The sequence below is a fragment of the Anabrus simplex genome, chromosome 2 (assembly GCF_040414725.1).
Source record: "Anabrus simplex isolate iqAnaSimp1 chromosome 2, ASM4041472v1, whole genome shotgun sequence".
NCBI lineage: Eukaryota > Metazoa > Arthropoda > Insecta > Orthoptera > Tettigoniidae > Anabrus > Anabrus simplex.
The window spans coordinates 182,569,569-183,146,284 of NC_090266.1; the positions used below are offsets into that span (position 1 = coordinate 182,569,569).

Here is a 576,716-nt window from a genome sequence, read left to right on the forward strand (position 1 = left end):
AATGGACATTTGAATGGAGAAATTAATTTAAGAATACAGCAATATTCAAGTTTCTACCAGTGTGTGAGGGACTTTGTTTGGAACAAGGATGTGCCAGTGAAGTGCAAGGTTTGATACTTATCCTATTTAGACCTATATTTGTTTGAGCTGCCTGGACCCTGGAAACAAAGTAAGATCTAGGCAGGTGAAATGAGGTTCTTGAGGAGCATACAGTGAATGACAAGATGAGGTACAATATGATACGAGGAAATAAGGAAAGAGTGGAAGTTTGTAAACTTCAAGAAGAGATTGACCTAGCAAAACTGAAATGGTTTGGACACATGATGAGAATACCCGGGAAGAGAATATTCATGGATACTGTGACTGGAGAGAGGTCTAGGGAACGGCCAAGAATGAGATGGAGGAGCTCTGTAATGGACTTTATTGAAACTAGAGGAGTTGATAGCGATACAGTGGGGGAAAGATTGAGCAGGGTGGAGGACTTTGGTATACTACCTTACCCAGAGAGAATGGATGAAGGAAAGAAGACAGCTTATGCCCTCCCCCACCCCCACCCCCCACCTTACACAGGTGTAAATGAAAGTGACTCATGAATTTGGACAGTTGACTTCAGGACCTATGAAGTGAACCATCAGCATACACAACTACTGAGTTCAGGTAGTGCTAGTCAAGTACTGAGTTTCGATGATAACAGGTGATGACAGACATTTTTGAATTACTAGTAGTACTTCTTTGATTCAGTATGTGACATTTATAAATGTTAATTTTTAACACCTTAAGTGCCACATATGCAGTAAAAAAAATTCCATCCAGGCCATTCTTTCTTTTCTTACTATAGAGTATAAAATGGTGCACCTTATTACAGAAATGTACCTTTTAGTCACCTTGGGCCAAAATTGTAGTCATAACATTGTGTTGAAATTGTGGTGACACATTGGTCTCATGCGGCCACTGATACTACCTTCCAGCAGTATAGGCCGCGTGAGACCAATGTGTCACCACGTATCCTAGCACAGTTCTCACCTTCCTGACACACTGGTATACGTCTGTCTCATTAGCTCATGAACTACTAAAGAATAAAACTCATATCTTTGGAACATTGAAATCTAATCAGGAGTATAATCCAACCAATGTTACTAAAAGGAAGTTAGCAAGAGGAAAGACAAGAGCCTGTGAAAGTAACACTGATGTGGTTGTTCAGAAATGGCATGATAAAAGAGACGTCTTAATTTTGACAACTAAACACACTGGTGAGATGGTCACTATTCAGAGGAGGGATGGTGAAGAGCAAAAACCACGGAGTCTTATAGAGTATAACAAATATAAACCGTACATTGATTTATCAGATGATAAAAAGAGCTATAGTACTTCCCTGATATGGAGTAAAATGGTACAAAAATATAGCTATAGAGATATTGATCGGCACAAGTACAGTAAGTGCCATCTATATTTCCAATCAACTTGGGAATGAGAGTATATCTGTTACCCAGTTCAAAGAAGACATTGTTGAACAATTAACAGGTACCGGTATCAAAATTTTTTCACATTTCCTCACAAGTACCAAAGAAACAGGTATTACCCCACTGACTGGAGGATGTAGGCCGGCAGGGAAGACGGAGATGCAGTAATTGTTATGAAGAGATCCATCGGGAATCAAGAAGGCAATATGCCATGAGGAAGACTCTACAGTCTAAGTTCAAATGAACAACCTGTGAAAATTTCTTCTGTTTGGACTGTCTCTTCAAAGTGCACAGATTTGTAGTGTGATTGTGATTGTAAAACACAGTTTGAATCATATTTCTTCAGAAAGTCTCATTTGTTATACTTTAAATTCATATGCAAAAAGTGTACCAATTTTGAGGTGTGATTGCGATTGAGACAAAGTTACAAACTTTTTTTTTAAAGTTCATGTAATTTTTTTTGGTCCTATATTTTCAATTTGTCTATAGACCCTGATATGAGACAATTATTGTAAAATATTTATGTAGTACTGGTGTAGTAGAGGTATCGGTAGAAACTCTTACTAAAATATTGTTGAAATTAGGATAGGCTTAATTGCAGTTTGGAATTGTGTAGTTCTTGTGTATTACTTTCGATATTCAGTAATTAACAGCAGCTTTTATCCTGTTAGGGGTTGTAGGATAAAAAAAATAGAGCACGACTAAGTAGTATTGTAGTGTAGTCGTACCAGTATATTAATTACTTTATTGTTGTGTACTATCCCAGACAATATATCCCTCCGTTCATTTATTTTTTTGCAAATAAGTTATTTTATTTTTTTAATTTAAAAATTTTCCCCCGTAAAGAATGGCTAAGGAGCGCGAGTGTACTTATTGTGGGTGTGGTGAGGCATTGAGGGGTATGAGGGAGGAGTTGGAAAGTTTGAGGGAGATAATTAGGATTCTCACAGAAGACAGGAAGGAAGATAGGACTCCCTCAAACAACGTACAGGTTACAGTAGGTGTACAAGAGGGAGGGGAAGGAAAGGGAGGAGTTGTAGAAGACAGGTGGTCTAATGTTCTAAGGGGAAGGAGATTGCAGGCCAAGGGCTCTATTCAGGATCAGAATTCAGGACAGGTGTCTGTGCGAAATCGGTACGAGTCACTCCAGGTAGAACAACAGAGGGAAGATGAGGGACAGGAAACTGTTGCTGAGATGCGTGGAAGTAGGAGGAAGGGAAAAGGTAGGAAAGGGAAATGTAGAGTAGAGGATAGGAAAAGACAGGTGAAACAGGGTCATGGGAAGGAGAAAAGGTAGGGTTGAGGCTCTGGTCATGGGGGATTCCATCGTTAGACACGTGGGGAAAGTGTGTGGAGGAAAGGGAACCAGGGTAGAATGTTATCCAGGAATTAGGTTGAGGCAGATGTTGAGGAAAGTAGAAGAGAGGGAGGAGGGGAAGGAGAAGGTGGTAGTGTTTCACGTTGGTACCAACAACGTAAGGCAAGCTGATATAAGTACCAACATAGTTGGAGATGTGTGGGATCTGGTAAATGCAGCACGGGTGAAGTTTAAGAAAGTGGAGATTGTTATTAGCGGAATACTGTGTAGGAGGGATACTGACTGGAGGGTGATTGGGGATTTAAATGAGACTATGGAGTGGGTATGTGGGAAACTGGGAGTGAAATTTCTAGATCCTAATGGGTGGGTAGGAGATAGGGATCTGCGCTCGGATGGCCTTCATTTAAACCGCAGTGGTACGTATAAGTTAGGAAATTTGTTTGGAAGGGTAATAGGGAGGTACATTCAGGGAAACGGGATGGCCTAGGGAGCGGTGATAAGGGAACAGGGAACTGGAAATCAAGTAGGGATGATATAAAATTGTTAGTGTTGAACTGTAGAAGTATTGTAAAGAAAGGAATAGAATTAAGTAATTTAATAGATATATATTTACCAGATATTGTAATAGGTGTTGAATCATGGCTGAGAAATGATATAATGGATGCAGAAATTTTCTCACGGCACTGGAGTGTGTATTGTAGAGATAGGATAGGAAAGGTGGGAGGGGGAGTTTTCATTCTGGTGAAAGAAGAATTTGTAAGCTACGAAAAAGTTAAAGATGAGACACATGAAATTCTAGGTGTAAGGCTCATTTCTAAAGATAATAGGCAACTTGATATATTTGGAGTGTACAGATCGGGAAAGGGTAGCACTGATGCGGATTCGGAATTATTTGATAGGATAGTCAGCTATGTGGGAAACGACATGGAAAGAAATGTGATTGTAGCGGGAGATCTGAATTTGCCAGATGTCAATTGGGAAGGAAATGCGAACGACAGGAAGCATGACCAACAAATGGCAAATAAGTTAATATGGGAAGGACAGCTGATTCAGAAAGTGATGGAACCAACCAGAGGGAAAAATATTTTGGATGTGGTGCTGATAAAACCAGATGAGCTCTATAGGGAAACTGAAGTAATAGATGGTATTAGTGATCATGAAGCTGTTTTTGTGGTAGTTAAAAAGAAATGTGATAGAAAGGTAGGTCTTAAAAGTAGGACTGTTAGGCAGTACCATATGGCTGATAAAGCAGGTATGAGGCAGTTTCTAAAAAGAAACTATGATCGGTGGAAAACGGTAAATAAAAATGTAAACAGACTCTGGGATGGGTTTAAAGAAATTGTTGAGGAATGCGAAAACAGGTTTGTACCTTTAAGGGTGGTAAGGAATGGTAAAGACCCACCTTATTATAACAGAGAAATAAAGAGACTAAGAAGGAGGTGCAGACTGGAAAGAAATAGAGTTAGAAATGGCTGTGGAAGTAAGGAGAAATTGAAGGAACTTACTAGAAAATTGAATCTAGCAAAGAAGGCAGCTAAGGATAACATGATGGCAAGCATAATTGGCAGTCATACAAATTTTAGTGAAAAATGGAAGGGTATGTATAGGTATTTTAAGGCACAAACAGGTTCCAAGAAGGACATTCCAGGAATAATTAATGAACAAGGGGAGTGTGTATGTGAGGATCTTCAAAAGGCAGAAGTATTCAGTCAGCAGTATGTAAAGATTGTTGGTTACAAGGATAATGTCGAGATAGAGGAAGAGACTAAGGCCAAAGAAGTAATAAAATTTACATATGATAACAATGCCATTTACAATAAGATACAAAAGTTGAAAACTAGAAAAGCGGCTGGAATTGATCAGCTTTCTGGGGATATACTAAAGACAATGGGTTGGGATATAGTACCATATCTGAAGTACTTATTTGATTATTGTTTGGCCGAAGGAGCTATACCAGATGAATGGAGAGTTGCTATAGTAGCGCCTGTGTATAAAGGAAAGGGTGATAGACATAAAGCTGAAAATTAGAGGCCAGTAAGTTTGACATGCATTGTATGTAAGCTTTGGGAAGGCATTCTTTCTGATTATATTAGACATGTTTGTGAAATTAATAACTGGTTCGATAGAAGGCAATTCGGTTTTAGGAAAGGTTATTCCACTGAAGCTCAACTTGTAGGATTCCAGCAAGATATAGCAGATATCTTGGATTCTGGAGGTCAAATGGACTGTATCGTGATTGACATGTCTAAAGCATTTGATAGGGTGGATCATGGGAGACTACTGGCAAAAATGAGTGCAATTGGACTAGACAAAAGAGTGACTGAATGGGTTGCTATATTTCTAGAAAATGGATCTCAGAGAGTCAGGGTAGGTGAAGCTTTGTCTGACCCTGTAATAGTTGAGAGGGGAGTTCCTCAGGGCAGTGTTATCGGACCTTTATGTTTTCTTATATATATAAATGATATGAGTAAAGGAGTGGAATCGGAGGTAAGGCTTTTTGCGGATGATGTTATTCTCTATAGAGTGATAAAGAAGTTACAAGATTGTGAGCAACTGCAACGTGACCTCGAAAATATTGTGAGATGGACAGCAGGCAATGGTATGTTGATAAACGGGGCTAAAAGTCAGGTTGAGAGTTTCACAAACAGGAAAAGTCCTCTCAGTTTTAATTACTGCGTTGATGGGGTGAAAGTTCCTTTTGGGGATCATTGTAAGTATCTAGGTGTTAATATAAGGAAAGATCTTCACTGGGGTAATCACATAAATGGGATTGTAAATAAAGGGTACCGATCTCTGCACATGGTTATGAGGGTGTTTAGGGGTTGTAGTAAGGATGTAAAGGAGAGTGCATATAAGTCTCTGGTAAGACCCCAACTAGAGTATGGTTCCAGTGTATGGGACCCTCACCAGGATTACCTGATTCAAGAACTGGAAAAAATCCAAAGAAAAGCAGCTCGATTTGTTCTGGGTGATTTCCGACAAAAGAGTAGCGTTACTAAAATGTTGCAATGTTTGGGTTGGGAAGAATTGAGAGAAAGAAGAAGAGCTGCTCGACTAAGTGGTATGTTCCGAGCTGTCAGCGGAGAGATGGCGTGGATTGACATTAGTAGACGAATAGGTTTGAATGGCGTCTATAAAAGTAGGAAAGATCACAATATGAAGATAAAGTTGGAATTCAAGAGGACAAACTGGGGCAAATATTCATTTATAGGAAGGGGAGTTAGGGATTGGAATAACTTACCATGGGAGATGTTCAATAAATTTCCAATTTCTTTGAAATCATTTCGGAAAAGGCTAGGAAAGCAACAGATAGGGAATCTGCCACCTGGGCGACTGCCCTAAATGCAGATCACTATTGATTGATTGATTGTATTGATTGATTGATTGAATGAGTACACTATACAGTACAATATTTTGTTATTTGTACGCATGACACGATCAGAAAACAATAAATAATGTCATAATTTATTTATTGTGGTTGATATATTACAGTGACGTACAGGCTATTTGGTGCCACATTGGACTCGCAAATGGACAGGCCAAGAATAGATTTGTGACGTACTGGCCACCTACTTTCATTTAACATACGTTTACATGTCAAGTGTGGTGACAGTATGGCACCACGAGGCCTGAGACTTTGAGATTGCGCGTGAGTCCACAGCGGACTCACGCGGCCCGAATGGCATTAAGCTCTGTGAGTCAACGTTGGTCTCACGTGGCACTCTTCTTCTTTTTGTTACACATGTTTAATGTAAACTGGTGTTTAACAGCAAATGGCAGTTTACTTATGGGTGTAAATACAATAGGAACCAAGGTTTCCAAGCTTCTTTTAATATATTTGTTATTAACTTGTAAGAAAACTAAAAATCAAAATTTCCCAATATAAATGACACACAAGCTATGTTTCTATTATAGTTTTCTGCTTTAACACGTTCACTGCCACTGATGCTTTAAAGCATCAAAGTGATATATGCAGCAATGCCGCTGCCGCTTTAAAGCGTCCAGAGCCCTATGTTTATAAAGCTACATAGAAACACACTGGCTTGATGATTGATGCTTGTGAGTATGCTGGCACCACAGGAAGGTTACCTTTAGAACAATTTGCCACGCACAGTTCCATTGTTGAGCAATTAGGTGACAATCAGTATTGCTTCAAAATGGAGAAAAACAGGTCAGAGCCCAGTCTGTCTTATCCTAAGAAGAAGTATGAGAGACATTTTATAATAATGAAGTTTTAATTAAAATATTAGAGGATTCTGACAGCAAATCTGACATATTGGAGTGGAGGAATTCTGAGAGTGAAAGTGACAACAGTGTGCTGAATGAAGACGACAGTGTTCGTGAAAATGTGCGATCAACATCCGCAAATGAAGAGGAAATTAATTGGGTAGGTGGTCCGATAGGAATGACTTGTTTCCTGTTTACTAAGAAGGAAAGCCTTCTTATTTACCCAGATGATAACCAGCCTATTGACTACTTCCATCTTTTATTGGAAGATTTATTTCTCCAAGAAGTTACAGACGAAACTAATTCCAATGCCATAAAGATATTTCTGGGTACAGAAACTTAAAAATTTTGCGAATCTGTCAGTGGAAAGACATAACTTTAGAAGAGCTTCTGGTATTTTTGGGTGTGTTTCTCCACACGGGTAATGTGAAAATGAATAGGTTACAGGATTATTCAAAGAATGACCTTTTATTCCATAATAAAGGCATTTCAGAGAGTATGAGTTGCAATAGGTTTCTTCTGATATTGCGGGCTCTTTATTTTTCAAGAAATCCTGGTGAAGGTGAACCGAAACCAAGTGACCGCTTGTACAAAATAAGAGCAGTGATCCCATATTTCAACAACAGAATGTTAGAAGTGTACTATCCAGGTCGTGAACTATCACTACATGAAAGCATGGTTCTTTGGTGAGGTCGTTTGTCATTTCGTCAATACATCCAGAACAAGCGGTATAAATATGGAATAAAATTTTACATGCTGACAACACCAAAAGGATTCACCCAGAAAGTTGCAATATATACTGGTTCGTTAGATGATTGTGGTGGTGAAGGTCATGCACAGAAGGCAGTTTTCCATTTATTACCAGATAAATTAAATGTTGGTCACCACGTTTTTATGGACAACTATTACAACAGTTTTGATTTGGCTAAGAAATTTTTGGATGAAGGAACACACTGTATGAATGCTAAGGTTGGATAGAAGAAATTCACCTAAGGAAATGAAAGTTGCAAAACTGAAAAAAGGGGAGACAATTGCTAGATATGCTAATAGAGTTATGATAGGCAAGTGGAAAGACAAATGAGATGTAAATGACATCTCAATGGAGTATGAGAATACACTTGTGGAAGTGGAAAACAGATGGAAAGAAACAGTAACAAAGCCTTTGCCACTTGTTAGTTACAACAAATTCATGCCAGGAGTGGGTAAACAAGATCAGATGCTATCCTATTTTCTATCCCGAAGGAAATCAGTCTGTTGGCCTAAGAATCTTTTTATACACTTTTTTGGTTTTCTTCCTGGTAGCTCCTGCCCAACTAATCTGGCTGTTCCAAGGGCACCCATAGGATAGCTTTTAGGGGGGTGCCTAGAATTAGGGGTATATAGTATTTTTAATATTTTGGAAGATGAATGGCGACTTGTATTCCACGGTAGAATACCACCCAAGGTATCTGCTACAACATCTACGTATTACCGGCTTTTAAATCATTTTCTTGAAAGAAAAAACCTCACTATATTATATTTTTTCCTTTCCCTGAGATCTAGGGGGGGGGGGGTGTTCGCGTCCCCCCCTTGCCCCTGAGTATGGGCGCCCTTGGGCTCTTCTTCTCCATCGTGCAACATCTGCTCTTAACACCGGTTCTCAGCTGGATGTGTGCTACATTGATATTGCAAGGGTTGTTGATGCCGTAAATCATGCACTTCTTTCTCATAAACTCTCAGAACGTTTTAATATCCATGATCGCTTCCTAACTCTCCTGCAGAGCTTTCTCAATACCAGAACTCAGTGTGTTGTTCTTGATGGGTTCAGTTTGACTCTTGTTATGGTACCTTCTGGTGTCCCACAGGGCAGTGTCCTAGGTCCCTTTCCTTTTGTCCTCTTTATTGACGAACTCATTAATACTGCATCCTCCGTTTCTTGTGAAATTCTACTATTTGTAGATGACTGTAAAATATTCAAACAAATTGATTCTTTATCAGACTAAACTCCTTACAGAGTGGCCTTAACTCACTCTCTGAATGGTGCTCCACATGGCACCTTAAGCCTAATCCTACAAAGTGTTCTTCTATTTCGATCATGCTTTTTAAATCCCCTATTCTTAGTAAATACTCCCTCCTCGGTAACCCGTTTCCAACTCTAACAGAACAAAATGACTTAGCAGTGTTATTTGATAGTAAATCATTATTTGTCCCCCATATACAAAGGATAACCTCACGAGCAATATCACTTCTTGATTTGTTGTATAGATTTTCTGACATCACCGATATCCACGCCCACAGAGGCTACTATGTATCTTGTATCCTACTGATTATTGAATTCGCGTCTCCCATTTGGCCTACCTCTTCACCCACTAATCTGAATCACATTGACCACACGCAGTCATTCTCTTGTGCCATTGATAGAGCCAGAGTATCTGATTGTTGAAACTTGAGCAGTAATCAGATACTGGATAAGTTAAACCTTCGCTCATTATCTAGTTGCAGGAAAGTAGCCAACCTTAGATTCCTATATAACGCTGCTAACGGTATATTTCGTTCTCCTGAACCTGCATCCTTCTTTTCCCTACGTGTTCCAATTCGCAAAACCAGGATTAATCCGCCCATTCATATTCCATATTCCTGCCTCTCTCTCGTTCAAAGAACTTTATTTATCCACATACCAACCCTCCTTAACTCTTCATCTTCTGACAGGAACTTGGACGTTTTTTTCTTTGTATGCCTCCTTTAATCAATTCTTCCTTAATTTAACCTAGTTCATTTTCTTTTTCTTTTTACTGTACTATACTGTTACTTATGTGTTTTATCTGTATTTATCTTACTGTGCCTAGTTATAAGTCCTTCTCTTCATTTTACGTTCAGTCTTTAATTTTCCTCATTGTTTCTTTTGCCTTTATGTTTTGTTGTTAATTGTTGTATCTCTACAGTTATTTTGTTAGTTTTTCCACTTATTTTATTATGTTTCCATTGTCCTAATAAAATAAATAAATAAATAAATAAATAAATAAATAAATAAATAAATAAATAAATAAATAAATAAATAAATAAATAAATAAATAAATAAATAAATAAATAAATAAATAAATAAACTAATTCATTAATTAATTAATTAATTAATTATTATTCTGAATTCACATTACTTGTTCAATAAGTACTGTGGTGGCACTATGCCACTTTATAGTTTCAGACTGAACGTCATCAAGCAGCTGTTATCTTCAATGAGTGAAAAGAACCGTCCATCATGTGATGTGCTACAGCAGCACATTCTCCTAAAGTGTGACTAACACCAGGGAAGAAACAGGATATGAGGAAGGGATGTACAATCTGTGTTCAAGAAGGATGAACAGACACAATTTACGAATGCCCGACATGTCCGGGTCAACCAGGATACTGTCTACAATGCAGTGTAATCTGTCACAAATAGATGTTCAATCAATGCTCTCAGTACTTGTGCCATTTGTAAACATTATGTGGACATAGTTAGCATGCTTGTGTTTCTATTATTTTGTATTATTTGTTTAACAATAAAACTGGATTTCATCACAATTTGGGACAAATGGATGTTTATTTACAATAATGTGCTCTCTGATCTATCATGTTGTGCATTGTTATACAAATAATTAAAAGAGCTAGCTAATGGCTTTACGTCGCACTAACACAGATAGGTCTTATTGCGAGAGTACAAAAGAAAGGTATTGCTCGACGCTTTAAAGAGTCAGTAAATAAATATTGTTTTAAATGTGTAATATTTACTTTTTTGACTCGATGGACACGTTTCTTGATAAAATTTAGTGTCATTTATTAGGATTGACTGATACGGTCAAAACAGTTCCTGAGAAAGATATTTTAGAAAATGGTGGCAGCGAACATGTTAAGCACCGAGATCTCTCCTGGCTGTAACCGCCGTTGAGATAAATTTGTCTATACGGTACCCTTTATCGAATATCACTCTCATCTTTGATGTCATTATCACGTCATATCTTGAACAAGATGAGTTAATGCATGCCGTCTTCTTTTGTGTGATACATATTAAATGTACAGTAAGTCCACTTGTAATTTTAAAATTGATCAGTATGTTACACAAAAGACAAATTCTTAGGTTCTGCAAAAGCTTACAAAGTATCACTATGCTAAGTTATTATTTCAAGACATCAGTCCCTCATTCTTTAATCCTGTGAATAAAATTATTACATTCATTGCATACGATAGTTTTAGATACTGGTAAGAATTGATGGTTGAATATGCCATTGTATTATGAACTCAAATAATCAGTGTTATTGTGTGTTGTAAATTAAAATCTGTATCGGAGTGTAGTGAAATGAACAGTATGAACTGAACAGGAAGATTGTACATTACATTTTTTTAAATGTTTAAAAGAAGAGATATACAATGAAAAATACAGATTATTCATGAAAAGTTTTGTGCAAAATTAAATTAATGAATATTAATTTATCAAAATACTATCTACATTACTTACTAATGGATGGATTTTAATAGATAAATGCACTGTTAAACCATGCAGATGTTTCTAAATCTCTGCTTATAACAAAAGTGCACAGGGAAATGCCACTGCAACTGTTGTAATAATGAATTCTTAACAGATACAGTGGATACATTACAGAAAGAAAGGAAGGAATGCAGAAAGAGATCTAGGCCTATAAGGATTTGTCTTTGAACACTAGCAGCTTATATACCATTACATGGCCAACCAATCAATCAATCAATCAATCAATCAATCAATCAATCAATCAATCAATCAATCTCATTTAGGACTGTTGCCCAGGTGGTAGATTCCATATTGATTGTTTACCTCCAGCTACAAAGCTACCTAGCTGCTCTTCAAGAAGTATTCCATGAGCTTTTCCTGGTCCTGTCCAATCATTTTGATGTACAATTTGACTATTCTACTCATGAACAGACATAGTAGATAGAGCTAATCTTCATTCAGAATGAAAAGGAAAGTTTTCTCCTCACTTGAATGAACATAATCATTTATTTAATACAGTGATTACCGTATGCAGATGAGACATTCTGGTACTCATCAAAATAGTACTTTCATAACGTTCATTTTATAGTTGTTTCACTCAGTTAAACTACAGTGTAGAAGAGGACATTAAGAGCAAAAGTTTTGGCATTTTGGTTTACTCCTTTTACGGGATCAGCCTCTTGAATTAGTAATGAATTTTATCTTATGCACTATAACTATCTACTATGGAGTTGTAATGTTGAGAACAATGGCTTTAAGTAAATTGTTTCTGCATTTATTTATCTATATATTTATTCATTTATTGGTTTATTTTAAAATCTTTGCATAAAAAGGATGGGTGGTAGTCCTCTAAACAGTGGCAGTGATATTCAACAGGAAAAGATGCTTTAAATTATCATTGTTTTTCCTGCTAGCCTGTAATTTTAAGAAGAATTGTAAAGTTGAAATGTGATATTATTGATACCAGTAGTATGAAAGTCTTTCCTTGTTGTATTTCTACCTCTCATTAAGTAAAAATAAAAGAGCCTCCGTGGCTCAGGCGGCAGTGCGCCGGCCTCTCACTGCTGGATACCGTGGTTCAAATCCCGGTCACTCCATGTGAGATTTGTGCTTGACAAAGCAGATGCGGGACAGGTTTTTCTCTGGGTACTCCGGTTTTCCCTGTCTTCTTTCATTCCAGCAACACTCTCCACTGTCATTTCATTTCATCTGTCAGTCATTAATCATTGCCCCAGAGGAGTGCGACAGGACTCGGCAGCCGGCATAATTCCTATCCTAGCCGCAAGTTGGGGGCTTCATTCATCCCATCCCTGACCTGGTCATTGACTGGAAAACAGGTTGTAGGTTTTCATTTTCATTAAGTGAAAATAGAAGGTCTATGTGAGGTGTGTTGGCATAAAATTCTAGATAACAGGGTACAAGTTCTCGTGTCCACTTGGAGGCAAAGGTTCAGTTAATCTTTTCACTTAAATAATTGTTAAATTTTCTTTAAAAGTTGCATTGATCTTATAGTGACGATGGGATAGGAAAGGGCTAGGAGTTGAAATGAAGCAACTATGGCCATAATTAAGGTATAGCCCCCAGCATTTGCGTGGTGTGAAAATGGGAAACAACGGAAAACCATCTTCAGTGCCGCCGACAGTGGGATTAAAACCCACTATCTCCCGAATGTAAGCTCACAGCTGCGTGCCGCTAACAACATGGCCAACTCACTTGGTATTATTATTATTATTATTATTATTATTATTATTATTATTATTATTATTATTATTATTATTATTATTATTATTATTATTATTATTCAAAAGTAGTATAAGTAATTCTGTGTGTTTAATGAACTATTAGTCTTTAACAGATGCTGTAGTGCTGAAAATTTGTCCTGGAAGTAAGTTCCTAAATGTGCCAGTAAATCTACAGACACAAATCTCCTGCTCTTAAGATCTCCAATTGCTCTGAGATTCAAACCACAACCTTCAGCATAGAATGTGATGTCTGAGAATTTTTTTTTTCTCTCCTTCCTCATCTTTTATATGTAATGGTGTTCATCCATGAAGATATCTGCTATATCTGTCCATGAGTAGAATAGTCAACCAAACATTTTTATTCTTGTGAAGATTAAAGGATTTCCATAACTTGACTATGGATCCAGTAATAAGAGGAGTCTTCTCACTGGCTTAAGGGCTTGTTCTTATTAGTCCTGATTTTACCTGTGAATGTTGGCAAGTACTGGAGATTTGTGTTACGTTGAACAAATTGTTACTATGTTACAGGGAATATTATTTTGCAATATCAGCTTACTACCTTACGCATGTCAGCTAGCTGTGTGCTTCTGCTTGCTACCAGTATCCAAGTTTTGAGGTAAAATCAGGCATTGTGGATAAAATGGATTAAAGTAAGTGTCCTGTTTTACTACATTTGCAGGAAAATTAGAAATATAATATGTGCATGTATGAATACATTACTAACTATGTTTGAATATCCCTATTAGCCATCCCTAAAATGATTTTCTCTGGTTTCTTATTTCAGCACTACCCAAATGCTGGAATGCTATCTTCCTCAAGACCATGGTGTCTTCCTTCTTAGTTCTGTTTAAATACGTATATATTACTTTTTACATTAGTCCCAATGTTATTTGTGTATCCATTGTGTGTCATTTCTTTCTTTGACTTATCTTTGACGTGAGCAACACTTACGAGAGTAATTAATTAATATTTCAATACATCAACTGACTTGTAACAACTCATTAAAGTACACTTTCAATGTGTCAAGCCGTATCAATATGCACCTCTGAAATAATGTAGGGAAAGTCTCTTAATAGCATTTTATGGTACAATGCTTTCACGAAGTAATTTGTACATGAGATTGGATATATTATTGTGCTATTGCTGATACCTCTCTTTTGTGGGTGGATACATTCCTGTGAAAATGTTTTTGGTGAGATTAAGATGTAAATCTTGCCGACCACATGGTGAATGTTATTTAAGCCAGCACCATACACCAGTCATTCTCATTTACTTTGTTATCAGTGGCTAATTATAATTGTATTTTGAGATCATCAATTAATAAGGGAAGTTCTCTTGCCAAATTGTGTGAAGTGGCACACATGATGTTTTCTTATACTTTTATAAGTTTCCACAAGACTGACTCTGCTCAGTGAAAAGCCTACAATGCTAATCAAGACAAAGATTGTATCACCTGAACAGCAAGATGCCAGACATACAAGTGTGTATCACCTTAGAAGAGTATGACAACGTGAACACTAAAATGACGAGCACCTCGAGAGGACTTCGGTATATCACCACATCGTGAAGATGACATGTAGCTACAACGATGATCCATCATCACCCCATGAGTGTTTCGTTAATTATTTTGTGGAAAACTTTTCTGCTATATATATTTTTTAAAGAGCACCTATTTTCTTAATTTTAATGTATAGACCTCACTGAAATTGATCCTCCGTGTAGTATCCAGTCTAACTGCTGAGTACCGGATGAGTTGGCCGTGTACTTCCTCTTAAAACAATAATCACCACCCCTACCATCACTCTTGGATGTAGCTTCATTTTTCAGTTGTTATTTTGATTAGTTTGAGACCATGTGGGTCACTGTGAGTAGGTTGAGTCATTTACTATTTTCATTGAATTGTGATTTGTGATAATCTAATTATATAAATCTAAAAATCAGATTCACACCATTAAAATAAGTACTAAAACATATTTCATGTTTGAGAGGACTTTAAATATTATATTTTTATGAAGGCTGATGTTAGAGACTACTGATGAAAATGAGTGCTAGTGGACTAGACAAAAGCGTGGGTGAATGGGTGGCTAAATTTATAGAAAATAGAACTCGGAGAATTAGAGTAGGTGAATCATTATCTGATCCTGTAATGATTAAGAGGGAGGTCCCACAGCCCAATATTATAGGACCTTTACATTTTCATATATATAAATGATATGAGTAAAAAGCTGGGATCATAGATAAGGCTATTTGCAGATGGTGTTATACTGTATAAATTAGTAAATAAGTTAGAGGATTGTTAGCAACTACAAAAAAAGACTGTGACAAAGTTGTGAGGTGGACAGCAGATGATGGTATATGATGGCAAATGAGATGAAAAGTCAGGCTGTAAGTTTCACCAACAGAAAAAGTCCTTTCAGTTATAATTACCTGTATTGATGGTGTGATAGTACCTTATGAGGCTGACTGTAAATACCTAGGTGTTAATATAAAGAATTATCTTCATTGGGATGATCACATTAACAAGGTTGTATATAAACAATACAAATCTCTTCACAGGTTTATGGGAGTATTTAAGGATGTAAAGGGATGAGGATATAAGTCTCTGGTAAGATACAATTAGAGTATGGTTCCAGTGTATGGGACCCACACTAGAATTACTTGTTACAAGAACTGGAAAAGATAAAGAAAAAAAAAAGCAGCATGATTTTTTCTTGGCGATTTCCAACAGAAGAGTAGTGTGATAAAGATGTTGATTCCCATAGTGAACCTGAAATATTTGTTCTGAATGAGTAAATTTATAATACCAATATAGTTGGTCCATTATTGGACATTATAAATTTTCCAGCTAACACATTCCTGGTTGCCAACGCTTCACCCCAGTGTGCTAAGTCGGGCTCATCAGTTGGTAAATAGCACACCCACCAAGACGCATGGCTATTGCATATCGTGGAGGCCGGTGGCTCCAAGTAGCCTACGCAGTGGCCTCATAATATGAAGATAAAGTTGGAATTCAAGAGGATAAATTGGGGCAAATATTCCTTTATAGGAAGGGGAGTTAGGGATTGGAATAACTTACCAAGCGAGATGTTCAATAAATTTCCAATTACTTTGAAATCATTCAAGGAAAGGCTAGGAAAACAACAGATAGGGAATCTGCCACCTTGGCAACTGCCCTAAATGCAGATTAGTAGTGACTGAGAATATTTTTTTTTTTTTTTTGTGGCTAGATATTGTTTTTGTGTTGATTTTGTAATATAACTCAGGTTGAGAGTTATTTTATTCATTAAGCGAGGTTTGTGCATCAATTTAATTAATTTATTCAAGGCATTTTATATTCTTAAAGTTAAAGTAAATTAGCTTGTAATGTTTTTGAATTGCCTTAGCATTTATATTTTTATATATTTTTGATGTTTTTGAAGGAGTCTTTGAGACAGAACTTTCAGATGATTCTTCCCTGTCATAATATTTAAAATTCACTGTTCATCATTTAAGAATACATTTCATCAAATATTTGTTAGCTAAATTTAGGGTCCTTGAATATGTTCACACCTTTTGCTTGAAAATATTGCTTTGTTAAATTTATCAGATGATTTCTGGAATATTGTATAGTAAAATTAGGAAGTAATATAACAATCATCCTCCATAATCATTAGTTAGTTTTTTATTGAGAGTAAATTATCAACTTACTGTATATCAGTTTATTGGATATATAGTGTTATGTGATTGTATGACTGTCAGCCCTGTTGTAGCCCCTTTGGATTTTCTGGAAGGGATGAGTGAGTAAGGCTGGGGAGCTCCCAGCCAGCTTGAGGGCATGTGACAGTCTCTGCTTCTATTGTGCTTTTTGTCTGGTGTCTCGATGGATTTCCTGGAAGGCAAAACTAGAACGTTCCTATTCTGAGTGCAGACCAATGATACTAGAACTTCATAACCAGGTATATAAAAGCAGGCTTGCCGCAAACAAGAGGTAATGTAGAGTTGTGTTGTGTCTGATCATATGTATTGAGTAGTTCAGTGTGTGGAGTAGTTGCTTGAGTTGATTGTGCAACATATTGGTCTTAGCTGGAGTCAAGCCAAGTTTACTCTCATCTTGCTTTGTGATAGCCAAATTTTGTGTTTGAACCTGACTGAATGGGACTGCTGTGTGAAGTGACGGTGGTGTGTGTAAAGTCAAAATGAAAGTTGAAGCTGTCAGTCAAAATTACAGAAGGATTGCCTTTTCCAGGTAAAGACTACCACCTACGGACTCGCTATGAGGGCAAGAGACATTTGTAAATAGCCACTGATTAGTGAAGTGTTGGCATTCATTGAAAAGTGTACTTGTGTGTGTATTAATTCGATCAACCTTGATTAAGTTAGTTCAATAAAACAGTCAGTGTCTTATTCATAACAAGAGTTATGTCATTACAGTGGTAAGGGACAAGAAAAATACACGTACGTAAATTCTTTTATGGTTTTCTGATTTAATTCGTTGAGCATGATTGATGGTATCACCAGCTTCTCACCGAAGTAGTTGTTACATGCAACTTAAAGTATGTAAGATCATCTAAATCAGCAGAAAACACTCAACTCAAAGAACTTAAAGCAAGGAAGTTAAGAGAAATCCTAAGGAAAAAAGGAGTGTAGCAAATGGTTTGCATTAAGAACGCATGGTAATTGATCCATCCTCTATCAGGAATACACACTGGCTAACCAATGGATTGACACCCTAAGTGGACTCTCAGGATCAGAGTGGAAAGACACACTGAAAATGCAATACAATGTGGTTCCCGTACGGGTCCTCACTGGACATAGCCAGGATGGAGTCCACTGCAGACACTGCAGTGAGCCTGAAAACCTAGCTCATGTTCTTGGTTCATGTCCATGAGGTAATTGCTTAGGAATGTTAGGCACAACAGAATAAGATCTAGAATTGCAGCAACATTCTCCCAGAAAAGTTACGAGGTACGTGAAGTGGTGGCATGTGTTGCTGAAGGTGTAAGGAACCGGAGAATAGATATAATCACAATTGACCAAGAAAAGGACTTTGCATATATTCTGGACCCCGCCATTAGATGTGAGGTCAACTTTAGTCAGCCAGCAGAGGCAAGTGTGGAGAAGCGAGCCATCTATGAACCAACTACTACCAGCTACTCCAAAGAATCAGACAACATCTGTATAAGTGTTGTAGGACTTTTCATTGGAGCAAGGGGAACCATATAAAAGAATTTAGTTGAGGTTTTCAAAAGTGTAGGCATTCCCAAGAATCTATACTGTGATTTAGCTGTCATGGCCATTAAAGGCTGCATCCAAATTGTTAGAAATCACCTCTATAGTACTGCATACAAGAAGGATTAACTCCAGGAAACTTTTCATGTTTAAACATACATTCAGTATTTAAGTGTTATGGTATACTTTGTCAGATTTAGGCAGCTTATCATTGTAGGAATTACAAATAAAGAAAATTAAAAATTTGGTTTGTATCCCTGATACAGTTTAGGTCCCACATTGCTCACAAGTGTAATAATCCCATGAAACTCCTTCATCTCTGGTATAATCCAGAGGCAGAATTATTTCAACTGCTCACTTACTGCATATCAAATGCAGTGAAACTAGGTTAAGAAGTTCCTGCATAAGAAGTTTTCCCACCTAAGAAGTGTGATATACTAGGTCACTTGATCGGTTGCATTAACATATATATATATATATTTCTTTTTTCCCCCCGTGTAACGTGTTTTGTTGTAAATATAATTCCCGGTTAAACAATTCAGATTTTAGAGCCCCTTAAGATATGGTGTGGGTTACTGTAGTCACATCCTAGTTCGTGAAGCATGGGCAATGGCTGAGTGGCCTTGTAAGTGGTCCTGAGAGTCGGGATACCAGTTGCTATGGAATGAGAGTGGGCACCTCGGACATATTCTGAGTCATGGCCCTCCTTGTGCTCAGGTGGCTAGGACTATACAATTCAATGGTGGTCCATAACCCATTAGAGGAGAGATCCTCACTTGGATAATGTGCAAGTAGGGTAGCATCCTGCTTCATGAATTTACCGAGCTCAGAACATTTTAAGCAAGCCTCGGACCTATGGGAGTAACAGAGTCCCACTCCCATTTGACAGGCGAGGGACTCCTTGGAAACAACTTGGCAAACGAAATGGATTTCGATTGGGAGCTATCAATATTAATGGGGCTTATGCAAGAAAGAAAGTAGAACTGGCTGAGTCAACAAAGAGGATGCATCTGGATGTGCTAGAAGTAAGTGATATTCGGGTAAGGGGAGTTAACGAGGAAGAGATAGGAGATTATAAAGTGTACTTGACGGGTGTTAGAAAGGGAAGGGCAGAGTCTGGGGTAAGGCTGTTTATCAGGAATACCATTCCACGCAACATAATTTCCGTTAGGCACGTAAATGAGCGAATGATGTGGGTAGATTTGTCAGTTGGAGGAATTAGGACTAGATTTGTCTCTGTGTATTCACCATGTGAGGGTGCAGATGAGGATGAAGTTGACAAATTTTCTGAAGCATTGATTGATATCGTGGTCAGGGTCAACAGCAAGGATAGAATAGTGCTAATGGGTGATTTCAATGCGAGAGTTGGGAATAGAACTGAAGGATACGAAAGGGTGATTGGTAAATGTGGGTAAGATATGGAAGTTAATGGGAATGGGAAGCGTTTGCTGGACTTCTGTGCTAGTATGGGTTTAGCAGTTACGAATACATTATTCAAGCATAAGACTATTCATCGCTACACATGGGAGACCAGGCGTACCAGATCCATAATAGACTATATCTTAACAGACTTTGAATTCAGGAAATCTGTTAGGAATGTACGAGTTATTCGCAGATTTTTCGATGATACAGACCACTATCTGATCTGTAGTGAACTAAGTATCTCTAGGTCTAGGATAGAGAAAGTGAAATCTGTCTGCAAACGAATAAGGTTAGAAAATCTCCAGGACGAGGAAATTAGACAGAAGTACATGGATATGATTAGTGAGAAGTTTCAAACAGTAGACAGTAAGCAGGTTCAGGATATAGAAAGTGAATGGCTGGCATACAGGGATGCTGTAGTAGAAACAGCAAGGGAATGCCTAAGAACAACTGTGTGTAAAGATGGGAAAAGGCTAACTTCTTGGTGGAATGATGAAGTGAGAGCAGCTTGTAAACGTAAAAAGAAGGCTTATCAGAAATGGCTCCAAACAAGGGCCAAGGAAGACAGGGATTTGTACGTAGATGTAAGAAACAGAGCAAAACAAATAGTTGTTGAATCCAAAAAGAAGTTGTGGGAAAGGCTAGGCCAAGCAGCAGGGAAACCTTTCTGGACAGTAATAAAGAATCTTAGGAAGGGACGGAAAAAGGAAATGAACAGTGTTTTGAGTAATTCAGGTGAACTCATAATAGATCCCAGGGAATCACTGGAGAGGTGGAGGGATAATTTTGAACATCTTCTCAATGTAAAAGGAAATAATCCTGGTGGTGTTGTGAACAGCCAAGCTCATGGGGAGGAGGAAAATGATGTTGGTGGAATTACGCTTGAGGAAGTGGAAAGGATGGTAAATAAACTCCATTGTCATAAAGCAGCAGGAATAGATGAAATTAGACGTGAAATGGTGAAGTATAGTGGGAAGGCAGGGATGAAATGACTTCATAGAGTAGTAAGATTAGCATGGAGTGTTGGTAATGTACCTTCAGATTGGACAAAAGCTGTAATTGCACCTATCTATAAGCAAGGGAACAGGAAGTATTGCAACAACTCTCGAGGTATCTCATTGATTAGTATACCAGGCAAAGTATTCACTGGCATCTTGGAAGGGAGTGTGCGATCAGTCGTTGAGAGGAAGTTGGATGAAAACCAGTGTGGTTTCAGACCACAGAGAGGCTGTCAGGATCAGATTTTCAGTATGCGCCAGGTAATTGAAAAATGCTACGAGAGGAATAGGAAGTTGTGTTTATGTTTCATAGATCTAGAGAAAGCACATGACAGAGTACCGAGGGAAAAGATGTTCACCATACTGGGGGAGTATGGAATTAAAGGTAGATTATTAAAATCAATCAAAGGCATTTATGTTGACAATTGGGCTTTAGTGAGAATTGATGGTAGAATGAGTTCTTGGTTCAGGGTACTTACAGGAGTTAGACAAGGCTGTAATCTTTCACCTTTGCTGTTCGTAGTTTACATGGATCATCTGCTGAAAGGTATAAAATGGCAGGGAGGGATTCAGTTAGGTGGAAATGTAGTAAGCAGTTTGGCCTATGCTGACGACTTGGTCTTAATGGCAGACTGTGCCGAAAGCCTGCAATCTAATATCTTGGAACTTGAAAATAGGTGCAATGAGTATGGTATGAAAATTAGCCTCTCGAAGACTAAATTGATGTCAGTAGGTATGTAGTATGTTTCATAGATCTAGAGAAAGCGTATGACAGTGTACCGAAGAAAAAGATGTTCGCTATACTGGGGGACTATGGAATTAAAGGTAGATTATTAATATCAATCAAAGGCATTTATGTTGACATTTGGGCTTCAGTGAGAATTGGTGGTAGAATGAGTTCTTGATATAATAAAAATCTTCTGGGCTGTTATGCCATGGTCCACTCCTCTCGCTTCTCCCAGACGTTTTGACTACTGCTGCGGTAGTCATCTTCTGTGGCGTCGTGTAGATATGCTCTCCTGTATCCCGCTGGCGACTGCGAAAGTTGTTTGGGAAGCAGCTGTATTTATATGTAAGTGTATGGCCTCCAATTGGTTTGCGCTGTGCAATCCGACATCTGATTGACTATCTAAAAGCACGACCTCCAATTGGGTCACGCCGAGCAGCCTGACGTTTGGTTGGCTATCTGAGCACATGACCTCTGATGGGTTCGCGCCGGGCATGGATTCTGACTGGGTCGCTCCTTGAAGTCTGTCGTCTGATTGGATCTCGGAGTGCACGACCTCCGATTGGGTCGTGCCGAGCAATGGATCCTCTGGTTGGTTGACTGTAATGTCCCTGATCTTAGTAATCTTCGGCCGCACGTTATATAAAGGGGTGTACCAGGCCTTGCTGAGTTTCAGTCCTTCCTCCTTTCTATTAAAGTTATCTGGATGTTTATGTATTTCGATTGCTTCCCTGTAGAGGCGGGCGTGGAAGTGGGATGTTGTGACCAGTATGTCAGTATCCTCGTAACGGATCTCATGCTTTCCATCAAGCAGTGCATGCTCCGCTACTGCTGAATTGTCGTATTGCCCCCAGCGACAATTCCTTTTGTGCTCCATCAGGCGAGTATTGACACTTCTGCCAGTCATGCCAATATAAACAGCTCCACAGCTGCACGGTATCCTATAGACCCCAGTAGATGTTAGAGGGTCACGTGGATCTTTGGCAGAACGTAACATGTTTTGTAGCTGTTGGGTCGGCTGAAAAATGGTTTTAACTTCGTGACATTCAAGGAGCCTTCCAATACGATACGGACGTCCCGTATATACGGCAAATAAGCGATACCTTTCTTCCTGGGTTCTTCTCGCTTACTATTTGCTGGCTGTCTTCTGGTGTGGAGTGCTCTCCTGACCTCTTGTACCGTGTAGCCATTGGTTTGTAAAGCTAGGAACTACGGCACCTTTGCTGTTTGCTGTTTGTAGTTTACATGGATCATCTGCTGAAAGGTATAAAATGGCAGGGAGGGATTCAGTTAGGTGGAAATGTAGTAAGCAGTCTGGCCTATGCTGACAACTTGGACCTAATGGCAGATTGTGCCGAAAGCCTGCAGTCTAATAACTTGGAACTTGAAAATAGGTGCAATGAGTATGGTATGAAAATTAGCCTCTCGAAGACTAAATTGATGTCAGTAGGTAAGAAATTCAACAGAATTGAATGTCAGATTGGTGATACAAAGCTAGAACAGGTTGATAATTTCAAGTATTTAGGTTGTGTGTTCTCCCAGGATGGTAATTTAGTAAGTGAGATTGAATCAAGGTGTCATAAAGCTAATGCAGTGAGCTCACAGTTGCAATCAAGAGTATTCTGTAAGAAGGAAGTCAGCTCCCAGACGATACTATCTTTACTTCGGTCTGTTTTCAGACCAACTTTGCTTTACGGGAGCAAAAGCTGGGTGGACTCAGGATATCTTATTCATAAGTTAGAAGTAACAGACATGAAAGTAGCAAGAATGACTGCTGGTACAAACAGGTGGGAACAATGGCAGGAGGGTACTCGGAATGAGGAGATAAAGGCTAATTTAGGAATGAACTTGATAGACCAAGACGACGATGGTTAGACTCAATTTCTAACGATTTAAAGATAAGAGGTATAGAACTAAATGAGGCCACAACACTAGTTGCAAATTGAGGATTGTGGCGATGTTTAGTAAATCCACAGAGGCTTGCAGACTGAATGCTGAAAGGCATAACAGTCTATAATGATAATGTATGTATGTATTAAGATATAAAATGTCCACTCAATGCAGTTCATGGTTAGAACCCTCCAGTCTCTGCGCAAGTTGCACCCTGTGTTAGACCGTTTGCGCACTTGCGGTGGGTCTCTGATGTCATGGAGCCTGTCCGGACTTGCCAAGACCATGCAACATCACGCTATGACAGCATGAACACCAGATGCTCACTCTCACCTTGTGGAATAGAATTGAACCCATCAGTGAAAATTTCTACTCGACCTTTCACATCTAGTGGAATAGAATTAAATGGGATTATATGTGGGGAACATACAGTAAAGCATGCAATGGATGGTTTGATAAAACTTTAATGCAGTAAGTTGCATGCCACGACAGGGTGAAGTCATTAATCGAGGTGGAATTTTAATTTAAAACCGTAAAATGTATTTGTCCACAACAGAGCACCGTCTTATGAATTACTGATTGTTAGGAACTCATGTATGACAAATGTAGTTAATGGCACATACAAAATTGTTCACAGTAAATACTGTGTAATAAACACTTAAAGATATGTAGGCTACATTCCAAGTGATGTCAATCATCGTACTGACACACCATACTGTATATGGACTCCAACATGATCATATGATTCTGAAATAAGGCCAGCAATAATTGCAAAATAAATTAAGTATAGGCCTAATCTACCATGAAATTGAATATTCTAACCTGTTCAATTTTTCATTCCCTTGCTTATTTCCTTCCAGGCATTGTCTCTTACGTTGTTGTTGCAATAATACTTATGGGTCTTGTCGTAGAGAAAATTACATTTTTGAACTACACTGATAAGATATCTCGTGTCCATTATAGTGAGGTGAATAAACTATTACGAAACAAAACTTCCTGACTCTATGCAGGAAACAGCCGACTTGCCAGCTGATACACATTATGCCGCCAAACAGCCGGCCGAAAGATTCTAATCGTCTACGAAGTTGAATGAATGTTGATAACCAACTGGGTGTTGGTGGGAGGGGGCCTGACACACACACAGAGGCGTTCCGATACCATGTGGTAACATAAAATTGAAAGTAATTTTTACCTTATATGAGGTAGACGTATTCTCGTGCCACCCGTGATTATTACATTGCATTATTAGAATGTAGCACAAGGATGAGGAGATATGAAATAAAATTCTCGTGGGGAAAGAAATTGTTTACGTTTAGATGTGCTAGTGTTGCTACTGTGCCTTTATCACTCGCACGTAATCCCCCAGATACTTTCTCATGCACTCATTTCTGCAACTTCGAACCTGTGTTTCTTTTCTTCATTACCTATAGTATGAAGAGGATTAAAATAAACTAAATACCGGCTTGGCCGTGCGATACTTGTGAAACAGCTAGAGACTATGCCTGTTGCCATGAAAATCAGTAGTAATGCAGGGGCGATATAGGACCTAGGTTCTAAGAATCATTAGGAATAAATTCCCGGATTTCTCATTTGCTGCCGTTAACCTTGAAGCAGGTGTCGGGCGTGTGAGGAAGATAAAAAGCACATGCTAACGAACTGTAGTACATGTCTTGTTTTTGCATCTTGTAAGCCTAAGCTATGGATTGCCAAGCATAGTGTAGTGTCATAATTAGTGTGAATAGGAGTCAATTAAGTTAGTCATACTTGTAATATCAACGTACAAACATTTTAAGTGGAAATGAGCGGAACTCAGAGGAAAGAGACAAAGTGAAAGGCAGTAACAATTGAAGACGAAGTGGAGATTATAGAGAAAGAGGAGTCATCTGCACTTTCCCGTGTTGCTTTGGCGAAGGAGCTGGGGATGCCACCGTCTACCTTGAACGGCAAATTGCAAGAAAGTTAAATCTGGAAAGTACGATGAAGTAGAACAAGCTCTGCTAATATGGTTTACACAGCACCAAAGTTTCAACATTAAACACGCCTTCGAGTGGGACTATTGTGAAGGAGAAAGCCGAAGAAATTGCATGCAAATTAAAGGTACCTTTTACCACGTTGAACGGGTGGCTGGATTGCTTTAAAAATTGAGCCGGTATCATTTACAAAACAATTTGTGGCAAAGCGGAGAGTATAAGTGCGGAGGAAACTGGAGCTTAGAAGGAAACAGTTCTGCCTGCTAAAATAAGCAGTTACAAACCTTGCAACGTTTCTAATCTCAATTAATTCACACTTTTTTACCAGCTTATCCTGGATAAGTCTCTAGTTTTGAAGGGAGAATCTTGCCACAGGGGAAAATTAAGTAAATTGCGAGTTACGGTATTGGTTGGTGCTAATATGGAAGGAACTGAAAAGCTACCTCTACTGATGATAGGGAAGTCTAGAAACTCATGTTGTTTCAAAAATATCAGGACTTTACCTTGCAAGTACAGCAGCAACAAGTCAGCTTAAATGACAAGTTCCCTGTTTGAAGAGTATATGCAAGCATTAAAAGCCAAAATGGAGAGCTGGAACAGAAAGATTGTGGTGTTTACGGACCACTGTCCTGCTCATCCCAAGGGTGGCCCTATTTAAAGAACATGAAGGTAGAATTTTTTCCACCAAATACTACATTGGTAGTACAGCCCATGGACCAAGGAATCATTAAGGTATTGAAGGAGAGGTACCGAAAATCAATTGTGCACCATATGCTGCTATGCTTGGACGCAAGCAAACCCATCTATAAGCCATCTCTTTTGGACACAATGCATTTTATTGCCTCATTATGGGATTCAGTGGAGCCTGTAATAATAGCAGATTGCTTCAAGAAAGCAGGCGTCAGTGATGGTACCAATAGCATTGTTGTGGGAGTTGGTGATGAAGAGCCAGGTTGCTGGAAAATTATACAGGAGAAGATGGAGATTACCAGTCGTTTCAACGACTTAAGTGTCATTGATGATATGGTAATCACTTGCGAGGAGCAGACCATTGATGAGATCTGCAAGAAAATTCAGGCAGGAGATGAGGAGATTGAAGAAGAAGAAGAAGAAGAAGAGGAGGAGGTGGAGGAAGAGAATTTTCCAAGACCATCTTGCTGTGAGGCAAACGTCTGCCTTGAAAATCTGATGTGGTTCATGGAAGGTTCAGCCAGTGTGCCTCAGAACACATGGAAGGCATTGTGGGAAATGGAGAGGTTTATACTTCAAGAAAGCAGTAAAAACCTGAAACAGTCAACCCTGGACAATTTCTTTTCCAAGTAGGAGCCTAGACTTTTGTGTTTGGAAATGTATTTGATGTCTAATGCAGTACGGAATTTATATAATGTACAGTTAACATCGACCGTTTTAATGTTCTTAGTATTTCTCCTTATCTCTTGTGCAAGATTTTATATAATATGTTCCCTTCTCTTAGCAAGTATTTTTATAACACAGTATGTTCAATTATTTTACTTTGTCTCTAAAAATACATGTCATGATAATCAAATTTTTATGTTATGGCTTTATTTTAGCAGCCCTTATGAAAGGTCTTTTTTTGGCTGGCTCTGTGTGTCAGGGAAACATGCACAGAAGGCGATAACGTGGCCGGGTGACTCATTTTCCGAGAGATATATTGCTTCATGGCCGGCTATGATGATCTAATACAGTACGGTGGTGATAACCATTGCTTCACAGCAATAGTTTAGTTCAACATCTGTGGTATTGGTAGCATGTTCAATGTGTTCGCTTTAAAATAGAGTAGTTTCTGTAGGAATACTAATTCTGTGTTTAACGAGTGATGTATACAGTAGAACAGCGTGTATTCATTGTGTTGTGCTATGCAAAGCATTCTTCTTAAAACAGAATGCTGCTTTCGATTCATTTGCAAATTTCCTGGCATCCTCCCTCTCCATCGGAGTACTGTATATAAATAAGTAAAGAAGTTTCACACCAGCGGGTCCATTCTTAACAAGAAATCACGCAGGAGACAAACCGTTTTAACAGAGGAAAAGCTTAACGAAATAGGAGCTCTCTTGGAAAGAACTCCAACAAAATCCCTGTCGCATCTCGCCGTACAAGCTAATTTGTCATTATCTTCTGCCCAGAAAGCAACAAAACTGTTAAAAGCAAAACTGTATAAACCCACCCCTGCCCAGTATTTAAGAGGACCTGACAGTTTCACTAGGGTTCGATATTGTAACTGGTTGCTTTAGTCAGTTCACGATGGGTATGTTGACCCAGAACTTTCATTTCATAGTGATGATGCATGGCTACACTTACGCGGCTATGTAAATAGTCAAAACAATCGTTACTGGTGTGCAGAAAATCCCCACAAGCTGCATGTCCGTCCACTTCATGATGTAAAGATAGGAGTTTGGTGCACAATAAATGCTCGCAGAATTATAGGGCCTATATTTTTCCGTGAAATAATAAATGCTGATCAATATATAGACCTCATTCTCAGACCATTCTTTCAAGAGCTGATGGAAGAAGAAAGGAGTAATGGTTACTTTGTGCAATATAATGCCACGGCACACACTGCTAATCGGTCTATGGAGGTAATACGGGAAGTTTTCGAAGATCGTGTGGTTAATTATCCCCCTAGATCTCATGATTTAAATCCCTGTGATTATTACCTGTGGGGGATGCTGAAGGGAAAAGTGTATGTGAAGAACCCACACACAAGAGAAGAACTACAAGAGAACATTACACAAGTTATTTCGAACATCACACGGGCTGAGATTTGCCGAGTGTCTGCAAACCTATTTACGAGGTGTCAGGCGTGTTTGACAGCTGAGGGACAACATTTTGAACATCAGATGTAATGCCAGGTTGGTTTTAAACTAATAGTTTCACTAGAAATGGATTTCTATAAGTGTGAATTGCCTGAGTAGTGGGGAGGAAAATTGTGCATTATACCGGCTAGTGGTGGAGTGTCATTGCGCCAGCCGTGCCGTGTTCTGTGTGGTACTGCGGAGCAAGCCAAAAAAAAAAGACCCTGTATATCAGTCTATTTCGTTATTGTACACAAACAAGGAAATCTGTTGGCTGTGTGTTTCACATGTATTTCAAAGTACAGAATAAGTTTTCGGGCATTACCCCTTTTAAGAAGTTTCCTACTTAAGAAGATTTGTTTTGTGTGTGGTCCCTTGAAAAACTGTATGATGGTGAATATTACTTATCAGGCCAAGAAAGAATAGAAATATTATAAGGTTTAAAATTTGAAAACATTCAGAACTTTTATTATCTGTGAATGGCTGTATGTTCTGTTTATTCTACACTGAGAATGGGTTGAAGCAGTGATGCAGTCTATCTTTACTTTGTAATATATAAAGTTTATTGTAAAGGCAAACAAAAAATTAAGAAAGAAATCGAAGTTCAAGGTGAGGAACTTAAAACCCTAAGATTTTCCAATAATATTGTTTTATGAATTAACAAGATTTGAAAGAGTTGCTGAGTTGTATGGACAATGTATTGAATAAAGAGAACAAGACACAAACAAAAATAAAACAAAGTTAATAGAATGTAGTCAATGAATGCTGGTGAGGAAGGTTATATCAGCAAAGGAAATCATAAAGAGCATTAATACTGACTAATCCAAATGAGGAAACTTTTTAGGTAAAGAGAAATTTTTGTAGCTTAAATAGAGGAATATATAGTATATTTGAATATCATTTCTGTAGTTTGTATGATATGTAGAAATGAAGCATTGTTGATAACTGGAGCAGGAAGAAAAATAATGCCAATGACTATGTGGGCATATTAGTTCACTCACTCCATAGGCTTCTGAGGGACGTGAAGTTCCCGTGGCGATCTCACAATCTTCTTCCATCCTTTTCGATCTTGAGCACGCTCTTCCCAGTTATCAGTTTGGAGGGTCAGGCATTTCTTGTCGATCTCCTTCTTCCGAGTGCTTCGGGGTCTTCTTGAAGGTCTTTTCTAATTAAGAGATCCCTTGTATAGATCTACTGGTGCTCTGTTATCCTGCATCCTCGGTACATGTCCAGTCCAGAGCAGTCTGTTGGATTCTATCACACCCGTTATAGTGAGAAAGGGTGTAAATCTCATAATTAGATCTTTTCTGCCAGCTTTGAGAGATAGGATCGTATCATGGGCCAAATATTTTTCTATAAATTTTATTCTCGAAGACTTGCAACTACTGCTGCTGCTCTTTCTTGGTTATACTCCATGTCTCTGAACCATGCAGAAGTACTGGTCGAATTATTGTATTGTTGATAATATTTTTTGCATTCTATGTTAAAAACGTAGAGCGTTTGATTTCTTAATTCTACCTTGGTGTTCCTGTTGTCTTCGGTTTTGCTCATCGATTAATACACCAAGGAATTTCAACTCCTCTACTCTTTTAAGTACATATTTCCCAATCTTCAAAGGCAATCTGTCAACCTCCTCATGATTCGGTCTCTGTACAACCATGTAATGTATCTTTTTATCATATACCCATAAGCCGATTTTTGCTGCCATTTCCTCTGGTTCAACAAATAACTGCCTAATTAGATCACAAACAAAGAAATATGAACTTGAATAAGTGAGAAAAGAACAGTTTGGCAAAATTTTACTACAAAAAAGAGAGAAGTAGATAGGACTTATCTTGTGATATTCAAGACTTGTCTTGTAGTTTAGGTGGGAAGTGTGTAGACTAGGAAAGGTAAAGGGAGGCCAGGACACATGACAAACAATTTACAGTGTAGAATGTGAATGAGGCTTGGAGTAGTTCTGAAGGAATGAAGGGATGTGTCGCTTGCAAAACTGTCTGAAATCAGTCTGTGGACTAGTGTACCAAACACAATTCAATACATATGGGTAAAATGGAAATAAATGGCATAACTGAATAATAGTTATACATTACAAGATCTGAAAGTAGGTTTTACATAGGACTCGAGATATTTATGGCCGAGCCAGGAGACTGCCACAGAATTGAAACAAGTTCACCCTTGTGGCATACAATATTTTATTTTATACTATGTTGAATTTCTTTATTTTTAATTAAATACCATAATATATAGATGAACATATTTAGATCGATGCTTTCACGGCCCGTAATTATAGACGTACGCTTTTGGGTCTTTGCCATGTCAGAAAACAAGGTGAAATTCTTTATGTTTCACAGAGAACTCTGCTCAACAATTTCAGAAGAAAATCTCATCTGTTCATGAGCAAGACTTCTCTAATAATGAAGGTCTGAATTTAAGATTCTTTACCATTGGTCTATAGTGAGTGGTACTATCGTTTGTCACTAGATGGCTCATTGTGCGCTAGCTTTCCGAGTGGGAGGTGATGACACCATATTACCTCCAATTAAGAGATTTCTTGTTCCATCATATGTGCGTTGCAGAGTAAACAGCAAGGTCATCAGACAAATCAGGGACGAATGTGGTAGAAGAAATAAATAAAATAAATGTAATGAAAAAAATAAAATAAATTGCAATTAAAGACTGAGATGATAGAAGACTAGAATTGAGCTGAAGATGGAAAGAAAAGTGTGTAGCAGGAAAAAAGAGAAGAAATGAGCGTGAGTTGAAGAAATGGGAGTGAAAAGAAGTAAGAATAATACAGTAAAAGATGTATACAGGTTATGAAAGTATGACCCATAACATATAGCCTAGAGTGAACCATCTGTTGATGAGCAGAGTACGAATTTGGAAAACATCGAAATGAAATAACAGTAGTGAAAGAACAGGAAAGAAAACTACCTATGTAGATCCTTAATGGCTGGCAACCATATATTACTTAACTGGTAGCCAGTGTCCCTGTTGAAATTGTTAGGATTTTTGCGTATTTCTACAGCTTCCCATATAATCATTGATCTGTAGTATTTAATGTTGGTTAGAGCTCGAACGTCTTGGAACATGACATCATGGCCCGTTGATAAGGCGTGCTCAGCTATTGCTGACTTGTCTGGCTGGTCGAGACTGATATTTAGTTCGTGTTCCTTGATATGAATATCAATGGGCTGGCATGTTTAGCCAATGTATACCTTGCCATGCACAAATTCAGGGAGTTTTGTACACCCCAGGATGTAATAGTGGGGACTGATTTTCCTTGCCCTTTTACCTAAACTGTGAGCAATTTTAGTGATGGTTCCAAACGCAGTTTTTATATTGTGCTTGCAGAAGACCTTGGCAATTCAATCTGTGATATTGTGGATGAAATGAAATTAGGCAGATCCCTTCACTTCTACATTCTATGAGTTTTGCTTAGTCGTCCCTCTGGGATGCAGATCTCTATGAATCTCTACATTGCTGTAACCAGTACCCTTGAATGTGACTTTGAGTGTGTCCATCTCCTCCTGGATATTTGATGGCTCACAAATTTGTTTAGCCCTCGTGGTGAGTGTCGTGAGAATGCCCTGTTTTTGTGCTGGTTGGGGGTGAGAATCTGCGTGGAGATAGTGATTTGTGTGGGTAGGCTTACAATAGATGTTGTGCCCTAAGGAGCCATCCAGTTTCTTGCTAGAACATCCAGGAAAGGAAGGCATCCATCCGACTCCATGTCCATAGTGTATTTAATTGAAGGATGCTGCTGATGTAGGTGGTTTAGAAATAGGTGAAGTTTTTCTCCTAGGTGAAGTTTGTGTTCAGACCACAAATGTATTGTCAACATACCTCCACCAAAACATTGGTTTGATAGGCGCCAACGCAATAGCCTCCTCCTCAAAATGCTCCACAGAGAACTTAGCCACTATCGGTGAAAGTGAACTTTCCATAGCTGCACAATCTGCCTGTTCATAAAACTGCCCATCCCACAAGAAATAGCTGGAAGTCATGCAGTGGTGAAATAGGTTAGCAATATCATCAGGGAACAGATGCTCAATGAGAGACATGACCAAGTCAATCGACACTTTAGTGTACAAGGACTCCACATCAAAACTCACCAGAAGCGTATTTGGTTGAAAGGTTATGGCTGGCAAATTATTAGCAAAATATAGAAAGTCCCTAACGTATGATTCAGTATGTCCTATGTGTGGCTGAAGCAATTTGCTTAGATATTTAGCCAAAGCACATGTAAGAGAATCTATCACACTAACTATTGGTCTGATGGGAATGTATTCTATATGGATTTTTGGCAGTCCATGTAATTTTGGCAGCAGTGCACCTCTCGAAGTCAGATGTTTAGTCTCCTCTTTTGAAACTGATGACTGCCTTAAGTGCTCCACAGTGGCGTTGGACACATGAGTGGTAGGGTCACATGAGCTCAGTCTGTAAACAGGCTTTGATAACATAGCCGAGATCTTGTTCTCATACTCGTCAGTGTCCATTACCACGGTTGCATTACCCTTATCAGCTGAGAGAATGGTCTGTTCAGAATCATCTTTCAGTTCCTTCAGAACTTTCCTCTCGCCTCTTGTTAAAATTGGTATAGGTATTGCAGCAGACCTTATCAGTTTCACACATTTCTGTTGTACCTCCTCAGGCTCACCCATAGGTACTTTGTGGATGGCTGCCTCAACAGAAGTAATTAACTTCTCAATTTTAATTTTAGAGGGAGTAACATCAGAAGGCTAGCGCACATTGAGCCATCTAGCGATGCACGAGAGTACCGCTTACTGTAGACTAACAGTAAAGCATTCTTAAATTCACGCCTTCATTACTAGAGAAATCTTGCTTGTGAACAGATGAGATTTTCTTCTGAAGATGTGGAGCAAAGTTTTCAATTTCACCTTTTTTTTTTTTTTTTTTTTTTGACATGGCAAAAGCCCAAAAGTCTATTATTGTGTCTGAAGATGAACATGTTTAGTTCAGGGTCTACCATTTAAATGGTCAATGCCATCCATGAGAGATTTAACATCATTGAAGAATTAGTTGATAATTGTTTTGATTTGCGAACATGACACAGTGTAGCCACCTGGTAAGTATTTAATTGTCTGTTTTACATGCACTGCAAAAGGTTTCTGATCACATATTTTTATGTTGGTAGTAGTTGAGTTTCATAAAGTTCCGCTATTTTGAAGAATATATACATACGAAATTCAACATTTTATTAAATAAAACATATTACACTACAGTATGTAGTTTTCCAGTCTGTGACTCCTTGACTTCATGTTGCTCACTCAGCCGATTTTGTTTCATTTACCAGTAAGATAAAACTACCATATTATCAATTCAGTGGGTGAATAACTTAATTTCCTTCTTGTGGTACACAGCACCTTTACTTTGAGGATCATTTTTATGGTTTTGAGGCTAATCCTTCAACAAAACTGGGGTACAGAAAGTATTGAATGCTAGAAGTACTTCTCGAATGGTAACACACTCATGCAACACTAAGACCTCTGCTTTAAAAGGAATATCTAGCATCAAATATGACAAAAATACAACCAATTGTTGAACATATGTGCAGATCCTATGGAATAAACTCTTTTCAAACTGAGGAAGTAAAGAAATCAGTAAATTGTTTGTGAAAAGGATTTCTCTTTCTTTCTTCACTAAAATGACTCTCAAATACAAGTCTATTTCTCCACATAAATTTCATGTATATGAGAGAATGTGCAAGATCACATGAATCCTCATTTGTAATTTTACTACAGTACTTGAAAAATAGAAACCATGCATTATGGAGATATAAAACCAATGTGAGATGATCGAAACAATTTTACGTATTACTTATTCCTTTGTACGAATTTAACCATAATATAGCAATACAAAATGCATATTAAAGGAAGTGATGGAAAAAAGCTCAATATTTTGTAGGCTTAGAGACACAATGCACACCACCAAATTTAGAACACTGATAATTGATTAACTCATTGTTCTGTGCTGAAGTAAGAGTTCTGCATTAAGTACAGTTTGTCTATGGGATTTACTTGAACTATGCCAGGTAAAATTCCCTCAGAAGGTGGAGGATGTGAAGGCATATCCAAATTCTGAAGAGACAGAGTATCTGATCCACCTTCATCCAGTTGTTCAAAGTTAGTACTGTCATCTAGTGATATGTCTGAGCTGCAAAAGCTCTCACCTGAGTGAGTTGGATAGGTATCTGGAAAAGATAAAAATGTTATTAGGTTCAAAGATCAAACATTTCTACACAAGTGACACTTCAGGTCTCCCATTCCAAAACTTGCTAACCCCACTGGAGGAAAAATTTCAGGAAACAAGAAAAACTGTTTTCAGGCAACTATGACATTGACCAGCAGTAAAAGTGGCCCAGACATGATAAGATGGCATTCCTGGTGAGTTTGTAGTAATTTTACATAAATTTGTCTAAGTAATTGTGTTAAAAATAAAAATAGAAATGGAGTTAGCGAGTTTTAGAATGACAGAATGGAGAAAGAAGGTTATGGAATGATAGAATGTGGAGAAAGGCAGTTTAGAAATGACCCAAAAAACCAAACCCCATGGCACTACAGCCCTTGAAGGGCCTTGGCCTACCAAGCGACCGCTGCTCAGCCTGAAGGCCTGCAGATTACGAGGTGTCATGTGGTCAGCACAACGGATCCTCTCGGCCGTTATTCTTGGCTTTCTAGACCGGGGACGATATCTCACCGTCAGAAAGCTCCTCAATTAAAATCACGTAGGCTGAGTGGACCTCGAACCAGCCCTCAGGTGTGGGTAAAAATCCCTGACCTGGCCGGGAATCGAACCCGTGGCCTCCTGGTAAGAGGCAAGCACGTTACCCCTACACCATGGGGCCGGCTTAGAAATGACCACTCAAGTAAAGAGATTTGTGATTGCCCCCAATTGTAAAGTAAATTGTATAACATAAATGCTAAAAGAATTATTAGTATTAAAGGGAAATAAGGAAGACAAAATGTATTTAATGCTCAGTACAGCACATTATTCTACACAAAATGTCATATCATAGTGCAGCATCAAATTGGTACTTCAAATTCTGAAAAGAGGTAAATGCTCATTGAATGCTGGAAAATAAGCACCTTAGATTCTTAAGTCCTCATCTTGAGCAGCTTTGGTGTGTTCACAGTACAAATTATAGATGACCAGGCAAGTTGGCTGTGCAGTTAGGTGCACGTGGCTGTGAGCTTGCATCCAGGAGATAGTGGCAGCCCTGAAGATGGTTTTTTTGTGGTTTTCCATTTTCACACCAGGCAAATGCTGGGGCTGTACCTTAATGAAGGCCACGGCTGCATCCTTCCAACTCCTAGCCCTTTCCTATCCCATCATCGCCATAAGACCTATCTGTGTCGGTGCGACGTAAAGCCACTAGCAAACAAAAATGTTATAGAGGATGGTTTCCCAATTGTACTTCTTAAAATAATGATCACCACCACCTCACAGTGCAAACTTTCTTCACTGTCACAAGCATCACTTCATGTTGTACATTCAATGTCAATGAACAGATTTTTGAAAAACTGATAACGTTCATCATCAGCCCACTTCTCATCAAAATGACTGGCCAGTATGGTCTTGATGTCTGTCACTTTCAATGGATTCAGTACCACACCTCTTGGCACAACTTCAGGGGTGCAGCCACCAAACCGTTTCCCCCTCTTCATCACAGAATTGTCCTCTTCTATATTTGTATTATAGTGGGTTTTCTCCAGTGACAATTATCCTGCCTGATGATGTCTTTTCAATACTATTTCATTTTCATAATTGTTTTCTTCCATTTACTTGGATCACGTATTCTTTTTCACCCTTGCCCTACTGGGGATGGTGTTACAGTTCTGTCACAATTCATTTTTCATTAAATGTTGTTTTAATCATCTCAGTAACAGCAATAACAATACAAAGTAACTCACTTTCCAAGAGAGACCATAGAAGATCACATCATGTGACTGCAATGCTGGGATATAGCAGATTTTGGAAAAATATCGGCGATGGAGTTGCAAGTTCTAGAATGATTACTGAATTTCAAAAGACTATTATAATAGGTTTTGAAAGGTTTTAGAACAGTATTATTACTCTCTTAGTTAGCCCTGTTGAATACTTAAACAATGCAGTAGGTAACTAAATTTTTTATTAGGAATGGAGTTAGCAACTTTTGGAATGGGAGGCCTCACTTAAAATATATATCTGGATTTTCACTGATACTGAAAGACAGTATCAGAATGGCAATGTTCGGCAATCAAATTTAAAATACTATTATTTTTGTGTAAAATGGATACTATTTTTATATTAAAGTTAATTCAGCGCACAGCTGTGAACTCGCATCTGGGAGATAGTGGGTTCGAACCCCACTGTCAGCAGGCCTGGAGATGGTTTTCCGTGGTTTCCCATTTTTCACACCAGGCAAATGCTGGGGCTGTACCTTAATTAAGGCCACAGCCACTTCCTTCCCATTCCTAGGCCTTCACTGTCCCATCGTCACCATAAGACCTATCTGTGTCGGTGCGACGTGAAGCAACTAGCAAAAAAAAAAAAATTTATATATACAGTATGTTCTCAGAACCAAACCAGTCAACAGATGACACAGATGGAAGTTAAAAGATATAGTAAAATGTTGCCATTGTACAATGAAAGGAACAAGTCCAAATAAAAATATATACGAAAATGCTGAGGAAGTGAGGACACCAGCAATGGATGCGGATGGAGGACAGAAGTGAAAGGGAGAGCCGATGGCAATAAGAGGACTGGAACCCATAATGGGTGTTCATAATTTCATACAAAGCTATGAATACATACAAGCACACCATGTGATGTTCACCCCCCCTCTGTCTACGGTCGTGCATATGAGGCACCATTGGATATTTATAGTATTATTAATATGAATGTTTGTCAATACAGATCATGATGAAGTTTCTATCGTATGGATATTTATGGCTAAATAAATTATGAAGGTAGGCTTTTCTTTCAAATATTTAAGATTCATTAGGAACAGTAATACTTTACACTGAGTGGCCAAAAGTCATGGGAAGACACTGAATGTGATGTTAATAATGAGTTGTTCCTCTGCAAGCCCTTAAAATGGCAGCAGTATGGTGAGGCATTGACTCTACAAGGTGTTGGAATAGTTCTGGAGGGATCTGGACCCACGCATCTTGCACTGCTATCCACAATTGGTCTTGTGTAGTTGGTGCGGAGTTCATCGAGCATACACCAGCACAGACAGCATCCTGTAAATGCTCGATTGGATAAAGATCGGGGGATCTGGAGGGCCAATCCATGGTCATAACTTCACTGGAGTTCTCCAACCACCTGCATGCAACTACAGAGCGGCAACATGGCGCATTGTCTTATTGAAACATGGCATCTCCATAAGGGTACTCTAGGGCCAGAAAGGGATTCCGATGATCTGAAAGACATAACACGCACCTGTCAATGCTCCTTGTAGCCGGACAATGGGGCTTAATTGTGACCATGAGAACGCCACCCATACCAGAACTGAGCCACCTCCTGCCTGGACATAACCTTGTTGACACGCAGGATCCGTAGCTTCGTGGGGCATATGCCACACTCTCACGTGCCCATCAGCTCAATACAACTGGAACCAGGATTCATCGGACCATACAACATGCCGCCACTGTTCCATGGTCCGTTGCCGATGTTCGTGGACCCATGCACGTCGTTGAGCTCTGTGTCAAGGCGTCAGCAAAGGGACACGAGTTGGTCGTCAGCTGGTGAAGTCTATGCAGTGCAGTTGCCTCTTTACAGTCCTGGTAGAAATGGGTTCCTGACTCCCAACATTCAACTGGGCGGTGATTGACTTACAGTAGCCCGTCGACTGCCCAGTATGGTTCTGCGGAGGCGACATCATGTCCGTTCGTTAAACACCTGTGGTCCTCCTGTGTGGCTGTTTACACGGATGGTAACATTCTCTCTGCGATATTGAAGACCCACCATCAACACTGTTGACCTCGGAAACCCAAATTCACATGTAATCTCCACAATGCTATGCCCCATGCGCTGTGCGCCAATGATCATTCCATGTTCAAAGTCGGTTAACTCGCAGCGTGCCATCTTCACAATGCTGGTGTCTGACAGACTGCTCAGCTATGTTGCAGCTAGCCGCAACGCTCAGGGGCAAATCCCTTCTCATGACTTTTGGCCACTCAGTATATTTTCTTTGCTTTTACAGTGTATGAAGGATTTGCTTGCAAATAGGCTCTTGTCCATTGCTCCGGTCACATGTGACTCGATTGATGGGCATGTGGGGAATGTGTATGGAGGAAAGGGAATCAGGGTAGAGTGTTATCCATGAATTGGTTTAAGGCGGACGTTGATGAAAGTAGAGGGTAAGGAGGAGGTGGTAATTTTCCACGTTGGTACCAGTAATCTATGACAAGTAGGAATAGGTCCTAACATAGTTGGGGACAGGGATAATACTATGGTCCTAATATTGAAAGATGCATTCTGACATTAGAGGGAGGACCCTTACTGCCTACCAGGGTGGGAAGAAGGGAGTAGGGGATATGGTTGCCATGGAAACGTAGGCGTGCCTACTGTGGTTGCCATGGAGATAAGCCTGCTGGCCGGGTCGAGTTGCATGGAGTTGCCAAACCTCTTACTTCTGAGCGGTATGAATGAACGGACAAGTGAGCCGGAAATGAGGGGAAGGAGAACGGAATGCAGGAATGTGGCAACACCGTGCAATAACACGTGCAATGCTCCTCCCTCCAGCCCTAACTTGTGTTAAAACGCTTCTTTAAATATTACGGGTGTAGTGGAGGAGGCCTTAAACTGGACAAGTATTTAGTTCACTACAGATATGTATGATAAAAAAGAAAAAATATTAGTAGACTGCATAAACCAAAAACTATAAAAGGATCTATATGCAGAAAGTTTGAAGTGTTGGATGAGCATGAGATTGATGTTAGTACAAAAGGGGAGGATGGATAAGGCAATAAACTGTGCATGAATATATTTTAGAGTGACTAATGCTATAGTATAGCAAGTCCATTTGTAGCCACGGAAAATGTTCAAATTGATACAAAGGTTACAAGGCATTGAAAACATGAATAGTTTGTTTCATTTCCTCGATTCGGTTCCATTTGAAACAGTGAATGGAGAGGAATTGAAGAACTAGGCACTTAAATTAGCTACCATATACAAGGAAGACTTAAGACTGGTGATAGAAATGGGGAGTTTTAAGTCTCATGCCTTGGATATAAGCCCTAATATGAATTATAGCAGGTCTTCTGACATTAATACACAACAATGAACTTGAAAAGTTCAACATAATGACAGTGTTGAGAATTTTCCTTACAATACCAGTCTCAAGTCACCTCAAATGAAAAGAAGAACTGTTGTGGCGTTCGCCTTAGTGCAGGAGAATGGAAAACCACAAGTTAGTTTCAAAGCTATCTTTTGAGTGCATGATTAAAAAAAAAAAATGTTTGTAGCAAAAGAAAAAACCCATAAAGTTACATTCTACTTCAAGCTTTCTGTGTTTTAATTTTTCTAACATTTTGTCAATAGATTAAGAAATTGTATAAAATGTCTAAATATAATACTCAAGTTAATAACTTGAGTAAAATCTGTTATTCGTAATATTAATACTATTTATCATAATTAAAAATCCAGTATTAAAGCAAATGTTTTTCCATTTTCACATCAAGCAAATGCTGGGGCTGTACCTTAAATAAGGCCATGTCTGATACATTCCCAGTCCTAGCCCTTTCCCATCACTCTGTCGCTGAAAACCTTCGACGTTTTGGTACGGCATTAAAGAAGTAGCAAAAACAAAAAAGAAACCTGTCAGATTATTTGTCTTAGAATTAATTTGGTAATTTATCTTGTATTCAAAGTTAAAGTACTGCAAATTTAAAATCAACATTTATCATCTAAGTTGAAGAAAAATTGGAAATGGTAAATTACTGTGTGATGATACCAACTTTTGTTGGAGAGGGCTTTGGTTTGGTTAGTCAGTGGTGGTGGTTGCGTGGGGGAGTGGGGGTGTGACAGCTGAGGCGAGTTCTTTCCCCGGGTTGAAACTAGCCTAGTTACGCCCCTGGTTAGGGATGTGTGGGATCTGGTTATGATAGCACGTGAGAAGTTTAAAGGAGCAGAGATTGTTATCAGTGGGATATCACTGGAGGGTGAACGAAGAGTTAAACGAAACTATGAAGTGTGTATGTGGGGAAAATAGCTGTGAGATTTGTACATCCTAACATGTGGATAGAAGATAGGGATCTACGCTCAGCTGGCCTTCACATGAACTGCGATGGTGTGTGTAAGTTTTTTTTTGTGACATTTGTGTTATGTCGCACCAACACGGATAGGTCTTATGGCGATAATGGGGCAGGAAAGGCCTAGGAATGGGAAGGAAGCGGCTGTGGCCTTAATTAAGGTACAGCCCCAGCATTTACCTGGTGTAAAAATGGGAAACCATGGAAAAACATCTCCGGGGCTGCCGACAGTGGAGTTCGAACCCACTATCTCCCAGATGCAAGCTCACAGCTACGTGCCCTTAACCGCACGGCCAACTCGATGTGTAAGTTTGGGGGTTTGTTTAGAAGAGTAATACATTCATGGAAACAGGGTGAACTAGGGAGTGGTGATGAGAATATATGGAGATGGAAGCCCAGTAATGATGACGAAGTTGTTAATGTTAAATTAGAATAAGTGTAAAGAAAGGAAAGGAATTAAGTATTTTAATAGATTATATATTAACCAGATATTGAGAACGGTAGGAGGGGGAATATTCATACCGGTGAAATAGGAATGTGTTAAGATATGGAGAAATTGAGGATGAGGAACATGAAATCCTTGGAGTAAGGCTTATCTCTAAAGATAACAGGCAAGCTGATGATATTGGGGTGTACAAGCCTAGAAAGGCTGACACTGATGTGGAATTATTTGATAAGATAATCAGCTGTATGTGGAACAACACAAACGGGATGTTATTATAGCAGGTGATCTATGTTTACCAAATATTAGCTGGGAAGGTAATGAAAATCATAGAAAGCATGACCAACAAATGGTAAATAAGTTAATTTGGGAAGGACAGCTGAATCAGAAAGTGGCAGAACCAACTAGAGGGAAAAATATTCTAGACTTGGTGGTGATAAAACCAGATGAGCTCTACGTAGACACTGAAGTGGTACAGGGTATAAATTATCACAAAGTTGATTTTCTTGTAGTTACAAATAAATGCAGTGTAAAGGAAGGTAGTAAAATTAGGACTGTTAGACAATATGGTTGATAACAGAGGTATGGGTGAGATTTTAAAAATAAATTATGGTCGGTGGAGTAAGACAGAGTGAGTTGGCTGTGTGGTTAGGGGCACACAGGTGTGAACTTGCATTCAGGAAATAGTGGGTTTGAACCCCACTGTCGACAGCCCTGAAGATGGTATTCCATGGTTTCCCATTTTCACACCAGGGTCCGGCTCCATGGCTAAACTACCTTTGGTCACAGGGGTCCCGGGTTTGAGCTGAGTGGACCTCGAACCAGCCCTCAGATGCAGGGAAAAATCCCTGACCTGGCCGGGAATCGAACCCGGGACCTCCGGGTAAGAGGCAGGCATGCTACCCTACACCATGGGGCCGAAACTGCAGTTAAGCCTATCCTAATTGCAACAATAGAGTTCTAGAAAGAACTGAATGTCTACAGAGATATTTCCCCTACCATACTTCGCAAATATTTTGCAGTAATAAAATATGCATGCTTGTTCTTGTATGAGAAGCAAAACGTCCGATCACTGAAACATAAACATGTTACCTATCTTGATCAATACAAATTGGAGGGAATAATGCCATGTAATAAACATGTATTCGTTCATCAGATTAATCTCTAGAAAGCAAAAAAATAACAGAATAAATTGATAAAATGTACACCGGGGTAAATGTAATAGACATAAATTTAACTTTACTTACATTTTTATGGAGGCTTAACATGTATATAGTGCGAGGTTGATAATAAGTTTGAATGTTGAAGCGTATTCCTACTTGCGGAATTTGGAAGTGGTGGTACAGAGAGGAAATACATATACTTATCACTAGGGACACTCAAATTTCGCGACTCGCTAAACTTGCGAAATTTTCAAAAGTGTTAAATATGATGAGAGAAAGGCACATAGGACATGTGTTACAAATTTAAATGTAATCTGACACACTATCTATTCGCAAAATTTTGACATTTCTGCACCATAAAAGAATTTTTATGTTTACTCCTGAAATTTATCATAACTGGAGAAATAATCACGCATTAAACCATTTTATTAAAATCTTTTAAAGGCATGGGCACATAACATCATCGGTGAAGATACAAAGATATACGGGAATACCCAAATGTGCAGGTGTTTGTGTTTATTCTGTGATTCGCATATGAAGTTTGTATCCTAACGACCAAGGCATGGGCGCGTAACACATCGTCCTTGGTTTGTTAATTCTGTGATTCTCACTTGAAGCATTGCATCATGTGGTGGCTTTTTTTCAAGTGCTCAGCAACCGTTTGCACGTTCTCATTCAGTCCAATTCCTTTTGAGCAGCAGCAACGATAAGTATGCATGCACGCAAGTTTATTGGGATAGTTCACTGTGTCACCAAAAGTGAGCTTAGATGAAGGAATAAAACAGTTCTTGCAGGAGGGAGCAAAGTGGTCTGCAGAAGTAATGCTCTGTAGCTTCTGCAATAAAAGAATACCATGGGAAACTTCTGCATGGCGTAGAAAGGCACATTTCTAGCCACCACCATGTGGAAGCAGCAAAAACACGCAAGCGTCAGACAACAATGTTCGAGGCAGCTGAATGTTCAAAAGGAGCAAAGGTATGTAACATTCAATTGTTATATTCTTGTGAATACTGTTATTTCATAGCGGGTAACATAACAACATAAGACACATGGTCTGTTACCCACCAACTTTGGTGGCAGCATGGGTTAGGGATTGTAGGTGGGTATCTGTTCGCAAAATAGCTTAAGTAGAGATTGCACGCAATTTCCCGTGTTTAAGCAGTTACCAGGTAGAAAGTGATGGCCTATTTATGCACTGGGAAGCCCGATACATAGTATCGGGTGTATAATGAGTGCAATTTTGGTATCTTATTGCATGTCCGTTTTGTTGCATTCTGACCAAGTATCATATAACAGAGATCCATCACTTCCGTGTTAGAACTTCACTCGAAAGATGCACGTGCAGTGCATAACACAATTACTTTAAAGTGACAACATATGGAGCAAATTCACCTTCGGTGTTTTTTGTACAAAGCTATTCTTAAACTGCGCATTCTATCAGAAATTAATGAAAAATTGGTTAAGGAAAATCAGCATGACTCTATTAACTCGCAGAAGTATCACAGTTAATGCTATTTGTCTCGAAATGACTTGATATAGCTCGGCAATTTTGGCAATGATTTTGTAATATTAACCTTTCACTTAAGCTGAAAGCAGTAGTTATTAATCCTTAATACAGTGAAACCTTGATTCTCCGTTTTTGGAGGGTCCATGGAAAAAATGTACAACACGGAAAAACAGAAAATCCGGGAACGAATGAACCATCAACAATTTGGCTAATCATCATAAAAATAAAATATGTATACTTATAATCTTACAAACACCCCTAAAGCAAACCAAACTACAGCCCCAATGGGCCTTCCACCTACCAAGCGACCGCTGCTCGGTCCGAAGGCCTACAGGTTACGAGGTGACGCATGGTCAGTGTGACGAATCCTCTCGGCCATTATTCCTGGCTCTCTAGACCGGGGTCAACATCTCACCATTAAATAGCTCCTCAATTAAAAGTACCAGTAATCATAGAATGAGTGAACTTGGAACCAGCCCTCATATCCAGGTAAAAATACCTGACCTGGCCGGGAATTGAACCCTGGCCCTCCGGGTGAGAGGCAGGCAAGTTAGACTGCGGGGCCGGCTTCAAAAATTAATTACCGGGAAAACTTTGTCAGTTTCCTCTGAAAACTTCTTTCAGTTCAGCAACTTTGATCAGCCAAACTCTTTGAAAAATCTAATACGGCACCCGTAATGCCAAGCAAAAACAACAATCGACTACAAGTAGTTTTTAATTCTCTGTCTAATAAAATAAAGCACATTAGATACCAAAGCGCCCAACATGATGGCGAAATTACTTTTTTTGTCTTTCTTTGTAATTTGGTCACCAGTACCATACTGTTTATGGAAATCTTGTACCGCGTAAATTAGGCCTACATCGACTTTTAAAGGTTATGTTGAACTCGAGAATATGGTTTTGAATGTAAGTATCGATCCTCAAGTTCTCGAATGCATTATATTCAATTCTGCCTGTCACTAATCACAATCAAATTGGAAAGAGAAAAAATAGCATTAACACGTCCGAAATTACGGTTATTCGCGACCTTGAGCTCAGCTGGGTGGCACGCTTGCTGTACAAGTTGGTACGACTGCGAAATGACACATAGTTTTTAAATGTAACGTGCACAAATAAAACGACTGCACTTTTTATAACATTTTAACACAAAAACGTGAATTTCCCAGGCTTATGAAAATCCACAGCCTGTTTCCAGTCATTCGACCGGGTCAGGAATGGAATCCCAGTCTTATATTAGGACAAAAATAGTAATAGGCAATCCCAAAACCTGCCATGGCTTTATGTATTTAAAGGTACAACATCTGTTCTGGTCTAGATAACATAATCGTATATGATAGTATTAAAATACTAAATTTGTGTTACTTAAAAAGGAGCAGTTTCGATTCCTGCCTGAAAGCCCGGTGACTATACATCGTCCTGAGGGAAGTGCCGAAAACCTGTTTGGCGATACACTAGGGGAAAAGAAAAATGTAACCCTGGACGTAACGTAGATATTTTGCAAGTATTGTGAACATTTGAAGAAACTTGTTCCGTCTTCATGTAGAGCTGTCGAAATGCGCTCTGTCTCCGTCCAATTGCTGTGGACACTCTCTGCTTTATGATTTCCGAGGATTCTCTAAACATTACCACCCGAATGCGATGCTAAGATGGTCCCTTATGCAAGTTCACCGCCAATCGCTTTTCCAGTATAGTACAGTACTTCCTCTAGTTACCGCATTGGCGGGGCGTTACAGTAACACCAAGATCCGTAAGTATGCCATAGCCGTCCTTTTGTGAGATTTTTTTTTTTTGAAAAACGCATGATCGAGGATTTAGCGTTGATGGGACTGAAATTTCTGGACGGTTGATCCGGGAAATAGTTTCTTCGAGAAACAGATAATGCAGGATTTTTACAACGTGATTTAATTAGGATGCTCGTGGTACCACATAATTTGAACGAATAATATGAGAAAATGTAGTTTCCGGGAATGTATAATCGAGGTTCTACTGTATTCAATATTCTTCTTCTTTTCTTTCCGCTTTTCCCACACCTTTGGGGTCGCGGATGCGAACTGTGTTGCACAAGTGGATTTGGCCCCTGTTTTACAGGCGGATGCCCTTCCTGCTGCCAGCCCCCTCTGTGGAGGTATGTATTCACTACTGCGTTTGTCTGTGTTGGTTGGTTGTGATGTATAATTTGTAGATAATTGAATTACTCAAATTAATTATTTGATTTTTTTTGACTTTATTAGGCTATCAAACTGGATTTTGTCTCTTCGACCGTAGAGATGATGATATCAGTTAACATTCCCTTGGAAAATGCAGATCACCCAGCCTTCAGGGAATGGGTGAAGAAGAATGTTGTAGGTGGTGGAGACCTTCCAGGAAGTAATGTGCTTCACAGGGAATTTTTGCCTCCTTTGGCAAAATCGAGGAAGGAAGAAGTTGTTATAGCCATACAGAACAAACAAGTTGCTTTAGGCTTTTTCAGTTGTGAAATTACCAGCGTTTCACCCCATTGTAGCCTTAAGGCTTTCAGTGGTGTCTCAACGGCGCACTAGCCGCCAGCGCCATGGAAAGGTGTAGCAATCCAACTGATGAGCCCACTGCTACACTGCAGCAAAACGCTGGTAATTTCACAATTGAAAAAGACTAAAGCACTTAATGTTTTTAACATTTGCAATCCATGAAATTAATTTATGGTTTCCTTCTAGGAAGCTTATTTTTGAAACAAGTTGCTGTCATGTGTGATGAAACAACTGACAAGATGGGCAGGGCAATTTTTGTTGTTCTGCTATCTACAGTGGAGCCTTCCACATCACAGGACCAGTATGTGGCAGCAGTCACTTCATTGGAGGCAGTGAATGGATGGACGTGTGCTCGAACAATTACAGAGGCGCTGTGAGACACAAAAGTGAACTTTGACCAAGTTGTGGCCTTAGTAACTGACTCGGCCAAAGTTGTACTTTGCTGGGTTATAACTCCTCTTGCCAGACGACTCTCTTCACATTCAATGCTGGGCACATAAGGTCATTCTGGTTGGTGTTGTGGTAAAAGAATATCTGTCGTCCCTGAACAAATTAGTTGTTTCCGTTAAGCAAACATTTCTACATGCCAGAAAGAAACGGCATGCCTTCTGACAGTTCCTGCAGGAGAAGGAATCGGGGGCTGAGATCTTTCCAGTTCCATTTGCCACAAGGTGGAATTCCTTTCTGGAAGCAGTTGAGTGGCTGGCAGATAACTGCGCTATTCTTTTAAAGTTTTCCCAATCCAGTGATGGAAAAGAAAGATTCACCACTGCATCTTCACATCTGCGGAATATAATGGAATTGGAGTTACAAGTGCGTTATGTGCAAGCTCTTTTTGTTAGATCTGTAGCATCGATGATGAAACATCTATTGCTCAGACTGGAGACAAATTCCAAACCAATTACTGCAGAAGTGTATCCCAAACTTCAGAATTTGAAGAAGCGTTTACAAGTGGTTGCTGCAGGAATTTTCAGTAACAGGGTCCAGGAAGAGCTGAATGCCCTGAAAGGTAATCTTAAGGGCAGAGTGATGGAGGAAATAAAGAACATATTTGGCCATATGCGTACAAAGTTGGACGACCTGATTTGGGGGGACCCAGCCCGTACATTTTTGGAGCCTGTGTCTGAGCTCTTCTACAGGCAAAATGTGCTGTCACAGTCTGCAGAAGGAGGCAAATTGAAGGCCCTATTCATCAAAATACCATCATTGAAGGGTATTCCCATTGATGAAGGAGTGTTCGCATATAGGAATCTTCAGGATGTTCTGAAGAAGAATGCAGAAATGTTGGTGGAAGATGCTCTTCAGGCAATGCGTGAGGATCATCAAACTTTTGTTGATGGTGCATTAAGGGCACTGTGGGTTCCAGTGTCAAACGTAAATTGTGAAAGGTTCCTTTCAAACTTTTCTTGTGTGTTGACCAATTTCAGAACTAATCTCACAATGACATATATGGAATTGCTGTCATCCTACAATTGTGGACGTAAAGCATGAAGGTAGCAGGGAGATAAAATTCGTAAATATCTTTTTCGTCTTTATTGTTTACAATTTCTGTCTTTTGCAGTGATAATTTTGCATTTTCAATATAAATAATTGAAAATGCTGTCTGCGTATTTCCCTAAGATCCATATTATCGAAGAATTTGTCTCTTCTACTCAAACATTTTTGTTTCCTACTCAAGGATTTTAACACATTGCGGACCGGGTGCCCTTCACCCCATGCACAGCCCTGTTCCCGGCCACTTTCTAACTACCTCCAAACTGGAGTGCATGCATTCAAATAAACTGCCAGAACTTCACTAGCCTTTGAAGGACTACTGTGTTTTATTCTGGAGGCATTCCTGATTAGTAGTTGAAATGCAGTTAGGTAAGTATTTGCTGAAATCTATTTCAGCTCATAGTTTTCCGAAATGTATGGTTTTCTATTAGGGGATCGGTTGGCCAGTAATCTTTCAGATACGGTTTCTTAACCTGCCCTATCAATATACACAAAACAATTTTTTAATTTCCCTCCTAGGGACATTAGTCCACTTTAGGTTTTATGGGATACGTTATGAGAATGTGAATTCTGCTCATAGTATAAGTTTGTCTGCTCAGCTACATAATGAAAAAGTCCTCACAAACATAAGTACTGATACTTCTCCTACATTTCCAGGTTCATTAGGCCATACCTTTATATCAGGAGCACGTTCAAAATCCTCTAGTCTAGGTTTACTGTTGTCCATAACCTAGTTGTCAGAAAACACTATATTATTTACAATATTTAGAATATTTACACCCGTAACACAATTATGAGACTTGTCCTGCGCCACGTGAGTTCCACACCTTGAAGATAAAGATATCTACTCGTCATCACTTGAAACATTTCTGTTAGAATGTATTTCATCATCGAACTCTAAATATTCAGCATCACTTCGACATTCTGAGCCTGTATCAGCACATAATACGCGAATAATTTCATCCCTGTCTAAACACGTGCGATTCGTGTGCGATGCCATCTTGCATGGCTCTTCAAACTTTGTAAGCATGTTGTCAGGAAATGCAAAGAAAAGCTATGATATGAAGAATAATCGAAAAGAAATGCGACTATCGATTGTATAGAACCATGCATAAGAGTTCTAGCACCCTTGACCTCCAAATAGTTCCGGTATATATCAAAAGATAGCACTAAACTTCAGTCTGCTGCTAACATGAGATAACTCGGGACTGGTCCGAAACGTTCGGCCAGGCATGCACAAGTTTTCTCGGGACTGGTCCACAATGTGTTAATTACCTATCCAAGAATGTTCCCTCGCTACTCAAGGAATTTTTCTCTTTTTACTTATTTACACCATTTCATTCAAGAAATTCGAGTGTCCCTACTTATCTCATGTAACCCTGCTATTTGGTGAAATTTTGGAGACCAAGGGTTATATGGTCCACTACCTGACTTTCTACTCTCCCTTCTCTTTGCTAGAAACATTAGGGGAAAATAATAAATTCAAACCATCCACTGTGACCAGCCTACAGAAATGGATTTCTTTTCAAGGAAGTGGGTCTTTTAAACAGAATGTTTTCTTTATTTCTTTCAAAGGTTCTGTCAAGTATATGTATTTCTTTCAAGCACATGTGAAGCAGTTCATACGTTTGTGAGGCATTGAACACATATTATCTGTGGCATTTTAGCAGAGGGGTCGCATGATGAAATATATAATGGTAGGTGTCCTCTGCAGATGCTTAGATTTGAAGCCCATGTACAGTAGAGTCTCGCTCAACCGACCTTCGCTTATCCGACATTCCGTGTTATCCGACATTGATAGGCTGAATTTTAACTTTAGGTGGAGGCATTTCTGGGACACCCGATGTGGAGGATGCGACCGTGGGACAAGCACTGGCAGTCATGCGGTAGGACCAGGTTTTTCTCAAGGACAGGTGCAGCGAGTCTTCAGTCATTGTTCAGTGTAGTATTGGTTGGGTGCGGATGTTATAGTTTTCATCTCCTCTGTGATTATGGGGAGTAAAGGGAAGAAAGTGATTGTTTCTGTGAAAGACAAGTTGAGTGGGTTAAAGAGACTGGACAAAGCGGAAACCCTCCAAAAATGGCTTCAGATTATGGTGTTGGACGTGTTATAGTGGGAGACTGGAAACATAAGAGGGAAGATATTGAAAGGTGGTGCTCTACCAGAGCAACAAGTGATGCACTGAAAATTAGAAAAACAATTTAAAATGTGAGTACGAAAAATTAAGTGAAACACTATTTCTTTGGTTCACTCAAAACCGGGAAAAAGGCCTGTCAATATCTGGACCCATTCTGCAATAAATGGCTTTGTATTTCCAGAAGGAGTTTAATGCAGGGGACCCTAATTTTACTGCCAGTGCTGGGTGGCTCGATCGATGGGAAAAACGGTCCGGCATTAGGCAGCTTAATATCTGTGTAGAAAAATTGTCAGCTAAATCCGATGAGGTTGTGAAATTTAAAAGGGAATTTCAAGAAATAAATCTTGCTGTAAGATGAACCGGTGATCACATTTTTAATTGCGATGAGACTGGGCTGAATTTCAAGATGCTGCCATCAAAACTCCCGCAGCCCAAGCCAAGATGTCTACACATGGCTACAAGCATAGTAAGGAAAGAGTTACTGTTCTTGCCTGTAGTAATATTACTGAGAACTTAAAAACAAAATTGCTTATGATCGGCAAAGCAAAGAAGCCTAGGACATTTAAAAACATTTCTGTTAATGTTCCTGTTCCTCCCTCCTAACGTGACGTCATTATGCCGCCAATGGACCAAGGTGTGCTGGAAACACTGAAGAGGAAATATCGGCGGAAACTCCTTTCATTCCTGATAGAGAAAATGCACAATGGTAACGACATGATAGAAAAGTTAAAACGAAACATAAAAGACGTGGCACACTGGATAGCGCAGTCATAGGAAGAAGTTGGAACAATGCCATTAGAAAGTCTTGGAACATATTGTTGAGTGAGGATGAACGTCGAGAGGAAGTGGTACAAGACATGGAAAACATTGTTCCCTTACTGAATTGCATTCCTGGCTGTGAGCTTGCTACGACTCAACATGTGAGTAAGTGGTGTGCACAAGATCAGCTGTTTGAACTAACTGACCCTGATTTTATTGGTTTTGTGAATGCTAAAGAAAATGAGGATGATGAAGAAGAAGAAAAAGGCATTGCAGAACAAAAGGAGAAAACGATGACTCACAGTGAAGGATTATCGTCGATGGCGGTATCTCACACCAAGAAAACGTTATTCAGCAGGCAAGCAGACATTGTTGACAAGTTTCTTTTCGTAAGACATTTGGAATGTTTTCGTTCAGTACTGCATCTACTGTACAATTGAACTGGTAAGTCAATAAATAGAGTACCGTAAAACACAGTAATACAGTATAGCCTTCGTGTTCGTTTTAATTCATTTTCAAAGTTATTCTGTATTATCCGACATTTTCGGTGATCCGACGTACTCCAGGTCCCGTTTAGGTCAGATAATCGAGACTCTACTGTATTATGAAATTAATAGATGTATATTACGTTAATTTTAGAATTCAGTCAGTATAAGAACTAACTGAGAAAGACTGCATGGGCGAGAAGGGGGTGTGGTGGGGGAGGGGAGAGGGGGTATTTGAGTAAATATTATTTGTCAGCTGGGAAGGGGATTGAACCAACCCACCATTTCTTTTATCCCACTTCAAGCACTGCTATTAATAATATATAAAAAAATATTTTGGGCCTTGACAGTAAAAACTTACCATCGGGGGAATAAGGAATGTTTGGGTTGAGAGGCTGACTGCTTGACGGTGTGTATGTTGAGTCTCCTGGTTCTCTCATGCTAAGTCCGTTGAGTCCAAGATAGTGATCTGCAAATAAGTTACATATTGGGATATAAGTATTTACCTTTAAATACAGGAGTAGTAACAAAATTATAAACAAAGTTACAGAAGCCAATGTCCTAAAAATTAGGCCCCATAAAAAAATAATATTCATCATCATAAACAATGTTATATTCTTTAGAGTGATTTCATCTACTGTAAAGTGTTAGAACAATTGTTGTGAGAACTTGCTTTATGTGTGAGGTCTTTATGTAGTCCAGTCCAAAACATGGTTTCCGGCACACAGCTGAAAGTGGGGCAGAAATGCAGATATGTGACAGCAGGGTTGTAGCCAGGAATTTTTTGAAAGGGGCTCTTCTAATAGCTGTTGAAAAATTTAACATGCTGTCATGACCACCCTATACATATTTTAAATAAATAAAAGAAGACAGAAAACACTAGAAAGACAGTATTCATATCAATGAACTTCAAAATCTTCCACTTATGTTATTACTCTGTGATGTTTTGAATGAATGGAAGCCTTAAAACTTGCGCCACATATTACATTCCGAAGAATGTGAATTATCATATTAACACTTCCACCATTTATGATCAACAAATATTTCCCAAAAATCTAGCTTTCATATAATGTAAATAATTACTGACTTAAGCTACTAGACACAACCTTTCTGGCTATGCAATATGTAGGAGCATAGGAGACAGTCGACAGCATATTCATCTTCTGGCTCATGGTACATTTTTGGTCAAATGGGATTGTTCAGAAAGTTTTGAGAATTTTCTTAAGTGAAAATGGAGTATATTTTTTCAATTAGGGGAAAAGATATCATCATAATAGTATCCACCAGTTTTTCCATGAATAAAGTTTTTCATTTTCATACATATAGAACTGGGCTGGTTTGGGAGAGTAGAATATTCATCTTTTACATTTGAAATATCCAAATTACTTCCTTCTCTAAGAATTCTAGGGGGACCAAAATGAATGGAAGAGATAGTGCAATTTCTATGAATATGGTGGTATGGTAAGATATCCCAGTCAATCTTATGTAAGTTTTAGACAGTGAACAAAGGAAATATGTGAGGCCTTGCATATCTTGTAGAACAGAATACTGTTTCTGTTCAACAATTTCATTAAATGTTTGGAACTGATTTCTCCAACTTCATAACAGATCAAATTATTTTCTGAGAGTAGTGCACAGTAACGAATACCTTCAAAATCCCAGCAGACATAGAAACTAACCCTTTGCCTGAATATTATGCTTTGATGGTTTGGTAGCCCGACTCCAAGATTGGATAATCATTGTCATAGGAACGTCATTTCATCCCCAGTCGTCATTCTCCCCAGATTTAGTGATTAGGACCATACTGCAGATAGAATACCAGTCCATGAAGATTTCCTCTGACGTGTGGATCCAAAACATCATAAGGAGAAGTGTTGTCAATATTTTTTAAGTGTATGTATCCCTTTCTAATATCATCTACAGATTTTAGGAGATTTGCATCTTCTAAGATGAAATATCCAACTTTGAATTATGCAAAACCGGGCGAGTTAGCCATGCGGTCAGGAGCGTGCAGCTGTGGGCTTGTATCCGGGAGATAGTGGGTTCAAATCCCACTGTCGGCAGCCCTGAAGATGGTTTTCCGTGGTTTCCCATTTTCACACCAGGCAAATGCTGGGGCTGTACCTTAATTAAGGCCACAGCCGCTTCCTTCCCATTCCTAGGCCTTTCCTGTCCCATTATCGCCATATGACCTATCTGTGTCGGTGCGACGTTAAGCAAAAAAAAATAAATAAATCTGCAAACAATTACTGAATCTTTGATCCACCAACAGCAATCTGTCCATATGAAACCAACCAACCCTATGGTGCAATAGCCCAGAAGGGTCATGACCTAATGACCGACCACTGCTCTGCTCAGCCCTAAGGCCTAAAGACTATGAGGTGTTGTGTGGTCAGTACAACAAATTCTCTTGGTTGTTTTTCTTGGCTTTCAAGACATGATCCACATAGCAATGCGCTTGAGTATCTACTACATCGGATGATAAACTTCTTGTTCTTATCAAATGGAGTAAATACTACTTGGGCTGAGAATATACTCCTACTCATTGCTCATGCTCATGAGTTTATACTTTGAGTAAGAACTCAGGTTCTATTCATCCCACCAATTGTGCTGTATTGTATTGTACCACTTGTTATTTGAAAGGAGAGTATGTACACTAAATGGGGCTTTGTAGCTATATGTATATATAATCCTGAAATCAACAATCAGGCACACCAGATTTACCCTTGTCTCTATCGTGATCTCTAAATTTGTGATTTCAATGGGATGATTGGTCCTTGTACTGGGGTAACATGCATTGTGGTTATGGCCATTGGAAAAGGTCCGCCAGCACTATTTGTTCTTTGTAATTTCCGATAAAAGCGTAGCGTTATGAAAATGTTGCTATGTTTGGCCATGCGTCACATCGGAGTAAGGAAATGACTTGCTTGACTGGGCAGTATACCAAGTGGAGAGTCAGTGGAGAGACGGCGTGGAAGGAATAAGCCTCAGTGGAATTTACAAATGTAGGAAATGTCATAACATGAAGAAAAAGTTGTAATTCAAGAGGACAAATTGGAGCAAATATTCATTTATAGGCACAGGAATTAGGGAATAGAATAATTTATTGAATTTATAAATACACTTATTGATAAATTTCCAAGTTCCTTGAAATCATTTAAGAAAAGACAGGGTAAACAATTAATAGGGAATCTGTCACCTAGGAAACAGTCCTATATGCAGACCTCTGATGATTGAAAATGATAAACTGGGGTAACTTTGGCCATACAGGGTAACTTTGGCAACTGACGAATAGCAAAACATATTTTCTCCTGCCTCCTATACTGAAAAAGATGAAGCACTTGCAACAACTAGAATGGACATACAATAGAATGTTCTCTCAACACTCAGTAATCCAAAGAACATTGGTGGGCCCCTTGTTGAGTCAGTCGATTTTTTTGCAGTCCCTACTATTGTCTTGTCTGGTAACAGCAGAAAACAAACTGTTCTCTAGCCCCAGCACTTGATTCTCCATTCCAGTGGTTTATGGGGTTGAAATGTAAGTACATCTGGTAACTGATCAAAATTTGATGCATTTTAGTCAAATAAGTTTTTTCAGGGAATAGTTTTGTGATAAATGTTGTCCTCTTCCGGCGTAACTTTGGCCATGCCAAGAACATACAGGAAAACATTATATGGCTGTGGGTATTGTAATTACAATCCTGTTTACTTCAAGAATGCTTTAGAAGAGATTAATAAAGGCACAATAACAATAAACGGGGAAGTTTATCCCGACAGAGAGGAAAAAGGCGGTTTCCATTATCAATGATAAATAGACAGATGTCAGTTGATATGGACAATACACATTTAAGAAATTGATTGACGGTCCAGATATTTTTTAATTTAGAAGATAGTGTGTTATGACAGTCTACAAGATTGCTTCTTTTCCGACCTGCTTTTCTCTCCATACAATTGGGATTTATGAATTTCCTACCTTTTATTTATTATCTTTTGTACCATTACAAATATTTATGCAATGCAACATGCAATTTGTAATATCATACAATGCTTGTATGCTTAGGCTAAATAAAATAGTTTTATCTTTGGGGAAAATATGAATGTGATCATTATACATCTGTTTCACCACAAATTGTTTTAACCCTCAAATGGTCAATGTAAACGACTGTTACGGTCACACGATTTTCAGGATTTTTGTATACTTTCACTAAAAATTCTTAAAAATAGGTTTTAAAAGAAAATCATGCAGTGTAATACATTTTATTAAATCTTAATATCATAGGCTATTGAAATAAGTATATTTTTGTTTTATACCTTTCATTATATCTTTACAGCCATCCTGAGTTTCCAAAAATGTGTTCCAAAATGATATTATCAAAATGTTTGCACCCATACCAGACACTAAAATATTCGACATACCTGAGAAAGTCAAATCACAATATTGTGCACAATTTTATGCACTTCAAAAAAATATAAACACTCTTGATGTTATATACACAAATAAAGATATATATACTTATATACACAAGCACTAGAATGCCCCCGCAAAGTCACCCAGAGGAGCTACCAGAACTGGACTGCTCTCTCCTTTTTCTTCCTCTCCTTTCAGGCCTCCAGAAGTGCTGCAAATTGTGGTAAAACTCCCTGTGAACTGCACAGTTACAACCAGGACACAAATACTGGGTCCTTCCCCTTTTTTATTGGTCCACAGATTACGCATAAACGTTCAAGCTTTCCAGGAAGTCTGTCAATGTCACTGTCATTATCACTCATATCACTCGCGTCACTCATTGTTTCATCCAACATCTTCCGAATGGGACTTTATCCAAAATTTCTTGGGACTTGAAACTAAATTACTTTCCATTTCCACAAAACACTGATAAAAACAGCGTGTACAACGGAACGACACCGTGACCGGCAAGACGCCATATTGTACTGCGCAGTTAAGGTAACGTGTATAAGGACTGAATTTTAAGACTGTGCAGTACATTTAAATGGCAGTCTACAACCTAGCAACTAGAGTAAAAAGAGAGACTGTAATCTGCTGTTTAAATGAAATGGCGTATGGCTTTTAGTGCCGGGAGTGTCCGAGGACATGTTCGGCTCGCCAGGTGCAGGTCTTTCGATTTGACACCTGTAGGTGACTTGCGCGTCGTGATGAGGATGAAATGATGATGAAGACGACACATACACCCAGCCCCAGTGCCAGTGAAATTAACCAATGATGGTTAAAATTCCCGACCCTGCCGGGAATCGAACCCGGGACCCCTGTGACCAAAGGCCAGCACGCTAATCATTTAGCCATGGAGCCGGACATCTGCTGTTTAAAATGATACTACATAGAGCACATTTGTGTGTTACTACGCATAACGAGAGCGTGTCTAATGAATGGCTGCAAAACAGTCGATGTATCGTCGTTGACCGCAACAACGTGTACAAAAAAGGGTGATGCATCGTCGTTTAACCATTTGAGGGTTAATTTGTTTGTGATCGTTGATAATGGGCATTCTGCAGGTTTTTAAAAAAACATCCACGGTGGCCGAAGTAACACTACATCGAAGAAAACTTCCTTTCTTGAGTTATTTTTATGGCAGCTGAAGTTACCCCAAAACATGGGGTAACTCCAGCCACTCTTTTGATAATCATAATTTGTTACTGAATAACAATTAAAATTATGTTCATATTTAAAAATGAAGAACAAACATGGCAGAACTTATATTATATTTTTCAGAAAATTAGAGGGAATATTTCACATTTTTTTTTAAATATACGAGAAAGTGGCTGAAGTTACCCTGTTTTACGTTAATGAATGCACTGTATTATGGTATATAAATTAGGTTCTATTTTAGAGTAAAATACTAATTTTGGGTGATTAGTGAAAGATTCTTTCTCCTGAGGTTTAGAAGAAATATCTTAATATTGGTTTACAGGATTAATGTTTTAATAATTCATCTGCTAAAACAAAAGTAATATGTATAAGTTGAATTATGTTGATTTTGGTGCCTTTTATGGGAGTGTGGGTGTTCTTTCAAATGGTAAGTATTTATCATCAGTATTTCTAAGTTTAGAATCTGTGTTCAGGTTATTTTTACTATTATTTATACTGTGTTCCTCTTTTGTTCCCTTTTTCTTTTTCTTCCTCTATTGCTGGTGGCATGGCAGATGCGATGTGTGTTGCACATGTTGACTTGGTTCAGTTTTACAGCCAGATACTGTTCCTGATATCAAACCTTTGTGGCGGTTTTATTCTTCTATTATATGTTTCTACGGTGGTTGACAATGCAGTGTGTTACGTGTACATGATGTATGTATTGAGTCATCATCCCTAACCTAGAGGAATTAATCCACCAAATCTAAATTCCCTGAATAGGAATCGAACGCAGGTCTCTGAACTGAAGGCTATCATAGTACATATTTTCCAACTACTGTACATTCTCCTCCTGTCCTTGATTTACTACTGCATTCCAGTCTCTCATCACAATTAGATTTCATATGTATAGCACTAAATGGATCACACATACACTCAGAATTAACCAAATTTCAGTAGGTATTTCACTAATGATCTTCATATTATCATTATCCCTTCATTCCTCACGTCTGTCCACCAGGAAATAATATTTTAACATGTAGGTGAGGATTTCTTTTAACTTTTCCTGCAAATACCTATGTTACCTTTCAATAATTTTGTAAGGGATATACCTTTCTTGAAATTTTAGTTTAAATATGTTCACTAATAAGTACTTTTTTAAATGGGAAAGAATTATACTTCTGCTCTTGTAAAGAATGATAAAAAAGGGCTAAAATTTCATACACATATCAAAAAAGATTTGCATCACCTCAGATCAAAGAGTTCCTGACTCTAGGAAAAAATAAGAGAGGGACTTACAGAGGTACCATATCAGCATTATTTATTGACCTTGACATAACAACTGAAAGCATTACAACTGTACAGTTTTGCTTTTTCAATTTGAGTTACTGAATACAACACATGCCAGTACATTTTACACAGGGTAACAAGTCCCCTTGTATTGATGCATGCTTGAATTCATCTTGGCACATGGCTCATTAGTTCATCTCTGTATTGATGGTTCAAATTATCCCACTCTTCAATGGCGATTTGGTGTGGATCTTGAACAGTGGTTGATGGGTCGTGACGTCTATAAACAGCCTTCTTTAATACAGAATGTTTCTACATTCCCATTACAGACTTTGAGGGCTTGCAATGGGGACCAAGACGGTTAAGTTTAGCATGGGAACTTGTGTCTGGAAGTGTACCATCTTACCGTTACCCGTAAAACACCAACACAGCACACGTTCAAATCTCCCGCATTTTCGGCACCCCTGACAAGAGTACGTACGTCATTGAATGATCACGTGATGCCCCATACCCATACAGGTTTGTTAACATTCCATACCATTCAGTTGAGTGTGTGATCCACACGGAGACGTGTTGTACCTGCTGTTGTACTTGTGATTTTCATTCATACGAACAGCAGTAATTCTTTACTACGTACACAGCAGTAAGCTGTACAAACAGTAGTTCATCTGCACCAAAGATTTGGGCAATAGTGGATAGGTCGTATTGGTCCGATTGCATGGCCAGCACGTTCACCGGACTTGACACCGCTAGACTACTACCTGTGGGTTCCTATGTAAACTTGATTTACGAGACCCCTGTGAAATCTGAGGAAGATCTACTGGTGCGGGTTATGGCTGTGGCGGATGTTGGAGGACCAGGTATTGATGATCGTGTGTACAAGAACATGATACGTAGGTACCGTCCGTGTCTGTGTTGGCGTCGGTGGCTGTCACATCGAGCCCCGCCTGTATTTGGACCCAGACGACAAGCAGCAGAAGTCAGACAGAGCGCCAAAAATGCGGGAGCTGTGAAAGTTTGCTGTGGTGTTTTTTGCGGGTAGCGGGAAGACGGTTCGTTTTTGGACACACGTTCCTATGATAAACTTAACTGTCTTGGTCCCCCCCACTGCAAGTCCTCAAAGTCTGTAATGGGAGTTTAGAAACACCCTGTATATCCCTGGCATGTTTAATAGGGTTCATGTCCAGAAACTTGGTGGCCACTGTAATTGAGCAATATCATGATCATGAAGGAAGTCATTAATGAGAACCGCACAATAGATGCAAGCGTTATCGTCCATTAAAACAAATTCTCCTTCAAAAAGCTGGTGATAGGTGAGTCAAAATACGTGAACTGACCTCGTATTTAATAATACCAAATACAAAAAATAAATAAATAATTGTAGAATCAGTAAAATGTACTGTGGCTGCTTTACAAAATTTAGAATATTGTAAAAGTGATAAATAAATGGATTTTTATGGAGTGACTTTTGAATTCTTAACTTTATAAATGTAAGTTGTAAATTAATGAAATTCACATAAAAGCCTAATATGTTCAGGGATGAACTATTAAATAAAAAATATGACACTCAGATGGCCTTTTCTTAATTTAAATAATCAATTTTTAGTTAACATATAGAAGTTTCATCTTACTGAGCTGCTGGAAGATTTTTCAAAAAATGTATCACACCTGTAAACATTTTAAATAATTATAGTGAAAAAATATTTTGCTTATCATGTTTGAACAAATGATGGAACTTTATTTCTCATACTGCACCCACACAGTTCAGTGCTCACTATGCAGCAATAAATTAATTGATCTTTCAACTTAACCCATTGAGTTTTAAAAAGATATTGATTATACTGCTCAGAAAAGTCCGAAAGTTTTTTATTGGATAAAACATATTTTATAACTTAAGATGTAATGTTTTTATTTGTTCCTTTAGTTTTCGTATCTGGGGACTTGCCCACCTCCCACCTACCCATGAAGAAGTATTGGGTAAGACCTTGCATACATTTCATCTGAATACTTACTGTGGTCACCAGATGGTGGTTCCTGTTTTATAACTTTTTCTTCCTTGCTGTCCTTCTCTTTGTCTCCTGAAGATTTCTGATCTGCCTCCTGTTTTGCTTTACGCTGAAGTTTCTTCATCTTAGCTCGCTGATTTTGAAACCATACTTGTACTACCCGTACACTTAATCCTGTTTCCTTTGCTAATGCCTCACGAACCTAGAACGAGATGAAAACAAAAAGACTGGATTTTTAAAAATGGCGACATTGGGATTGTGACAGGAAAGGACTAGGAGTGGTAGGGAAGTGACTGTGGCCTTAATTAAGATACAGCCGCAGCATTTGTCTGGTGTAAGAAAAAGGAACACAATAAATATCTTTTTTTTTTTTTTAACTGCTTGGGAAAAAGAATATAAATCAAAGTACACAATTTTTCAGTACAGGCGATTTACTGTGAGAGTGTGCTAACATTATACTCTAGAACACTAATATTAACATATTAATTAGATGGCTGGATATTTTAAATTAAATAATAGTCATGTTCACATAATTATTTGGAAATAAAGGCAATCTGTAAACTGTTAAAACTGACTTAAATTAAAAGAGGGTGTCTTACATTGAACAGATTATGCTTTTACATGTACCCTTAATACCAAGCTGTAGAGCTCACCTTGGATGATCATAATATTGACTTATTTTATTTTGACTGTTTTATAACTCAAGTTATACTCTTTTCTGCGTGCAATCAAGATTTATGGGAATTATCAGTGTTCATGTGATATAGATGTTGATTCCCATAGGGAATCTGAAATATTTGTCCCGAATGAGTAAATTTATAATGTCCAATATATTATCCAATAACGGACCATATATTGGTATTATAAATTTACTCATTTGGGACAAATATTTCAGATTCCCTATGGGAATCAACATCTATATCATCTGATGGCCAAGCAGGCATCAATTTTTGGTAGTGAGACAAAGTCTCTCATAGTGCATTGGCACTGCCGGTGGCTTCAAGTGGCCTACGCAGTGGCCTCCACGGTATGCACTAGCCATGTGTCTTGGTAGATGTGCTAGGTACCAACTGACGAGCCCAACCTAGCACACGGGGGCGAAACGCTGGCAACCAAGAGTGAGTTAGCTGGAAAATTTATAATGTCCAATAACAGAGCATTTAAGTTGGTATTATAAATTTACTCATTCAGGACAAATATTTCAGATTTCCTATGGGAATCAACATCTCACCATTTCAGGTCCATTTTGACTTAGAATCCAGAAGCAACTCATTCTACAATGTAATTTGTAAGAACTACTTCCAAAGATCATAAGGATCCTTTATGTCATGAAATACAGTAATTCAAGGATTTTACTCAATCTCAATGGTTATTCTACGATGTTTGTATGATTGCACCTGTTAATATGATAAAAGGGAGCACATTCAACGCCCAACTGTCTACCAGTGCGACCAACAATTCTTGTGTAAAACGAAATTGTAGTTCCTGGTGAGTTATCTGCAACATCTTGTATAAGGTAAGCTAATGGATTACATTACATTATTCACACTTACCTAATATGTGATTATGATGCATAACTCATCACCATCATCATTTCCCTTTATCCAGCTGTAGCCAGGTAGGGGCAAATATGGTTCCTCTTCACTTTCATCAGTCTTTCCACCACTCCTCCTCCAACACTGTGTCCCAGTCCAGGTTTCTTTCTATAATTGGATTGTGTCCTTCCATTTCAATCGTGGTCTTCCATGGCCTCTCCTTCCTTGCTTTTGCATTTTCATCACCTATTTTGGCATTCATTCATCACTCATTCGCTTTATGTGCCCAGGCCATCTTAGTCAGCTCATTCATTTTTTCCACTCCAATTTCTTCCTGGATTTTCTCATACCTGATTTTATCTCTTCTATTCTTCTGTATCATACTCCTCAAGAACTTCATTTCGGCTGCCTATATTCAACTCTCATCCTTCTTTGTATGATGCATAACTATTGGTAAATATTGTCATGAATAACGGCCAAACTTTGAGGGAGAAACTGTGCCATGGCATACCGTGAGCAGTTCTGAACTGCTGCTATCCATTGCAAATAGCATTTCCTGGCCATTCATTCTATATAACGGCACAGCGATCTTCAATAATGGGGAACTTCTCTAATATTTCATCTGTAGCAGGCTTATTATTGCCCACATAGAGATATAACAAATCATGGGGCGCCTGTACCTCGGCAACATTGTTTGATTACATGATAGCGCAGTAGTAGATGAATGGAGAAAACTAGATGAACCAAAAGGAGTGGCTGATTTGGTGATCTTTTACAGTCCTGAGGAGGACAAAGCTAAAAATATTTAAATGTATATTTTTATATTAAGAGAATAAATCAGAATATCAAACCAACCACTGAGAAACTAGTTATCTGTTCCCATGATAATGGAGTAGATATGATAGTATTACATTGTCTTGACTGTCATTTATAGAATCTTAAAAATACTGCATGTATATAAATTGTATGGAACACTAATTTACGATAATCTGCTAGTTCTACATACTTTTCCCATCTTAGTAAATGGTCATCTTATGCCAGCTTTTTCAAAACTGAACCATGTTAAAACAATGTGTGTGCATGTATAACAGATGATAATTTTATGTCCACTTTACATATGTTCACCTCCGTAGTGTAAAGGTTAGCGCTATTAGCTGCCATCCTTGGGGTGCCCAAGTTTGATTCCCGGTACTGCCAGAGATTTAAGAATGGTAGGAGGACTGGTATGTTGTTAAAATGGTACATCTAGCTCACCTCCATTGGCGGTGGGGATGAGGTCACAAGAATGAGCTTAATGTCTATGTAGGCCTACGAACAGCATTCTTCCTAATGTACAACAGATAAGGTTTCTATAGTGAATGATGTAAGCTATCTACAACACATAAATGACTATGAGTGTTATAGTGCCACAGATACATTACTCCGATAATGCATTTTTTAAAATGGTAATGGCCTCCGAAGAGGCCTAGTGCAGGAGTTGACACTGTATAGGTGAACTGTGCGTGAGTGAAGATGGGGCCCTACCTATGATGAATTTTAATGCTGAAAACGGCACATGTGCCCAGCCCCCTGAACCATTGGAATTAACCATTGAAGGTTAAAATCCCCAACCTGGCTGGTAATCGAATCTAGGAACCCTTGGACTAAAGACCAGTTTGTTAACCATTTAGTCAAGGAGCCGGACAATGTATTACTAGTAAGTTAATAACATGTGCATAAAGTACGAAATGTGTTCAGAAAGAAACCAAATTTTTGAAATAGCGTGCCAGTCGGCAGAGTAAGCTACTGAACTCACGTAGCGGCAGATTTATACAACTAACTGCCATTTACCGCGTGCATGTGGACAAGCTGTTCATTGGATTAGTGCCAAAGTGACAATAAAAGAGGTTGAAGAACAATGTGTGTGTGTGTGTGGTCAGTGCAAAATTTGTGCCATGTTTGCTGACTGACGATCAGAAATAGACCCATGTGAAATCAGCCATGAAATGCTTGCCACTGCCAATGACAATGACAACTTCCTTATGAACATTGTAACAGGCGATGAGACATGGGTTTATGGCTATGATATTCAAACAAATGCTCAGTCGTCACATAGGGTGGGCAAAAGGCCCCTCGTCTGAAGAAAGCATGGATGAGTCGGTCAAAAATCAAGGTGATGTTGGTTGTGTTTTTGGACTGCAACGGCATTGTCCATCAGGAATCTGTACCACATGGTCAGATGGTAAATAAGGAAGTCTATCAGGGAATTCTAGTGCATTTGAGGGAGATTCAGGACAATGCAACAAGAGACTTGAGTGCCATCCCAGAAAGTGCTTTCCAGGAGTATTTCCAAAAATGGAAGAAATGATGGGAATGGTGTAATGCCAGTAGAGGAGACTACTTTGAGTTGGATAGTGCTTAAATGTTTGTATAATAAGTGATAAAGATATTATAGCAAAAGTTTGGTTTCTTTTTGAACACCCCTTGTATATCTTTTTAAAGCTTACATATTATTCACTTTTGATGTTGATTAATACTGTCATTACTCCTGAATATGCACAAAATTCACCTTCTGAAGTCATTATCACTAATATTAACCTAAAATGTATGGAAAATCATAGAACACCAGAAAACTGCTATAATGGTACAGCATTGTTATTGTGGTAACAATTTGGGAACTAACCTGCATCAAAACCACTCACACAGTGCTGCATGGCAGCCATAGTCATCAGGCTGCAGTTTGTGCGTCGAGTCCCTCCTAAATGTATGCCACCCAAGATCTCATTTAACAATTCGATGAACCTTTACGGGATTCAGATTCAAGGTTATAGCCACTGCTCTAGTGATATTTTGAGAGCCCACCGCTACAGCCTTAACTGCATTAACAGCATCAGGATACCTATACTGCACATCACAGTGATTCATGTAGTACTCCATGTTTATGTGGTTTGGCCGCTACCTCTCAGGATAAGATAGTTGCATGCCTTTGATTTCTTCGGCATTCCCCATAGCCTAACAGCATATTCAGCAGCTCATTGTAACTATATCACTCCTGCTTCATTCAGTAACAAAGAACATGCAACCTGAACATTTACTGGTGCTGTACTATGGGAATAGTCATAATATCAACAAATATCCTTCTTGTGCACAATGCTTTAATCCCCATCTGATGAGTCATAGAAAGACTCATTTTCTTCTAATACAAAACTGTAGAATATCTGCCTTTCTGCTGCACAGGTAAAGCAGAGTGGTTGCCAACATATTGGGAGTTTGGACTGAAAATCAACCTCTGAAGCACATGTTCCTGAACTGTATATATCTGAAGCATGTGCTAAGTGATGTCATTCTCTTTATGTAAACATTTTCAACTACTTCTGAAATAAGAGAGGTGAGTAAATTCTGCCAACTTCACCTGTCCTGGAGTCCACCCATGCCTGGTCTAAACAAATGCGTAGCAATAGAACGACCACTTTATACAAATGACGAACTTGTGGATATGGTGTCTATATTTGGAAAGTGCCATCTTTTCCTTGGCCACCCTTATGGTTGATGGGCCTCAGGGTTCAAATCCAGTGGTATCTTTGCAGCTGAGGTACTACTAGTACACAGTACATGGCACACAATCAAGCGAGTTTACTGCATTTTATCGGTAATTAAAGCCACTCCAAATGCCACCCTGACATCCTGGTTTCTTATGTAGTCTAATTCAGTGAGCCCCAGTCGCCATCAAAACATTTCCATGACATGGAGATGTTGTTCATGACTTTTTTTTTTTTTGCGACAGGCCAACACTCCGGCCCATATAACGCTACTGGATGAACAATCATTCCATACACCTTTGATTTTAAGTACAATGGGATTTTCTGGTGCTTCCAAGATATAATGTCTATAATAAAATGTCCAAAGTGACATAAGATCCTAACTAAAACGTCGACATACTGAATAGTCCAACATTTAATGCCCTACATACAATTGGTCCAATATATGAAATGTCTGATAATTAAGTTGTCCAGCAGATGATGATGCCTAGCATACTAAAATGTCCAACATGCAAAATGCCCAACAAACGAAAATGGTCCAACAATAGTTTATCATTACTATAATATTGGAGTATCATAAAATAATAATTCGTGAAATGGATGCAATGCCCCAGGTGATCTACAGCCAGAAGAATAAATCCATGTTGTACATCAGAATAATTTTTACCACGACCATTCTGGGAGCCGCGGGGAGGATAGAAAATATTGGTGATATTTTGAATGGGAGACCTGTAATGCAAGATGTGCAATGAATGCTGACTTTGAAAATCTTAGAATGATAACAGATGGTACAGGGAACCATTTACATCGTCCAAATGTCAAAGAGGCAAGGGTTAGAGAGACACTGAACAGGATGAGAAAGAAGCCAAGGAAAATCCTAACTCATCTTCCCAGCTCAAGCACCTGCTAGAGTTAGTAATGAAGAAAGTAAGTCTCTCTCAAAGAAATACAGTAATGACAATGATTTCTTACCAGTAAAATCAAAATCGCCCTCTGCTTCTGCAGTCAAGAAGGCAAATTTTGATTGTTGAACCATACAACAAGACATTAAGAGTTGAACATTTTCTGTGTGTTGATTCAGGTGTAAATAACGGATCTTGGGAGCTAATTTTTTCTACAAATAGAAACAGAACTTTTGGTTGCAAGTGATACTATATTCAGTGATGGAATATTTAAAACTGTTTTAAATCCATTCATTAAACGTTTTACAATTCATGGGAATGTTCTTGTGTTTGTATTTCCTTTTGTGATTTGTCTAGCAGCTTGGTAGAATGGAGAAACTTACAGGGTATTAAAAGAGATTAGAAGTTATGCAGTACCCTGTATCTCACATGAAATCCTACTTATGCAATGTACAATTTTGAGCTTGTCTATATGAATGCTTTTCGAGTGACATTCTCTCAGGCAGTAATCGGTGGGTGCCTCTTCCACTTCGATCAAGCCATATGGAGAAAATATATCCAATAAAGGTCTGAAGGTGCATTATTTAGATGTTGCCCAACCTGAAATAAGAAACCAAATAGAGGAAACTATTGTTCATTTCACTAAATAACTTGCAAATGGTTTGGGATTTAAATATTTCTTGATGATGTTTTGCATCTAGCATCTTATTTATTTACACTGCATATATTACTAGCCATCCAGCACAAGGATGATGATGAGCAGTTCCTACTAGATTCCCTCCTTAGACATGGAATGTCCATCATATAGAAATAAATGAAAGGCAGCACACGAGTAATGTGGTTGAAGGATTTTGCTATCAGTTTCAGAGACTTGTGGTCACTTATCACATGAACATTTGGTGATTTATTAACAATATTCAGTTGTAATTGAGCTAGTGAAGCGAGAGATTATATTAAATGTGAGTGCTGAGCAAGGAATATAGGAATTGCTGTTCAACAGTTTCGGGCAACCACAGGTCGATGGCAAGGACATGTGAAGTGGCAAGTGCGAAAAGTAACTGGCAAGAATAAGGCTTGCAGGTATTTCTGATTTATATTTAACTTGTGTGTTTGACAGACTGAAGAGCTTTTCAGTTACATTTAACTGAGTTGACACTGAAAAGTATGGCTTCCTTCTTAACAAAATAAAATACCCATCCAAGCATTAATGGTGAAGTGATCATGGATGTGCAATCCCTTACAGCAATGAGGGTTTCCATAAGCATAGTGAATCTCAGTGTGTCGATTAGTACATCTATCCCTCCTGAATACTCACTTGTCTGTCCAAAAGAATACAGTACTTCTTAAAAAGGCATCATTGCACATGTTATCAAGTGCAACCAGATAAACCAAATCAGGCTGACACATTACATACTGTACCAGGAAAAAGTTGTTGGGCGAGAGCATGGGAAGGATTTCAGGTTGTGTACAGTCTTATTGGAGCAGGTACAGAGAAGGAAGACTTCGCAGGGTGAATAATAGATGGTATTAAAATTTTTGATAAGTTTTATTAACAATTTGAAGAAAATCACCCTGCTTCTCTCATTCATTCAAAAAGTAAATCTTCCATTGACATGCTCAGAATGAAATTAAATTGTAGAATTGTAAACATTGTCAAGATCCACTTGATGTTCGTAAAAATGTCCAGAATGAATAATAGCTTTCAATAATTTCAATTAAACACACTCTAAAGTTCAACTAAGTTTCCACTCATAGATTCAAATTCAAAATAAAAACCTTGTTCATAAACCTTCATTCAAATCACTTTGTCAATTGAGAGTCCAAAAGAAAATTTAAATTCTCCAAATCACTTTTGTACAAGCCTAGAGTCTGTCTAAATCATTATAGACTAAACATAATATCAAATTGCACTTGCTTAAGAAATTCTACAGTCCGATTAAATATTAATGATTTTAAATCACTTGCTTCAGAAATCCTAAAGTTCAGTTAAATAAATTAAACATGATTTTTAACTTGTACACTTGTTGTAGAAAAACCCTGAAGTTCAACTAAGTTGCCAAGGAATGACTTCAGATTACACCTACTTCAAAAATAAATCTTAAAGTTCATTTAATAATGATCTCCAGTCATCCTTGCTTCAGAGAAAATCCTAAAGTTTAAGAATGACCTACAGTTCTGTTAAATGACTTTCTACAATTTCAACAAGTAGTAGGATTGGAATTCACACGATCAAAAAAATTTTTTTTAATAGACCAGGCACTTTCACTTGATAAGTGTAGCACTAGAGTGTTGAGAATGATTTAGTGCCTTGGCATTAAGTCAGTTAATGTTTTAGTGCAATTACTCACTCAAGAAAGATTGTAAAATACACTTATATCACCTGAATTCAGCCATGGGAATGGTTGAAGTGCGGCTCCGCAGCTTGGCGACTGGAACAGCCTGACGTCGGACTCAGCACCAACAGCAGCAAACCACATTCCATCTCTCGATGTTACCACGTCTTATCCCTTGAAGTTACCACGCATCGTCCTTCAAAGTTACCACGTCTCATCCCTCGAAGTTACCACGTCTAATCCCTCGAAGTTACCACGTACTTCCAACGATGTAGTCTGTCCCACGCTGGATACGATGTGAGGTTACGACACTTCGCCAAGATTTCCAGTGTTTATTAGGAAAAAGTATAGACACACGGGAAAGTTCAATTGGCACGATAATGCAAGATGTAGCACTGTCAGTTAGTAGAAATGAGTTGCATTTTACAATTAGACGAGTTTGAAAGCATAGTTCGTACTTGCACTTTATAATGTAGCAGTTAATATGTGACTCAAATTAGCACAGTCCTTTATCACAGTCTGAACTGCACGTCAGGTCTCTGTGGAAATGTTCACGATAAAAATGAGATCACTTTCGAAGTCAAAAGCACAATCTTTAACTACACAGTTCGTATGATATGGAATTAGACACTAGGCACAGTTCAGAATACCTACAAATCATGTTGTAAGTTCAGCATGAGTATGAGTGTCACAGTCTATGAAATTCATGCGTAAATTCGATTAACACAACTTCTACAACAGTCTCTAGAATTCTAGCATTCACTGCTTAAGTGGATTTTATGTGTGAATTCTCCTAACAAGGGTTCATATTTCCTATTATCGACATAAAATATCCTTAATGTTCAGTCCCTTTTCTAACGATACTGTTCAAATATTCTTGAAAATTCGTGAAAATTTACCACATTTAGTCCTATCAATTGCTGAGTATTCAATTAAAATAACCCTTTAAATAGTTCACAAGTTCACAATCATAATTACAGACGAAACACATGTCTCAAAATTCATGAATTTGTCAATAGTCGAAAGTTTAATTTATTGTGTACATTTCTTCTAATCTTCTTAACACCGTACGTGATTGCGACAGAGTTCAAATATACATCGAACTAGCAAAGTCCATAATGCACTGTAAACTGGCAAATTTAACACTTATGTTCTAAGTTCTACCTAACTACACATTCAAGATCACGAGTTCACTACTTGTTAAAGAAATTCGTAAGTCTTGTACCACGAAACTCAGTTTTCTAGTACTTTAAAATATTCCACACGTTCACGACGCGGTTGAAGTTCCAATTATTGCGATCTGGCACAACGAAATTCGAAGTCTTACCATACGACTCACTTTTATTTCGAGCAACGCGACGTAGCAGCATAACCTTCACCCATGGTTGAGTTGCATATTTCAACTGAGTATACCTCTCAAGTTTTTGACCTATATATACCCCACTGGGGCGGGTTCACTGTGTCAAACGACAGACAAGTGGTTACGTATGACAAATTTAGATCATTATACATTCAAAATATGGGATTCACGTTGGTGTAGCTCTCATTTTTGTATTTTAAGCCATTCAAATGTTATGGAAGAGTTTCTAGAGTTTTCCATAAGGGAAGTTAAGAACATGTGGTGCTGACGTCACTCGCCCTGTTCCCCTCTCTCGCTGTCTCTCTCACGCCTGCATGGAGCAGTGGAGACCAGAACACTCTTTCCTGCAGCTGTTTCTGATGCTAAAGCTGAGCCATTCTTCAATGATTAAAGACTTAGAAAAATAATGTGCCAGGGCCTATGCCTTCCTGGTACAGTACGTAAATTGACAACATTTAATTAGCAACATAATTTATGCTGAAGGGTGCACTACTTACTTGTTCAGCGATCCAATCGCAGAAAGCCTTGCAATATTTCTCTGGAAGTACTTTCACAATTGTTCGCTTTCATACACTGCGGTGTTGTTCAAGTGTTGTTCAATATATACAGAGTGTCAGTGCAGATATCATCACCTACTGCCATCAGAAAGTAAATGATATTGACACACAGTTGCAAAGTGACTGGAAAAATGCTTTTCAGCAACACTGGAATGCAGTTTCTAACAAGAGAACACAGAATGAAGGAGGTGGTGGTGATTTTTGTTTTAAAAAGAAGTTCAGTGTGGTAACCATCCTCTCTGAACAAATTAAGTGGAGACAATATTTATTAACACGAACCAAAAGAGAAATGGAAGGGATCCAACACTTCAAACAATGAAGGTATGGGCAAAAGAAAAACAACGGCCACAAAAGGGCATGAAAATGAACGACTCCCTAAGACTCGCAAACCTTATTGGGGCAGAAAAAGAACAAGAATTGGCCTAGCAAGGTCTGATAGGATAAATTAAATTAAGGGGCCTGGTATAAGTAAGCAGAAGTAATGGTAGGCCTCAGCAAAGGGCTGCCTGGTCGCCAAATCACGCTCCCAAATTAAGACTGCCTAGAGCCCCTTTCTGTCACCTCTTATGACAGGCAGGGGATATCGTGGATGTTATTATTCTGCCGACACCTACAGGGAACGGACTGGTAGAGAACCTAAAAGAGCTCAGAATGATATGGATAGTTACTTTTATCGTCGATTATTCTATGAAATTATTGACAATATTGTTTAAAGAATAGGAAATATATGGCTCAGTTTCAAAATTTTGTTTCAGATTTTGCATCATGAAAAATTTGATATCTATAAAGTTAACATTTACACATGGACTACTAGACTCATTAAAATCTGTGTATTGATCATTATTTAACTTCATAAGACAAAAAAATGAACCTACAGTTAATGAATTCAAGTGAAGAATTCCAAAGTTCAACTGTATGGTGTTCAAGTTGCTGAAGTTCATTAAGAACAATTACAGTACTGTAACGGTTCAAATCCCGTTACAAGGTAATATCTGTATTTCATTATTTTATTATTTTATCTGTATTATTATTATTATTATTATTATTATTATTATTATTATTATTATTATTATTATTATTATTATTATTATTATTATTATTATATCTGTGAGATTACTATTATTTTGTTATAATTATTATTCAATTCCATTATGCAATGCTTGTCGCTTGCGTATTTGTAATTGAGTATATGCATATATACGTATATGTAGATTAACATTAAATACCTGTACAGTGAGAGTTTCGATGTATCAGATGTGGATGTGACGTTGTTATATTGTGCTATACTGTTGACATTTCTGTCAAGTCATCGCCACGTCATGGCTACGTCATCGTGAGCTTTTAGCAATGCGCTCAGAGACTCAGCCGCCCCAGGGGATTTCACCATTACATGCAACAGTTTGATGCGTTGTGGGAGTATGTCATTGTTATTTCTGGAGATTACGTAGCTGTGTCAACCAACGTCTATAAAAGGTGGATGCATATTGTAGCGTCATTCATTAGTTAAACGGAAGCTGAACAGTGCAGAAGTCTACGAGATGAAGAGGCCTCAGTCGGTCAGTCAACGAGTGTGAACGAGAGATGGAGAAGACTCAGTGAGCCATTAATCAGTGGCCAATGAGAGAGTGAGGCCAAAGTTAGTTGGTCACTTAGTTGAAGACACGGACGCAAGGGCTTACCATGGAGTCAGAGAGGGATACCACCTGCTATGAGGTAATACCATATTGACTCCGGTCATGAAGAATTCAAATTCATGCCTAGTTTCTTTCAGTTGCAATGTCATAATTTCATATTCTCATCTGTTTTATCGCAACAAGACTACTATTTTTATATATTATTTAAAGAATATATTTTGTTCTATCAAACGAATTCATAGTTTTATTTCAATGACAGTAAAATATCTTAATCTCAAAATTAATGGGGAAACCGAACGCCAATCTCCTTTTCCCAGAACTTATATGGTATGTTGTCAAAAGTAAGCTTATTACCCCACACCCTAGAGATAGTCAAGATTCTCATTCTATTATTGCTGCACTGAGTGGTAGCTGGCGCCCTTCAAATAACGTATGTAAGTAAGCAGGTAAGAAGTAAGTGTGAGTCCAGGGATCGACGATTGTGTATTTTATTTAATGAATGTTCATTTTCATAATTTTCCATTTTAAATGCAGAATTTCATATATTTCAATTTTAATGCAGTTTAATATGTTTGTAAATTCAGTAAGAGAGTTAGGAACTTTTCATTTTGGCCCCTAAGCTTATTACCCCACACCCTGTTAGTTATTAATATTAAAAATCTTACAGTACTTCATTTAAGGATTTAAAGAAATATAGAAGTTGGATGTGCTGATTCTAACCAAAAGAAGTACAACTAGTACTGCTGAGCACTCATTTTCAGCTCCAAGATGAATACACACATATTGAAAGTGCACACAAGGTTAGGATGGACTTAGTAATTTAAGTGTCATAGCAATTGAAAAAGATGCGCTTCAAGAAATAAGGCTCAAAGATGCATTCTATGACATGGTCATAGAAAAGTTTTGTGCAAAGAGAGAAGAAGAATTGAACTAATTTACAAATGACATAACCTTCATGTTTTAACTCCCATGAATGTAGTGTGTAAGTATTAATAACTGCTGTAACATATGAGGTTTTTAATAATGTTCATTTAAGCTTCTTTTCCACCTGTTATATTGAATACTCCTATAAGTTCTGTATGCATATACACTGCGTGAAATTATGATGTGAATTAATTAATAATCGAATCGAATTATAGTAACATGATTGAAAACAACATTTTTAAAGCCCATTAGCTACACACCTCATTATCAAGGTCAGGATATGCCACTGTACTACTTACAATGACATGCCTATTCTCAAAACACGTGCCGTGTAGTAAGGGACAACCCTCCCACAACAATGCGTAAATATCATTGTCCATATGTTATAAGGTAGGACCCAATTTGTTAAGTCACACACCTTGCCAGGACACAGAAGCTAAATGATGAGATTCAAATTCAAGCCATAATGATTTTCAGTAGCCATGCTAGTTTTTCAACATTTGTTCAAAAGAATTAAAATTTAATTTCATATCCCACAGTACCACCATTAATTGAAACCTCAGTTATTACAAATACATAACAGTAACACGGGTTATTGAACTGGATTCATGAAGTAGGCCTAAGTACAACATACGCATGAGGCTGGCAGAAATGTTCCTAGACTCTACATGGTGGTACTATTATTTTGGAGTAAAACTATTTTAAAGTTTTTATATAAGCTAACATTTGTACTCACTTTCCGACATGGTTTGGGACTGATTTCAAATGAGGCTTTGAACTGTCTTCTTTGTGCTGAGGTGAGGATTGTACGTGGTCTCTTAGGGCCCCGTCTGCCGTCTCTGGGCCGGCTGTTTTCATCCATCAAGTCTTCAGCTATGGAAGAAAATTATTATTATTAACAATAACCCAGTATATGATTTATTTGTGAAATGTTTGCATTTTGTACCTCCCCCCAACATACGGACAATCTTCCATCTGCTGAAGTTCAGCTGTTAAAACAAGAATCATTCACTTGAGACGCCAGCATAATAACAAGCAAGATCACAGAAAATATGGCCTCCCAGAATCAAAGTAAACTGTTATCACCATCATTAAACAGAGAATGAAGGTGCGATTAGATTTTGTGTTCCAAAAAGACTAAATTCAGATAGGCCTACAACCATATTACTGGACTTCATTAAGCTGTAAGTCTGGCTCCATGGCTAAATGGTTAGCATGCTGGCCTTTGGTCCAGGGGGGTCATGGGTTCTATTCCGGGCCAGGTCAGAGATTTTAACCTTAATTGGTTATTTCTAATGACTTGGGGGCTAGGTGTGTGTACTGTATTCATCATTAGAATTCAGACGCACAGGTAACCTACTGTATATGGCGTCAACTTGAAGACCTGCACCAGGCTTCTTCGGACGCCACACGCCATTGTTCTCAAACTGTGAAACATATTTCCTTGGACTTTTTGGAAATGCCATGATAGCTCATTTTTTCCCGAATCTCGATAGTGGAATAAGTGAGTGCATAGCAAATGCTTATCAGAACCACTGATGTTGAGAAGCAGCAAGTCTCATAAAATGCTAATTTATGGCAAGGAATTGCTTCCCTGTCCTATGCTGTGATGGGGAAAATGTGTCAAAGTAACATTTATTACCAGATGTATATGTGTGATTGTAGAAGAGCGGTAGGAGCACACAGAACCACGCGATCATTTGGTGACTATAATCCAGAACTTTAGTGACAATATAATAATAATAATAATAATAATAATAATAATAATAATAATAATAATAATAATAATAATAATAATAATAATAATAATAATAATAATAATAATAATAATAATAATACTGGTTTTATGCCTCACTAAATAATTTTTGGGTTTTTGGAGACACAGAGGTGTCAGAATTTTGTCTACATCCCTGTAAATCTAGTGACACGAAGCTGGCGTATTTGAGCATATTCTTGGAATACCACCAGACTGAATCAAAATCCAACTTGCTAACTTGGGTTCAGAAGACCATCACGCTACCATCTGAGCTACTCTGCCTGGCAGAGAATAAAATAACTCATCTACCTGAACTTCCACTCAGAATGTTTGTTCAGGAACCCAGTACATAAAGCCCATAGCCAGAGGCACTAATTTGGTTGCAAAAATATAGAAATGGCACTAGGATAAGGAGAAGAAGAAAATTCAAACAATTTTATAGAATTAAGACTATTTTCTATAAACCCCTCAAATAGAATACTGTCCCTTAAAACAGAGAGAGAGAGAGAGAGAGAGAGAGAGAGAGAGCGCTGAATTAAGCAGCGGAACCTTAAGCAAAGTAGGCCTACGATTTCAACGGTAGCATAACTTGTGAAGAAAAGGGCAAAAAAGAACAAACAGTACAGGCTACTTGAGGTGAGAGAATCTTTTATATTGAGCAAGTGAGCTACGCTGAACAGGTCGTATAGCTATGAGTTTGTATTCGAGAGATGGTGGGTTCAAGCTCCACCATCAGCAACCTTAAATGTGGTTTTCTATTTTCACACTACACAAATGCCAGAAATGTGTGTGTTGATTAAAGCCATGGCTGCTACCTTTGGAGGCCTGGACCCCTTCATTTGTATTTTTGCCAAATCTTTTAAATTTTAGCTAGCCAGGCTGAGTCGCTTGGACGGTTAATGCGCTTGCCTTCCGTCCCCAACTTGGCAAGTTCAATCCTGGCTCTGTCCAGTGGTATTTGAAAGTACTCAAATATGTCAGCCTAGTGTCGGTAGATTTACTGGCACATAAAAGAACTCCTGCGAAACTTAATTCCTGCACCTTGGTGTCTCCGCAAACCATAAAAGTAGTTAGTGGGACGTAAATTAAATAACATCATTATCTATTATTAAATTTTAGTTACACGTAAAGCGATTTAAATACATTGAAGTCCCATATGATGGAAATGAGCTCACTTCAAAATATCGATATGGCCACATGACACAGTATAACCACTTGATATCTAAGTAACTGTTTTAAATACACTGAGAAAGGTTTCTGGTGGTATGGTTTTATGTACGTGGAAGCTGAGTAGTTTTGTAGCTACAGTATCATAAAGTTCCACTTTCTACATTATTTTGAGGAACATAAACGTAAAGAACTTTGACATGGTAGGAAATAATACTATTTTGAGATTATGTTTCATGCAAGAATCCTGAGAGTGTAGACATGTAAAACGTGGGACCCTTTTTGAAGTATGCTTTGCAAGAGTAGAAGATTTGAGGACTGATAACCCCTGTCCTGTTCCCTTTCAATCAGCCACCACTACCATCAGGAGAAGATTTACAAAACATTATATTAGCGGTCAGCATAACGTTATGGTGCCCACTTCACAGATTTTAAATGCCCACCTTATGTTTTCTGTTCTGCATCACTTTGCATAAATGGTAAGTGCAATGAATGTTTTTACTTGAATTGTGGATAGTTCACCTAGAAAGGAAACCCCTCTCTTACTTCCAAAATTTGAAAATTATGGTGCAATGTATGCATAAAGTAAATTTAAACATTTTGTCATCCATTGCTCACCTTGAAACCCTCCAAAAAGAATTCAGTTAAATATTCAAAGACTTCTTTACATTGGGACCAGTAGTGGTTTTATTCTTTTCTTACCTATGATTGATATTAGTGAAGTAACTCCTTGTATTTCAAGAAGCTTACAAAACTGAGGTACAAAAGCTAAAGCTCTTGAAATGGAAATAATAAACCAAGAAAATGACATCATTCTAAATCTCATTGCACTAGAGATTACTTTTGGAATTTGGCAGATAAAAACTCTCATCCAGTGCTGAGAAAGAGTGCTTTGAAACTCCACTCATACTATGCATCAACTTAGCCATATACATAGGCATTGGTGTTCTCAAGCTTGAAGCATTTTAAGTTAAACTACAGATCAAGGTTAACCTGATAACTGCTTATGTACAGCAATCTCCAGTTATATTCCTGATTACGTCAAGTTGACTCACGCTATGCAGTGCCAAGTTTCAGACAAATGATATTGTTACTTCAAAAAGTTCAAAATTTGTGTTTTTATGTTTGTGCTCATTTATGAATTGTTATTGAGTGACTCCATTTGAGTCAGGTCAGGTACATTCTGCTACTGTGTGTGATAGTAGACGTTATAGTGCCTTCTTCACAGATTTTAAACGCCCACCTTATATTTTCTGTTCTGCATCACTTTGCATAAATAGTAAGTGCATTGAATGTTTTAAATGTAAACTTGAATTGTGGAAATTTCACCTTAAAAGGAAACCCCGCTGTCTGGCCGAGGGTTGGGCGGCTGTTACCAAACCTGACAAACTAAGGGAGAATCAATGGCTATGATCAGAGGAGTTCACCCTTAGGGGGCTTGTTGAAGCCATTGTATAAAAATGACACAAAAATTCAACTGGAAGCTGCTGCCTTGCAGATGTGGCAGGGGACTGCTAAAAGCTAAGAGAGATAACCCTGACTCAAAATCTTCTCTAACATTAGGCCTAGCAAGTCAGTTGGAGAGTAACTGCAATCGCTGCACTCGAACAGGAACAGTCAATGTACTGAGTTTGACTGGGAAATGTGAAGAGTTAGTGGACATCATGGAGAGGAGGAAAATATCAGTCCTAGGACTGAGTGAAACTAAATGGAAAGGTAAAGGAACAAAAGAGTTGAGGAAAAACTATACCCTCTACTGGAATGTTAACAACAAAGAGACGAGAAATGGAGTAGGATTGATATTGTCTAATGAGTTAGATGGTATTACAGAGATCCAGTACATCAATGAGAGGATTCTAAAGGCAACAGTTCACCTTGGGAAAGGGAAGCTGACACTGGTGCAAGAGTATGCCCCTCAGATGGGTTGCAGTCAAGATGAAAAAGAACATGTTTCTCAAAGACCTAGAAGAGACTATCAGTGAAGAGAGGGCAATCATCATTGGGAACCTCAACGCACAGCCCAGGACAGACAGGAATGGCTATGAGAAGGTGATGGGAACACATGGCTATGGGAGAAGGAATTCAGAAGGGGAACATCTCCTAGCTTTCTGCATAAGAAACTGTTTGGTAGTAAAAAACAGTTGGCTCAACAAAAGAGTCAGTCACGAGATTACCCGTTACAGCTGAGATGGAAAGAGATTGACGGTCATTGACTATGTCATTACAAAAAAGAAAGAAGTAGACTTGTGACTGATGTCAAGGTGATTCCAAGTGAGAACCTCATTAGTGACCACTGGTTATTAATAGCAGATCTGAAATACATTAATGTACCAAAGATAACAACCAGGAAATTACCTAAGATTAAGGTGTGGGAACTACAACACATTGGAAAAAGGACAGACTATCAGGACCATATAAGAGGAAAACTGCCTACAGAATAAGTGGCGAGTGGTGAAGCAGAGTGGACAAGATTAAAAAACGCCTTGATAAAAGAAGCAATAAAGGTTTGCAGGAAGACAAGTGCGAGAGTAAGGGAAAAAGAGACACCCTGGCGGAATGAAAGAGTAAGATCCTCGATAAAGGAAAGGAACATAGCACAAAAAGAATGAGATAGAGAGAAATCCAAGCCAGAACAGGTAAGGGACGAGGGGAAGATCAGAGACCTTGAGCAAGTTTACTGGGACAAGAAATTGAGAGTTAAAAGAGTAGTAGAAGAAAAGATAAAGTGCTGGGAGAAATTTACTTAAAAACTGAAGGAAGACAGCAGAGGCAATATGAAACTATTGTTCAGAGTGATCAAAAACAAAAGGAATTCAGTTGAAACCATCAAAGCAATTGAAGATCTTAATGGAAACCTGGCCAAGAAAGAAGAGGACATCAGAGAGGTGTCATTATCCCCCCTGTTTAAGAGAGAAAATCGCCAAAAATGCTCAATCAATCAATACTGATCAGCATTTAGGGCAGTCGCCCAGGTGGCGGATTCCCTATCTGTTGTTTTCCTAGCCTTTTCTTAAATGATTTCAATGACAATGGAAATTTATTGAACATCGACCTTGGTAAGTTATTCCAATCCCTAACTCCCCTTCCTGTAAATGAATATTTGCCCCAATTTGTCCCCTTGTATTTCAACTTTATCTTTATATTGTGATCTTTCCTATTTTTAAAGACGCCACTCAAACTTATTCGTCTACTAATGTCATTCCACGCCATTTCTCCGTTGACAGCTCGGAACGTACCACTCAGTCAAGCAGCTTGTTTCCTTTCTCCCAGTTCTTCCCAGCCCAAACTTTGCAACATTTTTGTAATGCTATTCTTTTGTAAGAATAGCTCCAATTACTGGGGAATAACACTCCTTTCTCGTGGGCTTAAGATTATTATTTATTGGTGACAAAAGGTCCCATGAGCCTCTGGCTCGTGATAGGGACAATGCAGTACATACTTTTTTTTAAGGCGACACAATAATTACATTTCATATACAATAGCTTTTTCTGTAAAGTGACAAGTACATTTTGGATAACTAAGACATTGCTTTTTTTTTCTTTTTTATATGTTAGGATCATAGTTTTCCAGAAGTATATTCAGATATTGCATGGCTGTAATATATTAAATATGGACAATATATATATTATTGCATTAAATAAAGCAAGTTATACAGAGATTATATTAAGAGATCTGTAAAAGAGTAATATTACTCAATTTTTTTTAAAAACATATAACCGATTTAGAGTTCTTTATAACAGGAGGCAACACATTGTATTCCCTAAACATTGATGATTCTATGCCTTTCACTCCATACTTTACTGAATTAGAGTGAGAGGGATATATCCTTAATGATCCTCTAGTTTCATATCCATGAATTTCACTAAAATGGGAGAAGTTAACAGTAGAATGGGTTAATTTCCTGTCTAGTTTATACATAAAGACTGCTGATGAAAATGCAATTTGTTTATGGAATGGCAGAATATTTGACTCTGAAAAAACTTTGAGGAAGGGGAATCCATACATGATTTTGATGGCTCTTTTTTGTAGGATTTCCAAATTATTAATGTAATCTTTCCTACATCTTCCCCAAATAAAGCTTGTGTATGTTAGATGTGGGTGGATCATTGCATAATATATACCCTTCAATTTTTGATGAGAAAAATTACTGTATCTTAATCTGTGCATTATTCCTATCAAAGGGGTAATTTTGCTGATTACATAATCAATATGGCTTTTCCAGGAAAGTGTTGAGTCTAATGTTATGCCAAGATACTTAGCTGAGTTGACTCGCTCTATTACTTGGTCCTTTAGGGTAACAGTGTTAGCCGCTGTGATCTTATGGGCTGTTTTATGAAAGATTAAGTATTTTGTTTTAGTCACATTTATGATCATTTTTTGAGATACAGCCCAGTACGATAACTTGTCCAAGTCACAATTTATATCTTCCATAATTTGCGTTTCACATAGTCCTTTGTAAGTTATTAAGATATCATCGGCAAATACTTTACATTTTCCCTTTACTGTTAAAGATTACATACATACATACACATACATTATCATTATAGACTGTTATGCCTTTCAGCGTTCAGTCTGCAAGCCTCTGTGAATTTACTAAACGTCGCCACAATCCTCGATTTGCAACTAGTGTTGTGGCCTCATTTAGTTCTATACCTCTTATCTTTAAATCATTAGAAACCGAGTCTAACCATCGTCGTCTTGGTCTCCCTCTACTTCTTTTACCCTCCATAGCAGAGTCCATTATTCTCCTAGGTAACCTATCCTCCTCCATTCGCCTCACATGACCCCACCACCGAAGCCGGTTTATGCGTACAGCTTCATCCATCGAGTTCATTCCTAAATTAGTCTTTATCTCCTCATTCCGAGTACCCTCCTGCCATTGTTCCCACCTGTTTGTCCCAGCAATCATTCTTGCTACTTTCATGTCTGTTACTTCTAACTTATGAATAAGGTATCCTGAGTCCACCCAGCTTTCACTCCCGTAAAGCAAAGTTGGTCTGAAAACAGACCGATGTAAAGATAGTTTCGTCTGGGAGCTGACTTCCTTCTTACAGAATACTGTTGATCGCAGCTGCGAGCTCACTGCATTAGCTTTACGACACCTTGATTCAATCTCACTTACTATATTACCATCCTGGGAGAACACACAACCTAAATACTTGAAATTATTGACCTGTTCTAGCTTTGTATCACCGATCTGACATTCAGTTCTGTTGAATTTCTTACCTACTGACATCAATTTAGTCTTCGAGAGGCTAATTTTCATACCATGCTCATTGCACCTATTTTCTAGTTCCAAGATATTAGACTGTAGGCTTTCGGCACAATCTGCCATTAAGACCAAATCGTCAGCATAGGCCAGACTGCTTACCACATTTCCACCTAACTGAATCCCTCCCTGCCATTTTATTCCTTTCAGCAGATGATCCATTTAAACTATGAACAGCAAAGGTGAAAGATTACAGCCTTGTCTAACCCCTGTAAGTACTCTGAACCAAGAACTCATTCTACCATCAATTCTCACTGAAGTCCAATTGTCAACATAAATGCCTTTGATTGATTTTAATAATCTGCCTTTAATTCCATAGTCCCCCAGTATGGCGAACATCTTTTCCCTCGGTACCCTGTCATATGCTTTCTCTAGATCTACGAAACATAAACACAACTGCCTATTCCTCTCGTCTGTTAAAGATTGTATGTCATTAATATAAATCAAAAATAGAATAGGACCTAGTACTGAGCCCTGCGGTACTCCCATTTTTGTTTGCTGCTTAGAACTTTTAGTATCGTTAATCATCACGTATTGTGTTCGGTTTGATAAATAATTTTGGAACCATTTGTGTGCTAACCCCCTAATGTCTGCTAATTTTAACTTGTTCAGAAGTATTTTGTGGTCAACCAGGTCAAATGCTTTTTTAAGATCTATGAGTAGCCCTGCTGCTAATTTATTTTCATCTAAGGTCTTTTGAACATCTATTACTGTATCAAATACAGCATTATCAGTTCCTCTATTTGGGAGAAACCCATATTGATTATTGGAAAAGTAATTAGTTTTACACAGAAAATTTACCAATCTAATTTTTACTACCATTTCTATGAGTTTGCCAATTGCAGATAATATACTAATTGGTCTGTAATTGGATGGATATGTGTTATCTCCTGATTTAAAAATAGGTACAATTCTGGCACATTTGAGTGATTGGGATATTTCTCCACTGAGAATTGAATGGTTAATAATTTCCACAATATGTGGCACTAAACTTTCAACACAGGTTTTTAACATGACATTGGTTATTTTATCTTCTGTTAAATTATTTTTATTTTTTAGAGAAGTGATAATTTTGAGCACTTCACATTCATCAGTTGGAGACATGAAAATACTATTAGTTTGACTTTCAGCTGTTGTGCTGCCATGAACTTGCTGATCTTCAGGAAGACCTTTTCTTATATTTTCAGCTACATTAACGTATAGTTCATTTAGATTATTGCATATGTCCTCTGTGTTTGTAATGCTGACATCATTTACCACCAGATGGCTGATTTCATGTTTATGTCCAAGCTTCCTATTTAACACTTCATTGACTACATACCATGTTTCTTTTTGGTTTTTGCAATTCTGTAATCTGTGTTCATAATACCTTTTTTGTAACTCTCTCTTCAATTTGGTTATTTTATTACTGATTCTTTTGTATTCTTCAATTACTTCCACAGAGGTGTTTTTTACTTTAGTTTTTGAAAACAGTGAGACTTGATGTGAATCAGTGTTAGTAATTCTTGGGTAACCCAAGGTTTTAGGGGAATGTCTTTGGGGTTCTTTTTTTTAATTGAAATTGAGCTGGTTTCAATTCCTGTGCTAATATACTCAATACATTTATTATAATAAGTGTTTATATCCATTTCCTCACAGTTAAATTTATTTTGTAGGATATACTGATTTAATTTGTTGTAATATACAAATTGCTTACCACTATCTTTGACTATTGGTACTCCTACTGGAACTGATTTTTCACTATTTATTTAGGGTTTCACATTTAAATTCATCTACTTTAAGGAATTTGTTTTCAGGATCCATGTTTGTTTATGTAAGGACAAAAGTTTGAAATTAAGAAAAGAAAGCTTGGAATTGAAGCGGGTACAACACAAGGAAATGTTACCTCATTGTTTCTAGATCAGCTGAAGTGAGCAAGTTCATGCAGAACTTCAGGGTTTGCCACTAGCCTCGAAGGACCGTCCTGGAACTTACGGATATACACTTTACAGTCCCTGATACATGTGCCAAATATTTTCCCCTATTGCCGTAGCTCGCGGCATTTTTTGGCGAGGGTCTCATTCCTAGGCGTTAAGTGCTCGTTTATATAGATGTTATTAACCGAACTATATCCGATTTCGTTCGTTTTTAGCGTCTTTTTTTGTCGTCTGCTACTGAGGATTTCTTCTTTCTTCCATCGATTAACAAACTTCACGATGATAGGTTGTGGTCCAGGTTTCGTGGATTGAAGTCTGTGTGCAGCGTCAATATCTTCGGGCTTTATATCGACTCCCAGCGCCTTGCCAACTTTAGTTACTTTCTGGAAGACTTTTTCATCCTTTTCAGCAGGAACTCCACACACTAGTAAATTGTTTTTGCGTTGATACTACTTCAAGTCTTCTAGCTCGTTCATGGCTGCCGTTGTCACAATTCCACAGTTTTCTTATCTTTCCTCAAAGTGTCTAGTTCGTTCTTGAGGTCATGATATTTTTCGGAAAGAAAGGTTGCTAATTTCCGTAATTATTTGTTTTCTGAAATAATAACATTAAGTTATTTATTAGACCACCTAATCAATACAAAATCGTCTTGGATGATTTACATAAATTTGTTAGCTAATAGTGGGACATGTTTCGCCTTCTCTGAAGGCATCATCAGCCATAGTCTTAACCTTAAATTAAAAATAAGCGTCTAAATAACATGTAGTGATGAAATGAATTTTAAAATCTTGAAGAGATTTGAAGTAAAATAACATTAAAAATAACAATGATGGTTTGAAAATACAATGTGATGAGATACAATAGTGGAAGTATTAACAAAATTAACCTTAGAAGGCTGCTAAAATGATATTTATTACATGTAATTATTTGTTTTCTTCCATTAGTACTTTGAGGGACTCTTCAAGTTGTTTGGAAACGTTCGCCATAACCTCATTTATGTTAGGTTGTGCAATGCAGTCTTCACGTTTACACGACCATTGGAATTGTTCTTCCTTACGGAAATTTTGGAGAGTTTCTTTGTTCATTTTTACACATGTTACGTGGAACCAACGTTCGCATTTACCATCACAGCCTACAGCCTATTGATTGTTTTTTATTTTCTTGCCACACGGGGAACACACGAACACCATGATGTTGTTTATCTTATTTATTTAGTTGTAGCTGTTTGAGTGCTAATTCGATTTTGTTTTAATGGTTTCCTGAGTTATTAATGTTACTGATCTGCAGTATCTTCCTGAAGAATTGTGGATATTACTCACATAAATTTGTTTTTTTCGTCACTTCACTTAATATATCACACACTCACTGCCGCCATATTCCATACTCCAGATTCTTGAGAAAATCTTAGAGAGCAGATTGCGAGTCATTTTAGAGCTACTGTTTGAAGAGGAACAGTATGGCTTCAGGCCTAACAGGTCCACAAGAGACCTAATCTTCAGTGTCCTTATGTCAATAGAAAAATATTGGGAAAAAGGCAAAGGTCTGTTTATGGTTTTCCTTGACGTTGAGAAGGCATATGACAGCATTGCAAGAGAGAAGATATGGGAATGCCTGAGAAAAAGGAATGTGCCAGAGGGACTGGTGAGGAAAGTTCAGATGATGTATGAGAACTGTACTAGCTGTGTGCGATTGGGTGACGGACATTCATCCTAGTTCAAAACCAAATGTGGAGTCCAACAAGGCAGTGCACTATCCCCATTATTGTTTATCGCCATCATGGATGACATAATGAAGAACATCAAGAAAACCTCTGGTGAACTAAATGTAATGGCCTTTGCTGATGATGTTATGATCTGGAGAGAAACTGAGGAACAAGTACAGTCGAGACTCAATGAATGGAAGGTTAAATTCCAGGAGTCCAATCTCAAGATAAGCAAACTCAAAACAGTAGTGATGGCAATAAACAGAGAGGGATGACCAGCGAACATCATGCTAGGAAACCATCCACTAGAAAGTGTTGAAAGCTTTACATACTGTACTTCGGCAGTGTAATATCTCGAGTTACACTAGCCACAAAGGAGGTGGAAAATAGAGTGTAGAAGAGCTCTCACTTTTACTAGCAAGTATGAACACTCCTCTGTTATCCCAAAGTACCAACAAAATCAAAGCTGGTAATGTTCAATCAGTATTTCATACCAATCTTAACCTATTGCATTGAAATCTCCACCCTCACTAAGAAAGACTCATCAAGGTTGCAGGCATCCGAGATGAAGTTCTTTTTTTTTTTTTTTTTTTTTTTTTTTTTTTTTTTTTTTTTTTTTTTTTTTGCTAGTTGCTTTACGTCGCACCGACACAGAGAGGTCTTATGGCGAAAGAGATGAAGTTCTTTAGGTCCACAATCCACAATTCAAAAAACCCAAACTGGACAAGTTAAGGAATGATGTGGTTAGGAAGGAAGCTGGGATTGTTACATCATTTTTAGATTGGGTCAGCATGTCCAGACTGAGGTGGTTTGGGCATGTAATGAGGATGGAGCCAACAAGGACAGCATATGTTAACTTGGAGAGACATGTGGCAGGGAAGCAGATGGTGGGAAGACCAAGAACCCACTGGAGGGACATTGTAAAGATTGGGGAAGGACACTGGAGGACGTCATTAACAACAGAACGTATCTCAATAAGACAGAATGGAAGAGGCTCGCCAACGGTACCTGGGAAACTGAAACTGTAAAGTGATGATGATGATGATGCTGATTGACTCCATTAATATCTTTATAAATCAGTTTTTAAGAATAGACCCACTGTGTAACATTCCACAAATATTTCAATCTGTAGAATGATAATACAGTAATATTATAGTTTGTGATCGGTTTATTTACATTCAAAATATGTTTGTTATCTATTTGTCACAAATACTTAAAACAATGAGATGAAAATTCAAGTATAAAAATAGGCATTTTGCCTGGTACCCACAGAGTAAAACACATTCTGGAAAATATATCTTCATACTTAAAAGGTTGCCTACCCCTGCGCTATATATAACATGATTCGATAGATGGTTATTGTCTACAGCAGATACATCTCTGACTGAGCGCCAATAAAACATCACCAAAATTGACTACAGTGAATGACTAAATTCCGTCATCCAGGAAAGGTTAACAGTAACACTCATTAAGGGTTAAAGTCACTGGTTACAGGTACTTAAGTTCCCTAACTCTTTGGCCACCATGTACAGTCGCATAAAAATTAAAAATAATAAGTGCATTGTATTGTGTAAATTTCTTACAGGAACACTTTTCTCAGAAACTATTGAATCTATAGATGTAATGTGTGTTGTGCTATCCAAGCCAGCCCCGCAGTGTAGGGCTAGCGTGCCTGCCTCTTACCCGGAGGCTCCGGGTTTGATTCCCGGCCACGTCAGGGATTTTTACCTGCATCTGAGGGCTGGTTCGAGGTTTGCTCAGCCTACATGATTACAATTGCAGAGCTATCTGATGGTGAGATAGAGTCCCCAGTCTAAAAAGCCAAGAATAACGGCTGAGAGAATCCCTCGTGCTGACCACACGACATCTCATAATCTGCAGGCCTTCGGGCTGAGCAGCAGTCGCTTGGTAGCCATGGCTCTTCGGGGCTGTTGCGCCATGGGGTTTGGTTTGTGCTATTCATGGAGTTTGTATTTTCACGGGAGGTGAATGATATTTTGATAATAATTAAAATTAAGTCCGATAAAATATAAAATGCAAGAAACATACAATACAATGCACTCATTTATTCCTGTTTTGAGCAACTGTATGTCATAGCACAGTTCTATTTTTTATTCTGGCCATTTGTATCATATGCTGTGATGTGCAATACCGATGGATCTGTAGATCGTATGTGCTCATGTTACTTTCAAAAACACATGAGTATCAGTTCCTGCTGGCCAGTAGGAAATGTTTTCCATTCTTGGTTTTGGGTTGGCACACCAGCGCAGCCGGCAATTGTCTATGGAACACGTCGTCTCTGCTGGCATGTATAGTGTGATTACTTGTTATGTGATTACTTGTTATGGAGATTATGTTCTTGTGGATATTTATTTACTTCTGATGCACGCAATCGATTTACTTATGAAAAGAAATTGTGAACCAGCACAAGGATCTAGTTCTGCCATTGATGACTTGTTATTTTGGGTCATGCAATGGTTCTGATCCAGAATATCTACTTTCATCTTCTAATGCGAGTGATTCTGCATAAGAAATTAAAACATTCATCCTCCCAAAAGTTATATGCATGTGCATTACAGGTGATGTACATGATCAGATTGAATATGTTTTTTCACATTGTAATATAAATTATCCACATGCATCTCATTCAGTCACACGACTTTTTAACAACTTTGACACAGTTTGTAAAAAAAATGTTGGTAATATTAATTTTCTCATTAATCTATAACAGAGTTGCTCAGCGGGGCACCCGTTGAGGGTAGCCCAGTGTGGCTGGGTAGGCTTGACATAACTGTGGGCAGCTTACGTGTTAAGAGGACGTCACAGGCAAGTGAGAGAGCGAACGCATTTGGTGGAGGAGTGCTGTTCGATTGTGACTACAGAGCTTTCCTCGGACCATTCTCAACAAAATGTTGATTGGAGTATGGAATAAAGAATGACACTCTAATCGCAAAAAAAAAAAAAAAAATTCAAATATTTGCGTGCAATTTATACTGCGTTTCGATATGAACAGACATGGTTTTATTTTCCTATATTTAAAAATTCAAAGAAAACCAACACATTACAATTTTTGTTGCAATGTACAGTCACAGAAAATGAGAATGAGCACATGGTATTGTATATTCCTCACACTTAATATTTTATCAGACTTAGTTTTCATTCTTATCAAATTCACTTTCCATGTGGATAAAAATAACCTATGGATACCCACAACAATCATTACATATCACCTATATCCCGTATTGTTTCTGAAAAAATTTAAAAAATGTATTTTAAAAGGAACTTCTACGACACCATGCAGTTTTTTCTTTTTTTTTTTTTGAGCGACTGTACAAGGATACAGGGTTGAAACGTGCAAGCCATGATATATTATTTCTTGGATGGGAATGACAGATTTTCCACTAAGAAAAGTAAAATCCCTATTATCCTTTCAGTAATACATAATCCAAAAAACTTTATGTTTGATTTTGCGCAGTATTCTAGTGTTTTGTGACTTTCCCTGTTCGTTGAGTTTCAAAAAACAGTATTTTAAACTCTACCTTCAACCATTTTTATTCAAACATACCCTACAATGGTATCATACAAAAGAGCATGTTTCGCTTTGTATCAGCGTTCTACATTATACCTTTTTAATGTAACAGACTGCCCTCATAGCAGGCATTTTGCACGGTCCACTTTAAACAAATAATATATATTAAAAATTAAAAATAATTTGTTCTTCCCACTGGCTCTCTGCAGAGAGATTCAGCAAGGCTTTTTCTTCTTCATTAGTTTCTGCCACCATTTCAAACTCGGGTATTGCCGCATTGATCGTGTCTGACTGGCAGGCCTTTGCCTGGCATTGACCATCACAGTCTGTGACGTAACCACAATTTCACTGTGACTGAATAACATGCTTGGCGCCTTCCTGCCCACTTACAAGGCTATGTATCCACAGAACGAAATGTGCAGTATGAGCACCTCTGATCTATAACGATAAATTCAATGAAAAGGAACATAATCAAAACACAGATTTTACGAAAACTATACTAGTGGCCACAGTGTTACACAGTATTAAGTGATTGGTAATACACCTGATGGGCTGGCCTGCTGCAGCATGTACATCTCCTTTTCAAAGTCTTGCCGACAGAAGAGCTGGCCACCTCGAAGGACAAACTGCTCTCCTTTCTGCAGCGGCTGACAGCAAACCACGCATACGAAGCACTGTAGGTGAAACACGTGTGCTTGTGCGCGCATCACCATTTCATGTGGTAGTAGTCTGTCTCCACAGCGTGAACATTTCACACCGAACTTCCTGGAACATCCGCAAATACAGAAAAAATATTGAAATACTTTTTAGAAGTTCAGTAGAGAGTTAATCCTTATTGCTTATGGTAGCAGTGATTTTGGGACTTAAAAACCAATAACATTATTATTATAGCAGTGATTTTACTTTAGAACATGTCTCAGAGTGACAGTATTTCACATGGAAATCCTTTATGTAGGGCGACAGAAGAACCCTTATCATGGTATCAGTGAATAACCAAAGTATTGGGTATGAGGTCCTGGCCGGCAGTTTGGTTGTCCTTCATTTTACTTTGTATTAGCCTCGACAGAGTCCTTTCATTCCATAGGTGAGGTTTTATTATTATTCTAATGTCAGAAACATCTAGAATAAAAAGGTAAAATTACACTCAGTAACATTACACACATTCAGACCAAAACTTTGCTATGTCAAGTGCATTCTACGTGCCTTGAAAGAGTTTGTAACACTTTAGCTTGTTTTAAGGTCTGGGTGTGATTTTACATACGACACACACACACGCGCGCGCACGCGCACACACGCGCGCACGCTCTCTTTTAACCATTTACTCTATATCCTTTAATGTTTACATTGAAACTTATTGTTCACTCATTACTATGATAAAACACTTTTTGCTACTCATCTATATTTTACCAACTTCAGAAAAATTAAAAACTTTCAATAGTAAAAAAAAAATGAATAGTTTAGTCTCTGTGGCCCTTACACTACTTCCCCACCAGTGACTGAGTTACTAACAAATTATAGTTTATGATGGTGAGGGCAGTCTCTGAACATAAACACAAAAATAAACATGAATAACATAATAGTTAAGAATAAAACCATGTCAAATATTTTGTTATCACTTCTAAAAATATCCTTGATGATACCAGTCACTAATTCTTAAAATGAACAACTTTCTCTAACAAGTGAGCAGGAAATGTTATTGTTCTGTCTGACTTTGATACCCTGGTGTTTGATAGTGGCTTATAGACAGTGTGTTGATGTTGAGTGTCCTTTGAAAAATGTGTAGGACCTCTCAGATGAACCTGCAACAAGTAGGCTGGTTTTAGTCTGTCCACTAATAAATTAGCAAGTTTCCCCTTGATCTTGATGGTGAAGTATTTCTCATACCTTGTTATAACAGGAAAAGGACCCACTTAAATGGGTTCCAAGGGTTTTCTGACTCTGTCACATCTCACAAATACATGGGAACAGGATTGTAGGTCTTTTGGAACAAGCACTGATCTTGATGCAGTATATGTATGTGTGCTGGGTTTCAGTTTTAGCATTTGCTCTTGTAGGTCAGATGCAAATGTATCACGATCAAGCTTTGTTGTTGGTTCCTTGAAAAATTCACCTGCTCGTTTGATAGTTTTCCCAAGTACCATCTGTGAAGCTGAGCGGCTTGACATTTCTCGAAGCGCAGTCCGCAATCCCAGTAAGACAGTAGGTCGGATTTCTGTCCATTTACTAGTATTATGATCATTAATAACTGACTTCAGAGTGCTATGCAGTTTCTCAACTTTGCCATTAGACTGGGGATGATATGGTGTAGTATGCTGGATTTTCATCCCACAAATTTTAGCTAAGTTTTTAAACAATTGGGATCTGAACTGTGCTACTTGATCAGTGATTACACATAATGGGATGCCGATTCTTGCAATCCAGCGATGGTGAAGGCTTTTGACACTTTTTCAGCTGTTATATCTTCAAGAGCTATAACTTCCATCCAGGATGTGAAGCGGTCAATAGAGGTTAATGATAGGTCATGCCATTGGAGGAAGGCAGAGGTCCGATGAGGTCAATGTGTACAACACTGAAGTGATCATCAGGCTCTTTGTATTCTTTGGGGTGTGGTTTAGTATGTCGAATGATCTTGGTTTTCTGGCAGCTGATACAGGATTTAGTCCATTGTCGTGCATCACTTCTTATGCTAGGCCAAATAAATCTACTAGTTAGCATCTTCACTGTAGTCTTTACACCAGGATGGGTGAAGCCATGTAAATGCAAAAATATTTGGCAACTAAATGGCTTGGGAATGTAAGGTCTGATGTTTGCAGTAGAAGTGTCGTACCAAAGCTTTTCTCCTGATGGAAGCTGATATCGCTTGAAATGTAAAGAGTTGTTGTCACTCTGAAGTTGCTGCAATTCTTCATCTTGGCTATTTTATCATAGTCCATTATTGATACTTCGTCAACTCTAGATAATGCGTCGGCAACAATGTCGTCTGGACCACTGACATGATGAACATGAGTTGAAAGTTGCGATATGTACTGCATCTCTCCTCTGCCTAGAAGATACCTTTATGTTGCTTTGCTTGAAAGCAAATGTGAGCAGCTTGTGGTCAGTGAAGATAACAAAGTTTTCTACCCTCCAGTAGATGTTTGAACCAAATGCACTATAGAGAATACGTACCACTTTGTGGGATATCGGGGGATGAACGTTGCTCACGTCCGCAGGATTTACCTCCTCATTGCCCTGCACGTGTCCCCTGGGTGGTGCTAAGCGAGCAACAGAAATAGGCAGCCAGTCTATCCTAGGATCTCCTGGCTTTCAAATTATGTCAAAGACACCATGTGGAAACAGCTCTTCTCAGAGCTCTTTAACAAGAAACATTGGTCCCACTATTCGTATTTTCCAACTCAATATAGAGAGTATCAGCAGAGCAAAGTGTGATTACCTCTCAAAAGTACTCAGAGAGAACAACATAGATGTTGTTGTCCTTCAAGAGACGCATGTTGCTAATGAAGAACAACTCCGTACTAGAGGTCGTATTGCTGGGTACAAGGCACTAGGAGCAACCTACCATGAAGCATATGGAGTGGCCACATATGTCCGTAATGACATCGAAGAAGCTGAGCTACTATCTCAAAGCACAGAAGAAAATGTCCATCAGGTTGTCATCCGACTGAATAATGTCTCGATCATCAACATCTACAAACCACCATGCATTTTATGGCCTCAGTATGTTGTACCAACTGCAGAACATCCTGCGATTTATGTGGGAGATTTCAACAGTCATCATGAACTCTGGAAGTATTCTAAAACAGATGATTGTGGACTTAAATTAATGGACTGGTGCGAAAGTAATAACCTCCATCTAGTATTTGATGCTAAAGATCGAGGAACTTTTCGATCAGCTGCATGGGGTAGAGATTCAAATCCAGATTTATGCTTCGTCAGCTCCAATATAAATGGAATTCCCTCGCACACTACACGCAAAGTGATGGGAGATTTCCCTCATAGCCAGCATAGACCAGTAATACTCGAATTTGGTGTCACAATTCCAATTATACGTTCAACGCCACATCCCCGATGGAATTTCCAGAAAGCTGATTGGTCTGCATTCTCTGTAGAACTAGATAAATGCATTCGTTGGATTCCCCCAAATCACCAAAGTTATCAACGTTTTGTTGGCGCAGTTATATCTACTGCTAAGAAATGTATGCCCAGAGGTTATCGGAAAGAATATGTTCCTGGCTGGAATGCCCAGAATGAGGAATTATTTAAGAATTTCCAACAAAACAGAGATGCGGAAACTGCTAACAAACTTCTGGCTAGCTTGGATGATCGTCGAAGACAAAAGTGGGTTGAAACTGTCGAAAGCTTAGATTTTACTCATTCTAGCAGAAAGGCCTGGGGCCTTCTTAGAAGGCTAGGAGAAGGTGCGCCAGTAGTGAAGGGTCAACCTCAGGTGACACCTGACCAAATAGCTTCCCATATTGTAACAACTTCTCGAGCTCCAGCTGATAAGAAGCATACAAAGTATGTTAGATGCCAGCTTCGTTCTCTGAAATCATCAGTACCTCGCATTTCTAGCTATTCACGTCCCTTTACAGCCCTTGATGTTCAAGAGGCCCTCAAAGAACTAAAACCTGGTAAGGCACCTGGATTCGATGGAATTCATCCAGAATTCCTCATACATATGGGAGACAATGCAAAGAGATGGATGGCACAGTTCTACACAGACATTCTTCAGACTGGACAAATCCCACCTGACTTCAAGAGGGCTAAAATTATTTCCATATTGAAGCCTGGAAAACCTGAAAACAGACCTGAAAGTTACAGACCAATAGCCCTCCTTAGCTATTGCTACAAACTCTTTGAAAGGCTTATCTACAACAGAATTGGATCAACCATTTTAGAACTCATTCCTGTGGATCAGGCAGGCTTCAGACCTAACCGAAACTGCTGTGATCAAGTACTTTCATTAACATCTTACATTGAGGCCGGATACCAGCAAAAGCTTAAAACATCTGCTGTCTTTGTGGACCTCACTGCTGCCTTTGATACCGTTTGGAGGGAAGGATTGATTTATAAATTACTCAGAGCTATACCCTGCAGAACGATTGCACAGCTTATCAACAACATGATCAGCGACAGGAAATTCCAGGTCTGTTTAGGTGAAAAGAAAAGCTCAGTGAGAAAACTGCATAATGGTTTGCCCCAAGGATCAGTTTTATCGCCACTACTGTTTAATCTGTACATCTCTGATCTTCCAGAAACAATATCCAGAAAGTTCTGCTATGCTGATGACTTGACCCTGGCCACACAACACAAGATCTTTGAGAAAACTGAAGACATTTTGACTCAGGACTTATCCACATTGGCAGAATATTTCAGGAAATGGAGACTCAGACCCAGTACAACCAAAACGGAGGTTTCTTGCTTCCATTTGAGCAACCGGCTCGCTAACTTAAAACTAAATATTACCTTCTCCAATCGAGTACTTAATCACAATAGGTATCCAAAATATCTCGGTGTTACCTTGGACCGGACTTTATCATTCAGACAATATCTTTTGAACTTGTCGAAGAAACTGAAAACCCGAAACAATATTATTCAGAAGCTAACTGGTACTACTTGGGGATCTACTGCAAACATCCTACGCTCTTCAGCCTTAGCACTGGTTTTCTCTGCTGCTGACTACTGTGCTCCAGTGTGGATTAATAGCCCGTATACAAAGTATATTGACCCACAATTGAATACCAGCATGCGTCTTATATCTGGCACCATCAGATCAACTCCAGTTCACTGGCTCCCACTGTTGTTAGGAATAATGCCACCTGACTTATGAAGATCCAGAGCTCTTGTTCGAGAGTACAACAAGATCTGCAAGAATCCTCTGCTACCTGTTCTAAATGACATACCAGCTCTTAGTCTCAAAAGACTGAAATCACGACATCCACCCCTTTGTGACGCTGCTCTGAAGACGTCCACCAACTTCAATGCTTTGGAGGAGTGGAAAAGCCGCTGGAATAACTCTCCCGACGTGCTCCTGCATAACATCTTCAGAGGGGAAAATATTGTAAATGGATCCCAACTGCCACGTGCAACTTGGTCCAGACTGAACAGGATCAGGACAGGTCATGGAAGGTGCAGGGATTCTCTCTACAAGTGGAATTTTGTACCATCTCCAGAATGTGACTGTGGAGCCCCTCGCCAGACTATTCCCCACATTGTAAGCGAGTGTCAACTACGGGCATATCCAGGTAGTTTGGAAGACTTCCTATCTCCAACAGTGGAAGCACTACAGTGGATTGATAAGCTGGACATTCAGATATAAGAGATAACACTAATGCCTGAACTGAATCAATGTTTTTTGTTATTGTGTATATATTGTATATTATGTATATAATTTCCTTGCCATACGCTAATAATAATGTGGGATATCGCAAGACATTGATTGTCCAGCGCACTTAGTGGGACGGCCTTGAAACTGAGTGTAGTAGTACACTATGCACTATGAATTATGCCAAAAGTGTCAGGTTCCAAATAATCTTTAATTAAAGAGTGGTAACAGGAGTTCCGTATTTCACATTTGATGATAAAATAATAATAATAATAATAATAATAATAATAATAATAATAATAATAATAATAATAATAATAATGGGACTGATGATCTAGGTGTTAAACCCCTTTAAACAACAAGCATCTTCATCATCATCAATAATAATAATAATAATGGCTTTACGCCCGCTAACTCCTTTTACGGTTTTCAAAAATGCAGAAGAGCTGGAAATGTTGTCCACAGTTCTTTTATGTGCCAGTAAATCTACCAATATGAACCATTGGACTGAGCCTGGAGCAATCTGCCAACTTTGTTATTATCATTATTTGGAATGTTTTATTTACCTTACACGTGCCATATAGAGTGGAGAGATGGCCGGACGTAACTACAGTACGTCACCTATGATTTTTAGGTGCTTAAATGTTATTTTAGCTGCCTAAAATAACTCAAATAGGTTCTAAAATATTTCTAGGCAGCTTCAATTTTACATATTTTAATAGGCATCTGTGATGTTTGCAGCAAAGAAGTGAGTGAAACTTGTTTTATATTTCCCTCTAACGAGTTGTTATCAATTTAGAAAAAATAAACATGGTATTTTAATTGATGCCTATTAAAATTAAAATAATTAAATTTATGCTGAAAGGCACGACAATCAACTCGGCTTCATATGGTCAAGCATTGAACCGGTTGCGTAAGGCAATTAAAGAAAAGTGGCGAGGAAAATTGAGCGCCGGTGTGATTTTGTTGCACGATAACGCAACACCTCACACGAGCCGCCAAACGTCCGAACTCCTGCAGCGATTCAATTGGGAGGTATGGCAACATCCTCCATTCAGTTCAGAAGTAGCGCCATGCGATTATTATGTATTCGGTAAACTGAAAAAAAGGATCTTGGTGGACGACGATTCCGAAACGATGAGGAGGTGAAAGCAGCTGTATCCAGGTGGTTACACAGCGCCGGAGGAGATTTTTACGCATCAGGAATCGGAAAGCTGGTTGACTGTTGCGAGAAATGTTCACAGTCTCTTGGGGACTATGTGGAAAAGTGAACTTACATTGTATGTTGTCATAGCCGTGTTGCCTATGTGTAGGTGGTTTCGTAATTGGCCATAACTTGGGAGTGTAACTTACTTTTTGATTTGCCCTCGTATTTGGATAGAATAACAAAATATAAAACATCGTAAGTTTAATTTTTGATCTTTATTGGTTATCTGTAGGAAAATTTGCAAACTTATTTTTTCTTTTAACTAACTTCCCGGTTTGGGCTTGAATGAGTTCATTTTATCTAGGAATGAATTCCGTCTCCAGGTGGGTTTCGGCTTGGTAATCCCGAAGTTCACATAGACCAAGAGTACCAGTCTACTACATTCTGTTGTGAGTTCCCATTTTCCAAAGTTAAGCATCATTCTCAAATTAGAATTTTACTTTGCAAACGATGTTGATGTGACCTATGAAGCCCTGAATATCGTGGGTTAATGTTGCTTCCTCAAATGAACAAAACTCACTAAAGCTGGGCAAAATGTGTAAGTCAAATGGAACTGTTCAACTTTAATTACATGTTTTGCCATGTGAAATATAGTGTCGATACGACAACGCATCACTGGACATGTTGGGTCAGTTGCCAAGATGTAAAATACTGTAGTCACCAGTGCCCGTTCTAGTCTATGAAGCATAATATTGTAATAACTGAAATAAAGAGAAGCGTATCACATTTTGGATTTATTAAACTAAATTATCCAATCAAGTTCACTCCACATTAGGACTGGAGAACTATATCATACGGAGTCCCAAGTTTAAATCCCTGATGCTGTCAGCTGTTATCTTGAGCATCGTTGTTCTCCATATGAGCTCGGTTTTTCGCAACGTCACTACAAAAAATTATTTTACATTGAAAATATTTTCAAAATATTCTTTCCACCTGTTGAGTGATTCCCTGGGATCTATGAGTTCTCCTAATTTACCCAAAACACTATACATTTCCTTTTCTCCCTCCCTTTCTGAGATTCTTTATTACTGTCCAGAAAGTTTTCCCTGCTGCTTGATGTAGCCTTTCCAGGTTACTACCGAAATCTTCCCATGATTTCTTCTTGGATTCAACAGTTATATGTTTAATTCCGTTTCTTTCATCTATGTACAATTCCCTGTGTGAATCAGTGCTTCCTTGCAGCCATTCCTGATTCGCCTTATTTTTTACTTTTAAAAGCTGCTCTCCTTCATCATTCCACCAAGATGTTTGCTTTTTCCCATCTTTACACACAGTTGTTCCTTGGCATTTCCTTGCTGTTTCTGCTACAGCATCCCTGTATGTCACCCATTCTCTTTTTATATCCTGAACCTACTTACTGTCTATTGTTTGGAACTTTTAACTAATATCCCTGTACTTCCATCTAATTTCTTCATCCTATAGATTTTCTACCATTATTCATCTGCAGACAGATTTCACTTTCTATATCCTAGGCCTAGAGATACGTAGTTCACTACAGATCAGATAGTGGTCTGTATCATCAAAAAATCCCCTGAATCTCCACACATTCATAACACATTTCCTGAATTCAAAGTCGGTAATGATGATATATTCTAGTATGGCTATGGTGTCTACCCTCCCATGTGCAGGCGGTGAATAGCCCTATGCTTGATGAATGTATTCGTAATTTCTAAACATGAACTAGCACAACAATCCTGTAAATGCTTCCCATTCTTATTAGATTTCATATATTCCCCACATTTATCCATCCCCTTCTCATATCTTTCAATCTATTCGCAACTCTTGCATGGAAATCGCCCATTAGCATTATCCTATACCTATTGTTGTCCCTGACTATGATGTCACGTAGTGCTTCATAAAACTTGTCAAAATACATCCTGATCTGCACCCTCATATGGTCAACACACGGAGAGAATTCTTGCCCTAATTCCTCCAGCAGCTAAATCTACCCATATCTTTTGCTCATTTACATGCCTAACAGAAACTACGTTGCATGCAACAGTATTCCTGATGAGCAGTCCAATCCACACCCTGCCTTTCCCTTGTGAGTACCTGTTAAGAATAGTTTATAATATCCTATCTCTTCCTCGTTATCTCCCCTTGCCCAAATATCACTAACTTTGGTGACTCAGCCGGTTCTACTTTCTTTCTTCCATAAGCCCCATTAAAATTGATAGCCCCCCCATCGAATTCCATTCCGTTCGCCAAGTGGTAATTCCTGCGAAGCAAGATGCTGCCTGTACATGCTACTTACTCATAGTCCAGTGAGGATCTCTCCTCTAACGGGTTAGGGACCAGCGGTGAATTGTGTAATTGTAGCCGCCTGAGCACAAGGAAGTACAATCAAACAATCACTACTGATCTGCATTTAGGGCAGTCGCCCAGGTGGCAGATTCCCTATCTGTTGTTTTCGTAGCCTTTTCTTAAATGATTGCAAAAAAATTGGAAATTTATTGAACATCTCCCTTGGTAAATTATTCCAATCCCTAACTCCCCTTCCTATAAATGAATATTTGCCCCAATTTGTCCTCTTGAATTCCAACTTTATCTTCATATTGTGATCTTTCCTACTTTTAAAGACACCACCCAAACTTATTCGTCAACTGATGTCCTCCCACGCCATCTCTCCACTGACAGCTCGGAACACACCACTAATTCCCTCCATGGGAATTTTCCATTCAGAATTGTTAGGCGGGCAATAATTCCATTTATGGAGATTTATCTCGCATCTCAGACTGTGCCTCTTATAAGGGCTTCTGATAAGTTCACCTGCATACACCCCAGCGTCAGTGGGTAGGGTCTGACACATACCACTCTGATGAGTCTAGTGTCAGACCTAAGACGAAACACTGGTTAATAGAGCAAACGCCTGAAAAGCCTCACATCTGATATGTTTTTGACACACCACTTAGTCGAGCAGCTCGTCTCCTTTCTCCCAAATCTTCCTAGCCCAAACTTTGCAACATTCTTGTAACACTACTCTTTTGTCGGAAATCACCCAGAACAAATCGAGCTGCTTTTCTTTGGATTTTTTCCATTTCCTGAATCAAGTAATCCTGTTGAGGGTCTCATACACTGGAAACATACTCTAATTGGGGTCTCACCAGAGACAAATATGTTCTCTCCTTTACATCCTTACTACAACCCCTAAATACCCTCATAACCATGTGCAGAGATCTTTACCCTTTATTTACAATCATATTTATGTGATAACCTCAATGAAGATCTTTCCTTTTATTAATACCTACGTATTTACAATGATCCCCAAAGGGAACCTTCACCCCATCAACGCAGTAATTAAAGCTGAGAGGACTTTTCCTATTTGTGAAACTTACAACCTGACTTTTATCCCCGTTTATCATCATACCATTGCCTACTGTCCATTTCACAACATTATCGAAGTCATTTTGCAGTTGCGCACAATCTTGTAACTTATTTATTACTCTGTACAGAATAACATCATCTGCGACAAGCATTATCTCTGATTCCACTTCTTTACACATATCATTGATATATATATAAGAAAACATAAAGCTTCAATAATATTGCCTTGAGATAATTCCCCTTTTAATTATTACAGGGACAGATAAAGCTTCACCTAATCTAATTCTCTGAGTTCTATTTTCTAGAAACAGAGCCACCCATTCAGTCACTCTTTTGTCAAGTCCAATTGCACTCATTTTTGACAGTAGTCTCCCATGATCTACCCTATCAAATGCCTTAGATAAGTCAATCGCGATACAGTCCAACTGACCTCCTGAATCCAGGATATCTGCTACAGCTTGCTGGAATCCTACAAGTTGGGCTTCAGTGGAATAACCTTTCCTAAACCAAAACTGCCTCCTATCAAGCCAGTTATTAATTTCACTAACATGTCTTATATAATCAGAAAGAATGCTTTCCCAAAGCGTACATACAATGCATGTCAAACTGACTGGCCTGTAATTTTCAGCTTTATGTCTATCACCCTTTCCTTTATATACAGGGGCTACTATAGCAACTCTCCATTCATTTGGTAAAGTTCCTTCATGCAAACAATAATCAAACAAGTACTTCAGATATGGTACTATGTACCAACCCATTGTCTTTAGTATATCCTCCGAAACCTATCAATTCCAGCTGCTTTTCTAGTTTTCAACTTTTGTATCTTACTGTAAATGTCATTGCTGTCATAGGTAAATTTTAATACTTCTTTAGTATTAGTCACCTCCTGTATCTGGACATTATCCTTGTAACCAACAATCTTTCCATACTGCTGACTGAATACTTCTGCCTTTTGAAGATCCTCTCATACACACTCCCCTTGTTCATAAATGATTTCTGGAATGTCCTTCTTGGAACCTGTTTCTGCCTTAAAGAACTTATACATACTCTTCCATTTTTCACTAAAATTTGTATGGCCTCCAATTTTGCTTGCCATCATGTAATCCTTAGCTGACTTCTTTGCTAGATTCAATTTTCTAGTAAGTTCCTTCAATTTCTCCTTACTTCCACAGCTATTTCTTTCCAACCTGCACCTCATTCTTAGTTTCTTTACTTCCCTGTTATAATATAGTGGATCTTTACCATTCCTTACCACATTTAAAGGTACAAACCTATTTTCACATTCCTCAACAATTGCTTTAAACCCATCCCAGAGTCTGTTTACATTTTTATTTACTGTTTTCCACCGATCATAATTACATATTGAAAACTCCCTCATGCCTGTTTTATCAGCCATATGGTACTGCCTAATAGTCCTAATTTTAATCTCTTCCTTTCTTTCACATTTATTTTTAATTACCACAAAAACAGCTTGGTGATCACTAATACCGTCTATTACTTCGGTTTCTCTATAGAGCTCATCTGGTTTTACCAGCACCACATCTAGAATATTCTTCCCTCTAGTTGGTTCCATCACTTTCTGAATCAGGTGCTCTTCCCATATTAACTTATTTGCCATTTATTGTTCATGCTTCCTGTCGTTCACATTACCTTCCCAATTGACATTTGGTAAATTGAGATCAGCCGCTACAATCACGTTCCTTTCCTTATCGTTTCCCACATAGCTGATTATCTTATCAAATAATTCTGAATCAGCATCTGCGCTATCCTTTCCTGGTCTGTAAACTCCAAAAACATCAAGTTGCCTATTATCTTTAGAGATGAACCTTACCACTAGAATTTCTTTTTTGTCATCTTTAATTTTTTCGTAGCTTACAAATTCTTCTTTCACGAGAATGAATACTCCCTCTACTACCATTCCGATCCTATCTCTACGATACACCCTCCAGTTCCATGAGAATGTTTCTGCATCCATTATATCATTTCTCAGCCATGATTCAACTCCTATTACAATATCTGGTAAGTGTATATCTATTAAATTACTTAATCTAATCCTTTCTTTACAATACTTCTACAGTTGAGCACTAACAGTTTTATGTCATCCCTACTTGATTTCCAGTTCCCTGTTCCCTTAACATTGCTCCCTAGGTCACCCTGTTTCCCTGAATGTACCTCCCTGTAACCCTTCTAAACAAATTTCCTAACTTATATGTACCACTGTGGTTTAAGAGAAGGCCATCTGAGTGCAGATCCCTATCTCCTACCCACCCATTAGGATCTAGAAATCTCACTCCCAGTTTCCCACATACCCACTCCATAATCTCATTTAAATCCCCAATCACCTTCCAGTCAGTATCCCTCCCACACAGTATTCCACTGATAACAATCTCCGCTTCCTTAAACTTCACCCTTGCTGCATTTACCAGATCCCACACATCCCCAACTATGTTGGTACTTATACCTGCTTGTCTTACGTTGTTAGTACCAACGTGAAATACTACCACCTTCTTCTTTCCCTCCTACTTCTCTTCTACCTTCCTCAACATCTGCCTTATCCTAATTCCTGGATAACACTCAACCCTGGTACCCTTTCCTCCACACACTTTCCTGATATGTCTAACGATAGAATCCCCAAAGACCAGAGCCTCAAGCCTACCCACCTCATTTGATCCCCTCCTCTCCTGGTCAGTCCTATCTTTCCTGACAGCTGCAGAAGCTACTTCCTCCTCCCTTTTCTCTATCCCATGACCCTGTTCCACCTGTCTTTGCCTATCCACTACTCCATATTTCCCTTTCCTACCTCTTCCCTTTCTCCTACTTCCACACTTCTCGGCAACATTTCCCCGTTCATCTTCCCTCAGTTGTTTCTAGACTCGTGACTCGTACCAATTTCTCACCAACACCTGTCCTGAATTTTGATCCTGAATGGAGCCCTTAGCCTGTAATCTCCTTCCCCTTAAAACATTAGACCACCTATCTTCTACAATTCCTCCCTTTCCTTCCCGTCCCTCTATTACACCTACTGTATCCTGTACATTGTTTGGAGGCCTACTTTCCTTCCTGTCCTCTGAGAGAATCCTAATTATCTCCCTCAGGCTCTCCAACTCTTCCCTCATACTCCTAAATGCCTGGGCACACCCACAGTTCCTACACTTGCACTGCTTAGCCATTCTTTACTAGATAATGAAAAAAAAAAGAGAGAAAAGGAAAAATAAGATAACTTATTCTGTGCAAAATAAAAATGAAAGGAAAGAACTATTGTCTAGGTTAGTTCACAAATATCACATGACAGTAAGTTAATTAATATAGGCTACTACTACACTACATGAATCAGAAAATGTCAGAGATGCCCACTACCATTCCATAACAACTGGTATCCCGATTTTCAGGACCAATTTCTAGGCCATTAAGCCGTTGCCCATGGTAGCAGGACTTTATTTGAAACCTTGTCAACCAAGGATATTGCTGTAATAATAATAATAATAATAATAATAATAATAATAATAATAATAATAATAATAATAATAATAATAATAATAATAATAATAATAATACTGACTAATTTTAGCAGTAATGCAGTATAACCTAAATAACTATATGGGGGCGTAATTAGTGCCGGCCTTGTGGTGTAGGGGTAGCGTGCCTACCTCTTACCCGGAGACCCTGGGTTCGATTCCCGGGTAGGTCAGGGATTTTTGCCTTGATCTGAGGGCTGGTTCGAAGTCCACTCAGCCTACGTGATTACAATTGAGGAGCTATCTGACGGTAATATGGCGGCCCCGGTCTAGAAAGCTAAGAATAACGGCCGTGAGGATTTGTCGTGCTGACCACACGACACCTCGCAACCTGCAGACCTTCGGGCTGAGAAGCGGTCGCTTGGTAGCCCATGGCCCTTCGGCGCTCTTGCGCCATGGGATTTTAGTCGGGCGTAATTAGTGTAGTGGCTTAGCTGTTGGCTTTCTATCCGGACGGTCGAGGTTCATTTCCCGATCGATACCGGCTTGAAATTTTCACGTGAGAAACACGTATTGTCAAGAAAGGGCATCCGACCTTAAACCGCAGGCCGAAACCCAAAGTGCCGGGCTGAACGGCTCAGACGGTTGAGGCGCTGGCCTTTTGACCCCAACTTGGCAGGTTCGATCCTGGCTCAGTCCAGTGGTATTTGAAGGTGCTCAAATACGTCAGCCTCATGTTAGTAGATTTACTAGCACGTAAAAGAACTCCTGCGGGACTAAATTCCGGCACCTCGGCGTCTCCGAAACCGTAGAAGTGGTTAGTTGGAACCGTTGGGACTTTGGATTGTCAAGACGTCAGCAAGATAGTTTTCAGATATTGGGGTGCCATGTGGTCAGGTAATGACATACTCAGCCGTATTGCGTGACGAACTCCGCTGTTTCTCATATCAGACAGCTCCTTAGTTCTTCTCACGAGGCTGCGTGTGCCATATTGCAGCCCTCAGTTCATGCCAGGAATCGAACCGTGTTCACACACGCTACCCCTACACCACGGGGTTGGCTACAGTTCCACTGATATTCTAAAATTATTCTTTGTGGGACGAAATAAAAAACACTTTAAGGAGACCGCTTATCCCGTTCAATTGTGTTCTGCCACGGTCAAAGCACAGCTGGGATGAAATGAAACTAGCCACCCAATGTATTGAGGGGAATCACACGAAAGGATCAAGGGACGTAGAGACTCTCATAAACCATATTTCCTTATGCTCGGATCTTCTGTAGCTTAATCTAAAGTAGGCCTTGTTTTTCAGTGTTTCGAAGGAAATTATGAATGTTCTAAAATTGCATGTTATTCCTGAGTTGTCTTGGCTCACGCCATTGGTACGAGTACCTTTGGTTAAATATTACTATTGTAGAGAATTAAGGGCGTGCCACTTAGCACTGATGTGGAGATTTTTCATGTTTGTGATTATGTCTGTGTGTATCTGTCCCGTGTTTCGTTAGTGGTAGGCAAATGCTGAATTACACTCCAGAAGTACCTGGCGGATGCTTATGGTTGGAAATACACAATCAAAGACAGCTTCCTACTCCAAATAAAGGATAAGAGCCCTGTGGATGGAGTTTTCCACTCACCTGTCGTAGTCTGCCTTGCAGTACAATTTTGCATTACGCCAATAACAGGAGTGATTGAGGAGTACACCACACTCGCAACAAGCAAGACAGTGCTCGTGCCAGCTAGCGTCCGCCACTCTCATCAGGTATCGGTCGTGGATCTTCTGACCGCAGCCTTCACACATCTCGTACGTCTTCTCACATTTTACTGTCCCGGCTTCTGCAACCACACATGGGGAATTGTATAGTGAGTAAGCATCAAAATGGGACACAATAACTTGATGGTGATTGTATAAAGCAAGGCTTATTTGTATAGTCACCGACCAATTGATACAGAAACAATGGTCCATAACTTTTTTTAAATCGCACCGACACAGCCAGGTCTTATGGCGACGGTGCTACAGGAAAGAGCTAGGACTAGGAAGGAAGCGACCGTGGCCGTAATTAAAGTAAAGCTCCAGCATTTGCCTGGGAAATCAAGGAAAACCATCTTCAGGGCTGCCGAAAGTGTGGTTCGAACCCACTATCTCCCGAATATAAGCTTCACAGCTACGTGACTCAAACCACGTAGCCAATTGCTCTGTTCGTTCCATGTCCAATGTTATTCCAGAGTGCTAACCATGTCCAATGTTGGATAACTGTGTGTTAACTCTACTTTATGACTTGTAATGTTAAGCTCAAAAGCCGTAGTGTTGAGCACTGGAAACAATATTAAGCTGCTTGTGAAATTGTAACTTATATGATGATGCTGGATTTAGAATCTTCAAATAGCAGTATTTCTTGTAATGTTTCTTGTAATATTCTCTTTCCATGGACTGTTTTGTTGTACTCTTGTTGTTGTTGGATAATTTTGTTTTAACTTTGATATCGCACTACTGTAAGTGACCATTGCTACCGGGATATTTCCCAAATTGCGATTTATTTGTTAATAATAATAATAATAATAATAATAATAATAATAATAATAATAATAATAATAATAATGTCCGCCTCTGTGGTAGAGTGGTTAGCATGATTAGCTGTCACCCCCGGAGGTCCGGGTTCGATTCCCGGCTCTGCCACGAAATTTGAAATGTGGTACGAGAGAAGGAACAGGGGCCACTCAACCTCGGGAGCCCAACTGAGTGGAGCCATCCTCGAAGTGGTTTTCCGTGGTTTCCCACTTCTCCTCCAGGCAAATGCCGGATGGTACCTAACTTAGGCCACGGCCGTTTCCTTCCCTCTTCCTTCTCTATCCCTTCCAATCTTCCCACCCCCCACAAGGCCCCATTTCAGCCATAGCAGGTGAGGCCACCTGGGCGAGGTGGGCTACTGGTCCTGCTCCCTAGCTAGATCCCCGACCCAAAGTCTCACGCTCCAGGACACTGCCCTTGAGGCGGTAGAGGTGGGGTCCCTCGCTGAGTCCGAGGGAAAATCCAACCCTGGAGAGTAAACAGATTAAGAAAATAATAATAATAATAATAATAATAATAATAATAATAATAATAATAATAATAATAATAATAATAATAATAATAATAGTCTAATGATAATAATAATAATAATAATAATAATAATAATAATAATAATAATAATAATAATGCTGTCCGGCTCCATGGCTAAATGGTTAGCGTGTTGGCCTTTGGTCACAGGGCTCCTGGGTTCGATTCCCGGCAGGGTCGGGCATTTTAACCATCATTGGTTAATTCCGCTGATACCGGGGCTGGGTGTATGTGTCGTCTTCATCATCATTTCATCCTCAACACGACGCGCAGGTCGCCTATAGCCGTCAAATCAAAAGACCTGCACCTGGCGAGCCGAACTTGTCCTCGCACACTCCCGGCACTAAAAGCCATACGCTATTTCATTTCATAGTAATGCTTTATTATTTGCTGATGGCTTTGTGTAGAGAGCAGGCTGATCGTTATTTGGACTGTTCTAAAAGAATTGTTAAATGAGGAAGTGTCCATACATGGCAGAAAGTGGTGGTACACTTTGGTACTCGTGAATATTTTACTGGTAAATATGTAGATCTTTTTTCTCATTTATTGGTTCAGATTTTGTCTCTATAGTCCCGGACACTCCTGTCATTTTGTGATTTTCGCTTAATCACGAATGGCCACAAGTCTTAGACGCATTATATGGAGAGGAGTGTGTCAGGTATTTCTTAAAATTTCTCCGGACAGCCGGCGCGACGGTAGCGCGTTAACATGCGCAGTAGTTCTTCTTCTTCTACTGCTTTTCCCACACCTTTGGGGCTGGGTTTCGGGTGCGAACTCTGTCCAACATGTGCATTTGGCCCTGTTTTACGGCCGGATACCGTTCCTGACGCCATCCCTATGTGGAGGGTATTGCGTTTTTCTGTGGCGGTTCTCTGAATATGAAGACGAGAGTGTTGGGACAAACACAAAAACCCAGTGCCCGAGCCAGAAGAATTAACCAGACACGATTAAAATCCTCCGGAATCGAACCCGGGACCCTCTGAACGGAAGGGCTCAACGCTGGACATTCACCCAAGGAATTGGACGGTAGTTCATATCTACATAATCGTCTGTATGTTTATGAAAATCCACAGTCTGTTTCCAGTCATTCGACCGCGTCAGGAATGGAATGAATGAAGCCCCCATCTAGCGGCGAGGATAGGAATTGTGCCGGCTGTCGAAGCCTGTTGCACTCCTTTGGGGCAATGATTAATGGCTGACAAATGAAATGATAATGAAAAATGTTGCTGGAATGAAAGATGACAGGAACAACCGGAGTACCTGGAGAAAAACCTGTTCCGCCTCCGCTTTGTCTAGCACAAATCTCATACGGAGTGATCGGGATTTGAGCCATGGAACCCAGCGGTGAGAGGCCAGCGCGCTGCCGCCTGAGCCACGGAGACTCTAATCGTCTTATGTCTGTACTTTTTCAATATTAACCTGATGGTTACAGGGGTCCCGGGTTCGATTCCAGGCAGGGTCGGGAATTTTGACCATCATTGGTTAATTCCGCTGACACGGGGGCTGGGTGTATGTGTCGTCTTCATCATCATTTCAACCTCATCACGACGCGCAGGTCGCCTACGGGAGTCAAATCAAAAGACCTGCACCTGGCGAGCCGAACCCTCCCGGCACTAAAAGTCATACGCCGTTTCTTTTTATTAACCTGATACTTGGTTTATGCACCGGATGGGACTAATGATGACCTATGTTGAGTTCGGTTTAATTTTTGTCTGTTTGCCCGTCAGTTTGTTACATGATCGCGGGAGAACGGATGAGGCGATTTTCTTTTAACTTGGTATTTAAAGACGAGTGGGATCTTAGCTATAAATTGTTCTAAAAAATCAGTAGGCCTCAGAGGCGGTCTAAATCATAAAACACGATGTGTCTCTGTTATGGTTGGTTTCACAGGAAAATTGCTTACGACAAAATTGATTTATAAACTTTTTATTCTATTCCATTTTTCCGATTCAGTTAAAAATGCAGGAAATGCCAGTCGTGGTAGCGTGAAAGTTTAAGTCGAGGAGCCGATAACTAGCTCTGTGGAGTCTTGCTATGGACATGATCCCGGCAACGTATCTTTTGAATATTAACGTGATACTTGGTTAGTGCAAGAGTGAAGAATGTTGCCATTGATCATGTCTATAAGAGTGAAGAATATTAGCCTTCACTACGGTCTGGAGATAAAAATGAAAAAGACCAAACTAATGGCAGTTGATTGGCAAGATCAAATCCAACTTACAGGATGTATAAAGGACCTAGAGACAGTATGGGAATTCGTATACCTGGGGTCAGTTATCAATGACACGGGAAGCTGTGAAAAAGAGATCAAAAGACGTCATTCCTAGGTCGTGCTGCAATGGTTAAATTCACTAAGATCTGGCAGAACCGAGCAGTATCAAAAGCTGCGAAGATGCGCTTGGTGGAATCACTAGTGTTGTCAGTCTTTTTGTACGGCTGTGAGACCTGGACCGTGAATGCTTCAGACAAACATCGAATTGATGCCTTTGAGTTGTGGTGTTGGTGGAAAATGTACTCTGTATGGAAAGAAGGACTAATGTTTCCATTATGTACTAAATGGACTTCAAGAAACGTCCATCTTCCTATGTGAGTGAGTGATACCTCCAATTCCTTGGCCACATTTTCAGGAGAGAAAGAGAGAATTTGGAAAGGACTATCTTGCAAAGCGAAGAGGAAGGCAGCAGACAACGGGGAAGAACAGCAAGTAGATGGTTAGATCAGGCGAAGAAGATCACGGGCCTACCTTTTCAGACCATGAGGAAAGCTGAACACCTCTCGGCATTGAGGCACTTCGTGAAGGCTGCAAAAGAGGTGTCTACCGGGCGAGTTGGCCGTGTGGTTAGGGGCGCGCTGCTGTGAGCTTTCATCCGCGAGATAGTGGGTTCAAATCCCACTGTCGGCAGCCCTGAAGATGGTTTTCCGTGGTTTCCCATTTTCACACCAGGCAAATGCTGGGGCTGTACCTTAATAAAGGCCACGGCCGCTTCCTTCCAACTCCTAGGCCTTTCCTATCCCATCGTCAGCTTTAAGACCTGCGACGTAAAGCCACTAGCAAAAAAAAAAAGAAAAAAAAGAGAAGTGATAGAGTTACGAGGTCATGACGCTGACGACGCTTGATTTTTATGCTGGAAGAATGATATCAAATTAAGAGCCGCAATAATGAAAAAGAAAAGGATAGACTAAACCGGAGTATTCAAAGTGTGGTACGCGTACCACTAAGGGTACACGGGGTCATCTCAAGGGGTACGCAGATTTATCGTAGCCTCTAACTGGTTTCAGTGAGATGTTCAGAAAAGAGTTGAGCCTGCTCATTTTCAAGCCCCTGAGGCGCATGACCCAGTAAGGAGGAGTACCCGAGCCGAAAGCTCCACAGACATAACAATCGACTCAATAAAGCCACCATGAATCAAACCACAGAACACAAACACGAGGCAGACACAGCACAGAAACTACCTCAACCACCACAGCCAACAAAATCAACCACCCGCAAGGGCCCCCCCCCCACCCCTTACGTTGTACACCAGTGACACTAGGTCAATTGAAATGGAGCTTTTCAAAAAGCTGACGCATGAACAGATAAACTAGTATTTCTCCAGGCCGCGAACTGATGCACATGACGAGCTATTAGAGCTACGAAATCGCTTTCGACGTGCTGAGAGGGCTTAATATTAAGTTCTCACAAGTATTACCCAACAGCACAATTAAGCGGTTCGTAGTGAGAACGCTCATAAACAACACACATAATGCGAACGATATCCTGATTGCGCTGAAATCGCAGGATATCCCAGCATTCTCAGGGTCGCGGATGCGAACAGGGAATAGGCCAGTCGAAGGCCACCTATTCCTGGTTGCCGTGGCAGACGTCCCAGGAGCGGACAACATGGGGAAAATGTGCCTACTGTCGAATATGCTGGTGACAATCGAGCCATACCGCCCCCAGCCACTGGCCCCCAATGTGGAGTGTGTCAGAGGCACGGCCATTCAGGGGCGGCCTGGCGACTGGATCCCAGATGCCGCAGATGTGTCCGGCTCCATGGCTAAACGGTTAGCGTGCTGGCTTTTGGTCAGAGGGGTCTCGGGTTCGATTCCCGGCAGAGTCGGGTATTTTAACCACCATTGGATAATTTCGCTGGCACGGGGGCTGGGTGTGTGTGTCGTCTTCACCATCATTTCATCCTCATCACGACGCGCAGAACGCCTGTGGGCGTCACATCAAAAGACCTGCACCTCGCGAGCCGAACATGTCCTCGGACACTCTCGGCACTGAAAGCCATACGCCACTTCACTGCCGCAGATGCGCCGCCCCCCAGTTGTCTCGCGATTTCCCCCACGGCAGCGACCCCGCGCACTCTTCAGTGCGCTAACTGCGGGGAGAAACACGCGGCTAACTACAAGGAACGTCTCAGCCGCAGGGACTACGAAGCCGCAAAGGGCAAAAGGGTCACAAGCGTGGCGACCCTAAAGCCCAAGCAGGCCCCTAAGGCACAGGCCCTTCAGGCAAAAAGAACCAAGGCCCCTCAGACAAAAAGAAACCTTCAGGTCCCGCAGGCTCCTCAGGCAAAAAGGGCCAAAAACAAGGCCCATCAGGCAAATCAGGCCCTTCAGGCAAAGGCAAACACAATTTGCAACCCCCACGGACGGAGGGTGAACCCACCCCAGGGCCCTCGGTCCACAACCCCCCCCCCCCCCCATGTCCACCGTCCAAGGAAAGACCTCCAAGAATAACAGAAATATGATGAAGGCCCAGCCCCTACAACAACCAAAAGGCAGGACAAGTCCACGAAAACTGCCCCCGAGCTGCCCCAGGTGCCCCCCTGGCCAGCTCCATCCCCACGGAAAACCTGTCACTAGTATACCGGCACCTGCGACACCGCCCCCAACGCTCGCCCACTGCACCATACCAGCCTCACCCATCTCACCATCTACACCTGAAACACAAAACCAAGTACAGCAGCCCGCAGGGAACATGACAAGAAGGGCGTTCAAGGAAAGGATAGACGAAATTCTGAAAAACGTCTTTGAACTGGAAACTAACCGCAATCATAACCGCTGGGGTTGTGATGGTCAACATGCTGGCCGCGGCACTGTCAATGCTCTGGCTAAGGGACCTGGCTAATGCGATCTCCGACCTCCTGACCCAAGATGCCTGAACAACCAAGCGATGATAATAATAATAATAATAATAATAATAATAATAATAATAATAATAATAATAATAATAATAATAATAATGACAACACGCAGGGGCGTCGAGTATTAATATGGAACTGCCAGGGCGTCAGGTCCAGTAAATACGAACTTGAAACCTTCCTAGCCGCGAACACCATACATGTAGCACTCCTAACAGAAACCTTTCTCCCACCGGGGCCGAAATTCACCATGAGAGGCTACAGGGTACATAGGCGCGACAAGGCTAATCGAGTCGGAGGGATGGCAGTTCTGGTAAGGAAAGACACCAAACATATGGAGTTAAACTCGAACTGGAGGCATGCGGAATTGCCATGCCAGTGCGAGGAACACTCATTAATGTCATATCGGCATACGCCAGACCGAAAGGCCTAAGCACACAAGACATAGAAGCAGTACTAAGTTAAACCGAAACACAATACTAGGAGGAGACCTAAATTCAAAACACGCCAGCTGGGGCTGCCTGAAACCTAACTCAGAAGGCACAAAGCTGTACAACCACATGATATCCCAGGACTACGTGGTAAGAGCCCCCAGCGAGCCCACGTTCCTAGCACCAAAGGGACAGGTCTCTGACATATTAGATATAGCCCTACTGAGACATATTCCTCAAGGGCATAGCATAAAAGTAATAAACGACCTAAGTTCGAGGCATCAACCAGTGTTATTTACACTGAATGCGAACCCAGAGGAATATGAGAAAAAACCCAAACGCCGGCTCAATTATAAAGCAGTCAATTCGAAAGAAAACTGGACTCACCTCTAGAGAGGACTGAGGACATACAAATAGAAAGCCCCAGTCCAGATTGACGCCGCAGTCAGAACACTGGTAGACGCAATCCAGGCAGCCACAACAGCGAGCATCCCCGTACACAAGCGTAAACAGAACACCAACATTGAGATACTGACCCACGTTAAAGACCTAATCCGCAAGCGCAACCAACACAGGCGCAACTGGGCCCGATACCACCGCGATGAAGACAGGGAAATTAAAAACCACCTTAAAGCCGAAATCGAAACCCAACTACTGAAACATAGATCGCGGGTCTGGAACAACAAACTGAGTACGTTTGACACAAACACCAGACCGGTGTGGAACTTAGCGAGATATTTCACGCGAGAACCACACGTGATTCCAACAATCAGGGGACCAAATGGACCAGTATACGAGAACCGAGATAAAGCTGAGGTCATAGCAGACTCACTGGAGGCGGCCTTTACACCCAACGAGGAACCGTCCGATCCCGCTTTCACTAGGCGAACAGAGGCTAAGGTAGCGGAATTCCTCGCAAACGCACATAAGCCTGAGGTTAAGAAGGCTAATATACACGAAATTAAGTGGATAATAGATCACCTTAACCCGAAGAAAGCACCCGGCCCAGACAAGATCCAGAACATAACAATCAAGAAATTAACTCAGAGAGCCCTCACACTATTCACCAAGATACTGTATATAATGCAATATTCCAATCGCAATATTATCCAGAGCAGTGGAAAAAGGCGATCGTACACAAAATATCCTACCGCGAAACACATTCCGTTCAGCCACAGGGTTAAGAGGTCGGAGGTCCCAAAATACCCACCTCCTAAGCTGATATCCACTCACAACACTGCACCACTCAATATCTCGCACACATCCCACACTGCAAACACCTGTATATATGTACATGCCTATTATGTCTAGTATGTTACAGCTCTAAACACCACAGGGAAGTAAGCGAGGAAGGATCGAGAGAAGAAATACAAATGACGAAGGCAACAGAGACATATAACAAGAGACGACTCAATCCACCTCCGCCCCCCACCAGTGACAAGGGAGTGGACAGAAAGCCCACCTTTAGAAACTACATACTAATCATTCTATTATGCAATTATTTCATTAATTCCATTGTTTTTTTCAGTTATAACTTTCCAGTTATTGTTTACACTGTTTTACAGTTATATAGGACATCCAGGACACGAGAGCGGAAGAGCAGTCCGCACTGTGTTGATATTGAGTTCGAGACGTGTATAAATGTATATAGTTACAGATTGCAGCGATAAGTGTGTGCCACCAACACCGCAAGAACGGGACATCATCAGGTGAAAAAGGAGAAGCCCCTTACCTTCAGTAAGGCTTGGCTCTACTTCCCCTTCTCCTTAAAAGAGACTTGATGCCAGGGACCGCCAAAGCCCAGACGCTAGTGGACCCGAGCCGCACCCGGCAGTGACAAGAAGGACTGATCCCCATAATAATTGACAAACGCAAGGAAAATGGTTATGATTGCATGACACATATTCCTAACTGACACAACCTCTGTATTTTTCCAGCCCACATCGTTGCATGTGCTATCAAAAGATGTCGGGATTTACATGTAGGCTCTTCCTCTTTCCGCCTATGTGTTTTTCCCTGACCCTTAATACCACCCCTTTACACCACCTTACCAACACAAACCTCGCCTGGTAACGTGTCTGACGTGCAAGCAGGCAGGTACTCCTGCAGTACCTTTCCCACTCTTCCCTGATATCTCTTTTCATCTTAGAAAATAATAGCATGTCGGAGGCAATGCAGATTGAGTCGATTGCCACGCGGGGGGAGCGAGCTTCGGGGGCTTCCCGAAGAAAAAAAAAACCTTTCATGTCTCAGTGCGTGCAGGGACCCCGAGCAAGCGGAATAAGATTATTATTATTATTATTATTATTATTATTATTATTATTATTATTATTATTATTATTATTATTATTATTATTATATTTAATATTATCTGACATCTATGAACAGTCATTTGTTATTTCAGGTATAATCGCAATATATTCGTACTTCGGGGGTACGAAGTTAAAACAATTGGATTTTGGGGTACGGTAACCAAAAATTTTTAATATCACTGGACTAAAGGGTCAGAGAGCCGGCCCCGTGGTGTAGGGGTAGCGTGCCTGCCTCCTACCCGGAGTCCTCCGGTTCGATTCCCGGCCAGGTCAGGGATTTTTACCTGGACCTGAGGGCTGGTTCGAGGTCCACTCAGCCTACGTGGTTAGAATTGAGGAGCTATCTGACGGTGAGATAGCGGCCCCGGTCTCGAAAGCCAAGCATAACGGCCGAGAGGATTCGTCGTGCTGACCTCACGACACCTCGCAATCTGCAGGCCTTCGGGCTGAGCAGCGGTCGCTTGGTAGGTCACGGCCCTTCAAGGGCTGTAGTGCCATGGGGTTTGGTTTGGTTTTAAAGGGTCAGAGAGAGCCAGAACATGACGCCACGTCAAGCGCTGGCAGGGAGAGGCATGACAACCTACATGCCTCAGAAACTCAGGAACAACATGAGCGATCGATAAAAATATAAGCATGCACATGCCAATTACAGCGGGTACAGCAGCTAGTTTTCCAACGAAAGCCTTGATTATTTAGTGTTTGGTTATAGGCTATTTTCTATAAGAAATGCAGCAGAGAAGTTGACATGGATCCAACTTGAAACAGAACTAATACAGTGGATCTCGGGTTGCGTGTTTAGTACTCTGCAAGGTGGAAGTTGGTTCAGTCATCAGCTACTACTGATCTGCATTTAGGGCAGTCGCCCAGGTGGCAGATTTCCTATCTGTTATTTTCCTGGCCTTTTCTTAAATGATTGCAAAGAAATTGGAAATTTATTGAACATCTCCCTTGGTAAGTTATTCCAATCCCTAACTTCCCTTCCTATAAACGAATATTTGCCCCAATTTGTCCTCTAGAATTACAACTTTATCTTCACATTGTGATCTTTCCTACTTTTAAAGACACCACTCAAACTTATTCGTCTACTGATGTCATTCCAGGTTCCCAGACTATACTTCCACTTGAGTGGCAAGTATCCAGGATCAACTTTGATTTACAGAAGTGAATGTAGGTTGGATTAAAGATATTTGATAGATGTCTGACATAAAAATTGCGATGATTGTTAGAGCAAAGAAATGTGGGGAATTAATATACAGTTTAATAATAATAATGTTATTTGCTTTACGTCCCACTAACTACTTTTTCGGTTTTCGGAGACGCCGAGGTACCGGAATTTAGTCCCGCGGGTGTTCTTTTACGTGCCAGTAAATCTACCGGCATGAGGCTGACGTATTTGAGCACCTTCAAATACCACCGGACTGAGCCAGGATCGAACCTGCCACGTTGGGGTCAGAAGGCCAGCGCCTTAACCGTCTGAGCCACTCAGCCCGGCAATATACAGTTTTGAATGACTTGCGGTTCGGTTACCTGGCTGAAAGACCTTTGGTTCAGTGTGTCCCGGGTTCATTTCCCAACCTGATCTGGTCCATTCCTCTGGCCCTGCGTGTTTGTATTTGTCTCAGACCACACAACCAAGCACCACAGACACATGCAGTAGTGCATACGTCCATCTTCATAGGGTTTGCGTCAGGAAGGGCATCTGCCCGTTAAACAGGGCCAAGTCCGCATAAGCTACACTGTTCGCACCTGCGACTCCACCAGGGTGTGGGAAATGCGTAAGAAGAAGAAGAATGTAATAATAATAATAATAATAATAATAATAATAATAATAATAATAATAAGATAAGAAGAAGACCAAGAAGAATAAGAATAAAAAGAACTGAATGAGATGGCGATTATAATGCTGGCACCACGTGATGCGAATAGATGAAGAGAACTTATTTAGGATTCTAATGAACACTGCAAGGGAACTCGAGGTAGGCCAAGGGGTCATTAAAATAAACTCGATTTTAGGACTGGAAGCTGCTACTTTGACTGCCATTCAACAACAGCAAATCTTACGAGGAACGAGATCGGGAAACCACAATGTCGTTGTTAACGTCTAGGTCACGTTCGCAATGTTAGCTGCTATAGGAAGACCTTGTACACAAAAGAACGACTGAAACTCTACGTTTGGGGCCGATGACCTTCGATGTTAGGCCCCTTAAAACAACAAGCATCATCATCATCATCATCATCATCATCATCAAGACTCTACGTTTGGGCGATGTGAATGCCATATGCCTCTGAATAGAAAGATGACCTATTGGAAAGAGCAGTTACATTTCACAAAGTGTTTATCGTCAGAGTTCAGGAAATGATCAATGCTGCAGACTTTTAAGTTCCGCAATAAACAGCGAATTAAGAATGAATCTCTGCAATTATGATTGCAAAGGTTCAGGACAATACGTCGATTATTCTGAATGGCTTACAGCATCGATGGATGGTTGCCTAGTTGTAATTCTTCTTAAAACAATTATCACCACCACCACCATTCGAAGGTTTTTGCTTTCGATTAGAATGGATTGAAAACAATTGATGTGATTAATTTTCTGTTTTACTTCTGCTTAACTTGTGCTTTTACTATCTTAACCCGCTCAATTCATTTGAAAATTTATTACATTATGACCGACTGAAAATGCCGAGGAAAAGGCCGAGCTATTAATTGTACATAGGAGTTGAAGGTTTTTACACAGTGAGAGGTTTGGTTACCTTATTTAGTGAATTGCGCTCGTATATAGCGTAAACTGTGCGTGTTTAAAGTCATACGTTGTACTGTAGGCCTACTTCACCTTTATTTGGTTGATATATCTACATATATTTCAGGAAGCAATGGGTATCTTGGGCCATTCTTTGTTAGTTTAAGTCAACATCAGATTTTTAAAAAGTTACAATTTGCTTTACGTCGCACCGACACAGATAAATCTTATAGCGACGATGGGATAGGAAAGGGCTGGGAGTGGAAATGAAACGCTGTGGCCTTAATGAAGGCACATTCGCAGCATTTACCTGGTGTGGAAATGGAAAACCACATAGCAATTCAAATTATGTTACTTAGTTTCCTCTTTCGTCAATAATAATATTCCAGTTAGTGAAACATGACAGAATTTTCGCTATGAAATAATGAAACAAAATGGAATATTCATATGAACTGTAGCAGTCAAGTTATGCTGTTATCCTAAATTAATAAATATGGTACATATCAAAAACAGGTCTCTTTGGAACTACACATCGTTAAATCATCTTAGAGTCCAAATTATACCATTTTCACAATCTACTTTTATTCTGTATGGTGTCCTGGATAAAATCGAAAAGATTAGCTTATGAATTCACACTTGGCAACTGTAATATTCCTGTGGAGTACACTGTAGTACATTTGTTACTTGCGGTGTTTTACCAGCACTTTTAACCTATTCTCACCAAGACAGTTACCCGTCCTGGGGTATCCCGGCACTAAAAGCCATACGACATTTCATTTACCAAGACAGTTGAATTCATAAATAATGGGTTGACCGACGGTAATGCTTCAGATACTCAAAACTTGAAGAACAAAGAAAGAAGTTCTCGTTTCAATATCTTGATGGTCATTATAAGCAAGCAAATATTTTTTCAATTGATAGGTCGTGCTGTAGGTTTTGGCAGATAGGCGAGATAAAGGGGAGAGGTATGACAGGAATTCGAGCAATTCCCCGTCCGAAGTTACTGTATGGTGCTGTAACTGCTTGAGAAAGCCTTTCTCTCCACGTTTTTCCCTTTGGCATATTCTTCTTCTTCTTCTTTACGGCCTTTTCACTAACTTCTTGGAGTCGGCATTCCTGTGGATTTGGCCGTTTTATGCCGGGATGCCCTTCCTGACGCCAACTCTGTGTTGTGTGTTTCTGTGGTAACTGGTATTGAGGTGTGAAGAGATGCTTATTAACACAAACATAAACAACCAGTCCCCGTGCTAGAGGAATTACCGCATACAGTTAGAATCTCCGACACGTGCGAGAATCGAACGAATATCCTTTTGAAATGAAGGCTACTACACTGACCATTGGGCCAAGGATTGCTTTTCTAAATAATTCTATTGATGTAGAACACAGTACCTTAGAGAAGTTCTGATATTAGAGTTCTTGTACTGAAATGAGGCTAGAATTGCGAATTCGGTTACAAATTTCTTTCCGTAACTTCTTTGTTTCCTGATGTCGAGATTCTTATTGATATGAATTATAGCTTTTTGCAGTATTTCTTACACTTGGACCGCTATTAATCTACGTTCCGGATCCAGGCGTGGTAAATGCCAACCATTAATGCATTTATTGTCCAATTTACACTGACTGACAGAGCAAATGCAACACCAAGAAGGAGTGGTCAGAACTTTATGCCAATTGCAGGGTAGACTGACGTCACTGAGGTATGCTCATGATGTGAAATGCGCCGCTGTGCTGCGCACGTAGCGAACGATAAATGGGACACGGCGTTGGCGAATGGCCCACTTCGTAGCGTGATTTCTCAGCCGACAGTCATTGTAGAACGTGTTGTCGTGTGCCACAGGACACGTGTATAGCTAAGAATGCCAGGCCGCCGTCAACGGAGGCATTTCCAGCAGACAGACGACTTTACGAGGGGTATGGTGATCGGGCTGAGAAGGGCAGGTTGGTCGCTTCGTCAAATCGCAGCCGATACCCATAGGGATGTGTCCACGGTGCAGCGCCTGTGGCGAAGATGGTTGGCGCAGGGACATGTGGCACGTGCGAGGGGTCCAGGCGCAGCCCGAGTGACGTCAGCACGCGAGGATCGGCGCATCCGCCGCCAAGCGGTGGCAGCCCCGCATGCCACGTCAACCGCCATTCTTCAGCATGTGCAAGACTCCCTGGCTGTTCCAATATCGACCAGAACAATTTCCCGTCGATTGGTTGAAGGAGGCCTGCACTCCCGGCGTCGGCTCAGAAGACTACCATTGACTCCACAGCATAGACGTGCACGCCTGGCATGGTGCCGGGCTAGAGCGACTTGGATGAGGGAATGGCGAAACGTCGTGTTCTCCGATGAGTCACGCTTCTGTTCTGTCAGTGATAGTCACCGCAGACGAGTGTGGCGTCGGCGTGGAGAAAGGTCAAATCCGGCAGTAACTGTGGAGCGCCCTACCGCTAGACAACGCGGCATCATGGTTTGGGGCGCTATTGCGTATGATTCCACGTCACCTCCAGTGCGTATTCAAGGCACGTTAAATGCCCACCGCTACGTGCAGCATGTGCTGCGGCCGGTGGCACTCCCGTACCTTCAGGGGCTGCCCAATGCTCTGTTTCAGCAGGATAATGCCCGCCCACACACTGCTCGCATCTCCCAACAGGCTCTACGAGGTGTACAGATGCTTCCGTGGCCAGCGTACTCTCCGGATCTCTCACCAATCGAACACGTGTGGGATCCCATTGGACGCCGTTTGCAAACTCTGCCCCAGCCTCGTACGGACGACCAACTGTGGCAAATGGTTGACAGAGAATGGAGAACCATCCCTCAGGACACCATCCGCACTCTTATTGACTCTGTACCTCGACGTGTTTCTGCGTGCATCGCCGCTCGCGGTGGTCCTACATCCTACTGAGTCGATGCCGTGCGCATTGTGTAACCTGCATATCGGTTTGAAATAAACATCAATTATTCGTCCGTGCCGTCTCTGTTTTTTCCCCAACGTTCATCCCTTTCGAACCACTCCTCCTTGGTGTTGCATTGTCACTATCAGTCAGTGTATTTCAAAGTGGTTAAGCTGCCGGGGATGGCAGAAAGCAAGCTGAAGTAGCTATAAAGTAAAGAAACAGAAATTAGAGTTGGATAAGTTTAGTTTTTTGAGTATGAAGACGACGCGCGTTCATCGGGATCGAAAGTGAAAAGTGTTCAAGAAATGAGGCACGATAGGAGAAGAGGAAGTAGGAACCGCCTGGCTAGGAACTGTGTTCACTCCTGGCTCTTTTCCACTCGCACTTCTCCAGTCAAAGGACTGTAATGTCCCGGAGAAGTGTGGGACTGCTGCAGTAGTGAGTAGAGCGTTTGGGACGGGAACGAGTCCTGTTATAATTTCTTAATTATTTCAGTCTTATCTGAATAACTTCAGATGTTGCCTCCCTAATTATGTGCTGCCTAACCGAGACGGCAAAGTCGTGCTTGGTTCACCCGGAAAGAAATGTAAGAATGAAGATTTCCATTTCCGGACGTGCACATGGTCCTGAGGTTCACTCAGCCTACACGAAAAATGAGTATCGAGTTCTAGAAGCAAAGGTGGCAGGACGTAGTGTTAACCACTCTACCCCACCAAATGCCGAAGTTACATTTTACCTTCCACCCGTCCATGAGCCTTCATGACCTGCACGGAGTCGACTTTGCTTCTTTTGATTTGTTGCCTTGCTAATTAATTGGGCTACCCTAAGCTAAGGAATCACAGTTATTATGTTTCATTACTTGAGACAAAATAACTAAACAGTTACTTGCATGTTCTAGAAATAGACAATTTAAACACCACTAGCAATCGGAAAATGTAGGTCTTTATTAAGAAACAAATATGCATTCAGTGTGAAGGATGAATAATGAATATTGTGAGAGAAGCTAATATTTTATACAAAGCATTTAACAAACACATCGAAGAGAATTCGCCTACTTTTTTCCCCTTTATCTGAATATACTGTGTATATCCATCAATTCCATCCGAGTAATTTTCTGAATAAGAATTGCATTTCTTATCCTATATTCTTCTCTTCGCTCAACGGTGTAAAAAAGGAGATTTTTAATAATACTGAAAATAGCTTTTTTATAAGTGTAATTTAGGTCAGCAGAATGACGCCTTTATTCTGTCGTCAACCTGGCGTAAATAACGTCTTTGCATCGCTTCAGCTCTCACATTTTGTGAACGTATCTCCATCGACGTGAAGTGCGTGTCTCGTTGAGCTCCCTTCCCCCAGCCTATTGTGCTCCTCACAGCTTCACCCAGGAGGCAGTCTTCGCATTATTACAAAACCTCGAATGAGAAACTTGCTCAGACTCATCTACTTGTCGCCGACTTAGTTATGTAGGTATAAGGCGTGTTAGGCTCTTATCCTGCACAAACTACAAGTTTAACTTGAGTACACGCTGAAGAGTGTATTTTTGAGAACTGGGTAATAACCTCTTCAGGCGAACGTAATTGCAAATTGTGTACTCTAAAATCTACATATTGACATAGGAGTAAAAAATGAAGAAAACTTGCGAAGGAAGAGACATATGAAATAATTTATCTGATCATCATCATCATCATGAAACGTTTTCATTCCCCTCCCTGAGGGGGAGGGGCGGGCCACCTAGAAGGTAACGCCTCAGAATAAAGGCAATCTTCCTTCCTTCCGTCCTTTCTTCCTTCCTTCCTTCCTTCCTTCCTTCCTTCCTTCCTTCCTTCCTTCCCCTTCTTCCTTGTCAACAAGTTTGATGTCGGTGCATCTACAGGTGTATCCATGATGATGTTACAAACCTTCAGGAATGATGAAGGACGGCAAATGGATCCATTTGAGATAAGGAACCGTAGTCCTGAAACGTACGAGTCAACATTTATTAATAAGCCAAGTTGTTTAACGTCCGTCCGTTCTTAACAGCAGCAGTGTATACAGTGGTGTTCAGAGATGTACTACTCACGTTCCTGGAACACCGCCCATTTGCCCTTCGTCCAACATGATGGAGCCCCACCTCATTTTAGACTGAGGGTTCGTGATCACCTGGATCAGACATTCCCTGCAAAGTGGATAGGAAGAGGAGACCCTATTTCGTGGCCCGCTCGTTCACCTGATCTCACCCCACTTGATTTCTTCCTGTGGGGCCATGCGAAAAGCCTTGTGTGTGAGACACCTGTCAAGGCTGAAAAGGATCTCTTGGCAAGAATTCTCGCTGCCTGCGACGCTGTTCGAACGACACCGGGGATATTCGAACGGGTACGACAGAACTTTGTGCGACGATTCCATGCCTGCATTGACGCAGGGGGACACCATTTCGAACATTTGTTGTAAATGGAGGAGCTTGTGAGACTTGTGCAGGAAAACGGACTTGAATGAGTAGAATTTTGCTTAACTTATGATTCGATCGTTTCCGGAATATGGTTCCTTATCTCAAATGGATCCATTTGCCGTCCTTCATCATTCCTGAAGGTTTGTGACATCATCATGGATACACCTGTAGATGCACCGACATCAAACTTGTTGAAAAGGAAGAAGGGGAAGGAAGGAAAGAAGGAAGGAAATAAAAAATAAAATATGACAGCATAAAAACCAAGAACTGTAAAAGGTAGAATTATGATGTTAGTTTTCTTGTAAGGGATAGGAGCAGGAATATAGATTAAGCACATAATACGTTAAACTATATTCACTTGTTTCTTCTGCACTAACTACATCAACACTCCTCAATTTGCTGCGACGAAATCATGGAAAATAATTTCATTGCGCAAAAATATCGAACAGCCCGTAGTGACTGCCGGTGACATGCTGGTGGTAGATAACAGCTACTGGCCGTGATTAAAACTCTGATATCTTGAGAGCTAGGGGAGCGTGTATGATTATAATCATGACCAAGTGCTCGTAGCTGAAAAACAACAGTTTTCACTGTTGTACGTGCATGTAATTCCACTGATGACAGCAACAATATATGCATTATGTTCTCTGTATACAGCGTGTCCCCGAATTGCCGTCCATATCTCGCAGTTATGCGTCAGGTGGGCCGGTAATATTGGTTACATGGTGAAAGAGTTTGAAAAAACCAAACCCCATGCCACAACAGTCCCGAAGAACCATGGCCTACCAAGCAACCGCTGCTCAGCCCGAAGGCCTGCAAATTATGTGGTGTCGTGTGGTCAGCAGGACGAATCCTCTCGGTCGTTATTCTTGGCTTTCTAGACCGGGGCCGCCATCTCACCTTCAGTTAGCTCCTGAATTGTAATCATGTAGGCTGATTGGACCTCGAACCAGCCGTCAGGTCCAGGTAAAAATCCCTGACCTGATCGGGAATCGAACCCGGGGCTTTCGGGTAACAGGCATGCACCCTACCCCTACACCACGGGGCCGGCTTGCGAGACTTTCAAGGGTGTAAAATTATGTTCGGTTACGAGTTCTGGTTCTTTAAACGTAGTGGTTTGTGTTCGTCAAAATGAATTTTGATGATCATGAATACGTCAAATGAAAAATACATTCGAAATTCGTCGAAGTCAATGAGTGTGGTATACAGGGGGGTAGCCAGAGGGTGGGGGCGGGTTACTAGTTGGTTAGAACCCCCCCGTATAAATTTACCAGGTCTAGAAAGCCAAGAATAACGGCCGAGAGGATTCGTCGTGTTGACCACACGACACCTCGTAATCTGCATGCCTTCGGGCTGAGCAGCGGTCGCTTGGTAGGCCATGACCCTTCAGGGCTGTAGTGCCATGGGGTCAGTTTCTTTTAGTTATAGAATTTTTACAAATAAACAGAAAGTGATAATGAACAAGTGAAAGTCGACTCAGTGGATTGGCTCCTTTGAACATTCACAGATACATCATTTGTCAAACCAACACACTTCTTGAATCTATTTTCTAAGAAGCTTCGAAAGTTGGATTTTAGATTGCAATTTGAACATACCATTCGCTGTAAAACTGTTGATCTTGATCATAATTTTCTTCTTCTGTATTTTAATGTAAGATGTTGTTGTGTACTACAATCTGAATATCTACATAATTCACTTGTATCAATGCCCTTAAAATGACACTCAAGGATGTGCGAACCACACACTCACAAGTACCTTCATTACGTTCTATCATGATGTTGTACCTATAACCCTCTCCTCAATCAGTCGATCCTGTGTACGCTACTGTGGTATATACATTATACTACAGGCAGTGCAAATGGTTTGTTAGAATAGGGAAAATTCCATAGAACTAGTAATGTCACACCCCTAACTGTTATTTTAATTCTCAATATCGAAAACATAAAATCGAGGTACTATAGGCAGAGACCTGCGTTTTTCGCGTTTTGCCATAACACCGACTTTAAAAAAAATATTCCCTAAAATGCTTAGGAAACAGTTACCTATACTTAACGTTGTTAACAATTCGAAAATTGGACAGATTTATTTCACGAAATGAAACGAAATGAGACAATAACGCGAATTTTATATGCATAAGTGTTTAGTCCAGTATTCATCATTAACAGAAATGTCGATTCAGCACTAGTGGAAAAAGTGAAGTCAATTCTTTAAAAATGAGAATGATTCACTGATCACAGAAGGGTACTGTGAACTTCAAGAACAAACCAATCAAATTGCGAGATGGAAAAATAAATATTGTGAAAGTTCTGATTAGTTTGCCTGACAGTCATCCTGAGTTTAGTGGCTGAACTCTCCAATCAGTGTGGTAACCATATGCTAATGCTGACTGAACGTTTCTCTTCTTGCTACTCATGAGCTTTGAGCGACTTGCGTTGCAACAGGAAAGTGACAATGTTCTCCTTTGACAGTTATAAAAAATATTATGTACTTTTATTTCATATTATGCCTTCTTCAGTGATAATTGAATGATAAAAATGTGTATGTGTCTTTAAATAAAACTACTTATTGTTCTACAATAATTTATTTGCATGAAAAAGTAACTTTAAAATCCCAAAATAGGACAATAACATGATTAAAACTAACGCGAAATTCTAAAAATTAACGCAAAATTCTTTAAAAAATAACCCGATTTCCACCAAAAAATAAAGCGAAAAATTCAGGTCCCTAACTATAGGTCATTCCGCGTTAAGAAAACAGTATTTCCCTTATGACAACAAGGATGCCATATCGAACGGTTCTGCTCAACAACATCACTGGGAAATGGCGACACACATATATTGGTGAAACTCGGTATTTGATTTCAAGATAAAAGGGGAAGAAACTAAGCTGAAAATTATTTTTAGGAACTCGAGGGGAAGGGGCGTTTAGGGGGATTTTTGTTTTCAAAGCAATATGGGAAAATGGCCGCTTATACTTTTGTGAAACTCAACACTTAAGTTCATGATAAAAGCGGGAAGATACCAAGCTGCAAATGATATTTATTACCTCAAGGGGAGGGGCTTAATGGGGCTAATTTTGATTTTCACATCAATACGGGAAAACGGTAGCAAAAATAAAATGCGCTTAGGAAACAACAGCTAAATAGCAAAACCAAGCACATATAAAAAGTCATAGTGAATTCCTGTATCCGTTCAAGTCATGCCGTGATGTATCACAGCACATCACAGCATCGAATCCTTCAGTAACAACTGCTGTATGTACAAGAATATTAGAACACATACACAGATAAACAGATGAGGCCTCTTCAACGGTGATAAGCTGCCGGCGATTCACGGAGTAACGGATTACGAGTTACATGTACCAGAGCAACTCACAAGGAAAATGAAGGAAGGCAACAAAGCGATGCCTGTTCCTGCCATTGTGCTTCCTCCCCGCGAATGCATTTATGAAGTAGAGAATGTTAAGTAGTTATTTTAATAAATCATGAGTAAAATGGCCTGATCCTGCTTCCTTTTTGATAAGACAATATAATGTACAATATAATATTCGTTAATCACGAGAGCAATACTGTTTTCTTAACATGGAATGATCTATAGAATAGTCTTCTTATTGCTAATGACATCGTACATTTTTCTTGCACTCAAATTTTCTTTCTCGGGTATAGAAACACACTCTTTTTCTGATCTGTTTTCCCTCCTCTGCCTTTCCCGTATATGGTGGACAGGAAGAGGAAGAGGAGGAGAAGGAGGCTGATTTCCAGACCTGGTGTGCTAGTGTGCACCTTTTCCGGTGTTTGCGTGTAGGAATTTGTGGTTTCCTACAGTCTGAGTCTGCGCTATAGGACTTGAGTTGATGTAATACTGTACTTTGGGTTTAGAAGAGAAGTTGTTTCTGCTCCAGAAAGTTCTGATACAGCTCTCATTCTAATTGAAGCTTCTTATCTTTAATACATTTTGAGGTCAAACATTTCCAGTAGCGAACGTCTGGGTTGTAAGGGAGACACTCTACCATGCTCGAGTGAGTTAAAGGGGTGAGTGGGTGACATCCATAAAATGATCACGCCTAATCTTGCTTAACTGTGTGTGTGTTTTATTTGATACAATATCACTGCATCAGTGTCCTGGTTTACAAAAGTCGATGCACAGTTGATGTGGAAGTACATCCAAAACTCCCATGTAGTGAAGTGGTCACCCATCCTCCAAGATTTAAGATTATCTCATAAGAATTAGTAAGTTTTGGTATGTATGTATTGTACCCGTAACTGACACGCACTAAATTACGCGTGTAATGGAGCATGAGAAGTACGCAGGGCGTGTGCGGTCTTAGATCAGGAGAGTTTACAGAGAGTTGTATACACGGGCCACATAAAGTTTATTAATGTTAGCAAATGTAAATGTTTTCCTTGTGGCTTTATTAAATCATTGTCAAACTGAACTAGCATCAAAATTTGATGTTTAAAAAGCAGACAAATTTCATTCTTGATGTTAAATTTCACTAGTGATAAACGTTTAATTTTAGTAAAGTTCATTCTTGAAATTTCAAATGCTCAATTCAAACGAAATAAATAACAAAATAAACCAAGTTTCTTCTCGAAAGAATTAGTCAGTTTGACTGATTATAAAACAAACAAAGTTCTTCTTGAAGTGCCTAATTCGAAATTATCGAAACTAACCAAAGTTCACTCTTGAAACAAGTAATTGGTCGGCGTATTGTGAAATTAAATACAGTTCTAATTCACTGGAAAGTTATTTTATGGAGTGGTTAAGTCTCAATTGTGCTATAAATGCTCTTCAAAGTCCCCACTCATTAACAAGTTCGTTGGTATGACTGGCTTTATAAAATTGTAAGTTATTGGATAAATTGGAAATTACTTACGAGTTCGAAAGTCATATTGGAAGTCTCTATAAGAAAAAGTTGCTTGGAAGATTAAAAGTGACTTGTAGACTGGAAAATTAAATGATACGTCGCAGTTCATACTGTTCTTTAATAACATAGATGTACATCACATTTTTGAAGTGCTGGCTCCGTTTGCCGCTTCTCACAGGTCCGTAGCACCATGTCCACCGGCGATCATAAACACCATTACTGGAACACCATCACCACGCATCCCCTGAAGCTACCGCGCCACCATCGCGGGAAGTTCAGACGATGATACGGGTGGTTGAATTATGCATGTGGCGTCAAAATTGCACACGCCACTTCGAATGATATAGCAGTCTGTTCCTAATTAGCAAGTCTAACGTTCGGTGTGATTTTGAACCAAGGTTCCAATTAATAAGGTGATCGAACCTTCACGATACACTGAATGCACTGTATTCCGACTGTAAATTTTAATGCAGTTCGAAAAGTTTAAGCAGATTCTGTATGCATGCTACTTCATATATGATGATGTTGTGAGATTCAATCTATGTTCCCTTAAGAAAACAATCTACTGTTAATCTAGCACAAAGAAGTGTTAATATTCGATTTCGCAGTCTATGTCCCATTGCGTGAACTATTATGCACGCAACTTCAATAAACAAAGTCCTAACTAGTTGGTTACTTGCAGAAATTCTACACGTGAATTTGTCTCATTAAGTTATAAGTTTTATGGACTGTTCTCTACCACACGACATAAATTAATAACGTCCCACGTATGACACTTGTGTTTATAAGTAAGCCACACAAAATGTTAAAGTGTTCGAATGCTCTACATGAGCCCTTTAGAAAGGACGGAAGACTTTAGAATGTAAAGTTGTACTGCTGTCACAGTTAAAGTTCTAGACCATACCTCACCGTTACTGAGTTCGAAGTTCGGAACTTGGCACTCACGCACGAAGTTAAGTCACACAATTGCCGGCACAATCTCGTGCAGCGGACCAACACCGGTCCCTGCTGTCGGTCATTGTCGTTTGAGACTTCTACTATTACAAACATGTTTTCATTCCTCCCCTGAAGGGAGAAGCGGGGCTCTTAGACGGTGACGCCATCTCTCAGGCCGGGAGATTTGTTACGGTGAAGGAGATGCTCGGAGAAGGTGAGGGGTTTGGCGACCGGCATTCGCCTTAGTGCAGGAGAATGGAAAACTACGGAAAACCATTCTCAGGACAGCCGACGGTTGGGGTAAGCCGTGAGGTCCACCCCTGCCCCATCTCCCGAATGCAGAGGCGTAGAGCCACGGTAGAGGGGGGGCCACCCCCTTCTCTGCTCGGTTGGCCGGTCAGAGTGCAGAGCTGTTGGACCACGGACCAGCCGTGGCTACTTATAAGCCGAGACCCACTCTGCACCTACCGACCCTCGTTTGAGATTTTAGGCTCGCCTTATATACCAGAGCTTGGCCCCGAGCGGAAACGTCATTGATATTACCTGATATTTTAAAATCTCAATATCTCCTCAAACAATACGGCTATCAACTTGAAATTTGAACACGAGCTATGTATTATCGCAGCTGTACGGTCTTGTTATCCATTTGTTGATATTCCATCAGGAAGCGGAGATATAAAACAGCTTCCAGATGATTCTCTCTGACGTGCGGGCCACATGTTCCGTGATGTCGTGGTCGTGCCTTGCGAGCTCTCTAGCATCACAGTCCACAACGCGCACAATTTAAAGTGATGAAGCGCGTCGTGCAGTCTCCAGTTCGATCACAGGCGGGGCAGTAGCGGTGATTGGGAATTAAAAGTGCGGGGGCAAAAGAATATACAGACAACAAACAGTGCCCGAGTTGATGGGATATAGCAGACCGCGTGTGTGTGTTATATACATCAAAACTGAAAAAAGAAAAGGTGCAAAATGATAAGTATCTTATGCTCTGTGAGCGAATTTCGACAGAGAGGTAAACGTTGACAGTTTACCAATTTAAGTGCGGTAATAATACGTTTTGAGATTTTGATTCAGTACTATAAACTAAAACATTCACCAAAGAAACAATATTGCACATTTTTTACAATTAAAAAGATGTACAGTGTGATTATACAACTAAAATCATTTAGTATTTGACTACACACTAAGAGACACTAAAGAGACTGCCAGGTTGACGAATGCGCGCGGTAAGTGGGTGAATGAATTCTCAGTGTCCATGACCTTGGAAAAAAAAAGAAACCCTGTTACCCTTCTCACAGCACATGTGAAGTCTCCACCACTTGCTAGGCAGCTATAGAAATCGGTTAGCCGGGATGAACTGTATTTTGTGCGTATTTCTGCTAATACTTTTGTTCATAATTAAAGGAAATGAAGGAAAGAATTAGTTGATAAGACAACAGGGCTTGTACATATTGCTATGTTTTAATAATTCCTAGTTTCAGCCGGCTAAAATGGAATAAAATGTAATATTTTATCCAGAAAGTGTGTGTATGGGGGGGGGGCGACTGCCCTCCCTCGCCCCCCCCCCTAATTGCCGCTACTGTGGGCGGTTCCTGTTTCAGTATGTATCACTGCTGGAAAAAACATGCAACACCCTCAAGGAAAAGGTCATTTTATTCACAAAGGATGTGACAGGTAGTTCATCATTGCAGGAGTGTATGATTATAAATTTAGACGAAATGAAACGCATGTCACAGTATGGGGTACCCAAACAGTCGCATCAATACATAGTTACCTCTGGCGCCACTGGAGGCATGTATTTGCGCATGCAAACGATCATAAAGGTGCCGAATGGTATCCTGCGATAGATTCTCGCAAGCATCTTGCACCTTTTGATGCACTTCGGAAGCTCAGGAGAACGCATAAGATCCCGCTTCATCATGTTCCATACGTGTTCAATTGGCGAGAGATCCGGTGATCTTACTGGCCAGGGCAGTTGTTGTACACCACGTAGAGCACTTGCGTCGCAGGAGTGAAATCTCCTGCTGAAAAATCACACCACCTTCCTATCGAAGAAACTGCAGTAGCTGGGGACAATAACCTGTGAAATGTAGCAGGCACTAGTTATGTTACCCCTCAGAAACACCAACTGATGCCCCCTCCCCCACCCAACATGAAGCCTGGGTGTCGTGGGCGCATGCACTCTTACCAGGTCTACGCCGTACCCGTGTACGTCCATCACTTGCATACAGACAGAACCTACTCTCATCACTGAAGACAAAAGAGTGGCATTCCCCTCTCCAGTAGTCACTTTCACGACACTAGAGTAGCTGTGCTTGGCGGTGTCGAGGGCGCATGCACTCTTACCAGGTCTACGCCGTACACGTGTACGTCCATCACTTGCATACAGACAGAACCTACTCTCATCATTGAAGACAAAAGAGTGGCATTCCCCTCTCCAGTAGTCACTTTCACGACACCAGAATAGCCGTGCTTGGCGGTGTCATGGTGTCAGTGGTAGCCTGGCCATAGGCACACGTGATCGTAATCCTGATGCAAGCAGACGGTTCCCAATGGCCCTTGGTGACACAGCAGGTGCAACATGTGAACGGAGTTCTTTCCTGGATGATGTTCGGTTGGCCACCGCTGCTCGCACTATACGTCGATCTTGACGTGCGTCAGTACTACGCGGACGTCCGGAGCCTGGTCTACGGGTGTGCGTATGCTCCCATGGACCACTGCTGAAAGCAGTGGTACACCACCGATACATTGTGCCCAACATGTGCAGCAATCCGTCAGGCAATCCCGCAGGCCCACAATGCGACCCATTTCAAATGGCTGCAGTTGTTCAACAAGAGCACGTACGCATCGTTGGGGCATGATTGTAGCCTAGAATTAATGGTGTAAACACTGTTCACCTCTAACCTCAGCACAGTTACTGCCTGCAGAGTCAAAGAGTCACCTGAGCGCTATCTGATCGCCGATGTCAGCGACAAATGAATAATTAACACAACAACCCCTCCTCCCCCAAGCCACAACAGCCCCGAAGGGCCTTGGCCTACCAAGCGACCGCTGTTCAGCCAGAAAGTCTGCAGATTACGAGGTGTCGTGTGGTCATCACGACGAATCCTCTCGGACGTTATTCTTGGCTTTCTAGACTCGGGTCCTCTATCTCACCGTCGGATAGCTTCTCAATTGTAATCACGTGGGCTGAGTGGACCTCGAACCAGCCCTCAGAACCAGGCAAAAATCACTGGCCTGGCCGGGAATCCAACCGGGGGCCTCCGGGTAAGAGGCAGGCATGCTACCCCTACACCCCGGGACCAGCACAACCACCCCACAGTATGCACATATTATATCCTTGTGCCAATGAACACAGTCCTTGAGGATGCTGCATGTCCTTTGTTTCCCCGGCAGTATGTGTATGTGGCAATACCTTGTAATGACCCTGTACGTGAAAATAATACGTTTTATAGTAAACTGAAACTGCATTACTGTTTTGACAAAACTGTACCGGGAGGTACACCTCAACGCCGCGCATTCAAAATTAGCGCCTAAATGAACTCCTCTATTGGTAAAACAGTGAAAATGAAACTACACCAACTTGGAACTTTAATCAGAAGATGTCATCACTAAAATATTGAGTAATTTTGTTATTGTGAAGTTTCCTAAACTGACTGAATTTCTCCTAGTTTTGTTTGCTATACATAAAGAAGTTTGGATATTTCTCCACAGATGACACTACCAAAAAAGCTATGATCATGCACCGTGGTGCAAAGTGAAAGAACTTATAATTTAAAGAAGTTTTGTATTTATAGGTTTTTGTAACTGATTGATGTTAATTTATTTTTGGGTTGGCAATATTTCCTTTTCCTTTTCGCCAGTTTTGAATCTGGCCAATAAAAAGTTTCTGTAATTAATTTTCAACCTATCACAGGCTTCTTGTTCGATTTTGAGCGTTACTTTTGAACTAAACCAATAAAATTGAGAGGGGTGTGGCTAGTTTAGTCTTGAATGATATCGAACCTTCCCCGAGGGTTTATAAACTGCGGCTTTTCACGTTTCTTGGCCAATTGATCGACGTCTATCTGAGTGTGTATGTTAAGCAGCTAGAACATCTACAAGGTAATGGCCACATAAGTTTTGTCTTTCTTGCTACCTCCGCAGTTTAATCCGAGGGAAAGGTCCGACTCGTTAACTATGTAACCTACTTTTCTAAAATGTAAACCATCTTTCGGCTAATGTAAAAACCTTCGTAAACCCTTTAATTGTAAATCGGTGATAGAGAGTGAATTATCCTCTCGAGCTCCCCTTCATCTTGGTTTGAGGTAACTACGTTTTATAACTGTTTTTCATTCTGTAATGTGGCAAAGTAATTTCTACACGAGTCACCTCAGTAGTTTGGAAATAGCCCCTGTTTCATGGGCCTAGAGCTCCTTAGGTTTTTTCAGTGTTCATTATCTTGGAGCGCAGTGTGCCTCTATTCACCTTGTGTTTGGGCCAGTTATCTCACCTATTCTTTTTTCATGAAGGCCCCGTAGGTTGGGTATTAAATACCCCTGTAAAGTAAGTTCAATTGTAAATGGTGGTTTGGGAGGCAAGAGATTGATGTAAGGTTGCCTTGAGTAGGCAGTAAGGAACTGAGAGCCCGTTTGCTCTTTTTCAAAGTTTTTGTAAGACTAAAGAGTGCCTCTGGAAGCCTAAATATTGTAATTTTAGGAGCAAGTGCTCTTTGAATTAGGGGATTTCTGCCCCTCACTAAATAATACCTCTTCCTTTTGTAAAATTGAAAAACTAGGGGCTTGAAGCCCAGAATTTGTAAAAATCACTAAATTTTGGATTTTTCTTGTCGTGTTTTAAGATTGTCATTTTTCCTGATATATTATTGTGTTCACTCAGTGAAAGATTGTTAAGTTTGTAGTTCTAAAAGAAAAATATAACCTTTTACAATTTTAATTCAATTCTTGAAATTGTAGATAGACCCATTCACCCCGGCACCTTCTTTAACCTCTTTCTGCTCCACGGGTAACCCCATAACAAAAACAAAGGGACCGGGCGAGTTGGCTGTGCGGTTAGGGTCTCGCAGCTGTGAGCTTGCATCCGGGAGATAGTGGGTTCGAACCCCACTGTCGGCAGCCATGGGGATGGTTTTCCGTAGTTTTCCATTTTTACACCAGGCACCTTCCCACTCCTAGGCCTTTCCTGTCCCATCGTCGCCATAAGACCTATCTGTGTTGGTGCGACGTAAATCAAATTATTAAAAAAAGTGTTAAACTGAAGACCAGGAACAATAACTCAGAAACTTGCAGGTTGTACATGGGGAGCATCAGCATTGGGACGGATATACTCTACAGCCGAGTGTTGTTCTTCTGTTTGGCTGAATAGCCCTGTGTTGTTGTTCTGTATCAGACGATGCGCATTGTCAGCGGCGCAGTCAGATCCACTCCTCTTTTTTGGTTGCCAGCCTTGAGCCACATAACACCTCCAAGAATACGCAGACAAAACAACCTAATACGTGAGTTCAGGAAGATAACACTGAACCCAAGTCTTCCCATTCATGAAGACATGGTTGTAAGGTATGGACGTCTGAAATCAAGATCTCCGTCCATTCCGACTGCAAGGGAACTCATCAATAGGAAATTTAACGGTTCCGATGAATTGCAATGGGAGTGGACGAATACAGCTCCAGATAAAACCTGGTTTTAATCTCCCCAGAAGAACTTGGGTTCTTCTCAACAGAGTTCGTACCAATCATGTCGATGTGGTTCATTGTTGCATAAGTGGGGTATGCGCTCCTCCCCTGAGTGCGACTGTGGTGAGAAGAAACAGACCATCCGTCATATTGCCATTGAATGTCCAAGGAGGTCATATTCCGGTCAGCTGAAGGAGTTTGTGTGTGCTTCTGACGGGGTTGTACAATGGTTGGACAGTTTAGATTTGAGTTTGTGATCTGTTTTTGAGATTGGTTGATTGTTTGAAGTGTTATATTGTTTGTTATATTTTTTAATGTTTGATGTAGTGTTATGTACTAACCATAAGCTAAATAAATAAAAAATAAGTTACGTTACTGCTGTAAGATGCCCTTGTACGAGAGAACCATTCGCTTTTATACCCTAGGGGTATATTGTTGAAACGTATTATTCTAGACAAGTACGATAAAACTCCCGAAACGTCTAGAAATATCGATGTATTACCAGTTTGAAAATCTGTAGGCGTGAGCGCGATTCGAACGCACCGCTCTAACCACTGGTTCACAATGTACCACGGTGGATATGTATGTAAAAGTCGCTACCTAACAGCTAATCTCTAGATATCTCATTCATAACGGACGAGACGCATACGCCGGCTATCAAAAGTTAGGCTCGTACGGTGGTGACAGTGTTAGCAACAGTTTAAAATAAGAGAAGTGAAACGGAGCGAAACAGTTCTAGTTGACGTAGGCCTAATAGTAAAGGAGTAGAGGTAGGCAGGTAGGTAGGTAGGTTGGTGGGCCTAAAGTTAGGTACCGACTTGTACCAGCTGCTTTGTCAATCCCTTGTGCTGTCATCCGGGTGTGGGTTGTCTATTCGAACAAAGTGGATGGCGATTCGGGGACAACCTGCATTTTAATCGGTACAATGCTCATTTTTATTGTTTCATGCATTATGTGAGCTTGAATTCAATTCCCAACATGTATTCTTCTCGGCTTCTTTTGTGGTAGCGGGATGTGTTCGCTACTGGGTTTTTATTTAGTTATCTATCGTATGGCTTCAGTGTGCCGGGAGAGTCCGAGGACATGTTCGGCTCGCTTGCTGCAGGCACCCATAGGCAACCTGCGCATCTGGATGTGGGATGATGATGATGATGATAGTGAGGTAGGGAGAGGGCGAAACCCAGTGTCGGCAAGTAGCCTACTCCTATCGAATAACACCAAGGGGTCTGCTCAAAGCTTTACGTCTCCATCCGACGGACGAATCACCATCAACAGCGTCGTATGCTCTCACTCCATACGGGCGCTACGGAGAGGTTTAGAATTTAATCAAGCCTTTTGCCACGCAATCTAGTGATTAGAAATTGTAGACCAGCACCACCTCTCCTAGCCCTGCCGGCCAACATTCTGATGGTAACATTTTTCGACCAACGGGATTCGAAACGGCTACCAGACCATATAGACTTGAGCGCCTTAACAACCATGGCCACCAGGCGTGCACTATTGGGTGTTTCTTTGGTGGTTGTGAGTGTGGAGTGTTGTATGTACATGAAGAGAAGTGCATTAAGACGAACACATACACCCATTTCCCCAGCCAGTGGGATTAACCGAACCCTGACCCTCTGATGATGCCGAAAATTAAGCCAAGGAGACGGAATTCAATTTCGAACATATATAGGCCTCTAAATACACGCATAATTTTGTATGTAAGTTACACTTCAAATTATTGCCTCACATTTCCTTTTTTACCGCGAATTAGGTTTACAAAATCGAAAGTCTGTTTAGTTCTACTTTTGTCTGTTATGACATCGCGGGAATATGGCTGAACAGAATTTCTCGAAACACGGTATTTATTTTCAGGGATAGCCAGGCTGTACACACTAGGCTATATATTATATGATTAGAGTGCAGCGACGCAGTAATATTACGGGAGCCCGAATTGTAAATATACAATTAATCCGTTAGTAAGCTTATTAGCTACATCGAAGAAAATGTACATAGACCTAACAAAAGTTGTGCAAAATAATACACAACTTCCGATTGTTTATGTTTCATACTTTTTTACCGCACAAGGAATAATAATGTAGATAATAAAAATTAGGCCTATAATATTTTTCACACACCGAGCTCGGTAGCTGCAGTCGCTTAAGTGCGGCCAGTATCCAGTAATCGGGAGATAGTGGGTTCGAACCCCACTGTCGGCAGCCCTGAAGATGGTTTTCTGTGGTTTCCCATTTTCACACCAGGCAAATGCTGGGGCTGTACCTTAATTAAGGCCACGGCCGCTTCCTTCCCATTCCTAGGCCTTTCCCATCCCATCGTCGCCATAAGACATATCTGTGTCGGTGCGACGTAAAACAAATAGCAAAAAAAAAAATCACAAACGTCCAACTACCTGGCGTGAGTATGAATTAATTAATTGGATAACTCTAGATAACCACATCCAGTCACCTCCGCAAATATCACTACTATATATTTGAAAATACATTTCGGTAGGGAAGTGCTTCGTTTTAATTATGTATGCATTTATTTATTTATTTATTTATTTATTTATTTATTACATCCATTTACTCTCGAGGGTTAGTTCCTTCCCCCGGACTCAGCGGCTCAAGGGCAGTGTCCTGGAGCGTGGGACATTTGGTCGGGGATAAAACAGGGGAGGAGGACCAATACCTCGCCCAGGCGGCATCACTTGCTATGCAGAACGGGGTCCTTGCGGGGGTTGGGGAGATTGGAAGGGATAGACAAGGAAGAGGGAAGGAAGTAGCTGTAACTTTAAGTTAGGTACCATCCCGGTATTTGCCTGGAGGAGAAGTGGGAAACCATGGAAAACCACTCCGATGATGGCTGAGGTGGTAATCGAACACTCCTCTGTTCAGTAGACCTCCCGAGGCTGAGTGGACCACGTGCCACGTTTCAAATTTTGAGGTAGAACCTGGAATTGAATCCGGACCCCCGGGAGTGCCGTTTAAAACCTTCAGGATTGCTCAGGCAACCCGGTGTACTAGACAGCTGTGTCAATTGCATACCGTGCAGGGGCTGTCATAAACGAATGAACTACCGAGCAATTTCTAAGAGACATGCCAGAGACCTATACAAAGCCGGACACTGCTGATACAACTCGGTCTACGCTACGCTGCACTACAACAGAAGACCGAAGAGTTCAGAGTGGAATGCGTCCTCGATCGGAAGTGTGAAATCTCTTCGATACATGACAGGCCAATGATAAGAAGGAGACAACTTGTAAATATTAGAAGACTATTTACCATCACGCTTTGACATCACGACTACTAGGCCATTTTGTCAAACGTAAGCTTTATACTCAGCCTGTTAAACGGGTAGCTTCGAATGATTTATCGGAAGAAAAGAAGATAAAATCAAGTACGTCACATGCAACTGCAGTGTCGTCAACAGCATCAGTTCTATCTGCATCTTCTAGCAATGCAAAACTTATGAAAAATTCGCCGCAACTCTCATCTTCTAGAAATACAGACACACATATGAGAACTGATAGCGAAATAGATGAAGCTGTTCCTTGGGCTATTTATGCTTCAGGCGCACCATTATGCTGAATTGAAAATGCTGTCGGGATGCTTTCCAGAGGTGCTGTGGAGAGGAAGAAGTTTGCTTATATGGTTATTCACGCTGCGGCACATCGTTTGAATTTCTGGTGTAAGCCTAACTGTTGAAGAGGAAACCTAAGCTCTACACTTTATTGCATCAATGAGTAATGTGTTGGGACGTGACAGTGGAATTATGATAGGAAACGTAACGTAATTTCAGGCAGCAGAAAGTTTGTTCACATCGGGTAGTTCCTGGACTATACAGAAAGGCTTATGTATTAAGGAACCTCTTAAGTTCACCTGCTTCTAGAATTTTTGAACTTACCACCTTGCTCAGCGGCAAGTGAACGTAATCGGTCAGCTCACGGCCGAATCCGCACTTCATTGAGAAACAGGCTGTCTCCATCTACAACTGAAAATCTACTTCATATCTAATAGAATATCAGATACATGAATACCACGGAGATTGTCGGAACACGGCAGTCATCGTGCGAAGACGAATTTGATTAATATAATATGAAAAGAATGCCACATGTTACGAATGCGAATACAAACATAATCATGTGTTTTACGTTTGTTCCAGACACTGATACTCTGGAAGTTTTGTTGTTGTTGAGAAAATGGTTATTGTACGTTTTGTTATGAACTAGGCTATATGAGAGGTAATAGGTTTTAAAATATTTCGTTAGAATCAAGGTTTATCGCAGTTTCCTTACGTACGAGTTTCATAAAACTTTGAATTGTGTATTGTATAGGTACAATGTGTTCTTTATGTGCAGTTGTTGATACATATGTATGGAATAAAACAATTTAGCATATGCGTGTACGTTGTTTGACTTTCAGGGCATTGAGATCACCAACCTAACCAATTGTACCAGGTATTAAGTGGGTGTCGTGTTTTACCGAACCTATCGAACTGGTTTGAAACATCAGCGAAACTCTAAGTCACTACTATCTTATAGCTGTGCATAACAAAAGTAGTAGAAAAACAGTTTCCAATACTTAATTTCCCGTAAAGTTTTGCCACATGAGCTATTAAGGAACTTAGATTTTTATTGCGAAGTACATTAACGGCTAGCTTCAATCAATCAATCAATCAATCAATCAATCAATCAATCAATCAATCAATCAATCAATCAATCAATCAATCAATCAATCAATCAATCAATCAATCAATCAATCATCTGCATTTAGGGTTATCGCCCAAGTGGCAAATTCCCTCTCAATTTCTTACCTAGCTTTTTCTTGAACGTTTTCAAAGAACTTGGAAATTTATCGAACATTTCTCTTGATAATTTATTCCAATCCCTTACTCCTCGTCCTATAAAACGAATATCTCAATTTGTCCTCTTGAATTCCAAATTTATCTTCACATCTGTCCTACATTTAAAAGCTAACCTCAAGCGTATTCGTCTACATATGTCATTCCACGCCATTTCTCGACTGACAGCTCGGAACATACCACATAGTCGAGCATCTCATCTCCTTACTCCCAAGTCAGCAAAAACGTAAGTTAATTCCACCCAAACATTTATAAAGGAGAAGTAAATTTTTGGGGTGTTACATCACCCCTGGTAAGGTTTTATGGATGGGAAAAAAGTGAAAAGCATTCTAGGGTTGAAGTAAAACTTACTTGGAATCGATGAAATCTGAATATCAACTTCTTCTAATTCGCCAAATTACAACGGGAGTGAATCAGTTGAACAGTAGAAATGTTCGGAATCTTGTTGATGAAATCAGTCTTAAAGGGTAAATAAGTACCCTATTATTTGAATCCTACCCGGCTCACGGTGCGTAGTCACATTATTATGGGCAAGGACCGAGTCATCTAGTGAGTTGTCACCATTGTAGACAGGCAGCTAGGACTACGTAATCCACCTGTGACTCCCTGAACCGATCGAAATTCATTGGAACTAATGTGAGACCAGCGTATTCATCTACTAATGCCATTCCACGCCATCTCTCCACTGACAGCTCGAAACATGCCACTTAGTCGAGCAGCTATACTCTATACAGTATACGTTCGTGATGTTCTTGTGTTACTACGTACTGCTTCAGTTCGACCAGTCAGGAAGTAACTTGGCAAACTAAATGGAATTCGATTGGGGAGGATTCGATATCAGTTGGGCTTATAAAGGAAGTTTAATTGAGTGAATCAGGAAGCAGAATTAGAGAGGGAAAAGTACTAAGAATTAGCCATATTAAGGGAAAAGGTATTAAGGGAGAAAGTATGAGATTATAAGAGGAGGGTAGAGTGAGGAATGGGCTTGTTCACCAGACAACCATAGCCAGGAATGTGGTTCCATTAGACACATAATTGAGCGAGAAATATTGATACTTGTTGTTTAAAGGGGCCTAACATCGAAGGTCATCGGCTCCACGAGAAATATAAGTAGATATTGTGTTACTGGAATAAGAAATAGGATTGTGTCAAGAGTATTCACTATGTGAACAAGCAGGTGAAGGTTGAGGTAGACAAATCTTATGAGGTGTTGAATGATGCTGTATTGAAGCAGTGCTAATGGGTGATTTGAATGAAAGGGTTGGGTATAACTGGAAGGATATAACAGGGCAACAGGTATGTGTGCGGAAGATACGGAACCTCACAGGAATGAGAAAATCTTACTGCATTTCTGTGCTAGACTGAAATTATTTGTTGCAAATTTATTCTTCAGGTAAAGTGTTAGTGATCTATATCTGGGAAGCTAAGGGTACCAATTCCATGGTATACCTTAACATAACTGTGAATTTGTAAGGATGTGGACTCTTAGTTAATGATTATCATTATTTGCTCACAAAAAAAGGTTTGGCGAATTTCTTCCATTGATGAGAAAAGTATACATCCAAAGGTTCAACAAAGGAAGTTGCACCATGTGGAATGATTGTTACCAGTATCTGTTTATCCGGAATTACGAGCAGATTTTGCTGATGGGGTTAAAATGAACGAGTCAGTACGGGCAGTTAAAACTTGCATTACTGCCATCTAGTGGATCATTTATGATTGCTTACAAAAGATGAGGTAAATACCTGCCTAGCACCTCGCGATTGTTCCCTGTTAGGAAAGGAATACAATAAATAAATAAATAAATAAATAAATAGATAAATAAATAAATAAATAAATACAAGTAATGGAGTGTGATGTAGAGAACTCAGGTGATGAGGAAAATATCAGATGAGGAAATGAAATATTAAAAAAAGAATTGTTTTTTCATTAGTAGAATAATCAATAATGGCGGAAGCAAGGAGGGCATAAAATGAGGACTATCCCAGGCAAGAAAAGCTCTCCGGAGAAGTGAAATCTGCTTACTTTTGCTAGTTTGTTTAACGCCATACTAACACATCGACAGTTTTCGGCGACGGACGGATGGGAAAGGATTAGGAAGGTAGCGGCCGTTGCCTTAATTGAGGTATAGCTCGAGAATTTGCCTTGTGCGAGGTAGGGAAACCACTGAAACCATCTTCAGGGCTACCGACAGTGGACCGAATGCAAGTTCACAGTTACGTGACCCCAACCGTGCGGCAACCTTGCTCGGTTTTGCGTACTTCAAACGTAGATATTCGTAAAACCAAACCCAAACGCCATGGCGCAACAACCTCGAAGGGCCATGGACTAAAATGCGAGCGCTGTTCAGCCCGAGGTGTTGTGTGGTCAGCACGACGAATCCTCTCGGCTCTCTAGCCCTTTCAATCCCTGACCACAAAATTGTGTTGGTAGGTATCTTTATTTTTATTTCTTACTGAATGAAATCCTAGACCACACCATTGTGTGGGTTCTATTCTGAGAGACTGACAGGCATGAGAAATTTTTTACCATTTTTACTCAGCTATTTGATCATAGTAACCTAATAAATTATGTGATCCAATTACTTTGGCTGAAAAGAATTGCTCAGGATTGAAAGGCTAGATCGGAGAGAGATTCATCATCATCATCATCATCATCATCATCATCATCTGTTTACCCTCCAGGTTCGGTTTTTCCCTCGGACTTAGCGAGGGATCCCACCTCTACCGCCTCAAGGGCAGTGTCCTGGAGCTTCAGACTCTTGGTCGGGGGATACAACTGGGGAGTATGACCATTACCTCACCCAGGCGGCCTCACCTGCTATGCTGAACAGGGGCCTTGTGGAGGGATGGGAAGATTGGAAGGGATAGGCAAGGAAGAGGGAAGGAAGCGGCTGTGGCCTTAAGTTAGGTACCATCCCGGCATTCGCCTGGAGGAGAAGTGGGAAACCACGGAAAACCACTTTCAGGATGGCTGAGGTGGGGATCGAACCCACCTCTACTCAGTTGACCTCCCGAGGCTGAGTGGACCCCGTTCCAGCCCTCGTACCACTTTTCAAATTTCGTGGCAGAGCCGGGAATCGAACCCGGGCCTCCGGGGGTGGACGCTAATCACGCTAACCACTACACCACAGAGGCGGACAGAGAGATTCATATTAACATAAATTGAACCGAGATCGGGAGCTGCAGTCGTTTAAGTGCGGCCAGTATCCCGATTTCGGGACATAGTGAGTTCAAACCCCACTGCCGGCAGATCTCAAGATGGTTTTCCGTGGTTTCCCCATTTTCACACCAGGAAAATGCTGGGACTGTACCTTAATTAAGACCACGGCTGCTTCCTTCCCACTCCTAGCCATTTCCTCTCCCCTCGTCGCCAAAATACCTATCTGTATCGGTGCTACATAGAGCAACTTGTAAAAAAAAACATAAAATGATTCTGGAGACTTATGTGTGGAGCATGACACTGTAGGAGGTGGAAATGGACACTAACTGGAGCAGAAAGGAAGAGAATAGAAGCCTTTGAAATGTTGTTGACAGAGGAATGTTGAAGATAAAATTGGTAGATTACATCTCAAATATATACTCTAGATATTGTGCGATCTGATGAGAGAGGAATTCATTCGAAACATTTCTCCAGGAGAAGAGACAGTTTGAAAGGACAAATCTCAGTAACCCAGAAATTTTTCAATCAATTTAGGAGAGAAATTTAGGGAGAAAGAATAGTACGGTGAGATCAGTGTCAGAGTATAACAAAGAGATTACAGAAGATATTGCAATAGTTAGATGAATAGGCAACTCCTCGATAGGACACGATGGAGGATTCCATGAAAATAATCTGTGTACTGTTGACTCAAGTAACATCATCCTTATTTCATAGCGAACATCAGGTATTGTGTTGAAATTGTCTATCATGTTAGCTCCCTCTGCGGATCAGTGGCAGAGTGTCGGCCTCCGGATCCCAAGATAGCGGGTTCAAACCCGACAGAGGTATTCGGATTTTTGAAGGGCGGAAAAAAGTCCATTCGACACTCCAAGTCGTAAGATGTCGGCATGTAAAAGATCTCCGGTAACACATTTGGTGTTTACCCGACAAAATTCATTAAATCTCAGCCATGGACGCCCAAGAGAGTTCCGGTTTACTCGGTCTGCCATCTAGTGGGCCTAAAGTAAAACGGAACGTCGAAATTGACGAGCAGACAGCCAGATGGCGTCAAATTGAAATGTCTGCACACGGTAGCTGAGGCCATACGATTGTTATTATTATTATTATTATTATTATTATTATCTACCATGTTTGCCTGCAAACCATTGCTACAGTAGGGTAAGATAGTCCACCCCATCTAATTTTGAGAACTGTAGGATTTTGGTCCCTGTGCGAGGTTACATGCTGTGTACTTGGCTTGTGAAGTGTGCGGGTTGAGTTACGGAACGCTCTGCTGCGAAACTTCAAAGTTACTAGTTTTTCTTTACCTTATTTCAGTAGTTTTCTCTCTAAGAAATACAATTTATTTATCACCAGTCAGGCAGATTCATAAAAATGTGGAGCTAATTTTACGATAGCATTTCGTAAACACATTGTATTAGGTCTCTCAGGGCGGCTTGGTAGCAGCGCTCACTGTCTGGTTTCTACGATAGGAGGCAATCTATTTAAAAGTGTAGTGCGGGGCAAGGGAGTCCATGGGAGTGGACCTCCTACTCGCCCCGCTGGCGTCCGAACGAACTTATACTTTGAAATGTTATACTGGTATCTGAATTATAACGCTTGGGAAATTTTAATAATTCCTTTCCCTATATCTCCTTTGTAATAATGGTCAGAAATTACACACTGGAGGCAGGCAAGGGAGTGGCATGGTGTGAAGATGATTTGCAAATGCTTGGGAGGATATAAATACAGTCAGTCCATCCATGATAAAAGATGATATTAAACATATTATACTACTCACAACATTACATTCTAGCTGAAGCTTCCTCAGATCAAAAGTGGCAACCCATAGAAAAGTGTTTCTTCTAAAGAAATCGGATAATTACTCAAATTTCTCCGTCCTTAAAGTGGAAATTAGTTTAAACCTTCTCAAATTTAACGTTCTTTCTATAGAAGAGGTTCGCATTCGAGGTCGCTGAAGGAAATGGACGTATTCAGAACAGGAAGATGGAGGGGGGGGGGGTGGAAGACTGGCGACAAGCGTTTGGAAGAACTACTTTGTTAACACCGTGTATTTATGTCGTTATTTGCAATTGTATCTTACAGCAACATCTTACAGCAACTTTATGTCCAGTTTGTCCGATATAGACTTCCCCGCACACTGCAGAAACGGTACAAGAGGCAGTGCAGCCATTGTAAGGCAGACCCTCCGATGAGGGTGGAGGATAATGTTATGTGCGGTGTGTGAGTTGCAGGGATGTTGGGGACAGCACAAACACCCAGACCCCGGGCCATTGGAATTAACCAATACAGGTTAAAATCCCCGACCCGGCCGGGAATCGAACCCGGGACCCTCTGAACCGAAGGCCAGTACGCTGACCATTCAGCCAATGAGTCGGATACAAGAGGCAGTAAGTGAAGCCCACCTCAAAAACACTGTACCATTTTATGTAGAGTGGAGTCCAATACTCCAGTCATTTTTGGGAAATGTTACTGTACGGTACAAACTATAGCCACTCCTTTAGCTGTCGGTATACAATTGCGCACCTGATTGGTTCAAGAAGCCATTTTATTTTGACAGAAAAGGGTGGTCACGGTATCATAGAAAACGTAATAGGTTAGGACGAATTACAGACATGTCAATTCACCGCCATTTTGTATAGTCTCATTAAATTGAAATTGATAGAAACGCATTTATCACAGTAGTTTATAATCTATGGCGCGAAAATGCTGTACAGCAGATGTGACAGCCTACGCCATGTAATTACTATCCTTACAGGGTTCAATAAAGTCATAAAACTGAACCACAAGACTGTAACACATAAGTAACTTTACGAAGCGAGAATTTTCGCTCTCCTCGTGAATACAGAGTTATAAGAGCGAAAGAGCTCGGCGGGAAGTAGCTGCGGGGATTTAGGCATGTTGAATGTACGTGAATAAGCTATAGGGAGCAACGACAGTTCGAAACCTTATTGAGTCATGCCATTTTTTTTTTCATTTCGTACTCTTCAAGGCACCCTTTACGAAGATCTGACTTTTCTGGTCTTGGATATTCTTCTAAGGAAGTTATAATAAACAGACATAATAATTATCGCCACGTAAGTACCGACTACGGACAACTTCTTTGAGAATACCACCTGAAACATAATGCTGGACTCATTTAACCAAGTAATGGGTACATACTCTATTCGTAGGGAACGGTTGCAGCTATCTGGGCTTAAGAGACATGATTCTTTAGCACTCTCTGGTGTTTGCAGCAAGGTGAACCTGTCTGCACATTCGAGTTCAGAACTTGTAACATTCAAGATCAGTTTCGAAGCGATAGCGTACATTATTCCATTAGTACAGAGATACGAGACCTATTCCTCGTCGCCTGGAGTGACTACATGGTACTAATCGCAGCTAGCATGTGATTTTTCGTGGATTCATAGTTCCGAGTCTCGCTACGAGCTTTTCATTTTTATTTTCATACTCTTAAGGCATTCGTTAGTTAGGGTTTAACTTATTAAGGTCTAACTTGTCCGCCTCTGTTGTGTAGTGGTTAGCTGCCATCCCCGGAGGCCCGGGTTCGATTCCCGGCTCTGCCACGAAGGCTGGAACGGCGTCCACTCAGCTTCGGGAGGTCAAATGAGTAGAGGTGGGTTCGATTCCCACCTCAGCCATCCTGGAAGTGGTTTTCTGTGGTTTCCCACTTCTCCTCCAGGCAAATGCCGGGATGGGACCTAACTTAAGGCTTCCTTCCCTCTTTCCTGTCTATCCCTTTCAATCTTCCCATCCCCTGCAAGGCCCCTGTTCAGCATAGCAGGTGAGGCCGCCTGGGCGAGGTACTGGCCATCCTCCCCAGTTTCATCCCCGACCCAGAGTCTCAAACTCCAGGACACTGCCCTTGAGGTGGTAAAGATGGGATCTCTCGCTGAGTCCGAGGGAAATCCCGACCCTGAAGGGTAAACAGATTAAGAAGAAGAAGGTCTAACTTCCTTAAGTCTGAAAAGTCACTTTTCACCTTTAGAAATAAAGCATACATCAGAAAGGAATAATAACATGCGACTTTTATATGACAAACGGCTACAACGAATGCAGCGCACTGCACTTACTGTCATCATTATGACACACCCATTCAACCAAACAACTGCGCGCGTTCAACTCGAAGAACGAAAGGACTTCTTACGTAGGGTACATGAAACAGCACTTAGTAATCTTTACAGCAAAGTGCAGGCAGGTTTCACCACATACGCTGCAGCAAGCAAGAACGACTTACCTCTACCGTGCTCAGATATACATTAACGAAGGAGGTGGTCATTTTGAACATTTCCTTCATGGCCATGCACAAGCCCATTGCACCTCTGTCGGTAATAGCTTATTTTGCTGCAAGTAGCTCTTTTAAGAGCTACTTAGAAATGAACATAACAGAGCACCTGCAACATGAGAACTGATCATGATTTAGATCTGTCTTCAACAACGCGACTCGCACGAACATTTAACAACGAAATAAAAAAATCGCTCTATATAGTACTCGAACCTCCGACTGACGAGCACCGCTTTTCTCCTCTAACTTCAAACACGCTCGGTTATCATGAGCTTTCGATTGTCAGCGATATATCAACACTACTTCTAGTCATTCAGCCATCATATTCCCTGTACATGAAGTTTCTGTGATACAGAATTTTCATGATTCTTGACAATCATTCGGTATTTTATCGTTAATGCTGATTTCGTTGACACGAATAAACGAATTATATAAAGCGTAGTAAGACCAGACATCGCTGTTAGTAGCCAAGGTCAATATTTTTAGGTTTGGCTGTAATCTGCGGGTTGCATAAAACTGAGTGAATAGGGGCAGCTGTGCCACTCGGTATATATTTGTTTTGTGTAAGCCCAAAATTAATTGGAGTATTCTGATCAATAACCGGTAGTAAAACGAGACTTACTCGCCCCACACTGGCGGACGCTATTGTCACTCTAGCGAGTCCTTGTGCTTAATGTTGTTCATCATCAGCATCATCATCATCTGTTTACCCTCCAGGTTCGGTTTTTCCCTCGGACTTAGCGAGGGATCCCACCTCTACCACCTCAAGGGCAGTGTCCTGGAGCTTCAGACTCTTGGTCGGGGGATACAACTCGGGAGTATGACCAGCACCTCGCCCAGGCGGCCTCACCTGCTATGCTGAACAGGGGCCTTGTGGAGGGATGGGAAGATTGGAAGGGATAGGCAAGGAAGAGGGAAGGAAGCGGCCGTGGCCTTAAGTTAGGTACCATCCCGGCATTCGCCTGGAGAAGAAGTGGGAAACCACGGAAAACCACTTCCAGGATGGCTGAGGTGGGAATCGAACCCACCTGTACTCAGTTGACCTCCCGAGGCTGAGTGGAGCCCGTTCCAGCCCTCGTACCACTTTTCAAATTTCGTGGCAGAGCCGGGAATCGAACCCGGGCCTCCGGGGGTGGCAGCTAATCGCGCTAACCACTACACCACAGAGGCGGACGCTTAATATTGTTAATTTCATTATTTCAAGCATGCGTATTTTTTATTTACTTCTTTTGATCGTTGCGTGTGATTAAGAAGTTATTAAGCTACGTTTGCCCTTATTATTCATTTCAAATAATTTTTCTGATCATTATGACATACTTTGCCTTAAGGTGACTGACTCACTTGCCCCTCTTTACCCTAAATGTAGATAGTTGGAATAGTGCAGGAGCTGGATTGAGTCTGGCCACCGGGATGTAATTGTGAAAGCCAAACCTTCATTCAATATTAATTATAACCTCGGCAGATGGGCACGTGTGCAATAACGTTCTGTGATAAGCAATATCCATCATTCAACTGGCACCCTGAAGTGCATCCAGAGTACACAGCCTCAAGTGTGTTTACTTATTAATTTATAAGCGGTTAAAACTGATTAAGGCGCCACGTGTGAATTATTGGCAATTTACAAACGCTGACGTGATCTTCGAGAATATTATTTAAGAAATGATAAGACCACTGACAGAATCAGTATTCGAATCGCTGTGTGGAAGAAGAGCAATTTTAAATCTCAAATGGGACTGTTAAATAAACAGCTCTCTTAGCTGATGGTAGTGTCCGAAATCTTCAAGCTGTGAGGTGTGGTGTGTTTATAAAGTGTGTGTTAACCCAGGATTGAGTACATGATTCAAAAGTTACAATAACCAGACTGCAGCTGCAGGGCGTGTAGCAGCTTAAACCAGATGTTTAAATTACACTACACGCGAGGAGTTACACTTCAGAGTCCTTCTTAACTGCATTATTTTCTAAAAGTTCCCATTCTGTAGGTTATGGTTTGATGCCCTTATATGCCACGATTTTTGTACAGGTTTGGAGCCTTGAACGGAATGTAGTCATAGTTTCTGAAACACGTGGGAAAAGAAACTGATTCTAATCTGTTTGTCTGTCGACATAGAATAATTAATTTTCTGTTGTTTCTTCTACTTCAACACCCGGTTATTTTTTAACTTTTTTCGTTGCTACCGTTCAATAAGGAGAGCGGGGGAGGGGGCGGCATGTTACATCGTTATCACAACTTGCTTTACGTCACACCGTCACAAATAGGTCTTATGGCGACGATGGGTTAGGAAAAGGCTTGGAGTGGAAAGAAATCGACCGTGGCCTTAATTAAGGTACAACCACAGACAACAGCATTTGCCTGGTGTGAAAATGAGAGATCACGGAAAACTATCTTCTGAGTTGCCGGCAGTGGGGTTCGAACCCACTATCTCCCGTATGTAAGCTGATACCAACTCTCCGAATAGCGTTTCTTTCTAACCTAACGTTACACCTGTACAATGAGGAAGTACTTTATTTAATCAGTGTTTTCAACCCATAAATCTATCATCATCATGATCATCTGTTTACCCTCCAGGTTCGGTTTTTCCCTCGGACTTAGCGAGGGATCCCACCTCTACCGCCTCAAGGGCAGTGTCCTGGAGCTTCAGACTCTTGGTCGGGGGATACAACTGGGGAGTATGACCAGTACCTCGCCCAGGCGGCCTCACCTGCTATGCTGAACAGGGGCCTTGTGGAGGGATGGGAAGATTGGAAGGGATAGGCAAGGAAGAGGGAAGGAAGCGGCCGTGGCCTTAAGTTAGGTACCATCCCGGCATTCGCCTGGAGGAGAAGTGGGAAACCACGGAAAACCACTTCCAGGATGGCTGAGGTGGGAATCGAACCCACCTCTACTCAGTTGACCTCCCGAGGCTGAGTGGACCCCGTTCCAGCCCTCGTACCACTTTTCAAATTTCGTGGCAGAGCCGGGAATCGAACCCGGGCCTCCGGGGGTGGCAGCTAATCACGCTAACCACTACACCACAGAGGCGGACTCATCTTCTCCTCGCCGCACTGTATGCTCCGAAGCAGATGTGCTGGGCTGAGGTCCTGTGATTTCATATGAAGCCACATGGTACCATGATCCACAGCAGCAAAGCACATACGGAAATTTTCAAATCTATTTCGAAAGTTATTTTCACTTACATTCCTGTTATCATTGTTTTTGGTAAGTGCGGAAAGAAATGATGTCAAACAATTTCGCATTTATATTGCACTGCCAATTAATACACCGTCGGTATTTAGGATTACTGGAAAGCTCAACCAACTAATCATTTAAAGTTTAATTATTTAACCACTCTTTACGAAATATTTGACTACTTTTTAACCTATTGCCAACGGCCGTAGCCGTGTTGAAACACCGGATCCTGTGAGATCTCCGAAGTTAAGCAACATTGGGCGTGGTCAGCAGTTGGATGGGTTGCCACGCGCTGTTGGTGGGGGTAAGGGAATGGAGGAGCGGAAAGGAACTGGCCACCCTACCGTACGTAAACTCCGGCTCAGGAACACCTCTGCGGAGGTTCGGACCTGCCTTCGGGCAGAATAACCCTTACCTTACCTTTTAACCTATTCTTTCGACATATTGGCGTACCAAAAAGAACCTAATGTCAGAAGAAACACGCTATCAAACACGACACTACCCGGCTCATCAAGAGTACAGTAACGATTGTAACAAATTCTGACTGAGGCTGTGGGCCAGAGCTGGTCTAGAAAACGAGTCGCAGTATGCAGCATAAGTTCAATACAACGGGAATAAGTAGACTATTATTCCGTAGTTAGTTCTAGATTATTTTTTCCTCCTGGTGATGAAAGGTGATATCATTACCGCTGAAAATCGCTAAAATAAGTTTGAAAATCCGTCAAAAAATCCGCTGTCCGCTAAATGGAAAATGTATCCGCTGATATATTTAAAAATCCGCCAAATATGGCGGAAAATCTGCTGAGTTGGCAACACTGTATTTAAATGATGTGGACATGAAAAGGATAATACTTGTGTTGTGATGTTTATTTCTTGCGCCACATGCAGCTTTTTAAGAGACTTGGCCTCCCAAGACGTCTGCTGCCCAGCATAATGATTTCCTCAGCCGTATTGTTTGACCGGCCAATTGCCTCTCTTATCAATACCTTATCAGTTGAACTGAGAAAGCAAAACGGACCCCATTCCAGCCCTTGTTAGTCCGGGACAAATCGAAAATGGAATGCGGCGTCTCCAGTTAAGAAACAGTCGTAGTACTGCTACACCAGCGTGGAAATTGAAATTTTCAAAATATTGCTGGCGAGATATAGTGTTTACAGTGCACTATGTCTTCTGGTGGGCCAGAATAAATTCATTACTTCCGTTGACCTGCCTCAGTTTCATCCCTCGCTTTGACTATTTGATAGTGACTGAGGTATGAGCGATGCTAGTAACACCATTCCTTATGCAGCCAGTCCCTGTTATGAATGGTGTGAAAATATCGCTCATAGTGTCGGCTGGTGCATGCATTTCAGTGGGCTTGACAACTAATATGTGATAGCAACTTTTGGCTCGGCGAGGAAAGCAACGGCAAACTACCTCACTCCTTATTTTCCTAGTATGCCTCTGGTGGTGGTGGTGGTGGTGGTGGTGATTATTTTAAGAGGAAATACAACTAGGCAACCATCCTCTATATAACACTAATCAGAGAAAACAATGGAAGGGACCAAACACTTCGAAAAATGAAGGCACCGGCCACGAAGGGGATGAAAATGAAAGACTCTCTAGGCCTGGAGTGCCCTAAATCTGTCGGGGTCGGAAAAGAACAAGAGTTGACCAAGGGAGGCCTGATAGGGTGGATGAATGTGACTAGCCTGACACAAGTAAGTGGAAACAATGCCAGGACTTAGCCGAGGGCCCCAATTTGAGAGCCCCTGGGGCTAGTATGCCTCTTCATTGACACCTAGGCTATCTATGACAGCTGTTGGCAGAGCTGTGGAGGATCAAGCCAGCCTTCGGGCTGAATACCCACCATAAATACATACTGGGGAGAAACAAATTTGGGCAGTTCTAAATACTTTTTATTGGAAATTTGTCAGTTTTTTTTGCAATAACGTTGATAGATCACCAGATATAAGTCCCTGCCAGTGGAGAGATGGCGCGATATGATATTAGTAGACGTATAAGCTTGAGTGGAATTTTTAAAGGTAGGAAATATTATAATCTTACAAATAAAATTCTAGGGGATCCGTTGCCTGGAATGTCATTTATTTCGCCAAATTTTCGTATATGTATCCGTTTCAGGTCAATTCAAGATCGTATCAGTAGTTCTTAGCTTTCGTGTCTGTCTTCTGTTCCACCATCACGGGTCGTTTATAAAAAGACCAAAAGTTTTCTTTTACACTATTGAATATATCTCGACCAAACTTCGTATTTATAGTCTACTTATCCAGGAGCAGGTTTCAATATGCATAAAATTTAAAAATCACTGAATAGGCTTAGGGTTTATAGGAAGACCAGAATAGCTTTTTTTTTCAACTTTCTCTTGCACTATTGATTATATCTCGACCAAACTTCATATTTAGAGTACTGATGCAAGAGCGAGTTTCGATATGCATATCAATTAAAAATCACTTAATAGAGTGGGATTTATAGAAGACCGAAAGAAGATTTTTTTTAAAAAAAATTTCTTTTACACTATTGATTATATCTCCACCAAACTTCATATTTAGAGTCTACTCATCTAGGTGCAGGTTTCGATATGAATATAATTTAAAAATCATTCAATAGACTGGGGGGTTTATAAGAAGATTAGAAGAGTTTTTTCAATTTCATCTTACATTATTATTGATTATATGTCTCGGGTTCGATTCCCGGCCGGGTCGGGGTTTTTAACCTTAAGTGGTTAATTCATACGGCACGGGAGCTGGGTGTATGTGTTGTCTTGATCATTTCATCCTCATCACGACGCGCAGGTCACCTACGGGTGTCAAATAGAAAGACCTGCACCTGGCGAGCCGAACCCGTCCTGGGATATCCCGGCACTGAAAGCCACACATTTCATTGATTATATGTAAAATCTGTAGACTATATGTGAAACGCCCCTTCATTTTAAACACGTTTTGTTATGTGCGTAATTTCGCTTACTCGTCAAATGACGGAGAACGTTACTATTTTCTACGGACTTCATGCTCTGCAGCTAGTGATGGATTCTCTCGCAGACGTACAGTTATTTGAAGGATCCATATCAGGAGAAAATCAGAGGATGCATCATATTTCTCTCGCCTTTATGTATCTGAACACCCAGGTAACATGAGGTAGAGCTTTTTCCTTTGGTGTCCGTGTGTCTGTCTGTCTGTCTGGTTATCTATCTGTTTGTATATTCCTAAATGTGGAAAACTGCTGGACTCATTTTAACCAAACTACGTATTTGTATTCTACTCACTCAGGATTGTGTTATCAGGTGCATATGATGTCATGGTAATCACATGGAGTTGGTATTTATAGGAAGATAATTCTCAAATATTTTCCTTAACATTAGGTCTATCAAAATGCTGTATACAAGAAACGTTTAAGCATATGTCATTTCCGTTCCGTTATGCCATATGTAGGCTTACGTAGTTGTCGCACGACGGATAATAACGCAGATGATTACGAAAATTTGGATTTTTAGTCCAAGTCCCGTGGGGTATGTCGTGCATGTCACTTCAAAGTGGGCAACGGGAAAAACTGAAGAGCAATTTTACTCTTTTCGATAGGTCAGATATTCATCATCATCATCATCATCTGTTTACCCTCCAGGTTCGGTTTTTCCTTCGGACTTAGCGAGGGATCCCACCTCTACCGCCTCAAGGGCAGTGTCCAGGAGCTTCAGACTCTTGGTCGGGGGATACAACTGGGGAGTATGACCAGTACCTCGCCCAGGCGGCCTCACCTGCTATGCTGAACAGGGGCCTTGTGGAGGGATGGGAAGATTGGAAGGGATAGACAAGGAAGAGGGAAGGAAGCGGCCGTGGCCTTAAGTTAGGTACCATCCCGACATTCGCCTGGAGGAGAAGTGGGAAACCACGGAAAACCACTTCCAGGATGGCTGAGGTGGGAATCGAACCCACCTCTACTCAGTTGACCTCCCCAGCCCTCGTACCACTTTTCAAATTTCGTGGCAGAGCCTGGAATCGAACCCGGGCCTCCGGGGGTGGCAGCTAATCACGCTAACCACTACACCACAGAGGCGGTCAGGTCAGATATTAATGGAGGTATTATCAATGTCAGAGTACCACGCCGGTGGTCAGACATACAATATGCAATCTGCGAGCCATGCAGAATTTCGCGCAACTTCTGACGAGGAACTGTACCGTACAATAAATCGTCATCATTCTCTCTCGACTTTGTTCAGCTTCCACATTTCACATTACTGCCACGCGCTTTTGTACAAACATATCATTTCAGCATGTCACATTGAACGTGTGAATGGAGCCATGTTACTTTGCATTAATTCCTGAAGGTAACATTCCCGTGCGAAGAACGGGTACAAACGCTGGTATGAAGATAAAGTTGGAATTCAAGAGAATAGGGGCAAATATTCATTTATAGGAAGGGGAATTAGGGAATGGAATAATTTATCAAGGGAAATGTTCAATACATGTCTAAGTTCTCCGAAAATATTTCAGAAAAGACTAGGTAAACAGATTATAGGGTATCTGCTACCTGGGTGACAGCCCTAAATGTAGATCAATGTTGATTGATTATTTCATTGATTTTGTATCTCCTCTTTCATTTTCATTCAACTGTCTTCAACGATTCTTGGAAATAATCCAGAAACTTGCTTCTCGCCTCGTAGATCTTGGTTGGTTTCCGGGTTTTGCTACTAATATAGAACTGGTTTGGGAACTGGAAAGCACCGTTCTTTGGTGTTGATTCCCGTTAGTCTCCAGACTACTATTTATTACCGAACACTTCTAGGTCAGTAAATAGTAATAGCAAGAAGGAATACGCAGACCTGATTAATTTCAACAAACCACTGGGATAACTCAGAAATTATTTTTGAAAAATATTAATGATCCAATAGTGTTTTGGAGTATAAATATCATAACCAAGATTTATCTAATTTAGCTCTAAGGCTTCAGAAATTACCGTCTTCTTCTGCAGAAGTGTAATGGGTATTTTCTAATTGATCATACATTGATCAGAAGTCATATGAATTTTAATAGATCATCAAAACTATTACACATCTATTATACTGACGAAATGATAGATAAGAACAGTGGAGATGATTAATGACAACAATATAATGCTAATGATTTAGGTAGCCTAATTATTATGAATTACGAATTGTTGTCATGTATACAGTATAATACTTCTTCGTCTTCTTCATTTGTTTACCCTCCAGGGTCGGTTTTTCCCTCGGACTCAGCGAGGGATTCCACCTCTACCGCCTCAAGGGCAGTGTCCTGGAGCTTCAGACTCTTGGTCGGGGGATACAACTGGGGAGGATGACGAGTGCCTCGCCCAGCCGGCTTCACCTGCTATGCTGAACAAGGGCCTTGTGGGGAGATGGGAAGTTTGGAAGGGATAGACAAGGAAGAGGGGAGGAAGTGGCCGTGGCCTTAAGTTAGGTACCATCCCGGCATTTGCCTGGAGGAGAAGTGGGAAACCACGGAAAACCACTTCCAGGATGGCTGAGGAGGGAGTCGAACCCCCCTCTACTCAGTTGACCTCCCGAGGCTGAGTGGACCCCGTTCCAGAACTCGTACCACTTTTCAAATTTCGTGGCAGAGCCGGGAATCGAACCCGGACGTCTGGGGGTGGCAGCTAATCACACTATCCACTACAACACAGAGGCGGACCAGTGTAATACACAATTATAAAAAAAATATTCTTTCATAATTCTGACTTGTGAAGACTTTTTTGTGAAAATAAAGAAGAAAGGAAATCTGAATTATGTATTTAATTATTTATTTGGTTCTAATCCAAGCAATAATAAATCACGTTTCAAATGTATTCATTGAAGGATTGTCTACATAGTCTACATGAAAAATGTGCCATGTGCTGTAGACCACACGTGGGTTACATGTGGCTTTGCGAGTTGTTTATCAAGTGGTTCGGTGTTTGCCCATTGATAGTTTAAGTTGTCCTGTGAATTAATAGTTTGATTATTCCCTCAGCAAGTTAAGTTAAGGCTAGGAAAACAACAGATAGGGAATCTGCCCCCTGGGCGACTGCCCTAAATGCAGATCAGTAGTGATTGATACTAGGGTGTTTGTCTGAGGATGGCTACTGGGTGGCCCTATCTGAGGGGGTCACATATCCGGAGTATCTGACGTACTTCACGGCATGTCCAAGGAGTACGATTAGGAGTGGAATGGTGAGAAGGAAAAATTGTCATCTGGTTTAGATCTTGGGGCCTTCAGGAGGTCTCCACGGGAAGGACCGGTCGAGTCATCACTGGGAGGGTGGCCTTCTTCTCACCAGGGGTGATGACTTGGCCAGACGGTAGGTTATTATGTGGTGTTCTTTTCTTTTTATTTTCTTTTTTTTTTGGTTTATAAACTGTGGTGTCCTTTTATTTCTTTTATGTATATTAACTATGTCTGTTTGTTTTAAAGTTAGTAGTAGTGTGTGTGGCTTAAGATGAACGATGTTATTTTTCTCATTCAATGGATCGATTGGGTATTTGTTTACTGTGATCTTGAGAAAAAGAATAAAGAATAAAGAATAAAGAATAAAGAATAAAGAATAAAGAATAAAGAATACTAGGGTGTTTGTAACAGGAAACTAACACAATATTGATGGCTCCTTCTATAATGAGGAATAGCTTTCTTGAAAAGATGATGTCTAGTGGAGTGAAACGCTTAAGTATTAGTTCTGACAAATCAACGCGAGCGAAATGAGTTCCAACGCCACACACGACGGTCTTCTTAATAGACTGTATGGAGTGAGGGCCTCTTGGCAGTCAAGTATTGCCAGACTGCTCTCGAACAGCGAGCTGGTGACACAATGTCAAGGGACTGTCGATGTAGGAGGTGAGAATGCTCCCATCGCACTTGAGTGAAATATGTTTCTTGTTTAGACCACTTGTAACAGTCTTATATATTTCCGTGGTATGTACCACGAGACGATTGATAAGACAATAGAGAAATGAGGAGTGAGGCAGTTTCCCGTTGCTTTCCTCACTGAGCCACAAATTGATTTTACATACCAGTCAGCCAAGCCCACTGAAATTCATGTACTAACCGGCCCTATGAGCAACATTTTTACACCATTCATAGCAGGGTCTGGCTGCATAAAGAATGGCATTACTAGCATCGCTCATACCTCAGTCATTTCATACTGTAAAAGCAAGAATTAGACTTTTTTTGCTAGTTGTTTTACGTCGCACCGACACAGACATATCTTATGGCGACGATGGGATAGGGAAGGCCTACAGTAGGAGTGGGAAGGAAGCGGCCGTGGCCTTAATTAAGGTACAGTCCCAGCATTTGCCTGGTGTGAAAATGGGAAACTATGGAAAACCATCTTCAGGGCTGCCGACAGTAGGGTTCGAACCCACTATCTCCCGGATGGAAACTCACAGTTGCTCGCCCCCAACCGCACGGCCAACTCGCCCGGTAAGGGTTAGACCGAGACAGATCAATGAAAGTAACAAAATCGCTCTAGCCCATACCAGAAGATGTAGTGCACTGTAAACACTAGGTCGCGCCACCAAAGGCATATAATAATAATAATAATAATAATAATAATAATAATAATAATAATAATAATAATAATAATAATAATAAATGCCGAGCTGAGTGGCTCAGACGGTTGAGGCGCTGGCCTTCTGACCCCAACTTGGCAGGTTCGATGCTGGCTCAGTCCGGTGGTATTTGAAGGTGCTCAAATACGTCAGCCTCGTGTCGGTAGATTTACTGGCACGTAAAAGAACTCCTGCGGGACTAAATTCCGGCACCTCGGCGTCTCCGAAAACCTTAAAAAGTAGTTAGTGGGACGTAAAGAAAATAACATTATTAATAATAATAAACTCATGTCCTTGTCCTGAGGTGACACACCTCTTTTCAGGCACACCCCCAATGAAGGTGAGCTGCATGTAGCCTACCACTTTAGCCACATACTTCGTACTAGCCTTCCTGCAATTCTTAAATACATGACAGAACCGGGAATCGAACCCGGGCTACCAAGGACGGCAGCTATTATTGCTAACCTTTACGCTACAGAGGTGGAAATAATAATAGTAATAGACATGATATAGACTTTTGGGCTTATGCTGTGTCAAGAAAATAAGGTGAAATTCTTTACGTTTCGCAGAGAACTGTGCCTTATTCACTGAATGTTCTCCTCATGCTCACCTCACTACTTGTACTGTTAATTTCACCACCTCTCATCCATTGACAATTTCGGAACTCGGTTAAAAACTGATACACTCTTATCGATACCAACTTGTCGCACCACAAGACACACACACACTCATTTGTTAGTAGTAAGCTCAACCTATAGTATTGTAAGCCGTGTTTTTTTAACAATTTGTTTTACTTCGCACCGACACAGATAGGTCTTACGGCGACGATGAGATAGGAAGAGCCTAGGAGTGGGAAGGAAGCGGCCATGCCCAAGGTACAGCTCCAGCATTTGCCTGGCGTGAAAATGGGAAACCACGGAAAACCATTTTCAGGGCTGCCGACAGTGGGATTCGAACCTACTATCTCTCGAATACTGGATACTGGCCGCACTTAAGCAACTGCAGCTATCGAGCTCGGTGCTTCCCATTTTCATACTAGGCAAATGTACCTTAGTTAAGGCCACGGTCACTCCCTTCCAACTCCTATCCCTTTTCTATCCCATCGTCGCCATACGAACTATCTGTGTTGTCGGTGCGACGTAAAGCAAATTGTATAGGCTAAATTGTGTAAACTCGCAGAGTTACTCTTTCATCCTATGTATTGCATACTACTTCTTATTTTTTAAATTCCTGGCCTTTATTTTTACCAATTTATTGGGTTCGGTTTTCGAGGTGACTTGGCCCAATTCTACGGTGGGATGCCCTTCCTGGCCGCTCTTTTTTGGAGGGATGTATTCACTAGAGTGCGTTTCAGGGTAGCTGGTAGAGTGAAACGTTTATCCAGATGAAGGGAAGTATATTAAGACGAACACAAACACTCAGTCCCCGAGCCAGAGGAATTAAACATACGCAGTTAAAATCCTCGGCCCGGTTGAGAACTAAGGCCGGGGCCTTCTCAGCTGAAGGCCATCCAAGGAGCCGGGCAGTTATACAACTGTAAAACTCCGATATGGCGGTAGAGGTGTGATCGCTCGCCGAGTCCAGGGGAAAACCAACCATGGAGTGAAAACGGATTAAATAATAATAATAATAATAATAATAATAATAATAATAATAGTAATAATAATCTCAGATATTATTTTATATCCACTCTGTAAATAAAGTAAAAGAACCCCGTATTTCAACCTTGTTAGACAGAATTTCTTCCTAGGTGTATAGCTTGTAAAATTCTCAGCTGAAGTCAAGAGTTTGTTCCTCGCGAGATACATACTGGGCCACCAGACACTGCGTTGAGCAACCTTACATTTTGTGATACGAGTGGGGCCACCCACATAAACAGGCCCCCTGATAAATCAAGTTGGTGGACTCCCTCTTCCTCAAATTCATCACAAAGTAAGTCTACCAAATAAAATTTGTGCTATAATGGGTACTGCCTTGCGGATATAGGTTTTTCTTAAAAACGCAATTTAATACAATATCTAAAACAAGTAAAATATGAAAATGGTCCGCCTCTGTGGTGTAGTGATTAGTGTGATTAGCTGCCACCCCGGAGGACCGAATTCGATTCCCGGCTCTGCCACGAAATTTGAAACGTGATGCGTGGACTGGAACGGGGTCCTCTTAGACTCAGACTCGGGAGGTCAACAGAATAGAGAGGGCTCGATTCCCACCCTGAGCCATCCTCGAAGTGGTTTTCCGCGGTTTCCCATTTTACACCAGGCAAATGTTGGGGCTGTACCTTAATTAATGCTTCCTTCCCACTCCTAGGCCTCTCCTACCCTATAGACCTACAGTATGTGTGTCGGTGCGACGAAAAGCAATTCATAAACAAAATACCGTATTAACAAGCGTGCGAGATATGGTTCTTGAGGACTGGGATTGCATATTTCAAGGCAACATCTCTCCATTGCTAAATGGTTAGCGTGCTGGCCTTTGGTCCAAGGGGTCTCGGTTTCAATTCCCGGCAGGTCCGGGGATTTTACCTTCTCTGGTTAATTCCAATGGCTCTGGGGCTGGGTGTAAGTGCCATGTTTATCATTAGAATTCATTGCAGGTAGGGGGTCCATCCTCACAGACGCACAGGTCACCTGTACAGTGTCAGCTCGAAAAACCTGCACCAGGACTCTTCGGAGGTCACACGCCTTTATTATAACGCCTGGTCGAGCTGTTACTTGTTCGCTACGAGCTACGACGCACACTTCTTCCTCAGAAACAGAGTGAAAAAGCTGAAAGTAATATTCGCTGAACCAAAATAGCTGATTCGTTAAATTTTCAAGGATGAACGCGAACGATCATAGTTATAAAGCGGAGATCAAAAGACATGTTATGAAATATTAGGCTGAAAACATCCGGCATTTGTTATTGGCCTTACAATAATATAGTCAGTCCATTTAACTTTTGTGCCTCTTGAGATCACGTCCCCCTATTGGTGGCCTTGGATATGAGACAAGGGCTGCATACTGCCTTGCTTGTGTTCCCATTCGGACTCTCAGCTTACCAGATGGGGAAGGCATGGTGAAACCAATCAAAATAAGAAAATAGTTTAAGGAGAAGATGCGGAGGAAGAATGATAGTGTGTCTGTCTCGGTGGAAATGATGACCACTTGAAATACCTGTCTGCAGCTAGTTTTAGTGTGAAGATAAGCTGGGAGGACATTAGTGAGTTTCTTCTCAGGGCTGAAGTGGATGATTGTTGGGGCACTTCAACATCGTCGTCTGGGAGTTGAGAGTGAGTTAGCCTGGTTGATCGCGTGTGAGTTCTGGCTCGGCTAGGGAGAGTTGAATTCTGAACAGGGTACACTCAGAATCTTGACGACAACGGAGAAAATAATTACTCTTGAAGCCCACTCTCGGCCAGCGATTGCCGAGATGGTACCTAATATACCGAAGTGGCCGTAAGTGCTCCGCCGGGCTCAGTAGCTCAGACGGTAGAGCTCAAAATGCAAGTTGCTTTACGTCGCATCGACACGGATAGGTCTTATGGCAACGATGGGATAGGAAAGGCCTAGGAGTTGGAAGGAAGCGGCCGTGGCCTTAATTAAGGTACAGCCCCAGCATTTGCCTGGTGTGAAAATGGGAAACCACGGAAAACCATCTTCAGGGCTTCCGACAGTGGGATTCGAACCCACTATCTCCCGGATGCAAGCTCACAGCTGCGCGCCCCTAACCGCACGGCCAACTCGCCCGGTAGTTCAGTCTCGTGTGGTTAGATATACGGGCACGTAAAAGAACTGCTGTGGGACAAAATCCGTAAGAGTTAGTGAGACGTAAAAGCAAAAACATTATTATTTTACAGGTACTTTCTTACCCTAATTAATTATAAATACTCACGGGACTTCACACACAAGGCTACTGACTACATTTTTTAATAATTTGGTTTACGTTGCACCGACACAGTAGTTTAGTTTTGTTTAGTAATGTTTTATTTTACCTGGCAAGATTAAGGCCTTCAGGCCTTCTCTTCCATCTAACCAGGAACTGAAATATGCATATATTGCATTGCATTACTTACAATAACTAGATCTAATACACATTAAATTAATAATAACACAAGGATGGTGAGATTACATTAAGATGACATAAATTAAGATTAAATAAATCAGATATAAAAAAGATAAATTCTTAAAAATAATTTCTTACATGTAAAAAAAAAGTGGCAGTACATAAAATTTGATTTTAAAAACAAATCGGATAAGAATTTTAGGCTCTCTACCAGGACATCCATAACAATAGAATGGTTGTAAGTAGCAGCATCAAGTTTACAGATGACCGGGCGAGTTGGCCGTGCGCGTAGAGGCGCGCGGCTGTGAGCTTGCATCCGGGAGATAGTAGGTTCGAATCCCACTATCGGCAGCCCTGAAGATGGTTTTCCGTGGTTTCCCATTTTCACACCAGGCAAATGCTGGGGCTGTACCTTAATTAAGGCCACGGCCGCTTCCTTCCAACTCCTAGGCCTTTCCTATCCCATCGTCGCCATAAAACTTATCTGTGTCGGTGCGACGTAAAGCCCCTAGCAAGTTTACAGATGATCCTTACTGGTGCATAAAATGTCTCCAAAGTGCTTCCTTGAAAGTGCGAATAGCGTTTAACCTCCTGATACTTTCGGGAAGGAGGTTCCACTCACGGCAGGCAATTACTGTGAATGATTTATCGAAGATGGCAGTTCTATGGGTAGGTAAAGCAAGGATGGAATTATTAGCAGTACTGGTGTTAAGACTGTGATAAGAGGATAGGTACCGGTATTTTAAATATGAAGTAAGGTAAAATGGCTGTGAAGAATGAAGGATTTTGTGGAGATGGCATAGGGTATGCACAGTGCGACGGATTTCTAGTCGGGGCCAAGATAGGGTTACATGAAGGAGTTACGTAGTCATAGTACCGTAGGTTACAGACGTATCTCACACATGCATTTTGACCACGTTGTAATCTGTTCAATAACTTGCCCCGAGCGTCTCTATAAATCGCGTTACAATAGTCGAAATGAGGGAAAACCAGAGCTTCTACAAGTATTTTTTTTAGTTTTTCAGGAAATAAGTATTTATACCCGCGCAGCATGTGCAATGCAGAGAATGTTTTCTGGGTGATGTTCGTAATATGCGTTTTCCGTGACATGTCATCATCGAAAGTAACGCCTAGGACTTTTACTGATGACATGAATGGTATGTTAGTATTACACAACTTTGTAGATGGAATCTCTGGTCGATTGACCTTCGCGAGTAGTTTCGGGTTTTTGCTGGGTTTATCCTAAGACCACATCTCAACGACCAAGAAGAAAACGATGTTAGATCCTGATTGATTTTGTCTATGGCCAAAAATATTAGATTTGGAGATGTATGGAGGTACATTTGTGCATCATCAGCATAAATATGGTATTTGCAGTGCGTTAGGGTTATGGCAACGATGGGATAGAAAAGACCTAGGAGTGGGAAGGAAGAGGCCCTGGCCTTAGTTAAATTACAGCCCCAGAATTTGCCTGGTGTGAGAATGGGAAACCATGGAAAACCATCACTAGGGCTGCCGACAGTGGGGTTCGAACCCACTATCTCCAGGATGCAAGCTCGTAGATTTTACATAACTGTTGATATCGTGATGACAGCCACATTACTTCGATTTCTATATGGAATCAGAACCACAAGAACATGACTTTTCATTTAAAAAATCCACGTGCATTGGCTGTTCCTCGAACCACGGCCACTTTGGTGAGAAGCCAGTGACAGCATCATTCGGCTATCACTCCTCTGCAACAACATCGGCCCTCATTACAAAGAAAGAATGAAGAATGAATCTTATTGAGTTTCAGTCCGTATCTATTGTTGCATACTGCTTTTACCCAACATCGTAGTTCTAAGCTTTGACTACTAATTATTATTTGAAATATTCGAGATCTGAACCCAAACAGACCTTTGCTCTAGCCAATAAACCAGGACGCAAGCTATTCAAGCGTTTCTCAAGATTTCTGTTAATTAAACGAACAAAGAAGGTTGGAAAAATGAAATAGTATGTCCCACTTACACTCGTGGTAAAACAGTGAGTTTTTAATAAGGTTCTTAATAGTAAAGAGAAAGCTTATCTAGCAGAGACATGCTTGGCTCACCGGGAGGGTTATACGTAAGTTGTTCTCCCCGTCAAGAAGTCGTGGAACTTAGAAACGCCAGGGTGAGTGGCTCCGACGGTAGAAGCACTGGATTTCCAAGCACAAGTTGTTGGATTTAATCCCGGCTTAGTACGGTACTTGAAGGTGTTCAAATACGCCAGCCTTGTGACGGTACAATTACTAGCACGCAAAAAATTCCTGCGGGGCGAAATTTCGTTAACTCGGCGTCTGCGCAAGCCGTAAAAATAGTTAGTGGGACGTAAAACCAATAACATTATTATTATTATTATTATTATTATTATTATTATTATTATTATTATATTTATTATTATTATTAATTTAGACACGGGACTTCCACATCTGAAGAAGCTAGGGCTCCACTCATCCTACAACAGAAACGAGTATTAGGTTAATTTCTTGAGGCAAAGATGGTCGGACATAGAGCTATCAATTGTATTTCACTTGGCGGCGAGGTTAGGCACGGCATAATCCTTTCCGTTTCCTCCAATGTTCCTCGTACTTGAATCTCAAACGATGGAATATTCAGACCGGTATGACAGTTCTGGAAGATAAGTGTACAGCTAAGGAATTCCTCGTTATCACCATTTCCTATATACATAACTGTGAGCCCCTGAGGATATAGTTCAGTTATCGCTCCCTATGATGCATATCTTCTGCCAGAAAAAAAAAAAAACCCATTATCTTATGTCACGTCTTGGAGCAGCCAGGGTTCACCTTGGATGTTTTCCTACCCCTCCCTAGACAGCGAAAGAAGGTTCTTAAATTCCCAAGACATGAAAATCTTGCCACCAAGCGCCCTCCGTCACGAAACCTCTTCAAATGTGAAAGATTAATGTTCATCCCCTGGTCACCAACATCTTCTAGCCTAACCATCTATTTCACGTTTCAAGTAAACAATACGAAAAAATGGACGTATCTTAGTGTCTTTTACAAAATGCTGATAAACAAAAGTATTCGCAAATAATAATAATAATAATAATAATAATAATAATAATAATAATAATAATAATAATAATAATAATAATAATAATAATAATAATAATTACTCAGTTCCGAGGTTGTTTGGATCCTCAACAGCTTTACAAACAGCTGTCATAGATGGTTTATGCATCACTCAAGAGGTATACTAGGAAAACGAGGAGTGAGGTAGTTTCCCGTTGCTTTCCTCACAAAGCCAGAAGTTCCTATTATAAACCAGTCTTCCACGCGTACCGAGATGCACGCAACAACCGACCCCTATTTGTGACATTTTAACGTAATTTATTTAAGGGACTTCTTTGCTAGTGACTTTACGTCGCACCGACACAGATAGGTCTTATGGCGACGATGGGATAGGAAAGGGCTAGGAGTTACCGAGGGAAGCGTTCGTGGTCTTAATTAAGGTACAGCCCCAGCATTTGCCTGGTGTGAACATGGAAAACCACGGAAAACCATCTTCAGGACTGCCGGCAGTGGATAATAGGGACTGGCTGCATGAGGAATGTCATTACTATGATCGCTCATACCTCAATCATTTTCTTATTATCAAAGCTAATGATGAGACTGAAACAGGTCAATGGTAGGCCTAGTAAGAAATTTGCTCTTGCCCATACCAGATGACATAGTGCACTTTAAACACCAGCTCATACCAGCAAATTAACAACAATAATAATAATAATAATAATAATAATAATAATAATAATAATAATAAAATTAGCCCTAATATCACAAAGACTTGTTCCTCATCATTACCGGAAGTTTCATGGCTGAATATAAGAGAATATGTCTGCATTTATGGTGGTATCTGAGGAAGAAGTATTGGCTGGTTAAGCTAAAGAAAAGGAAAAACTGTCTTAAATGTCAGTTTGATCAAGGATGCAATAAAGCAGATAGAAGAACAGTTTTAAAGGTAAAACTTGTGAATTGAAACGTTAGTTTGCAGAGTTCATCATTACTAAAATGTTTAAAAATGCAATTTCACGGTTCTCACACTGCGTTTTGACCTCCATATGAAATAGCACGGACATTCCACGCATGAAATATTTCTCCATTTTATGACTGCAGCACATTAACAGCCATTATGCACTGCACGTTTTGAATATCTCATTCACACGTTCACACTCTATGATGCTTGCCTGTAATGTGAACTTCACATCATCAGAGAAGTTAAACATTTTCCAGGATAAGGAGTCAAAACGGCCAGAATACTTAAGATTCACTGCAGGTTTTGGATTTGAAGTGAAGCAACAGTATAAATGTGAGTTATTTCCGTCATTAAATCAGGAAAGTAAACGTAAATCTTGATATCATTATGTCCATCACGGAAACTTACAATCATGAATTCCGCTGCGATATCATAACGTGAAGCAGACATTTTTACGAGGTTCTGGGAGGAAGTCTTCATAATGACGATACTTATTATTATAATGACGATATCTATTATAAATATTCTTTTTATGAGTTATTAATCCGGGATCACTTTATAATCGTTTACTGCAGCTGAGTAACACATTTTTATATGATGACTAAAATATTTACGCAGGTAAATAATAAAATACAGTTTAAAATTCCTTTCTATATAGGCCTACATAAAAGTTATCTATGGTCTTTCCCATGACGTCCCTAATTTGAACGTGTGTACACTTAGAATAAGTCTGTAAACTTAACGTTTAGAGGCAATGGCCCAGAATACAATGAAAACAGATCAAAAACGTAGGTCCATATACACAACAAAAGTCTCTGCACAGGTTCCGTTTTTAGTAGACTAATATAGTCGAAGGCCTTATGCGCTTCATGAGGGTTACACTCACAACAAACCTTAACAGTTTCTTCTGAGTGCTCTTTACGTAGACCTGGAGCAATTGGTACAGTGATTTTGAATGGAACCCTTTTGCTTTTGTGACAGTAAACATGTTTTTCCCTCAGGTTCATTTGTTGATAGCTTGTGTACTCCGGCAACATTCTTTACATTCTCCCTGAGATTAAGAGAAGTGTTTGGAATTGTCATGCTCCTGATCAGATGTGGTCTTACGAGCCTCAATAGCTAAGTTTCGTGAGAAATTTCCTTCGTGGTCACAAGTATTCGGTTATTTTTACAAGTTTCTTTGCGCCGTACCGATACAGATAGGTCTTATGGCGACGATGGGACAGGAAAGGTGTAGGAGTGGGAAGGAGGCTACCGTGGCCTTAATTAAGGTACAGCCTCAGCATTTGCCTGGTGTGAAAATGGGAAACCACGGAAAACCATCTTCAGAGCTGCCGAGAGTGGTGTTCGAACCCACTATCTCCCGAATACTGGATACTGGTCGCACTTAAGCGACTGCAGTCATCGAGCGTGGTAGATTCATATTTGTCTTTTAAACGATCTGTGCATTTATTGGTCTGATGTTCCTTACGTAAGAAACATAAAGGAACGGTATTTTTTTCAGATTTCGAGTCATCCAGAACGTTCACCCTCTTTTTGTGGTTATAAAACGTAAATCCCTCAGGCTTACTTACCACACCTCAGTCAGGATCAATGAAATTATCATCGTCCATTGTGGATAACATAAATACGTTCTTGCCCCTTTTTGTTACCGGTACATTTATCGCTACTAGTTATTTTACAGTCTAATACTGGGTCAGGCTAGCACCAAGGTATGGAAATGTACCGGCTGGGGAGGACTGTCGCACACCTTTAGGACGAAATGATTGAGAAATGAATTATTACGCAGCTACGCTGAAATGAATGTGGCAAGGGAAAACTGGAGTTCACGGAGAAAACCAGCACCCCTTCCACTTTTTCCACCACAAATTTCATATTTCGGATTTGAGCTCTCGGCGGTGATCGACGACATCTTGCGCCTCGGCCACAGAGAGGGCAATTATTATTAATAATATTCAGGTCTAGGGATGATAACTATACGTTGCCGCTTTTGCACACTGGAGCTTTATAGATCTCTGATAAAGGTGTTCTTTTTTTTTTCTTCATGGGGCCTCTAAATATTAGTTCATAATTAGCGTCGACCTCTAAGATCTTTTGCTACATTTACATTTTGTTACATTTCAGTAATATACAACTGGAAGTGTTCAAGTTATTACGAGAAATACACGATTCTTGGACTTTTCTAACAGTGCCAGTGATCTCGGATAACATAAAATCCTATATTGGTGATAACTAAAAGGTATTTGGAACTAATAATTTTAAATTAGAAATAACGAATCTCTCTACCCTAAACATAAAACTATTAGTATTTAATTCTCTTCGAACTTCTTTCCACTGATCCCGTATTGGTAGATACAATAATTGACCCAAAGAATGAGATGTTAAATAATTATACTCTACTGATATAACAATGTGATATTCCTGACATAAAATATATAAGTACCGGGCGAGTTGGCCGTGCGGTTAGGAGCGGGCAGCTGTGAGCTCGCATTCGGGAGATAGTGGGTCCGAACCCCTGTGTCGGCAGCCCTGAAGATGGTTTTCCGTGGTTTCCCATTTTCACACCAGGCAAATGCTGATGCTGTACCTTAATTAAGGCCACGGTAGCCTCTTTCCCACTCCTACACCTTTCCTGTCCCATCGTCGCCATAAGACCTACCTGTGTCGGTGCGACGTAAAGCAACTAGCAAATATATATATAAGCCCAGATCAATCTCCAGTAACATCTGTTTTTTTAGATCATGTTTGTTACTTTCATCGATCTCATCCTTGGCTTTGGCGATATAAAAATGACTGAAGTACGAGTGATACGATTTCTTATGCAGCTAGTCCCTGTGATGAATGAAGTAGAGGTGCAACTCAAAGGGCGGGTTTGTGTTTACGTTTCAATGGGCTTGACAGACTAGTATGCAATAGCACCTTCTGTCTCGTAAGGGAAACTACCTCACTCCTCATTTCTTCAGTAGCCTCATCAGTGACTTCAGACCGAGGACTTAGCAGGCATGAAACACAACTACACTGACTGACAGAGCAAATGCAACACCAAGCAGGAGTGGTTAGAAAGGGATGAAAGTTGGGGAAAAAACAGAGACGGCACGGACGAATAATTGATGTTTATTTCAAACCGATATGCAGGTTACACAATGCGCACGGCATCGACTCAGTAGGATGTAGGACCACCGCGAGCGGCGATGCACGCAGAAACACGTCGAGGTACAGAGTCAATAAGAGTGCGGATGGTGTCCTGAGGGATGGTTCTCCATTCTCTGTCAACCATTTGCCACAGTTGGTCGTCCGTACGAGGCTGGGGCAGAGTTTGCAAACGGCGTCCAATGAGATCCCACACGTGTTCGATTGGTGAGAGATCCGGAGAGTACGCTGGCCACGGAAGCATCTGTACACCTCGTAGAGCCTGTTGGGAGATGCGAGCAGTATGTGGGCGGGCATTATCCTGCTGAAACAGAGCATTGGGCAGCCCCTGAAGGTACGGGAGTGCCACCGGCCGCAGCACATGCTGCACGTAGCGGTGGGCATTTAACGTGCCTTGAATACGCACTAGAGGTGACGTGGAATCATACGCAATAGCGCCCCAAACCATGATGCCGCGTTGTCTAGCGGTAGGGCGCTCCACAGTTACTGCCGGATTTGACCTTTCTCCACGCCGACGCCACACTCGTCTGCGGTGACTATCACTGACAGAACAGAAGCGTGACTCATCGGAGAACACGACGTTCCGCCATTCCCTCATCCAAGTCGCTCTAGCCCGGCACCATGCCAGGCGTGCACGTCTATGCTGTGGAGTCAATGGTAGTCTTCTGAGCGGACGTGCCTGCCGGGAGTGCAGGCCTCCTTCAACCAATCGACGGGAAATTGTTCTGGTCGATATTGGAACAGCCAGGGTGTCTTGCACATGCTGAAGAATGGCGGTTGACGTGGCGTGCGGGGCTGCCACCGCTTGGCGGCGGATGCGCCGATCCTCGCGTGCTGACGTCACTCGGGCTGCGCCTGGACCCCTCGCACGTGCCACATGTCCCTGCGCCAACCATCTTCGCCACAGGCGCTGCACCGTGGACACATCCCTATGGGTATAGGCTGCGATTAGACGAAGCGACCAACCTGCCCTTCTCAGCCCGATCACCATACCACTCGTAAAGTCGTCTGTCTGCTGGAAATGCCTCCGTTGACGGCGGCCTGGCATTCTTAGCTATACACGTGTCCTGTGGCACACGGCAACACGTTCTACAATGACTGTCGGCTGAGAAATCACGGTACGAAGTGGGCCATTCGCCAACGCCGTGTCCCATTTATCGTTCGCTACGTGCGCAGCACAGCGGCGCATTTCACATCATGAGCATACCTCAGTGACGTCAGTCTACCCTGCAATTGGCATAAAGTTCTGACCACTCCTTCTTGGTGTTGCATTTGCTCTGTCAGTCAGTGTATTTTTACCGCTCCGCTACGCATCATCAGTGACTTCAGGCCAATGGCTGAGCAGGCATGAAACACAACTATGTGTACCGCTCCGCTACGCATCATCAGTGACTTCAGGCCAATGGCTCAGCAGGCATGAAACACAATTATGTGCACCGTTCCGCTACGCATCATCAGTGACTTCTGCCAATGGCTCAGCAGGCATGAAACACAACTATGTGTACCGCTCCGCTACGCATCATCAGTGACTTCTGCCAATGGCTCAGCAGGCATGAAACACAACTATGTGTACCGCTCCGCTACGCATCATCAGTGACTTCAGGCCATGAGATGTAACTCGGAGACAAGTCTCGAAGGAGGATTGAGACGGAAGTCACTTGCGAGACAGAACTCGTCATCTATATGAATAAAGTTTGTTTCTTGCTAACGAGACTTGTCTCCTTCCGCTTGAGATGAGTCTCGCACACTGGCTCTGGTATCTGTCAGCTGACGAGTGATTTAACAATCGGAGAGCTACAAAGAGTGGTTCTGTTGGAACAGATGAAAGTGTTAGATTTACAAGCGAAAAATATTGAAAAGCGACAGTGTATTCTTGAAAGCACAGAAGAACTCATTTCAGTGCAAAAACAGGTTTTGCAACTGCAAATGGAAACTCTTTTACATGAAAGGGAGAAAAGAGCAGAACAAACAAGTACAACCGAAATGGAACACCCACCGATATTTTTTTCATTTAGAATAGTTCTTGACAGCCTTTTCTTCTTCTTAAGTTGTGTTTCACTTGGGAGCCTATTCTGCAAACTATACCTTTTGTATTAATCAATATTCAATAATCACTACAGTTATTATTTCAATTCTTTCTAGGCTTATATATACGTAGTGGCTCGTACACTTGGTATACTTGCACCCCAGCTTGGGAACGACTGATTTAAGGTTTCTTTTCTTGTAAGTTTCCTTCAAGATATTGTGTAAGAAGTTACATTGTATTTATCATCACATTTAGGATCCACATTCAAATGCATAATTTACTGCGGTCATTGAAAGCCACTCAAACATTTTTAAACACGCTTCATACTTCATTCTTCACGAATATGAAGAGTTTATTTATCATTCCTGTGCATAGCTAGGGGTGTTTCTGCATATAATGTACTTTTTCTACAATTTGTTTTACGTCGCACCGACACAGGTGGGATAGGTTTAGGAGTGGGATGGAAGCGGCCGTGACCTTAATTAAGGTACAGTGGTGTGAAAATGGGAAACCACGGAAAACGATATTCAGTGTTGCCGACAGTGGGGGTTGAACCCACTACCTCCAGGATGTAAGCTCACAGACGCGCACCCCTAACCGCACGGCCAACTCACCCGGTATATAATATACAACCAATACCTATATACTGTTGCATAAACTGTCTAAATTTCAAACTTTCAAAACTTAGACATAATACAAAATGCTACCCATATTCATAAACGAATATAACTAACAACGGAGTTGTTTGGTTTGGACCGGACAAATTGCAATGAAACTTGGAAACATGATGAGCTAAGACATCCGGAACTCAATGGTGATAACGGTTCTGCTGGGAAATAATATTTTCGTACCGGTATTTATTGACAGTAAGTTTTTGCTCCAGTTTTAAATGGAACGTGGTGTGTAGATGGTAGCGATTTCAATGAAACAAGGTAGGATGATCAATTAAGACATCAGAACATCGCTGCATGATTGACGTTGTTATATAGGTTACCCGCAGCGTGACAAAATGAATAACTCTCAACAAGAATCCGAAAGTTTAAGGCTATTTCCAGCATGCAAGTTTATATACAATTGACGAGGATTTCATATTACATATTTTAGCTTCAATTGTAAACGACAAAGAAGTATTAAAAGCCTAATATTTTGAAATATTCATATACTGTGCATGTTAGTAAAATGGGTTTGACGAGCAAGACATTCTGTTCATGTTGTCAAAATCTAATTTTCACTAAAGCGCACTGTTTAATGCAACTTTAAAATAGAACTATCAGTGCATTTCTACAGCGCATACGCGAGGTCAATTCAGCTGCAAACCATCGAGCTGTTCTGTAGCAATTAATTATAACAATGTCGTTGATTTTATAACAAAGTTATCGACAATAAATTTAAGACAGGTGGATGGACAATTCATCGAAGTTTAATCGAAATCTGTCTGATCCAAACCAAATGCTTCCCTTGTAGTATTCGGCGCAAGTGAGATTTTGGTGCGATGGTTGAGAAAGAGCAGCACTCATAGAGGCAGCAAATAATTGGCCGAATAATGTCTTTATGCGAATTTGTTAAAAGTTGTGAAACCAATTACAGCATATTTTTCTCAAGGGCACGAGTCGCCGGTTGAAACTTTTAAATAAACTTAGAAACAGTGCAATCGAAAAAGGCATGGGCAGGGAATTTTACGGCACTTAAAGTAAACATAAATGGGATAGCTTACACGAGGACCAAAGATACACATTCGTTCAATACCATTTGGCCAACATGTGATAGAGAGCGATAATGTTCAGACTTGAAAAGGTATCCTTCCAGATATCAGAATGTGAATAATAATAATAATAATAATAATAATAATAATAATAATAATAATAATAATAATAATAATAATAATAATAATAATAATAATAATAATAGGTAATAATTTCGTGTGGCTATTTCTAGCCTGGTACAGCCCTTGTAAGGCAGACCCTCCAACGAGGATGGGTGTCAACTGCCGTGTTATTGTAGTGGAGGATAGTGTTGTGTGTGAATTGCAGGAATGTTGAGGATTTAAGGTCAAAATCTCTGACCCGACCGCGAATCGAACCCGGGGGTCCCCTGAACCGAAGAGTACTACGCTGACCATTCATCTAAGGAGCAGGACAAAGTGAATAATGAAAGCCTTGAATAATTGTAAGTCATATCTTAAACATAGCTATGTTTTGTTTCGGCCTTTTTCCGTGATTGTGAATTAAGTTTATTTATAAAATGTTAGTCGTATTTTGTGAATAGAAAAAATGTCAAAGTACAGAAAAAATCACAAATGTGGAATAGATTAAGAATAATTAAATTAATTTAATAATTACTTAGAAAATGTTCAGAATTGTATGTTGCACGGTTTAGCATACTTCTGGTTTTATTTTGAACATTTTAGACTTTATGATGCATGTAAATCCTATCGCTAATGGCTATCATCGTCATCATCTTTATCATTATTGTTATATGAATGTCTCGTGTATTGGCTCCAGAAAATGTTGTGCTAAACATTCCACATTTTCTTTCCGGAAACGGTAGAGATCTGTATAATCATGTTCGAGAGAATCTCTTCGTGCTTTATCAATTTTTCTTCTCCGTTGTAAAACCATCATAAACTCCGCCATCACGTTTTCAGCCTGATTCTATCGCCTTGAGTCACCTTCTGGGCAGTCTCAAGAAATTCTGAGATCAGTCTCCATTCAGCTCCAGTTTATTCATACACATTTGGAGATGAGTCTCCGAGAGAATCCGCTAACGAGCTGTGTCTCAAGGTGCAAAGGTCACTGCTGAGACATCGCTCTTTTATTCATATACATTTGAGACATGTCTTAATATTTATGAGACAAGAGATACGTCTCCGGTTTATTCATATCACCAAATATGGCTCAGCAGGCATGAAACACAACTATTTTTACCGCTCTGCTAAGCAACATCAGTGACTTCAGGCCAATGGTTCAGCAAGCATGAAACACAATTATTTTTACCGCTCTGCTAAGTATCACCAGTGACTTCAGGCCAAGGGCTTAACAGGCATGAAACACGACTATTTTTACTGCTCTGCTAAGCATCATCAGCGACTTCAGGCCAATCGCTTAGCAGGCATGAAACACAACTATGCGTACCAATCCGCTAAGCATCATCAGTGACTTCAGGCCAAGGGCTTAGCAGGCATGAAACACGACTATTTTTACTGCTCTGCTAAGCATCATCAGTGACTTCAGGCCAATGGCTTAGCAGGCATGAAACACAACTATTTTTACTGCTCTGCTAAGCATCATCAGTGACTTCAGGCCTATGGATTAGCTGACATGAAACACAACTAGTGTATGTGTACCACTCTGCTAAGCATCATCAGTGACTTCAGGCCAATGGCTTAGCTGACATGAAACACAACTGGTGTATGTGTACCGCTCGGCTAAGCATCACCAGTGACTTCAGGCCAATGGCTTAGCTGACATGAAACACAACTAGTGTATGTGTACCACTCCGCTAAGCATCATCAGTGACTTCAGGCCAATGGCTTAGCTGACATGAAACACAACTAGTGTATGTGTACCGCTCCGCTAAGCATCATCAGTGACTTCAGGCCAATGGCTTAGCTGACATGAAACACAACTAGTGTATGTGTACCACTCCGCTAAGCATCACCAGTGACTTCAGGTCAAGGGCTTAGCTGACATGAAACACAACTAGTGTATGTGTACCGCTCCGCTAAGCATCACCAGTGACTTCAGGTCAAGGGCTTAGCTGACATGAAGCACAACTAGTGTATGTGTACCACTCCGCTAAGCATCACCAGTGACTTCAGGCCAATGGATTAGCTGACATGAAACACAACTAGTGTATGTGTACCGCTCCGCTAAGCATCACCAGTGACTTCAGGCCTATGGATTAGCTGACATGAAACACAACTAGTGTATGTGTACCACTCCGCTAAGCATCATCAGTGACTTCAGGCCAATGGTTTAGCTGACATGAAACACAACTAGTGTATGTGTACCACTCCGCTAAGCATCATCAGTGACTTCAGGCCAATGGCTTAGCTGACATGAAACACAACTAGTGTATGTGTACCAGTCCGCTAAGCATCATCAGTGACTTCAGGCCAATGGTTTAGCTGACATGAAACACAACTAGTGTATGTGTACCACTCCGCTAAGCATCATCAGTGACTTCAGGCCAATGGTTTAGCTGACATGAAACACAACTAGTGTATGTGTACCACTCCGCTAAGCATCATCAGTGACTTCAGGCCAATGGCTTAGCTGACATGAAACACAACTAGTGTATGTGTACCAGTCCGCTAAGCATCATCAGTGACTTCAGGCCAATGGTTTAGCTGACATGAAACACAACTAGTGTATGTGTACCACTCCGCTAAGCATCATCAGTGACTTCAGGCCAATGGTTTAGCTGACATGAAACACAACTAGTGTATGTGTACCACTCCGCTAAGCATCACCAGTGACTTCAGGCCAATGGCTTAGCTGACATGAAACACAACTAGTGTATGTGTACCAGTCCGCTAAGCATCATCAGTGACTTCAGGCCAATGGTTTAGCTGACATGAAACACAACTAGTGTATGTGTACCACTCCGCTAAGCATCATCAGTGACTTCAGGTCAAGGGCTTAGCTGACATGAAACACAACTAGTGTATGTGTACCACTCCGCTAAGCATCATCAGTGACTTCAGGCCAAGGGCTTAGCTGACATGAAACACAACTAGTGTATGTGTACCACTCCGCTAAGCATCATCAGTGACTTCAGGCCAAGGGCTTAGCTGACATGAAACACAACTAATGTATGTGTACCAGTCCGCTAAGCATCATCAGTGACTTCAGGCCTATGGCTTAGCTGACATGAAACACAACTATGTGTACCGTTCAGCTCAGGGAGGAGAAGGAGTTACCCTTTTTCCGCCTTTCGCCCGTACCTCTGCCTTGCAGAAGGCGTTCCGCAAAGCTACGGAACGTTCGATCAGGAAATGTCAAGAACTTGCCTCTTCCAAAATTGCATTTGTACGTAAAGGAAAATGCAGTTTAAAGAAAATGGTGCATATGTGTCGAGGTAGAGTGGAATGAGTGAATTGCAGACTGGTAGAGTGCAAGAAGTATGTGAGCTCGGAACTGAGTGAATGAATGAGTGACTAGCTAACTGCCGATAGAGAGAATGAATGAGCGGTGAGAAATTATGTATACGTATATATTTTGCACAATACTCTGTAAACCTTGTAAATAATATATAATATTATGCGCAGATCTTGGGAACATTTTATGTGTACATGGGGTTCGTCCTTTTCACTAGAACTTTCATATTTCTGTACAGAACATAATGGTAAATAAAATAATACTAAATTTGAAGAGAAGGGAGAAAACATTTGTACTATAGCCCGTAGAGTTTCTTTCTCCTTAAGGTTACTTCCTACTATGCCTTTAACGAAAGACGTCACAATGAAACGGTAGTTAATACAACTCAATAGACAAATATTCAGCGTAAGGAGTTTTTAAAGAAATTATTTGAAAAAGGGTTGTGTATGATAAATTCCACATGCCGGCCCTAAAAGAGCTAGTTTTTTAACGTCGCACTAAAACAAGCAGGATACTGACGACGCAGGGATGGGGTAGGGTTAGGATTAGGAAGGTAGTGGCAGTGGATTAAATTAAGGTACAACTCTGGCTTTGCGTGGAGAGAAAATGAGAAACCACGGAAAATAAGTCCTGAGTGCAAGTTTATAGCTATACGGCCTTTACCGTGCAGCTCGGTAGCCATAAGCGAGTTTCTTCCTTAATTGAAGTTAATAGCAACTTAAGTTTCAGTATTAATGCTATTGGTTTTTGTATCTCACTAGGCCTAAATACTTTTGATGGTTTTCGGAGATACCGAGGTGCCTTAATTTTGTGCCGCAGGAGTTCATTTACGTGCCAGTAAATCTACCAACACGAGGCTGACCTTCAAATACTACCAGACTGAGCCGGGATCGAACATGCCAAGTTGGTGGCCAGAAGGCCAACGTCTCAACCGCCTGAGCCACTCTGCCCGGCATAAAAGTTCCATATAATGAATAGTACGCATATCAAAAGGAGTTTCATATCCGCCCTGTGGCATATAGGCCTACCTGTGTTGCTATCTTGGCCTGTCCTATGCAGACCGAAGAAACGACTCTTAGGATGTTTGTAAACATACAACTGCACGTACCCAACCCAGAGGTAGAACGCCACGCTCAAATACCAGGCAGTATTTCATTTGAAGTTGTGGCACTGCTGTGTAAGCGTTAGAGGTGTGTGCGTAGTGAGCGTGTAGGATGACACGATGCGTAACGTCGACGTGCGAACGTGTATAGTTCTCGCAGTTTCCTCGATAACGACTGGCGGCTCAAATTTTAAGCAGGACCACGCCAGCTAGACTGTCGCCCACCAAGCAGATGGCTCATGTACTGCTGCCTGTGGTCGGCTCACGTGTCTTGAAAATGAGACTCCACGTGGAGTCCAGTGTGGACCTCAAAAGCGTGCCGGTCGTTAACGCGGAAATTGCAGGAACTGTACGCATAACCACATTATGTCAAAATGGATTGTTAACAAGGGGAGTTGCTCGATGTGTGGGCCGTAATCAAAGTGATGTGGTTCGAACATGAATGTGGTACAAGTAGACAAGATCTGTTGACCTCACACAGGTTGTCCAAGGACTGCGACTGCAGTCGATGACCGTTACCTTCAAATTTAATCTCGAAGGAACCCTGAATGCAATGTCACCATGCTGAATAATGATCTTCGTGCAGCCACAGGCCGCCGCGTTTCAGCTCAAACTGTGAGAAACAGGTCACGCTCAACACTCAGGGCGATGCCGAGCTCTCAAACCTGGACTTCATGGGTCTAACATTATGCGGAATGGTCTCTTCAGAATTAGCATTAAGTTCTTTTCACCGATGAGTGTCGCATAAGCATTTTTTCTGACGATCGTCGGTAACGAGTTTATAGGCAATCCGGTTAGGTTAACGTCTCAGACACACTGCTTATCACGTGCATGAAGGTGGTGTTTCCGTGATGTTTTGGGGTGGCATTAAATGGGGCTACCGTACGCCACTCCTAGTCGTGACGGGCAATGTTATGGCTATGCCACAAAAGGATGACATACTCCGACCCTTAGGGACACCGTATCGCATTCATCGCGCATTCATCGTGCGGTTCTCGTTAATGACTGCTACGTGATCACGACGTCCTTCGACTAGAGTGGCCGCCATGTTCCCGGACATGAACCCTATCGACCATGCCTGAAGTAAATTCATGAAGGCTGTTTATGGACGTCACCAACACTCTGGGAGATCTACACCGAATCACCATTGAGGATTGGGACAATCTGAACCAACATGAGGTTGTGGACACTATACCAAGACGAATCTAGGTTATCATCAATGTAATGGGTGCTAGGTGGACCAGCGAGGAGAGAGAGCCACTTTGAGGAATACTTCATTAATATACAGTCGAACCTCGATCACGTGTAACTACGGCTTGATACTAACATAAGCGTTATTTAATCATATAAAAACAAACTCTAAGTATTTTGTCATTTTAAATACGACACTCATTATAGCAAGTCGTTGAAGACAGAATTTATACAGTAGAGGAACATGCTTTTCACTCTCAAATTTCTTTTCTTTCACATAGTTTTAAACAACAGTTATTGCTGTATAAACATTTACATTTGACTGACTTGTAAGGGTTTATACAGCTCAACGCACCAGGGGTGGACAGATAACATATAGTGTAGTAAGTTAAGGAACAATAACACACAAACCTTAAATGCCGTATTGTACGGTTAACGTTATACAAAATTCGAGTTACAGAATATTTTCAGCGTCTATAGAGGAAACTTTTGCTTCGAGAAATGGAGAAATTCGTGTAATCGAATTTCATGTAAAATAGAGAAATAAATACACGTGAAGAATAGAACAGACGGCAGGGAAATTGAAATTATTTTGAGATACTGGAAATTCGAGTAATGGAGATTCGAGATATCGAGGTTTGACTGTATATTATAACATTCTAATGATTATTGTAAAAGTGGACACATGTTTAAACATAAATGATTTTTACACTTCTCAATAATACTGATCAATTCATAGGTTGAAAAACAAAGAGTGTGATTTGATTGAATCTGATGATGTTCTTTCAAGGACGAAACGTGCTTTTCTATTTTAATTAAGTTGTATCTGTTTCAGGTATAATGTATTACTGTATGTTTTCTATTTCAGGTATTTTCCGAATTTTATTTATTCATGAGTTAGTTCCGACAGACTGAGAAACCTAACAGTTATAAATTAACTGAGCCGAAACTGAAAAGAAATGGCCTCCACTATAACAAAAAAACCGCTAATATGGTACGTCTGTATGTCTCCCTTTTTGTAAAGAGTCAGGAACTCCTTGTCCGATGTGATGCAAAACTCTTTTTAATGTGTGTAATAATAATATTTGTTTTGCGTCCATTCGTTTGCTACAGAATCTTAAAAGATGTCGGGGAGTTAGAATTTTGTTCCACAGTTCTTTATCACGCCGCAAGCTAATGACACGGCGTTGTCGCATTCAAACACACTCAAAATTCATCATCCTCAGACGGAAATGAACTCGCTGTCCTGTGGACAGGAGGGTAACTACCAACCGACTTTGTCGCTAAGATGCCAAATTTCATACTGTATTTGCGGTATATTTTATTAATTCGACATGTTCTGTCCATTCTAAACTTATTACATACCGAATAATAATATAATATAATATAATATAATATAATATAATATAATATAATATAATATAATATAATATAATATAATATAATATAATATAATATAATATCACTGTTTTACTTTTCTTCCACCCTGAAGAAATTCTGGATTTACAGAAAGGTTTAGTTCAGAACCAGGTGGTAACACTAGTAGGTAAATTACTCTGATGCTATATGTCGTTTTTCAGAATGTTCAATGCACAGAAAAGTGAAGATCATAATACCGAAATAAATTACATACTTATTTTCATTAATACCACTCCCCAAAATCTCATGTTTCTTCCTTATGTTCAATTTATACTCTTTCAATTGCAGCAATCCTTTCATTTTTGGCGTGATAAATTTGCAATGAAGGGCATAAGAATAAATATACGGTATTTGAAGTTAACATTCATTCATTCATTCATTCATTCATTCATTCATTCATTCGTTCATGGTTTTCTGACCAACAACTTGCGCATTCAATCCATTATTGAAATACTTCGGGCTAACTATTGTATTCCCTGAAGTCCACTTCTTCGCTGAAAGGTTAGCGCAGTGGCCGGCGGTTCAGAGTTCCTCAGGTTTTATTCGCGGCCGGGCCGGGCATTTAACCGGTTCATTCCAGATTAATCCCTTTAGCTCGGAGGCTGAGTGTTTGTGTTCGTGTAAACATAATCTTTTACTTATGCACAACACATCAAACTGCCAACCACCATAGAAACATGCAGTAGTGAATACATCTCAGGAAAACTGGACTTAATTCAAATGTAGTGCTGACCCCAAGTGGTTGTAAAAGGTCAGGAAGGATAAGAAGAGCTTGCATTTCTTTGTAAAACGCAATGAAATAACAATTTCGAAGAGAATGGAAAGCTAATAGAAATCATAAATCATGAATATTAGCAATAATAGATTGAAAATAAATTTCGGTCAACATTTTATAGTTCAATTTCCTCTATCAGTTCGTCTCTATCATCTATGTAAGCTTTTGTGTAAAGCATTATTGAAAAAATATCTTCTTGTAGCAAAGATATTTCATTTAAAACAAATCATAATGTTTGTCGGCGTAGAGAAACTGCCGGGATTACCTGAGAAGAAAGTGTCTTCCAAAGGATGCTTACGATACTAGGACAAATGCATCTCAGAAGAGACAATATAATATTGTTAGTTTTACGTATGGAACACTTTGAGGTAGATAATCAGTAGAAGTACACGTTATTTTTTAAGTACCACATCAGCTAAGGAGTCGGAATGAATCAGGTACAGGCTACATGACGACTGACTCCGTGACTCGAGGTCAAGGGAAAGCTTAGGCTGTGGATTGGCGAGATAGGAGTAGCCAATGAGAAAGCTTTATTTGAACGGCCACATGACCCAATGACGTACACATCGTCCAATCCTGACGTAGTGACAATCTAATACAGCTGAATCACATGGTTTACAATCGTAAGCTCTGAAATAAACCTGAAAATTGTAACAGAATATACTACAGTTAGTATTATTTGTTTTTCGTCATTCTAGCTTCTTTTACGATTTTCGGAGACGCAGAGTAGCTGATTTTTTTCTCAAGGAGTTATTTTTACATGGCGGGAAACTATATCAAATATGTCACGCAAATTTGTAGGGGTTAAAACCACATGTAGTGCCGATCCCAAGTAATCGGGAAAAAGGGCAAGGAACAATTAAACTTTATATTTTCGTATTTGTGTAGTGATATGTTTCCCTAAAAATTAATTACATAGCAAAACAATTAGGGTTTTCATGAGTTGATTACAAACCAGCACACATTTTTTGCACCAATCGAGTCTATATATTTACAAGTTGCTTTATATCGCACCGAAACAGATAGGTCTTATGGCGATAATAGGATAGAAAGGGCTAGGAGTGGGAAGGAAGCGGCCGTGGCCACAATGAAGGTACAGTCTCAGAATATGCCTGGTGACAAAATGGAAAACCACGGAAACCATCTTCAGAGCTACCGACAGTGGGGTTCAAACCCACTATCTCCCGAATGCAAGCTCACAGCTGCGTGCCCTTAACCACACAACCAACTCGCTCTGTGCATGACAAACTAATGGAAACCATAAATACTAGCAATGCAGTTTTATACTTGAGTTTTCTGTGCTAATTCTTTTCTATCGTCTACTGTATGCAGGATTTGTATGTAAACCATGATGAAATAATTATGTTCTTGCAGCGGAGAAATACTTCAAATTTTTATTGTAATGCTAGTTAGCAGAAGAAATTAACGGGCATTCTTCGGATTGAGGCTTCGACTGGTGCAGGAAAAAGCCGGAGAGTGGAGGTGGAGGTTAATTATCCCATTAAAACCTAAAATTATTTTACTATGTACTGTACTTACATTTTTGGGAAACATATCACTACACATTTCCCGAGCTTCTGGTAAGGGCTATGTGTTCGGTGTACTGAAGGATGTATCAGATCAACAGGTAATGAAACTTTATCAACGGTAAGAATATACCAATATAATCGGTATTAGTAGCGGGCAATGGGATGGATACATTAAAGACTCCAACTTGGCTATTTAATTAGTAACCGACGAAGTTTAATAGTCTGCAGCCTGCGGCTCGCTTTGCTCTGTTACTGGTAATTATGTTCGAATGAAGTGAAAAGATGAGCCACCCGCTCGCTCGTCGATTTCTATCACTGCACGCATCTAAAGGCTTTAGGGGTGACGTCACAGTCGCTAATTAGCTCCCCGACTTAATTGGTCTGGGGACGCGCGACACATCCAGTTAACCTTCTGTTGTTCCCCGCTCGCTAATTAGTTTCGGCTTAATCAACTCTCCCCATTTGTTACTGCTCTGCCTATTCTTAACTTCCTACACCTAGCCTTTTATAATACTTGCTGATATTGGCTCAGTGTGCCTGGAAATTAACATAATTAAAGATTAAACTGCTCACGGGCTAGTGTGGCGATTCACGAAGGATAGTTTAAAACTTTGCAGGAACTCGGTTACTCCTAAACTGTCCTCTCCTCCCCGTGGACACCTCATGCTTTGTGTGCAGAAGAAATTGTAATGATAAGCACAGATGTGCAGGGCAATTACTTTCAAACAATCTGACGGTTCATATTCCTGGCTGTATTAACTTGTAAGGAAGAAATGGGTCACCATTTGTATATTTTATAACCTCTTCACTTTTTGAACGGAGATACTGCATCCTCGCCTTCCAGAGAGCAGATTAATTCATCACGAGAGTACTATGAACTCCTTGGAGTGAATATCTACTCTTTTGTCAGATTAGATTTTCAGCAGATGTATTTCCATCTTTTATGTTTGATCCTCTCAATACAGAGTGGCTCAAGAGCTCCTTGTAATTATTGAATGTATGCAACCCATCTAACACAGCCGCTCCGCTGATATGCTCTTCATGGTACCTACTGTAGGCTGTATGTCAGCAACGTAAAACAAGCCTAACCAGCACAGGAAAAACGACTGTCCGCAATTCTCCTACCAAAAGGAATGGACCATTCTATAAACATACTGTTTATTCCTTGCTGTTATAATTAATGCATAGTAGGCATAGTGCCAATGCTTCTTCTTCTTCTTCTGGTCGTTTTTGCAATTTGCTGAGGTTGGCACGTGATATGCATTTGGCCATTTTTACGGCCGGATTCCCTTCCCGACGCCAATACCATGCGGAAGGATGTGTTAAATATTGCGTGTTTTTGTTGTAGTTGGTAGTGTGGTTTGTTGTATGTAGATGAAGCGAAAGGTATTAAGACGAACACAAATACCCAGTCCCTGAGACAGGGAAATAAATTGGATGCATTTAAAATCCTCGGACCGGCCGTGAATCGATTCTAGGGCCCCCTGAACCGAAGGTCATTACGCTGCCATTAAGCCAAGGAACCACGTACCTGCAATATGATCATGCTAATAGGTTTTATGGTGTACTCTGTTGTGTTAGACTGTCAAACAAATGTTGTAAAAGTCAGATATATCAGAGAGTGTCTTAGCCCGATTCCTCAGTTAGCACCACCAAAACTTACGTGGTTACAACCTGGTCTGCCCAAGCTATATCTATGTGTAGAAAAATATACGGAACGCTACGCTGCCTCAGTAAATTCAAATAGACTTTCCCTTTTAAACTAATGAAAATTCTTGTTGAATCACTCGCATTACCTCATTTTGATTATTGCGATATAGTTTACAACAACCTAGGAGTAGACTGGGGAAGGAAATTACACTGTGCTCAGAATGCTTGTGTAAAATTTATCTATGGACTTCGTTACGCTGACCATGTCACACCGTCTTACACACGACTCGGGTGGCTTCGCCTGCAAGAACGACGCACACTTCATACTCTTTGCTTTTTTGCATAATATTCTTAAAAAAAACTTCTCAACCAGCCTATATCCGAGATCGCATCAAGCTAATCTCCACAGACCATAACAAAAGTACCCGATCCTGCAGCACCATGTCTTTATCCCTTCCTGTACACAGAACAGCACATCTACACGAAATCATTCACCGTTACCGCAGCCCGACAATGGAATCTCTTACCAGTGGATGTCAGAAGCATGTCCAGCAGCTCAGCTTTAAACACGCCTGTGTCGAAATACTAGGTAAACATACACGAATCACCAAGTTTTGACCTGAAATCACCCCCTCCTTCCTCCTTTTCATAATTATTTCCCTCTTCCACGCACAGATCTTCTTCTTCTTCCTCCTCTTCTTCTTCTTCATATTAATCCTTCTCTTCACCTCTCAATTGAAGGCGATATCTCGGTATACTGTAGAAATGTGTATATTTTCTAAACTTTCTCTTAAGTAGTAGTTATAGTACTCATTATACATATATCTTTAATGTAGCCTACGCAGGCCTACGATGTATGTTATATCGATGATATGATTAGTTTTTTACGTGTAAATACTTTTATTAATACTATCACCGTCACTATTGTTAATATTCCTATCATATTATTGTCATCAGTAGCTATTATTAACAGTGTTCTAGTTTAAGACTGGTTAAGTGTAAGAAAGGGAGTACATCCCTAACTTTGCCAGAATATAATAATAAAACATATTATTATTATTATTATTATTATTATTATTATTATTATTATTATTATTAAACAGCAAAAATCGCTGGGGGCGCTATTACGAGGCATTCAAGGGATGATGTGGAGTGTGGTCGTTTGCCGTTACTTTCCTCAGTGGGTCAGAAAGTGATATTGCAACAGTGCTGGCCCTCTGAGAAGCACTTTTCATAACAACCAGATGCACAAGTCGCGACCCGGATGTCATTCATACGTCAACAGGTCCCATAGTGTCATAGACATCAATGAGACTGAGACATCGGTGGAAACTACATTTTGTTTTGGTCTGTGCCATGAGGCAGATTCAAAAAGAATCAGTCGCTAGCGAACTTCAGCCGAAGAAAGTCACACAGCTCTCTTACCTCTCGCTTGTGTTTACAGTGTAGCCTACTGTTGTTGTAGCCACAAAGACGCACACACAATACTGTCAGTTGTGTACAGTTTTATTTACAAATTATTTACACATTGCACACATACAAACTAATAAACTGCCATCATGATCGAAACACTACTACGAAGAATAAGAAGAAGACAGGAGACTGCAATACTTGCATGTCAACCAACTACCAACGTAACAAATTCACATACTCGCACTTGCACTCATAACTCTCACTAAAACAACTACTCAAGACTGTTTCTTTATATACATTGCCTGGCCATTCTTATAGAAGAATATCACACGACATGTTTTCTCGTAATTTCGAGAGTCTCCAATAACTTTTTTACAGTGGATGGAATTTTCTGTAACTCTAGTTCCAAAGATACGTTGTTCTGGGCTATTGCCGTGTGTTGCACAATATTGCAGTGGATTTATATATCATATATACAGGTACTAATCTATATATATAAAATAGCTTGTCCTGACTGACTGACTGACTGACTGACTGACTGATTCATCATCGCCGAGCCAAAACTACTGGACATAATGAAATGAAATTTCGGGGATATATTCATATTAAGATGTAGGTGCTCGCTAAGAGAGGATTTTTGGATATTCCGTCGCTAAGGGGGTGAAAAGGGGGGTGAAATTTTAAAATGAGTGAATCTATATCTCAAAACTTTAAAAGTTTACAAATGTAAAAATTGATATTTAGAATCTTCTTGAAAAATAAGGAAATACGTATTTTTTTGTTTTCAGAAAATCCCAATAGGAGGGGTGAAAAAGGGTGAAAAAGTGGTTGAATGCCTTTAATCAGGATACCAGTACTTATATCTCAAAAAATGAAGGTATTACAGACCTGAAAATTGGTACTTTTGATCTCTTTTAAAAATAAACAAACCCGTATTTTTTTGTTTTTGGAAAATCCAATTAATGGGGTGTGAAAAGGGGGGTGAATTTTTAAAATCAGTGTATCTATATCTCAAAACTTTGAAAGTTTACAGTTGTAAAAATTGATATTTAGAAACTTGATTAAAAATAAAGAAACACGTATTTTTTTGTTTTCGGAAAATCCCCTGTAGGAAAGGTGGAAAGGGGTGAAAAAAGGGTTGAATGCATTTAATGAGGATACTTATATCTCAGAAACTGAATATATTACAGACCTGAAAATTGGTGTTTTGCATCTCCTTTAAAAATAAAGAAACACGTATTTTTTTGTTTTTGGAAAATCCAATTAATGGGGGGTGAGAGGGGGTGAATATTTAAAATGATTGTATCTATATCACAAAACTTTTAAAGTTTATAGATATAAAAAATTAGTTTTTAGAATCTCCTTTAAAAATAAAGAAACACGTATATTTTTGTTTTCGGAAAATCCCAACAGGAAATGCGGAAAAGGGTGAAATATGGGTTGAATGTCATTAATGAGGCTACTTTTATTTCAGAACCTGAAGATATTACAGATCTGAAAATTGGTATTTGGGATCTACTTTAAAAATAAAGAAACAGGTATTTTTTCGTTTTTGGAAAATCGAAATATGGGGGGTGAAAAGAGGGGTGAATTTTTAAAATGAGTGTATCTACATCTTAAAACTTGAAAAGTTTACAGATGTAAAAATTGGTATTTAAAACCTCCTTCAAAAATAAAGAAACATGTATTTTTTGTTTTCGGAAAATCCCAATAGGAGGGGTGTAAAAGGGTGAATAATGGGTTGAATGCCATTATTTTAATTAAGCTTCTGATATCTCAAAAATGAAGATGTTACAGAAGTGAAATTTGATATTTGGATTCTGCTTTAAAGTAAAGAAACACGTATTCTCGAAAAATCCAATGAAGGAGGGGGAGGTAGATAGAATTGAAAAATTAATTGACTTAATTGTATGAGAATACTTACGTCTAATAAAAACTAAAGTTGTTACAGACGTGAAAATTGGTATTTGGATCTCTTTTACAAACAAAGAAAACGCGTTTTTGGCGGGGGGGGGGGAATCATCTTGGTGGGCGGGTTTGGAAAGGAGTTGAATTCCTTTCATGAGGTCACACAAATCAAAATCTGAGGAAGTTAGAGTCGTGATAATTGGTATTTAGAAGATCCTTCACTATTAAAGAAACAAAGTTTTTGCCGGAAAATTCAATTCGGGGGGGGGGGGGGGGAGAGGAGTGTGAAAGGAAGTGAAAAAAGTGAATTATTTTTATGGGGACACTTATATCTCAAAACTGAAGGAAATAGACGTGAACATTGGTGTTTGGAATCTCCTTTAAACATAAAGAAACATGCCTTTCTGTTATTTTTGTGTGTGTGTGTGTGGGGGGGGGGGTAAATAAACTTTACGGCGGTGGGGTGTAAAAGGAGGTGAGAATAGTTGATTTTACTGTTCATAATGTACTTATAAGGAGCCTCCGTTGCTCAGGTGGCAGCGCGCCTGCCTCTCACAGCTGGGTTATGTGGTTCAAATCCCGGTCACTCCATGAGACATTCGTGCTGGGCAAAACGGAGGCGGGACAGGGTTTTCTCCGGATACTCCGGTTTTCCCTGTCATCATTCATTCCAGCAACACTGTCCAATATCATTTCATTTCATTTGTCATTCATTATCCATTGCCCCAGAGGAGTGTGACAGGCTTCGACAGCCGGCACAATTCCTATTGCCGCCGCCAGATGGGGCTTTATTCATTCCATTCCTGACCCTGTCGAATGACTGGAAACAGGCTGTAGATTTCTGATGTACTTATTCTGATCATAAACCGATCATTTTTTATCTTTCCTGGGTTCGTTTTCAAGAGCCATATTTTCCTTCGGAGAACGTTCTTAGATTACAGTAGATTCTCCTGGCATATAAATAAAAATTTAAACACCTTTGAAATAAGCGATAGGAATGAGATTAACCGTCCAATTGACCCAACTGACCGGGTGGAATACCTGGACCTAGCCCGGGAAGTATGAAATCGATTGCTGGAAAGAAAGATTGAAAAATGGTAGGAAACTTGCCTTAATCTATTAGAAAACGTGTCAGATCGTGAATTTTGGTGGATTCTCTCAGATAACCAGTCAAATCGCGAATTTCGGCGGATTATATATAAAACAATAAGCATTCAATTATAAATTTCAGTACAATACCGTAGCGAAGCACGGGTATCTTGCTAGTAAATTATAAACTATTAATTACGTGTTCTTACATTAAATAAACTACAGCAGATGTTTCATGACATAACCTCACAAATAACGTACAAGTAATAAGACCACGATTTATACCAAATAAAGTCCGGACATAACTACATAAACAATACTAATAGATGTAAAGAACTTCATGGCCACACATCACAAGTCATAATAATAATCATGATAATAATATAAATAATCATAATAATACTTTGTAATCGATATCTCCATTATTTACCCATGGGTTAGAGAATTGTTTCCAAGTTATACTAGTCCATTACACTTGCATCAATGTGTGTTCGTTCCTTAGTGTATTTGTGTAATTAAACCATGTACTTTCACTCTACGAACTCACACTTCTCTCAATATGGCTAATGGAATAAATTTCGACACGGGGATTATATTTAAAAAAGTTTATTAACATATTATTCGCCATCAGCGGACGTAGATTCTACGCCACCAATTCAACTTGGTCAACAAGTCAACACATACCAGCCTTTAGTGAATGTTTTTCACATCTACAGCAACACGCAACTCAATAGCAGCAGCAATTACAAAGACGGGAACAACATCATGTAAGTCCAGAACTTATTAATCAATACTCTGTGTCTTTAACCCCATCATGACCTGTTTTACAATCAAGTAAACTTGGAGAACTTAAACGTGCGCATTAAACTCTTGCTTCTCACGATTACCAATTACAACAAGACGATCGTTTTCAGACTCCCAGTAAAAAGTTGACTGTATCAGCTGCAAGATTAAACAATAAGTATATGGTAGATCTTACAGCCATTCATAATAAGTATGCTCCTCTTGAATACATGGATGATAACCCTGCAGGCAACGATGTTGCCCCATTAATACCTAAAGTTAACGTGCCACCAATCTTTCTCCACGAAGTAAATAATTATCAACAAATTATTAGAGACTTGAATACTGTCATCAGCAGTGATTACAATACAGAACAGCGCTGCAAAGTTCTCAAAATAATTACTAACACTATCAGTGATTACCGTTCCGTTATCAAATTTCTAGAAGAATCAGAACTTCAGTTTCAAACCATCCAGGACCCTGCAACCAAAAACTTGAAGTAATAATTCGTAATGTCCCATACTCTGTTACTGACTCGAAACCTTCACTCAGAGTTAAAAGAGATAAAGTTACCTGTACGTAAAGTTACTTGGCTTCTTTTCAAAGTCAAGCCGTTGAATTGGACAACACGGAAGATCCAAAAATAATTTTTGGCTTAACACACATTCAACGTGCTATTATTTCGGTCGAACTTCGTCGCAAACCACAAGGCATCTCACAGTGTACACGATCTAAAAGGTTCGGACACACTAAAATCTTCTGCAGGTTAAGTCCACGCTGCGTCAAATGTCCTAATAATTATCACTATTCAGCATGCAGTAAACCAAGACAAGTACCTCCAACGTGTGTCACTGTAGTCAAGAACATGCTGCAAATTACAAAGACTGCCCATACATCTAAATATGAAGAACAAGATTAGGCGTGAAAGTAATCTTTCAACACCGATGTTCAACAGCACCCAGCTCAACAGTATCGACCCTCCACCACCAGTTAATAATGCTACGAGCTTTCCTCCGCTACCATTTCGACCTTCGCTAGTTCAAACCCCTAAACCATCAACATGGCAACGCCCCATTTCCCAACCTTCTCCGCAAACTCTAGTATATCCAGCTCAGAACCAATCGCATAATTCTTCTCAACATCAATCGTCTTCCGGCCTTGTCCAACAGGTTACAGCATTTCTTACGCCATTCATCCCCCAAATTAAATCATTTATCATCAAAAACTGTCAGAACTGTTTAATAATGGTTGTTTGTTCCAATCCTATATTTTCCCATCTCACATTTCTAAACTGAAATGCTAACGGTTTGAAGGTCAAACGTGCCTCCATTTTGGAGGTCATGTCTCGCCATAATATAGATGTAGCATGCATTTCTGAAACTCGTCTAGTTGAATATGAACGTCTTACATTACCTGATTACAACGTCTACAGAACTGATCGCCTAGCTCCTGTTGCCTCTGGTGGAGTGGCGGTCATCATAAAGAAAAAACTTAAACATTACCCAATATTCCTACCTCAGCTAACCACTACAGAAGCTTGTGCTGTTAAAATCGAATTAAACAATGGAACTCCTTTGGCAGTCATATCAGCCTATAAACCCCCATCAGCTCGACTCCACGTAGAAGATATAAGATTATTGTTAAGATTCTTGTTTGAAGACCAGTTACCAACCATACTAATGGGAGATCTTAACAGCAAGAACGAGATTTGGGACTGTCGTGTAACAACTCCTAATGGTAGACAGCTATTAGCAGCAACTGAACTTAATGCCATCCACTTCGCTGCTCCAAAAGAACTGACTCATTACCCATCTAACTTAAATCAACAGCCGGATATTCTTGACATAGCCCTAAACAAAAACTTCGCATTCCCGCTTTACATGAGACCAATGTCTGAAATAGACTCAAATTACTGCCCAGTAATTACATCATTTTCTGCTGAAACTTTCGTTCAACAACCTCGCACATTTACTCATTGTTATATTAAATGGGTCATTTATCAACAACAGCTTGACTCCTGTCTTCAACCAAATATGCCCTTAAAACTAGAGGGGAAAATGAAAATGCCATTCACCACTTCACCACCATCATATCTACCTCACTTAAAGCAGCTACTGTATCTCAAAGGAGACAACAAAAGGCACCTCTTCACTCAACATTTCCTTTCAGAATTTTACGACTCATCAAGGCCAAACATAAAATGCGACGTCTGTGGCAGGCTCAGCGACTACCTTGGCAACATCATAGATTGAACCAGCTTATCAGATTAGTACGTACAACTTTAGATAATCACCGTTATGCATCATACCGGAATCATCTCTCTGGTCTATCGCCTTTCGATTGTACACTCTGGAATGAAACCAAACGAATACTGCATGAATCTAGCATTATTCGGCCTCTGAAAGCATCTGATACCCATTATTTGAGTGATTCTGAAAAATGCCATATACTTGCAGTTGTTTTTGAAGCTTTCTTCACTCCAAACCCACTAATCAACCATGAGTATAACAGTGAAATAGAAGAAATTCCAACATTGTACCCTACAGTTCCGGAAAGAATCAAATTTACCTCACCTGGAGAAATTCGAAATCTGATCAAGAACCTGCTCGTCAAGAAAGCTGCTGGACATGGTCTCATCCCTAACATAGCTTTGAAGCACTTCACTCGAAAAGCACTATCATTCATTGCATCTATATTCAATGCACTTCTTAGTCTTGGGTACTTTCCCGACACATGGAAACATGCAGAAATAATTTCAATTCACAAACCTGGAAAATCTTCGACACTACCAACGAGTTACCTACCAATAAGTTTATTACCAACGTTATTCAAATTATTTGAGAAAATCATCCACAAACGTCTAAATAATTCCTTAGAGGACACATCTCTCCTTCCACATCAGTAGTTTGGCTTCCGTCAAACGGCATTCGACTACTCATCAGCTACTACGTATTACAGAACACATTGTGCAAGGTTTAGAATTCAAATATTACACTATTGCAGCATTCTTAGATTTTACAAAGGCATTTGGTAATTTTGGCATACTGGCCCATTATTCAAGTTGCACACAATCGGAATCCCACATTATATATACAGAATCATCTACAGCTTCTTGAGCCAGCGTACCTTTAGCATACGTATCAATTCCACGCATTCAACACCTCGGCTCATCAAAGCCGGAGTTCCTCAAGGTTCTATTCTTTGTCCAACACTGTTCAACATTTATACATACGACATTCCATCGCCTCCATTCGTCAACATTGCAATGTATGCTGATGATACTGCTGTCTTCACATCACACCATGCCATTTTAACTGCCACTCACCGCCTGCAAGCTTCCCTGCAAACCATATCAACGTGGTTAGATGACTGGAGAATTTCACTGAATGTACCGAAGTGTGAAACCATGATATTTACTCTTCGACGTCCACCACCCCCACTACCAATAATTATAAATGGAACAACCATACCATGGACGCCTAACGACTAGGCGTGAAGTACCTGGGAGTATTCCTTGACCGTCGCTTATCACAGAAATACCACATAAATCAGAAATTAAATCTAAGTTATGCAAGACTAGCAAGACTATATCCTCTACCAAACAGAAGATGATCCTTCAAATTTGAATGTGGATTACTTCTCTACAAATCACTGCTACGTTGTAACTGTACAAGAGTATGATCCCTAATTTGAGGTTAGGAAATATTTGTATACGACTATCTCCCAATTTTAGGTTAGGACATTTTCGTAAAATAATTTGTAATATAAATTAGTAAATATCATGTGAGTTTTTAAATTAAGATGTAAGAACATAATATTGTAAGAAGACTATGTAGTTAGGGAATATTGCATATGGGCTTCATTATATTTTATATAAATTTCTGTTTGGGTAGGAGTCTGTAACATTGGCCTAGCAGTAAAGATTGTGCAACCTGAAAAACCCCGACTATTTCGGGAAAGACGGTTGAAATTGGTTAAAATTGTTGCATCAAGTTGATTAGACACCCGAGGTACGGCCGGGAAATGTACGTTAAAGATGATAATTCATCAACGTGGATAAAATTGCAAGATCGCTATTTGTGGATCGGCAGCTCCAATTTCGAATGAGGTTGTATTGACCAAGAGACGCTTGAAGATGTGGCAGTGGTATTGATATTCCCAGGATACTTTTGGCAGACACGACAGCCACGTGGAGCAAGCCTATACAGTATATACGTGTGCGCGTGCAACGATAAGCTAATTTTATTATGCAGTGATGGGCAATTGATACATGTGTGCGCGTGCAACGACAGTCTTAGCTTACTTATTATGGAGTACTGAAGGAAGCATCTTGTGTGTGCGTGCTACGAGTTTATTATTATTACTGTTCATGACCAGTGCGGTTGCTGTTCATGTAGATTACCACTACGAAGTTTTGCTGTGTGAGTTCTTTACGGTTGCATTGCTGTACAATTACGCAGTCATGACGAGTGCATTACTCGCTAATTCACACTCCTGGTGATCAGTTGGTGGAAGATGTTACATAGTGTTCTTTTGTAAGTAAGACTCTGGATTAATCCTCTCCGAGGAAATGCAATTGTGAGCAGTATTTTATAGGTAATCTGGAGGTAATATGTTGTTGTGCACAGAACTGATTATGACTTGATGAAACTGTAGGCCAAGTGTTTATTACTTGCTTATTATCTGAATAATACGACAGGGTTGTCGTTATTTATTAATCCCACCGCAGACATTTTATATTGTGGATGTGTATGGCTGATTAACAGTGTATAGTGCGGAGACTGGGTTTGATTCACATACAGTTATAACCCGGGATAAATAGATTCCACGGTAATGATGAGGGACAGTCTTCTTCAGTTATTGATTTATGTGTCCTCATGCAAGGAATTCAACTCCTTTTCACTCCCGCCTCCCAAGATGATTCCCCCCCGCCAAACGCGTTTTTCTTTGTTTTTAAAGGAGATCTAAATCCCAATATTCACGTCTGTAACAACTTTAGTTTTTATTAGATGTAAGTATTCTCATACAATTAAGTCAATTAATTTTTCAATTGTTTCACCTCTCCCACCCCACCTTCATTGGATTTTCCGAGAATACGTGTTTCTTTACTTTTAAAGCAGATTCCAAATATCAAATTTCACGTCGGTAACATCTTCATTTTTGAGATATCAGCAGCCTAATTAATAATAATAATAATAATAATAATAATAATAATAATAATAATAATAATAATAATAATAATAATCATCGTATGGCCTCAGCTACCGTGTGTAGACATTTCAATTTGACGCCATCTGGCTGTCTGCTCGTCAATTTCGACGTTCCGTTTTACTCTAGGCCCAATAGATGGCAGACCATGTAAACCGAAACTCTCTTGGGCGTCTATGGCTGATATTTAATGAATTTTGTCGGGTAAACACCAAATGTGTCACCAGAGATCTTTTACATGCCGACACCGTACGACATGGAGTGTCGAATGGACATTTTTTCCGCCCTTCAAAAATCCGACTACCTCTGCCGGGTTTGAACCCGCTATCAAGGGATCCGGAGGCCGACACTCTACCACTGATCCACAGAGGCAGCTAGCAGGATAATTAAAAGGATTCAACACCATTTTCAGTCCCATTTAAGCCCCCCCCTAGGCTTCCACCCAAGTTGTATTTCCGAAAATTAAAAATACACGTTTCTTGATTTCTAATAGAGATAAAAAATACAATTTTTCACTTCTGTAACATGCTAAGTTTTTTGAGATATACTGTAGAAATTCTCATTTTAAAATTTCACCTCCTTTTTAGTTCCCCTTAAGTGGAGTTTCCAAAAATAATTCGCCCATGTTTCTTTACATTTACAGGAGATTGCAAATACCACTTTTTACGTCTGTAACATTTTACGTTTCTCAGGTATTCTGTAGATATAGTCTTTCAAAAAATTCACCCCAAATTGTCACTCCTGTTTAATCGCCATTAAATGGATTTTCCAAAAGCAAAAAATACGTGTTTCTTTATTTTTAAAGGAGATCCCGTATACAAATTTTAAGTTCTGTAATATCTTCAGTTTCTGAGATATATGTATCCTCATTTGAGGCATTCAACCCATTATTCACCCTTTTACACCCCTCGTATTGGGATTTACAGTAAACCAAAAAGAGGTGTTCCTTTATTTTTAAAGGAGATTCTAAATATCAATTTTTACATGTGCAAACTTTTAAAGTTTTGAGATATAGATACACTCATTTTAAAATTCCACCCCCTTTTCACCCCCACTATTAGGATTTTCCAAGAGCAAAACAAATTTCTTTATTTTTAAAAGAGATCCCAAATACCAACTTTCAGGTCTCTAATATCTTCAGTTTCTGAGATATAAGTATACTCATTAAAGGCATTCAACCCCTTTTTCACCCCTCCTATTTGGATTTTCCGAAAACAAAAAATGCATGTTTCTTTATTTTTAAAGGAGATTTTAAATACCAATTTTTACATATCTGTAAACTTTTCAAGTTTTAAGATGTAGATACACTCATTTAAGTAGATCCTAAATTCCAATTATCAGGTCTCTAATATCTTCAGTTTCTGAGATCTAAGTATCCTCATTAAAGGCATTCAACCCCTTTTTCACCCCTCCTATTTGGATTTTCCGAAAACAAAAAATACATGTTTCTTTATTTTTAAAGGAGATTCTAAATACCAATTTTTACATCTGTAAACTTTTCAAGTTTTATGATGTAGACACACTCATTTTAAAATTTCACCCCCTTTTCACCCCCCCCATTAATTGGATTTTCCAAAAATAAAAAGATACATGTTTTTTTTATTTTTAAAGGAGCTCCCAAACACCTATTTTCAGGTCTGTAATATCTTCAGTTTCTGGGATCTAAGTATCCTCATTAAAGATATTCAACCCCTTTTTCACCCCTCCTATTGGGATTTTCCGAAAGCAAAAAAAACTTGTTCCTTTATTTTTAATGAAGATTCTAAATACCAATTTTTACATCTGCAAACTTTCAAAGTTTTGAGATATAGATACACTCATTTTAAAAGTTCACCCCATTTCACCCTCCCATTAATTGGATTTTCCAAAAACAAAAAAATACGTGTTACTTTATTTTTAAAAAGAGATCAAAATTACCAATTTTCAGGTCTGTAATATGTTCAGTTTCTGAGATATAAGTACCGGTATCCTGATTAAAGGCATTCAACCCCTTTTTTCACCCTTTTCACCCCTCCTATTGGGTTTTTCCGAAAACAAAAAATACGGATTTCCTTATTTTTAAAGAAGATTCTAAATACCAATTTTTACATTTGTTAACTTTTAAAGTTTTGAGATATACATACACTCATTTTAAAATTTCACCTCCCTTTTCACCCCCTTAGCGACGGAGTATCCAAAAATCCTCTCTTAGCGAGCATCTACATCTTAATATGGATGTATCCCCAAAATGTAATTTCTTTATGTCCCGTAGTTTTCGCTCGGCGATGATGAATCAGTCAGTCAGTCAGTCAGTCAGTCAGTCAGGACAAGTTATCTATATATATAAAGTAACTTTCTATATATATAAAGAAACTTGTCCTGACTGACTGACTGACTGACTGACTGACTGACTGACTGACTGACTGACTGACTGACTGACTTATCATCGCCGAGCCAAAACTACTGGACATAATGAGATTAAATTTTGAGGATACATTTATAGTACAACGTAGGTGCTCGCTAAGGGAGGATTTTTGGATATTCCGTCGCTAAGGGGGTGAAAAGGGGGTGAAATTTTAAAATGAGTGTATCTATATATCAAAACTTTAAAAGTTTACAGATGTAAAAGCTGGTATTTAGAATCTTCCTTAAAAATAAGGAAACACGTATTTTTTTTATTTTCGGAAAATCCCAATAGGAGGGGTGAAAAAGGGGTTGAATATCTTTAATGAGGATACTTATATCCCAGAAACTGAAGATATTACAGACCTGAAAATTGGTATTTGGGATCACTTTGAAAAATAAAGAAACACGTATTTTTTTGTTTTTGGAAAATCCAATTAATTGGAGGGTGAAAAGGGGGGTGAATTTTTAAAATGAGTGTATCTATATCGCATAACTTTGAAAGTTTACAGATGTAAAAATTAGTTTTTAGAATCTCCTTTAAAAATAAAGAAACACGTATTTTTATTTTCGGAAAATTCCAATAGGAGGGGTGAAAAAGGGTGAAAAAGAGGTTGAATGCCTTTAATGAAGATACTTATATCTCAGAAACTGAAGATATTACAGACCTGAAAATTGATATTTGGGATCTCCTTTAAAAATAAAGAAACAGGTATTTTTTGTTTTCGGAAAATCCAATTATGAGGGGGGGGGGGTGAAAAGGTGATGAATTTTTAAAATGCGTGTATCTATATATCAAAACTTGATAAGGGGGTGAATTTTTAAAATGAGCGTGTCTATATCTCAAAACTTTAAAAGTTTACAGATGTAAAAATTAATTTTTAGAATCTCCTTTAAAAATAAAGAATGGCGTATTTTTTGTTTTCGGAAAATCCCAATAGGCAAGTGAAAAGGAGTGAAAAATTGGTTGAATGCCTTTAATGAGGATACTTATATCTCAGAAACTGAAGATATTAGAGATCTGAAATTTGGTATTTATGATCTCCTTTAAAAATAAGAGAACGTATTTTTTGTTTTTGGAAGATCCAAATAGTGGGGGCGAAAAGGGGGGTGAATTTTTAAAATGAGTGTATCTATATCTCAAAACATTAAAAGTTTACAGATGTAAAAATTCATATTTAGAATCTTCGTTAAAAAAAAGAAACACGTATTTTTTTGGTTTTCTGAAAATCCCAATAGGAGGGGTGAAAAAGGGTGAATAATGGGTTGAATGCCTTCAATGATGATACTTATATCTCAGAAACTGAAGATATTACAGACCTGAAAATTGGTATATGGGATCTCCTTTATAAATAAAGAAACACGTACTTTTTGTTTTTGAAAAATCCATTTAATGGGGGTTAAACAGGAGCGACAAATTGGGGTTAATTTTTAGAAAGACTTACAGTATATCTCAGAAACGTAAAATGTTACAGACGTAAAAATTGGTGTTTGGAATCTCCTGTAAAAGTAATGAAACATAGGTCATCTGTTTTTAGAAACCCCACTTCAGAGGAACTAAAAAGGCGGGTGAAATTTTAAAATGAGAATTTCGACAGTAGGCCTATATCTAAAAAACTTAACATGTTAAAGAAGTTATAAATGGTATATTTTATCTCTATTACAAATAATAAAACGTGTATTTTTAATTTTCGGAAGAACCACTTGGGTGGGGGAGGGGTAAAAGTGGCTGAAAATGGGTTGAATTGTTTTAATTAGGATACTCATATCTCAAAACTGAAGAGCTTACAGACGTGAAATTTGGTATTTGGAATCTGCTTTAATAGTAAAGAAACACGTATTCTCGGAAAATCCAATGAAGGGGAGGGGGGGATTTGTAAGAATTGAAAAATTAATTGAATTGATTGTATGAGGATACTTACATTTAATAAAAATCAAAAATTGTTACAGACGTGAATATTGGTATTTGGATCTTCTTTAAAAACAAAGGAAAACCCGTTTAGGGGGGGGGGGAATCGTCTTGGGGGCGGGAGTGAAAAGGAGTTGAATTCTCTTCATGAGGACACATATCTCAAAAACTTAAGATGTTAGAGTCGTGCTAATTGGTATTTAGAAGATCCTTTACTATTAAAGGAACAAGTACTTTTTGGCCAGAAAATTCACTGAAAGGGGGGGGATTGAAAGGAAGTAGAAGAAAAGTGAATTCTGTTTATTGGGATACTTATATCTCAAAACTGAAGGTAACAGACGTGAACATTGGTATTGGGAATCTCCTTTAAACATAAAGAAACACGCCTTCTTCTTTTTTTGATGGGGGTGGGGTATACAACTTAGGGGCGGTGAGGTGAAAAAGGAGGTGTGACCAATTGATTTTACTGTTCATAATGTACTTATTAAGGAGCCTCCGTGGCTCAGGCGGCAGCGCACCGGCCTCTCACCGGTGGGTTCCGTGGTTCAAATCCCGGTCACTCCATGTGAGATTTGTGCTGGACGAAGCAGAGGCGGGACAGGTTTTTCTCCGGGTACTCCGGTTTTCCCTGTCATGATTCATTCCAGCAACACTCTCCAATATTATTTCATTTAATTTGTCATTCATTAATCATTGCCCCAGAGGAGTGCGACAGGCTTCGGCAGCCGGCACAATTCCTATCCTCGCCGCTAGATGGGGGCTTTATTCATTCCATTCCTGACCCGGTCGAATGACTGGGAGCAGGCTGTGGATTTTCAGTGTACTTATTCTGATCATAAACCGCTCATTTTTAATCTTTCCCGGGTTCGTTTTCAAGAGCCAATTTTCCTTTGGAGAACGTTCTTAGATTACAAGAGTTTCTCCTGGCATATAAATACAAATTTAAACATATTTGAAATAAAAGATAGGAATGAGATTTACCGTGCAGTTGTTCACCTCTATAATAAGGTCAAGAATGCACGGAAGTATGTCATTCGTATCGCCAGAAACCCCGCGCACTTGCCTACGCGCGACAGTGGTGGTGGTCACATTGTCTGTTTTGGACCGTCATCAAAATGTGCGGACCGCGCTGGAAACGTGTCCTGGACAGGTAATGACTTCGAATGCAGTCCGGCCCCAGGTTCAGTACCGCCAAGGCACCCAAGAAGACACCACGCCGGATCTCCTCAAGGATTTGATCCATATTAAAAATGCTTATAGGAAAAGATGGCAAAGATTTAGGGACCCAACTAACTGGGTGGAGTACCTGGACCTAGCCCGGGAAGTACGAAATCGATTGCTGGAAAGAAAGATTGAAAAATGGGAGGAACTTTGCCGTAATCTCTCAGAAAACGAGTCACATCGTGAATTTTGGTGGATTCTCTCAGAAAACTAGTCAGATCACGAATTTCGGCGGATTATATATAAAACGTTAAGCATTCAGTTATAAATTTCAGTATAATACCGTAGCGAAGCACGGGTATCTTGATAGTTATATATATATAGATAAGAGTCGAAAGAGTGTTTAATTGATTAAATGTGGTTTAGTCCCACCAGACCATACAAAGATAGTCATTGTAAACAATATCAGGCCCTACCAAATACAACGAAATAAAGTGCAGATGCTAATAAAAGTTGAATACAGCGCCTTGTAATGGAATCTTTTAAAATAGTAAGTTTCCAGACACCAAACGATGAAGGACTGGCCCTCTAATGGTTCCACCTGGAAAAGAAAGAAAATGAGTTGATGAAGCTAATGTGTTGTGAGTGAATAATAGCATATCGTCATATTAAACCTAGAGATCCTTTTATTTCTAGACTCCAAATAAAATTAAAATTTTCATTTTACGGTAACAAATTTGCTGCTCAGGATTATATTAACTCATTCCTGGTTAGTATATTCTGAGTATAATTTACGAATAGTTTATACAAGGACTTCATTTGAATTTTAATTATGGTAAGTAGTTCATTAATTAGAACCGACGCATAACTGTCCACATTACGTCAAATGAGCAGACTCTCAGTTAAAACGAACGCCTGTAATTGTATAATACTTGTGAAGAACATGATTGGCCTAAAGACTCCCCTTTCGTAGTAGAAATGTTGTCACTAATTAAGCACGTGATAAAGCAGACGTCCCTCTTCTCGGTGGCTGTGAAGGACCACCATGCTCCGTGCATGGACATCTGAGAGGAGAGCAGGGTATCAGCCACATCCTTGGCTGAATAGTCAGCGTAGTGGCCTTCAGTTCAGAGGACCCCGGGTTCGAATTACGGCCGAGTCGGGGATTTTAACTTTATCTAGTTAATTCTGCTAGCTCCGAAGCATCGGTGTTCCTTTCTTTTTTTACAATATGCTTTAAGTCGCTCCGACATAGATAGGTCTTATGGTGACGATGGGATAGGGAAGGGCTAGGAGTGGGAAAGAAGTGGCCGTGGCCTTAATTAAGGTAGAGCCTGGTGTGAAAATGGGAAACCACGGAAAACCATCTTCAGGGCTGCCGACAGTGGGGTTCGAACCCACTATCTCCCGAATGCAAGCTCATAGCTGCGCGCTCCTAACCACACAGGTAACTCGCTCCGTAAATGCGAAGAAGAAGAAGAAGAAGAAGAAGAAGAATAAGAAGGTGAAATCCCTTAGCTCGGGGACTGAGTGTTTGTTTTCTTCTCAATACATATCTCTTCATCTACATACAGCACATCACATTACCAATCACCACATAAACATGTAATAGTGAATACATCCCTCCACATAGGATCGGCGTCAGGAAGGGCATTCCGGCGTGAAACTGGGCCAAATTGAAATGAAGTACCAAATACATGAAACTGAGTAAGAAAAAGAAGAAGAAGAAAGATCAGCATTAGCAGAAGAAGAAGAAGCAGCTAATTTATTAGTTTCTAGATCCTATACTTTCAACTCACTCTAAATTCATTTGTTCCAAGAAAAGTGGAGGAGTAACATTTGCTTGCAGCTGCCTGCTAAATCGCTTGTAACTGAGGAGTGTCTGTTCAGAAGGTGCTATTTCCACCTCCGATTTTTTAAAGTAAGTTATTTCATCCACATGCACTGCAGTAATTGAATACTATCGAACGCCATCCAGGCCAGAAAGTTGTAATTCCTTTAAAGGTTTTTTCGTTTTACAAGTTGCTTTACGTCGCACCGACACAGATAGGACTTACGGCGACGATGGGATAGGAAAGACCTAGGAGTGGGAAGGAAGCGACCGTGACCTTCAATTAAGGTACAACCCCAACATTTATTTGCCTGGTGTGATAATGGGAAACCACATAGAAGCATGTTCAAGCCTGTTGACGGTGTGGTTCAAGCCCACCATATCCCAAATGCAAGTCATGACTCAAACTGCGCAGCCAATTCGCTCGGTGCAGTGAATAATAAGGGACTCCACTGCAAAACTTACTTAGAATGAAATCACAAATCCTCAGTAGGATGCTAAAGTGATGAGGAAGTTGGGAACAGTTCAGGAGATGGACAAACAATGGTTTCCTTGCGAATGGAAGACAGAGATGGACAAAGTCATGAAAAGTTCGTCGTCTTTGCCTTTCCGGACATCATAAACCAAAGGAATATCCTTGACACAAGAAGGGGGACCCGTTCTTGTCTGTGTGGAAAGTACGTATTATACGAAAGTAAGCATGGCCATCAGAACAAAAACAAACAAACGTCATGGCACTTAAGCCCTGAGTCGTCTTGGCCTACCAAACGATCGCTGCTCAGCACATTCATGTAGATTATGAAGTGACACGTGGTCAGCGTGTCGAAACCTCTCATCTTTATTCTTGGTTTTCTACTTGAGGACTGTTATCTCATCGTCAGATAGCTTCCTAGTTATCGTTCTCACGTAGACTGAGTAACATAGAACCATCCCTCAGACACAGATTAAAATCCCTGTCCTGGCCGGGAATCGAACACGGGCCCTTTGAGTAAGAGGAAGGCTCGCTACCCTTAGCCTGTGGGGCCGGCTGAACATGTCACAACATTTAGAAAAAACGAAAGGTGTATACGGCTTTATCACTTGAGAGAAATCTAATTTGCTTTGCTGATTCAGAAGCAGAATTTCCAGTATAAGAAGCTGTTGTTGGGGAAAGAACCTTCAGAGATTTACGGAGGGAAGATACTGATTTGAAGAATTAACGTGAAGTTGTAGGTAGAACGGCGGCGTCTTCAGGCGACGAACTTTTTGAAGCTGCTTGTGAAGCTCGTGATTAGCATTCCCAGATTTTGTTAGAAGATGATCGATGTGTATAACAATGTCAAAAATATAGGGAATAGTCGGTCTATGAAACGAGTATAATGAAACAATTAAGTATTTATACCTCGGAAGTAGATAGAATGAATTTCATGAAAGTCTGAAATCTACTAACAAGAATTATTGTAGGAAAATTACACATGGGTACGAAAATCCAATTGTGCACTTATCGCATTTTGTTCCGCACCCCCTCGTATTTTGGTCATACTGAAGTGTGCAGAACAAGTCACGTGACAATATTTGACCGTTGAACAATAACGTGTATGGACATCTCCTTAATCTTAATCAAGTGAGAACCTCCATTTTGTTTCTGCGTTTGATAAACACTGTACAGTGTGCTTAACGAAATAGCGTACTCGAATTTGAACAACATAGCTCGAAATTTACGACATACTTTTACAGGAAAGGCTGATGTTTTATGTATATATGGAGATGCAGTGGATGCTGCTAATGATATAAAGAGCGATGTGTCTGATAATTGGAACCGATAGTGAGCAGTCAGTCTTGAAAGTGAGACTGTTGATGGCGACAAAACGTACCATCATAGCAAAGGGACTGCCGGGAAGAGTGGCTCAGACGGTTGAGGCGCTGGCCTTCAGATCCCAACTTGGCAGTTTCGATCCAGGCTCAGTCCGGTGGTATTTGAAGGTGCTCAAATACGCCAGCCTCGTGTCGGTAGATTTACTGGCACGTAAATGAACTCCTGCGGGACTAAATTCCGGCACCTCGGCGTCTCCGAAAACCGTAAAAGTTTTTAGTGGGACGTAAAGAAAATAACATGTATTATTATTATTATTATTATTATTATTATTATTATTATTATTATTATTATTATTATTATTATTATTTAAAGAATTCTTCCATTTAAGTGATCACTTGAGTGTCTTGAGAAACGAAATGTTATTATTACCGGGCATAAAATGGTAAGAAATATTCCGGATTAACTGGTGACGTGGGGATTTTTATAAGAACTAAACTATATACTGTATGTATAAAAAGGTAGGCGAGTTTTTAAAAAGTATAATTTTTAATTAGCTGGTGTACGGCTGCGATAACTAATTAATAATATGTTCTTATGTGGAGGAAATAAAAAATATTCGTTGTCATTATCTAATTTCAATCAGTACTTAGAGATTATTTTTAGATGGGTCATTTCCACCTGATAAACGAGAAAAATTTACCATGCCAGCTGAGGATTAATAGCAATAACAAATGCTGTTGATATTGCGAGTACTGATACTGAATAAACATTTCAGTTCTTACTGTATTGCGATTTGGCCGACTCGTTGGATGAATGGTCAGCGTACTGGTCTTCGGTTCAGAGGGTCCCGGGTTCGATTTCCGGCCGGGTCAGGGATTTTAATCGCTTCTGATTAATTCTTCTGGCTCTGGAACCGGATGTTTGTGTCCATCCCAACACTCTCCTCTTCATATTCAGACATCATACCACACTACCAACCACCACGGAAATAGTGATTTACATCCCTCCACACAGGGTTGGCGTCGAGAAGGGCATCCGGCCGTAAAACAGGTCCAAATCCACATGTGCGACGCAGTTCGCATCCGCGACCCCACAGGTGTGGGAAAAAGCGGTAGGAAAAGGAGACGAAGAGGAAGAAGAAGAAGAAGAAGACTATTGTGATTTCTCGGGCGGAGTGGCCGCGCGTGTTATCGTGCTATGGCTTGGGAGGTAGGCTCTGCATTCGGGAGACGCGTGTGTTCGAGCCCCACCTTCGGCTGCCCTGAAAATGGTTTTCTGTGGTTTCCCGTTTTCACATCCAGGCAAACGCCGGGAAAGTTACTATTCATAGGCCAAAGCCGATTCCTTCCACCTTCTTACCCATTTTCATTCACCATCATTCATTTCATGTTCATTAGCTCCTCAAATAAGGCTAGCGTCAGGAAGGGCATCCGGCCGTAAAATATGTCATATAAATTCATCTCATGCCAGACCCCATATCAAGAAGCGGGACTGAGGTGTGGAACATTGTGTAATCTGTCATGGTTCATGTGTATATTTTTGATACTTGGTCCTGACCATCACAGGCTTATAGGACTTCTGGTTCTCATTTCATTTCAATGCATGCTTTATCAGTCCAGGAATTTCTTGCAAAAAACACAAAGTTACAGCTATTCCCCATCATCCATATTTTTCGGATGTGTAACCGTGCGATTTCTTTCTTTTTCTCGGGGTGAAAACAACGCGCTAAGTGGAAGGCGGCATTTCGACACTGCAGGTATCCAGGAGACGGTCACATATGAGCTGAAATGTACACCAGAAGCAGTTTTATCTAGGCTACTTACAAAACTTTTCGAAACGTTGGCAGCACTGTGTGTTTAATACAAATGTTGATATTTCTGAATATTGGATTACATTTTAAAACATAAATATGATCTCTATGAACCTCGTGACATTAGTACTGACGGAAAATGGATCAGGACCTCTGATAGGAACTCAGGAAATTGCCGTCAAAGTTCCACAAGTAACAACTCATCTACTATTATTGCTATTCACTTAACTTTCTACTTAACTCCACTGGTTGGTCTATAGTGCGCTTCTGCCTTAAGACAGTACACTCGGACAGGTTTGTCCTGAAATTAATTTCAACCGTTTCTACCCCGCGATGTTGCCTATTTCCCGATAATCCTAAGTGATAAATCTAATACGCGTAAAATGATTGCGTTGCCTTATAGAGAATTTTCTGCTCTTTCTGATGATGTCATATGTAAAGCCATAAATATTTAATAAAAGATCTATTCACAATTACGTTATTTGATGTGGATAACTTATCACGCGATAGACAAATAACCACTGATCAAAACAGATAAGTATTCTATTTCCCTGGACAGAAAGAGGTTATAAACATGTAACTTAACTTATAAATAAATAACTTATCACGCGGTAGATAAATAATCAATGATCAAAACAGATAAATAAAACAGATTTCCCTGTACAATACATGAGAAGAAAGCTGTATTTAAACGAAATAAGTACTGCTTGAAAAATCTCGGATGGTTACACAAAACAGTTAAGTAGCGAGTAACCTATTTTGTTATTGATTGTACGTTGGTGGCTAAGCAAGAAGAAATTATTATTATCATCTGAAATGGTTTTCAAGATAAATAAGAGCTTGGTATCAGCATTCAGAAGTTATCGAACTTTTTCTCAGCGCTGCATGTAGGAGTGACTCAAAACCGAGACAGATATGATAAATACGTCATGGACGGGATGGCTAATTCAGTAGGAAAACATGTTTTTCGCTTTTCACCATACCACTGCGAAGTTAATCATATCGAAATGATATCGGAGACGTGAAGTCCTATATAAAAAGGATATGATTCCGAAAAATAAATTAAATGAGGAATTTAATTTCGGCTGCATACCAGCACGTGACAATACAAAATTGCGGAAACTACGTGGATCACACAAAGAAAATCGAAAGTGATCTCTGGAAAGCAGAAGAGATTCGAGATGACAAGGAAAATGTTTTGATCCATTTTTCATCTTCATCGTCATAATCATCTTCTTTTTCTTCTTTTGATGCATACCAACTGATTCCGATTCGGCTGAACCTCGTCCATCCAGGGACACGGAGGAATTTATGGATGGACTAACACCATTACCTGAGAATGGACAGACGTCAGGTAGACGCACCAGTAGCTCACACTTTCATAATTTTTTTGACATAATCCAGCCGGAAAAAGTCACACATTATCTTTATGATGTACCATGAGATAAATCACGTTTTGCCCAACATGATCCATAAAACGAAAATATTCATGTGATCAATAACAATAATTATCCTTTAAAATTAATTTTTAAAATTTGTGTTTTCGTACCTGTAGCTGACAGGTCTGTTTTCCTAATGCTGACACTTTTTATACCTATAGCTATCACAGATTACAATGTGTGATACAACTAAATAAATTACCCTTTAATCAACTAATAATTGTTTATTAAGTTACAGCTTAAACATTATAAGCAGGATACTTCCCAATAGCCTTGTACATACGAGTGGATTTTGATACTCTGTATTTTGAAGCTGCCGTATTTACTGGCATAACTCATTTCACCTCATCCATTTTATATCACCACCTGAAAGATATGTGCGACAATTTTTTTAAAAAATTACACACCATGTATGAGCTTTGTGTTATGGTTTAAATCAACTGCCTACGCCTGACACGTGGGGTCACCTTCAGATTCCCTTATTGGTGAATCACATCTCTGTGGGGTCAGGTATGATGTGAGATGAATCTTCGTAGTGAGTTTTTACGGACGGATGCCCTTCCTTACGTCAATCTCATCGAAGGAGTAAATGAGATGAAATGAATGACGTGATATACGGTAGTAGAACGGGAGAGGGTGAAAACCAGTGCCGACACATAGCCTACTCCTGTCGAATAGCAACAAGGGGTCTGCTCAAGGCTCCACGACCCCATCCAACGGACGAATCACCATCAACAACGTAATAAGCCCTCACTCCATATGAGCACTGTGGAGAGGTTTGGAAATTAATCAAGGCGTTGGCACGCAATCTAGGGATTAGAAATAATTGTATAACACCACCTCCCCTACCCTGCTGCCCACATTCTCATAGTGGTTTTTTTTCGACCAACGGGACTCGAACCGGCTAACCACGGTGTCAGACCGTACAGACTTGATTTTTTAACGACCATGGCCACAATCTATATAAATAAAATTGTAGGGGGTCCGCTGTCTGTAATTTCTTTTGTTTTGCCAATTTTTCAGATATTTATCCGTTTTAGGTCAACTCAAGACCGAATCGGTGGTTTTTACGTTTCGTGTCTGTTTGTTTGTCTGTTTGTCTGTCTGTCTGTCTGTTTGTCTGTCTGTTTGTCTGTTCCACCATCACGTCGAAACGGCTAAATAGATCTCAACCAAACTTCATATTTAGAGTATACTCATCCCGGGGAAGGTTTCTATGTGCATATCATTTTAAAATCTTTGAATACACGGGGGGTTCATAGGAAAACCAGAATGGTTTTTCCACCATCACGCCGAAACGGCTGGATAGATCTCAACGAAACTTCATATTTAGAGTACACTCATCCCGAGGAAGGTTTCGATATGCATATCATTTTAAAATCTTTGAAAACACGGGGGGTTTATAGGAAAACCAGAATGGTTTTTCCACCATCACGTCGAAACGGCTGGATAGATCTCAACCAAACTTCATATTTAGAGTATACTCATCCCGGGGAAGGTTTCAACATGCATATCATTTTAAAATCGTTGAATAGACGGGGGGTTTCTAGGAAAACCAGAATGGTTTTCCTTCATTTTCTCTTGTACTATTGATTTTCTGTAAACTTTGTTTACCGTACGTGAAACGTCTCTTCATTATAAACAACTTTCGTTATGTTCATAATTTACCTTACTCTTCACATGACGGAGAAATTTACAATTTTCCGCTGGCATCATGCTGTGCATTGAGTGACCGACAGACCGACAACGAACCTACAGGTTACCATGGCAACGTCTCTGACTGCATGCCAGCAGGGAAGTAACGTATTGCCATTTTCCTCATCATGCTTTTAAATTCGTGGTTGTTCCTTGGGTAGAAGGCAAGAAAGGCGTCAATCGCCCTATGTGCGGGATATTGGCGGAATATCGTTGGACGTTATAACCGCCCTCGAATAGATTAAGTAATAACACCATTAGTCATCTTCTTATTATTTGTTTACCTAAGAATCCCTGGACCTAAATTTCTCCTCTGTTACCGCTTTATTATATCCATAACTCACACTAGCATAATTTATTGAGGGGCATTTGATTTTCCAATACATTAACTTGGCATTTACATATTTGTCTTTATCCGGCTGTCCTCAGTTATAATCCATTTTCTATTACTTTCAACTTTCTTAACTGTATTATTTTCTTCCTTAATTACGCCGTATGTATGTGCTACAAACTACTGGATGTATTTCCACCAAGACTCATATTTAGAATACACCTGTCCTTGATAGGTTTTAGGGCAAATATTGTTTCTAAATCCCTGAACTGACTGGGGGTTTATACGAAACCGAAACAGCGATTTTGCACTTCCACAAAATATACACAACCAACGTTAATTTAAATCTACATGCCTTGGTAGAAATTAATTTGTAAACCTTTTTTCTCATGTGCATCATTTTGATACGAGGATTAATAAGGTAGATATCATTAACGGACCGTTTTTCTGTACAAGTCCCATCGGACTTAACTCACGAGCGGGTGCATGTAAAGCTTATTCCTTACAACTTGAAAACTACTGAAGACATTCGAACCAAAATTTATATTTAGTATCCACCTGTCCAAAGGTAGGTTTTAAACGTAAATAACATTTCATGTTCCGGAATGGACTGGCGGTTTATAGGGAACCGAAATGGTGATTTTACTCTTCCACAATATATACAGAACAAGACCAACCTGACTGGAAATCGACCAAACGTGATGGAATTCCACCTCTAAACCTTTTTTATCATGTGCATTTTTTCGTCAGGAGGATTAATAAGGGAGATATCATGAATGGTCAGTTTTGCAGGTTAAGTCCAGCGAACATAGCCCAAAAGGTGTTTTACATGGAGCAGATTCCTTATCTATATAAATCAAATCGTAACGACTGTGTGCCTCTACACTGACTATTTTGGCGAAATTTTCGTACAGCTTTCCGTTTAAGGGGTAATAATGACCATCTGCATAATTTTTGGTTTAGTTTCCTGAAAGTCCTAATTTTTACCCGCCTCGCCCAAAATCCAGATTGCGGCATAATCTGCCAGAAGGAAAAGAAGATAATTGAAATTTGACAAAATTATACGTTTTAGCCTGTAACGAACGGAAAACATCCAAGTTCATTAAATTTTTCACTTTTTATCCCCGAAGAATATCGAAATATGCAGGCAATTTTAATGATGGTGCAGACCTTCGGAAATTCCTATCACATAACAGATTGCACAATCTCCGTTCAATTTGGAATGATCTACAACCTTGGTCTTACGACTTTTTGCCGTATCTGTATCCCTTTTACGTTTGATTTTTCTCTATTAATCGATGTTAAGTCAATTTGGAATTTTCATATGCATAATTCATATTTTCGAGTACTTATATGAAATACAGAATCATCAAACTCTTCACGAAAATTGGCCCACCCAGTAGCCATATGTGAGCCAAATGCTATGTATGTAGCTGTCACATAATTATCCGAAAAGTAATGTAATGTGAGATAATCTTACAAAAACGTTACCCTGTTCCACGTTTTTAACTCAATCTGACCCAAGAATAAATGGCATATCATAGGACCAGCCATTTAGGCCACTAAATCCGGCGTGTCTGATGGTATAATCCTTTGTCGATATGACGTACGTTTAGTAGCAGTTAATCTGTAAATGAAGGTCTTCAATATTGTAAACACGCATATACTTTCGTATGTCGATCTATATATATTCACTGATGTCGATTTATAGCGATCGAGAAAGGGTGGGTCTGCTATTGTAATCAGTACTCCCCACACCGACTTTGACTGGCAGTATGAAAGGGTTCCTTCTCCAACTCCTGTATAACTGTCGTTAGTAAGGAAGGCCTACAATTGTAATGAATAGTTCACTTCTCGATTTGACTTGCAGAAGGCAAGTGAGCATGCAGTTTTGTTTAAAACTCCCCTACCCGATTGTATTTGGCAGTAGGCAAGGGTGCCCGCCATTATAAAGAAATGTCCTCATCTAAAATGTGACTGGCATAAGGCATAGTGGCCTGCTATTTTGATGGAAACTCACCAGCTTGGTGTGACTGGCAGTAAGCTGGCTGGAAAATGGGCCTGGCATTATAATGATAACTGCACAACTCAATTTCGAGTGATAGTAGGGTAATTGCCTGCCATTATAATAAAAACTCCTCAACTGTAATCTCTCTGGAAGTAGGAAACGGGGGCTGCCATTTTAACGAAAACTCCCCAAATCGATTCCGTCCGCGTAGTAGGCAATGGGGCCTGCAATTATAATGTAAACTTCCCAACTCGATTGTGAATGGCAGTAGGCAAGTGAGCCTGCCGTTATATCACAAATCCATAACAAACACTTTACATTGGAAACAACGTACGGGGACCTCCCCATGCTCTTTCTCGGATAACGCTAAGAGACATGCAATTTTAAAACAATCTTATTTACTGCATGTACACTATTTACTTCTATATTCGAATACAATGTAGAATACCGTAGCGAAGCACGGGTACATTCGCTAGTATCTAATATAAACTGAATGTTTCTAATTCGAAACAGACCAAAATAAGTCTTTTCCATATGCTGACACAAGTGCCAAGTATAGGTATATGGTGACTGACCCTCCATAATTTATGTGATAACTTTCACTTCAGCCACCATATAGAATTTATACACATTCATTGAGCCTACTATCAAACACCGACTCAACTTTCGGAAGCCAATAAACAAAATATGTCTTACTTATTTGCACTAACCTCATAAAAATAATAAGGTTCACTCCAAACTTTGTTTTTTGATGCTCCCCTCCATGCAAAGGACTTGAAGATCTGGATCATAACTTTCATTACTGCGAACTCATTTTTTCTTCCAAAGAGAAATTGTTAAACGAAAATCTGAAGCAGAAAGAAATTATGAGTGCAGAAATTCTCATTTCTTACATCTTAAGTTGGGCTGATGCAAAAAAGAATTAAGTATGAGTGCAAAAATTCTGTTTTTTTTACATCTTAAGTTAGGCTGTCAGCTATAGGTACAGGGTCAGGCATAGGTACATCTACCTTAAAGGTATTTAATACACTGCCGGAAAAAAATAGTACACCCTTTTAGAGTTTTCCAATTCACTCAAGGTTTATTGTTGAAACAGTGCATATAGAGTACATGAAATGATTTCATTTACAGATCAATAGGTCAAGCGGTACTGAGGTACCAGGTGTCACTCCATTCTGAAACACCCACATTAGTACGTGGTGTATCCTCCACGGGCGGCAATGCAGGCGCTGATTCTGGCATCCATTTGACCACACAGATGGCGAATACTGTCTTGGGATACATTATTCCACGCCTGTTCGACCTGTTCACGTAGTTCTGCAAGAGTTGTGGGTTGACGAGTCACACCTGTTAGGTTTCGTCCTATCATATCCCACACATGCTCAATGGGAGACAAGTCCGGAGATCGTGCTGGCCAGGGAATTTGCTGCACGTCTTGCAGGGCACGCTGAGTTTCACGCGCAGTGTGTGTGTGCGAGCATTATCCTATTGGTACAACACATCACCTTCCTGTTGCAAAAATGGCAAAAGAACGGGTCTTACAGCATTCTGCACGCACCGAGCGCTGGTCAGCGTTCCCTCCACAAATACCAAAGGTTAACAAGAGTTGTAGCTTATCGCACCGCAGACCATAAGACCTGGCGTGGGGCCAGTGTGTCTTGGACGAATGCACTCTACGAGACAGCGCTCGCCAGGTCTACGTCGTACGCGCAAACGACAATCACTTGCGTGCAGGCAGAATCTGCTTTCATCGCTGAAGACCACGGCCCGCTATTCCCTCTTCCAAGTGATCCTCTGACTGCACCAGTCGAGCCGTGCACGTCGATGCTGTGGCGTGAGTTGAGGACGGGCTAGAGGTGTGCGTGCCCGTAGTCCCACTGCTACTAACCGGTTGGCAACAGTTCGTGTTGACACTTCTGGTCTCACAAACCCTCTTATCTGTGCTGGGATAACTGTACAATCTGCCACTGCTGCCCCTACAATACGACGATTTAGGCGGACGTCTGTGCTGCGTGGACGTCTAGAACCTCATCTACGGGTGTGAGAATGTTCACGTGACCATTGCAACCAGCATCCTTGCACAACTGACGCAGCGCGTCCTACTTGTGTGGCAGTTCTCCGGAAGGACCATCCCGTCACTCGAAAGGCCACAATTTGGCCCCCTGTCAAACTCGCTCAGTTGGCTGTACGAAGCACGAGTGCGACTCCGTGGCACACGTTTACATCACACTGAGCCTTATGGCTGTAAACATTCCCTATTAAAGGGTACACGCAGATGGCGCTCTGGCAACTATGTCACTACACGACGTTGAAACCATTATCGGTACATCTACTATCCCCCACCCTGCCGTCATCGGATCAAAATCGACGTCGTCTTTCCAGGTGTACTGATTTCTTCCGGCAGTGTATATATATATATTTTTTGCTAGGGGCTTTACTTCGCACCGACACAGATAGGTCTTATGGCGACGATGGGATAGGAAAGGCCTAGGAGTTGGAAGGAAGCGGCCGTGGCCTTAATTAAGGTACAGCCCCAGCATTTGCCTGGTGTGAAAATGGGAAACCACGGAAAACCATCTTCAGGGCTGCCGATAGTGGGATTCGAACCTACTATCTCCCGGATGCAAGCTCACAGCCGCGCGCCTCTACGCGCACGGCCAACTCGCCCGGTAGTGTATATTTTAACGATTACTTTATTATTATTATTATTATTATTATTATTATTATTATTATTATTATTATTATTATTATTATTATTATTTGCGTATGGACCCTGTTGGATCACGCATTACATTTATGATTCGCCTTTCTAACAGACCATATTGCTTTCATTCTTTCACTGTGTGCCTGTTTTCTTTCTTCTGACCACTTAGTCCCCGATCTTTTAGGGACTTCATTCTCTGGCTTTACTACACAACTATATATCTCGTGACGGTAAATGTTTCTGTCCAGTATTTCTGATGGTTCTATCTGGGCCTTTTCCAGATAATTTTTAACATCTTGTATCCATGGCACGTTCTTCAGTTTTTCAGTATATGTCAAAATCTTGTGGGTTAGCCTTGAAGACGATAGTCTGTGAACGTGTCCATAGAATTTCAGTCTTCGTTTCCTGACGTCTGCGGCAAGGTTGGACAGTCTTTCCGTAGCTTTGCGTGATTTGAGTCGATACCCTTCTTCTTTTTTCTCTGGGCCCGGAATTTTCCTCAAGATCTTCCTTTCCTCTTTCAAGATTTTTTCCAGATTACCTTTATTATTAAGTACCAAGATTTCACTTGCATACTAGTGATGGGACATTCGATTCATTTTACTGAATTGATTCATTTGATTCCGTTCACGTTACTGAATCGATACCGTGATCCGATTCACGGCTCATTGGTCACCGCTCCTACTGCATCTGTGTATTATGTGCTGGTAAGACAGCAGCAACAGCATTCAGTGCTCGTAGCTGCCAGCTGGTCTTCATACTATGAACTCCTTTCTTAGAAAAAATGCTAGTTACTCTAATACATCGAAGGTTTCCGACGACGCAGGGTGGGAAAGGTTAGGATTAGGAAGGTAGCAGCCATGGCCTGAATTAAGGTACAGTCCCAGCATTTCCCGGTGTGAAAATGGGAAACTACGGAAAACTATCTTAACGGCTGCCGACGGTCGGATTCGAACCCACCATCTCCCGAATGCAAGCGCATAGCCACGCGATATTAACCGCACGACAACTCGTCAGTCATTTTTGAAAATATGTATTTTTATCAGCTGAGGATTTTTTAAATCGTCATATATTGTATAGGCTACCCGAGATGTACAGTAGCCCGCTGGTTTTCTGATTCAATATACTGTTACTACGTATTGCGTCTGTCCATATGATTGAAGTCTTGTGCAACGATGTGACATATGAACTGAGAGAATACTGAGCCGTTCTTCCCAATATAAAACAGGTACTTTTGAGTGGTCATGAGCATGACTCATAGTCACAGGGCAGGCTAGAGTCGAGTTTAATTGTCAAATGTCCACTAAGTTATAATACTAAGATTCATTAAACTAATAAATAGTATAACCTAATAGCCTACCTACTTACTAGCTACTTCAGAGTTATGTTGTGACTACCTCTTTAACACTGCAAATAAATCCATCTATTATTTAAACCTCCCTGTAAGAAGAGGACAGTGAATGCAAATGGGTATTATTTTCAAATGAGCTGAGCTCGAGAGTCCATTATAGCATACGATTCTTTCAGTGTAGCATGGCTCACTGTATGTCTCGCTGCAGTGAGCCGATAAGGAGCCGTGTGTATCTTGTGTCTCACTGAGCCGGCTCGTTCACGATTCTTTCGGTGTGCCATGGCTCACTGTATGTCTCGCTGCAGCGGAAGCTCGGCTCTCCGCGTGTCCAGTGAGCCGATAAGGAGCCGTGTGTATCATGTGTCTCACTGAGCCGCGCTCGTTCACGATTCTTCCGATGTGTCATGATTCACTGTCTCGCTGCAGCGGAAGCTCGGCTCCCCGTCAACGTCCAGTGAGTGCGCCACTCAGCACTGTCCACTGGGAGTAAGCTGAATCGTGTGCCGTGAGCTCGCCGTTCCTGTGAATCGATTCACTCGGACACTTGAATGAATCGATACACTGCTTCGAATCATGCATTCAGTAGCCAACACTATTGCATACAGCACTTCAGGTTTAATCACCATATTATAATGTTTGATTTTATTAATATAATGTACTGTATATTAGTGAACATATTATTATTATTATTATTATTATTATTATTATTATTATTATTATTATTATTATTATTATTATTATTATTATATTTCAATTTAAGAGCTACTTAAAAGCATTTAAACCGCGATCTGAACTTTTCCGTATCATACTTAAATAACTGTATGGTCGTTCGATTCGAAGGGGAAAGGCACGAGGCACAATAACGCGCAACAAACAAATATATCGGAAACTTAGAGGGTTTTCATTCCTGGCCTTGCACAATTTTGTATGTGCAGTGAATCTGGCATTGGTGCACCCCATTTAACGCGTACTGTTTTTTAAGGTAGAGACGCACAATAGTTCGGAAATCGATTCCGAGTTGGCTGCTTTAGATGACGAGGAATCATCACTCTCCCGCTCCAGGGAAATGATTACATACTGTAGTCAATAACCCTGGGCACGATTCCATTATTCTCTGAATATTCACACCCTCTTTTTCGGCACGCCTACAACATCCCTCCCAATCCGTTCTAGTAACCGCGGATATCGTGTCAAGTGGTATTTCTCGCAGTTTACTGGGGGATAAATTTCCATTATCGTTGTTTTCCTTTACCAGCCGTTAACTTTAGCCCACGCAAATTCTGAGGTGTTAAGTTCGATCGACTAATAGTCTGGCCCACAGATCGGAAGTAAGCATTCGTTCTGGAACACTAATATTTTGGCAGTTTTAGGTAATTTATATTTGTGCTTTTCTCCTCCAGGGTTCAGCATACAACTCATTCCTTACGCAGACACATTACCATAGACGATTGTACTGCACCTTGTTTACCTGTGTGGGGCGATAAGGGCGTACACTATTATGGTGGAAAGGATGTCAGACGCAAGTAGGTATCCTTTGGACCCACTTCTCAAAATTTACTCCATTCATTTGTTAATGATAATCATTAGACTTCTGCTACCTCCGACTTTACGTAGGGAAATTTACGAAATAGTCCACACTGCAAGCATGCACCATCATTAGCCTGGTAGGCCTACCGGAGTTTAATCTTGTTCGGACTCGCATTTCATCGTCAATTATTAAGTGAAGTCTTGTCCTTTTAAGATCCACCAAGGGTCGGTACATGCAGAGTGGGTCTCGGCTAATAAGAGACCACAGCTGGCCCCAACCGCCGGCTGTCCTGAGAATGCTTTTCCGTGGTTTTCCATTCTCCTCCACTGAGGCGAATTCCGGGACAGTTCCTAGTACAGGCCACGGCCGCCAACACCCTCACCTTCTCCGAGAATCTCCTTCACCGTAATAAATCTCCCATACTGAGAGATGGCGTTACCGTCTAAGGGGACCGCCTCTCCCCTTTAGGGGAGGAATGAAAACATTTTTTAGTAGTAGTAGTAGTAGTAGTAGTAGTAGTAGTAGTAGTAGTAGTAGTAGTCCACCAAGGGTCGGAAGTGTCGGTAGATGCAGAGTGGGTCTCGGCCCGTAAGTAGCCACGGCTGGTCCATGGTCCAACAGCTCTGCATTTTGACCGCCCAATCGAGCAGAAGAGGGGCAGCCACCGCTCTACCGTGGCTCTACACCTCTGCATTCGGGAAACGGGACAGGGCTGGACCCCACGGCTGGCCCCAACCGTCGGCTGTTCTGAGAATGGTTTTCCGTCGTTTTCCATTCTCCTGCACTAAGGCAAATGCCGGGACAGTTCCTAGTATAGACCTTCTCCGAGAATCTCCTTCACCGTAACAAATCTCCCGGCCTTAGAGACGGCGTCACCATCTAAGAGGCCCGCTTCTCCCTTCAGGGGAGGAATGAATGATAAATAATAGTGTTATTGAATTATCGTCCACCGAGCTCGATAGCTGCAGTCGCTATCGGGAGATAGTGGGTTCGAACCCAACTGTCGGCAGCCCTGAAGATGGTTTTCCGTGGTTTCCCATTTTCACACCAGGAAAATGCTGGGGCTGTACGTTAATTAAGGCCACGGCCGCTTCCTTCCCATTCCTAGGCCTTTCCTATCCCATCGTCGCCATAAGACATATCTGTGTCGGTGCGACGTAAAGCAAATAGCAAGAAAAAATAATAATAATAACGTCCCACTAACTACTCTTTTGGTTTTCGGAGACGCCGAGGTGCCGGAATTTATTCTCGCAGGAGTTCATTTACGTGCCAGTAAATCTACCGACACGAGGTGACGTATTTGAGCATCTTCATATACCACTGGACTGAGCCAGGATCGAACCTGCCTTGTTGGGGTCAGAAGGCCAGCGCCTCAACCGTCTGAGCCACTCAGCCCGGCAAGCAAATTGTATAATAATAATAATAATAATAATAATAATAATAATAATAATAATAATAATAATAATAACAACCCTGTGAACCATGTGATCCTGCCGCGGTGTGATCTGTCGAATGACCAGACTAACGAATGATTCATCGAAAGGGAGGTAGCAGCCACCAGAAGATCCAAGCAGTGGCAGTGATTAGAAGGAACTGCCCCCTCCCCGCACACCACCACTTTGTGGAGAAAATATTACATTTTTTCCATTTTAGCAGCCCGAAACGAATAATTATTAAGAAAAAAGCAATTCGTACAAACCCTGTTGTCTTATGAAGCCATTCTTTCCTTTAATTTCTTCAATTACGGTATTAAAAAGAATACTTGGCGGAAATACGCACAAAATGTCATTCGTCGCGGCTAACCGAAACGGCAGCGCCATTGCAAGTAGTCGAGACTCGCACAGCAGCTAGTACCATGTGCCGTGAGGAAGGGTAGCAGGGGTATAATTTTGCCAAGGTCTAGGACAATGACGTATGGTTCACCCTCTTACCGCGCGCATTCGTCAATCAGGCAGTCTCACTCAGTCAATTTATTTGTGCAGTTCTACCTAGTATCTGTTACTTTGTTACCTTGTTGTCAAATAGGCTACTACATGATCTTTAATCGTATAATCACGCCGTGCATCTATTTAATTGTAATACATGTGTAATTATTGTTCCTTTGGTGAACGTTTTATTCTATAAATTTGAATCAGGTCCGCCTCTGCGGTGTAGTGGTTAGTGTGATTAGTTGCCACCCCCGGAGGCCCGGGTTCGATTCCCGGCTCTGCCACGAAATTTGAAAAGTGGTACGAGGGCTGGAACGGGGTCCACTCAGCCTCGGGAGGTCAAATTAATAGAGGGGGTTCGATTCTCACCTCAGCCATCCTCGAAGTGGTTTTCTGTGGTTTCCCACTTCTTCTCCAGGCAAATACCGGGATGGTACCTAACTTAAGGCCACGACCGCCTCCTTCCCTCTTCCTTCCCTCTCCCTTCCAATCTTCCCATCCCCCACCTCGGCCCCTGTTCAGCATAGCAGGTGGGCCACCTGGGCGAGGTACTGGTCATCCTCTCCAGTTGTATCCCCTGACCCAGAGTCTGAAGCTCCAGGACACTGCCCTTGAGGCGGTAGAGGTGGGGTCCCTCGCTGAGTCCGAGGGAAAAACCAACCCTGGATGGTAAGTAGATTAAGAAACAAAGACAGAATATTGAATCAAAGTCTCAAAAAAAACCGATTAGGCCTATTAAGTTACTGCACTTAAGTTGGTAGACTTTGAACCTGTCGAAATTCGCTCTAAGAGCATAAAAAGTTACAATTTTGTACTTATTTTTTCAATTTTGATGTGACCTATTTCCCCCACCCCTCTCCCGCTATATCTCTCTAACTGGGAACTTTTTGTTGTCTACACATTTTTGCCCCCCCCCCCCCCCCACCTCACTTCCAATTCCCAATCGCCGCTACTGGTTGCAAGGGCGCTGGTTTGAATGATTGACTAATTTGGCCTTGTAATTATAATTAACACGGCTTAGCTATGTTGATACTGCTACACTGCTGAAAGCAACGGGAGACTACAACTGTAACTAACTCCCGAGGACATAGAACTCTCTCTGTATGAATGAATGAATAATGTGCTGATGCTGGATTCCGGGTAAAATATTCCGGAGATAAAATAGTCCGACTTTCAGATGTCCGGGTGGGGAGTACACGAAAGGAGGCATTCACCAGGAAGGTAAGGAGCGTGGAATGTTAGAAGTTTGAATCGTGGTAGGTTAGAAAATCTGAAGGGAAATATGGATAGACTAAAGGTAGAAGTAATTGATATAAGTGAAGTACGTTGGCAGGAAGAGCAGGATTTTTCGTCAGGCGACTGCAGAATCATCAAGAAAATAATAATAATAATAATAATAATAATAATAATAATAATAATAATAATAATAATAATAATAATAATAATAATAATAACTCAGAAAACTGATAAAACTACAGTAGTTAGTGGGACGTACAGCCAATAATAATAATAATAATAATAATAATAATAATAATAATAATAATAATAATAATAATAATAATAATAATAATGTTATTGGCTTTACGTCCCACCAACTACTTGGTTTTTGGAGACGCCGAGGTGCCGGAATTTAGTCTCGCAGGAGTTCTTTTACGTGCCAGTAAATCTACCGACATGAGGCTGACGTATTTGAGTACCTTCAAATACCACCCGAGTGAGCCAGGATCGAACCTGCCAAGTCGTGGTCGGAAGGCCAGCCAGCGCCTCAGCCCAGCAAACGAAAAAATCAAACAAGGGTATGCAGTAGTTGGTTCAATAATAATAATAATAATAAAGAATATAGGGCAGCGGATAAGATACTATGGCCATCATAGTGAACGGATTCGTATCTAAGGTGTTAAAAGCAGTCATACCCTGGGTATGTCTAGCAAAATTTCCGCGTCACAGTTTACTACCACCTTGTATCTTATGCAAGCTAGGACTACACATGCTTGAGCTGAAAACAGGGGCCAAGCCCGCAGTCAGTGATCTAACCAATAACAGAGTACTGTTTTAGAAGTGCGACCTAGTGCTGCACTCCTCTGAACAAGTGCCGGAGCTAAGGCGCGGGACATTACCAGTCCCAGCGATGGAATCTTCGCATTCGATGGAACAAGGAAAGCGTTTTCTGAGTTTGCATAATGAGTTGACAGGGATGATTAGCCCAGTCACTTAGCGAACCATTAGCATGCTTCGCCAAGCGTTTTAAACCCTCGAGCAGCGAGCGAGTCCTACACCCCACCCGTCGCTCCCCTGATCCCGAGTCCCGTTAATGCGCCCGTATTTTAATGAACGACTACCTTGAGAAGGGAGCAGCGAGGCCATCCTCTATCAGTTATAAAATAGCTTTCAAGATAAGAATATCGACCTTCATGTTAACTGTATTTACGGACCAGCAGATCTTAGCTGACATTTCAAGCGAAAGGCCGGGGAGGAAGGATGATGATTGTGCAGTGTGATGGCAGCTTCCACCAGTGGAGGGTTCAGTTTTGCTTCAATCCGCAAAACAATTCTGTGTGTTCCCACTTTCACCTCCGCAGAATTAAGACCACGGTCGCTTCCTCCCCAGTCCTAGTCCTAAGACTCGTTTGAGTAGGTATGGCCATAGGACGGTAGTCCGACATCTGTACTTCTTTCACTGTCCACATCCTCGTGCGGTCAAGAATGGAATCTGTGTCGCACATGCGGATTTGACCCAATTTTACGGCCAGACTCCCTTCTTGACGGCCATCGTATGTGAAGTCCGGCTCCATGGCTAAATGGTTAGCGTGCTGGCCTTTAGTCACAGGGGTCCCGGGTTCGATTGCTGGCAGGGTCGGGAATTTTAACCATCATTGGTTACTTTCGCTGGCACGGGGGCTGGGTGTATGAGTTGTCTTTATTCCCATTTCATCCTCATCACGACGCGAGGACGCCTACGGGAGTCAAATTGAAAGACCTGCACCTGGCGAGCAGAACATGTCCTCGGACACTCCCGGCATTAAAAGCCATACGCCATTTCATTTCATCGTATGTGGAGGGATCTATTCACTCTTGCGTGTTTTCTGTGGTAGTGTTGTGTTTTGTGTATGAATGAAGATCTGTGTATTAAGATGAACATAACGACCCAGTCCCCGAGCTAGAGGAATGAACCATACCCGGTTAAAATCCCTGACCCGGCTTGAAATCGAACCCCGGACTCTCTGAACTGAAGGCTTCAGTGGTAACCATTCAGCCGAGGAGCCGGAATGCAACTCACCTGTACATACACATTTATTTGACTCACTTTAATACAAAAGTTTAGCGTGGAGAGTAACGATGAGGGAAGGGGTGGAGCGTTCTAGCAAGGTAGTGAAATCAGGAGTCAGCTCAGAAATTCGTGGTTTGTGTCACGTTGGTAAATTAATATTCCCTGGCCTGTGGTCCAGTAGAATTTGAAACTCCTGACGTTTCAAGAAGAACTGTGTTCGAAGTTTTCAAGTCTCCGCGGTCTACATAGGTCAATCAATCAATCAATCAATCAATCAATCAATCAATCAATCAATCAATCAATCAATCAATCAATACTGATCTGCATTTAGGGCAGACGATCAGGTGGCAGATTCCCTATCTGTTGTTTTCCTAGCCTTTTCTTAAACGATTTCAAAGAAATTGAAATTTTGTTGAACATCTCCCTTGGTTATTCCAATCCCCAACTCCCCTTCCTATAAATGAATATTTGCCCCAATTTGTCCTCTTGAATTCCAACTTTATCTTCATATTGTGATCTTTCCTACTTTTAAAGACGCCACTCAAACTTCTTCGTCTACTAATGTCATTCCACGCCATTCTCCGCTGACAGCTCGGAAAATACTACTTAGTTGAGCAGCTCGTCTTCTTTCTCCCAGTTCTTCCCAGCCCAAACTTTGCAACATTTTTGTGACGCTACTCTTTTGTCAGAAATCACCCAGAACAAATCGAGCTGCTTTTCTTTGGATTTTTTCCAATTCTTGAATCAGGTAATCCTGGTGAGGTCCCATACACTGGAACCATACTCAAGTTGAGGTCTCACCATAGACTTACATGCCCTCTCCTTTACATCCTTACTACAACCCCTAAACAACCTCATAACCATGTGCAGAGATCTGTACCCTTTATTTACAATCCCATTTATGTGATTACCCCAATGAAGATCTTTCCTTAGCGCGCGGCTGTGAGCTTGCACCCGGGAGATAGTAGGTTCGAATGCCACTATCGACAGCCCTGAAGATGGTTTTCCGTGGTTTCCCATTTTTACACCAGGCAAATGCTGGGGCTGTACCTTAATTAAGGCCACGGCCGCTTCCTTCCAACTCCTAGGCCTTTCCTATCCCATCGTCGCTATAAGACCTATCTGTGTCGGTGCGACGTAAAACCCCTAGCATAAAAAGATACTTCCTTATATTAACACCTAGATACTTGCAATGATCCCCAAAAGGAACTTTCATCCCATCAACGCAGTAACTAAAACTGAGAGGACTTTTCCTATTTGTGAAACTCACAACCTGACTTTTAACTCCGTTTATCAACATACCATTGCCTGCTGTCCATCTCACAACATTATCGAGGTCACGTTGCAGTTGCTCACAATCTTGTAACTTATTTATTACTCTATACAGAATAACATCATCTGCAAAAAGCCTTACCTCTGATTCCACTTCTTTACTCATATCATTTATATATATAAGAAAACATAAAGGTTCAATAATACTACCCTGAGGAATTCTCCTCTCATTATTACAGGGTCTACAGGGTCCTACTCTAATTTTCTGAGATCTATTTTCTAGAAATATAGCAACCCATTCAGTCACTCTTTTGTCTAGTCCAATTGCACTCATTTTTACCAGTAGTCTCCCATGATCCACCCTATCAAATGCTTTAGACAGGTCAATTGCAGTACAGTCCATTTGACCTTCTGAATCCAAGATATCTGCTATATCTTGCTGGGATCCTTCAAGTTGAGCTTCAATGGAATAACCTTTCCTAAAAACGAACTGCCTTCTATCGAACCAGTTATTAATTTCACAAACATGTCTAATATAATCAGAAAGAATGCCTTCCCAAAGCTTACATACAATGCATGTCAAACTTACTGGCCTGTAATTTTCAGCTTTATGTCTATCACCCTTTCCTTTATACACAGGGGCTACTATAGCAACTCTCCATTCATTTGGTATAGCTCCTTCAACTGACTACATCGGGAGCTTCAAAAGCCCTTGTGCTGTAAACTGTGGAGTATTTAGAAAATGACTTTTAGTGGTCTTCAAATTTTCAAAACTGGGGTTTAAAGATATTTCACCAGACTCTACACGTTACTTCTACTCGTGAAATACCGTAGGTCATATTAATGTGAAATTGGCTTCCTGAGCCAAAGTTGGCCTGTGGTTGGCTAGCTGTTTCACATCCATTCCACTGCAAGTTAAAAACATCCAGTTGTCCATCCAACTAGATCGTGCTTAATGTAACTAACTTGGAGACACCGCGGGATCTAGTGTTGAGGCTCTTATGGGAAAGAGAAACTGAAGGGGATGTAACAAAAAACATATAAGCCATTTAGGCCTTTAAAATACTAGAAGGCCCGCTATCCGAAACCTCAGCACTACATGGTATAGAGTGGTTTACTGCATGCCGTTTGCGCCCTTTTGGCCTAGGCTGAGTGAACCCCAGGGCACTGTACCACTCCGAAGTGGAAGTCTTCCTGACGGGAAATCGAACCTCCGTCCTTCTAGTCCTTCTTGGTGAACCGAGTACACCTTTACTACTTCGGGTAGGTAAACACGACAACCCCTCCCCTTCTCCCCCACACTTCCAACTGTGTTTATGCCGCTATTGAGTGGTGTAGCATTTGTCCTGGTCTGTAGTAATCTCACTATTCCGCCCGTATTCCACGTGCTTATGTCCCCCTCCGTAGCGTAACAGTTAGTGCTATTAGCTGCCGTCCTCAGGGGCCCGGGTTCAATTCACGGTATTGCCAGATATTACAATGGTACATGCAGCTCACCTCCATTGGAGGTGTGCCTGAAAAGAGTTGCACAACCTCCGGATGAGGACACGAGTTTAATCTATACTATAAATTCATTTTAAAATGTTAAAAACAAATTATGATACTTTACATTTTCAGTTAAATTACATTTCACGTTAATTTTAAATTATATTAAACTTATTTTTAATTTTAAGTAGTTATAATGTTCTGTTTACACAGGTGTACAATTATATGGTTTGGCATAATAGCAGGCTTCATAGCCTGAGCCCCGCCATGTACAGAAAGACATAAATAAATAAATAAATAAATAAATAAATAAATAAATAAATAAATAAATAAATAAATAAATAAATAAATAAATAAATAAATAAGGAACTCCACCATATAATTGAATATTTGTGCACAAACCTGTGGCACTGGAAGGAAATTTAAGAAAGCAGCAAAGAATTCCCATCAACTTAATTATATGAATTTCTTGGATAAGTTATTTTCTTTATTTTCCTCACTCGTAAAATACGCCCCTGAATGTCATTACGTACAGTTGAAGTTGAAATTTGGTGAAATAAGTATTTCCAAATTTTATGCTAGGATATACAAAGAAAATGATGAAGAATATCTCTACGTTTAGAAACTTGAAATATACTAGAAATCTAGGTATCTAAATAGTTTTAGCATGACATTTAGCACAAGTGTTAAATTATTACATGAAAAAAGACCCTTGATAACCAAATTATCGGGCTAGTTGGCCGTGCGGTTAGAGGCGCGCGGCTGTGAGCTTGCATGCGGGAGATAGTGGGTTCGAATTCCACTGTCGGCAGCCCTGAATATGGTTTTCCGTATTTTCCCGTTTTTACACCATGCAAATGCTGAGGCTGTACCTTAATTAAGGCCACGGTCGCTTCCTTCCTACTCCTAGGCCTTTCCTATCCCATCATCGCCATAAGACCTCTGTATGTCGGTGCGACATAAAGCAAATTGCAAAACAAACAAAAACAAAAATTACCGTTAAAATTTGATAGACATGGATTTTAAAAAAATGTAATATGTAACGAAGGTTTAGTAGTCTATAATTTCTATGCTCTTCATTTTGCGTCCGGCCTTCTTCCCAGGGTTCAGATACCATTACATTCGCAGAATTTCGCTGCAGATGACATCACTCGAAACATATTTCATGCATACAGTACACGGAGCCCAAGCTATTCTCAGGTTTGAGTTTTCTACCTCTGAACAAAAGCTCGGAATTCTTTCTTCAGCAACTCCCATCTAACTGCTAGTTGAAGACATGGGTACTATTCGTCTATCTGCCTCATGTTTCTCGCGCACTACATCACTCTTGTCACTGAAGTGTCCCGGCGTGAGTTGAAGTGCTCCCCGCTGTCTTCGTGTCACTATGTCTGTCAATACTTCTTGTGGGTGGCGAGGCTGCGGCGTCTCTTCCACGCGCTATATCTACTTCCCAGCTCCCACGGGAAAACAGGCTCATGCACTTCGCCTATTCTTCTGCTATTATTACTGATACGACGACGAAGGTTTAAAGATGTACTGGATGGACCGTGGGTTCAGGAATGCGAGAAATTTAGAAACAAGATCTCCACTTTTGGAGTGGCACATGGCCGAAGAGTTCACTCAACAGAAATGAATAACCGAGCGAGTTGGCGCGCAGCTCCAAGCTTGCATTCAAGAGATAGTGGGTTTGAATCCCACTGTCGGCAGCCGTGAAGATGGTTTTCCGTAGTTTCACATTTTCACACCAGGCAAATGCTGGGGCAGTACCGTAATTAAGGCCACGGCCGCTTCCTTCTAACTCCTATCCCTTCCCTATCCCATCGCTGCCATAAGACCTATGTGTGCCGGTGCGACGTAAAGCAGATTGTTAAAAAAGAATAAAAAGAAATACATACCAGAGGCTTATTTCATAAAAGTTACAATTTTGCAGGTGACAGGTGGCAGGAAATTGCCAGACAGGTTTACAAATTGACAGTTTTGTGATTAGCTGCCACACCCGGAGGCCCGGGTTCGATTTCCGTCTCTGCCACAAAATTTGAAAGAAAGTGGTACGAGGGCTGGAAAGGGGTTTACTCAGCTTCGGGAGGTCAACTGAGTAGAGGGGTTCTATTCCCACCTCAGAAATCCTCGAAGTGGTCTTCCGTGGTTTCCCCACTTCTTTTCAAGGCAAATGCCGGGATGGTACCTATATTAAGGCCACGGATGCTTCCTTCCTCTTCCTTGTCTATCCCTTCCAGTCTTCCTATCCCCAAACAAGGTCCCTATTCAGCACAGCAGGTGCGGTCGTCTGGACGAAGTACTGGTCCTCCCCTTCAGCTTTATTCCCGCGGCCCAAGTTCTCACGCTCCAGGACATTGCCCTTGAGGCGGTAGAGTTGGGGAGCCCTCGCTGAGTCCAAGGGAAAAAAAACCAACTCTGGACGATAAACGGATGAAGAAAGAAAGATCTTACAAGTTTATGGCCATTTTGTACATTTTTACGACAATTTAGAAATGTCTGTTCCATAAAACGTTTAAACTGACAAGTAAAAAGCAGACAAATTTTTCATATTATAGGGTACATTTAGTGTTATGAAACAGATGTACGTCATTACTTTTTTTTTTTACGTATTTACAGTATGTGGAATTGCCATTGTGGAAGTGACGTCCGGCTCCATGGCTAAATGGTTAGCGTGCTGGCCTTTGGTCACAGGGGTCCCGGGTTCGATTCCCGGAGGGGTCGGTAATTTTAATCATCATTGGTTAATTTCGCTGGCACGGGGGCTGGCTGTATGTGTCATCTTCATCATCATTTCATCCTCATCAAGACGCACAGGTCGCCTAGGGACGTCAAATCCAAAGACCTGCACCTGGCGAGCCGAAAATGTCCTTGGACACTCCCGGCTCTAAAAGCCATACGCCATTTCATTTTTTCTTTTTTTGTGGAGGTGACATGTGTATCTAAATTGGGAGTTTATTTTCTCGAATATTTCGTAATTTAAAATCTCTTGTGGATAATGAACTCCAGTAACAGCAGTAGCTGCTGTAGTAAAGTAGGCTAATGAAGACATTGAAATCAGACTACGCCGGGTTTTTAGACGACGGATTAACTTAAATTTCAATTTAAATGACTTTGTTGTCAAAGATAAATTTCGTATTAGTAAGAGATGAGCTGATAAATTATAAATTCTGTAGGACAGCATTTGTAGTCACCTAGCCTACACAAATAAGTTATTCATTCACACCTCAAGAGCAAATTTTGTTTCCTCTGCTTTGGCTGTTTAATATCGTAATGTTGTCAAAGTTACTTGCCATTCTGCTGTGTAAGTAGGAATACAATGTAGGTCAAATTTCAATCTTGCGTTTTACCGCTTCGTAATAACAGTCGATCGTTCGTGCATCGCATTCAATGATCGATGTTGCTCTTCAGAGCCATCTACAGCGTGGTAGAGTTATTTATTATTATTACTTGCTTTACGTCGCACCGACACATATACTATAGATCTTATGCCGACGATGGCATAGGTAAGGCCTAGGAGTGGGAAGGAAGCGGCCGTAATTAGGGAACAGTCCCAGCATTTGTCTGGTGTGAAAATTAGAAACCACGGAAAGCCATCTTCACGGATACCGACAGTAGGGTTCGAACCCACTATCTCTCGGATGCAAGCTCACAGCTGCGCACCCCTAACCGCACGGCCAACTCGCTCGGTTCCGCATAGTAGAGTAAACTTCAGATCTGATATAAAATTGTCGCGTTTTTGAAACAAGTTCTTTAAGTTTGACAAGTTACAATATTTTACATGTTTCGTAAGAAAAACTTGTAACATTTATGAAAACAGAGAAAATGTCATGACATAGGCCTGTTGAAAAAATGGTCAGATCTAACATAATTGCCAAATTTGTCGCACCTGTCGAGTTTTATTAAGCTTGGCCAAGGTTAATACCTGGAGGCAAATTGTCCAAACATAAAGACTATTGGTTGGCTTTTCATGTGCTGGTTTTGGTGCTGTGATTGATCTCAAGTCCTTATTTCTTGCATGTGTAAAAGCCGGTGCACTCATCCCTCAAACTTGACTGACGGTAGGTACCAAGCAAGGCAAAACTCGTTCAGTTTTTAAGTGGTTACGGATTCCAGTAAGCAAATAAACGGGTGTCTTAATGAAGCGAACTCAGGAAATTCTGTGGAGCAGCGGCAGGTTATGAAATAGATATAAGAGTTTACCTTCCAGTCCTCGGTAGTCCTTCATTGCTTGTACGCAAATGACTTTACTTTCTTACTGCTAGACTGCTATAATTTGCGTCAAATGGGAAGCTGTTTTCCTTCTTCTTTTTCTACTTCTTCTTAATCTGTTTACCCTCCAGGGTTGGTTTTCCCTCGGACTCAGCGAGGGATCCCACCTCTACCGCCTCAAGGGCAGCTTCCTGGAGCGCGAGACATTGGGTCGGGGATACAACTGGGGAGGATGACCAGTACTTCACCCAGGCGGCCTCACCTGCTATGCTGAACAGGGGCCTTGTGGATTGGAAGGTATAGACAAGGAAGAACGAAGGAAGCGGCCGTGGCCTTAAGTTAGCTACCATCCCGGCATTTGCCTAGAGGAGAAGTGGGAGACCACGGAAAACCTCTTCCAGGATGGCTGAGGTGGGAATCGAACCCACCTCTACTCAGTTGACCACCCGAGGTTGAGTAGACCCCGTTCCAGCCCTCGTACCACTTTTCAAATTTCGTGGCAGAGCCGAGAATCGAACCCGGGCCTCCGGGGGTGGCAGCTAATCACACAAACCACTACACCACAGAGGCGGACGAAGCTGTTTTTATGAAGTAAAAATATTTAAGCTTGATGAAAGTGATATTTAACGCAGTGAAATATACCGTGGAGCGCAACGCACGGTGTGGGTAGTAATTCATTTCGTGTGGCTATTTCCAGCCGAGTGCAGCCCTTGTAAGGCAGACTCCGATTGGGATGGGCGGCATCTGCCATGTGTAGGTAACTGCGTGTTATTGCGGTGGAGGATAGTGTTATGTGTGGTGTGTGAGTTGTATGGATGTCGGGGAGAGCACAAACACCCAGCCCCGGGCCATTGGAATTAAAGAGGTTAAAATCCCCGACCCGGCTGGGAATCGATCCCGGGACCCTCCGAACGGAAGGCCAGTACACTGACCATTCAGCTAACGAATCGGACAAGGATCGGGTGAGGTAATGCGACAACATACCAGTCGCTTGGTTGGACAATTCCGAGTAGCTTCTCTTTGCTAAAACGCTTCCCATTTGACACAGATTTAAGTCTACTACTACTTGGGACGATTGTACTTCTGCTGAATTTCTTGTCAAATAATTCTTATCAACCCAATCTTCAGGCAATATTATATCCACCAAGAATCACATGATCGTCCACCTCTGTGGTGTAGTGGTTAGTGTTATTAGCTGCCACCCCCGGAGGCCCGGGTTCGATTCCCGTCTCTGCCACGAAATTTGAAAAGTGGTACGAGGACTGGAACGGGGTCTACTCAGCCTCGGGAGGTCAACTGGGTAGAGGTGGGTTCGATTCCCACCTCAGCCATCCTGGAAGTGGTTTTACGTGGTTTTCCACTTCTCCTCCAGGCAAATACCGGGATGGTACCTAACTTAAGGCCACGACCGCTTCCTTCCCTCTTCCTTGTCTATCCCTTCCAATCTTCCCACCCCTCCACAACGCCCCTATTCAGCATAGCAGGTGAGGCCGCCTGGGCGAGGTACTGGGCATCCTTCCCAGTTGTATCCCCGACCCAGAGTCTGAAGCTCCAGGACACTGCTCTTGAGGCGGTAGAGGTGGGATCCATCGCTGAGTCTGAGGGAAAAACCGAACCTGGAGGTTAAACAGAAAAAGAAGAAGAAAAAGAAGAATAGCAGGATCAGACTAGCTATAGAACTCCAGATCAGACTTTAACAGATGATTTAGGAAACCTTGCATTGTCCATTATGTGGCCTGCCCCGCTTCGTCAGATTTCCAACAACTTACAAACCGACGGATGACGGGCATTTCCAAGAGTACGTGGAAGAGACCGCAATACTGGGGTGCTCCACGCGATGACCTTGGGAAAATTACTTCACACGAACATCCTTTTTGTGTCAGTAATATATCTTCTTTCTTTCTTTCTTAATCTGTTTATTGTCCAGGGTTGGCTTTTCCCTCGGACTTAGCGAGAGATCCCACCTCTACCGCCTCAAGGGCAGTGTCCTGGAGCTTCAGACATCGGATCGGGGGATACAACTGGGGAGAATGATCAGTACCTCGTCCAGGCGGCCTCACCTGCTATACTGAACAGGGGCCTTGGTGGGGGATGGGAAGATTGGAAGGGATAAACAGGGAAGAGGGAAGGAAGCGGCCGTGGCGTTAAGTTAGGTACCATCCCGGCATTTGCCTGGAGGAGAAGTGGGAAACCACTGGAAACCACTTCCAGGATGGCTGAGGTGGGAATCGAACCCACCTCTACTCAGTTGACCTCTCGAGGCTGAGTGGACCCCGTTCCAGCCCTCGTACCACTTTTCAAATTTCGTGGCAGAGCCGGGAATCGAACCCGGGCCTCCGGGGGTGGCACTTAATCACACTAACCACTACACCACAGAGGCGGACAATATATCTTCTACGGGTAGAAATATAGCAACAATAGAAGTGGATAGCGCGAAGCTAGTCTTGATTTTTCCAGACTACAACTACGATACGTATACAGTGAATCCCAAATGTAATTGGGCACTTGTGTTTTGTGCTATTTTTAGACCAATATTAACAGAAAAATATGATATAGGAACAATCTTGCCATAAATTGAAATGGGACACATGTAATAAATAACAACTGCATTTTCATACTTGAAATCTTAACTAAAACAACATAAACAATCATATTTTAAGAAGCACGCCCAATATCGCAGCCACATAAGTTTTCGGGCGACATGTGAATCAAACACATCACGGTACGTTTTAATACTTTGTATGAAGTCCGTTTTTCTTTATTTCTTGCTCCAAGCGTTTAGACGTCCTGTGAGTGCGTTTTCTCGTGTACTCTGGACTTAACAGTCTCCATTTTTCCATTATTATATCCTTCAAAGCTTGCCTTGATGTCACTCTTTAGTTCATCCCGTAGATTTTCAATACAGTTTAAGTTCGGACTCTGAGGAAGTGTATCCAGAACTTTAGGGCAATTGCACAGCGTCCATAGCCTCACAATATCCGATTTATATTTTGGGTCATTGTGTGGATATAATCTGAACTTGCCCGAAAGCCCTAAATTTTCAGAACTTTTTGGTAAGTTCTCCTTTAGAATATTCACGTACTTATGCTTGTGCATTTTACATTCAATGAATACTAATTCGCCCTCCCCAAATAAAAACATGGCGCCGCAAATCATGACACCTTCACCTCCGTGTTTAACTGTGGCTGCACATTGTTCGTCCGAAGCTTTTCATTTGGTTTTCTCCAAACCATAGTTCTTCTGTTTGAAGAGAACATCTGACTTGAGTTTAATCTACTAAAATTACTTCGTCTCACCAACCGACAGTTTTATTTATGTGCTGATTTACGAAGTTCTATTTCTCTCATATACCATGGGTTCCTTCCTGCTCACTCTGCCACTATACACTTCTCTTCAGATAATTCTGCGCACAGTTTCAGGGTGAACTTCCTTCCCATGTTCCTGCAGCACTGCAGCAGAAATTTTCGTTGCCGGCAACTTTGGATTTTTCTTCATTTTTATTATTATTATTATTATTATTATTATTATTATTATGCTAGTTGCTTTACGTCGCACCGACCCAGATAGGTCTTATGGCGACGATGGGACAGAGAAGGGCTGGGAGTGGGAAGGAAGCGGCCGTGGCCTTAATTAAGGTACAGCCCCAGCATTTGCCTGGTGTGAAAATGGGAAACCACGGAAAACCATCTTCAGGGCTGCCGATAGTGGGATTCGAACCTACTATCTCCCGGATGCAAGCTCACAGCCGCGCGCCTCTACGCGCAGGCCAACTCTCCAGTTTCCTCTCAGCTTCCTTGGTCGCCCTGTCAATTCTATCTTCTCTGTTGAATCTTCTTATAATATCACCTACAGTACTCTTACTTATTTGTAACAATGCGGCAATATCTCTTTCAGAACGCCCTTCAGCATGATGGAAAATAACAAGTTGTCTCTTTTCAAATGATGTACATTTTCTTTCCCGCCCCATCGTACTGTAAAACGTTCGTGTTTACAGAACATGAACGAAGAACATAATGAGCTTGTTCTGCCTACTACTACCCCTCACTCCCAGCTGTTCCTGCCTGCGCGACAAGTGCCCGAATATTTACGTGGCTTCATATTGTGGTGTCTTATAACTAAAATTAAAATTGCATATAGTTAATTACATTTTACAGGTACTTGTGTGTGCTATATTGTACGTCAATACTCACATTACTAAATGGACTGGCAATTGCTTCTTTTGGACTTCAAATGTTGGAAGACTACTTCAAATTAAAAAGTCTTTACTTTCTTTTCTTTCTTCTTCTTCTTCTTATTCACAAAGGGCCATTTACCATCGTATTATCTTCATCGTTTTTTTATGTATTGGTTTTAGGTTAGTGTAAGACCAAATGCCCATCTGGATGTTATAACATTCTGGTTTGAACTTTACAATTCATGACAATTCAGTGACACTGTTTGGAATATATATTCCACGAAAATACAATACGGGCCTATGTTTGTGCGACTATATTGTCTTCAATGTGATAGGTAGGCGCTCTCTTATCAGAACTAAGGTTATTTGAACTTGCTTGATTAGTTACTGGCACGTCCTAACCGAGGAATTACTAGATGTTGAAGTACTGGCGTTTGACATATCAACTTTTCTACTTCATTTATACTGCCATTGGGCTGTCCTACCATTTGTCCGCAAAATCGTTTAGCTGGATGCTTAGGCACATCTGTACTATTATCCAGTAAGTCAATTCCGTGTTGGGGAGAATATTTGTTACCTTCAGATGTGAGTCTCTCTTGTAGTGAGGGAGTATTAGTGCCCGTGTTCAGAACTCCGTCATGTTGTTCCTGTTGCTGTTGTTGCTGCTGCTGTTCATGTTGGTGTTGCTGTTGAGAATAGCATGCTAACTGTTGGTGATCATAACTTGCAGGTGCTGGTTGAAGTTGTGATAATCCTTTCGAAAGAGCATGGTTCACTGAATCTAGTTGCGGTAGTGAGTCTTTCATATAACATATCTCTAATGCCAATTTTATGGACTGCCCCGTATCTAGGGGGCCAGCCATTGCATATTATTAGCTAACTGATACTAGTACACAATTCACTCTATTGAACTTTAAACTATGATTATTTCACTAATAAAATGTTTTATGTCCGAAGATGGTTTCAATGCTGCATTGACAAGTCTCACTAGCTATAGCGGAGCCGAGCTATGTTATCCTGCCTGTCCGGCTGCTCACCAGGTTGTATTCTCGGCACACTTTTTCTGTATAGATTTACACCCTAGTGCTGAATCGGTAGATCTCGGCAATCTTCGAGATTCGTACTGGCAACCTTTGAAACACAAACTATGAATCGCTTATGCATAGCTGTGCGACATCTGGCGAACACTTTACGTACTAGTACTGTTGTTGTTTACACAGCAAAGCCAAACTACAGGAACAAGATTCGCATCGAGAAATGTTATATAATGTTATATAATGTGTATGTGACTCAGTTGCTGGCTTAAGATAATAACGGTTTAGAAACTTCATATCGATCGATCATATTATCAATTCAATTCAGATTTCATTTCCATTCAGTTGGCAGCACTACCGGAACCGGGAAAACTCCCTCCTTACTCCTCAACCCCGTACAAAAATCTATCCAGAAAAAGTGTGCCGATAATACTTCATCTGTGGAGTGACCGGACTAACGAATGATTCATCGAAAGGCGGGTAGCAGCCTAAAGTTCGTATTGCAGTCTGCTATCGCCACACACCTGAAAGGGCAGAGCTCCGGCTTGGTGTTTTGGTACATCTAACTTAAAGAACTGAAGGATCGTCCGCAGGGTAAAGTGACTATCATCTGATGGCTATCAAAGAGAAAGTTCAGGAATGACAACATCTTCAAGATATAATTTTCTTTTTCCATGTTATGGGAATACTATTGCCTTTACTGGCAGGACCTAGTGTTTACAGTGCACTATGTCTTCTGGTATAGGCTAGAGTAAGTTTGTTACTTTCAGTGATCTGTCTCTGTCTTATACACTGACTGACAGAGCAAATGCAACACCAAGAAGGAGTGGTCAGAACTTTATGCCAATTGCAGGGTAGACTGACGTCACTGAGGTATGCTCATGATGTGAAATGCGCCGCTGTGCTGCGCACGTAGCGAACGATAAATGGGACACGGCGTTGGCGAATGGCCCACTTCGTACCGTGATTTCTCAGCCGACAGTCATTGTAGAACGTGTTGTCGTGTGCCACACGACACGTGTATAGCTAAGAATACCAGGCCGCCGTCAACGGAGGCATTTCCAGCAGACAGACGACTTTACGAGGGGTATGGTGATCGGGCTGAGAAGGGCAGGTTGGTCGCTTCGTCAAATCGCAGCCGATACCCATAGGGATGTGTCCACGGTGCAGCGCCTGTGGCGAAGATGGTTGGCGCAGGGACATGTGGCACGTGCGAGGGGTCCAGGCGCAGCCCGAATGACGTCAGCACGCGAGGATCGGCGCATCCGCCGCCAAGCGGTGGCAGCCCCGCACGCCACGTCAACCGCCATTCTTCAGCATGTGCAAGACACCCTGGCTGTTCCAATATCGACCAGAACAATTTCCCGTCGATTGGTTGAAGGTGGCCTGCACTCCCGGCGTCCGCTCAGAAGACTACCATTGACTCCACAGCATAGACGTGCACGCCTGGCATGGTGCCGGGCTAGAGCGACTTGGATGAGGGAATGGCGGAACGTCGTGTTCTCCGATGAGTCACGCTTCTGTTCTGTCAGTAATAGTCACCGCAGACGAGTGTGGCGTCGGCGTGGAGAAAGGTCAAATCCGGCAGTAACTGTGGAGCGCCCTACCGCTAGACAACGCGGCATCATGGTTTGGGGCGCTATTGCGTATGATTCCACGTCACCTCTAGTGCGTATTCAAGGCACGTTAAATGCCCACCGCTACGTGCAGCATGTGCTGCGACCGGTGGCACTCCCGTACCTTCAGGGGCTGCCCAATGCTCTGTTTCAGCAGGATAATGCCCACCCACACACTGATCGCATCTCCCAACAGGCTCTACGAGGTGTACAGATGCTTCCGTGGCCAGCGTACTCTCCGGATCTCTCACCAATCGAACACGTGTGGGATCTCATTGGACGCCGTTTGCAAACTCTGCCCCAGCCTCGTACGGACGACCAACTGTGGCAAATGGTTGACAGAGAATGGAGAACCATCCCTCAGGACACCATCCGCACTCTTATTGACTCTGTACCTCGACGTGTTTCTGCGTGCATCGCCGCTCGCGGTGGTCCTACATCCTACTGAGTCGATGCCGTGCGCATTGTGTAACCTGCATATCGGTTTGAAATAAACATCAGTTATTCGTCCGTGCCGTCTCTGTTTTTCCCCCAACTTTCATCCCTTTCGAACCACTCCTTCTTGGTGTTGCATTTGCTCTGTCAGTCAGTGTACTTGGCTTTGACAATATGAAAGTGACTTAGGCCTAGGTATGAGCGACGCTAGTAATGCCATTCCTTCTGCAGCCAGTCCCTCCTATGAATGGTGTGAAAATGTTCCTCAAAGGTTCGGTTGGTGCATCATTTCAGTGGGCTAGGCAGACTGATATGTAATAGCAACTTCTAGCTCAGTGGGGAAAGCAACGGGAAACTACCTCACTCCTCATTTCCCTAGTACGCCTCTTCAGTGATGCCTAGGCTATCTATGACAGCTGATGGCGGAGCTGTTGAGGATCAAACCAGCCTTAGGGCTGATGACTTAACATACATACAGTATATGGGAATACTCTTTTACAGTATTTGTGTTATGACATCGATTATGCCCGAACAATCGCAATTATTTCAAGTCAGATTTGTAAGATGCTCCAAATGTATGAGCGCCGCCAGTGACGATAAAGTGAATGTTGACGGACGAGAAATGGCTTCACATTGTATAATTTTGCTTCCCGTCCCAGTGACGATGTAATACACTTCAGATTAAGTTTTTATCCTAACATTAATTTAGTTTTATTCTTAAAATTTATATGAACAGTACTAGTGAGAAATATTGAATCCAATATTGCAGGTAGTCACCGATTTATAACTGCGAGGTTTCATAAAGTTGGATATACATTTCTGGCCGACTGTGTATGTTCTACGGTCGGTCTACAGTATTTCCAACTTCATTGTTAACATTGATTATTTAACTACACCGAGTTGATACAGGGTTCATTTAACAAGTTAAATTACAGAAGATGAGCCGGCCCCGCGGTGTAGGAGTAACGTGCCTGTCTCTTAGCCGGAGGCCCCGGGTTCTATTCCCGGCCAGGTCATGGACTTGTCTTGGATGCAAGGGCTGGTTCATGGTCCACTCAGCCTACGCGATTATATTTGAGGAGTATCTGACGATGAGATGGATGCCCTGGTCTAGAAAACGAAGAATAACGGCCGAGAGGATTCGTTGTATTGACCACACGACACCTCGTAAACTGTAGGCCTTCGGGCTGAACAGCGGTCGCTTGGTAGGCCATGGCCCTTCGGGGCTGTTGCGCCATGAGTTTTTTTACAGAAGAAGCAATGACAAATACACATTTTAAGTTTATGTTATCTTAAAAATCACACGATCCTCCACTTCTAGCAAGAGGATGAATTGTACTAATAATAATAATAATAATAATAATAATAATAATAATAATAATAATAATAATAATAATAATAATGTTATTAGCTTTACGTCACACTAAGTACTTTATCGGTTTTCGGAGACGCCGAGGTGCCGGAATTTTGTTCCGCAGGAGTTATTTTACTTGCCAGTAAACCTACCGACACGCGGCTGACGCATTTGAGCACCTAGCTCAGTACGGTGTTATTTGAAGGTTATTAGGGTTACGCAGCAGTGAGCTTGCATCCAGGAGATAGTGGGTTCGAACCCCACTGTCGGCAGCCCTGAAGATGGTTTTCCGTGGTTTCCCATTTTCACGCCAGGCAAATGCTGGAGCTGTACCTTAATTAAGGGCACGGCCGCTTCCTTCCCACTTCTAGGCCTTTTCTATCCCATCGTCGCCATAAGACCTGCGACGTAAAGCCACTAGCAAAAAAAAAGAACAAAAAAAACAAGAAAGAGAAGTGATAGAGTTACGAGGTCATGACGCTCAGCAACAGGCGTACTCTACCTGCACTTTCTATGCCACGAACTCCCACTTCTGTTGGAGGATGAGTCACTTGTAGAACGTTTAGCGATGTGGTTTCAACAGGAAGGAGCTCCACCACATTCGGACGTTGGCCATCCGTAAGTGTCTGAATGAGACACATCCAGGAAGAAGAGGACCTGTGTTTGGCCCGCCATGTTTACCGGATTTAAACCCATTAGAATTCTTTCTGTGGGGGCATTTGAAACAGTTTACACCCAGGAACTAGACAAATCTGAATCGCCTTCGACAACTCATCCCCGAAACCTGCAGATCAATAACACCAGCTATGTTAAGAGTGCACTAAAATATCCATATAGCGGCGTGCCTAGGCCCTGGTTCGATTCCCGATTCTGCCACAAAATTTGAAAGGTGATACGAGGAACCATTGCTAGTGCAGTTTGGTCCCCCTCCCACTACCTATCCCGTTTTCGTCCCATGTTGATAACATATCGACCCTTCTTAGGGACACATACACTTTCATTCACTGGAAATGTGCATAAAAGAGGATATTTAACGTAGGCCTACATTATGAAACGGTAAAAACTAATAAATCAGAAGTATCCCTGCCCCGAACCTATTACATGTAAGACTGGCGCACCGTGGAGTTCGGCTTACTCTTGCAATGCGTGTGGATTACAGCTCATGTGATAGCTTCAACGCGGACACAATATCCATTTTGTGTCTCATAGACGGTTAATTTACAGATCAGAGCATTTAAGAAGCGCATTCCTGCTTTCTATTATTTAGTACTATTATGGCATAACAGTTCCTATTTTGGTGTAGGTCGTGTATTTACTGTGCGAACCTGAAGGAAAGATGTTTTTAGGACGTATATACAACTGCGGTTTGCGTAAAATAATATTGTTATTGGCAGCTGATTCAGCGGGTATGTAGGATGGTCAGAAATTAAAGCCCATCATTTTAAAGACACATTCCTTGTTGAATTTCGCATTTACTTTTACGCAAAATATTCTTCTTCTTCTGTTTACCTTCCAGGGTCGGTTTTTCCCTTGGACTGAGCGAGGGATCCCACCTCTACCGCCTCAAGGGCAGTGTCCTGGAGAGTGAAACATTTGGTCGGGGATACAACAGGGGAGGAGGACCAGTACCTCGCCCAGGCGGCATCACCTGATATACAGAACAGGGGCCTTATGGGTGTTGGGAAGTTTGGAAGGGATAGACAAGGAAGAGAGAAGGAAGCGGCAGTGGCCTTAAGTTAGGTACCATCCGGGCATTTGCCTCGAGGAGAAGTGGGAAACCACGGAAAACCACTTCCAGGGTGGCTGAGGTGGTAATCGAACCCCCCTCTACTCAGTTGACCTCCCGGGGCTGAGTGGACCCCGTTCCAGCCCTCGTACCACTTTTCAAATTTCGTGGCAGAGCCAGGAATCGAACCCGGGCCTCCGGGGTGGCAGCTAATCACACTAACCACTACATCAAAGAGGCGGATTGACGCAAAATACATTTTGCAAAATATTTTAGTTTGGAATATAGACAACGGTTATTGTGATATGAAATGTTGAAATAAGGCAATATAATCCAGATCTCTTACCCGAAGATTTTGAGGTCGCTTGAAAAGTATGTCTTGTGCGACCGATTTGGAGACTGAGCCATTGTCACTGGGGAGTCAGTATGCCACCTTTGGGCCTAGAGAAACCACTATGTGATAATATTTCAGCTTAGAATTCTGACCAGAAAGGTTCTCTCATCTAAAGGTCAGTATCCCATGAAGTATATGAGCGAATTTTCGTTCCAAGTGAAACATGTGCTGCGGGTCAGTGGTTCCTCCCCTCAACATTGTCACAACGGTACTTCGAGGCGCAACGACGATGCCACATTGTGTACGGACGCTCAAGGAGGGCATTTTGAGCCAAAACTGCACCTGCAGCGAGGAGAGTACACCGTTCTCTGTGCTGTGTTTTTTAAAATTATTTTCTCTTGTGTTTGCTGTTGTAACAAGTTATTACAAGCTTTGAAAACTCTATCATTTGTTACTGTTACCTAACTTATCAAGTTACAATTGTTCATACCGTTATAAATTTCCTGTCTTTCTCTGTGGTGTAGTGGTTAGTGTGATTAAATGCCTCCCCCGGAGGCCCTGGTTCGATTCCCGATTCTGCCACGAAATTTGAAAGGTGGTACAAGGACTGGTCCCACTCAGCCTCGGGAGGTCAACTGATCAGAGGGCGTTTCGATTCCCACCTCAGCCATCCTCGCAGTGCTTTTCCGTGGTTTCCCACTTCTCCTCCAGGCAAATGCCGGGATGGTACCTAACTTAAGGCCACGGCTGCTTCCTTCCCTCTTTCTTGCCTATCAATTCCAATCTTCCTATCCCTCCACAAGACCCAAGTTCAACACAGCAGATGAGGCCACCTAGGCGAGGTGTTGGTTCCCTTCCCCAGTTGTATCCCTGAAAAATGTCTTACACTGCATGATACTGCCCTTGAGGTTGTAGAGGTGGGATCCCTCGCTGCATCTGAGGGAACAACCAACCCTGGAGTGTAAACGTTAATAAATAAATAAATAAATAAATAAATAAATAAATAAATAAATAAATAAATAAATAAATAAATAAATAAATAAATAAATAGCCTATAATAAATAATATTTATTTCGTAATAATACAAATCATTGTCGCGTGTCATGTGATTTTACTGGCCTATTCTTTAACATTTCCTATTACAGAAATTGTCGTGTCAAGTTCCCAAATTTAGGATTATCTATCGGGTGAACTCATAGAAATTTTACTAATGTATGTTGGGTTGCCAGCCCCGTGGTGTAGGGGTAGCGTTTCTGCCTTTCACCAGGAGGCGCTGGATTTGATTCCCGGCCAGTTTAAGAATTTTATTCCCGACCGAGGACTAGAACGAGGTTCACTCAGCCTTGTGAGCTCATATGAAGAGCCGTCTGGTATGAGAGGCGTGGACTCAGTCACGAGAGCCAACCTGAGGATGTAGTCACGCAGACCAGGTAGAGCTTCAGTATCTGCAGACTATCTAGCAATATCGTCTTGGCAAATCAAGTAAAGTATGTTAGGTTAAATCGAGATAAAATTCAGCAAAGAGTATGATAGGTAGATAGATAGATAGATAGATAGGTAGATAGATAGATGTATTTATTGTACGTGGTGAAGTTAGGGCTCCTGAACATGTTGTCTTTTATACGTAGGGATATTAAGGCTATAACATTGATTAAAACATAAAATAAGATTTAAGTCAAAAATAAGACAGAGCTAAACAGAAAATTACCTACATTGTACTGATTTGGAAATATTAACCACATTACAACAACGCAAAGAAATGCAAAGGTAGTAAATATATTAATAATAAAATTAGTAAATCCATTTAAATCATCTTCGCGGTGCCAGATACAGATTACTAATTAGTATTAACTCCACAGTTTCGTTGTTTATAGTAAAATTTAAAATGGATGACACACATGAAGAGGTAAATGCAGATGTTTGATTTAGTTAAATTATTAAAGAAAATGAAAACGCAATCCGAAAAGAACTGCTTAATCAATGAAGATAAAATATTCTTTTAGAAAAATCTAGATTTCAGCTAATTTATTAAAAGGGCTTTGCAGTTAAGTTGCAACCGTCCTGTATACGATATTTGTACAGCTTATTTTTGCTAAAATTTCAATTACTTATTTCGCCAGTCTATCTATATATATAACTAGCAAGATACCCGTGCTTCGCTACGGTATTGTACTGAAATTTATAATTGAATGCTTATTGTTTTATATATAATCCGCCGAAATTCGCGATTTGACTGGTTATCTGAGAGAATCCACCAAAATTCACGATCTGACACGTTTTCTAATAGATTAAGGCAAGTTTCCTACCATTTTTCAATCTTTCTTTCCAGCAATCGATTTCATACTTCCCGGGCTAGGTCCAGGTATTCCACCCGGTCAGTTGGGTCAATTAGACGGTTAATCTCATTCCTATCGCTTATTTCAAAGGTGTTTAAATTTTTATTTATATGCCAGGAGAATCTACTGTAATCTAAGAACGTTCTCCGAAGGAAAATATGGCTCTTGAAAACGAACCCAGGAAAGATAAAAAATGATCGGTTTATGATCAGAATAAGTACATCAGAAATCTACAGCCTGTTTCCAGTCATTCGACAGGGTCAGGAATGGAATGAATAAAGCCCCATCTGGCGGCGGCAATAGGAATTGTGCCGGCTGTCGAAGCCTGTCACACTCCTCTGGGGCAATGGATAATGAATGACAAATGAAATGAAATGATATTGGACAGTGTTGCTGGAATGAATGATGACAGGGAAAACCGGAGTATCCGGAGAAAACCCTGTCCCGCCTCCGTTTTGTCCAGCACGAATGTCTCATGGAGTGACCGGGATTTGAACCACATAACCCAGCTGTGAGAGGCAGGCGCGCTGCCACCTGAGCAACGGAGGCTCCTTATAAGTACATTATGAACAGTAAAATCAACTATTCTCACCTCCTTTTACACCCCACCGCCGTAAAGTTTATTTACCCCCCCCCCCCACACACACACACAAAAATAACAGAAAGGCATGTTTCTTTATGTTTAAAGGAGATTCCAAACACCAATGTTCACGTCTATTTCCTTCAGTTTTGAGATATAAGTGTCCCCATAAAAATAATTCACTTTTTTCACTTCCTTTCACACTCCTCTCCCCCCCCCCCCCCCCCGAATTGAATTTTCCGGCAAAAACTTTGTTTCTTTAATAGTGGAGGATCTTCTAAATACCAATTATCACGACTCTAACTTCCTCAGATTTTGATTTGTGTGACCTCATGAAAGGAATTCAACTCCTTTCCAAACCCGCCCACCAAGATGATTCCCCCCCCCCCCGCCAAAAACGCGTTTTCTTTGTTTGTAAAAGAGATCCAAATACCAATTTTCACGTCTGTAACAACTTTAGTTTTTATTAGACGTAAGTATTCTCATACAATTAAGTCAATTAATTTTTCAATTCTATCTACCTCCCCCTCCTTCATTGGATTTTTCGAGAATACGTGTTTCTTTACTTTAAAGCAGAATCCAAATATCAAATTTCACTTCTGTAACATCTTCATTTTTGAGATATCAGAAGCTTAATTAAAATAATGGCATTCAACCCATTATTCACCCTTTTACACCCCTCCTATTGGGATTTTCCGAAAACAAAAAATACATGTTTCTTTATTTTTGAAGGAGGTTTTAAATACCAATTTTTACATCTGTAAACTTTTCAAGTTTTAAGATGTAGATACACTCATTTTAAAAATTCACCCCTCTTTTCACCCCCCATATTTCGATTTTCCAAAAACGAAAAAATACCTGTTTCTTTATTTTTAAAGTAGATCCCAAATACCAATTTTCAGATCTGTAATATCTTCAGGTTCTGAAATAAAAGTAGCCTCATTAATGACATTCAACCCATATTTCACCCTTTTCCGCATTTCCTGTTGGGATTTTCCGAAAACAAAAATATACGTGTTTCTTTATTTTTAAAGGAGATTCTAAAAACTAATTTTTTATATCTATAAACTTTAAAAGTTTTGTGATATAGATACAATCATTTTAAATATTCACCCCCTCTCACCCCCCATTAATTGGATTTTCCAAAAACAAAAAAATACGTGTTTCTTTATTTTTAAAGGAGATGCAAAACACCAATTTTCAGGTCTGTAATATATTCAGTTTCTGAGATATAAGTATCCTCATTAAATGCATTCAACCCTTTTTTCACCCCTTTCCACCTTTCCTACAGGGGATTTTCCGAAAACAAAAAAATACGTGTTTCTTTATTTTTAATCAAGTTTCTAAATATCAATTTTTACAACTGTAAACTTTCAAAGTTTTGAGATATAGATACACTGATTTTAAAAATTCACCCCCCTTTTCACACCCCATTAATTGGATTTTCCAAAAACAAAAAAATACGGGTTTGTTTATTTTTAAAAGAGATCAAAAGTACCAATTTTCAGGTCTGTAATACCTTCATTTTTTGAGATATAAGTACTGGTATCCTGATTAAAGGCATTCAACCACTTTTTCACCCTTTTTCACCCCTCCTATTGGGATTTTCTGAAAACAAAAAAATACGTATTTCCTTATTTTTCAAGAAGATTCTAAATATCAATTTTTACATTTGTAAACTTTTAAAGTTTTGAGATATAGATTCACTCATTTTAAAATTTCACCCCCCTTTTCACCCCCTTAGCGACGGAATATCCAAAAATCCTCTCTTAGCGAGCACCTACATCTTAATATGAATATATCCCCGAAATTTCATTTCATTATGTCCAGTAGTTTTGGCTCGGCGATGATGAATCAGTCAGTCAGTCAGTCAGTCAGTCAGGACAAGCTATTTTATATATATAGAAGTAGCTTGTCCTGACTGACTGACTGACTGACTGACTGATTCATCATCGCCGAGCCAAAACTACTGGACATAAAGAAATGAAATTTTGGGGATATAATCATATTAAGATGTAGGTGCTCGCTAAGAGAGGATTTTTGGATATTCCGTCGCTAAGGAGGTGAAAAGGGGGGCGAAATTTTAAAATGAGTGTGTTTATATCTCAAAACTTTAAAAGTTTACAGATGTGAAAATTGGTATTTAGAATCTTCTTTAAAAATAAGGAAACACGTATTTTTTTGTTTTCAGACAATCCCAATAGGAGGGGTGAAAAAGGGTGAAAAAGGGGTTGAATGCCTAATCAGGATACCGGTGCTTATATCTCAGAAACTGAAGATATTACAGACCTGAAAATTGGTACTTTTGATCTCTCTTAAAAATAAATAAACACGTATTTTTTTGTTTTTGGAAAATCCAATTAATGGGAGGGTGAAAAGGGGGTGAATTTTTAAAATGAGTGAATCTGTATCTCCAAACTTTTAAAGTTTGCAGATGTTAAAATTGGTATTTAGAATCTTCATTAAAAATAAAGAAACACGCATTTTTTTGTTTTCGGAAAATCACAATAGGAATCGTGAAAAGGAGTGAAAAATTGGTTGAATGCCTTTAATGAGGCTACTTATATCTCAGAACCTGAATATATTACAGACCTGAAAATTGGTGTTTGGGATCTCTTTTAAAAATAAAGAAACATGTATGTTTTTTGTTTTTCGAAAATACAATTAATGGGGGGTGAAAAGGGGGTGATTTTTTAAAATGAGTGTATCTATATCTCAAAACTTTTAAAGTGTGTGGATATAAAAATTGGTATTTAGAATCTCCTTTAAAAATAAAGAAACACGTATTCTTTTGTTTTCGGAAAATCCCAATAGGAAGGGTGTAAAAGGGTGAATAATGGGTTGAATGCCTTTAATGAGGCTACTTATATTTCAGAACCTGAAGATATTACAGACCTGAAAATTGGTATTTGGGATCTACTTTAAAAGTAAAGAAACACGTATTCTTTCGTTTTTGGAAAATCCAAATATTGGGGGGTGAAAAGGGGGGGTGAATTTTTTAAAATGAGTGTCTACATCTTAAAACTTTAAAATTTACAGATGTAAAAATTGGTAGCTAGAATCTCCTCTAAAAATAAATGAACACGTATTTTTTGTTTCCTGTAAATCCCAATAGGATTGGTATTGGGGTGTAAAAGGGTGAAAAATGGGTTGAATGCCTTTAATGAGGATACTTATATTTCAGAACCTGAAGATATTACAGAACTAAAAATTTGTATATGGGACCTGCTTTAAAAATAAAGAAACACGTATTTTTTAGTTTTTGGAAAATCCAATTAATGGCGGTTAAACAGGAGTGACAATTTGGGGTGAATTTTTTGAAAGACTATATCTACAGAATATCTTGGAAACGTAAAATGTTACAGACGTAAAAAGTGGGTGTTTGGAATCTCCTGTAAATGTAAAGAAACATAGGTGATTTGTTTTTGGAAACTCCACTTAAGGGGAACTCAAAAGGGGTGAAATTTTAAAATGAGAATTTTTACAGTATATCTAAAAAAACTTAACATATTACAGAAGTGAAAAATGGTATTTTTTATCTCTATTAAACATAACGAATCGTGTATTTTTAGTTTTCAGAAATACCACTTGGCTGGTGGGGGGTGGGTAAAAGTGACTGAAAATGGTGTTGACTTCTTTTAATTAGGCTACTGATATCTCAAAAATGAAGATGTTACAGACGTGAAATTTGATATTTGCAATCTGCTTTAAAAGTAAAGAAAGACGTATTCTCGGAAAATCCAATGAAGGGGGGGGGTTGCAAGATTTGAAAATTTAATTGACTTGATTGTATGAGAATGCATACATCTAATAAAAACTAAAGTTGTTACAGACGTGAAAATTCGTATTTAGATCTCCTTTAAAAACAAAGAAAAACGCGTTTTGGGGGGGAAACCATCTTGGAGGGTGGGAGTGTAAAGGAGTTGAATTCCTTTCATGGGGACACATAAATCAAAACTGAAGAAGTTAGAGTCATGATAATTGGTATTTAGAAGATCTTTTACTATTAAAGAAACAAGTATTTTTTGCGGGAAAATTCACTTAGGGGGGTGGGGAAGAGTAGTGTTAAATGAAGTGAAAAATGTAAATAATTTTTATGGGGATACTTATATCTCAAAACTGAAGGCAATAGACGTGAACATTGGTGTTTGGAATCTCCTTTAAACATGAAGAAACAAGCCTTCTTTTAATTTTTTTTGGGGGGGGGGGGGTGCGGGGGTGGCGGTAAATAAACTTAACGGCGGTGGGGTGTAGAAGGAGGTGAGACCAATTGATTTTACTGTTCTTAATGTACTTATAAGTATCCTCCGTTGCTCAGGCGGCAGCGCGCCGGCCTCTCACAGCTGGGTTCCGTGGTTCAAATCCCGGTCACTCCATGTGACATTCGTGCTGGAAAAACCGGAGGCGGGACCGGTTTTTCTCCGGATACTCCGGTTTTCCCTGTCATCAGCCACTCCAGCAACACATAATAGTAATAATAATAATAATAATAATAATAATAATAATGTTCCGGACCGTCGTCAGATGTGCGGACCGCACTGGAAACGGCTCCTGGACGCGTAATGACTAAGAATGCAGTCCGGCCGCGGGTTCAGTGCCGCCAAATCACCCAATATGACACCGCGCCGGATCTCCTGAAGGATTTTATACATATTAAAATTATTATAGGAAAAGATGGCAAAGATTTACGGACTCAACTGACCGGGAGGAATACCTGAGCCTAGCCCGGGAAATACGAAATCGATTGCTGGAAAGGAAGATTGAAAAATGGAAGGAAACGTGCCATAATCTAATAGAAAAAGAGTCACATCGGGAATTTTGGTGGATTCTCGCAGAAAACGAGGCAGATCGCGAATTTCGGTGGATTATATATCTAAAACAATAAGCATTCAATTATAAATTTCAGTATAATACCGTAGCGAAGCACGGGTATCTTGCTAGTCTATATATATAAAATAACTTGTCCTGACTGACTGACTGACTGACTGACTGATTCATCATCGCCGAGCCAAAACTACTGGACATAAAGAGATGAAATTTTGGGGATATATTCATATTAAGACGTAGGTGCTCGCTAAGAGAGGATTTTTGGATATTCCTTCGCTAAGGGGGTGAAAACGGGGGTGAAATTTTAAAATGAGTTGCTCTATATCTCAAAACTTTAAACGTTTAGAGATGTAAAAATTGGTATTTAGAATCTTCTTTAAAAATAAGGAAACACGTATTTTTTTGTTTTCAGAAAATCCCAATAGGAGGGGTGAAAAAGGGTGAAAATGGGGAAAAATGGGTTGAATGCCTTTAATCAGGATACCGGTACCTATATCTCAGAAACTGAAGATATTACAGACCTGAAAATTGGTACTTTTGATCTCTTTTAAAAATAAAGAAACACGTAATTTTTTGTTTTTGGAAAATCCAATTAATGGGAGGGTGAAAAGGGGGTGAATTTTGAAAATGAGTGAATCTATATCTCCAAACTTTTAAAGTTTGCAGATGTAAAAATTGGTATTTAGAACCTTCATTAAAAATAAAGGAACACGTATTTTTTTGTTTTCGGAAAATCGCAATAGGAGGAGTGAAAAGGGGCTAAAAAGTGGTTGAATGCCTTTAATGAGGCTACTTATATATCAGAAACTGAAGATATTACAGACCTGAAAATTGGTGTTTGGGATCTCCGTTAAAAATAAAGAAACACGTATTTTTTTTGTTTCTCGAAAATCCAATTTAGGGGGGGTGAAAAGGGAGTAATATTTTAAAATGAGTGTATCTATCTCAAAAATTTTAAAGGTTATATATGTGAAAATTGGTATTTAGAATCTCCTTTAAGAATAAATAAACACACGTATTTTTTCGTTTTTGAAAAATCCAAATATTGGGGGGTAAAAAGGGGGGAGGTAAATTTTTTAAAATGTCTTAAAACTTTAAAATTTACACATGTAAAAATTGGTAGGTAGAATCTCCTCTAAAAATAAAGGAAAACGTATTTTTTTGTTTCCTGTAAATCCCAATCGGAGGGGTGTAAAAGGGTGAAAAATGGGTTGAATGCCTTTAATGAGGATACATATATCTCAGAAACGAAAGATATTACAGAACTTAAAATTTGTATATGGGATCTCCTTTAAAAATAAAGAAACACGCATTTTTTAGTTTTGGAAAATCCAATTAATGGCGGTTAAACAGGAGTGACAAATTGGGTGAATTTTTGAAAGACTATATCTACAGAATATCTTGGAAACGTAAAATGTTACAGACGTAAAAAGTGGGTGTTTGTAATCTCCTGTAAATCTAAAGAAACATAGGTGATTTGTGTTTGGAAACTCCACTTAAGGGGAACTCAAAAGGGGTGAAATTTTAAAATGAGAATTTTTACAGTTTATCTCAAAAACTTAACATGTTACAGAAGTGAACAATGGTATTTTTTTATCTCTATTAAACATAAAGAAACGTGTATTATTAGCTTTCGGAAATACCACTTGGGTGGAGGGGGGGGTAAAAGTGACTGAAAATGGTGTTGAATTCTTTTAATTAGGCTACTGATATCTCAAAAATGAAGATGTTACAGACGTGAAATTTGATATTTGCAATCTGCTTTAAAAATAAAGAAACACGTATTCTCGGAAAATCCAATGAAGGGGGGGGGGGAGGTGAAAGAATTGAAAAATTAATTGAATTAATTGAATGAGAATACATACATCTAATAAAAACTAAAGTTGTTACAGACGTGAAAATTCGTATTTGGATCTCCTTTAAAAACAAAGAAAAACGCGTTTTGGGGGGAAACCATCTTGGAGGGCGGGAGTGTAAAGGAGTTGAATTCCTTTCATGAGGACACACAAATCAAAAACTGAAGAAGTTAGAGTCGTGATAATTGGTATTTAGAAGATCCTTTACTATTAAAGAAACAAGTTTTTTTTGCGGGAAAATTCACGGAGGGGGGGGGGGGAGTAGTGTGAAATGAAGTGAAAAAAGTAAATTATTTTTATGGGGATACTTATATCTCAAAACTGAAGGTAATAGACGTGAACATTGGTGTTTGAAATCTTCTTTAAACATAAGAAACAAGCCTTCTTTTAATTTTTTTTGGGGGGGGGGGGTGCCGGTAAATAAACTTAACGGCGATGGGGTGTAGAAGGAGGTGAGACCAATTGATTTTACTGTTCTTAATGTACTTATAAGGATCCTCGGCAGCGCGCCGGCCTCTCACAGCTGGGTTCCGTGGTTCAAATCCCGTTCACTCCATGTGACATTCGTGCTGGACAAAACGGAGGCGGGACAGGTTTTTCTCCGGATACTCCGGTTTTCCTGTCATCATCCATTCCAGCAACACATAATAATAATAATAATAATAATAATAATAATAATAATAATAATAATAATATTCCGGACCGTCGTCAAATGTGCGGACCGCGCTGGAAACGGCTCCTGGACGGGTAATGACTAAGAATGCAGGCCGGCCGCGGGTTCAGTGCCTTCTAGGCACCCAATATGACACCACGCCGGATCTCCTGAAGGATTTTATCCATATTAAAAATGATTATAGGAAAAGATGGCAAAGATTTACGGACCCAACTGACCGGGAGGAATACCTGAGCCTAGCCCGGGAAGTACGAAATCGATTGCTGGAAAAGAAGATTGAAAAATGGGAGGAAACATGCCGTAATCTAATAGAAAACGAGTCAGACCGCGAATTTCGGTGGATTATATATCTAAAACAATAAGCATTCAATTATAAATTTCAGTATAATACCGTAGCGAAGCACGGGTATCTTGCTAGTCTTCCAATACGTCTTCTTCTTTGAACTCGAGAAACTCGGTTACGATCGGGCACTGGCAACTACAACATGGACCTCTGTGTGAAATGGGGTAGAAAGGAAATGTCTGTGCACTTCAGAAGGACATCCCATTTCAAGGACGGCGGACATTTGAGGTTCGTACTTACATGTCTTCAGAGGCACTGCATGTCAGATTAGCTCCTTCTGTGGTCCTCCAGATCCCAAAATCGCGGGCTCAAATCCGGGAGAGGTTGTTGGATTTTTCGAAGGACGGAGAAAAGTCCATTCGACACACCATGTCGTGCGATGTCGGCGAGTACAATATCTCTGGAGAGACATTTACTGTTTATCCGACAAAATTAAAGAAAACTCAGAAATAGGTCGCCCAACAGATATCCTGTTCTCTGTCATCTGGTAGAATAAAACCGAACGTCGAAATTAATAGCAGTGATGTTAATGGTTTTAAGTCCCAAGCAGGCAGTCTAAGTTGCGTCAAATGAAAAAGTCCGCAATAAGGTAGCTGCCGTCATACGATTACTATTAGTACCATTAATTATACTTTCCTCAGCTTATCCCAGATATTTCCGGGCTCGCTGGATATCCTCGGGCTCATTTTCATTTTAGCCAAGGGTTTAAGGCCGGATACCCTTCCTGACGCCACGTGATTCTTGACATGAATATCTCAACACAGAATCGTCCGCGATTCGAACCTATCCCTTCCGGGTGGGAAGCCAGCAGCTATGTCACTGATATACTGACGCTCACTATTATTATTATTATTATTATTATTATTATTATTAATTAAAATGAAAATCCACAGCCTGTTTCCAGTCATTTGAAAGGGTCAGATATGGAATGAATGAAGCGCCCATCTAGCGGCGAGAATAGGAATTGTGCCGGCTGCCGAAACCTGCCGCACTCCTCTGGGGCAATGATTCATGACTGGCAGATGGAACGAAATAATTTTGGAGAAAGTTGCTGGAATGAAAAATGACAAGAAAAACCTGAGTACCCGGAGAAAAACTTGTCCCGCCTCCGCTTTGTCCAGCACAAATCTCACATGGAGCGACCGGGATTTGAACCACGGAACCCAGCGGTGAGAGGCCGGCGTGCTTCCGCCTGAGCCATGGAGGCTTTAATAATAATAATAATAATAATAATAATAATAATAATAATAATAATAATAATAATAATAATAATAATCATCATCATCATCATCATCATCTGTTTACCCTCCAGGTTCGGTTTTTTCCTCGGACTTAGCGAGGGATCCCACCTCTACCGCCTCAAGGGCAGTGTCCTGGAGCTTCAGACTCTTGGTCGGGGGATACAACTCGGGAGTATGACCAGTACCTCGCCCAGGCGGCCTCACCTGCTATGCTGAACAGGGGCCTTGTGGAGGGATGGGAAGATTGGAAGGGATAGGCAAGGAAGAGGGAAGGAAGCGGCCGTGGCGTTAAGTTAGGTACCATCCCGGCATTCGCTTGGAGGAGAAGTGGGAAACCACGGAAAACCACTTCCAGGATGGCTGAGGTGGGAATCGAACCCACCTCTACTCAGTTCACCTCCCGAGGCTGAGTGGACCCCGTTCCAGCCCTCATACCACTTTTTCAAATTTTCGTGGCAGAGCCGGGAATCGAACCCGGGCCTCCGGGGGTGGCAGCTAATCACGCTAACCACTACACCACAGAGGCGGACAGCTTTAATAATAATAATAATAATAATAAAACACGAAAACCCAGTCCCTAAGCCAGAGAAATTACACCAGTTACGGTTAAAATCCCCGACCTCGTCGGGAATCGAACCCGAGACCCACTGAACCGAAGGCCTCAACGCTAACCATTCAGTCCAACAGCTGAATACTCCTCCTCCTCCTCTTCCTACTACTACTACTACTACTACTACTACTACTACTACTACTACTAGTGCTAATAATAATAACATTCAGTCGTAGACTCACAGTACTTTCGAAAGCTTTTTTGTAGTGGAATGATTGATTCAAATCTACTAACTTATTTAAAATACCAACCAATCTAATTTGTTTAAGACCCACTTCGTTTCCGTATGTATGTATTATTATTATTTAACAATAATGTTAGGACATCTCTTTCATTTTCTTAAGAGAATCTAAATATTACGTAGGGATTATGAACAGTTACGAACATAGTTATGTTGTTTTCTATTCACTGTTAATTTGGTGTAAGCTAGTAAAGATGGCACTGGTAGCACTTGGAAAAATACATATCATGTTTGCTGCTGTAGGGATAAATGGGACCGCCTCGCAAGGTCCACAGAGCGGACATGCCTACCTTCAACCTGCGACGCAATAGGGGTTTCTTTGAACAACACATTAAAGACATGCAAACGATTCTGATGGTCTGCTTCGTCCGATGTACCTTTCTACATCAGCCTAACATGTGATGCATGTTTGCCACTACTACAATAAGTCCTATAGTATATGCGAAGCAGACTTTTAACATGAAAGCATACCTACATGTAATTTTCCTCGCAATTTCCGTTACATCTGGTTCCTTGCCAACTCATCTCACAAGCCGGAAGCTACGCGCATTCCTGAACCGCCAACACCTAAGCCCTAGGCAGCAGTCATTCTATTCAGACATCTAGCATTGCTAGCAATCCTTGCGAATGAAGTCAAATCAAGCTGCATAACACAGGAAGAGCTACTTATCGAACATATACTGTATAGTCAGTCCGAGTCCATGGGCTCCCGGCAAGTCGCAGACTCTAGGAGTATTGTCCACCGACATCATGGATCACTTCAACATCTACACCATGCTGAAACTAAGAGAGTAACGTCTGTGTGTATGTCGTAGTTTTTCTGTGGATACTTGAATTGAACGCGTTCAAATCTTAGCGATGGTCATCTTCTTCTCCTCAACCCAGAGGTTGTGGGCTTCAGATTCTTTCTCTCTAGGGTCTGTCTCTTCATTTTACTGTATTCTCTTCCTGTCTCGTCCATGAATTCCTGCCTTAGTCCCCCTCTTGCATTACGTCCTTCCATTTTTTCCTCCAGCAAGGTCATAAAACCATCCTGAATGTCGCAGTAGGTGACCAACTGACCAAACTTACAATTTCTCCTTTTCGTACTTGTTATCAGCAGCGTCCTCTTCTCGCTTACACGAGCTAGTACTTCCCCGTTAGTCACTCTCTGGGTCCATGGTACCTTCTACATCCTCCTCCAGCACCATATCTTGAAAGCCTTAAGTCTTTATCTGCTGTTATTAAAATCCCAGTTTCGGAGGCGTAAGTGACCAAGCTCCAAACAAAACTTCTGACAAGTAGTTTCCTAAATTCCTCATCATAGTGGCGCAATGTGAGCTTGCATTCAGGAGATAGTAGGTTCGAACCCGGCTGTCGACAGCCCTGAAGATGGTTTTCATTGGTTCCCCATTTTCACACCAAGAAAATGCTGGGGCTGTACCTAATTGAGGACATGGCCGCTTCTTTCTCACTCCTAGCCATTTCCTATCCTATCACACACACACATACACACAAAGTACCCAGGTTTGTTGTCCATGAAATCGTAAGCCTGTTACATTCTTATTTCGATTATACCGTAACTAATTACATGGAGTATGCGACTCATTTCTTCAACAGTAAATAAACTTACCCGTTCGAGCTCTTTCCACCATGTGAGAACCATCATAATGTAATATACAGTACTTTATACGGAGTCAAAACGATTGAACAATATAGCGTGTGGCGGGAGAGTATAGACTACTGCCAATACAGCAAGGCTTTAAGGAGTTAGCTTCTTGAATACACCAAATTATTTTTTTAATGTTAAATTTGAAGTTACAAGAGAGTTCATCTCTGAAAGCGAAAAAGTCCAATATAATTTCCTGTTATGTAAACGGTAATTAACAACATCTGTTCGATGAAATTTCCAATTTAAGTTTACTGAGAGCATATTATAATGCTGATATCAACAGTCAAATGTCCAGCTCCGTGGCTAACATGCATGCTGGCCTTTGGTTCAAGGCGTCCCCCGGTTGAACCCAGGCCGTGTGGGGATTTTAACATTTATTGGTTAATTCCTCTGTCTCGGGGACTGTGTATTTGCGCAGAGTTCAACATTAAATTTCATCCTAGGCAGTCCTCATACTTCTAGACGCGCAGGTTGCTAATGCTCGTCAATTCGAAAGACGTGCACCAGGGCCTCTCCGAAAGCCATACATTCTTATTATTCTTTCTTATTTCGTTTCCCGTCCAGGGTTTGTTTTTCCCTCGCAGTTAGCGAGGGATCCCACCTGGACCGCTTCAAAGGTCAGTGTCCTGGAACTTGAGACTTTGGGTAGGTGGTACAACTGGAGAGGAGGACCAGTAAATCGCCCAGGCGGCCTCACCTGCTATGTTGAACAGGGTCCTTGTGCGGGGATGGGAAGATCGGAAGGGATAGAGAAGGAAGAGGGAAGGAATTGGCCATGGCCTTAAGTTAGGTACCATCCCGGCATTTGACTGGAGAAGTGGGAAAACACGGAAAACCACTTGGAGGATGGCTGAGGAGGGAATCGTACCCCCTCAACTCAGTTGACATACAGGGGCTGAGTGGACCCCGTTTCAGCCCTCATACCACTGTTCAGTCCGGCTCCATGGCTCCATGGCTAAATGGTTAGCGTGCTGGTCTTTATTCATAGGGGTACCGGGTTTTAACCATCATTGGTGAATTCCGCTGACACCGGGGCTGGTTGTATGTGCCGTCTTCATCATCATTTCATCCTCATCACGAAGCACAGGTCGCCTACGGACGTCAAATCAAAAGACCTGCACCTGGCGAGCCGAACATGTCCTCGGACACTCCCGGCACTAAAAGCCATACGCTATTTCATTTCACCACTGTTCAAATTTCGTGGCAGAGCCTGGAATCGAACTCGGGCCTCCGGAGGGTTGGCAGCTAATCACACTGACCACTACACCACACAGCACCATTATTATACGAGTCAACATAGGGAGCTCTAGTAACAAATTCCGCAAAAAGTGCTAAGAATATTCAAGAAAGGTACGTTTGGTTCACTAAATGTTTGATCTAATTCCTACCATTTTTACTCTCAAAACTTATTATTTACTGCGTATATTTAGGAAATATTCATAAATTCTTTCAAGCCTAAGTGCATTCTTCGTGATTTCTTAGCTTTGTTTGGATGGAGACATGATCGATAAAGGATTATACTCTGTCGAAAGGAAGTCTTCCCTGTACATCTGAGTGACGTCACGGGGTTATGGATACAGACTATACAGGTTTGGTGTTTTAGTGCTTGGCTGGGAGGCGGGGATGGCGACCATGTCTGCGGCGAGCCCTGGTGTGCTCGGTGGCTGGCGAGATCGCCAGGGAGGTAAAATATTCCGCCCAGGCAGTCCTGCTTCTTCTATATCATGGCAAGCAGATGTGGTGAAGTGATGTTTGGTTCCGCTCTTCTTACGAGTTGCAATTCAGACAGGCAATCCCTTGCTGTTCTGGCCTGGTTTTATCAGGAACAGTAACAGGAGAAACAGGATGAAATGAAGTCATTTCTTTGCATAAGATTTAGATGTAGTAGATTCGGTTGAAGATTTTTCAAAAGGAATTCTAATAATTTATACATCACGGCTGATGATCTGACTCGACATTCATATACGAAGGCCGATTTACATTATTTGACACTTCAGTGAGGCTGCTCATGAAGACAAGAGGACTATACATCGTAGGATATCCAATATACTCCACTGACGTTCACACACCATTAATAATGGCCGGGACGCCTGCGAATGGAAGCAGCAAACAATTCTTTAGAGGCAGTTGGAATACACTGGTGGGCAGCAGTTTTAAATTCGTCAGATACTGACATTTTTCGTCCACAGAGACATTTTTTTCATTTTACTGAAGGAACACCGTCGATTTTGCTGGATGTTGTAGAACTTTAAACCTTACAGATAGTAAACGTTCTACAGTGAGGATTGTAAAGACAATTAGGCTTGGAGTTTTACGCGATGTTGATGTCGTGATCATAACCACGGATCCTCCAGTTCTATGTGGAATCAAAACGACATAGACACGACTTTCCATTTTAAAAATTTCACATGTCTTCTTCAGGATTCGAACTACGGCCGCCTTGGGTGAAAAATCCGATGACCAAGTAACATGCTAATTGTGTTCAACTTGGCACTGTCATGGTGCAGAAGCAAATGGCATGTCCATTTCCATGAGACCTCTGAAAATATCTGCAGCAGATGCACTAATCCGGAAAGATTCACGCTCCCTGTGAATAATCGCCTAATATAATCCACTGGGCAATTCTAATAATACATGGGAAATTAGTGGAACGTAAAATGATGACTGTTCATACCAACTTTCCCATTTATAACTCTTTCTTATGTTAAATAATTATCTGAGTCTCAATCAATATTGAATGACCCTTGAAAAGCTGTAGAATACAGAGTAGGCCTACTTAATGTACATTTCCACAATCTTAACGTTATAGAAATGCAATATGAAAATCAGGCGTATAATTTGATTTTCATTGAAAGAATGTCGAGGAAGATGATGTTCAAGAAGTTTATTCGCGTATCTTGATAGTTGCTTCTCTCCTTAGAAATGACTACATGAGCGAGAAGAGTTCTTCAAAGCAGAAAAATGTTATATCTCAAAGCTCTTTCAAATGTCAATAGCCTACCAATATTTGCAAGTTAGAGAAGCATAAACAAGAACATACAAGTAAAAAATGGATGTTTGACAGTGGAAAATTGAAACTACACTCATGTTCATAAAAACCAGAATACCTTGAAAGACTAGAGATGGAAAGTTCATATTCAAGGACGTGTGCACTAGTATGTTCTGAAGAATTATTAGTATTCGAACCATATCGGTCCTTAGGTTCAAGGACCACATTGATATCACGGCGCACCACCACCGACTGGTAAAATGTGCCTGCGGCTTTCGTTGTCGCTATAAACCGAAGGTAATGGATCGGTGTGACTTGAGCAGACGTGCAGGATGCCTCGCAGACGTATGCGAGAACCGTACCGTCAAATGAGTGAGTTTGAAACAGGGCACATTATTGTCATGAGAGAATGTGGTGCATCCATCCGGTAAATTGCTGCTCGTGTGGGATGAAGTGTGTCGGCAGTGCAACGGGTGTGTACAGAATGGTTCACAGAACGCCGTAGAACACGACGAGATGGGTCTTGTCACACAAACCAGGTCATCGCTCGAGAAGATCGACACCTCATCCGAATGGCATTGCAGGGCAGATCTGCGTCCTCCTCGGCTCTGGTGCAACAGTGTAACACATCGTACACTATCAGCAGAGACCGTTCGTCGCCGTTTATTACGGTCTGGATTACCGGCGCGTCCTCCACTTCTCCGCCTACCCGTGACTAATGTGCATAAACATGCTAGACTGCAATGGTGCATGGAACGACGTCACTGGGCGCAGGAATGGCAGCAAATAGTGTTCTCGGACGAATCCAGGTTCTGTTTGGTTTGAAAATGGTGGCCGCATTTTGGTTCGCCTCTGAGAGGAGGAGAGGCATCATAATGACTGCATTCGCACAAGACATACAGCGCCAACTCAAGGCCTTACGGTGTGGGGTGCTATTGGGTACAACTACAAATTACAGTTGGTGCTTGTTCAGGGCAGTGTGACCAGTTTGACATCCTGCGACCCGTAGCCATACCCTTTCTGCACGACGCCCCAGACGCCATATTTCAGCAGGACAATGCGCGACCACATGTTGCTGCACGAACACGTGCCTTCTTGTTGTCACAGGATGTCAGACTTGTTGCCCTGGCCCGCCCGATCACCCAACTTGTCACCAATCGAAAATATGTGGGATATGGTGAAACGACGGGTGCGGCGCTGTGACACAATGCCAACCACCAAAGACGAACTGTGTAACCAGGTGATTGTTCATACCAACTTTCCCATTTATAACTCTTTCTTATACGCGTCGATGCCATCACGCATGGAACAATTTATCAGTGCCCATGGAGGACCCAGTGCCTACTAGGCAACAGGACACAAGCTGAACCTAGGTGACTGAAATGCTAATCGTTCTGCAGAACATACTAATGAACATGTCCTGTGAATATGAACTTCCTATCTCTAATCTTTCAAGGTGTTCTGTTTTTAATGAACACGAGTCTACAAGAACATGCAAATATTTAAAATATTACGAATATCTATTCTTAATTTTTAAACATTATTTACGAACATGTTTTTGTAGCATAATATAGTGATACTAACTAATTAACTAACTAACCAACAAAATACAAGAACAAAGCGCAGCCGCTGAATTTATTGTTTTACAAGTTGCTTTAGGTCGTACCGACATAGATAGGTCTTATGACGACGATGCGCAGTGGGCCAGGAGTTATATCTAGCAGGAGAAAAGTCATTTTGGGAAGTTAATTGAAACAAGATTTTACCCTATGCATTTTGTTTGCTATTGTCTGAACTACACTAGCCTTTGTTGGTGCCAGCGAATTTAACCAATTATGGTTAAAATTCCAGACCCTGCCGGGAATCAAATCCGGGACCCCTGTGACCAAAGGCCGGCACGCTGATCATTTAGCCATGGAGCCGGACAATGATACGGTAAAACCAGTGTCCAAGTGGGACTGTGACGGTAGTAGTAATCAGAGTGTTTACAAACAAAAATTCCAGTCGGAAAATACAGATTTAATTGACTCAGATATATTTGTTATTTCTTTGGTGCCTTTGCAGTTAGATTCCGTTTCAAATGGGGACGAAGGTGATAGGGTACTGTGGTAAAATACTCGTCCTTCCTCTCCAAGATTTTGTCGTCCAATCAACATCCTGTACGAAAAGGAGACATCAAACATGTGTAATAAAGAGAAGTTCCTTGTATTGAGGAATAAATACGATCTTTGGGTCCCACTAAAATTGTTGCTGAAGGTGTGAATTTTAATGTAATTATTGACTTCACCCTGACTATGGTTGATAGTAAAGTCTGCATTTCTTTGAGTGAAATGCCAACACAAAAACGTTATGTATGTGGAGCTACACCTAAAACCATGAACGATAATTATTCAGTTAAGATCAAAAAGAGATAATGTCTGCCATTTTGCATTTGGTCTTTCAGCCCTGCATGAATACATTACATTTTTGAATGCCTTCTGCATATTGCCTACCGACTTGATGTAAAAGCATGGCAGATTAGAAAACCCGAAGACAATGTCAAAGTTGCTATGAGGAAGCAGCAGATAGTAGTACGATTTCACTTTGAAATGGATCTAATTGTTGATCAGCCTAGATGTGGGGGAGTAGGAAATTCCAATGACGGGAATACTACTGGGAGATACTTTTGTGACCCAGTCAAATCAGCTAGAATTACCAGAATCAGTGAAGAAATAATCAAGAGATTTGCTGTGATTCTACATGCCATGTCAACTGGACTTCCTGTTGATGTTGATAAATTTGATAACTTGACTGCAGACACGACACGTCTGTATCTTGAGTTATATCCGTGGTATTTCCTTCCATCTACCGTGCACAAGATCCTTTTACATGGAGGAAGAATATAATTGAATCGGCCATTCTGCCAATGGGTATGCTGAGTGAAGAAGCGCAGGAGGCAAGGCATAAGCACATTAGCGATGCAGGGAGGGGCATGCGGGAAAATCGTCTCGAGAATACAACATTCAAGAAGTTCTGACCCGGTAACAACAAGTGCTTCTCCTATCTTTTGCTAAGTTCTGACCCGATAATAACAAGTGCTTCTCCTTTCTTTTGCTAAGTTCTGACCCGATAATAACAAGTGCTTCTCCTTTCTTTTGCTAAGTTCTGACCCGGTAATAACAAGTGCTTCTCCTTTCTTTTGCTAAGTTCTGACCCGGTAATTACAAGTGCTTCTCCTTTCTTTTGCTAAGTTCTGACCCGGTAATTACAAGTGCTTCTCCTTTCTTTTGCTAAGTTCTGACCCGGTAATAACAAGTGCTTCTCCTTTCTTTTGCTAAGTTCTGACCCGGTAATAACAAGTGCTTCTCCTTTCCTTTGCTAAGTTCTGACCCGGTAATAACAAGTGCTTCTCCTTTCCTTTGCTAAGTTCTGACCCGGTAATAACAAGTGCTTCTCCTTTCTTTTGCTAAGTTCTGATCCGGTAATAACAAGTGCTTCTCCTTTCTTTTGCTAAGTTCTGACCCGGTAATAACAAGTGCTTCTCCTTTCTTTTGCTAAGTTCTGACCCGGTAATAACAAGTGCTTCTCCTTTCTTTTGCTAAGTTCTGACCCGGTAATAACAAGTGCTTCTCCTTTCTTTTGCTAAGTTCTGACCCGGTAACAACAAGTGCTTCTCCTTTCTTGCATAAGTAGAACGCGCCTTTGCCATTTGAAGTGCGGCAGTTGCCGCGGGAACGGACAATTTTCGGCGGAACTCAAACCTTGCGTGTTGCGGACGAAGAGAATGAGGATGATGACGAAGAGGATGATTTCTAGGAGCAGGGAGTAAAGACAAAGACGTATTGTGTTACTATACCGTAAAACCGAGACTATATTGGAATCAAAGGAGTATTTATAATATATATATAACATAAATAGTATAGACCTAGAATATATAACAGTACCAGTACATGGCTAACAATAAAATGTCAAACATAAAGCATTCCTGTTAAAAACGACTTTTGTCCAGCTAGGTATGATTCCTGGCCCACTGTGCGATGGGACAAAAAAGGGCTAGGAATGGGAAGAAAGCGACTATTGCCTTAATTAAGGTACAGCACCAGCATTTACCTAGAGTGAAAATGGGAAACCACGGAACACCATCTTCAGGGCTGCCGATAGTGGGGTTCGAACCCACTATCTCCCGAATGCAAGCTCAGAGCTGCACGACTCTAACCGCATATCCATCTCTCTCGGTACTGAATTTATCTCTGTGTAGAATGTGTGTGATTTGTTATAATAATGATGTCACATTTTAAGCTCACAAGTCTTTCTATTTTCCAAATGTAGCCCATTGAGCTGCATAACAGCTGCTGATGTTGATTCATTTTAGGGATTTTCAAAAATGCTTATTTGTAAGTAAAAGCCGGACTGAGATGGATTTCCGTAGTTTCCCATTTTCACACTAGTCGATTGCTGGGATGTACTTTAATTAAGGCTATTTCAATGACGTTTCTGCACGAATGGGATCATGGATTCTGTGCGTTGTTTGCCAAATATGGACGAAGTATGTGTGGGAACAGCATGAAAGCGTGATTATGTGTGTGGCAAATGTGTTGTAAAACAATATGAAATGTAAATAGTATTGTACGGTGCATATGTTAAGTTGAATAGTGGGGAAGGAAACAGTCGCAACTGGCAAAAATATGTTGTCCGGGAAATGACACACTATGTTTCAGTGATGTCCGGATTTAAGAGCATCTGTTCCAATTATCGGACGTTTTCAATTAATTTTTAAAATAGGGCCTATTGTTTTTATGCAAGTATGTAATATTATCTAAATATTATTAATTCCATTAGTGTAATTGAACCATATAATATGAAACTGTATATATTTCAGTTGTATAAACATTTACTGCTGTGTGCTACATCCAAAAGCATCTGGATCGTCCGGATATAGGCCCCCTATTCTATTGTATTGATGCTGGTGTGAAGAGACATATGCAAGAATATTGCATGCATGAAGAAGGTGTAGCAATGGGATGGTTCAATTCTTATAAAGTTACAAAATAATCTCCTCGAGGGAAGTGTTTTATGACTCTTAAACCGCACACTTACGTTCAAGTGTCATCAACTTCCCATGGCATACTTAGACGTTTATATTTATTTATTTATTTATTTATTTATTTATTTATTTATTTATTTATTTATTTTATGCCTTTGAATGTGGCGCAGTTAGGGCCCACGGCCCTCTCTTCACTTAACTACAGCATACAGTACATAGCCACATCACTTGAAAGTTAGTTATACTGTTTACAATATCTAGAATCTACCTAATTAATGGAATAATATGGTATTATAATAGTTATGTTGTTGTTGTGTTTGAGTCATAAGTCCATAGACTGGTTTATGCAGCTCTCCATGCCACCCTATCCTATGCTAACCTTTTCATTTCTACGTAACTATTGCATCCAACATCTGCTGTAATCTGCTTGTCATATTCATATCTTGGTCTACCCCTACCGTTTTTACTGCCTACACTTCCTTAAAAAACCAACTGAACAAGTCCTGGGTGTCTTAAGATGTGTCCTATCATTCTATCTCTTCTTCTCGTCAAATTTAGCCAATCGACCTCCTTTCACCAATTCGATTCAGTATCTCTTCATTCGTGATTCGATCTATCCATCTCACCTTCAGCATTCTTCTGTAACACCACATTTCAAAAGCTTCTATTCTCTTCCTTTCTGAGCTAGTTATCGTCCATGTTTCACTTCCATACAATGCCACGCTCGAGAAGAAAGTCTTCAAAAACATCTTTCTAATTCCGATATCAATGTTTGAAGTGAGCAAATTTATTTTCTTAAGAAAGCTCTTCCTTGCTTGTGCTAGTCTGCATTTTATGTCCTCCTTACTTCTGCCATCATTAGTTATTTAACTACCCAAGTAACAATATTCATCTACTTCCTTTAAGGCTTAATTTCCTAATCTAATATTTCCTGCAACACCTGCCTTCGTTCGACTGCACTACATTACTTTTGTTTTGGACTGATTTATTTTCATCTTGTACTCCGCACCCAAGGCATCGTCCATACCATTCAGCAACTTCTCGACATCTTCTGCAGTCTCAGATAAAATGACAATATCATCGGCAAATCTCAAGGTTTTGATTTCCTCTCCTTGGATTGTGATTCCCTTTCCAAATTCCGCTTTGATTTCCTTTACTGCCTGTTCAATGTAAACATTGAAAAGGAAGGGGGGCTTTCCGCTTCATTGGGACACGCAAGCTTCCCCACCGCGGCAAGGTCACATGGTTCGCAGGGATGGGTTATGTCCCCCTTATGTTGTTAATGATTAATATTATTTGTCTGCATTACCTAACAATAGCTCTACATCATATCTGCTCTAATTCACTCTAACATTCATGCAAGTTGTTCACGTATTTAAGAGGAAATCTCGACAAGACCGCTTAAATATTCACTGAGCTAACTACGAGTATTTAGCTAGGCATCGATAGTCCGTAAAATGGTTAAATGTCATATACTGAACAATGACAATCCTGTAGTCTTCGGATGAATGTATGTTATTAGTTATTACCAATGTCATGTGGTTTCTTTAAGGTCTGAATCTAGGCTAGGGAAGGCTACGAACAGTGGATAGAGACCAAGTAAGAACCAACTCCTTCTACATGGGTTGTCATCTTAAATTACACCGCGGCAACATGGTTAATTAGTCAGTCTCTTAAAACTGAAAGTAGGGAACTACGTAAACGTCAAGGCTGATGATATTAATGCATACAAAAATGTATTTCCTGTAGATAATTCTGCCTTTCGCCGTTCTGTCTGCAGGCTTACGTGAGGCATCTAGGTCTGACTGCCTCCACGACCTCTCATTATACTGCTAATAATAAGAGTTGGCGTCTGACATTTCTTAGAGGGAGGTGCGTTTACTGCCTGCCGAGGCGGGATAAAGGGAGTGGCTGTGTGGTTGCCATGGAAACGAGGGTGGGGCGACTGCGGTTGCCATGGAGATAACACTTCAGGGCAGCTCGTCTTGCTGGGAGTTGCCAAACCTGTCACTGTCACTGATAAGAACCTGATTGTTTGTATAAGAATGATCGCAAATGGGACGACACCGCCTGGCCAGGTAGTCTGTAACTATAACAGATCACAGCGGCCAGAATGAAGGAGGGAACAAGTGAGCCGGAAGCGAGGGGTAAGAGTATGTAAAAAGGAATGCTGGAATGTGGCAACATCGTGAAATGGCACGTGCAGTGCTCCTTCCTCCAACCTTACCTGTCAGACGCCAACTCTTATTATTAGCAGTATAGTAATTGTTGCTTCGACTTCCTGATTCTGGTTCTTGTCCAATCATTCTCCTAGATCTACCCCTGCAGCCGAGTCCTTTCATCCCTTACGCAATCTCTCCCACTGGAATATTTGTGAGTTATAATTTTCGGTGGTACCTGCTCAGAACCGTACAGCTGATCGGTTTGTTAAAAGACGGTCGCTCATGTGCCTTTAGCGGGAGAAATTAATACCAATGACTCCGAAGAAGCTACTGACACTGCCCAGCCAGCAGGGGTAGTACAAGTATGCTCGGTACACCTCTAAGGACGTGGGTTCAGTCGCTCTTCCAGGTTTGGAGCAGCACGTGGCCATGGCTCACTCAGCCTACACCAAAGACGAGTACCAGGTTGACTGTTTGGGACAACTAACAGCTAACCACTTAGTGCCCAAGTTACGAGTAGGGAATTACTTTTCTTCCACTCCTCCGAGGGCTTCGTTGCCTGTGCGGAGATGGATTTGGCTTTGTATTTATTGAGTAGTTAGGGCATGTGCAACTGAATTACCTTCGGTGGATCTGCGGGTCCCTCTACGTAGAAGGCTTTCACAAAGAACTGTGTATTTCCAAAAGATATTTAATTGTAATATTGAGACAAATGTTTTAGAAACTTGCCTAAGGTATTCTCTAGGACTTCAATAATAATAATAATAATAATAATAATAATAATAATAATAATAATAATAATAATAATAATCGTATGGCCTCAGCTACCGTGTGCAGACATTTCAAGTTGACGCCATCTGGCTGTCTGCTCGTCAATTTCGACGTTCCGTTTTTACTCTAGACCCGCTAGATGGCAGACCGAGTAAACCGAAACTCTCTTGGGCGTCTATGGCTGAGATCTAATGAATTTTGTCGGGTAAACACCAAATGTGTCACCAGAGATCTTTTACATGCCGACATCGTACGACATGGAGTGTCGAATGGACTTTTTTCCACCCTTCAAAAATCCGACTACCTCTGTTGGGTTTGAACCCGCTATTTTGGGATCCGGAGGCCGACACTCTACCACTGATCTACAGAGGCAGGTAGGACTTTAATGATTAAGTGTTGTCATGTAAAACTAGAAGGCTGGGCTGAGTGGCCCAGACAGTAGAAGCGCTGGCCTTCTGCGCCCAAGTTGGCGGGTTCGATCCTGACTCCGTCTGTTGGTATTTGAAGGGGTTCAAATACGCTAGTCTATTGCTGTATTGCTGATAAATTTATTGGCACGTAAAATAAGTCCTTCGGGCGTAAAAGTAATCAAAAGGATATCTTTATTATTATTATTATTATTATTATCATCATCAACACATTGTAAAAGTCCTTTAAAACAAGTCCCTGATCTGTTCCGGGCTGATGATATAATTGTATGGGTGAAATTCTCCCAGGATTTGAAATAGCGTGAAAGATGGATAAAATCAAAACTGTATTAATTTTATCAATATTTTCATTATAAAGCAATCACATTCTCCAACTGACTTGAAATGGGAATCATGAAATGTCAGTTGTTAGGAATGAATTTATCATATGCGAAACATATTGTTAGGACGAAGCATTACGGGAAGTGTGGCTGGACAAGTACATTGCTCACCTTGAAGACGGGAGGGAGGGCGTATGTCTTACAATAAATGTAACCCTAAACAAATGCAAGCAGTAAACAACCAGTATCGAAAACTACACACTTATTCATGATTCTCAACACTGGGAATGCAATATCTGTGACCCTGCCGCCATAATGACCACGCTCAGACACAAGAGGACATATCTGCGCTCCTTAACAGGTTGCATCGCATTAATCTCGTGCATGCCGTCCAAGCCTGATTTACCGGCTAGTCTTCAGGTTGAATCCAGGTGAGGCCCGGATGCCAGAGTGTTGTGCTCATGTCATGACCAACCATTCATCATCATGACGTGGTTCGGATTCCAACCGAAACTGCTCCCTTCGACAGCCTCATAACGGCCAGTTATGCGTTTAACTCTCGTGTTATGCTATCGAAGATTGACTTGCTCAGTAATCACCTTCTCTCTCCCCAAGTGTCACACTATGTGATTTGTATCGACATTTGCTAAATATCTACATGTCAAACCATGGAGGACAATTAAATAAATCTATTGCTGAACACATTAATGAAAAAAGTGAACTGATAGCGCAAGGCTTTCATTTATTAAGTTACTAGCGGTGCACTCTGGTCTCGCACATGAGAAATTTATGAGTTTATGGCGATAGGTCTCATAAGATTTCCTTGTAGACGACATGGGTTGCATTCCTCCTGATAAGTAGTTACTCAAAGAAGAATGAGAACAAGCGCATGTGCCTAGTATTTAATGTTTTATCAGACTTCATTTTAGTTATTTTCTTTCTTTCTTAATCTGCTTACCCTCCAGGGTTGGCTTTCCCCTCGGACTCAGCGAGGGATCCCACCTCTACCGCCTCAAGGGCAGTGTCCTGGAGCTTCAGACTCTGGGTCGGGGGATACAATGGTGGAGGATGACCAGTACCTCGCCCAGGCGGCCTCACCTGCTATGCTGAACAGGGGCCTTGGTGGGGGATGGGAAGATTGGAAGGGATAGACAAGGAAGAGGGAAGGACGTGGCCGTGGCCTTAAGTTAAATACCATCTCGGCATTTGCCCGGAGAAGTGGGAAACCACGGAAAACCACTTCGAGGATGGTTGAGGTGGGAATCGAACCCCACCTCTACTCAGTTGACCTCCCGAGGCTGAGTGGACCCCGTTGCAGCCCTCGTACCACTTAAAATTTCGTGGCAGAGCCGGGAATCGAACCCAGGCCTCCGGGGGTGGCAGCTAATCACTTTAGTTATTTTAAAAATAGAATTCACCTTCCTTGTGGTTACAAACCGTATGGATATCCACAACAACTATACGCTCAATTGAATGGTTTGTGGGGAATACGACATTAGTCCAAGATGACGCACTTTCAGTTATTGGGGCCACTTAGTAGGGTAATGCCGTACGTGTAGGAGAAAAATATAACTTCGGCAAAAAACCCATTAGTGTCAGGTGAAATAAACAATGAAATATAGACAGTTCGGAAAAAACAGTTTTTTTGTCCAAAGCTTTTCCTGTAATTAGAACATATGTCCATGGACAGTCCTTTAAAGTGCGTATTTGACCAAGCCTGCTAACTTCTTCCTCTTCTTCTTCTACAGATTTTTTAAAAACAATTTGTTTTACGTCGCACCGACACAGATAGGTCTTTTGGCGACGATAGTATAGGAAAGGCCTAGGAGTGGAAAGGACGCAGCCGTAGCCTTAATTAATACAGCCCCAGCATTCTCCTGGTGTGAAAATGGGAAACCACGGAAAACCATCTTCAGGGATACCGACATTGGGGCTCGAACCTACTATCTCCCGAATGCAAGCTGATAGCTACGTGACCCAAACCGCGCAGCCATTTGCTTGGTTCAGAATCCTTTATATGATGATTTGAGAGTATTCAACTCTACAGCTTGCAATGAACAGATTTAAGGCATTACGTAACATTCAGAGCTTTCTATTTGCATGACTTTTGGACGTGCCACTCACACATTTGTTTCAAAAAATACATTGTGTGCTAAAACGTTAACAATAATCATACTATTTTAATTTATAGTAAGTTATTTTGTTAGTTTCTTCAAAATGCGACAAATTGGTTTAAGTGAATAAAAATTAGCATCTAGTAGACTAACGCTTACAAACTAGATTCAGCAGTTTCGTAAAATGAGGTGAATGAAATAATGTGAAATCCTAGTAAACTCTAGTTGATGCTAGTCATACATGAAACTTTCTAAACCTAGCATCCCCCTTAAAAAATATCAAAAAACCTTGCTACGTTTATTTACAAGTTTTATTCACATCAATTTCTTAGCAAGAAGTAGGAGCCTTGAAAACTCTAGCAAGAACTCAGCTTAATTAGATCTTAGTAACTCGTATTCATAGCAAAATGCATGAAAGTGATGGAAAACAGGTTAAAATAAGTAAGCCTACATGGAAGGTTTTATTAATTTGACGCACTACTGTTCAAACAAATTGTAACTTAACATTACTTCTTTCCCACAATAACGTAAACTATTTTCAGAATTAATCACGTGCGGGATAGTTCCCTACGACACCGAGCTCTTCAAATGGTTGTTTGGATATGAATGTACGTCTGCTCCAATAGCTTTTTGTTTTCTCTGAACCCTGTACGATGCAACCCGAACAGCAGAGAGTTTGGTTTTAATAATAATAATAATAATAATAATAATAATAATAATAATAATAATAATAATAATAATAATAATTGTTTTAACGTCGCACTAACTACTTTTACGGTCTTCTGAGACGCCGAGGTGCCGGAATTTTGTTCCGCAGGAGTTCTTTTACGTGCCAGTAAATCTACCGACATGAGGCTGACGTATTTCAGCACCTTCAAATACCACTGGACTGAGCCAGGATTGAACCTGCCAAGTAGGGGTCAGAAGGCCAGCGCCTCAACCGTCTGAGCCACTAAGCCCGGCTCGGTTTTTTCTACGTACGGAAGTAGACAGCAAGTGTTTCATTTTTAGGATGGCCTCTCATAAACAAACTTCCTGGTTTTGAAGCTGTTCATTTCTTTTAGCACGTTGTACCAGAGAGGGAAGGTGACGAGGAGAGAAGACGGAAGAGCTTTTAAATAATCAACAGTGGACTTAAATACACATTTCATTTATTCTTTCCTTAATTATCTCTTAGCTTCAATTTTTTGTCGTCATACAAGATTTAATCCGGTCAGCTGTGGCTTCTGACCGATGTAGCTGCGGTTCTAATCCAGGATAATACATGTGGGATTTATGAAATGAAAATTTGCATCGCATGGTTCGGATTTTGTGCAAAACTGTAGGTTCAGTGATTATGATTACGGTATCAGTAGTCACGTGATTCACTCCAAGCTTTCATCCTTTAGCTATAAAGATCTGTGTTCAAAAATAATGTATCGAGTGCTTCATAACGAAATATGGACTTAAAAGCCTCGAAAAACGACGTAAATTGAGGAACGTGTTTAATCATTTATTGGTATAACTGATACCTAATAGGACGGCTGCGAATGCGTGAAATGAAATAAAATAGCAGAAAGAATACGTTAGGTAAGTAAGAGCCGAGGAGAAAAAAGAAAGAAAGTAACCAACAATTCTGTCGCTGAATGAGATACTTTCTAATAATAATAATAATAATAATAATAATAATAATAATCATGCGGTTATTTCGGCTGGATGTAGCCTGTGTACGATAGACCTTCCGATGAGGGTGGGCGGCGTCTGCCGTGTAAGTGAAACTACGTGTTGTTGTGGTAGAGGTTAGTGTTGTGAGTGTTGCATGAATTGCAGGAATTTTGGGGACAGCACAAACACCTAGCTTCTGAGTCAATGGAATCAAACATTTATGATTAAAATTCCACGACCAAGTCGGGAATTGTACCTGGGGCCCCAAGGTCTGAGGCCCAAGACACTGACCACTCAACCGTGGAGTCGGACTCTGAAAATAATATACCATGACAACCGAAATGTATGACAAAACGTAACAGTGCACAGAAGACTAAAACGCTCCTGTAAAATTCAAGCAGCTTGAAAACATTATTGGCATCATTCTAGTACGACCGGCTCCTTACATGTATATGACACTGCAGTACTCGATTGAATTGGTGAAGCTGGATGTAACGGGGATACAGTCGTTTATTAATTAGGATGCTTGTAAATGGAACTGTCACAAGAAATGCCTTTGGTCTAAGGTGGCTCAAACCAAACCAAACCCCATGGCGCAACAGCCCCGAAGGGCCATGGCCTACCAAGCGACCACTGTTCAGTCCGAAGGCCTGCAGATTACAAGGTGCTGTGTGGTCAACACGACGAATCCTCTCGGCAGTTATTCTTGGCTTTCTAGACTGAGGCCACCATATCAGCGTCAGATGGATCCTCACTTGTAATCACGTAGGCTGAGCCCTCAGATCCAGGTACAAATAACTGATCTGACCGGGAATCAAACCCGTGGCCTCCCCGTAAGAGGCAGACACACTAACCCTACACTGCGGGAGGGTGGCTCAAAACAACTGCTGTAATTATGAACTATCTATCAGAGTAGTTTTTGCTAGCTGATTAAAGTGTATTTGAAAAGTGACAACCCTTTGAAAAATTTTCTATGATAGAATTAAGAAATATACACGGGTATAAGACCTGAGGAAGAGTAATAATTATGTGACTAGTGGTACGTCCACCTAATTTCATTAGCTATATTTATGGTGTATGGGGAAGCTGAAGTACCGGAAATTTTGTCCCGTAGGTGTTCATTTACATGCCAGTAAATCTACCGACAAGAGGCTGGCTGAGTCGGGATCGATCCCACGACTTTGGTCTCATAAATCTACCATCTGAGCCACTCACCCCGACTGAGATGAGGAACAGAGGCACACTTCAGCACGTGTTAATATCTTTTGGAGTCAGCTTGCAAACAAGATGTGTAATCATTTGTATTGCAGGATCATTGTACAGGCCTACCCTATGAACTAGAAGACTAATGTGGAGTGATGAAGTATTAATAAACTCTTGAAACTTCGAAAGCTGCTTAAAGCCGCATGTCATAAGTAACGTTCACTGAGCAACAACAAGAAAATTATTTAATCGTGACGAAAGTAAATTCTATACTGACATCTGTTCGTTAGTTCGCCATATGCAATGATTTATAGCTTCCTGCGATGAAATGATCTAAGAGTTCTTTATCTGGGAGCGATTTTAGAAAACCTGCAAACTCAATTGGTTTATATTACTAGTACAGAATACTTCTATTACTACAATTGGTATTGATTTTAGGTTGATTGTAGCTGTGGTCTGTTCAACTATGCAATCGTGGTGCAAATATTCGAAATGGCAAGTTACATTTTCGTGGACAAGATTCTGTATAAATGTGCACAGCCACGACTCATGTTCCAAAATAACGCAGAACTGTAAGCGTGTACCGAGCGAGTTGGCCGTGTGTTTAGGTGCACGCAGCTGTGAGCTTGCATTCGGTAGATAGCGGGTTCAAACCCCACTGTCGGTAGCCTTGAAGATGATTTTTCGTGGTATCCCATTTTCACACAAGGCAAATGATTAATTAAGGCCACGGCCGCTTCCTTCCCAATCCTGACCATTTCCTATCCCATCGTCGCAATAAGACCTATCTGTATAGGTGCGACGTAAAGCAAATAGCGAAAATTCATGCCTTCGTCTACTCCTACAATTATTACTGCCTACACTTAATTCAAAAACTAAGCGAAGAAGTTCTGGAGGGCTCAAGATGTAAGTCCTGAACCCTTTAACTTACCATTCCATCGTTGGTCGGCCGCGGCTGCTACAGTAGAACAATATAGAACTCTTAAATCATGGGTCGTTGCGGGAATAAATTCGGTCACGATCTTAACCAAACGATGGGGTTCAGAAGAGAGCCTAAGTACTTGAAATGAGGAGCAAATATGTGCTTACTAACTTTTATTAAAATCGAAAGGACACGACAACATTATTATTTTGATATAAATCCTTGAAATAAAAAAAATTATAAATTATTTATTATTGAATGTTTCAAACGCAGTCACATTGCATCGCGTTGATTTATTTCTCACAATATCGAAGAGTTGCTTCGGATAAATTAGTACATTAGTGGACAGCGAAACTGAAAAACTGAAAAAGGAAAGGCCTGAAAAACCGGGCACCTATTACTCCAAACGAGAACTGAGAATCAATCCACACGATCCGTGGAAAATCTGACTTTCAACAAGTAGAACGCCTGATTTCCTCTCAATAAAGGTTATCCACCAGTCGAATACCCTTTACGGATACGGAACACCCGCCGAATGGACCCTTAATCGAACCAAATTGACTATCAGTTGCTTTGGATAGGTTGCGAAATATTATGGGAAAGCATGGTGTTCACTACGAGTTAACAGCATCATTCACAATTGAAATAAAATTCCACCATGTATTTGTCATTCATGACACCCTTAAGTGATAAGGTAATCCCGATGCTAAATGAGCATCACCCAAACAGTTGTTCGGAAGGAACCGACAACAACATGATCCGCGAGGATCTTACGTTACGTCGTTCTAAAGGAACAAAACTGCGAAATGCAGGAAACATTTATTCATCACGCATTTAGGAGAAATGCCAAACACTGAAGTTAATTAAAAAGTGGTAAATCACTTGAAAGGTATTATTATTGAACCGATTTTCAGGTTAGAAATGGTTATGTTACGTTTAATAAAATTACCAGTCCACATTGAAAAATATTACAACTTTAAGGAATTCTTTCCTTGAAAAACAATGACTACCATTACAGATCCATCTACTTATTGTCTGTCCCAACACACTACCTATAAAGTTATTACTTAATCGAATTCAACTACGAATAAAATGAAAGTACGACAAAGATTGAAAATAAAATAATATTACTGGCTGACGAATCGAAACCGCATTCGCAACTCAAGTCTCACACTAATACACTGTGTGTCAATATGCACACTATCAAAACGAAACGGACGTCAGAACGACAAAACAATTAAGTCCGTAAAATAAAATAACATATCGAAGTCATTAAAACTCAACACGCATGGAGAATTACAGTAAATATTTAATTTCCATCAGGTCGATATTCAATATTTGGGCAACCCTCATTCGCCGATAGCGGCCCCGTTATCTTAAGGAACACCCTTCAGCTGTTGGAGCTACGCACTAGTTGGCCTCATTATACCGATCTAACCCTCTTCATATTTCATATTTTACTGTAGAGGCTACCTTCGCCCAGGTCACTTCGCAAAAACAAAAGAAACATCTAATCTGAGACTTGAGTATGTACAGCTGACATCTCAAACCTATCGTCGGGCTCACTTAAAATCTGTACGTCCTAACACTAATCTCTATGTACACGATACCTTCCAAATTCTATCGTCGGGCGTGAACTAGGACGTCTCATCATCAGTAACTCCAAGGATAACATGTGACGTCCTAAATCTATGGTCGGGCGTAAAAAATGGGTCGTAATACGCATCCCCTAGCATATCAGGCGAACTAACAATTTCAAACCAACTCTGACATTTCAATACACATGGAACCACGTCTCTTACTACTAAACGAATGCAAGTCGGAAAATGCAGTAAGTCTCCATCTCGTTACAATACGTGAACTCGAAAATAAATATACGTGACGAACAATTCTCCAACTCAAACACAATCTCAGCCTGTGCAATGAAGTTTTTAGGGAAGCAATGATAATTCCCAACACACGTCTACCATTTAGTGGATGTATTCAAAATAATAATCATCACTACCGCATTAGAAACTCTCAAATCGCCTACCGTCAATTCCAAATATTTATATCAATGACATATCCGGTGAAACGAAATTCAATACAACACCAACCATGTATTCTAAACGCTCTTTTATCCTTGAGGTCACATTATCTTAATATTCATACGGGCTTTACGTAACTAGTCACCTGACTTTTACTACCAAGATCTTTAACCTTTACTAGAGTCGTTTTCACTTGGGATCTTACTAGAAATCTATGGTGCCTCACACAGTAGTCGTCTCAAATTTCGGATTGGTAGCGGAATACACTACAGCCTGTCACAATACAGCCTGTTTCCCAAATACTTCCTCGGCAAACATAGCCTGTCTCAAACTCATTCTCCTCGCCTTATCCCAGCGGTATCACTTAAAATCCAGGCTGCCTTTCTCCATCAATATTCCTATCCCTCTCATCTCCACATATATAAATTCTTCGCTCTCAATCCATTTTTCTTATATTTCCAAGACCCTTTTCATATTTCAATCCTCTAGTGAAAACAACAACCATTATAAAATACACCTCTTTATTTTACTATTACTACGACTTTCGGACCTCGAGAATCCAAGAACACACCGCGATTTTCCGTATCATTGATATACACGATGTCACAAAATTTTACTTCCCATGAATAAAGATAACTCTATCTAATTTATTGGAATTTTCTAAATGCCTGCGATCCTTGTAAAACATCCTGGTTAAATGCACTTTCAACATAGAAAATTTTTTTTATCCCGCGGTAGACATTATTATTATTATTATTATTATTATTATTATTATTATTATTGACCAACATTTCTGAATTCAACTGACATTTGAAATTAAAACATTCGCCACGACTACTTTACCATTATAGCTTTCCTAATTTTCCTCACTTTGGACAATATCTCATAGAACATTAACACCAGATTTAAACGTCGCATTTTACAGTTTCTTGAAGTGAAATTTACAAACTAAAATTTTCACACGCTGACCAAAATTATAACACTTTTCGCCTGATAATTACAAATATCAACCCGACAATCATCTGGAAAAATTTGTTGGGACAGACAATGAAATCTAACTACAACATAATACAAATATAGACAGACCTGCAAAATGGAGTCATCCTCAGTATTCTGGCTACATTGTCGCCAGATGACCTCGTGCCTTTAGCCGTACATTTGTACAAATAACATCATCATCTCCAACATATCACTCTTACAAACACTGCCTTTTTCACACGATATTAAATTACAACATAAATCACGCACTTTCCTCGTTATAATTTGTACCACGAACCTCCCTTGTTCTGCAGTCAACTGCGACTGTCTGCTTTCTTCCCAGAGTTGTCTCTCTCTGTCACCCACATATATAACAGGTGTTCAACAGATAACGAAATCAGAACTACTCTGACTAGCTTCCCAACTCTCTTACCACTTTCAAACGCACATGAGGTGATACAATAAAATTTGGCTGTGTACTTTAACAGCCGCCTATACTATCACAGTTTGTCGGTAAAAGTTCAGAAATTTTCTGTCACCTTCCCTTTCTAACCGAATATGTGGACCTCAGCCACGAACATGTACTAAGTTGTTTGTAGATCAATCTGGTACAATTTTCTGCTGACGACGGGCGTAAGCTACCGCCGCTTCAAAAATCAGATCGACACTGAAAAATATGCAGTGGGGGGGTTCCTTTTATGGTCTTATGAGGGACGCTACACATACTACTAAGCTTGATTGCGTAATCTGCTAATTTCGCGTCCAATAGACCGATTTTTATGAGACTTGTCCCAGAATTCCGGACAGACTTGTAATTATTTTAGATGTTAATCTCATAATTTTACCACACTCGCAACAGGTGAAATAAGTTATTTCTGCCCGGGCGTTTCGCGGGTTTTCTTCATCCATTGACCTTGGCACGTTGAGCTAGTCCACAGATCTGACGCTGACATGTACTTAGGCTTAACTGCATTTATAATTTACCCTGGGGGTTCTGTCTTCACGTAGGGTTTAAGAATAATTTAGATTATTTATTTCTTTATTTACTGTATTGCCAAAATCCCTCGTTACGCAGAATTCCGTGAATTTAAAGAATTATCGGGCACTCGAAGTCCGCCGAGGTGTCACGGTATTTCACGAGCTTGCCGCGGGTGAGATCGTTCCCACGCGACATCGAGGCTTTAGGAGCGCAACATGGCTGCCCTCAAGAATAAAAGTAGCTTGTTGATTTGAAATAAATATTGAGAAAAATAAAAATATTTTTCTCATCGTAGAATTATGGGTTCAGTCCTTCACTTCTTCTGGTGTCGTTTTCCTCCCACCGGATCAGTTCAGTATCTCTTCATCCGTGATCCTGTCTTTCCATCTCAGCTTCGGCATTCTTCTGTACACCACATTTCAAAATGTCTAATCTCTTTCTTCCTGAGCTACTTATTGTCCATGTTTCATTTCCATACAATACCACGCTCCAGACGAAAGTCTGAAAATTTATTTCTAACTTGTATGTTAATGTCAGAAGTAAACAAATATGTTTTTATTTATTAAGAAATAATTTCCTTGCTTTGGCTAGTCTATATAATAGGTCCTCCTTCTGTCATCGTTAGTTACTCATCTAAAACCCTCCCCCCATGGCACTACAGCCTTTAAAGGGCCTTGGCCTACCAAGCGACCACTGCTCAGCCCAAAGGCCTGAAGATTACGAGGTGTCGTGTGGTCAGCATGACGGATCCTCTCGGCCGTTCTTCTTGGCTTTCGAGACCGGGGCCGCTATCTCACCGTCAGATAGCTCCTCAATTCTAATCACGTAGGCTGAGGTTACCTCGAACCAGCCCTCAGGTCCAGGTAAAAATCCCTAACCTGGCCGGGAATCGAACTCGGGGCCTCCGGGTAAGAGGCAGGCACGCTACCACTACACCACGGGGCCGGCTAGTTACTCATCGACCCAAGTAATAATATTAATTTACTTCCTTTAAGATTTATTTCTTAATTTAATATTTGCTGCATCGCTAGACTTCGTCCGACTGCACTCCATTACTTTTGTTTTCGATTTAGTTGTTCTCATCTTGTACCCACTTCCCCAAGATTGTATCCATACCATTCGGCAATTTCTCCAGATTTCTGCAAACTCAGGAGAAAATAACAATAGCATAGGCAAATCTTAGAGACTTGATTTCCTCTCCTTGGATTGCGATTCCTCCAACGAGCCATTGTAGGTACTCTGAAATCAGACTAAATAATAATAATAATAATAATAATAATAATAATAATAATAATAATAATAATAATAATAATAATAATGTTATTTGCTTTACGTCCCACTAACTACTTTTTCGGTTTTCGGAGACGCTGAGGTGCCGGAATTTAGTCCCGCAGGAGTTCTTTAACGTGCCAGTAAATCTACCGATACGAGGCTGACGTATTTGAGCACCTTCAAATACCACCGGACTGAGCCAGGATCGAACCTGCCACGTTGGGGACAGAAGGCCAGCGCCTCAACCGTCTGAGCCACTTAGCCCGGCTGAAATCAGACTAGTAGTCATTCCATTTTGATTCATAATACGCCGGGTTGTGTGGCTCAGACGATTGAGGCGCTGACCATCTGACCCCAACGTGGCAGGTTTGATCCTGGCTCAGTGGTATTTGAAAGTGCTCAGATACGTCAGTCTCGTGTCGGTAGATTTACCGGCAAATAACATTACTGATTCATAATACTGAAATTGATAGAATATTCGGCGAACTGGCTTATTATTACCGTTATGATTTAATATTTTTTTACAATTTTCTTTACAACGCTCCGACACAGAGAGGTCTTATGGCTACGATAGGATAGGAAAGGGCTATGAGTGGGAAAGAAGCGACCTTAATTAGGGTACAGCCACACCATTTGCTTGGTGTGAAAATGGGAAACAACGGAAAACCATCTTCGGGAATGCCGACAGTGGGGTTCCAACCCACTATCTCCCGAGTGCAAGCTCACAGCTGCGCTATCCTAAGCTCACGGCCAACTCCCTCGATCATTATTTATTTATTTATTTATTTATTTATTTAATTCCCGTGATACATATAGCCTTATTCTGCCAAGAAGACTTGCCTAGCCAACTGGCCCGCAGGTATTGGAATACCACCTGATTACCATAATGGCATCCTTAGCCAGATTGCTTGGATTTTCTAATCGGATACACCTGCGTCTCAAATTAGAAAGTCCCTCAATTCATCTCATGATGATGAATGAACCCCGTGCCTGCCATCATTACAGGACTAAAATCCTTGGGCAAGCCACGAACTGAACCCCAGACCTCCAGGTAAGAGGCGGGCACGCTACCTCAAATCCACGGAGGGAGCAGCAGCAGCAATAATAATAATAATAATAATAATAATAATAATAATAATAATAATAATAATAACACAAGTTCCATGCTTCATTGAAAGAGCCTTAATTTTGCAGACACATTGTTATTTTATTTATTTATTTATTTATTTATTTATTTATTTATTTATTTATTTATTTATTTATTTTATTTCACACTATAGTGTTTCTTTACCCGACTTAGAGTATGTCGCCGTTAGATTTTCCGGCTAAGTGGCCTTTGGATATTGCAGTTTCAACATAATTAACCCAATTAACGTATTTCTCGGTTTTTGCGAGCAGAGATTGTCGGACTGTCCCTCACCTGGTCTTAAAAATGGATGAGCGAACCCAGTTCTAGCCTTCATTCCAGGATTAAAATTCTTGGATGAACCGGGAGACCAACCCGGGACGGCCGGGTAAGAGGCAGGCACGCCATTTCTACCCCACGGTGCTAATAATAATAATAATAATAATAATAATAATAATAATAATAATAATAATAATAATAATAATAATAATAGCGTATTTTAATCACTTCTTTCTTTCTTTTCTTTTCCTGCCGCTTTTTCCCACACCTGTGGGGTCGCGGGTGCGAACTGCGTCGCACATGTGGATTTGGCCCTGTTTTTACGGCCGGATGCCCTTCCTGACGCCAACCCTCTATGGAGGGATGCAAGCACTATTGCGTGTTTCTGTGGTGGTTGGTAGTGTAGTGTGTTGTCTGAGTATGATGAGGAGAGTGTTGGGACGGACATATACACCCAGTCCCCGAGCCAGAAGAATTAATCAGAAGCGATTAAAATCCCCGACCCGGCCGGGAATCGAACCCGGGACCCTCTGAACCGAAGGCCAGTACGCTGACCATTCAGCCAACGAGTCGGACGTATTTTAATCACTACTAATGAATTAATATCTATCGATCTTTTGCATGTTTTTCTCTCCAAATCTCCTACGTAAAATTGTAATCCACAGTAAAGGATATCGCAGGACGAACATTGTTTGAAGAGTATGGATCAATACTGTGAGATGATTGCGACCCTTCTTCTCACTTACGCTTACGCTATCTCAGTTATTTTGTGTAATGTCCACCCACCGTATGTGAAGAGCTGACAGTTCCGATGATGTGCCTCGTGAAGATCACGCCTACTCAAAGCGAGCCTTTGTTTGCTGTGGACCTAAGCAGAAAACTTTAGTGTTATAGTGTCAACAGATGGTAATGTCGAGGAACGTTGAGTGGAGGACATGGATGTGAGGTACAGTCTAATACAGCGGGTAGGAAGGCTGCAGAAATGTGTTCCCATTACGTTGCTAGGAGACAGCATCTCTTTGTTGACAAGACTATCCCACGGCTTAATTTTCACTTAGATCTAGAATACACCGAGTGTTTTCTGAATTTTTGCTTAAAGGAATGGACTTGAGTTGGTCCCAAATATCTCGACGTTCTCAGTACCACATCAAGACGATATTAGATGAACATTCCTTCCATGGGCTACGATGCAAAAATGCGTTGAAGGAATTGCAGAACGTAAATAAATACACCTATACAAGTATTTTGAAATAGAAATAGACTTACTGATCGACGCCTGGCCGGTATAAATCAAAACACACCACCGCGGTTACGGAATGTGGAAGCCTTTACTTTTCACTCCTTCAAGGGCCTTTCTTGTCAGCAAAGCCATCATCGTAGGCCATGAAGGCCTCTGGAGGATTGGAGGGTAATAGTTTCCACTGTTCCTAGCCTGACAACAACTGGGATACAGTGGTTTGTTTTATGTTCAGCTAATGTGCCGTGGAATACTTAGCTGATTCGATAGTTCCTGTTGTATGTCCTCTCGCTATGCTACCTACATTCCACACCAAGCATATATGCATTGTTTCGGTTTATAGGCAGTAGAACGATATTTGTCCGGCCCTGTGGTGTAGTGGTTAGCGTGATTAGCTGCCACCCCTGGAGGCCCGGGTTCGATTCCCGGCTCTGCCACGAAATTTGAAAAGTGGTATGAGGGCTGCAACGGGGTCCACTCCGTCTCGAGAGGTCAACTGAGTAGAGGTGGGTTCGATTCCCACCTCAGCCAACCTCGAAGTGATTTTCCGTGGTTTCCCACTTCTCCTCCAGGCAAATGCCGGGATGGAACCCGTACCTAACTTAAGGCCACGGCCGCCTCCTTCCCTCTTCCTTGTCTGTCCCTTCCGGTCTTCCCATCCCTTCACAAGACCCCTGTTCAACATAGCAGGTGAGGCAGCCTGGTCGAGGTACTGGTCGTCCTCCCCAGTTTTATCCCCCAACCCAATGTCTCGCGCTCCAGGACACAGAGGTGGGATCCCTCGCTGAGTCCGAGGGAAAAGCCGGCCTTGGAGGGTAAACAGATTAAGAAAGAAAGAAAGAAGGAAAGAAAGAAAGAAAGAAAGAAAGAAAGAAAGAACCATGTTTTAGAAAAGGGCAAGCTTATATTGTAACGTGATTGTTAATGGCGTGATTATAGTCAATCTACCTCCAGTTTTACGTGGCTTCTCAATGAAAGAGACGTACAGTTTGATTTTAAAAATCCCACATGCATTGGCTGGGATTCGACCCGCAGCATTCGTAGTGAGAAGCCAGTGACTAGGCTACTCGGCTACCACGCTTCCCAGACACATTGTTTAGGTTGTAGCATTTAGCCCACTTCTTCCTAGCACAGCAACAAGTTCACAGTATGTAAACACATCTGTAAACTGCTCTTCACACCCAAGCACGGACGACCTGCAGCTAGGAAGTGGGGTGTTCATTTCTCGCAATCCTTAGTGATACATGCAGTTACTTATTTGTAATTGAAAATACTTAGAATATTCTAATAAGAACATTCTTACAAAATTATTCAAAGTACTTTAAATAACACCCACATGTATCATATAACATTCCTCCCTGGTCTTATCTTTAGCAGATAAATCTAGACTTTGTAAATTTGTTCCTCGAATTAAAATTCGTCATGGAGTCTAGGATTATTCTTTGTTACTGCCTACATGTATCGTTTCTGTGTTCATCTTCCTGTTTTAACTGTTCTCCAAGTTTTCTTCCATTCACTGTTTAATACTTTAACAAGGGTGTAAAGTTCAATTTCATTTTAAATTCTACAAGTATTTTTCTCATCCAAATGTTTTTGCCTGACCATTCTTTTTGTTTTTGATTGGGATGCGTAGAGCACAGACGGTAGAGCGATAGTCTTCGGAGCTCAACCGGCTGGGATCGATTCCGGCTCAATTCAAATACGCTAGCCTGGTGTCGGTAGATTTACCAGCACGTAAAATAACTGCTGACGGACGAAATTCCGGCACCTTGGCTTCTACGAAAGCCTTAAAACTAGTTAGTGGAACGTAAAATCGTATTATTATTATTATTATTATTATTATTATTATTATTATTATTATTATTATTATTATTATTATGATATTTATTATTATTATTATTATTATTAATATTCATATGATTATCTCTGACTTTTCTTGGTTCCTTACAGCACTTTAGTAGGCGAGGCACTTCAGTATCTTCACTGGTCTACATTTCTACTTTTATTTGAAATATTACAAAGGGGTGTGGTCTCCGGAGAGGCCTGGTGCATGTTTTTCTAGTTGATGTCCATGGGCGACCTCCGCTTCTATGAGGATGAGGTCCTATTACGATGAAATCTAACGTTGAAGACGGCTCACACACCCAATCCCTGAGCGAGAGAAATGATTAAAATTCTCTATCCATCCGCGAATCGAACCTGTGACCTCTTCGATTAAAGGCCAGCGTGTTAACAAAATTTATTTAAAGTGAGTTAAGGGAAACGAAGATATCCCTTTCAGGGGAGAAACGTGTAGTTAAGAGTTTAATACCGTTGTCTTTGTAAAAAAAACTCCCATGTTCTGAATTTTCTCTTACTTTTCCCCCCTCCATGACTAAATGGTTAGCGTGCTGGCCTTTTGTCACAGGGGTCCCGTGTTCGATTCTCAGCAAGGTCGGTAATTTTAACCATAATTGGTTAATTTCGCTGGCACGGGGGCTAGGTGTATGTGTCGTCTTCATCATAATTTCATCCTCATCACGACGCGCAGGTTGCCTACGGGAGTCATTTCAAAAGACCTGCACCTGGAGAGCCGAACATGTCCTCGGACACTCCGGTTACTAAAAGCCATACGCCATTTCATTTTTCTCTTACATCAAAGATTGTGTTCCACTGACAAGAAATATATCATGTTCTAATTTTGATTGAGAATATCACATGAAATTGTATACCAAGTCAGGAGATAGCAACTCTTAGTTTTGTACACTGGCTAGTACTGTAACTACAGTGTTCCTAACAAGATGTCTTGTTTTACTATTTAGGGTGTTTAAAACGCTGCCCCAAATCCCTAAATTTAATCACTCGCCTCATCGACTCAGCACCCATGTAGGAATGACAAAGATTTGTTACGGTACATTATCGCCAGTGTGCTGGAAAATAAGTGGGGACGTCAATTCCTTTTGAATAGCTCCCACTGATGCGCAAATCTTCTCCCTCTCAAGTAGGTTCTGAGTATTGAAGTATGGAGGGACTTTGCATAGTGATGTATTGTGTGAGCGACTGATAATAGCACGCTGGACGAAACCTGCGTCAGTGAGTCCCTGTTAATTTTAATTTGTTTTATAAGAATATATTCGACGATCAATCGAATGCACTTAAATGTAGTATGCTGAAACTACAATGAAACGTTTGCCTTTACTTGTGTAAGGAATTTGTAAACGGGGGAGGGGGGGTCATACTATGTAATGGGGACTGCGTAGCCAACGCGGTAAAGGCGTCGTCAGTTCATCCATAAGGACATACGGAGATGACAATTATGGAATAACTGAGTAGAAAATCCACGTAATAATAATAATAATAATAATAATAATAATAATAATAATAATAATAATAATAATAATAATAATAATGATAATAATAATAATAATGTCCGCCTCCGTTGTGTAGTGGTTAGTGTGATTAGCTGCCACCCCTTGAGGCCCGGGTTCGATTCCCGGTACTGCCACAAAATTTGAAAAGTGGTACGAGGGCTGGAGCGGGGTCCACTTAGCCTCGAGAGGTCAACAGAGTAGAGGTGGGTTCGATTCCCATCTCAGCCATCCTGGAAGTGGTTTTCCGTGGTTTCCCACTTCTCCTCCAGGCAAATGCCGGGATGGTACCCAACTTAAGGCCACGGCCGCTTCCCTCCCTCTTCCTTGTCTATCCCTTCCAATCTTCCCATCCCATACCAAGACCCCTGTTCAGCATAGCAGGTGAGGCCACCTGGGCGAAGTGCTGGTCATCCTCCCCAGTTGTATCCCCTGACCCAATGTCTCACGCTCCAGGACACTGCCCTTGAGGCGGTGGAGGTGGGATCCCTCGCTGAGTCCGAGGGAAAACCGACCCTGGAGGGTAAACAGATAAAGAAGAAGAAGAAGGAGAATAAGAATAAGGAGGAATTAATAAAATAAAATAAAATAAAATAAAAGAAAGAATTAGCTGATAAGACAACAGGGCTTGTACAAAGAGCTCATTTTTAACTAAGTATCTAGGTGTTAATATAAGGAAAGACCTTCATTGGGGTAATCACATAAATGGGATTGTAAATAAAGGGTACAGATCTCTGCACATGGTTATGAGGGTGTTTAGGGGTTGTAGTAAGGATGTAAAGGAGAGGGCATATAAGTCTCTGGTAAGACCGCAACTAGAGTATGGTTCCAATGTATGGGACCCTCACCAGGATTACCTGATTCAAGAACTGGAAGAAATCCAAAGAAAAGCAGCTCGATTTGTTCTGGGTGATTTCCGACAAAAGAGTAGCGTTACAAAAATGTTGCAAAGTTTGGGTTGGGAAGAATTGAGAGAAAGAAGGAGAGCTGCTCGACTAAGTGGGATGTTCCGAGCTGTCAGCGGAGAGATGTCGTGGAATGACATTAGTAGACGAATAAGTTTGAATGGCGTTTATAAAAGTAGGAAAGATCACAATATGAAGATAAAGTTGGAATTCTAGAGGACAAACTGGGGCAAATATTCATTTATAGGAAGGGGAGTTAGGGATTGGAATAACTTACCAAGGGAGACGTTCAATAAATTTCCAATTTCTTTGAAATCATTTACGAAAAGGCTAGGAAAACAACAGACAGGGAATCTGCCACCTGGGCGACTGCCCTAAATGCAGATCAGTATTGACTGATTGATTCCTAGTTTCATTCGGCTAAAATGGAAAAATTATAATGTTTTCTCCACAGATGGTTGGGGACACCTCTCTCTCCCCCTAATCGCCGCTACCGTACGATGTAAAACCACTAGGAAAAAATAAACCACGGTCTTTCTTTTTTACAAGTTGCTTTAAGTCGCACCGACACAGATAGGCTAGTTTTTATGGGGACGATAGGGTAGGAACGGGCTAGGAGTAAGAAGGAAGCGGCCGTGGCCTTAATTAAGGTACAGCCTTGTGTGAAAATGGGAAACCACGGAAAATCATCTTCAGGGCTACCGACAGTGGGATTTGAACCCGCTATCTCCCAAACGCAAGCTCACATCTGCGTGCCCCTAACCGGACGGCCAACTCGCTCGGTAAAAAATCACTGTCTATATAGACCATTATGTAGAGTACTGAGCCCGCCAAGACGACTGCTGCCCAGCCAGATGGCAGCAGCGAGATGGCTTTCTCAGTCGTGCTGCTTGATTTTCGTGACTTAATGGGGTACACATTTTATTGGCAACCAATTCTCTATCCCTCCTCCCCACTCTCTCTACTTACCTGCCTAAAATGTTTTCATTCCTCCCCTGAAGGTGGAGGCGGGCCTCTTAGACGGTAACGCCATCTCTCAGGCCGGGAGATTTGTAACGGTGAAGGAGATGCTCGAAGAAGGTGAGGGGTTCGCGGCCGTGGCCTATACTAGGAACTGTCCTGATATTTGCCTTAGTGCACGAGAATGGAAAACCACAGAGAACCATTCTCAGGACAGCCGATGATTGAGGCCAGCCGTAAGGTCCAGCCCTGTCTCGTCTCCCGAATGCAGAGTTGTTGGACCACGGACCAGCCGTGGCCACTTGATGGCCGAGACCCCCTCTTCATCTACCGACCAATCTCTCATTTTTCACTTCAAGTCTAAGGCTCTCTCGAATGCAGATTAGTCATATGCACTAAAAAATTGGGCTTCGTTTATGGGCAATAGGTAAGGATAACTGTAAGAAAATTTTCTTTGTAGAGCTGATATTAATTAGCAACATCGAGGATAGAGTTAATTAACTCAAATATTTATTCCTTCCAGTTTTAGGACAAATGACGTAATCAGTCAATAGTGGAAAAATGTTAGAATATTAGCTATGTTATAAAACGTCATCTTCCAAATCAAACACCACAATGACACAAGCAATCAGTCAATAATTGATTGGGGAGGAGAATGTTGAATAAAGCTAGACAGTTTAATATATATGGCTGCTCGAATTACGGTATGAACTGTTCAATGTGTGAGACCTCGGAGGAGCACAAGTAAAAGCTCCCTCAGCCTGCAACATCGGTACTAGCCTGGGAATTGGCTGCAATGGAAATGTAGTATAAACATGGCGCTGTTATTGAGCAATGCACAGGACGTCAACATTTGCGAAAAAGTCTCCTGAACACTCAGTCAATTAACTCCCATTCAGCTCTACGACGCTTTGTATTATTTGATGGACTGACGGTAACCCACTCTCATTCCATGCGGAGAACAATATAACTTGGTCAGATACTGGGAAAACAGCGTAAGAGACACGCAGAGTCTAGGGCAATATTTCAAGGCTGGGTTCCTCATAGTTTAGGAAAAACAAGCTTATATCACCTAGGATCCAGAAACAGTTAATTTCTTAGTTAAGTGTGATCTCGCAGTATTCACATACGGTTATTTACTGAAATTATGGTACACTGTTTTGATGTTACTTGATATTACCTTCAATGAAAGGTTCAAACTATCCATACCCTGCTTGAATGAGGCCTCATCCAGTTCCGAACACGTTCCACCATTCTTGACATAGTGCATATTATCTGACAGGTTCCACACTTAGCTCACTCCCAGTTGCTGCAACATTGCTCAGTTCATCTGATTGGTTAGAAGCCATGATTTACAGTGTTGATTTGTTAACAGTGAGAAAGTGAAAAGTTTCTAGTCGGTTAAACACAATTCACAATATACAACCTGTGACAGTAAAGTTCGGTAAATAGTCCTGTACTATCAACATAGTTGAACAATGCACGACAGTGACCTTAGTGTCCTTCAAAATAGTCCCCTCCCATAACTATGCACTGCTGAGATCAGCGATACATGTACTGGAAACTTTGCAAGAAGGCTTCCTTTGGGATGGTGTTCAAAACCCTCGTCACCTTTCGTTGGATGTCAGGAATATCGTCAAATCTTTTCCTTTCAAAGCGAGTTTGATGCGTGACTTTTCGGCTCTGACCTTTTTCCGACGAGGGGATCCCAGAGAACGCCATTCCATGCTTTGCCGTTTCGTTTCAGGGTCGTACCTGAAACACCAGGTTTCATCCTCAGTGACAATACAGTTCAAGAAATTTGGTCTCGCATCTGCCGTTACAACAAAATCCTGTGAAGCCTCTAAACGTGCCGGCTTCTGATCGTCAGTCAAGTGATGTAGCAAAAGACGAGAAGACGTTTTCCTATTCCCTAACTTCTGGGTAACGATTTGTCGCACAGATTCACGGTTAATCTGCAGCTCATCCGCTATCATGTGCACAGTTAATCGCCGATCGTTCGTGATTAATGTCCTCACCTTCTCAGTGTCTTCGTCACTGACGGCGGTCGCCGGTCTTCCGCTACGGCGGTTGTCAGAAACACTTTCCCGGCCTCCTAGAAAACGGGTGAACCACTCGTACACACACTTCAAGGACAGTGCTTGATCTTCATAAACACGTACCAGCATCGCATGCGTTTCTTTCGGTGTCTTGCCAAGCTTAAAACAAAACTGTACATTGATCTTTTGGTCGTTCATGTTCCTGTTCGCAGTTCAGAACCTACGCACTAAACACCAATGTGTCAAACAGGTCTTACACGGCACACACACGATGCTCAACTGAACAACGTTGGGAGCAGGTGGTCAAAACCTGCTGTTACGTTGTGTGTCGCCAGTGTTGCCGGATCGACCGTTCTGGCTTCAGTCACCGAACTTTATTGTCACAGGTTGTAAAAGTACATTTACCACATAAAAGCTAAAAGAAAACATCGTTTTCCTTTCCAGCAGAGAAACAAATTAATAATACAAATTCGTAACCACATCTGCATATAATAATTATACATTTTCAAGACGCTGACGGTACAGGAGGAACTGAAAGGATTCGTTTGAAATACAGTGAACAATTCGAGTACTCCATTAACCAACATTGCTCCTTGTAAGTTATATACTAACATGTTACAGCTGTATTTGATTCCTTCAAGTCGGAATATTTGTTTGCTGGTTGCTTTACGTCGCACGGACACAGATAGGTCTTATGGTGACGATGGGACAGGAAACGCCCAGGAATGGGAAGGAAGCGGCCGTGGCCTTAACTAAGGGCACAGCCCCAGCATTTGCCTGGTGTGAAAACGGGAAACCACGGAAAACCATCTTCAGGGCTGTCGACATTGGGATTCAAATCCACTCGTCTCCTGAATGCAGAGATTGGCTCCATAGCCGTAGCGTGTTAACACGCTTGACTCAGTCCGCGCGTGTCCGATGCCTCGTGTCGGTAGACATAGGGCCAACTGGCAGGTAAAAGAATTCCTTTGGAACAAAATTCTGGCACATGATTGTCGTACAGTAGAAGAAAAATGAAACTAACATTCTGAATAACTTATTTTGAAGAAATCAGAACAGCCATCCGCTATATACTGCATTCCTTTACAACGGCGAAAGCAAACAAGCTTGCAGTTTTACCTGATTGTCGTTATCAGAGTTATACCCACGGTACCCTCAGTTTAGATTTGACAGTTAATATCGTGATCATACCCACGGTACCCTCAGTTTAGAGTGACAGTTAATATCGTGATCATACCCACGGTACCCTCAGTTTAGAGTGACAGTTGATATCGTGATCATACCCACGGTACCCTCAGTTTAGATTTGACAGTTAATATCGTGATCATACCCACGGTACCCTCAGTTTAGAGTGACAGTTAATATCGTGATCATACCCACGGTACCCTCAGTTTAGAGTGGCAGTTGATATCGTGATCATACCCACGGTACCCTCAGTTTAGAGTGACAGTTGATATCGTGATCATACCCACGGTACCCTCTGTTTAGATTTGACAGTTAATATCGTGATCATACCCACGGTACCCTCAGTTTAGAGTGACAGTTGATATCGTGATCATACCCACGGTACCCTCAGTTTAGATTTGACAGTTAATATCATGATCATACCCACCCTATCGATTGTTCGAAGGATTTTACTCGTGACTTGCTTAACAATTCAACATAAATTTAACGAATTACTGGCACACAAGATACTATTTTTAACAATAATTCGGTGATCATTGACACAGAAAGGTCAAATTCTGATTGTGCTGTCAGCTGCCGAGAGTTCTACGTGATGTCCTATTACAAGGTCACCACATCATAAAGACAACGTTCGTACCACTATTTTATGGTTCACTCGTTCCCCCTTGCGGCGGGATATGGGGCTTTACTGGCCGTACTGAATGACAAAACGCGACGGGATGCTTCAGGATAGAATGGAGCTTGTACTTTGACATAAAACAGGCGGGCAGGTTACGGGCGGTAAGAGAATATGATTTGCACAAGTCTACCAGAACTTCGATAGTAACAGTGCAGAAAATCAAGTACGTATCACTTACAATTACAAATTCTACTTATTTGTATGCTCATCAACTTCGTGTCGATAGATTTACTGACACGTAAAAGAACTTCTACGGGACTAAATTCCGGCAACTCGGCGTTTCGGAAAACCGTAAAAGTTGTTAGTAGGACGTAAAGCAAATATCATTATTATTTTTATTCTCTCCAGCTCCATGGCTGAGTGGCCAGAGTCTTGGTCTTCGGTCTTCGGAGTCTAGGTTCCATTTCCACCCGGGTCGAGGTAATTTAATCATAAACGATTGATTTTATTGGCTCAAGGATTGCGTATTTGTGCTTCCCTCAACTATCTTCAGTTAATACACTATATAGTACACAATAGTAACAAGCAGTTTCCCTTACATGGCAGATACAGACCACGCTATTCGGAGGGTGCGCCTTACACGGGCTGCACCGCTCTAAATGTAGGCCTAATCACAAGAAATATTTTTACCAGACTTCTCCGTGTAACAGACGATTCGTTTTGATCTCTTACTGCTATGTGCCAGTTTCAAATCTGGATGGCTTGCGAAATTTATGCTGGACAATGCGGAGTCGATGAGTTTTCTCCGGAATATCCGGTTTCCTCAGCCAAATTCATTCCAGTAACACTCGATAGATATTCACTTGTCTTCACTCCGAAGATGTGTGATAAACCTCGTCAGCCGGCACATTCATGTATACTTTGGCTCTAGCTGATACTTCATCACCTGATCCTGTACTTCGCTGTCATCGCGTTAAGTAGATTTTGAAATTTACTTACTCGCTACCTCACTTGACAGTATTCGATAACAATCGTTCTCTTTCTTTCTCGTGTGGTTAAGGGCTTTCGTCCATTGGGAGCGTAAACCTGAGAAAAGGTGCGATGAAGAATTCGTACGAACACAGCTGAACGATACAAACTGCTGAATTCAAGCGAAACTGGGTCCATTATAGTGATGGGAGTATCGAATGTTTTAAACTATCGGCAGACTACCGATTGTGAAGAATAACTATCGAATGATTTCATTCGATAGTTTTCATTCGGTTTAAAATCGGTTGTAAAGTAGTAATATACGTTTCCTTCTGCGGTAGTACTAGTAACTAGTAAAAAGTCATTTGCTAGTAACTACCGAAATGTGGATTGTTGTATTACACTACCGATTTTTATAACGTGTTTAGTTTGTTGGTAGTGATATAAGAGAAAATATTGAGACTAGTAACAAACTTTACACAATGTTCGAGGGAAGTGATTGGAAACTGAAATGCATTGGTCTATAAAATAATATAAAATGTCCCGATTAAAGTAATTGTAGTCATTATGTTTCATTTTAAATAAAATGCATTTTTGTGTCCCTAACCACAAGTTAATGAATGTAAGGTCGTTTGTTCATAAAATAACAAATGTTAGGTAATTTCAGACACCACATATTAACATAATGGGGATACTGCAAACTAAACTAAATGAAAAGACAGAATAGGACCAAGTAATAGTGCATATATTAATTTAAAATAATTCCATTAATTGAAGGTTAATGTTCAATCGTTAGAGGTTCATAGTTAGCATATGGAAAGTATTTATAAAAACTAGAACATGATTATTTATCTATAAAGTGCACAATAATAAAATGGCATTTCTCATTATACACCTTTGAGTCAGATATCTATTCATTTTTAATAAATGGCTCGTGACTTCATTCCATAACGAAAGAGGAGGCCGATTTCAGCGCTGACTAGTGGAAACAATTGGAATTTGAGATCCGAATCCAAAACCGAATGCAAACGGAAACAATCGGTTGTAACGGTAGTTCACGACTATCGAATAATTCGGTAGTTTTCATTTGATAGTCCCGTCATTAGTCCATTGGAACAGGCGTTGTTCGTCAGTGAACGCACGAACACCTGCGAAATGCGAACTATTCAGATTGGTTTGGATTTTCCGGCCGAAGAGCTGCGTTTTATCGTCAGTCTTGAAAAGTTCTGGTACAAGATTTGAAGTGGGCCGATGACCTTCGATGTTAGGCCCCTTTAAACAAAAAGCAGCAAGATTTGAAGTATTTGTGGGACCAGCGAAAGTCTAATTACCACATGCGGGATATGCAGAAGTTGTTACGGAGTGAGGTGGCGAGAGAAATGGCTGAGCCAGGTAAATTTAATTTTTTAATATTTTATTCATTGTATACCACTTTACTTGATTCTTATTTCTGAAGATTCTTTACAACACAAGTTGTAACTGCGTGTTATTGTGGTGGATAGTGTTATGTGTGGTGTGTGAGTTGCAGGGATGTTGGAGACAGCACAAACACCCAGCCCCCGGGCCACTGGATTTAACCAATGAAAGTTAAAATCCCCGACCGGGCCTGAAATCGAATCCGCGACCCTCTGAACCGAAGGCCAGCACGCTAACCATTCAGTCAACGAGTCAGACAAAATGTTCTAAAAGTGCCGTATATAATAAATCGTCCGCCTCTCTGGTGTAGCGGTTAGTGTGATTAGCTGCCACACCCGGAGGCCCGGGTTCGATTCCCGGCTCTGCCACGAAATTTGAAAAGTGGTACGAGGGCTCGAACGGGGTCCGCTCAGCCTCAGGAGGTCAACTGAGTAGAGGTAAGTTTGATTCCCACCTCAACCATCCTGGAAGTGGTTTTCCGTGGTTTCCCACTTCTCTTCCAGGCGAATGCCGGGATGGTACCTAACTTAAGGCCACGGCCGCTTCCTTCCCACTTCCTTGTCTATCCCTTCCAATCTTCTCATCCCCTCACAAGGCCCCTGTTCAGCATAGCAGGTGAGGCTGCCTGGGCGAGGTACTGGTCATCCTCCCCAGTTGTATTCCCCGACCCAGAGTCTGAAGCTCCAGGACACTGCCCTTGTGGCGGTGGAGGTGGGATCCCTCGCTCAGTCCGAGGGAAAACCGACCCTAGAGGGTAGGCGGATTAAGAAGAAGAAGAAGTGATATGAGAAATCACTGCCTCAAGTGTTCGAATTATAGAAAATAAAGCTGAGGATTCTTATTTCTGATAAATGTTATCATTCTGACTTGACAACGAAATTCCACACATACTCCCAAGTGCTGCGGCCGCTCGAACCAAGCTTTATCGCACTGATGAGAGAGAATCATTTCCGCTATTTCTATTACCTCTCGCTGTTACAAAACATACTCTGGGATGAGAGATGATTTCCTTAGCTTGGTTGAGAATTAGGGAATAAATGTTTGGAAAAAATAAGTAGGCCTACAAGGGGAGAAATTCTCCAGCTTTCCATTTCAGAATGAACATTGCTTACCTCAAAGTTACAGCTAGACGTTTTTCAGGTGAAACGTTTCTCGAAAGTTACTGTACTTATTTAACTAATATTGTACTTTTTGTAATATGTACCGAAATGTTTCACATGTCGTGCGAACATAACCAAAGTACTGTCGTTCGTCCTCTTCCAGATCAGCCCATATATGTGAAAATTCACCAAACATTTGCCTTTTCGATAACATAATTTACCCACTCCCGTCTCCTTTTCCGAGCTCTTCTTCTCGCTAGCAGAGGCATATCTAATGCACAGAAATCACACAAATCTTCAGGAGACGCCATCATCTCACACATACACCTACTAAAGAATTCGGCCGAATACGTAGCCAAAGGACGATTGAGTACGCACGATTTCGAACAGACTTCGCACAGATTTGCACAGATTTAGAGGATTTTGGGGTGAACGCCTACAAATATATTGATAGATGATGGGTCTTGTTCGTGACCTCTGAGGCAAATTACATGAAAAATACTCTGCGAGATGTGATGTTTGGCGACACAAGCCTATAATTATGGGGTAACGACGAAATGGAGGTTGTAGAAACAGGTTTCTCTTTCTTTCTTTCTTAATCTTTTTACCCACCAGGGTTTGTTTTTTCCCTTGGACTCAGCGAGGATCCCACCTCTACCGCCTCAAGGGCAGTGTCCTGGAGCGTGAGACATAGAGTCGGGGGATGAAACTGGGGAGAATAACCAGTACCTCACCTAGGTGGCCTCACCTGCTATGCTGAACAGGGGCCTTGGTTGGGGATGGGAAGATTAGAAGGGATAGACAAGGAAGAGGGAGGGAAGCGGCCGTGGCCTTTAGTTAGGTACCATCTCCACATTTGCATGGAGGGGAAGTGGGAAACCACGGAAAACCACATCCAGGAAGGTTGAGGTGGGAATCGAACCCATCTCTACTCATTTGACCTTCCGAGGCTTAGTGGACACCGTTCCAGCCCTCGTACCACTTTTCAAATTTCGTAGCATGGCCGGGAATCGAACCCGGGTCTCCGAGGGTGGCGGCTAATCACACCAACCACTACACCACAGAGGCGGACAACAGATTTCTTGCCACGTATTTTTCATTTCCGAGAACAAGTAATATCCAACGAAAATTAATTAAAAATAGGTCTTGTCTTCAGTCGATTGTTAAATCACCTTTTTATAAACAAAGAAGGAGAATGCTGGATTTAGGGTTCTCAATTAGGTTCTCTAATTGTCAAGATCGCAGTTGTTAGAGCGAATCGGAAACCTAAAAGTAGAAATCGTGGGACATCATTATTCTTCGCCATACAAAATAATTTAAAATGTGTGATAAACTTAGTGTTTTCATTTGTTCGTTGCTCGAGCAAAATGGAGAGATCTCATCGGAGTATGCTACTGTGTGATAAAAAAGATCCCTGTAAAGTTTAAGTCCGAGGCATTATATATAACTGTTGTAAGGGCAATTACATTGTATGCCAGTGAATGCTGGCCAGCTACTAAGACCATAACGGAATCAATAATTGCATAAACAACTCTAGTCTATTTTTGATCGAAATTTAGGTATATACTATACAGCATTCGTATGCATGGATAATACAAGTCTTTGTATTTCAAATGGGTGAGCTTGCGCGTTCATTTTCATGTTCTTTGCATAAACAACATGAGTCCAAGACTGATGTTGTTTATGCAACAATTAATGGGAAATGGCACTAGCTATCTATCTTTATGGCGCTGGGATCACTTTATAGTTCCCTGCCTTTTATATTATCAGCTGCTAGTGTTACAGTCTTGATTGACATATTCAAGTTGTTAACAAAATGCAAAATGCCGAATAATTCATTGAATTCGCTGACGACCTTATGAAATACAGTTCTTCACTTCGACATAGACAAAACATTGAACAGTCAAAACTGCTCGCAGTGTCCGGCTCCGTGGCTAAATTGTTAGCGTGCCGGCCTTTTGTCACAGGGATCCCAGGTTTGATTCCCGGCAGGGTCGGGAATTTTAACCATAATTGGTGAATTCCTCTCACACGGGGATTGGGTTTAAGTGTCGTCTTCATCATAATTTCATCCTCATCTCGACGTGCAGATCGTCTACGGGCGTGAAATCAAAAGACCTGCACCTGGCGAGCCGAAGTCCTCGGACACATCCCGGCGCTAAAAACCATACGCCATTTCATTTTTACTGTTCGCAGTTGGAGCACACAATGACAAGTTATCAATATGTTCTAACGCTGCGGGACAGAGCAAAACTCATGCATTACATTACAGAGGAACCTCAGAACCTTTATAAGGACTTTTGCTAACTGGCCTTCTACATACACAGCAGAAGATGAATAATGCAATAATGTTTCATAAAACCACGTCATTAAGCGATTTTGAGTTTTGTGATGGTAAAGAACAATTTCATCATTAAAATAAGTTTGACCTAATTTAAAATATATAGCCTATTTAATTTTTATATAACTTTCTTTCTTAATCTGTTTACCCTCCAGGGTTGGTTTTTCCCTCTGACTTAGCGAGGGATCCCACCTCTACCGCCTCAAGGACAGTGTCCTGGAGCGTGAGACATTGGGCCGGGGGATACAACTGAGGAGAATGGCCAGTACCTCGCCCAGGCAGCCTCACCTGCTATACTGAACAGGGGATGGGAAGATTGGAAGAGATAGACAAGGAAAAGGGAAGGAAACGGCCGTGGCCTTAAGTTAGGTACCATCCCGGCATTTGCCTGGAGGAGAAGTGGGAAACCACGGAAAACCACTTCCAGGAAGGCTGAGGTGGGAATCGAACCCACCTCTACTCAGTTGACCTCCCGAGGCTGAGTGGATCCCGTTCCAGCCCTCGTACCACTTTTCAAATTTCGTGGCAGAGCCGAGAATCGAACCCGGGCCTCCGGGGGTGGCAGCTAATCACACTAACCACTACACCACAGAGGCGGACTTTATATAACTTGGATAATGTATCATAGTGCAATTTATGATCCTGAAAATGTAATATCTTGTTATAATGATTGTGTTTTAAGATAGAATACTGTAAACTAAAACGATATATATACTGTATAGCCTATAATCCTTTATTTAGGAAACTGACCATAAGACGCGCTACTGTACACTTTTTATGTTTTTGAATATAAATGGTTCCTTAATAGAAGCATGGCCTCACACACTGCTGCCTCGGCAATCGTGGCTAGGTAGCTTTCCTTGAGGAACCAGTATGGTACCTCTAGCACCCTCTAACAATCCATAAACGGTCACATTTCTCCATGATGTAATACAATTTTATACGGAAATACCAAAGTTGATAATATGCATTTTATCAAATGTTGTTTGTAGAAACAACCTATCTCGCAATAAAAACATGAGACCACATGATTTAAAATATTGCAGAAAGAGGGAATTAAAAGTATCATCCTGAGTGGTACGCTAAAACGTCTAGAATGGAAGGTTAATATTGCACAAATTGAAGAGAAACATGCATTCACAGTTCAGGTGAAAAGGTGTTTTATGTCTCTCCTGTAAAATTTGCCTTTTTTTGGGACTGATGTTGTGTATGCAACTAACGATTCAACTACAACATTGATCACACTTGAGATGAACATGCTGAGATGGTCCTTAGGATTTACTCGACTGGATAAAATATGGAACGAGAAGATCAAGAAAATGATGAAATTGATCCCCATTGTCGAATAGCTGTTTGAGAGGAGATGGAGACATGAGGAGAGCACAGTCCATTTCTGTGGCAGCAATAGAGATCAACTTAGATGTAAATGAGAAAGAAACCTAGAGAAAGGCCAAAACAAAGATGGAGAGACACAATCAACAGCGTTATGAAAGCAACAAGGTTAACGCCGTCTGATGTTTACAACAGGATAAAGTGGAGAAAGCGTTCTAGAAGAGCAGACCCTGCAACTTGAAGTGGGGAAAATGCCAGGAAGAATAAGAAGAAAAAGACCATTTGTCAACAAATTCGTTCTACTGTAGAAAACAATTCTGACAATCACCAAATTAATTTATTAAGATGGAAGCCATCTTTTCAATATTGACTTAGTTAACCCTTAAATGCCTAGCACTGCATATGTGAAGAGGGAATTTACTTGCTTGTTATAATGTGCTTTACAATTTTACAAGTGTGCGTTTACTTCTACCTTGTGGACGAACTCGCTAGGGGTCACTAGTGTATTAAAAGTGAACATTCTTTTATTTCACGATTTGTCTTTGTTTTCATCTGGAGGAAGTGTAAACTTGAAATAGTTAAGGTAAAACAAAGAAAATGAAAATGAAAACGGAGAATTCACTTCTCCTATAGCAGGTTAGTAATCCATATTTACTAACATGGCGGGACCACGCTGTTGGTCTGCCACTGCTAAGCAAAGTCTTGGAGGGGCTTACCAATCCAACTGATGAGCCCGAATGGCACGTCTGGACGAAACTCTGCAAACGCACACGGCCTAACCACCGAAAAAGCTGGTTCTATTCCTGTGATCGTAAGATCTGCGGCCGTCAAAGCCATTTTAGTATTGAAATAAAATGTTATTTATCTCAGAGAATTCGTAAGCAAGGACATGCCTAAGATTGAAGTGTGGCAGTAAAACATTAAAAAACTCTTAACATTTTGACTGATCCAAATAAACATACAAATATTTATTTTGACAAATCGTTTTTTAAATATTTTTCTGACAATGATTTACTTTGGAATAAAAAACATCACATTTAAAAGAAGTAATGAATTGCGCATTTAAGGGTTAATACTACATGTTGTGTCCGTCGTTGACAGAACTATCACTTCATGATTACATTTCTGTCGGCCCCTCATGGTATCGCTGATATTCTGAAGCACATAGGTAGACAGCCCCTCTCCCTGTCACTCCTGTCCTGGCTCTGTCTAGCCCTGTGCAGTGTCATATTATTTACACTTAAACCCTTCCTTCTGGAATATTAAAGCAGTACAGAGAGATGTACAAATCATTTACAACGTTGCCGGGATGACATGACACCCATGGTAACTCTTCAGCGAGTTCAACTTACAGACCACTGACATTTCCGTTATTTTTCACCGCATCGAAAAAATAATATTCTAATTTTGTTTTTACAGTTTTCTTTACTTCGCGCCGGCACAGATATGTCTCATGGCGACGATGGGATACGAAAGGACTAGGAGTGGAAAGCAAGCCTTAGTTAAGGTGTGTTGTGTGAAAATGGGAAAAACGGAAAACCATTTTCAGGGATGCTGACAGTGGTAAATCAGTTTTGTCATGCGCAATTTTCGTGTGAAACCAACTGTAAAAGGGATACATCGAGTGTTATGTTTTGTCCCCGATCTGAATCTTTCTGAACAACTTACACCTAAGATCCTACTTGCACTAATCCTAAACTTAAGAGTATGCCAAGTTTCATTAAAATAGCTTTAACTGTTTTCTCGTGATGCCGTAATAATCGGACAAAAATGAAACCGAATCCGGCATATGCTATTGTTTGTCCTGTCCGGTATAAAACCTAAGTTTCAGGTTGATATTCAAACAGGACAGACAGACAGACAGACAGACAGACAGACAGACAGACAGACAGACAGACAGACAGACAGACAGACAGACAGACAGACAGACAGACAGACAGATGATTACTTAAATGATATCACTTCGAAGAAAAAGAAAAAGAAGAAGAAGAAGTTTTACAGCAGCCGAGCTGTACTAAGGTAAGTTCAGACATGTTATCAACGTGATTTGATAGATTCTCAGGATGTTCTTTCAGAGCGAAACATGTAATAATTCTGTTATTAATTAAATGTGTTATTTTACAGGTATATTTTAGTGTTCATAAATTTTGTACTTTATGTTCGACAGACTGAAAAACTCGAAACCTCTCCAGTAAAAAGAATTGTGAAGAAGGCTTTATTCTTTACGATGGTACTATTGTAACAACAAAATATTAACCATCTGCAGTCCAGTACTTGGTCAGCTGTTAAGTGTTTCGCTGTGTGAGAATTCGTAACGAATTACGTTCCACAAGAACCTCGTTTATCCGGATTAAGTGGGACCAGAACTGATCCAGATGATCGAAAATACGGATAATCCGGAAAAACTTAAAAAACAAATACAGCACATGTTATATAATCTACTATTATAAGTTGTGCAGGAATACCTTTTTCCATTGTACAAAAAATATAAGAACACCTTTCGTACATTTACGACTCTGTTTTATGCACTAAAATAATTTGTGAGTTTTTCTGTTTGACTTTTTTATAGCGTTTGCGCGCATCACGATCATGAAGACGTTTTACTAACAACAGTTCTGCCGGTGTGGTTTCAGTCAAGGATTCTAAATAGGCCATCAGTTTGTCCAGCTGCATTGTTACCTCTCCATGAGTCACTGTTTCTTCTGATGGAGCGCCGGTTTCATTTTCGAACTCACCATCAGTGAATTAATAGTGCGTTGCATTCAGAAGAGCGTGGGTTCGAATCCCACCTCGGCCGTCCTGGGAATGGTTTTCCACGGTTTCCGATTCTCAATTCCAGGCGAACGTCGGAACGGTACCTTTGATAGACCTTGGCGGAATTACTTCCAATTCCTGTACTTAACTATCCTTGGCGGAAAAGACATTCAAGAAAAGTCGACGACGTAAAAGAAATATTGTACGAGTAAAAATAAATTATTATTTTCGATCCGGATAAACCAGAAATCCGGATTAATGAGGGCCGGATAAGCGAGGTTCTTGTGTACTTTGATAATAACTTCCTCCATTTCACATTTTCAGTTTAACACGTGAATCCTAGCTCTATCTCACACGATACTTCTTCCGCTTTCCCTGCACACACTGGTGGAGTCGCGGGTGTGCTCATTCCAGTACGGGTGGACTTCCCCTCTTTTACGACCGTGTGCCCTTCCTGACACCAACCCTATTTGAGGGATGTACTCACTATTACGTGTTTCTGTAGTGTACTGTTTGTGTGAACATGAGAGTGTTCGGACACCGAGTCTCCGAATCGGGCGAATTAACCACAAACGATTAAAATCCCCACCCGACAGGAAATCGATGTCGGGACCCTCTGGACCGAAGGTCTCGACGCTGACTGTTGAGCCAAGGAGCCAAAAATACCTCTCACACTACGGAATGGATGATATTAAAATTTTCATCAAACTCGTAAAACAATTACGAATAACGACTGAACCCAAATCGCAGTTGAATCTTTCTCCCTGTCTGAAGTCGGCAGAGTTATTTACAGTTTGTTCCCTTCAAAAATGGCTTTGAGTAAGAAAAAAAAACATAAATCTGATTCAAACCGTAACAATCACGTCATTCATGTACAGTGAATGTACAAGAGATACTAGAAAGAGCAGAACAAATAGAAGGTCAGAAATATGACAAGACAGAACATTCCAACTCCCCCTAAAAAATATAATTCTTGGCCTTCTTAGAAATTTAATTTCTTTCTTTCCCAACTTATGGGTATAGGGATAATGTTTAAAATAATGTCTATATTTAATATCTGTAGCAATCTTGCACTATTCACAATTAATAATAATAATAATAATAATAATAATAATAATAATAATAATAATAATAATAATAATAATAATAATAATGTAATTGTTTTACGTCCCACTAACTACTTTTCACGGTTTCCGTGGACGCCGCCGGAATGTTGTCCCATGGAGTTCTTTTACGCGCCAGTAAATCTACCGACACAAGGCCGACGTATTTGAGCACCTTCGAATACCACCGGACTGATCCAGGATCGAACCCACCATGTTGGGGTAAGAAGGTCAGTGCCTCAACCGTCTGAGCTACTCAGCCGGGCTCGCAACAGACGCAACTGCAGGGCTCTATAGCTAGGACGGTAGTTCTGAGTTCAAGTTGGCTCGGTCCGTGGCAATTAAAAGTGCTCATATACGCCAGCCGCATGTCGACAGACTTACAGGCACGAGAAGGAATTCCTGCGGGACGAAATTTGAACACTCGGCGTCTCCGAATATCGCAAAGGTAGTTAGGGAGGCGGAAAACAAATAGGCCTAACAATATTGTTAATAAACGCACCAATATAGACACCAGCCAACCTCAGTGGTGCAGTCGATTAGTCGTTAGTCTTCGTTTCCCAAGGTAGTGGGATCAACCCCAGATGAAGTCGGAAGCATTTAAAACTGTTTACATGTTTACTTGTGACGGATGAAGTTCAGACACTTCAGAGTCTTTTAAGACAATTGGAAATTAAATAGAACATTAAACAATTAACATGTTATTATAATTACCAGGCAGAATAGATATCACAGCCGAACCACCACTTCCCACCTCGGAGGAAAACAAGGGAATATGGGATCATCAAACTAACATTTTATAAGTACCAGTACGTATGATCTTTTCCGTACAGGTCTAATACGAAACTTGAACTGAAGTTCGACAGAGAAAAGAAGTTTATTCCATAGTTTAATATACCCTAGCACCTACGATTTTTATGTGAAGAACACAAAATTATATGAAGTCACAATTATAGGTTCTTCTACTACTACTACTAAAAATATTTAATTGTTTCATGTGTTGTTTAGATGCAAGCAGGGTTTGAGTTATGACTCAAAATTTAATTTGTCAACCAATAGTAGACGTTCACTTTCTAATTTGTAGGAAAAAAGAAAATCCAATAGGGACTACGATGGTATTTCAGGCCAGGACTACAGATGATGTCTAACAATCCCCAGCGAAATTCTTCAGCACGGAGTCCGAATATTAAAAAAATCACTAATAATTGGCCGCGTTGCTAAAATCAGTAAAGACGGATTTTGAAAGTTCACGTTTACATGTTTTAATACTGATACTGTAGAGCCTCGGTGGCTCAGGCGGCAGTGCGCCGGCCTCTCACCGCTAGGTTCCGTGGTTCAATTCCCGGTCACTGCATGTGAGATTTGCGCTGGACAAAGCGTAGGCGGGGTAGGATTTTCTCTGGGTACTCCGGTTTTCCTTTTCATGCTTCATTCCCGCAACACTCTCCAATATAATTTCATTTCATCTGTCAGTCATTAATCTTTGCCCCAGAGGAGTGCGAGAGGCGGTTCTTATCCTTGCCGCTAGACGGGGGCTTCATTCACTCCGTTCTTGACGCGGTCGAATGACTGGAAACAGGCCGTGGATTTTCATTTTCAGTACTGATTCTGAATGGCGTCAAATTCTTTCCCTTTATTTGATAGGTTAGTGGTTAGGGCCGCTGATTTTATCCGCTTGTGGCTAATTCCTCGGTCTCAGTACACATCTCCTCATACAATCGCAACATACTACATTACCAACCACCATATAAATATGCAATAGTAAATACATTCCTCCACACAGCGTTGGCATCAGGAGCGGCATCCAGACGTAAGGAAGGGTCAAATCCACGTATGTGACACAGACCGCACCGTGAACATACCAGGGCGTAGAAAAGCGGTGGAAGAATACCGATTGTTCCCACTATATTATGAAATGAAATGGCGTATGGCTTTTAGTGCCGGGAGTGTCCGAGGGCAAGTTCGGCTCGCCAGGTGCAGGCCTTTTGATTTGACTCCCGTAGGCGACCTGCGCGTCGTGATGAAGATGAAATGATGATGAAGACGACGCATACACACAGCCCTCATGCCAGCGAAATTAACCGATGATGGTTAAAATTCCCGACCCTACCGGGAATCGAACCCGGGACGCCTGTGTCCAAAGGACAGCACGCTAACCATTTAGCCATGGGAAGTTACCCTTTTTCCTTTTTCTGACGGTACTTAGTTGTACGTGTGAAAGTCTCCCGTGTCCATGTCGATTCTCCTTACGAAGAAGACGTGTATTTTAGGCCCATAAATACCAGTGGGTGTAAATTACCAGACCAGCACCTGTGTTTTCGAGTATTTACTTCAATAAGAAGTTCTTCCTTCTCGTCCGGACTATACCTGTCTCATTGACGGCACTAAGGAATCTTTGACCAGGGCGAACACATTGTTGACGGTATTTGCCGCTATTGAACACACCTCTGCACACACTCCCAACACACATTACTACCAACGACACATGCGCGTCAAGAAAATGAGGATTTCTTCTTAATCACTGGCCTACAATCCGAAAGATTTTACTTCTGATATGTTAATGTTGTAATGGTAAATTCGTAAGTGATATATAATATGTTGGTCCAAATGTATGAATGATGTAAAGAACTTTTAAATTCATCACCAAAGATGTCCTGAAGTTTGGTAATGATTGATGAAGGGAAAGGAGTTGTTAAAAAGGGATATTGCATTGTCACGCTATGGTTTACTGACAAATGAGCTTACCCTTATTATTGCGGGCATAAAAAGGAAAGTATGTTTACTAGAAATATCTAGAGAACACGGAATCACAAAAAACTGTATCAACCAAGCGAGCTGACTGCGCTGTTAGCGTTTAGAGTGCATTCGGGAGATTGTGGATGCGAACCTCATAACCTACACCCGTGATGAACTTTTTCCGTGATTTCCCTTTTTTACATTAGAAATTAAGGACACGGTCGCTTCCTTCACAGACATATCCTATCGTCATCAAAACGCCTGCCTTGAGTTGGAACAACGTTAAACCAGTAGCAAGAAAACAAATGAACAAGAAACAAGCTATAGGCCTGCATAGGACTTTTTCAGATGCAATATTCAGTGCAATTAAACAGTTTTAACAAAAGATACTTCTGAACTGTAAATGTGTAACTCAACTCCAAATATGAATTTTGATAAATATTTTAGATTTTATTGGTTACCATAATTATTACTATTTTAATAATGGTCCGGCACCTTGGTCTGAATGGACATCACAGTGCCCTGCGATTCGATTCCTGGCCGCGCTGGGGATTTTAACAGCGTACGGTTAACGTCTCTCTCTCAGGAATCGAGTAATTTTGTGTCTTAATCGATATCGCATCATCTATGTACAACACACCACACTACAAACAACCACAGAAACACACAATATTGTTACATTTCTCCACATAAGATTGAAGTCAGGAAGGGCATCCGGCCATCAAGTGGGCTGTGTCTACATGAAGTACCGACCCCAGTAAATTGGGAAAATCGCCAATAATAATGCCCTTTCCAGACTGTTAGCAGTTCGCCACCATGGTTCAGGGTTTAGCATACCCTCATTCTGCCCTGCTGGCCCGGGTTCGATTTCCGGCTCTGCCCCGAATTTTGAGGGACTGAAACAAGCTGTTCTCAGTCCCAACTGAGAAGAGAAATGGTTTAAGTTCCAACTATCGCTCGTTATAGAAGCGATATTCCGTGTCAAATGCCTGGTTGGTGCGTTCTAATCCTAGTCCCAAATAATTATAAATAACTTACACTCACTGCAGGAGGACAGATTATTAGGCAACTTCACACACTGAGAACACGAATCTGGTTAGTAGGATGTCTCAGGCATCCACATATGAGGCAACAACAACAACAGTTACGATGCCAGTTATCTATTATATTATTATATTGTCTGTTTATTTGTAATAGTGATGATCCACATATTTAAAGCGCAGTTACTCTGTCGTACTCCGACAAAATTCTAGTGCACTCGGTCTCTGTTTCTGGTCTAATTCATCATAACTGTTCTATAAACCTTGCTAAATACTGAATTTTCGACCTAATTTATTCTGCCTGATATTAGAAATTTATATTGCCATTGCTTTATAAACGCCTAACAAAACTGAGTTTAAGATCGATCGTCTACTACCACTATCCTGGAATACAAAATCGAGACGTACCGAAGGGATGAACATTGAGAGTTGCTTTCCTTTTTTATTATGAATTCATGTTTGGGGCTTCGAACAATTTATAAACTAGGATTTAATATGTACGGAAGTTAGACAAGCAATTATTTGTACCCTTGGACTTTCTAAAGGCCCTACCAATATGCATTACATGGGTGAGTGTGTAAAACCCCGTAAAACCGAATAGGCCCACATACCTATAACATTATCGGTGCTAGTATTAGAAACTCTAGTTCTTCGATTGGTGCTAAATACCAGACCTACTACTCAGCGTGATTTAATTGGCTTGGCTACGATGGTGTGTGGACACTCAGAGGAACACTGTTCACCCGAATTTCATAACACAAACGAACAATGCGATGGAAGAGTGAAGTTCTAAAAATAGCTACAGTTCACAATTTAGAACTCATAAATTTTGACAGGGTCCTGAAAATGGGCAAAGACTGAAGATTTTTTTTTTTTTGCTATTTGCTTTACTTCGCATTGACACAGATAGGTCTTATGGCGACGATGGGATAGGAAAGGCCTAGGAAGTGGAAGGAAGCGGCCGTGGCCTTAATTAAGGTACAGCCCCGGCATTTGCCTGGTGTGAAAATGGGAAACCACGGAAAACCATCTTCAGGGCTGCCGACAGTGGGGGTCGAACCCACTTTCTCCCGATTCCTGGATGCTGGCCGCACTTAAGCGACTGCAGCTATCGAGTTCGGTACTGAGGATTCTAATCACGATTTTGCTACTGTGCTGAAAACGGAATTCATGAAGGAGTGGAAGGTACCTTTAATATAGGCACTGAATATAGACAATTTTGAAATCTAAGGCAGGAAAATGTCTTAAAATAAACATTAACTTTTGCCTTGTGGGACTTTCGCAGTAATTCGTATAACATCCTCGTACATTTTAATTTATTCTTTTCATTGCTTCCGAAAGCTTAAGAATATATATTAAAGCCTGAAGTAATTATGAGCAGAAAACTAAATACCATGCAGGTACTTGAACGTTTAAAAAATCTCGTAGATTTAGCGGGGAAAGGACTAAATTGTTAATAATGCTATTAGTTTGATGATTATAGAATTTGGGAAACACCTGGGAGATACAGGTTTGTTACTCAGTAGTTCTATAAACATGTCGGAAGTCGACGACCGTGTTGTTGCATTTAATTAGACTCCACTCAAATGCGACAACTCAAGCTAGAATTGAATGCGACTCAAATGCTACAAATCAAGCTAGAATTGAATGCGACTCAAATGGGACAACTCAAGCCAGAATTGAATGCGCTATAGTGCGAAGAAATTAAATAAGCTAATGTTTTCTTTTTTGTCAGCAGGAGCCTATCGAAACGATTCATTCTTTTGGTTGCCCAATATTCATCTTCAAGATGGTTGTTGTAAGAAGAGGAACCGAATAGGCCTAATGCTTATGCATTGAGTTTTCCGCTTGTAGGCCTATGTATCTTCTCCACCGTCATTATTATCGTGCCATGCATATTCGCACAAGTTGTTCCCAGTGAATTTCAACAGTGTCTATGGAATCTTTGCTTTATTGATGTACCGCTGATTTCTCGTCGTTGTGATTCTACTAACGCGCCTATCCGCGACTTTTTTCTTTCAGATGAGCTTTGTCAGCATACAGTACGACAACGGAGACATATACCGGTGTTGGAAGTATCCTGAGTTAACAAATAAAGAACCTTTGGATTCAGGAAGCCATACCTCTCTTTGATAAGTGTTCAACAACAACGCTGAGAGAGCAACATCATTGTACGACATAGGCATTTTTTTGACTTTGAGAACAGAATTTAGTGGTTGCACCCTCAAAATAACGTTATGTGACAATGTTGAGGGGAGAAATACTGACCCGCAGCACATGTTTCACTTAGAACGAAAATTCGTTGAGACAGTTCATGCAATACTAAACCTTAAGTGACAAAACCTTTCCCGTTCTAAGCTGAAATATCACACAGCGATTTTTCTAGGCTCAATGACGATTCCAGATAAGATGGTGAAAACAAATCCTGAATAGTTAGCGTTTATAGCTATATTCGAACTAAAGGTAAAAGAATGCTGTAGAATGTGCATTTAAATTACTATACACATGTGACAAATTAAAACAAAAGAGGCTACCAGCAACGACGACCGAAACCAAATCCAAACGTATAAATAAGAAATCTCTTTTGAAGAACCTCATAATGGAGGAGTGGTGTTATGGACAGTCTTCCATGCTTGTTGTAGCCAGGAATATTTAACATTGTTAACACCTAACACGTAAGTACGAGAACCGTCTTCACTCAACCGCAGTGTGGCGCGTAGGCCTATTCATGTTTCAAAGGACTTCTAGCATCTTTCTCTATTATGTTATTTTAGATGGTTTTATTATTAGTATTATTATGGGGCAAATTTAGACTTTGTAGTAACAATGTTTGAGTAACACATGATTAAAATTTGGAACAATCGTGACGTATATTTAGTGCGTATGAATTCTGCTTTGACAAAATCTATGTTACTGTCAGTTCTAGTTGATGTATTTACATTACTTAATTAATAATAAATAGTCTTATTAATTCATTAAGTAATTAATCAATTCGAATAGGAGAAAGGAACTATTCTAGGATGAAGTTGAAATAGAGAATTGCGCGATAAATTTTGATTGGAAATCGTTTCCTACGCTCAAAGTAACGGGTTTGACTTCTGACAAAGACAATCAGTATTTAAGTGTGCTTGAATACGAGAACTGTTTCAGTAGATTAACTAGCACATTAGGGGGCTCTTTTAGGGAAAACGTTTGGCACGCTGAAGGAATATTAAACATATAATAATAATAATAATAATAATAATAATAATAATAATAATAATAATAATAATAATAATAATAAATTAAAATTAATAATATTATTAAGGTATTCCGGTATTTTCACTATGTTTAAATGTCTCAGACCTCAGAAGGTGTGCTTGATTACTACACATTCCATTCTGGAATGGTTCAGCATCTACACGAAACAAACTTCCCTGTTTTATTCAGGGAGTTTGAAACATTACTTTCTTGTTGTCTTACCTTACCAGACTAACAAGATAAGTAAATGAAAGTGAGCAATGACCAAATAGAGTCAACAAGGAAGACAGCCGCGTCTGATGCTCATTTAGCTGGTAATGTTCACTATTTAACATTCGAGGAAATGTAATTTGACCCTCTTTACGGTGAACTGCAGTTTCCTGATAACATTTCAAGCAGATGTAATCCGGATAAAGTAAAGCTACATTTCCGTAATTCTTTCTAAATTTTAAAGGATGACATCTCTTATACGATTACCCTTTGTATTCAGTACGAAATGAACAAGCTTCATGCTTTCTAGTATATTCTCTTTTGTAGGTTGTAAAGGGAATTAAAAATGTAGGAATACGGTATTAAAAAGTACAGTAGCTACTGAACTGTACCGAGTATACGAAATAGGCTACGTTACTTAAACCGGGAGAATGTATTTATAATAATATGTTCAGTATATTCATTTTAATGCCATTAAATAGGCTACACTCTACACACTTGTCACTCATGGACAGGTTATATTATTAAAAAGGCGAATGAAAATGAATTTACTTTATAAATGAACAGTTTAGGAATACAGTAAATGATTATGAGAGAACTGAGTGTGAGCCAATAAGTATTTTACTATTATTATTATTATTATTATTATTATTATTATTATTATTATTATTATTATTATTTACCACAAATCATACAGATTGTATGGATGGTCTGGTGAAAAATGGCGAAGTATTGATCCCATTATGTTTAATTCGGAGAATTTTTGAGGACATTTAAAATTAAAATCACGTATAATACGGGGAGTTTTTAACTAAATATTTTAAATTAAACATTCTGTTAACATTTTATATTTTGAAGAATTTTGTGTTTAATTATAATTAGTACATCAAGGAGTATAGCCTATACTGACCGTACACAAACTCGAACTATTTGTCGAACACTAGCTTCATAGACTTCCAAATTAGTAAAATATAAGTCGAAATGCAATTAGAATGTCGACGTTAAGAATGCAGTGTTTTAGCTTCTTAGCTTATCTTTCTCTCTCAGAGAATGACACCTTTAGTATTTTATTGTAGGCCTATAGGTAGTTACAGCTAGTTATATTGATACAAATGCAGGCAGGCATTGCACATTCAGTACGCTGCCCACAACTTCTCTTACAGTAAGGTCCCTGCTGCTTATACAGACCCGCTAGCCGCTGTGCGGAGAATCCAACGCAATGCCTTTTTAAGCGGTCACTTACTAGAATTACGGACTTTCACCTTTTTAAGGACGGACTCTCAGTTACGTCTTTAGCAGAATACAACCAGCGTTGCGCAAAAATATACTTAGTATTATCATACATTCATGAATTTTCTTCGAATCATTTATGAAGTTCTACATGTCTTACTACCTAGAAGGGAACTGGAGATCTTGTTGTGTTCCAAGCCAACTGCCGTAGCTGTCACAATCGGAGCCAGCCTTTTCTGAGTATGTTATTTTCAGATATTCGATCGGTCGTTACACAAGAAAGTAACGCTCGAGGAAATGTTGCAAGCTGCAACTCATTCTTGCTTTGGTAGACATGTTAGGTAAAAACTGGCATAACCATTTTATTAGTACCGTAACCGATTGATTTTTAAACTTGAGGCTATTTGGCTGTTAACTACGAGAATTTCTGACAGAAGTGGGTCAGGACGCTCCATGCAGCTAACAACGTACAGCAGTTTAAAAGTCTACCATTTTCTCAGAATACAAAGTGTAAGAATAAAGATAACGGCGGTTGTTTACTTTAGGGGCAACACGGGGGTCATTGACGAGGGGAACTATTATTACGGAGGAAAATTAATTGTCGAACGGCAGTTTTCGAGCATTGATAACATGAGGTCAAGTTCTGGTAACCATTCGAAACCACTCCTAGAAAACGGTGTCATTACTAAAGTTAATTAACTTGCTAATAACGGTAATAGTTTCCTAATGAATTATCACTTCATTACCCACCTAGCAATTATTTTACAGTCACTATCACATGTCATATCCAATAATATTAATTGTGCCTTAATGAGAGCTCCTTCGCTTTTCTATTATCTGTTAATGCTGGTCATTCGCATTCTATTTTAATGAGAAATAACAAGCAATTATCGTTAATTACTAATAACTGGAATTATTTCTAAATGACAGAACATTTGATTACCATCATTGACCAACTGTAAGTCTCTAATTAGAGCAGTACTGTAACGAAAGATCGCTCATTTATCCATAACTTAACTGGTAATGTACGTCAACACGTGGTATCATTCAATCACTGTTGACTACTAATAATTGCAATTTACGTGAACGTGGGATCACTCAGTATTGTGCGTGAACCTTGGATCACTAAATCACTGTTAACTACTAACAACTGATGTTATGTGATCGTTGACTTGTAGTAACTGGTATTGTACGTGAACGCTGGATCATTAACAGTAAGTCATTGTTAACTACTAATAACTGCAGTTGCACATTAACGAGGTATCACTCTATTTTTGCTAACTGCTAACAATTGGAACCTAAGATCACTGAATTATTATCAATAATAGATCACGAAACTTCCTCAGTCATTTAGATGGTTTCATGGATACTAACAATTCATTACCAACCATTTGAGTGGCCAAAATGAAATATATTGATTATGTCGCTAGATTGGCCCGTTTACGATGCACGGCGCACGGGTGATCTCGAATAGTTTTAGGAGATTGCCGAGTGGCTATTGATATAAAAGAAATAATGTAGCGGGAGGATTATCACGAATAATTTTAGGAAGCTCTAGGAAGGCTTCTGAAATGGGGGACATAATGTAAGAGTTTCGTTTAAAATTATGTAGGTTCTACGTGGGAACAGCTGAATTCGGTTTTTTAATCCTCAGTATCTCATCACAAACTACCACAACGGAAAGGACGAGGTGATCTCCGCTTTTCATAAGTAATGTGTATTATAAAATATTTTTATTATTTCTGAGCATGTGAAGGAGGGAATGCGAGATATTTATCTTTCGTTCGACCCTAGCATCGGTCTGACTTACACATAAATACAGTACAATATATCATCCTTCGCAAAGTGATATATAGCCTACTTTTGGAAGTATTTCTGGTGTCACTGTTCAAGACAAATACTTAATGAGGTTATACGAGATCTCCTTCTTCAAGGAGGTTGCAATTTTTAACAACAGACTACCATTTATCAAATTTATCGAGGGCCATACCAATTTTCCTGTATCTAAGTTACCAACTCCTTACATAATAATAATAATAATAATAATAATAATAATAATAATAATAATAATAATAATAATAATAATAATACGAGGGAATACGCGTTAGACAGTGAAAAATTACTATTCCACTTCCATACGGAAGATCATGGCAGTGGATACAATCTCTTCCCGCACGAGCTTTTGAGTGTAGTAATATCGGGGTGCCAATTTTCCTGAACTTAAGGTGAAAGGTTGGGGATCTGTTATGATAATCGGTGATTCTGTCAACAACCGGAATCCAGTCGAGAAATTGCTCCCGGGCTTATAATAATAATTTGAAAAGAAAGGTGTAGTGAACTTACATCACATGATTGGTTATGAACTACAAAACTATAATTTCGTTTGAAACTCAATTAAAACTAGAACTAGGACATAATTTTAATAAGTCCTCTATACTTTTGGTAAGGGTCTTGAATTTGAGTTGTGTTTCATGCCAAAAGAGTAATTTAAAGAATGATAAGTAAAGAAGTGAGTGAATTGTCTTCATCAGAATTATTTTTGTAACGGATTATTCTATTGTTCATTTAATTTAATTAATTGATACAAAGGCATTTTCGGATTTCCACCCTAGCTGGAGCATTCTAATTCCTCCGGAAAGATAACACCACGTCCGACGGCTGGCGCCAGCTCGGGAGCCCAGTCAGACAATGGCGACTTTGCGCAAAGAGCACTCTGAAAATCCCACCTTATTCCACGGTGTAGTCACAGCTGTTGCCAGTGGGAGATATTCCAGTTTATTTAAAGACTATAACGAAGTTACTACAGTTATCACAATTAAGCAACTGCAACCTGTATTATAACTTCTATGCTATTCTGGTAACCGACAGGTATGGTTTAGAACATTCCAAGTAAACTGGCTGTGTTTACAATACGGCTTTTTGAGAAGGTCTCAGTTTCTTTCTCACTTCCCGTGTTAGCCACATTTTATTACCATAATGCAAGTTACACAAAAATAGCCATAGAGAAACAAAACTTATCATAGTCTACTTCGGTAAGAAAATAAGCTCAAGAGCTTAAGCTAAATTAAAATGAAGGCGGTTGCTAAGAAATTATCTATTTTGTTTACCAGCGAGCATCCCTCTGTGACCTCATAAGCAATTGTAACTTACTTGTTTTAATGTCGTAAGCTGGCAAGATATGATGCAGGAATGTTGACGCGTTACTTTGCACTATGAATGCCATGAATATCATGAATAAAAGAAACATTAATGGGAATTACTGTATTCTTTAGCGCATGTAGACTGATGGAAATATTAGTGTGGATGGCCTCATGTCTTAAGAGCGGAGTATTAGTGGCACATTCATCCTCCATTAGCCCCACCGTAAAAATAAAAGCCTTTCTATCTTTCCGACTCATATTCTATGTCCTATGACACTGTGAATGGAATAAACATGACATGTTAAGATACGAGTTTCAGGCGTCTCAGAAACTCGCTTCAGAAGGAAAAAAGAAACAATAATTGAACAGCTTCTTTATACAAAATTTACACATTACGGGGTGAAATTATAATATAACTCATCGCGGAAAGCATGTTAGAGTCTTTCTTATGGGTGAGAGAGACCAGTATTTCAAGATATGAAATGATGTACACAAAGCTGTAAATATTCTACGGAGCAGAGTGATGACTATATATCTTTTATTCACTTCCTTTCACTTGTATTGACTCATCTATAGTTCTTTTCCGACTGGCCGTCTGAGCTAGGAAATAAAGGCCATCGGTCCATGTCTTGCCCCACTTGCGCGCAGGTGATGGTGTCACGTGTTCTCAAGCTCATTATCACAGGACAACTTTGCAAACAAACATTCGTACTAGCCAACTTAGTTTCGGACTAGGTCATCGATCAACAACATTAATGTAGCCACTGCTAGGTTGGTAGTACTGCTACCCTAAACTGAGACTACAGGCGGGAACCTTGGCCTAGTAACTACAAAGCTTAATAACGAGCATATCATTTTAGATTAACACTTTTCTATCCCACTGTATCACGTAATCGAAGTAATCAAGAAGAATCTCTGATTTTAGATACGAAAGGAAAATAAGTCACAATTATATTATTTATTTACGCACATTTAAATGAAATAAATGAAGCACACCAGGTTTGTTTAGAAACTATTACACAAGTCATGCTATAAAACATTTTCTCTTGTTGTGGTAACTCGAATGGAAAGTGTGAGCGATGTGATTGAAAGTAATCTAGACATATAAATTCTATCAACAAAATGTCCTCACTATTTATTTCTTAGCATTATTTAAATGCTAGTCTCTATAAATCCTTGAGAACTGGTCAAGAAAAAATAGAAACATTCTCGGAACCAAAATCCTGTCTGAATCCATTGGAATAGCAACAGGGGAGCGATTTAGTAACACGTGGCGTCTTACCTGATCGGCCATTGCACGGGTGCGTCGCCTGAAGACTGTCAGTGTCTTGCACCATCTTGTCGAAAGTATTGTTGTTGTTATTGTTGTGGTAGAACTCAATCATTTAGGCTAGAAGAGTGAGGTGTGGTGTCACGGATCGGCTCAACTGTCACTGCACACTGCGCTGATTGTCACAAAGCTACACAGTACTATCACATACGCGCTTCAAATAGACTAAACTTTCTTGGTGGTCAACTCGTAGCAACACACTGGCTCACCGCCATGACACCTTGGTTTGGTTGCTAGGTAGGGAGGAAATTAAATGTCTCTCCAAGTTTTCAGGGGGGTCCCACCACCGTCCTCTACGACTACCACCACCACCGCCAGCGTCACCGCCACTTTTAGAATGGATGGTGCCTTCTTTCGTCAGCTTTCTCTCTGTCACACTCGTACACAACATGTCACATAACAGCCAAAGTTTCTGCCCATCGAATCTTCAACATTTCCCTCCTCCTCGGCCTCCCCCACCCCTCCGCCGGTGGCGACCCCACCTCCGATCGTATCTAAGCCTACATCGTGCATCTTTGCGGGATCTCCGGCAACGGGAGACGATATGCGCATACTCAGCTGGTCTTACCGCCTAACGAGGTAGTCTTGCTTCATCCGCATCCACGATATAGTTCTGCATGTGACCCCTCCCCGCGCTTTGCTATTGGCTAACAGCGAGAAACATCCCCGCCCACTTTCGGGACATGGAATGCACATATAGACCTTTTCCGTCATATATACACACATTCAGTCGAGAGCAGCTCTCCCTGGGTGCTGCTAGCGTGTGGAGCGCAGTGAGGAGAAGAGGGGAGGGATGACACGTAGAGGGGGGAATTCTCCCTTTGGCCATGCTCCATGGAGCAGGCAACGAGACGTAAAATCGCCCCTTTCCCCTAGCTCATCTCGGCTCACCCCGTGTTCGGTCTCGCTGAGAAAGGCTTGGGGGCGGAGGGGCGCACAATTTTTATTTACCGGTCAGGCTAATGTATCCGAGATGTTGCGATACTTCACCTGCGGCCAGCCACGTGCTAAGGCTCAGTGTCTGATGTCCATTCCAAAAGTCTTACGACATTCATGATGAAGAATTAAACAAAATAAAGAAATCAATAGAAGTTGGCGGGCGTTTGTCTTTATATCAATGCGATGGTACTCTAAAAGTAAAATCTGCATCAGTTCTGCAAGTTTATATTGAAATTTCCCAACGTTTGTCTTCCTTTTTCGTGGCCTTCAGACCTCTGGGAGACAACTCTTTGTGTCAAATATCCGTGGAATCCACCTATTGATTGCATAAAACCTTAAAGGTTTCACTTCTATCTCTACACTACATTCTACGTAGGGTTATTCTAAATGATAATAAATCATAGAATTAGGCCTATATGGCTGTCGAGAGATTATTATTAGACTATTATTATTATTATTATTATTATTATTATTATTATTATTATTATTATTATTATTATTATTATTATTATTATTATTATTTCCGGCTCTTTAGCTGGCACATTCTGGCAAATTCACCAATGACTTTGGAGACATAATATTTTGTAATCGATATAGACTAAGTTGTTCTTGTGGCAGCCTCCTCATGGGGGAAGTTCAAACCCAGAAAGTCATACTACATGGTAGGCTGGAGATGTTCATGTATGTTGCTATTCCTGACCATGGACTCGAGAAATTGTTAGTAGGCAGTGTTATTTGAATCCATCTGAAGGAAAGAGCCCTAGCCTTTTCATTTCATGATTAGCACCTTGCAGCATTGGCCTATACGGACTAGTCCTTGGGATCTTAAAGATTAACAACGAAATATGTGCGGTGAGTAACTCCAATAGTCCTACTATTTGAGGGCATTATTCGATGGCTTACCGTACTTCTAAAACCTCGTATATCCCAATGCTCTTCCTACCCATTATATTCCTCAAGCCTGGTCACGCCTTCCAGTCACATATGGATATGCAGCCCATCAGAACAGTTTTCGTTGTGTTAATTTTCGTATGTGAAAGTGTAAAGGAAAATGAACCTTATCGTACCATATTGTAGGGATGTTGTTTGCATGGCAAATTTACGCTCTCCTACAGTATTGGCTTTACACATGAGCATAGGAAAATGAACTCAACGAAAATTGTTCTGATGGGCTGCATATTCATATGTGACTGCGAGGCGTGACCATTCTTAAGGAAAATGATGGACAGGAAGAGCATTGGGAGATACGAGGTTTTAGAAGAAAGTAATCGATTTGCAACATTTTAATCTTCCACTCCTCAACAACTCACAAGACGTGTTGCTCCGTTTGCCTGATTGAAAAGTTGTAATTTCACGAGGAGTATTTGATTAAAAAATAAATGAAATGGCTTTTAGTGCCGGGATATCCCAGGACGGGTTCGGCTCGCCAGGTGCAGGTCTTTCTATTTGACACCCGTAGGCAACCTGCGCGTCGTGATGAGGATGAAATGATGATGAAGACAACACATACACCCAGCCCCCGTGACATTGGAATTAACTAATTAAGGTTAAAATCCCCGACCCGGCCGGGAATCGAACCCGGGACCCTCTGAACCGAAGGCCAGTTCGCTGACCGTTCAGCCAACGAGTCGGACAGTATTTGATTGAATATTAATGAAAATGAAAATCCACAGCCTGTTTCCAGTTTTTCGACCGGGTCAGGGACGGAATGAATTAAGCCCCCATCTAGCGGCGGAGATAGGAATTGTGCCGGCAGCGGAAGCTTGTCGCTCTCCTCTGGGGCAATGATTAATAACTGACAGATGGAATGATGCCTTATAGGCCTACACAGTTAAAATTACTTTACCGTTCTTAACCTCACAACTACACAATTCCACTCACATACCGACGCTTAGTTCGGCTCCATGGCTGGCCTTTGGTCACAGGGGTCCCGGGTTCGATTCCCGGTATGGTCGGGAATTTTAACCATCATTGGTTAATTTCGCTGGCACGGGGGCTGGGTGTACAGTATGTGTTGTCTTCATCATCATTTCATCCTCATCACGACGCGCAGATCGCCTATGGGAGTCAAATCAAAAGACCTGCACCTGGCGAGCAGAACATGTCCTCGGGCACTCCCGGCACTAAAAAAAGGCATAGGCCTACGCCATTTCTATTTCTACCGACGCTTAAAAACCTGACACATTCCGCTCATAGGTGATTTTGGAGAGTGTTGCTGAAATGAATGATGACGGGGAAAACAGGAGTAGGCTACTCGTAGAAAAACCTGTTCCGCCTCTGCTTTGTCCAGCAGAAATCTCACATGGAGTGACCGGGATTTGAACCACGGAACCCAACGGTAGTGGCCGGCGCGGTGGCGCCTGAGCCATGGAGGCTCAATTAAATAATAATAATAATAATAATAATAATAATAATAATAATAATAATAATAATAATAATATCGGTTTTACGTCCCACTAACTACTTGGTTTTCGGAGACACTGAGCTGACGGAATTTTGTACCGCAGAAGTTGTTTTACGTGCCAGTAAATCTACCGACGTGAGACCGGTGTATTTGAGCACCTTCAAATAGGCTACCACTGGGTTGAGCTGGGATCAAACACGCTTACCTGGGCTCGGAAGGCCAGCGCACAACCCTTGAGCTACTCAGCCCGGTTGTTTGGTTTCAGTCTCTCTCTGTTCCTTCTCGGGGTTTCTCTCATACACTCCAGGAAAATGCTGTACTTATGCCTTATACAAAGTTCCAAATTACTTTACTGTTCTTAACGTCACAACTACACAATTACACTCACATATTGACGCCTAACACCTAACACATTCCGCTCATAGCAGACTTTGTTCAACCTCGCCCGGACTATGTCAAAAACACGTGTAGCAACCAGCTGTAAGCCACACGATAAAGTGAATCAAGCAGTCTGAATGATTTTTGATCTCGTTCATCCAGGTTCTTTTACGATCTGCATTACGTCACACCGACGCAGATAGGTCTAATGGCGACTATGGGGTAGGAAAGGGTTAGGAGTGGGAAGGAGGCGACCGTGGACTTAATTAAGGTACAGTCCCAGCATTTGCCTGGTGTGAAAGTGGAAAACCACGGAAAACCATCTTCAGGGCTGCCGACAGTGGGGTTCGAATCCTCTAACTCTCGAATGCAGGCTGATAGCTACGTGACCCAAACCACACAGCTACTTGCTCGGTCATCCTGGTTCTTAAAATGCAGTTTAAAAGTCGATGGTAAATTATAACACTATACGGGTAAAAAGTAGTCTATCAAATTTATATAGACTAGGCCTATATAAAATACGAGTTTTTCTGTATGTTGCTCAGAATTTAAAAAGAACGTTATTTCTGTATCGGTCGCGTCCACAGCAACAAGGAAATGCACTTTTTTTAAACCATGTATTTCGATTTTTGTTGCTAAGTCGTTATTAACGCCGTACCACGAGAAAGCAGGTGAGCAGAATTTCATGAAAATCGGTTTGTACATCCAGGGAATAAGGCACTACAGTCTAGGCTATAAATAATTTTATTCACGCTGGTTGAAATGGTAGTTTAGTGAAAGCGCCTAAAATATAATTTTTAAATACTGAACCTGTATTATTGGTCGTATCGAAAAGTAGCTTACTACATAACAAACGTTGCAGAGAATAAAATTTCCGATCATTTATGTCTGATACAGATTTACCATACCGACTATAATAGTAGATTTGATGAATTTAGACTTTGGTTGTTTAATCCACATCAACGTCGAGCGTAGCTAACATTGAAATACTGCTTAATCGTGTTAACTGGCGGTGGTTTTTGTCATCATTGTCTTAAGGTGTAAAACCATGTGGTCATCGGTCCATATCGACAAGGAACATTGCGAAGATGTTTATAAAAAATGAGTAAAAGCCTTAAAGGAACGAACGAGGAACGAGGGAGTCATAAAAGGAGGAAAAAGGACTGCCGTAATATCACAGAGTCGGAAGAAAATTAAATATGATTGACTACAATATTGGAAGCTCACCAAACTGATAAAACATAACATAAGGCCTACATTGACCATTGTTGTGATGTACCGTATTTGTTTATTCTGCTGCCACTCATCTCCGATAGATGGGATTACTGCGGTGTTCCTAGTAAAATAGCCTGCCATTCACCTGGAGAAGAAGTAGGAAACCACGGAAAACCACTTCGAGGACGGGTGGGGTGGGAATCGAAGCCCCTCTACTCAGTTGACCTCCCGAGGCTGACTTGACCCCCTTATAAACGTTTATATATTTTTAAATATTTGAGTGTGTTTTCATAAAATCTGATGATGTCCTTTCAAGAACGAAACATGTCATTCTATTGTAATTAAGTTGTTTCTTCTTATTATTTTACACTCGGTTTTACGTCGCACCGACAAAGACAGGTCTTGTGGCGACGATGGGATAGGAAAGGGCTAGGAGTGGGAAGGAAGCGACCGTGGCCTTAATTAAGGTGCAGCCCCAGTATTTGCCTGGTGTAAAAATGGGAAACCACGGAAAGCCATCTTTAGGGCTGCCGACAGTGAGGTTCGAATACATTATCTCCCGAATGCAAGCCCACAGCTGTGCAACCCTAACCACACAGTCAACTCGCTCGGTAAGTTGTTTCTTTTTCAAGCATAATACTGTTACCATAGATGTTTTCCTTTTTCGTAGTTTATAAATTTATTACTCGAAATTAATTTCGGCAGACTGAAGAACCTAACAGTTTCAAAACTGAAAAGGGATAGCTTCAGATGTTACAAATGTTCTTTAAAACACATATGTACGATGAGTGGAGACGCGTTTTTTTAAACTGTAGCGGAGACGAGTAGGCCTATGCAGTTCTCGAGCTTGTCACACCGTACCGCTAGATGTCACCGCCGTCGCTGTTCGCAGTCCACTCATTGCGCTTGACATACAGCTGTCCAGTATTGTCATAGTAAATTATTTGTCTACATAAACACCGTAAGACATTAGTCATGGATACACGTTCAATTAAATGTGGAGGTGAAAATAGTAACAGAGCACTTCCTACGAGCAAGGAGTGTGTCGTCATTGTGGATGTATCAGTAAGGTCTTTGAGATCTGAAAATGGATCCACGGTTCGAATCTGCTCCATGCAGATATATTTGAAGGTATTCACAGGTTCATTGCACCATGTACTGCATGAGACAATAACACTGAGTTATGCTAAACATGTATGCTGCCTGAACTCCACAGCTATTAAAACGTACACAAATACAAAGCTTATTCATCCACTCGTGTAGTGGGAGGGAACATAATTGTTTTGCTAGTCTAGAATCGCCCGCCACGTATTCCATTGTCTAATACGTCGACTCATATATGGAGATACAGAAGTCATTACAGTTGCAACGGCTATGTCACAAGCGGCACTTGGAAGGAAACCTCTGATTAGAGATAGGCCTAAAAACGTCCAGCCGTAATGAAGAGGCTCTCTAAATCGCTGTCCGAAATGTCCCCCATATTTACTGGTACACAAGCACTTGTGTAACAGACCAACATCAGCCGGTCATCTATTAGGACCTATGCGAGAATTGCCTAGTAATACATTCCATCCATACCATCTACAATTACATTAGGAACTACAAGATCTAACTTGGATGCTTGGAGAATAATTTGTCAACGGAGAATAATTTGCAAACGGATAGGCCTATTACTCAAAGTAAGCCGTGATCAGCCTTTTTAAAAATTCAATAGTCTTCTCTATGGATGAATCACGCTCTGTAACATCCAACCAAAAATAGACCTTCCCAGGTACATATCAAAATTCAAAAACAGAAAGTAAGAGATGTATTGTCCGGATATTGAAGCGGCTTCTGCATGGGTTGGTTTGTTAACCATGCAGATGTGTGCTTTTGCCACCTTTACACTAGAGCGTGGCTTGATAGTCAGTAGGAAGTTCGCAGTCTATATGGGATTAATGTACGCTTCCTGCTCTAACATGAGTGTTATTCGCAGCTGTGTTCGAATTATGCATTCTTTACAATTTGTAGGGCTGTAAATGAATTGCCATTGACGGTAACGATTCTCTCTGCATTGTCGAGCTTAAACATGCCGTTGCAGGCCGACTAATCCTGTATAGGAACGGGGCCGATATTTTTAGATCGTCTTTAAATTGCGGGTTGCATAAAACTAAATTTTATGGGGCTGGTGACCAGTCTGTATAACACGATTATATCTGTGCCAAGGGTAGTGTGAATAAAGATAGAGATGGAGGGAATGCTTGTAGACGAGGGAAAGCAAGCTAGAAAAACGTCGTTATATTTCTTACACATTCCGCTGCTTGGGCAAGAGTGCGCCAAGGAGGGAATATCAGAGTAAAATCTGTGGTTGCCAAGTTTTGGAACAGAGGCAGTCTCAGTAGCTTTTGTGAGCTAGTGAACTGAACAAGGGAACTAGCGCGCGCATCTTTCGACTCAACCGAATTTCCGCTCATAACCCAATGCCATTTATTTTAGCCAGTACCTTGGTTTAGGTATAGCGTGCTTGCCTCTTAGTCGGAGGCCCTACGTTCGATTCCTGGCCGGTCTAAGAATTTTAATTTAGAACTGAGGGCTAGAACGGAATTCACTCCGTCTCATGAGACAAGCTGAGGAGCTTTTGCAATGAGAGGGACCGGAGCCGGTCGTGGAAGCCAAGCAAAAATTGTGATGATATCATCGTATTGACCACGTGGCACCCCAATATCAGCAGACCATCTGACTGAGCTCTATATAACACGGGTTTGTTCGTCTTGAGTTTTCTTTAACTTCGCGTCCCTTCAATTTCTATAGATTTTAAGAGAAGCCGAGGTATCAGAATATAATTCTGTAGAGGTAAGCTACTTTAACGTGTCAGAAACCAACGATTCGGATTTGTCTCAATTAAACACACACAGATGCAACGTTCCTGAGCTGGGATCGAACTAACTACTTTAAGAAGAGAGAAACGACGACTAACAGATTGCGCCACCTAAGCCAGCCAGCAGATTATTGTATTTTCAGAACTTGCTAAGAGTTTCTAATAATAATGTTATTTGCTTTACGTCCTACTAACTACTTGTACGGTTTTAGGAGACGCCGAGGTGCCGGAATTTAGTCCCGCAGGAGTTCTTTTTACCTGCCAGTAAATCTACCGGCACGAGGCTGACGTATTTGAGCACCTTCAAATACCACCGGACTGAGCCAGGATCGAACCTGCGATGTAGGGATCAGAAGGCCAGCTCCTCAACCGTCTGAGCCAATCAGCTCGGTAAGAATTTCTAAGAGGCACCATGAATACTCTGTACAGAACGTAGTAGTTCAGCACGTTGAAACGGTAGTCACTGTGCTGAGTGCCCTTGCTTTGGGAGAGAACTATTGCTATCCGTATGTTGTCCCGACAAACGTTCTATGGTGGTACCTTTCATGAGTCCACGGTCAATTCTCTTCCCCATAGAAATTCCACATGCAGTTCAACAGACAATTAAGTTATTCCATAGGCTGTAGGAGCTATTCGGACTGATGATTTGCATATACAGTAATAATATTTTAATTGAAACGACAACGACGGCATTAACAATAACATAAGCACCGAATAAGTAAAGAATTACTTTTTAGAATATTTATTTAACCTTAGGCGTAATCAATATTTAGGGGCTGCCTGGCCGAGGTGATAAAGGCGTGCTCGGTTCACCTGGAAGGACGTGGTGTCGGTTCCTCGTAAGAAAGTCGAGAAATTTAAGAAACTCTCTTTCCAATTCCGGAGGTGCATATGGCCCTGAGGTTAACTCAGCCTATACAAAAATTGAGTACCAGTTTAATTCCTGGGAGCATAGGCGGCCGGGAGTAAAGCTGGGCACTTTACGCCACCTTCTACCAATTCAAGGTCTTTCATGGCCTGTAAGAAGATGACTTTGCTTTCTTCTTTGCTTGTAGTAAATATTTGACGTGGAAATAAAAGTAATTTTTAAAAATTTAATTTTTCATTCTATGCATGATTTTCATTTAGATGAATTTTAAGTTATAAAATTCGCTATTCAGTTTACTGGAATAAAAAACCCAAAACAAACCCCATGGCTCTATAGCCCGGAAGGGCTTTGGCCTACCAAGTGACCGCTGCTCATCCCAAAGGCCTGCACATTATCATGTGCGGCATGGTCAGGGCGACGAGTCCTCTCGGCCGTTATTCTTGGTTCTTAGACCGGGGTCGCCATCTCACCAACAGATAGCTCCACAATCGTTATCACTAGGGCCCGAATTCTTATGTAATTGCATATTCCATTCCTTTACTTGCAGAAAACGAAAAATGCTAGTTGCTTTTACGTCGCTCCGACACAGATAGGTCTTATGGCGACGATGGGACAGGGAAGGGCTAGGAGTGGTAAGGAAGCGGCCGTAGCCTTAATTAAGGTACCGCCCCAGCATTTTCCTGGTGTGAAAATGGGAAACCACGGAAAACCATGAAAACGGAAAATGAACAATGTCGGCGAATTGTGTTGCTGATACGGTTGTACCTGTGTTTCGTTTGACATATTATGTGAAGAATGTAACATTTTTGTACATATCTAGGTTAGTATTAAAAAATATAAAAATTATGCCAGCTCGTTTAATTTTCAGACTATAGTAAACTAGGCTTAATTGGCGAATTTGATCTGTCTTCCTGCGATGCTGGATGGTCGGTCTCAGCCCTGCAGGAGAGTTGTATCGGATAAGTGTCAACACATCACACGGAGAAGTATTTGGTGACACACTGCACATCACGATAAGATAAAGTTACTGTACTACTGTATTTGTGTTACTTAATAGGGGTTTAAAAACAGGTTCTATATTAAGTTTATTTAGTAACATTTATTTGTATCATTTTCAGGGCATGAGGGCAACAGGAAATTAGCTACAACAGTACATTGTGTAATATATCCCGCGTTTTACACTGCATAACACTATTTTTAAACCTTTGAAGTATTTTGATAAATCGGTTATTTAATACTGTCAAAATTAGAAAACAGTCTTCTTCTTTTTATACCGCTTTTCCCAAGCCTGTGGGGTTGCTGGTGCGAACTGTGTCGCCCATGTGGATTTGTCCCTGTTTTACGGCCGGATATCCTTCCTGACGCCAACCCTATATAGAGGGATGTAATCACTATTATGACCGAGATCCATAGGTGCAGTCGCTTAAGTGCGGCCAGTATCCAGTATTCGTGAGATAGTAGGTTCGAACCCCACTGTCGGCAGCTCTGAAAATGGTTTTCCGTGGTTTCCCATTTTCACACCAGGCAAATGCTTGGGATGTACCTTAATTAAGGCCACGGCCGCTTCCTTCCCATTCCTAGCTCTTTCATATCCCATCGTCGCCATAAGACCTATCTGTGTCGGTGCGACGTAAAGCAACTAGCAAAAAAATCACTATTACGTATTTCTGTGGTGGTTGGTTGTGTAGTATGTAGTCTGGATATGAAGATGAAAGTGTTGAGACAAACACAAACGCCCAGTCCCTGGGCCAGAATAATTAATCAAAGTCGATTAAAATCCCCGACCCGGCCGGGAATCGAACGCGGGACCCTCTGAACCGAAGGCCTCAACGCTGACCATTTAACCAAGGAGTCGGACCAAAATTAGAAAACAGTAGACAAAATTATCTAAAGCAACAATAATGATTTCTTCATAAAATATGGAGGTATTTAAAACAATTTTATTGTTTCATTCCATAATTATACGTCATAATAAAAGGAATATAGGCGACGACCAAGGCTACTACAATGTTTGTAAATTGAGTGAATTCATACTACAATATTACATACTTTATGAATATTATATATTTCAATGATATTTAGAATACTACATGTTTATGTACATATTTCGCAGTTTCATGTTACATTAAAATCCGAGTCCTAGTAAATACGTAGGCTGAGTGGACCTCGGACCAACCTTCACGTCCAGGTAAAAATCCCTGACCTGACTGGCAATTGGCACCTTACCTCTAGACCGCGGGGCCATCAGTTTTCTGGAATAGAATATTAGATAAGCAGTAGTTGTTTTGAGAGGAAGCAAAACTTGGCAACCACCAGTAACGCGTTTAAAACAACGAATTATCTGAGGAAATGATTTTACGTGGGCGTTTGTGAGAGAGCTTCTTGATGGTTTTAAGTTAGACACCGTCCAGGCTCTTAACAGCGAATGAAGGAAGTTCACACCACCTGCTGCTGTAGCATTTCACTCCACAGTACGCTACTGTGGCCATGGGGCGCGCTCTGTGCCCATAAATCAAGAGAACGTAACATAAAACGCTACATAACAGAACTGCAATCCATTTGGATTCTTTTGAAGGGGTGAAGTTGCGATAAATTGAATGGACACAGGATACTATTCAAAAGGAGTCGCCACATTGGAAAGAACAGCTGATAGGCTATTTCATGAAAGACGTACACAAGGGTTCTTGAAACGGAGTAGTCTCTCCGTGTGTTGTACCGACTGTAACCATATGCAGAAATTATGCATGTGTGGTTATTATTAATATTTTTATTTATTTATTTATTTATTTATTTATTTATTTATTTATTTATTTATTTATTTATTTATTTATGTATTTTCCTTAAATTGTTCATGCACAGTCTAGGGGTGGTAGATGAAGAAAGGGCAAACCCCACATACATGGAAGTGCCTCACATGCATGTTTACATAAACTCTACTGAATATATATATTTTTTTTGCTAGGGGCTTTACGTCGCACCGACACAGATAGGTCTTATGGCGACGATGGGATGGGAAACGCCTAGGAGTTGGAAGGAAGCGGCCGTGGCCTTAATTAAGGTACAGCCCCAGCATTTGCCTGGTGTGAAAATGGGAAACCACGGAAAACCATCTTCAGGGCTGCCGATAGTGGGATTCGAACCTACTATCTCCCGGATGCAAGCTCACAGCCGCGCGCCTCTACACGCACGGCCAACTCGCCCGGTCTACTGAATATTAACACATGCATAGACAATTTTAAATTTACATATTTATACTCCAAACACTAGAATAATAATTATCTAGATTTATGCTACGCATATTACGAGTAAGAAAAGTAAGTAATCTATACCCTCACTTATACCCCTGTATACACACCCTTCGGACCTCATACCCATTCACAATGACTCCCACACCCACACGCATAAACATTATTCATTTTCCTTACATTAATGAAAATCCAGAGCCTGTTTCCAGTCAGGGATGGAATGAATGGAGCCCTCACCTAGCGGCGACGACAGGAATTGTGCCGGCTGCCGAAACCTGTCCGACTGTTCTTGGGCAGGGATTAATAACTGATAGATGAAATGAAATGATATCGGAGAGTGTTGCTGGAATGAAAGATGGCAGGGAAAACCGGAGTACCCGGAGAAAATCTTGTCCCACCTCCGCTTTGTCCAGCACAATTGTCACATGGAGTGACCGGCATGTGAACCACGAAACCCAGCTGTGAGAGGTCTGCTCGCTGCCACCTGAGCCATGAGGGCTAGGAAATATTAAATAAGGAAATGAATTCTTACAGGAAGTAGATTCATTTTTTTACTTGGATATAATAATAACTAACAATAGCAGAAGTAAGGAGGATATCATGTGCAGAGGAGCACAAGCAATGAAGGAAAGGGAAAATATTTCTCACTTCAAACATAGATGTGCATATTAGAAGGATTATTTTTTAAAGTTTTTGGTGTGGAGTGTGTGATAGTATGGAAGAGAAACCTGGACTACAACTAGCGCAGAAAGAATGAATGTTAAAGGTGTGATGTGTAGATCGTGTCACTAATGGAAAGATACGGAACCGGGTTGGTGAGAGGAAACGATATGATGAAATTTGACCAGAAGAAGACTGTACGGAAGATAGACTGATAGAACACATTTTGAGGCGCCCAGGACTTGTTTTGTTGGTTTTTTAGGGGAGTGTTTTGGGTAAGACTGGTAGAGTTAGACCAAGACATAAATGTGACTAACACGTTAGGAGGTACACTGCTATAAAGTCGTCCTTCCAGATGACCAATTGCACCTAAGCTGATTCGGTTTGGCAGCTCCATAGGGCATCATGGCATCAGGTCTCCTTCACTGGCAGAATTTGCTTGACGCCTGATAATCTCAGGAGAGCTTAGAGAGAGCGTAGTAACGCCAGACGAGTATTACACCAGCAAGGAAGTGGATTCAACATGTTTTCTGCCGGCGTTATATATATACGTCATACTCCTGTCGTCGTCTTTGAGGGCACTATGACAAGTGAGCAATATCTGGACTGAATCCTCCAGCCCATTGATCAGCCACACCAGCAATATATTGGGGACAGGTTCGCTCTGCAAGACGCGCGCTCAGCTCCCGTCATGATAACATCTCCCTCAGGGAGGCCCAAATCAATCGGATAGAACTGTCTGCGGTGTCTATTGACATGAATCCGATTGAACTAGCTGAAAGATGTGGTGTGAAAACTTAGGAACCTAGCTCCCATTGTCGAAGTGTGGGCCAGCCTCAACCACCAGGTGGGCAGCATAAGTTATTGGGAATAATCGAAACATGCCTCAAAGCATGGGGTGCAGTAACAACGTACCAAGAGGCAGATTGTTATTTCCAGGTTTGATAGACGAATGCACTTTGCCAAATAATGCGGCGTGTTTTTCGTAAGGTTTATGTATGTTCTTGTTACTCGTTACAGAAAGTGTTTGGTCTTAAATAACCTAGCACCCCGTCAATTCAGGTGGTGCAAAACATTTTTAGAGGTGTGTATTTTCACGTTGAGGTGTAGGTGTAAGTTATGGTTCATTTTTCTTTTCTCTCGCTGACTTAAACGTCGCAATAGCAAAGGTAGCTTCTCGGCGATACTGGGATAGGAAAGAAGGTACCGGTTGTGGTCTTAATTAAAGTACAGTCTCCTGCCTTGCGTGAAAGCGGAAAACCTTCTTCAGGGCTCAAACGACGGTGAAGTTTGCACTTACTATCTCCCGAATGCACGTTTTGAGGTATCGTACGATTGTGCTACTTCTTACACACACGCACACACTGTATATTTTCTACAAACATTCTCTTACAAACTGGCATTTCTTCCTTCGCTATTGGTTTTTACGTCGCGCTGAAAGACCGGTCTTATTGCAATAATGGGAAAGGACAAGGTGAGGACCGGGAAGGAAGCGACCGTGGCCTTAATTAAGGCACAGCTCCGTCATTTGCCTGGTGTGAAAATGGGAAACCATGGAAAGCCATATTCAGGGCTGCCGACAGTGTGGTTTGAAGTCACCAAATTGTACACTTATAGCCAGATGACAAACCACAGAGCTAACTCGATAATGAATATTTTATCTTTCAATCCGTCCAGGAATGCCTCAGGAGCCGGGATTTTTGAAATCATGACGTAATGAGAGGATTTCAAACGTTCTTCTGCACATCATCTGTTTTCAGAAATGTCTGTTCTTCAAAAACTAGGCCTACTCTAAGTCACAAAGAGCATTCGACATAAGTTAATTAGAAATTTTGCCTGCACGTGTTTCTTGGAGAACAACATATTCTTCTCTTGTGGAAATGTGGCTTCAACTGTCTTTTTCGTCCGGCTCTTTGACTGAATGGTCAGCGTAGTCACCTTCGTTTCAGAGGGCCCCGGGTTCAGTTCCGGGCTGGGTCGAAAATTTAACCTTAATGATTTCCCCCGCCTCTGGGACTGGGTATTTGTACTGTCTCAAACATCCCTGCAACTCATACACCACACACAACACTATCCTCTACCACATTAATATGCAATTTCTCATACACGGCAGATGCCGCCCACCCTGGTCGGAGGGTCTGCCTTACGAGGGCTGCACCAGGCCAGCAATAGCCGCAAGAAATTATTATACTGTCTTTCCTTTGTTTTAAAATTAAGAAAATATTTTCATAGAAAATTTGGGATCGGACGAGTTGGCTGCGTGGTTCAAATTGTGTAGATGTAAGCTTGCATTCAGGAGATGGTAAGTTAGAATCTCGCAATCGGTAGCCCTGAGGACGACTTTCCTGGTTTCCAATTTTTGTTGTAGGCGAATGCTGGGGATGTAGCCTGCCTTAATTAAAGCCACAGCTGCTTTCTTCCCAGCCTTAGCCCTTTCCTATCCCATTGTTTCCGTAAAAGCTTACCTGATTTAGCACGAACGTAAATCCACTTGCTTAAAATAAATACCGAACAAAAAAGGTAATTGGAAATAACGTGATAAGTACTTTAATACTTTGCATATTTTAATTATTCCTGTGGAAACTGAAGCGTCAATGCTAATACATACACTTCCTGACACAAAACCTATTTGATGTCAAAGGGGACCTAGCTCCCCATCATGGACACTACAACAATACGCACTGCTGGACAAGTTCTTTAGTCACAACTACTCAAGACTGTCGACCAAACATATTCCTAGTAGTAACCTAGCATCATCGTCATTATCAACGTATACCACGCATTATAACATCCACCCACTGTAGCCATAACGAATATAAAGAAAGTGGGCGTACCGTAGGAGTACTCTTATTTCTCTGCCGTTGCGTGCGGTGGTATGAAAAATCGTGGGGCTGCTATCTCGCTCAGTTTGTCGTGCAGCTCGTATCTACTACTACTACTACTACTACTACTACTACTACTACTACTACTGTTTTCATTCCATCCCCGAAGGGGACGGCGGGCCTCCTAGACGGTAACGCCGTCTCTCAGGCCAGGGAGATGTCTATACTAGAAACTGACCCGGCTTTCGTATTAGTGCTGGAGAATGGGAAACCACGGAAAACCATTCTCAGGACAGCCGGCGGTTGGGACCAGCCCCTCTCCGTCTCCCGAATGCAGAGGCGTAGAGCCACGACAGAGCCGCGCACACCCTTCCTCTGCTCGGTTGGTCGGTCGGAGTGCAGAGCTGCCCAACCATGGGCCTGTAGGCCGAAGCCCACTCTGCAACCGCCTACTCAGACCGTAAGATTTACATTGAACTAGTTCAATTAGCCTAAGAGTGTTTGAGTTCATATAAAATAACCATCTCCGTACAGGCAACGAAAGTCCTTGCAAGAGTGTACGGTAAGGCTTCCACTATTCGTAACTTCGAAACTAAGTGGAATAGATAGAGTGGTTAGGCCCAGCATTTCACCTGGTGCTCATTTTAGGTGAAGACTGAGTGAACCCCAGGGCCATGTGCCATTTCCTAAAGAGGAGTCTCATTTCTACATGTTTAGACTTCCTGACGGGGTATCGAACCCACATCTTTACGAGCGTTGTTAGTGTTTACTTGAGCACCAGTAGAGAGTGAGAGATTCAGAAAGGAACTTAAGCCTTCGTGTTAGCGATGGCATCGTGTTTTGTGCAAGGTTGCAAGTAAGCAAGTGGATAAAGATTGTCAATTAATATTGTTTCATCCTCCTAAAGAGGAAAATAAATTTCGTCATAAATGGACAAAGGTAATTCCAAGGAAGGTTTGGGTATTTTGACAAAGTAGCTCTATTTGTGACTTTTTCTCAAACGATTTGTTTGTGAGCACAGACTCAAGTGTTATAAATGGTGAATGAGCTGAATTAACAAGACAGGAATGATAGTTCACATTTTAATAAATTCGTGCCAAGTGTCTGTCAACGGTTATCAGCCCTCAGAAGTGAGCAATGATAATCCCATGGCACTACAGCCTCGGCGAGCCTTATACTACCAAGTAACTGCTGCTCAGCCCGTAAGCCTGCAGATTACGACATGACGCGTGGATAGCGTCACGAATCCTCTCGGTCGTAATTTTGGCTTTCTAGACCGGGGTCGCTGTATCACGATCAGAGAGATCCTCAATTACTCTTACGCAGGCTGAGTGGACATCGAACGACACCCGAGATCCAGGTATAAATCCTTGTCCTAGCTGGGATTCGAACACGGGTCTGCGGATAAGACGCGGGCGTGCTGCCGAAGTTCGCGGAGCTGACATGGAAGAAATAAGGAACTTCTTCAGAATGGAAGAGAAATGATGAACACCTTCGGGGTACAATTACGACATCTCCTGAAACAGTGACGGAGATCATTATAGTGCTCACAGTGATTTTTATTTTGCCGGGACTGTATCTTAATTAAGGCCACACCGCTACTTCCCAGTCCTTGCCTTTTTCCATCCTTTCGTCACAGAAAACCTTCTAAGTGCTAGTGCGACGTTACACCGCTAGAAAGTGAAAACATTCTTATTTTTCCAGTAATGAAAGTATAACAACCTCTGATACAGAGAAGCCGAAGACATTTCTTATCTCCAAAGCTAAACTCAATGATTTAGAAAACCAAATTAGAAATAAGGATGGTCACTGCAACGACAATAAACGTCTCGGTCATAAACTGAAACCAGTGGTAGATGTCATGTTGTGAAAATATAACATTTACAGCTTAAAAGTTAGTTGCAATCATGATTCTTTCTGGACGGTTTATTGTTGGAGAATAAATACGCTAAAGGATGTTACCATTATTTACGACGTGAAATTTGTTGGCACACGTCGCTGAAAAATATCAGAATAGACTGTACAAAGGCTGGGCTGAGTGGCTTATACGGTAATGTAGCTGGTCTTCTGAGCCCAAGTTAGTGCGTTTCGATCCTGGCTCGGTCCGGTGGTAAGCTATTTCATGGTGCTTAGATACGATAGATAAGTACCGACAGATTCACTGGCACGTAAAGCGATTCCTCCAAGACAAAATCCCGGCACCGAGGCTCTCTGAAATCCCTAGAAGTAGTTAGTGGAACGTAAAACTAACAGTATTATTATTATTATTATTATTATTATTATTATTATTATTATTATTATTATTATTATTATTATTATTATTATTATTATATTGTACAAGGGACCAAAACGCCAATAGGACTAAGGAGTAAATTTCCAGAACTGTGGACATTTAACATTGCTATAAATATCAGTTGGATGATAATGAGAATGGTGCAGTGATTTTTGATGAATTAAAATTTAGGGAAGAACTTCAGTTCAATACCACATCAGTTAATGTCGATGGCTTCGTTGATTTCTAGCCAGTACTTCCAGAGACTCATTAAAACAGAAATTAGCAAACTACGCTTTGTTCTCATATTTGCTTTCTTTAAATGAAATATCGGGAGCAATTTGTAGAAATTTATGTCAGTAGTAATGCGGGACCTGGTGATATTCTTGCGGAAATACTCATCCAAGAATTTTTGAAAGTTAAAGAAGCAGGGGCGGAAGTCAAAGACTGCACATAATATATCAGCAAGATAACAAAATAGTTTGAAATTCTTCGGACATATGTAGGAAGAAGAGAAATGACTTTGCGTTTTATTTTAATTTTTGTCGATCTTCAAATAAATCTGAGGGTTCTTAGCATTTTATCGTATGTTCGGGGAGGTTTGTTGTGTAGACGAGTAAATGGGCTATATTTCAACTTTTACAGCAAAATACTCATTTCTTCAGAATACAAAGAACTTAGCAGCTCTTCTTGTTTCTTCTCACCAAATCCTTTCAGAAAATGAATTCTAATAAGGTATCCTAGATCTTTAGTGATGGTGTAGTGATCTACAGTAGGATTCGAAGGCAATGAAAACGTAGAAAGTTTTACTAACGACTCTTCAAATGTAAGTATTTGCATTCAAGCTGCTAACAAAATGTTCTGATTCTCACACCAATCTCATGAACGTATTTTCACACTCTTGGCAGGAGGAGTAAGACCGTTGTATCATTACTGAGAGTCTCTCTTCAAAGATCATTGGATTGTGCGAGTTTCGTTTGAACAAAGGACTCAGGCATGTGTTAAATTAAACAGATAACCCACGGGATGCAATGAAATGAAATGTCGTATGGCTTTTATTGCCGGGATATCCCAGGACGGGTTCGGCTCGCCAGGTGCAGGTCTTTCTATTTGACACCCGTAGGCGACCTGCGCGTCGTGATGAGGATGAAATGATGATGAAGACAACACATACACCCAGCCCCCGTGCCATTGGAATTAACCAATTAAGGTTAAAATCCCCAACCCGGCCGGGAATCGAACCCGGGACCCTCTGAACCGAAGGCCAGTACGCTGACCGTTCAGCCAATGAGTCGGACCACGGGATGCAATTTCAGCTTCATGAGATCACGAAACTGAGATGACCTTCCTTCGAAGATTGGTTTCTTCCACTTATATTTGTTGTAATGCGCCTACACACACAATAAAACGGTTTGGATTGAACTACACATGTTTAAATGGAACTTGCATGAAATAGCAACTTGACATATTTTAAAGTTGATGGCAATAATCATTTATCCGTCGAATAAATGGTAGTATTATAATTCATTCCTGAAATATAGTCGGGTTGCTCAGACTAGTTAGTTGATGATAACATATGCACTGTAGAAATATACGATTAGTTATATTTTAAAGTTGGATACAACACTTTATGCCGAAAATGAAATTTTAATAACACGAACAGAATTTCACGCTCTACAAATCTATTTTACTAACACGTACTGTATCAAAATATTAAGGTTTCAATACGTGTGCATCGTTTGCAATGGAAGCTAAAATGTTATGTAGCATAAAGTCTTGCCCATCTATGTATGCATGCAATTAAGATCGTATAACTTTTATTATTGCAAACGGGGAAACTGATGGATTTCTGTTCAGAATCACTCGTTTTGTCACGCGTGGACAGCCTATATAACAACGGTAGACATGTAGCAGTAGTGTGATGTCTTAGTTGATTACTCAAACAAGTTGCATTACAGGCAAACCCAATCTACAGTTCTCTTTGGTAGTGTCTTGTACCTAGAGATTGGTATCTTGAAGCAATCACATCCGCACAAGGAAGATTAAAATCATGCTTTCTCTCTCACACAGAGCAGAACACAACTGACGACCGAAAAAGTATTGATCGTTGTCTGCTCAGGCAAGGAGAATAGCGCTTGAAAAAAGATGCAATACTCACATGTCTCGAGTGACTTGATATTGGGTTCAATATATACGCATGATATGATAGAATCTGAGGATGTTTTTATAGAAGAAAACATGTCATTCATCTGTTCTTTTACAGGTATGTTATACTGCTATAATGTTATTTTCGTGCTTGGACAGACTGAAAACTGAAGCATAGCCTATATTAAATGAGGCGACACGAAAAATAATGGCTTCCTTCTTAACAAGTCAAAAAGTAATGGAAAAGAAAGAGCGGTGCAACAGGCCAAGACAAGTACAACACCCCTTGGTTCGCGTAGAGATTTCTATTTCACTTCAGCTAGATTTGTTTCTCTGAAAATAGTGTTTTCTTTCACTGTCTTCAGCTCCACCATTTTCAAAAGCATGTTGAAGTTTGTTCTAGACATTTTCTTAAATTTCTCAAACAGAACGTTGTTCTTTGATTCCAATTCCCTCCTTATTCCAACATTCTGCGGCCGAGCAAGTGGATACACGGTTTGTAACACGTAGCTATTGGCTGGCATTCGGGAGATAGTGGGTTCGAACCGCACTATCGGCAGCTCTGAAGGCGGTTTTCGTTGGTTTACCATTTTCACATCAGACAGATGCAGGGGCTGCATCCTAATTAAGGCCACAGTCGCTTTCTTCCCACTACTAGACTTTTCCTCTCCCATCGTCACCTTAAGACCTATCGGTTTCGGTGCGCGTAAAGCAAATTGTAAAAAATTTACCCCTCGTTTTACAACACCGAAAGTGCAGCAGTGATACTGACTAATTTAACAGAATCAGTTTTGTTCATTGCAGCTTTACATCTACACTGCTGAAAAATTCAAAAATAACGACGTAGAGGCATGGACAGCTAAATGCAGGCGTCCAGTGCAATCAATCGCAGCAAAGCGTTAGACTAACTTGGTGCTAAGTGGAACTGACAGTCGAAAGCGAAGATGAAGAGGGAAGCTCTCCAGTGTGGACATATACATTGTAACTTACTTTACTGACTTCGAAGTGGAGTCAGTTGGTTGTCAGTATACCTTGTCCCAGCGGCATTGCTGTAGAAGGTTAGTTTATGTACGCAGCCAACTTATCCATACCTGATACAGTGACTATGTCCATTGGATCCCACGCCGGCAGCCTCTGAGTTGTAGCGGAATGCATTGTAGTTCTGGACTTCTTAAGAGGGAGATATTTCCAGTAAGTCGTAAAGGGCCCCTACACCAATTAACTAATCATCTTGACGTTTGGTAGCAATGAGCATAGACCACTTGTTGTACGTGTAATCTACATTAGTAGTATGCAAGGTTGTCAATACCGTTTCAGAGCTTGGAATTTAGTTGCTTTTCGGATATGAAGTGGTAAATACAGTGTGTGTTGTGTGGCTATGTAATTTTGAAATATAGTAATTCCGGTATTATTCACTATAAAAAGCAAATATACCAGGTGGCTCGCGAGCGCCGTACTTCCTACTTGCAATTGTCCCGCATGCACTAGTGGTGCTTGGGATTCCTAATCACTTGTCTTCGAAGGAGTGCTACAACGTACTTTATTGCGGATGTTGTGAAACAAATAGCAGTCATTTTACTGCACACGTTCCATAACAGGGTGCATTTGTAAATACGCCAAAGGTGCAGAAAAGAAAATTTAAATACTTATTCATTTATACACGTGTAGACATTCCACTCTCTAAAAGAGTTGTTTGTATGAAACAAAAACTAATACTGTTCGGCGAAATACGTGTGTAGAAGGCAGACGTCTGTTTGGAGCTTCGGCTGCATCTCACCAGATTCTCCACAGATTAAAATGATGTCTGTGTATTCGTCGATGCTGAACACACTAGCCATTGTCGATATGCAGTGGTATGTAGTGGTGCTGTATGCTAGTACACACACAATCCTACTAACGTGCGGTCGTAAACGAGGTTTACTAATCCAAAGGGTTGCATTAGACGGGTGGCGCTGAGGAACATGCTGCGAGTGACCGTCCGGTTGTTATCTCTTCACATTCTGACGTAACCTTGCCTGCTGGCAGTAGTGCTCCTGTAAAAATCAGTCAGTAGGCATCCCATTCATCATTCGTGCATGCGGGGCATTTATAAGTTGAAAGTACGGCCCTCGCGAGCCGCCTGGTATATATAAAAACATATGCAGTCTACTAAGAAATTGTGGCAACCTTGTAAACTTCGCATCTTCCAAACGTGCCGAGGGAAATGGTTATTTGTGAAGGCGAAGAAGAAGGGTGGGTAAGCAGGGGATTGAGGCGACTTTGATAAGCTTCTTACGACAAATTAATTTACTAATAATTGTATTCAGTTGCTTGATTCGCTCTGGATTTTTCCTTTACGAAGATTTTTTAAATCAAACATACGGCTACCATAAATGAAAACGTTGATATTTTTATTTTGTGATTTGTGCCATCCTGGTTATAGCCTGTTCTTTGAATTATAGGCCGAGTTCGGTGAATCTCACGTGGAGTATTGGTAACCGGATAAGCTTGTGTTGGGTATGCGAACGTTCTTTTTGATGGTGGAATCGATGCTGGTATTTCAGAGAGACAACAAGAGAGAGTGAGCACTAGCTGTGGTCGGCAAAGCTCAAATAAACACAGACACACACCACACCAACACCCACCCACCCACCCGCGCACCCGCTTTCCCCCCACCCCACAGGCACACCACAATAAATCGAAATATCCTGTTTTGATTGCTTTAAAAGTTTCAGCGATAACTCCGTACCTTACGGTTTTAAGATTTGATTAGACGTATGCAACTTCAAAGCCGTATTCATCCTGAATTTTCTATCAAAAAGAGAAAACGAATTCTATGAACATACTCATAAACTTCACACCGTTTGTTAATTCGGCTATTATGGTTTATTTTTCTGTCCTGCGATATCCTCGTTTCCACGAAAGACTTCATCGTGCCTCCGGACATTAAAATTCTTACATATTATATGCAGGTTCCGATTTCAAGTAGTTAGCGCCCTGGGCAAACAACATTTAGCCGCCGCCCCACCTTCCGGCTCATTCTTCTGTTCCTCTAAAAAAATAATTATTTACAAATTAAAGATTACAGTTTTCAAGATTATGAGATTTAAAACAGCACATTAAGGTAAATCCGGGACAGATGCCGCTCCGGTAGAGATGCCGCATACACTGTAGCTAAAGGTTCCCATCGTTACAGCTAGATGGCAATATGTGTGGTTTTACAGTTTCTAAGGAAGAACTACTGTCTGCGAGTGTGACGAAATTTGCTCGTATATTACGCCAATTATAGCCGATATCTTGAGGCGAGTACACGTTTCCTCCTGACAAAGTTTTTCCGTGTGTTAATTTATTGTATATTAAGTTGGCTTCAGATGCTTAAATCAGACGTTTTTAGTACAGTAGACGTCAGAAGCATAACTGTAGTTGAGGGTAAGCTAATTTTGGGCCATGATAGCCTTGAGGTATGACAGCAGGAGGGTGCGGCGTCTCTCCCTGATAGTTGGGAGAGTTGCCGCACAACAATCCGGCTGAGATGTCTCATTGCTACCAGATTCTACAAGCGATCTGGAAACATTCAATACTATTCAGAGTGTACCGGTATTTTATTCGAATATTTTATCGTCTCACGATTTTTAATATACGTAATCTATTTTTACTGATTTCATTGGTAACATGATTTTATTATATAAAATTATATTATTTTCAGAAATAAAAATTTGCGACATGCCTGCTCAGTATAAAAGTAAGGGCACTGTTAAAATACCTCAATTATACAGGGAAATTTAAGAGAGGCTGTTAAAAGACTGAAAGCCAAGGAAATACTGATCAGGGAGGCAGAATCATACTACAGAATAATGACGGAACGAACACTGAAACTTAGAATGCAGTCAGGAAATCTGGAAAGAGGCTCTCTGGGTCCAGCAGGTGCAGCTACTTCAATAATCACCGAAGTCAAAATGATATTCAAAAAAGGATGACTGTATCTAGTGTTTGAGTCACAGACAGCGGCTGCATGAATCTTGCTACACATATAACGACTTTTGCAGCAAGATTGCTAGGGAACAAAGTTTTAAGAAACAATCTGTAAAAACTTGTAAGAGGATAAACATCAGTTTTTGATTCAAGAATCCTGCCTTAGACATGTTTTCAAATGACTGTGTCAGGACAGAATTATATTCATTATGATTTTTATGTTTCCTTTATATAACACGACGGCCCCGTGGTGTAGGGATAGCGTGCCTGCCTCTCGCCCGGAGACCCCGGGTTCGATTTCCGGCCAGGTTAGGGATTTTTCTCTCCACTTGAGGGCTGGCTCGAGGTCCACTCAGCCTACGTGATTAGAATTGAGGAGTTATTTGACTGTGAGATGGCGGCTCTGGTCTCGGAAGCCCAGAATAACGGTCGAGAGGATGCGTCGTGCTGACCACAGGCCCCTCGTAATCTGCAGGCCTTCGGGCTGAGCAGCGGTCGCTGGGCAGGCCAGAGCCCTTTCAGGGGCGTTAAGTGCCGTGGGGTTTTATATAACACAGTGAAGAATCCATTGCGCATGCACATTCATAGTAAATCGAAATTAAAATATGATTAATTTAATGTTGTAAATTATCAGATAGATTCTTTTACCATTGAATGATTATATTATATATGGATATAATTGTCTTGCAGTACGTTCTAGTGTTTGGTTATATTAAAGTTGAAGAAATAGGCTTAAATTTGATTTTTTCATTAATTATTTTACTTGCGGCATCTCTCCCGAGCAAAGTCGGCATCTATACCGGGATCCAGGGAGAGACGCCGCTGATGCAACAATATCATTGTTCCCTCCTTTTTCCCATTTACTTTCAATTACCAATATTTTGTTCATCCCTGATCAAATGTACATGTTTTCAAATTATGCTCGATGAATTTGCAACAATGTTTAAAGTAAATATACCGAGATACAACAAAAGACATAAAAAGTGCGGCAACTCTACCGGAATTACCTTATGCAAATAAAGTTAATTCTCATATTTTATCAAGCCAAATAAGAATCAGGCTATTTTCATTTTTATTTAAAAAGCGGTTGGTTCAGTTTGGTAGTTTGTGTGTAAGTAAATAATTTTGGAAATAAGACATATAAATTATCATTAATTTATTTCAATCACATTTAAAAAATACAAGTTTTGTTTATAGGCTACTTGTATATAATACTAATTTACATAAAATATTTTTTCCTTGCTTTTTTCCTAGCAATCTCTTGAACAATTTCAACAAAGTTGGTTTTCAATTTAAATCTTTTTCAGCGCACATAAGGACTAATGAGCTTAACTTCTCATTAAGAAGAGTTGCCCCCTTAGCATATTTTACTCTGATTAAAACTGAAAAATCCCTTTCTGCAGTACAGTTAGTTATTGGTAAGGTCAAAACATCCTAATTGAAATTTCAAGGTTGGGAAAAGTACTCGACAAATCGTTTTGCTTAATGTAAGAATACACTTTAGGCAAGTTTTGGAATCCCTCGAGTTCAACATAGATTTGAAAGTGTACACACTGATTTACAAAATCTTGACTGATGTCTTCAGGGTACAGCGAACTAAGTTTCAAAGCAGCTTTCTTCACTTCTGATGATTCGGATGAGCAAGTCAGTAGTAGAGGTAACACTTGAAATCTGGAAGCAACGATTTCATATGCTTTTTTCCTTCTTGCTAAGTTTCCTAGAAGTGTGTCCATTATTTTAAGGAACACATTATTTTTGAAATTTGTTCCTCATCTAGGTCTCCTTCAATCCCACGAGTTTTATCTGCAAATATCTTCCGTTTTCTTACTCTTGAGTAGCTTGGAACATCACATCCACCTATTTTCAAAGCAGATTGCTCATATATGTCAAACTCATCCCTTTTTGCTTTGATGAATCCTTCCAGGGTTTTCAATTCTTTTACTCCTCCCTCAAGATTAAGATTTTCATACTGCAAGTCTTCAGATAGCTGCCTCAGCGATTGTCGTATTTCTTCATAACCTTTTACCAAAGCTATGACAGCGTCTGCTCTTGCAGATCATCTGGTTTCTGATAAAGATTTTAACACTGCCGTACTAGTTTTTTTTATTGCTTCAAAATATTCCACCTGTATGTTGACACAGGAAAGTAATTATACAACTCCTGGACGAAGCCAAAGAAAACTACTGTGGCAGTGCAGCATTCTGCGGCAGCCGAACCAAAAAGACTGAATATTTTATGAGTGTGTTGCACGCGGTCAGCAAGGGGACTTTGCTGCTTTATTCTGGCCTGAAGACCTGAGTAAGCTCCTGACATATTGGAAGCATTATCATAACTTTGCCTCCTACAATTCTTGATTTTGATTTCAAAACTCTCAAGACAGTCAACTACAGCTTTTTCTAGTCGAGGAGATGTATGTGATATTCCAGGCAGAAGCTTAATGAGTCGTTCTACAAGCTTTGGCTCTGTTTGAGGTACATATCGTAGTGCGAGCGCAATCAGGCGTCGAATCTACAATAAGAGAGTAGTATCTAGCTTCTTTTACTTCATCAACTACATTTTTAAGCACACTATTCCCCATAACTTCAATAAATTCATTACATATTTGAGAAAACAGATATGAGGTGTGCCCTTGACCTTTGTTACCATATTTCCCGATGTGCTGAGCAAGGAAAGGGTCATATTCACTGATTAACTCGAGGCATCTAAGATATAAACCATTTGCAGTTAACCCCAAGTCCTCATTGTCTCCTTGGGAATGTAAACCTCCAACTGCCAAAAATCGTACAACAGAAACTATTCTTGTGATTGTACTTCGCCAGTAGTTTATATCTTCTTCATACTGTGTAAACAGAATTTTATCAACCTGCATTAACTGCTTTTATCTGGTGATGTACGTAAGAATATTACACCCGTGGTCATGAGAATATTCATGTTGTTTCAGTAGTTTGTCATTAAAACCGGTAGAAAAAATGTGTTTTTGCATTGTCTGGTTGAATTAAAACAGCATTGAATAACGAATACTTTCCCAGTTGTCTGTGAATACAATAACCAATCTCTTAAAACAACGTCTCCATTGGGAAGAGTACTCTTAAACATGTTTTGAGACAATGTTCTTGTACCATCATTGTAAGTTCGTAGAGATTTCAAAAAATCCACCATTACGTTTTGTTTTGGACAATGTTTAAAAAAATTCTCATCTACTGAATTTTAATTGGCTTTCCAAGTAGCAGGATTATCTATATAAAATGAATTAGGTAAGGTTACCTCAGGTTGTGATTGTGAAATAGTTCCAAACGGCTGCTGGACAACTTCAGGCTCATCGTTCAATTTAATACTAACACAGGGCTGATCAGTCTGTATATCTAGGCCTTGTAAGTCTTCTTGTGTAAGGGAACCGATGACGAAGTTGAAAGTTTTGTTAAGTCGTCTTGGCATTGCGATTCCGAGAGTGGAGTTGAACGAGTCAAAGTAAAGAACTTTCCTATTTTAGGTTCTTTCTTAAGTAGTTCAAGTTCGTCACTCAGCTTCTTAGCAGTGAGATTTTTGTATTCAGCACCACTTAACTTTTTACTCATGGTTAAATACTGAAAAACATGTAAGAATTACACGAGACAATGAGTTGGTTAGGTGAGGTTATCAGGTTGATGGTGAGCGGATGTAAACAACAACACGCACACGAACCGTCATGAGCCAATGACAGACAGGGTAGTGGCTGTCTAGACTAACAGAGTTGCCAAACCACCAACTACAATTGCCCACCCAGCACCCACACGAGTTAAAAATACCTTTTTTATTGTTATCAGTTATTTAATTTTCTTCATAAAATTTTAATAGGCTTTATAGATTAAATTCAGGTTTTAAAGAGAGAATAGTGTAAAGTGTTTTATATAAGCTAATAAAATAATTGGAATAATTTGTGGAAGGTAAAAGTAATTTGAGTGTAATGAAAATTCACGCAGGCGATAATTACTCGATCCGCCGGCCAACGCCCCTGAAAACCTGGCGCCCTGGGCAAATGCCCAGTCCGCCCATTTGTAAATCGGGGGCCTGATTATATGACTAGCAATTACCGGCGACTTCGCTGGCATGGATTTCGTAATTTGGTCAAAGTAATCGTTCCTCGGCATTGTACTAAGACATTAACTTATCTGAAAATTCCTAAAGTATACAGACTCATCCAAAAATTGAGTTTCATTTACCCCAGAAATTTTTTGTGAACCGTGTTTGTGGCATTACCTTTTGGGACTAAGACGATCATGCGACATAGAACTGTACATGTGAAAAACAGTCTTCTCTCAAGTCGAAAAAATAAATATATGTTTCTTTATTTTTAAAGGAGATTCCAAATGCATATTCCCACATCTGTAACATCTCCAGTTTTTGAGATATACGTAAGTATCCCCATAAAAAGAATTCAACACCTTGATCAGTCCTTCCTTCACCCCTACCCTCACCCCCTCCCTCATTTACGTGTATTTTACGAAAACAAAAATACATGTTTCTTTATTTTTAAAGGAGATTCCAAATACCAATTTTCACGTCGATTTTCCGAAAAAAAAAAACAAATGCATGTTTCTTTATTTTGAAAGGAGATTCCAAATACTAATTTTCATGTCTGTTATATCTTCATTTTTTCAGATATAAGTATCTTCATCAAAGTAATTCAACTCCTTTTTTATCCCCCTCTTCCTACCCGTTAAGTTGATTTCCCCCCCACAAAAGTGCGTGTTTCTTTATTTTTAAAAGGAATTCGAAATACCAATTTTCACGTCTTAACATCTTTGGTTTTTGAGATATAAGTATCCTCATACAGAGAATTCATCTAATTTTTCAATTCATTCACCCCCCTGAAATGGATTTTCCGAAGACAAAAGAACACGTGTTTCTGTAATTTGAAAGAAGATTCCAAGTACACATGTTCACGCCTCTAATATATTCAGCTTTTGAGATATGAGTATCCTCATAAAAGGAAATCAAGTCCATTTTCACCCCAGCCCGTTGAGTTGATTACCCCCCATCCAAAAATGCGTGTTTCTTTATTTTTAAAGGAAATTCCAAATATGTGTAACATCTTTAGTTTTTGGGATATAAGTATTCTCATACAAAGAATTCAACTAATTTTTCAATTAATTCACCCCCTTCAGTGGATTTTCCAAAGACAAAAGATTACGTGTTTTTCTACTTTGAAAGAAGTAACATTTTCAGTTTTTGAGATATAAGTATCCTCATGAAAATAATTCAACTCCTTTTTCACTCCACCCCCACCCGTTAAGTTGGTTTCACCCCACCCAAAAAAATACGTGTTTCTTTATTTTTCAAGGGGATTCCAAATACCAATTTCCACGTCTGTAACCTTCAGTTTTGAGATATAAGTTGCTAGAGGAAAAGAATTTTTTTCACTTCCTTTCACACTCCCCACTTAAGTGAATTTTCCAAAAATAAACAGTACCCGTTTACCCGTTTCTTTAAAAGAGCTTCCAAATACGAATTATCATCACTCTAACATCTTCAGTTTTTAAGATATATGTATCCTCGTAAAAGGAATTCATCTCCGTTTTCATCCCCACCTACCAAGTTGATCCCCCCCCCCCAAATGCGTGTTTATTTTTAAAGGGGATTCCAAATACCAGTTTTCCTGTTTGGTATATATATCCGTACAAATAATTCAACTAATTTTTCAATCTTTCACCCCCCCCCCGTTAAGTGTTTTCCGTAAACAAAAGAATACTTGTTTCCTTATTTTAAAAAGTGATTCCAAATACCAGCTTTCACGTCTGCAACATGTTCAGTTTTTGAGATATAAGTCTCCTCATAAATGGTGTTTAACTTCTTTCCCCCATTTTTCACCACCGTTAATGAGATTTTATGAAAACAAAAAATGCGCGTTTCTTTATTTTTAAATGAGATTCCAAATACCAATTTTTATGTCGGTAAACTTTTAAGTTTTTGAGATATGGATATCCGCATTTTAAAAATTCAACCCCCTTTTCACCCCCTTAGCGACGGAATATCCAAAAATCCTCCCTTCGTGAGCACTTACACCCTAATATAAATGTATCCCCAAAATTTCTTTTCTTTATGTCCAGTAGTTTTGGCTCGGTGATGATGAATCAGTCGGTCAGTCAGTCGGGACATGTTATTTTATATAGGCCTACATAGATATTATTACATATAAGCCACTGTGATTCTCCGTCATGATCACGGCATATGGAAAGAAATAACCATTTCTTGTTGTATTTGGAAGACGTCTTCCGTTTATCATCTATGCTTCCACTCGACATGTTTCAACCATTACCTTTAGACCAAATCAGATAACTGGAAGCTATCATCGGTAGGTGTGCACAGCACTGAATCAGCAACGTGGGGTCAAGACAAACTACATTCTATCAGACCTTAATGCAGAATCCAACATGGCGGAAACATTACGCCACTGTCTACTGTCAGAGGCAGCTGGACATTAATTCCTAACTAATACGTACAATTAACGCCGATAACTTCCATAATATTCGTAAAGAAATATTAGTATACGAAATATAAGCCATATTTCCATTGTTAGAAGACACGAAACGGTTTAAAACACTATCTCTAATTCGAAACAAGTATTCGACCAACTTACATAACCCTACAGCTCAGTACATTTGACAATGACGAAATGTAAGTAATTCATATTCGTCGGTAAAACAACAACGCACAACACATAATGAGAAAGACACAAAACATCCTTAACCGTGAATAGACATACCGCACTTAGTAAATAAGGTATTCAGCAATCAAGTCTACTTTAAATATGTACACGACTTCGTCCGTCTGTCACATAGCTCTACAACACTTGAATATGCCAAAATTTAACCAACAATCGTTGGTAAAACACAACAATACACACACGACACATTAAAAGAGAAACACCCATAGCACTGAAATGGCATACCGTACTCAGTAAATAAGAAATTCAGCAACCAAGGCTCTTTAAATATGCACATGTCTCACTAACATAACCCTACAGCCAGTGCACTTGAAAATGACAAAATTAAACTTACAATCGTTGGTAAACCACATCAATACACAACATATTGTAAGAAGAATGCAAATTACCCAGGATAGTGAAATAACATTCTCATCAAATACATATTCACCAGCCTAGTCCTACTTGATATACATGCTACAATTAAATGTGTATTTATAAGAAAATCAGGTTATTTTCAATGACACTACTCAAGATTAGACGCAGAAGTACAGTATAACGAAATCGACAAGTTACTTTTTGAAGAGGACCATTTACCGCTAAGTTTCAACACTTTGCGTCCCTTTGTTTTTCTTTTGCCTTTGTTCTTCATTTGCAGCACCATAGGTACTTCTCTTGAAGTTGACAGATTAAAGTTTCTTTGCAAGTTCTTTTGAGAAAATTCTTTCATCGAGAACTTTAATTACTGATGAAAACATTTGCTATAACCTGAATGCATATTTGAATCATTGTTTTCAACTTCACACTGCACTGACAGTTATCATAAAGGTTACTTACACTACTCTCAATATTAACTGAAATCCTAACACTACCAGTGCCTCTCTTTGATTCTGTAACTTAAATCCAGGTTCATAAGTGTCACTAATTAACACCTGGAAAAGTCTGAACACGTTACAACACAACGAAATGACCATCCATGATGGCCACTTCAAACAACCTCTGTTATATTGATACATCATTATTTTCCTGTCACTATCCACAAGCAATTCATTTTCAGCCTGCAATATTTTACCTCAGTCACCACACTTTTTACATAAAGTTTCAATCACTTGCAAACTTGTGTACGTTACTGGCAATGCAGACCAAAATCCACAGTGTTTCAATGGGAACTGTGATGTGAACTACTTCTTCTAATGCAGGCTCTAATACATCTTAATTATCAATAATTCCATCATGGCTATTGCTATAGACATTACGGGTAAAGTATTTCAAAGAAAATTATCCAAGTTTCGCAGACCTCATTTTCAATACACCTAACATTTTGAGCTTTATTTCAAACTCAAGAATTTGTTCCACAGAAACATTATATTGCAAGCATCAATCTTCTGTAAGTACCAAATCTTCCATGTAAACTGTCTGTATGTAATTTGGCAAGTAAGCACATGAGACCAGCGGAACTTACTGAAAATATAACTACATTTGTACCACTGTGGTAAGTGTGTGTGTCAACGCCGTGTATGTTTCACTGTCAATCATCCTTCTGTTTGTAACAGGTGCCATATATCTATGTATGTTTTGAAACATGTAAGGAATAAAAGTTTCACGTCATGGGGCCCAGTAAATGAACTAGCATCTTCATTTCTGGTACATTTACCTTTCATAGGATGCTGTATTTTATAGACTGACCACGACTTTTGAATTAATCTTAGAAACTGGATTGTGCCATCAGAAACTTCCACACCTTGATTTTTAAGCAATTCCAAACCAGTAACATTCTTAAGATCAAAGATTTTTACTGCCAATGATACATTCTGTCTCTCTATTAATGTTGGATACATAGACTTCCTAGATAAATTTGGAGCCATTTTTAGGAACAGTCTCTTCTCTGAATGAAACAACTCTTTCAAGTCTGAAAACTTGGCCGCACTAGTTGTTAATTAACAGAATGACTCTGTGCTAATATCAACATTGACCACTTTACTTGGAACAGCAAATTTCTCATCAATGTTTGGTATAATAAAGGTTTTATTTTATTTTAATAGTTCTCTTTTCTACTTAACTCTCAGTCTAACTATAGTGCATTTTCAAAAAAGGTCAGTCAAAAAAGAAAGTTTATCAGTGAGGCCAATATCATCATATTATCATATTATGAGATGACATACCAAAGTGTCAAACTTCGTCCGTCTGTCACATTCGAGTTCTTCAGAACCACCAGATTCCAATATAAACTTAAAATTCTCTACAGGCAAAGACTCATTTTTTTGAAACATTGAACTTCAAAAGGACTTGAAACCATTAAACTCACTGAAACTGATGAAACATTAGTAAAAGACTCATCGTCACCTTCACAAACAATACTTCAATATTACAGTGAATGGCTTAACGCATTTCTTCCGAACTTCACAGATGAATATGGTAAAATCGGTAATTTTGTCATTTTCTCACCACTTACTGAAATTTGTGTTGTTACACTTTGTCTTTAGGAAACCTAAAAGTGTAGTATTAGAAGACCCATAATTTGATCGACAACCAGGCACCAGAGCATTTGCGACTCATTGTATTTATCTAGCACATTTATGCACTCCGGATAACCAATAATAGAATATTGAAACACTATTTAACACACCGAAATATTCGGTGGATAATTAAATCGCAAATTCCAGTAGCAAGATAACCTCAACCAGACATGTACAAAGCGTAAAGCAAACTGAATATAAACATGGCCTCACACGCCGGCTACACGTGGCCCAACGTGGCAGTCATTTCGTAACGTGTCGATATATGCATTAATAATAATAATAATAATAATAATAATAATAATAATAATAATAATAATAATAATAATAATAATGTTATTTGCTTTACGTCCCACTAATAACCTTTACGGTTTTTGGAGACGCCGAGGTACCGGAATTTAGTCCCGCAGGAGTTCTTTTACGTGCCAGCAGATCCACCGACACGAGGATGACGTATTTGAGCATCTTCAAATACCACCGAACTGAGCTAGGATCGAACTTGCCAAGTTGGGGTCAGAAGGCCAGCGCCTCAACCGTCTGAGCCACTCAGCCCGGCAATATATGCATTCAGGTCCGATAATATTGTACAGTAGTTGTCCTTGGTGGGATACACGCCTAGTGAGGGAAAGAAATTTGGGCCAGCGTGCACAAGTATTTTTAGCACGGGCACTTTGGATTTATGTCCCGCTAACTCTTCTCCTTCATCTACTTTCCCACACCCTGATAGTGTCGCGTGTATGAACTATGTCGTAAATGTGGATTTGGCCCTGTTTTACGGCCGTATGCCCCTCCCGGCGCCAACAATATATGGAGGTATGTATTAACTATTGCGCGTTCCTGTGATGGTAGGTATGTGGTGAGTATAGAGGATCTCTCTTAAAAACTCAAACCGAGCGCACTGTGTTTGTACCCTGTGCTAGAGCAGCTGCTTCAGCGCAAACTACGTAGACCGAGCGTACGGTGTTTGTACCCTGCGCTACAGCACCTGCCTCAGTCCAAATTACGTAGACCGAGCGCACTGTGTTTGTACCCTGTGCTAGAGCAGCTGCTTCAGCGCAAACTACGTAGACCGAGCGCACGGTGTTTGTACCCTGCGCTACAGCACCTGCCTCAGTCCAAATTACGTAGACCGAGCGCACTGTGTTTGTACCCTGTGCTACAGCAGCTGCTTCAGCCCAAACTACGTAGACCGAGCGCACGGTGTTTGTACCCTGCGCTACAGCACCTGCCTCAGTCCAAATTACGTAGACCGAGCGCACGGTGTTTGTACCCTGCGCTACAGCAGCTGCCTCAGCCCAAACTACGTAGACCGAGCGCACGGTGTTTGTACCCTGCGCTACAGCAGCTGTCTCAGTTCAGCTTACGTAGACCGAGCGCACGGTGTTTGTACCCTGCGCTACAGCAGCTGCTTCAGCCCAAACTACGTAGACCGAGCGTACGGTGTTTGTACCCTGCGCTACAGCAGCTGCCTCAGTCCAACTTATGTAGACCGAGCGCACGGTGTTTGTACCCTGCGCTGCAGCAGCTGCCTCAGTCCAACTTATGTAGGCCGAGCGTACGGTGTTTGTACCCTGTGCTACAGCAGCTGCTTCAGCCCAAACTACGTAGACCGAGCGTACGGTGTTTGTACCCTGCGCTGCAGCAGCTGCCTCAGTCCAACTTATGTAGACCGAGCGCACGGTGTTTGTACCCTGCGCTGCAGCAGCTGCTTCAGCCCAAACTACGTAGACCGAGCGCACGGTGTTTGTACCATGCGCTAGAGCAGCTGCCTCATTCCAACTTACGTAGACCGAGCGCACGGTGTTTGTACCCTGCGCTACAGCAGCTGCCTCAGTCCAACTTATGTAGACCGAGCGCACGGTGTTTGTACCCTGCGCTGCAGCAGCTGCCTCAGCCCAAACTACGTAGACCGAGCGTACGGTGTTTGTACCCTGCGCTGCAGCAGCTGCCTCAGCCCAAACTACGTAGACCGAGCGTACGGTGTTTGTACCCTGCGCTACAGCAGCTGCTTCAGCCCAAACTACGTAGACCGAGCGCACGGTGTTTGTACCCTGCGCTACAGCACCTGCCTCAGTCCAAATTACGTAGACCGAGCGCACGGTGTTTGTACCCTGCGCTACAGCAGCTGCCTCAGCCCAAACTACGTAGACCGAGCGCACGGTGTTTGTACCCTGCGCTACAGCAGCTGTCTCAGTTCAGCTTACGTAGACCGAGCGCACGGTGTTTGTACCCTGCGCTACAGCAGCTGCTTCAGCCCAAACTACGTAGACCGAGCGTACGGTGTTTGTACCCTGCGCTACAGCAGCTGCCTCAGTCCAACTTATGTAGACCGAGCGCACGGTGTTTGTACCCTGCGCTACAGCAGCTGCCTCAGTCCAACTTACGTAGACCGAGCGCACGCTGTTTGTACCCTGCGCTACAGCAGCTGCCTCAGTCCAACTTACGTAGACCGAGCGCACGGTGTTTGTACCCTGCGCTACAGCAGCTGCCTCAGCCCAAACTACGTAGACCGAGCGTACGGTGTTTGTACCCTGCGCTGCAGCAGCTGCCTCAGCCCAAACTACGTAGACCGAGCGTACGGTGTTTGTACCCTGCGCTACAGCAGCTGCTTCAGCCCAAACTACGTAGACCGAGCGCACGGTGTTTGTACCCTGCGCTACAGCACCTGCCTCAGTCCAAATTACGTTGACCGAGCGCACGGTGTTTGTACCCTGCGCTACAGCAGCTGCCTCAGCCCAAACTACGTAGACCGAGCGCACGGTGTTTGTACCCTGCGCTACAGCAGCTGTCTCAGTTCAGCTTACGTAGACCGAGCGCACGGTGTTTGTACCCTGCGCTACAGCAGCTGCTTCAGCCCAAACTACGTAGACCGAGCGTACGGTGTTTGTACCCTGCGCTACAGCAGCTGCCTCAGTCCAACTTATGTAGACCGAGCGCACGGTGTTTGTACCCTGCGCTACAGCAGCTGCCTCAGTCCAACTTATGTAGGCCGAGCGTACGGTGTTTGTACCCTGCGCTACAGCAGCTGCCTCAGTCCAACTTATGTAGGCCGAGCGTACGGTGTTTGTACCCTGCGCTACAGCAGCTGCCTCAGCCCAAACTACGTAGACCGAGCGCACGGTGTTTGTACCCTGCGCTGCAGCAGCTGCCTCAGTCCAACTTATGTAGGCCGAGCGTACGGTGTTTGTACCCTGCGCTACAGCAGCTGCTTCAGCCCAAACTACGTAGACCGAGCGTACGGTGTTTGTACCCTGCGCTGCAGCAGCTGCCTCAGTCCAACTTATGTAGACCGAGCGCACGGTGTTTGTACCCTGCGCTACAGCAGCTGCCTCAGTCCAAACTACGTAGACCGAGCGTACGGTGTTTGTACCCTGCGCTACAGCAGCTGCCTCAGTCCAAACTACGTAGACCGAGCGTACGGTGTTTGTACCCTGCGCTACAGCAGCTGCCTCAGCCCAAATTACGTAGACCGAGCGTACGGTGTTTGTACCCTGCGCTACAGCAGCTGCCTCAGCCCAAATTACGTAGACCGAGCGTACGGTGTTTGTACCCTGCGCTACAGCAGCTGCCTCAGCCCAACTTACGTCGCGCACGGCCGCCCTGCTTTAAGCGTGTATACAATCTTATATGAATCTTACCTTCTAAAAGAGGCTGGAAGTGTCATCCTTCATAATGAGGGACTTCATAAATACCGTTAGGGTTTTAGAAGTGAAGCTTCCACGGTGTGTAGAATTATTTAGTTCTTTTTTCGGGCTGAACCATGTTTGTTTTTTTGTACATTCCGTAAAGTTTGCCGACGTTTCGAATACATTACAGTATTCCTTGTCAAGGCGACTGAAATGCCCCTACTCGATCCGAGGTAATCAGTCTCCCAGGCAGCAAGCTGATCTCACTCTTGTGGCTGGATCAGCAGGTTTCAAACAGTGGGCCCGTGTAAACCTGTACGGTTTGATGTGTAACAGCTTTGTAGCTCTGTGTGGAGAAGAAACCGAACTCCCTGCTTGTTGTGCTAATTTTGTGTGATTTATTCGTTGACCGTTCAAGATTCGCACCAATGTCGTCGTCACCGAAAATCGTAGTAGTCAGTGGAATGTAACCTGTCTCCTTTGCTGAACCATCAACCTAGATACCTTAGATTCAGAGGGTCCCGGGTTCAATTCCAGGACGGATTGGAAGTTTTAACTGCATTTGGCTAATTCCCTGTACTCGAGGCGTGGGTGTTAATGTATGCCCCAATATACTCCTCTTTATATATAAACGCAGGATCTCTCTTATAAACCCGGATCGTCCAGCGGTTTTTCTACTCTCCGAGTCCTAAGCAGCTGTACGGGAGGAGCGCACATAGTTCTTGACCCAGCATTTTCCTGGAGGAGAAGTGGGAAACCACGGAAAACCACTTCTGGGATGGCCGAGGTGGGAATCGAACCCACTTCTACTCAGCTGACCTCCCGAGGCTGAGTGGACCCCGACCCAGCCTTCGTACAACTTTGCAAATTTCTTGGCAGAGCTGGGAATCGAACCCGGGCCTCCGGGGGTGGCAGCTAATCACACTAACCACTACACCACAGAGGATGACTGATTTTTTGAATTATTGACTGATAATATTTAAGTTCTTATGTTTATTTCAAAATTCTTTCCACTGGCGTTACGTGGCAAGTCTTACGTGATTACCACTATTATTCAGAGCATAGCGTGATTTAGTTGACTTTTAGTGAATTAATTGATGGAGACTTTGTCAGACATGCTCCGACAGCGAAGGATATCACACTACCGGGCGGTTAGGGGTGCGCAGCTGTGAGCTTGCATCTGGGAGATAGTGGGTTCGAACCCCACTGTCGGCAGCCCTGAAGAAGGTTTTCCGCGGTTTCCCATTTTTACACCAGGCAAATGTTGGGGCTGTACCTACCTTAAATAAGGCCACGGCCGCTTCCTTTCCACTCCTAGACCGTTCCTATCCCATCATCGCCATAAGACTTATCTTCGTCGGTGTGGCGTAAAATAAATTGTTTAAAAAAATCACACTGCGAACAACTGTCGCAGATTGAGGACGTTGACATCATCGGCCGTCGTTGACAGCGGCTTCTGAAGGTTGTCGTCGCATGTGTTGGATATATAAAGCTTCTACAAAACAAAGAACGCGGCACGCACAGGCACTCGTAAACCTGATCGAAGGCTACCCCGCTGTGCTGTCGAGTACCGTAAGTGATGGCAAATTGATCGGCATGTACACTATAGGCTAGGCTTGCTCAAGATATATGGAAAATTTAAAATTTTGATCCATGCTTAAAATAATATTCTGAGTTAATAGGAAACTATATTCTGTATGTATTTACTGTATGTATTGTTGAATCCTAAGATAATCTGTGTTAACGTGGTCATCATCTTCCGTCTATAACTGGGGTTCCCAAATGGCGGCCGGCGAGGAGTTTAAAAACATTTTTTAAGAAATGTGAAGAAAATTTACAAAAAAATATTTCATACCTCGTTCAAAAATATATAGACCCAAGTCAGAACTAATTCATTCTTTAATATTATTTCCTGTCTTTAATTATTCACTTGGGGTGAATAGATGATTTTTTATTTAAAACCTTAAAATCCAAACTTCGGCGGTAAATGAGCCTCACAAATGCCAGTGTTAGGTCTTAACCATTATAAAAATGGCTATGAGATCCATACCAATTCTTAAACTCCACTGTCCCACTGTGGACATTTCATGCTACGTAGCATGCAATGAATACCAAGGAATGCTTTGATTTCCATTGGTGTAAGAAGCGTTTTCAATTCCTCGTTCTTCTCTGACTGGTTGTAATGGCTGGTATGCAATGCTGCACAGCGGAAGGCATTTTCAGGAAAGTACTTTCGGAAGTACATTGCTGGGGTTTTATGCTCTTACAACTGTATATCTCTGCTCGCTTCACAATACTCCCAATAATTGTCCTTTTTTAAGTTTTGTTTTCACTACATTATTAATTTCAGATTGTCTCTCGGTTATCCTCTTTCCTTTTTATCATTTGTCAAATATTAATTCCAATGAACTGACATTGTTGAATGCTCTTCTTCCAAATTCGATTATGCTGGGTAAAATAGTGTTTATTTTTTATTTCACTCTTTTATGTAATTGCAGTATACAATTGGTGTTTTAAGCAATTAACATGATTAAAACTACATTTCGATTGAACAAAGCATATTATTTCTTACTGGCACCTCCGTTCTATTTGCGGAATTTTACGAAAATTGGCCTATAATTAAAGTGCTGCCCGCGATCATGCCTAAGGTTTGCAATATGACCCTCGAGCACTTTCATATTGGTCTATAATTCATTTCCTTCTTTGGAAGTACGAACACTGCGTGGTTTTCTATGACGCAAGAAAGAACGTGTTATAAGCTTCCGCGCAATGTCAGTAAAACTTTCTTTTAAAAATGTCGCTTGGTTGAGTTTAGTGTAAGAACATCCAATTCGTGTGTCTGCCGGTAATCTGCAGCGAATATGTGGGCCCAACAAGAAAAATAAATAGGGCAGCGAATTGAGGGAGAGTTCATGGCAGAACATGAAACGGATACTAATACTAATACTAATACTAATACTAATACTAATACTAATACTAATACTAATACTAATACTAATACTAATACTACCACTGAGCTCAATAGCTGCAGTCCCTTAAGTGTGGCCAGTATCCAGTATTCGGGAGATAGTAGGTTCGAACCCCACTGTCAGCAGCCCTGAAGATGGTTTTCCGTGGTTTCCCATTTTCTCACCAGGCAAATGCTGGGGCTGTACCTTAATTAAGGCCACGGCCGCTTCCTTCCCACTCCTAGCCCTTTCCTCTCCCATCGTCGCAGTAAGACCTATCCTTGGCAGTGCGTCGTAAAGCAAGTAGAAAAAAATACTACTACTACTACTAATAATAATAATATAGAGCTCGATAGCTGCAGTCCCTTAAGTGCGGCCCGTAACCGTTATTCGGGAGATAATGGGTTCGAACCCCACCATGGACAGCCCTGAAGATGGTTTTCCGTGGTTTCCCATTTTCACACAGGACAAATACTGGAGATGTACCTTAATTAAGGCTACGGCCTCTTTCTTCCAACTCCTAGCCCTTTCCTGTACCATCGTCGCCTTAAGACCTATCTGTGTCGGTGCGACGTAAAGCAACTTGTAAACAAAACAAAAAAGCAATATTCGTGTATGTTGGGTATTAAGGCTGAAGGGTGGTTTGATCCTCCATAGTTCCGCCAACATCCGTCATAGATACCCTAGGCGTCACTGAAGAGGCATACTAGGGAAATGAGGAGTGATGTAGTTTCCCGTTGTTTTCCTCACCGAGCCAGAAGTTGATATTACATATCAGTCTCTCAATTCCACTGAAATGCATGCACTAACCAACGCTATGAGCAATATTTTCATACCATTCATAACATGGACTGGATGCATAAGGAATGGCATTACTAGCATCGCTTATACCTCGGTCACTTTCATATTGTCAAAGCAAGGAGACTGAGACAGATCAATGAAGGTAACAAAATTTATTCTGGCCCATACCAGAAGACATAGCGCAGTGTAAACACTATATCTTGCCAGCAAAAGCATAATAATAATAATAATAATAATAATAATAATAATAATAATAATAATAATAATAATAATAATAATAATAATAATAATAATAATAATAATAATAATACAAACTTTGTGTAGCTATTTCTAGCCGAGTGCAGCCCTTGTAAGGCAGACCCTCCGATGAAGGTGGGCGGCATCTGCGATGTGTAGGTAACTGCGTTTTATTGTAGCGGAGGATAGTGTTAGGCCTATGTGTGGTGTGTGAGTTGCAGGGATGTTGGGGACAACACAAACACCCAGCCCCCGGGGCATTGGAATTAACCAATGAATGTTAAATTCACCTACACGGTCGGGAATCGAACCCGGGAACCTCTGAACCGAAGGCCAGTAGCTGACCATTCAACCAACGAGTCGGACATAATAATAATAATAATAATAATAATAATAATAATAATAATAATAATAATAAATAATAATAATAAGCAAAGTCATCTCAGTACAGGCCATGAAGGCCCCTGGAGGGGTGGAAGGTAAAAGCTTCCACCATCCGTATCCTCGGCACTTGGTGGAGTAGATTGGTTAGCTATACGCCCGGCCGCCTTTGCTCCCAGGAATTAACCAGGTACTCAATTTTGGTGTAGGCAGAGTGAACCGCAGGGCCATGTGCACCTCCGGAAGTGAAAAAAATCTGCTTCTTAAATTTTACAACTTCCTGACTGGGATTCGAACTCACGTCCTTCCTGGTGAAACGAGCACGCCTTTACTCCCTCAGTCAGGCAGCCCTTAATAATAATAATAATAATAATAATAATAATAATAATAATAGTAATGGTTAGGGATTGTTAATTCAGAGGAGAAATACAACAAAGAGGAAAAAATGAAATGGCGTATGTCTTTTAGTGCCGGGAGTGTCCGAGGATAAGTTCGGCTCGCCAGATGCAGGTCATTTATTTGACTCCCGTAGGTGACCAGCGCGTCGTGATGAGGATGAAATGATGATGAAGACGACCCATACACCCAGCCCCCATGTCAGCGAAATTAACCAATGATGGTTAAAATTCCCGACCCTGCCGGGAATCGAGTCCGGGTCCCCTGTGACCAAAGGCCAGCACGCTAACCATTTAGCCGTGGAGCCAGACAACAAAGATGATTCTCCTCCTTAGATTAAACACATATTTCATCTTCTTCTTCTTCTTCTTTCTTAATCTGTTCACCCTCCAGGGTTGGCTTTCCCCTCGGACTCAGCGACGGATCCCACATCTACCGCCTCAAGGGCATTGTCCTGGAGCGTGAGACATTGGGGCGGGGATACAACTGTGGAGGATGACCAGTACCTCGCCCAGGCGGCCTCACCTGCTATGCTCAACAGGGGCCTTGTGGTGGGATGGGAAGTTTGGAAGGGATAGACAAGGACGAGGGAAGGAAGCGGCCGTGGCCTTATGTTATGTACCATCCCGTCATTTGCCTGGAGGAGAAGTGCGAAACCACGGAAAACCATTTCCAGGATGGCTGAGGAGGGAATCAAACCTCCCTCTACTCAGTTGACCTCCCGAGGCTGAGTGGATCCCATTCCAGCCCTCGCACCACTTTTCAAATTTCGTGGCAGAGCCGGATATCGAACCCGGGCCTCCAGGGGTGGCAGCTAATCACACTAACCACCACACCACAGAGGCGGACACATATTTCACTTTTTTCATAAACTTGCTTCGGAAAGGTTCATTCAGATTTTAGTTCTTTGTGTAAAGCAGCTCTGTTGTAGAAATGTAGTCCAATATACTCCGGTTTGTCCTTAAGGATGTAAGATGAGTACTGCGGCTACATTGGGCGAGCCGTAAATCATTGTGTGAGCAGCGGTCGCGGTGAGATATAGAACCATCTTGTCACTTCGAGGACAGGTTGGTGGGAATACGCTCAGTTATTCCCGCCAGAGCACATTTGGACTGTCCAGAAAGAAACACAGCGTGTTGAAGGAAATTACCTTTCAAGCTTCCCAGATCTGCAATAATAAAGGAAAATTTGTTATGATTACACATACAGTAATTTGATGATCACCATGGATTACTCATGCCAAAAACGTCGTCATCATCATCATCATCATCATCATCATCATCATCATCATCGTCATCAACAGCAATACTGAACTTTTCTTAGAGAATGTTGTTCCTTGTTATTAATAATGAAAATGAAAAATCTACAGTCTGTTTTCCAGTCATTTCAGGGGGTCAGTGATGGGATGAATGAAACCCCCATCTTGCGGCGAGGATAGGAATTGTGCCGGCTGCCGAGGTCTGTCGCACTCCTCTAGGGTAATGATTAATGACTGACAGATGAAATGATACTGTAGTGTTGCTGTAATTAAAGACGACAGGGAAATCCGTTGTATCCGGAGAAAAACCTATTCCGCCTCCGCTTTGTCCGGCACAAATCTCACATGGAGTGACCGGGATTTGAACCACGGAACCCAGCGTGAGAGGCCAACGCGCTGCCGCCTGAGCCACAGAAGCACTGAATAATAATAATAATAATAATAATAATAATAATAATAATAATAATAATAATAATCGTCTGGCCTCATTTACCGTGTGCAGACATTTTTTAAAATTTGACGAGATCTGTCTGCCCGTTCGTCAATTTCGACGTTCCGTTTTACACTAGGCCTATTAGATGGCAGACAGGGTTATCCGAAACTCTCTTGGGCGTCTGTGGCTGAGATTTAATTTTGTCGGGTAAATACTATATGTGTCCGTCGCTGTGGTGTAGTGGTTAGAGTGATTAGCTGCCACCCTCGGAGGCCCGGGTTCGATTCCCGGCTCTGCCACGAAATTTGAAAAGTTGTACGAGGGCTGGGTCGGGGTACACTTAGCCTCGGGAGGTCAACTGAGTAGAAGTGGGTTCGATTCCCACCTGAGCCATCCTAGAAGTGGTTTTCCGTGGTTTCCGACTTCTCCTCCAGGAAAATCCTGGGATGGTACCTAAGTTAAGGCCACGGCTACTTCCTTCCCTCTTCCTTGTCTATCCCTTCTCATCCCCCCACATGGCCCCTGTTCAGCACAGCAGGTGAGGCCGCCTGGGTGAAGTACTCGTCATCCTCCCCAGTTGTATCCCAGACCCAGAGTCTGAAGCTCCAAGACACTGACCTTGAGGCGGTAGAGTTGGGATCCCTCGCTGAGTCCGAGGGATAAACCGACCCAGGAGGGTAAAATGATGAAGACATACCATAACCTATGTGTCACCAAAGATCTTTTACAGGCCGACATAGTACGACATGGATTGTCAAGTGGACTTTCTTCCGCTCTTCAAAAATCGGACTACCTCTGCCGGGTTTGAATCCGCTATCTTGGGATCCGGAGATTGACACTCTACCACTGATCCATAGAGGCAGCTTGTTCCTTGATTATTATAATGATATAGTATATAGGGATTTCTAATTGGATAACATTTAAAGGTTCATGGAATAGTTTGTTGTTCGTTTTTGTGAGTATCGTCAAGGAGTAATTACACCGTAACGGTGGTGTGTTGTATGTGAATGAGATGAACATAAACACCCTGTTCCCAAGCCAGAGGAATTTCGCGGCAGTGCCGGGAATCGAACCCGGGCCTACGGGGATGGCAACTAATCACACTAACCACTACACCACAGAAGCAGGCTATTATTATTATTATTATTATTATTATTATTATTATTATTATTATTATTATTATTACAATGCCCCGACTCCTTAGCTGAGTGGTCAACATTGTGGCTTTCGGTACAGATGGTCATGGATTAGATTTCCGACCGGGCTGAAGATTTTAGCCACGTCTGCTTAATATCTCTGTCTTGAGAACTGGGTGTTTGGATTCATCTTATTCACAAACAACACACCACCGTTACGGTATAATTACTCCATGTGTTCCGACTCATTGCCTGAATGGTCAGCGGTGAGGTCTTCGGTTCAGAGGGTTCCGGATTCGATTCCCGGTCGGATCGGGGCTTTTAATCGCGCCTGATTAATTCTTCTGGCCCGTGGACTGGGTGTTTGTGTTTGTCCCAACACTTTGCTCTTCATATTCAGACAACACACCACACTACCAACCACCAAAGAAACACGCAATAGTGATCGCATTCCTCCTTGTAGGGTTGGTGTCAGGAGGGGCATACGGCTGTAAAACTGGGCCAAGTCCTGATGTGTGACGCGCGACCCCACAAATGTGGGGAAAGCAGCAGCAGCAGTAGTAGTAGAAGAATAAGAAGAAGAAGAAGTTTACTGGGGAAATGAGGAGTGAGTTGGTTTCCTACTGCTTTCTTCATCGAACCGGACGCTGCTATTACAAATGATTCTACTCAATTTACCCAAATGCATATTTCAGTGTCTGGTAAGGACATACACTTGGCAAAGTGACGTGGAACATGTATTATTAGTCTACTGTATTATTATTATTATTATTATTATTATTATTATTATTATTATTATTATTATTATTATTATTCTGCTCCTTGAATGAATGGTCGGTATGGATACCGTCGTTTTAGAGGGTGCCGGCTTCGATTCCCGTGACTATGTTTAATTCCTCCGACTCAAGGACTCATGACATACCACACCACCACAGAACACGCTTTAGTGAAAAATGCTTCCACAAAGGTTTGGCGTTAGGAAAATGCGGCGGAAGGCGACCTGTGAATCTACTACAGTACTTTCATAGAGTCGAAGTCAAAGATGAGACTGAGGTAGATTCTTCTCGCCTGTACAAGAAGATACAGAGTAATTGAATACACAATGTCTATCGAAAATTCGTTTTGTGTTTAGTAGGCGACCGATTTAGGGCCTTGGTCGACCAAGACTACTGCTGCCCAGCCAGATGTTGAGCAGGTACTAGCGCGCTTCGAGGTCAGTGACGACGACGTCAGCCATATTGCTTGACTTTCTTGACCGTGTCCGGTGCCTCCCATATCAACAGCTCCTCAGTTGAACGCACGATGCTGAGTAAACCTCGATCCAGCCCTCAGTCCAGGATTTAAATTCTTGGGAGCTCCTGGGAATCGAACTCGTGGCCTCCATGTAAGGTAGGCTTGTATCTACATTCCTTTCCATTGACATAGTTGTCTTCTGGTACTGTTATCATTATAGAAACTTATAATATGTTCTCATTTGTACAATTTCAACACCGAATAAAATACATTTTTCAATAATGTATATATTTGCTTATTCTATCGTGGAATAGCACATAGTGACTGGCTTACAGTAGCTGCGCTACCACAGGCAGACTGACAGACGGTCGGACACTAAGGGTTGCACTGAGTAATACTCTGTTCACATGCAAGGTCACGTAGCTTGAACTTCTGAGCTCCTGCTGTTCACGATGGCTTCTCAAGTACGTATGTGCTGGTCGCAGAGAGAGGCAACTGGGAGGGATTATTAAACTACGCTGTCCTCATAGGATTCAGTCCTCCGTAACTTGCAGTTATAACGTTAGCACACAAATTATTCCTTGCCTGTCCTGAAACATTAGACGGCAGTCTAATACTTAACACTGTTTGCAGTCCCATCGTAAATAACATACTTGGATAATTTTCATTTCTTTAAGTTAATGCAAATTGTCCTAAAAGTTAACTTGATTTTGGAATAGAAATCGTGGCACGATTACTATTATTATTATTATTATTATTATTATTATTATTATTATTATTATTATTATTATTATTATTATTATTATTATTAATAATGTGTTGTTTACCGAGCGAGTTGGTCATGTGGTTAGGGCGCGCAGCTGTGAGCTTGCATCCTGGAGATAGTGGGTTCGAACCCCACTGTCGGCAGCCCCGAAAATGGTTTTCCGTGGTATCCCATTTTCACACCAGGCAAATGCTGGGGCTGTACGTTAATTAAGACCACGGTCGCTTCCTTCCCACTCCTAGGCCCTTTCTATTCCTTCGTCCGCATAAGACCTATCTGTGTCGGTGCGACGTAAAACAAAATTTTAAAAAAAGAAACGAAAGAAAATTAATGAAATGGCGTATGGCTTTTAGCGCAGGGAGTTTCCGAGGACATGTTCGGCTCGCCAGGTGCAGGTCTTTATATTTGACCCCCGTAACCAAATGGAGGGATAGTATCTAACTTAAGGCCAAGGCCGCTTCCTTCCCTGGTCCTTGTCTATCCCTTCCAATCTTCCTATCCCCTCGCAAGGACCTCGTTCAGCATAGCAGGTGAGGCCGCCTGGGCGAGGCACTGGTCCTTCTCTACAATTGTATCCCCCGACCCAACGTCTCACGCTCCAGGACACTGCCCTTGAGACGGTAGAGGTGGGATCCCTCTCTGAGTCCGAGGGAACACCAACCCTGGAGGGTAAACAGATTTGAAAGAAATAGTAATAATAGTTGTGAACGTTCATGTGCCGATCAACCAAGCGAACAAGAGAGACCCGGAGGGAACTGATACATTCAGGGAAGAACTTAAGGATATTTGGTCCAAGATTCCAGACAAACATACAACCATCTTGCTTGACGATTTCAATGCCCAGGCAGGCAAACAGAGAAAGTTCCGAAACGCCGCTGGGAACTATCCTGCTCACCAGAGAACACATCGTAATGGAGAAAGGCAAATAGAGCTGTGTAAAGCATTTAACCTCGTAATGAAGTCTACTTCTTTTAAACACCTGCCCAAGAAGCAGAAGACCTGAAAATCCCCCAAATCCCCACTTTGTTGAATTTCAGATTGATCATCTCGCGATCGCACGGAAGGCTCAAAGAGAAATTCAGAATGTGAAAGTTCTAGGAAATGCAAAATTGGATTCAGATCACTATCTATGCAAGATAAAAATCCAACTGCTCCCGAGAAACACAAGGAGAGTTTGAGCCAAAACGATTGGAAGATCTGATAGAGAAAAACTAGGATCTAACCATGAGTTCACGCAGAAACTACAATACGTGGATGCACAGAACTGGGAACAACTGCGCAAGACCCTGGTCGAAACAGCTAAAGAGACGGTTCATTTTACTAAGCAGAGGAAGCAATGAATGCGATGCAGTGATAAGGCAAAGGCAGTTCGCCTTGCAGAAATGTAACTCGCTAAAGAACGAAGTCAACTGGACAAACTTTTTGAATGAGAGAAAGTGTGCAGCAGAAACCATCCGTAGAGTTAAACGTGCATTTGATAAACACCAGCTGGCTCAAATTGAGCAGGATTTCAAGAAGAACAATGCACGCGACTTTTATAAAATATTCAAAAGCAACTTGAGGTAATACGACCCACTGAGCCTACAGTTAAGAGATTACAATGGAAAACTAGCCCATAACGACAAGGAAAACTGCCGGGGCCTTGCAAAAAACAAAAAACAAACAAACAAAAAACACGTTGAATCCCTTCTTAACTGCGAGGCCCCAATATCCAGATTCACATTTGAAGATAAGACACAAGTCCACCCAGATTCAGCCTCACCCACGAAAGAGGAAATCAGACCGATTATCCGGTCTTTGAAGAACAATGAAGCGTCGGGTGAAGATTCGATAATAGCTGAATTGTGGAAGTTTTCTAGTGACAATACAGTGGAGAAATTAACGGATATCATACATGAAATCTGGAATACCGAAAGACTTCCAACTGACAGTACATCTGCCCTAATACACCCAATTCATAAGAAAGGCGACAAATCGGATGTTAACAACTATCGCGGCATCTCGCTCCTACTCATAACCTACAAAATTCTCTCGATAGCTCTTTAAATCAGGGCAAAAGAACAGCTAGATCCAGAACTGGGTGATTGTTTCAGGAAAGGACGGTCATGTGTGGAGCAGATTATGAAACTGAAATCTGTCCTTTCATATCTTAAACTAACGAGTAAGCCTTTCGTAGTAACGTTGATCGACTTTAAGCAGGCCTATGATTCAATTGACAGAACTACCTTAATTCAGATCTCAAAGGAATTTGGCTTGGACAGTAAAACAAGAGCGATCATCCAACAGACTCTCACCAACACCATCTCAAAAGTGAAGTTTAGAGGAGAGACTTCAGATGCCTTTGAAATACGGACAGGATTTAGACAGGGAGATGGTCTCTCAACTCTGTTGTTCAACTGCGTTCTTGAGAAACTGATCCGTGAATGGTGCAGAGAAATGAGTTATGAAGAAGTAGAAAGCGGAGTCAGACTAGGCCACACGAACAAGAACCTTTCAATTTACTTTCTAGCATTTGCAGACGATCTTCCGGTTTTCGCTGATTCCTTGGATGTGGCCACGAAGCAGATCAACCAGCTTCAAACACAAGCTGCAAAGGCATATCTCCTGATCTCCCCTGAGAAAACGAAATTCATTACAAACATCAAACTGGCGCCAAGTGAGCTAGAAGGGACCCACGGAAAGTCAAGCGGGTTGAAAAATGTAAGTAATTTGGTGAATGGATAGAACCTAACATGTCCGAAAAAGAAGCCTTTGCATCACGCATGAATAAAATTGAAATGGCTTACCATCTGACTAAAAAGTCTATAACAAAGGATCTTTATGTCTGAATGCAAAAATCAAACATAATTGCACTGTCATTCTGCCAGGGTCTCCATATGCAGCGGAATGTCTCGCTATGAACAAGAAAGTTATGATGGACAAATTGGAGGGTAAGGAAAGGAGGATTTTGAGGAAAATATTGGGTCCAGTCAAAGACAATGGTGAGTTTAGGAGATGGCACAACCAGGAGTTGTACTCTCATGTGGAGAAAATAATCAACGTGATGCGGAAAAGGAGGATTACTCTTTAAGGACACATGGCCCGAATGAAGTCAACACGGTTAACCAACCGCATTTTCACTTTCCTCCAAGAGAAAAAGGCAAAGGGGGCTCGGTTGAGTGAGGTACAGAAATATCTGCAGGAGACTGAGATCTCATTTGAAGAAAAAACTCCAAGTATATCAGAGTTTCCAACCAAAGCCGAAGCTGAAAACTGGAAAGGCATTTACTAAAGAGCGAAAGGAGCAACACCGTCTACGAATGAAGGAATACTGGACCAACATTAAAGCTCAAAGGAAACAGTTGAAATGACGTGGTCCTTAGTCCTTAGTTGGCCGAAACGAAACAAGAAATAATAATAATAATAATAATAATAATAATAATAATAATAATAATAAGAAGAAGAAGAAGAAGAAGAAAGACGGGCACGATTTTACGGTCATCTGAAAAGAATGGACGGAAGAAAGTTAACTAAAGAAATTTTTCACTTTTTTGATTCAAACCCCAAAACCACAATTCCCTGGTTTAGAAATACCAAAGAAGACCTGCAAATGCTGCATATCTCAGCTGAAGACGCCCTAAATAGAGATCTCTTCCGCAAGAAAATATTGACGAACGGGTTAAACCGAGACGAGCAACCGAAGAGAAGGCACGGTGCCCCTTGGACAGAGGAGCGTAAGCAGGCCCACTCACAAAGAATGAGGGAAATTTGGGCTCTAAAGAAGGCCAAGTTCAGTGTCAAATGCAACAAGACTTAACGTGGTCCTTGATGGCCCCAGCGAACTATATATAATAATAATAATAATAATAATAATAATAATAATAATAATAATAATAATAATAATAATAATAATAATAATAATAATAATAATAATAATAATAACAATAATTGTACCGGGTGGTACACCTCTACGACGCAAGTTCAAATCTTGCGCCAATTGAAACTCCTCTACAGGAGAAGCTCTGAACTTTACAACTGAAGTAATTCTACGGTTTATCAGAAGATGTCACTGAGTGTTTTTGATTTGCTTTTGTTTTTCATGGATCAAGAAGTGTGGACATTCTCTAACAGATGTCTCTACCAAAAACTATGATGACGCACTCTAGTGTAAAGGAATGTACCTTCTTGAAGTAATTTTGTATTCATAAGTTTTGTCTTTACTAAATTTTGTTCTGTGGTTTGTGGGTTGGCAACATTAATCCTTTCTATCCGCTTGTTTTGAATTTAGCCAATCCCGAATTTCTTTAATTAATTCTCAGCCAATCATGTATGTATTCTTCGATATGGATATGTAGCTCTAAGCTATCCAATAAAATTGAGGGGGTGTGTCTACTCATTCTTGAAAGCGTCTCCGAAAACCGCAAAAGATTAGTTAGTGGGACGTAAAACAAACAACATTATTATTATTATTCATTCTTGAAAGGTCTCGAATTTTACACGAGGGTATAAAAACTGCTGATTTTCTTGTCTCCGGGCCACTAGTATAACATCTAACTCGGTGTGTGAATATGTAGCAGGGGGCGGGAAGCGCCTCGTTCTTCAGACAGCAGATCTTCAACAAGGTAATGGCCTTTTAGCATCTTTATTTATTGCTAGCTCAGCAGTCTAACTCTCGGGGAGGGTTCGAAACCTTTAATATGTAACCTATTAAACATGTAAACCCTTTTCCTGGTAAACTTCAGTTTTCTTGAACTTTAATTCGGAGATAGAGAGTGCTTCACCCTCTCGAGCTCCTCTTCATTTTGAATTTGAGGTGACTATGTTTTCATAACCGTTTTTCTCTTCCTTCTTAATGTGTTAAATTTATCTTGTATACTAGTCACCTCCATAGATTGGGATTAGCCCCTGTGTGATCGGCCTAGCGCCACTTAAGTTTTAAAATGTGTATTTAGGAGTGCAAGTTCACGCCTCCAGTCCTCTCCGTACCTTGGGCCAGTAACTTATCCTATTGTTTTTTCTTTTTCTTCATGCGAAGGCCCTGTAGGTTGGGTACAAGATACCCCTATTTCACTGTAAGTGTGCCTTGAGGGCAGTTAGTGTAAAGTTTGTTTATGGCCTCTTAAACAGGCTTGAAAGATCGAGAGCGGGTCAGCTCTTTATGGCGTTGTGGTAAAAGTGCCTTAGCGAGGCTTGAGATGTAAAGTCGGGAGCTAATGCTCCATGTAATTAAGGGTTTTCTGCCCTTTGGGATTTTGTGATTGTGAGCTGAGAGCTCAGAAATTATACTTGGGGCTCGAAGCCCAGATCTTGTAATAACCCCCTAAATAGTGTGATTTCTTTGTACCTGATTTTGGCTTGTTGTTGGCTTGTTAAGTTTTCTAATTCTATGTAAACTTTTGTTAACTCTTGTTGTCTATTGAAAATATAACCTTTATTTAACTTTTAAATTCATCTTTCGGACTTGTAGTCAGACCCATTCCAGCCCGCACCTTCTTTCACCTCTGCTGTTCCACAGATACCTCGGAATAATAATAATAATAATAATAATAATAATAATAATAATAATAATAATAATAATAATAATAATAATAATAATAATAATAATAATAAAAACAATAATAATGTCCGTCTCTTTGGTGTAATGGTTAGTGTGATTAGCTGTCACATTCCGGAGGCCTGAGTTCGCAATCTGAGAAGTGGTACGAGGGCTGGAACGGAGTACACTCAGCCTCGGGAGGTCAACTGAGTAGAGGTGGGTTCGATTCCCCCTCAGCCATCCTCGAAATGGTTTTCCGTAGTTTCCAAATTCTCCTCCAGGCAAATGCCGCGATGCTACCTAACTTAAGGCCACGGGCGCTTCCTTTCCCCTTCCTTGTCTATCCCTTGCAATCTTTCCGTCCCCCACAAGGCCCCCTGCACAGCATAGCAGGTGAGACCGCCTGGGTGAGTCACTGGTCCTTCTCCACAGTAGTATCCCCCGACCCAAAGTCTCACACACCAGGACACTGCCCTTGAGGTGGTAGAGGTGGGATCCCTCGCTGAGTCCGAGGGAATAAACAACCGTGGATGGTGAACGGATTAAGAAAGAAAGAAAGAAAGAAAGAAAGAAAGAAAGAGAGAAAGAAAGAAAACAATAATAATAATAATAATAATAATAATACGTGGGGGTTTAGATCTGAATTTAGTAAGAGCTAGGCATAACCCTGCGTAAGACACTGGGGTGGGGGCCCTCAACCCCGACACGGCGCGTCCCAGTGGCTGATAGGGGAAGCTCCTGTAGATATGCAGGACAGGTGCGAATAAGGCTTCGCCAAATAAGCACCCGCGGATCAACTGAGGTGTCAGGAAAAATGGTCAACGGCTTCAACGGCAGAAGGGGACATATCCCAATGGCAGAGAGAGCGGAAGAACCGACCCAAATCCACTTTTCGTCTGACTTGCAGCAAGCGGCAAAGTGGTCAGCGTCTGTCTCCAATGGAGCGGCTGAACATCACATCACCTGGCTGTAGGTTATAAAAAGCAAAAATCAACTATGAAGAGTTCTAAAACTGTGCCTCGGAAAATGCCGCTGCCTGGGGTACGCCAGGGCATCTCTGGAGCCACCGCTAGAGATGACAGCATGCGAGCCGGTGGTGGTGGGAGCGTAAGCTGCTGGCCTCCCATCGGGTCACCCGAACAAGCTACAGTAGCTCAAGACGATCATGGCGGAACACAAGAACCTGATTATCATACCGCACCTGGTGCGAGTGCTTTTGTGCTAAGTACGACCACTCGTATCAGTAAGCCCAAAAAACGCATTAAATGGAACAATGATATGAATGAATTTATCATGCGGGCATATCTTCGAATAACTCGTCTTGAAACTGAAATTGCAGGATATAGGCAACAACTACACACAGCCTTTACAAATCAGTACCCAACAATGAAAGTTACTGAACAGCGCATTGCAGATCAACGAAGATCAATCATCAAGAACAATTTGATCCCGGGTCCTGTTCTTAGTAGAATCAGACAAGAAGTAACACAAGAACTCTTTCCACATCTTGAAAGTACCGAGTCTGACTCAACGGTTAACAGTCCACCTGATACTGATATAACAGTACATACAAGTACTCCCGAAGTGATACTTTCAAATAACTCTGACCTCCATGACAAGACACATGTTGAATTCTACAAGGCCCTTCTAGAATATTCTGGTACCGATCCTACACAACGACCCATACTGCCAAGGCAGCAATCATCCAAAAAGTTTGGAAAAATCATTGAAGATCTTAATTCGAAAGTCTTGCCAGAATATCTGAAAGAGCATCAGACGTTCCCTGAAGTACATACTGCTATATACTGTGCAGCATTAGCCGCAGTACGACTGAACAATGGAAAGCCATTTTTGCCTAACAATAAGTCTGTCAAGAAAAAAATTGAGAGAACCACCTTGGGCAAAACGCCTGAAAGAACGCATCATCCAAATCCGCCAGGACGTCAATCGCCTGCAGCAATACAAGAATGGAGTAAGAGGGAAACGCCTAAATAACAAAATTATTCGAATTCTGAAAATCAGTTCAAGGCAGAGTCTGGAGGAACCTGGAAGCACAGTACTACAAGAAACCCTCGAAATCATGAAGCAAAAGTTGGCCGCATTATCCAAGCGCCTCAAAAGATACCAAAACACCACAGAGAGAAAATCACACAACGCAATGTTCGAAAGAAATGAGAAACAGTTCTACAACAATCTGAACGAGAGAACACAAGATGCAGCACAAAATGGAAATACGCCCAGCGAAGGAAAAATTCACAGCTATTGGTCGGGAGAATGGTCGAACCCAATAGAGCACAATGCGGAAGCCCATTGGATCAGTGAACTGAAAGATAGAACTAATGAAGCGAAGCATATGGCAACCAAGGCTGTTGAGATCGGAGAAATACAACAGAGCATCAAGAAACTGCAGAACTGGAAGGCCCCAGGCATTGATCGCATACACAATTATTACTACAAGAAATTTACATGTACTCATTTCCTTCTGACTCAACATTTCCAGAAATTTTTAGACAACCCGGCAACATTCCCAGCTTTCCTGTGCACTGGCATCACATATCTGAAACCAAAGGATGAAAATCTGCTAAATCCAGCGAAGTATCGGCCTATAACATGTCTATCTACTCTATATAAGATATTTACATCTATAATAGCCAACATAATTCTGAAACACTGCGAGGAAAACCACATCATTGCCGAGGAGCAAAAGGGTTGCAAGAAGAATACCAAGGGGAGCAAGGAGCAACTGATTATCGACACTGTGGTCCTGGCACAAGCACACCATAAATCCAGGAACCTATACACGTGCTTCATTGACTACCAAAAGGCCTTTGATTCAGTACCACACACTTGGCTCATACATGTTCTGGAACTATATAAAGTTGACCCCTCAATCATTCACTTCCTGAAGACGGTAACGGCAGACTGGAACACCTCACTTCACGTTTCTCTAAGAAACTGCAGTGTTGCAACGAGACCCATACCAATACGACGAGGGATCTTCCAAGGGGACTCACTGAGTCCATTATGGTTCTGCATGGCATTAAATACACTATCCTACCTACTGAACACAAGTGGGTATGGATTTAGCATTAAGAATAAGCGAGAAGAGCTATTAAAAATCAGCCACCTACTCTATATGGATGACATTAAGCTGTATGCCTCTACCAAACCCCATCTCAACATCTCTTCTCAATTACCAAGACGTTTTCTTCGGATATAGGCATGCGGTTTGGATTGGACAAATGCAGAACCCAAACTGTCATCAGAGGATCCTACTCAGCACAAGGGACACCTTCGAGTTTAAGCGACGAATCCATACAACAGCTGGAGGAAGAAGAAATATACAAATACCTCGGTTTTCATCAGAGCACTCGTATGAAACATGCCGACATCAAGAGAAATGTCACGCAACAATATATAACACGTCTCAACAAGGTACTATCATCAAAACTGACAGCTAAACATCTTACCAAAGCAGTCAATACGTACGCCGTACCACTGCTCACATACTCCTTTGGTATCATAAAATGGACCCAAACAGAACTTCAGCAGTTACAAACGAGAACAGCAGTTTCACTCACCCGGTACCATATGCACCATCCTAAATCTGCAACCGAACGTCTTACACTCTCGAGATCAGAAGGTGGTAGGGGCTTCTTATCCATTGTCAATTTACATAGCAATCTGATATCAAGTCTAAGAGAATATTTCCATGCTGTTTGCTGTTTGCAGAGCTGATATAAACTATACACCTCGCAATCTGTCGTCGCCAGAAATGACTGTTTCTACCCCACCTACAAAAGAGATGAATATGGCCATGTGGAAGCAAAAACCTCTTCACGGGAAATACCCGCATGAACTGGATCAGCCTCATATCGACAAACCTGCGTCGCACGCTTGGCTGACCTACTCCGGTCTTTTCGCAGAAACAGAAGGATTTGTTCTGGCCATCCAAGATCAAGTAATTGCTACACGGAACTACCGTAGATTTATCATGAAGGATCCAACAGTTGTCTCAGACAACTGCCGCCGCTGTTCCAGAACTACAGAGAGCATACAGCACATCATCTCTGGTTGCCCACACTTGGCCAACACCGATTATAAGCACCGACATGATCAGGTAGCAAAAAAACATTCACCTGAAACTTTCTGTAAAATGTGGATTTCTTCAGTCATCAACTGCATATTGGAAATATACACCTCCACCTATTCTCGAAAACTCTTCATATAAACTACTATGGGACCGAGAAGTCATAACCGATGTCACGCTCAGCAACAATAGGCCAGATATTATTCTAATCGTCAAATCAAAAAGATCCGCATCCCTTATAGAAATTGCTTGTCCAAATACCTCCAATCTGCAAACAAGAATAGCCACAAAGATATCAAAATACACAGAACTGGCAATAGAAATACAACGCCTGTGGAAACTAGAATCAGTCACCACAGTTCCAATAGTAATATCATGTACCGGTGTTATTCCAAAATGCTTGCACAGCTCTCTGGCCGCATTAAACCTGCATCATCACACATACGTAGAACTGCAGAGAGCCACCCTCCTGAGCACTTGCCACATTGTGAGGAAGTTCCTTGGAACGACTTTTCCTCTGACTCACGCCAAACAGCTTGAAGATCCAGGCCGCAGTTCCAGTAATACTGAAGAACAGATTCCCAAAACGGGGACATAAGAAGTCTGAAGTTGTTTGTATTTATTGTATAAATGTATATGTTGTAATTATTTCTGTTGTAAATATTTGTACATATATGTACCTGTAGTTTCATAATCAAGAGGATGACTCCTTCCTTAGGCCGAGTCAGCCCATTATGTTACCGGCACAAGCCGAGCCTTCCTAAAATGATGATGATGATAATAATAATAATAATTATTATTATTATTCTTTTATTATTATTATTCTCGTGTCAGATACATCAAAATAAGAAAACAGTTACAATAATTTCAAGTAACATTTAAATAATCTTGGACCAATACAACGCTACTTCGAGTCCTCTCTTCGTAGCTCGATGCAGGTCATCTTGCGTGCACAAAGATGGACACAGCGGACACTGAAGCATATGCTGGATGGTTTGATCTTCTCCGCAGTCACACTTGGTGTTGTCGCCATTGATGAAGCCCCATCTTGCCAAATTAACTTTGGACCTTCCCACTCCTGATCTCAACCTATTGAGAGATTTCCAGATTGTCCAGCTCTCATTGCAACCGGGTGGCAAACGTTCCTCAACCGCCATCTGCTCAGAGCCTTGGGGGATCTTCGTCTTCCATAGCTGTATCCTTGCCTTCTCAGCTGGTACTATAAGTTCCTGAGATGTTCGTAGGAAGCTCTTCCTAGATTTCAGTCTCTGTACTGGAAGCTCATGTCCATGCAGTAAATTAGTACTTTCATGCTTAACCTTTGTCCTTTCCTTATTTGCAGCTACTTCTCTTCGCACACCGGGTGGTGCTATCCCTGCAAGACGATAGATTTTTTCAGTTGGAGTAGACTTTAGACAACCTGTAACAAGTCTGCAGGTCTCGTTAAGTGCTATGTCTACCTGTCTGGCATGAGATGAATATAATAATAATAATAATAATAATAATAATAATAATAATAATAATAATAATAATATACATACAAATTTATTATAGACCGTTATGCCTTTCAGCGTTGCAAGCATCTGTGAATATACTAAACGGAACCACAGTCCTCTATTTTAACTAGTCCTGTGGCCTCTTTTAGTTCTATACCTCTTATCTTTAAATCGCTAGAAACTGAGTCTAACAATCGTCGTTTTGGTCTCCCTCTACTTCTCTTACCCTCCATAACAGAGTCCGTTGTTCTCCTAGGTAACCTATCCTCCTGCATTCGCCTCACAGGACCTCACTACCAAAGTCGGTTTATGCGTACAGCTTCATCCATCGAGTTCATTCCTAACTTAGCTTTTATCTCCTCATTCCGAGTACCTTCCTGCCATTGTTCCCACCGGTTTGCACTAGCAATCATTCTCGCTTCTTTCATGTCTGTTACTTCTAACTTATGAATAAGATATCGTGAGTTTACTCAGCTTTCACTCCTGTGAAGCAACGAAAACAGACCGATGTAAAGATACTACTAATACTACTACTACTAATAATAATAATAGTAAACTATAACTTTTTCCCGCACGTCGTTTGGTAGGCCAAGGGTCATCTAGCCTGTAGTTTCATGGTTCCTTCTCCACACCCTGCAGGGTTATGGGTGTTAACTGTGTCACATATGTGGCCGGATGGCTGACCCTAACCTTTTGTGGAGGGAGGGAAGTATTCATTATTATGTGGTCTTGTGGTGGTTGGGTATGTGGTGTGTTGTGTGGTGATGAGTAATGAGACAAACACAAACGCTCAGTCTCCGTATCAGAGGAATTAAGCTGACGCGGATAACATCGCCGACCTATCCGGGAATCGAACCTGTGACCATCATAACAGAAAGCCTTGACACTGACCATTCAGCAGATAATAATAATAATAATAATAATAATAATAAGAGTAAGAGCACATTGACCCGGTGGGTGTGTATCATCTGGTAAGGGTCCAAGCTCAGGGTCACGAGTGAAGACCTCAACGGCCTTGAATGCGGAGATGTAGATCACTGGTACGGCGGAACTGGTGGAAGAGGCATCCTTGCTTTTTAGGATAGTAATAAAAAGCCTGTTTAAAATCCAAGTGCGTCTGAGTGGTATCCACCGGCTTTCTGGTCCGAGTCTGGCACCTTGTGGGTGCGGCGGCAGAAATTAACAATCCCTGGTTCTAAGCACCCCCGGTCTAGAAAGCCAAGAATAATGGCCGAGAGGATTCGTCGTGCTGACCACACGACACCTCGTAATCTGCAGGCCTTCGGGCTGAGCAGCGGTCGCTTGGTAGGCCAAGGCCCTGCAAGGGCTGTAGTGCCATGGGGTTTGGTTTGGTTTTGTTTTGGTTCTAAGCACCCAGCACTGCTAGATCTCCTACTACAAGCCAAACATGATTCTGTTACAACCGCGTGTCGCGACGCGTTCCCTTTCATGTCTCAGTGCCGAGCGAAAGGACTCGAGCGAGTCTCGAATCCGCGACCTCCGAGACGAAGTATATTGAGTACTGGTCTAGAGTTTATATGATCATGTAACAGTGGCAAGAAGTTATAGTGCTTAAAATGTTTGAGTTATCATTTTATAAAGTGAAAAATTATGATTGTTCAAGCATAAGATTTCATACAAGTTTTACTTGAGGCAAGCAGGTGCAACTCAAGTCAGTGCCTGTGTATTGTTGTGAAATAGTCGACAACACGACGTCAGTGTAAAACGGAAAATGCGGTAGAAAGTTCTGAAAGTGTTTCTAGAAGGAAGTAGTGCGTAGAATTTTTGACGCAGTAAGAAGCGAGTCGTTCGAGTAAATTCTAGACACTCCCCATCAGTTAGTGGAAGGAACACGTGAACTAATCAGACTTAAAAATGAGAGACTTCTGGAGGAGTAGAGGAGTAAAACTTCGAGTAACTTCGAACGTAAGATATAGGGAATGATACCTCGACAGATCGAGGAGAATCCGTCGAACTACTGAGCAAGCAGCGTGTGTGTGGCTGTGGGCCATAAGGGGAGAATCCGTCGAACTACTGAGCAAGCAACGTGTGTGTGGCTGCGGGCCACAAAGGGAGAATCTGTCGAACTACTGAGCAAGCAACGTGTGTGTGGCTGCGGGCCACAAAGGGAGAATCCGTCGAATTACTGAGCAAGCAACGTGTGTGTGGCAGTGCGCCACAAAGGGAGAATCTGTCGAACTACTGAGCAAGCAACGTGTGTGTGGCTGCGGGCCACAAAGGGAGAATCTGTCGAACTACTGAGCAAGCAACGTGTGTGTGGCAGTGCGCCACAAAGGGAGAGAAACTGTCCAGCTTCCGTGCAAGCGACATGTGTATGGTTGTGAGCCATAACAGTGCAGAATTTGTAGGTTATGTGTGGGGCAGTGAGCCGCAGAACCAGTTATATGTGGCTAGGCAAAACAGTCCAGTTATTGAAAAGGGTTACGCAAGGCAGTGATGGTATCACTTTGTACGGTATAGATAGCAGGTTGCTATAGAAAGACTTAGAGCCGCAACGACTAACTTACTTGCCGTAGCTGTGAGCCTAAAGACTGGAAACGAACATCGAATTGTTTACTAGGAAGGCCGGGTCATATAGTGTGCCTATCCTATCAGTAAACTTAACATTGTAGACAGAACTGTTGGGAGATAAGCTATTCTGATTGACGGCGGAGTACGTGGGCGTTGCGTTCGAGTCTTGGAGTTACACATCCGCTTCTACCAAACATTGCGTCACGATGGACGACTACGGCATCACTGGTGCGGAGAAGCAAGTCAAGAAAGAAGACGTTTACTGATGGAAGAAGTCTTCAGTCACAAGCTAAGTAAATACCAAGTTCCGCAGTGTTTGATCTTATTGTATAGCAGTGTGTAAATGGACTGGATAGTTTGAGAGAGACTGTCTAACAAAGAGCTATATTTGTACTTGTACAAAGATTTTCAAGATTCATAATTGTATATTTTGTATTTGTACAGTGTGTTCTATTTGAGATAATACAGGTGAACGGAACTGTGTGTGTTGTAGAGTTGATTCTTGTCCATTTTAACTTTAGCTCCAGAAAATTCGAATCCAGGTCCCTAGCCTGCCGAATCCTTAGGGACACGACAATTTGTGAGCGTACTAACAACATTACTCCAGGCGGTACCCAATCCAGCCGTCGCATTGAGACGGCAACCAGGATTTCGGATTCTGGGGAGCCTGGACGACTATGAAAACGTGGTAGAGAGTCGGAGCTCTCTCGTAAACTGTCCCACAAAACCCCCACATACATTGGTACATTCAATATCAGCACTTTGATTCAACCAGAAGAATTACTAAATTTAGTCACAGAACTTGATCGCCAAAAAATTATTTTCCTTGCTCTACAGGAAACTCGATTTACTGATGATGCCACCTTGGATTGTGGAAATTACCGTATATTTAAAAGTAAAACAGACCAAAAGATTCTAAATCGGACCCCTTTATTTGGTATGAGCTTCGTAGTACATAAAAGTATACTGAACTCGATCCAAGAAGTTAATTCCATCAACAATCGCTCAATGAGCACGAGGATTCAGTGTGCCAATAAATAATATACATTAATAAATGCACACGCCCCTACAAATATAGACAACAAGAAGAACCCCCAAAACAAATTTTGGAAGAAACTGGAAAAGGTAATGTCAAAATTCCGAAGGATGACGTCAAATCCTCTTAGGCGATTTCAATGCATAAATCGGCCGAGAAAAGGAAGACAGCCTGTCGTACTCTACCCGGCGCACAAATTTACCAACAAAAACGGTTCAAGGCTCATTGAACTATGTCAACAGTGCAATCTTAAAATCATGTCCACATCCCTCAGGAAGCATCCCAAGAAACAAAAAGCCTGGAGGTCCCCCATTGAATCCATTGGCGATTTTCAGATTGATCATGTAGCTATCTCATATCCGCTACAGAAAGAGGTACACGATGTACAAGGAGCAAACATCGACTCTGATCACTATTTGACAAGAGTTAAAATAACATTTACTCCAAGAAAATACCACCCCAAGAAAATGCAACAACAGAAATTTGACATGAGAAGGATTCCTGTTACGGATCTAAAAGAAGCATGGGAAAATCAACCAGTGAAAACATGGGAAGAATTCCACATCAAAATCATACAGAAGACACGGGAAATGGTACCCTTAAAAAGGAATACAAAACATCCCTGGTGGAACTGAACATGCGACCAAGCCCTAGAGATAAGAAAATTTGCATTTTAGAAATACGACAGTAGAAAATACCAGAAAACTCAATGAGAATTTTATGAGACCAGAAAACAAGTATCCAAAACCACCAGGCAAGAAAAAAGAAAGCACCTAAAAGAACAACTGGACTCAATTGAAGAAAACTTTAGAAACCACAACAAAAGGGATTTCTACAGAACGTTCACAGAAAAAGTCCGAGGATACATTCCACAGAACTTATGTTTCAGGAAACAAGACGGAAAACTGGGGCTTACTAATGAAGAAAACTGCCAAGAACTTGGACGGTACTTCTCAGAACTTCTTAACTGTCCCGAACCCACTGAAAGATTTCTTGAAGAAGCTTTCAGTTTTACTCACTCCGAATCACCTCCACCAAACCAGGAAGAAATTCAGAGCCACATGAAACGACTAAAGAACAACAGAACCTCAGGAAGGGACGGGATTGTTGCAGAATTCGTTAAGAATCGTGGTCCAAATTCACTCAAAAAACTTACAGAAATCATATAGAAAATCTGGAAAAATGAAAACCTCCCCGAAGACTGGAAATGTGCCTTAGTAAACTCACTTCACAAAAAAGGAGACAAAACTGATGTCAACAACTATAGGGGAATCTCCTTCCTTGAAGTCGGCTACAAAACTCGAGCATAAGATTTGTGAATATCAAGCTGGGATCCGTCCTCACAGATCGAGCACTGAACAGATCTACAACCTCAAAAACGCTCGAAAATTCAGGGCCCTCAGAGACCTTCCAATTATCTTACCATCGTAGATTTCAAGAAGGCTTATGATTCAATTGACCGTCAATCTCTGTTCAGCATCCTGAAAGAACAGGGACTAGACTCCAAAACTCTAAACTTGACCAAACAGGCCCTCACTGACACTAAGTCAAGAGTGAAATTGACGGGAGAAATCTCAGACGAATTCCTGATAAAAACCGGTGTCCGGCAAGGAGATGGATTGTCACCCCTCCTCTTCAACCTCGTCCTAGATAAGGTGATGAGGGAATGGGAAAAAGAAGTGAAAACACAAAATAGATGGAATCCAGTAAACATTGGGACACAAAAAAGCAAGCTTGAAATTCCATGCTTAACCTTCGCGGATGGCCTGCCTCTTTTGTCCAGCGATGAAGTCACAGCGATAAAGCAAGTTGAAATTCTCCGAGAAGGTGCAAGAAAGGTCGGACTTCATATTATCTCCTTCCAGAAAACTGAATTTTTGTGTTCAAAACTAGACATCCATAGTCTCAATACAAAATACGGACAAATCAACAGAGTCCCTCACTTCAAATACCTGGACGAAATCCTCGAACCAACCGGACAAGAAAAAATAGCCCAAAACAACCGTTTCCAAAAACTCAGAAGAGTATATGGGAGAACAAGAGAAATCTACAGCAAAAAATGTGTGTCTCTCGACGTTAAGATTAAATATTACAATACTATAATCAAACCTGAGGCTTTATATGCAGGGTAAACTCTAACGCTTGGTAAAAAAGGGTGAGCTGGAAAATATCCTAAATCACGAGGAAACTTTTAGGATCAAGACACACGGAAACCCAGAAATCCACAGAAAAATGATCTAATATTGTGGCAGACCTCAGGAAAAGAAGGCTAAAATTTTATGGACATGTTAAGTGGCTTACAGAAACCAGACTAACCCACCATGTTCTTGAAAGAGTTGATAAAGTGAAGAATTTCCTTTGGTTACAACAAACAAAAGCGGTCATGAAGAACGTACAAATTCAACCGGAAGAAATTTTGAATTGAAATATATATGGAAAGAAAATTGACAAGTGGGAAGTTACTCCAGAGAATGAAATACCAAAAAGAGCAGGTACCAAGTGAACGAAAGAAAGGAAGAGGATCGTTAGTCAACAGTAGAAAGCATCCTGGATCCTCCGCAAACGAAATCATAAATGAAGCTTCGTGTGTTCCGAAAGGGACCATTCACGCATTATAATAATAATAATAATAATAATAATAATAATAATAATAATACGTATTCAACGTCACTTCAACCGCTGCAGGTTGTTGCCAGACTCCAGAGTACTAGACTTTTGCTCCGAAAAGGGAATCTAAACTCTCAACTCTAATCTAAACTCTCATTAATGTGAACTGACCGCATGGGTTTCAATCTCACAACCCTCAGCATAGGATGTGAGCGCGTAATCATGCTGTTACATAGCCGATCAATAACAGTATATCTAAATGACTTACAGTGATCACCTTATAAAACTAATATGTATTTTGAGAGGTAAAAGCGAAGAAGTTTGAAATAGCAATGTACTGAGGGGATTCATATCCTTAAAGTCTTACGTGTGAACAAACAGCTTGGTAGCTGTTATACGCAAGCAGGATTTCAGCGTTAAGGTGAAATTGTCTTTACACCGAGTTTTAATGTTAACGACCGTCTTACGTTAATCTTACTCCAGCTTTATGGAGCAGGCTACTATCCTGGGCCTTTAAACACCGCTCGTTAAGTGCACACCAGATTGGGTTTATGGGTCATGGCTGGATATGAACGTATGAGTGTATGAAGCAACAGCTAAATATTGAGCAGCCAACTTAGCTCATATATTATGGTGATGATAATTAAACTCACCCTCACCGCCCTCCTCCGATGGCTAACTGAATAAAACTGGCTGGGGTAAGCTCCCCAGCTGTCAGCTGTTGGGGCAATAAATTTGTCATTTCTTGGGGAGACCACTGTCGGACATTGGCGGGGAACTACCCTCCCCCTCTGTCAGCGAGACTAACTTCCTCAGCTTCACTTTCTCAGGCAAATTAGCGCAAAGAAAACTGTTTTGCCTACCTTACACAGAGCGTAAAAACTAGCGGTATCCGTGCACTTCGCTACACGTAATGAGTTTTAATAAAATAATTCAGCGATAAATGCACATTATCAATGGAACGAACTGTGTTACGTAAATCTATGTTATTAGCCTATCTATATATATATAAAGTAAGAGTTTTGTCTGTACATTGCTCAGAATTTAAGAAGAATGGTGTTTCTGTGTCGGTGGTATCCGCAATAACTAGAAAATGCACTTTTTAATTTTCCGTCATATCTGCCTGGAGCCTCCATGGAACCGCTGGGTTCCGTGGTTCAAATCCTGGTCACTCCATGTAAGATTTGTGCTGGACAAAGCGGAGGGGACAGGTTTTTTTCCGCGTACTGCGGTTTCCCCTGTCATATTTCATTCCAGCAACACTCTCCAATATCATTTCATTTCATCTATCATTCATTAATCACCGCCCTAGAGGACTGCGGCAGGCTTCGGCAGCCGGCACAATTCCTATCCTCGCCGCTAGATGGGGCTTCATTCATTCCATTCCTGACCCAGTCGAATGACTGGAAATAGGCTGTGGATTTTCATTTCATTTTTTTCTGTCTACCTGTCTATCTATATGTATGTATGTATATTCGGGCATCACGAAAAAATGGCTGAAGAGAATAGAATGAAAATCGGGGTGTTAAGTCGGGAAATATAACCCTATTATCTAGACTATAGGTAATTTGATTCACGCTGAGTGAAGTGGTAGTGTAGGGGAAGGCCTAAAATTAACTTCTTAAAAGTCTATGTTATTATTGGTCCTATCGATAAATACTAAATAACAAAAGTTGTATAGAATTTTATTTTCCATCACTTATGTCTTATACCTTTTTACCCCACTGGCTATAATAACAGAGATATTCATGAATTCCATATCAATGCCGAAAATGGGTGAACCGAATTTAATCAAAATTGGTATGTAAAGTCGAGTACCGGTAATAAGGGAATCCAGTCTGGGCTCTAAATAAATTTATTCACGCTGGGTCAAATATAGTTTAGGGGAAGGCGCCTAAAACTTAGTTTTTAAATACCTATGTTATTATGCATTTTAATAGAATCTTATTCAAAGCGTGTACACGACTACATCTAGAATTCTGTATGGAATGTAGAAATCCGCAGGGAAGCGAGTGTGCACCAGCTAGTACTATTATAATGTTTGTAAGTTTCTTTGTATAATGTGGTTAATCTCCGAAACCACCTCACGAATGTAAGTAATTCGTTTACCATTAGGGGGCTTCTTAGAGGCTATAATAGCTATTCAACGTGTCAGTGATGGGACAATCACTTGACATGTGCATGATTACAGTTTTGTCGACCGCTCAAATTGTTCCTGAGATTTCGAGGGACGTAGGTGGGTTGTAGTGATGAATTCACCTCCTGGATCTCCGTGGTCTTTCGCAGTTCCCTTTAATTTTTACAATTGCTGCATAACAGTAATAACATTTTTTTAATGAAACCTACTTAATGTAGACCCAAATTAATTTTCTTGAGCGTGAACTAGTAGAATAACAGATTTTGTTATGCATACAGCACAAAATGGAATACTCCGCTCCGCTATCGGCCAGTCAACTGACGAAATCGTGGAAAGCTCCTACCTCATTTTTGCCAGGTGTTCACCAATAGTGAATGACAATGGGACAATGATGCTATCTCTCACAATAAACCAACTGTCTTCCCTTACAGATTGTCAGCATAATCGTATTATTAATAATTTCAAAGAACTATATAGGAATTCATTGTCTTCCTCGCAGAAGTTCATAAATCCTACATATATCCACTATGATATTTCCTCCTACCAGGATGAACTGTCGTAACTAAAATGTTTTAAAATCAGAGTTGTCTCTATTCCTCATTAACATTTTATAAATTTCCTATCTCTCAAGCCAACTGGATTTTGAGATTTCCAAGTCTAGCTTCTAACACTTTAACTTTCGTAAGTCTCCTTGGTGTCGATCGTCGCAGATTCGCCCTCCCGGACCGATGACAAGTGAGTGAGTCTCTCGTTTTGAGAATGGGTATTTATATGCACTTTAGGGACGCGGTACCACGCGTTATCTATTATTGTGCAATCATTCCGTCTGTCAACCGCTGGACTAATATCTCTGAGACTCACGCCAGAGATTCCGCCTATTTTCTCGATCACAATGGCCTTGTTCAGTGACTTCTCCTGCTTCTTCCACGGGCGTAATTAATTTAATTCCATGGACGATATTACAGCGTATTTTGGTTGGATGGCCTTGACACGTGTCCATTCCACTCTGTCGATAGACAGGCGAACTTCTATCTGGGCATGATTAAATATATTTCTTCCTGTGAAGTGAGCTTCATCAAATAATTCCAAAATTCTTAATTGGTTACTTCCTCGCTAATGACAGTGCCGAAATTTCTCCAAATCGGAGTTATTAGCCAGAATCTTATTATTAATTACCCGAGGTCTTCCGAAATGTTCCGATCTCACTCCTGTTGTAACAAGCTACTGACATCCGACTAGCTATATTCCAAAGATGGATGTGCGTTTTCCCCTTTCGCAGCTGGCCCTACATAGCCGTGCAGCGGTTCTTTCAGCAATGTAGAATCATGGGCTCAATACGACGCAGTAGTCTGGTAAAAGACTACAGAATTTATCGATTTCGAAAGAAAGAAGAATACTTAGATGCAAGGAATTATATCAAGAAATAATTCTGTAGACTTCCCGAAAAAAAGTGACAGACTGAAAATTCTTAAGTCCTCGAGCTCAAGCATGACGTAAAGGAAGGATTATTTTGTTGTAAACATCTATTTGCTAGTTAATACACGGAGGCTTATGCAAAGTTTGACAATGAAAAGGGTGCACTTGTATGTTATTTTAACGAGTTGAATGACATTTTTCACTACAAATTCTGTAAATGCAGCTTCCCACTTTCCTATCAAAATAGCTGTGGCTGTACCTTAATTAAGGCCACGGCCGCTTCCTTTCCAGTCCTAGCCCTTTCCTGTCCCGTCGTCGCCATAAGACCTATCTGTGTCGGTGCGACGTAAAGGCAATCGCAATAAACCTATCAAAATAGAACTACACAACACACTAGACAAAGTGTGTATTGGACAATTGGACAAAATATCATAGCACGGGAAAAGGGACATAAAGTTTGACGCTGATTCTTCCGTTCAAGTGATCAGCTCTTATGTCAGGAAGATTACATTCATTGTAATATGTTCTAGTCTGTTCCCAATAGGCTGCGTTTAATGCTTATTTTATACATTCTATTAATTTATTTGGCTCAAAAATTGATATATGAACTCTAATGTCACACTGCAGTACGAAAGGTATTTTAGTGCAGATTAAATTCCAGTACGAGACTATACAACGTAGGACTTCGAGCAGAAACCCATAATAAAATGTTATGAACATTGGTGTGCCTGTTCACGTGAATGAACGTATAAATCTACTGTGGAATCAGAAATTTAGTTTTTTCCGTCCCCCACTAAATATCTGAAGAATTACAGTTTCTTTATGAGCTCATCCACATCTTGAAAATTACATGCCACAACTAAAGATCTCTTCTCATCGTAAAATATAAAACCATGTTGCAGCATGTGACATGAATAGTAACAAGTGATCAATTCGCTGTGTGTCTTCAGATCATGTTATTATAATTTTCTGTAAGTATGCAATAAAACTGTAGAGTATTGAGAAAATGAGGCATTTCTCCCTCCAGTTGATGGACACCTCCGCATGCAATACATCTAAGCTATGCGGCTAGCCGTGCTGTCCTGTAGGTCCGAGCTCAAACAGCACACACGAGGGAAAATTGCAATTCCAGCCAACATTCCTACTTAACACCCTCGAAACCAAACTGGATCAAAGTTGCCTCGGATTACATACGTGCATGTGTACTGTGGGAGCCTGTAACTCCACTGTCCGGCACTGTTGACAAATTGATGAGTTCTCGTTTCTGAATTAGTGCCGTATCTTAGAGTATATCTATTGAAAGTATTAGCGGTAGCTTAATTTACATTGGTACGAAATGTAAACTTTGATACAAATTTATCTAACACCTTAGTATCCAAGGAACAGTTCCATTCAGTGGTAGTGTGTCAGCCTTCAGATCCCAAGACTGCTGCGGCTTCAAACCTGGTAGACGTAGTCAGATTTTCAAAAAGTAGAAAAAATTCCAGTCGGCACTATATCGCATAATGTTGTCGTGAAAAGGATCGTTGACTGTACATTCAGTGTCGGCCGTACAGAATTAAAACTCAGCAATTGGTAATCCAATAGCGTTCCGGGGTGTCCGCCATATAGTAGAGTAAGATGGAATGCAAAATCTGACATGCAGGCAGTGTAAATGGCGTCAAATCAAGATATATAAACACGGTAGTTGAGGACATATTATTATTATTATTATTATTATTATTATTATTATTATTATTATTATTATTATTATTATTATTATTATTATTATTATTATTATTATTATTAACGGTTTAACTTTTTACGACAATTTCAGCTGTTCTATAACAGTGGTACTTGCAAGTTAAGTTACTATAAACGAGCTTCAAATACAGAGAATAAAGTGAACGTTAAGAGTAATGAAGAACATGAATTTCTGTGGATCTTGATGAACCGAATTCGTAATAAAAACAAACGCAGGATAAAGATGTACAATTAAAGCTAGGAGTGATTCTACAATTGAATCGTCAATTGAACCAATTGAAGTACTGTAAGTACAATTTGGTATTTTTAATGGAATTTTTTACCTGAGCCTATAGCCGATCGTTCAGTATTAAAAGGAAACAAATCGTGGTAGACTCAGAATAATAATAATAATAATAATAATAATAATAATAATAATGTTCGACTCGTTGGCTGAATGGTCAGCGTACTGGCCTTCTGTTCAGAGGGTCCCGGGTTCGATTCCCGGCCGGGTCGGGAATTTTAACCTTAATTGGTTAATTCCAGTGGTCCGGGGGCTGGGTGTTTGTGCTGTCCGCAACATCCCTGCAACTCACACACCACACATAACACTATCCTCCACCACAATAACACGCAGTTACCTACATATGGCAGATGCCGCCCACCCTCATCGGAGGGTCTGCCTTACAAGGGCTGCACTCGGCTAGAAATAGCCACACGAAATTATTATTATTATTGTCATCTGTATCTCTCTGTGTACATGTAAAAGACCTATTCTTCTTCCTGGCCTTATTCCCGATTCATTGGGGTCGGCACATTCTGTGGATTTGGCCTCGTTTGAAGGTCGGATCCCCTTCCTGACGCCGACCCTGCGTGGCGAGATGTAACTTATTTATTATTGTGTGCTTCTGTGGTGGTTGGCACGGTGATGTGTGCAGATGAAGATGTGCATTGAGACGAACACAAACATACATACCTGGAACAAGAATAATTAACTATTCACAGTTAAAATCCCCCGGCCCAGCTGGGAATCGATTCCTGGACCCTCTGAACGGAAATCTATGACGCCGACCATTCAGCCAAGGAGCCGGCTACATAAACTAGTGATTTAACCACGCACCAACACGTTGAAGGTTTTCGGTGGCGCAAGGATGGGAAAGAGTTAGGACTGGAAATGTAGCGACCGTGGTCTTTATCAAGGTACGGGCCCAGCATGTGCCTGGTGTGAAAATGGGATTCCACGGAAAACTAACTTCAGGGCTGCGACGGTGGCATTCGAATCCACCTTAATTAAGACCACGGCTGGTTCCTTCCCACTCCGAGCCCATTCCTGTCCCATCGTCACCATAAGACCTATCTGTGTCGGTGCGACGTAAAGCAACTTGCTTGCTTGATTTTATCTATATTATTGTTTTATCTGTAAACATTATATGCAACGAAATTTATGTGCCAATACAATCATGTACTTTGTCTCGGAACATAAAATTATATCGTAAAGTATCTTTGTGCTGGACAGAATATGAATAAACTTCTACAAAATCTGCACTCATCCCTAACGGTTGTCGTAGCCCGAAATCGAACCATTTACCTGCGGCTTCCTGTTCTACTTATAGCGCACGTACTCGTTAGTATACACAGATATAACAGGTAAACGAATTGATCCTTCCCCTTGGAACGATTATGGAACTCAGATATGGGGTACATGAAAAAAATATTCACTGTATTCCAGGAAGCAGATTGACATCGAGGCTTGCTTTCCACCAAGGTAGTCGTGCTTGAAATTTCAACCACTGCATTTACGATTTTAAAAATTAAATTTCACGTTGTAGTGATTCGCACTTCTTGTCAAACTGCTCGTCACGTGACTGTGGTCAAGATATCAACAGTCACGTAAAAGTATAACCTTGCTTTATTCACTGTATTCCACAGATACAAGAAGAATTTCAGTGTTGTTTTTATTTAATAATAATAACAATAATAATTTGATTCAAATCATTGCAGAAATGGGAGTACACGAAGAAGAGCTTGCGGTAATACTGCCCTGACTAACACCATCTCCAAAACGGGTGTTACGCAGGGAGATGGACTCTCACCCTCCTTGCTCAACTGTGCACTGGAGACAGGAATATAGGAATGACAACAGATACTACAAGATAGACATTTTTTCACAGCTTTAAGAACTGGGATGAAGAAGAACGGAATGGAAATCGACTGCTCAGTTTTTGCGGATGATGAAGCAATAATGACAGAAAATTTTGAAACTACATCAGAAGAAATTAATGTGCTGAAGGAGGTAGCAGAACAAACAGGCTTGCAGATATTCTATGAAAAAACGGAATTAATGCCAAACATCAAAGACAACACAACCCAACTAAATGACAAATGTGGAATAATAAACAGTGTGCATAAGTTTAAATACCTTGGTGAGTGGATCCAATCAAACGGACTAGACACAGAGGCCCTAGCGGCCAGAGTAACTAAAAAGAAAGATAAAAGGAAAGTTGTAGCTTTCCAAACCACCCGGAACGTATATAACAAAAGGTGCTTTTCTATAAATACCAAAATCCATCATTACAACACTGTCGTCAAGCCGGTACCTCTCTATGCGTCAGAATGCCTTATGCACTCGCTAAGTTAGAGCAAAAAGAGAGAAAGACATTCCTCAACGTAGGCTTACTTGGCCCATACTACAAAACGGGATCTACATAAGAAAATCCAGACAAAAATTCTACTCTAAGATAGAGAAGATCACGGTCACAATGCGTAAACGCAGGGCTCGCTTCTACGATCACCTACGACGGATGGATGACTCCCGATGGACAAAACGCATTTTAAAAAACAATTTTTGACTCTAAAAAACAAAAAGTCTCTAGTACATTAGCGACAAGATAGACTTCAAAGAAATGGTCCTACGACCAGATGACGTGCACAAAAGAGACCTTTCTAGAACGAGCATGGTGACTTTTGGGACTTTTCGGGATGAGAAATGGACGACTGGTGCAAAGTGGTTGGATGGACGCCGTGTTTGACACAGCGATCTAATGAATACGTATTGGATCAAACTAAGTATGAATAAACACCAGAATGTGTACCGTAATGAAACTTACCGTGGTTCCTAGTTGGCCGATTAGTGGATATTAAATAAGTAATAAATAAATCTCAGCACCATTTACGAGCTTCGAACAGTTTCACTACCGAGCATTTCCGGCTCCATACCTTATTCCACTCAGTCTCGATTTAGCCAAGCTAATTATCAGGTTAGAATATTTAATAGGTTAGTATTATGCATAGAGTTAAGTTAAGATAGAGCATATCTCGCTTCGCATCCTCTACCTCCTTAATTTCCATGACGTCTCTGTGAGAGGAAATTCTTAGCTTCAAGTGAAGTTTCAAATGCATTAGCGAAGGGTAAAATTAATGATCGAGGTATTTCCTTTCTAACTTCATTTTCCCGTCGATAAAAGAAAATGTTAATCAGATTTTAATACGGAGAATTTTAACATTCTCTGATGGTATATTAAAAATGGTCCATTGGAAATGTTCATTGAGTTATACGTTTAAGATGTGGATAATTTACTGAATTAATAACAGGCTAGGCACTATTTGTGACTATGAGATAATATAACACCTTCATTTGAAGGAAAACCGAAAAAAACATAGAGGAATGTGTCATGTAATGACTATGAGATACCGTGTCCTAGTTTCACCAAAGAGGTCTTGTGTGAGGTCGTCGTTTGTCGTAATCTAACTTCGTACACAATTAAGACTTTTGTCGCCGATAATAGGTTCTTCGAAATGCCTGACCGCTTATAACAGATACATTTTAGATGTTCTTTAGACACTCTCACAGTTATCGCTAAATGACGACTGAAAAGTCAGTCAAGACCCATAAAAATTGTGTTCTTATCGAGTTTCGAATATGTATTAGTGAAATTCACATTGTCGACAAACAGTGCTATTCTTGAAGGCATTGAGTCGCCAAGTTGCCCGCTACCCAGCCAGATGTGGAGTGCCGTGAGGTCGGTGTGACGATATCCTTAGCCGTTTTTCTTGGTTTTTGTGAAGAGGCCAATCGTTTATAAAGTGACGGAAATCCTTCCACCATACCTGCAATAACATTGGAGAATATGAAAATGAAAATCCGCAGCCTGTTTCCAGTCATTCAACCGAGACAGGAATGGAATGAATGAAGCGCCATCTAGCGGCGAGGATAGGTATTGTGCCGCCTGTCGAAGCCTGTCCCACTCCTCTGGGGCATTGAGTAGTAACTGACAGATGAAATTAAGCGATATAGGAGAGTGTTGCAGCGTGAAGAAAAACCCGTCCCGCCTCCGCTTTTTTGAGCACAAGTCTGACATGGATTGATCGGGATTTGAACCATGGAACCCAGCGATGAGAGGCCGGCGCGCTTACACCTGAACCAGAGAGGCTTATACGTAAATGGAGAATATGGTCGTGGAGAATTAACCCTTCTGAACAATCACATCTGGGAATTTAACATTCTAGATTACCAAAAATGAGAGAGCTGTGGTTAGTCAAGAGAGGGTACATACTCCCAAAATACTGTTATTTAGCATTTCGTGAAGACGAGCTATTTCTTGTGATGATGTTTGTCTCTCACCCAACCATCACATAAAAGGTACATGGAGCGGTATTCTGTCAGCGAAATATTTCTAAAAGGAAAATAAATAGAATCGTATTTTTATACAAATAATAATTGATGCGTGGTTTCCGTGTCTCACAGAGAATTAGGAAGCGCCTGGGTTAAATGGCTGGACAAGAGATTACTTAAAGCAACTGTTAATACACCCGGAAGAACGTGGGTTCGATTCCCCTTCAGGAAGTCGTAAAATTTAAGAAACTAGATTTCCACTTCCAGGGGTGCATATTGCCCTGAGGTTCACTCAGCCTACACCAAAAATGAGTACCAGGTTAATTCCTGGGGGCAAAGGCGGCCGAGCGTAGAGCTAACCACTCTACCCGCTTCGTGCCGAGGTTAACAATGGTGGAAGCCTTTACCTTCCACTCCTCCAAGGGCCTTCATGGCCTGTACGGAAGTGACTTTGCTTTGCTTACTGTTAATATAACAAATTTGGAAATTTTCTTTCTTTCCTTTCCTTTTTCTAGTTTAAAATTGATAGATAGACAATTTGAATGAATAACCAACAAATATAGCAGGTATTTAATGAGCTCATCAGCTGTAACAATATCAGGGACTTAGAAGTCCGAAAATCAGGTACAAAACTAGAGAGAATAATAAATTGTTAATTTACATAGAAAGGAGCATTATTGCTCATGACAGGTACCAAATATTTTGTAAGAGCAGGATTTGCTCCCATAAGTTACACTACTCAGGCGTCTGAGCTCCACAATACCATAGTCTAGCCTTTCGGATGCATCAGTTTCTTATGGCGCAATAAAAATTCCACCTCACATTAAAGTGTACATGAACCGTTGCCCCAATGTGGGCTTATCCATTGCTCACTGTTCTCAAAGCCAACTAACACAAGGAAAATTTTACACTTTGAAATGAATATACAGGGGCATAATAGCCCATACTACGTGGCCTTAATGGTAAAGGAAAAGGTTGCATATGGCCGGCTATAAACAAAAGGCAAGGAGGAAAAACTCTTACACTCATTCAAGAAATTGTAAAAACCCTAAGTGGGCTTATGGCCCAATGATTACGGAGACTAATCCTATACTACACCGGGGGGACTAAGTGAGAAACATTAGTACCAAAAAGATTTACGAAATTTAGAGGTTTTGAAAACTTTAGCCACCCCAAGCAAGGTTGAATGGGAAAAAACGGAGGGTCGTCACTCTTTGTTCCCTTACATTACATGTATTTCCCAATAGGGAATAGAACAGAGTCCACAGACTCGCCGAAATTCTACATTTAAACTACCAGTTTTACAGAGTTACATTAAAAGAAAAGAGATTGAAATCTTCCCCTCAACTACCTGCAGGAGGTATCACATATCTAAGTATATTCTGCCATTACCTTCTGCCACTCGATCTTCCTCACGCCGGGCCTCCCTTCGGATACGATGCACTCCCAAGTACTGGGGCAATTCAGACAAGACGACCTTAAAGTGCCCTGCTTTTATAGTGCCACAAGGGGAAGATTCCAGAACTCTTAACTGATAGGCTGGATTCCTATACACAAACCCGGTTTTAGTTGGCTAGAGGGAATATTTACAGGTTTTCTGATAGGTTGATTACAATCGAGGAGGAACCAGCTGAAGTGTTGACAACTTCGGTACACTAACAAAACAATCTTCAGAACCAGGTTTATAAATTTCTAAAATTAATATTACTCTGTCTAGTAGTAAATCTTTAGTCCAGAAGAGGGAGCCACTAAATCGATGGTAGAGACATCTAACTGTAGAAGACGAAAGTTTCTGGTAGTTCACTAGTTCAAGTTTCTTGACATAGATGGCCTTAGAGAAGGCGCGCAGTTTAACTAGCCGAGGGATGTGTAACCCTTTTACAGTAATTATCTGGATATGAAAAACGGATCATTTACAACAATGTAACGCATAATCGATGCTAACATCAGGCAACAGTACCAGCAAAACAAATGAAAAGTGGAATAATTATACTAAATAATTTGTTCTCGTAGCAAACTTACTCCCTAACAAACTACAAAAAATACCATCACTAGTGAGTAGGAAAACAACGTGAGAGCACATGCCCATAGTATGTTGTGCAAGTTTAACTGGGATTTCATACTCCTTTACTTGGTGGTCTACTGGCTAGCTGCAGCAGCTTTCACTGTGATGCACGGGACGGCCTCACGTAATAACCTAAAGTTGGAGAAGTTGCCGAATTTATAGGAGACAGCGGACTAACCAGTAACTCATCTTTCTGAAGCTTCGGATACCAAAACAATTGAATTTAAGAATCCTTCTGCAATAGATGCGGTTAGAGAGATGGACATAAGTGTAATCAGAAGATGTCAACAGATTTTGGTTCATTCTTATTGTACCGGGCTGTACACCTCCACGCCGCGAATTCAAATATTGCGCCAGTTGAAATCCCTCTACAGGGGGAAGCCTGAACTTTAACAATCTGTATTAAATCAAGAGTTTCTCGGAAGATGTCACTACTGTAAAATTGGTTATCTTGAAGTGTTCTGAACTGTGTCTATTTTGATTTGTGTTTGTTTGTTCCATATCAGAAGTTTGGACGTTCCCTAACAGATATCTCTACAAAAACTATAATAACGCACTCTGGTGTAAAGGAATGAACTGTCCTGAAGAAATTTAACATTCATAAGTTTTGTTTTTGCTAAATTTTGTTCTGTGGTTTGAGAGTTGGCAATGTTAATCCTTTCTTTCCGCCAGTTTTGAAATTAGCCAATCCCGATTTTCTTAAATTAATTTTCGGCCAATCGGGGCTTTCTTCCCCAACCTGCTCTGTAACTGTGCTCTGTAACCAATAAACTGCTGTGAGTGTGTCTTATCATTCATGAAAGGTCTCGATTGTTCCATGAGGGTATATAAACTGCTGATTTTCTTGTCTCGGTGCCACTTCAGTAACTTCTCTCCTAGTGTGATTATGTAGCAGGGGGCGGGAAGCGCCTCTTTCTGCGGGCAGCAGTTCATCCACAAGGTAATGGCCGTTTAATAACTTCATTTCTTGCTAGCTCAGCAGTTTAACGCTCGGGGCTGGTTCGAAACTTTTCTCATGTAACCTATCTTTAAAATGTAATAGACATTTGGTAAAATTTCGTCTCTTTAACTACAAATTGGGATAGAGAGTGCCTAACCCTCTCGAGCTCCCACTCATATTGTTTTGAGGTGACTACGTTTTCATAACCGTTTTTTTTCTTCTCTTTGTAATGTAATAAAATTTTCTTTTCGTGTCACCTCCATAGTATGGGATTAGCCCCTGTATAACTGGCCGAGTGCCACCTAGGTTTTAAGAAGTTTCATGTAGGAGTGCAAGCTACGCCTCCAGTCAAGTTGGTTTGTTGGGCCATTTAATTAACCCAGTGTTTGTTTTCTTCATATGAAGGCCCTGTAGGTTGGGTACAAGATACCCCCGTTTCACTGTACGTGTGCCTTAAGGGCAGTTAGGAATGAAGGTTGTTGTAGCCTTTGACAGGCTGGTAAAATTGAGAGCGGGTCTGCTCTTTTCATCTTAACATTGTAATTAGGAGAAAGTGCTCCTTGTACTTAGGGGTTTTTCTGCCCTTTAGCTATTGTGGTGGTGAGCTGAGAGCTCAGAAATTAATCTTGGGGCTCTGTAAATTCTTAAATTGTTAACCTGCTACTTTTTACCTGTTACATCTTTGTTATTTGTTGTCATTTGTTGATTTTGAAAAGAAAATATAACCTTTGTTAAAGTTTTAAATTAACTTTCATTTCGTAAGTTGAGACCTATTCCCGCCCGCACCTTCTTTCACCTCTAACTACCACGGATAACTCCGTAACACTTACATCAGTTTTAGTGCATGGATTTAAGAGTCTTTTGAGCAACTTAATTATTACGTCAGTATAAGGTGCTACAGCGACAGCGATTGTTTAATGCACTGACAATATCAATGTGTTCAGTGCTTTCAATTATTTCTGTTACCATATGCAACCAAGACCATGAACATTAGACAGTGTATCCCTCCATTACATTTTTATACATGAGTTATTGTAAAAATTAAACTGTTATTAAAAAAACGCTTCGCGTGAAGGCTATGTACATTTCTTAGAATACAAACAGCTCTAGCGAGCAATCATTCGTTGTATTCAATTGCATAGCAAAGGAATGTCTATGTTATAAGAATGATATGGATATAGATAAGTATGCTTCTTGGAGAGTGACGTCACGATGAACAAAAACCCGCGCTTTGTTCAAAGCAATATTCAGACAGACGACATCCTGATCGCAACATGTTCTGGAATGTAAAGAATAGACTACGAAATGATGGTAACTCGTTCGTTGAGGATACGGCAAAAGTACTCGGAAGAAGTGAATATGGAGAGAGAAACTGTTGCCGTAGAACCTTGTCGCGTAAGTGATATAGGCCTACACCTTATAAGAGTAGCATTGTATGCGAAACGGGGAGGGAGATTTTTGAACACTCACTGTGAAGAAGCGTGCAAAAATATTCCTATATGCAGTATTGCGATTTTCCTTTAATTTTCCTTTCCATACAATTTTGACTGATGGGTTCGGCAACCCAGCATACTGCGACGTATGCGCCTGGCAGGTGCAGTAAAGCAATATGCTGCGATGTGTGTGTGTCTAATGCATACGGTAATTTCTAATTATATTTATATTATCAATTATAAATCCATTTGTAGAAAGCATATGAAGTAAAATAAGATTGCAAATATTTTTCAAGTAAATTAATTTGCTTTTATCCGCATATTTCATGCTTAACATGTTTTACATATGAATAACATGCCCATATTTTTCTTGGTTCATGCCGTTCTAAGTTCTAGGCGAGGTATAGCCCTCCACCGGATGTGATTTCTGAAATCATTATCATCGATAATTTATTTTAATTTTACCTCATGGACATTTAAGCTATTTATGTCTTCAGATTGAGTTTAGTTTTGAAATTATTACTATTTACTTTATTCCAGAAGTTATTTTACACTATACACGAAGAATAAATTTAGTTAACCGTTTCATGCAGCCCACTGTGTGTTAAAAATATTTCAAATACCAATTTTCTTGCAGTAATTTAGGAACGATTTGTGGATTTGAAACTCATTCACTCAAAATATGGTGTGTCAAATGTCATTATTTAGCTGGAGGCGAGTCGTTTGCATGATCAAAATATGCTGTGTCTTGTTTAGAGCAACGATTGGTATGCGTTCCGACAGCAAATTTTCTTGGCATTTAATGTATTTCCTTTTTATGTCATTATATGAAGACTAGACGGAGATTTTAATATTTCTGACGCCAAAAGCCTGTCGAAGTTATTGGTGAATAAATATTGAAACCTGTATTGAATTTATTCCAAGACTTCGACGAAAGAAACTTTTTCTTCTTTCGTCTCTGTCTTCCTCTGAGAGAAGAAGAGAAACATTCATGTGGCACATCAGGATGAGCAGGAAAACTGTCCTTAATTGGAATTCTTAATTTTATGGCTTCGACATTCTCTTCTAAATTAGTTTTTAATTTAAAATGTTGATTTCGTTCGACTTTCCTTTTAATTATATTTTGGAACGCAAAAAATCAGGGGTTGGTGCCTGATTGACCGGAGGGAATCAGATGAGATGCACTGAAGTGGAATTCTTCTTCCCCTGCTTTAAAAGTTTGTTCCTGGCATCCGAGGAATGAGTGCCGGCATGTCATCTTGGGGTTGAGGACACTCGCATGTGGAAACATGTCATTTCCTTCATACATAATACAACAGCCTCTAACTGTGGGATACTGGTATCATGTACTCGTGATATATATCTTGTGCACGTGAATTTCAAGCAGTTTTCTTCTTGCATGAAGGATTGCTAAGCTCCATAACTTATTGGTAAGGTGTCAAGAGGTACAAAACTATTTTATAACCTTGCACGTTATGAGCTGTGAACTACATGCAAACATTCTAGTAGATGTTGAGAAATTACTGTAGTGGTTTACATACTTTTCTGAAAGAAATAAATTACTTTCAAGGGACACTCTTGATGTTCCTAAAATACTGATGCTGATTAGGCGTTTGTAAAACCGTTTATCGCTAGTTCAGAGAAAATCATGTGTGTGATAACTATCTGTTAACATGGGTAATTATGACCGAGCGCGTTGGTTAAGCGGTTAGGTTCGTGAATCTTTAAACTTCAATTCAGTAGATCGTGGATTCGAAACACACCGTCGGCAGCTCTAAATATGTTTGTCCGTGGTTTCCTATTTTCACACCAGGCAAATAGAAGGCGCTGTATATTTATTAACGTCACAACCTATCCCTTTCTAATCATGGTATTGCTAAAAAATGGTATGTATTGGTTTGACGTTAAATCGCTCGAAAACCACGTGATTAATTGTGAGGTATGTGGTAGATTATGGAAACGCATGCATTTAGCCTCACCGAACAAGCTGGCCGTGCGGTTTGGGTCACACAGCTATGAGTTTGCGTTCGGGAGGTAGTGGGTTCGAACCCCACTGTCGACAGCCCTGTAAATGGTTTTTCATTGTTTCCCATTTTCACACCAGACAAATTTTGGGGCTGAACCGTATTTAAGGCCACGGCCACTTCCTTCCTACTCCTAGCCCTCTCCTATCCCATTGTCGCCATAATATCTCTCTCTGTCTTTGTGATGTAAAGCAAACTGTAACAGAATAAAAATAAAGTATATTTAGACTCAATAATATTATCGGTTTCACGTTCCACTATTTATTGTTATTTTTATTGTTTTCAGAAACGCCGAGGTGCTGGAATTCTGCCCCATTGGAGTTCTTTTAGTGCCTGGAAATCCACCGATTCGAGGCCGATGGATATGAGCAACTTCAATTAACATAGGATTGAGCTGCGATCGAACACGACAATTTGAGCTCTGAAGGGCAGCAGTCTGCTGTCTGAGCCACTCAGACCGGCTATTTGGACTCAGGAGTAGAAAATATGTTTTACATTTTAAACTAAGGCACCCTCCAAGCATTCACTTATTGTTAGCGTGGTGAAAATCTAGTCGAAAGCTAGACTCAGGTCTAATGTCGAATCTTCGACAGGTGCGTCCACTCATTCTTATTGAGGAGTGAAATTACTCAATGAATCTGAGAGTTACGCATAGTCATAGAAGCTATTCGAAATCCTAGGACGCATTTTGGACTGAAAACGGATTATTTCGATTTCCGGATCAATACGATAGATATTTAACTGGAACTGCCTAGGTAGATCTCAGTGAACGGAAAAGTAGGTAATCTATTTAGAACCTTCCAATACCACCAGGCGCGGCGCGTTCTGTATGTTCAGTAGTTCAGTGAATCCCCTAAAAATATATGTCTTAATAAAACTGTTTATAAAGAGTCTATTCCTTCAATTAGCTCTGTACATTCGCGCACGTTGCGACAATTTTGACTTCAACACTCGGTTGCTCTCCGGAACCAACGAGGGGGTTCAAATTCAGAACTGTGGGCGAGGGACTGTAGGACGCAAGGAGAGTGCGCATGGCGAGGGGTTATGAGGAGCACGGAGAACAAAGCTAAGGTATCGTTAGCGAATGGACCAGCGATAGACACGAACAACACCGGAATTAGCCGAAGCACTGTCTCAGTGTGCGCGGTTAAAATTTGCCGTATGTGGTAGGTTTTGAAGAGATTTTTAATTTCACGATTTTGCGGTTCTGATGAAATTAACCGCAATGAACGAGAATATTTTGATAACTATGGTTTGTATAACATTAATAGGTGTACATAGCCTAAATTTATGTGAACAATGAAAGTTTTAATTAGTAACACGTTGTTGAAGCAGTTATTCCTACGCAAGCAAAGTCTTCAAAATCACAGGAAACCGGATCTGCTTAAAGTAAATTGCACCTCGTATTCTCTCGCACATCCATTACTCTTCGCTCCGAGCTGCTGCAGTGTGCCTTAAAGGAAAGTTGCGTTGCCAATCGAGCAATGCCACTATTTTACATCTATGTAAACATAGAATAAATATGAATGTGAACACGTTATTTACCAAAGCAGTGAACCGCCACTGACTACCGCCCAGCCGAACCTGTAGATATTCTGAGTGACAAGTGTTCAGCGAGACGACCGGCTTCAACCGTACGGCTTGGCATTTCAGACTAAAACACTTTGTAGGTGTACGTTTAAAGAAATTATATTTCTTCGTGGCGTCGACCTCTGCAGATCTTTTGCCACTACTTTCACCATATGATAGGAACCTACAGTACGTGTAAGTGTAATTGCGGAAGTCTAAAATGTTGAATGTGAGGAAAGGAACGTTAAGGATGACACAAAAACCCAGTCCCCAGGCCAGGGATATTAACCATTTACAATTAAAAACCCTTGACTCGGCCGAGAATCGGACCCGGGGCTTCCGGGTGATAGGCGGACGCGTTGCCCCCTACACCGCGGGGCCGGACTTGTGCCCCTTTTTTCCATAAATAAAAATACTTTTCTTGGGGCCATCCCCTAAATATTTTCCATTAGGTCAGATTTACTAAAGAACAAAATTTCATCTCAATAGGCCGACATTAACCCGTGCGGACTTGAGCGAGAAATTTGAATGTTAGGAATTATATTTTTTGTAGTTTTCAGTATATAATTGTATATGACAATTTAATACATTTTTATTCTTTAGACTGTATTATGGTTTTTAGTATTTTTGTGGATACTTTCTGATCAGCGTTTCTTTCTTGCAATCTGGGCAAAGTGTACGATGTTCATGAACACAACACAACATATCATTTTAACACGTCGCATTAAGCGTGTAAATAGAGCCGTGTTACTTCGCACACATTCCCCAAGGTAACATGTAATCCACTGCAAATTCCCGTGCGAAGAATGGGTACAAATTTTAGTAGAGTAATAAGATTAGCACGGAGTGTTAGTAAGATTTGGACGAAAACAGTAATTGCACCTATCTATTAGCAAGAAAACAGGAAGGATTGCAACAACTATCGAGGTATTTCATTGATCAGTTTACCAGGCAAGATGTTCACTGGTATTTTGGAAGGGAGGGTGCGATCAGTGGTTGAGAGTAAGTTGGATGAAAACCCGTGTGTTTTCAGACCACAGAGGCCTGTCAGGATCAGATTTTCGGTATACGCCAGGTAAGTGAAAAATGCTACGAGAGGAATAGACGGTTATGTTTATGTTTCACAGATTTAGAAAAAGCATATGGCAGATTAGCAAGGGAAAAGGCGTTAGTTGTACTGGGGGATTATGGGATTAAGGGTAAATTATTACAGTTAATCAAAGGCATTTGTGCTGACAATAGTGCTGCAGTGAGAACTGGTGCCAAATGAGTTCTTGGTTGAAGGTATTTACAGGGATTCGACAAGGCTGCATTCTTTCACCATTGTTGTTCGTAGTTTGATGATGATGCTTGTTGTTCAAAGGGGCCTAACATCTAGGTCATCGGCCCGTTCATAGTTTACATTGATCATCTACTGCAGGGCTTCTCAGGGTGCATTCACTGTGCACGGTGCAATAGACGACTTCGCTTGGTTGACCAGACTCCTCGATTTGGAGCAATAGTGCTGTCTCTCGCTTTCCCCAGGCCTGTCTCCCTCTTCCTCACTTGCTCCATAGTGCTCCAAATTCGAGCCGAGTTGAGCCGAGCTTGGCCGAGTAGCCCAGAGTTGTCGGAGCCGAGCCGAGTGGGACCGATGCACTGTGCACAGGAATTCTGTGCCTCAGTTTGCACGCGTGAGATTTTAGTCGTTTGAGAGGCCTGATCTACTGCAAGGTATAAAGAGACAGGGTGGGATTCAGTTAGGTGGAAATGTAGTCAGCAGTTTGGCCTATGCCGACGAATTGGTCTTAATGGCTGTTTGTGCTGAAAACCTGCTATCTTGGAATATGAAAGAAGGTGCAATGAGTGTGGTGTGAAAATTAACCTTTTCAAGATTAAGGGTAAGAGAATTGAATGTCGTATTGGAAATACAATGCTGGAATAGGTAGATAATTTCAAGTATTTAGGGTGTGTATTTTCCGAGGTTGGTAGTAGGCCTATAGTAAGTGAGATTGAATCAAGGTGCAGCAAAGTTGGTGCAATGAACTCGCACTTGCGATCAACAGTATTCTGTAAAAGGGAAGTCAGCTCCCGGACGTAACTATCTCTACGCCGGTCTCTTTTAAGACCAAATTTGCTGTACGGGAGTGAAGGATGGGTGGACTCGTGATATCTTATTCGTAAGTTAGATATAGACATGAAAGTAGCGGGAATGATCGCTGGTACAAACAGATGTGAACAATGTCGGGAGGGTACCCGGAATGAGGAGATAAAGGATAAGTCAGAAATGAAATGGCGAATGGAGGAGGATAGTTTACCTAGGAGAATAATGATTTCAGTCATGGAAGGTAAGAGTAGTAGAGTGAGACCAAGAGGTGGTTAGACTCAGTTTCTAATGATTTAAAGATAAGAGGTGTGGAACTAAGCAAGGCCACATAACTAGTTACAAATAGATGATTGTGGCGACGTTTAGTATATTGGCATTCAATATTCTCGAAAGTTAGTTACGGAGGTAGCTAGAAGGAACGTAGCTGAAATGAAATGATGAACAAATAATTTGTTATTCCATAGCATGATAATATTGCTACTATTTTAATGCGCCCGCCGTCCGTGTAACAATATTGATACGTATTTCAAAATATATTTAAGACAAAAACTAGCTTTAAATGAGTTCAATCGAAAATAAAACTGAAAATGATAAGACTTGGGAAATGCGCATTATTATTATTATTATTATTATTATTATTATTATTATTATTTTATTATTATTATTATCTTGGATACTGGCTTGCGCCAGGTTGGAGATATTCTGGTGTCATTGTGCGATTGTACTTATTCCTTTTCTTCAATGTAATATCACTGATGGGTGTTTTAAAAATGATTCAAAGTCACAAGATTGTTTAAAATAAGTTTAGCTGTGAATATAGCCTAAAAATATCCTGTATTTGGGAGATAGTGGGTTCGAACCTCACTGTCGGCAGCCCTGGAGATGGTTTTCTGTGGTTTCCCATTTTCACACATGGCAAATGCTGGGGCTGTACCTTAATGAAGGCCACGGCTACTTCCTTCACACTCGTAGCCCTTTCCTGTCCCATCGTCTCCATAAGACCCATTTGTGTCGGTGCGACATAGGCCTCAAGCAACTTGCAAAGAAGAAAAGCCTAAAAATTATTATTCATTTAGCATTTATACACTTAAGCTTAAAATACTTTTATGAAGACTCATACACATGTGATTGTCACTATGTGGAGCACAACAAGCACTGTTTAAAGTTGAACGTTCTGTCATTGGAAATAATTTATTAGGGGATATGTTCGATAAATTTTCAAGTTCTTTGAAAACATTTAAGAATATGCTAGGTAAACAAATGATTGGGAATTTGCCACCTGGGCGACAGTCCTCAATGCAGATCATTGATAATTGATTGATTATTTAATATTACTTAATGATGGCTTTTGTTTTAAAACCTCATATGTTCCAATGCCCATGCTACCCTTTATCTTCCTTAATTAAGGCTGGTCACGCCTCCCAGCCACACATGTATGTATGCAGTCCATCAGAATAATTGTCTTTGTGTTAATTTTCCTCGGCTAATATGTAAAGAAAAATGGGCTTTGCCTAACCATATTTTAGAGATGTTGTTTGCATGGCGAAATTGTGCACTCGTACACAGTGTTGCCAACTTATATTTTCAAGATCCGCTAAATACTACTAAAAATCTGCTAAAATTCCGCCAAGAAATCCGGTCTCAAATAATGAGCAACAAAAATGAGCAATAATAATAATAATAATAATAATAATAATAATAATAATAATAATAATAATAATAATAATAATAATAATAATAATAATAATAATAATAATAATGATAAAAGTAAATGCCTGCACTCACCCGATCTGTGAGTTTCACTGGTACTGACCTCTGCCTGCGAGCCGGCGAGGTAAAACTTGTAGGCGTTTTAATGCCGGGTGGAAACTAGGTGAATCTCCTACCTCATTAAACGTTCTTCCTTCATAGCATAAATATAAATGCTACTCTTTCACAGTTTCATTATCTGTCGTCATTCGTCAACTAAGAGATAAGTACCCTACATTTCCCCACGCATTAAACATGTATGATATCATGATCTCATAACATCAAATCCAAATAAGATGTTTTCCTCATGTGATTGCTAGCTCCTGATAAGAAATACGAAATATCTCGGAAACGGACTGGAGTAAAAATGAAAAAACATAAAATGGATAAAACACTAAATTCCGCTATAATAAATCTGGAATTCCGCCAAAAAATCCGCTGTCCACTAAATGATATATTTCTCCGCCAATAGTCTTCTAATTCCGCCAAATTTAGCGGAAAATCCGCCAAGTTGGCAACACTGCTCCTACACAAGGGCCATAATCCTTTACACGTTAGCTTAGGAAAATGCATACAACGACAATTATTCTGATGGACTGCATATAAATGTGGCTGAGAGGCGTGACCAGTCTTAAGGAATATAATGGGTAGGTACAGCATTGGGATACACGAGGTTTTAAAAGAAAGCCATCGCTATATACCAATATTTTGCCTTCCCAGCGTTGTAAGGGTAGCGTCCTTGCCTCTTACCCGAAGGCTCCGTGTTCGATTCCCGGACAAGGTAGATATTTTTACCCGGATCTGAGGGTGGTTCGAGGTTCACTCAGCGTACATGACTACAATTAAAGAGCTCTCTGATGGAGAGATTGCGGCCCCGGTCTAGAAAGCCAAGAAAAACGGCCGAGAGGAATCATCGTGCTAAGATCACATGATACCTCGTAATCTGCAGGTCATCGGGCTGAGCAAAGGTCGCTTGGTAGGCCATGGTCCTTCAGGGCTATTGTGCCATGGGGTTGGGTTTGTTATATCAGTATTTAACAGACGCTTCCCACTCGTTTGTTGCCCGAAATTGATACTATCCTGAATTCCTAAGTGGCTATGAGGCACTTTATTAACAGCAAAATTATCTCCTTCCTCAGCCAATCAATAACATTCACCGACACAACCCGTTAACGATGGCACATCATATCTCATTCTCGATCATTATATAAGTATGAACGTTTTGTTAGGGTTATGGGTCGTGTAATCGCCCCATAAGTGCAACATACACAACAGGAGAATAAAGCTCCTTGTAGGGGTGACTGGAGATGTGGGACTTGTTTATGTTGGTTTGAAGTCAAATATTACACAACATAAACCGTATTAGAACAGATTAAAACTTACCATTATGTAACTCATTCAACATTTTTTTATGATTAGCCTGGCCGTGTTTTTTGTGCGAAGTAAATAGCTGGATAGGGGTGAGTAAGTAAGTAGGAGGAGGGGATGTTGGGTGGGGATGGGAAGGGAACGGGAGGGTAAGCATTGGCCCCAGTATCAACAAGTACCGTCTCTCCTCTCCTCGTCTCCGCGTGTGTAAAACCCGTGGCTAACTTGGCAGGCAGCTGCGTTTCATCTTCACTGTGACAAACGAGCGATTGAGAAGCGGAAAATTGGGCGCCGACGCCCTTTTACGCCGTCCATTGGGGGAGGGGTTGCAGCAGGTGCGCATGCTCAAGCCACGTGCTTACAATTCAGAGTGTCACGTGACTACAACAATGAGATACGAGCTGAAAGAAGAGACACAAATAATGGGATCAACAATTTGGAAACAATGCACGGATTTGAAGAGGAATTTATACTTCACCTGCTTTCAATGAAGGAAGGCGAGACTGGAATAGTCTGTTACCATGCCACTGACTATCCTTGTCTGATTATCTGAAGAGAAACTTCATATTGCTATGACAGGAAGTTAATGAAGTGAGTCAGATAACACAGAATGGGGATACATAGTCACTAGCAACAGATAATGCAAGAAATTCTCGGCAATAAACATTTGGTAACTTCCGACTTTCCATCCAGTGCACAAAATAGTAAATTTAATCTTGAACAACAAAGCACCAAAGACAATCGAAATCAAATATCCCATTCCCGATAGCTTCTTGTTAATAATAATAATAATAATAATAATAATAATAATAATAATAATAATAATAATACCGAGCTCGATAGCTGCAGTCGCTTAAGTGCGGCCAGTATCCAGTAATCGGGAGATCGTGGGTTCGAGCCTCATTGTCGGCAGCCCTGAAGATGGTTTTCCGTGGTTTCCCATTTTCACACCAGGTAAATGCCGGGGCTGTACCTTAATTAAGGCCACGGCCGCTTCCTTCCACTTCCTAGGCCTTTCCTATCCCATCGTCACCATAAGACATATCTGTGTCGGTGCGACGTAAAACAAATAGCATAATAATAATAATAGTTCAACTCATTCGCTGAATGGTCAGTGTTGGTGCCTTCGGTTCAGAGGGTTCCGCGTTCGATTCCCGGCCGAGTCTGGGATTTTAATCGTGTCCGATTAATCCTTCTGTCTTCGGGGCAGGGTGTTTGTGTTTGCCCCAACACTTCTCTCTACATCCAGACAACACACTACAGTACCAACCACCACAGAAACACGCAATAGTGGTTACGTCCATCCATATAAGTTTGGCGTCAGGAAGGGCATCCAGCCATAGAACAGGGCCAAATCCACATGTGCGACACAGTTCGCATCCACGACTCCACAGATGTGGAAAGTTATAATAATAATAATAATAATAATAATAATAATAATAATAATAATAATAATAATAATAATAATAATAATAATAATAATAATAATAATAATAATAAATTGAACTGGTTTTATTCCAGTTTATGTGATTTCTTGTTGCCGCCCTTAGTGAAGATTTTTGTGGTTCATTCCACACTCAAATAATGTGCTGTACTTTATTTTATATCCTCAGTCATAGCCAGAATGAATTACAGTTACCAATACAAACGCTAGAACAGTTCATCGTAATCGATTTATGGACATAGCAAGTGCACTCAACTGAATGCAACGTTGTCTTAAGTATCTGAATGAATTATCAAGGTTATTTTACTATTTTTGACATTAATTTTCTGCAGTGCAATACTAGGGACCGAAGAAGAAACAGACTATCAAAATAACAATGGTTCGGGTATACAAGGTTCAAACCGAGTGCTGACAGCTCTTCCACACTTAGTGCAGATTAATGCGAAGACGCCGCATGCAACTCCACGTCGTTATTTCGCTTCTGGACGCAAATCAATTCAGTTTCATAGTTCCATACATCAGAGCACTCCAAGATGGCATCCCCCTGTGGGTGGAGGCGGTAGAATAACACACACAGTATCCCCTGTCTGTCGTAACAGGCGACTAAAAGGGGCCCAGGGGCTCTGAACTTCGGAGCGTTGGTTGGCGACAACGTGGTCTGGAGCTGAGTCCCGGCACTGCTTCCACTTACTTGGGCCAGGCTTCTCACTTTCATCTATCCTTCCGACCTTCCTAGGTCAACACTTGTTCTTTTCCGACCTCTACTGTATTAGGTTCGTGGCCCTTGTCTTCCTTTTGCCGATAGGAATTCAAGAATTACTAAAATCAGCCTATAAAAATGTTAAAAACCACAATTGTATTGTTTTCTGCATTTAAGACAACACTTGTCATTTCTACGATTTCACCATATCAATGACGCCAGGGAAATTGTTTGAGCAATATAAATGCGTAACACTACCTTCAACGCAACATCGGAAAAATATGACCTAGCTTTTGTCTTATTCAGGTTCATGATTGAAAATATTTGTTCGTAAAGTTATGTAGAACCAAACATAGTGTAATTGTACTTCTCGGTTTCAGAGGCCCACGGGTTCGATTTTGTTCGTCTTTATATACTTCTCTTCATATGCATGCAGCACACCCCATACTGCCATCCATCCATCACAGAAACACGCAATAGTGAATCCATCCTCCATAACGGGTTAGGGTAAAGAAAAGCATCCGGACGTAAAACTGTACCAAATCCACGTCAAGTGCCGACACAAAAACTGGGAAGAAGGTCAGAAATAATAATAATAATAATAATAATAATAATAATAATAATAATAATAATAATAATAATAATAATAATAATAATAATAATAATAATAATAATAATAATAAATACCGAGCAAGCGTCTTTGCGGTTTGCGTCACGTAGCTATCATCTTACATTCGGGAAATAGCGGGTTCGAACCCCGCTATCGGAAGCCAGAAGATGGTTTTCCGTGGTTTCCCATTTTCATACCAGGCCTTGATTAAGGTCACGGTCGCCTCCTTCCCACTCCTAGCCCTTCCCTATCCCATCGTCACCGAAAGACGTATCTTTCTCGTTGCGACGTAAAGCAAGTTGTAAAAATAATGGTAATATAACTGAGAAATATTCCGACGGCAACGTCTGCTTATAGTAGTGTAGCAATGAAAGTAAAACACAGAGCTCGCTACAATAAACAATTACACGAAAACAAGATATTAGAGGAAACTAGCCTATATCAAAACAAGAAATTTTAAGATAACGAAAAAAGTATAAAAAATACATATAAACACGGAATGTAAAATACATGCCAAATAAAAATTTATTACGAGTAGTGTAACATAATAATTATAGTCGTTCGCGAAACAATTCGTAAGAAATTGAGAGAAAATACGTTAAAATATTCCCTTATGTCGTAACAATTCATAGTAGTCACTCAGGAATTCACTCAAAATTAACAAATGGGTAAAGCATGCGTGCTTCTGTATTTCAAGAAGAGTAAATCCAACTTCTGTTGCAATTTCTAACCCACCAGCTGATGTGGATCTGGAATCGCCCCAGAACATCGTCATGGTTCGATTGAACATTGCCTGAAAATGTTTTCAGTATAAGGGAGAAGGAAGGTTTGGCATACGAAAGTGTTATGTTACATCCCCTCTTTACCCACTGGGCTGATCGGTGTCACCTGGCGTCCTGTCCTGTACCTCCCGGGGTAAAGCTCTTAATCACTAGACGAGATCACATGTCATGCTCATACATATGAACATGAAGTCGCAGAGGACCCCTTACATGTTGTTACGTCATCCCGTTGTTCCATCTCGACGTTGTAAATGTTGATTTGGATTAGGGCCTGGTCGCATCCTTGACCATCAGTCCCGTGTAATTGTATTAGTAGAAACCTTCCGATAACATTTTACGAATCAATCATCAATGATCTGCATTTAGGGTTGTAGCCCAGATGGCAGATTCCCTATCAATTGTTTGACTAGCTTTTTCCTTAAATATTTTCAACAAACTTGGTGATTGATTTCTTTAATAATTTACTCCAATCCCGTACTCCTCGTCCTATAAATGAATATTAGCCCCAATCTGTCCTCCTGAATACCAAATTTATCTTCATATTATGATCTTTCCTAAGTTTAAAATCTCCACTCAAGCTTATTCTTCTGCTTATGCCATTCCACGCCAACTCACCACTGACAGCTCGAAAGATACCACATAGTCGAGCATCTCACCTCCTTACTCCTACGTCTTCTAAACCCAAAGTTTGCAACATTTTCGTAACACCACTCCTTTCTTCGAAATCACCGAGAACAAATCGTGCTGCTTTCCTTTGAATTTTTCCAGTTCTCGTATCAAATAGTCCTGGTGAGTGTCCCGTGCACTGGAGCCCTACTCTTACTGTGGTCTTTCCAGAGACTTATACGCCATCTCCTTTACATCCTTACTAAACTCTAAGTAACCTCTTAACCATGTGAGGAGATATATAACCTTTCTCAACAATCTCGTTAATGTGATTACCCCAATGAAGATCATTCCTTATTTATTTATTTATTTATTTATTTATTTATTTATTTATTTATTTATTTATTTATTTATTTATTTATTTATTTGTCTGAAAGTACACAGGTTTTACACCCATTTAAGTACCTTCTTAACATTCAGTAACAATCTGTATCTATGAAGCTAAAGTGTAATAAAAACAAAGTTAAATATCAACAATAAACCAAAATAGAACAAAATTAACATTATATATGATACCATATGCAATTTAAAAGAAATGAAAAATGCACTAAGAAATCACACGGTAATACAAAGCAATAGACAATACAAAAAACAAAGAAACCAAAAACACAAATGAGTACACTGGGAAATATGATGAATACCAGAAATAAAAAATATCAAAAATTTACACATTGTAAAGGCAGGCTTCTAGTTTGTTACTGAATTAATTATCCAATTCGATGAGAATATCGACTTCTTTTGTTACAGTGTTATAAAGCGTTGTCATTTTTACGAAAGGTGAATTTGACTCATGCAATGTTTTTGACCTTTGAAGGTGAAATAATTGGCGTTGACGTGACCTTGTCTGCGGAACATGGAATGAAATGTGTTTTACCAGGTCCAAAGAATCAAATCGTCCTATTACAATTTTTCTTAGTATTTGTGTATTAACACCTAGGTACTTATATTGAAGTACTATCACCCCATCAACACAAGTTCGGGCTTATGAATGGGAAATAAAGGGGGTGACCTGTAAAATAAGTTCCAGGTGTCAGCATCTCCTGGTAGAAATGTGCAATAAATGTGGTGCATGAGTGAAGTGGTAGCAACTCCCTCCTGAATGAGTTACCTTGCCTTAGTATTAAGGGATGCAACATAGTGAACGTTCAAAATGACACGTTCGCTAGACCAAGTTCCAGATTAACTACATTTCTATGGATAGTAAGCTGGTGTTCTCTTGTGCGGCTCGTTTTAGGTACACCAGGTGAGCCGCATGCACCATTACTAACCACATACCAGCCTTCCTGCCGTTCTTAAATTTCTGGCAGTACCGGGAATCGAACTTGGGCCTCCAAGGACGGCAGTTACACTACGGAGGGGAACATTCCTATAGATGAAACGTCCCTATTATTTGGACATTCATCGTGAAATGGCGGTGGAGTTTGAGATAAAAGAGAATTACTTCAAGCCATAAAGAATTGGCGTCAGTAGGCAAGAACGCGGCTACTCTCTCTTGACTGATACCGAATGTGAGAAAATCCATCAAGGTTTATCACGTGAGACATCATGAGGTGGATTTTCATATCTAAGCTGAAAGAACACTTGAGTGGAATAAATTAGACCAATGATGAACAGGTGGAGATTACGGCTCAACACTTGGTCCATGACAAAGGAACAGATTTCTCTGCTCAGGAAATCGAACGTTTACCCTCATGCTAAGTATGTACAGAAATTTGATGATTGTACAGGGTGTATCCGTGGTGATGTTACAAACTTTCAGGGATGATGGAGGACGGCAAATGGGTCCATTTGAGATAAGGAACCGTAGTCCGGAAACGATGGAGTCAAAAGTTAGTCAGAAGTCTACTCATTTAAGTCCGTTTACCTGCAAAAGTTTCACAAGCTGCAAAATTTACAACAAATGTTCGAAAAGGCGTCCCCCTTGGATAATGCAGGCATGGCATCGTCACATGATGTTCTGTCGTACCCGTTCGACTATTCCCGGTGTCGTCTGAACAGCGTCGCGGACAGCGAGAATTCTTGCCGAGAGATCCTCTTCAGTCTCGACAGGTGTCTCATACACAAGTCTTTTCACATGGCCCCGGCAAGTTAAAGAACTACTGAGGGACGAAATTCCGACACCTCGGCGTCTGTTAAGAACGTCTTGACGTTAAACAACAACTTTTGACTCGAACGTTTCCCGACTATGGTTCTCCTCACCATCCCTGAAAGTTTGTAACATCACCACGGACACACCCTGTATTATAAATTAGTGGATGGTGTTTGGACTCTTTAGTATTAAGCCTTGGCCACGGTCAACAACGCAGTTCTATGGCTCACTGCAGCAACTATTCACTTCATTATGGAACACCGACGGAAACCGAGACAACTGAACTTAGGATCGTTTCAGCAGTACATACGGATGGAAAGAATATAAGTGCAATCAGAAGATGTCAACAGGTTTTGGTTTATTATTATATCAGTTTTAATTCATGCCGTAACAGTGTTTGAATATTTTAATTATTAGATCAGTATAAGGTGTTAATGTGCCACGGTCTACTTAAGGAACCGACTAAAACAAAAAAGTTAAAATGTGATCAGTGTTTGACATAATTTTGTTTAGCATTAAGGAACGAGGACAATGAAGTTCAGAGAGTGAATGTCATCAGTTTTTTGTATACATTATACATGTTTATTGTAAAAGGTTAATGCAGTAATAAAAAGGTGTTAAAAAAAGCCACGTACCTCGCATCTCCGAAAGGTACAACTTCCTGTTCTTAATACAGAGTGCGGCCCCGAGAATACGTACTTTATTCGCTGAAATCTCAATAAAGGTGATGTATCATCAGGCAAGATCACTGGGTTAACGAGCAACGGTCTGCGAGGTTTGTGTCACGTAGCTATCACCTTGCATTCGGGAGATAGTGGGTTCGAACCCCTCTGTCGGCAGCCCTGAAGATAGTTTTCCATGGTTTCCCCATTTTCACACCAGGCGAATGCTGGGGCTTTACCTTGACTTAGGCCAAGGTCGGTTCCTTCCCACTCCTATCCCATTGTCACCATAAGCCCTGTCTGTGTCGGTGCGACGTAAAGTAAATTGTAAGAAAAGTATCACTGGGTAAACATTGTGTGAAATTTCTGGTTCAGTGTCTTGAAACGGTTAACTGTAATACAAATGCTTTAGATTTTTTGGTCAACTTCACTTATTACTAGAAGTAGCCCAACTGTGACGGTAAAGGCCGTTAGGAAGGTTGTGAGTTCGATTTCCAGCGAGGGAGCCGAGAAACAGAATTATCGTTTCTGGAGAAGTACGGCGTCGTCAACAACGTAGCCGTAGGGGGAGAGGTGGACCAGCATACAAGTAACCTCCCTGATGTTAAGTACAGTGGTAGCCTTCGTTTTGCGCTCCTCCATGGGTCTTATGGCCTGTACAAATTTGACTTGCTTTTCCGTCAAAGATGGCCGACATGGTGATGCCAGTGATAGTATAAATAGTAGCATAATGTCACTAAGACTATGTGACGACAACCCACAATCTGGTGACTGGCTGGACCCACGAGGTCCTGTTGCTAGGGTTGTGATATGAATACCAAAGTAAAACTACAATCTCACATTATCATTTAAATTGGAGAACCCTGTTTACCATGCAAGATGACAAAGAGACGTTTTTTGAGGATGTTATAATATTTTTCCATTTTAATCGATTTCTTCTTCTGCTAGGACACGACCAGAGGTGCTCACGCTGGACATTCCGGCACTGTAAGTGGGCGGACTGGCAGGCGATGAGCGCAGCGTATGCTATTCAACTACAGTGACGTTTTTTCTTCGTCACAGGCCGTGAAGTTTGGGCGAACTTCTCCCAGTCACTCTCGATCACTGCGGCGATACCCGAGTGTGAAATGAAGGCAGAAAATAATGAAAGAAATAGGGCAGAAATCCACGTCATTTTCAATTTACGTTGTAAGAAATAAGTTATTTACGTTCATTGCAGTTCATGTATGTTGACCGGATACAGTAAAGAGTTAGGCCTACAACCTCAAATATTTTTTTTTGCTAGGGGCTTTACGTCGCACCGACACAGATAGGTCTTATGGCGACGATGGGATAGGAAAGGCCAAGGAGGTGGAAGGAAGCGGCCGTGGCCATAATTAAGGTACAGCCCCAGCATTTGCCTGGTGTGAAAATGGGAAACCACGGAAAACCATTTTCAGGGCTGCCGATAGTGGGATTCGAACCTACTATCTCCCGGATGCAAGCTCACAGCCGAGCGCCTCTACACGCACGGCCAACTTGCCCGGTCAAATATTTTTAGAATGTACGTAATGAATTTACAATTTTCACTATTGTACGAGGTGTTTCAGAAACATTTCTAATATAATACGGAGTTAAGACGGATAAGCTGTGGCTTGTGGTCGTATGGGTTTAAATTATTTGATAAACTTACCAAAAATCCAATCATACCTACAGCGAATAACATCAGTTAGGTTATTTATTTGAAGGCATAGTAATGATCTATCTTATAGATACATTGTTGTTGTGTTTTAATCTTGGATGGTAAATATCTATGTCCTCAGTCGTGATGAAACTCCCTCTCTCCATTTAGAGGTTAGCTACACAGTTAAAAATATTAGGGGAACATGTTTTTGAACGTATGCCATGGTTCACAAGACAATACCTCACACCCAGGTATATTACCAACTAAACCTTTATTCTTTACCGTTGAAGTATACAAAAGAACATCGATGGATTTGCGTTCATTTTCAGAACACTAACGGAAACGTCCAAATAGGGGCGAAAACAAAGTGATAACAGTCCTCCAGGGTGGATTTTTATTACAGTTGGAGAATGTCAGTACGGTGTGTGTCCTCCACGAGCATTTATCACAGCTTGGCACCTACGTGGCATGCTCCGTATAAGTGACGAAGGTCACGTTGCGGTATCAGGTCCCATTCTTCAATGAGAGCCTGTTCGAGGTCTGGGAGAGTCTGTGGTGGAACAGGACGCCCACGAACAATTCTGTCAAGCCTATCCCACACATGCTCAATGGAATTAAGGTCGGAACTCACTGCTGGCCATTCCATCTCTTGAATGTTCAGTTCTCGCAAGACAGCTGTTGTGATGCGCGCTACATAAGCCCTGGCATTGTCGTGCATGAGTATGAATTCACGGCCTACACCGTATGCAGCAACCAACACATTCTGCTGTAGTATCTGATCGATGTACCCCGCAGCGGTAAGTTTATCACGGCGACGACAAGATCCGTATGGCTGTCAATACTGATGCACCCCACACCATCACAGGACCTTGTCCGAATCGGTCGCCTTCCTGGACAACATTCGGCATTTACTGCTCACCACGGCGTCTACATGCACGTTGGCGTCCATAACGCCGTGTCAGGGAAATCTGGACTCGTCTGTGAACAACACAGGTCTCCATTGTCGAAGTTCCCAGTTGACGTGGGTAAGGGCAAACAGAAGGCGAGCTGCGCGATGTTGCTGCGTTAAACAGGGAACTCGAACAGGACGTCTGGGTCGTGAGGACACTTCTCTTAACCTGTTCCTTACTGTGTGGTCAAGCACCGTGACTCCAGTGACCCTCCTGAGGTCTTGTTGCAATTCTCTGGCAGTTGATGAACGGCGCAACAACCCACAGATGTCAGATATCGGTCATCCTGTGGGGTTGTCATGCGTCCACGACCTTGTCCAATCCTCTTTATGGACTGGACTGTCTCATGTAGTGATTCGACAAGCGGTGAATAACTGACAGAAATACATCGAGATCCACAGCATCACGACGGAAAGTCCATCCTTCCTGGATCAAAGTGACGGCCCTTGCGACTTGAACCTCGTTAAGATGTCTCATGGGATGTGCTGGTTTACGTACAACGTGCTCAAATGACCACAGTAGTCTGTATACATCACAACGACACACGGACGCACCGCTATTCACTTTGTTTTGAGGGGTCACCTGACATTTTAATGCATGGCTACAGATTGAGTATAACTTCGATTTGACTTACCCTGAGTAGCTAAGGTATCAAAGTATGCTGTACAACCATCGGAACCGCATATACCAAATTAACGTTCACATACCAGACGTTACAAAACATGTTTCCCTAATTTTTTTGCACTGTGTATTGTCATTGGACGCCTGTTAAATTTGAAATACTATTTTCAGAAATTCAGTGAACAGCGAAAGTCACACAACACTACAGCACTGTGCAAAATCAAGCAGTAAACTTGTTGAGTTATGTAATTATATTACTTTTTGCTTAATGAATAACATGATTTTTACTTTTTTTCAAATGGAAATACTGTCATGTCCATCGAAGGAATTATAAATCGTAGCTTGTACCCTGTACTTTTGTAGATTGTAACAAAAAATTATGACGTGTCAGTTTTCTTTGAATGAATGAATGAGAAAATAAAACTGTTTATATCGAGCGCGGTATAAATCAATCCGGAATATCTTGAAAAGGTCAGGTCTTTCTCTTTTTTTGCGATTGTAGCGCTTTGTTTGGAATACTGCACCCCATTCAGCATTTCGCTTAGTAGTGGAGGAGAGCTTCGTAACCACAAGTGAACGTCAATGCTGCCTCCCTTCCTTGCAAAATGTGTTCGCTCTCTCGCTTCGCTGTGACGTATGCTTGTTACGTAAGCTGCCCGCATTTACGTCACGCCAGCCCGGCCGCACTAGACTAGCCTCAACGGGCGCCCATCTGAGCACCTCTGTTCTATACGAATACTATGCTTAGATTTCCACTTCCCCAAATCTAAAAATAAGTATTTCTTATTGTATCCGTATGCGAAACTATGTCGCTGAGAAGAATGTAAGAATCGCCAGCATACCTTCCAACATGAGTATAATTTACTTCGCTAGCACAATTAATAGCAATGTCACTGAGCAAGATAGCTACGCGGTATGTATTGTGTAGTTATAACTTTGTATTCGGAAAATGGTAGGTTTGAAACAACACCGTCCGCAGCCCTGAAAGTGGTTTACCGTGGTTTTCTATTTTCACACTCGGCTAATGCCGGTGCTATACTATTTAACTTTGCCAGAAACTTCTCTGCGTTAGAGGGTGTTAAACTACCTGCATAAAGAAAATGAAGGAATTATAAGGTAATAATTCTAGCCATTGCAGGAAGTGACTATTAGTATGGCAGGGGACGAACGTGACCTTTTCCAAGTGCGGGCTACGTCCGATGATTAAATATAACACCCTCTGTATCGTCCATTGCAATGTTCAATACCTCTTTATGACCATCAGAACAAGCAGACGTACATGTGACTGCAAACCTAAAACTAAAGGGTTCGAATTCATAACACTTGACAGTTACGCTGAGTGGTATCCTACCCTTCCGCCTGGAAAATGCTGGTAAATTTCACGATTTCAAATCCTCAGACTCAGTGGAGGACAGGAAGATATGATCTTAGTTTTATGTAATTTTGCTGACAAAAATTCGCGCCTTTGTAGGATCATTGTAAGTACCTCGGTGTTAATATAAGACCTATCTGTGTCGGTGCGACGTAAAGCCCCTAGCAAAAAAAAAAGACCTTCATTGCGGTATCACATAGATATGATTGTTAATAAAGGGTACAGATCTCTGCACACAGTTATGAGGGTATTTAGGGGTTGTAGTAAGGATGTAAAGGAGAGGGCATATAAGTCTCTGGTAAGACCTTAACTAGAGTATGATTCCAGTGTATGGGACCCTCACCAGGATTACTTGATTCAAGAACTGGAAAAAATCCAAAGAAAAGCAGCTCGATTTGTTCTGGGTGATTTCCGACAAAAGAGTATCTTTACAAAAACGTTGCAAAGTCTGGGCTGGGAAGACTTGGGAGAAAGGAGACGAGCTGCTCGATTAAGTGGTATGTTCCGAGCTGTCAGTGGAGAGATGGCGTGGGAGGACATCAGTAAACGAATAAGTTTGAGTGGTGTCTTTAAAAGTAGGACAGATCACAATATGAAGATAAAGTTGGAATTCAAGAGGACAAATTGGGGCAAATATTCGTTTATAGGACGGGGAGTTAGGGATTGGAATAACTTACCAAGGGAGATGTTCAATAATTTTTCAATTTCTTTGCGATCATTTAAGAAAAGGCTAGGAAAACAACAGATAGGGAATCTGCCACCTGGGTGACTGCCCTAAATGCAAACCAGTAGTGATTGAAATTGAAATTGAAACATTTCTAAAAATATTCTGTAAGTTGTTTAATTTAATTTCGGAAAACAATTAAAGAACATTCGACTAATGAAAACTGAAACGTGATTTTTCCCTTTTGTATTACAAAACATCTTCGTCAACTTCAATCCCATTAGGAGTCTAAGACACAACATTATTTGAGCAAAATCAGCAGAAAATTGTTGAACTGAGGAAGTTATATTTTTCAAATTTGGGAAATATTTGTTGTTGGGTATATACGTAGGTAAGTATGCAACCAGTGAACTTCGTGAACGTAGGTAGGGGACATGGATAATTTTCTAGTGCAAATAAGCAGAGTTGGTTTTAAATATTAAAAAAACAAAGCCCGTCAGCAAAATATTTGTATTCACACTGGTATTGAGTATTTCGACGGGTGATTGCTTGTTCCTGGTACTGGCTGTTAGATAACAAGACATCAACTCTCCCTTACTACAGAATCCAGAAGGTGAGGGTTTCCCCTAAGAACTTCACTTTCATTTTTTCTTCTGTTTATCGGTGAGAAAATTAAAAGGAAGAATTGTCTGCATTAGAGACTGTCTTTCATCCTTGCACTTTGTAGATATTCTTGTTCTAAATAACCGTTACCGGGCGAGTTGGCCGTACGCGTAGAGGCGCGCGGCTGTGAGCTTGCATCCGGGAGATAGTAGGTTCGAATCCCACTATCGGCAGCCCTGAAAATGGTTTTCCGTGGTTTCCCATTTTCACACCAGGCAAATGCTGGGGCTGTACCTTAATTAAGGCCACGGCCGCTTCCTTCCAACTCCCAGGCCTTTCCTATCCCATCGTCGCCATAAGACCTATCTGTGTCGGCGCGACGTAAAGCCCCTAGCAAAAAAAAAAATAACCGTTAATGATTGTACCATTAAGGATCAAAAATATTTCATATTTTATTTTATCCCTGTATATACCCAACATGTCCGCCTCCGTGGTGTAGTGGTTAGTGTGATTAGCTGCCACACCCGGAGGCCCGGGTTCGATTCCCGGCTCTGTCACGAAAAATTTGAAAAGTGGTACGAGGGCTGGAACGGGGTCCACTCAGCCTCGGGAGGTCAACTAGGTAGAGGTGGGTTCGATTCCCCCTCAGCCATACTGGATGTGGTTATTCGTGGTTTCCTACTTCTCCTCTATGCAAATGCCGGGATGGTAGGCCCCTACCTATCTTAAGGCCACGGCCGCTTCCTTCCCTCTTCCTTGTCTATCCCTTCCAATATTCCCCCCCCCCCCCCCCGCAAGACCCTTGTTCAGCATAGCAGGTGAGACCGCCTGGGCGAGGTACTGTTCATCCTCCCCAGTTGTTTCCCCCGACCTAGAGTCTGAAGCTCCAGGACACTGCCCTTGAGGCGATAGAGGTGGGATCCCTGGCTGACTCCGTGGGAAAAACCGACCCTGGAGGGTAAACAGATTAAGAAAGAAAGATATACGCAACATACACAACACACTGCATTATATCTTTGAGAGCAAGATGCAGTACATTTCATAATTCTTTCAAATATAAGTCTCAGCCACTGAATTGCAGGACTTCATTAACTGTGCCATTTAGGCAGCCTACAGAACAATTCCGATGTTGAGATTGTGCTGTCATCTATCAGCGGTGCAATCAGCTGTTGTCTATTTGTCCCAATGACAGTGGATTCGATCTCGACTGAGTTCAATATTAAAGGGAATTTAAAAAGCAACAACTCCGTGCTACTGGCTTCCGGCAATTTAAACGAACTCTTGTGGAACCACATTTTACAGCTCGGCGTCTCTAAAGATCATTAGCTATAGGAGTGAGTTTAAACTATTATTATTATTATTATTATTATTATTATTATTATTATTATTATTATTATTATTATTATTATTATTATTATTGCACAGAAAGGCTTCTGAGGCTCAGTAAATTTGACCGGGTGGCCACCGGAGGTCTTTAACATAACACTAATGACATCGAATGGCAAGATTTTAAACCCATCTTGCAAAAATCGGTCGGCATCGGGACCATAAGAAGCTTGTCCTCTGAGACAGCTAATACTGAACCGAAATAGAGTCACTAATATTATTTACAACTCAATGCTCATCTACTTTTTGGAACTCTCTCTGTTATGAAGACGATTATCGTTATATTACTGGCTCACGGAGCAGAATACGACATTGAAAGCGCGCCCGTTGGGCTTGTTGCGAAATACTTTTAATTTTCATTGTTGTGTTATCTCAATATTTGTGTTGCATCTAACAATAGGTGACTCAGGTTGAAAAAGCTTTCAGAATTTACCATCTGAAAGAACTTGTAAATCCTATCATTGGGCCTGTACACGTACTCAGAAAAATATGCCATTTGGGATGCATGAATTTCTCTGGCGATCATGTTGCTCACCCAGACTGAAGTACAGAATAACTAATAAATCAAAAGAGTGCCATCGTGAGGCAGTGATGTGTGTCAGCGTGTTTTTAATTTGAGTGAGATGAAGCTGTCGTAATGTAGTCTGCACGTGGTAGATCTGACCGAGCAGCAGATGGACTTGAGATGCACACGCATCTCATACATAGTCAATAGTCGCCGCTGTATTTCCCTCATATGCTATTAAGCAGCGACATCCATATCGCATATTTTAACAAGAATGCTAAAACGAATGGTGAATGTTATACGTTACTTTTGAATTGATATCATACGATGGAGATTGCAGTCAGGTGTTCAATTCCACCATGTTGTTTAACATGGTCACTTCAACAACACAATGCCACCAAAGCCGCCACTTTTACCTTTTTTTTTTTGGTGGGCTGGTTGCCGTATTGCTCGAATTAATATTGATTGTTGATTTTGTTGGTAAGGCGAAACTGCGTTTCTCTTCGATGTTCAAAGAGATCCGGGATGAATAATAATAATAATAATAATAATAATAATAATAATAATAATAATAATAATAATAATAATAATAATAATAATTTTCGTCATGGTCCACATGGTCCTTTTCTCAATTTTTATTGTGGTCAGCACTCGTGGACGGGTCCAGTTTTACGGCCGGATGATCTTTCGGACGCCAACCCCATACGGAATGATGTGTTTATAATTGCGTATTTCCATGGTGGATTGTAGTGTTGCGTGCTTTGTGTAGATAAAGAGACGTGTATTGAGAATAACATGAATACCCATACGGCTAGCCGACCTGGCGGAGAATCGAACTCAGGGTTCTCTGAGCCCACAACCTCCCGAATGCAAGCTCACATCAATGAGAACCTAACCGCATGGCCAACTCGCACAACATTCTTCTTCTTCTTCTTATTCAGTTGGCTGGAATATTTTGTAAGCTGTTTGCCCTCCGTTAGCGATTGGCCTTAATGGCAAACAGTGTGTTGATACCTATAATGAATTTCACCGATCGTTTAAATATGAACATGTTTAATACGCCACGGAACGACGAAATATTTTGTTTAAATTTTTCTTCCGTCTCTCGGCCAAGAAAATATATATTTTGGTGCGTCAGCGTTGTAAAGAAACAAAGATGGCGCTGAAGTAACGCAGAACTAAAAGTAAGAAATAAACTGTTATTCGTCAGACTGCTTGCAGTGCTGTTTTCCAGTATTCACTTACCTTTATCCTCAATTTTAAAACATTGGTTGTGAATATTTTGCCTTGACATCATTCATTATTTGAAAGCAATACCATGTGCATGTAGGTCTGTTAAGTAGGCCTACAGATAGAAAAGTATAGTAAACAACAGATAATATGTTTCAATCAAAGACTTATGAGACGTTACATGCATACATACATACATACATACTGTATCATATTTTCCAATTTTGAAACATCGAAACACTTATTTATAAAAAATGAAATATTTATTTTAAAATATTCCTTAACCGAAGGTCTATTTGCTTGGTGTTCATGCATCACTCCTCTTAAACACGGCTACATATGAAATGTTATTTTTTGCTATAATATAAACAGACGAAACGTATGTATTTGGTTGATCACTTTTTTAAACAAATACTCGAAATTTCCATGTAACCAAATAGGTGTAAAAATCAACATAACTACGTACTTACTGTTGTATGTGCAAAAGTGCCGTACGTCTAGTAACACTAACACTAAATTCTGATATCCATTCCGTAACCATGGCTATAAATATCTTGAATTCCATTAATTACTACACTACAGTGACAGAGTGAGTTGAAAACTTCCAGTACGACAACATTAGAGCATATTTATACACCAGATAACAGGGGAGAAGAGACAATAGGGGAATTTAATTCATTAATTTATTCATGTATTTATTGTGCTTCAGAAATATATAAACATAATGAAGCCAAACACATATACTATTACACTGAATAAAAGAAAGAACAACTTAAACTTATATTAACTCCAATGGGAGTCCTTATAAAAATAAGGAAGTTAAAATAATGTCATATATTACAATGTCATATATGAACATTTCTTCAGTAGCATAATATTGATAATAGGAAATAACATTATAAATATTCTGTTATATATGCACATAATTTAACAAGGTATTTATTAACAATGTTATTATTACTATAATATAAATGATGATGGTGGTGATGTAATCGAAGATGATGTTGATGAGGAAGCGGCCGTGTTGAAGGTCGGAGTTAATATCTCTTCTTGCGTTCGATATAGACCTATATTTTTAGTAACGTGGCAGTAAATATAGTCATCAGCATGAAGGTGGTATCTATTATATTTTATTTTAGAGAAGGTATCATTAATATACAGGGCAAACATGTGAGGGCCAAGGACAGAACATTGTGAAGCTCCTGCCTTCTTGAGCAGCCACTGTGAATTAATATCGTGCGCTATAACACGATGCGTGCGATGTATAAGGTATGTGCAGAATAAGTTTGAAGCTAGTATAATAAATCTTCCCAGCCCAAAGGTAGTAATATGTTCGAAAAACAACTCGTTTGTCTAAAATCGCCCAGACAAAATTGTGGTGCTCTCCTTTAGATCTCTTCTAGTTTTCTTAATACGTAATCCTGGTAATGGGAGTATTACATTGGAATCATATTCTGATTGGTGTCTTACCAGTAACTTATACGCCCTCTCCTTTACATTCTTACTACAACCCATAAATACTCTAATAAAAAACTCGTTAATGCGACTATCCCGATGAAGATCATCCTTTATACCGCTTGGTCCAGCAGCCCCTTGCGATCCAGTTTTATGCATTCCTTTACATTTACTAAAATTTTAAAAGTCATCCGTCCCTCTTTCTAAACCGGGGTAATATAACGTTATGTGTGTTTACGGGCTAGAAGACAGCAAGAATCATGAGCGTCACTATTAATTCATGATGGGTACCTCGAATGAACCCGTAAAACGAGTACAGATACGCAAAACACGTGCTTTAAAACAGGAGGTGGACGCACAAACCGGGAGCACGGTACTGTATAGGCTGGGAAGTGGGCGCCGTAGGTCAAGTGTCGCAGTAGCTCACATGGCTCGCGCGCGGTAGGATATGTGATAGTTGACTCGAGGGTTAGAAGGTTCAAGTCCCATGCAAGTATTTTTTAAAGCCAGTTGCCTGGGATAGGGCAAGGTTGTATACTTAATACCGGTATTTTTCACAGACTGATTTGTTTATTTGGCCCTTAAAATGGCCGTTGGTATGGGCTGGATTGATAGATGCTAGGAAACATGTGACAGGATTTCAGTTATCCACGTAGTTTAACCCAGCACCTGCTCGAACTGACGATCTCCGTGGTCGATAGAGAGCTGCGCGCGATGTTGTAAGGGCCGTCTGGCCCGTTGCAACATCTCTGGCGAAACAGATCTGCATGCCTCGGTGATGAGCTGTCTAAGGTGACAAGGACTGGCCGGCTCCTGTGCTTACATCAGTTGTTTTATATGGCCCCACAAAAAAAAATGCCCGTATGCATTCTGTCTAGCGATCTGGCGGGCCAGGGGGAAGAACCTCCCTTTCCTATCCATTTATCAGGATACGTCGCATGGAGATGGTTCCGGGCAACACCGCCGCGTGCGGTGGAGCTCCGTCATGATGAAACCAAATCTTGCAGCGGTCAAGGAGTGGAACATGTTCCCAAAACGGTGGTAGTTCATCTTGGAGAAACCGCATATAGCGTTGGCTGGTCAGATGGCCCTCAAAGAAATGGGGACCGGTGAGGTGATCACCCATGATTCCACACCATACATTCACGCCCCACTGTACCTGAAAAGCTGTATGTCGCATTCAATGGGGTTTATACACACTCCGGTAATGCATACTATGGTCATTAACGATTCCATTGTTGTGGAGAGTCTCTTAAAGCAGGATCAGTGTAGGATTCATTGACAGAACGCCACCCGTGCTTCGAAATCATGACCATGGAGCTCCTGGTGTAAGTGCAGATGGTTCGGGTGAAACCGTGGGTATGCAATATCTGCATAACAGACTCTCGGCTGATGTTCGTCTCCTGTGCAATGGCCCGGGTGCTACTATGAGGCTTACACCGGGCAGCGTCAAACACGACCTCTTTATAGTGAACAGACGTCACGTGATGATCTCGACAGGCCGTGTCCTACCCCGGCATGCATTATCCCGCAGGCGCCTTTCCACACTCAGAAATGTCATGCCCGTCGGGTGTCGTCTGTCCGGATGGCGTTCTAGGTACAGACGTTGTGCATGGTATGCATTCTGTCTAGCTTTTCCATAGATAAGTAACATATCCCTTACTCGTCGCTGGACTACATTGAATTGCTTCGAAGGAGGGGAGTTCGCGCAGCTACATACTTACCTGCCATCGCATGTTGTTATCGTTCCTATGAGGCACACTTTGCCCTACCTGTGGTCTACGAAGCTTGGAACAAGTACGACGTAGCTAACTGGCCACGGACCATTATCTCCTCATTCTCGTCCAATCTAGCACCATACCCAATGCAACGATACATACGGTCTTTTACAGGGTAAAATAAACAAATCAGTCCTTGGAAGCTATCAAGTATGCAACCTTACCACATCCCAGACAACTGGCTGTGAAAAAATTCTTAAGTGGGATTCGTACTTCCTACCTGGAGCACTGTCCACTATCACTGATCTCCCCGCCCGCTTGCCATGTGAGCTACTGCGACACTTGACCTACGGCGCCCACTTCCCAGTCTATGCAGTGCCGCGGCCTCGGTCCGTGCGTCCATCTCCTGTTTTAAAGCACGTGTTCTGCGTATCTGTACTCTTTTACGGGTTCATTCGAGGTACCCATCATGAATTAATAGTGGCGCTCACGATTCCTCCTGTCTTCTAGCCCGTAAACACACATGTCGTTATATTACCCTGGTTTAGGGAGAGGGACCGATGTATTTCAGAATTGTAGTAAAAGTGAAGGAATGCATAAAACTGGATCGCAAGGGGCTGGTGGACCACTCGGTATAAACACCTAGGTAGGTCTACTTACAGCAGTCCCTATGAGGTACAGTCACCCCATCAAGACAATAATTAAAACTATAGGGACTTTTTCTCTTGGTGAATCTTACGACCCGACGTTTCACTTTAATATCGTCGTAGGTAATATGTAAAGTAAATCGTGGACATGCGACAGCTTGTAAGGGACAACATTACTATCCTGGCATGGCATTTATCAAATGCCACTTTTTCTATCCCTTTTCCCACACCTGTGTCGGCTCTATTTTATAGCCGGATGCCCTTCCTAACGCCGACCAAAGGCCTCAATGCCGATCATTCAGCCAAGGAGTCGAACCCATTTATCCAATACCGCTGAATGTTTGAAATCAAACCAAAGTTGTACTTATTCGGTAATAACATAATAGCGGTAAATATACACGTCAGTATAATAATATTGTCACTCAGAAGATGTTGTGAATCCTTATTTTTCTTTCTTTACCTGTTATATTCGGCGATGCATGTCTTTGTACTTCAACTGTTCATGATTCACACGCAGTGAGTGCTCTGCCCGTCAGGTTAGTGATTCCTTCTAATTAGGTGGCCCACAAGTGGCGAACGATGTGAGTTTGAAGACATTCCATGTGTAAAGAAATACTCGTTGAATTTTGAAAAAAAAAAATCATACTCCTGAGTTTGTGAAGTCCATAACTTTAGAAAATACTAGAGTAACATTTAAAGAGAACGAATTTAGTACCATTATCTCAGGAGGTATTTATGCGCTGGAGAAGTACTTCGAATTCGATTACGAACCCGTTCGTAACATTACTTAAAAGTGAAAACAGATTTTCGGTATCTTTGACGATTTACAAGTTATTTGAGGTGACCAGTTTTGCTAATTCAACCTGGATTCGTAAAATTAACATTACTTTACTCATGAAGTCGAGTAGCTTGGGATTAGCTTACCTAGTATAAGATCTGCGAATTTCCCTGCTGTTTATTCATTAATATTTCATGAAGTCATTCTAAAAGGCACTACAATGCAAACAGCTGGAGCATAGAAGTCCGTGAATACGTACATGATTTTCTGAAAGGTAGACACTGACGTTAAGCATTAGGCTGTAAAACCGTACAAAATGTTACATACCTTAGTTCGAAAGGACTGTAGAAGGACTACAAGGTAATATTGAACATCTGACAATACGTGATAAAGGAAATGGGCTTAAGACTAACAGAACGAAAAGAGAATACCTGTACTGACATTTTTCCATGAGAGTTTATAGCAGAACCTCTCAGGGTGCATGCACTTGTGCATTGCGCGGCGCAAGGTGCAAAAGACGACATCGCTATGTTGACGAGAGTGCAGACCCCCACTATTCGAGTTTGAGCAATAGCGCTGTCTCTCTCTTTCCCTACGCCTGTCTCGCTCGCTCCGCCTGTCTACCCCTTCCTCACTTGCTCCGCAGCGCTCCATCATCCGAGCAGAGTAAAGTTGAGCGGAGCTTAGCCGAGCTTAGCCGAGTTGCCCCGAGACAAAACGCTGTTCCGAATGGAGCCGAGTCGGGCCGATGCACTGTGCACAGAACCTCTGCGTCTCGGTTTACACGTGTGAGATTTTGGGCGTTTGAGAGGCCCTGGTTGGTAGTAATGACGGATTAAATATTGGAAACAAAGAGGTAACGACAACAAATAACTCAAATATCTCACGTCAATTATACAGGACAATGCAAACATCGATGGGTATATTATATGGGTATATTATCAAACGGATAAACAAAGGCCGGGTGAAGACTGGCAGCTACAAGAGTTCTATGTGATAACCAGGGTCAGGATTTATAGGCACTAAAATAGCCAAAACAGACACGTAAATAGGCACCACTGTGTAAAATAGGCAAACAAATAGGCACAAAAATTACTTAAAATTAAATTTACTACAACAATGTATCAATATTTTCCGGTGACAATCGTGTTCTCTTGACATGGAGAATATTTCTGTATGTTGAGAAGGATCTTTCAATATCACATGAAGTGATAGATCAAAATTTCAATAAAGCCAGGTCTTGACCTACCTTTACGATCTCCATCCATTCCGGATTTCGTTGCAGGACGCTATATAACATTTCCGTGATAGCGGCTACCTTCCCAGCTGTTTGCTGAAGACTTCTCCCTAACTTCTTTCTCGGTCCTAATGGGGTCCACAAGGGGCATGCCACTCCTCTCCAACTCTGTGATGGCTCCTGGTAGCGTGCTGATGTTGTCTTCAGGAATGCCAAATCTGGTCGAACCGATGGGCAGGACACGGCTTTCTTGGATTCTCCTATGCAGATAGCACCCTCATCGTCCATGGCTTGAATTATATAGCGTTGAAATAAAACGACTTCATCAATCACCACTGATCTGCATTTAGGCCAGTCGCCCAAGTGTCTGATTCCCTATCTGTTTTTACCTAGTCTTTTCTTAAATACAGTAATTACAAAGAACAGTTCTCTGTGAAACGTAAAGAATTACACCTCATTTTCTTGACACGGCATAAACCCAAAGGCCTATACAGTATCATGTCTATAAGAACTTGGAAATTTATTGAATATATCCCTTGTTAAATTATTCCAGTCCCTAACTCCACTTCCTATAAACGAATATTTGATCCAATTTGTCCTCTTGAATTCCAACATTATCTTCATATTGTGATCTTTCTTACTTTTAAAGACACCACTCAAACTTATTCCACGCCATCTCTCCACTGACAGCTCGGAACATACCACTTAGTCGAGCAGCTCGTCTCCTTTCCCCCAGTTCTTCCCAAACGAAACATTGCAAAAATCGAGTTGCTTTTCTTTGGGTTTGTCCAGTTCTCGAATGAAGTAATCCTGGTGAGGGTCCCATACACTGGAACCGTACTCTATTGGGGTCTTAGCAAAGACTTATATGTCCTCTCCTTTACATCCTTACTAAACCAAACCCCATGGCACTACAGCCCTTTAAGGTTCTTGGCCTACCGAGCGACCGCTGCTCAACCCGAAGGCCTGCAGAGTACGAGGTGTCGTGTGGTCAGCACGACGAATCCTCTCGGCAGTTATTCTTGGCTTTCTAGACCGGGGCCGCTATCTCACCGTTAGATAGCTCCTCAATTCTAACCACGTAGGCTGAGTGGACCTCGAACCGCCCCTCAGGTCCAGGTAAAAATCCCTGACCTGGTCGGGAATCGAACCCGGGGTCTCCGTGTAAGAGGCAGGCATGCTACCCCTACACCACGGGGCCGGCTTACATCCTTACTACAAACCCTAAATACCCTCATAACCATGTGCAGAGATCTGTACACTTTATTTACAGTATCGTTTATGTGATTACCCCAATGAAAATCTTTCCTTATGTTAACATAGCCAATAGGTGCAATGCAGTAACGAAATGCGATCACAGTCCTTAGGAACAGAAGAGATAGAATGGACAAATGAACTTACCTCCTTATTTCAGTCTTCGCAGATGACTACCATCGGCAGTGAATTTGGGATCCCCAGTGATCAACTGCTTCAGCCAGTAGGGGACTAGGAAGATATTTGTTTAGACATTGCCGAACATACACCTTCAAAGTAGATCTCAACATGATCTCAAGACAAAGAATCGAACAGTTTTCAGCTAGAGAGAGGTGGAGAATATAAGCTTCGAGGTTTAATTGTTCCTTGTCTGTTCGGAAGTAAATTCCCCAAGTCCTACTTTTGGATATTTCCGAGAATTATCCTTATTGTCAGTGGGGTAAACAGATGTTGGAAAACGAGAAAATAATTCTGTCACCAATACCATCAAAATAGATTCTTTAAAAGACTGTCAAAAACATTCAATAAGCAATTATAATCCATAAAGGCACGAGTCCCTAAAATGGGGATTTGTAGGCACAATAAAACCCAAAAATTCTTGGTAAACGGTGCCTAAAAGGATTTATATCTTAAAAGCCTACTTTAACGTACACAGGAATAAAATAGGCCAGTAGGCAGAAACGTTTCCCTAGTGATAAGATGGTCCCACTCCACCTGAAGGGTAATGTTTAAAAAAACTGTTGTCCATCCGGCCATTCTGTATGGATCAGGATGCTTGGGTACAAATAAAACGGACGAAAAGAAACTACTTGCATCTGAGATGCGGTTGCTAAGATGGGCGCATGGAGTGATCAGGCCGGTCGAAATTCGAAATGGCACTGTCCGAAAATCACTTGAATGAACACCAATCTCAGAGAAATTGAGAGGACATTGTTTATGTTGGTTTGGTCATCTTCAACGACGACGAGAGATATATTCTGTATGGCTCATACAGTGGGCAGGCTAGTAGGCCTATTACATGGCTAGGACGACCCAAAGAGAGGCTGTGTTAGGAAGGACCTAAGCAACACCAGTGCCGATATAATTAGAGTCCAAAATATAAGTTACTGGAGGAGAATGACCGGAAAAGCTGACCCTACTTGAGTGGAAAAAGTGAATACTACTACTGCTACAACTACTACTACTGCTACTACTATTAATAATAATCCGCTGCAGAAGAAAGGATATACAAGGTGGAAAGGGCATACGGTATAACTAGGAATATCTACAAAAAAACATGTTTATCAAGAAACCTTAAAATACAACACTACAACACAGTAGTCACACTGGAATGCCAATACGAGAATAAATGTCTGAGTTGAAAGCTGAATAAATTATAATTACTGGAAAGGAAGATTATACAGAAAATACTCGGTCCGCTAAGAACTACAGAACTCTGGAAATCAAGAAGTAAGGATGAAATATACCGGAACATAGAAAAAGGAACAATGCAGAAGAGGTGGTTCATATTCTTTGGACTTTATACAGAATGGTTGAGAACAGGTTAACCAAACAGCTTCAAATATCTTTGGAACAAAAAGTCAACTACAACCTGGATTGATGAAGTCAGGAAAGATTTGGAAAGAAACAGAAACAGAGAGAGAGAGAGTCTTTAAAAAAGGAAGTGTTAAACATGGAAGGATTCCAAGGTCGGGAGGGAAAGAAATAAGGCTTAAAGTTGCGAGGAGAGGAAAATTAAGAGACGTAGTAAGCAAATGAAGGAGTATTGGAGGAAGAAGAAGGAACTACAAAGGATGAAGCATTGAAATTTTCACGTCGTCCCTAGAAGACATTAACGGAGAAATAAATACACAAATAAATAAATAAATAAATAAATAAATAAATAAATAAATAAATAAATAAATAAATAAATAAATAAATAAATAAATAAATAAATAAATAAATAAATACGAGGGTATTAAAGATTTCAATAAAACGAAATATTAACAAGTTAAATTAGCTGGAGTGAGTAGCTAAGGTGAATAGCACTGGTCTTTTGATATCAAGTTGGCGGGTTCGATCCTGTCTCAGTCCCGTGGTATTTGATTGCTCAAATGCATTATCCCGGTATCAGTAGACTTACCGAATTCTTGCGGGACAAAATTCCTGCACCACGGCACCTTCGAAAACCATAAAAGTAGTTAGTTGGATTTAAAACCGTTATTATTGTTATTATTATTATTATTATTATTATTATTATCATAGAAGATAAATGACTGTATACGTCCAACGTAAAATCTTCTTCGCTCTGTATTTTCAAAATATTAATCTGATATTTGGTTTTTACACGGATAGAGCAAGCAATGGCCTATGTTGTTTCAGTTTTATTTTTGTCTGTTTATTATAGTGCAGGATATAGGATAAATGGACCTACATGGAACTTGACATTTACGTTTAGGATAAAAGTGAGCAAGATCTAGGGTATATGCTGTTCAAAAAATAGTCTCATAACCTAAAACATAAAACTCAATGTATCTCTCTTAAGCTAGTTTTACAGGATAATTGCTCATAGCAAAATTTATTTAGATTCAGACCTACAATACTCTGGGTCTGTATCCTTTCCCGACGCAATGAAAATTTAGGGGAACACCAGTGGCGCTCGTGTAATGGTCCAAGAGCCGATAAATATCTGTATGGACTGTGGCTGTGGGGATCATCCCGGCGAAGATTTTAAGGCTCCATGCACTTTTAAATATAAAAGTGATACTTGGCTTTTATACCAAAATTCTGTGACCCGTGTGAGGACAGATAGAAAATTCTGTACTTGAAAAGTACCATGAAAATTCCGCGAGACACCGATCAAATAGAAAGAGTGAAATTTTATCACTGCTAACTGGATTCACTCTCCGAGTTCTGAGTTATCATAGCAATCAGATTTGGAATAATGGGACTGTAACTTCAGATTGTCAGAAAGAAATGCGAGTACCATATTATTTCAATCTTTGGGTTTTCATTCTGCCAAAATATATTACAGGCCTACAGCGCCCATGTCCGTATCTAGATTTCGGGTTTGGTGAAGGGTACTCTGTCCAACACACTTAACAAAGGAAGTAAAACCTCGAAATATGAAGACATTAGACCAATATCCGGATATTTCAAAGTCGCAGTTCTGTGTTGAATGTTCAGTAAGTGGTCGACAAAAATATAACAATGCTCAAAAGTCAACAAAACTGTAATCATACATATTCTAAGTGATTTTACCATCAACGAGGAGTACAACAGGTAATAAAATCTATGAACTCCAGTTAAGGGACAACTGAGCCAACACTACTCCATGCATTTCCATGCTAAATGGGATAACGTGACCGTATGCACTTACATCACCATTTCCGGAAAGAAAATCAACATAGTGAATGAAACCGATATTCCAATTCTGCTAGTATTCTTGAGAGGTCGATGTTGACCACATATACTAAACCTTTCCTTTGACAGAATATGGAGAGAACTCAAATTGGGAGAAACACATAGATGCAACCACTCAATACGTTATGTTTATAATTACCATTCCAGCTCAAAACTCAGCGCACAAGGTATTATTACTTTTTACAGGAACAGGTTTAATAAATAAATTCGAATTCAGAAAGGACAAAACAATTTCAACATTTAAGTTATTAAGCATGTCATCTCCCAACTTGATTTAATATAACACCGCTAATTTTTCGCAAAAACAATCTGCATACTCTAGGAAACAGAGTTGAACATGATTGATATGAAATATTTCAACTTTAAATATGAAACAAAGTGAGGCGCGCGGATATTGCGTTTTATTCGGCTGCCTTTGCCCTGGTGAGGGATACGTTTTAATTAACCGTGATGGGAATCAGAGGAAAGCTTGTTTGTGTTTGAGCTGTCTACCTGATTGGGTTACATTTAAATGACGGTATCCTATCAACAAGTATTACGAGAGTAGCATAAAGGACACAACTCACAATCAAAGCATCGTTTCCGTTAGTGCAGTGTTGTTGTTCTCTGCTCTTTCTCCAAACGAGAGGGGTCATCTCCACGGAAGGACTTCTAACTAACTACAGTGTACTCCCGTAGCGAAAAGCAGTAAGCCATATGACGGTTTTCCCAAGCTGTCAACAAACTGGAAACATGAGAGCCTTTCAAGAAATTGTGTCAAAAGTCTTACGTTTAAGGGTACCTGAAAGTGAAATGTTATGAAAAATTTATATTTTGGTTTTCACTTTCTTGAATAGAGTAAGTTTTCCACAAACTAAAAATATAATTTACTGAACCCTTGAACTTACCGTTCCATCGTTGTTCGTTTGCCACAGCTGCTTCAGTAGAGCAATATCGAACTCTTGGATCTTGGGGTCGTAGCGGGTTTATTTCTGTCACTACATTGACCAAACGATGGGGTTCAAAATAGAGCCTAGCTACTTTAGATGAGGACCAAAAATGTGCTTACTAAAGTTTTGTTAAATTAAATCACGACAAAAATATTTACAACAATCAGCTCTAAAATTCCCTTAATAATTTATAATGTCACAATACATAAGGTGCGTGTTATCTTCTTCTTATTGTTTAACATTATGTTTCAAAGAATGAAAATGTATTATACAATTCGTGGACAGCAAAAAATATAAAACGAGAATAAAACCTGAAAATCGGGCACCATTAATCCAAACGATAACTGAAAGTTAATCCACACGTTCGTTGGAAAATCTGAAATTCAAGAAGTAGAATTCCAGATTGACATTTAAATAAGGTTATCCACCAGTCTGGTATCCTATCGGATATTGGAACATCCCCCGAATGGACCCTTAATCGAACCATATCGACTATCAGTTGCTTTGGATAGGTTGCGAAATATTACTAGAAAGCATGGGGTTCATAACAAGTTAACAGCACCGAGCTCGATAGCTGCAGTCGCTTAAGTGCGGCCAGTATCCAGTAATCGGGAGATAGTAGGTTCGAACCCCATTGTCGGCAGCCTTGAAAATGGTTTTCCGTTGTTTCCCCATTTTCACACCAGGCAATTGGTGGGGATGTACCTTAAATAAGGCCACGGCGGCTTCCTTCTCACTCCTAGCCCTTTCCTGTCCCATCGTCGCCATAAGACCGATCTGTGTCGGTGCGACGTAAAGCAACTAGCAAAAAAAAAACCAAGATAACAGCAATGGTCACAATCAAAAATAAAATTCCACCATATATTGCCATCTCATGACACCCTTAAGTTACAGAATAATCCCAATGCTGAAACATGCATCACCCAAACAGATGTTCAGAAGGAACCAACAAAAACTTGATCCGAGGGGATCTTACGTTACGTCGTCCTGAAGGAACAAAACTGCGAAATGCAGGAAAACACTAATTCATTATGCATTTAGAAGAAATGCCAAACGCTGAAGTTACAGAAAAGTGCTAAGTCACTTGAAATTGTTCTTACTAAACCGACTTCCAGGTCATGAATAGTTATGTCGTTAAGTTTATAAACATACAAGTCCACATCCGAAAAAAAATAAAGGAAATCTTTCCAGTTTCTATAACTACGAGTATTATTACAAGTCTGTCTACCTACACTTGTCCCATTAAACCAAACTATAAGCAATCGGTATACCAACGTCTCACCTAATATAAAATGAAATCACGAAAATTGAAAAAAAAAACATATTAACAGCTGACGAATCGAAACCGCATTCGTAGCGAAAATCCACATAAATGAACTATGTGTCAACACACGGCACTATCATAAGATACCAAACATCCGAACAATAAATTTAAAAGTAAAGAAAGTAAATAGAAAAAACGAAAGTTCATCGAACTTGAACAGGTGCGGCTAAGCAGTAATGATCAATCTCCATTAGCTAGGTTTCCATGTGGACAACCCTCACATTCATGCCACTACTAATGCAACGCTATTATGGGAGCACCTTCTGGCTAGGAAAAATTATGCCGAAACATGGCCTAAATAATACCTGCTAACATCCTTCACATCCGTATTCACTACTGCAAACACTACCATTGTTCAAGTCGATTCGCAAAATGACTAACCTATGGCTTGATTATATACAGACGACGCCCTAATCCTATCGTTGAGCATACGTAGTGTCTACACATCCTTAAATTTATATAATACACGCAGCATCCTAAATCTATTGTTGAGCCTACATTAGGATGTTTACACATCATTTATACTGTCAAGCAAAAATCGAAACTTCAAACACAATCCCGGATATTTAAATTTAATCCTCGTTGAAACTCTAAAATGATGAAATAAAATTCGCCACAGAGTGAACTCGAACCTGGAAATATAACTATGTCCATTTCTTACAATAAAACGTGAAATCGAAATTGAACAACATGTCCGACTACTTTAATCCATTCCTCAATACAATCTCAACACATGCACTGAAGTTCGGTAAATTAAAATAAATTCAACTCTCGCCTAATTTTACGTAATATCGCTGAAAACAGTAATCACCAGCATTACGAAATCCATAGCATAACTTGAGCGTGAGGCTTCAAACGGCCTTTCGTCTCACCGTTTCAAACATGTATTGCCGTGAACTATTCAGTGAAGCAACTTTCCATCAATCTACTCAAGCTAGGCTATCATTCTAATAACATTCAATTTTCTCACCCGAAATGTTTCCAGTAAACGATAATTTCGACTCGTAAAAATACAGAATAGAATTCAGTTTACAATAATCAAATATTACCTTGACCGTGTGTCAGAATGAATTTTGTTCGTCTATTACATAAAAGCACTATGCTGGTTCTACACAGAATCGTCACTTGGACTTAATTGTCAAGATCTACGGTCTCATATAAAAGTAGTAACCATGAGAGAACATCTACTTGTAATTAAAATAGGCATTACAACACACTCAATTTGGTTCTGATCACTATTAAATTAGTCAACTGTTCTGGATTGCTTACAGGACATCGTTATCTTACACAGCTTGTCTCAGAAATATTACATCTTAACAAACATCCCGTCACAAAATTCGTCTCCATCGACAAACAGAGCCTCTTATCCTCGGCTTCTTGTTCATTATACGTCATTCATAAAATACAGGCTTGCTCTGCCTTTAAATTCTTTCTACCGATTCTCATAATATTTCATTTCCATTACAATCCATTTTCTACTGTTCGAAACCTTTCAAATATACGTAATCCTATGACCAACAACTTTATACAAGAATCTAACAATTAACTTCTTTACGTTTTTATGACTTCAAGAGCAAAATAACAAACCGTGATTTTCTGTATCACAACTACACGGTGTCACAAAATTTAAGTTTCCCAGAAATGAATGTTAACTTTATCAGACTTCACTGGATTTTGGTATAAATCGCAAATCTCACTTGACATTACTGCTGAACACATAATTTATCATCTCAAATTTATCCTGACGTGAATATTAATTTTATTATTATTTTTATTAACTTGATATTTGACTTTAAGGAGGAAAGGGAGGAGGAAGTAGCTTCTGCAGCTATCAGGAAAGATACGGATGACCAGGAGGGGAGGGGATCAAATGAGGTGGGTAGGGTTGAGGCTCTGGTTGTGGGGGATTCCATCGTTAGACATGTGGGGAAACTGTATGTGGAAGAAAGGGAACCAGGGTAGAGTGCTATCCAGGAATTAGGTTGAGGCAGATGTTGAGGAAAGTAGAAGAGAAGTAGGAGGAGAAGGAGAAGGTGGTAGTGTTTCACGTTGGTACGATCAACGTAAGGCAAGCTAGTATAAGTCCCAACATAGTTGGAGATATGTGGGATCTGGTAAATGCAGCACGGGTGAAGTTTAAGGAATCGTAGATTGTTATCAGTGGAATACTATGTAGGAGGGATACTGACTGGAGGGTGATTGGGGATTTGAATGAGACTATGGAGTGGGTATGTGGGAACCTGGGAGTGAAATTTCTAGATCCTAATGGGTGGGTAGGAGATAGGGATCTGCACTCAGATGGCTTTCACTTAAACCACAGTGGTACGTATAAGTTAGGAAATTTGTTTGGAAGGGTAATAGGGAGGTACATTCAGTGAAACGAGGTGGTCTAGAGAGCGGTGATAAAGGTACGGAGATCTGGAAGTCAAGTAGGGATGACATGAAAATATTAGTGTTGAACTGTAGAAGTATTGTAAAGAAAGGAATAGAATGAAGTAATTTAATAGATGTATATTTACCAGATATTGTAATAGGAGTTGAATCATGGCTGAGAAATGATATAATGGATGCAGAAATTTTCTCACGGAACTTGGGTGTGTATCGTAGGGATAGGATAGGAAAGGTGGGAGGGCGAGTATTCATTCAGGTGAAAGAAGAATTTGTAAGCTACGAAACATTTAAAGATGATAAACATGAAATTCTAAGTGTACGGCTCATTTCTAAAGATAATGGGCAATTTGATATCTTTGAGTGTACAGATTGGGAAAGGGTAACGCCGACACGGATTCAGAATTATTAGATAAGATAATCAGCTATGTGGGAAACGACATGTAAAAGAATGTGATTGTAGCGGGAGATCCGAATTTACCAAATGTCAGTTGGGAAGGAAATGCGAACTACAGGAAGCATGACCAAAAATGGCAAATAAGCTAATATGGGAAGGACAGCTGATTCAGAAAGTGATGGAACCAACTAGAGGAAAAATATTTTGGATGTGGTGCAGGTAAAACCAGATGAGCTCTATAGAGAAACCGAAGAAATAGATGGTATTAGTGATCATGAAGCTGTTTTTGTCGTAGTTAAAAACAAATGTGATAGAAAGGAAAGTCTTAAAAGTAGGACTATTAGGCAGTACCATATGGCTGATAAAGTAGGATGAGGCAGTTTTTAAAAATTAACTATGTTCGGTGGAAAACGGTAAATAAAAATGTAAACAGACTCTGGGATGGGTTTAAAGCAATTGTTGAGGAATATGAAAACAAGTTTGTACCTTTAAAGGCGGTAAAGAATGGTAAAGACCCACCTTGTTGTAACAGAGAAGTAAAGAGCCTAAGATGGAGGTGCAGATTGGAGAGAAATAGAGTTAGAAATGGCTATGGAAGTAAGGAGAAAACGCAGGAACTTACTGGAAAATTGAATCTAGCAAAGAAGGCAGCTAAGGATAACATGATGGCAAGCATAATTGCCAGTCATACCAATTTTAGTGATAAAATATAGGGTATATATAGGTACTTTAAGGCAGAAACAGGTAAGGACATTCCAGGAATAATTAATGAACGAGGGGAGTGTGTATATTAGGATATTCAAAAGGCATAAGTATTCAGTCAGCAGTATGTATAGATTGTTGATTACAATGATAAGGTCCAGATAGAGGAGGAGACTAATGCAAAAGAAATATTAAAATTTACACATGATAACAATGACATTTACAACAAGATACAAAAGATGAAAACTAGAAAAGCGGCTGTAATTGATAAGATTGCTGGGGATATACTAAAGACAATGGGTTGGGATATAGTACCATATCTGAAGTACTTATTTGATTATTGTTTGGTTGAAGGAGCTATACCAAATGAATGGAGAGTTGCTATAGTAGCCCTTGTGTATAAAGGAAAGGGTGATAGACATAAAGCTGAAAATTACAGGCCAGTAAGTTTGACATGCGTTACATGTAAGCTTTGGGAAGCATTCTTTCTGATTAAATTAGACATGTTTGCGAAATTAATAACTGGTTCCATAGAAGGCAGTTCGATTTTAGGAAAAGTTATTCTACTGAAGCTCTTGTAGGATTCCAGCAAGGTATGGCAGATATCTTAGATTCAGGAGGTCAAATGGACTGTATCGCGATTGACCTGTCTAAAGCATTTGATAGGGTGGATTATGGGAGACTACTGGCAAAAATGAGTGCAATTGGACTAGACAAAAGAGTGACTGAATAGGTTGCCATATTTCTAGAAAATAGATCTCAGAGAGTTAGAGTAGGCGAAGCTTTATCTGACCCTCTAATAATTAAGAGGGGAATTCCTCAAGGCAGTATTATTGGACCTTTATGTTTTCTTATATACATAAATGATACGAGTAAAGGAGTGGAATCAGAGGTAAGTTTTTTTGCGGATGATGTTGTTCTGTATAGAGTATTAAATAACTTACAAGATTGTGAGCATCTGCATAATGACCTCGATAATGTTGCGAGATGGACAGTAGGCAATGGTATGATGGTAAACGGGGTTAAAAGTCAGGTTGTGAGTTTCACAAATAGGAAAAGTCCTCTCACTTTTAATTAGGGCGTTGATGGGTTGAAAGTTCCTTTTGGGGATCATTGAAAGTATCTGGGTGTTAATATAAGGAAAGATCTTCATTGGGGTAATCACATAAATGACGCTGTAAATAAAGGATACAGAACTCCGCACATGGTTGTGAGGGTGTTTAGGGTTTGTAGTAAGGATGTAAAGGAGTGAGTATATAAGTCTCTGGTAAGATCCCAACTAGAGTATGGTTCCAGTGTATGGGACCCTCACCAGGATTACTTGATTCAAGAACTGAAAAAAAATCCAAAGTAAAGCAGCTCGATTAGTCCTGGGTGATTTCTGACAAAAGAGTTGCGTTACAAAAAAGTTGCAAAATTTGGGCTGGGAAGCATTGGGAGAAAGAAGGCGAGCTGCTTGACTAAGTGGTATGTTCCGAGCTGTCGGCGGAGAGATGGCGTGCAATGACATTAGTAGACGAACAAGTTTGAGTGGCGTCTTTAAAAGTAGGACAGATCACAATATGAAGATAAAGTTGGAATTCGGGAGGACAAATTGGGGCAAATTTTCATTTATATTAAGGGGAGTTAGGGATTGGAATGACTTACCAAGGGAGATGTTCAATAAATTTCCAAATTCTTTGATTACTGTTTTTTTGAGTGCGAGTTGAAATCACGATGAAGTGGTTGCCTTCATAAGGAGTCCAAATGTGATAAGAATTATTTTTGAGTATTGTTTCCTTTTGTTTGTAGAACGTTAACAGTTATCAAACAAATGAGTATAGAATTGTCCTTTTGCACGCCACGGAAGTGAGAGCGGTACCTATATTGTCTAAAGCCAACCAACGTCTTCGTTGGTTAACTGTTGGACTTTGTTCGTTAAAACTAAATGCATTTGTTAAGCTGAATTATTTAAAGCTAATCTGAACCTTAATTATTAAGTTGAGTAATTAAAATGTATTTGAGAGTTACTTAGTGTGGTTCTTAATCGTTTGCGTGTTCATTTGAACACGTGTTCATGTGCATATTTACGCACTTTTAGTTAATTTATTTACGATGGAAACTTTATTCAAATTTTTTTCCTCGGTTTTTCAATTGAATCAAGAACAACATATTTGGTTAATAAGTGCGTTTGCCTCCGTTAAAATTTGGTGATAATCTACGGCTGGTCCAGGTTGAACTGGAAGTTATCTTGTTTTGACTAAGGGTCAACTCAATTTCTGTTACGGTATCCTTGCGTGGGTAACCCTGTCATAAAGAAAAGATTAGTTCTCACACACTCAGGCTGAGCATGCTCAGGCACAGGAGAATAGACTTTCAGCATTAAAGCTAATTTAATCTACGGTCGCACTTGAAGCGAGATCTTAATCTTACAGGTTTTTTTAATAATTCCTCGAAGGCAAGTTGGAACTTTGTATTAAGAAGCCAGTAATTTCGTGTTGTTAATATTTTGATTTTCCATCATTTAAATGCCATTAAATGTCCATAGCATTTCTTTTTCAATTTTTTCACTGTTTTTATTTTAATACATCTGGGTTAGTGAAATTCATGTCTTGTTATTTCAAATAATAAATCCTCTTTCGTATCCCGTCGATAGGCAACGAAGTTACTAAAAGAATAGGAGAAACCGCTGAGATATACGAGAGTCAATAAGTGTTTGTCTTCACTAAAGCTGAGCCAAGAGAAGATAATCAATTTAATGGTGCAATACATACATACATACATAGATACATACATACATACATACATACATACATGATGATCTTTATCGTAGTAGTAGTAGTAGTAGTAGTAGTAGTAGTAGTAGTAGTAGTAGTGTGCTTCATAATTATGTTAAAATAATTAGAATCGTACAAGCACTGCCTCTAATTTAACTCTCGTCCAATTCAGACAACAACAAACGTTTGAATATGTGCGAACATTTAAAGTTAAACGAACTACAGTATTCGTGTACAAGGTCACTATGAATTCCGCATATTGCGTAACATGTGCCATAGATTTATCTTACACCGTACCATTTTAGTGGAAATTCCAACGTTTGTTACCCACGCGGGACGGTACACAGGAAGGGATTAAGGTGTAACAGGGTAACTGGAGTGATTCTCTGTCGTGTATGGTGTCGTCGCGATTGCGGACAGTCTCGATTGCGGACACCCCATTAATAGCCCCGATGTGCCTCGATTGCAGACACTATTTCCTACAGTTAAGCCTTCGTGAAATAAATCATTTATATTGTACTTTTATTACAAGTGCAAGTGCTTAAAGGTTCATTGTTAGCGCCAACCAGGACTGCGGGCACCCCTATTTTTCTTTAGAGCGCCTTGCTGCTTATTTCCGAGATAGGCCTTCCGCGTGGCTCCGCACATGAAGTTAACGGCAGGGGTTAGGAAGACCCACGGACGCCATGAACCTGCGTGGTAAACTGTACTCGGCCTTTAAAGCAATGAAGACCTTGTCGCTTAATTAGCTTCTTTTTTGTTTGCTTTGCCAGAATAACTGTTTGCACTTTTTAAGGACTTTGTCGTTTCTACTACTAGTCATTCACTTGTTAATTTAGGCTTATGATTATTTCTCATCTACAAGATTCGTCATGATTTTAAATATACACTGCTAATAACATACTCTTATTTACAACATACGTTTTCTGAACGGACGACACTTAAGCTTACTCCATTGTGAGGACAAATTACATTACGTCCAAAAACCTTTCCAAGATACCATCCTCATTGTTCTTCCTCGAGCTTCGAGCAATTCCTTCATCCAGTTTACAGTACATGCTTTTAGTTCCTTCCAAATTTAAATCCATCCGCATAACTGAATTATCTAAATTTTCTGCTTCCAGCTTTAGACAGGTGATGAGGTCTCTTGTTCTTGGACGAGCCATTCCAATTTTACTATAGATTTTGTGATTCCACCCTTCAATGGTATTGTTCGTCTGTGTCTAAAGTTAAAACAGTCCCACGTCTCTAACGGGATAGACTCATTCTGAAATCTATCCACTCTCTACATCTTCAGGCTTCAGGAAAGCAAGTGCAGCGCATTTTCTTACATTTCGTCTGATTTCTTCGTTTTCCTTGTAAAGAGTCGTTATTCTTATTTCCTGAACCTTCTTTCATAGACACTGCGTGAAATGGGAAAAAACATCCGTGTATCTCAGTTTGAGGACATTTTTCTCTTAGTGCAAAAAAGCACCAGTCTCAAAGTCTACTGTGAATGTCTCAGGTTTCCATTCTGGGACAGCTTGCACAATGTTTTCGGACATCCAAATGTATGTTTCCTTTTCCTTGTCTGGAAGAAGTGCAAATACTACAGGAGTGATGTTAGTTTGACTTTCACTACTTCCTAGGTCCACATGTATCGTGTATATTTGGGCGAACTGGTTAATTACACTATTATAGGCCTATGTACCGTCAACGAAAAACAACGTTCTTTCTCGCAACATTTCTTTAGCTAAAGAACTGGCGAAAATTAACATTCTGTCATCTGAAAGGAGTCCGACTCCATGGCTAAATGGTTAGCGTGCTGGCCTTTGGCCACAGGTGTCCCGGGTTCGATTCCAGGCAGGGTCGGGAATTTTAACCATAATTGGTTAATTTCGCTGGCACGGGGGCTGGTGTATGTGTCGTCATCATCATCATTTCATCCTCATCACGACCCGCAGGTCACCTACGGGAGTCAAATCAAAAGACCTGCATCTGGCGAGCCGAACTTGTCCTCGGACACTCCCGGCACTAAAAGCCATACGCCGTTTCATCTGAAAGGAGAAAGCTCTTTCCGTCAAACATTTTGAACAATTCATCTTTGAGGATGATTTCTGATGCTACCTTCGGTTTTTTCTGCACTCCATGCTCCTTATTCCTTCCACAGCACATAGAATGTTTAATATCTGCGAACAGGAATTTATGTTACAAGTTCATGTCCTTTATTATGCAAATTTTGAAATTCTTCAAATGAATCTGACAATGAGGTATTGAAATACTGGGCTCTACTCTAATCCGTTCCTTTTCACGAAATATTGCTCGTTTTACATCCATTTCAGTCTCATCGGGTATGCAATCATGATTTACATTTCTCACTACTTCATTACCTATAATAACTAAACAATTAAATATTAGTAATAAAATAACAAATATTGAATAATAAAAAATTACTCTGTTTGAAAATAAATACAACCAAATTAAGTTTAAAATGTTTCTACAAGCTTCATGCCACGTTCAGAGAGCCTTTAAGTTTGTCAATTTGGAAAAATGAAATTGGGTCACAAATAGTAAATTATTTTCGTACTAAAATATTCATTTACTATTATTGAAATTTATTTCCAATTAAAGAAATGTGTTGATCAAATTAAAGCTGCTAACTTTTTATTTTAATGGTTTAGTTCCATTAACATTTCTCCGTTTAATAGAATAAAACTTTAATGAACCAGATTTGAAACTTAACCGAGAGGTATGCACATTAGAATTATTAAAATGTGTTAAAATTAAGTTCTGTTGCATACTTTAAGTAAATAATTTTCCTTTGCACTTCTTCGTTTTCTCCTTCAAAAAATCCATGTGGTAAACATCATTTTTACTAATAAATTTTCTGTAACTATAACCATGCAGTAAATCACATGGCTTACCTTTCTCCGTCTCAATAAATTCCATAACAGCACAACAACGATTAATGAACAGAAACAAGCAAACGAACTAAAAACTGAACACAGTGGTAGAGCTAACGTTCTGTATGACGACTAGAGCAGAAATGGATAGCTAAGACGAGTAGAAAAGAGGTGGAAAGGAAAACCCTGGAACGAACTGACACTCTTCCCAAATTTTTTGTCCGCAATCGAGACTATTAATTAGGTGTCCGCAATCAACTCACAACCTCGTGCATTGGACTGTATTACCAGGGAATTTACCTGAGTATCCATCATTCACGGCTGTAATTCCTACCCACACAATCTTTGGACCAATTCAGAGATGTGCGGTGAGCACACAAATTCGTTCGTTGTTAAACTGAAAACCTTTCGAAAACACGCTTTCTAGTGAAAATGTGCTTTCGTTGATGTATTTCCAAGAAAATGAGAAAATAATTACCTGAAATCCTTCCTAGAGTATGTTAACTCTTGTGTCAATAGCGGTATATGTTGTAAACTTTTCATTCTGTTAAGTACTTTAATAACGACAACAAAGCTAATTTGAATCTCATGTTCTTCACTGGCTTCCCGTGATTTCATCTAAGGGTTTCCATGAAGAGCTCTGTCTTGCGCCCTTACATAATCACGAAGTCCTTTAAATGTTACATGAAGTACTCTGACAGCCCTTGTGTGTTCCCTAATAAAGGACTGTAGAAAGGCAGAAAAATAGAGATAATCAGGAAAGAAGAAGTGGAAATGGAATTTGATATTTTTGGAGAAGATGAAGTATTGACAAATATTTTCAAGATTTATTCTGCGTTCTACTACTATTTGGCCTATTATTGTGCACGACTTCAAAAAAGCAACGTAAGTTATAGCTAGAGTTCCAGGACGGATTTTGTAAGAAATATAGTGTAGTAGTTCATTTTCTGTATAATGACCTTGTTCCATTCATATTAGTTCCAAAAATTGTGGAAGCAGCCGGAGGAAGTCACTTCAACTTTTGAATTTACTCGTTCACAGCCATTTATATAATTGATATGTCCTGAAGCCGTTTCTTTTAAGGGAAAGAAGAGTAAAAAGTCGAATGGTAACGTATCAGGGAATATGGAAGATGTGGAATATCTGTCATTTTGAGCCAAGGGAATGGTGTATGTCAATTTATTGTTAAGCTACAAGAACCTTTGTCAAGGTGCTCAGATGTCACGTAGTTTAATCATATCCAGGATCAAATATAGATTGTGTACCTTGCTCATAACTGAATACACATTACGATAACTACTGTGGCATAAATGTTTATTAAATATTGGCTCAGTGACTGAAGTCTTATGACAAATATTATAGGTTGGCTATATTGTGAAGTCAAATCACACAGTGTCTGCGTCTCTGTGGTGGTGTAGTAGGCCTTTTCAACGATTAACATAGTAAATCCAATAATGATACAAGGATTAAATAAAAATACTGATTGAAATTGGAATGAAATATCGATAGATCATCTCACCAACTGTAACTATGGCAAACAAAATAATCATGAAGTGTGCTTCGGAGAGATGGTACAAAATGTAAGGGAATAAATGCAGGGTTCATCTCTGGTGAGGTATAGTATTTCATCTTACCATTCCGCTTCCACTGTCTCGACTATATGTTACAGATTTCAAAAGTCGGAACCTCTCACGAGTGTAGTGTGACGTTGCATTTCTGTTCATCAACACAAAGTGGTATCATTTGACAGTGCCCTGTGAAGATGTATCGCTGTACCATTTTTCTACGTTAATTTTGTATCTTGTGTTTTGCTTCGATAGTTGTATATTTTCCGACAGGGCTGTGTCCAGGTGTAAAGAAAGCGTGACGGGAAACGATTTATAAAGGGTGGTGATGAGTCTCACTTTTACGAGATAATTAAGATGAGTTCGCAGCGAATGAATGTGTAGAAATATGTCATACATTTTCCAAGTTCCAGTGAGAAATGCTAGAGAAAACTATTGAAAGTGTTTTCTTACCAGTATTGTCCAGTATCTTCGGAAATAGAGACAATTAAACCCGTTCTAGTTATTGTCAAAGCATGCAGAAAAACTGGGAAGGACATGTATAAGGGTGAATAAAATTAGAAAGTTGAAAGGTTAATCTTCCGGTATGGGGCAGAACACGTTTCTTACCTTCACTGACTTGTCTCACTCTCGTACTAGGCTTCGACAAAATGAAAGTGACCGAGGAATGAGGGATTCTCGGAAAATCATTCTTTACTCAACCAGCACATGTGAAACTACGGCTTGCAGAAGTGTCATCTCATTTTCTTACTTGGTGGTCAAAGATTCCCTCCCGACTCGTGGTCTGTGTGTTATTATAGAACAGGGTTGGCTTAGCCTCATCATTACATTTGAGTAGGTACTTGGTATGAGAGGCAGCGAATTCGATAAGGGAGTTATATGTTGAGTACATATCATCACAATACTTCCAACCTTTCCTGAATTCATGTAGAAAATTTCTAAGAAGAGGATGCTTCCCAAAAATGCAAGAAGGCAATTTAAAATAATTTGCTCAAGGAAAAGCAGAAATTATAGTTGTATATATCGTCGGGTGCTCCTTTCATATGCTCATGCTTAATTATACTAGTTCTGGGAAGATTCCATTTATTAGAGCGTAGTTTATAAGGTACATTAATGAAATAATAAGCTCATTCTTCCACTGTTTCAATAATTTTGAAGAGATTCCGCAGGTACGATTTCATGGATATAGGAGTGAGTATTGGATAGGGTACTTGTGGCTGGTTAAATTATCAGTCAAGGTAACGTCAACCACGATTAACTTAGTATCTGGAAATCTACCTCATAATTCACATATTATTTTATCGCACTGACTAATACGTCCGGTGTTTGAACATGCATAGCTGTCCAATTGTGTCAAAATTAGTTTAACTTCCTTATTCAGGACAAATGCGAAGCAGATCTGTAACTGAAACATGACAGATATTTACAACTGGGACGAAAATGATCGATACATAGTCGTCGATCTCACCTAATCAATTCAGAATGTCCGGCTGCATGGCTGAATGGTTAGTCTGCTGGTCTTTGGTCCAAGGGGTCACAGGTTCCATTCCCGGCCTGGTCGTTGGTTTTAACTTTCAATGGTTAATTCCTCTTATTCGGGGCTCGGTATGTATGATGTCTTCAACATTAGAATTCGTCTTTGGCAGGGCCACATTCTCACAAGATGCTCAGGTTGCCTACAGGGCGTCAACTCGAAAGAGCTGCACCAGCCTTTGCTGGAGGCCTCACAGCATAATAATAATAATAATAATAATATTAATAAAAATAAAATAATAATAATTATTATTATTATTATTATCTGCAGAATGGTGAATTCATGTTTGACGTAATGATACGATGACTTTCTCTCGGTTTCTTTCACTTCCTTCCTTGAAATATCTACGCCATCGTTTCTCTGTAGCCAGTGAAAACCTACGAGAACGTAACGTGACAAATATTGTGTTGTGGTCCCCCTTTATCCGTAAAAATAAAAACTTCTCCTTTGCTGGAGTAGGGGCTGCCTGGCTGAGGCGGTAAAGGCGTGCTCGGTTCGCCCGGAAGGACGTGGGTTCGAATCCCCGTCAGGAAGTCGTAAAATTTGAGAAACGTGATTTCCACTTCCGGAGGTTCATATGGCCCTGAGGTTCACTCAGCCTACACCAAAAATGAGTACCAGGTTAATTCCTGGGGGCAAAGACGGCCGGGCGTAAAGCTAACCACTCTACCCCATCACGTGCCCAGGTTAACAATGGTGGAAGCCTTAACCTTCCACTCCTCCAAGGGCCTTCATGGCCTGTACGGAGGTTACTTTGCTTTTTCTTTTTTTGCCTTTGCTGGAGTGCCTTTGCGGTATAGTTTAGGTTCATCGTAAAGCAACGCAGCCACCACACTAACTCACCTCAAAATCGTGTGCAGAGTAACTGTGTGATACAGACTTGTTCTAGAGTAACTGGCCTGAACAATTCATTGATTGAAAAGCTGATTCACTCTCATTTGTTTCGTCTTTATATACACAATTGCGACTGTACTGATACGGATATTTTACTAGCCAAATCATTCAACCTCAATTTCTCAAGCAGAGCGCTATTTTGTATTTCTACTCCTCAGATCACCAACAATGTATTTAAGTAGGTGATCATTTTCCTTCATGGCAAGCTGTTGACGATAGAAGCTGTTTTAGAACATTTTCTGTCCTTGTCGTGGTATTATATGACATAATGAGAGACAGCAACTATTACATGTAGGTTATGCAAACGATATACAAATCTACGCACATTCTCATCTTCGAGACCTAATTTACGTTATAAATAATATGAACGAAAATTTGAACGCATATGTCTATAGACTGATGACCATTAACTTAAAGTGACTATTGAAATCACAGTGCATTACGAGAGGTACCCAGAAAGGTCACGCACAGCTGAATGGAATCCCTATTCAGTCAATAATACTAACAAGGGACACCCTTGACCACAAAATCACTGAAGAAAACATGCTTAGAATATGGATCGTTCATCGCAATAACAGTGATCTGAGTCATTCCCATGCAAAACGGTTCATTCTACATCAAGAGACATCTGAATAATAATCTATTTAAGCCCTAAAAGAGAAACTTTTTTTTTTTTTTGCTAGGGGCTTTACGTCGCACCGACACAGATAGGTCTTATGGCGACGATGGGATAGGAAAGGCCTAGGAGTTGGAAGGAAGCGGCCGTGGCCTTAATTAAGGTACAGCCCCAGCATTTGCCTGGTGTGAAAATGGGAAACCACGGAAAACCATTTTCAGGGCTGCCGATAGTGGGATTCGAACCTACTATCTCCCGGATGCAAGCTCACAGCCGCGCGCCTCTACGCGCACGGCCAACTCGCCCGGTGAAAAAAAAAAAAAAAAAGAGAAACTTGGTAATGCAAGGAAACCTAACAGTTATCAGTATAATATAAAGAAAACGCACATAATTCAATGCCATGCGTATATTGTAGGCCCCCGGTTCAATTCCGGGCCTGTTCAGGGATTTTTACTTGGATCTGAGGGCTGGTTCGAGATCCACTCAGCCTACGTGATTACAATTGAGGAACTATCTGATGGTGAGATAGCGACTCCGGTCTAAAAATCAAGAATAGCGCCCGGGAGGATTCGTCGTGCTGACCACACGACACTTCGTAATCTGCAGGCCTTGGAGATGAGCAGCGGTAGCTTGGTAGGCCATGGCCCGTCGGGGCTGTTGCGCATCATGGGGTTTGGTTACTTTGAAAACAATGTTGAGGGGTAAAATACTGACCCGCAGTACATGTATAACAATGTAAATTCGTGGATACAGTTCATGGGATACTGAACTTCAGATGACAGAACCTTTCTGGTCACAGTTCTAAGCTGAAATATATCACATAGCGGTTTTTCTAGGCGCAATTTTCCAGTTTTGCTTGCCTTTACATTAATGTTTCGTGGACATGTTCCTTCAAGTTTCTTTGAAACATTTATGCGAAAGTGCCTTGTGTCTCTTGAAAACAGATATGCAGCTTCTTGGCTAATCTACCACTCATCAATAAAGCGACAACAATTGAGGAGTACCTGTTTAAAAGACACTATTCCCACCCTAAACAAGTTGTGGAAAAACTCAAAGGAAACGTATAATAAAATGCACGTGTATCGTACCCTTCATCGGGTTTGCTACAACTTTTAAAGAATTACATCTTTCTGGTCTGGATTGCTCATGGCATCCAATAGTATTCATCTACTGCAATGCATGTGGACGAGATACAAAAAAGAATTTTTGAAGGTGAAGTAACACCTTTTGAACAGGCACTGTTCAATTGTATAGCTGTGTGTGAAGCTGTTTGCAACACACAATCTTCATTTTTTCTCGCTTGTGTAAAATAGTGTCAACACCGAAACATTTCGTAATAAAGTTTACTCTGGTCACTGTTCCAAACATTTCCTTTATCCACTCTCTCCTCAGTTATAAATCTGTTCACTCCCTCCACAAACTTTTATGCCTTCCGACGTATACCATTAATTTCTAAATCCATACGTGTGACGAATGTACTAACAGGTCTGGATGAAATGTCATATTCAGCCTTAAATTTCTCAGTAAAAGTAATCAAAGCTTTGAAGATATGAAGGCCAACCATTTAAGACGCTTCTATTGCACACATTTGCAGATGTCAATAGTGAACTGTAGATCCATACGCCATTGAGCCCCATCAAAGTGCGACATTACATGCTCTGTTGAAGTTTGTAATTGTGATAGCCTGTTTCCTTTGATGTGAGCTCATTCTTGTCGTTTGCTAGTCACATAATTTAAAATTAACTTGAAATTTAATTTACTTCTCACGTATTGCGCCTCAGCTTGAAGGTTCCTGTTGCTCTGGAGGTGAATGTCTTGTACTGCTGAAATATCCACCTCCAGGTGCAGGCTCCTCCTCTCTTTCAAAATCAGTATAACTATCCAGCGTAACTTCATGGATTTCTGTGCCATTCCCATTATATTTGTGCATTATTAGTCCTGTTCTATAAAACATATTCGCAAACTCCATATCCTTGGGTCCGATTATATTCAGCACGTCAATACTTTTTCTCCAATATTTTGACAGTATTCACGGGATTAGTTCTCCTCATGATTTCATTGTACACAGCTTACGCAGTAACCTACAACCGAACACTCCAAAAGACGCACTTGTACTTCAGCTATACTGTTGTGAGTGCAGATACAACAGCTAAAATGAACTATTTATAGTTTTAATTGTAATTAAAATAAGTTAGTTGTGTCATATTTTAATACAGGTGAATGCATGTCGCAACATAGGGGCAGGGTTCCTAGCCTGAGTCTCACCATGTAAAGAAGACGATAAGTGAATAAAAAATAATGTAATAGCAGAATCTTGTGCTCGCCTTAGCGGAGTGCAATCACATGAAGACGCGTGTTTTGTTGCAAATTGTTGATCTATTTTAGTATATGATTAGTAAGACAGAGAATGTAAAGAAATTTGCATCCAATCGAATGCGATTTATAATAAAAAATGACACAAGAAATAAAAGCTAAGTTTGATAACGATTTTTTGTTTCAGCTTCAACGTACTACCCTAACTTGTGTTCGAACGACCGAGAGGTGTTCATATTCCCAGTGTTAACAAGTCGACAATGAAAACCTTGACACCAAGGAAGTTTCTGGCTGCATGATTTGCGTCATACAGCTATCAGCTTACATTCGAGAGATAGCGGTTCGAACCACACCAGGCAAATGCTGGGGTTGTGCCTTAATTAAGGCCACGGTCGCTTCCTTCCCGCTCCTAACCCTTTCCTATCGCATCGTCGTCATAAGAGCTACCAGCGTCGGTGCGATGTAAAGCAAATTATAAGAAAAGGAAAAAAAATCTTAGCAGCTAATCATTCAGATAATGAAATACATTTGTACACTTAATTTTGGTAGTGTTGAACGTTAGCTTGTACACATCATAATTTCTCTCTTGTTGAGTCACTTCGGTACCCCTTCTTCTTGCGTACTGACGCATGCACGTTGTTCTTAATGATGTGGGAACGATCTGTAACGACTTTCTGACAAGTCTTTACTCGTGTTTACTTACATGTTGCGTACTTCCCTCGCTGGAAGGCTTCTTAATAATTCAAGTAGGGACGGATTCTTGCCAAAGTTGAATAAGATTATGAATTCATTCCTTGTCACTCAAATCACTGGAGGCAGGCAAAGCCGCTCTTAGCTAATGCGTTCAGGAGGATGTCGGGGTTTATAAGCATAAAACTTCGTCAACTGCTTAACTTGGGGGGAAACATTTATGACTCTCTTCACATTTAGTGTCAGTAAGAAACCTAATATGGGTACTTTACCTTTATCGTACATGAATCGGAGCTCTATTACTGGATATGCTCACTCAATAACTATTGGGTATTTATTAACATATATATGCCAATCATTTTTAGGTATATTAACCTACAGATCTGTGTATTTCGTCGTCATCCCGAAGGTTGGTTTGACCCTCAAATGGATCCTCCGAAGGTTATGCGAAAATAAGGTAAACTGCAGAAACCGTATGGTGGTAGCAAAGTGAGTTCTATTAAGCTGTGAGGTGACTTGATGTTTCTTACCTCACAGGTCCAGATAGTGCTATTGCAGCTTGAATGATCATGTGGGTAATACCTTTTATAACATTCAGACGAACTAGCAATGTTCCGAATTTCATTAGACAGCACCAACCATACCTGAGCAGCTTGCATATTATCACAGCTATAACTGAGACCTAGACTTCGGTGGAAGCTACATTTTGTTCTGACTTGTGGCAAGAGAGAGATGAAAAAGTACTGAATCCATCAAGGCAGCATCCATCAAGAAGTGTCAACAGGAATTAACCTTCAAGTATCCATTAATATATACGTTCTAACAAAACACTTTTGCATGCTGGTGAGACTTCGATGTCAGATCCTTTCAAACAACAGCAATAATCACCGTCATATTTCACAATCCTGAAGTCTAGGTAGTCACATAGTGATATTACTACTACTACTACTACTACTACTACTACTATTACTACTACTACTACTACTACTACTACTACAGAGCTCTCGTTTTGCGAGGGAAACTTCCGCATCTTTACGCACCTGGTCGACTTCCGCTGCCCCGACCTTACAAAACATCCCAGCACTTCGTTGCTGCTTCTGAGAATATTGTACCAGGACGTGCGGGCGACTATTGCTTGTGTAGTCCAGTTTTTGATGACCGGGCAATTAGCACAGGTTTATGGCCTCCTAGATCAGCCGGCCTAACTTACTGTGATTATTATCCTCGAGAAACGTCAAGGGACAAAGTTTACCGAAAGAATCCCCGCATTATAAAAGAAGTGAAGGCCAATATTACACGTGCGATACAGTCTATTAGAAAAACGAAATTAAAGAAGTGGCAGATCACTTGTTTATACAATATCTATTGCGGAAGGAGTTAATTTTCTACTATATATGAAATAAATGGTGAGTAATAAACCTGTATACATGTGCCTTCAGTGTTTTTAATAACAATACAAGTTAAATTGGTGGGCTTATGGTATTTGTATTTCATTCTGTACTTGCTGAATGTCTTGAATTGCCAGTATTAATAGAATACGCTCCTCGCAGCAAACACGACCCGCGTTCGGCTGGCGGCTGAATGATACGGAAGTTTCCTTGTAAAATGAGAGCACTGTACTATTACTACTACTCTCTGGCAGGACCTGCTAGTGCCCTGACAGATGGCAGTGGAATGCCATTTGGTCAGTGTGATGACATCTTCTGCCAAAATGGCTTGGTTGTCGTGACCGAGCTCTCTGCTACTCGGTCTCACGAGGCTGAGTGAGCCTCGTTCCTGTGAGATAGGGGGTTCCCTTACTTTACTTCCCTGAACGATCTGTACAGCTTGAGGAGAACAAAAGGATTCTGGATGGCGCTTTTCATCCTGCAATACTGTTTTAGAACATTCCGTAAGGAGGTATTTCGTTCCTTTGTACGAGTATATAGTGGGGAAAGCCCACCGACACCTGCTTAATATTTATGTACCGGAAGAGGATGCACCTGTGAATATCGTTAGGATAGTTGTAGCAGTTTACAACCGGGCGAATTGGCCGTGCGGTTGGAGGCGCGTGGCTGTGAGTTTGCATCCGGGAAATAGTGGGTTTGAACCTCACTGTCGGCAGCCCTGAGGATGGTTTTCCGTGGTTTCCCATTTTCATACCAGGCAAATGCTGGGGCTGTACCTTGATTAAGGCCACGGCCGCTTCCTTCCCATTCCTAGACCTTTCCTGTCCCATCGTCGCCATAAGACCTCTCTGTGTCGGTGCGACGTAAAGCATCTAGCAAAAGAAAATGCAAGTTTACACGCTGCATTGTGCAGCATATCCATGCCCAGATTTCATTTCCTCGTGCAGGTGGTATGTGTATGATTGTACAATGTAATGAAGCTATTTCTTCAGTTCTATTACAATTATTTACTTTTCGGGCTCGTACATATAACCTTTCTTCATTTTTTGTCGCTCTAGTCACGACATTTAAGATTTAGATATCGGGCGAGGTCGGGTTAGGCTTAGAAATCTCGGCACGAGCACCTTGTATACGTTCTCTACAGACACGGTGCAGAGCTAAAGTCGGCTACCGAGCACATAATGGGACTTACTGACAATAATAACCACACTGGATGGCTGCCATGTCATATAGAGTACGCCATATTGATGAACTCTAATCCATTTCCCTCGTACATGTCACACCCTCTCCCGGACGGTATCAGATGTCCAAAATTAATATCGCAAGGACAGCTTGCGCATAGCTTAGGATTAGCCTCTTCTTTCTGCAAACAAATAGACCTATAACATCGTACTATGTAGATTTCATGCACAGCAGAAACGGGGAGACAAGGTTTCTCTTCTGTTCGCTTTATATTCAGGGTGTAAGTTTTAAACATATCATTCATTGTCCAAACGTTTCGAACTTATCCAAGCAACTCAAAGGCAAAACAGTTAAAATGTATACATATTTCATAGAATTCCTCTCTTCTCCTTCTTCTTCTCATTAATGAAATTCAACAATAAATATGCCGGGCTGAGTCGCTCACTTTGCAGCTAAGTTGCCGGGTTTGATTGCGATTCAGTTCAGTGGTATTTGAAGTTGCTCAAATATGACAGCCGCGTATCGGTAAATTTATCAGCACGTAAAAAAAAAATCCTGCGATATACAATTTCCGGTACCTCAGCGTTTCCGAAAACCGTAAATATGGTTACAGGAATGTAAAACCAATATCATTATCGGTCATAAATAATGCCATTCCTCACTTAAGAATCTAGAATTTCTACGACTTACTCATAATAAACATGTTCTTCAGTGACACTCGATTTAAACAAAACTAATCATGAGAAACAAACCTAATATTATAACAAACGTGACACTTCTCTCTAGAAACAACGAGAAATATGAGTGTTTAAATGTGTCATACCAATCATTTAGAAAAATCTGCCAAGGAATAGGGGATACACAACGCAAAATACTTCGCAATAGTGCTCAAAAATTGTACGTTCCAAAAATAAGTAACGATAAAATTTGCATGGACTATGGCAAAAGTGCATAACTTTATTTTCGTTGAATAACTACTTACCGGGCGAGTTGGCCGTGCGGTTAGAGGCGCGCGGCTGTGAGCTTGCATCCGGGAGATAGTGGTTTCGAATCCCACTGTCGGCAGCCCTGAATATGGTTTTCCGTGATTTCCCATTTTCACACCAGGCAAATGCTGGGGCTGTACCTTAATTGGATGCCGTTATGCATCAGTAGACTAAGCGCCATTTCACGAAAATTGAGATTTTAGCGCCATCTTGTAGAGGAAGGCTTGAACAATTTATAAAAAATTCCCCACTGCATTACAAGAGGCCGTTAATTGTTAGTAAACAGAAAACCTAAGCGACAAAGCGGGAATCAGTAAAAATGTAAATTGCATCAATAGACCAAGCGCCACATTCCTCACATTGCGCGCGGATGACAGCGAGGGTGCCCGGGTTTTCGATAGTGCTGACATTTTTACGTGGTAATACATTGAGTGGTTTATCAAGTGACGAAGTTCAGCAATGTATCAAGTACTGATTTCGAGATTGAATGAACTGAGAGCAACAGTCTTATTACCTGTCCAGTGTGTATTTATGGGAGAAAATATCTTTAATCGCATTTTCTGTCTCAAGCAGAACAAAACTTCCCCATAGGCTTAAAAAAATCACGTCAATACTGTACTCTCAGAATATTATAGGCCTATCGCGAAAGAAAATCCATTCGAAAATTGTATAGACTTCAATGGCTCATGCCTTACCATTTGTATTTGACTCAGGTAAGTTGAAATTCCTCAAATCAGTAAGTCATTATAGCAACGACTTTAGAGAATAGCTTCCCTTCTAGAATTTCTCCATCTAAAACTTAAATAATGTACCGGAGTTGTGGCGCGAGTCGTAGTGGATCAAGCAATTACCGGGCCTTTCCAGACAGTAGGAGATTCAGTTTTTAATCATGGCTGCCGCCACGTTATATTTTTTGATGATTTACTCAGTAGATACTCAACAATTAGGGGTTATTGGTGTAGCATCGTGATACATTATTCGCATTTGAGAAAAACCTTAAATTGCATCAGTAGACTAAGCGCCATTTCTTCAAGGAAATCTATATAGTGCGAGTACAAAAATGTTGAAATTTGGTGAGAAGGTACAATCTATTATCCTATAACACCAGTAATACCATATTTAGCAAAATTATGTTCGCTCGAATTTTCACATAGAACCAAATTTAAACGCGATTATCTCGCAACCAACTTTTGGCGCTTGGTCTAGTGATGCATAACGGCATCCAATTAAGGCCATGGCCGCTTCCTTCCAACTACTTGGCCTTTCCTATCCCATCGTCGCCATAAGACCTATCTGTGTCGGTGCGACGTAAAGCCACTAGCAAAAAAGTAACTACTTCAGAAAATGTTGTTGGATTAGTTTTAATTACAGCATATGTGTTGTATTTTTTAATATACCCGACCTCGATTCCCCATCCTTGGTGCCTTTCGGATTCATATTTCATATTCCATATTTCTTCTTGTTACCCACACAAACCTCTAGTTTCCTTTATAATTTTCTTCTTCATTTTATTGTTAATGTCCAGATCTATGATTGAATGGTCGACGTAGTGGCCTTCTCTTCAGAGGTCCCCGGGTTCGATTGTCGGGAGGGATGTGAGTTTTAGCCTTCTAGTTAATTTGTGTGGCTCGGGGACCAGGCTTTTGTGTTTATCTTAATACACACATCAATCACATACGGCTAACCACCATAGAAGCACGCAATAGCGAATACATCCTTCCTTATAGGGTTGGAGTCAGGAAGGACATCCGACAGTAAAATTGGGCCTTACCTACATATAGCACCGACGCCATATAATTAGAGAAAGATTATTATTATTATTATTATTATTATTATTATTATTATTATTATTATTATTATTATTATTATTATTATTATTATTATTATTATTATTACCATCGTCGTGTTGACTGAGGATCGTTTGCTGAGTGAGGCACACATACTGTGCAACTGTCTTTACGTATTGTTCTTAAATCACTATATTCTTACCTCTATTTCCTCGGCTAGGGAACCACTGAAAGTGGAACAATCTGTAGCAACTTCTTGAATTGTCGGGATGACAAAACTTCCGATACAACGGCATGGTGTAGCAATAGAAGAGGAAGAATAAGAATATGAATAAGAATAAGATGAAGTACTGCAATTATCAGATGAAGCTATTTTTGAAATATTCACTGCTTAACCCATCGTTTGCTTTCGTGTTTAGAACGCGATTGGTTCCAGGTAAGTGCTTCACTCACCTGGAGGTCACAACACTGAAAGTGACTGTCTAGGCTGTAGCCCCACAGTGATCTCTAACAACATGTATTTGTTAATTCATATCACTACTGGGGGAAGGTAGGAAGGGGTTGCATTTCCTAGCCCAACCACTACAGAAAACACATATTTTTGAAAACAAAGAGGAACCCGGCGCCCACTCCGCGGCCAACGGAAGGTTAACTTCCGAATTCCAAAGGGAATATATATAATTAAAGCATGACAAAAATATCTTCAAAATGGCTCAATAGGCCAGTTATCTACCTCGGAGCTGCTATAGAATTAAAAATCATACAAAATATGTTCACGAAGGGAAAGTGAGGATGTTAACATGCAACGAAGTCCATATTTGAGCTCAACAATTCACAGACTAGTAAGAGCCACTATGTTTCACAGGTCAGTACCAGCCGATTTCGAAGATAGGCTGATTAAAGTGGCTAAATTTAACATTGCTCATCAGTAATGGCTGAAGAACGACAATAAATTTGCGTGTTACTTTTCCCCCCGCAATCTTCATTTACCTTTGTATGAATGATATGCTCTGGACAAAAAGCAGGGTCTTTTCAAGAGTCTGTTCATCTCCACCTGTGCATATACTGTATTTACATTTGTTTAGCATACGTTGTATTTGGCCAGTCAGCCTTTAGGCAGCTTGGTGCATCTATCTGTACTACTCTATTCTGCGCTAATCTCTTTATTTTTTTAAAAAACTACAACATTTGCTTTAATCTGCTTGTCACATTGATATCTTGGCCTACCCCTACTATTCATACTCCCCAAAATTTCCTCCAAAACGAACTTAACGAGTCCTGGGTGTCTTAAGATGTGTCCAGTCAGTCGTTCTCATCTCACGATGTTGATTCAATATATCCTCTTCATTTGTATTCACTGTTCCTGAATACGTTCTGCTTGTTAGTGCTTCTTTAAACCGCTAACAGAAAATATTTATTAGAGGAAAAAATGGCCATTTAACGCCAAATTCTATACCAGTTGAGCTATGGTGGCCATCCGAATGCGGTTCGACTTTTTTGCTCTACACTTCACATCAGGAATCATAACAGGAAGAATTGCAACAACTATCAAGGTATTTCATTAATCATGATACCAGACAAAGTGTTCACTGGCATCTTGGAAGGGAGGGTGTGATCAGTGGTTGAGAGGAAGTTGGATGAAAATCAGTGTGAATTCAGACCATAGAGGGGCTGTCAGGAACAGATTTTCAGTATGAACCAGTAATTGAAAAATATTAAGAGAGGAATAGAGAGTTATGTTTATGTTTCGTAGATCTGCAGAAGGCATATGACAGAGTACCGGTTCGCCGTTTTGGGGGACTATGGGATTAAGGGTAGATTATTAAAATCAAAGGCATTTATGTTGACAGTTAAGCTGCAGTGAGAATTGATAGTAGAATGAGTTCTTGGTTCAATATACTTACAGAGGTTAGACAAGGCTGTAATCTTTCACCTTTATTGCTCATAGTATACACGGATCATCTGCTGAAATGCATGAAGTGGCAGTGAGGGTTTCACTTAGATGAAAATACACTGACTGACAGAGCAAATGCAACACCAAGAAGGAGTGGTCAGAACTTTATGCCAATTGCAGGGTAGACTGACGTCACTGAGGTATGCTCATGATGTGAAATGCGCCGCTGTGCTGCGCACGTAGCGAACGATAAATGGGACACGGCGTTGGCGAATGGCCCAATTCGTACCGTGATTTCTCAGCCGACAGTCATTGTAGAACGTGTTGTCGTGTGCCACAGGACACGTGTATAGCTAAGAATGCCAGGCCGCCGTCAACGGAGGCATTTCCAGCAGACAGACGACTTTACGAGGGGTACGGTGATCGGGCTGAGAAGGGCAGGTTGGTCGCTTCGTCAAATCGCAGCCGATACCCATAGGGATGTGTCCACGGTGCAGCGCCTGTGGCGAAGATGGTTGGCGCAGGGACATGTGGCACGTGCGAGGGGTCCAGGCGCAGCTCGAGTGACGTCAGCACGCGAGGATCGGCGCATCCGCCGCCAAGCGGTGGCAGCCCCGCACGCCACGTCAACCGCCATTCTTCAGCATGTGCAAGACACCCTGGCTGTTCCAATATCGACCAGAACAATTTCCCGTCGATTGGTTGAAGGAGGCCTGCACTCCCGGCGTCCGCTCAGAAGACTACCATTGACTCCACAGCATAGACGTGCACGCCTGGCATGGTGCCGGGCTAGAGCGACTTGGATGAGGGAATGGCGGAACGTCGTGTTCTCCGATGAGTCACGCTTCTGTTCTGTCAGTGATAGTCACCGCAGACGAGTGTGGCGTCGGCGTGGAGAAAGGTCACATCCGGCAGTAACTGTGGAGCGCCCTACCGCTAGACAACGCGGCATCATGGTTTGGGGCGCTATTGCGTATGATTCCACGTCACCTCTAGTGCGTATTCAAGGCACATTAAATGCCCACCGCTACGTGCAGCATGTGCTGCGGCCGGTGGCACTCCCATACCTTCAGGGGCTGCCCAATGCTCTGTTTCAGCAGGATAATGCCCGCCCACACACTGCTCGCATCTCCCAACAGGCTCTACGAGGTGTACAGATGCTTCCGTGGCCAGCGTACTCTCCGGATCTCTCACCAATCGAACACGTGTGGGATCTCATTGGACGCCGTTTGCAAACTCTGCCCCAGCCTCGTACGGACGACCAACTGTGGCAAATGGTTGACAGAGAATGGAGAACCATCCCTCAGGACACCATCCGCACTCTTATTGACTCTGTACCTCGACGTGTTTCTGCGTGCATCGCCACTCGCGGTGGTACTACATCCTACTGAGTCGATGCCGTGCGCATTGTGTAACCTGCATATCGGTTTGAAATAAACATCAATTATTCGTCCGTGCCGTCTCTGTTTTTTCCCCAACTTTCATCCCTTTCGAACCACTCCTTCTTGGTGTTGCATTTGCTCTGTCAGTCAGTGTATAGTAAGCAATCTGGCCTATGCTGACGACCTGGTCTTAATGGCAGATTGTGCCGAAAGCCTGCAGTCCAATATCTTGGAACTTGAAAATAGGTGCAATGAGTATGGTATGAAAATTAGCCTTTCTAAGATTAAATTGATATCAGTGGGTAAGAAATACAAGAGAATTGAATGTCAGGTATGTGTTCTCCCAGGATGGTAGTATAGTAAGTGAGATTGATTCAAGGTGCAGTAAAGCTAATGCAGTGAGCGCGCAGTTGCGATCAACCGTATTCCGTAAGAAGGAAGTCAGCTCTCGGACTAAACTATCTTTACATCGGTCTGTTTTCAGACCAACTTTGCATTTTGGGAGTTAAAGTTGGGTAGACTCAGGCTAGAAGTAACAGACATATAAGTAGCGAGAGTGATTGCTGATGCAAACAGGTGGGAAAAATGGCAGGATGTTACTCGGAATGAGGAAATAGAGGCTAAGTTAGGAATGAAATCGATAGATAAAGCTGCACGCATAAACCGGCTTAGGCGGTGGGGCTATGTGAGGAGAATGGAGGAGAATAGGCTACCTAGAAAATAATTAACTCTGTTATGGAGTGTAAGAGGGATACAGGGAGACCAAGACAACGATAGTTAAACTCAGTTTCCAACGATTTAAAGTAAACGATGCCACAGAGCTAGTTGCAAATAGAGGATTGTGGCGGCGATTAGTTAATTCACAGAGGCTTGCAGACTGAACGCTGAAAGGCATATCAATCTATAATGGAGACGTATGTTTGTATGTATGTATATATGTATGTATGTTCGTATCACTTTGGGACCTATTAATGTACTCAGTACGACGTAATGGCTGAAGGCCTATTTGGAATACAAATTTACTTGCTTACTTTATTTATTTATTTATTTATTTATTTATTTATTTATTTATTTATTTATTTATTTATTTATTTATTTATTTGATAGTTAGTTATTGTTTCTTTCTTTTTTACTCACAAGTTTCTAAGGTACTTTCCCACACCGAAATACCAAGTTGTCTAGGGAATATAAGATGCTCACTTTTTATATTCTTCCCTTTGTCACTGAGTTTACATCCGTTATAAGGACACCCTTCTCAGCCAATGTTCTGAACTCATTATCGTGAAGTACGTCCATCACCACCACTCTTCGAAGTCAATGTTTATAAATCTAGTAGTAGACGCTGAAGAAACAAGAATGAAGTTAACATAACATCAGGAGGTGTTTGGAACGATTCATTGTGTGCTGAAAGTAATGGTGTGTATGGCTCATCGCTTCTCCTAGGTTTCTTGTTTCTTTCAGCGAAAGCTGGAACGTTTTCTCATCGCCGTTTATTAGGTGTGCTGTAATCCATTGTGGGCACCTGCGGTATTAGTGCCCAGTATTGAGCAGCGCCGCATGTATCCGGACATCACCCCACCCCTTTCCAGCCTCCCTTGTCCTCGGCTTTCCGACAGCTTCTTTTAGGGCTCTGCCTGCAGATGCAGCGGTAATCCCCAGCATACGTTCCGGCCCTGCGACAATATTGTTTCTCGGGGATTTGGAAAAGAGGGGAGGAGGCCCCCCACGGAGATATACCATGATAGTAGGGAGGAGGGTGGATTAGTGCCGTGATTCACAGCACTAGATGTTGATAGTGAAACTATACCTCTAGGCCTTGGAGTTCACTTCCTGCAGAATCAGAAAGAAATTCGTTCTGAATATGTAATCAACTTAAGCGATAGGGTTCTGAGAAATTGGTATAAGGAATTAATTGATATACATTTAATTTCATTCAGGTTTGTAATATGATTCTACTATAAATGAAGACCGGCTCCATGGCTACACGGTTAGCGTGCTGGCCTTTGGTGACAGGGGTCCCGGGTTCGATTCCCGGCAGGGTCGGGAATTTTAACCATCATCGGTTAATTTCGCTGGCACGGGGCTGGGTGTATGTGTCGTCTTCATCATCATTTCATCCTCATCACGACGCGCAGGTCGCACACGGGAGTTTAATTAAAAGACCTGCACCTGGCGAGCCGAACGTGTCCTCGGACACTCCCGGCACTAAAGAGCCATACGCCATTTCATTTTTTTTACTATAAATGAATCAGGAATGAGATAAAGATAATCACAAAAAAATTGTAACGGTAAAAGGTCTAATACTTGCGGGAAATGTGAATAATGATACATTTATAACATACAGAAAATATGCAAAGAGGAAAGCTAAAAAGGAAATAGCAAAGTCTTCTCCGTACATATCATGAAGGCCACTAACCGTAACCTCGGCATTTGGAGGGGTAGATTAGTTAGCTCTACGCCCGGCCGCCTTTGCCCCAAGGAATTGATCTGGTACTCATTTTTTGGTGTAGTCTGAGTGAACCTCAGGGCCATGTGCACCTCCGGACGTAGATACCTCGTTTCTTAAACTTTTCGACTTCAATAATAATAATAATAATAATAATAATAATAATAATAATAATAATAATAATAATAATAATAATAATACTGGGCGAGTTGGCCGTGCGCGTAGAGGCAAGCGGCTGTGAGCTTGCATCCGGGAGATAGTAGGTTCGAATCCCACTATCGGCAGCCCTGAAGATGGTTTTCCGTGGTTTCCCATTTTCACATAAGGCAAATGCTGGGGCTGTACCTTAATTAAGGCCACGGCCGCTTCCTTCCAACTCCTAGGCCTTTCCTATCCCATCGTCGCCATAAGACCTATCTGTGTCGGTGCGACGTAAAGCCCCTAGCATAATAACAATAATAATTGTACCGGGCGGTACACCTCCACGCCGCTAATCCAAACTTTGCGCCTGTTGAAACTCCTCTGCTGGAGGAAGTCTGAACTGTATCTACTGTATTAATTTTCAAGTTTCTCAGAAGATGTCACTACTTGGAAATTTTGAAGTTTCTGAAATGGGTCGTTTTCGACGTATTTTTGTTTTACCTGTAGTAAGAAGTGTGAACTTTCTCTTCTAGAGGACACTACTGAAGAACTACAAAAGTGCACCTTAGTGCGAAGTGAAAGAACTGTTTTTTGGAGAAATTTTTATTTCAAAAGTTTGTTTCTTGTTAAATTTCTTTCGGTTATTGTTTAAGTTGGCTGTATAACCCTTTCTTTCCCCTTGTTTTGAATTTAGCCAATCCCGAATTTCTTTAATTAATTTATAACCAATCAGGTGTATCTTCCCCAAAGGGGATATATTGCTTAACCCTAGCCAATAAAGTTTTTGTGGGAGGGTGTTCTCATTCCTCAAACGCCTCGAACTTTCCGCGAGAGTATATAAACTGCTGATTTTAGGGTCTCCGGGCCACTTCAGTACCATCTTTCAGTGTGTAAAGTACATAGCAGGGGGCGGGAAGCGCCTCTTTCTTCGGGCAGCAGTTCAACAACAAGGTAATGGCCGTTTAAGAACTTCTGTTCTTGCTAGCTCAGCAGTTTAACTCTCGGGGCGGGTCCGAAACCTTTCACCATGTAATTTTCCTCTAAAATGTAAAGACACTTAGTTTCAATTCTATCTTTTTAAACTAAAAATTTGGGATAGAGAGTGCTTAACCCTCTTGAACTCCCACGCATATTGTTTTGAGGCGAACTTGTTTTTCACAACTGATTCTTCCTTAACGTAATGTAAATTGTTTCTTTCTAAAGTCACCTCTTTAGTATGGGATTAGCCCTTGCATTAGCGGCCTAGGGCCAGTTTAGGTTTTAAACAAATGTATTAGGAGTGCTGATTGCCTCCTCTCAAATTGGTATTTTTGAGGCCATGTAATTAACCTTTTCTCTCTTAATAGGCCTCAGCAGGTTGGGTATTTTACCCCTGTTTTCGTGTCCGTGGAGGACAACTTGAAAGTGGAGTTTGGTGTGGCCTTTGATAGGCTTAAGGTTTGAGAGCGAGTGGCTCTTTCTCGAAAATTGAGGGTTGTATGCCTCGTGGAGGCTTTACTGTGTAATTTTGGAGCAAGTGCTCCTGGGCATGAATGGGGTTTTCTGCCCCTCTGTGAAAACTTATTTTGGAGTAAAGTTGGGCTAATTGCCCGAGAATTGTGAGTTCGGGGCTCGAAGCCCAAATCCTGTAAATACTGTAATTGCACTTTTGTTGCCTTGCTACTCTGTACCTGCCATGCTTGTTTTTTCTTAATTTTGAAAAGAAAATATAACCTTGTTAAATTTTATCTTAACTTTAATTTCGTATTTTGAGGCCCGTTCACCCCCGCACCTTCTTTCACCTCTGAAAGTCCACGAAACTCCGTAACAACAACAACAATAATAATAATAATAATAATAATAATAATAATAATAATAATAATAATAATAATAATAATAATAATAATAATAATAATAATAATGTTATTGGCTTTACGACCAACTAACTACCGTACTTTTACGGTTTTCGGAGACGCCGAGGTGTCGGAATTTAGTCTCGCAGGAGTTCTTTTACATGCCAGTAAATCTACCTGCACGAGAATGACGTATTTGAGCAACTTTAAATACCACCGGACTGAGCCAAGTTGGGGTAGAAGGCCAGTGTCTCAAACGTCTGAGCCATTCAGCGCGGTATTCCTGACGGGGAATCGAACCCATGTCCTTCCGGATGAACCGAGTATGCCTTAACCACCTCGGCTAGGCAGCCCCTGAAGATATGCAAAATTATGCAAAAAATATTTCTAGACCCTCGAAGTTTATGTGAGATCAGCGGAGCACACTCGCTCAATTTCCGTGTTAGCCAGGAGTTTTAAGACCGAATATTCTCCTTGTCATTACAAGTTCTTCCTATAGGAAATATCAACCTAAATCGCAGGGATTCGAAACCGGAAACTCGCATCGGGAACCGTGTGGCTAGAACATTGCGCTACCAAGCACCCCCACCCCCAATCCTCTGAGAAAATATGCAATTCAATTTCGTAAAATACGCATCATTAAACTAGATAGCATAGTTAGCAGACCCAGGAAACCAGTGACAGACTGTTCGCCTCCGTAGCTTAAAGGCTAGTGCTATAACTGCAGTCTTAGATGGCCCAAGTTTGGTTCCCGGTGCTGCCAGAAATTTGATAATGGCAGGAGCGCTGGCATGTGGTTAAAATGGTACATGCAGTTCACCTCTACTGGGGTGTTGCCGTAAATAACTGCACCACAGGATGGGGCACGAGTTAACTTTACTTTAGTAGCAGACCATCAACAAATGTCGGGAAGAGAACAATAATCGAAGACACATCGGGGAAGTTTACTTTAGCTAAGAACAATAAGATGCTAACTGTAGCTCCTGTGTTCTCCCCCAGTGCCGGGTAATTATTGTGTGCGTACTGCAGAAAACTGAGCACTTGTACAACTATTTTTTGTTGATTTTAATGAACTTTCACATATGGAGCATTCCATGTGAAATCAGCCAGAAAAAGAAAAAAATAGCGTGTTTAAGAAATTTGAAGTATTATCGTAGAAAAATATATTGGTTTGATATACTCATTTCTGCGCTATATCAACTTCCACTCTTTAACGGTCTTCATTATGTTAAATGTTGAATTTAGTGCATTTCTTCGATACTCAGGTTTTCACAGAAATATTATGAACGAGGTTTTGAAGGTAGGGTCATTATTTCTTTACAATATATTGTAAGTATATCTGTTTTAGGCATTTAATTACTTATTAACATGTTCTGAAAACGTATTTATTAAATATGATCGGCTTTCCCTCAATTAATAATATTTTGAAAGTAACCATGGCACCAAGGCACGAGACGGCCAGTGTTCACAAAACGTTGAGAGTCTTCTTGTAATTAACTGCACAGAAATGAATTAATTTGTTCAGTTTTTGAAGCTTGCACCTGAATTTATGCAACCCAACTCGAACTTCTATCCGCAATTCAATTGAACACTTGTTGCATTAATACTTGCTTGCCGATTAGCCATATGCTTCTTGGAGGTGCTCAACCTAACCATAGTAATTATTTCTCATTACTTTTTAAAATTCTGTATCATTCACGGTCCCATAGATTATACAACGCATATTTATTCACCTTCCGAAACTATAAGCACTGATGTATTCAGGTAGCTTTTCCGTTGTTGAATAAAAATTAATTAACGTGCTAATGATTATCTAAATAACATCGTGAACAACAAACGTACTCGATTTACTTATTGGAACCACGGGGCCTTTGGCCTACCGAGCGACCGTTGCTCAACACGAGGTCAGGGCAACGAATCTTATCGACCCTTATTCTTGGCTTTCTAGAAACCGGTTAAGTATAACTGAAATATGGGACTTGGAATTCACGAAACATACCTATTACACCACGCACTTAACAATTCTTCTGTGAGCGCTATTACAGTCAGGAAAATATTATGTATTTTGAATTTCCTTTCAAAATAAATAAATACGTATTTTTGGTTTTCGGAAAGTCCACTTAAGGTGGGAGAGGGGTGGAAAGAAGTCAAGAATAAGTTGAATTATTCTTATGAGTATACATTTATCTCAAAACTGAAAGTGTTACAGACATACAGACAGGGAAACTGGTATTTGGAATCTCCTTTAAAAATAGTGAAACACGTATTTTTTTGTTTTCGGAAAATCCAGTTAAGGAGCTGAGAAGAATTGGAAAAGCGGGTGGATTTTTAAAATGAGTACCGGTATACCTACATTACATGTCAAAAACCTATCATGTTAGAGACAAAAAGCTTGGTATTTGGAAAGTCCTTTAAAAATACAGTAAAATGTACCTTTTTTGTTTCCGGTGAAGGCACATAACGTGGGCGGTGAAATGAAGTGGAAAGTAGTTGAATTGTCTTTCATGAGGATACTTATATCTTACAAACTGAAAATGTATCAGACGTGAAAATTGGTCTTTGGAAACTCCTTTAAAAGTAAAGAATCATGTATTTTTATTTTCGGAAAATACACTTAGATGGGGGTGGGGTTGGGGGTTGAATTATTTTTGTGGGGATACTTATGTATATGTCAAAAACTGAAGATGTTACAGATGTGGGAATATATATTTGGAATCTCCTTTAAAAATAAGAAACACGTATTTATTTTTTCGACTTGAGAGAAGACTATTTTTTACATGTACAATTCTATGTCGCATGGTCGTCTTAGCCCCAAAAGGTAATACCACAAACATGGTATACAAAGAATTTCTGGAGCAAACGAATTTCAATTTTTGGGTGAGTTTTTATACTTTTTAGGAATTTTCAGATAATGTCTTAATACTATGCCGAGGAACGATTACTTTGATAAAATTACCAAGTCCACGCGAGCGAAGCCGCGGGTAATTGATAGTTATTAATAAATACACAAACAGTTCAAACTGAATAAAATATTTGGATATTTTATAGCCTTTCCGTTAATATCCATACTGAAAAAGAATGAACGAAGCATATAGAACATTAGGATTTATCATTAAAATTCGAACGAATTGAATGGCGCTGATACATTATTTGTATTGTTCAGGTCGCTGGTTTAAAGTAAATTTAAGTATGCCTGTTTAATACATACGGTATATATGTAAACTTGAAAGGGCTCAAAATACGTTATCCTTATTTTTAAAAATACCAGCGTTGCTCATACCCGGACTAGATATTGTATAAGTGGTTATTACTGGAAGAATTTAAATGAGAGTCCTTAAGTACGCGGAGAGTAAAAATACAATTGACCGAGCGAGTTGGCCATGCGAGCACAGCTGTGATCTTCCATTCGCGAGATAGTGGGTACGAACACCACTGTTGGCAGCCTGAAGATGGCTTTCCGTGGTTCTCCATTGTCATATCAGGCAAATGCTGGGGATGTGCATAAATTAAGGCAACGGTTGCTTTCTTCCCATGCATAACGCTTTCCTATCCCATCGTCACATTTTATTGAACAGGTTCACGCACATTGACACATAGGAACTCGTCTGAAATAAGTATATATGAGACTTACAATAGGTTGGCATCACCTGGGAAGTCGGTAGATCTTGCTTTACAATTGAATAATCTACTGGATTGCATAGGTATTATGCAGTTACATTTTATTAATGTATATTATTATATTGTTACAGATTTTATTTAGTACTTATATGACATTGTATATTTCAATAATGAAATTGCATTCTATTTTTATATTTGTAAAAAAAAGATTTTAAAAAATTTCAATAGTTTTAGTTTTATGTATTTTATTGAAAATAATTTGGATTTCTTCCTTTTCCTTTTCATTTTGGGTTTTACTTTGAAAATCCTTTGTGTTTGTGGGTGTAAAATATTCTTGCAATTTGGAAGTCTGTTGTAAGTAGCTGAGCTCGTTAAGACAATAAATAAATAAATAAATAAATAAATAAATAAATAAATAAATAAATAAATAAATAAATAAATGTTAGTTTAGCGTGAGCCAGCATCTAATCGATACTGTACTTAGAGTTTCCCACCAGTCTTGAACTTCTGTGCTTCAGCGTCCCGCTTACTTATCTGACAGACCCTGCGAATATTACCTCTTTCCGAGGATTAAATAAAGTCTTAAGGGACGTCATTTTCTGTCAGAAGATGAGGTAAAAGAGCATCATAGGAGACATTATGAGGGGCTGCAAAAGATGGCTTCGAGAAATGCTTCCAGAAGCTTTATAAATGTTGGAAGAAGGGGAAAGTCGACAAGGGGATTGACTATATATCGGCAGTTAATTAAAATATTTCACGTTATTTGCTATATATCGACAGCAAGTTAGATTATTTCGCATCACTTTACTATAGTGTGACGGTAAATTAGATAATTTCAAATTATTTACTATATATCGGCAGTAACTTAGATATTTTTACATTGCTTTGCATGTGGTTTTACACGGATGTTATTAATTATTCACCGTAAGGAACTGAACGACTGAATCTGTTCTTGTATTGCACGTATTGAGTCCTGTGCAGTCATCGTTAACACAGGCTACTGGAAGGACGAGGTTCAGTTTCTCGCCAGGAATACGAAAAATGTAGGAATTGGATTTCCACCTCTGGAGAGAAACATGGTCCAGAGGTTCACTCACTCTACACCAAAATTAAACAGATTAATGCGGTCGGGCATAGAGCTAACCACTCTATCCGTCTTAGTGCCGAGGTTACGAATAGTGAAAGTGTTTAGCATTCCGCTTTAGCGTCCACTCCTCCAAGAGCCTTAACGGTCTGTACGAAGATGGCTTAGCTTGGCGTACTGAACTCAAGTTGGTGGTTCAATCACGGCCCTGTGTAATAATAATAATAATAATAATAATAATAATAATAATAATAATAATAATAATAATAATAATAATAATAATAATAATAATAATAATAATAATGTTATTGGCTTAAGTCACACTAACTACTTTTACGGTTTTCGGAGACGCCGAGGTGCTGGAATTTAGTCCCGTAGGAGTTCTTTAACGTGTCAGTAAATCTACCGACACGAGGCTGACGTACTTGAGCACATTCAAATACCACCATTCTGAGTTAGCCCCGAATCTGCCATGTTGGGGTCAAAAGTCCAGCACCTCAACAGTTTGAACCACTCCGCCCTGCTCTTTGCAATGATATTCGAAGGCGCTGAAATATGTAAACTTCGTGTCCGTAGGTTTATCGGCATATTAAAGAACTCTTACTGGACAAAATTAAGGTACCTCGATTTCTCCGACAACGTTGGAAGTAGTATGTGGAACATAAAACCAACATCATTACTTATTATTATTACCATGTCCGACTCGTTGGCTGAATGGTCAGCGTACTAGCCTTCGGTTCAGACGGTCCCGGGTTCGATTCCCGGCCGGGTCGGGGATTTTAACCATCATTGGTTAATTCCAATGGCCCGGGGGCTGGGTGTTTGTGCTGTCCCCAACATCATTGCAACTCACACACCACACATAACACTATCCTCCACTACAATAACACGCAGTTACCTACATATGGCAGATGCCGCCCACCCTCAATGAAGGGTCTGCCTTACAAGGGCTGCACTCGGCTAGAAATAGCCACACGAAATTATTATTCTTATTCTTATTCTTATTCTTATTCTTATTCTTATTCTTATTCTTATTCTTATTCTTATTCTTATTCTTATTCTTATTATTATTATTATTATTATACCACTTACAGGGCAACATAACTGCGTATGTCGCTCAGAGTTTCATTAACTTGAAATTGGACAATAATAATAATAATAATAATAATAATAATAATAATAATAATAATAATAATAATAATAATAATAATCCGCCTCTGTGGTGTAGTGGTTAGTGTGATTAGCTGCCACCCCCGGAGGCTCGGGTTCGATTCCCGACTCTGCCACGAAATTTGAAAAGTGGTACGAGGGCTGGAACGGAGTCCACTCAGCCTCGGGAGGTCAACTGAGTAGAGGCGGGTTCGATTCCCACCTCAGCCATCTCGGAAGTGATTTTCCGTGGTTTCCCACTTCTCCTCCAGGCAAATGCCGGGATGGTACCTAACTTAAGGGCACGGTCGCTTCCTTCCCTCTTCCTTGCCTATCCCTTCCAATCTTCCCATCCCCCAACAAGGTCCCTGTTCAGCATAGCAGGTGAGGCCGCCTGGGTGTGGTACTGGTTATACTCCCCAGTTGTATCCCCCGACCCAGTGTCTCACGCTCCAGGACGAGGCGGTAGAGGTGGGATCCCTCGCTGAGTCCGAGGGAAAAACCGACCCTGGGGGGTAAGCAGATTAATAATAATAATAATAATAATAATAATAATAATAATAATAATAATAATAATAATAGTAATAATTGTTACGGGGCTTCCCGTGGAACGCAGAGGTGAAAGAAGGTGCCGGGGTGAATGGGTCTAACTACAATGTCAAGAATTGAATTTAAAACTTAAACTGAAGGTTATATTTTCAGAATTTCAAACTTAACAATTTTTTCATGACAGTATTACAGGTACAAGTAGCAATCATTAAACAAGATTGGAAAAAATCCAAGGTAGAGAATCTTAACAATTTGGGCTTTAAGACCCTAGCTTTACATTTCCTGAGCTAAAAGCTCAAATTTACAACCGAGCCCAAACTATTCAGGGGCAGAAATCCCCTAATTCAATAGCACTTGCTCTCCAAAATCTAAATATCCGGCCTTCCAGAGGCACTCGTTATAATCACAAAATTTGAAAAAGAGCTAACAGGCTCTCAGTTTCTTACTGCCTACTTAAGGCAACATTACATCACTCTCTGGTCTCTCGAACCACAATTTACAAAATTGAACTTGCTTTTACAGGGGTATTAAATATCCAACCTACTGGGCCTTCGGGTAATAAGAATAACAGTTTAAATTAATGGCCCGAACACAAAATGAATGGAGGCGTATACTTGCACTCCTAGATATGAACACAAAAAACTAAGGGGCTCTAGCTCAATGAAACAGGGGCTATTCCAAAACTACTGAGGTGACTCGTATTGAACCATTCTGTTCATCGACCAATAGTATAGATTCTAGTATTAGATATTGGGATTACCTGAGACCACCCATGAAGTCATGGTCTTATAGTTTATTTCATAAAAGATTCCAGAAGAAGCGTTCTCGTCGGAAGAGAGCTAGAGCATCATTATGAAAATCTCCAGAACCTCATTAAAGGGAGTTATGTCACAAGCCAAGCCTCTTAATGATGATTGGGGACGCTTCCCGGATCCGGCAAAACTAACCTTCGGAGGGAAGAAGGAATTAAATTAATATCTTTGGTTACGAAAGAGATGCATTGGATCTGACACAAGAATTGCAACCTGTATAATTTATGCTTAAATTTGATATGCAATATATCTGTAATCATAAAAGCATTCGTTAAGTAGGGTACTTGACGTGCTTTGTGCGGGAAAACTTCGAGTCGCGGGCGCGCGTATCCTGCACGCGATCAAGCGGCGTGGCTACGCCAACCTGATTATAATTGCAAGGCCGCCTGGCACATCAGCCTCATTCTTTGACCGTAAGGCTGCTTGAAGGAAGTCGTCATGCTGCAAGTCGGCACCGAGAACAACGTTTTATCTTCGAGCTGCACATACAACTAGTACTACTGAATCTGCGAGGAAGTAAGTAATTAACTTGCATATTCAGCTAAATTCTTGATATTACCTGTGTTGATATGCTATGGTGGGATGAGGTACTGCCTATTATAGACTGATGAACTAGTAGCTTCATATTTCTGTGAGGTCAAGTTGTAACTGACGTAATGCTAGAATAAATGTAGGCTCAGGGTAGTTCTGATACCACGACATGTTGTCCGAGTGAAAGAATAAAATAACAGTGTTACTAAGAGTGGTGAAGAAACTATAGTGTACCAGGTTTAAAATTCAGAACAAGACTTGGTCAATGTAACGTGTGAGGCACGATAGTAGTGGAAACAGGCATCGAGTCTGGACAGCCTGTAATAAGTGAATTTGTTTTCAGTTACCCCTGCCTCAAGCCAGAACGAGCTTCTACATCATCATTGCGAGGAAGCAACAACGGGAGCTGAAGCCGGCACGACATCGGGAATCGATCCAGGAACGTTGGGCGTACCTGATCAGCGCGACGTCGAAGGGGACATCTTCCAACCATCTAAGGAGCTGTACGAAGGATTCACGCAAGATAGAATGTCTCCAATTGTTCACCAGTATCTGCTGCAAGCGTCGCAGTTTGTCATGATGTGGTAAATTCAGTGGTCCACAGGAAGGGCCGCTCCGTCATGTCATCAATCATATAAGGTCAGAGCTTTCCAATTCTGTTTCAAGCATGTCATTTAAATTTAGATAGGAACAGGGGGGCCGTCAGCCAACAGGTTAGTTTATGGTAGGAAAATTCTTGGTAATAAAGAGCTAGGCCTCAAGCTCGAACCCCGTACATTAGGGTAGATGATAGTTTGTATATTCCTTGTTGGTGTGATTATATTTCATTTCGATAGTATTAGAGTAGTGTACGTGTAATCTTCATGGGTCAGGTCGAACTCCCTTGGTCATGGTAGGTAAATCTGACAGGCAGGCACTGTTTATTGTGTAGCGTTTAGGCATTTGTCTCTGCAGACGTAGGTTGTATATTTGAGATCAGGATTTACCCCGTAACTCACCTAGCTTTACTGACAGGGCGAGCGAGTCCGTATGTTTGAGATGTGGGCATTATGCATGTAGCTGACTGTATGAATTGATATGAGAGAGCCCAGCACAGTTTGAGAGTATTGGATGCATTTGAGATGCCTTATTATGGCTATGTGACTATAGCGTACTGAATTGTGCCTTTGTATTATCAAGGTTGAGCCCATGGGAGGCGGAAATGAAATTTGTTGTATTGCTGGTGATATTGAAATGAGGGCGTGGAGCCCATGTGTATTTAAAAGAGCGTTTTTAGCAGCCAGATTATGTGTGGTACTTTGAAAGGCGAAGTTCTTAGCACTCAGCTATAAGTCAGTCAGCTGAGCTCATATATTGTGTGGACTGCAGCTTGTCGAGTGCACGGCTGGTGAGGGTTATTGTGCCTGACGTCACAGCCTTGAAACTCGGTTATATTGCTGTCTGCAGCTTGTCGAGTGTGTAGGGGGGGAGAAGATGACCTTGATGTTTTTGACGCAGGGAGAGATATTTGTTCTGTTTGTTCTACCTTAATTTTAACACTGGCCCGTTTGATGTTGACCCCTGGACAAGTTGGTTGTGTTCCTTTTTATATTGTTTGTATATGAATATTCAACGCCTTGCTCTTCATGGGACCAGGGTTCGAGACCGGGTCAGGGTACTGTACATTATGTGTTTATATTTGTTTGCACCGGGGTTCGATGGTACGAGGCATAGTAAAGTTTAAGGAAATTACTGTTAGATGTGTATTTCAGCAGATATCCATTTTCTCTTGATTTCATTACTTACACAATTGTAACATGCTTGTTACAGCAGAGCTGTTTCGTGAAGGCAGTGAACTGGTTGTCATCGGCTCAACATTATCTTTACTCCAGTCACTTTTGAAAGCTCTTATATTTGTAAATAGTATATTTTTATGTAATAAATCCCTGATTGTAAAACTTTGAATGCAGCGATGTTTTCTGTTAGAGATTTTTTTGTAGGATTTTTCTCTTACCCTGCATCATATCGTATCCACCTAAGTTATCTTTTATGCCCTCATATTTTTTTTACCCTGATCCCCTGATTCATGTTCTACTGAGCTGCGGATTGTGGATACGCCTGTAAGGTAAGACATGCGCCGTACATACATCTTTTCTTGGATGTATGGGTCACTATGATGTTCTTGGTTCGAATTCGGCCTTAGCCTGACCTGAATCAAAAACATTATAGGGCACAGTATAGAAATTACATTAACACATTACAGTAGGAAAAACAGTTAGGGAAAAACGTAGTCACCTCAAACCAAGATGAAGGGGAGCTCGAGAGGGTAATTCACTCTCTATCACCGATTTACAGTTAGGGATTTTATGAAGTTTTAACATTAGCCGGCAGAAAGTTACATTTTTAGAAAAGTAGGTTACATAGTTAACGATTCGGACCTTCCCTCGGGTTAAACTACGGAGTTAGCAAGAAAGAAAGATGTTATGTGGCCATTACCTTGTAGACGTACTGCTGACCGATGAAAGAGGCCGCCTGCCTCCTGCTTTGACACACACACTTGGCCAAGAAACGTGAAAAGCCGCAGTTTATAAACCCTCAGGGAAGGTTCGAGATCATTCAGGAATAAACCAGCCACACCCACTCAATTTAATTGGTCAAATTCAAAGTTACACTTCAGGATCAAACAAGAAGCCTGTGGTAGGTAGAAAATTAATTACAGAAATTAAGGATTGGCTAGATTCAAAACTGGTGGAAAGAAAAAGGAAATATTGCCAACCCAAAAATAAATGAACATCATGCAGTTACAAAAACCTGGAAATGCAAAACTTCTTTATATTATAAGTTCTTACACCTCGCACCAGGGTGCATGATCATAGCCTTTTAGTAGTGTCATCTGTGGAAGAAAGTCCAAACTTCTTGATGAATGTAAAAAAAAAACAAGTAGAAATTCAGTCAGTTTAGGCAACTGCACAATAACAAAATTACATCCTATTTCTGTGGTGACGTCTTCTGAGTAAAGTTCTAAGTTGGTGATAGTTCCAGTTTCACTGTTTTTCCAATAGAGAAGTTCATTTGGGCGCTGAATTTGAATTCGCGGCGTTGGGGTGTACCTCCCGGTACTATAATAATAATGGGTTTCATATCCACTAAATATTTTTTTTTTTTTGGAGACGCCGAGGTGCTGGAAACTCCGTGCTTGTAAAGATATTGGACTGAGCCGATATCGTAGCCACCAACTTGGGCCTATAAGGCCAGTGCTCTTCGGTCCGAGCCACACAGTCCAACCTACCATGAACGAATTCTGCTTTCAGTCCTACTGGAGACTAAAAGTAGATATAGCCTGTTCCTTCAATAAGGTTAAGAAAGGATGCGATTATGAATGATGGACTTCCATCCTCTTGGGCATGTCTGTTTTGTTCTCAAATTCGCTTTTCGCTTGGTTGACCTTGCAGCCAGCTGCAGTTTTTTTTAGTATTTTGAAACACGTTAAAACGTATTTAAAACGTATAGGCCTATAGTACATTTCCACAGCCTTAAATCTTGACAATGTCTAACGAAATAAAAGGCAAGAACTTCGTTGTTCATAGTGATTCTGAGTGGTAATACACAGCCTCCGAAAATTAACTCTTAACAAAGTGAAGAATTTTCAGTAATATTCACATTATTTAAACTCTTGTATTTTCAACAAGTTTGACCAAACAAAAAAAAAAAAAAACTTCAGAATTGTGGCCCGGGGAAGTGTAATTTTTTTCTTTCGCTGGTAGTTTAATGTCACACAATTGTTAAGTTTTGGGCTATGGTGGGATGGGAAAGAAATGGGCCTGAGAAGGTAGTGGCCGAGGTTTTAATTAAGGTACAGCTCCGACGTTTGCCAGTTGTCAAAATGAGAAAACATGTAAAATGTTTGTTGACGGTGGATTCGAACCCGTAATCTCGCAAATTCAAATTTTCAGTGACATGATCCATAGTTATCTCGGTCAGAAATGTGTATATTATGACGGACTCTGAAAGAATAACAGAGGTTTTTTAAATGTTTTTTAAAGGATAACTCGTTTGAGTAACTGTGAGGACACCTCGTCATTGTGACGAACGTTCGTGGACAATGCTCATCAATATGGAAAGCAAATGTCATAATGAGAGTGATACATTTGTCGGAGCCAGCGATGATATCAACCTCTAATTACACGCCATTATTTATGAAATTGACTGATTGATCGAATGTAATCAATGGACTCGTTATTATTGAATGATAAATTAATTGCTTGTTAATTTTATCCTTGCCGTCAGAGCACGGCATGTCACGTTTTGGATGGGTAAACACTGGTTAGCCATTCACAGTGCATGGTCGTTAACACAAATTGTAATTGCATGTTTTTAATGCCTTGTTGAACATCGGGCATCCCATATAACACAGCACGTAATGAGCAGATGAGGTTTCAACAGCTCATTAAACTCGCTCGGAACGAGCCCGCCACCAGGCTGGCTGGTACCCTCTTCCTTCCACAGCGCCGCACCATAAAGGAACGGTGTAAATGTTTGAAAAATGGGCCACGCCTTTCTATCATCTTCATGCTACTCTCCCGCACTCTCCTTTCAGATGCTATATATCCTTCGAAAGAAATGAAAATAAAACACCTACTCTAGACGAGACTTGTGGGGCGACAGTTGGGATCCACCTGAGACTGGCGTTACTCCCAAGATCCTTTCTTTGATTTCATTGTGCGACATTCTTTTGGCCACACTTGTTCTCTTTCCGCCACAGTGCTATCAGATTTGAGAAGTATAGGCAGTATTACATTCTCCTGCCTTTTATGATCTTGACTTTTTTCTTTGGGAGTATCATTAGCTCAGTGGCTGACTTCTAACCCAAAATAGCGAGGTTCGAATTCCGCTCGATCCTGGGTTGATATCTTCATCTCAAATATCACGTGTCATCAGGAAGCGCATTCGCCCTTAAACGCCCATCCTGGATGGCTCCAGCGATCTGAAAAATAACTGGGATAAGCTGAAGAAAGTTAGTATGGTAATTCCTTTACCGGATACCCTGATATTTGAATTTATTTTGTGAAGGCCTGATATTCTTATTGGCACTTCACATCAAATAAATCACGAACTAATATAAGAATTAACATTCACAGTAAGTTTCTCAAACACTCATAGGCATTCGATATCTTGTTTTAAGTCTGCAACATTGCTATGCATGATATTAAATCTCTGGTCTTCCATTTATTTACTTTTTGCTATGTGTTCAACGTCGTACTATTCTATTTAGGTTGTCGACGATGGCAGGATAGGCCTATGGTGGGACTAGGACTGGAAAGATAAAGGTCGTAGACTAAATTAAGGCAAATTAATCTCGGAATTTACTTATTGTGTAAATGAGAAAAGAAATAAAACCATCTTCAGGACTGCTACGGCGGGGTTCGAACATATCATCTCCTGAACTGAAGCTTATATCAACTTGTAGCCAATTCGGTCGGTACTTTCATTCAGTAAATTATTATTTTGTTATACATACCGTGAATAATAATAATAATAATAATAATAATAATAATAATAATAATAATAATAATAATAATAATAATAATAATAAAAATACCGAGCTCGATAGCTGCAGTCGCTTAAGTGCGGCCAGTATCCAGTATTCGGGAGATAGTAGATTCGAACCCCACTGTCGGCAGCCCTGAAAATGGTTTTCCGTGATTTCCCATTTTTACACCAGGCAAATGCTGGGGTTGTACCTTAATTAAGGCCACGGCCGCTTCCTTCCAACTCCTAGCCCTGTCCTGTCTCATCGTCGCCATAAGACCTATCTGTGTCGGCGCGACGTAAAGCAACTAGCAAATAATAATAATAATAATAATAATAATAATAATAATAATAATAATAATAATAATAATAATCGTATGCCACAGCTACCGTGTGCAGATTTAGATTTTACGCCATCTGGCTGTCTGCTTCTAATTTTGAAGTTCTATTTTACTCTAGGCCTACTAGATGGCAGATCCAGTAAACCGAATCTCTCTTGGGCGTCTACGGCTAAGATTTAATGAATTTTGTCGAGTAAACATCAGATGTGTCACCATAGATCGTTTACATGCCGACATGGTACGACATGGAGTGTCAAATGGACTTTTCCCGCCCTTTAAAAATCCGACTACCTCTGTCGGGTTTCAACGCACTATCTTGGGGTCCGGAAGCCGACACTCTACCACTGATCCACAGAGGCAGGTATAATAATAATAATAATAACAATAATAATAATAATAATAATAATAATAATAATAATAATAATAATCATCGTATAGCCTCAAATACCGTGTGCAGACATTTCGATTTGACGCCATCTGGCTGTCTGCGACCATCTGCAACAGTAAACTATTGGATTCAGCAAGCGATTACAACTAGCCTCTTTCACTCCAACTCTAGCACGTAACCTACAAGAGGTTCCCTTGTTAAGCCGAGCAACTCAGTGAAAGGTTGGGTAACCAGTCCCAGCGGGAAACTGGGTCGGTGAACCGATTAGTGCTGGGGGCTCCAAGGCTCACAAACTTGGTAGTACCCTGGTCGGTGCGAAATATCACCGAACCCAGTCTACAGTTTTTCAACTGAGAAAACCATGGTGGAAATTTCAGCTAAAGCTACTACCCCAGGTGGTGACCAATCCACCGTCGCCTTGTACGACGCTAGCGGGCCTTCGGATTCTGGGGAGCCTGCACCGACAAGCTCGGAGATATCGGAGACTCCACGAAAGATCAGGCATAGAGCCAAGAATTTCTTTGTTACCTTTAACGCCAATTCTCTCCAGAAGTTTGGAAACCTGAAACAGATCACAGATATCCTATCTGAACAGCAAATTTTGATTGCAGCAATTCAGAAAACGAGATTTACAGATAAGCAGGCCTTTGAATCCGAAAGTTACAGGATCGTCAAGGGTAAACCTGGTAAACGTGTGATACAAACCGTCCCCTACCTCGGCACAAGATTTGTAGTCAACAAAAAATTCCGGACTCAATCACAAATTCCACCTCTGTGAATAGCAGAGTCTCGACTCTGTCCTCTGCCCTTTCGAAGCACAAACAAAATATATACTGTGGACGTTCATGCGCCGATCAACCAAGCGAACAAGAGAGACCCGGAGGAAACTGATATATTCTGGGAAAAACTTGAGGATATTTTATCCAAGATTCCAGACAAACATATCATCATCTTACATGGAGATTTCAATACCCATGTAGGCAAAGAGAGAAAGTTCCGAAACATCGTTGGCAACTATCCTGCTCACCAGAGAACAAATCGTAATGGAGAAAGGCTAATAGAGCTGTGTGAGGCATTTAACCTCGTAATGAAGTCTACTGCTTTCAAACACCTGCCCAAGAAACAGACGGTCTCTCACCTCTCTTGCTAAACTGCGCTCTTAAGAAAGTGATCCGTGAATGGCGCAGAGAAGTGAGTTATGAAGGAGTCGAAAGCGGAGTCAGACTAGGCCACAAGAACAAGAAACATTCAATTGACTGTCTGGCATTTGCGGACCATCTTGCTGTTTTCGATGATTCCTTGGATGTGTCCACGAAGCAGAACAACGAGCTTCAAACATAAGCTACAAAGGCGGGCCTCCAGATCTCATTTTAGAAAACGAAATTCATTACAAACATCAATCTGGCGCCAAGTGAGTTAGAAGGGACTCAAGGAAAAGTCAAGCGGGTTTAAAAATTTAAGTATGTTGATGAATGGATAGAACCTAATATGTCCGAAAAAGAAGCCTTTGCATCACGCATGAATAAAATTGAAATGGATTACAATCTGATTAAAAATGTCTATAACAAAAGATCTATATCTCTGACTGCAAAAATCAAACACTATTGCATTGTCATCCGGCCAGAGGCTCTATAAGTAGCGGAATGTCTCGCAATGAACAGAAAAGCTATGATGGAGAAAATGGAGGGTAAGGAAAGGAAAAGTTTGAGAAAAATCTTAGGTCCAGTGAAAGAAAATGGCGGATTTAGGAGACAGCACATCCAGGAGTTGTACTCGCATGTAGAGAAAATAACCGACCTGATGGGGAAAAGGAGGATTATTTTTATGGACACATGGCCCGAATGAAGTCAACACGGTTAACGAACAGCATTTTCACTTTCTTCCAAGAGAAAAAGGCAAAAGGGGCATTGTTCAGTGAGGTGCAGATAGATCTGCAGGAGATTGGGATCTCATTTGAAGATATCCAGGAGCGTGACCCACTTAAGAAAAACTCCAAGAACATCAGAGTTTCCAGCCAAAGCCGAAGCTGAAAACTGGAAAGGCATGGACGAAAGAGCGAAAGGAGCAACGCCGTCTACGAATGAAGGAATACTGGACCAACATTAAAGCTCAAAGGAAACAGTTGAAACGACGTGGTCCTTAGTTGGCCGAAACGGAATAATAATAATAATAATAATAATAATAATAATAATAATAATAATAATAATAATAATAGTGGCTGATAAGGTGGAAGTTATATTGATTTCATAGTCCGTTAAATAGTTTGCTCTGCAAAAGGTAGTACTACTATACTAAGTATATTTAACTATGAAGATATGATCTTCCAGCTTGGAATGGAGCAGTCTCAGATGGATGGAATAACGTCACCTGGATTTGTGTGCGGCTCTTTAAATTTACGAGTTAAGCGCGCATAGTGGACGGCTCAGTGTATGTGAATACTGAGTTACTGCGGTGTGGGCGTCACGCTATGGATTTGTAAAGGTCAGTTCTGCACTTCACATAAGTTAGCATTTCAGGATAGTCATGAAGGGTAGGCCTATGTTTCAACCCCACGGTAAGTTACAATTAGGATGGTTTTCACCAGCACTGTGCAGTTGCTGTGCAGTGCTCCCCGACAGAATGTAGCAGAAAGCTATATTTTAGCTACAGAATTCGCCTACTGTAGGAATGTCTGCACGAATAACACACAGTTCCCTAGGAGAAGAAAATTATAACGTTATACCACAAACAGTAACTGTCGTTATTGCTGTTTGGTATACGGGTCATGCAACGTCGTGGTCAGCACTCCTGTGAGTTCGGTGAGTCTAAAGTCAGTGAGACTGTTGTGTGCGTTTGTAACGGGGCTAGGTTTTAGATGGTAGCGGAATTATGCGGTATAATTGGTTGAAGTAAGACTTCACGGAAAGCCATTTCTAACAAGGCCGAAGACAAAGTTTTAAATTCACTTCTGGGATTCGTTAATTTGGGCAACACACCTTGTTCCAAGCCCTCGAACTAGTCCAAAATTGTAGCTGTGATCCTGCATTCCTTTCATAGTGGGTTTGAATACTGAATGTGGTCTTTAATGGTATCCCATTCTCACACCAGGCAAATGCTGGGCTAAACCTTAATTAAGGCAATGGACGCATCTTCCCCACTCCTAGCCCTTTCCCGTCCCATAGTCGCCATAAGACCTGTCGGTAATAATAATTTCGTGTGGCTATTTCTAGCCGAGTGTAGCCCTTATAAGGCAGACCCTCCGATGAGGGTGGGCGGCATCTGCCATGTGTAGGTAACTGCGTGTTATTGTGGTGTAGGATAGTGTTATGTGTGGTGTGTGAGTTGCAGGGATGTTGGGGACAGCACAAAACACCCAGCCCCCGGGCCATTGGAATTAACCAATGAAGGTTAAAATCCCCGACCCAGCCGGGAATCGAACCCGGGACCCTCTGAACCGAAGGCCAGTATGCTGACCATTCAGCCAACGAGTCGGACAAAACTAAACTCGTGTCCTCATCCTGACGTTGTGCAGCTCTTTTCAGGCACACCCCCGTTGGAGGTGAGTTGCAAGTGCCATTTTAACCACGTACCAGCTCTCCTACCATTTTTTAATTCCTGGCAGTACCGGGAATCGAACCCGGGCCCCCGAGGACGGCAGCTAATAACACTAACCGTTACACTACGGAGGCGAACAGATCTGTCGGTGTCAGTGCGACTAAAAACAAATCGATTAGAATATGGTCCAAAACTAATGATGGAGTCAATCGAAAGGCTACTATACCAATGCCGACTAATTGTACAAGTCACTTTACAGTCACAGATAGGTCTTATGGCGACGATGGGACAGGAAATGGCTAGGAGTAGGAAGGAAGCGTCCATCCCCAGCATTTGACTAGTGTGAAAATGGGAAACCACGGAAAAAAACATATTCAGGGCTGCCGAAAGTGGGGTTTGAACCCACTATCTCCCGAATACCGGATACTGGCTGCACTTAAGCCGACTAACTGGCCACTATTTGGCAAGTTTTCACGATAAAACAATTTTCCTTCTGCAGATTATGTGGGATTCCTTTCTCATCAAGGAGAGAAGGTGAAAGTCTGCTCAGTGCACGACCTAGCACAGCTGCAAACAATTTCCTGTTACGATGTGGTCGTGGAGAGGAGTGTGCCGGAAAATACGGGAAAATATACAGTAGTTGGAACTATATTGTGGTACGTATATGTTCAACTCCTCATGTATTTACGGAAGATACTTTACGGTTACGATACTTCAAATCTCAGTCGCGAGCTGGAGTTCGAGTTACTTACGAGCATTTCTCAATCTGTTTACGTTTACTTGTGACCCAATCTTGTGTACACAACATAAACGTAGGCCTAACTGTTTCACGGAAACCATGAAACGAAAGTTGAATAACCTGTTCGTAGTTAACGATTTGTTTCACTTTCTTTCAATATAAAATGTCTCACTTTCTTTGTCTTTTTCTGAAATAATCATTATTTTCTGCACAGTTCATTGGAAAGCATTAACGTGATTAATGCTCAAAATTAGCGTCAATAAATTTAGAAAACTAGCTTGAGACATTCTGCTGTTCCGGATAAATAAAATTCCTATTTAAAAAAAAGGAGCAATGAAACGAAATACAAAACAAGAAAATGTGTAAATGTGAAGTTCTTCAGCATGCCGAAAATCATTTTGAGTAATACATTTATAATCTACCAATGTCTTATTTTTCTTCTTCTTCTTTTCCTACCGCTTTTCCCACCAGTGGTCTGTATCATCGCAAAATCCCCGAAAAACCCGTACTTCTGAATGCGAAGTCTGATAAGATATAGTCAATTATGGATCTGGTACCCATGGTCTCCCATGTGTAGCGGTGAATAGCCTTATGCTTGAAGAGTGTATTCGTTACTGCTAAACCCATACTAGCACAGAAGTCCAGCAAACGCTTCTCATTCCCATTAGCTTCCCCACATTTACCAATTACCCTTTCGTATCCTTCAGTTCTATTTCCAGCTCTCGCATTGAAATCACCCATTAGCACTATCCTATCCTTACTGTTGACCCTGACTACGATGCCACTCAATTCTTCATAAAGCTTGTCAACTTCATCCTCATCTGCACCCTCACATGGTGAATACACTGAGACAATTCTCGTCCTGATTCCTCCAACGGTCAAATCTACCCACATCATTCGCTCATTTACGTGCCTAACAGAAACTATGTTGCATGAAATAGTATTGCTGATAAACAGTCCTACCCCATACTCTGCCCTTCCCTGTATAACACCCGTCAAGTACACTTTATAATCTCCTATCTCTTCCTCGTTATCTCCCCTTACCCGAATATCACTTACTCCTAGAACATCCGGATGCATCCACTTTGTTGACTCAGCCAGTTTTACTTTCTTCCTTCCATAAGCCCCATTAATATTGATAGCTCCCCATCGAATTCCATTTCGTTTGCCAAGTTGTTTCAAAGGAGTCCCTCGCCTGTCAAATGGGAGTGGGACTCCGTTACTCCCATAAGTCTGAGGCTTGCTTAAAATGTTCTGAGCTCGGTAAATTCATGTAGCAGGATGCTACCCTACTTGCACATAGTCCAAGTGAGGATCTCTCCTCTAACGGGTTAAGGACACCGGTGGATTGTATAGTCCTAGCCGCCTGAGTATAAGGCGGGCCGTGACTCAGAATATGCCTGAGATGCCTACTCCCATTCCATAGCAACTGGTATCCCTACTCTCAGGACCACTTACTAGGCCACTCAGCCGTTGCCCATGGTTCACGAACTTGGACGTGACTACAAGTAACCCACACCATAAACCATTATTATTATAATTATAATTGCTGGCAGATTCGGTCTAGGGCGAACAAATGATAGAGGAGAACGTATGATGGACTTCTGTGAAGAACAGGACATGATCGTAATGAACACTGTATTTGACATGCCTAATAGAAGACGTTACACATGGAAGGATTTCGGAGGTAATAACAGATACCAAATTGACTACATTCTAGTTAAGAGAAGGTACAGAAATCAGGTAAGGTCACGCCATAGCTATCCTGGCTTAGACATCGACAGCGATCATATCCCAGTATTAGCAAAATGTCGAATTAGGCTGAAGAAATTAAGGAAACCAAGAAGCAAGAAATGGAATCTAGAAAAGTTAAATGATCCATTAACACCAGTAGCATTCGAAGAAACGACAGACACGATCATGTACAACAACTGCAACGAAACAGATTGGGACGCTGTCGAAGCTTCACTTACAACGGCAGCAGATGAATTGCTAGGAAAAAAGACGCTTGAACCCAGGAAGAACTGGATGACTGAAGAAATACTAAATCTTATTCAGGAAAGAAATAAAGAACACCGTTAAAAGTACTCCAGAAGGAATGATAAACTATAAGAAACTAAAAAACTTGTTACACAGAAGTGCCCAGAGGCGAAATAAAGATGGATGGATGGATGGATGGATGGATGGATGGATGGATGGATGGATGGATGGATGGATGGATGGATGGATGGATGGATGGATGGATGGCATTTGTAAAAGCACAGAACATGATATGAAAATCGGAAATGCCGACAGAGCATACAATCAAGTAAAAAGAACGCAATTCAAGGCTAAAATGAAATCCACTGTAATCTATATATATACAGAATGGCCCACTTAAACCTTTCACCGCAGGTATATCTGGAACAACAAGAGAATTGAAAAATGAATTTCACGGACATGAAGGCAGCGAAGGGGCTAATTAAAGTACGTACTATGAGCCAGTCAAAAACGTAGGAAAATAGTATTTTCACCATCAACTTACGGTTTTTTAAATGGACACCTTGTATTGTTTCGTGCGCAATCGTTAACATGAAAAATCACATAAGCAATGGCGTTTGTTTCATCGCAGTAGGTCAATTGCATCCCGAGATATTGCAAAGTGAACTTGACGCTTGAGATAAACGAAGCGCGCAGCAGTTGCACATTCTGAGAGTCCAGCGCGAACCTCACGGTCCTCGCGATATGATTGCCGTACTACGATGCGACAGGCGCTGTACTTAATGTTATTTGCACTGTTATGAAGAGGCTTGAAGCAATACCTATTTCCAGTCACACACAATGGAATTATAAAGAAAGGAGTTGCTCGTTCGTGTTCTATTGATCTGTACTACTGTACAGTTCTGGAATAGACATAACGGTAACTAAATTGAATTATCACCGGTCGGGGTATTACAAAATCAATCGCTGACCAAGGATCTAGCAGAGGGGGAAAATGTTGGTTTACTGTACATAGTTGAACGTCAATTACATAATGTTACATGATAAGTACAGGACATGTTACTGAACATTTTTAATTACTACATTGCACATGAAATTTTGCACATGGTGAAGTGGTGATATAAACGTATGTTTGTACAGCAGTAGGTACAAAACGAAAAAATTCTCAGAAACACAGAAACATGTACGCCGGTATGCAACCGGATTTCTCACAACAGATACTCTACCAAGAATGTTCGAAGAGATCGCCATTTACATGGCAACACCGCTGTGCACGCTCTAACATTGATTCCAGTGTTTCTGGTGTTATTGCAGCACATGCAGCGGTAATACGGTCTTTCATGTTGTCTCTTGTTGTTGGAACCTGCTGATACACCACATTTTTCACATGTCCCCCCAAAAGAATCTAATTGGGTGAGGTCCGGCGGTCGTGCTGGAAATCTCTGAACAGGACTGCCTCATCCTATCCATCGATTTGGGAACTGTTGATTTAGTGAATTTCTTGCCACTACGGCATTATGTGCAGGGCATCCATCATGCTGATACCACATTATTTGACGCAAATTGAGAGGTAGGTCTTCAAGTAATACAGGTAAGGTACGTCTAAATAATTGCCTGTACTTTCGCCCAGTCAAAGTGCCATCAATGAAATACGGGCCAATGATGTGCTGTCCTACAATGCCACACCATACATCGATGCTCCACTGACGTTAATGGTCTACCTGACGAAGCCAATGTGGGTTTTCCGTTGCCTAGTAATGCATATTGTGTAAGTTGTCGTTCCCATGTTTTGTAAAGGTGGCTTCATCGTTATGCAGTACCCTACGCATAACGTCATGGCCTTGCTGCAGAACGCACTGGCAGTATTCCAGATGAATTTTGAAGTCATTGCCGTGGAGCTCTTGATGTAGTGACAAGTGGTATGGGTGGTATTTACGCATTGAAGAATGCGTAGCACGCTTGTTCAAGGGATTCCAATCTGTTTTTCTATTTCACGAGAACTGGCATGAGGATTTGTTGCAACGGCTGCCAGAACAGCGACTTCTGCTGCTTCATGTGTTACTCTCTTGCTTCGGATCCGCGGTCGTGGAGACAAGCTTCCTGTCACGCGAAGTCTTGTAACAGTATTAGTGAAGGTAAGACGGGTTGGGTGATGTCTATTCGGGTAACGCTGTGCATACAGTTGTGCTGCTCGTGTGCCATTTTGGCGACATTATCCGTAAAGTAATAACATGTCAACCTTTTCTTCCTTAGTGAAACCCATGTCAAATGCCTAGAAAGGATGGACAGTTACATTAATGGCACGTTTAAAATATTGATACCAATTACTGTGTACAGTACACCACTGTCATTTACCCGAACGTACCTCCAACAAGTCAACCTTCTTCGCAAAAAACCTTTCGCGCACCACACAGCGGTGATGTCAGTACAGACCTTCAGAGACGAGGGGTGTATTGGGTAGTGTAATGGGTCGGCTTACACTGACCGGTGACATTAAACTTCGTTACAGTAAATTTGCTGTACGAGTAATGTACATTCTGAAGTAGTACAATACAGAGTACTGCACTGTACTGTGTAGGTACAGCTGCTCGCATAAGTATTCGTCCACGTACGTCATGTGAAGACAATGGCCAAAAGCATCAATATCATAAAGTAGTTGGTGATAAACAAATAATAGTATGTTTTATTTGCCATCTGAACATCTGAGAACATAATATATAGCACAGTAAGCACTGGCATTTGGAAAAAATAAAAAAACAATCGCACTGCTTGCAGAAAAGTCACGTAGCAAAGGTATTCGTCCACAGTAAGAACTCGAGGAATGTACAGTCATTTTCTAAGAATCAGCAGCGCGTCGAACGTCCTTTGGAAGCAATCACGGCTTGAAGGCTTTTTGGCATGGATGTCACCAGCTTTTCTATCTTTTTGTGCCATTCGTTCAAGAAGTATTGCTTCAAAGCTTCCTTATTTATAATACGCTGCTTGCTCAGTTTACATTTTAATTCCGCCCATAAATGCTCTATGTGGATTAAGTCTGGGGACTGCAGTGATGTCTGCAGCACATGAGGTGTATTGCAGAGTAGCCATTCCCTAACAACATGAGCAGTGTGCTTAGGGTCATGATCTTGCTGGAAGAAGTACCCACTATCAAGACCTAATTTTGCTACGCTGGGTGATATGTGTTGCTTTAAAATATTCAAGTACAGCATCTTATCAATCCGTTCAGGTATTATATGGCAGTTACCTACCCCAGCCGCCGACATACAGCCCCATACCATAATGGAACTTCTCCATATTTTACGGTTGGTTGCAGACTTTGATTTTGGAGCTCGGCGTTCTTCTTTCTCTATACACGTCGCTTTCCAGAGCAATCATATAAACAGAATTTGCTCTTCTCAGTAAACAACACGTGTTTCCAAAACGCCGGTGGCTTCCTAACGTACACTTTGGCGAATGCCAGCTTCTTCTGACAATTCACCTCTCTCATCCAGGGACATTTTCCGTCTTTTACGGCCCTGCAAAACAACTCTGTAACACACGTCGTACGGTGTTTGTACTGATGTTCTTCCCAGTGAAGTTTTGTACATCTGTTCGAAGCACAGGTCCAGAAACATGGGAATTTGGCTCAATTACACTGGTCTTATATCGTTGACTTTTTTTGCTAGTTGCTCTACGTCGCACCGACACAGATAGGTCTTATGGCGACGATGGGATAGGAAAGGCCTAAGAGTTGGAAGGAAACGGCCGTGGCCTTAATTAAGGTACAGCCACAGCATTTGCCTGGTGTGAAAATGGGAAACCACGGAAAACCATCTTCAGGGCTGCCGACGGTGGGACTCGAACCCACGATCTCCCGGATGCAAGCCCATAGCCGCGCGCCTCTACGCGCACGGCCAACTCGCCCGGTTTATATCTTTGAATGATACTTGCGACTGTATTTCGCGGTATTCCTGTTTTCTCAGCAATTACTCTCTAATAATCATAAATTTGGTGGAGTTGGATAATTCGTTCGTGTTCAACGAGAGTTCGTTTCCTTATCTTAACCATTGTATTCGGGGCATGCACTGGATGTTCACTCACTGACACTCCGTATCACTGATTGGCTGAGCTTGGTGATGTGACTAACTTCCTCAATGCTGTGATCGTTATACAAGACAGTGCACAAGGTGGATGAATACTTTTGCATTGCCATTTCCTAGTCCAACCACACTAATTATTTTTTATTAAAGAGTATTGACCTGCAAGAGGGTATATTCTGCCGTTATTATTGTAAGTATATATTGCATATTCACTGCTTACTTCTTTCTTAACGTACCTTAAGCTTTGTAAAGTATTCTTGGTGTTCAATATATGGAAAGGGCAGATGGACGAATACTTATGCGAGCGGTTGTAAATAAAACACGCAAGAGAGAAACCGTTATTTACACATCTTTTGCTGTGGCAGGAAACCCTTCTCCTATTTTCATCCCTCTTGATAACAGTGCGCTCGTCGCATCGTACTATGATAATCACATCGTAATTAGAGGCACGTGAGGTTCGCGCTTGACTCTCGGGATGTGCAACTGCTGCGCGTTTCGTTTATCTCAGGCGTCAACTTCACGTTGCAATATCTAAGGATGTAGTTGACTTATTGCGATGAAACAAACGCCATTACTGATGTGATTTTTCATGCTAACAATTGCGCTAGAAATAATACAGAGTTCCCATTTAAGAAACGTAAGTTCATGTTGAAAATACTATTTTCCTACGTTTTTGACTGGCTCATAGTACTTACTTTAATTAGCCCCTTCCCTGCCTTCATGCCTGTGAAAGTCATTTTTCAATATCTATTGTTGTGCCAGATATATCCGCTGTGAAAGGTTTAAGTGGGCCACCCTGTATATAAAATAACTTGTCCTGACTGACTGACTGATTTATCATCATCGCCGAGCCAAAACTACTGGACATAATGAAATGAAATTTTGAGGATGCATTTATAGTACAATGTAGGTGCTCGCTAAGGGGGGATTTTTTGATATTCCGTCACTAAGGGGGTGAGAAGGGGGGGTGAAATTTTAAAATGAGTGTATCTATATCTCAAAACTTTAAACGTTTACAGATGTAAAAATTGGTATTTAGAATCTCCTATAAAAATAAGCAAACACGTACTTTTTGTCTTTAGAAAATCCAATTAATGGTAGGGTGAAAAGGGGGATGAATTTAAAAAATGAGTGTATCTGTCTCAAAATTTTAAAAAATTACAGATATAAAAATTGGTATTTAGATCTCCATTAAAAATAAAGAAACGCGTATTTTTTAGGGAAAATCCCAATAGCAGGGGTGAAATGGGGTGAAAAAGGGGTTGAATGCCTTTAATGAAGATACTTATATCTCAGAAACTGAAGATATTACAGACCTAAAAATTGGTATTTGGGATCTCTTTTAAAAATAAAGAAACATGTATTGTTCGTTTATGGAAAATCCAATTAATGGGGGATGAAAAGGGGTGTGAATTTTTAAAATGAGCGTATCTTTATCTCAAAACTTTTAAAATTTACAGATGTGAAATTGGTATTTAGAATCCCCTTTAAAAATAAAGAAACACGTATTTCTTTGCTTTGGGAAAATCACATTAAGAGGGGTGAGAAAGGGGGAAAAGGGGCTGAACAAATTTTATGAGGAGACTTTTATCTCAGGAACTGAAGATGTTACAGACATGAAAATTGAAATTTGGAATCTCCTTTGAAAATAAAGAAACACGTATTTTTGCGTTTTGGGATAATCCGATGAATAGGGGTGAACAGAAGTGACAAACGGGATGAATTTTTAAAATTATCTCAGACACGTAACATATTACAGATTTGAAAACAGGTATTTGGAATTTCCTGTAAAAGTAAAGAAACCATAAGTATTTTCTTCGGAAAATCCACTTAAGGGGAACTGAAAAAGGGTGAATTCTTAAAATTAGCTTATCTACAGTATATCTCGAAAACTTAACATGTTGCAGACGTAAAAATTGTATTTGGAATCTCTCTTAAAAATAAGGAAACACGCATTCCTTGGTTTTCGGGAAAAACCCTTAGCGGGGGGGGGGGGGAGCTGTAAGAATTGAAAAATTATTGGAATTATTTGTATGAGAATATATATTGAACCATTCTGTTCATGGATCAATAGTATAGATTTTAGTATTGGATATTGGGATTACATAAGACCACCCATGGAGTCATTGTCTTATAGTTTATTTCATAAAAGATTCCAGAAGAAGCGTTCTCGTGTGAAGAGAGCTAGAGCGTCATTATGAAAATCTCCAGAACCTCATTAAAGGGAGTTATGTCCCAAGCCAAGCCTCTTAATGAAGATTGGGGACGCTTCCCGGATCCCGGCAAAATTAACCTTCGGAGGGAAGAAAGAATTAAATTAATATCTTTGGTTACGGAAGAGATGCATTGGATCTGATACAAGAATTGCAACCTGCATAATTTCTGCTTAATTTTGATATGCATTAGGGCTGCAATCATAAATGCATTCGTTAAGTAGGGTACTTGACGTGCTTTGTGCGGGAAAACTTCGAGTCGCGGGCGCGCGTATCCTGCACGCGATCAAGCGGCGTGGCTACGCTAACCTGATTATAAATGCAAGGCCGCCTGGCACATCAGCCTCATTCTTTGACCGTAAGGCTGCTTGAACGAAGTCGTCATGCTACAAGTCGGCACCGCGAACAACATTTTATCTTCGAGCTGCACATACAACTAGTACTACTGAACCTGCGAGGAAGTAAGTAATCAACTTGCATATTCAGCTAAATTCTTGATATTACCTGTGTTGATATGCTATGGTGAGATGAGGTACTGCCTATAATAGACTGATGAACTAGTACCTTCATATTTCTGTGAGGTCAAGTTGTAACTGACGTAATGCTAGAACAAATGTAGGCTCAGGGGAGTTCTTATAGCTCTACATGTTGTCCGAGTGAAAGGATGGAATAACAGTGTTACTAAGAGTGGTGAAGAAACTATAGTGTACCAGGTTTAAAATTCCGAACAAGACTTGGTCAATGTAACGTGTGAGGCACGATAGCAGTGGAAACAGGCATGGAGTCTGGACAGTCTGTAATAAGGAAATTTGTTTTCAGTTACCCCTGCCTCAAGCCAGAACGAGCTTCTACATCATCATTGCGAGGAAGCCACAACGGGAGCTGAAGCCGGCACGACATCGGGAATCGATACAGGAACGTTGGGCGTACCTGATCAGCGCGACGTCGAATGGGACATCTTCCAACCATCTAAGGAGCTGTACGAAGGACTCACTCAAGATAGAATATCTCCAATTGTTCACCAGTATCTGCTGCAAGCGTCGCAGTTGGTCATGATGTGGTAAATTCATTGGTCCACAGGAAGGGCCGCTCCGTCATGTCACCAATCATATAAGGTCAGAGCTTTCCAATTCTGTTTCAAGCATGTCATTTAAATTTAGATAGGAATAGGGGAGCCGTCAGCCAACAGGTTAGTTTATGGTAGGAAAATTCTTGGTAATAAAGAGCTAGGCCTCAAGCTCGAACCCCGTACATTAGGGTAGATGATAGTTTGTAGATTCCTTGTTGGTGTGTTTATATTTCATTTTGATGGTATTATATTAGCGTACGTGTTATCTTCATGGATCAGGTCGAACTCCCTTGGTCATGGTAGGTTAGTCTAACAGGCAGGCACTATTTATTGTGTCGCGTTTAGGCATTTGTCTCTGCAGACGTAGGCTGTATAGTTGAAACCAGGATTTACCCCGTAATTCACCTAGCTTTACTGACAGGGCGAGCGAGTCCGAATGTTTGAGAGATGTGAGCATTATGCATGTAGCTGACTGTATGAATTGATATGAGAAAGCCCCAGCACAGTTTGAGAGTGTATTGGATGCATTTGAGATGCCTTATTATGGCCATGTGACTATCGCTTACTGATTTGTGCCTTTGCATTATCAAGGTTGAGCCCATGGGAGGCGAAAATAAGATTTGTTATATTGCTGGTGATATTGAGATGAGGGCGGATAGCCCGTGTGTATTTAAAAGAGTGCTTTTAGCAGCCAGATTATGTGAGGTGTTTTGAAAGGCGAAGTTTCTTAGAACTCAACTACTTGTCAGTCAGCTGGACTCATAATTTGTGTGGGCTGCCGCTTGTCAAGTGTTCGACTGGTGAGGGTTATTGTGCCTGACGTCACAGTCTTGAAACTCGGTTATTTGGCTGTCTGCAGCTTGTCGAGTGTGTAAGGGGGAGAAGACGACCTTGATGTTTTGAACGCAGGGAGAGATTTTTGTTCTGTTTGTTCTACTTTAATTTTAACACTGGCCCGCTTGATATTGACCCCTTGGACATGTGGGTTGTGGTTTTTTTATATTGTTTGTATATGAATATTCTACGCCTTACTCTTCATGGGACCAGGGTTCGAGACCGAGTCAGTACACGGTACATTATGTGTTTATATTTGTTTGCACCGGGGTTCGATGGTACGAGGCATAGTAAAGTTTATGGAAATTACTGTTAGATGTGTATTTCAGCAAATATCCAATTTTCTAGATTTCATTACTTACACAATTGTAACATGCTTGTTACAGCACAGCTGTTTCGTGAAGGCAGTGAACTGGTTGTCATCGGCTCAACATTATCTTTACCCCAATCATATTTGAAAGCTCTTATATTTGTAAATAGTATATTTTTATGTAATAAATCCCTGTTTGTAAAACTTTGAATGCAGCGATGTTTTCTGTTAGGTTTTTTATTTTAGCTGATTCTTACCTGATTAGTCACATATCCTAGTGTTTTATCTTAATATTGCCCGTTTTCCACCCATGTTATCCCTGAGAAGTGCGCTATTGTGCGGCCGAACATGGATATGTGTTCAGGTAAGACTATGTGCACAAGCTCATGTTTGTGAGAGTTCTTTCACTACTGTACTCTGGGTTCGAGACCGGCTTTCGCCTGGCCGGAACCATAGGGTCCTGTAGGGCACATTATATTTATGGCGCAAGCCAACTGTGGGGCTCGATATGTCCGTAAATGAGGGTTAACCATAGCGCCATAATATTTAATGGCGCCGAGCAAAGTGTTGGCCCGATATTTCTGTAAAGGGGAACCATAGCGCCATAGTAATCATCGCAAGCCAATTGTGGGGCCTGATATATCCGTAAATGAGGGTTACCCAAAAATAGTGAACTTGGTGCGGCTAACTGAGGACCCGATATTGCAGTAATGAGGGTCATATAGCTTGTTTTATTATGCCGTCAGGTGATGCTTGATATTTGTGTAAACGAGCTCACACAGCCAAGTTATATTTTGTTGATGTTCTCCGTAGATAGGGCTATAGGTCATAACTTGTGTCTATAAAAGCAGGACCTAATATTTCGGTAAATAAAAGTCATGCAAGGCTTGATTTCGTATATATGTTATGGCAGCTGCATTCAATTATGTGTACTGCAGGTGTACCAAGTTTGGTCTTGGATCTGTACGAGTAGCTTCGTGATATATTAGGAGTATCTTGTTGAGACTTGTGATGTTTATATGACTGCCAGTTCAGAGAGGAATTTCGTGACTTATATGTCCCTTGGTCTTACCAGTAGGATATGGATATTGCAGTTGATGTTGATTAGCGAGGATGTGCTGACTTTGTGGTTACCGTGGAGTGTTGAATGATATTCGTGGGGGGATTTGACCTGTAGGGGATTGTGTTTAACAGGTGTATATTCATATAGCTTTGATTTTTGCATGTTGAAGTTTTTGCTGTTTTTATGACATTTGTTGGAGAATTTTGTGTCTGTGTTGTATATATTTTGTATCATAGTGTTGTGCTGACGGTTACCCTGTGTTGGAATGACATGATGTTGTATTGAGGTAGCCTACTTAGGCTTTGGAAGTTCGAGAGTTTGGCAGTTAGGAACATTTTTGATAAATTAGAATTGAGAGAAATTGATAGACGTTGAAATTTAATCGGTGACATACGGAGCGGTTTTTTCCGCCGGACCTTATGACGAGTGAGTGCTGAATGTCGGTAGACATAGATGAGGGGCTGAGGCACCTGTGCGATCAGCTAAAAGAATTTATAGAGGAGGTACGAGCTATTAACGGACAAGTGGCTAGGGATAGTGAGCTATTAAATGAACAGGGTGCCAAAAGCGAAGCACAGTTTGTGGCGTTTAGAGAGGAACTACGAGCTTTTAAAGGACAAATGGATAGGGATAGTGAGCTATTGGTTCAGTACAGTGAGCGTTTGAACGACCAAGTCAGTACAAAATTTAAAGAACCGGAAGTTAGGAACTCGGAGCAAGTGAAAGAACTTAAAGAGCACTTAACCGAGCAACTCACAGAAAAATTCGCGGAGTGCGAAGAAAAGGTTACCCAAACAATGACCGAACAATTAGTACTCACAGAGACACGGGTAGCGAACCAGATAACTGAGCTAAAGGAGCACACTAGCATTCGTTTGGAGCAATTGGCCTCTGAAAATGAAGCGACTAGGGAAACCATAGCAGAATTAGATACGAAAATAGAGAACGTACGTCTGTGCTGTGTCACCACGACCGAGAAGTTGAGTCAACAGGTTGAAGAGTCGCACAGGACGGTAGACAAACAAATTCGTGAAGTAAAGGGCAGTATCGAGGGAATAGAACAGCTTATAGAAGAAAAGGACAAGGAGACTCAGTCTGAACTGAGAACCGTTAAAGGAGACCTGGTAGCAGCAATAGATCGCATAGATTATACGCAAGAGAGGCTAGAAAAAGTAGAGCAGAAAGTAGAAGACAGTGTAGAGGCTAGGACTCGAGAAGGAGTTGGAAGGAAAGAGCAAACCAAGGAAGAGAATAAGGAGAAGATTGCCGAGTTGGAGCTTAATCGATGGCAGACCCGGAAGGAATCGAAGGAATTTGTAGCGAGACAGATAGTTGAGCAAAGGCAGGGAGAAATGGGTTCTCCTCAGGAAGAAGAGGTCACGGATGTACCTAAACAAGAGGGCTCTGAGAACGAATCGATCGAAAATAAGGAAGGAAAAATCGACGATAAGGTGTCCGAGGATGAAATTGTCGAAGAAGTTCAGCAGTCGGATTCACCGGTTGAACCGCCAGAAATCGATGTGGCGCGAATGGAGTAATCAGATACAAACAGTCCGATGGTTCAGGAGGCAGAAGCAGAAAGGGAAGACACACCAGGAAACGAGAAGATTACAGTAGCCTTAGAAGAAGTAGTGAATGACACGGCAAGCACGGAAGTGGAGACAGATCAAAGCAAGGAAGCTGGGGAGACGGCAACTTTGGTTTGGCTACAGGAAGGAGAAGAAAAACAGCTAAAGAATCTCAGTGTGCGGAGATCCGGCAACATAGCCATAGTCCTGCCAGAAGGGGACGAGCTGAAGTGCTACGCGACGACGTCTGAGGGCAAAGACCTCGTAAATTCTGCCGTGGAAGAAGAGAGTCTGGAATGTGTGACAGGATCCAAGGTCGAGGCAGATGATGAAGGAAGGGAAATCGAAAACGACGTTACTGGGATTTCTGTACAAATAGAAATTGGAGACCCGACCGGGGACGCACAAAATAGTCAAAAGGAAACGGTTGGAAAGAATCTTGAAGAGATAGCAGACGGAAATGAAGGGGACAATCAATGGTGTAACCAGCATTCGAAGCAAAATACAGGAAAGAGAACTAGGTCATACAAGAGACGCAAGAAGAACCAAAAATACCGATACCAGTTTGGTTGGTTCGCAAGACAAGTAAGAATACGCCGTAGGTGGAAGACTGGAATCGGCAGAAGAAAGAAGAAGCGGCGAAGGGAAGATATGAAAGAGGGACGAATGCTTAAACCAAGAAGCTACGTGGAACAGTTGAGGAGAAAACGTACTGTTGCGAAGAGGTGGCTTTCCGCGTGTCGTGAAATAAGGCGGAAGAAAATTGATTGGAAAACTGAGAGAAAGGAATATCTCTTACTTTACAAACTAGACAGCAGAACACAGAGAAGGAACCTCTCTAACAACAGAATAAACAAACACGAAGTGGCGTGAACCTCCGCATTCTAGAAGGCATACTGAATGAGACAGGGTGTAAGGAAAGTTGCGGAACGGCCGTAATACAGGGAACTTCTGTAAGCTTGACAAGTAGGAGAGCCATATAGATGATGACCACTGTATATAAATAGAATAGTAAATAGAAAACTTATGGTATAACCAGTAGATAAATTTTTTTGTGGATTGTATTAATGAAATATTATGAAGAATGAAGAAATTTAAGATGAAGTTAGCAGGGATTGGCATATGTAACAAAATGTGATATGGGGAAGAAAGATATCATAACAGTTACCCACATAAATTCGTTACTCACACATATGGGATTCTGTAACCTACTAAACTTGGAGATGAAGAAGACACCGAAGATATTGCAGGAGAGGAGGTTGTCATTCTGGAAGAAGATGAACATGACGGCGGAGAAGAACAACCAGAGGTACCCAGTGGTGAAGGACAAGAAGAAGAAGAAGTAGAAGAATAAGAATAAGAAGAAGAAGTAAATATGATTTCTTCAGGAAACCGTCATAAACAGCTATCTGAGCAGCGAGAAGAAACGGAATGTCAAGGCTGCGAAAGTAACCACCGGAGATTTCTAGCCCTGCTAGATGCCTATTACCAAGTTAGGAAGGATAGGGAGGCTATTATGTCTGTAGCCGAAGATAGTCCCGTGCCATGAAGTTTTGAAAATTTACAGCATAAATGATTGCGATGAGAAGATGATCTCGACATTGAGGAAAATAAAATTTTTGGCAAAATTTTATTTTGTCGTTCATGGAGGGCTATGAACCATTCTGTTCATGGATCAATAGTATAGATTTTAGTATTGGATATTGGGATTACATAAGACCACCCATGGAGTCATTGTCTTATAGTTTATTTCATAAAAGATTCCAGAAGAAGCGTTCTCGTGTGAAGAGAGCTAGAGCGTCATTATGAAAATCTCCAGAACCTCATTAAAGGGAGTTATGTCCCAAGCCAAGCCTCTTAATGAAGATTGGGGACGCTTCCCGGATCCCGGCAAAATTAACCTTCGGAGGGAAGAAAGAATTAAATTAATATCTTTGGTTACGGAAGAGATGCATTGGATCTGATACAAGAATTGCAACCTGCATAATTTCTGCTTAATTTTGATATGCATTAGGGCTGTAATCATAAATGCATTCGTTAAGTAGGGTACTTGATGTGCTTTGTGCGGGAAAACTTCGAGTCGCGGGCGCGCGTATCCTGCACGCGATCAAGCGGCGTGGCTACGCTAACCTGATTATAAATGCAAGGCCGCCTGGCACATCAGCCTCATTCTTTGACCGTAAGGCTGCTTGAACGAAGTCGTCATGCTACAAGTCGGCAGCGCGAACAACATTTTATCTTCGAGCTGCACATACAACTAGTACTACTGAACCTGCGAGGAAGTAAGTAATCAACTTGCATATTCAGCTAAATTCTTGATATTACCTGTGTTGATATGCTATGGTGAGATGAGGTACTGCCTATAATAGACTGATGAACTAGTAGCTTCATATTTCTGTGAGGTCAAGTTGTAACTGACGTAATGCTAGAACAAATGTAGGCTCAGGGGAGTTCTTATAGCTCTACATGTTGTCCGAGTGAAAGGATGGAATAACAGTGTTACTAAGAGTGGTGAAGAAACTATAGTGTACCAGGTTTAAAATTCCGAACAAGACTTGGTCAATGTAACGTGTGAGGCACGATAGCAGTGGAAACAGGCATGGAGTCTGGACAGTCTGTAATAAGGAAATTTGTTTTCAGTTACCCCTGCCTCAAGCCAGAACGAGCTTCTACATCATCATTGCGAGGAAGCCACAACGGGAGCTGAAGCCGGCACGACATCGGGAATCGATCCAGGAACGTTGGGCGTACCTGATCAGCGCGACGTCGAAGGGGACATCTTCCAACCATCTAAGGAGCTGTACGAAGGACTCACGCAAGATAGAATATCTCCAATTGTTCACCAGTATCTGCTGCAAGCGTCGCAGTTGGTCATGATGTGGTAAATTCATTGGTCCACAGGAAGGGCCGCTCCGTCATGTCATCAATCATATAAGGTCAGAGCTTTCAAATTCTGTTTCAAGCATGTCATTTAAATTTAGGTAGGGATAGGGGAGCCGTCAGCCAACAGGTTAGTTTATGGTAGGAAAATTCTTGGTAATAAAGAGCTAGGCCTCAAGCTCGAACCACGTACATTAGGGTAGATGATAGTTTGTAGATTCCTTGTTGGTGTGTTTATATTTCATTTTGATAGTATTATATTAGCGTACGTGTTATCTTCATGGATCAGGTCGAACTCCCTTAGTCATGGTAGGTTAGTCTAACAGGCAGGCACTATTTATTGTGTCGCGTTTAGGCATTTGTCTCTGCAGACGTAGGCTGTATAGTTGAGACCAGGATTTACCCCGTAATTCACCTAGCTTTACTGACAGGGCGAGCGAGTCCAAATGTTTGAGAGATGTGAGCATTATGCATGTAGCTGACTGTATGAATTGATATGAGAAAGCCCCAGCACAGTTTGAGAGTGTATTGGATGCATTTGAGATGCCTTATTATGGCCATGTGACTATCGCTTACTGATTTGTGCCTTTGTATTATCAAGATTGAGCCCATGGGAGGCGGAAATAAGATTTGTTATATTGCTGGTGATATTGAGATGAGGGCGGATAGCCCGTGTGTATTTAAAAGAGTGCTTTTAGCAGCCAGATTATGTGAGGTGTTTTGAAAGGCGAAGTTTCTTAGAACTCAACTACTTGTCAGTCAGCTGGACTCATAATTTGTGTGGGCTGCCGCTTGTCAAGTGTTCGACTGGTGAGGGTTATTGTGCCTGACGTCACAGTCTTGAAACTCGGTTATTTGGCTGTCTGCAGCTTGTCGAGTGTGTAAGGGGGAGAAGACGACCTTGATGTTTTGAACGCAGGGAGAGATTTTTGTTCTGTTTGTTCTACTTTAATTTTAACACTGGCCCGCTTGATATTGACCCCTTGGACATGTGGGTTGTGGTTTTTTTTATATTGTTTGTATATGAATATTCTACGCCTTACTCTTCATGGGACCAGGGTTCGAGACCGAGTCAGTACACGGTACATTATGTGTTTATATTTGTTTGCACCGGGGTTCGATGGTACGAGGCATAGTAAAGTTTATGGAAATTACTGTTAGATGTGTATTTCAGCAAATATCCAATTTTCTAGATTTCATTACTTACACAATTGTAACATGCTTGTTAGAGCACAGCTGTTTCGTGAAGGCAGTGAACTGGTTGTCATCGGCTCAACATTATCTTTACCCCAATCATATTTGAAAGCTCTTATATTTGTAAATAGTATATTTTTATGTAATAAATCCCCGATTGTAAAACTTTGAATGCAGCGATGTTTTCTGTTAGATTTTTTTTATTTTAGCTGATTCTTACCTGATTAGTCACATATCCTAGTGTTTTATCCTAATATTGCCCGTTTTCCACCCGTGTTATCCCTGAGAAGTGCGCTATTGTGCGGCCGAGCATGGATATGTGTTCAGGTAAGACTATGTGCACAAGCTCACGTTTGTGAGAGTTCTTTCACTACTGTACTCTGGGTTCGAGACCGGCTTTCGCCTGGCCGGAACCATAGGGTCCTGTAGGGCACAATATACCAAAAAATTCCAAGGTGTTACAAATGTGAAAACTGGTATTTGGAATCTCCTTTAAAAATAAAGAAAGGCGCGTTTGGTGGCGGAATCAACTTGGTAGGGGGGGGGGATGATGAAAGCGGAGATTAATTCCTTTTTCGAGGATACATGTGTCTCAAAAACTGAAGATGTTACAGTCGTGATAATTAGTATTTGGAAGCTTTTTTTTTTAAGGAAAAGGGCACTGTTTGTTTCTGGAAAATTTACTTGAGTGGGGAGTGTGAAAGAAGTAAAAAAATGAATTCCTTTTCTGGAGAAACTTATATCTCTAAACTAAAGGTTACGGGCATGTAAATTGGTATTTGGAATCTCCTTTAAAAATCAATAAACACGCATTTTTGGGTGGGGGAAACCAACTTAACGGGCGGGATTGGAGTGAAAAAGGAGTTAAATCTTTTCATGATGGTACTTACCGTATATATAAAAAACTGAAGATGTTATAGACATGAAAATTCGTATTTTGAATTTTCCTTCAAAGTAAAGTAACACGTAATCTTTTGTGTTTGGAAAATCCAGTTAAGGGGGTGAATTAATTGAAAAATTACTTGAATTCTTTGTATGAGGATACTTATATCTCAAAAACTAAAGATGTTACAGACGTGAAAATTAGTATTTTGAATCACTTAAAAAAATAAAGAAACACGTATTTTGGGGAGAAAATCAACTTGGGGCGGGGGCGGCGAAAAGGGATTTTAATTCGTTTTCATGAGAATACATGCATCGGTATCTCAAAACTGAAGATGTTACAGTCCTGATAATTGGCATTGGGAAGCTCCTTTATAAATAAACATTTTTGGTTTTCGGAAATTCACTTAAGGGGAAGGGTAAAATGAAGTGAAAAAATTAATTCTTTTTATGGAAAAACTTAGATCTCAAAATCTTAAGGTTACACACGTGAAAATTTGTATTGGAAATCTCCTTTAAAAATAAAGAAACACGGATTTTTTGAGGGGGGATCAACTTAACTGGCTGGGGTAACAAAGGAGTTGAATTCTTTTTTAGAGGATACTTATATCTCAAAAACTGAAAATGTCAGAGGCATGAGCATTTGTATTTGGAATATTCTTTCAAAGTAAAAGAACACGTGTTCTTTTGTCTTCGGAAAGTCCACTTAAGGGGGGGGGAGTGATTGAATTGTAAAATTAGTTGAATTATTTGTATGAGGATACATATATCTCAAAAGCTAAAGAAGTTAAAGACGTGAAAATAGGTATTTGTAATCTCCTTTAAAAATAAAGAAACACGCACTTTTGGGGAGGGGGAATCAACTTAACGGGTAGGAAAGGGGAGGTGGTGTAAAAGGAGTTGAATTACTTTTATGAGGATACTTATATCTCAAAAACTGAAGATGTTACAGACATAAAAATGTGTATTTGGAATGTTCTTTCAAAGTAATGAAACACGTAATCTTTGGTCTTTGGAAAATCCACTTAAGGGGGTGAATGAATTGAAAAATTAATTGAATTCTTCGTATGAGGAGACTTATATCTCAAACACTAAAGATGTTAAGGACGTTAAAATTGGTTTTTGGCATCTCCTTTAAAAATAAAGAAACACGCACTTTTGGGAGGGGGAATCAGCTTAACGGGTAGGAAGAGGGGGCTGAAAAAAGAGTTGAATTACGTTTATGATGATACTTATACCTCAAAAAAATGAAGATGTTACAGACGTGAAAATTAGTATTAGGAATCCTTTAAAAATAAAGTAACACGCATTTGTTTCCTTTATAAATAAACATTTTTGGTTTTCGGAAATTCACTTAAGGGGAAGGGTAAAATGAAGTGAAAAAATTAATTCTTTTTATGGAAAAACTTAGATCTCAAAATCTTAAGGTTACACACGTGAAAATTTGTATTGGAAATCTCCTTTAAAAATAAAGAAACACGGATTTTTTGAGGGGGGATCAACTTAACTGGCTGGGGTAACAAAGGAGTTGAATTCTTTTTTAGAGGATACTTATATCTCAAAAACTGAAAATGTTAGAGGCATGAGCATTTGTATTTGGAATATTCCTTCAAAGTAAAAGAACACGTGTTCTTTTGTCTTCGGAAAGTCCACTTAAGGGGGGGGGGAGTGATTGAATTGTAAAATTAGTTGAATTATTTGTATGAGGATACATATATCTCAAAAGCTAAAGAAGTTAAAGACGTGAAAATAGGTATTTGTAATCTCCTTTAAAAATAAAGAAACACGCACTTTTGGGGAGGGGGAATCAACTTAACGGGTAGGAAAGGGGAGGTGGTGTAAAAGGAGTTGAATTACTTTTATGAGGATACTCATATCTCAAAAACTGAAGATGTTACAGACATAAAAATGTGTATTTGGAATGTTCTTTCAAAGTAATGAAACACGTAATCTTTGGTCTTTGGAAAATCCACTTAAGGGGGTGAATGAATTGAAAAATTAATTGAATTCTTCGTATGAGGAGACTTATATCTCAAACACTAAAGATGTTAAGGACGTTAAAATTGGTTTTTGGCATCTCCTTTAAAAATAAAGAAACACGCACTTTTGGGAGGGGGAATCAGCTTAACGGGTAGGAAGAGGGGGCTGAAAAAAGAGTTGAATTACGTTTATGATGATACTTATACCTCAAAAAATGAAGATGTTACAGACGTGAAAATTAGTATTTGGAATCCTTTAAAAATAAAGTAACACGCATTTGTTTTCTGTTTTCGTAAGGGGTGTGGTGTTGAAAATAAGTAAATGAGGAGTTGAAATAGCCTATGTTTATGGGGATGTTTTATCTTAAAAACTGAAGCTTTTACAGACCTAAAAGTTGGTATTCTGAATTTTCTTTCAAAATAAAGAAACGTGTATTTTTGTTTTCGGAAAGTCCACTTAAGGCGGGAAAGGTGTGGAAAAAAGTGAAGAAGAAGATGAATTATTTTTATGAGTATACATTTATCTCAAAAGCTGAAGGTGTTACAGACGTACAGACATGAAAACTGGTATTTGGAATCTCCTTTAAAAATTATGACCGAGCTCGATAGCTGCAGTCACTTAAGTGCGGCCAGTATCCAGTATTCGGGAGATAGTTGGTTCGAACCGCACTGTCGGCAGCCCTGAAGATGGTTTTCCGTGGTTTCCCATTTTCACACCAGGCAAATGCTGGAGCTGTACCTTAATGAAAGCCACGGCCACTTCCTTCCCCCTCCTAGCCCTCTCCTGTCCCATGTCGCCATAAGACCTAGCTATGTCGGTGCGACGTAAAGGAAATTGTAAAAAAAGTAATAACAATAATGAAACACAAATTTTTTTGTTTTCAGAAAATCCATAAAGGGGCTGAAAGGAATTGGAAAAGCGGGTGATTTTTAAAATGAGTTACAGGTATATCTACATTACATGTAAAGAACTTAACATGTCAGAGACAAGGAACTTAGTATTTGGAAAGTCCTTTAAAATTACAGGAACATGTAGTTTTTTGTTTTCGGCGAAGGCACTTAACGGGAGGTGAAAAGAAGTGAAATATAATTGAATTATTTTTATGTGGACACTTTTATCTTAAAAATTGAAGATGTTACAGACGTTAAAATTGGTATTTGGAATCGCCTTTAAAAACAAAGAAACATGCATTTTTGTTTTCGGAAAGACACTTAAATGGGGGTGGGGGTGGGGGAAGGCGTGATCAATGTGTTGAATTCTTTTTATGGGGATACTTATCTACATCTGAAAACTGAAGATACTACAGATGTGGGAATAGGTATTTGGAACCTCCTTTAAAAATAAAGAATCATGTATTTATTTTTTCGACTTGAGAGAAGACTGTTTCTCACATGTACACTTCTATGTCGCGTGGTCGTCTTAGCCCCAAGAGGTAATACCACAAACACGGTTTACAAAGAATTTCTGGTGTAAATGAAACTCAATTTTTGGGTGAGTTTTTATACTTCAGGAATTTTCAGATAATGTCTTAGTATAATGCCGAGGAACGATTACTTTGATCAAATTACGAAATCCACTTGAGCGAAGCCGCGGGCAATTGCTAGTAAAAGATAAGGAAGGAAATCTGTTAATAGAAGATGAGGAGGTAATGAAGAGATGGAAAAAGTATTCGGAGGATTTATATAATGGAGAAGAAATCGACAATTAAATGAGTACATCATAAAACAAGAGCAGATTTCGCAAGATGAACTAGGTCCTCCCATAGAGAGAAGTGAATTCGAAACAGCACTGCAACAGCTGAAAAAGAAAAAGGCTCTTGGACCAGACAAACTGTCTGCTGAACTGTGGAAAAACTCTGGAAAAAAGCTGAAGGATGAACTCTTCAAAATCACCTAGTACTGCAATGAAAACGGAGATATGCCAGAGGATTTTGTAGAAAGCAAAGCAGTACTTCTGCACAAAAAAGGAGATTCAGCAGAACGCTCCAATTATAGAATACTAAGCCTTGTTTCACGTGCAGCGAAAATATTCACATGCATATTAAAAAAACAGAATCAAAATCAAAACTGAGCAGAATCTAGATGATGATCAGTTTGGGTTCAGGAAAGGAGTAGGAACGAGATAAGCTATTATAGCACTTAAAACCATCTTAGAGAGCAGACTAGAGCTTAACAAAAATACATATATAGCTTTTGTAGACTTGGAAAAAGCTTTTTTGACAATGTTCAGTGGAAAAGACTGTTCAAAATTATGAAGGATATTCATTTGGACTGGAAAGACAGAAAAGCAATACTAAACCTCTACATCAATCAAAGAATAAACATCGAAAGTAATGAAAAAGTAAGAAAGGTGAGGATCAGGAAAGGAGAAGACAGGGGTGTTCCTTATCACCATTTCTATTTAATATGTACATTGAAGAGGCCATGAAAATTTTAAAATCAAAAACACCTGGCATTAAAATAAATGGAACAACTGTACACTGTATTAGATTTGCCGACGATATTGCACTTCTGGCTGACAATGAGAAGAACATACAAATCATGCTCAACAAATTAACATCCATCTTAAAAGGTTTCCAACTTAACATTAATGTAAATAAAACTAATGTTATGGTTGTAATCAAATCTAAAATGAAGCCAGAGGCACATCTCAGAATTGGAAATATTTTAATAAAACAGGTGCTAAGTTCTGCTACTTACGATCAGTTATTACCGATGACAACAGATGCACTGTGGATATAAAAAGAAGAATTTCCCTGTGTAAGAAAGCCTTTGAGGAGAAGAAGCAGCTCTTAACTAATAAACCCTTAGATACTGAACAAAAGAAATTGTTATTTAATTTATTTTCCGGGTTGAACCGTGTTGTACTTGTACGCACATCACGTACAGTGATGTGCGTACAAGTACAACACGGTTCAACCCGGAAAATAAATTAAATAATTCTTCACACCGTGGAAGCTTCACTTCTAAGATATGAAAAAGAAATTGTTTATCAAAACATTCATTTGGAGTGTGCTGCTATATGGCTATGAAGGATGGACTCTCTTGAAGGAGGACGTGAAACGACTAGAGGCAGTGGAAATGTGGCTATGGAGGAAGATGACATGAACTAGCTGGATTGAGAAGAAAACTAATGAAGCAGTGTTTAGAGAAATAAACACCCAGAGACATTTAATAACAACGATTAAAAGGAGAAAAGCGTCAGTTTTTGGTCACATTCTCCTGCATAATGACTTCATAAAGAACTTGTTCGAAGGCAAAGTGATGGGAAAGAAAGGCAGAGGGCCGATGACCTTCGATGTTAGGCCTCTTAAAACAACAAGCATCATCATCATCATCATCATCAAGAAAGGCAGAAGAAAACCACGGAAGAAGATCATTGAAGAGGTAGTTGAGGTGATGGGATGCCAAGTTTATGGAGAGATGAAAAGGATCACATAGAGAAGAGATCAATGGTTGGAGCGACAAGGTAAAGCCTTTAGATAATAATAATAATAATAATTATTATTATTATTATTATTATTATTATTATTATTATTATTATTATTATTATATCATTTTAGGAGCTTAGAACGTGGAAATCGTATTGAAGTATGATGAAGAATCTGTGAGAGAACGTGTGGCTGAACATATTTGTGCCTAGAATATGTATCACTGAACTTGGAAGAAGGCACTCTTTCCGCAAATGTCTGCTGTAAAGATGGAAATATTAGAGAAAGAATACAGCCCAGACGAAAATGATACTACGCAATATGCTATTCCTTTGCTTGAATGCAAGGCAGTGGACTGCTAAAATAACTGTTAGCGTTCGCATGTACAGTAGTAAATCCTTTCTGAATGAGGCTGAGGCCTGATAGTTATTAATTTATGTATTTATAAGGGGAAAGTTTGAAATATTCTCTTCCTTGTCGTTAAACAAAAGTGTTCGTTTTACTTTTAAGAACGTAAAGCCAGTCTGAGGATCTTTTGTAAATCAGTGCAACCTTTTACCCTCCTGCTGAGTAAACAAACGTATGAGCTGCCAAACCCTCATGGATATTTCTGTCACCGAATCGAGTGTTGTTGTTGATGATGCAGGTGAGAGGGTCGTGACAGTATTCAACAGCTCTAAAATGTGCGACTGACTTGTTCTACGTAAGTGATTTTCAATCTCCTTCTGTGGTGAGGACAGCACTGATGAAGCCATCATTTTACCAGCTGCCATTTAGAGGGATCTGTCTACTGACAGTTGACACCATTGAGTTTCCTATGATCTGGTATCGAGATAAACTTCTTTTTTGATGGCTACCCCTTCTGGCTTCCTCGTACAGTTCGAGTCCGGCCTGTATGCTGGTTACAATTTACGAGGCAAGCCTTTAAATCCCTCAAAGTGAGTTATTAAGCCTTTGAGTAGTTGGCTTGCTCATCTCAATTTTTGGTTAGGTAGTACTAGGTCTTAAGCTCCTACCCGGCTACAGCTGGATAAAGGGAAATGATGATGATGATGATGATGATGATGAGTACTAGGTCTTAAAATACTTTGGAAAACAGTGGCAGCAATTTGGAGGGCGAAGGGGTCACTCGTCCCCCACCCACCATTTCTGTAGATAAAAATATAATTTTATTCCTTTTTAGACACCTAAAACTAGGAATGATGAAATGTTTGTACAAACACTGTTGTATATCATCCGTTTATTTCCTTTAATTTCTGTAATTATTATAAAAGTACTTATCGGAAATACGCTTAAAATGTCATTCGACACAGCTAACCTATTAGTTTCTTATTTTTACTCTTTGCTTTATGTCACACCGACAAAGATAGGTTTTATGGCGACCATGGGATAGTAAAGGCCTAGGTGTGGGAAAGAAGCGGCCATGGCCTTCATTAAGCTGCAGCACCTGCATTTTCCTGGTGTGAAATTGGGAACTCACGGAAAACCATCTTCAGGGTTGCCGACAGTGGAGTTCGAACACACTATCTCCCGGATGCAGGCTCACAGCTACGTGTCCCTAACTGCACGATAATCGATTCGTTCAGTGCCACTGAAAATAGTGGATACTCGCCCAGAAGCGTGTAGAAGCACGATGATTTCATGGCACAAAACCTTAATTGAACACTTAAAAGACGAGTCCATGTGCTACAGCGTGAGTGATCGTTCACATCGGCTCGTGGCGACTACGTTAGGGTGACAAGACTTCGTTTCACTCCGAGTAGTAGTTATCCCCTCCACTACCTTCCTTCCCCCAGTTTCCTCTCCAAGCTCGGGGCTTCACGCAGGTTTGTGTCATCATAAAGTAATCGCACTTCTAGCAGGTACTGTGAGGAAGGGAAGCAGGGGCATATTTTTGCCAAAGTCATGCACACTGAGGTATTATTCACTCACTTGCCGTTCGCATTCGTCAGTCTGGCAGTCTCACTCAGGCAAAGTGTCTGTGTAGTTCTATCCAGTGTCTGTTATTTTCGAAATGTCCAGTACTAAAAAGGTTTTTTTAATTGTATACTCACGACGTACTTCTATTTAATTGTAATACATGTGTGTCCTTTTGGTGAAAGTCTTATCGTATAATATTGAATAAAAATCTTTTAAAAATCTATTTTTACCACAGATAACTTGGTAAACTGTTAATCTTTACATCTCTGTCGAAATTCACTCAGAAAGCATTGTTACCCGCAACTATGTCCTCCAAAACCTCGGTACTTTCTGCTGTCTATAATTTTTCTGCCTCCCCCCCCCCCCAAACCTCACTTCTAATTTCCAATCGCCGCCACTGTTGAAAATTTCCATTTGCAAGACCAAAGTGTTCTGAGGGGACTGAATGTCAGGTAGGTAATGCGAAAGAGGAGCAGGTGGATCATTTCAGGTACTTAATTTGTCTATTCTTCTAGGATGGCAGTGTACTAAGCGAAATTAATCAAGGTACAGTGAGATCGCAATTGCGATCAACAGTATTCTGTAAGAAAGGAGTGAATTCTTGGACGAAATAATCTTTACATCGGTCTGCTTTCAGACCGGCTTCGCTGTACGGAAATGAAAGATGGGTAAACTAAGAAAATATTATTCATAAGTTACAGGTAATGGACATACAAGTAGCGATAATGTTTGCTGGTGCAAACAGGGGAATAATAACAATACTAAACCAAACCCCATGGCACTACAGCCCTTGAAGGGCCTTGGCCTACCAAGCGACCGCTGCTCAGCCCGAAGACCTGCAGATTACGAGGTGTCGTGTGGTCAGCACGACGAATCCTCTCGGCCGTTATTCTTGGCTTTCTAGACCGGGGCCGCTATCTCATCGTCAGATAGCTCCTCAATTCTAATTACGTAGGCTGAGTGAACCTCGAACCAGCCCTCAGGTCCAGGTAAAAATCCCTGACCTGGCCGGGAATTGAACCCGGGGCCGCCGGGTAAGAGGCAGGCACGCTACCCCTACACCACGGGGCCGGCTAATAATGACAATAGGATAATCGAAATGACGAGATAAAGGTTACGTTAGGGATAAACTCCATGAACGAACCTGCTCTACTAAACCGTCTTCGATCCTGGCTCAGTCCGGTGGTATTTGAAGGTGCTCAAATACGTCAGCCTCGTGCCGGTAGATTTACTGGCACGTAAAAGAACTCCTGCGGACTAAATTCCAGCACCTCGGCGCCTTCGAAAACCGTAAAAGAGTAGTTAGTGGGACTTAAAAAATAACATTATTATTATTAAAACCGTCTTCGGCGGTGGGTTCAAGCGAAGTGATGGAGGAGGATAGGTTACCTAGGAGAATAATGGACTCGGCTATCAAGGGTATGTACTGTAGAGGAAGACCAAGGTGAAGTTGGTTAGGCATAGTTTATAAGGATTTAATGATAAGAGGTGTGATACTAAACGAAGAAACAAAGCTGGTTGCAAGAAAGGACTGTGGAGGTGCATAGATACTTTACAGAGGCCTTGTAGACTGAACTCTGAACGGCATAACAGTCTGTAATGAAGATGGACATACAACCTGTGTCTGAAAAGTTCGGTGAATGGTTGCTGGTTGTACACCGTGCTAGTTCGGACGATGCGTATTGCGAGACATGACACCAAGTGCTCCCTATCAGTCAACTCGACACAGTTAAAAGGAGTTGAACGTTGCAACACATCGCACGGAGTCAGTGTGAGGACTCGTGTCATTGCACAATGGAGTGCAAAACGGAGCAACGCGTTAACATGAAGTTTTGCTTCCACCTAGGCAAAACGGAAACTCACGCAATGTTAGTGCAAGTTTACCACGCTCAAGCAGTGAGTAAATAGTGCGTTTTCGACTGGTTTAAACGCTTTCGAGATGGAAAGGAAGGTGTTGAGGACGAGGCGCGTTCGGGTCGACCAACCACAAGCACATCTCCAGACAACATCGAACGAGTGCGACAGATGCTGGCGAATGATCGGCGACTGTCCTTACGATTGATAGCAGATGAAGTGGGAGTAGGCAAGGACAGGGTAAGGACCATTGTTCATGAACATTTGAAAAGCGGAGGATTTGTGCCCGGTTTGTTCCGCACTGTCAAGCAACAACCTTATTTTCTGAGAGTAAAAGGGAACCTCTACAACAGTTTTTCCCAAACCTTTTCCATGGCGACACCTTACCGAACTATAAAAGTTGGTGTGACACCCAAAAACTCAAATGAAAGTCGCCTATCCCACACATTAATATGCCACTTAAGCATCCTTCTTAAGATGAAAGAACAATCAGACATACACTGACTGACAGAGCAAATGCAACACCAAGGAGGAGTGGTTCGAAAGGGATGAAAGTTGGGGAAAAAACAGAGACGGCACGGACGAATAATTGATGTTTATTTCAAACCGATATGCAGGTTACACAATGCGCACGGCATCGACTCAGTAGGATGTAGGACCACCGCGAGCGGCGATGCACGCAGAAACACGTCGAGGTACAGAGTCAATAAGAGTGCGGATGGTGTCCTGAGGGATGGTTCTCCATTCTCTGTCAACCATTTGCCACAGTTGGTCGTCCGTACGAGGCTGGGGCAGAGTTTGCAAACGGCGTCCAATGAGATCCCACACGTGTTCGATTGCTGAGAGATCCGGAGAGTACGCTGGCCACGGAAGCATCTGTACACCTCGTAGAGCCTGTTGGGAGATGCGAGCAGTGTGTGGGCGGGCATTATCCTGCTGAAACAGAGCATTGGGCAGCCCCTGAAGGTACGGGAGTGCCACCGGCCGCAGCACATGCTGCACGTAGCGGTGGGCATTTAATGTGCCTTGAATACGCACTAGAGGTGACGTGGAATCATACGCAATAGCGCCCCAAACCATGATGCCGCGTTGTCTAGCGGTAGGGCGCTCCACAGTTACTGCCGGATTTGACCTTTCTCCACGCCGACGCCACACTCGTCTGCGGTGACTATCACTGACAGAACAGAAGCGTGACTCATCGGAGAACACGACGTTCCGCCATTCCCTCATCCAAGTCGCTCTAGCCCGGCACCATGCCAGGCGTGCACGTCTATGCTGTGGAGTCAATGGTAGTCTTCTGAGCGGACGCCGGGAGTGCAGGCCTCCTTCAACCAATCGACGGGAAATTGTTCTGGTCGATATTGGAACAGCCAGGGTGTCTTGCACATGCTGAAGAATGGCGGTTGACGTGGCGTGCGGGGCTGCCACCGCTTGGCGGTGGATGCGCCGATCCTCGCGTGCTGACGTCACTCGGGCTGCGCCTGGACCCCTCGCACGTGCCACATATCCCTGCGCCAACCATCTTCGCCACATGCGCTGCACCGTGGACACATCCCTATGGGTATCGGCTGAGATTTGACGAAGCGACCAACCTGCCCTTCTCAGCCCGATCACCATACCCCTCGTAAAGTCGTCTGTCTGCTGGAAATGCCTCCGTTGACGGCGGCCTGGCATTCTTAGCTATACACGTGTCCTGTGGCACACGACAACACGTTCTACAATGACTGTCGGCTGGGAAATCACGGTACGAAGTGGGCCATTCGCCAACGCCGTGTCCCATTTATCGTTCGCTACGTGCGCAGCACAGCGGCGCATTTCACATCATGAGCATACCTCAGTGACGTCAGTCTACCCTGCAATTGGCATAAAGTTCTGACCACTCCTTCTTGGTGTTGCATTTGCTCTGTCAGTCAGTGTATTTTCAGTATTATTTACATTTTTATATGGTAAAGAAAACGTAATTACATACAATTGTAAGAGGAGGAAGACAAACACAGGTATGTCGTGCCTGGCGAGTCTTACAAAAATGTTTGTACTGCCCTACCACGCGTGACTGCTTTCATACTGATCGTCATAGAAAATAATTCTGCTCCGCAAGAATGTGTGGTCAAAAACAGCAAGAAAACATCAGAAGCCCGTTTAGGCAGATAGGAAAATCATCCTGAAATGAAATACGAAATTTGTCCAGATCACCTCCCTCGGTTTTAACATCAAGTTCCTATTATTTTTAAGTTCTGTCTATTATTTTTCTTCTTCTTCCAAGGAAATTCTATTGATTTCCAATGAATTATTCAGTCAGCCTAGCTGGCAGATGTCCTATCAATTGTTTACCCAGTCTGTTCTTAAATAATTTCGAAGAAGTGCTCCATTGCTAAACTGTTAGCGTGCTGCCCTTTGGTCACAGGGGTCCCGGGTTCGATTCGCGCAGGGTCGGGAATTTTAACCACAATTGGTTAATTAGGCTGGCACGGGGGCTGGGTGTACGTACCGTCTCCATCATCAATTCATCCTCATCACGACGCGCAGGTCGCCTACGGGAGTCAAATCAGAAGACCTGCATCTGGCAAGCCGAACTTGTCCTCGGACACTCCCGCCACTAAAAGCCATACCCCATTTCATTTCTTCGAAGAAGTTGGAAATTTATGGAAAATCTCTCTTGGTAAACAATTCCAATCCCCAAATCCTCCTCCTGTAAACGAATATTTGCCCCAATTCGTCTTCTTGAATTCCGACTTTATCTTCATATTGATTTATTATGCAGCCATAAGCATTTGTGTTCATATCAGCGAAGTAATTTTTAGATTTTTTCTCTGAGTAAGTTCAGATAGTTATAAACTAAATCTTTTATTTCTTTCTTTAAATCACAATGAGATGTGCTTTATTTCGGAGCATTTCATAGCTGCTCCTTCACTTTCCGAGACCAGATAATTCGCGACACCCCATAGACCTTCAAGTGACACCCCTCCGTGTCGCGATATCCAGTTTGGAAAGCACTGCTCTACAATCTCATGGTGCGAGGAAAATGGAAATTCCCGTAAGAATATACGCTACAGAGGGAGAAGTGGAAATCCATAAAAAATTTACTTCAAATTTAAGATGAGTGTGAAAAGCAAAACTCCATAGACATATACAATAAAATCGCATGTCGTGGTTTCAAATCCCATCGTCAGCTGTCTTGAGAATGATGTTCCATTGTTTTCCATTCTCTCTTCCAGGCAAAGGCAGGGGGTAGGGGGTAATTCCTATTTATATGCCACGGCCGATCCCTTCTTCTTCGTCCTTTACTGCACCACATATCACCACACATCTCCTGGCCTCAGAGAGGGCGTCACCCTCTAAGAGGCCCACCCTACCCCTTCAGGGTATGAAATGAAAACTAAAGAATAACCAAAAAGTCTATGCTCCGAGGGAAAGGAGGAACTCCATAAGAACATATACTACAATCGTACCTTAAGAGGGAAAGGAGGAATCCTATATGAACGTGAACTATAATTGTAAGTTCAGAAGGAAAGGAGGAACCTCATAAGAACATGCATTTCAATCGTACGTTCAGAGGGAAAAGGAGAACCCCATACGAACATAAACTGCAATCGCAGGTTCAGAGGAAAAAGGAGAAACCCATACGAACATACTCTACAATCATACATTCGGAGGGAAAAGGGGAACTCCATAACAACATACACTACAATTGTATGTTCGGAGAGAAAATGGGAACTCCATAAGAACATACACTACAATCCTAGGTTCCGAAGAAAAGGAAGAAACCCATAAAAACATACCTACCTGCAAACTTTCTTTAAATGGAGAAGGGAGAAAACTCGTAATGATATACACTACGATCTTGCTTGTACGTTAAGGGGAATGATGGGTATGGGGATAACTCCGTGGGAATAGGCTATACTCTCATATTCATAAAAACCAGAACACCTTGAAAGACTAGAAATAGGAAGTTCATATTCACAGGACATGTACATTAAGATGTTCTGAAGAAATGATTAGCATTTGAACCATGCTGACCCTCAGGTTCCAAGGTTCACTACGATATATCGGCGCACCACCACCGACTGGTAAAATGTGCCTGCGGCTCTCGTTGTCGCTATAAACAGAAGGTAATGGATCAGTGTGACTTGAGCAGACGTGCACGATGCCTTGCAGACGTATGCGAGAACCGTACTGTCAAATGAAGGAGTTTGAAAGAGGGCGCATTATGGGCATGAGAGAACTTGATGCATCCATCCGGGAAATTCCTGCTCGTGTGGGACGAAGTGCGTCGGCAGTGCAACGGGTGTGTACAAAATAGTTCATAGAAGGCCGAGAAAGCACGATGAGGTGGGTCTGGTCGCACCACCCAGACCACCCCCGAGAAGATCGACACCTCATCCGAGTGGCATTGCAGGATAGATCTGCGCCCTCTTCGGCTCTGGCGCAACACTGGAACAGTGTAACACAATCAGGATTGACAGTCCGTCGCCGTTTATTACGGTCTGGTTTACCGGCGCGTCGTCCACTTCTCCGCCTACCTTCGACTAATGTGCATAAACATGCTTGACTGGAATGGTGTATGGAACGACGTCACTGGGGACAGGAATGGCAGCAGATAGTGTTTTCGGACGAATCCAGGTTCTGTTTGGTGTGGAGTGCTATTGGGTACAACCACAAATCACAGATGGTGGGTGTCCAGGGCACTGTGACCAGTTTGACCTACGTGAATGACATCGTGCGACCCGTAGCCATACCCTTTCTGCACGACACCCCAGACGCCACATTTCAGAAGGACAATTCGCGACCGCATGTTGCTGCACGACCACGTGCCTTCCTGTTGTCACAGGATGTCAGACTGCTGTTCTGGCCCGCCTGATTACCGGACTTTTTGCCAATCGAAAATGTGTGGGAGATGGTGAAACGACAGGTGCGGCGCTGTGACCCAATGCCAACTATCAAAGATTTACTGTGGAACCAGGTGAATGCAGCATGGATGGCTATACACCAGGACGCCATTAGCGCTTTATGCGCGTCGATGCCATCACGCCTGGAACAAGTTATCAGTGCCTATGGAGGACCCAGTGCCTACTAGGCAACAGGACACATGCTGAACTTATGTGACTGAAATGCTAATCGTTTCTGCAGAACGTACTAATGAACATGTCCTGTGAATATGAACTTCCTATCTCTAGTCTTTCAAGGTGTTCTTTATGAGCATGAGTGTGTATTGTAGTCGTACGTTAAAGGAGAAGGAGATCCTAGTACAGATTAAATAAATAAGAGGCACATAATCTCCTTAACGTGCTTGTAAATTTGCTGATACAGATGTCCTACATCTGTTCGTCTCCTAAGTCTTCAGCCCGAAGTTGGTTTGATCCTCAAATTGCACCACCATAAGTTGTGCTATACCTTAAATAAGGCCTCGGTCGCTTCCTTCCCACTCCTAGCCTTTTCCTATCCCACTATCCCATCAACACCATAAGTCTTGTCTCTGTCGATGTATCCGGCGACAGTGCTGTAATGAGGCGAAAAAGGCATTATGAATTTGCCATTGCTTTCCTCACTGGTCCATAAAATATTATTGCAGGATGACTGGCCCTATGAGTGCGTTGTGTATATTTCATAACACTCAGACACACTATATCATCACTCAATTCCATCCATACCTCCGCAGTTTCCGTGCCGTCACAGCTACAAATGAGAGAAGACTTCAGTAAAAGCTAAGAGACAGAAGCAAAGATACTGCATCCGTCAAGAGATAGTAACAGGCGGCAACTTATGTTAAGTACTTTTAAATGCCGAACGACTGTGCTGCACCTTGAGTACAGGAGACTAGCGTACCGAGCGATTGGCTGTGTGGTACGGTCACTCTCACATTCGGGAGATAGTGGGTTCGAACCCCACTGTCGGCAGCCCTGAAGATGGTTTTCCTTAGTTTCCCATTTTAACACCAGAAAAACGCTGGGGCTGTAACTTAATTAAAGCCACGGCCGCTTCCTTCTCGCTCCTAGACATTTCTTATGTCATCGTCGCCGTAAGACCTATCTGTGTCCTTGCGACGTAAGCAAATGTTAATGTGCAACAATACAGGAAACAAGAGGCGCGTGATATTCCACGCTACTCTATGAACTACTTTACTCAAGCATACCAGGTGTATTTCAGTGTGAGATTTCCCAAATAATATTCCATTAAGATCAGACAGAAATACCTAGAACGTGATTGAAACGAACATTCCATCTAGTTTACTATACTTAGCTTCGTCGTGTGTTTCTTCAGAGGCTAAGATGCATTCAGAGCCGTGAAGTGGGAACTTAGCAGTTTCCAGTGAGCCGAAGCGAGAGCTTGCCATTAACTTCCATGTAGCGACAAATGTAGGATCATTTTACCTCGTGCTTTACTCCCTCATTAACCTTTCAAGTTGCCATTCTTCTCCTTTTTTGTGCAATTTAGTAGCGTACAGCTATATATGCAGAAAGTCCCTGTGATGTTTCTAATGATGGTATTCGAACGAGAAAACAACTTTTCAAAGTCCGGAAAGACGAAGCGGTTTGGGTGGCGGGAGCAATTACTCATTGAGAATGTTCTTTCCTAATGAACGCCTCCCCGTTTCTCTTCCACACCCCCTTGCACAAAACTTGGCTGCCTCACTTACTCCCGCCCCCACTCGAGCTCGCAAGCTACAGTGACGACTACACTCACACACACAGTGAGAGCAGGCACAAACTTGGCTAGAAAGCTTGGTGAGAAATGTAAGTCTAATTTTACTTTTAATTAAGTTCTGTCATTAATCAAGGTGGCTGGTACCCTGTCGACGCCCGCGCCAAGACGCCGTGCTAGCCCGCTGCTGTTACATCACATAACCTATGCATACATCCCGCCCCTTCTTCCTCTCGTTCAAACAAGAAAGCAAGGAGTAAAAAGAAACAAGGGAAAGAGAAAAGGAAACGCCGATTTTCATTTCGTTTTCTTTGAGATATTCCTTCCCTTCTGTTACTCTCCTCCTAACTTTTTGCTCTAGGACGACGTTTGTACTTTTAATGACTTGAAAGCTGAAAGCTAGAGCTTGACTGTGTAAGGGACGCAGCCTCGCTTTGATTAGGGCTCTCATCCCTTAGTCTACAGCAGACGTCGAGAACTCGCTTAGGTATGCCAGAGGAGCACACAGAGCGGTCAAGAAGCAAACTGAGAGACGAGTCCAAGGGTTAAACTACAAATACACTACTTACTTTTTACTTCAGGAACTACATCATGCCTACTTTGACTCTTAAAAGAATAATAATAATCATAAAAATAATAATAGTAATAAAGTTATTGATCTTATGTTCAATTAGCTACCTTTACGGTTTTCGGAGACGCCGAGGTGCCGGAAGGTTTTGGCCCGCAGGAGATCTTTAACGTGCAAGTAAATTTACCCATACAAGGCTAACGTATTTGAGCACCTTCAAATAGCACCGGACTGAGGCAGGATGGAACCTGCCAAGTTGGGCTCAGAAGGCAGCGCTCTACCGTCCGAGCTACGCAGCCCGGCAGTTTTTGTTATTATTATTATGATTATTATTATTATTATTATTATTATTATTATTATTATTATTATTATTGCTGTTACAGAAATATTATGACCGGGCGAGTTGGCCGTGCGTGTAGAGGCGCGCGGCTGTGAGCTTGCATCCGGGAGATAGTAGGTTCGAATCCCACTATCGGCAGCCCTGAAGATGGTTTTCCGTGGTTTCCCATTTTCACACCAAGCAAATGCTGGGGCTGTACCTTAATTAAGGCCACGGCCGCTACCTTCCAACTCCTAGGCCTTTCCTATCCCATCGTCGCCATAAGACCTATCTGTGTCGGTGCGACGTAAAGCCCCTAGCAGAGAAATATTATGGTTTCCAGAGGTGTAAGAAGGTGCGGGCGTGAATGGCTGGACAGAGAAAAGATCAAGGTTAAAGCACTAAATTTTGAAATTTTATGTCTTTCCTTTCTTTCTTTGATTTTAAAATTTGATAGATAATCTGAGTGAACAACAACAAATAACAGTTAAAAAGAATAATGACTTAAAGTCACAAATCAGGTACACTGAAGAAGATTCTACAAATGAATGAGCGTGGTAGATCTAAAGGTACATCATTTCAAGGAGCATTTTTGCTCCACTCAATTACACCTTAGGAGACTAAGCTCCAAAATTTACACAGTCCAGACTTTCAGAGGCACAAGTTTCTTATCTGAATTTTACACTAGATAAACTGTGATTTCAGCTCGCCAGCCTATTACATACTCTTCCATAATAAGCGGCACTTTAAACAGAGGCAGTATGTGCCCATTCTAAATGGCCTTAGTGTTCAAAAGGAAAGGTTTAAGAAATCGGCCATGAACAAAATGGTAGGGGGCGAAACACTTGCACTCCTTTTGAAACCTTTTGAAAACACTTAAAATCCTATATGGGCTTATATCCTGAAGTTACAGAGGCTAAGCCTATGCTACAGAGGGTGACTAAATGGCGAAATATTAAGTTCCAAAATAGAGTTAAGAATTTAGAGTTTTTGAAAATCGTAGTCACCCCCATACCAAGCTGAATGGGGTGAACACTCTTTATTCCTTAAGTTACATCTTTACCAGCAGGGATTTGAATAGAGTCCTTAGACTTGCCTGAAAACTTACATTTAAACGGCGATATTAATCTTTAGAAATTCAAATTAAAAATAATTCTGAAACCTTTTCCTCAAGTTACCCGTCTGGAGCTATCACATATTTAAAAGATGTCTGCCTTTACCTTGAACTGGTGGGCCTTCCGACGATGGGCAAGGCTGCCCCTGCCTCCACTTACATCGTATGCACTCTAAGAGTGGAGCTACGAAGATGCAAAATTACCCAAAAGCGCCCAGCTTGTATAGCAGAGGGGAAAGTTGCAGAACTCTCTAGGCAGAATGCCTGTACACACGCCCAGTTTTGATCGGCTACAAAAATATTTACAAACAATTCTGATTGGTTAATAACTTAAGGAAGAAGGAAGCCATGGTAGTGCTGACAACTTCAGCACATAAACAAGAATTTACAAACACTTCAGGTTCACAAATCTTGAAAATAGAACATTCCCTTAAAAATGAATTGTCCGTCCTCCCGCCAGTGGGGTCACATAAGTCGACAGTAGAGACATCTGAAGATTACAGTAAAGATCCAAACTTCTTCAGATACACAGTTTCAGATTCATAATACAGATGGAAGACCTTCTAGAAGGCACTCAGTTCAAATTCACGGAGGAGGTGTTCCCCCGGTACAATTATTATTATTATTATTATTATTATTATTATTATTATTATTATTATTATTATTATTATTATTATTTCTCTTGTTCTTCTGCCCCTTTTCAAACAGCCTACTTGGATTTGGCCCTATCTTACGGCCGAACGCCCTTCCTGATACCAGCATTAAGCGGAGGGATGTATTCACTTTTGTGAAGGTTCATAGTGTCAAGTGTTGAGTGTAAATGAAGATATGCGCATTAAGCTGAACAAAAATACCCCGGCCCCGAGCCAGGGCAATTAACCAGACGCGGTTTAAATACTCGGTCATTTCAGGAATCGAACCCAGGTTCCTCTAAACCGAAGGGTACCACGCTGACCATTCTGCCGTGGAACCAGATATAATAATAATAATAATAATAATAATAATAATAATAATAATAATAATAATAGTAATTTACGTCCCAGTAATCAATTTTACGGCATTGGGAAACTTCGAGATGCCATAATTTTGTCCCTCACGTGTTCTTTTACGAGGGAGTAAATTTACAGACGCAAGGCTAGCGCATTTTAGGATCGAACACGCCAAGTTGGGCTGAGAAAGCCAGTTATCTACCATCTGAGCCATTCACTTAGATTTGGCCCGGCTTTAGTTACGAATGCCCTTCCTGACACCAGTCTTAAGTGGAGGGATGTATTCACTTTCGTGAAGGTTCATAACGGATTTTTTTTTTTTTTTTTTGGTAGTTGCTTTACGTCGCACCGACACAGACAGGTCTTGTGGCGACGATTGTTAGGAGAGGGCTAGGAGTAGGAAGGAAGCGGCCGTGGCCTTAATTACGGTACAGCCCTGGCATTTGCCTGGTGTGAAAATGGGAAACCACGGAAAACCATCGTCAGGGCTGCCGACAGTGGGATTCGAACCCACTACATCCCGGATGCAAGCTCACAGCTGCGCGGCCCTAACCGCACGGCCAACTCGCCCGGTGGTTCATAGTGTGGTGTGTTGGGTGTGAATGAAGATATGTGCAATTAATAGCCCCTGGAGCAAGTGTAGATTGTCTGCTTCTTACTCAAAGACTCTGGGTTGGCTTCAATTCCCAGCTTGTTCAAGGATTTTTATCCTGGACTGAGGGATGAAATGGGCACCACTCTATCTCGCGAATTCAACTGATGAGCTGTGTGACTTAGGAGGCAGACGATCCGGTCAAGAAACCAAGCAATAAAGCTCAAGATGTCATCACACTGATCATAAGACTCTCCAATATCTAGGAGCCATCTCTTAGATTAGGGCAATAATCAGAATTTCTTACCAAACAAGTGATTGCGCGGTTTGCGTCACGTAGCTATCAGCTTGCATTCGAGGGATAGTAGGTTCGAACCCCACTATCGGCAGCCCTCAAGATGTTTTTTCTCGTGGTTTCCACATTTCACATGGAGCAAATGCTATGGTTGTCCCTTAATAAAGGCGACGGTCGGCGACGGTCACTTCCTTTCCTCTGCCAGCTCCTTCCTGTCCCATCGTCGCCATCTGTGTCGGTCCAAATTGTAAAAATAAAGAATTTCTTACCCTTGGATTATTACATGTAGAGGGTGGCATGAAATATATGACCAATGCGACCGGCGTGGAGACTGCTGTAGAGCATACAAGGCATCATACCACCACTGTCTCGGCCGCTACACATTCATAAAAACAATCGTATTTGTTTTACTTCCCACTTACTAGTTTGGTTATTTTCAGAAACGCCGAATTTTGAATAATTTTGTCCCACAGGAAGTCTTTGACGTACTCGTATATTTACTGACATGAGGCTGTTGTACTTATCCACAGGTCATCAACTTGCTGCTGTAGGGAGCACTACTGCTCCGCTCGTGACGGCTGACTACTGAGGGAGAACGCATACAGTGGCGGTACTTGAAGTAACTGCACCGTGTTAATGCTAGCATGATTATTATTATTATTATTAGACTTATGCACCATGCGGAACGAACAGGATTTAGAGTAAAGTGTATAACAGCGCAAGACAATTATTCATAGACAAAGTAATTTTTTTAGCATTATAAAATATTCTCTGAAAAAATTATTTTCTTTACGTTTACAAACGACGGTTTTGAGACTCGTTGTCAATTTATTTAATGAAAATACAGTTTATGTGATTAATTTACATATTCTTCTTAGAAGAACATACAATATATTTTGCTCTGGAGAATCATCATCCTTGGTGAACGAAAATGTATCTACCGACTGGGTTTGAATGTGATGTGGTGTGAGGAAAACGTGGATCAGCGTTGACCATGAAGTCATGAATTTCCCCTCTGCTCCTCAGAGATCTCCTCCCACCCCTCCAAATCTGGCTCTGAAGGTGTATGAAAAGGTGTATGAAGGTATCCGAAAGCCAGTGTTCTATCATCTGAGCCATTCAGCCCGGAGCCACGCAGTCACTCAGACGCGTATGTAAGCTCAAGGAGGCCAATTGGAGTCAATCCTGCACTAACTACTGCAAGATTACGTACACTATTCACAGTGAATTTGCCTGGCTGAGTGACCCAGACGCTTAAGGGCGCTCAAATACGTCAACTCCGTGTTGCTAGATTTACCGGCACGTGAATGATCTCCCGAGGGACTAAATTTCGGCAGCTCGGTGCCTCGGAAAAACGTAATAGTAGTTAGTGGGACGTTAAAACAATAACATTAGCATTTAACTGCGAATTTGTTTTTTATTCTCTCTTTTTTAATGTTGTAATTTCTGAGGACCCTGTCACTTCATGTCATTTAAGTAGCATCGTTGCAAACCTTGTTATGTCCACTAATGAAAAAATTGACTTTGGTGATGTTTCGTGTAGTTTTTCACGTGCACTATTATCGTATTGTGATTACAAATTTCGTCAAACCTTGCATTTTCCTAGGGTAAATGTGGCATGAAATGTGATTGTCGTTTCAAACCGTATTTTGTGCACCGAAATGAATGCAACACCATGCACATATTTTCTTGTGTTGAATAGAGTGGAAGTTCGTTGCATTCTTATAATGGATATTTGCAAATTAGGTGCCATTCTTCTGTGACGTCGTTTCACAAACATTGTTCCGCAGAAAATTAGTGTTCCTTGAGACGTGCATACAATCAGTGGTTTTGGTGGCATTACAATTGAAGTCCCTTTAGGTTAAGATATCTTCTAGTAGCTGTTGTACCGAGCGAGTTGGCCGTGCGCGCAGCTGTGAACTTGCATTCGGTTCCAATCCCACAGTCGGCAGCCCTGAAGATGGTTTTCCGTGGTTTCCCATTTTCACACCAGGCGATACCTTAATTAAGGCCACGGCGTTTCCTTCCAGTTCCTAGTCCTTTCCTATCCCATCGTCGTCATAAGACCTATCTGTGTCGGTGCGACGTAAAGCAAATGTACAGTATAAAATGTAGGTAGCTGATATCTAATTTTTATCAGGGACCAACCATTTCATTCCACCAGACGTGACATATAACACCTACTTCTATAATATAACTCTTGCTTATTACAAAATCTGCGTTCATTGTTGCAGCTGCCTTCTACTACTCTCAACAATGACAAAAATATATTGTCGTATTTTAGTTTGAAAGTAATTTAGCACACAGATCACACGAGGAAGAATATAATTGTTAGTTGGCTATGGATTTGTGATTAAAGCATTGGAGTTAAGAAAGAGAAGAAATTCTGTTAGGAACTCTGAATAGAGGAAAAAGGAATAGGAAACACATGATTCAAAACAACTATTTAAAGCGCATAATTCAAGAACAAGAGAGAAGACCAAACCGCAAATATTATGACAGTTAATTGAGTTATGGTATTTTAGGTGACGTTCTTGATGCTCAATGTGTTATATGCAACAAAATCCTGGCCAATAGCTCAGTGGCTCCCAGTAAATTACGCAGACATTTAGAAACCAATCACCCTAAATATAAAGACAAAGGTTTACGTTTCTTTCTTTTGTTATTTGCAAGTTGCTTTACGTCGCACCGACACAGACAGGTCTTATGGCGACGATGGGACAGGAAACGGCTAAGAGAGGGAAGGAAGCGCCCTTGGCCTTAATTAAAGTACAGCTCCAGAATTTGTTTGGTGTGAAAATGGGAAACCACGGAAAATCATCTTCAGGGCTGCCGACAGTGGGGTTCAAACCCACTATCTACCGAATACTGGATATTGGCAGCACTTAAGCGACTGCAGCTATCGAGCTCGGTTACATTTCTTTAAACGGAAACATAATTCATTTGAAAATTGTAAATTTACCATGAAAAAGCCTGTTAAAACGGCAGACTAAAGTGCAACAGAAGCGTCTTATCGTGCAAGTTACTATATAGAACTTAATGGAGAAATAGATACTATTGCAGAACTACTGTACTTGTAAAGCCGAGTGTGAAATATATTTTCGCCTGCATGTTGGATGAAGAGTCAGCAAAGAAAACTGACAAAAATGCAGTTGTCAAATAACCTACAGTTTCACTACAAATTCACGATCTCTCTGAGTGCATTAAAGAAGAGTTAGTTCACTGATTAAAAAATTCCGATGGCTATGCAGTTATACAGTTGTCAAATAATACAGTTCCACTACAAATTCACGATCTCTCTGAGTACATTAAAGAAGAGTTAGTTCACCGATTGAAAATTTCCGATGGGTATGCAGTTCAGTTTGACGAGTCTAGTGATGTTTCCGGACTGGCAGTACTGCTAGTATTTGTTCAACATGTGTATAATAACACTTACCTAGAAGAATATTCGATCCTGTGTGAATATCTCGAAAATAAATACAATTGTAGAAGAAATATTTAATTCCATCAATGACTTTGTAATGGAACATGAAATTGGATGGGATATACTGGATGTTGTAATATTTGCAGTAACGGTGCACGAGAAATGACGGGGAAGAGAAAAGGGGTTCTAAGGAGAATACTGAATGTTGCTCCATGAAGCACTAGGAGCCGTTGTGCTTTACACAGACAAGCTCTTTGCGAAAAGAAAAAAAAAAGAAGGTGAGAGTGATCCTTAAAAATGAGCTTGATGATGCAGATGAAATGGTTAATTCTGTCAAATCCCGTCCACTTCTATCCAGGTTGTTTAAAATACTCTGCGAGGAAACGGGTAGGCAGATTACAGCGCTTCTACTACACATGGAAGTATGGTTACTATCTAGGGCAAAATACTTGTCCTGCTGTTTGAACTTCGTAGGGAATTTCTAGTATTCTTCACAGAGAATTCAGGACAGTCTATATATTTAATGAAGAAATGTTGATAAATTCATCACGACTAATGGAACTCGCCTACCCTGCACATAGTTTTGCAGAGTTGAATGAGGTTAATCTGTCTTTGCAAGGAAAGGATGATTCTATTTTTAAAACGCTGGTAGTGGGTAGAAGAGTTGGTACATGCGCAAATACTGGAATACCTTCAGGCTCACTCTCTTCTTGACCCGCTGCAATCTGGCTTCAAGAAGGGTCATGGTACAGCCTCTGCCTTACTCAAAGTGACTGATGACATCAGACAAGCAATGGACGTAAGACAAGTGACAATACTCACACTCCTTGACTTCAGAAGTGCTTTTGACACGATAAACATCCAGATATTGCTGATGAAGCTCAAATCGTTTTTCGGTAATGTTGCTTTAAAATTTTTCACCGCATATCTTACAGATCGGATGCAACGTGTTACAGTACAAGATACTGCTTCTCAGTGGCGACTCCGAAAGGCAGGAACCCCCCAAGGTCCTGTTCTTGGTCCCCTTTTGTTTGTCCTCTATATAAATGACATCTCCTCTAAAATAAATTGTAATAGATATTACCTCTTTGCCGACGAGCTCCAAATTTACTGCCACGTTAATATAAATGATATATCGAATGCAATAAGAAATATTAACTCCGACCTCCAACAACTCAGTGTGTACGCCAGTGAAAACTCTCTCCTCCTCAACCCCCCAGAAACTCAAACAATCATTATCGGTTCTCAGAAATTATTAAACATCATGTATAAAAAGTATGCTATTCCTCCGGTGACATTAAATGCCACCGTAATCCCGTTCAGTAAGGAAGTGAAGAACCTAGGTATGACCCTGACTGAAACTCTTGACTGGTCTGCACACGTAAGAAATACATGTAGAAAGATTTACGCGACGCTACACCCTATGAAAGGACATAAGGACATTTTGCCACAAGACGTAAAGATGAAACTACTCCAAACTTTGATACTACCAATACTTGACTACTGCGACATTGTCCTCATTGATACGACCCGTGAATAAACTATGAAACTTCAACGAGCATTGAACTCTGGTCTTCGATTTGTTTGTAACTTGAGTTATGAGGCTCACATAACCCCTAGCTACACATTTCTTTCCTGGCTGAAACCCGAGAGGCGACGGAAATGCCACGTACTTACGTTGATATATCGAACTCAGAAGGAAAATATACCCGAATACATCTCTTCAAAATTCCATTTATTATCCTCATTCCATAATTGTAACACTAGATCTGGCACTTCCCTCGCTATTCCCGTCAACCACTCTTCAATATATAACAGATCCTTCGTTGTGTCTGGGTCACGACTTTGGAATTCACTCCCAGCTGCTGTCAGGAACTCTAACTTAATATCGGAATTTAAGACGGCATGTAGAGATTACCTGTTGAATACCGCTGATTGTTTCGTGTGTGTGATGACGTATGATAGGTTGTGTGATTGTGATTATTATTATTATTATTATTATTATTATTATTATTATTATTATTATTATTATTATTATTATTATTATTATTATTATTCCGTTCTGGCCTTCTAAGGACCACGTTAAAATTTCAATTCTTCCTCCTTAGTTCTTTCCTTTTCTTCCAGTATTCTTTCATTGTTTCACTGTGCTTCTTTTTCCTGTCTTCAGTCCACTTTGTGCCTGTTTTCTTTTCCTTCCTCCCTTGGAATCCTTCCATTTGTAAGACTTTCTTCCTAAAAATCTTTTTTTCCAATAATTCTTCTTCTCGTATGTTGTTCCTTTCCAGGTATTTCTTGACTTCTTGAATCCAGATGGTAGTTGATTTCTTTTCCCAAAGGTACTTGAAGATTCGTTTAGTTAGAGTATTGTCATCCATTCTGTAAATGTGTCCAAGAAATAGCAATCTCCTTTTAACTTATTGTTTCTGATATGTTTTCTATGTTCTGGTAAATTTCATTGTTACTTCTTAATTTCCAAAACTCTGCAATTCTTAGAGGACCTAATATTTTTCTTATAGTTCTTCTTTCTAATATTTCTAATTTATCGAGCTTGTAGTTCAGTGCTAGACATTCGCTGGCATAAAGGCATTCTGGTTTCACTTTATTTTAAGTTTTCTTGATAAGCACTTTTTGTTAAGTATTCTTAGTTATACTGTAAGCTCTTTCCATCTTTTGTATCCTCTATAGCAGATTTTTCTAAACCATTTTCTTGAATTGTCTCACCCAAATATTTGAATTCCTTAACCTTTTCTATTTGACCAATATCCGTTACTAAAAACTTTGGGTATATTCGTCAAAAATGTTGTTTTCTCGGCAGAGATTCTCAAGCCTGTCATGTTGGCTGTCTTTTCAAGGAGATTGACTTGCATTGCTGCATCTGTAAGGCTTTCTGAAAGTATGGCAAAGTCATCTGCAAATGCTAGGCAATTTATTGCAACACCTTTGTTCTTCTTCCCCAGCATGAGTGGCAATATTGTGGATTCTTTCAGTTTTTCATTCCAAATTCTTACAATTTTCTCCATGACACAACTGAAAAGGAGTGGAGACAGACCATCGCCCTGCTTGACACCTGTATTTATTTTGAAAGGTCGAGATATTTCACCCATAAATTTTACTTTCGAGATAGTGTCTGTAAGTGTTTCACGAATTAGGTTTGCCAATTTAGTTTTAACTCCAAATTCCCGGATTACTTTATCTAGGGTTTTCCTATCATTTCACTATTATTATTATTATTATTATTATTATTATTATTATTATTATCATTATTATTATTATTAATATTATAGTGTAATATACATAATATTTAGCTTCTTACTCATGTACATAGATCACTTTTATGGCGATACTTATATTTCCATTACTTATTATGTTCTCTTTATGCATTGCTTATTTTTTCAGTTTGTATCTTACTTTTTCATTATGACTTTGTTTCTTTCTCTTTATCTTTACGCTCCGAGTTTTATTCTATTTTATTTGTTGAACTCTGCTTTCTTTCTTTATTATATGTTGTCCAAATCTGTAATTTTATAGCTTTTCTTTGATTTCATGATAGAATAGTACATTTCTTTTATATATGTATTATCTGCACATAAATTAATAAATTATGTGGTTAAGTGTAAGAGAGGGCCATGAGCCCTAACTTCGTCACTGCTAAAGTCAATTAAATAAATAAATAAATAAATAAATAAATAAATAAATAAATAAATAAATAAATAAATAAATAAATAAATAAATAAATAAATAAATAAAATGTCATCATAAAAAATGAAAGTGGAATAGCAACTGCAGAAGAGTAAAAATAATCATGCTTTCCTACACTGCTTGAATTTCTGGATGAAATACAATCTACAATCACGGGTGAAGTTTTAAATAGCATATTGCAGCATTTGTGGAATTTACAGGTAAAATTATCGGAGTATTTCCCTGCGGTTGTTGAGGATATAATTCCTTGGGTATGGAATCCGTTTTCAATGACGCCAAACCAGTCAGTTTCAGAGGAAGAAATTTTGAAATATTAATTGACTGGATTTCTGATTAATCTTAAACAGAAGTTCAATGAATTCTTTTAGTGCAGTGTTGTGGAAGAATACCTCAATATTGCTAAGCGTGCTGTATGAGAGCCTCTTTTTTTGTGACAACATACTGTATCTTTGTGAAACGGGATTTTTGTATTATACCTCAATGATAACAAAGTACAGAAATATACGTAATGCCGCATCTGACATGAGGATCCAGTTAGCACCCATTATTCCCTATTTCGAGAAAATATGTGATAGTAAATTGCAAAAACATCGATCATATTGAAATTCCAGATTCTAAAGGTATTGTTCAATCACTAACATGACTTTGAAATTTGTTAGGTAGTTGATTTTTGAAAATTAAATTGTACCACTTATGAAAAAAGAAAACATAGGTTAGGAGGTCACAGTAAAAATTTTTAATTAAGTAAACAACTTAAGTGTGTTTTTAAATTGTAACACTTATTTTGATATTCTGAAAGTGATTGGGATCAGATATCGTGAAAGAAGAATTACAATATCAAGAATCTCTACAAAAATCAATCTGCTGTGATAAGAATCGAAGACTATGAAAAAGAAGTAGTAATCCAGAAAGGAGTGAGACAAGGCTGCAGTTAATTCACCTCCTTTTCAATGAAATGAAATGGCGTATGGCTTTTAGTGCCGGGACTGTCCGAAGACATGTTCGGCTCGCCAGGTGCAGGTATTTGGATTTGACTCCCGTAGACGACCTGCGCGTCGTGATGAGGATGAAATGATGATGAAGACGACACATACAATCAGCCCCCGTGCCAGAGAAATTAACCGATTATGGTTAAAATTCCTGACCCTGCCGGGAATCGAACCCGGAACACCTGTGACCAAAGGCCAGCACGCTAACAATTTAGCCATTCAGTGTTTTCAGTGTTTATATAGAACAGGCGGTAAAAGAAATTAAAGAGGAATTTGGAGAGGGAATCACATTTAAAGGAGAGGAAATCAAAACCCTGAGATTTGCCGATGATATTGTTATTTTATCTGAGTCTGCAGAAGGCCTGGAGAAATTGCTGAATGGTATGGACACAGTCTTGGTGAACGTGCACAATATGAAAATAAATAAATCTAAGACAAAAATAATGGACATGATATAGGCTCTTGGGCTTATCCCTTGTCAAGAAAACGAGGTGAAAGTCTTTACTCTTGTCATGTCTATAAGTACAGGCCGTGAAAAAATCAATGTTAACAAACGTAATGGAGTGCAGCCCAAAGAAGTCATGGTCATACAGAAAATATTAGATTAGGAAATAAAGTCTTAAAGGGCGCACATGAATATTGTTATTTGGGTAGTAGAATAACGAATTATGGCAAAAGTAATGAGGGTATAAAACGCAGGCTAGCACAAGCAAGGAACGCCTTTCTTGAGGAAATAAATTTGCTCATTACAAACTTTGATATAGGAATCAGAAAGACATTTTTGAAGACTTTCGTCCGGAGCGTGGCATTGTATGGAAGCGAAACATGGACGATAACAAGCTCAGAAAGAAGGGAATAGAAGCTTTTGAAATGCGGTGTTACAGAATGATTTTGGAAGTGAGATGGGTCGTTCGAATCACGAATGAAGAGGTAATTTACTGAATCGAATTGGTGAGAGTAGAATGATTTGGCGAAATTTGACGAGAAGAAGAGATAGAATGATAGGACGCATCTTCAGTCACCCAGAACTTGTTCAGTTGTTTTTTGAAAGAAGTGTAGGTGGTAAGAACAGTAAAGGTAAACCAAATGCATTAGAGTAGAGTAGGAGGTAGGAAATGAACAGGTTAACAGAGGATGGAGAGTTGCATCAAACCAGTCTATGGACTGATGGCCCAAGCAACAACAAAAACAACTACAACAGTTATGTTAAGTTATCGCAAATAAAGTTATGAATTTTTACTGTGAGTATGAGTATTTCATCTAAATTCCCTTAATAAAAAGTGTTCCGTGGCCAAAAGCTTGGGAAAACGCCGGTCCATGACGTCAATGGACGAACAGACAGCTCAGATGCAGTATGAGGATGGATCAAGATCTCAGTATAGTCATTTTACACACGTTTGTTCCTATAATATAATATATTTCTTATAAAAGGAATAGTTCCCTTCAATAACAATCTTCGTTTTCTTCTACTTTTCCTACAATCTGATGTGATCCCTGGTGCGAACGGTCGATTTGGTGGCCTTGCTTCACGGTCGGATGTCCTTCCGTAGGTGAAGGGATATATTTACTATTGAGTGTTTCTGTGGCGGTAGTGTGCTATTTAGTGTGAATACGAAGACGAGAGTATTGGAACAAGCAGAAACACCCAGTCATCATTTAAAGGAATTAATCAGACCCGATTCGAGAGCCTCAGTGGCACAGACGGCAGCGCGTCGGCTTCTCACCGCTGGGTTCCGTGGTTCGAATCCTGGTCACTCCATGTGAGGTTTGTGCTGGACAAAGCGGAGGCGGGGCAGGTTTTTCTCCGGGCACTCCGGTTTTGCCTGTCATCTTTCATTCCAGCAACACTCTCCATTATCACTTCATTTCATTAATCATTCCCCCAGAGGAGTGCGACAGGCCTCGGCAGCCGGCAGAATTCCCATCCTCGCCGTTAGAAGGGGGCTTCATTCATTCCGTTCCTGACCCGGTCAAATGACTGGAAACAGGCTGTGGATTTTCATTTTAATCAGACCCGATTAAAATTCCCAACCGACGGGGAATCGACTCCTCGACTATCTTAACCGAAGGCCTGAACGCTGACCATTCAGGAAAGGAGTCGGGCTTCCCTTCAATTATAATATATTCCATAATTTATGTAATGCAATATATTTATAAAAAAATCCTATGACCATACTGTGTGGATCGAAACGTTTTATGTTCGTAGAGTTTTCGCGATTTTTGTAAAATCTAATTCTGACATGATTTAAATGATTTAATTTTCCGTGGTTGCTGGATGCATTCAAGACGTGGAACAACTGCACTTTTACTGCCTCGTGAATACTTGCCTGGTTTGGCTACAATCAGTTTATCGTTTCTCTTGTAAAATATCGTTCAGTGGACTTAATACGCTTTGGAACGATACTCCATATTTATCACTTCCCCTGCGAATGGGGCCTACATATCTGTAAGTTAGGGATATATTTCTTTGTGGCAACATAAATCCCGCTAGACAGTTCAGACTAGTATAGCTTTGGTATCGCTGTTACAATAGGTTAATGTTCCAATATTCGCCAAGGAGCTGTAGCACATGGCTGTGAAGTGTTGATGTGTATCTGTACTTATCAAAGGACGGAGCTGGTTTCGGACATTTTCATGAAGTACAATAGAGTATGTCCGCCTATGTGGTGTAGTGGTTAGTGTGATTAGCTGCCACCCCCGGAGGCCCGGGTTCGATTCTTGGCTCTGCCACTATATTTTCAAAGTGGTACGAGGGCTGGAACGGGATCAACTCAGTCTCGGGAAGTTAACTGAGTAGAGGGGGTTCGATTCCCACCTCAGGTATCCTCGAAGTGGTTTTCCGTGGTTTACCACTTCTTCTCCGGGCATATGCCGAAATGGAACCTAGGTACATTAACGCCACGGCCCCTTCCTTCCCTCGTCGTTGCCTATCCCTTCCAATCTTACCATCCCCCACAAGGCCCCTGTTCAGCATAGCAGGTGAGGCTACATGGACGTGATACTGGTCCTCCTCTCTAGCTGTACCCCGACCAAACGTCTCATGCTCCAAGACACTGTCCTTGAGGCGGTGGAGGTGCGGCCCCTCGCTGAGTCCGAGGTAAAAACCAACCGACTAAGAAAGATAGACAAGAAAAATAGAGTACCTATGTAATATACTGTCCCCATAGTTTTCTGACATTTACTAACGCTCCGGTCTAACTCAGAATTCAGGCGTGCTCAGTTTGTGAAAACAATGAAGTTAGCCAGGCTGAGTACCTCAGACGGTAGAGCGTTGGCCTTCTGAGCTAACGTTGGCAGATTCTATCCTGGCTCTGTCCAGTGGTATGTGAAGGTCCTCAAATACGCCACCCTCGTGTCGGTAGATTTACTGGCACGTAAAAACTCATGTGGGACAAAATTCCAGCAACTCAGCGTCTCCGAAAACCGTATAAGTAGTTAGTGGAACTTAAAACCAATAACATTATTATTATTACTACAATAATGCCAGCAAGAATGGGGAACGTAGGGCGAAGCGACAAACAGCTGCAAGTAAACTCGGGCAAACAGGTTTAACACACAAAAATTTATTGTCATACACAATTTTGCTTTACATCGCATCACCACAGAGAGGTCTTATAGCGACAATGGGATAGGAAAGTTCTAGTAGTGGGAAGGAAGTGACCGTGGCCCCAGCATTTTCCTGTTGTGAAAGTGGGAAATCACGAAACACTATCTTAATGGCTGCCGGCAGTGGGGTTCGAACTCACTGTCTCCCAAACGCAAGCTCACAGCTACGTGATCATAATCGAACGGCAAACTCGCCAGGTTTATTGCCTTAAGGCAAGTACACTGTACTATAACATAAATTATGCAATCGTTAAATACCTGTCGTCATTGTAATTATTCGAAGTTACCTTGGATGTGTATTCCATCCTGTTTCCATGTAACATCATGGTGGGGTCCTAACCATACTTGATTTAGCACCTAGGAGATTAGCTAGTACTAAGATTCCTATCTAATTCAGTGGGTCAATAACGTACTTTAACGCACATACAAAAACTTGAATCAAATGAATAAATCTCAAATCTAACACTGGTGTATTCGAACCACTTTAAATTAAAAACACATCTGAAAAACACACTTAAATTCTTAAACAAAACAAAACAACAATTGCTGGAACATGTAATCAAATATATGTACACTTCATGCTGAGAATAAACAGACATTCGAATAGCTGATAGCTGTGACAATCATCTCAAATCAAAGACCAGGATCTCGACTTCAAGTACCAAAACGCGAACGTAGGTCATCTGGACGTTAGCAGAAACTGTGATGATATTCATTAAAACAAATAACTTACTACTCCACAAGTATTGTAAAATTGCAACCGATATGATCCGCAACTTCTACCAATGTTGTGATCGCAATCCAAATAACAGAATCCAAAAAGTACACATTATCTCGCCTGTGGAAGTAACATACTGGACTTCATGCAAATGTCACGCATATATCAGAACAAGTTCACTTCACTTCAATAGGAGTTCTTTTAAAATGACAATCTGGCATACAAGGATAATAATCATCAACGTAGATGATAATAATAATTAACAAAGGCCTATACTTTACGATATAAGCCACTCCTTGACTGCAATGCACAACATCTTACACGTCGGAATATACCTGGATGGAAGAACTCAATGAAAGGGAGACCTCACACTCCGTAGTAAATTCGTAGCCAAGTACAAACAAAAAACGCAGGCCTATTCAACTGTCGGTCCTAATGCGACGGTGGGGATACTTTAATATAGTGGAACATTAGCGACCTGCTAATTCCTAAATCAGATGCCGAGCCTTGTCGACAACTCATGCAATTCGTGAAACATTATTAACTGGCCGTTATCTGAAGATTAATATTTTAACGCAATGGCGCGAAGATCCACGGGTCCCATATCATACTTCTACCCACGTATTCACGACAATTATTATTATTAAGCATTTAGGAAAAACAACAAATTCTGAATTATGGTTACTCTACCGATTCGAGTCTGCCCTCGTTTTATTCTTGCTACACATTGTTTCGAAATATTTAATCAGATAATGACGTGACTAACGAGTTTCTTAAATATCTCTTAAATTGGAGTTGTACGGTCAAAAACGATGGAATCAAAAGTTAAGTAAAACTAGAGTGTCACAAAAACTGAGGCCGTTGACGTCGAGGAAGGCAATACGAGCGAGCAAGTGGCCGTCCGGTTAGAGTCGCGCAGCTGTGGACTTGCAGTCAAGTGATAATGGGTTCGAGCCCCACTGTCGGCAGCCCTGAAGATGGTTTGCCGTAGTTTCCCATTTTCACACCAAGCAAATGCTGGGGCTGTACCTCAATTAAGGTTACGGCCGCTTCCTTCCCTGTCCTAGCACTTTCCTATCCCATCGTCGCCATAAGATCTATCTGTGTCGGTGCGACGTAAAAATGGTGAAAACTGGCAGTTACGACGTATTATTATACTCTACCATCAGCTGCAACGCATTATTATTATTATTGTTATTATTATTATTATTATTATTATTATTAATATGGAGATACCGTGGTGGACAAAGGTGTAAGAAGGTGTGGGCATGAATGGGTGGATAGAGAGAAGATCGAATTTTAATTAAACACTTTAAAATTAGTAATTTTATTTCTTGCCTGTCTTTCTTCTCTTCTCTTTTCAAATTTGAACTTTGCTAAGCAATAACAAATAAATCAGGTACAAAATGAGATCGGCAAACAAAGTTAGAATCTTTTAGGACAGTTAGACAACGTGATTCAACAACAAGAGCTTGAAGCTCCCCAGATACAGATTCAACAAGAGCACCACTGCTCCCTTCAATACATTTAGATAGATATTTATTGAACATAACAGGCGAATTTGTCCCGATACATGTTCACATGGACAGCTCACACCAAAAAGAAAAGAAATACCGGATTCCCTGGGCGTGCCATGGGGTACATTGGATACTCCGGAAACGTGACACTTCCAAGGTAGAATCACCACGGCAGCCATCCTCAGCCCCATGCCACGCCCATCGTCTCCACTTAATATTAAGACACAAAATAAAATGAACAATAAAGGATAATAAATTAAAGCAAGAAATAATATTGGTGACTAATAATAATAATAATAATCATCATCATCATCATCATAATAATAAACAAAAATCTACCCCAAAACAACTAATCTGGCCCTACCCTGACCTTGCAAGAACCGCTGACTGTAGTTTACAACAGTTTCGGCTCACGCCCTTGTAATCACTACTGCTTACTCCGCATTCTTTGTTTCATGACCTAATTCCTCTGGATACAAGTAAACCAAATGACAACAGTTGTGTACAATCCTCAATATCGCAATCGGTAAGGCGTCTACATTCCAAGATACCAAAACATTTACTCACTCACTACCTTGCCACCTCAACAACCTTTGTTATAACTTGGTCTTACTTAGCCTTCAGGCTCGAATTCAAACTACTTCACTATATCCACATCACCCACACTTCACTAGCTTCTAAATTTTCCAACAAACTCCAACGACTGAATACCCTCATACTCTTAGCCACTTCTCCCTTACATCCTGACATATCGTCCTATGCCCCTTCCTCTTCTTTTTTGACACAGGAACTTTTACCGCACATAAATACCTGTTCAGTTCTCCTCCGTTTTCCCATTCCTTAATAATCCACTTTATAATACCCTGCTCATCTCCTTTACCTAAAATTTTCCGATGTTTGGCACTCAGTAAACTATTTCTATATTTGTTTCTTCACACTTACCTAATAAGTGAAAATCACCGTTCTCCGCCCCACAAAGTATACATACTGCCTTATCTCTACCACTTAGCCACCCCGTATTTTTATGTAGTCCCAACAACCACAATACCAACCCTATCCCTCTCAACCTATCAACGTATCTAATATTTATCCCCGTTACTTCCTCAACTTTATTAAAAACACTGCCTACCCAGATCTCTAATCCTCCTTACCTGTACCTTCATCCCTCTAGTTTCTGTCTTCGTCCACACCTCTTCCCACATGTACTCCAGGCCTATCATCTCCAAGTATCCCTTAATTATATCTAGCCAGCATCCCTTATACACACTCTTCCATTGCTGTTCGTACGTGGCCTGTAATACCCTCCCTCCTTCCTGTCTTACTCCCTTCAATACATACTCAAGGAGACGGAGCTCAATATTTTACATCAATAGGAGGAGCGTCTTTGCTCTACACAGTTACTCACTAGGAGACTATTCTCGAATATTTAAAGTACCAGGCCTTTCTTAATGCACAATCTACATTTAACAAAAACCAACAATAGACATTGTCTTGTCTGCTCAACAGTCTGATTTACCTTGAAAGAAAATGAATAATAGAAGTTGACTTTAACAGGGTTAACAAATACACATTCTACGTGGTCTTATTTAAAAACAAAAGGTTAAAGTTACTGGCCGAAAATCAAAATGTTAGGAGGCGAATACGGACACTCCTAGAAATTCACACGAAAATACTAAAAACCCTATGTGGGCTTATGGCCCGACGTTACAGAGGCTAACTAAGCCTGTACTACGGAGGTGCATGGATGGAGAGAAAGTTTCAGTTTACATAAATAAGAGGTAGATTTTTAAGAGTACAAAATCATAGTCACCTCAATATCAAGTTGAGAGAGAGTACAAGTGCGTTCTCACTCTTTATTCCCAAAGTTCGGTTAAGTTCTTTAGACTAGTTTGAGAATTTACGTTGAGAAATAGAAGTTATATTACGAAATAAACTTGAAACCTTCTCCTCGATCTATCTTTCAAAGACTATTACATGGTTAAACGGAGTTTGCCTTTAACTTAAGCTGGTGGATCTCCCGGCGATGGACAAGGCAGCCACTCCCCTGCCTCCGCTATGAACACACTTTAAACCTCTTGACTGCTTGACGGGAGCGATCGGAAAGACAACATGGCCCGAACGGTCCCAGCATTTATGGTTTCCAGCTTTATCTGCGCCGAAACCCCGACACACCCATTTTCATTGGACAGTCAAATAAACTGAAAAAACAACAACAACTCAGATTGGTTAGTTAAATAAATGTACAATATTTCCTATTGGCTACAGTTTTAAGCTGGCGGGAAGAGATAGAAGAGCTGATAACATTAGAACACCAAACTATAACAATTCATTGTAGGAAACCTTAACACACAAAATTACTTTGAAAATTAATTGCTCATCCTCACCCCAAAGGGCGCACATAAGTTGATAGAAGCGACATCTGTCGATAAATGTTCAAACTTCTTCTACCACATAGTTTGAAGTACAAGTCACAGGTGGCCTTCTAAAAGACGCTTAATTTGAATACACGGAGCGGGTGTACATCCGGTGCAATTATTATTATTATTATTATTATTATTATTATTATTATTATTATTATTATTATTATTATTATTATTATTATTATTATTTAACAATGTAATTTTATGTGGCTATCTCTAGCTTGTTGCAACATTTGCAAGGCAGATCCTCCTACGAGGGTGGGCGGCAACTTCCGTGTACGGGAAACTGCGTGGCGTTGTAGTGGAGGATTGTTTTGTGTTTGGTGTGTGAGTTGTGGGGATGTTGGGGACAGTACGAACACCCGGTCCCCGAGGCAAGGCAGCCGGTCAATGTAATAATGATGTAATATTAATAATAATAATGACAATAATAATAATAATTTTATGACCCACTAACCAAATTTACAAAGTGCCAGAAATTGTTCCGGAAGAATTCTTGGAGCTCTGAAGGCCGGCGCTCTATCATCTGAGCTACTCGGCCCGACTCTACAGAAGTGTGTTTCCCTGATGGAATTGCGGGAGGTTCAAAAGTATGGCTACGTAAGAAGTGAAATAATAATAATAATAATAATAATAATAATAATAATAATAATAATAATAATAATAATAATAATAATAATAATAATAATAATAATAATGTTATTGGCTTTACGTCTCACTAACTGGGCCTACTCTTTTACGGTTTTCGGAGACGCCGATGTGCCGGAATTTGGTCCAGCAGGAGTTCTTTTACGTTCCAGTAAATCTACCGACTCGAGGCTGACGTATTTGAGCACCTTCAAATACCACAGGACAGAGCCAGGTCTGAAGGCCAGCGCCTCAAACGTCTGAGCCACTCAGCCCGGCGGAATACAGTCGAAGAAATGAATAATGATATACTTCAGAAATCTATTATGAATTGTAAATCTACTACGATCAAAATCCCACGAATCGGCTTGGAATCGAACCCAGGACTTCGAAGTCCGAAGGTGGACATGCTGACCATGGAGTAATGTAGACGAACTAATTCCTGTTGCAAAGGCGTCAGGCATGAACTAATCACTCCATCTCACTTAGTGTCAAGATTACGGAGAGTGGATTGTCCTTACCTCCCACTTTTATAGAGCCTCTCATTTTTATTGTAAAGTGCATCGCTGAGTGTGTTTACTACGCAGTTCGTAGCATGTAGCTACTAGCCTGCATTCAGAAGGTAGGTGGCTTGAACCCCTCTGTCGGCAGTCCTGAAGATGGTTTTCCGTGGTTTCGCTTCCTTCACAGTCGCAGCCCCAACATTTGCCTGGTGTGAAAATGAGAAACCACCGAAAGCAATATTCAGAGTTACCGATGATGGAGTTCCAACCCATCATCTCCCGAAGGCGGCTCGCAGCTATGTGGTCCGTAACACGCGGCCAACTCACTTGGTTATTATCAAGTTAATTTGTGTATGGTCCATCTCTGTGGTGTAGTGGTTAGTGTGGTTAGCTGTCAGCCCCGGAGGCCTGGGTTTGATTCGCAGTTCCGCCACGAAACTTGAAAAGTGATACGAGGACTGGAACGGGGTCCACTCAGCCTCGGGAGGTCAACTGAGTAGAGGGAGGTTCGATTTCCACCTCAGCCGTCATCGAAGTGTTTTCCGTGGTTTCCCACTTCTTCTCCAGGCAAATGCCGGTATGGTACCTCACTTAAGGCCACGGCCGCTTCCTTCCCTCTTCCTTGCCCACCTCTTCCAATCTTCGCCCCTCGCACAAGGCCCCTGTTCAGAACAACAGGTGAGCCCACCTAGGCGAGGTACTGGTCCTCCTCCGCAATTTTATCATCGGCCAAATGTCACAAACTCCAAGACACTAACCTTAAGGCGGTAACGGTGGGATCCATCGCTGAGTCCGGGGAAAACCAGCCCAGGAGGGTAAACGGATTACATAAGTAAGTAAATAAATATAAGTAATTTTTGTACGCATTGTCAAAATAATTGTACGCCTATACATATAATTTTAACACTTCATTGGGGAATACCTGCATAAGTTCACAAATGTACTTTTTCCTGTTTTAAGAAAAACAGTAGTAAAATAAAACCTACTTATTTGAAGTTAATTACGTTTACCTCTTCTAACAAATTCTATTTCACAGATGGTAATAAAATGTTATATTCCGTCGTATGCCATTGTTGTATATACATTCGCATATTTGTATGGAGTATGTTTAAAGTGCAAACACCTGATTTAATGAAGTACTTGAATGTTTAACGCTCTCTCCTGAAAAAAAAAATATTGAGACATGCATTTTTAACTTTCGCCCACAAATATATTGACGCCAGTACCTTTGATTAATAAACATCAAGCTATATGAATATTCTTAAATGACATGGCATATTATGAAATACAAGTGTTTGGTAATATATTACCGAAGTATTGATGTATTCACTGAGTTGACTGTTTAGAGAAGCAAGACATTAATGTTAACCAGCTCATTGGGTTCCTTCATCTCGTGTTTCCTGTCCTCTTCTGAGTAATGGTTTGCATTTACCGCGACACTGTGCGTAGTAAATTGCGTCGCTTTTCTCGTCTGTAGCTCACGGAACTATGGAAAGACAAACACAGTTCTGTAGCTTATTAAGTGGTTTCTGCAGACCGTGTGAGGCAAACCTCATCAAGTGCTCTTAAGATGATGTTGCTGAATTCATTGCAGTGCTTTTTGTAATGAGGTGCTACAGTCTATGAAGTTGTACAGCTTGTTTCCAACTTGCCAAGTAGAAGACAAGGAAATGGGGAGATAGACTACCCTTTGTTTCCAAAGTGCTGCTTTCAGTACAGAACATTACGTCTAATGAAATCACAAATTATTTCATCACAGGGAAAGCTAAGGTGCAGAAGTCTGATGAGACAAGCTCTCATTTGTCGAAAATTTAAATACGTACCACGGTTTCGTGGTTGCCTATAGGATAAATCTCCTCTTGCTTTAAATGCACGCTGTCAAAGAGCATAATAATCACAATTATATAACGTCCCCGTGACCTTTTGAGATGCCAGCACACTCGATGTTTGTTCATAAGGAGTTTTTTTTTACATTTCGGTACTTCTCAGTTGCCAGAGAGACCGATACATGCTGTAAAGGAGACTTTTAAATGCAGATAATTCTTTTCAGATGTGAGAGAGAACAAAATTTGCTCTGATGGAGAATTTTACATTCTGGTAATTGTATTGACATGTCAGAACGTCCTGACTTTGTTCTGAGCAAGATTTATATACGTCTCTAATTCTTCTCAGGTGCCAGAGTGACCGACGTTGGACTGAAATAAATTATAAAATTTTAATTCTTCTTCTGAGATATAATTGAAATCAAGTTAATCCTAAACATGCTAAGTATCAATCATGTTTATAAGACTACACCTATTTAATGGGGGCTATTATTTCCTCAGGATTATTCACTCCTTTAGTTCCAGTATTCTGAGTTGTCCCTTTCTGACCATGTTCAGGCATTGTGAAGCGTATGATACTGATGTTCTCACTACAGTACTGTAGTGCGTGAGTTTGAGGTTAAAGACGTGATAAGCTCTCTCCAGATTGGTGTCCGACTCTATGGCTAAATGGTTGGCGTGCTGGCCTTTGGCCACAGGGGTTCCGGGTTCGATTCCCGGGAGGGTCGGGAATTTTAACCATCATTGGTTAATTTCGCTGGCACGGGGGCTGCGTGTATGTGTTGTCTTCATCATCATTTCATACTTATCACGACGCGCAGGTCGCCTACGTGTGTCAAATTAAAAGACATGCACCTGGCGAGCCGAACATGTCCTCGGACACTCCCGGCACTAAAAGCCATACACCATTTCATTTTCCAGATTGGTGTGCCTGCTGTTCATGGCCAGGTCCCCGCTGGTGTCTGAGGCTATCAATTATCCGAAGGATTTGGTATTATTATTAGATATTATATTTTAACATTGACGTATTAAATGAATTATCTGGGATGTTTCCACAAAGAGAAGAAGGGTTTTTTCTTTTGCATATTCGTAGCATCACGAATGAATATTTGTTCATCACTCAAAGTAAGTATATCTCTACATAATTGCCATTAATGACCGGACACTCGTTGGTATTGGCTTAACTGGAGTTGCTATACTACCCCTTCAGAACCTTTTAAAATACACTGACTGAGCAAATGTCATGGGATAGCGGAGCACTGATGCGCAGGTGTGTTGTCTGCGCACCAACCGCCCCCTGTGCCAGCGGCAGTTGTATAGGAGACCTTGTGAGCAGTGGCTGTGCATGTGACAGGTGTAACATGGAACGTCGTCGCGAGCTGATACCGTTCGAACGGGGTATGGTGATCGGTGCCCGACGGATGGGAAGTGCGATTTCGGAAGTGGTGCGGGAATTCGGCTTCACACGATCAACCGTGTCCAGGGTGTATCGTGAATGGTTGAATGCGGGTGTCACCGTCCACAACAGGCGAACGACCGGCCGTCCAGCCACCCTCGATGACCGTGACGGCGACATCTGAGACGGATTGTCAATAGTAACAGACGGACAACCGTGCAACAAATCACGGCTCAATTCAACACAGGCCGTGCTAGACACGTCTCCCAGTGGACAATCGTTAGGAACATGGGTTCTATGGGGTATGGGAGCCGGCGCCGCACACGGGTGCCACTGTTAACCCAACGTCATCGGCCACAACGCCGCGCATTTGTCGCCAGGCACCAGAGATGGCACTGGAACAATGACGTAACGTGATATGGTCGGACGAATCACGATTTCAACTGCACCATGCCGATGGGAGGCACCATGTATGGCGCAGACCATATGAAGCGATAGATCCCGCCTGCCTCGAAGGTGTGGTCCAGGGCGCTGGTGTCTCTGTCATGGTCTGGGGTGCATTTTCCTGGTGTGGAATGGGCCCCCTAGTTGTTCTGGAAGAGACTTTGAATGGCACGTGGTATATTGAGCTGCTCGGAGACCATCTCCACCCATTTTGGGCATTCCAGCGCCCAGACGATTCTGCGGTGTTTCAAGATGATAACGCGCCGCCACATCGCTCTCACGTCGCCCGGGAATGGTTCCAGGAACATGCAGCGGAGGTCCAACGATTGCCATGGCCATCCTGGAGCCCCGATATGAACCCTATCGAGCATATCTGGGATGTCCTGGAACGCAGGCTCCGTGCCATGGATCCTGCACCCACGAACAGACCAACATTGGCGGCCGCTCTGCAAACGATTTGGTGTCAGCTGCGTCCAGAGGACTACCAGGGACTTGTCGACTCACTTCCACGGCGTCTCACTGCAGTTCGCAGGGCCAGAAGAGGCCCCACACGCTATTAGGTGACTATCCCATGACATTTGCTAAGTCAGTGTAAATCTAAAAATGAAATGGAATACTAAGTATGCTGATTGGGTGTTATGTACTAGAAAAAGAGAACATGATCTCCAAAATTTACCGACATATCCAGATCCTGTTGCAAGATATGCATCGGTAATAAACATAATTAATGACGCGGCTTAAGTTGCTACTCCAGTGAAACAACCTTATACTTACTATAAGGTTCCTTCAGCTGACTGCGCAGCAACCGTTAAAAATTTCTTTCTGGCCGCTATGCGACAGTTTCTAACATTATCTATTTGCAAACGATTTGGTGTCAGCTGCGTCCAGAGGACTACCACGGACTTGTCGACTCACTTCCACGGCGTCTCACTGCAGTTCGCAGGGCCAGAAGAGGCCCCACACGCTATTAGGTGACTATCCCATGACATTTGCTAAGTCAGTGTAAATCTAAAAATGAAATGGAATACTAAGCATGCTATGCTTGTTCTAACTTTAGAGCATACTAGCTGATGTACCCGTGCTTCGCTACGGAATTCTACATTGTGTACAGAATTCTAGGTTAGGTAGTGTACACGTTGTGTGCAAGATTGTATTAAATTGCATAGCTCTTAACGTCACCCTAGGAACGCGACGGGGAAGTCACCAAACGTCTCTTCTGATATGAAGACTGGGTTAGAAAATTTTCATTGTAACGGTAGGCCCGCTTGCCTAGTATCAATAACAATCAAGTAGGGGAGTTTTCATTATATTTTGAAGGCACTCAATCTCCACCTGCCTATTTACATCCTCAGAAAGACTTTCTTAGTAGTTTTCCCAACTGAAATGAACATAGGTCATTACAATACCGTCAGTGGTAATGGCGCGATTAAAAGCAATGTTTTCATATTAAATACTCGATCAAATGAAAAACCACATATTTTCTCACTTTTAACGAACAGTACTACGCTGCTCATCTAACAGTCCAAAGTTCCAGAGCTGGAATGACCAAGCCGCAGACGGCTGTGATCGGTGCAAACTCTTCGTCCTTTTTCGGCGGCGGCGGGGTCGAATAGTGAAGAGTCCCAGGCCAAAAACTATGCTTTTGCTAATCTGTTTCCTAGGAGTACCCGATGAATCGGAAAATTTCAATTCACTACACTGGCGGCGGAAAGAACTATCTGACTTGGAGGCAAATTCTTCTTCCAAGCCAGAGGAGAAAACCCCTCTTTACTGCTAATTTGTCATAAAATGAATGTAGAATTTAATATTTCTTAAGAAATAGATCTTTTCAGGCTTGAATTTTAATTTAGTGAATTGTGGTGTTATAATTTGGAATAGGCCTAAATTGTAATTCTAGACCAGGTCATACTACTACTACTACTAAGTGAGCCTTTGCCTTAAATGTGCACACTGCTCATTCAAAACAGCGCGTCAGAGTAGGGATCGAATAGCTGGAATACTATGATGAACCAGTGTGTTACGTACCAGCAGTATCTGGAAATGTATGAACCGGAGGAATGGTATGCTAAAGAAGAAAGTTTTCTAACTCCCCAGCTATTTCCTGCCAATATTTAATTACGCAGCAGTAATCCCATCTATCGGAGTTCAGTGGCAAAGAGGCAAAGAACATCACAACAAACAATGGTCAATATAATGTTATTGCTGATCAGAACATTCGATATTGTTGGCCTTACAGTTTTCTTCATACTCTGAAATACCACTCTTATCATAGTCGGTACGGTAAAACTGAATAAAACAAAATCTCTCAAAGTCTCTCTAACTTTTCTTATGTAGTACATTTCGATAGGACCAATAACATAGGTACTTAGAAATTAAATATTTGATGCCTTCCCCTAAACTACAATTTCATCCAGGGTGAATAAAATTGTTTATAGCTTAGACTGTACCGTATTTTCTTATTCCCGACTCTACATACCAATTTTCATTAAATTCTGTTCACCCATTTTCTCGTGGCTCGGCGTTGATACGGACTAAGCAACAAAAATACAAATTCACGAATATCTCTGTTATCATAGGTGGTACGGTAAAAATGTATAAGACATAAATGATCGGAAATTCAATTTTATATAACTTTTGTTATGTAATATTTATCGATAGGACCATTAATGATATCAATATTTGAGAATTAAATTTCAGGCCTTCCCCGAAACTACCATTTCACTCAGCGTGAACAAAATAATTTAAAGCCCAGATTGTAGTGGTTCATCCTCCGACTTGACATACCGATTTTCATTAAATTCCCTTCAGCCATTTCCTCGTGATGCGTGTACGTACATACATACATACATACATACATACATACATACTGCAACCGTTAGGGCTTTAATCGTCGCACCAAATTAAGTATGAAGCAGCTCTGAACACAACAGGCCACAAAATGAAACTGGCCCCGTTAGTTGGGCAACAAATGAGGCTTACTCTGGGTATAATTAGGGCAATATTATTTAACATGGTTTCACAAACAGATGTACAGATGGAACATTTGGATGAGAACCGCCAGAAGTCACTTACCAGGCTTGAAGTCTCATCCTCCCTACTTTCATAAGATCACCGGCTGAATTCGTAGAGCAATATGGGTAATGGAATGTTCGATAAAGAAATAAAATAGGCACTATCTAAAATAATGAAAGTAGGATTCTATAATATGAGAGGAATTTGCTAATATTTGTTAAATGAGAAGAATCTCCGTTCAAGTATATATTCTAAACATTTTTATTTATACTGATGTGAACCACACAAATAATGTTCTATCTCAACATGTGAGCAAAAGAAACAATTAAACTGACACAATTATATACATTATATGCCTTCTTTTCTTGAAATTGTCTTGGCATATTAATTCTTGGCGTACATCAATTAACTCGATCAACATACACTGATAAATGAGTTTATTTATTTTTATAAAAATGGATATTGAATGGTATCCTTTATTTATTAAAGTCTCGTCACAAATGGATATTAAATATGGTTCCGGTACCGGGGATCGAACTCGAGCCTCCTGGGTAAGAACCAGGTATCCTCTATTTGTTAGTCATGATTTGGATAGAGAAAAAAAATATAACATAATATAAGCACATCTGTTATACACACGAGATTGCATTGCCGAGTATCGAACATGTGATCCATTTGACCACGACAAATGTATATTTACATTGAACACTTACGATGAACATACACGCTGAACATATATGTGCGTATCCTGGGTTTATCTAACATATTATATATTTAAAGAAAATCAGTCAAAACTGGAATCAAACCCATCACCGTAGTATACTTTGGGAAATAATAAAACACACAGAAACATAAAAAAACATCAAATATATTTACACAACACATCTTGAAGATATGGCTTAACCAAGCCATAATATCTGGTTAAATCTTCGCTCCAGCATCATTCGAACCAACAGGCTTCGGCTTCCAAGGTAAAAATTTTTGGACTCCAATCAGAGGCTAAATTAATGCTTAGCATGAGAAGGGATCTATCCTTCACAAAATCCGGAAATTATCCGTGTTACTCGCAACGTATAATTAGAATAGGATTGAGACTACTTTGGTAAAATGAAAGTAGCTTGGCCCGTTAACATCGCTTTGCTGGAAACTGCAAAGTTTGCTCGGCCTAAAGTCGACCGGCATATACCTGTCAGTCACAATAACAGCTGTAAGCAGCCCTAGGCTCGGGACACCATAAATCGCCCGTCACTCTTTCTTTCATTTCCCTTACATATCATCTCGGCTTATTGTCAAGTATGCACTCACTTGAAAGCCATTATTTCTTATTACTCATTATCTGGCTATATATTCAGCCCAATTTAATATCTCACAACAGCTATAATTATTTATTCTTCCTTATCACTCCAACAACATAACATGTTACAGCTTCGCCCTCTCATGTCTTGCCATCGTATCTCAATCCGTTCATTTAATTCACAGAGAAGACTCCATTATTTCAGGCTATTTAATTCTTCTCACATTTCATATAGAATTATAAATTAATTACACCTCGGTTTGGATCAACTCCAATGATTATCTAATATTATCCGGGATTACAAATACCTGAATCGCAAACGTACAATTTATATCCAAACTACTCTGAAGATCTTTACCAGATGAAGAAATATAAATCTAGCTAACTTGCCGTTCTTCCCAAAGATAGTTCATATAAGCTAAGAACTTTGAAGTCTATATAATAATTCATGCAAATGAATTTTGTTAAATATCAATGATTATCTTAAAAATCACTTGATGATCCTAACTAATAATAATAAATCATTCCCAGTCATATGCGCATAATGTTCCCTACATATTTAATAATTAATTATGACATTATAATATTTACAAATATTATTATTACTGGCATGCATCTCTCGTGTTTAGGGTATATAAAAGTATGTACTTAACACTTGGTGAGTAAGGCTTGCTGTCATCTAGGGCACATCTTAGATCTTTACACGAACATGATGAATATTCTTGTTCCTGGTAGTCTTCGATTCCTCTTCATACGACGATCCATGACTCGAACTGATGTTTTCTCAGTTGAATTTCTGGACGATCCTTGTAAAGTTGATCGCAGGCACTCCGGCGCGACTGTTGTAGGTTCCGAGTCTTGGGTTTGACGACCACTCACGAACATACAGAAAAATGGATAATGAATTATCAAATACTGTTTTATGCACTTCCAAAGGGGGCCTACTTGTAACAAGATCCACTCTTAAGTTGAAATAGATTAACGTAAGTAGTGATAAGTTTGTAAAAATCACTGTTCATTCCCTGACCGTCACACAGACTATCACAACGAATGTCCCTGGAGGATGCGAATATTAATTTTGTCAAGAACAGTTATTTAATTTTTGCTAAAATGTCACTCGTTCTTAAATAGACAGGAGCGGTGATAATTAACCCCTGTATATTAATTGACTATCTCACCACGCCAAATAACCTGAAGCGTTTGCCGTCCGTTGGTGATTGCACCATAAGTCATAACTAACTATCTTCCACGATTGCGATGTTAAAATGCCAAATTAAGGCTTCTATTCGGCAATTATGTACATTAACTTGTACCACACGGCTTATTCCGTAAAAATATTAAATCACATTGATGTGTTTCTTCAATGGCACAACACTTGGTACTCTGATATCCAAGTAACTGATATCCAGGTCCGCTTCTAATATGCAGAGCTGCAACTACACAGACGACAACCAGATAACGTGTTACCACTGCAGCTACACGGATGAGAATGAGATACAGTATCTCGGTCCAGGCTATATTTATAACCTCCGGGAAATAGTCAGGGGGGAGATGAAATACACTGACTGACAGAGCAAATGCAACACCAAGAAGGAGTGGTTCGAAAGGGATGAAAGTTGGGGAAAAAACAGAGACGGCACGGACGAATAATTGATGTTTATTTCAAACCGATATGCAGGTTACACAATGCGCACGGCATCGACTCAGTAGGATGTAGGACCACCGCGAGCGGCGATGCACGCAGAAACACGTCGAGGTACAGAGTCAATAAGAGTGCGGATGGTGTCCTGAGGGATGGTTCTCCATTCTCTGTCAACCATTTGCCACAGTTGGTCGTCCGTACGAGGCTGGGGCAGAGTTTGCAAACGGCGTCCAATGAGATCGCACACGTGTTCGATTGGTGAGAGATCCGGAGAGTACGCTGGCCACGGAAGCATCTGTACACCTCGTAGAGCCTGTTGGGAGATGCGAGCAGTGTGTGGGCGGGCATTATCCTGCTGAAACAGAGCATTGGGCAGCCCCTGAAGGTACGGGAGTGCCACCGGCCGCAGCACATGCTGCACGTAGCGGTGGGCATTTAACGTGCCTTGAATTCGCACTAGAGGTGACGTGGAATCATACACAATAGCGCCCCAAACCATGATGCCGCGTTGTCTAGCGGTAGGGCGCTCCACAGTTACTGCCGGATTTGACCTTTCTCCACGCCGACGCCACACTCGTCTGCGGTGACTATCACTGACAGAACAGAAGCGTGACTCATCGGAGAACACGACGTTCCGCCATTCCCACATCCAAGTCGCTCTAGCACGGCACCATGCCAGGCGTGCACGTCTATGCTGTGGAGTCAATGGTAGTCTTCTGAGCGGACGCCGGGAGTGCAGGCCTCCTTCAACCAATCGACGGGAAATTGTTCTGGTCGATATTGGAACAGCCAGGGTGTCTTGCACATGCTGAAGAATGACGGTTGACGTGGCGTGCGGGGCTGCCACCGCTTGGCGGCGGATGCGCCGATCCTCGCGCGCTGACGTCACTCGGGCTGCGCCTGGACCCCTCGCACGTGCCACATGTCCCTGCGCCAACCATCTTCGCCACAGGCGCTGCACCGTGGACACATCCCTATGGGTATCGGCTGCGATTTGACGAAGCGACCAACCTGCCCTTCTCAGCCCGATCACCATACCCCTCGTAAAGTCGTCTGTGTGCTGGAAATGCCTCCGTTGACGGCGGCCTGGCATTCTTAGCTATACACGTGTCCTGTGGCACACGACAACACGTTCTACAATGACTGTCGGCTGAGAAATCACGGTACGAATTGGTCCATTCGCCAACGCCGTGTCCCATTTATCGTTCGCTACGTGCGCAGCACAGCGGCGCATTTCACATCATGAGCATACCTCAGTGACGTCAGTCTACCCTGCAATTGGCATAAAGTTCTGACCACTCCTTCTTGGTGTTGCATTTGCTCTGTCAGTCAGTGTATGTCGCTGCTGAAAATATGGGTCCGGTAATCGGAGTCTTTGAACGACGTGATAACAATCGAATTAAAGCTTATGACCTCTACTTTCTACTGAACATATGTGAAACCAAAGCGATCAGTAGGTTATTCATAATTTCCAAAGCGTCCTTTTGGAAAATCATGCGTCATGTGTCATCGTGCAATATCCCCCACTTTTTTCCACATGTTGTCAGATTTCAGTAGTCGCCTTTGATCTGCGTACTACTGTATGATAGGCGTCATTACTGATCCATATTTAAAGTATTGTATTTATATGCATTGACAGTCAGCATAAAATACATTGGTTCGAATGGGACCTGATTTATAAAATTAGAAAAATTATTTCATATAGAAGTATTCTTCTTCTTCCTCTTTTTCGTAAATTATGGTGAAGTGGTACTAATGAATGCGGTGTTGAATTTATAGTGGGCATTTATTTTTCAACGGTTAACACACCTTAATTCGGCCCAGTCTCCAATAACCTCCATCTCCGTACGTAGCGTTATCATCCCTTCTCGCTCGCTCGGAAAGAGAGCGCGGTTTCAATGTTAGCAATACTGCGTTGCCCTCTTCTCATTACAGCGTAGGAAAACGCTCCTTCCGGACTGGCGCGTCGCGGATCATACCCCGGTTTGACATACAGAATGCTAACTACTGCGTTAAATGTCACAGGATGTTGCGGAAAACGGCATATGTAATTAGCCAGACCTCCTAACATGTCCATAGCAAGATGATGAACGGTCACAATACATACATACATACATACATACATACATACATACATGTCACATGTCACATACCATGTGACCTTGCCGCGGTGGGGAGGCTTGCGTGTCCCAATGATGCAGATAGCCGAGCCGCAGGTGCAACCATATCGGATGGGTATCTGTTGAGAGACCAGACTAACGAATGGTTCATCGAAAGGGGGGTAGCAGCCTTTCGGTTGTTGCAAGGGCGGCAGTCTAGATGATTGACTGATACGGCCTTGTAATAATACTCAACATGGCTTAGCTGTGTTGATACTGCTACACGGCTGAAAGCAACGGGAAACTACAGCCGTAACCACCTCCCGAGGACATGCAGCTCTCTCTGTATGAAAGATGTACTGATGATGGCTTCCTCCCGGGTAAAATATTCCGGAGGTAAACTAGTCCCCCATTCGGATCTCCGGGTGGGGACTACACGAGAGGGGGCGATCATCAGGAAGATAGATACTGACATTCTGCGAGTCGGAGCGTGGAATGTTAGGAGTTTGAATCGTTGTGGTAGGTTAGAGAATCTGAAAAGGGAGATGGATAGACTAAAGTTAGATGTAGTTGGTATAAGTGAAGTACGTTGGCAGGAAGAACAGGATTTTTGGTCAGGCGACTACCGAATTATCAACACGAAATCAAACAGGGGTAATGCAGGAGTTGGTTTAATAATGAATAAGAAAATAGGGCAGCGGATAAGCTACTACGACCAGCATAGTGAAAGAATTATTGTCGCCAAGATAGACACCAAACCAATGCCCACCACAATAGTGCAGGTCTATATGCCTACTAGTTCAGCGGATGATGAAGAAATTGAAAGAATATATGAGGAGATAGAAGATTTAATACAATATGTCAAAGGTGACGAGAATCTAATTGTGATGGGAGACTGGAACGCAGTGGTAGGCCAAGGAAGAGAAGGTAGCACAGTAGGAGAATTTGGATTGGGACAAAGGAACGAAAGAGGAAGTCGGCTGGTTGAATTCTGCACTGACCATAATTTAGTCCTCGCCAATACTTGGTTCAAACACCACAAACGACGGCTGTATACGTGGACGAGACCTGGAGACACTGGAAGGTATCAAATAGACTTCATTATGATTAGGCAGAGATTCAGAAACCAGGTGTTGGATTGCAAAACTTTCCCAGGAGCAGACGTGGACTCTGACCACAACTTGTTGGTCATGAAATGCCATCTGAAGTTGAAGAAATTGAAGAAAGGAAAGAATGCAAAAAGATGGGATCTAGACAAGTTGAAAGAAAAGAGTGTGATGGATCGTTTCAAGGAACATGTTGCACAAGGACTAAATGAAAAGGCCGAAAGAAACACAGTAGAGGAAGAGTGGAGAGTCATGAAAAATGAAGTCAGTAGGGCTGCTGAAGAAATGTTAGGAAGGAAGAAAAGATCAACTAAGAATCAGTGGATAACTCAGGAGATACTAGACCTGATTGATGAACGACGAAAATACAAGAATGCTAGAAATGAAGAGGGCAGAAAAGAATACAGGCGATTAAAGAATCAAGTGGATAGAAAGTGCAAGGTAGCTAAGGAAGAATGGCTGAAGGAGAAGTGCAAGGATGTCGAAGGCTGTATGGTCCTGGGAAAGGTAGATGCTGCATACAGGAAAATCAAGGAAACCTTTGGAGAAAGGAAATCTAGGTGCATGAATATTAAGAGCTCAGATGGAAAGCCACTTCTAGAGAAAGAAGACAAAGCAGAAAGATGGCAGGAGCATATCCAACAGTTGTATCAAGGTAACGATGTAGATAATTTCGTTCTGGAACATGAAGAGGCTGTTGATGCTGATGAAATGGGAGACCCAATTTTGAGGTCAGAGTTTGACAGAGCTGTGAGTGACCTAAATAGGAACAAGGCACCTGGAATTGATGATATTCCCTCTGAATTACTGACTGCCTTAGGAGAAACCAGCATGGTAAGGTTATTTCATTTAGTGTGCAAGATGTATGAGACAGGAGAAGTCCCATCCGATTTTCGGCAGAATGTTGTTATACCTATTCCCAAGAAAGCCGGTGCTGACAGGTGTGAAAACTACCGCACCATTAGTTTAGTATCTCATGCCTGCAAAATTTTAACACGTATTATTTACAGAAGAATGGAAAAACAAGTTGAAGCTGAGTTGGGGGAAGATCAATTTGGCTTCAGAAGAAATGTAGGAACACGTGAAGCAATCCTGACTTTACGTCTGATCTTAGAGGATCGAATCAAGAAGGACAAGCCCACGTACATGGCATTCGTAGATCTAGAAAAGGCATTCGATAATGTTGATTGGACCAGGCTATTTATGATTCTCAAGATGATAGGGATCAGATACCGAGAACGAAGAATTATCTACAACCTGTATAAAAATCAGTCTGCAGTGATAAGAATCGAGGGCTTTGAAAAAGAAGCAGCAATCCAGAAAGGAGTAAGGCAAGGCTGCAGTTTGTCCCCTCTCCTTTTCAATGTTTACATAGAACAGGCAGTAAAGGAAATCAAAGAGAAATTTGGAAAGGGAATCACAGTCCAAGGAGAGGAAATCAAAACCTTGAGATTTGCCGATGATATTGTTATTTTATCTGAGACTGCAGAAGATCTCGAGAAGTTGCTGAATGGTATGGATGAAGTCTTAGGTAAGGAGTACAAGATGAAAATAAATAAGTCCAAAACAAAAGTAATGGAGTGCAGTCGAACGAAGGCAGGTGCTATAGGAAATATTAGATTAGGAAACGAAGTCTTAAAGGAAGTAGATGAATATTGTTACTTGGGTAGTAAAATAACCAACGATGGCAGAAGTAAGGAGGACATAAAATGCAGACTAGCACAAGCAAGGAAGAGCTTTCTTAAGAAAAGAAATTTGCTCACTTCAAACATTGATATCGGAATTAGAAAGATGTTTTTGAAGACTTTTGTGTGGAGCGTGGCATTGTATGGAAGTGAAACATGGACGATAACTAGCTCAGAAAGAAGGAGAATAGAAGCTTTTGAAATGTGGTGTTATAGAAGAATGCTGAAGGTGAGATGGATAGATCGAATCACGAATGAAGAGATACTGAATCGAATTGGTGAGAGGAGATCGATTTGGCTAAATTTGACTAGAAGAAGAGATAGAATGATAGGACACATCTTAAGACACCCAGGACTTGTTCAGTTGGTTTTTGAAGGAAGTGTAGGTGGCAAGAACGGTAGGGGTAGACCAAGGTATGAATATGACAAACAGATTAGAGCAGATGTAGGATGCAATAGTTACGTAGAAATGAAAAGGTTAGCACAGGATAGGGTGGCATGGAGAGCTGCATCAAACCAGTCTCTGGACTGATGACTCAAACAACAACAACATACATACATACATACATACATACATACATACATACATACATACATACATACATACATACATACATACAGACAGACAGGAAGAAATTACGGAAAAGTAAAAGGTGCATTTCCTTGTTACTGTGGACATGACCGATGCAGAAATACCATTATTTTCAAATTCTGAGCAATGTACAGACAAAACTCTTATTTTATATATATAGATTTCTATAGATACAGTAAAATAACGAATGCCTGAATAGTGATTAATGTGACAAAATGTTTCGCATCCATTAATTTTTTGATTCACTATGCAGATACCGTGGGGTTCCTGAATCGATCTGCAATGTGCAGAGAATTCCCTGTGAAGTGGTCATGTTTCTGGACCTTTCTAGACAACGAGTATTGTTTGAGCAGGAAATATAATTGACGATATCCTCAAAATCAGATCAGTTTCTACATATTATGAAGAGTATTATTATTATCCAGTCTGAAGGAGTTTTTTTCCACATTGCATGATTCGATTCTAACAGATCCACTTCGGTACAAATGTAGTCTTTGTGCCAGACTCATAGTTGGGTAGCAAAGACACCAAACCTGAATACAAGAGAACAAGGGAAATTTCCGAAAGATAATTCATTGTGTGTAAGTCGCGCTTTATTGCCTGTTTACAGCCGGGAATCAAGAAGCATAACCCAGAATGGGAAGTGCGAGTGTAAAAGGAATGACGAGCATCCTCTCCTAGGAAGATTCTCTTTAACAATCGACCTATTTCTTTCCAAATATTGATTTGTGTAAAATATTAGGACACCGGCCTGTTTTCTTTAATATAGCTTAGAGAATTCATGGTTATCATAGTCATGTACTTTCCAGCCGATTCTGGAATCTTTTACGTGTAATTGCCTTATTTAGAGCTGGAGACACGGTATAATTATGTCTGCTTGATTGTGGTGTTAGTGCTAGTATGACAACATTCGCATTGGAACAAGTGTCCTGAAACCAGGAATATAACCAATCAGTAACAAGAGAGAACACCTACTTTGTCGTCCTCACAAAGGTAGTACTAGGAAGATGTATCTTTCGAAGATTTCAAAGTCAAATCCTAACGCTGACAGCGGCTATTCAGAGTGTGAGTTTTCCCAGTGGTATCTCATACATACTTTAGGCATTATCGGTAGAGTATCTTAGACCTATATCAGTTCTCCAGTCCCTTATCCGAAATCTACTGCGAAATAATTAATAATAATGTTATTAGTTATATGTCCCACAAACTACTATTTCTACCGTTTTCGAAAATGCAAAGGTGGGATAATTTTGTCCCGCAATAGTTCTTTTAGGGGCTGCCTGGCTGAGGCGATAAAGGCGTGCTCGGTTCGCCCGAAAGTACGTGGGTTCGAATCCCCATTAGGAAATCGTAACATTTAAGAAACAGGATTTCCACTTCCGGAGGTGCACATGGCCCTGAGGTTCACTCAGCCTACATCAAAAATGAGTATCAGGTTAATCCCTGGGCCAAAGGCGGCCGGGCGTAGAGCTAGCCACTCTATCCCATCAAGTGCCAAGGTTACGGAGAGTGGAAGCCTTTTACCTTCCACCTCTCCAAGGGCCTTCATGGCCTGTACGGAGATGACTTTGCTAATAGTTCTTTTACGTGCTGGCAAATCTATCGACACGAGCCACCTTCAAATACCACCGAAATCAGCTGGAATCGAACCCTCCAAAATGGGCTTAGAAGGTCGACGCTTTACCACCTGAGCCATTCAGACAGGCATGAAAAGATCTAGTGTACCTATTCCCATCACCCAACACATTTGTCTGCTGAATCAATGTGTAGTCACCGCAATAGTGATGGGACATTCGATTCATTTTATTCCGTTCGCGTTACTGAATCGATACAGTGATCCGATTCACGGCACATTAGAGTCACTGCTCCTGCTGTATCTGTGTAGTATGTAATGGTAAGACAGCAGCAACAGCATTCATTGTTCGCTGCTGCCATCTGGTCTTCATACTATGAACTCCTTTCTTAGAACAAAAATGCTAGTCACTCTAATACATCGAAGGTTTCCAGCGACGCAGGATGAGAAAGGTCCTGGATTAGGAAGGTAGCAGCCATGGCCTTAATTAAGGTACAGTCCCAGGATTTCCGCGTGTAAAAATGGGGAAACTACGGGAATCCATCTTAACGGCTGCCGACGGTGGGATTCAAACCCACCATCCCCCGAATGCAAGCGCATAGCTATGCGATACTAACCGCACGTCCAACTCGCTAAGTCATTTTTGAAAATATGTACTGTGTTTTTCTATCAGCAGAGGCTTATTTTTAATCGTCATATTTTGCATAGGCTACTCGAGATGTACAGTAGCCCAGTGGTATTCTGATTCAACATACTGTTGGTTACGTTATTGCGCCAGTCGGCTCACTTACTGTCCACACATTATTGAAGTCTTGTGCAACGATGTGACATACGAACTGAGACAATACTGAGTCGTTCTTCCCAATATAAAACAGGTAGTTTTGATTGGTCATGAGCATGACTCATAGTCATAGGGCAGGCTAGAGTCGAGTTTAATTAATTGTCAAATGTCAACTAAGTTATAATACTAAGATTCATTAAACTAATAAATAGTATAACCTAATAGCCTATCTACTTACTAGCTACTTTAGAATTATGTTTTGACTACCTTTTTAACACTGAAAATAAATCCATCTATTATTTAAACCACCCTGTAAGAAGAGGACAGTGAATGCAAGTGGGTATTATTTTCAAATGAGCTGAGCTCAGGAGTCCATTTAGCGTACGATTCTTTCAGTGTAGCATGGCTCTGTATGTATTGCATCAGAGGAAGCCCGGCTCTCCGCCAGTGTCCACTGTCCAGTGTGCCGATAAGGAGCCGTGTGTATCTTGTTTCTCACTGAGCCGTGCTCATTCACGATTCTTTCGGTGTGCCATGACTCACTGTATGTCTCGCTGCAGTGGAAGCTCGGCTCTCCGCCACCCGCCAGTGTCCAGTGAGCCGATAAGGAGCCGTGTTTATCTATCTTGTGTCTCACTGAGCCGCGCTCGTTCACGATTCCTTCGATGTGCCATGATTCACTGTCTCGCTGCAGCGGAAGCTCGGCTCCCCGTCAACGTCCAGCGAGTGCGCCACTGCTCAGCACTGTCCGCTAGGAGTAAGCTGAATCGTGTGCCGTGAGCTCACCGTTCCTGTGAATAGAATCACTCGGACACTTGAATGAATCGATACACTGCTTCAAATCATGCATTCAGTAGCCAACACTATTTGCCTGGAGGGGAAATTGGAAACCACGGAAAACCACTTCGAAGATGGCTGAGGAGGGAATCGAATCCCCTCTACTCAGTCTCCACTCAGTTGACCTCCCGAGGTTGAGTGGATCCCGTTCCAGTCCTCGTACCACTTTTCAAATTTCGTGGCAGAGCCGGAAATTGAGCCCGGGCTTCCGGGGAGTGACAGTTAATCACGCTAACCACGACACCACAGAGGAGGGATTTTTTTGGGGGATTTTTTCTTTCTTAACGGATGGGCATGCTTCAGTATATCTATTCCTTTCCTAGTTTATTTGCACGTTTAATTATGCTTTTCTATATATACAATTAAGAAATAGTCTGGCTTGGCTAAACGGTCCGTGTAGTAGCCTTCGTTTGAGATGACACTGGGTTTGATTCCTGGTCGGGTCGGGGATTCTAGCCGTTTCTGGTTAAATCCTGCAGCTTTATTTACATACAGCACATCACACTACCAATAACCAAAGAAACACGCAATAGTCAATACATCGCTCACATAGGGTGCGTGTCGGTGAAGGCATTCAGACTTAAAGCATGGCTTAATCCACATATACTGTAGTACTGATCCCGGGAAGAAGACGATGGAATTATGAAAGACATTAAGAAATAATGTTAGCAGATGAACAAATAGGTAGGTCTATTTCGAATTCTTTAAAACAACTGTATAATAATAATAATAATAATAATAATAATAATAATAATAATAATAATAATAATAATAATAATAATAATAATAATAATACGTACGCCTTTGTGGTATAGTGGTTAGCGTGATTAGCTGCCACCCTCGGAGGCCCGGGTTAGATCCCCTGCTCAGCCATAACATTTGCAAGTGGTATGAGGGGTGGAACGGGCTCCATTCAGCCTCTGGAGGTCAACTGAGTAGAGGTGGGATCGATTCTCATCTCAGCCACCTTCGAAGTGTCTCTCCGTGGTTTCTCACTTCACCTCCAAGCAAATGCCGGGAAGGTACCTAACTTAAAGCCACGGCCGCTTCCTTCCCTCTTCCTTTTCTATCACTTTCCTCACAAGGCCCATGTTCAGCATAGCAGGCGAGGCCACCTGGTCGAGGTACTGGTCCTCCTGTACAATTGTATTCCCCTACTCAAAGTCTGACGCTCCAGGGCACTGGCCTTGAGGCGATAGAGGTGGGATCCCTCGCTGAGTCCGAGGGGAAAACCAACTCTGGAGAGCAAACAGATTAAGAAAGAATAATAATAATCCGAGTGAGTTGGCTTAGCGGTTTGGTTCACGTATCTGATAGCTTGACTTTGATGTGTTCGAACCCCATTGTAGGTTGGCAGCCTGAAAATAATTGTTCCGTACTTTCATATTTTAACACTGGATAAATGCTGTGGTTGTAGTCCGACTCATTGGCTGAGTAATCAGCGTTGATCTCTTCGATTCAGAAGGTCCCGGGTTCGATTCCCGGCCGGGCTGGGTATTTTAACCGCTTCCGATTAATTATTCTAGCTCAGGGACTAGCTGTTGCTTGTCCCAATCGGACAACACGACACGACACACCACACTACCAACCACTACAGGAACACGCAGTACTGTTTAGGCCTACATCCCTCCACATAGGGTGGGCGTCAGGAAGAGCGTTCGAATGTAAAACAGGGCCAAATTCACTTGTGCTACACTGTTCGCACCCTGACCACACAGATATAGGAAAAGGTGAATAATAATAATAATAATAATAATAATAATAATAATAATAATAATAATAATAATAAGTGCTGAGACTATACCTTAATTAAGGTCACGGTCGCTTCCCCCTTGATCCCGTCTCTGTTGTCTCTGTTCTAGACAATTGCCTCCATAAGACCTGTATGTGTCGGTGCGACGTAAACAAATACCAGTAATAATAATAATAAGAAGAATAATAAGAATGAGAATAAGAATAAGAATAATAACAATACAACTTCAATGTTCATTTAGTGCGCATGCCTGTAAGTCCATTATAACACTTCTAGTACTTTAAAAGTGTACAAAATGAACCCACGGATTTTAGACAAAATATCAGTTCATCTACAAATGATCGCAGCCCTCCCCCGAAACAGATCATAAGACGTGCCTAATCGCTCCATATTTCATTGAGAAGCTCGAGTATCTATTTGTCTTTGGATCGATCTAAAGAAGCTCATAGAGTGTGGAAACAATTCGCGTCTCACAGCTCAGGTTAAGCACTGCTGGGCGCTATCTGTGTTTCCATGGTAACGTCCGCTGATATCTGACCGTGGGAACTGAAGCAGACAACGTTACGTTAGCAACACGGGCAAATAAAACGAACGGCTTGATAACGTTCACACTCGCCTACCATTGCTCTGTAAACAGGTTCTGTATTCGTGTCGTCATCCGGAACAATTCAAACAAATTATAGAGTTACAAGTACCGTAAATCGAACAGAAGTCCTGACGTAAATTTGTAGTTTAAATATTTTAGTACTGAAAATGTCATAAAGCGTCCATCTCTGTGGTGTAGTGGTTGTAGTGTGGTTAGCTGCAACCCCCGGAAGCCCGGGTTCGATTCGCGGCTCTGCAACGAAATTTGAAAAGTGGTACGAGGGCTGGAACAGGGTCCACTCAGCCTCGGGGGTCAACTGAGTAGAGGGGGATTCGATTTCCTCGTCAGCCATCCTCGAAGTGGATTTCCGTGGCTTCCCACTTCTTTAGGCGAATGCCGGGATGGTACGAAACTTAAGGCCACGGCCGCTTCCTTCCCTCTTACTTGTCTTTCCCTTTCAATCTTCCCATCCCCCCATAAGGCCCCTGTTCAGCATAGCAGGTGAGGCAGACTGGGCAAGGTATTGGTCCCCCTACCCAGTTACATCACCCAACGCAAAGTCTCACGCTCCAGCACACTGCCCTTGAGGTAAAGGTGGGATCCCTCGCTGAGTCCCAGGGAAAAACCAACCCTGGAGGGTAAACTGATTAGGAAAGAAAGAACGAACGAACGAACGAAAGAAAGAAAGAAAGAAAGAAAGAAAGAAAGAAAGAAAGAAAGAAAGAAAGAAAGAAAGAAAGAAAATGAAATGTAGTAAAGCGCGTTCTTTACTGTTGTTTACTTAATATATGTGAATTTATGGTAAATATTCATCAGTATTTAACTTAATATACGGTGGAAACGGGTTATAACGACTCCGAAGTGATCACCAATTAACAGTCGTTATAAGCGATATTTATACAAAGCGGTCCTTCTTTTTTTTCGATGCTAAAATTGTCATAGCTGTAAGTTTTAGCCCGCAACACACTTACATGGTTAATTAACAGAATAAAGTTAAAACTAAAAACAAAACCAAATATAAGTGAAATGAATATTGTAGGCCTATATGTGGGGTGGGACAGATAGGAATGTTTGCGCAGTACACACAGCAATAATATGTCAGCAAAATAAAATAATGTCCGCTTCTGTGGTGCGGTGGTTAGTGTGATTAATTGCCATTCCCGGAGACCCGGGTTCAGTTTCCGGCTCTGCCACGAAATTTGAAAAGTGGAACGGGGTCCACTCAGCCTCGGGAGGTCAAGTGAGTAGAGGAAGGTTCGATTCCCTCCTTAGCCATCCTTGTTTTTCCGTAGTTTCCCACTTATCCCCGAGGCAAATGGTACCTAACTTAAGGCAACGGCCTCTTCCTTGTCTATCACTTTTAACCTTCCCATCCCTCTACAAGGCCCCTGTTCAGCATAGGTGGGGAGGCCGCCTAGGCAAGGTACTGGTCCTTCTCTCCAGTTGTATCCGCCGTCACAAAGTCTGGCGCTCCAGGATACAGCCTCTTGAGGCTGTAGGGGGCGGGGATATCTTGCTGAGTCCGAGGGAAAAACCAACCCTGGAGGGTAAAACAGATTAAGAAATATATAAATAAAATAAAATGAGTGATAATTGATCAATAACGTAGCACACGGTCTTGGCTAATAAATGAGATATTCTCTCTGTCGTTCCATATTGTACAAATCGCTGGGTGTGATATATCCAACTTCTTCGCGATGCTGCCATTTGTTTCCCCATTGTGTAATCAATCCCCATATTATGTGTGAATTTTCTTCAATACACTTCCCTTTCCTTTTGCGATATCTTCACAGCGATACTTGCCTTGACTATTTAACACATAGGTTGATTTGAAATCTACAATCTGCTGAAAATAAGCTTTTGAAAATTGTCGTCAGCAATCCCCAAACGTGTAATAAATAAAAATCAACGTTGGACGTTATAGTATATATATTTCTCCAAAAATGTGATAAAAATACGAAATTTTATATGGTATGCCGTAATAAGCGATATCGTACTAGACGGTAGTGTATATAGAAGAGATAACGGGATCATTAGACTTCGTCATTATATTAAATACGTCGTTACAAGCGATGTCGCAATAAACTGTGTCGACTGTAATCAGGTATCATCTAGCTACCTGTCCGACTCGTTGGCTGAACGGTCAGCGTACTGGCCTTCGGTTCAGAGGGTCCCGGGTTCGATTCCCGGCCGGGTCGGGGATTTTAACCTTAATTGGTTAATTCCAATGGCCCGGGGGCTGGGTGTATGTGTTGTCTTCATCATCGTTTCATCCTCATCACGACGCGCAGGTCGCCTACGGGAATCAAATGGAAAGACCTGCACCTGGCGAGCCGAACCCGTCCTGGGATATCCCGGCACTAAAAGCCATACGACATTGCATCTAGCTACCTTTCCCCACTCATCAGCATTACACCCGATCCAACTCCTCGTTTACTATACCTATAAACCGTGCACCAGTATGCAACCGTTAATTTGTTCCTTCTGGTGCTAGGCTAACGAATTATCTCTCATTGTCAATTAGGAATTGCCCTACATTATCCTCTTTTCAACTATCTTTCCGAGATTGCCTCCTAAGTGCGTAGCAAGCTTGTATGAATGCACGGGTGAACACGAGAATGACGTAGTACTTAGCATTTCCATTAACGATATAATTGTATTTCGACGGAATAAGTCAACTAGACGATCAGTCTGTTACGAATGGTGCATGTTATATTATCGTTACTACCAGTATTACCTTCAGTAATGTAGTTACTTATAGAACTGTTTTGATCTATAAGTTACGTTTCCTGTTTTAATAATAATAATAATAATAATAATAATAATAATAATAATAATAATAATAATGATCTTCGGATAAATCCCTCGTCGTGAACGCCACGGCGCACGAGTCTCGTTCGGATTCTGGGGGAGACTCGACATCATGCAAGAGACGAGTCGGAGCGTCTCCGTGTACCCCGAAGAGTCAAAAACTCAGGCCAAAATCTAAAACCTTTCTAGCAACTTTCAACATTAATTCACTTACACAAACTGGCAAGCTGAAAACCCTCACCAAAGCTCTTCACGAAAATCAGATATCCATAATGGCCCTACAGGAAACAAGGTACCCAGATGAAGAGATTTTTGAATCCGAAGGCTACCGATTTTTCAAGAGCAAAGCGCAAAGAGGAATCCTCAATGGAGTTGTGATGCTTGGAACCGCGTTTGCTGTTAGAACCAAGATCCTTAAATCGGTTGCAAATTTCGAACCTGTGAATGACAGATTGTCTATACTCACAATTAAATGCGCGAAAAAAACCTACGCCCTAGTTAACGCACATGCTCCTACAAACGATAAGAACAAGTCTGATCCAGACGAAGTTGATAATTTCTGGGACCTACTGGATGCAATATTAAACAAAATCCCCAAACACCATGTCAAGCTTCTTTTGGGTGACTTAAATGCCCAACTAGGTCGTGAAAGAGAGTTATAGGAAATTACCCTGCTCACAAAAGAACCAATCCCAACGGCAAAAGACTGGTGTCCATTTGCGAAAATCACAACCTGCAGGTCATGTCGACCCACTTTCGCCATCTACCCAGAAAGCAAATGACTTGGCGTTCTCCCGTTCAAGCTCTCGGAGAGTTCCAAATTGATCATGTTGCAATCTCCAGGAGAAACAGCCCTGAGATTATGAATGTCAAGGTAAAGAAAGGCATCAATGTGGCCTCAGATCATTATACTGTATGTCTCTTATCAAATTCAAACCAATTTCTGCAAACACAAGGAAGACAACCAAACAGATCACACGCTTCGACAATGATAAACTTGGGCAAAGGGTCGAGGAGTTCCAGGAGAAGGCTAGACCAAATGACACTGACTTTAACAACGCCAAAAGTCTCCTTGTTGAGGCCGCCAAAGACGTGTCTGAAATCAAGAGAGGCAAAAAGCATGCCTGGTGGAATGGTACCTGCGAATCAGTCCTCCAAGAAAGACTCAATGCGTGGAAACAGTACTACTCTACGAAATCAGAAAATGATTGAGAAACCTACAAAACCCAACATGCCCAAGCAGCTAGGGTGTTCAGAACTGAGAAACGCAAATACGAAAAATCTCTCATTGAAAAGATAGAACAAAACTTTAGGAAGAATGAAAGCAGAGAGTACTACAGAGCCTTCAAACGCAAACTCACTGGCTATAAACCACCATCTCTATGCTTTGAGCGAAAGGACGGCACACCGGCGACATCAAATGAAGAAAATTGCAGCATTCTGGCAGATTACTTCAAGAATTTACTTAATTGCTCTAAACCTCAAAGCGCCATTGAGACCAAGGAACCCTTACTCAGGTACCCAGATTCCAGACCATCCGACAGAGATGAAATCAAGCGCCACATTGCCCGTCTCAAAAATAACAAAGTGCCGGGGGAAGACTCAGTAGTAGCAGAACTATGGAAATATGCCCCAGAGGAATCACTTGATATCTTGCAAAAGCAAATAGAAGAAATTTGGAACAAGGAGACCCTACCCGAAATTGGAAAATAGCTTTGATCCATCCATTGCACAAAAAAGGCAGCATGAAGAACATCAACAACTACAGAAGAATATCTTTGCTACCCGTGACTTACAAAATTCTATCACTTGCCATCCTGGAGCGTTTGGAAGCACAAGTCGAACATCAAATAGGTGAATACCAAGGAGGGTTCAGAAAAGGTCGCTCAACAGCGGAACAGATCAAAAATCTCAAAACGATCATCAGGTATTGTACACTAAGGTCCAAGCAGTATGTGTCTGTCTTTGTGGACTTTAAGAAAGCGTACGACTCCATTGACCGGGAAGTCCTGCTAAACATCTTAAATGAATTTGGAGTTGATTTGAAACTGCTGGCATTAATTAGAGCCACCCTGACCGATACAAAATCCAAGGTGAAGTTCAACGGATGTCTCTCGCATTCCTTTGACATCAAAACAGGAGTCCGACAAGGTGATGGGCTATCCCCGATACTCTTCAACTGTGTTCTTGAAAAGATTATCAGAACATGGCGGGTGAGATTACAGGAAACCAACTACAGTCCATTGAGAATAGGAACCAAATCCAAGGGGATCGCAACAGACTGCTTAGCATTTGCCGATGATATTGCTGTTCTCTCAAACGACATAGAAACCGCTAGAGCTCAAGTTGAAATTTTAAAGGAAATTGCCGAACAAGCTGGTTTTGCAGATATCGTTTGAGAAAACAGAAGTTATGACTAACATCAAAGAGGCTCCACCAAAACTCCATACAAAATACGGGGACATCACCCGAGTAGACAAATTCAAATACCTGGGTGAGATCATTCTGAAAAATGGACTGGACAAAGAAGCACTTCAGGAGCGAGTACGCAAACTGGAAATAGCCTACCAAACATCCCGCACAATCTACAACAAAAAATGCCTTTCCCAAAACACCAAGATACGTCACTATGAAACAGTTCTGAAGCCAGTAGTTCTATATGCAGCCGAAACCCTGTCTCTAAATGGCAATAAAGGACTCCTTGAAGAACTGGAGAAAAGAGAACGCAAAATTGTGAGAGGAATCTTGGGATCAAAGTACAGACATGGAATCAATCAAAAGAGATCCAACAAGGAAGTCTACAGCAAAATAGAGAAAATTACCGACACAATCAGAAAAAGACGGGCACGATTTTACGGTCATCTGAAAAGAATGAATGGAAGAAAGTTAACTAAAGAAATCTTTCACTTTTTTATTCAAACCCCAAAACCACAATTCCCTGGCTTAGAAATACCAAAGAAGACCTGCAAATGCTGCATATCTCAGCTGAAGACGCCCTTAACAGAGATCTCTTCCGCAAGAAAATATTGACGAACGGGGTAAACCGAGACGAGCAGCCGAAGAGAAGACACGGTGCCCCTTGGACAGAGGAGCGTAAGCAGGACCACTCGCAAAGAATGAGGGAAATTTGGGCTCTAAAGAAGGCCAAGTTCAGTGTCAAATGCAACAAGACTTAACGTGGTCCTTGATGGCCCCAGCGAATTATATATATTGAGCCCAATTGGCTCATATCATTGTCTTTAAAAATATTAGAAATTAAAAAAATGGCATATGAGGGAATAGCCGCAGTTACATTATAGGCCGGATGTGTGGCGCCATTACGCTTGCCCAGGTTTAAAGATAGTTCCACGTGTCAAGGTCATCTTGTGATGAAATGGAAAGCATTGGAATATTCCATGAGGTGTGATGACAAAAGTCACCAGATTTAAGTTGGCAACATTTTCAGGCAGCGAATCGCATCAGAGCAGGTTTTGGAATGATGGGGGTAATTTAAAGATGGGTGCCGCATAAATGACTTCTAAAAATGTTTAAATCCACCAGGGGATAAGGAGAAAACAAGATTAAACCATTTTGAGAACAATAATTAAAGACGGCGTATTTGCAACAATTTACTGGAATAAATAATCGCAGGCATATGTGACGGGACGTTACATCATTGTTAATGGGGTTCCCCGAGCTCACTATCCAAGATCCGGCGTGCATGAAGGGACGCGTGCCGCTGAGAACAGGCACTCTGCTACGGAAATTTGAACGTGTCGGACGTACGTGTATGTGGTTCACGAGAACCCTAATCTAGAGCATTTCCTATCAAATAACTAGCTGTCGAAGATACTACGGGTCCGATAGACTTTGCATTTAACTCAATAATGACCGAAATTTTTGTAAATTCAAGAAGGTGAATTTTTACAACATTAACTGAAAATTAGGATCGGAGCGAGATCAAACAAGGACGCATCGCAGTGCCACGTGTAAACTCGCGGAAAGCAGAGACAAAGTGTATATTACAATTGTGAAGAAGTGTATGTGCTAGAATAATTTAACTTTATCTGTGTTTTTATATGTATTTTAGTGTAGTAGGAAGCGATGAGCGTGTGATTTCATGAAAGCAACAAGAGTGAAGACCATGGGTGTGGAGAATGGTATGGGTTCAGGTTTTGAGGCCGTTAGCATGATGGCTTAAGTACATCATGGGGCCGACCTGAAACCATGAGGCCGTGGAGCTGAGTATGGAGCGTCGCCGAGTCGATAAGTACCCTGATTCATTATCTAGCATGTGCATGATTAGCTGTTAACTGTAAATAAGTTAATGCATGATTATTCGTTTATTTTCCTTTTAAGTACTGTAGCAAGGATAGTTAGGTTTTTTTTTAGGTTTTATTTTATGCTGATGCCTAGGGGGGTGTACATATTGTGATATTAGCGTGTGGTAAAATATGGTCTTCGCGAGTGTGAAAATAATGTGTGTAAATAATGATTTTCCATTATGGGTGTGAAACATGGTTTTTTTTTTCCAGTGCGTGATCTTCTAGCAAATATTAGCGTGTGCGTGTGTGAATATTTAATGACGTAGGAGGCATCAGTAAGGATTAGTTAGAGGGAATAGATAGATTAACCTGGCATGTCGCATGAAAAGTTCGTCAAGAAAATTTTCACTGACCCAAGTTTCGAACCCGGACTGTTTGGCACATTACAGTGGGATTTTGGAAAATATATGTCATCAGTAAGTAACGTGCACCGTTAATCAATGAGAAAATTTTGTGCTGAAGGGAATAATTGTCATCCTAAAATGTTTCCGAGAAGTAGTTAGCTAGTGTTGAAATAGGGACCTCTAAGACACAAAATGCCGACCGCAAGAGTCGAACCAATGATTGGGTAGCGCCATATATATATGTAAATACCGGCATAATGATATACGTGTTCCTGATAATGGAGTGAGAAATGTAGAATAATACGTGAAATATGAAATGAATAAAATATATTGAGAGTATTATATAATTAGTAACTGTTCGCACAGGCGCATGATATTGTGGAGGAACATATGGCTTCATTTAGAGTAGAGAGAGAGAGAATTTAAGTGGGTGCGAACATGTTAGAATGCCGTGTCAATGAAATGAGTCGGGCGTGCGATAAGGCTACAGACCAGGACGGCGCGTTGTGTATTAGAGAGGCTATGGCAGCTGTAGTAAGGTCTTATAAGTAACAAAATATTGCATTCATCCGTAAGAAAATTTCTGTTTGTGGAACTCAGGACAGCACAATTAGATTAAATAATGATAGCTAGACTTCGTGACAGATCATTGCGGCAAGCATAATGATAGGTCACTGTAATGATGCCATGTTGAGGGTCGGAGTTCGATGCCCGGCCGAGCCAGTGTATAATGATTTCCCCTGTGACTATATGATTGAAATTATGTTGTGTTTGTTTATGTTATATGTTCTTCAATATGTGGGCAATGCAAATTTTGATTTTGCAGTTGCAATATTTTTTTTTGATGTTGAATTCAGTTCATGTGGTTGTTTATACTTGCGGCAATGAGGTTCATCCCATTGTCTGTAGAATCAGTGTAGGTTAAGATGTATTTAATATTATAGTATAGGGTTTCTTGCTACAGGGTAGGCATATGTTTTGTATATGATAAAACAGCTAATTAAGCATATGTGAGATATTTATCATTTTAATGAATCGGTAAATTAATTTAATTTATTTATGTCAGGGTTACTTTTCGATTTCGTGCGTGCGTTCCATATTATCAGCATTATATGAGGGAGGATGGTATTGAGAAAGAATAAGTTAAATAGTTTCGGACTCAAATCATAATAGGGACTATTTTTTTTATATAAAATTTGTGATGAATAATTTTATGATATATAAAATTTTGGATTGAATTACCAAATCTAACAAACTTAATTGGATAAACTTATGATTTTCAAGGTAACAATTATACCGACATTGATAACTGCGAATTTGTAAATCATAATGAATTTAATGGATTTAATTAATTAAAAGATGAGTTGTGAATTACACGGCGGATGTTGCTTAATGAATTTACACAGCCTCATACATTTCATTTCGAAGAGTGTATTTAAATAAATAATTTGGTATTTAGTAAATGGTAACTACAAGGTTTATAATATGGTGAGGAAATAACTTAGAGGTATGGAGAACAAATACGAATTTGTTATTCAAAGAATGAACGGAAGAAGTTTTGGTTGTATTAACATTTTAAAAAGGTACTTTGACAAATTAACAAAGGTCATGATGATAGATTATTATAATATTTTATTATTGAAAATTTTGAAATATGGTGGTACCAAAAAAATGAGTGGAATGGAATTGGATTAAAATTTTTGAAGTACTGAAGTAGAGTTGATGAATAAGATGAAAGGGAATTGTAATAAAGATGAAGTAATGTGTTTAGAAGGATTTGAAATCTATGAGTCATGAGGTTGATATTTTATAGTCGAGGGTGATAGAGGTTGTGAACAATATTTGGTCCGAAGAGTTTATTGTTTGTATAGAAGTATATTTGCTTTGCCAAAGTTTAGCCTTTTTCAATAAATTTTGCATTCGTAAATGTTCTCATTCGGATTTTTATTTAATTATTTTATTTCTTCTCTTTTATCCTTCCCGCTTGATTAATTTAAGGTTAGTTTATAATATCTGAAGATATCTCTGAGGGTAGTACCCAGTCAGCGACCCTGGGATGTCTCGAGCCGGCGCCACATTTCAAAGGCAGGAAGGGTAGAGGGTTGAATATATATATATATATATATATAATAATAATAATTGTTACGGAGTATTGTGGATGTGCAGAGGTGAAGAAGGTGCTGGGGTGAACAGGACTCAAAATACGAAATTAAAGTTAATTTAACAAGGTTATATTTTCTTTCTAAGATCAAGAAAAAACAAATATAACAGGTACTTAGTAGCCTAGTAACAATTCGAAAATGTACAATTACAGTGATTACAGGATTTGGGCTCCGAGAGCCAGACACACACTTCTTGAGCTATAAGCCCAACTTTACGATATACAAGATTCAACAAAGGGGCAGAAGACCCCAATCATGCCCAGGAGCTCTTGCTCCCAATTACACAGTAAAGCCTCCTCGAGGCACGCAGAAACAAATTTTAAGAAAGAGCAACCCGCTCTTAAGTTCAAGCCTATCAAAGGCCACACCAAATTCTACTTTCAAGCTGTTCTCCAAGTACATGAAAACAGGGGTAAAAATACCCAACCTACTGAGGCCTATTAAGTAAAGAAACAGGTCAATTACATGGCCTCTAAAATACCAACTTGAGAGGAGGCGTTCTTGCACTCCTTATACACTTTATTTAAAACCTACTTGGCATTAGGCCGTTACTGCAAGGGCTAATCCCATCCTAAAGAGGTGACTTATATGAGAAAACGATTTACGTTACATAAGAAGGGAAGGAACGGTTGTGAAAATAAGTTCACCTCAAAGCAATATGAGTGGGAGCTCGAGAGGGTTAAGCAATCTCTATCCCAAATTGTAGTTTAAAAAGATAGAATATATACCAAGTGTCTTTACATTTTAGAGGAAAGTTACATGGTAAAAGGCTTCGGACCTGCCCCGAGAGTTAAACTGCTGAGCTAGCAAGAAAAGAATTTATTAAAAGGCCATTACCTGGTGGTTGAACTGCTGCCCGAAGAAAGAGGCGCTTCCCGCCTCCTGCTACATAATTTACACAATGCTAGGTGTTACTGAAGTGGCGTGGAGACGCGAAAAACAGCAGTTTATATACCCTCGTGGAAAGTTCGAGGCGTTTCAGGAATGATAACACCCGCCCACAAGCATTTTATTGGATAATGGCAAAAACTACTACACCAGACGAAGAAGAAACACCTTACTGGTGGAAAATTAATTACAGAAATTCCTAATTGGTCAAATTCAAAACTGGCGGAAAGAAAGGGTTAATATTGCCAACTTAAATAATGACGGAAAGAAATTTAACAAAGAACAAACTTATGAACCCAAAATTTCTCCAAAAACTCAGTTCTTTCGCTTCGCACTAGGGTGCATAATTGTAGTCCTTCAGTAGTGCCATCTAGAAGAGAATGTCCACACTTCTTACTACAGGCAAAACAAAAATACATCGAAAATGACACAGTTCAAAAAACTTCAAAATTTACAAGTAGGGACATCTTCTGAGAAACTTGAGAATTAACACTGTAGTTAAAGTTCAGGCTTCCTCCAGTAGAGGAGTTTCAACCGGCGCAATGTTTGAATTAGCGGAGCAGAGGTGTACCGCCCGGTACAGACCTCCCCCCCCCCCAAAAGTCCCTCCAAGGGGTAACACAGAAGAACATAAACTTTTGTTTTAAAATAAAGTCCAGGTTATGATGTTGATATAGAAGTTAATTGCAGAAGTATTTACAACCAAATTTTCTTAAATGATTGGATCCAGTTTCAAAATTCTTTGTAGTTACTTTTGATGTAATGTCTTTAAGCTTGTAAAAGTTGGATTCAGAAGGAAAAACTTTTAATAATTGAAAGTGAAGAAAATTTTCTAAGTCCACCCAATATTGCAGTTGAATTCAAAAATTGTAATTGTTGTTATTAAATATCCATGTAGCTGATTAAGTACATCAGTTGCCGATGACTTTGACGGCCAGACCAGCCGCCGCTGCTTGAGTCCAGAGGAGGCCGCTCGGACCCCTCAAATACCCTGAGATACCGCTCGCCCGCACTATGAGAGGAGTAGTAGAGTTGAAGCACGCCGCGCCCGCGGCGAACATACAGGTCGCGGGCCAGTAGCAGGTTGTGCGCCGAACATCGGCCTTGGCCGGGAGGAGGACTCCGGCTCGCCGTACCCTGGTTGGTCTTTGTGGCGAGGTTGAGGGGCCAGCGGCGTGGAGATATTTATTTCAATCCAATAAGCCACAGTTTTATGTTAGCAGGAGACGGGAGCATGGTAATGGCCATGGCAAGGACAGGATGGCAGTTTAACGGTTCGGGGAAGGTTTTACAAAATGTTTACATACAAGGAAACAGATTCCAAGGGCAGAAGGCCTTGAAAGTAAAACCCCTCAAAAAATATAACCTTCATATTTCTTTCAAAATTGTATGAAGCAAGTTAGCACAGAAATTACACCGGTTTCACCTGTGACAGGTGAACCCTAAATATCCTCTCGGTGGCTGGATTGCTTAAAAATAAGGTAACGGGAGTAAGGAAATCGAGAATAATACACGGCCCATGAAATCTGGGGGCAAGCTTGCCCGCGGGAACGAAATTCTTGACCATCACCTGATCACCTACCTTCAAATGGGTGGGTCTCCGTCCACGATCATATCTTTCCCTAACCTTTTCATGAGACACTTTAAGATTGGCTTTAGCCTTCTTCCAAAGATCTTTAACATTATCTGGATCTATTGTCTCGGGTAGAATGTCACTCAGAGACCAGAGGTTAGAGAGCGGCGTGTTGGGAACAAACTTGAACATCAAAGAAGCTGGAGTAAACTTATGAGATTCATGAACCGCCGAATTCAAAGCAAAAGCTCAAAGCTGTGCAATTCTAACTGCACGGCGAACTCGCTCGGTCACATTTTTGTAATTCCGATGCCCTTTATCATGGCCCGTCAATATTGGACGGTATTTTCCCTACAACCACCATAAGTAAAATAACAAGGAAGCTTGTAGTTTTACATGATTGTCAATATCGTGATGGTAACACCATTGGACCTTCAGTTTTACGAGGAGTCTGAATCACAGGGATATTACATTGAATATCAAAAATCTCACAAGCAATGGCTGGTATTCGAACCGCGGCCAGCTTTGTGAGAGACCAGTGAAATTCACGCTCTTTGCATTTGATGCAGTTGATATACTATAATCCACGCTGTGTAAGAATACGGGTGTATTCTAACATGTGGAGCTGAGTGGCTCAGGCGGTTGAGGTGCTGGCCTTCCGACCCCAACTTGGCAGGTTCGATCCTGGCTCAGGCCGGTGGTATTTGATGATGCTCAAATACGTCAGCCTCGTGTCAGTATATTTACTGGCACGTAAAAGAACTCCTGTGCGACAAAAATCGGGCACCTCTGCGTGTCTGAAAGCCGGCAAATATAGTTAGTGGGACGTCAAACCAATATTATTAGTAGTATTCTGATATCATGGCACAATAGATGGGGTCGGTTTACTTTACAACCCCAGTGTCTTTCAGTTTTCGTAACAATCAAATGGGGCACGAGTATCCAAACTGACGTGAGAAGTTGTCATCGCTGCACTTTCTCAGCCCCTCTCTCCGTTTGTATAATCGTAAATGTACAGTATGTTATACTCTAGTTGCTTCAGTCGCCTAACCGTACCGACCAAGGTTTTCATTCAAGTATAGCGGTGCTTTGTGCGGCGCCCCGTACCCTCATGAGTTGATGTAAATAGCACAATTTGTATAACACGCGGCGTTCGGTACCCGAACTTCCATTCTAATGAATACAAAGAGTTTCTCCTTCCTACACATTTCACATTGCAGTGAGGTACCTACTCGCTTCTGTTTGATGCACATCGCAAAAGCTATTCCTCACTGGGTCAGCGGGTCACAATTGGCTACAACAGGTTTTGACGTTAGTCATTTTGCTTTTTAATGTTATAGTCATTTTTTTCACCTCTCAGTGGATTTTTACAGCGGTTGGCTCCTGGGCTGAATGGTCATTTTACTGGCCTTCGGTTCAGTGGGCCTTGGGTTCGATTCCCGACCAGGACGAGGGTTTTAACTGCATATGGTTAATTTCTCTGCCTCGGGGACTGGGTGTTTGTGTAAACACACTTCTCTTCACCTACGCACAACACTAATAAACACCACAGAGTGAATAGGCTACATTCCTACACGTAGAGTTGGCGTCAGGAAGACACTCGGCCGTAAAACTGGGCGAAATCCACAGCTCATGCCAACCGCAGGAAAACTGAGAAAACGGCTAGAGAGAAGAAGAAAGGTGAAGAAAAGTAAGAGGTGGATTGTTTTTGCAACTTTGGACTGTCTGATTCGTCACTGCTGTGTTTCAGCATCTGCTCTAACACGTTAACGGCCACTATGAGCAATTCCAATTCTTTGCTTTATAGAAAGTGCTTCAGAGAGAGCCTCCATGGGTCACGTGTCAGCGCACCGGCCTCTCACAGCTGGGTTCTGTGGTTCAAATCCCGGTCCTCCAAATTAGATCTGTGCTGGACAAAGTGGAGGCGGGACCGGTTTTTCTACGCGTACTCCGGTTTTCTTTGCCATCTTTCATTCCAGCAAACTCTCCAATATCATTTCATCTGCCAGTCAGGATTCGGCAGCCGGCACATTTCCTATCCTCGCCGCTAGATGCGGGCTTCATTCATTCGATTCTTGACCCGACTGTAACTGGAAACAGGCTGTGAATTTTCATTTTCAGAGAGTGATTGAGGCATTATTATCAATAGACTTCATTTATTGAGCTGACACGCAAAACTGTGATTCGGTTGTGTCATTACGTCAAAACACCGGTGTGAGGGGAAGGTCGTTCATGCTGTAAGACAAGGTAGAGTTGTAAACACACCTTCATCAATGTGCTGTGGTGGATCAAAACACGATGTCACTCTAAATTGGCAGATTTCCACGTAATATCCCTCCTTAGACTACTCTTCCGCCTCTGTGATGTAGTGGTTAGTATGATTACCTGCCACCCCTGGAGACCCGGGCTCGATTCCCGGCCCTGCCACGAAATTTGAAAAGTGGTACGAGAGCTGGAACGGGGTCCACTCAGCCTCGGGAGGTCAAATGAGTAGAGGTGGGTTCGATTCCCACCTCAGCCATCCTGGAAGTGGTTTTCCTACTTCTCCTCCAGGCATATGCCGGGATGGTAACTAACTTAAGGCTACGGCGCTTCCTTCCCTCTTCCTTGTCTCTCCCTTCCAATCTTCCCATCCTCCACAAGGCCCCTGTTCAGCATAGCAGGTGAGGCTGCCTGGACGCGGTACTGGTCATCCTCCCCAGTTGTATCCCCCGACCCAGAGTCTGAAGCTCTAGGACACTGCCTTTGAGGCGGTAGAGGTGGGACCCCTCGCTGAGACCGAGGGAAAACCGACTCTGGAGGGTAAACAGATTAAGAAGGAGATGACTACCCTTGTTCAATGGAACCGACAATGTGAATAAACTGGTAAACAGAGATCTGCCGCATGCGTTATTAAAATGTAAGTAAATAGCCTCATTTTTACATTATAAACAGTTTATCATCATCATCATCATCATCATCTGTTTACCCTCCAGGTTCGGTTTTTTCCTCGGACTCAGCGAGGGATCCCACCTCTACCGCCTCAAGTGCAGTGTCTTGGAGCTTCAGACTCTTGGTCGGGGGATACAACTGGGGAGTATGGCCAGTATCTCGCCCAGGCGGCCTCACCTGCTATGCTGAACAGGGGCCTTGCGAGGGATGGGGAAGATTGGAAGGGATAGACTAGGAAGAGGGAAGGAAGCGGCCGTGGCCTTAAGTTAGGTACCATCCCGGCATTTGCCTGGAGGAGAAGTGGGAAACCACGGAAAACCACTTCCAGGATGGCTGAGGTGGGAATCGAACCCACCTCTACTCAGTTGACCTCCCGAGGCTGAGTGGACCCCGTTCCAGCCCTCGTAACACTTTCCAAATTTCGTGGGTGGCAGCTAATCACGCTAACCACTACACCACAGAGGCGGACTATAAACAGTTTAAACAGTGTATATTGTAACCGTAAAAGTTTGTTTTGATGGCTAGCTGAACACAAGACTCGGCACAGGGATGACCGGTCCTTATCTGACTTGTTACAGAGGAGAGGAAGTAAGATAAGTATAATGGAACACTTCTTTTTTAAGTTTATTCATAAAATAAAGTCAGAGTTTTAACATCACCTCAGCACAGCAGTTACAATGAGTACTTCTCCTGGGGTTGAACTGGTCCTTGTACATTGCGGTGTCACAATGTTTGCTCACGGTGCCACCATCTTCCGAGCCGGTCTTGAATATCTGGAAGGTCTCGAATATCTCGGAGGTCTGGATGGTCTAGGAGCACTCGTGGTCTTGGTTGTAACGTGGCACTGGGTATGAAATGGATTCAAAGTAATTGATCTGCACAAATGAGACTATGGTCAGTATCGTTCTTTAACGGGTCACTAGCTGCACTCAATTGTCTTCACAGAAGGATTTCACTAATTACTGTAATTAGAAGAACACAGTCATTACTGATGGATTAAGCTGAACTCAAAATTAAACTTGTGATGTGTTAATCACGTAAAAAGTAGTCACCTTGTTAAAGTTAAGTGTGAGAACGTTGTCCGAATAACTGTGTAGAAAGCAAGGTATCCCGTTTGACACACAACATCAAAGGAAAAAGAGTAAGTTCCGTGAAATTAGTCCCGTTCACTATTGAAGGTGGCAAAAGAAAACACTGTCCTTCCTAGAACCGTCCTTGGTTCGACACACGTCTTATCGGGATAATTAAAGAATGTTAAGTGCACCAGATCGTTTAAATACTGTACTGAGTTTATGCTCACTTAAGAATCTGAATATTTGTAAAATAGAATCGAAGTTCGACAACACTGTTAAATATGATTAATTATATCAGTCGTTCGTAACATAGATGTACAATTTTTAAAATGTTCCAACACCTTTGATAGAACAACTATGCACTATGATGCTTCACTACCGTAAATTCAATAACCTGAACAGTCTCAAAATATTAGATTATGTTCCACTACTAGTACAGTTTGTCAAAATTAAATATAAAATCATGGACAGTTTTCACGTTTCACTGATGATGGCGTTTCAACACTTCCAGTATTAAATGTAAAGTTAATCACTTTCGTTCAAATACGAACATTAAATTATATTAGCGTAACATCGCATTAGTGAGAAAATGTAAATTCCAGTTACACTGTTCTCGTAAATGGTAAAACTCCTCAACTGTTCGCACTTCAAGTAAGGCGCAGTTTCTAACACCACACACACGACACTGAAAATATTCTAAGTCCTGCAGTGCGTCGTAATACGCGGACTTAAACTTTCGCAGAGGGTCGAACTGACGACTTACACAATGACCGCAGAATACCCAACAGCCGGCCGTCCGATCTCGGCTGTGGTACCAAGTGAACTGGCTTGACAAGCGAAATGCCTGCCTTATTATTCAGTATCCCCAATAAATTGTAATGGCTAATATCTTCCGTAATTTTCAACAGATCTCTTTGAAACTTGGGTTTCATGATTATAAAAACATGAGCTACACGGCGATGTAGTTCATTTCTTCATATCTTAATTCATTCAGAAGAAGTTAATGATGGAAGGGAATCGAACATTCCGTCGTCTGACGTAATACAATCTTGACCAAGTTCTCCAGTTGTGACGTCGCACTTCTCCGCTGCTCTCAGCTGACATGCTCCGAGGGGAAGCGTGCTCGGCGGGTAACATAACTCCACACACATCGGGGACTTTAGCTTAGAGCCGTGTTACGGGTATAATATCATGATGCAGTATACAGCATGCAGTATAGACGTAGTCTACATGTAACTGAAAGCTTAATTTCTTTGTGTTATTACGTAGTCAGAAATATTAATAATACTCACGAACGTAAAAGTTTGTAACCTGTCGGTATTTGTTAATGCGTGATAACGACAGAGATAAAATAATAATGGTTTGTGGCCTCCGGGAGGTCTAGTGCAGGTCTTCCGAGTTGACACCCCATAGGTGACCTGCGCGTCTCTGAAGATTGGACTCTACTTACGATGGATTCTAATGATGAGGACGGCATACACGCCCAGGCTCGGAGGTATTGGAATTAAACAATGTTGGTTATAATCCCCGGGACCTCGTTGACCAAAGGCCAGCACGCTAACCCTTTAGCCATGGGGCCGGACACGACAGCAATTGTGCATGGTCTGTGCGATGTCTTCTCCACTCTTCCCTGTGCGATTGTGGTGTCTGTACTAGTGCGCGTATGTGCGGTTAATTGGTGTTAGAACTGAGGAGGAAGTGCTGTTGGCCTATAAGATAGACATTGCATCCGGGTGATAGTGGGTTCGAATCCCACTGTCGGCAGCCCTGAAGATGGTTTTCCGTAGTTTCCCATTCACACCAGCAAATGCCGGTGCTGTACTTAGTGAGAAAATGTAAATTCCAGTTACACTGTTCTCGTAAATGGTAAAACTCCTCAACTGTTCGCACTTCAAGTAAGGCGCAGTTTCTAACACCACACACACGACACTGAAAATATTCTAAGTCTTGCAGTGCGTCGTAATTAAGGCCACGTCCACTTCCTTCTAACTCGTAGGCCTTTCCTATCCCATCGTCGCCATAAGACCTATCTGTGTCGGTGCGACGTAAAACCACTAGCAAAGAGAAAGACAACTATCCATCATTTGTTCGTTGAATAGGTAAACTACGTTCATCAATATTGCAGATTCACTTCTCTTCTCATTTCTCCGTTCTAGTCTAATCTAACGTGGGAAGTTAAGATTCTAATCTTTTAACCACGATGGCAGATGGAATGCGAGCAATATAAGGGTTATTCAGGTATACGGTACGTGTGGTCAAGTGGTGGGGACAATATGACGAGCCTTTTAAGCTCCGACTCGCCCTATTTTACAATGCTATTCCACCCATCTTGACTAATGTTTTGTTTTCTGGCAGGCGATGTTCATGGTCGAGTTGTGAGGCTGTGGAAGTGTGCTATGCGCTAATTGTATTTTCGAGCAGGGCTATGGTCACAGGTGTTTGTATTATATTTTGTCTGTGCGATTGTGGTGTCTTCATATCCTGTACTATCATAGTGGCAAGTCATGAATTCTTCTTCTTCTTCTTCTTCTAATTCTTCTTGGCCTTTCCCAATTATTTGGGACTGGTACGTGACGTGGATTTGACCCAGTTTTACGACCGAATTCCCTTCCTGCCACCGACCCACCAACCAGACGAGGTTAAAATCGCCGGGACCCTGAACCGAAGGTCACTACGCTGACCAGTGAGCCAACGAGCCGTACAAAAGAGCATTCTCCAGTAAGTACTTGATCACATATACGAAATGATCAAGCGGCAATTACTGACAACAGTTATAGCAGCTACACCCCTGGCTTCACAAGATACAAATACGTATTTGGCAATCTTTCAGTATCTCAGAGATTTTTATCTTGAAATTTAACCTATTTGATTATAAAATTTTTCTTTTTGGTTTTTCCTTTTTACCCCGAACGTATCATTAAAACTCTATGAGATGTTTCTATTACAGGCACAAAGTACCGTAATTGATTGTTTCTTTATTTACAGATTCTACAAGCCAAAACAACGATTTGTGTCAAGAGAAATCTCGACATCTAAACGTAAACTAAATGTAGCTGGCTGTATAGTTTAAACGCCAATTGCCAATAAAGAAAAAATATAAATTAGAGTTGCCTTTAAGGTCAAAAGTTCCGAAAATTAGTAATAACTAGCAAGATACCCGTGCTTCGCTACGGTATTATACTGAAATTTATAATTGAATGCTTATTGTTTTAGATATATATAATCCGACGAAATTCGCGATCTGACTCGTTTTCTGCGAGAATCCACCAAAATTCCCGATCTGACTGGTTTTCTATTATTTTACGGCACGTTTCCTCCCATTTTTCAATCTTCCTTTCCAGCAATCGATTTCGTACTTCCCGGGCTAGGCTCAGGTATTCCTCCCGGTCAGACGGGTCCGTAAATCTTTGCCATCTTTTCCTATAATCATTTTTAATATGGATAAAATCCTTCAGGAGATCCGGCGTGGTGTCATATTGGGTGCCTTGGCGGCACTGAACCCGCGGCCGGACTGCATTCTTAGTCATTACCCGTCCAGGAGCCGTTTCCAGCGCGGTCCGCACATTTGACGACGGTCCGGAATATTATTATTATTATTATTATTATTATTATTATTACTATTATTACTATTATGTGTTGCTGGAATGGCTGATGACAGGGAAAACCGGAGTATCCGGAGAAAAACCTGTCCCGCCACCGTTTTGTCCAGCACGAATGTCACATAGAGTGACCGGGATTTGAACCACGGAACCCAGCTGTGAGAGGCCGGCGCGCTGCCGCCTGAGCAACGGAGGATCCTTATAAGTACATTAATAACAGCTAAAATCAATTGGTCTCACCTACTTCTACACCCCACCGCCGTTAAGTTTATTTACCGCCACAACCGCCCCCCCCCCCCAAAAAAAAGTAAGAGAATGCTTGTTTCTTTATGTTTAAGGGAGATTCCAAACACCAATGTTCACGTCTATTACCTTCAGTTTTGAGATATAAGTATCACAATAAAAATAATTTACTTTCTGCACTTCATATCACAATACCCCCCCCCCCCAAATGAATTTTCCAGCAAAAAATACTTGTTTCTTTAATAGTAAAGGATCTTCTTAAATACCAATGATCACGACTCTAACTTCTTCAGTTTTTGATTTATGTGTCCTCATGAAAGGAATTCAACTCCTTTACACTCCCGCCCTCCAAGATGGATTCCCCACTAAAACGCGCTTTCTTTGTTTTTAAAGGAGATCCAAATACGAATTTTCACGTCTGTAACAACTTTAGTTTTTATTAGATGTATGTATTCTCATACAATTAAGCCAATTAATTTTTCAATTCTTCCCCCCCCCCCCACTTCATTGGATTTTCCGAGAATACGTGTTTCTTTACTTTTAAAGCAGATTGCAAATATCAAATTTCACGTCTGTAACATCTTCATTTTTGAGATATCAGTAGCCTAATTAAAAGAATTCAACACCATTTTCAGTCACTTTTACCACCCCCCTCCACCCAAGTGGTATTTCCGAAAACTAAAAACACACGTTTCTTTATGTTTAATAGAGATAAAAAATACCTTCACTTCTGTAACATGTTAAGTATTTTTAGATATACTGTAAAAATTCTCATTTTAAAATTTCACCCCTTTTGAGTTCCCCTTAAGTGGAGTTTCCAAAAACAAATCACATATGTTTATTTACATTTACAGGAGATTCCAAACACCCACTTTTTACGTCTGTAACATTTTACGTTTCCAAGATATTCTGTAGATATAGTCTTTCAAAAAATTCATCCCAATTTGTCACTCCTGTTTAACCGCCATTAATTGGATTTCCCAAAAACTAAGAATTACGTGTTTCTTTATTTTTAAAGGAGATCCCATATACAAATTTTCAGTTCTGTAATATCTTTCGTTTCTGAGATACATGTATCTCCATTAAAGGCATTCAACCCATTTTTCACCCCTTTTACACCCCTCCTATTAGGATTTACAGGAAACAAAAAAATACGTGTTCCTTTATTTTTAGAGGAGATTCTAACTACCAAATTTTACATCTGTAAATTTAAGGTTTTAAGATGTAGACGCACTCATTTTAAAAAATTCACCCCCCTTTTCACCCCGCAATATTTGTATTTTCCAAAAACGAAAAAAATACGTGTTTCTTTACTTTTAAAGTAGATCCAAAATACCAATTTTCAGGTCTGTAATATCTTCAGGTTCTGAAGTATAAGTAGCCTCATTAAAGGCATTCAACCCATTTTTCACCCTTTTACACCCCTCCTATTGGGATTTTCCGAAAACAAAAGAATACGTGTTTCTTTATTTTTAAAGGAGATTCTTAATACCAATTTTTACATCTATAAACTTTAAAAGTTTTGAGATACACTCATTTTAAAAAATCACCCCCTTTATTTTTAAAGGAGATCCCAAACACCAATTTTCAGGTCTGTAATATCTTCAGTTTCTGAGATATAAGTAGCCTCATTAAAGGCATTCAACCCATTTTCACCCCTTTTCACTCCTCCTATTGCGATTTTTCGAAAACAAAAAAATACGTGTTTCTTTATTTTTAATGATGATTCTAAATACCAATTTTTACATCAGCAAACTCTAAAAGTTTCGATATATAGATTCACTCATTTTAAAAATTCACCCCCTTTTCACCCTCCCATTAATTCGATTTTCCAAAAACAAAAAAATACGTGTTTCTTTTTTTTTAAAGAGATCAAAAGTCCCAATTTTGAGGTCTGTAATATCTTCAGTTTCTGATATATAAGTACCGGTATCCTGATTAAAGGCATTCAACCATTTTCCCCCATTTTCACCCTTTTTCACCCCTCCTATTGGGATTTTCTGAAAACAAAAAAATACGTGTTTCCTTATTTTTAAAGAATATTCTAAATACCAATTTTCACATCTATAAACGTTTAAGGTTTTGAGATATAGATACACTCATTTTAAAATTTCACCCCCCCCCCTTTTCACCCCCTTACCGAAGGAATATCCAGAAATCCTCTCTTAGCGAGCACCTACATCATAATGTGAATATATCCCCAAAATTTCATTTCTTTATGTCCAGTAGTTTTGGCTCGGCGATGATGAATCAGTCAGTCAGTCAGTCAGTCAGTCAGTCAGTCGGTCAGGACAAGCTATTTTATATATATAGATTTAGATGAATCTACAGTTCCTCTTCGCGTTAGTATAGGTTTTTTAAAATTTCGTGTTGCTATTTCTAGCCGAGTGCAGCCCTTGTAAGGCAGACCCTCCGATGAGGGTGGACGGCATCTGCCATTTGTAGGTAACTGCGTGTTATTGTGGCGGAGGATAGTCTTATGTATGGTGTGTGAGTTGCAGGGATGTTGGGGACAGCACAAACACCCAGCCCCGGGCCACTGGAATTAACCAATAAAGGTTAAAATCCCCGACTCAGCTGAAGGACATTAGTATAGGTGGGCTTACATAAACACGGCAAGCAAAGCGAAGTGTAAGTATGTGAATACTGGTTTAGTTGAAGACAATCCGCCGGCCCCGTGGTGTAGGGGTAGCGTGCGTGCCTCTTACCCGGGTTCGAGTCCCGGCCAGGTCAGGGACTTTTACCTGCCTACGTGATTGGAATTGAGGAGCTATCTGACGGTGAGATAGCGCCCGGTCTAGAAAGCTAAGAATTACGGCCAAGAGGATTCGTCGTGCCATGGTGTGGGGGGTTTTAAGACAGTCCAGTTGACTTTGTCAGATATCAATGTACTATTTGAAATATTTTGCTATTAACTTAATGGAAGCGTACGCTATGAGATTAAAAAACAAAATAGGCTTACACGTTTCTTTTTTTTTTTTTTTTGCTAGGGGCTTTACGTCGCACCGACACAGATAGGTCTTATGGCGACGATGGGATTGGAAAGGCCTAGGAGTTGGAAGGAAGCGGCCGTGGCCTTGATTAAGGTACAGCCCCAGCATTTGCCTGGTGTGAAAATGGGAAACCACGGAAAACCATCTTCAGGGCTGCCGATAGTGGGATTCGAACCTACTATCTCCCGGATGCAAGCTCACAGCCGCGCGCCTCTACGCGCACGGCCAACTCGCCCGGTACACGTTTCTTTTAGGGAAAATATTACTTTGAACAATGTCTTAGCAACCTCAAGAAATATCCTATTTAAGTAAACTTCTTTGGCAGAACATTGATATACAGCACTTTATTTGCGTACGAATAATGATGAAGATTAAGTTGCCGGGCTGAGTGGCTCAGACGGTTGAGGCGCTTAGCTGGTTCGATCCTGTCTCAGTCCGGTGGTATTTCAAGGTGCTCAAATACGTCAGCCTTGTGTCAGTTGATTTACTGGCATGTAAAAGAACTCCTGCGGGACAAAAATCCGGCACCTAGGTGACTCCTAAACCGTAGTTAGTGGGACGTAAAGCGGATAACATTTATATTAGCGATTATCTTCAGACGGGATTACGCATCGATCTCTTATGTTTAGATTTCCAATTTCATACTTTTACTTTTCAAAGAAGCAAGCGAGCTTCTTGTTTTACATGACTATTCGTATGACGTATCGTGATCATAACCACAGGCCTAGAGTTTTATTTTCGCATTCCGAACCACACGGACGCGACTTTTCATTGCAAGAGTCGCACATGCTGTACGTTGACGGTCTTTCAAATGGTTACGTGCCAGAAGCAACCATGTCGGATACGACCACGCTGATATCGTGCCGCATGCGTCCAGTCTGTCAATCAGTCAGTCAGTCACCGCTCTAGGAAATCTAGCGAATCGCCGAAGTGACAGATTGCCTATCGGTTGTTTACCTAGTCTTTTCTTAAATTATTTCAGCGAATTTAGAAATTAATCGAGCATTTCCTTCGGTAAATTATTCCAATCCCTAACTCAATTTCTTCTAAACGAATATTTGCCTCAATTTGTCCTCCTGAATTCCAACTTTATCTTCATATTGTGATCCTTCAAACTCCAACTTATTCGTCTATTAATGTCATTCCATGCCATCTTTCCACAGACAGCTCCGAACATACCGTTTATTCGAGCAGTTCTTCTCCTTTCTCCCAAGTTTTAGCGTAACGGTGCAAGAAAGAGACCTTAAAATTATGGCATTGTGATCATCTCTAAAAGATCTACTGTGTTCATTTAGTGCATCTTCCATCCTCTATATGCCGTAATGTGCTTTGATTTTGTATCATGAAACTTCAAAGCATCTGAATAGATGCTACCACTTCTTGTGATTACCTTGAACGTTTTCAAATTTTATTTTTTAGCGCAAGACTTTTAGTGCCGGGAGGTCTGAGGACATGTTCCGCTCGCCAGATCTGTAGCTCCTTTTCCCGGTACACCCCATGGGAGTGAGCTACATGTACTGCTGTGTAAGGGTGTTTGTTGTCTGCAGGTGTAATTGTAATTGTAATCGCGGGCCAGGAATGGGAATTAAGTAGTCGTGGCCATGAGAAAGGTACCATCCCGGCGTTTGGCTGGAAATGAAAATGGGAAACTGCGAAAAGCCATTTTCGAGGATCGCCGACGATGGATTCGAATCCAGCCGTCTCCCGAAATAGCCGAAACAGGGAGTGCCGTAACGCACTGACATAACTTGTTTAGTAACTTCTCCCAGACATGGAAACGCATCCCTATATATGGGCATTCTGTTGGATAAAATGTAAACACATCACCATATTTCATGTTGTTAAAAAACTACCAGTTTTGCACAGTAAATTCTTCAAAAGCAACTTAGGAAGACGCTGTTCTGTCATTTCTGCTTCCCGAAAATCCAGGGACTGAACTTCATGTTCCCCAAGAACTGTGTTTATAGATGAGGTAACTGTAAACCAAATATAATCACCGGGCTGAGTGGTTCAGGTTGTTAAGGCGCGGGCGTTTTCATCCCAGCTTGGCAGGTTCTATGCTGGCTAAGTCCAGTGGTATTTGAAGGTGCTCAAATACGTAGATTTACTGACACGTAAAGGAACTCTTGCGGGCCAAAATTCCAGCATCTCGGTGTCTCGGAAAACCGTAAAATTAGTTAGTGGGGCGTAAAGCCAATAACATTTTTATTATTATTTTTTACAAACATAATCTTCGTTAAAATATAACTGAACTTGTGTTATTGTAGTATTCAGAATAAAATTACCTGATTATACATTTCCCCCCGCATTTTTAATGTTTTGGCCTTAAAATATCTCTTGCATTATTTATGACTCATCTATGTTTTTTTTCTTGAGGAGGAATATCTCTATTTATTGCATTCCAAACTACGCATTACACTGATTTAGTTTCCAACAACGAGTTCCTGAGTTGGTTTTTGATATTACCTTTGTGAATGATATAATGTATGCATGTTTCATTTGAACTTTCGTCATTGAAATTTACTCATTAGTTATTATTATAAACCTTTCACGCAGTCGTTGGGATTGTTCTCCCTGAAGATTTATAACGGCTGTACCTTCCGATGACTTCGGCTCCGTGACTAAATGGTTAGCGTGCTGGCAGTTAGTGACAGGTGTCCCGGGTTTGATTCCCGGCAGGTTCGGGAATTTTAACCATCATTGGTTAATTTTTCTGGCATGGGGGCTGGGTGTAAGATTATGTGTCGTTTTCATCACTTTAACCTCATCACGACGTGTAGGTCACCTTCGAGCGTCAGATCAAAAGACCTGCATCTGGCGAGCCGAACGTGTCCTTGGACACTCCCGGCACTAAAAGCCATACGCCATTTCATTTTTTTAACCTAGGATTAATTCAGTCTACATAATTTAATGTTGTGCACGGTTTGTGGTTATAGTAGTTCGCTATTTGAACAGAACAAAGAAAACTTCATTCCCAACCTGGTAAACAGTGCCATAAATGTTTGGCCTATTTTCTAACCTTTTCTTGTTCTGATTTAGCTTACCTTATATTCGATAATGACATAGCTTATTAAATTAAAACTGGGTTGTCAACACCGGTCGCATTCGGCACGATTACAGACTATGCGTTCGCTAGTGGCTCGGGTCGCATGCGGCACGGTCGCATCTGGCATGGCACCTTTGAAATCATGGCTCCTTGGGGGAAAGGCGGTGACAGTTCCAGTCGGGTATCCCCCCCTCCTATTTTCTCAAAAGGTAGTTAGATCCATGTTATAAGGTACCAAACTACACATTAGCACATTATTGTCATAAACGAATACCACCAAAATACAGAGATATTTCTGTCTTCGTTTTCAGGCTGAGAGTAGAATCTGTCGATTTGAAGCTTTACTTACTGAGATTCATTTATTGAGTGTAAAATTGCGGAGGGCAGCTGTATTCAGTATGATAGTTGTTAGCACTCTAATGTGAACCTTAGTCTTCCAGAAAAGTACATCGTAATTAACACACACACACACACAGAGAGAGAGAGAGAGAGAGAGAGAGAGAGAAGGGGGGATGTATGAGTAATATTCAGTTGATAGTTTACAGCACGGTTTCCCGAACTTTCATTCCCTGAGGCGCCCCTGAGCATATCGCACGCTTGTCCAAGGACCTCAAGCCACGGAACAGAATAACGTATTCAGTAAACAGAAAACACAATTTTATAATGATAGCCTGTTTGACTTTATTCGTATAATTTCGAATTAATATTTAGCTTATTTGAAAGTTTAATTTAACTTCATTTACATAAAAATACTTCATACTTTTCTTCTTTTTCTTTATCTGTTTACCCTCCAGGGTCGGTTTTTCCCTCGGACTCAGCGAGGGATCCCACCGCTACCGCCTCAAGGGCAGTGACCTGGAGCTTCAACTCTGGGTCGGGGGATACAACTGGAGAGGATGACCAGTACCTCACCCAGGTGGCCTCACCTGCTATGCTGAACAGGGGCCTTGCGGGGCGATGGGAAGTTTGGAAAGGATAGACAAGGGAGAGGGAAGGAAGCAGCCGTTTCCTAAAGTTTGGTACCATCCCGGCATTTGCCTGGAGGAGAAGTGGGAAACCACGGAAAACCACTTCCAGGATGGCTGAGGTGGGAATCGAACCCATCTCTACTCAGTTGACCTCCCGAGGCTGAGTGGACACCGTTCCAGCCCTCGTACCACTTTTCAAATTTCGTGGCAGAGCCGGGAATCGAACCCGGTCCTCCGGGGGTGGCAGCTAATCATACTAACCACTACACCACAGAGGCGGACAAAAATACTTTATAAATGCACAGAAATTACAAACCACTGTGGCACTTGGCTAATAATTACAACAATCTGGATCTGGAAATTAACTTGAAAAAATTCACGTATTGCGGTTGTTGTATCAGTAGGACGGATGGTGCTGTCTTCCAAAGACCAAGCGTTTCACAAGCGTAGTCACTCGAACCGAAGATCAGCTTCTACATTAGCTCTGTGTCTGAATTTCGTTTACATTTGTGTGAGAGCAGAGAAGGCACACTCACACGGATATGTTGTCATGAAAGGCATTAAACGCAGTATCTTTCCACAAATTGTCGGATATCATGGGCACAAAAGTCGATCAGAGACATGGAGTTGTGATACATTCATGGAACTTCCTGGAGCTAAACATGCCACTCCATTTGATTCTGATTTGAAGGTGCTCTAATACGTCAGCCTCGTGTCGGTAGATTTATTGGCCTAAATTCCAGCATCTCGGTGTCTTCGAAAATCGTAAAATTAGTTAGTGGGACGTAAAGCCAAT

At 40.8% G+C, this 576,716-nt stretch overlaps 1 protein-coding gene across 1 annotated transcript; it reads right to left on the reverse strand.

Annotated features, from left to right (window-relative positions):
• Positions 1-34,239: 34,239 nt before the first annotated feature.
• On the reverse strand, positions 34,240-309,854 carry Lmx1a (LIM homeobox transcription factor 1 alpha). Its single transcript, XM_068226504.1, has 10 exons — positions 309,752-309,854; positions 249,523-249,545; positions 216,963-216,989; positions 180,656-180,668; positions 103,939-104,134; positions 88,540-88,760; positions 73,393-73,529; positions 59,900-60,095; positions 51,375-51,482; positions 34,240-34,472 (listed from the first exon to the last, which is right to left on the reverse strand). The coding sequence occupies exons 1-10, from the start codon at positions 309,852-309,854 to the stop codon at positions 34,240-34,242; spliced, it is 1,257 nt and encodes a 418-aa protein (XP_068082605.1).
• Positions 309,855-576,716: the final 266,862 nt, after the last annotated feature.

Excerpts from the sequence above, each read along its gene's own strand:
- Lmx1a (XM_068226504.1), bottom strand. The coding sequence starts at position 309,854 with ATGATTGAGTTCTACCACAACAATAACAACAACAATACTTTCGACAAG. Across the intron at positions 216,990-249,522 it reads TAGGAAGAGGAGGAGGAGGA|GTGGGGGGGGGGGGGGGGCA; the intron begins GTATTCAGCTGT and ends ATTGGAAGTGAG. Across the intron at positions 51,483-59,899 it reads ACCACCATCTGGTGACCACA|ATCACTATCTTGGACTCAAC; the intron begins GTAAGTATTCAG and ends ACTTATTTGCAG.